Raw genomic sequence first — 533,312 nt, 5'->3', positions numbered from 1 at the left:
AAAACAAATAAAGCTGTATTTTAAATTGAATGCTAGATCCAAGTTTTATGGATCTAGCTTCTGTAATTTATATGCTTAAATGACTGGGCCTAATAAACAAAGAGGATGTGAATATGACTGCCAAATATAGAGTGAATCAAGACTTAAAACAATCCAGTACAGCTTCGGTTTTCAAACTGGGTTCTGGGGACCAACATAGGTCTTTGAGTCGATCGTAGAGGAACCACAGCAAAAGGAGGAAAATAATATTTTAGCAGTTTTGGGGGGAACTTGGCACAACAAGGGAAGAAATAGAGTTGGTTGTGTTCATTTTAAACAATTATTAGTTGCAGCCTTAGTCAAGTATCAAGGTTATAAACAAGGAAAAGATCCAAGTGCTCATTCAGCACTGCAGTTTAGTTTAGTCTTTATTTTCCTGCCTTAAATTTGGCTTACAGCAAAATCATGGACCAAATTATGGAGCAGACAACTAATCAATTAATCGATAAATTGATTGACAGATTAGTCAATAATTATATTAATCATTATTTGCAACCCTAATATGAATCTTTTTCAAGCACGTCTCATCTACACATCACCCACTAAGGTTGGAAACTGGCTCTCTCTACGTGGGTAATCTGTATTGACATGCTGAAAATATTTTCAATATATATCTTTCTAATATTTTTTTTTTGTGTTGTTTTTCACATAACTAAGCAAAAATATATATATGTATATATCTATCTATATCTATCTATCTATCTATCTATCTATCTATCTATCTATCTATCTATCTATCTATCTATATATACATATATATACATATATATGTATATACATATATAAAGGCTAGGTCAAATTATTCTAAGTGACATACATGAGGGAGTTCTCGCTATTTTCTAGTAAGGGTTCCTTAGCTGTGAAAAAATGAGAACCTATGCCCTAAATGACTGACAGGACTAAGACAATGACCAAATGCAAGCTGTCTTGATGTTGTCGAGATTCATTTACTCTTGAAGTATTAATGCAGCAATACAATAATGTCTGTATTCTCATTTGTGACAAACAAAAACACTTGTAACTGTAATTTATATGCTAAAATGACTGGGCCTTTAAGGTAGGCTTCAAGAAGCTGAGAGGAACAGTTACAGCAATCAATATTTTAGTGTTTTATGATGTTTAGTTGTGACCTGAACTGATTCATGTCTAAATATTATGAAATCACGAATGTAAAATGATAGGAGAAAGGAGAATAATGTTGTATCAAGTGTGAAAATGACTGCATTCGCACACTGTGGATGTCTAAACAAGTATAGCCCAGCTTGGCAGTATGTTAAAAAGAATAAAGATACTAACTACTATACTGAAGTAGAAGAATTATAAAAAGTAAAATACAGAGCAAAAATATTTTTAAAAAGCAGTACAAACCAAGTCGAACAGATAAAATGTGAAATAGACATTTTAAAGACAGTGACTATAAGGTTATACAGTATGTATGGCTATGAAATTAGATTATAAAAAACAGTACAAAACGGTGACTATATGCATGCAAATAAGTCCTCACATATATATATATAATTGTGCATAAAATGTCATTTGCATATATTAACACTGATATGACCATATCTATGTAATAATTGTTTTTCGCCAGCAGATGGCAATGCTGTATCAAGAATTTCTCTTTAGTTGCGCATGACAACAGTTGGCTGCAAGATATGAACATACAGTATTTAAACAGTGGCAATACTTTAAGTTCTGTTTTATTTAGGGTCATTTCATCTACATTATTGTTAAAAGGAAACTGCTTGTAATAGCCTAAACACTTTTTAGACCACTAAAAAATGCTTGATGTATCACAAACAAAGGTTTAGATAGAAGAATACATTTTGAGCCTCAGTGTAAAATATAGAAGGTGAGGTTTGTGTAGATACATGTTGGCCTATCTTATTAATTATCTTTAATAAGCCAGCCCAGGAAGCAGTTGTAGGACAACCTTTCTTCCATCTTACAGGGTTTAGCACAGATTCTGAAAACTAGAAAGTTAACTTCTACCATAATTACAGTGAACACCCTCAGTCATGTGCATTATTACAAAATCACTTGTCATAAATCTAACTGCAGTGGAATACAAGACAGTTAAAATAGAAATTAGTCAGGTGCAAACAACAAAAGTACTCTGTTCTTTCAGAAGAGTTCGTTGGTGTTTTCCTTTAAATAGAGCCCGTTCCTCACCCGCCCATCAACCTCCGGCATAATCACGCGGCAGCTCAGAAATAGAACTGCGAGGTGGGAGATCAAACTATCACCTCTTAATTGTACCCCGAGTCTTAAAGATGCTGAGAGCCCATTAGCGCACAAAGAAGAGTGCTGTGTACTGCTCCTGAAACATGCATCCGCATAATGCAGCTGGGAGATGAGTCAGAAGTTAGACAAGTGGAAGAAGCACCACACTGGCATCCACCTGTGCTGGGACTTGCGTAAAGAGATGCAGACCGCAAGGTGTGGTGATGATGAGAAGGAAACTTTTCTCTTTGAAAGCTTTGGAGAGGAAGAAAGCCAAAAGCAGAGTTTTACTGAACTTATTATAGTACAACATTTACAAACCTTGTCTCTTCATGTCAAATGTTCAACCCCAATTACAAAAATGTTGGGCATTGTGCAAATACTTTCATACTATTCAAATTAATACACTACAAAGACAAGATATTTAATCATCAAATTGATGAATACTCACATTCGTTCTGAATTTAATGCCTGCTGCATGTTTCAAAAAAGTTGGGACAAAAGACTGGGAAAGTTGGAATGCTCAGAAAGCACCTGGCATTCTCGAAAGGCTCAGTTGTAGTAAGGACGGGCTGAGGTTGGGGCGTTAGTGCCCATGCCATGGTTAACTGTCACATCTGTGAAGGCCCCATTGATCCTGGAAAGGAAATACAGGTTTTGGAGCAACATATGCTGCCTTCCAGAAAACATCTTTTTCAGAAATGTACCTGCTTATTTCAGGAAGACAATGCCAAGAAACATTCTGTATGTTAAAACAGTGTGGCTTCTTAGTAAAAGAATTCAGGTACTAGACTTACCTGCCTGCAGTTCAGACCTGTGGTGCATTATGAAGTGCAAAACTTAAACAATTCATGGCCCTCAGTTCCCAAATGCTTAGTCAGTATTGTTAAAAGTAAAGATGATGTGCCACAATGGTATTCATGCCCCTGTCCCAACTTTTTTTGGAATGTGTTGCAGGCGTCAAATTCAGAATGAGCATATATTTACTAAAAACTATAATGTTGATCAGTTTGAATATTAAACATGTAGTCTTTGCACTGTATTCAAGTGAACATAGGTCAAGAAGTTAAATAAAGATTAAAGAATATGTGCAAAGGATACAGAGTTATTTTTCATTTAGCTCTGAGCAGAAAGAGGCGACAGATTGGAGAGTGTAACATGTTAGACGCAAGCCACCAAATGAGTATTGACTGAGTCATGTTTTGTCCCAGAAGCTGTAGAAATTAAGAGTCCCTCTTTCCCAGAAGGTTTAGTGGATGTTGTTTTTTCTCCAGTGGTGAGGCCGTCTGATGGTGCCAGGAGAGAAAGAAGAGAATGTGAAATTCCCAAATCTGTTGGAGCGCTCCATCAAAGTGCCAATGCATTGATTTTGACCACAGATCTTTTCCACGTGGCTGCCCCTGCATGCCCTACCCAAAACATTGCTCTCAAGACCAGGGGTCTTGCGGGACCCTTAGTGCCCCTGAATCCTGTTTAACTCCTCCGGGATTCACCAAGGAAGGGGGGAGTAGAGGCCAGTGACCAGCATGGTGTACCCAAATCGACTCAGGGATGGGTAGATGGAGGGAGGGGTAGGGTTGTGGAGATGGTAAATGGTGGTGGTGGTCAGAAGGGGACGGTGGGAAGGGGGAACGAAGGAAGGGAGGGGGGGTCCGGCCTGTTGAGGTGCGTCCCACTGCCCTCCAGAGGGAACACAGGGGTTTGAAATCAATGTGCTGTTAAGTGCAGCTTAGCCGCGGGATACTCTCTTCAACATTACCCATGCACCAGTGAGTCAGGGCCTTGCCTGCGCGGTGCTGCACATGCCGTCTGAGGGCACCGACACAAGGCCCTTCCGCGCCTCCAGTTCCTCTCACCTCGGCGCTCTCTGCCAACACTCAACGCCCTTCTCCAAACAGTTGTGGCCCTGCTAACTTGAGACTCATCTCACACCAGGGTCTCACTCCAACAGACCTGTGAGCATTACACCCGTACTGTAGTCAACCCACCCCCCCTTTAACTGCTGATTAACCAGGTCCAAAGGAGGATGTGACACTAAATAAAGCAGTGTTGTGTACATAGACACCTGGGGCGAGCTAAAAGGAGAGCCTTTGTCAGCATCATTAGGACTGTCAGTGCCCATGACCTCCACTTAATAATGTAAAGAACATATGCTCATTGACTTTCTACAAAACACAATATTGCATCACATGCATAAGTGCCAGAAGGTATCTACATGTTCTCAAAAAGTAGAAACACAACACTTGTGTTTTTGCTCCCATTTTTTATGAGCTAAAGTAAAAACATCTAAGCCTTCTTCTATGAATCCAAAAGGTTTATTTCTGTGAAATTTTGTTCTCAAATTTATTAAAAATCTATGTTAGTGAGCTCTTCTCCTTTGCTAAGATAATCCATGTGGCATATAGACAAGCTGATTAAATAGGAGGATTGTTGCACATTTGTGCATTGGACTGGTCAACATTAAAGGCCACTCTAAAATGTGCAGTTTTATCTTGAAAAATGACTAAACAATGGTTATTTCACATAGGTTTACAGATCTCATTTTTTCCAGGAGGGTAAAGTTATGACCCACCCTACTCTGCCTCCCATTGGCTTAAGGTTTATTTGTGCCCCGTTTATGTACGAAGAGACACGTCCGTTTCAAACAATGTAACCATCACTGCCCACATACCTTCGTGCGTCCCTTAAGTTGGCATGGATGTTAAGCAATACATCCACTAGAGAGCACCGCCCAGGGTCTAAAGTTATCCCAAAGAAAATGAAGACATCACAAGTTTCTGATAACAACAAACATGGCAACGCTGGAGGAGGTTGTAATAATGTACCTCCTGAGAAAGAGGCAAAAGCAGATGCAGGCAATACTTGCAGATTTTTAAAACTTCATCATTGTGTCTTGTGGTACAACTCCATTTCATCCGTATCCATACTATTTTAAAAAAAACTTCACAAATACGAAATGAATGCAGAGGATGAACAGAAGGCTCTGTCTGTATCAGTGTCTCATGTTTAGCATAAATTATCCTTTACCCTGATATTCTTACACTAACCCTAACCAGTCACTCTTTATGTCTAAACCCTCACAAATCAACCAATAAAGACAAGTACTAGCCAATCAGCAGCAGAGTACAGTGGATCATGACTTTGCCCTCCAGTGAAAAAAACTGGTATCTATGGCCTACGTGAAATATCCATAGTTCAGTGCTTAATGAATGTCTTCTTATGCCTCTGTGCACGCAACAGCCATGACTGGAGGCATAATGTTTTTGGGTTTTCTGTCCCATTCTTGTGAACCTTGTGTGGCCTGAATTCTTGTGTGATATCTCAAGAATTTCTTCAAACTTGGAACAAATGTCCACTTGAACTCAAATATGAATTGATTCATTTTGCAGGTCAAAGGTCAGGATATCTCAGGAACACCTGGGTGGAATTTCTTCATATTTGGTACAAATGTCCACTTGGACTGAAAGATAAACTGATCAGAATTTGGCCATCAAAGGTCAAGGAGACTGTGACCTCAAAAAACATTTTACGGCCATAACTGCATAATTTATATGCTAATTATGACAACATTTTACACAGATGTCTAATAGGATAAAATAATGAGGTAATCACATTTTCTATACAGAGGTCAAAGGTCAACTTTGCTGTGACATCAAAATGTTTTACAAAACCACTTGAAGCTCTCTATCAGTCCTCTGTACTCAAAAATAATGAAGACAGCATGTTTCTCACTTGAAATTATTCACTGGAATCATACATGTCAATATGGTGATATAAAAAAAACTTAATACCTTTAATTAAATTCCTTCAAAATGTTCTCTACACATTATAATGAGTCTGGAGAGACATGGAGGTGAACTGTAACTAACTGTAACTGTGATTTGTGGAGGCATACAACTGCAAGCCACTAAAACTGCACATTTTAGAATGGCCTTTTATTGTGACCAGTCCAAGGCACACCTGTGCAGTTTAATCAGCATGTCTATATGCCACACCTGTCAGGTGGATGTATTATTTTGACAAAGGAGAGGTGCTCACTAACATGGATTTTAACAAATGAAGAAACTTGAGAGAAATAAACCTTTGGTGTGCATAGAAGAATTCTCAGATTTTTTTTTACTTCAACTCATAAAAAACAGGCGCAAAAACAAGTGTTGTGGTCATATTTTTGTTAAGTATACTATTGTGTTGAGCTAAATAGTCATCCCCAATGGTGGTACAATATGATATTGACATATGTTTACATAGACCTTTGGTGTGGGCCTGGGTTTGCATGCATTTACCAGTGAGAAATCTGTGTCCATCATTTCAGATATCAGCTGATATCAGATATCAAAGACGGGATCTGACTCGACTAATGACATTAAAGTCAAGATATAAACATCGAAACATTTTGTAAAATAAAAATGATTAACTAGATTATGAGCGACTACATCATAAAGCAACAGAGTGACCACATGAGACTCAAACCGTCCCCGAGGAACAATTCTACAGTAATTCTAACTGGCTTGATAATCATTTAACAGAGGTGACATTTATCAACACATCAAAAGGGGAAATATAGTGTGAAGAGGAAACATAATCGCAGCCGTCTCAGTCTCGCTCGTCTGTAGGTTACTTTTTAAAAGGGGCGTCTAAAAAATCTTGACCCAGACACACATGTCTGCCTGTGGCTGCATTTAGTCAGTGAGAGCAGTAATAGTGTGTGACTGAAGGTGAGGAAACAGCCTCGGGCCTTCATCTGTGTTTTAGATGTCAGCCCTCCGTGGGTACAATGTCTCCGTAGCCTCCTTGGCCTTTCTTTCATGAACTCCAACATGACCACCAATGGACAGCCTAAGGGAAGGGCACAGACACGCAACATGAAACAAGAACTTTCACTAATATGCTACAAATTCTACAAACCTCTGCTTGGCCTTGTATTACAACAAAACTCAGTCATTTACTGAAACTGTAGTAATGTTAACAGCAGCAGAGTACAGTAGTCATTTTTTCAGGTCTTATCCCAATGTGCATATCTCCTTTAAATCAACATGGTCTGAATATGTGCAAGCATGCTGTTGAGGTGTCTATTGATTACTGTACTTCTTGCATGAATGGTTGAGAAAGACACAATCTATCGACTTATTGCAGGGTGTTTGGATTTGTTGGGAGCCTGCAAGAATCACTTGTAATTAAAGGGCAGCTTCAGTATTTTTTATCCTGAACCCTATTTTCCTGTTTTTGTGCCTGAGGCCGCACTTGCCAACACCTTTCCTGATTCTTTGCCCTTTCCCAGTTTCCTCCTGCAGTCACAATTCTCTTGTATTTCTCCCAAATTACACATTTTCAAATATTTTTTTCTCATGGAAAGTTTTAAATGAAAAGGCACATTTTTTTTCTTAGAGCAGCCTAATTTATATACCCTTAGAAAAATTGGTGAAATACTAATTTTCTGCATTACTGTAATCCTATTTTAAATTGGACTTCTAGGTGAAGTTAAATGCTGTACAGTTTGTAAAGTCTGTTTGCAAAGAAATATGTGTTACCTTTTGTTATTTTCCCTCTTTAAAAGTCACCAGAATGCAGGAAACAAAAGTCTATAAATCACTAATTTTTCCGGGACCCCCAAACCACCTGCTTTGGTTTAGGAAATTCTCCCTATTTTAGATGACTTAAGGTTGGCAAGTATAATCTAAGTCAATTCACAAAGCAAACAAAAATGTCCCAAATCAGATGGAGCTTTTTTGGTCATATTTTTTTTTTCATGCCACAACTCACAAGGAATCTGATCATTAATTTCTTTAAAAACATTCTGGTCCTAAATCACTTACAGATCGTATTTTTTGCAGTGCAGCTTCAGTGTGAACCGTCTTATTAGAATTTATGCGATTTTTACGTCACTCAACTGTCTGAAGTGTTTTGCTGCAAGACTCTGGTCGAGAGGAGCTGACAGCTGCAGTTAAAAGTAGCTCTTGACAACCTCAAATTTTGGATAAAATCTGTCTCCCTGAAGCCATTCACATCACGATCCCTCCACTCCTGGCTCAGACTCCGCATCCACACACACCTCCGTACAAAAGTAGCACCCATTGCTCCACAAAAAGCCATAATTATAAATCTGGCTCTCATTCTTGTCCTCGTTATTATCTGCTCGAGAATTCTCTGGCTTCCACTGCACATGAACTTATAAATGAAACTGTAAACACTGACTTCAGTGGTACCCATGTTTACCTTTGTACTAGAGCATGATGTATTATTGTTCTTTTTGTTATTGTTCAGTTCGGGCCGGTGACCAGTTCACACTGGAATGTTATATCGGCCACATTTAAAAACTAATGTGAACAGCCAAACTACAACAAAAAAATCTGATCTGAACAACAAACTGAGTACTAAGCAGCTTGAACACAGCCTAAAATGATGTTTGAAATTTGTGTTTTAATCAGTTTTGAACCCTTTAAAACACCAGAAGTCACACAATAACAAAAGCAAACTAACTGATCAGGCAGCAGTAGACCAGAGAGGTAAAATTACTGTTTCTGTAAATGGAGTCTGGTGGCTTTGAACAGAGCGATATTACAGCTGACTGTCTTTAAACAAGAAGGATCTTAAAAAAAAAAGCACTAACTCTGTACTGATCCTTTTCATAATGTTGTAAGATAATTATAACTGCATAAACAAGCACTATTAGTGGATTTAGTTTGATTATGCACAGTTGCATTAGGTTTTCTGACTCATGCACTTGCTCAATACACACAAAAACATGGGAAAATAGGGTTGAAGAGTTGAAAAAAAGTTGAAAAATACCAAAGTTACCCTTTAAGTTGTAGAATATCCATCAAATAAATAATGAAAGGGTGTTTACAGAGCTGCAGTGGAGAGCTGAAGATGCTATTTGTAGTTTAAATACAAGATGTCCTTGTTACAGTGTATGTAAGTCATTCTGTGGCTGTGTATGCCACGTTATTGACAGGAGATTTTATTCCAGTGGGAGGATGGCAGAGATTATATCTGCAGTGCCCAATATCAATGCCAACATGCTTTTGACAAGGCATTAAAACAGGATGATGTACTGTTGGTACATTCTTCAAGCATGTGCATGTGCTTGGGTTTGTTTGTGTGTGTTCTCAAGTTCTGTGTGGAAAGACAAATTCCTAAGTCCCAGCACTCTGAGCAAGCTTGGTACCCAGCAGAACCTCAGTCAACTTTCTTCTCTCTTGATTTCTGTACTCAGACGTGCTATGTGCTAGGCTCGACTATGTTGAAAAAAAAAGAAGATAGTTAAAAGATGTTGTAAATTAGTGAGCTACTTAGCTGGTGTTTCGCTACAGAGTAAAACACAACCTAACTAGCTAGCTTGATATAGATTAGCTAGCTATTAAGTCCCATGAAATGGGTATTACAATTACTTCTGTCAATTCTAGCAAGTTACCTATTGTTTTGCTACAGAGGAAAACTAACTAGCTAGCTAACTAGCTAGTGTGCTGTATATTAGCTTGCTAATTAGCTAGGATTTTGCTAACATAGATGGGTTTCATCACAGAGATGTGCACACAACTAGGGGACAGAAAGCAGTGCTTGTATACGATGCACGACCAGCGCACAACAGATTTAGCAATTTTTCTGACGCTTTTAGCAACTTAACTTCTAAAAAGCAAGTAGTGACAACTTAGCGACTTATTCTGCGAACAGTGTAAGGGTCTCTCTCTTGCTCTCTCTCCGTTGCATCATGTTGGTTGAGTCCAGAAGGGAACCCCGGGCCTGTGAAAAATCTCAAAAGAGTGATTATTCAGGCCTAAACCATGTTTTGTGAGAGTTTCGCAAATCAAGGGTTCCCTTCTGGTAATGACCCAGAGGACACTGTAAGAGATGGAGGTCTTCCTGTAGCCTGTAAACACATTAAATAGTATGTTTGAGTTCCCCTCTCACTCTTTCTCTATGGATCTGTGTGTTCCTATGCAGAGCATACGTAATTTGGTCATTTCTCACCATTAATGAGAACTAACTTATCGATGTAATCAGCACTGCCCAAGTTACTTTCTTATGTATTTGGTGCCACCCATTTCATTACTGTACCAGATCCAGCTAACCGTCAGACGTGTCTCATGTCTTGTACAGCATGTTTACAGTAGCTGTCAGATTTCTTTAAAATGTGACAGGCTCTAATGTGACCTTTTGGACTTTTTCCATTGGATTAAATAGCATATCGACACTAATGTTCCAAATTGTTGCTGTTATGGTCAAATAAGGAGAGGATAAACGGGCTCAATAACCAACAAATCCAGGTAAGTTGAGCAAAATTAATAGGACAGGTCAGTGACACATAAAGTTTTTGTAATTTGGCTTTTAGCTTTACATTTAGTTATTCGAATAGTGAACTTAGTGGGGTGATTTCATGCAGACACCTGATAACTGCTTTTTGTTAACATTTTACATAAAATATTAATATAATATAATTAAACAAACAGATCCAGCTCTGAAATGGCATTTTATTATTTAGTCAACAAGTATTTACAAAACCATGCAAAATGTATGTTTATTACATCTGTTGACTTTAATCTTTTGACCAGCTACCAAAACTACTTTGCTCCTTAAATGTGCGCATCCTGTAATGTTTGTAAACAAGAAATCTGTCTATTTGCAACTTAAGATTTCACTATGTTTATGCTTTTATAGATCTTCCAGCAACATCTTTTAACCATCTTCAGTTCAATTTGGTTTTCATTTCAACATAGACAAACTTAACACTTAGTTAGCACATAGCATATCTGAGTACAGGAAACAGGAAAGGAGTTGGTTGAGGTCCCAAAAGGGACAGGCTTTAAGAAGGGGCTAAAAAGCGATCATATGATTATTGGAGGTTAAATTATAAAGTTTTCCTTGAAGTAGGTGTTACAGTTCTCTCTGCTGATTCTTAGGGATAAAACACAAAATTTTGTTGACATAAGAGGATTCTTACTTTGGGTATCCTCAGCGAAATACAGAGCGCATCACATCATCTCTGCAGCCCTCTTTTGTAGTTCCTCCTTCCTATGGTTGCTGTGGTGGTCCACTCATAATCTTGACAGCTATTCTCCACCTCATAAGCACTGATGAGCGGAGGTCAAGACAGCATGAAAAGGAGAAGAAAAACATCATCAGATGCTCAGAAATACAATTTGCTGACACGCACAAGTGCAAACATTTTTATTCTCCCGACTCGAACCCCCCCAAGAGCCTTTTTCTTACAGCTTTCCTGAGAGGCCAGGGCAATCAAGCACTCTACCTTGTTAGGAGGTGTTAATTGGAGTTAGTCAGACTCCTCACTTTGTCAAGGAGTCTGACAACAGAATTAATTAGAATTCGAGTATGTAAATCAATTCAAATTGGGGTCCTTATGGGGGAGGATTTGAAGTATTTTCACTGAGGAAAAACAGGTGCTGAGAACACGAGCCAAGTATGTGTGTGAATATTATGACTTCTCTTTTCATGGATTTTATCTCCACTAATCCACTTTTGGAGAGGCCACAGATATACAGTATAAATAGAGGTGTTGAGCTGTACATTGCCCTTAGCTGGATGGTTGATGGACCATTTTTCATTTAGCCTGTTTTCATATTTTCTAAGTGCACATGCCTCGCATGCAGTTGCATTACTTAGGTAAATGATAAAATGTGTGAAAACACCATGGCAACAACAGAAGGAATAGTAGGACTATGTGCTTTTGTGTGCTTTTCGCCTAATTGGGCCTGTGTTGTGAGTCACGTCATGTAAGACATATAAATCTCATATTTAAATCACACTTTGCTCACTTGAATTGTGAGCCGTGGTGTTACCTTGTAACACTTATTTGTAGCTTGAGAAGGATTGCTCAGCTCTTTTGTGCAGAAACGCCACCAGTTCTGAGAATTTCTGCTTTCTATTTCGAGGAGGAAGAAAACATGACGAAAATATCTTAATTTTCATTTTTTATTTAGATCTCCCAAGACATAAAATCTACATCATAGGAAAGCAAGACAAAAGATACGACGGCACACGCATTTACCCTACATATAAAACTAACAAGCTCAACCTCAGTGTCGTCATATCGTCATATTTTCCCTCCAAAAAACAATACATGTATACTCAGAACCATAATCACTTTCAATTTATCACTTATGAACCACTAGAAATGTGTGATCTTAGCTGCAGAGAACCTGCCCTCTGCCGGAATTTGTCATTATTTTTCTGTGCCTGGGGCTCTTTACCAACCCAAAACATTGAATTTTGACATTCTGGGAATGAGACACAACTATCAACTATCTCTCTGGTGCATTTACAAACAGCTCCGACAAATCCATACTGATTCTACATTTAAATAAAGTATGTGAGATATAAATTAACATAAACATACGTTATATAAGTCTTCGAATACGGTCCATCTGTATCGAGTGCACCCATCTTTTATCCTTCACACAATATGATAAAACTTAGCGCTTACCGGCTGTGGCCTTAAAACAGAAATGGGCTTTCACACTATGCCCTTATCTTTTTCTATAATTATTTACTGTGTTTATGAGATTATCAAAATGTAAAGTAGTGTCGCTGGAATGATTCCTCTGCTCATTTACAATTAGTCTCGCATTGCGTAAAGGACAAATATTCACTGATAAATTAATACATCATTAATTTTTTTTTTTTTAATTAATACTAAATAAGATTGCATTAACTGCATTTTATTGTCCTCCCACCCTGTTGAAAAACATTTTATTATTCAGGTGCAGGTACATTTTATTAGCACATTTATACATTTATTAGAATGTGCCCACTCTACTGAGTGCAACGAGGTGACAATTCAGTCTGATATCAGGCTAAAATTTTATGCTACATGTTGCAATGTCAACTTGTTGGCAGCAGCTACTCAGGAGGCCTTCATTTTAGCAGCTATTACAAGCAATAAAGCACAATAAACTGGTCATACATATCCGCCGCATAACAAGACATCTTTTGTATTCAGATATAACTGGAAATGTGACTGACCCAGTTATTTCAGTTATTGTATGTTTTATGTGTGTACAGATTTTTATTTACATCTGATCAGATTATCTTAAGAGCTCCAACGGCCAGTCTCAACGTCGCATGGCCGTAATATGTGAATAAAACATACCGAGAAAGACATTTGGACAGTGCTTTGTGAAAAGCTGTTTTATTTTCCATTTAGTAACACCTCCATGAAGACAATTTGTACAAGATACATCACATTCTAAAGTGCACGAATACTGTACAACGAAAATGACTTAAATACGCAGGGAGAGAAAAAATATATCACATTTGTAAAAAAAAAAAAAAAAAATAGTTGTAAAAATTAAATGAATTAAAAAGGGACATGCTTTTTTCAAAAACAACAATCACTATGCATGTTTCTGCTCAGGTATGTGAGAGGGGCTGGCCTGGGAAAATAACCTTGTGCAGCTTGCTTGGGGGGGGGACACTAAGCTTTGGCACCTTTAGAGAAAAGAGAAAAAAGACATTAACGAGGAATGGAGAGAGCACTCAATAATAAACAAAAGAATTATATTTAGTTTCAATAAATACAGTCTTAGGGGCTTGTGTAGAATGCATAATAACCCATGCCTTTTGGGTTGTCCTTGTTGTACTCCTCCGTAGTCAAGTCCTCACACTTGATGGTTGGGGAGTTCTCTGTGCTCGAGCCCCCGGGAGACATTCTGCGCCTCTTGCACACCACGGAGTACACGCCAGAGTCGGTAGAGTCCACCGATTTCAGTGAGTGTGATGTCTCGAGCCAGGTCGAGGCGGGCGGCGCGCTCTCCTCGGGCAGCTTGTCTTTAGTGACCCCCAGCTGGTCCTCCGGGAAGGCCGGGGGGCTCGGACGAGGGGACCAGGGCAGGCCCGTGGTCATCTTGCGCTGATAAGAGCTTCTGGTGCCCCAGCCTGCGGCCATGGAGGCGAAGGCCGAGTCTGGGTAGTAGCTGAGGGCGTGGGACGTCTGCAGGGACAGGGGTTTGATGCCGTACGACAGCAGGCTGCTGGTGGAATAGTCATTCTCATACGACAGCTCCAGCTTGTTGGAGCCCGGCTGCTGGACCGGGGGGACGAACCAGCGCTGAGCAGAGGCGGCGGCGCTGGCATCCTCGCTCTGCGGAGAGAGAAGACTGTTGGTTTGGGGGACGGCCCGCTCGCTGGTGTAGAAGCGGTTCTGAGGCAGGTTGTTGACAAACTGGTCCTGAAAGAAAGGCTGCATGGCGTAGCGGGCGCCGGGCACGATTTGGGTGGAGCGTGGGGAGTCTGTAGGGGACGGAGTCAACCGGTCACTCTCTGGAGCTGTGTACATCCTGTGCAAGTCAAGAACACACAGACAAAAAAAAATGAATTTGGGGTCCAAGAAATATGTCAAATAGTGTACCACAGGAAAAACAGCTCAACCGCACTGCTGTAGTGCAAGACACGTACGAGTCATAATTGTCCCGGAAGCCTTTTGCAAAGGGGTTGTGATCTATCTTCAGCTGTGTGATCTGTAAGAAAAACAGAAGTCCTGCATAAATGAATTGCATCTGAAGACATGCAACTGCACTGTGAGACTGAAAGAGGAATAATGATGACATATTTTGTATGTGTGCAAAGCCAAGATCCTCTAATCTGTTGCCAAATAAATTCTAAATCTACAAATGTATTTTCTTACATCTGTGTTCTGGTAAGCGGTGACGGCTATAAACTGGTTTTCTGGAAAGGTGAAGGTTTGAGTTCGGGCCTCGTTGCTCATGTCCTCCACCCCGTCTTCTGTCACCTCCACAATGTGCAGTCGCGGTTGGTATTTATGAAGCGACTGCAAGACGATCATCTGCAAAGGAGGAACGTGTGATGAGTGCAACAGTTGTAGACTGCAAAAAAAACAAGCTGCACAAATGCACTTACACTTGTCAACTTGCCTTGTCAAGAACAAAATAAGTGTTTGTTATTAAGTATCTTTAAATATGGCTATCATACTTTGAAATTATAACATGCAAATAAATTATTTGCAGTAAATAAAATCAGAAACATCATGGAAAACACTGGTAGATAAATCAGCAAATAGTGAAGACAAGCAAAAATCCGTTTCGAACCTGTGTGTTGTTGTTGTTGGCCCCTTTATTGTTGGTCAGCTTCAATTTGCCAAAAGAGATTTCTTGTCTCATCCAGTGAGCACCAGTGTTTGGAGATTCAGGATGAACATACATTTTATTACCTAAAATAGAAATAAACTAATGAGTAACATGAAACAAAAAATAAATAAATAAAAAAAGAAGCAAACTTGTGCAAATGAAGCTCTCTAAACATACTATAATGAATCATATCCTGCTGACTTTGTTTTCAACGAGTAATTTAACTGATTATTTTATTTTAATAATCTCCAGACATTAAGGGAAAATTTTGTTCAAATTAAATTAAAATACATAAAATATTAATTCTTTTTAGGACTGTCTTAATTAAAACAAATATAATTTGATAGATGATAAGACAGGAGCTAATGGAAATGATTGGTAAATTCAAAAGGCTTGTTTTAAAAGAAGCTGAAAAAATGCTTCTTTTACATTAAATTATTTTCTCCAAATTATCAAATTAAGTTTTCTAAAATGTATTTATGGTTATAACTCTTTAGAGTACCAGTCATTTAAAAACCATAATCAAACCAGCAAATTCACACCTTAGTAGGCTCCCCGAGATGACTTGACACTTCAAATTAAATTGCATTTGAGAGCCTAAATTAATGCATTAAAACGGTCAAAAACAGCAACCTGTCAAAACATTTGTCTAAAATTTGAAGCAAAAATGATTTTTATTTCCAAAACAATTTTAATCTTAACACTTACATTAGATGATCATTTCCTCATGCTGTCGTGACTAAAAGCAACACTGCTGCATCATTTCTAGATGCGTTCTATTAATGTATTTTTCGATTTATTATTCAATAATTTATTTTCTAAATATATGCTAATTTATAAAACACAAAATACATATTCTACGTGGCTAAATTAAGTTGTATTATTCTGTTAACTTACCTTGCATATTATTGTCTGCTTTTCCACAAGTGACCCACTTTCCTCCCTGAAAGCGCCAGTGATTCGGGTCAGCCAAAACAATTTCCACAAAGACGTTGTAATGGGCCGTGAGGTTGAGTCCAGTGATGTTGAAACTGAGGAATGGGAACATCCGTCTGGAAAAAAGGAAAAACAGGAATAATTAAACAGCTGTGTTCGGAAAGCAGGCAAAACTCTTTAAGAAAAAAAAAAAAAAAAGACTTAAGCACGGGATGTTCTCACATGTTGCATTTGGCAGAACGATTTACTAATATTAGATTTAAAATAAACGCAAATTGCATCAGCGTCATGTTTAGTTTGTTCTGTATTTGTGCCTTTATAATTTACCGGAAACGAAAACTTACAATTTAAACCACAAAAAACCCTTAAAATGCTTAAGAGGAAGGACTTGGACGTGTGCGTAAAATTTTGTTCGTGCGTAAAATACGGTGAAAATGATCGGAGTCTTGAAAAATAAAGACTAAAGGGGGCAACTGGAAATGTAAAAACAAATATCTTATTCTGCATATGAATCGTGTGTTTAATCTGGGCCTTTAAAGCCTCCGGCTCCGCATCTGCTCACCTGCCCTGCTTGGTGATGATCATCTCGGTCTGGTGCCGGTGGAATTTGAGCCACAGAGGCCGGTTGCACAGATAGACCTGCGCCCTGGCTCCGGCCGCAGACCCCGGCAGAGACATGGAGCCAATCCCCGTCCCCGTCCCGGGATAGGAGGGGTACAAACAGCCGGGACCCTGGCTGAACTGGTACCCTCCGCTGCTAAACTGGCTCCGGCCGGTGCACACGGACGATGAGGAGAAGCCTGTGGGCGGCAGGACGGATCCGTAATGAAGCGAGGCCGGGTACCTGGAGCTGCTGGAGCCGGTGTACACCGAGCCGGTCTGTCCTGCATAGGGAAAGAGGGAACAGGGACTCGCCATGTCGGAACTCGCCTGGGATGACGAGATGAAGTATCTGTCAGAGCCAAGTTCGTCTATGTTGTACCGCCGAGCGCTCGTCAGCTCGTCCTCGCCGAGCACCGGGGAGCCTTTCCTAACATCGGGCCCGGTCTTAGTGAAAGTGTCCCCCTCGCCCTCACCCAGCATCCCGTTCCCGACCCCGCTCAGATACTTCTTCGGAGCGCTGCTGGACTCTGATTCCGTCCGCTCGACTTCTTGATACTCAAGCTGCGACGACGGCCTCGGGCTGTTGTTGGCACTGTCCGACGAGGAAAGGTTGTAAAAGGTCTTGGGTAAATTGATGCTAGCGCTGGGAAGAATGTTCTCTAACTGCATTGTTTTTAGAATAAATAAGAAGAGTTTTCAAAGAGTCCAGGAGAATCTCAAAGCCAAGGAGGCGACACAAGCGCCGGGTTGTTTCTGTCTCTGCACGCCTCCCTCCCTGACGAATGATGGAAGGAGGTGAAACCTTCTCCTCACCTACAGGATTTTCAGATCAGATTATGGGCTGGACATGAGAGCTTCAGCGGCTCTTATAAGATGAAGTTCTCCACACGCCCAACTGATTGTAAGCGAGAGAGGGAGGAGCTTTTGGAGGAGCATGCGGGGGCACCAGCAGCCCTCTGCATAGCCAATGGTCACACTACTCTAATTCAATTAGAAAGCGTCTGGTAGAAATAATAAAGAGAAAATTTGTCATGATTTTCGTTAACTTTATTTTAACCCTTATATTCCGGCTTTTGAGCCACAAATGAAACATTTTGCAGCGTTTTCCAATAAATTACAAGTGCAATCTTCAGTGCCTTGTAAAATATGAATTTCAAAGAGGCTAAAACGACGATAATTTACCTCAAAGGCTGAACACAAAACGACCTACATTAGTCGCCCCACATTTGCCATCGAGCCGCACGAACAATCACCTCTAAACTTTTTCAGCTTCGGCTTCACGTCCAACGCAAGAGCAGAAAAAACACACACTTATGTTTGACTTTGTCAGATTATTTCCACTCACTCGACCAAGAAGATTTATCCTCGATGAACAGCAAATACCGACACCTCTCCCTCTCTGCATACACCCAAACACGTTTACCAAAAAAAAAAAAAAAATCACATGTGCACCTTATTTCCTATAATTGGCCTCCGTCGCCTCTTCCTCTTCCAGGTTTTCAGTCATGGCTGTAATAAAAGCACCGACTGACAAAAACAAAAAAACGGGATGAAAATGTGTCATTGAAATAAAAAAGTAACGCTTTTTCTTTACTTTTTTTTAAAGTTTTATTTTATTTGTTTTAACAAATCGAGTTAAGTCAGAGGACTTTTATTCCAGATAGGCTTTTCTTCCCCTTTTCTCAGTTCAATTTTTATTTATTTTATTATTTCATTTTATTTTATTTATTTCCCTTCAGAGACTGAAAAAAATAAAACATTAATATATACATTTTCCCCTATTTTCCGAGGTATGTTTTTGTTAACACGATCTTTGAATTATTCTTTAATTGCTCACTAATTGACACGCAACAAAAACATGCTTTAGCATGATGAAGCTTTAGACATAAGTTATTAGGCCAGATATTAGGGGGGAAATTAAGAATTTAACAAATTTAATGTGTAATAAAAATATAAAACCGCTTAAATTAATCTTAGGCCCAAGAAATCTGGAATATTTTAATGCAATTTCATATTGATAGGCTGCTTGATGGAGACGAGGTTTCAGAAAGTAGCAGACGAAGAGACTTATTTTTCCCTTTTTCCTTTGTTTGTCTGTTCACATTTGAAATAACGTGTAAATGGTGGTAAACTCGATCCTTAATGAAATTCAAATAACGTACAGGACGGTCGGTGCAGTTCTGGCAGGGGATGCCCAAAAGAAGAGAAAGGATGCACCAACACTGCAAAAATCTGCAATCATACCGGAGGAGGAAGAGTGAAAATAAAAAATATAGGAATATAATCTCAGTTTTGGGGTAATGATTCAAAAACGAAACTGAAAAATTAACACGTTTATTGAATATAAAGCAATTGAGAATATGCCCACGTCTGTGTCTAAATCTCTCTCTACACACACACACACACACACACACACACACACACACACACACTGAAAGAGCGAGTGAGGGAGATCGAGAAACCAGAAATAATCAAACATGTCGTACAACAAACATGGTTCATCCTGCACCCATGCAGGCCTAATGATTAAAAAATCATCTCTCATCCAGCAGTGACACCGGGACAGCGCTCTCTAGTGACTGATCAGGATAACTGGGTAACTTTTCCCATCGTTGGTTATGTTAAAGTAACTTAACACTGTACATGCAGACCGTTAACTCTCACTTCTTTTTCCACTTGCATCTCACTTTACATCATCTTCAACTGCAGTGAACTCAGCTTGTGTTTGCATCTGTGTGTGTGTGTGTGTGTGTGTGTGGGCAGTTTGTGCATGTGTGAGTCTTAAAGTAAGCTGGAGGGGGAGTAGTCTAGGAGGGGGTGAGATGAATTTGGGGAAAATGGGGATACAAATCTGTGAAAAGCTGAGGGAGAGTCTCGGCTGGAGGCAGATTGGCTCGTGTCATAAATGGGACAGTGAAGCTGGCTATTGGGCCATCAGGGGACCAGAGCTACATGCATACAGCTCAAAATCTGTCAATCAGGAGACCGAGACCCTTCCCAGACTGCTGCTGCACAGAGACACAAACACCAAACATCTGACAATTGAGATCAAGCTTCTTTTTTTTTTTAATGGCTCAAAACCAGCTCTATTATTTATTCTGACCCGTCTCTCAACAGAGAGTCTCACTTATCTGCGGAATAACCAAATCCTGATTTTCACCCATCGCCTCCTTTTTTTTCCCCCTCTCTTTGTAACAAAATGCATAATTCCTCAGGGAAACTTGGAAAATGATGCCACCTGAGCAGGTCTCAGGTTTTGCGAAATATACGGTGAATTCTTTTTTGAGCAAAATTTAGAGCACTGGAAGAAATCATACAGGAATTTCGTGGAATCAACTAATCTTTTCTCATTAACTTCGCATAAATATAATTTTATTTATTCAAGTGAATTAATCCTAGTATTTCTAGTATTTATCTTCACTTCAAAACTAATAGATCTTCTAACTTGAAGTCTTTTGATTTGAAACGATGAGTTGAATGTATGTACCGTACAGAGTTTAATCAGCTCATTAAATTAAGTTTCCAAAGAAACATGATCAGCATATGAGCAGACTTCCCAGCATGCATTGTTTAGGAGTTAAAACTAGACCCGATGCCATTGGTGCGCTTTTGGGTTTTGTGAAATAATATCAATTCAATTTTTAGCAAAATCAGAAGCACTGGAAAACATATGCGTGAATTCAGTGAAACTGACTAAAATTATCTCATTAATTTAACTTAAATGCGCAAGTTTTATTTATTCAAGTTAATTCAACCTAACATGTGAAACCCTTCAAAACTTAGAAACACGAGTTCTTCTGACGTAAAATCTTGTGACTTGAATCAAGATTTGCAAATGCCTTGATATTAGCTCACTATTTATTTTATTTTATTTCATCTAAATATACAGGAAAGTATAAATTTGTACAGGGGAAAAAAAGCAGTGACAGAGTTGATCAATGGATCTTTTTTCATTAATTAATGTAAATACACAACTTTTATTTATTCAAGTTAATTCAACTTCACATTTATCTTCAGGACACTTAAGAACTTAGACACACGAGTTCTTCTGACTTGAAGTCTTTTGACTTGAAATGATGAGTTGAAAGGCTGTACTGTACAGAGTTCAATCAACTCATCAAATTAAGTTTGTAAAGAAACATGATCAGCACATGAGCAGGCTGAAACTTTCCTGAGACCCTTCTCTTTGGCTAGGTCAAGAAGGGAACCCTAGATCTGCAAAACGTGCAACACTCTCACGAGATCTTTACGTCCTGCTTCTGTCCTCGAAGTGTAGGCTCGTTCCAAATCTCTTATTGACACTATGAAAATAGTTTAGATTTTATTCCTCTGTGTCTATCATTTTAGTTTTGTCAATAATCTAAAGGGGCTACAACTAACATCTCATTACACAACCCTGCTGTAAAATGATAAATAAATGAACCCTGTGTGTTGTTAAATAGCCAAATACCCAACAACATTTGTCGCTTTAGGACTAACCTCTGAATGTCTACAATGGTGAGGTGCACTGATTCCTGTTTTTATCAATGTTACCTTATATTTGTTTTGTAGCCATAGAGCCTACTATTACTTATGTTTGTCTTTCTGTATAGTCTAAGAAGATGTAACGTGTTGAGAATATGTTCAGTACTTTTAAATAATTCAGATACACATTACAATACAGCGACTTGTAAATCATGTGCGAGAGTTTTGCTAATCTAGGGTTCCCTTTGAGACACAACCCTTCTTTTTACAGTCTGAATAAAAAATATGTGATGGAGACCCGGTGTGTGTCTCTACTACAATTTAAGATAAGTCATAGCTGTTGTTTTCACAATAATGAAAACAAACTATTATGAAGGTTGGTATTGAATTCAGTCCATACCTCCTTACACTTTCACTGGGAGCAGTTTCACATGTTGTGTTTGTGCCGATCCTGGAACAAAGTAGCTCCAACAGGAGCAGCTGCAGCCGCAGTTCTCCGTGTGAAACGAAGAACTGACTCTTCAAACTGAGAAAATGTAAAAGAAAATCAAGTTTGTTTGTAATGTTCATCAGTGTTACTGAAGAGTTGTTGGTTCACCTTAATACACTAAGGTGCAACAGAAAAATACACATTCAGTCAGATTATTTCCACTCAACCGATGAAGATTTATGAACAGCAAACACCAAACTTGAGCTGACTGAACATGTTTTCTCAAGTACAACTGAATTAAGCTCAAGTTTAATTGATTAGAAATATTTGTTTGTTTTGAATCATTACAAAATTAGCTCAACTTGTCTTTTCAAATTAATTCAACTTAAAATTTAAAGGCAGCCTGGACACTAGCTTTCTTATTTTTAAAACAAGTAGTTTATTCTTTACAGTGGTGGACTACTGTTTCTATGAATATGATTTCCTTTGAGTGATTTATTTTGAACCCTTGCAAAATTACACCAACTTGTCTTTTCAAATTCAGTTAAGTTACGATTTTAAGGTAGCACAGGCCTTAACTTTTTTAAGTTCAAACAAATTGTTTCTTTTTTACAGCGAGGGACTTGCATAAGCCAATTTTTCTATCCCAAAGGCTTCAAGTGAATATGATTTGTTTTGAATCCTTACAAAATTACATCAACTTGTCTTTTCAAGTTCAGTAGACTTAAAATTGTAAGGCAGCGCAGCCCCTAGCTTTTTTGAGTTCAAACAAATTATTTATTTCCTACAGTGAGAAACTACTGTCGAGTAAGTCCCTTTTCTATGAATCCAAATGCATTAAGTGAGTATAACTTTTTTTTTTAAGTTAAAACAAATAATATAAAAATGAACTTTTTGAAATGAAAACAATTAACGACAGTAAGGAACTACTGTTGTGAAAGCCCAAAGGATTTGAGTGAATATAGTTGGATGCAAGAGGCAAAATTAACAAGCACAGAAAATACACATTATGTGCATCATCATGGGCTGGTGAACTTGATCCAGGATTAATTTGATGCCCTCTCTGTCTCACACACACACAAACACACAGCAGAGGTGCTGCTCTCTTGACTCAGTGTCGCTACAGGCTGTCGTTCTATAGTCGGAGGGTAAATCTATAGATCAAAGGCAGCTGCATTTCTAATAGAAGCAAAGTCGCGCATTTCACACCTGAGCTGTCAACACCTCATTAGTGCAATCCTGCCGTAGAGCATTTCTTATTTAATGGGGCCTTGCATGATTAGCAAATTACAGATAGGGAAGTATTGTTTCTTTTAGGAAAAAAGTGACTTTCGTGCCACCTGTGCAGGCCCAGCCTCCTTTACAATCTCATTAAGATAAAAGTCAAGTGAAATTTTCTTTGCGTGAATTATTTCACAGCTGATCATTGCTCTTTACGGCTATGTTTCACAGATGATTACAAGGCCATTGAGAGAAAATCTTGGTAAAACAAACTTAATGCTGTTGTTTTAATGGCCGTAGTCTAAAAGTATGTTGGTTTTCCAAAATGACCCAGAAGCTAGAAAACAAAATAAACGTGATTTACAGGCCACCTATAAATAAACTAATTCCAAATGAGGTGGATGTTTAGGTCCCACTCATAAAGGAGCTCCCGCTTGTGACCTGTCAGCATGTTTCTTGACCACCTATAAAAGTCCAAGTGTGTCTGCGATGACCCTCTTTGGCCCCGGGCCAGGGCCCGCGCGACAGGGGAAGGGAAGTCTTACCATATTGTTGTCAGAGTAGATCATCAACAGAGCACATGAAAGGAATACATTCCAGGTTTTATGGGCCGAGGTGGCTGCTGAAGCCTTTGCTCTGGAGTGAATTCATGTACCCCATTGCAAGGATTAATAACGCAAGTCTCATTAGAGATCCTCGCCACCGAGACCCCTGGAGGGAGGGGTGCTGGGAAAAGAACCGAGTGCAATGTGCACCGTGTCAGCGCAGCGCTCCTCCGCAAATCATCATCCTCAAGAACATTTTTATTGGAAAGAATTTATTTCACAAGTTTATCAAAGATGTCCCTCAGTATATTTTCCAGTGTGCAGGGATTGCTAACATTTAATCAAAGGTAGTAGTCTTTACACGAGGACAGCTTATGTTACAGACATGCTGCTGTCTTCAAAGATACAGAGGTGACAGCTTTCATGAATTTCCATTTGGGTACATATTGCTTTCATCAATTACTTCTTCTTATTTCCTTGTCTCCACTATTTTCTTCATGATTTAAACAGCACAGGCTTTTCCCTCCAGACTGGACAAAATGTAGCCTCATATTTTTGTCACCATACATTCTCCTTTTTACTTACAAAGAACATTAGAATATGTAAAGTATATTCATGTTTGATGTCATGTATTTCAGATGTCATTCCAGCAGAGCAAATTATCATGAAATGTGAATCTTCCCCATCTGCAACCAGTCAGCGAGTGAGACCCGCGGGAATTCTCTCTATATATGCAGCACGTTTGAATTCCTTAAAATACATTAAAATACGCCGGATTGCATACAACCATTGCATGCTGCTTTGCGTCATATCAACAGATAAGTCTCAGTGTCAGCATGTTGCTCCCTGCATGCATGTGTGTGTATGCGTTTGTTAGCCTGTTCTGTTCTGTGTGTGTGGCCCATGCATGGAAGGAAGGAGCGGTGGATTATTGCAGAAATGTATCTGGGGATATGTGAGCCCAATGCTTTTGTGATGCGCAGGTTTTCAGGGGGCAATGATAATCCACTGTGTTAAGACAAATCTTAAAAAAAATGAGGTGTACTGGCTGCATTCAGGGAAATAGGATTGAAGCTGCACTCACTGTATTTCATTCCCCAAGGCATGATAACATGATTTTTGGATTACTGCATTATAGGAAGTGTCACCGAGGGCCTGCGGGGAGAGCAGCAGGTACACAGTATGGAAAGAAGCAGGGTGAGTTTCAGGCTCTTCTTATCCGACTTTTTATCCTTTCTCACAAACAAGAATCTTCAGTTATATTGTCGTGCTTACAGCAATTCGGAAATCAAGTCTACTAATGTTTGTCACATGTTGAGACAACATGAATGCACATAATCTCCATTACAGAACCAGTATGTTGGATACGGTGAGCTTGCAGATCGCACCCCGTCTCACCCTGCCCTTCCAAGTGTGTAGAAGAACCTACGGTGGCTGTGAGACTTGCGAAAAGGCCTTATCTACAGCCTAGCTTGGTTTTTCCATTCTGGACTCCTCGGTGTTCAGCTTCCACCTTGGTTTTCAGAGAGGCTCTATTTTTCATGGGTTGCATGGTGACGAATGCACTTGCATACATGAATGTGCCTACCTACAGTATGTGCAAAAATACGTCATAAATGTCAGTTCATTTCAATTCATATAGAGAATATTTAGCCTCTGACAACAAAGAAACAGAAAAAAGTCATTGGGCTATGGTGATGATGGATGGGGGATTTTTTTTGTTACCTCTGAGACAAAACAACATATTTCTGTGGGATGGTAGTTTACTGCAACTGCTTTAATAATTGCGTTTTACTGGACTTATTAATTTTAGCATACTGTGGCATAGCTCCTTCAAAGGGATAGTTCACCCAAAAGGGAAAATTCAGTCATTATCTAGTTATCCTCATGCCAATTGAAGGTCAGGTTTAGTTTTTTAGTCCACAAAATGCTGCTGGAGTTTCACTGGAAAACAGTGCTGCAGAATCTCCCAAACAGTTTAAGTAAATGGTGACCAGTTTTCAAACGTAAAAAAAAACTGAAAAAAAGAGAAAAACATAAAATGCCTCCATATTGCCTGTCTGGTGTGATCTAAGTCTCCTAAAGCCACAACATGCCAAGCTGATTTAAAAGGTGTCGTTTATGCCGTGTTTTTAGCCTGAATCTTCACTGTCTCAAGACCAAGTTATTTCCCAACAGCTGGAAAAGTGATGAGGTTAGCCCCGAAGTAAGCCGAGCAGGAAAGGCTAGTGTTAAGCTAATACTTACCCTAGCATTGTACCTTTACACATTGGCTCTGATGTAATCATGTCCCTTTCATAAGCTTTGTAACCCTCTCTTGATTTGCTGTGTCTTTTGGGGACGTGTTAAAATAAATCCATAATGATAAATCCTGCATGAAATGTCTTCTGTAGTTATTTATCCATTTTTCCATCTTGAAAACACAAAACACTGCGCTGAGTGCATCCTGACACGTGGATGGCAACTGCAGGAATAGACAGAATTGTATTTGTTGGACACAAATGATCAGAAATTGTTAAACGCAAACAAATACATGTTGCCAAGTGCTTTGGCTTCAGCCTATTATTTATTTCAGGAACCTAAATATACAGGAAAATCTACATTTATGCAGGAAAAAAGCATTTAAATTATTAACTTTACATGTCTGACAGAAGAACTGCAAATGTATGGCACCTTGGCACTTTACTTTTTTAAAATCAGCCCCATCTAAACAAGTAATTGAATAGGCCTGCTCTAATTGTTATTTTCAGATGATGTTGATTTAACACTAATGAATACATATTTCTGAATATTGAACTCTATTCCTGTTACATTCAGCTAATAAATGTCAGTAAATCTTACACATTGGACCTAAAAATCTTTCACATTTGTTTTTTTTTTAATCCAACTAAAGTAATTACAGATTTTTTTTCCCCTTTGAATGGGGTAAGCAGATCACTCAACTGATTTTGACACATCCACCTTTTTACTTTCACTCACTGTGTCATCATGGGCAAAACATGAAGCCGGCAACGCCAAAAGTGGATGGTAGTCCAATGGCCCGAGTCTCACCCTCATCCCCATTTTAGCTTCAACCTTTGTTGACCCACTTCTCCCAGCCCATCCTCCTGGAACACCGGAGGAATTGACATGAGGGACCAAAGCAAAATAGCAGGTGCTAAAAGTTTGACAGCGCAGACTGGATATACGTGTTCCCTGGAACGTGAGGTGTAAGGGAGGGTGGCGGAGTTGTATCGACTCGGCATTAAGCCTCCAACATAACATGCCCTCTCTAACAGGCACACTCTCTTTCTTGGCCGAGGAGAGTTGGGGTGAGCTGGGGGTGGGCAGTGGGGTAGACGGTCCCACACTTGATCTCGTCGACCAACCAGCCGCGGCCACCAAGACACAACAACCCAACCCAGCTCACCCCTGCTTCTCTGTCCTTTCCCATAGCACTATTACTGCCAAACAAGCTGGGCTTTTATCACATCGCTAACCCTGACTCAGAAACTGCATTTCAGGAGGACCCTTTATTTTTTTTCTCCTCTTGCTTTTTTTTTTTTTTTGGACAGGGAACACTAACAGATTTACACCACAGGAGTATTCTGCTGCCGCTCCTGCCTCAATGTGGTTAAATCAGTGAGTCAGAAGTGAGAATGTAGAGTTTTAACACTTCTCTCTCCCGGTATGAAAGCTTCTAGAGCGACACAGAGGAAAGCCCTAACTGACTTACTGTCTACCAGCCAGAGGCATATGCTAGTGGGAGGGAGGTTATGTAGACATGATTAATGGTTTAAGGTTGACCCCCCGGTGAAGCAGGGATGTTGCCTCGGCATCTTCAGCCTCCCCTGGGGAGTAAAGGGACTACATTCACATTGCTAGGAGGCCCTCGGATGCTCCTCTCTGTCAAATACAAAAACATCATCACAGCCCCCTTTAAAGGAATACTTTGGATAATTTGATTTGCTGTATGAGGCACCTATTGATAGTCAGTGTATTACCTACAGCAGATGCCCATTTGCACGCTCCCAGTTAGGAGAAGCAGAGAGGAGAACCAGGACGAAGGCTAAGCAGTGTACTGCTGTGGACAGGGTCAATGACAAAAGGCGTTTTAGTCTAAATAAGGTCCACCTCAAATATCAGTTTAAGTGCATGCTATATTTAGAATATTTCCTCCGTCTTACTTTGCCGTCAGGCAGTCCTTTCCAATGGGAAACCGTCATTATACAAGCCAAGTATTTTTCTCTCCAAACCAACCAGTAATCAGTAATTTAACCTCGTGCTCGTCTGTAGTTTGGATTCATAAAAGTCACATAATATCATAATAAACAAACTAACAAGTCGAGGCAGTAGTAGACCAGCAATGCCACTGTTGTACAAGGTAAAATTACCTAATTGTCCAGTGGACTTTGGTTAGTTTGAAGAGAGTGATATTTGGCCTGTCCACTTTAGTTAGCCACCACACAACCATTTCTTACAGGAAACTGCCGTTATATCTAAGTCAATATATAATTCAAGGATTGCTCGCACTCCTTTGGCAAAAACTGTAATTTTACCTTACAGAACCTGGCAGTTGCTGGTCTACTGCCGCCTCGATTGGTTAGTTTGTTTTTGTTTCTGTTTTAAAATGAAAGTTCATATTCACCAAAGACACACAATAACACAAACTAACCAATCAAGGCAGAGGGAGACCAGTAGCTCCTGTGCTCTGCAAGGTAAAATTACTGATCAGACTTAAGGAGTCCGGTTGGTTGGAGAGACTGATTTTGGTGTGATATTTGTGTTTTCTAATGGGAAATTGCTGTTATATAAGCTAAATATCACTCTCTCTCACCCAATAAGACTCCATTAGTTTATTTGTGTTACTGTGTGACTGTAATGAATCCAATCTAACTTTTAAAAACACACTAGAGTTACACAGTAACAAAAAATAAACTGATTGAGGCAGCTGAAGGCCAGCAATTCACATGTTTTGCCTGTGGAGTTTAGTTGATTTAAGAGAGCAATATTTGACTTGTATAATGTTGGTTTAATCTGACAGTAAAGTAAAGCAGTGAACATATATTAAATATAATGGACATCTAAACTGACAGATTTTTTTAGGTGGACCTTTTCTTAGGTAGCTAAAATGCCTTTTATTGCTTAGCTTAGCTTCCATGTTGGTGCTCCTCTCTGCCGATTGGCATCTAATATAGTTAATACACTGACTATTGACAAGTATCCCACTTCAAATAATCTGAATTATCCATTTAAGGCCTTATTTCTAAGAATACTGGACACATTTAAGTCAATATTATTATTTCTTTTCATTGCTTTGTGCAATTAGATATTAAACTAGTTGATAAAATGCCAGATTATTCACTAAAAGGCTCCTATTACTGCTCTGGAGAAATGCATCCAGCAGCCATTAGATATAATTAGAGACCACAGAATGCTTTTGTATTAAAACATTTGCAGCAATTTGGCAGCTGTATAATTTAGATGTACTGGATCATGCCATGCACATACATGGAAACACACAGACGTGCACGCGCGTGCTCACACACAATCATATACACTCGCCGGCGTGTATGCACACACGCTCATATATGCACACACAGAGGGACCTCAGTGCAGCGGACACCTTCAATATTGAACCCAGACCCAGGCCTGGGCTCTGTATTTACATGTAAATGGTCTACAACAATCTGCGGCCCCTCTCGTCTGCTCTGTCCCTCCAGCCGTCTGGGCCTGGGGAAGAGAGCTGCTAGTCAGATGGGGGGACCACATCAGATGGGCTCCCGTGGTTATGGAGCCAAACGCTCCAAAGAGAGAGGGAAGAGGCTGCCTGCCTGGCAGCCACTGAAACAGCAGGGACTCCCACATATCATGGACGGTGTCCATGGTTTGGTCTCCTTCTCTGACTGGAGAGCAGGGGAGAGATGTAAAGGACTGAGCAAAAGGCCTTCCTGTCTGAGGGCCGAGACGTCATTTACGTTGAAGGGAAGGCCCACTCATGTGTAGCTTGCAAATATACAAGACAGGACAGTTTAGTCAGGCTTCCTAGAAGAGGACTGAGAACCTGGTCTCTTCCTTGTGGGTAGAGGTGTCATATTTGACAAGTGTATATGTGGATGTGGAGGGGTGGGTGTCAATGATAAGAAATTACGAACAGCAGTGAGCATGCATATCCAAGTCACATGGTGCAGAGAAGGAGCCTGCCTGTATTTGTTCCTTATGATCGTCTGTCGAGTGTTTGTGTGTCCTTCTGTGCTGGCGGGTCAGATATGGTGGAGGTCTAGACACATGGACCAAACATTCTGTCTGACGGGGGAGCGCTTGTTTCGAGGTTCATCTGATGGTTGTAGACCTTGATAGAACAGACCAGCCGAGACAGGCTGGACCCATATCCAGTGTTAATGGTCCAGACTTTATCTAAAAAATCTGGTGTGTTTTGAGCTATTGAGTCCACAAGAAAATTCTGACTTTTATCTGTTCTTTCTCTTATGTTTGTAAGCACATAGTATGAAATGAATAATGTTTTAATGTCTGCAGAAGTTGAGTAACCTGCAATCCACTTGATAAGTTGAAAACCAAGGTGTTATTTACTTCGTGTGGAAACATTTGATGATTCAACTCATGACCCAGTCAGAGAGAGGGGGCACGCCGTGAATTTCAGGCAACAGAAAACAGATGCTCACAATGTCAATGTCAGGTCCCATGTCTCACAGTAGTATGTGACAAACTGTTAATGAGCTCTAGATTAAAGGGACAGTTCATATTATTTGAGGTGGGGTTGTACGAGGTACTTGTTCATAGTAAGTGTATTACCTCCAGTGAGAGTTACCTCAAGCCTCTGGTTAGGAGAAGGAGAGAGGAATACCAAGAGAAGCTCAGCAATGTACTGCTGCAGACAGGATCGACAACAAAAGGTATTTTGTCACTTAAAAAGGTCCACTAAAATAAATCTATATTAATTTAAGTGTATGCTATATTTAAATAAATTCATAATTTTTCTTTGCCATCAGACAGCCTTTTCAAATGGGAAACCACTCATATATATAAGTCAGATATCATTCTCTCTAAACAACCAAACTGTTTTCTGCATTTTGTGATTTTTTACTTAGACTGTTTAACCCAAGCAATGAAGAATAAGCTCAAAATACCTAGCATTATATCTGTGCTGTAAGTATGTTGCTGAACTCAGGAGCCACTTAGCTTAGCTTAACATAAAGACTGGAAACAGTAAACGGCTAACCTGTCTCTGTTCAAAGGTAAAAACACCTGCATTCCTAAATCATTATTTAACACTATATTTCTTATTTGTTTAATCTGTACATAAATATGTACAAGAAGTGTCTGACTCGCTGCAAGACAACAAATAAGCCTGTTTCCCAAAATACCAAACTATTCTGTTAACAGAGTGAGGCCAGAAATATTTGGACATTTCTGCTCAGTTTTGGAGTTATATTTTCAGAGGGACTGGAGGATGATGCAACCAAACTGATAAGCCAGAGATAGACCAGTGACAGTTTAGGGAACCACATGTTTGTGTGTTTGTAACTGTCCTTCACAGCTCTGATGGCTGTATCGAGGGGATCCCCGATGATGCCCAACCTCAACTCAAAATATGATGTGACAGAGGAGGACACACCAGCCTAATACCTTCCACCTCTGGAACAATGTCCCCCACCTCCTCACCAGAACAACGAGCTATCACACCTTCAGTGCAGAGGCAGACAAAAGGGGAGCCCCAGGCCGATGTGGTCTTCGTATAGCTGTGTGAATGTGTGCGTGTGTGAGTGGGTCTCTGTGTGTTTCTGCTGGGTGCCTGTGTGTGTGTATGTGCATAGCTGTGTGGGGGACAATGCAACACGTTAAATCAATGTGGGAGGTGTGAAGACAGGGGATCTGCTACATTCAAAATGAACAAAGAAGAAAACTGCTTTTGCTTTGTTTTCACGTCTTGTGAAATTGCAATTAATTATGTTCAGTGTTAGGCTTTTTGGTTGCCTATGGAGTCGTTGACTGTAAGCTGCTGTCATAAATATTAAAGGGCTCTCATGGAGAGAACAATCACAGTTGTGTTAACATTCGCCGAGGCCTGGTGTACACAGCCTGTTTTCAATGATACATCAATAAGCGAGATACAAGAATCTCCACGTAAAAAGAGGTCTTTTTTGCACCATATTTAGAACATTGTGAAAGTGGGACAAATCAGTGTAGAACCCCTGAGAACGTTGACGTTCTTTATTTCACTAAGCGATCTGTGTAGGCGGTAGGTGGTGGGTACAAAACTATGGTCTATCTCACCTGTGTGGTTGGTGGTTTGCAGTGAGTCACCCAGAGCGACAGAGGATGTGAGTGGGTGATCTCACCGTAAAGCTATTTTTTCTTTCACTTTCTCAACTGGATTTCACTGAATCTAATTCAAAATCACTTAGAGGGAATAATATTTTTAAGTTGAAATTGTAGTGACAAGTAGACTATTAACAGAGCAGGTGTATTTTAAACATTAGTATTAATATTATACATTATGAGTAAGGCCACTACTCTGCTACTACAGGGCTCAAGAACTGAGGCTGACAACTGTCTATGGAAAGCAAAAGGCCTCACCAACTCTCTACACCCTCTGTGACTTCAGTAATATGGAGCCTTGATGTGATGCCATATGGATGAAAAACCTACATTAATCCACCTCTCTGTTAGACAGCAATCCAGACCGGTCTGATGTGATCTTGATCGCAAATGTTTTTCACCTTGTTTCAGTTTTATATGACTATGATGACTATTATCTTCTTATATCTATGGTCAGTTGAATTCAGATAAACACATGCCCACTTTTTCATTAACTTCAAGCTTATGATAAGGACATATCCTGAGCCACATTGTTCATTCTGCTCTCACAGAACTGTTAGCTCTTTTATTCATGTTGTCTGGGATTGTTTGGGGGGGGGGGGGGGTTGGATTTTCAGTGGAAGGTTATTAGTAGCTTTGCAGGATTCATGGGGGTACAATTACCAATCAACCCAGCTGTACATCATCTAAGTGTTGATTCCCAACTCTCCCTGACAGGAAAACTATGCAAAGTCTGCCTAACTGGCCTAACCGCAGCAAGGAAGATTGTAGTCCAGCAGAGGAGTCCTCCTCACGATAAATCAAGTAGTCTCTGGCTTGTGAGCTTTGTGGACATTTTTACCCGGAACTATCTTCAACAAATATCCATGATGCAAGACCAAACACAATTTTAATGGGGTGGGACATACTGTGAGAAAAGGCAACAGTGCTCTCCATAATATGATTATTTAACATTTCATCATCAATAGACTTTTTTTTTTTTTTACTTTTCAATGCAGGCAATGTTGAGAAGGTCTCTGCACACCTGAAATGTCTGACAGGTGCGTCAGAAGAAAAAATTCAATTTGAAAAAAAGAGATAGCAGACTCCCGCACACTGTCTCGCTTTCTAGTGATTGACAAATCACTTTTCAATGCAGGAAAAGCCCAGATGTTTTTCTCTAATACAAGGCACATAGACGAATAGATACATCAAGTTTTGCAGGTCAGATACATAATTCAAGTCACCTCTGAGACATGGAAGTAATTGGGATGTTAGAAACATATCACAAAGATATTTTTTCTCCAGAATGTTATTTCTTTATGTGGAATAACATGTGGCTTGAAGTGGACTTGGGTTCAGTATTAACCCCAAAAATCACATTACAAGGCATCCATGTGGTAATGATAAATTTTCATATGCTCTGCATTTCTATTTTCTGTTTTCATTCTTTCATTTTGACTACATTTTGAGTACTTTATTAAATTCAAAACTGCTTGAGGGTGGAAATCACTCAAAACACCTGACATGATCATGCTTACATGTCATGAAGGCTAAGTTAGGATGCAGTTCTTGGTCTTTCAGACACATACTGCACTTCACAAACATCTTCCCACCACATACTTCTCTCTTTCACCATTTCTGATGTACAGACTGCGACCTATCATTTGCAGGCCTCCCAGAGACCTGGTCACCTGACCTGTACTGGATCCAGCTGCACACAAAGTCCATTTATTTGTTTGACTTGACCTTGGATATAGGCTGATCAAGTAGTCACATACATCAGATTTTCCTGAAGAAAATTGTTGAAAAGGAGAATAAGCAAGTCCTGCTGTCCCCCACAAAAGGGGTTAAAATGTGTATTTTGAAAGGCTTAAAATTGAAGTAAACTTATAAAATCTTAATATAATATAGATAATATAGACCAGAACAATATGTCTTTATAAATTTGATCATTTAACTCCCTTACTGCCAAAAAACATCTTTCCTGCCATTTTGCTCTGCTGGCCACATTCCCATGTGTGTTACATCACTAGAGAAGCTCAGAGTGTGCTTTGTAGAGGACATTAGAACTTATATAAACTACATACATGGTGTTAGAGAGAAGGCCTCAGTGCCATGTCCCCCACAGAGGACAAATATGAATTGCGGCATTTTAGGATGATGCTGTAGTTAAAAATCCTGAGTTGAAACCAGTTCCAGTTTACATTGCTTGTTTGTGACATTCTGCCAGTCTTGGCAGGGCCAACATGACTCGGGGTCAACACCGGGGTAGACAGGCATCATCCGACTCATGCCAATTACCAGCGATCCGCTCTGCTCTTTGCGGCTCTCTGATTCCTACCATAAACAGGGTCACCAGTTGCTGCCTCCGCTCTCTAACCCTGGAAGCATGTCAGCTAGCTTAGCCATGACTCCCACTGCAAGGGTGAAGCGTGTGTATGTGTGTGTACTGTACCCTATGTGTGTTCTGCTGCAGCCTGCTGGCCTTCCTCCCTGCCGAGGCCAGAAGGCATGCTCCCCGAGTCTTGCCAGCTTCTCCACAGTCTGGGGGCCACTGATGTCAGAATGGCAGGAGCTTGTAGGCGGCTGCTATTCGTGAGTCCTCTTCACGCCGGATTCTGGAGTTCCATCAGCTGGTTGTGTAACTTGTCTCTAGTGGGACAGGGAAGGGAACGCATGTCTGTGTTGCTGTGTGTTCAGGAGGAGGGGAGGCGTGAGGAGTTGGGGGCTAACTTTTGGCTCCAAGCAGTGCAGCGTAAGTGGTCCTGCATCCACATTCACGACATGATAGTGATCAGCAATTTAACGACGTCTGAGCTAGATTTTCTGCATTCTGGGGTAAAACACACTAAAGATTTCGACGCGGACACGTCTGAACAGCTGTCCTCCCCACGTCTGTGTTTATGGTTCAGTCCTGCCTCCTGTATAGAGCAGCAGCAGGGGCGAACCATCACATTTGGTGCCCAGCGTGGGGGCGGTTGGTGAGCTGTCGAGCTCCAACTATCCCATGGAGCTTTTCTTCTGTCTTTTCAGTACAATTTTGACTAACCTCATTTGCATCTGCTAATTAGATCCTGTTAGCATAATTCATACACATGACACCCTTTTGAAGCTAATGAATAGATACATCTCCAGACAACTCGCAAAGAGCATTTAATGAGACTCAACTTACTCAAGAATGCCTGTTACTGTGAAGAAGAAAGTTGAGGAAAGAAAATCAGAGGCATTACATTTTGTACCTTAAAGTCAGGTGATAGTCAGATGTTAAAACGTGATAATGCAATAATATCTGCAACATAATGAATTCATCTTTCATTTTTCAAGCCAGCCGATACACTTAGATTATGTGCATCTCCTTCTCACACTGTTTTGAAAGTTTTAAAAATCAATCCATCCGTTTGTAATCATATGAGAAGACACTACAGATGGTGGGACGTGGATTTTAACTGTCTGCAGAAATTCATTTCTATTTAGATAAGCTATATGCAAAACACTGAATTATGAATATTCATTAGCAAAAATGGTAAATATGATTCATCTTATACAGCTGGGTATAATTCACAGAGACAATGTGTAGAATAGAGCAGAGCCTTCCTGCCAGGTTGTCAAAACAGGAAAAAAAAAAAAAAACCTCACCATGCACTTACATATTTGAGCTGCTGATCTCTCCATTATCAGGATGTATTCTTGATGAGAGTTCACAGCTTTCACAGTGATCCCCTTCAGAGCCTGGTCACCACAGGAGGTACATTTCTATAACTTAACACGCGGCTCTTCGAGGCTTTTTATTCTCTCTGCTAGGATCAAATTAGATCCTATTTTGAGTATGACGCTAGTTCCTCACCTTGCATTTCTGTTTACTCAAATGTAAAGACTGATCTCTTTTGATAGTTACACTGGCCAACAGAGTAAAGAAAGTCTGCCGTGCGACCTCACCGCTGTCACACGTCTTGTGTTTGCTACAGTAGATTAGGGGCTTTAAGGAATTATCCTGGCTTCTCTGACAACAATGATTTAGCTGCAGTGTCCTTTGAAATTTCTATTCTGGTCCATAACTTTGCTAATGCTTGTTTATTAGAGTTCAACATTTTTATATTAGTACAAATTAATGTCGAATGTGTCTGTTTATGAGTAATAGTAAATCATTAATAATGTAACCCTCTTTTCTTGTTGTTCGTGTTCTCCAGTTCTTCCGGGCTGTGGGTAATAAGCGGGCTACAATGTGTCTTTGTTTCTCTCTCATTTAATATCCGCCAACACGGCACGACAGTATAGAACAACTCCAACTTAGGGGTACAGCAACACCTCTACACTAGCACGAGGCACTCTCTCCGAGTGTGTCACCTATATCTGTCCGTACTAAGACAAGAGCAGGTAGGAACCAATTAACTTAACCAAGGGGATACGTCACTTAAAATAATGCACATGAACATACAAATAAAATAATATACAAAGTAATATAAATGACAATGAAATAATAATTTACAGTAACTCAATGACGCTGTAAAAAAATATTACTACTTAAATATAAATAATATACCTACTGAACTGCTAGATAAGAAACATAAATTTACACAATAAATTAAGTAATAAAAATAACCCAAAATATAATGTGTACAGTATTTACAGTTACAATAATCTTTTCGAAGGAGTAGAAGTTTATCACATTTAAACTGAGCAACATGTTAATGGAGTCATTGACTCCAACTCCAGAGCAGTGGGCTTTTGTTTTCAGAATAAAAGTCTTAACTTTACATTGACAGACAAGTGACAGTTATAAGCAGCTAATGAACTCACTCACTTGTTATTGTCACATTATAATGTTGCACTTGCCTTGCTCTCCTGCAGTGCCTGCCTGAGCTTCCTCAAGTCTGGGAAGAAGGAAGCAAGGGGAAACAACTCACCTCAACCACTGTATATTAAATAAGATCTTAGTATGTTTACAGACCAAGATTCCAACTCTCTATTTGGGCTCATTTTTGGATGGCAGCTGTAACATATTGTTCCTTAAACCAATGCCATCTTTTTTGAAAAAATGTAATTTTTGCGTTATGTAATTGTCATGGTTTTTTGATAAATGTTCAACTTTGAAAAATGTTGAAAAAGTTTTAATAAAAAGACATAATTAGTCATGTGATCCATGTTATGTATTCTTCACACATCTGATAAATGCTCATGTAATTTTGAAGAGCACACCTGAAGAGGCTACAGGCAACATGCATTGTTTGCTCCTTATAAAATATTTGAACTCAGCTCATAAAATGTGATAGAGTTTCAAAATAATTATTGGCTACAGTAGAATCAAATTTGTGGGCAGCTATTTGTTATAATAAGATAGTTTCATGATTAAAGCATGAAAAGACAAACCTCTCCTTCTTTTGCAGCTGAGTTGCCCTTGGACACTTCTGCAGAAAAGATTTTGCTTTTTTTTTTAGTACGTTCACAATTATTGGGTACTTTCTGAAAGTATTCTGTCACTTTCATTTTTCTACTTCCTCTAATTTGTATTAAGACCTGAATAAAGTTTATCTGCATAAAATAGACAGACACAAAGCAGATATCGTTCATTACGTTAATATTAAAAAGCAATGACATTTTCTTTTTTAAAGAATGCAGAATGAATGTAATGTGGTTTAAAGTAATCCAGGTAAGAGAGGTGGAACACCTTCAGGACTTAAGAGCAACTTATTCAATTGATAAAACCTTTATCAATGTATTAATTTGTGTGCTGATATTCACGTGGATTCTTTTTCTCTTTGGTGGGTACACTGTAAAAACAAAAAAAGGCTGAGAAAACCCAAAATTTCAAAGGAACTTCAATACATTTTTGAAGTTTTAAAAAAGGTTTTACCAACTGATAATGTCTTGTTGAGATAATTTACTTTTCTTCATTTGATATACTCGAACCTTTGAGTTTTTGAAACCCGCAAAAACATCTATAAGTATCTCAAAAGTTGTTGAGTAAACTCATTAAAGAGAAAAGTAATAATGATTAATCATTTAACGCTACAAGGAAGTTTAATATTTTGTTGATTTTGGAGGCCTCTGTGTACAGAAGTGGTAGTGTTTCTACTACAAAACAGAATGTCAAAAATAAAATGATCTGAAGAAAACTCTCCTCTTGCTTATTTTTAACTGGTTTATGTGTTACTGACTGTAACTTTGGCAAGGAGAATATAAACGCAGGGTCATTTTACCTGATTTCATGGAGACTGCAACCCTGTGACATGTAGAAAAACTGTACAGAAATATCCTGTTATCTTATGTAGGTCATATAGAGGCATTTAAACATAAACTGAGACTGTTTCAGAGACAGTTATCAGCTCACACCGAACAATTTTTGATTTTTAAAGATTCAACCATATGTAAAGCAGAGAAGTAAACTTCCTCAACAAAACTTTATAGGTCTGCAAAACTTTAAGAGTTGGATTAAAAACTTGAAAATCTAGTAAAATGATTAGAGTGTACTTGTCACACATTTTATATCATATTTCTGTTTCAACTCATCACCATGTGTGTCTCAGGGCTACAAACTACAAACATTTGTCTTGTAATTGTAACTTAAAAATATGCATTTTTCATACAAGCACTTACTACTTGATTTGCACAAATTCATTTCCACATTTAGAGGCTGCAGTGTGGAGTGTTGGAGTTGTGCTGTCATTCTGGTGTGGAGCTCCACCTGGCTGATTGAGCGAGGACCCAGCGGGGAGTCTTGAATCATCTCAGCTGAGGCCTCATGGCTTGGCCTGGCTGGAGCCCTCATGATGTGATACCGTAGTGAGCCAGGCCTGAGTGTGTTTGTGCCGGAGTGTGGGTGTGCTGGTCCGTGTGGCTGTGTTTCTGTGAGTTTGCGTGTGTGTGTGCGCAGGGATTTTGTCTGTGTGAGTCTGTGTATGTCTATACGTGTGTATGCATAGTGATGTGTGTGTGTGCACTCGAGTGTGTGTTTGCTCCCGTCTGCTCCCTCCAACCGGTTGATCTTTCACATTTCGCACGGGCAGGAGGGACAGGAGGCTGCCAGGCTGCGCCCGGAGCCTGGGTACAGTACGGTTAGCAATGCCCGGCATTCATTAGCACCTCCCAAGCTGTCTGCACTTTTACCAAACGCTCTAGCTAGCTAACATGCACTGGCTCCCTGCTCCCTGCTCTCGTCACCCCAGTAAAGGCCTTCAGCATGCGTTGGCTCCACTCAGCCACAGCTGAGGCCTCCAGTCTTGGCTTGGGCCAGTTCAACTTTGTTACAGTTCAGCACAGTGACACAATGGGAAGCCAGGCAGCCTCGACATAGTTCATAGAACTTTATAAAGGAGGAAGAAAATTCCTCTTTAATGCTGAGTTGCTTGGTCCTCTGTTTCATCCAAGTTTAAATTGGACCAACGGTGCAGATCTCATTATAATTTAGGGGTGGCAGTGGTGAAATTCATCCTTAGACTTATCTGCTTGAAGGAGTGGGGTATTTCTTTTAGCTTCACTTCCTATTTTACTTTACTCTGTTTACAACCTTAGAAGGTATTGTTTAATGTAAATTATTCACATTATAATACTCTATGCTTGCGACAGTCTTTCAAGTGGATGAACTGTTACACAAAATTCAGTTCTAAAAGCAGGTGTTTTATGGAAAGGGCTTATTCTTTCACAAAACTTTCAAAACTTTGGCTAAACCATCATCAAGTGTCTTTTCTGATTCGCTTTGATCTACAGGCACATTCAGCACACATGTCATTTACTCTGTAACATCATTAACTAACCTGTGTTTGCCAGAATTGACTGACCCAGTACTACAGCGCTTGTGACAACTTCATGTTTTTTAAAAGTTGGGGTGGACACATCCCCTCCATCCCCCCTTGGAATCTTTGCCCAAGAATGGGACACTTTGGCAGGGAATGTACATGAAAATTTATTATGTAGCATCCATATATCTGATGTTGCTCTTTGTGTTTCTTGTTTTCACCTGCAGAAAACAACCAATTAGAAAGCTACGTTTCCCCGTTTTGTTCAAGCTTCTGTATAATTAGCAACTTAACTCACTGGTAGGCTCTGGCACAGCTAATTTAATTCAGATGCTCACACATGGTATACTCAACTCAAACGATGTCGTTGGCTGGCATCCAACGTGCCCGTTAGCTGATACTATGGATCTGTGTATGCCATATGGATGTAAATATTAACATAAATGTGCTCTAAATAGGGCGCAAGGGTTGCAAAACTTCTCACCCACCACTGCAAAGGCTGGGGTTCAATTCCCGCTATCGGTACCTTTGGCTTGGCCGAGCATGCCAAACAACACAATTGGCAGTGATTCCTGGCGGGAAGATGGTGAGGGATCATGCCCTTGTCGCTGCACTTGCAAGTCCTACAATAACAAACAATTCATTTTTTTATGCTGGAAAGTGCAACCCAAAGTATGTGTAAACTGAAGGAAATGACGAGCATAAAAACACCTTCTAATATATATTTATGCAAGTGTGACCAGAAGAAGAGCCCTCTTACACACATAAACGCACGCGCACACACACAGTTGGCATTCTGCCGAGTGAGTCACTTGGTTTTTTTTGCACTTTACACGATCATATGACTTAATGACAGTTCTCAAGGAAGGAGAGAAAGAGCTAAAAAATCAGACCTTAGGACTGAAGCTGTGATTCTACGGCAGGCAACATTACACAAGGCGTGTCTCACCTCATCACTCATCTCTTTGTTTTACACTTCCATAGCTCCTCTCTCTATCTTATCCACACTCCCTCTCCGCTCTCATATGTTCTCTCTCTTCTTCGTCTCCTCTCATTTGATACTCTCTCTTTCCCTCACAGGATCAACAGGCTGGGAATACCTCTGAGAGCTGCGACCGGGGTGCAAAGAACACAGCAGGAGTGGTATTTGCCAGTCTTGGCACTTCCCCAGCCAACTCCATTAAAGCCTGAATATACTCCTTCTGAAGTGCTGCTGTAAACCCCTTCAAACCAAACTTCTCAAACTCTCTCAGGGTTTCTGAAGTGTAGACACATAATAAAGATGTTATAGACATGAACTGCATCATGCGTGCATTTAGCTTCATTGGCAAGAATCCATTGACTGTATAAGCTATTCAACCATCCATCTAATTTAAACTAAAGCTATTAGTTTACAGCAACCATAAGGTAGTAGATCTCATATTTCGTTGATATTTGAGGCCCCTGTGGACAAAAGAGGTTGTATTTACACCATAATAACCACAAAATATAACATCAAAAATAAAATGACCTTAATAAAAATCTCCTCCTGCTCCTTTCTAACTGGCTAATGCACCACTCACTGTAATTTTGCCAGGGAAAATGTAAACACAGGCTCGTTTCATCCGATTTCAAGGAGAATCTGACCTGGTGGCAGGCTTTATAATGACTATATAGAAACAGATATTCTTCTTGTGAGTGGTCTTGCTTGCTTATGTCAGTCATATAGAGGCATCAGTATTAAATTGAGTCTGTTTTATAATCAGTTTAAAACTCCTTGTAGTAGCTTTAAAGAGAGAGAGGAAGAAGAAGAAGAAGAAGGCGACCTAAAAAAATATTAGCACATTAGATAATTTTTTAAAATATTAAATTATTAACCTATTATCATTGATTGAGTATTTTATTTACAATGTACTAATAAAACTAACAGTTTGTTTTTCTTTTTTGGCAAAAAGTAAACATGCCGGTGGAGCAGCATGTCTCAGCTTCCTAAGGAAAAATCTGGCATCCAAAAATAAAAAGAGTGAAAACAGGACAGGAGACAGGAGAGAGAAAAGAAAGGGCGACAGTATGTCACCCAAGTTTTCACAAAGAAAGGTGGGTGTAGTTCATGAGTGGTGGAAACTAAATGTGAGCTTGGTCCATAGTAAAATAGGCCTCTTTTGTTTGTCTAACTTAAGTTACTTAATACCTTCACAAAGAATTCAACACTATCAAAATCACTATAATAGAACTGGTATATATTTATGTGCTTTTTATTTTTATTGATAATGTATTGTATTGCCCTTTTTATTGTATGTTCCTGTCTTAAATTATCTGTTATGAAGAAGCTTAGCGAATATTTACAATATGACAAAGACATACTGTTTTATCTTTTCTGTCTCATGGAGTTGTTGTACTCTTTCAGCAACACACACAGTGTTGTAGGGTCCCTGTCTGTCAGACGGCATCTAAGTTGTGAAATAATGGTGAAAAGTGGTGGGAATCGAATTGCAACAGATCGATACAACATACGATAAACAATAACTCCCTGATGGCGACCCCAAGCTTGCTGACACTTAAAGTGGGAGGACACACGAAGCGAAAGTTCAACCAGGAAAACTATCTTTACACCTCGTTCATTCACAACTCTCTTTCTTACTCTCTTTCCTGCCATGGGTTTTCATGTGTCAGTTAACCAACCAGATGTAGAAGCTGTCTCTCTCAGCTAATAGTGTCGTCGCCGACACGAAACTTTAAGACCTGTTCTCCTCTCTGCTGTCGTCAGCCGTCATTTCAGTGCAGAATCGTTGCAACCCTCCTCCGCCCCGTTCAACTCCAGTTCTTCATAACCAGAGCTCAGGTTGAGGTCATCAGAAGTCCGCTCCTCATCACACCCTGATCTTCAGCTATCCCTTCACCACCATCAGTGTCTACATCCAATCAGAGGGGATTCCCACATCAATCGCAGATTCACTACGCCCTTATACGCCTTATTCGCCAAAGTCTTTCCACATTTCTCATCCAGATTGTGCACAAACACTCAGAATGACGTCTTTCCAAGTTCCTTCAACATCATTCCATGATGGCCTGTCAGTCCAAAGGTGAGCAGCACTGCAAACAAGGCTGACTGTAATGTTCACCAGTGCCTGAACAGTTGTTGGTTCAACTTAAAGGGTCAGTTCATCTCAAAATCACAAATATGATTAACCTGGTCATGAAAATAATCATCCAGTTACCCAAGATAGTCCACGAACCTTGTTGTGAGAAGTTTTACACATGAGTTCCAGTAGATTCCACTATAGAAAGAAAGTAATTTCAACATGAAACTGCTTTCAGCAAGGGGTTACTTTGAGTGACTGAGTCATGATTTCTGGAAAGAGACATTGGTGTCGACTTTTTCTTTTCTTTTTCTATTTTTGGGGGGGTGGCACTTTGAGCGCTACAACCTAGTGCTATCTAGTTCCGTTATATTCAAGAGAAGGCAGACATCTCTACAGCCAGCGTCTCCAAAAGTCTGCATCTCACACCTTACTTGTTATAACCATACAGTTCTGTTAAGTTATATATTTTTTCTATTTTTATTTGTTTTTTAATAGGTTGAGGCAGCTCAAAATTTATTGACAGTGAACATTAAAAGTTTTGCTGTTGACTTTTAAGTAGAGTGAACAAATTAGCATTTACAGTGCCTAAAATAATGTGGTCTGTTTTTTTAGTCAATCCAAACACAAATAGAGTTCTCTAATCATCATTAACAATCTCTCCCACACTCAAAGAGAAAAACAACTTCCAAATAAAAGAAATAATAGAAAATTTACTGAGTGTTTCTCCAGAATAAAAATAGCTCAGAAATCACAAATTAATGATATTATATATACTTTCTTTATAAAATAGAGCATGTCCTCACCATGATAACAATCTCACCCTAGTTTGCAAATTAAGTGAAAGCAATCTTGAAATGCAGGTAAATAACACCTCTGCTCACAGAAATAATTATGCAGGGTTTTAAGACAGTTTTAGAATTTGATTCAAACATTTTTGTGATTATCATGTCACTTGATCGTTGTTTCTGTCACTGTCGGCACAAATCCATCATTGTCGAAGGATGCGGTACATGTTAATGAGGGTCTCATCACCACCACTGTTGTCTGCAAGCAGGCTGGTGTCAGAATGTGTCAGTCAATCATTTAGCCATTTCATTTCATGTTGCTTGAACGAAGCTACGGGGTGGTTTGTGGAAGAACTTTTGAAATTGGGATAAAGATTCAGTATTACAGGAGGGATCATCAACTGGTGATCTCATCCGGCCGAACAAAACTTCCCATCCAACTCACAAAATGGCCCCTGGTGAAAGTAATGCAATATTTATATATTTGCAGGGACTAACAGAACAAGAAGAAGCAGCCACAGTTAGCTGTCAGGTGAAGGCTGCACACTTCCAGCCTTTCTGCAGAGTAATCAACTCCTTTCATCGTTCATAGATTCATGCCATGTGTGCAGGATTAAATCAGATCACAGTAAATATTATAACAAATCTAATATTATATAATTAAAACAAGAATAGTTTCTTTGCTCTCCCTAGTATTCTGTATACTATACTATTAAACTGCATCTGCTGTTACCACCAGGACAGGTGTCATATGCACAGTAAAACTGCAACTGCATGACTTTAACCGTCACTCCGAGTGAAGTGCCTCCTTTAAGTATCTCACTATCGTTACACATTTCCCATGTCATTTAGGAGTCTGCGCGCCCTGATACAGTTGGATTAAAATAACATTGAATTGGTAAGAAATTGAACATATAATTTAAGTTTGCATTAATCCTAAAAGTATGTTTCGGGGAAGAAATTAAAAAAAGTAAAAAAAAAAAAATAGACAGTTTAAAAAGATCCACAAAGAAATTATTTTTGCGAGGTACAGAAATGAGGAAAGGGAATGTAAAGCATGTTAATGGTGATGCTGTTGTTACAGGCTCTTTTCTCTGTTGCTGATTAGTTATGAAGAGGACAGATATAGTGATGTAATTATGGGGTCAGATGCTGGGGAGGAGAGTGGTATGTAATTGATTCTTGATGGATTAGTACAGAATAGGGGTGTTAAATATTAATTTATGTTACTTATTGAAAGCCTAGTTCAGATCAAATTAAATCAGATGAAAAATTAGGCCTAAATACATTTCGGGCCCCCACAGTGTCTACTTAGAAAAATTCTGGCTTTTTAAAATTTTGATAGATAGAAATAAAAAATGAAGATGACAGCATTACTGTGTGATGATCAGTGACAAATGGTGTTTTTTTCATAGTGTTTATTATTTACATTTTTTTTCAGTATGAACACTTATTGAGCTGCTTAGTTTGGTGGAAGGAACATTTTGCTCTTTCTTTTTTAAGTGGTTTAGAAGTACGCCAATTATTCTAGAGCTGTGGTGATTAATTGAATATTTAAAAGATAATTAAAGGGAAAAATCTCTGCAGCTTCTCAAATGTGAATATTTTCCGGTTTCTTTACTCCTTCATGACAGTAAAGTGAATATCTTTAGGTTGCAGAGAAGACATTTCAGAACGTCTTCTTGGGTTTTGGGAAACACTGATCGACATTTTTTGACATTTTATGGACTAAACAAGTAATTGATTAATCAAGAAAATAACGGACAGATTAGTCAACGATGAAAGTAATCAGTAGATACAGCTCTAAATTATTCTAAAAGTTCATTTTCTACTGTGCTAACAAGCTTCATCCGAGTCTTAACAACCCACCAGCATGAAAAAAACAATCAGACAGGACATTTAAAATAACTTGGAGTTATCCGATCAATGTTTGCTCGACTGTAACCCTTGTAATTCACTCTCACTGCTAGTTGTCAGTCTCATCTTCTCTAGCCGCAGACGTGGGCACCATAATGCGCGCCTGCAGGCGACCATAAATGCTGGGGGTTTTAACGCATACACGGTAATATGGGCTGAAGGTTTGCGCCACGGTTTCATCGCGCTCGTTTAAGGCACACCATGTTCACCCTGTTCTTCCATGAGCAGATCCATCTGTTACCCGGATTCACTGTAGCACGCCACGCGGCCTGACAAACACGTTTGAAATGTAGTTTCAGGCTAATCATCTCAATGGAAGACAACCCGAGAAAAGCTGTTCCGGCACATCCTGCATCGGGAGGGGGTTAATGACATGCGATAGTGAATGTATTTAACTACTGAGCCACGTCATTCTCAATACACTCATGATTGAAAGATGGATGGGGAGGGAGCAGAGAATCTGAAAACTAATTAACACTTAAGTCCATGACAAGGCTGTCATGTCTGTTATGTTGAGGAGTTCAGTTTTGTAGATTCCGTTTTTTTTATTTGTATTTTCTTTATACTGAATAAGTTGATTGACTTTTGATATTTGATTTATTTACAGCTGAAACAATCATCTAAGTTGTCATACTTATAAATCCCATCTTTATTTTTGAATTTGCACTTGTTTTAATTAATGTTTTTCCACTAAGAAAAAAAAAAACAGAGAAAACAAGGCTTGTCACAAACATGCAAAGCGAGTGAGACAAAGCTGCTTTTTTGGATCTGCAAACATCCGCAGTGGCAAAGCTGCAAAAAGGCCACCGCTGACTTGAACTAATTTTAGGTGATGCCATGCGCACAGGACAACCTGCTGGGCCCAAAATGGGCCTTCGCCATGCCACGACAAACAAGAAGTGGGCGAAAAGAGAAAGGGAAAATTGATAAATGCAGCAGCCCACGCCAGTTTTCTTTTCCAAGTGAACAATACCATCATTGTTCAGCAGGGGCTCTGGCACGGCTTACTCGGTGGCGGTTGATTGTTTTGTAAAATCAACAACTTAGAAAATAGATTTCTGAGATTTCTGGCTCCCGTTTCCAATGTGGGTTGACTACATACATCTTTTAAAAACAATGTCATCTTACCATAAAAACTGAACGCAGCAGGCAAATTATGGCTTTTAACAAATAATGAAAGTGACAGTTAGTTGCTTAAAGGTTATATGATTTCATTTTTAAATGTATATTTCTCTGAACCCCTATAGTCTTCACTGCGATCTGTGTCTGTACATCTGCAGGCTGCATCATGTCAGTTCCCTTTCTCCTCCAGCTCACTTTGAGCTGTTTGGGCAGATGCTAAATGCGAACAGCGTACCCTGGATCCACCCCTCACTCCACATTCAGCGCACTGGCCTTTGTCTGCTTTAATTGAGCCCCCCACTCCATTTAATGGCCTGTTTAATACTTATTGAAACAGAGCTAGTGCTGGAGGTTAAATACATCTTAATGCACTGCGTTAATCCTTTCATTAAAAGCAATGTAAAGCTGGTTGAAAGCTGCAAGATTGCCTCCATTAATTAGGGGGGTCTCTCTGCCCCATTGCTCAGCCAAGCCGTGTGTCACCGCTTTAAACGGTGGGAGAGGGCTGCAGAAAGAGAGGCCGCCGGCCGTACAAACTGCTAATACAACTGGCAGAAATGGATAAAAGAGGAGCCAGAGTTTTATTTAGCGAGGCATCAAAAGAATCCGTGGTTGTACAAGCTTTAGTGCACTATGCTCTTTGGTAAAATCTCACAGTTGTTGGTAGGAATAGAGATGAGGACAAGGTGTTTTTTGATTTTAAAAAGGTGCTGAAAATTGTTTTTTTTTTTTTTTTAAAGAAACCATTTTTATATCACATTTATTTTGCTCCTGTTTATATCAATATGTCATTTAATATTATTTATTTAAAGTAATTGCAATATGCATAAATATATCGAATATTTTCCACCCTAGAATTCACCTACTTTACACTCGTATTACATTCTCTACCTTGAGACTCATTAATGCAAATGCTAGTCATTGTAATTTACCAGCTAGGATAATTTGTTTGTTTTTCACAGGGTGGAGAGTTGGCACTGCAGCATTTTGATCCCCGCGCTGCTGTTCCTGACTCCTGTAAAGAATGACCCTCTCTCCATTGCGAGGCGTGCAGGCCCAGCGTACACTTGTCTGGGCTCCAAGCCACGCTCTACGGGTGAGGGCGTGTGGTCACAACACTCCTACGCCCTGCATCCCACCCCCCTTCCTCCACCCCACACTCCCTCGCTTTGCTTTCACCCAAATCCAAATCCAGCTTCCTTAAATCTCCAGTCCTCTCCTCTTCTGCTGAATTTTGGACTGACTAAGTTGCCGTCCTCCTCTTCCTCTTTTCTTTCTTTAATTCAGAGGGTTGCATTGTCACGCCACAAGGCAAAAAAAGTTTCAGATTTTGTCAGATAAAGCCAGGGTTTGTAGGGTTCCTTTAAAAATGTATTCTGGTACAATTACTAACCTAATCCAAGTATAACAATATTAAAGTAAAGTAATCCGATCATTCCATTAATTTTGGATTACCTCATTACAAAATATGGTGAAATTTCTTAGTCTAGTACAATGTTTTCTATACATTGTTGTCAGGTTTATTAATTATTTGTCCAGCTGTTCATTTTTTTGTTATATGTGAAAACACATTTAGATTAATAGTGATAATTATGTGCATTTAAGTGTACTTATATAAAGTTATGTTATTCACACGTCAGACTCAGACCTCAAATAAACTGCTACAAACATATTCCAGTCTGCAAGGGAAAAAAAATATTTTTCAGTTGTAGCCGTAGTAGTACTATTGACAGGTTAACTAGCTAACTGTATTTGGTGTAGCCAGCATTAGCCCTTGGTTTGTGTGGTTATCATTAGCAGTTTGGCTTAGGAGCAAACACAAGTGGTTGGTCTGTTACACTAATGTCAGCGGTTGGTCTGTGTAGCTAAAGTTAACGGTTGGTCTTCGCAGCTAACATTAACCGCTGTTTTTATGTGGTTATCATTAGCAGTTGGGCTGTGTAGCAGTTAGTGGTTGCTCCATGTAGCTGACTTTTGTAGTTGTTCTGTGTAACTAACATTAGCAGTTTGTCTGCGCAGCAAACATTAACGGTTAGTCTGTGCAGCTAATGTTAGTGGTTGGTCTGTGTAGCTAACGTTAGCGGTTGGTCTTGTCACCTGTAAATGTTTCACCTGTAAATGTTTCTTGAGATTAATTGTTGTTGAAAATATATCATCATCCAAGGGATGATGATATATTTTCACAGCTTGAGGCCAGAACCTGCACTGTACAACAATGCTGTTCCTCTTTTCTGATGGTTGCTGATTTAAAGATAAAATAATGTATAATTTTGGTGGTGGTGACGGGGTTGTGAGACATGTGAAGAGTTGTGGGAGCACTACACATGGAAATATATAGTTCTTTATTTTGCAATGTATTTTAAAATCCTGCTAATAATCCTAATATTTGATAAAGGCATCTGTAATCTGATTACATCTTTTTCATATGTAAGTCTAATGGAATACAGTTACTTTTTTATATGCAAAGTATGTAATCCCATTACATGTACTCCATTGCTCTACAAACCTGGATACAGCACATGCAAACTGCTCAGAAATGAATATTAACCTGCCTCTGGCTGATATGATGTCACAAATGCAGGAGAAGTCTGAGGCCGCTGAGGACAACTCCTCTCCGGAGTCACATAAGCAGATTGCAGTCATCTTGAACGCTGCTCTACCACCACCCTCCGACAACCAACCCCCCCCCCCCCCACCCGCGTCCCCCGCCCTGCTGCTGCACTGCGCTTTAATTTCCCGACACTTTGAAAGCTTTTCTCACTGTATATTTTATCACTTTTTCTTAAGACTTGCGCTCAGCTACGCCTCAGCTCCTTTTAAAATACAGAGCCAAAAAACAAGACAACTCGCTTCTTGGATTCTCTCTCTCTTCCTCTCTCTCATCCCATTGTGAACAGGCTTATTGGAAAGAGCGCACTTAACAGAAGAATTTCACACTGTATTAGAAGAATGCATCTTTTCACACCTGTAAATATCTTGTCTAATCTGCTTGGTAACCAGCCCCTCTGAGGGAGGGCCACATGCTGTACAGCAGAGGGGCGATGGTGGAATTTGCTTCCTGTGCCAGAAGGAGAAACAGAATAGACAATAATGTTACATAGTGATCCTGTAAATTATAGAAAAGAAAATTCAGATGAACATACAGTATATGAAAACTGCGCTGCTGTTTCTTTGTCTTCAAATGTGTGTGTGCGAGCGTATTCATTCATCATTTGCTAAAAAAGAAAAGTCGAATAAATAGCAGCAAACACCGTCTATTAATTCCTAACATGCGGTCGGTTAATGTTATGTGATTGAAGTGTGACAAAAAGTTGTGAGGTTTATTTATTTATTTTTTTTGTTGCTGTTGTGATGGAGCTGGTAGATCTGTGGGCGTGTAATCGCACCGAGGTAGAGACACTCGGAGAGAGACACACATTACATCTCGACGTGCCAACAAGTTCAGGAGTGAAATCCTGCGGATGCGAGCACATGTAAAGTCATCATAACATTGGAACAAGGTTATCTGAGAAATGGCAGTTTATGTGGCAGTTTATGTTTTACCTTCATGAATAGAAAATATGCTGACTGATTGGGATGATTTTGCACATGCGCGACTGCTCACACACACAAACACACGTGTGCAAGGGAGCGACACATGCAAATGTGAACACACCGTGACACACCCTGATAGAAAACACACTCCAGAGCACCTCAACATGAATACAAATATCAGTCGCACTTGATTTTGTACTTTGCATTAAATTAGATGTTGTTTTTCTTAGACGGTATTAAACCCTTTATTAGACCCTTATTAGGCTTTATTATAAGGTAATTAGGGACACATCACAACAAAAATGTACTATAAAATAAAGTGAAATCACATATCTGCTACTTGAGACACACCGTCTTTGGATGGTCCCACAGTTGGCAAATTAGGTAAGATCAATGCCTACTTCTTTGATCAGGTCTGTGCACTCACCCACAGATAAAATATTCTTTGACCGCTATAATTTCGGCCTTTACATAGGAAGGAAGAGATGGTCTTTTCACTTTATGTTACAGTACAGTTCTGTTGTTATGTGTCCCTGATCACCATTTATTTAAGTCTAATAAGGGTCTAACAGTGGAAAATAATACGCTTTAGTTTACTGTACAGTTCTGTTGCAATACTTCCTTAATTGCCCTCTAATTCAGTCTAATAAGGAGCTAATAAAGGGTCTAGTACCGTCTGATGTAGTATACTAAAACTGTGACCCAAATGTCACACTTTATACAATTAATAACTATACCAGATTCATTTTTTTAGGATTGTTGGTGAGTGCAGTTTTTTTTTTTTTTTTTTTTTGTCAGACCACACAGGTCCTGACATGCAACTATTGATTATTCCTCCGAACAGTCCATCAATCGACATGAGTGCTGTTGAACAGGTGAAATTTCAAGTGGACAAGTGTCAGCATGCCCCATACAGGACACTCCAGCTGCACTGCTACCTCCCCCTAAGCCCTCCTATGGCTCTCAGATATCTTTAATTGCCTACACACCCCCGACCTCCACCCTCCGCAACCTTCCACCATGCCCCCGGCCAGAACGGGGGCAGAATGGCGGTCAGTGGACCTTGGGAGAATGGTCTCGGCTGGGGCCCCCTCACTAACACTCAGCCCAATGTGTTAATAGATCCAATGCCATCTTATTTTCGCACTTCTGCGAGACGGCAAGGGGCGGCCAGGCGGGATCGGCAGACTGCCGTACTGAAAGAGCTGGAACAAGGGGAGGAGGAGGAGGCGGTGGAGGAGGAGTGGATGGAGGGAGGGGGCAGCGGTGGGTTCACAGCACTCTACGGAGGAGGTCAACAAGAAGGCAGGGGGCACAAGTTCAACTGTGCAACACAGAATGATGGGATCGAGATGGGAGGGGTGCAGATGTATGAATGAATGCGATAAAGTGTGGATGGATGGATGGATGGATGGATGGATGGATGGACGGGGGAAGGCTGTGCTGCATCTGTATAATTTTTTGGGCCATACTCAATATTATATTAGGTATATTTAAAACAGTCATTTGTTCAAAAACAAAATGCATTCCTAAATACTGTCTTCTCAAGAAAAAGCACAGCACCAGTCATTTGTCACTTGTGTTCAGGTGACAAAACCCTCTAGCGGCCATAGAAATCATGACTCTTGTCAGAAGGGAGTAAAGCAGGAAGTCGAGGGACGTTGTAGAGCTACAAAATCTGCAGAGGGAGGAGGTCAGGGTGGACCGTCAGGTCGACAAAACGTTGGACTTTAACACGGAAGACCTGTTTTTCTCCTAATAACTGTCAAAGTCGGTTTCTTTCAAACATGATTACGTTTTTTCTTTAACCATGACCAAGTGTTTATGATTGTAACCATCGCGACGAAGGTCCCCTCATCTTAATAAAGTTGTAATTTTTTTTTACTTTAATTATTAGAGAAGCTGCTTTCAGTTTTGTTTCCATGAATTCTTTTGCTTTCTTAAAACTAAAACTAAACTATAACAAACCTACCACAAATTGCAACTTTCTCGTCTTGTGAAATTATCTTTTAAATTGACAAGCATCACATGTGTAATTCATGGCATAATTCAAACAAGATAAAAACATTTTTTTAAAAAAGTCTTTTGCCATTGACTACCGTTTTTCCAAAGTAAGGTCCAATAGTGCACAAGAGAGGGACTTCATCTTTCTATTTAACTGAACTGATCTGGGTTTGTGGGGACAACAAAAAGCCATGGAGAATTTTTTTATGCACCGATATCAAATCAGTACTCTATAATGTCTGACACCCAAGTTCAGGTATTGGAATCCTATCTAGGCGGAAAAGGGTATTGTTTTTGTGCTGAAATCTAACCAAACATTCACTGTGGTGGTTTTCGAAGGCACAGACAAACAATATCAGGTCAGAAAACACACAGACAAGCAATGTACTTTGCTGTTTAATGTGGGGGACTTGTTGCTTTTCTCATGAGGAACCTTTTGCACTTGTTTGAATACTGTCTACTTTAAGTAGCAAAGGCATAAACTGAAGTAATGTGATGTTCTTATACAGCTGCAAAATCTGTTAGTTTGCGGTGGCTGATTGTATGTACAGTGTAATATTTAGACGCTGGCGATCACAGTCCACGGTTCGACAATGTTGGTTTATTTTAACCATGTTCCTTTTAACTTTGCCCTTGTCTTGCAAGTGCTTTAGGTGCCACTTATTACTTACACACATATTACGATAGTAAACGCCTATATGACTCATTTTGGAAAAGTCATGGGGGCAACCCGCAAAACTACAGATACAGGGTGCTTGCAAGCGATGTCTGTAGAGACTTGTCGGGGGAAGAACACAAATCAGTTTCTTTCACATGAAATCACTTCATTAAATGGAATTTGTTTGATAATGACTAACCTTGCAGCATACTGTGCAGTTAAGTTGAGATTCGGAGCAGAGTAAATAAGCACACCAGGAAGATCACACCACATTCAACAGTAATAGTGCTGCTCCTCTCCTGCTGAAATTATTTCTTTGCTTTAACACATTCACTGGTAACAGTGTCCTTTGGCTGTCTCAAGAATACATTAATCTCTTGGAGCAATTATATTGTTTTGAACCTTGGCAGAATGGAAATAAAAAACATAAAAAAAATATGTATTGAAAGAAAATACTGTTTAAAGCGTGCGCTGAGGCTCCAGGCAACTTAGCCTTTTCTTACACATAATACAATGGACCTCATTCACCAATATCTTCATAAGTTTTTTTCTTAAATTTGTTCTTGAAGAATCTCAGAAAAATATAAGTAAGATTCATGAAGGTGTTCTTAAACCACAGAATTGTTTGTATCTGCGTTCTGAAGATGATGACTGCCAATGTCTTCAAAAGTGCCAGTTGTTCCTAATTAGATAACGCCCCACCAATTTCTGTATGAGGGCATGACGCTGCAGGGCCATGTGCACGTCCAGAAATCACAAACAGAAAAGCTGAGAGACGAACAAAATGAAAAGTTTAAATACGGTGGAGGTTTCATCTCCCAGACATCTCCTGTCTCAGAGACAGAAAGTACGCTGTTTTTTTCCCCCAAAAAATGAATACAATTAACACCAGTGTGCAAAACCTAAAGTCTGTGGGTTTCTTTAGTTAATATTCACTGCTTCAACATGCGTCACTAAAGTGCTTAATTTGTATTTAAACTTTAAACATTTGCTTTTGCACTATAGACCAAATATGGTTTCATTTAAAACCTCAAAAAGGGTCACTGCAGTGTTTCTGTTTTTATCGTTTAGTCACTGGTTAACTCTCACTGAGGCAAACACTGTCTGAGGTGTGCGCTTGGGTCCCATTCATCGGCATGTTGTCCTGGACAACCCCAGAAATTTATACTGATATAAAGAAAAATAAAGATATGCACTGACACCTTCTTGATTTTATTGTTTCTTCTTTGAGATTATTTGTAAGCTAGAAGTAATCACACTGTGAAGTCAACTTAATTATTTATTTTAAAATGCCATAATGATTTGTGACATTTTGAAAATGTTACTTAAAAAACCTATAAATAATACAAATTTTTTTTTATCATTGAAATCCTTTAATATTATACATCTGTAGAATTGAAGTGAACACAATAAACAACTGCAGCTCCTTATTAGACACATTCAGACCACAGTTACTTATGGAAAAATCAATCATAGAGGAGACTAAGATACTCATTTCTTCCTCGATGGACCCAAAATGCCATGCCAAACGTATTTTTTTTTGGTGGGGGGCAAAGAAGGCTTTTTGAGTGGCTGGAACAAGTTGTGTTTTCCTGTTCTTACTATGCTGCCACTACTACCGTTGGCCTCTCCGCCTTCACTTATAAAACCACAACTGAAACAACAAGTTTTGAGCTGTTTTTCTGGACGTTATTAAATAATGTTATGAGAAATCAACAGTTCCTGATGCTTGAGAGAGTAAAAAGGCAAAAAAAAAAAAAAAAATCACATTAAATGGCCTCATCTCTTGTTATTCACCTAAAATGCACTGAAAACCATCATCTGATGACACGCAGCCCACAGCGACAGTGTATCAGAGTGATGATTTTTATTTTAGGTTTTGATGTCTCAGGAGGCCTCTTAGTGTGAGGACCAGAGAGGAAACAGCAACAGTCACACCTTTTTCTCTTACCATTAATTTTTTTCACAGATGAGCGAATCACATGCAGAAAAGAAGTCAGTCTTTACAAAACAAATTGTTTTTTGACATGTAAAATTCTTATGTTTCAGATGGATCTAATTTATGAAGCCGAGAAAAAAAATATTAAAACTAGTTTTAAAAAAATCATTTGGGGAAAGGGATATATTTATTCACAGTATATTGTAGATGTCTGCTGTCTGATGGTTTCTAATTCAATATTTTTTTATACTTATTATGTTATTTTCTTCTGTTTTAGTTCAGTTTTGAGTGCAGTTTGCTTTAAATGCTTTGTATCATTTTTACATACTCTTCTAGCTGAACAATCTCCAAAATACGATGAGTTCAGTTTTGTCAGAAAAAAAACAAAACAAATCTAAACCAAAAAGACCACTGAAAGTATTTTCTGATGCACGTACAGCATTCAGATTGTTTTGCAAGAGATGTGGAATCCCTCGTTCGCTTTGCAACGCCCACACACCATCAAAACATTAGTCATCGGTGTCTCATCTGCCCGTCCTGAGGTGTTGCTCCAAAGTTACAAGTGTTTTCTTTGGGTTTCTCTTTCTTACTGTAGTGTGACATACGTATATTTGTGTTTTTTTTCATGTTGTTTCTGGTAAGTCAACTGTCATAAGTCATTCAAAGTCTTTTGGATGCTGATAAGAGGGATTCACCATGTTATGGTTTTGACACGTATAGACAGTATACAGTCTTGAAAGAAGGTAATTTATTGGACAGGTATCTAGTCTGTTTAAGTTTTAATGAACCATACAATTATAAGGGAAAAATTGTTGATATTTAAATGTAATTTAATTACACACAATATTTTTTAGATGTGATGTTTGTTTTTCATTTATGCATTCAGTTGTAATTTAAACAATAAAACTGCTGTATTGCTACAAGATGTAACGTTTCGTCTTTGCCTCCCTCTGCATTGAAGATGAAACTCAGAAATCCGTAATTTATTTAGTGGTGTGTTTCCTGCCAGTGTGCTTTTGTGGAAACATCAGATATGTCGGTTAGGCCAGAGAGTGAAGATTGTAAACCTAGCGTCAATAAAACTTTAATCCATGACGTCATCCGTGAACATGATTTCTGTCCGAGTCATGTCAGCTTTTCATCTGCAACGGTGGTTGTTGAACGCGAAGAAAGCAGTTTATCAGGAAACACACTGTTTGGGCTTTTATGACTTGTTTTGAGAAGACAGTTGAATTGAGGACAGGAAAAGGGGAGAGAGAGTCGGGGGGATGACATGCAGCAAAGGGCTGCAGGTGGGAGTCAGACTCAGCTGCAGGAGAGGACTCATGGCCTCAGTACACTGATGGTCACTTTTGATATTGTTTTATTGTGAAAGAGTCCCTTTGCAGCAGAACTTAACAAACTTACATGTAGTGCATTTAAATCAACATTGCAATTGTTTTTTTTTTGTCCTCTACAGTTTCTTTGCGCAGTTCACTTGTCGTAAATATGTGCATGTAAATTTGAATTACTTATAATCAAAAACTAGTGAGTTGACAACTTTACAAACACAGCCAAACATTAAGCAAGCACAACAACACAAGGCACATCAATCCAACTAATATTACTTAATAATCCAGCAGCAAGAGGGCCAGCTTGGCGTCTGTCTTGCGGCCTTTTATTTCGCAAAGCTCTCGCCAACAACTAAACATCACTCCAAGATTTACTCCTGTCTCTTACCTCTTGCTCAGATACTCTCTTTCTTTCTTCTTAGCTTTCTCCATCAGCATCCTCTCTGGTCTCTTAGTTTCTGCCGTGATGTCCATAGAAGCTGCTGGGCCTGGTTCCGATTCCGTTGCCCACTTGCCCAGCTCTGGTGCCCATTCCTTGCTTGGTCCCCACCACCACAGGTGTGAAAACCCTCTCCTTCTGGTGTTACAAAACTGCTGTGCTAGCGGTGTAAACACTCCCCCCGCTGCTATGACCCCCCAGTCTGGACTGGGCAGAGTCAGCTAGCTGTATGGCTTACTAAGATAAAGAGCTAACCATAGCAACAGTTAGCAGCTGTTAGTAGGTTATTTAGCAACAAGTTATCTGTCCATCAGGAGACTCCACTTACAGAGAGCTGAGGCCGAGTAGCCGGACAACAGAGGGAAAACCACAAAACATTTTTTCCATAAAATACGATCCAATTTGCAGTGACACTTGTGGTGGTGTGTAACTTAGTCTTTTAACGCTTTACACAGGGACATCATATCCCAAGTTATATAGTGCAAGAACAGGTATTTGTGATGAACAGTGGGAACGAAAGAGGCCAGATTCTCTCTTTTACAAGTCAGTGCACCATTAAAGTAATTTTGAAGCTGTTAAAAGGTAAAATAGTAATGTTGCACATCATTTATAATTCTCTTGCACCATTGTACATTACATCTGTTACACAATCTGATGTTTTGTCAGTGAAAATATGTGACACCGTGAAAACAGCATAGTAGAAAAGCCACATTAGTCATAAGTATCACCACACTGGCTGCACAGAGTTGTCACTCACAACAAAACCACATTTTATTTTTTAAGTTCTGCTGATGGTTGAAAAGTGCATTTTTGCGGGGGTGGCAAAAAGTACACATATTCTTTACTCAAGTAGAAGTGAAAGTAGAAGCTCTGATTAAACTCCTGTACTTGAAAGGTGAAAAAGTACAGGCTCTGAAATGTACTCAAAGTGTAAATGTAAAAAGTTGCCCTCTGAAAGACATTTCTCCCAGCTGTTTCTGTGAACCTCGACTTTCTCCACCGTTAATTCTCCCTCTCTGTCTGTTTTGTCTGGTTAAATTTGTTTGTTGTTCTGCACCATGTGATGCCTTTTCTGCTGTTTTCCTCTTGTTCTGTTGCTTTTGTCTTGTTATGCTATGTGCATCTTGTTACGTCTTTTATGTTGCTTTCATGTACTTAAATGGTTTTCACCTTGTTGGGTCTTTAACATTGTTTCCATCTTGTTTTGTTGTTGTTGTCTTGTTTTTTTTTAAGTCTTGTTATATTTATTAGTCTTGTTACATCATTTTCGTCTTGCTATGTCATTTTTGTCTTGTTACGTCTTTTATGCAATTTTGTCTCATTATGACTTTTATGTTGTTTTCATCTTGTTCTATTGTTTTTCATCTTGTGCCATCATTTTCATCTCATTGCGTCTGTTGTGCGTGATATGCACTGATGGATACTGTAGTCTCTTCTGTGTTATTGTCTCATCCATATTTGTGTTAAAATATAGGGAATGAAAGTAAAAAAGTTGTCAGAAAAATGTACAGATACCTGAAATAGCCATTTAAATACAGTAATAAGTATTAGTACTTCCCACCTCTGCATTAAACTATATAACTATATTTTATTGTGCAATATGCTCTGTGAGTTTAAATTAAATAAAAATGAATAAAATTTAAATACAAGTGTATTAAAAAGAAATCTTTATGGTTTAGAGCACTGAACATCATGTTTAGCTCTCATTTGTCTTCCAGTGAAGACATATTCAAAAAGCACAGAACCTATTTGTCATGGTGTCAAAATCCTGATTAGCTCTCAGGGGAGAAACTAATCGGTCTTTCAGATCCTTTCAGATTTTATTTCCAAAATGTAAAGGTTAGAAAGATCATAAAGTATAAAAGTTCACATAGACACTCTGAAGTGTCAGGAAGGGGGGGGGGTTGCAGGAGGAGCAGAGTTTGGCTCTGAGCCAAGTGTGTCTCAAGCATTTTGGGTCCTCACCTTCTGCTGCCCCTGTCAGGCTGGTCATGGTCTCCCTCTCTAGGCGTCAGAGATGCAAAGTGACAGCCGGGGTGGCTTCCATGTCAGTGAGGTGAGACTAGGCTCTCCGGCTAGATGCCCTGACCAGGACCACCCCTTTGGGTCTGCCGCGTGTGAAAACAGGAAAAAAAAAAAAAAAAAATCCTCACGCTGCAGTGTCTCACCATGATTATATTGTCAGTGCCCCCTCCTAACCTGTAAGATATCCCCTCCTCCTCCTCCTCCTCCTCCTTCCTACAGCCTCTCAGAGATCCAGCAGTGGCAGATTACCATGCTGTCATCAAAGTGACAGAGTACTAAAACATCCATTACGCTTTTAATTGAAGCGACGGTAGGATGGGGGAAAGGAGCATGTGATGTTGTGCACGTTGGTATGACAGAGCTCATCTTGCAGAGGTGAGAAGTGACAGAGACTTGTCAAAGGTCACTGTCGGCCAGAGGCCAGCCCCACTACGCTGTCAATCCACGCTGCTCTTTTGTGGCGGCGCTCATTGATGCAAAATGCATGAACACAGAGATAACGTGCACTCCTGGTCTTATTTACACCCATCTATTCACACCACACTTCTTACATACACTACATCCTGCATGCATCAATGTAAGTTCATATGTATTTTGTTGTATTTCATATATAACTTACTGTATGTTCGTGGTTAAATGTATTGTGCATGGACATATACACACATTGTGAGTGCTTCTTAACTATAAGTCGAGGTTTATCATAGTCAGGTAGACCTCTGTGTCTAAAGGTTCGAGCTTCCAGTGTGCTTTGTGACGCCACGCAGGCAGACACAGGGTCACTCAGCTGATTAGACAACAGAACTGCAGATGATCTAAAAGCGTGTGCAGTAGTTTGATCTGGCGTTCTCCCAAAAATGGATCTTTGAAGGTATCAAGGTCACCTTTAATGACTGTTTGTTGCTTACATTGACATAAACTGTGATGTTTGTCCATTATTATCTTTAAGAAGCGCCTTTGCCTGGATAGGATCATGTGATGACTTGTGTGCGTGTGTGCACGTGTGTGCATGTTTGTGCATCTGTGCATGACAAACGGACCTGGTGCATGTCGGCAGCGTGTTGAAGGACCTATGTGATGCACAGTTTTTGAAGAAAATCACCCCATTCTTGTGAAGGTGACAGCTAAAGAATGCCTCAAGGGAATTTCTTCAAACAAATGTCCACTTGGAATCAGTGATGAACTGATTACTGGTGGTCAAAGATCAAGATGAATGTGACTTCAGTACAAACTTGGAAACTTCAGGGGACAGCTGTGGGGATGTAGGCTAGTAGAAAAATGCACCATTACCTTGAAAAAATGAGGGATTTCTCTTTTTGATCATTGTTAGAAACATTTGTTATAATATAAGTGCACAACTCAACAAAATATATAACATGTAGCCTTTATAGATAAAATGTGGAAATGCATAAATGTTACAAATTATAGCATCAAAACTCTGGGGTCTGGCAGCGGATGTATCGACATCCTGATGCATCCTTCACTTTCTAAAGTGACACATGCATGACTCACAGACCCACACACTGCCCTTCAGAGTTTTTTGCCTCCCTGCTGAGAGGCAGTAATGTCAGTGTTTGTGTTGGTCAGCAGGGTCTCTGTCCACACAGTCAGCGGGGTCAGCGGCCCCACAGCAGGACCTGGACACTGGGAGAAACACAGGGAGGGGGGCAGAGGGGGTACGAGCTCAGGTTCTGAGGGGTCCACTCATCTTCAAATCCAAGCCAAGGCCTCCGATGCCAAGCCAGTCTGTCAGGCCCCCCTCTCACTGCGGTTCTGGCCTCGACACCCTGCAGTTATGGAGGCATAAACTGGCATAGGCCAGCATAAGCTTCCTCGTGGCGCTGCATATGATTAACTGGACCATTGGGCAGCTTGGCCTGGGAGAGGCCCAGGTCCTGGGCATGAGTCCACAGGGCACGGGCAAGGACAAGGGAGGCTCTGCCAGGGTGGAAGCAGATCTCTCCTCTTGTTTACATTTCCCTTTTCATAAAATTTTGTGCTGACTTTGAGCGAAAAGCAGTTATATTCTCAATTGCATCAGATGGATGTCTGTGCCAACATCAGTGTCTCACACTTTCTGCGGCTTATGTATGTATGTGTAAAATTCTTCAGATGCTATCTAGTCAGGTTTTTACAAGTAGAGAAGGTGCCAGTGAGTCAGAAAAATGTGTCTCAAATGATGGTTGAGATGTCTCATGTTTAGTGTATACACATTATTAACATTTGCTATAATAATGAAAATTATGTCATAAACATTAAACGTTTCATGTTCATGCAGTTAATATTAAAGATTAGTTTTAATTATAATTTTCAAAGCAACTATTAAAACAGTCCAAAATTAAATCAATAGCATTTTAATTAACGTATTCACAGCCCTGTGCTGTATTTTTCAATATTTGCACCAAAGTTTGTTGTTAAAGTGTAAAAACAGACCTGCTGCTTCAGAAGAGAAAGAGTTAAGCAGCACATTGATGGGTTTTAAAACAGCAGTCCAAAAAGCTGCCTTTAAACATGAACAAGTCTTTTTCCTTCACACCTCCAACTTCACAAGTGTGACTTCCGTCTGTTGCGTCTCTCTCTCTCTCTCTCCTTCTTTTTTTTCTCCCTCCCTCCTCCCTCTCTTCTTCTTTTTCCTTTAATGTTTTTCACTCGCAAATCCCAGCACTGCACTCGCTATGCAGGAAGACTGTGTCCTCTTCACCGTCAAGATACCCGTCCAAGATCTCTTCAGCGTCCAGGTTGTGTCCACACTGATGCAGGTAAACTGAAAAAAATTGCCGGCCTCACATCCATACCAGACGGATTTTTACAATCCTTTAAAACTGAGAGCTTCATACCTGACTTCCCGACAATATGAATTTAAAAATGCAGATCTCATGTAGTAGCATGAATGGTGGGAAACTGATGTTTTCAAAAGTGCTATTGTCAACCGTCAGACATGGTTAACCACAGAAACTTGCTGTTAAGTTCCATTGACTTTGTCTGTGATCACTTATTTTGTGCATCAGTATAGCTGATCAGGGATGTATTTTTTTATATTTATGCTATCAAAGCCCCAAAGCAGCAGTCCAGAAATTAACATGTAGCACCCGTGATCAAATCAGTATTTTTTGCTTTAGCAGATGTCAAACAACAAAAAAGAAAGATGTCCCTGACAACACCTGCAGCACCTCCTTCAGCTATGTGGAAAAAAGTAAGAGAAAAGGTGACAGAAAAGAGCCTGTTTGGACCCAGCAGAGTTCTTGCAATGTTTGTCAAAAAAGTCTGTCCACTCAATGCCATCATCCTTAAAGAGATAGTTAGAAAAGATAAATATCTTCCCTAACTTTTTGTTGGCAGACATCAACATTGTGCATGACTGCTACAGTATACAGTACAGTATACTCATTAAATTCAGCTTATTTGATTTGGGGTTGTATGAGGATTTATGATGTACAAAGCAGAGACCAGCAAGGACGTTAAACATTGTGGACAGGTTCAACAGAATGTATTTTAGCCACTTTAAAAAGATCCACCTCAAAGAATCAGTATCCATTTATATTTTCATCATTGAACTTTGCCATGAGACAGCCTTTTCAGGAAACCACTTTTATACAAGCCAAATATTGTTCTCTCCAAACCAATCAAACCCCATAGGTGGGGGAGTTGCTGGTCAGTTTGTTCATGAGTTTGTGTCACTTCAGTATTTTAAAAGGATAGTTCAGAAAAATATTTATGACAGTTTAAATATATTCTCTATATAGAATGTTTTCACTGCTTTTCCTCAACTTTGGATAGACTTTTCTGATGGTAAATTGTTGTAATATTTCAGCCAAATGTTGCTCTCTCTCGCTCAACAAGACTCTGTTAGCAATATGGATCATTTTACCTCAAAGAACACTGAACATTTGCTGGACTACACCTTCAAACTGTTAGTTTGTTTATCTTATTGTGGCTTCAGTGAATCAGAAGCAACCTTTTAAAACACCAAATTCACACAAACAAACTTACTGATTGAGGCAGCAGTAGACCAGCAACTCTTGTGTTCTGCACAGTAAAATTATTGATTTTGCTAATTGAGTTTGGTTGGGCAAGAAAGAGTTTATGTAACAGCAGTTTCCTGTCAAAAAGTCCTGTCTGATGGCAAAGTAAAGCTCTGAAAATATCCTGAAGGTAGCATACATTTAAACTGATAATGCCTTTTTCAGGAGGACTTTTTTGAAGTGGCTAAAATCCCTTTTGTTCCTGACCTTGTCTACAGCTGTCTTAGCTTCCATGCTGGTCCTCCTCTCTGCTTCTCCAAACTGAGTGATGGCCACTATCTACAGCAGCTAATACACTGACTATCGATAAGAAATTCATCCAGTCCCACTTCAAATAATCTGAACTACAACTGCATGAGATGATACTGTAGCAGTCGCGCACAGTTTTGATGTTTGCCAAGAAAAACTTAAGGAGATTTTTCTTTTTGTCATATTTCTTTGCTGATTTTGGCAAGTAAACACCTGAGAAGACCAGCAGCATTTGAACATTATCTGCATTTTGTTGACGTGGACCCAGACCAAATGTCACCCCCACTTGTACCCCTACTCCCTCTTCCCTCCCCCTATCCCTCTGCTTCCAAACCCCTCTAGCCCCTCACCCTTCTCCTCCCTCCACCTCCCTCTCTGCTTCTCCCTGAGGGCGATGTGGTATTTCTTCCTTCAGCTGGCCCCCTCCCTGGCCCTGTGCTGTCACTCTGGATGGCTCCTAGCATGCTGTGCCCCGCTGTGATTGAGCATTACGAGGTGTTTCACGCCTCCGTGCATTAGGCGAGACGACAGGGAGGGCGTTGGGTAAATGATACGTATGGATCGCAAGGGCAACAGAGTTCACGGCTGGGTCAGGTCAGAGGGAGGAAGGCGATGGCCCTGGATCCCGTGACAATCCATGCATACACACCTGCATGCAACCACCTGCGCTCAATATATACACATACATACACACTGTACCTGGATGTACATGCACAGGTACACACAGCGACATTTGTGCATACACGTGTGCACATGGAGTAACATCACGGATGGATTGACAGAAAAACTCACTGACATTTTATTTCAGCCACAACACTGGTATTTATAGAGTTAATAAAACAGCAAATACAACCAGATTGTACACTCTTTCCAGCCCACTCAGCGAGGACCATCACAAGGTCCACTGAAGTTGATGCAGCTCATTTTCACATTTTAAAATAGTGACTGCTCACTTCCCTTTGTTACCATTATCGCTGCATGTCCTTAACGAAATTTCAGCTGCGGCGACACGAGGACGAGAGCGCGAGTAAATTCTAGGATTTTTACACAACACTTCGGCACTTCGCTCTGCTCTTAATCCATCTCTCCGTACACGAACAGCCGAGGCTTGTTCGAGCTGGTGAGAGTGTGTAATTAATGTGCTGTGACGAGGGGCTTCTGCCCGGTGACAGTGAAAGACCACCTACTGGCTTTTAATACTGCCTGTCAATGTGGCCACAGGACGCTCAATACAGGCCTGTTTCTGCTCGGGGGGCTGAATGGGTGAGAGCTATGCGGAAAGACAGGCACGAAAAAGGGAAATGAAAATTAATTTTTATGTAGGAGAGGAATTGTGTAATTATCTAGAAAATTAAATGAAATTTTCAATATTTAATTTTTTCCTTAATTTGTTAGAAACGATAAATAATGCCCTGTTGAGCATTTCTTTCCACAGCAGTGCTTCCTAAATGCAGAGACTATTAAAAAAAAAAAAAAAAAAATTGCATACATGTTTGGCATTAGATATGGTTGACTGAGCCAAATGGTTCAGTCCAGATTTGATTTAGATTATTTAACACTGGAGTTTGAAATGGTTAATTCTGATTTGGATATTGCCCACACACATATGTTATATGCTGGAAGGTTTAGTGATTTTGATTTTTATTGGTACATGACAGATTAACATATCAAAAAGAGAACACAGCAGTAGTCAAGATCCAAACAAAAGATGCCACTGTGGCAAAATAAAATGCCAATCATATGTCAGGGTTTTCAGACAATGTAATTTAATAAATTTTCCCAGATTGGTCCCCAGATATGGTTTCTATCAGTCATCCTGGTCAGCATGGATTATATGACCCGTTTAGATGAATTCCAGTACCTGAGTATTGTTCTAGCAGCTGTAACAGCGGAAAACTCTTCCCTCGGCGTGTTATCTGCCTCCTAATAAACACATTCTTGGAGAAACTGGCATTATCTTACTCATGTTTTTAAAATTTTTCTCCAAAAGGGCCGGATGAGTGGACAATCCCAAATACAATCTAAGAAAGTGGAGTTTTACAAAGTCTCTTACATTTCTGTTAGCGACAGAAACATGCTTGATAACGCTCCGGTCTCGCCTGCTCAACCCCTTTATCACCAGAACACCCCCCCTTTTAACACACACACACACACACACACACAAATAAGCATGTGAGTGCACACACACAAGCATGAATAAACACATGCACACACAAAAATGTGACTCGCGCACATAAACGCACGGACTCACACGCACTCAATCCTTCAGACATGCCCACAAAATGACATTCATTCACGGTTACTGTAGATCATGCAGGGTCATGGCAGTGTACGTGATGTGCTAACAGCCACTTGACCTGATTTACAGTGAGAGTAAAGCAGCTCCTCAACACTCAAAAATACCTAATCAGTTGGATGTATTTATTTTATTTATATAATGTATTCATGAGGCAAATTTCCAGGTAATATTCTTAGACTCTTATTAGGGCGACTGACTTCCCTGGCGATTAACTGGAAATTTTAATTCAGACTAGTCGAGAGGTCTAAAAGTAAGACAACACAGTTAATACTGAGCACAATTTATTGACTGATAATATTAAAAACTGTCCAAAAAATAATGTGTGTATTAAGAGCCATTTAAAGCTGTTAATCACACTCTTCAATCACAAAATTGCATTTTAAATACCGCTGTGCTGTGCAACATTGTACATTATCCTCCAGAACACGACAGTGACTCACAAAAGGTGTTACTTTGTCAGACCGAGCAGGATCGCAGTGTTTGCAGGTAAACAACATTGTTTACCCAGAGCTGGAGTTAGCTGCCACACAGTGCGGCTAACGTTAGCAGTGCTAGCACCACCAGCAGCCTGCTCCACTCGCAGGCTAATGTGCTGAATGTGTTTACACATCGCTTCAGTCGAGTGGTAATATGCAGTTTATTCTGACACATATAGCTATATATATATATATAGCTACACAACCGTATTTTCATTTTCTTAATCAAAATATCACCAAACTGTGCTGTTTAAGAGCTGTCATCTGTACCACTTTGCCACTAACAACATCCAGACATACGGCCATTAGCATGGGAGGAAGTGCTGCCCTCTGCCGGGCTGCAGCCATAAATTCCACAAGGCAACAGTTAACTGGTGTTGTACATTAGTAAAACGTTTATCAGTTTAACCGACCAGTATTTCTGGTGCCGACTAGCGAGGGTGGCAATGATTGATAGACTAGACGACTAATCGTGCACATCTCAAATTCCAATCTATCTTTCATTTTTGTTATAAATGACGAAATTATTTCTCTTGAATATACCAGTTAATCACTACATCAAGAGGAAAATTCCTATTTTGACTGAGAAATAATCACCAACTTAGATGAACGACTCAAAGCAGAAAGTTTCAAAACTGTCAGTCCACAGACGAACACAAACCCAAATTTCCATCATTCGACCGAGTAATATCGCTCGCATTGTATATCCAACTGGGGCAATTTATGTTCCCATAAAAACCAAAATAATATTTGAATTGACCTAAAATGACTCATTTGTAGTCATCCAATTAATGGTTTTTGAGTGCAAGAAAATATATTCCAAAACAAATTTCACATCTAGAGGTGTGGGTTTTTTTTTTTACTCACTTGTGAGGATATTCCTGGTGTCAAACAACTTTATAAGTGGTGAGAATTAAGAAAAAAAGCTGCAGCATCACTCATGTAACGCAAAAGTACTCGGATGCCCTGTGCTGAGTGTTTCTGTCTTATCTCGTGTCACTAAGTGCCCGTTGTGGTCTCTCATTGACATGCTCTTCATTGGCTCTGTCTTTTGTTTTTATGTCCTTACATACTTCTAACATGAATATTTCAGCCTGAGTAAGCAAACATGTGAGCGCACACACATGCACACAGCTCCAGGTTACATTCTGCCATTGCACCTGCCATACAAAGGACCCAGAGTACCAGCCCAGACACTGGAGTTAAGTATAGGCTCTTGTATTCAGGCACCTTGTACAGCTGTAGGGAGAAATGATTCCCCGCTTCATGTCTCCCCGTCTCCTCCTCTGTTCTGGGAGCGAGGAGGTGTATGTGCCACAGCAGAGCTCTCCAGATCAATACAGGCCATCCAGGAGTTGGCTTGCCCGCCTGTCAGTCTGCTTGATGGCTTGTCATGGTCTCTGGAGTGTCTGGATGTTTTTAAAGGGATAGTTTGACTTAGTTGAAGTAGCTACAGTAGATGGCGGTCGGCACGTCCCCAGTTTGGAGAAACAGAGAGGAGCACCAGCACAGAAGCTAAGCAACGTACTGCTGTGGACATCGTCAGTAAGAAAAAAATCTTTTAGCCACCTAAAAAGGCTTTGGTTTCAGTTTAAATGTACAGCTTTACCTTGCCACCAGACAGCCTTTTCTGATGAGAAATAGCATTATACACGCCAAACATTGCTCTCTCCAAACTGACCCAACTCCATAGGCAAAATCAGTCATTTTATCTTGCAGGACACAGGAGTTTCTGGTCCACTGCTGCCTCAATCCGTTGGTTTATTTCTGTTATTGTGTGACTCTGGTGAATCCAAACTGTGCACCAAAATCAGTCAACAACACAAACAAACTATCCGATCCAAGCAGTGGTAGACCTGCACCTCCTGTGTTCTGCAAGTTAAAATGACTAATATCTTCTATGGAGTTCGGTTGGTTTGGAGAGAGCAGTATTTGGCTTATAGACTGGCAGTTTCCTGTCCAAAAGTGCTGACTGAATGCAAAGCAAATCGATGAAAATATTCTGAAGCATGCACTTTCACTTAAGTAGCTGCTTAAGTAGAAATAAGTTATGTAATTAAAAATATATAATTAATAGAAGGTGATTCAGCTCCACGTTTCACTTTTTTGTTTGATTAAAACAAGCACAGTAGTGCCAGTCCTTTCCATAAAACATTTGCTTAAAGTCCTTAAACTGTAATGAGAGTTGCACTCTTGTCCTGATCAAAAAGTAACTTATCCAACCCCTCCTCAAATAATCCAGACCATCCCTTTAAGTCTCTGGTTGTCTCGCCTGGCTTCTCTTTTCCTAATTTCCCTGTCTTGTCACATACCTGGTCTTTCTTTGCACACACTCTCTTTGCCATATTCTTTCTATCTCTGCTCCTTCTGTTCTTTTTTTCCCTCCTCTCTCCCTTCCTCTTTTGCTCTGTCCCTCCTCTCCCTGGCCGCCTGCAACCCTGGGGCTTGACAAGCTGGCCAGGCCGCCGCATCTGCCAGCACATCTTTAGCGGCTTGGCAGTGAGGAACGTCCGTCACAGGTTGTAATCAAACCTGCCTGGAAACTGAGCAGGAGGAGAGAGAAGAGAGGAGGAGGAGGCGGAGGTGGAGGGAGTGCAAGTGAGGGGGAGGGCCCCTCCTTCTGCCTGATTAATCATAATGTAATTTTAATTAAAAAGCACAGTGTCAAAGGGTTTAGCTGCCTGAGAAGTGAGCCCAGATTGCCACGCAGCAGCAGCCCCCTCAGTCTGCGGGCAGGAAATGCGTCCTGACAAATCCAGGCGCCCGGGCCAAGAAAAACAAAGGCCACCATTACCAGGATATTGTCATTGAGGGAAGAGCAGGGGTGTGGGTGAGAGATGGGAGGGGGAGTGACATGGATGATGAGGGGGACAAGGAAAGGAAGGAGAGAAGGGACGGGATGTGGGGACAAGCAGAAAAAAGGTTGGGGGTCACACTGTCATGCCAATTGGTGCTCGGTGCAAACACCCGTGTCACGCAAAGAAAGAGTAGAGGCAAAAGTGAGACGCGAGAGATTCTGGCATCGTCTTTTGTCAGGGGTGGATATTGTAAGCTTTTGTGAGCGATGCTGTAGGCTGGGGGTTCTTTTGATGCTTAAGTTTGTTTACATCTCAGGTGCACGCAGCGTCTCCTCGGTGTCAGGACGGGCTATATTTACGCCACCTGAATGAGGCTTGCTGTGTACCGCGGTGTCGGCTCCAGGCCAAGCTGAGGCTGAGACGATGGTAGCTGCTTGAGACAGGGCAGAAGGAGCCGCGGCGTCACGTGGGGGAGGCCAGAGGGCTGCAGCCAGGGTCAGGGGAGAGTTTCTGAGGTGACGTGGGGTGTCAACATGGCTGTGTTGAAAGTGAAGCCAAACACTTGTGGTGACATGGCATTACCCTGGGTCATGGTGACAGATTAGGAGGATTACAGACATGGGTGAGTTGTGTCTGTGCAGGGGGGCCCATAAGGTGTATTGTTTCTGATGCATAAGTGTGTGTGTGTGCAGTGATTGGAAATTATACACCATCGTAAATAAATCTGATCAAATAGTTACATCAAAAAGCTGCATTTTTGTGTGTGTGCTATCTTGTATTTTGCAGAGGATAACATTCCTGTTGCTGTGTTCAAGCCAGTGGTGAAAAGTAAAAGTATATTTACTCTAGTACTTAAGTACATTTTACAATAGAATACTCATGGATCTGTAGTTATGAGTGAATTAATCTCTAGGTGTGTCATGTTTAGCCAACCTACAGTGGTTCCTACTTTCATTTCATCCCACATTTTAAAGGTCCATTTTATTAGATTTACTGGCAGCAATTGAATAATATTCTAAATTATGTTTTCATTACTGTACAGTCACCTGAAAATAAGAATCGTTGCATTTTTGTTGCCTTAGAATGAGCCTTTTATGTCTATAGAGGGCATAGGTCCTCTTCCATGTTGTGCCACCATGTTTCTACAGGAGCCCAGAAAGGACAAACCAAACATTGGCTGTAGATTCCGGAGACTTAGGCGAGGTGTTCTGCAAGTTCACCTCTGGTTGCCACTAAATCCCACACACTGGTCCTTTGACAGAAAGAAAGTGAGTTTATAGAGTGAGACCGGGTCGTATCAACAAAGATTATTTTAATCTAAGATTAGCTGTAATCATAGTTGAGCAAAACTAGGTTTAAAATGAGTAAATCCAGATTTGAAATTAAATGCATACACTGGATATATTTCAAGTAAGTACAAGTGTCTGAAAGTTTTACTTGAGGACGGTGCTGGTGTGGTTGTGCTTAGTGACTTTTCACTTCAGTTTGTGTTATTTGATATTTTCTTGAAAAAGAAGAAGAAGAAGAAGAAGGCACATAATAAAGATAAGATGTGTCTTCTGAAGGCAGTGTAAACAACAGACTGACTTGTTAATGTTTGTCCTTCTGGCTAACAGAAAATAGAGAAAATAGGGTTTATTATGTTTTTTCTATCTTACTCTTATATAAAGTCCCTATATAAAGAGCGACTAACTGATAGATGGAGAGTGAAGGTGTAGCATACTGTACATTGCTTGAGTGAGACAACAAAGGAGATAGATACACCCCCAGAGAGGAAAAGGGGCTAAAAGCTCAGTGTTCATACACTTCACCGTGTTTCTCTCCATGGTTTTGGGGGTGGAGTGGGGCGGCGGCCAGGATTGGATGACCTTTGAAGAGGAGGAGAGGGGAGGAGGAGGATACAGGAGAGGGGGGGGGGGGGGGGGTTCACCAGCATCCGGGTGGGGGGGATCCAGGGCTGAGGTTTTCGGAGGTGAGAGACCGTGAAGGGCCCTCCACCGGGCCCTAACAAGCATTTGATTTCACCCTCCAGGTGTCGTGTGCCTTACACTCCTCAGATGAGTGGTCTCGAAGCAGCGTAATATCCTCTGAGGCCATTCCACCGTGTGTCGCCTGAGCACGGAGGAGCAATCGCAACATCCCTTTGACTGTTGATGGTGAGATGATGATTTCAAAGGCTGTAAAAATAATAGTACTACTTTGCAGACAAAGTTAATTAAGTGCTATACAAATAAAACATTAACCGATGACTAGGACAGTGCATGAAGAAGTTAAAAATGACAGAACATAGAAAGACTGCTTAATGCAGAAATGCCGGTTTAGTCAGCTTATGCTGGATGGGGATGTAAACACTTGTGTGTGTGTGTGTGCACGCGTAAATCTTGAAAACTACTGGACTGATCATCTTAATATTTCTGTGCACATCTATGACTGTATGCTGAAGTATCTAGGTGATTCTGAATTCTTGAAAAAGCTTGTAGACCCTTTTTAAAAATGACTTGTATGCCTTTTTTATAAAAATGAAAAGGCTGATGGGCTTCCTTGGGAGTGCGACGAATGGGGGAGCAGCACATCATGTTTTGTCAAGGGTTCCCCTAGACTGGGTCATGACACAGGAGGCACTGTTCTTGTTAAGAACACCTTGAGGGATTTTTTTTCAAATTTCAAACATCAACTTGGACTCAAAGATGAACTGATTAGTTGTAAGTGGTCAAAGGTCAAGGTCACGGTGACTTCACTAAACACATTTTTGACTGTAAATCCAGATTTCATACACTGATTATGACAAAATTACACACAAATATCTAAAGGGGTAAAATGATGATTTTATGACCTTTTGGATGCAAAATGTCAAAGGTCAGCTTCACTGTGACATCATACATATATTGTGGTAACTTCTGTTTTGCCAAAATATGCACTAATGGTATGTTCACACCAAAGCAAATCAAATTTCCATATAAAGTTAATGTAAAGATGCAAACAAACATAAACATGTGAAATTTCCATCATTCACTCATTTGAGAGAGTTGAAAATATTCATTTTCAATTAATAATTTGCATCTATTGCAGGGCTTCTGCTGGGTGTTGGACGAGAGCGGAGCTGAGACACACAGCCGATGGACAGCTGCTGAGAGCCAGGGCGGCTCAGAGAAGAGAGCTGGGAGCAAACTGGAGCTTCTGGAGGAAGAAACACCACAGTGCAGAATCCTTTACCGGCAGGAGGAGTTAATGTTTCAAACTTTTGGGATTAAAAAGTGGATTCATCTTTATTTTCACTTGTCACACGGTCAGCCTGGAAGACACACTAATTAGTCTCCCTGTCGATGTTGACTGGTGACCAGAGGTGTAATGCAAGTTGCTTTGTGAATATAGAGAGAGGAGGGGGAAAGAAGAAAGAACTGGCTTCTCTGGTGGGTGCTGACAGATGCTTACACATAAACACACACACACACAGCCTGTGCCTGTTGGCTGGTGCTACCTGTTAGCATGTTACTCATTAGCTAGCGACGAATAATCACATTCATGCGAGCATAACCCAAATAACTACAAATGTTTCCAGAATGATGCAGCGATCAAACATATTCACTTTGCTTTTTGTGTGAACACACCATTAGTACCTTTTATTAGGTCAGTAGTGGTCATTAAAGTGGTAAATTCAACAGTAAATTCCTTCAAAGTCTTCACTATATACATTATACAGTATAAGTCTGTAAACTGTAGCTTGACTGGTTGGTGGAGACACACAGTCTTTGAATTTTGACAATATTATAACTTTTAATGCTCTATCATTAAAAGAGAAATATGTAATATATTTACTGTAATAAATCATAAAATTGCTATATTATGTCATCAGAGCTGAATGAAACATGCTAAGTTGAAATCCTGACTTTGCTTACAACAATATAGCAAGCATGTTCTCTTTGAAATTTCAATTTCGGGGTTGGAACAGTTGTTTTGTTTGCCTGCCCTGTTTCACATTTAGTAGAATTTAAATTAATGCTGAATTTTGCAAGAATGAGTTAGTGTCTGTTTAGGAGTCTTAAGAAATCATTAATAATCTTGTTGAAGGACTATGTTTAAAATGTTTTTAATCCAATTTACTATTTGGACTTTTAACTGTGTAAACACTGCAAATATATTTTAGAGGATTACCTCAAATATATAGATTAATCTCTATTCTACAGTAATTACTAGTTAATTAGTTAGTCAAAGTTCTACACAAATCACTTCCTTGGTCTTTCTAATTCTGTCTTGGATTCTCCTATTCTACCTTTCTTTTTAACTCTTTAATGTCTCTTTTTTGTATGCATGACATTCAGAGAGGACTGTAATTTTGTTAACAGTCTTTGAATCTTGACTTGCAAATTACAACTTTTGATCTCTATCATTAATAATTAACTACAATCCATGGAAAGAAAACGACTGATCGTCTTTTAATCAGGTAATTAGGGACTAATTTACTGATTTACTTTCCATTGATTGGCAGAATCACATCCATATGCCTGAGTTAATGTTACACCTTTTGCCTTTATTTGCTAAATCAACTCTATTGAGTTAAGAAGTGTTGGAGAGACCTTGACGTGCAAAGAGAATAATAAGGTCTCTGTATGATCTGATGTGGACCTTATTGTCCTGTGATCAAGAGTGGCATGCTCCAGCAGAGCACACTCACAAATGCAGACACACACACACACACAATCTGGGACACTAACGAGGGTTTGAAGAACCTCCTTTGACACCTGGGGCTGGAGACACAAAGCACGCCACCCGCCACCACTGAATGGAGAGGCAAAAAGAGACAGATGACATCTTAAACAAGCATTAACACGCAGGTAGCTAACAAAGCCAGCTCGAGCTCATTTACATGTCAAAAGGCGTGCACATGCTTCAGGCAGAAGCATATGTACTGAAATGTACAAATGCGAAGCGTGGATGCATTGCATAAGCAGACGTGCACATATGTGTGGGTGTGACACCAAAAACACACACACACCGGGGTGAGCGCACTCTAGTCCTAGAAGCCGAGATCATTACAAGGACGAGATTCTGCCTATTGGATCAACGACTGAAGAGAGAGGCAGAGTCACTCGCTTCCTGTCACTCTCCTTTTCACCCAAAGCTCCTGGCGCTGCGGCTCCTGGTTCCCCCTGAACGAACCACCCACTGGCTGCCTTAACCGCCCTCTAATAAACCCATCTGTTGGGTCATTATTGCGTCCACAGCCATCTGAAGAGGGGAGCAACCCTGCAAAGCAGCCAGAGAGGAGGCCGAGGGCATGGAAAAGAGGATAGTCTAGAGACAGAGAGTGATTTATTTTTTACAGAGAATCATACAACAAAATATTTTCCTCTTTGTGATGTGAAGTTTTAAATTATATTACGAAAAGAGGAGGTTATACAGCATGTTGCTAGGATCCAAATGTTAAAATATGCATAAAATAAATAAAACTCTAGAAGAGATGTTTAGGGAGAAATCGGTAATATATTTACTGAACTAAATCATAAAGACAGATTGCATGCATTATTGTTTACCTGCTTTACAAGTTTAAGTTTAAAGTTTAAATTAATACAGAATATTCACCAAATGAATAAGTATCTGTTTATGAGTTGTAACAAATCATTAATAATCTTTTAGAAGGAGTAGATGTTTATAACGGTTAAATTGTGCAATATGTTAATGGCGTCTGGCAGGCATTGGACTCAAATTTGAGTGTGTATGTTTGGAGCAGTGGGCTTTTGTTTTCGGGGTAACAGGCTTAGTTTTACAGCGACAGACAAGTGACAGTGATAAACAGCTGATCTAATTACAGTGGAGGACTCATCGTCAATTTACAGTATCTCAGTTGTCTGGCTCCTGCAGCCTGCCTGAGCTTCCTGGTGTCTGTGAAGGAGGACAGGATTAATAGAACAGAACAAAATTTCAACTTATTCAGTTTCCTGTCTATGGTTCCAACTTGCTGTTTGGACAGCAGTACTCATTTTTGGATGAGCTATTGTTACACATTGCCCCTTTATTGTCACTTTTATGAAGCTATATTCACTTCAGTCTTGCTTTGAACTGTGTTTTTGGGAAAAACTTGTGTTGATCACATGCTAACAACTACAAAACCAACATGGAACCAGCAACCACTAACGCAAACTGTGCAGCCTGATCTGAATTTATCAGACACGGTGTCGCTTCTCATAACAAAAAAATGTAGCTACTTCTAGATATAATAGGTTAAAATTGCTTCTGTTAACGTTACCTTCATTTAATGTTGGTAAAGGCAAGTTCAGCTAGATCTAGCTTGAGAGCTGTGCATTTAGAGCTTGGTTGATGCCAGTTGAAAATAACAAATTTGAGGCCTGCTGCACTTTGTGCAGGAAAACATTCTTGCACAAACACTTTTGTCCACAGGGGCCTCCAAAATCAACAAAATATGAAAGTTCCTTGTAGTAGCTTTACTTTGTTTAAAAAGCTAAAACTCCAGCAACACTTGTAGCATGTTTCATGTTTTACTTTATTTTCACACTAAAGTGTTTCGACTGTGGACTTCATCAAGGTTAATATGAAACAAAGGAATTCAAAAAGGGAAAAAGTAACGTAAAAGACAACCAATCATATACATCCATATGAATGTATATGATTGATTATCTATTATTTTTTATATATTTTTTAATTCCTGTTCATAGTGCTGTTTTTGATGTGATTCATGATGACTAATAAAATCCAGAGCCAAAACGCATTGGTCTGAAAATAAAGTTGCTCGACATACTACAAGTGTTTGCTGGAGTTTTACCTCTTTTCAGCCCTTTTCCCTCCTCTCCGTGTATCCCGGAAGTAGGTGAAGTTGTGCCAGAAACTCCTACTTATTTATTCAGCAGCTTTAATTTGCACAGATTCCAAATTGAACCGCAAGTATAGAACATGAAAAAGACAAAAATTACTAGCCGGCTGGTAAAGTAACAGAGTAAGAGACACAACTCTGTCCACTGGAAAAGGTGGCTGTCGGTGTGTGTACAACTGTGTGTGTGTGTGTGCGCAGGTTTGTATGCCCATATGTACCGTACATGTGTGTTGTTCCATTGGCATGGGCAGCCGGGAAGGGCTGGTGAGGCTTTAACTTTGCTAAGCTTTTTCCTGCCAGGTCCCTGGGAGATCCCACTGTTCGTTTATATTGAACTTTGTAGGCCGGTGCGTCTGCCAGGCTCCCCTGCCTACTGCTGTAATATAGGAGCTGCTGGGGACCTGCACAGCCAGCAAGACCTAGGGAGAGAGACACAGATCACACCGGCCCTGTGGTTATTACATTTACCCGTGTGTGTGTGTGTGTGTCTGCATGTGTGTGTGTGTGTGTGTGTAAAGGGGAGTGTTTTTTCTGTAGTTTTTACAGTGTAGGTGTGATGTCTGGCCATTTAGAAGTGTTTGCTTGTGTGAATTCTGTATTTGTACAATATGAATTATTGCAATAAAAATCACAGCATTTTTTGTGTGCCTTGGTTTGTGTGTGTCTGTGTGTGTGTGTGTGTGCATGGAGCTGGCGATGCTCCACCATGTCCTCTCCAGCTCACACAGCCTCTGTCATAAACAGCCACAGCCTCTGGCAGGTGTTGCGCTGTGGTGCACAGATATGTGTTTCCCAAAGTGACACACACACACACACACAATCATATGTGCACGCACACACACAGACACACACATACACATACATGAACACAGGTCTGAACGCACACCATTGGGAATCCCCACAGGTGAGCCTCAGAGGGCAGAGTCAACACCTTATTATTAAAATGCACAGACACCCACATGTGCACACACACACACGTAACACACACACACATGCTTAGTGACAGCTGTTTAGGGCGCCTCACACACTCCAGAGCTCTCATAGGTTACTAGTCTTAGACCACATATGAATTTTATTTGAAGACAAGAAACTTAACTTCTGAGGGACTGAAAACTCTTTTGACAGCAGAATTAAATTAAATTTTGTGCATTAATAGATCTACATTCTGCATTTTTTGTACATGTTCCTATATGTTTTCTTAACCAATCAATCACACATGACCAACCTTTTAAATAAAAGTATTTTTTATTTAAAAAAAAAAAAAAAACATAAAAATGAAAATGAAAATAAATGTTTTTTGTTGACTTTAAAGGTTTCAACAAAAGAGTTCACCCTGGACAAGAGGATGTAGGAATTTGGGGGAAAGGGGCTTTGGGGGAATGTTGTTAAAACAATATATATGTATCCACATGATAAGATGTATACGTTTTACATGTTGAAAATACCAATAAAGTTGAAGGTCAATTTTTTCCCTTTTGTTGATGTCCATTTTGCAGTGGGACTGAGTGTTAAGTAATTAGCATACGATTAGAACTGACAGCACAAAATGTACATCACCACAGCTCCATATTTGAGTGTGTCAAATTTGAAAAATAAGTCATTCAATAGTTAACTTTAGTATTTTGGGATTATTAATTATTAAGTGATTGTTTGAATTGAGAAACCATACCATGTAAAATGCATCTGTTCCTGGTCTCTTTGTCAGTATATTAGATAGTACATGTGTCAGTTGATGACCAGTCACTCAACAACTAGACAACAACAAAAAAAAATGCACATTACAGTTTTGAGAATAACATCATCATATCTATCAGTCACTGGTTCTCAAGTAGAGGTCCATGGCACTCTGTCAGGAGGTCTGTGATATTTTCATTCATTTCAAGTTGATCATGATGCATCAACTTGTTGTGGTTTACTTCACTGGTATATTTCTGGTATATTTTCTATCTTGTAAGGAGCCCTTGGCTGAGAAATCATTGAGAACCTCTACTGTAAGTGATATGACGCATGAGGTTGTATTGATGTGTGTAATTACTTATAATTATGACTTTAAAAAGCACTTATCGTCACACAACAGGTCATACTCAGTTTCAGCAATCAGGCAAACAGAGCTCAGTCATTCCTGCAATTAACAGTTAATTTAAGGGACATAAATGGATTCAATCCATTCAAATCCTCGGCTGACACAATGATCATAGCTTTACACACTGGGTCAATATGCAGAGTAAAACATTACACATTTAAGAACATAAGCATGACTTTGACCCTCCAAACAGAAGATAAAAATCTCAGCTCTGCCGCCGCAGATTGGAGAGATAATCCCTACAAAGCAGTGTGTTTATCTCTTGTCCAGAAATAGCAATTCATCAGTGACCCTATAGTGCTATTCTCTGTCCGGGCCCAGCAAGACAGCACTAAATGTTCAAGTGGAGGTAAGTGCCGGCAAGTCCTCTGACAATACAAGCATGGTTTCAAGCTCCCGCTCAATACAGCTCCTCTCCTCAGAGGGCGAGAGGAAGAGAAGGTGGGGGGAGCGGGGAGTACAAGGAGCAGGACTTGAGGTGGAGGGGTCACAGAGTGTGTGGTTAGGGACTCATGTGTGTGTGTGTGTGTGTGTGTGCGTGTGTCTATCTGCACTGTGACTCCTCTACGAGGTTCTGCAGAGAGACATGGTGCTCTCTGTGGAAAGGGAAGATGTCATCTGCTTGCTTCAGTGCACCCTGCAGCCCTGCAGAGCGGAGGGCTAACAGGGAGGAGGAGGTCTCCTCAAAGCAGTAGACAAACCAAATCCCTTGACACCTGCTGAGACAATAAGTCTCAGCTTTGACATGTGGCGTGGTAAGAACAAAATAGGAAAAAAAGATATGTACTAGTGCAATTTAAGCTGAGCCCAACAGAACAGCGCAAATAAACAATAAAGAGAAGGAGCAAATGGTGAAATCAGCAGCAAGAGGCGAGACCAGGCATTAAAATGTCTAAACCCTCATAAAAGAAAATAATAGCTGTTAGTTTGTTTACATTGGTTTATTTACATGACCATTAGTGACCCAGTTACTAATTTGCCATTTTCAGCATGCAGGTTTCTAGTTCAGGGGTTGTTCTTGTTTCCCGGGGGCTTTGAAAATGTAGATAGCGGATGCAGTGATGCCGACTAAAACCAAGCAACCAATGGCAGGCTTATACACACAGCGTGCATCCTGTGAGTCAGACTAAGACAACTTTGGCTGCAGGACAAATAATTTTTTAAGGGGCATAAGGCCAAACTGAGGGGGCACGGTGGCCATGACTGTTATGGCAACCATGAAGTTCCTGCCCTGCTCTTAATATTATACTCCATTTCTGTCATATTCTGCCAATAAATCTTTATTGACCAGCAGCGTTAAAAGACCTAAAGATCTGTGACTGACCTGCAGTTTATCTATTAAGACTTGTAACTTGCCCTGGACTTAACACTTAAGGCTTGAGACTTGTCTTGAGGCCTGTTTTGGCAAGACTTGACATTTGACCTAGACTTGTCTCAAGTGACCTCAAATTTTTTTTTGTAATTTACTCTACTCAATAATTTGATAGCTGCTTGATTGTCCCTCCTCCAGGCTACACTAATAAAAGGCAAAATAACAGTGCAGGAGTTGCTGTAAACCAACCAGCTAATGTAAATAATAGCAGCAGTGGTGGACAAAGTACTCAACCTCAGTACTTGAGTCAAAGTATAGATACTCGACACTAGTCTTTCTCCTGCCGACACTATTTCCCCATTCTGTTTGTATGAAAGAGGGACTGCTTGCTTGCGCTTGTTACAGAGCGCCTGGATGACGCATTGCTGCTTTTGCATCAACCCCAGTTGAGAGCGGGTACTGTGATTGGTTTCCTTCTGTGAGGAACGTATCATGTGGCCAATTGCATTTTAGAAAAGAAAAAAAAAGGAACAGCTGATTTCAAAGCTATGCTTAAAAGTAACGAGTAACGACAACCCTCCTAGAAATGTAGTCGAGTCAAAAGTACAACATTTGTGTGGAGAGAAAGTCATAAGTTCCCCCCAAAAAATAAATACTCAAGTAAAGTACAGTACTCAAGTAAATGTACTTTGTTACTGTCCACCACTGGATAACAGTAATTATTTATGTGGACACATGTATGTGTGTGTGATGCTATAATGCAGAAGTGAAAATGGGGCTTCAGATCATTTTAGAGCGAGGCTGTTGTGGTCGTCAAAGGTCGCAGTCATCTCTTCAACAAGTTGACCTCATCGTTGAAGCCATGAGACAACAGTGTCAGAGACTCTGGACGCCGAGCCAGTGAGTCTGTGTCAGTTTGTCACAGAGAGAGAGAGAGAGAGAGAGAGAAGGAGAGAGTGGGGGTGCATGCACATCTTAGTGTGTCATGACATGCGGCGCATCATGATGGAAAATTTTGTTATGCTGAATTGTGAACGTGACAAAATGTGTGTGTGTGGTCACGAACACCTCAGTTTGATAATGATTGCATGACTGTGCTGCCGTCAGCACAACAAAAGGCTTTACTTTATGTTTTAACTTCAGGCCGCGGCGTTTGAGAGAAGGACACAAATCTGACTGAAGTAATGTGGTCAAACATGAAAATGGCATTTGTGTGGAAAGTTTCTACCAAAACAGTAAAACTGAATTCTGTCATGTTGTTGGAAAAAGATGGTAAACGTTAGTTTTAATTGAAGTTACATTTAGTGATTCAGTTAGTGACACTTTACTCTAAGAAATAAAGGTGCTAACTAGAACCATAAAGGGTTCTTCAGCTTGTCTCCTTTTTATTTCCTGGTAGAACCTTTTATAAATGTTACTCGGAACCCAGCCAGAGGGTTCTACCCAGAATACAGCAAAATGTTATGCCTAGAACCATCTTTGAAAGGGTTATGAAGAGTCCTTCCATGGTGTGATGGTTCTGCCCAGAACCCTCTGTGGAGAATCAAGAATCTTTCCACCTTCGCAAATGGGCTAATAAGATCCACAGGGTTCTACTGAGAACTTTTTTTATAATCAAAGGGTCTCATCTAGAATCCTGTCAGGAGGTTCCACCAAGAACCTATTTATGTTATAGTACAAAGAACCCTTGATAAAATAAGATTTCAGTGATCCTTGAAGAACTCCTCCTTCCAAAAATGATTATTTGGATGAAAAGGGTTCTAATGCAGTCTTTAGTCTGACAAAGAACTCTAGACAAACCTGTTCTTTAACAAAGGGTTCTTCAGAAGAAAATAGTTCTAGGGAGAACCTCAGCCCTTCAGGAAGAGCCCTGAAAGGAAGGGAAGAAAGTTTTACCTAGAACCCAACATAAACTGTTATACTTACAGCTATCTGTGAAAGGATTCACCAGGAACCAACTATAAGAGGTTCTGAAGGAAGAACCCTTCTTGGTGTAATGGTTCCACACAGAATCCTCTCTGGGCGTTCTATCTAAAATCTTTCTGCTTTCTAAGGGTGCTAACATGAACCCACTCAGGGGGTTCGGCTGAGAACATTTTTATACTCCAAGGATTTGATATAGAACCCACCCAGGAGGTTCTACTGAGAACCTTTTCATACTCCAAGGGTTTTATCTAGAACCACTCAGAAGGGGGTTCTATATTATAGTATAAAGAACCCTTGATGAAAGAGTTCTTCAAGAATTTCAACAATCTTCTGAGAACTCTTTCTTCCAAAAAGTATTCTTTGGATGAAAAGGGTTCTTAATGGAACCTTTAATCTTACGCAGAACCCTTTACAAACCCTTCTGGGTAGAACCTTAGCCCCTCGGGAACCACACTTTTGGAACCCCTATTTCTAAGAGTGTACTTGGCCTTCATGGCATAGAGATATAGAAGGAAAAGGAGAAATTGAATATAAAAATAGAGGTTTATGTTAACAAACCTAAATATTTCAGTGAAGTGATGATTAGAATTTTATGGTTTACAAAAAGACAGATCAGTGCCAATTACAGAATAACTAAGAGAAATATAATATATAATATATATCACAGTTTGATTTTTTAATCTTAACACCAGTCTTTTCTAAACCTTAACCAAGTTTTTTAGCAGACTGACCCTAACATACCTTTATCATCAAGATTAAAGCCAGCGATATTCTATTTATCGTTATGTTCTTTTCAAGAGAAATACCATAAAAATACCAAAAGTGTTAGTCCATCTCTCAACACTTTCTGACTTCTCCTGTCAGTTGCATCAGCCCCAAGTTCATTAGGACTACTGGTGAAGAGAATCTTACAAATATATGTTTCAACTCAAAATTGGTTGAGTAATTTTTGGGGACTATTTTATGTTACACAGTAATACACATTTGGTGCTTTAGAGAGTATTTGCAGGATGTTCAACCATCGATCAAATGAACCACAGTGCTCATGTTCATGAGGGAATATGTCACTCAGTGCAACCATGTGGCTTATTTATGTGTTTAAAATAGACAAAAACTGGACTCTGTGGCACAGAGGAATATGCAATCATACTTTCACTACACAGGTAATGTGTGTTAGAAAGAACTATTTATTGTTTGTTTTGTGTTTTTGTTTCTGGATATGCTGACAATAAGAAGAATAAATAATATCACCAAACTTATCCTGTAATGAAGTGTTTTAGTTGACTAACCAAAACCCTATATGCCATAAGCAGATATCGTAGAAAGCCAAGATATTGAAAAAGTTTTACAATACTTCAGCCACAAGTTTTCCAAGAGCGTGTACTTACAGCTCTCGACTGTGGGGTGTGTTGAAATACAGATGGAATAAAGACAAGTAGTTGAACAGCCTCCTCTCTGACAGAAACAGATTCTTCCACACCTCTCCCTGTTCTGCCTGAAGGCTTCTCACAGGTACGATTTCTTGCCCTTGGTTGGGAAACTGAAAATGAGAATCTCCAAATTAGGAGTCAGGGAGTCATGTCGGAGCCTGACCCTGGATTCTCACCTCAACTGGACCTGTGAATGCTGGATCTGATCTGTATGGCTCGGCCATGCTTCTCCAGTCTACTGTCTTTTGTACTTTTGTACTGTTATTTGTCTACAATATCCCCTCTATGCAATGGGTTTTACTTTTTCATTTAATCTGTGCATCTCTTTGTCTTTCTCCCCTAACTCGCTGTTTGAATGGCACGACTTTTTCACCTTATAGACTGGATTAAACCAGCAAACATTAATTAATCTAAAATAAACTCTAATCAGAGTTTAGCTAAACCGGATTTAAAATGAGCAAAATTTAAAGAACAAAATTAAGCAGAACACTATTTCACAATTAAAAACTAATCTCAGTTTAGTAAATCCTAATGTAAACAAATTTAAAAGGAGTTTAGTCAATATGCTTGCCAAAAAACATAAAGTGGGTGAAAATGGTTCCCCTTCGGCTGCTCTGTATTCCTTAACAAAACATTACATTGTTTGTCAGCTAGCTAAAATACATTGAAATGTCATAATGTTTGCTAGCAAGCTAAAACGTTAATAATACCTTTTATAGTTTGCTAGCTAGAGAAAAAGTTTTTTTTAAAAAAACAACATAACATTGTTTGTTAGCTAGCTAAAAAGTTAACAATACCTTTCATTGTTTGCTAGCTAGCTAAAAAGTTTTTAAAAAACATAGCATAACACTGTTTGTTAGCTAGCTAAAATGTTAAGAAAACTTTACATTATTTGTTAGCTCATGAAAAAGTAACAAAACAAAACAAAATGTTACACTGTTTCCTAGCTAGTAAAAGTTAACAAAACATTAGCTTGTTTGCTAGCAAGCAAAAAGTTAACAAAAAGTTGCATTGTTTGCTAGCTAGCGAAAAAGTAGAACCTAAACAAAAATTACATTGTTTGCTAGCTAGCAAATAAGTTGGTTATTATTTTTGCTCAATTCATCTAAAAAATCAGCCACTTTAAAAGTCAGACCTCAAGATTAAAAGAGAGGTTTAAATTTAATCTTTATTAATTTTAAGCTAGTTTAAAACTTTGGTGCAACATAACCATGACTTAGTCAGATTTAAAAAATAATCTACGCTGGTGCAACCCAGTCTTAATGTGCATATTGCATATTAGATATAATTATACAAAATAAAATAGTAATACAAAATTATATAATAAACAAAAAGGGGGAACCACAGAGAATTATCTCATCTTAATGTAATATATGAATTCTTTTCCCATCAACATTTATAAACTGTTTGCATCTTCATTAGATGTAAATGTATGGCTTTTTCTTGCAGACTGAGGTCAAGCATATGTGACTGCATCCTGCAGGGCTCCACTGTGACAGGTCTGGGGCACAGCAGCCCATTACCACACATCCTGTCAGGGGGGCTCCAGTTGGAGCTTTCGGTGGAGGTTTCAGCCTCCGGAGCCTCCATCCTGAGCCGAGAGCTGCTGCAGAAAAAACATCTCTCCTTCAGTGCTGGGGGGGGGATGAGCCCCATCCACGAGGACCTGAGGGTGAGGGAGACGCTGGTTTTGCCTGTCCTGACACGGAGAGGAGGGGGGGGGACAGAGGGTTAGTAAAGCATTAGTGGGCCCTGCTGGTGTGCTGGCCCCTGTGAACCAGGCAGTGATTGAGTAGTAGTGCCTGGGGCTAAACGTGGCACCTTTGACAGTGTCAGGGTGGCACTATAGTGGTGGCCAGTGAGATGCTTCTGCTACATTACACACCAAACGGTTGTTGGTGTCTATATTCATGCTGACTTGAATCGAGGGATTATGATGGAGGACAGCCGCAGCATATGGATGAGAAAAAAAAAAGGGAGACACAACAAAAACTGGGCAATTTATTTATTCTGCAGATCCACTTTGCCTTTACCTGACCATTTTATCCTAAATGTGTTTCATTTTCTTCACAGTATTTTTTAATCAAAATGATATTTTCAGAAGCACCATAACAGAACTGTAAAATATAAGACAGAGAAAGGAGTTCTCCTTGTCAAAGAAAAATACTTGTCAAAGACACCTCCATAGGAGTGCGACTTCTCCATTAATCAAAGCCTAAATAAGTCTAATAAGGTAAAATGAGTCAGAGTGATGATGAGTACATGATGAAAATATTTAAATGAGTAGCTGAATAACTCAATAAAATAACATAATCCTACCATCCTTTTTGTCTTTCCTTTAAGGCTATCAGTTAAACTTCACTTTGCTAAAAGTTTACAAATTCATTATTAGTTTTAAAGTTTAGACACGACTGTAGATGGTCTATGGATGAATGATATCGTAAATCGGGTTATTATCAGTGTTTTGTTTCAAACCATTGAGCTCTTTTTGCATCACTAACAGAATAATTTTTAAACCCGATTAAGTCATGGCTTAACTTTAAATAATTTTGCACCAAACTTCTTAATATTAAAATTAAGAAAGATTCATTTTAAACTTCTCTTTAAATTTTTAGTTTTGTACTCCAAACCTAGATTCCTAAATTCTAACCTAATTATTTTTCTGTTGCACCAAAAACCTTAAACACTAATAACTTTTTTTTAAAGCTCTTTGTCAAACCAGCGATTATAGCAGGCCCTACAACAGAAGAGCTGCAAAGATCTGAATATTTGTTGTCATGTGATCAGGTTAGTATTAATAGCAGCACGTTCATTCATTTGTTTACAATGAGAAACAAGTGTGACGTGTGTTATGGCAGCAACATTCCTTCATTCGTACCTGTAAATCTCTCTAAAGTGCTGACACTGAAGACACAGGTAGCATAATCACCACTGCAGTTTTTACTCAATTACTGTCTATCAGTCTGTCATTACATGTTGGTGGGCTGCAGCCACAGATTCACTGCACTGAATGAACATGTGCCCACTTCAATACATTCACTAAGCTGTCCATTATATTCTAAGCAAACTGGCAGTCTCTCACACAAACACACACAATAACCATTGACAGACTTCTCTCATCACGTTTGAAAAACATGCTGCTAATGGGGGAATGAGGGACATGAAATCACTTTCAGTGGGACATAAAGGCGGCATTGTGAGGTGGCCTGGTGGTAATTACACCACACAGGCCCGTACTGAAGGAAGCTATTTAGCAATATGGCCCTGGCCTGGGCCTCTACCGCTGATCTCATTTGGCTGCATTAATTAGCCTGCTCTGAGCCGCGGAGCCGGGTGTTAACGCAGTGGCCCACTGCTTGGCTGGTTGGTTGGTTAGTTAGGATGACTAACGCGACAGTCTGTTCAGTTCTGTTGTAAATCTACAGGCCTCCTGAACTTCCTTACACCTCACCATTCCCCCTCCTCCAGCCTATCAGTCAAAGACAGCTGGGGCTACACAGAGGGCACGACTGCTCCCCATTCACCGCATTCAGCGTGGTGGCAGCCACCGCAGGCAGCACAAAAGACGGTGCCGCCTGCCCCGTTTGTAGAGGCAAGAGAACCACTTCATTTTCTCTGATTGTAAAGATCGATCATTTCCATTCGACCGAGGGAGGCTGAGAAATTCCATTTAATGATTATAAATATCAGCAGGTTGTGTTTATTTTATATAATCTATAGTATATGACGACAGCTGAAGAGGGCAGAGTAAAAAATATTTGAGGTTGAGCTAAGAGTGAGTAAGAGTGCATGTTGGCACAGAAGGGGGCTGCAGAAAAATTGTTTCATTTTAAGTGTTTGTGGATGTGTTTTCATGTTGTGGTTTAAGTAAATATACATATATACATTTAAAAGAAAAATATATGATTTCTTGATATGAATCCTTGCCTATACCTCAGCTAAAAGTTTAGAGGAGCTGCAACAAAACCAGCTGATTTATTGTACAGAAAATATCATAAAGTAGCATATTTCTTCACTTTAAATAGTGCTAAACCAACTGAAAAATAGACTATATGGGGAAAAAAAAGGGTCACAGCATCCAGTAGTGAGAGTGTGTCTGCATGTTATCACATCCTCAGGAAACATTTGTGCAGAATTTACACTGCTTCTGCTGGTAGCTTTTGGCTTGTAAATCCAGTGTTTACAGGCCAATTATTATTTTGTTAAATCTTTCATTAATCCACTATGGACTTGAGATATAAAGAAATGCTCTGCACAGAGAAAGTACAAAGTACTGACAGCTGCTGATTCTGAGGACAGATAGGATGGACATACACAGGATCTGAAACATGACACATTTTTAATAACATGCTAAATAAAACGCAAAAGTGGTAACCAGCCTGTCAATTAAAGTCTGTATAAGTAAGGTTTTTTTTCTGTTTTGTCGTTTTTAACTGAATCAGATTAATGAATAGAAAATTAAATCTACTACATTTGCCACTTTTGTTTATTCTAAACATTAAAGCAGCAATGGGCAATCAGGCAATTTGAACATACACAACAAACCCTTCTGTGTCACTCTCTGCTGCCTCATTCTGCTAAGTTCCTCTGACCCAGATACATACACAGTTTGCTGGGTTTGAAGCAGAACAGCAAAGGTGTCAACCGTTAGCAAACTAATAATGTTTGTTCTACTCAGCTAGTTATGTCTAACTCAGAAGTGAAGACACGAAGAAACCAAGACCCTGAAGCGCCAGATGATCCTCATTTGAACAGAGTTCCTGTGATTGGCTAAACCTAACTGGGTGTTAAATTCAGACTGGGTCCATTTTCTTTAAATATATACAAAATATACAACTATGCAATAGACAAGTATTGTATATATTGTATTTTTATTATTCTAGGGTGCAAAAAAAAACATCTGGCAAAGGGACAGCTGATGAAAATTAGCATTTAGCTAACATGTGAATTTATGTTCATTTGAATGTTGATTAATTAATGTCCATTGTCCATTTTCAAATAAATAAATGTAGTCACAGGCACACATTTTAAGAGTATATATTGGTGGTGGCATGCAATGGTCTTTTTTCACAATGAAATAATAAGTAAATAGTAATGAAATAATATTGCCTACTGCAGCTTTAATACAGACTAAAGTACACAGTTACATTCATGGCCATATTCGGGGCACATGAGTGCAGAAAAAGGGGGCAAATGAAAGATTTGACAGTTTAACTTTTGAACTGAGAAGATCAGAAACATTGAAAGTAGAACATTACAGTTTCTTTATTTGCAGTTTGGGAAAAGTACCTCTAAACAACACCAAAGTTCTCCTTTTCAGCCGAGCTTTGTTTAACAGGAACACAACCCAAAGAGGGAAATAGATGTTAGCTTGATAAATATACACATTTGGCTCCAAATGCAAGTGGTTTTAACAGCTTTTCAACATTTCTTCCTCTTATTTATGTCATCATTGCCTAGAAGTCTGCTTGTAGCAGCTGAACAATAATTAAACTTTACAAATTCATATCTCTTTTGGAAATTTTGTTTCTGCCTAATATTTTAAAATCCACATTTTAAAAAGACGAAGGCTGTGTCTCTATCCTCAGAAACATTGCTGCTGATGTCTTACAACTCAGAACTTTTTTAGTCGTACCGCGCTCTTTTTCACACCAGAGCTTTTTTGAAGAAGGTGTTAGCTTTTCAAATACAGGACATCTTATTTTTAGAATTCAACTCCACATTTTCTCTTGCTTGCGAGATTGGTGTTTTTGTGCTGTAAATTTCAGTGGGTACGCGGTGAAACAGCACACAGCAGTCACATGCAGGGGCCCTGCTCTGTCTGCATGGCACCGCAATGGCCAAAACTCGACCCTGTATGTGCAAAGAACACTTAAGGATACACGCAAGGAAACCCCCTCTGCTCTGAAACCCAACCACATCAGAGACACACTTCGCTTGATACATGAATGTGCCATAAACTTGCTGACTGCTATCTTTATTGAAGAACTACCAAGGAAAAAACACTCTGAATGTGAGAAGAAAGCTCACTTGACATACTGCAAGGAAAGATTGTGTTTATATTGTGTTCTGATATGAATGTAATTTCTGTTGTCTTGCAAGAGACAAGTTTTTGTCCCTAATTACCTTCTAAGAATGCCAAATAAGCGTCTAACAGTGGAAAATAATGCATTTTATTTGTAGTACAGTTTTGTTGTAATTACTCTCTAAGGCAGGCTAATAATAATCCAACAGTAGGAAATAATGCACCTAAATTTACAATACAGTTCTGTTATAATCCCTAATTACCCTCTAAATCAAGTGTCTAATACTGTCAAATAGAGAACATCTTCTAATTTGTAGTACGGCTTGTCACATCTTGTTAGTGTACCTTTGGGTGTATGCTGTCTAATTAGGGTACTGTCTAACATATTATTTCTATTTTTTGTCTACTTTGATACAAAGTATGGCTTATTATATCTTATTAGTGTACTGTATAAAGTGCAACCATAAACCCAAGCACGGAAGACACAGAAGCCATGGTGGCATATGCTGAAGGTGAGCCATGCGTGTCAGCTAGGTCAGGCAGCAGTAGGTCATTTCCATAAGGTGCCGATGGAGCAGGTGATAGGAGGGTGCTGGCATGAGCGGGACAGAGGTAGTGGGGCAGATGGACCTGTCTTGCACTGACCATGTATCCCTGCACCCTGCTGGGGCCCCAGGAGGGGGCTGAGCAGGCTCCCAGAAAGGAGGGTGTCCCACTGAGACCCTGGCATTGAGCCCTGCCAGCCTTGGCCTGCACCCATCTCTGTAGCCCCCCTCCCCCTCTCACCCATCCCTCCCTCTCCACCCCACCCTGCAAAACACCCTAAACGCTGACCAAGCCCTCAGGGCTCAGGCCAGCCTCCTGGGCTAACAATGGCCCAGACAACAAGCTGGTCCATGGGAAGGCCATGCCAAATGTGTCTGCCAGGGAGGGATTCTTGCAGGAAGTGTAACAGTACTGCACTGATGCAGTTGTGTATTCAAGATTTAGCTGCAATGTTACCCTACTTTCACCTCAGTGAAAGGTTACTGCATCATAATGTCTAACTTAAAGGGATAGTTCAGATTATTTGATGGGTTGTATGAGGTCTGTGTATTATCTACAGTAGATGGTGGTCAGCACACCCCTATTTTGAAGGAGCAAGGAGGGGTGTCAGCACAGCAGCTAAGCAATGAATTACTATGAACAGGGTTAGCCACCTAAATTTGTTAAAGTGTGTGCTATATTTAGAATGTTTTCACTACTTCAAACAGCCTTTTCCGGCATGAAAAGGCTGTTATATGCACCAAATATCACTCTCTTCAAACCAGCTAAACACATTAAACTGATATAAACTAATTTTGCCTCACGGAACACAGGGCTTGCTGGTGTAACGCTACCTTGATTTGTTTAGTTTGTGTTATTGTGTGAGTTCAGTGTTTTAAAAGGATCATTCTGGTTCTGATTCACACGATAACACCAAAAACTAACATGAGCAGCGCCTGGTTTGGAGAGAACAATACCTACAAGTCCTCCATTGGAAAAGGCTGTCTGATGGCAAAGTAAAATATTCTGAGTACTGTTACTGATTTTTAAGCAGACAGTATTAAATGGCTGAAATAACCTTTGTTGCAGACCCTGTCTATAGTAGTACATTGCTCAGCTTTTGTGCTGATGCCCCTCTCTACCTCCCCTCTTCAAATAATCTGAAATGCCCCTTTAAGGCGAACATGCTTCAGTTGTGTGGAGATGTATTTGTTTTAATGTGAAAGAGTAATCTGTTTATGCAGATGTAACTTCTCATCTTTTTATCTGCTGCTTTGGAGGTCCAGTCATTTTCCGTTATGTGGCAAACACACACAGCTTGAGCTGTGAATTTTCTTTGCAAGGTGACATTTCCTGGCTATGTGCAAATAAAGCACACACCAGAACACTGTCAAAGACAAAGACTGAGGTGGCTCTCTGTGCAAGAGATGACATAATTTTCTATTATATACAGAGTTTGACAGAAATGATAGGAAAATAGCATAAATTACTGTTTTTTTTGAGCATGTGTGACAGTGTGCAGTAACTGCTGCAGTGTAGGTAGGGGGCCTGAAATCTCAAATAAGCTCTTCAAACTATTATTCTCAAATAGAAACTCAATTTGCACCACACTGGATTACAAGTTGTCTTTATCGACCCGTAGCTGTCTCTCTGCAGCTGCATGAGGCTCAGTTAAATCATGAGGGAGGAGGTTGGTAGGGGGTTGCGGAGCAGTAGATTGGCGATAATTGGTTGAAGGACAGTATACAGTAATAAAGGGCCTAAATAGCCGGGCTTGAGAAGTTCCTGTCATGTTTTACCACTTCTATTTCCATACCAATTAAACCTTGTTGGAGCTGCCGTGATGAGAAAATGGAGGTGCAAAGGATGTGGAATAACTGAACGCATCAAAGCCATGCGCCGCTTTTATTTATGTGAAGGATACTTGTCAGAAGTATCACATTTTTAAGATGTTTATCCAGCATTTCTTGACTGTTTTGAACAGTGGGTGCAGCAACATAGTGAGGGGTAAGTGTGTTACTGTACCACCAGGGAAGAAACCATTGTTTCCCCCTTTTGAATGCCTTATTGAGAATGTGTGCACAGGCTTTGAGGTTTCATTTGAAATGATACCTCTGATTAAAATATGGATTATCTTACTACATTCAACCCCCTAGATTTCATCCAGATAGAGAGGAAGAGAGTAAATGATGGATACGGGGACAGAGAGATTGAGTGGTAGACTGATAGATAGATGGAGATCAGAAGGATCGGATGGAGATGGATCTCTAGAGATATCTGCCGGCGCTGTCGTGCCGTGATGAACCACCTATAATCCATGAGGATGACTTGGTCTCATTTCAAAGTAAGATGGAGGGTCGCATTGATTCCACTCGACTGAGAGGAGATCTGATTTAAATTTTGAATGTGAGAGTGTGAGCTAGCCCTCCCCAATTTCAGTTGAGATGAAATTGGGTTTGGTGCATGAGATATTCTCCCGCTGCCCAGCGGACCATGCTGGGTTGCAGTGTTTTGTCACATTGCGAGGACTAATACATACAGGGTCGGTGTAACACGTACCTGTGCAGCTGGAGGGCATGCCCATACATGATGCCCCAGCAAAGCCTGACCCTTTGTCATACCAGATAACATTACATCTTCATCTGCAGCAGGAGCCACACTTTCAAAAAGATAAAAAGGATCAAATGCAGATATTTTCACATGCATCTTATATGGTGTCACATAGCAAGAACTATCCACTGTGACATTTATTCAAGAAAATGTGAGTGTTTTTGTACATTGGGTGCACATCTTAGGAGGTAATCCACTCTAATCCAATAGTTTTACATTCTGGAAACTACATACAATCACTTTCCTGTCAAGAGTTAAATGATTGGATTGATACCACTCTTGTATTTGTCTGTTAAAGGCAAATTATTTAATAAAAAAACAATGTATATACACATATAATCCCTCTGTATTTTACATACCAGGGACAGTGCACACTAAACAGCACTGCAGTTTACACTTACACGTACTGTAGATGTGTGAGAGTTAGCTTGTAGTGGTCACTGGCCACATGCAAATGTGACAGTCACAGTCTATGTATGAGAAAACAGCAAATTCTAAATAAAAAACCTTTACAAATTAGTTAGCAGAGCCACCAACCCCTTTACAAATTAGTCCTGCTGTTGAAAAGCACTTTGCAACCATGTAGTAGTAGTAGTGGTATTGTTATTATTTCTGTAAATGCCAATCAATGTCTGTGACAAGTCCCTTCCTGACTATATATTTTACAGGAAACACGTGCCTGTTAAGCACTCCACCAGCCATGTCAGTGGAACTTAAAATATGAGACAAGCATCTGCAAAATCTGCAAAATGCAAAACCAATTAAAATTAAATGAACTGTACTTTTGCCTCACATCTACCTTTAAACATAAATATGTATTCACCTTGTCAACTATAACTCTGCAAGAAGCCTAGTTCTCAAATGTCAAACTGTTGACTCCATTGAGGTCTATGTGAATATTATAGTTTTGAGATGGTAAACAAAATAGTACCAAGTTATCTGAATGGGACAAAGATGTACTTTCACTCTATAGTGACTATGAAAAAGCTGACAGGTGTAGAGTCACACTCTGACTCAGACACAGGCACAACTGCTAATCACATAGGCAGTGAAAGTGCTTCATTAAATACTGTACATGACACTGTACTGAAGCTCACAGATGTCACAGCTGTATATGTAAAGCTGGTATGTATGAGATGATATTGTGTGAGGACGGAGACTGACGGAGAAGAAGCCAAGGGGCCACAGCTGAGGAGTGTGGTCCCCCTCTTGTTGACGAAGCAGGAGTCCCTACTCCAGGCCTGTGTTTACGTTTCCCCTTCGAGTGTTTCCCCCCACGGCGCTCCATCCAATTCTCCTCAACAAGGGAGCATGAGGGAGCGGGCTAAAATGAGAGTGGGCTCATGAATGGATGGGGACAAATTGACATGTGGCGTTTTGTGAGGTGAGTGCCCAACCTCTCGACCGCTGATTACCATTCGCTAATGAGCACCCCGGTTTGTGTGTCTCTGCGTTTCTCTCTCTGTGCGTCTCAGCAGAATGTTCTTTCTCCTCTCCAGCTTTGTGCGGGCCCGGAGTGGCCAGTGGACCATAGGTGCGCTGTTAATTGGGAGACGCACACATCAGTAATTAAAGCAGTAGGGGGTCTTGTACTATACCAAGTCCCTCCAATTCCCCTTCTTTAAAGCCCGCCCTCCCCCTATAATTCAGTCCTGTCTGCCGGATTGATCATTGTGCGGGGCCAGTTTTGCCCCTGGCAGTTTTGTCACTTTCTAATGATGCCTTTTCAGAGAGGCAAGGCCTGTGTCCTACCAGCACCAGGAGCAGTTGGGGCCAATCGTTGTCTTCACGCCAGCCTCGCTCCATCTGATAAAAAGCTTTGCATTTAGCCACAAGCAAACTCCCTCACTTGTAGATACACACATAACATAAACACACACACAAAATGCATCCACTTGGGGCCCTTAAACTGTCACTGCTATTCTTAATAAACTTGAATGTCCTCTTACTCATTTCACCATTTCTCAGAAAATCACAGTGAGTCTCAACCAATAATGACTTCTATGAACAGATTTCTTCTTAAAGCCTCTAAAAACTTATAGTAAAAATGCACAAATGATACCAAAGTTTAGTGTCATTATGCATCCACAAAGATCGAATGACAATAATTGCTTATACTCATTAAAAAATCTGTTTAAAAAAACAGCTCATTTTGCTGTTTGGAGGATTTTTCAGGAGTGTGTGGGCGTGTCACTTCACGTTTGATTGACAGTTGTTGACACTGTAGATGCTCGCAGCAGAAATATGTATTTTAACACCTAAACAAAGGACCACCTAAAAAATCTATATTAGTTTAAGTGCATGCTATATTTAGAACATGCTTTACTTTACTTTGTAGGCAGCGTTTTCACAGGACACAGGAGTTGTAGGAGTTTCTTTGTGTTTATTATTTAGTTTGTGTTATTGTTTGACTTTGGTGTGACTTTTGTGTTTTAACGCGTTTGTTCAGGTCCAAACTAACGTTACTTTGCTGCAGATCAAGGCAGCAGTAGTCCAGCAACTCCGGTGCCCTGTGGGGGAAAATTACTTTTTTTTTTTCAATGGAATTTTGTGACTGTGAAGAGAGCACAGACGGCGGCCTCGGTTTGCTGTAAAGACTGTCTAACAGCAAAGTAAAGTGAGGAAAAATTTCCAAAGATAGTGTACACTTAGACCGGTTTTGGCCAGGTTGAATCACCATTTGTGTTAAAAGAGTGATATAATGACTTCAGCTCCATGTTGTTGGGTTGGCTCAGACTCAGGGAGCAGCTGCAGCAGCAGTCGCACCCACAGAGCAACTGACATGGATTTTTTTTTTTTAATTATTGGTTTGTGGAATTAATTGCATAATAAATTTCAGAGCACAAACACACTCAATTCAAACCCAATACAGGAAAGTGTACGTATACGTTTTATATGCTTACTGTTATGTACACAAGACCATAAATTACGTGATTAGAAGACTATAGTGGATTTGGGTTTACAGAGGCTTCAAGTGGTTTTGATGAGTGCTTTAGGAGAATTTGTCACATTCACCAACTTTCTTATATCGGGCGATTTCTTCTTTATTTCAGTGACAGTATGACCCTTAGGTAACACGCCAATAATAGCATTCACTTTTGGTAAAGTGTAGTGAGCACAGAAAAATGTGCTCACTACACTTTATCAACCCAAAACATGTCCAGAGTATGACAAATCCTCCCGATTCTACCTTTAAATATCATGGTATATCGCCACACCCCTCAGCCTTTCAAAGTCCAAGGTGATTTCATTGAATGTCTTGTTTTATTGGTCTAAAACCCAAGTATCTTCATATAAATGTAGATGATCTGACAAGTCGTTATTATTTCACTGCTTTCCAGTTGATCAGCAACTGAAAAGACGATGATAGTGAAAATCCAGAGGTATGTTGGGCCATATTTCAAGCAAAAATAACATATTTGTTAACCCATTAGCTACTGTGAGACAACAGCTAATGTTAGCATTCAGCCAGCTGACATCATGCCTGCCTTAAAACTTCTAAAGTGTTAATACACTTTTGTGTTTGAGCATTAAAATTCAATATCACTGCTAAAAATTGTCAGGAACCCAAAAATCAACACTAAAACTGGCTAAGAACCCAAACTCAGGGCTAAAAATGGTTAAGAACCCATTTTTCACGCTAAAAAGTTCACATCCAGTGTATTTCACTTCCAGGTTTAAGTAAATGTGTCCAAGATGTGCAACTGTATTTCAGAATTAATTCACACCTGACCTTTCATATCATGTGACACTTTCAAACTGCAACACTAGCTAGGAAGTGGCTGGATGTTAATATTAGCTAAGATAGCGAATGTGTTACAAAATAGGTTGTTTTAACTTGAAATACAACCTGATGTCACTCCAGATTTCACTATCCATTGTATTTTAAGTGGCTTATCAATCAAATAGTGGTGAAATGTTAAAAAATTGTCATATTATCCACATTTATATGACTTACAGCCTGGAACACTGCAGTTTGACATTTGAGCTTCCCACCCTGAGTGTGACTTTAGATGGGAAACCATGCCTGTGCCATATTCTTACACTTCTTACAGTACATCCACTCTGCACAGGTAATGAGCTATAAGCAATCCCAGCGGTAGCTATCGAGCCCCTCCGCTTCTTCCCCATATGCCGACACCACTCATGGCTATGGCTGATAGTGTTGCATACCCAATGTAATTAAAATAACTCAGCCGAGGTGTTTTAACATGGCATTCTCTGCTTCGCTGGGCCATGTTTGTTCTGTTTCCTGCCCTGTTCAGTTCCCCCCTTATCTCTTAGACCCCCTTGAGTATGGCGTTTTACATTTCTGTTTGTAAAACTGTCAACACATCCACTGGCTGTACTAACGTGTGATTTAGCGCCAACAGAGAGGAGGGATAGAGAGTGAGAGAGAGGCAACTGCATGAGATCTTGCACATTCTCAAAGTGGAATATTTTTTCACTGTTATCCCCCTAACCCCCGACTCCCCACCCCCGAAGATGCCTTGATGTTTGTGAAGTGCTTTTTTTTTTTACCCTTTAACAACCACATTGTCTCTTCTTCTTTTTGTTATACTCATTTTTTCTATATTTGCAATTATTATCTTCATGCAGTCAGGGCATTTTATTCCAAATTTGATGTCGGGAAGACAGAAATTTTGGAAGATACACCTGTTTTGGGGTACAAATTAAATTAAAAAACGAAAATACTTGGCTGAAAAGAAAATAATTCGCTGTATGAAATCCTAACAAGCGTCTCAAAGCTTCCTTCTTGTGCTGGCAGATAACGAGAGAGGAGAACATGTTCAAAATTAATTGGATTAATGTGTGGAGTTGAGTTGTGTGTGTGAAATTTACACCTGTCACACTGCTGTCAAATCAGACATCCCCTGTCATTGCTAATAAGTACCTGGGGATAGTGGTGCCACCTTAGGAGTGGGAAAATAAACAACAGCAACAAACTGTACACCTAAGTCTCCTTTTGCATCAAACTGCTAATCTGCACGAAAACTACAACTTGTGCACGTACAATCTATCACACATAGGGGTGTCAGGATTCTCCAAATCTATGACTCACTATGACTTTTGATTTTAAGGTCACAATTCAATTAAATTTTTCATTTAAACTTTTTTTCTTTCTTTTTTTTAGCTCTGACAACCATTGTTTGACTATAAAAACATGTACACTTTCAAATTCTTCTGTAAAAAGACTATATGGTATGAAGTGTGACATAGCCACCATAGATTATTTCTTTTTGGAAAAGTTTATTTGAAATGTGAAAATACTGGGAGAATTGCTGCTGCTTTTGATTTCAATCTATGCAGCTCATTTTGACCGATTTTCAATTTAGCATCGAAATTATGGCACCATAATCACACATACATACACACTTTGTAACAAACCTTCCATAAGACAAAAATCATTAAAAATAAATCGCCAGTGGAAAACTAAGACAACCTTACACAGATAAACATTGTTTTTTCACTGGGTTGTCTGCAGTCAGCCCCTGTATAAATTGTTTTTATTTATTGTTGGTTATTAAATAGCAGCAAAGACTGAAGTGGATTGCCATGTTTAAACTGGGACTGCAATGTCAGAAAATACTTAAAATGTCCATCCCAGCTTTCCCAGTCCAATTGTGATGCCTTTAAATGTCCCGTTTTGTCAGTCTAAAATCCAAAGATGTTCCGTTTAATACGATAATGAACAAAGAAGATCTAAAAATCTGTACATTTGAGGGTCTGAAAACAGTATTTTCAGTCATTTTGTGTGAAAAATTACTTAAACGATTAATCAGTTAACTAAATAGTGTAATAGTTTAGATTTTTTGTGTTGCCAGATTCCCCTGACATGGCATTTTACTCGCCCCAGGCAACCGAGCAATCATAACTTTTAAGCCTTGCAAGCAAATTAAAAATTTAACTCAAGGACTGTTTGAGGTGGAAGTGTTGTGTTTTTACAAATTACGTCACTGTTACTCATTTTAAACAGGTTCAGCCTTTTAAAACGCAAGTTACCCTGCAGCCTTTAAATGTGAGATGACTGAACTTGGGTTAAATAATAAGTTCAAAGTTACCTAATGATAATGTTTCTTTGGAAATTTGATTTGATAAGTTGAACAAACTCTCAGTGGTGCGTTCATTCAAGTCAAAAGACAAAGTTTGGAAGTGGTCTGAAAATGAAAAACTAGAAATTTTACGTTGATCTAACTTGAGTTGAATATAAACCTATATATTTATGTGGCGTTAATGAGATAAGATGAGTTGATTCCACTAAATTCCTGTCTGATGTTTTACAGTGTACACACGTCCCACAATACAAACACGCAGTTTACAACAAAAAACACACAAGCATCATCTGTCATATATAACACAATATGAGAAACCTTGCACCCGCACCAACAGAGGAAATCCCACATTTTAATCATACAAATACTGTAGCCTGCATGGCCTCGGATTCGAGATTATTTTTTTCTACTTTGTTTGGCTTTAATTTACACCTCTGTTTTGCAGCTGTGAGAGGGGAATTCAGCCCGTATCCCTTTGGAGAGGAGCACTGGCAGCAGAACATTAGCTCATTTTAACGGCCAGTGTAATAATCTGTGCACCGGAGGGCCTCCATTGGAAGCTCTACTTCGCACGAAGCATCGGAGGCTCCCCTGTCGATAACAAGACAGTCACTTCATTATAGCTTCACAAGTCATCCATTTATTATCTATTGGCCCCATCAGAGGATGATGGAGCACTGGGTCAGATGTTACAATATATTAATCAAAGATGCACCGTTGTGTCAAAAATGTAATTTTCTGCTACAGGGCAGGAGATCTAATTGTTTGATTTGATAACAGAAGTAGATAACGCGGCCAGGGCCAGAACCGTATATGCATTCTCAAGCATATACACAAAAAAAGCCACGGCCTGGACGAATGTTTAAATTTAAGACAAGAGGCTGTTCTTTAGAAAAAAAAGAGAAGTGAGAGTTCGATTGGAGGGTTTTTAATAAGGGGAACTTCAATGGTGCCAAAACACACTTCTACAATTATTACCAAATGTGCATGATAGCTTTTTATTTAATCTATCAATGTATGTGTCAAAGGAATTAATGAATAGTGAAATTCACAATGAGGTCAGTATTTTTCTCTGTGGTTTTGAGGCAGTGCATTGACAAATAAATGCTTAATCTTCAAGTAGTTCCTGTATTCTTGGAGATACAGTCATTTCACAGCCCGTGGGAGTTTGGGGGACACTAATTAGACAAGATGTTTATCTTGAAAAACACTGAAGGGGGGATGAGTCACCTACTCAGGTCATGTGACTTTAAGTCATTCAACATTCAAACATTCAAAAACCACACTCAAAGTTTGCGTAAAAAAATCCAAGATGGTGGCGTACGTGGACAAAGACACTGGCCATAAGGTAAATGTTATTTGTTTTATTTTTATGATATTTTTGTGTGATTTTGTTAAAGAAAAAAGATTTTTTTAAGGATTATTTTATATATAGACCTGTTGAAAATGAATGAAGTCCATTTTTTTTTCACAGTTTGAATAATCAGGCACTGAACGTCTGTATCCTGGAGGACAAAGTGCTCAGATATAAAACACGAATAATCACTCACAGATATACTTATGTTTTGAGGCCTATACTCTATAAATAATCAATAATATAAAATGTGAAATATAATTTACTCTTTACTCTTAAATGTTTATTATTAATTAACTCGCCAGTGCATTTATGTTTTTGCAGGGTCACTGGTCAAAATGCTCTCAACTTCTTCCTGTTTGCTCGGCTTCCATTGCAGAAAGAATATTGCTGGTGAACTGCAGGGAACACGGTGGGATAAAAACTGGAATAAGATGTTTTGTTTATAGATGTTAACAGCTAATTGTTTAATCAAAGATTACATTTGTTTCCAGAATTCAAAATATATGTGCATAAGTAGTGTTCAGTTTTTATATTTATGTAAAGCATGAAAGAAAGTAGCCAATTATTTGTTTATAAAATGTTTTCAAAGTTGGCACATGAACTATTTTAAAAATGGAAAAATAGTTAAGTTAAACCCCAATGTATCTTGGGAGATACAGAGTGTAAACTGGAAAATAAAGGCCATATTTTTTTGGGGAAAAAAACTAAATAAAATGAAATAAACTTGATTATTTTCCCCAAATATTTCTATGTGCTTGCCCATTTAGGAGGTTAATGTGTAAAGTATTTTCATGATTGAGGATTTAATAATTTATTTCTGGAAAATTATGAATGTCACTAAGGAATATCAATTATTTGTCTCTGATAAACAGTTGAAGTAGTGCTTGCACTATGTTTTGAAGACGATGAAAACGTGAAGGGAAGCCATTTTGCTGCTATTGTAATTAAACAGTCTGATCAGTCATTGAAATCCTGACCATGCCTCCACTCAGAATTCCTTTAATCAACTTAAAACATTTCTTTAGTAGCTACTTGGCCCCGAAAAAAAAGGAAAAAATTAAAAAGAGATGGCACAACACTTCTGAAGGCCTGAATGTGTGAATCCACAGACACGTCTGCATGAGCGTAGTGGCTTAGTGCCGATTATAGTTGCACCAAATGTTGAATAGGACTTTCAAAAAACACATTCACGAGAAGCTGTGAGAAATTCACTCACACCAGCGAATGCAAAAGCTGACCACAGCCAACAAAAGAGAGCAGAGCAGAAAAGCCACACTAGCGAGCGGGCAACTGTAACTGAAGAAGAAGAAGAGGAAGGGAGATACAGAACACCCAAACACGCAGAGAGAAGAGACAAAAATAAAGATATATGACTCTCCTCACAGTTTACAAAATTTTTGTACAGATTTAAAAGAGGAGACGTTTTGCAGAGGAGGGAAGTGTTATTTTGAATGTTGATCATGACATAACGGTAAGGAGAATAGTCTGACATGTTTCTCCTTTTTTTTTTTTTTTTTTTGACCGAATAAAAAAAAAAAAACAAACGAGCAAACAAGCAGAAAGTAAAACCTCACCCCGTGGAGGCAAAGTTCCCCGTCACACTCACAACAAGCAGACAGAGAAAGACAGCACGAGACCCCGACAAACCCCTTTCACATGTAATGATTATTCCCCTTCATTAAAACTGCTAGTAACCCTGTTAGGCTGGAATACACTCACTACGGGTAATCGTGAAAACACTTTTAATCAACGCACAGAAACAGTAGAGACCTTGCTAGAATGCATTCACTCCAAATAAAGCAGGCTCTTTATAAACAGGCGCAGCAAAACAGCTAAGACCCTGATAAGACTCCTCACACTCTCCATGGCGAAACCTGCCTGTGAATGTCTCCTGACAGCTCCTTAGCCCTTGTTAGAGAGAATCACTTCCTAATGATTCAACCCAGCTTGGAAACATCAACACACACAAAGTAACACTTGGGCATGCAGTTTTACATGAAGTAACATGCAGTCGCTGTGGTTAACTGGATCGACTGGTGTGCAGTTGCTATGACGAGCTACAAAAACAAGAGTACGATCAAACTCAGTGTAAAATCAGGTGATGGGATTTATTTGACCAGCACAAAGCAAAACTGTGTAGTTAAAAACTGAAATTTAAATGGAAAACATATTTATTTATTTTTCTCCAAAAATGTTTTAGGACATTTTCATTTTCATTTCAATTCATAAATTAAACTCATTTAAACTGGGTTGTATCAACAAGATTTTTTTTTTTTTTTAAATCCTGTTACACTTCACTTTGAACTATCTTAAAATTTTAGGCAGATTAAATGTATTACTCTAAACCTAGATTAAATTTGATTCTGTTGCACCAGAATACAAAACTTTTTTAACCTACACTTGAGGAGGTTTAACGTTTACACTAGCTGCCATTTTGACGTGGTTTGAGATAAATAAAGTTCCACAGAGAGAATTAAAAGACAGACTCGACACAATTTAGTTTCACAATGCACCTCTTCTTTCACTTGAAGTGATAATTAAGCCCACAAGTTTGGCTCAAAGGAGAAATTAGCGCTGCTCTTAAATCATGAGCAGGCTAACTGACTTTTTAGCTAGCTTGAAAATAATACAACGTTTAAATTTTTGCTTTGCTTGTTTAGTTTTAATGTTTTGTTAGCTTTTTAGTTAGCTGAAAAACATTTTGTCTTCAGTTTTTGGCTGACGAGCAAACAATTTAATGTTTTGTTAGCTCTTTAGCTAGCTAGCTGACACTAAATATTTTACTTTTTAGCTAGCTAGCAAACAATGCAAGCTTTTGTTAAAAAACAAAAAGATTTTTTTTCTTTGTAGGTCCCAACAATACACACATTTTTTCATTTATTTATTTTAATTTAGGTAAGCAAGCGTCTCAATATTGATTAAACTGTTTAACCTCGCTTTAAATCACTAAACTTGGATTTACTAAACTAAGATTTCAAACCTGATTTAGTTAAACTCTGATTAGAAGTAGTCTTAGATTAAATTCATCTCTGTTGGTGCAACTCAGTCTCAGTGTTTAAATTTTTTCTGGTTGAGACTTAAAAAAAAACACCATAAAACTAATTGGACTGCAATTCTTTTACAGCTCACACCCATGAAAACGAAAAAAAAAAAAAAATGCCACCTCTATGTGGCTGACACAAATGTATGTGCTTGCTCATCGGCACCCACACACACATGCAATGCATGCATGCACACACATATGCACACACACACACGCGCACACACACACAAACAGGGCAGTTGACACATGGTATATCAGCAGGCGCAGTTCTTTTGTCCTCTTGCTAGTTTTAGCAACACCACTACTCTTGGAACACGTCAGGCTTTTGTCCTCAATATGTATGATGCAAATATAAAAGCAGAAAAGAAATGTTGAGTTTCACTTCAAATAAAGTACATGCAAAATTTGACTCAATATTACTAAATTGAAATCTCTTAATCTTATTTTTTTTCTATTTTCATTTTTTTCTGTGCTTTTAGTTACCTTCAGGCTTAAGAGAACATTTTTATCAGAGCCCGACTGATGTATTGATCAATCAATATTATCAGAATTATAGTGGCCTGTCACAGCCATGTAAGTCTATATTGGTAATGTATATATGTTGCTTGATATGCAACAATATAAAAACTTAGCTTTTTTTTTGTTACAGAACATAATGCAGCTTGTTTTTACTTCTGAGCTTTACAGGTAAAGTTTGATGTACATTTGATCCTTTTTCTGCATTCAGGTTTTATCTTTAGATATATATTTGCTCTATTTGTGTGTTGTTGTTTTTTTTAAGTTTATTGTTAACATCCTGCCTGTGTGTTAATCAGTTCTGAGGGATCATTGCAAACAATGTTTTTTTCTCTATATATTTTATATTTCTGTCTATATATATATATATATATATATAAAAAAAATGGCTGACTGGAATTTTTTTATTCCATAATATCCATATCAGCTCAAAAAAAATCCAGTATTGTTGGGGCCCTGATTTTTATTATTTGTTGTACTTGAAGAATATTGCGATAATTACTTGCTGTATATTGTTCTGTTTGAGTTTTCCATTGACCAGTTAACAATAATGACAAAAACAAATGTGTGACTAATATGTTTCAAGGTCTTGTTCTGTGACTCAGAGGTGTTTATTCTCTCATGCGGCAGCAGCAGCTGTATTTTGGTGATGATCTGGAGCGTGGTGTTTGAACTTTGCCTGAGCTGTCAGTCATGCCGGCGGTGGGCGGAGTTTGAGTCATGGCTGATATGATTTTGACAGGTATGATTCAGTGGCGAGGAGCAGGCAGGCATAAAGATTAAAACGTAGACCCAAGCAATCAAAATAAATAATATTTATCTGCAGTTTACATAAGATGTATTTCCAAAAAACCCGACCTAACTTTCCCTCTCCCTGCACGCTGCTTCCTCTCTGCTCAGGTATTCTACCCACTCTCTCTTGTGTAAATCCTTCTCATCCAAAGCAGGCTTATCCCACAGATGCTGTCACTCCTTCATCCCGGGTGTGAGAAATATGGGGGCCAAAGGTGCTACTCTGTAATCAGGCTGGACTCGTCCTGCCAGCGTACGGCGAGGCGTGCTGGTAACCGCCACGACTTCACAAGGCTGCTGTGTGACCCGGTAGCCACAGGGCCTCAGACGCCTCTTCATTTGTCAGACGAGTGGCTAGAGAAAAAAGGCTCAACAAACACCAAACAAACAGAAACACACACGCACACACACAGAGCAACAAGGTCTAAACACTCTGTCTGACATGGATGATGTTCACTACGGGATTAGACAAATGGCTGCTGCACGGCGTCAAAAATAGTGAAAAGGCAGATGTGACATTGGTTCTATTTTCACTTGCATCTATTGGCAGTGAAGGCAGATTATGAAATACAGTCTTCATCCAATGCTCTGCGTGTGAACAGCAGATTCCATGGCTGAAGCTTTTTCTGTCTGCCTTCCCCACATGCTCTTAACAGCGCTCTTAACACCTACAATTATATATTTATATATATAAAAAAATGAAAACACAGTTGGACCAAATTACTTACATCTTGCGTCAGTCTGTAAAAAGCTTAACATCATGACACTGGCTTTTAGTGAAGGCTGCAGCTTCCCAGGAGTGTGGCATGCCACGACAACAGCTTCACCATAACTCGAGATCCCTCTTTTGAGCCGGAGCTCCTTTGAGGGAGTGGATGTTGAGCAGAGTTTGGGCTCGATAATGGAAATCGTTTAAGTTGAATTAATGGAAAGGTCTCATAAAATCATCCATGAAACCCTAGAATAAAACGTCTGACAGCAGCATTTCCACTTGTTACGATGCACAGCAGAGGACTGCGAGAGGAGGAACGGCGGCATGCGAATCCAAGCAAAAATGCAATAATTTTTATTTGAAGTAAACAAGATCCACAATGCATGAACTCAAAACTGTAGTACAACAGTTTACTTTCCAAAAGAGAGCTCTGCTGCTCATGCTTTTGATCCAAAGTCTCAAAGTGCCCCCTAGTGGGTATTTTCTGTGCCTGCTCTGATCACAGCCTGGAGAGCTTTTGACCCTGTAATAAGGTCTCGGCAGTTCACTGTGCTAATTAAGAGGGCATTTTCAACATGGGCTCACAGGATAACACTCTGTGTCTAACACAGTTGGAGTGCATTAGCTGTTTTCTGTACCATAACAAACTGCTAAGTGTCTGTGAGGGTAAACTGACTTCACAATACCAAGATACCGAAAAATCTCCAGTACTGGCAGTTCTAATAGTATGATGCAAAGAAACCATCCACTACATATGGAACTTACTATATAATATGTAAATATGTAAAAAAAAAAGATTTTAAAAATCAAATCAGGAATTACTGATCCCTGTACACTGTTAAAAAAAAAAAGTTCAGAAAACTCAGAATTTAGAGGTAACTGCCTTTACAAGATTTTTGAGTTCTGAATAAATCTCAAACTCTTAAAGAAGAAATCTGCAATATATTTCCTGTTTTAATTCATAAAAAGGCCACACTATATCATTAGAGATCAAGGAAATATGTTCAATTGAAAAACTGGCCTCTCTGACACTGATGCTGCAGCTGTGATCTGGCCGTTTTTGTTTGGCAGTTTCATGTTAATTACATTTAAAATTAATTCTGAATGTTTACCAAATGAGTTGCGAGTTGCAAGAAATCATTTCTAATCTTTTTGAAACCACAGATTATATAACGGTTAAATTGAACAGTATGTTAATGGAGTCTGACAGACACACAGTCACTGAACTCAGTATTTTCAGAGCAGTGGGCTTTTGTTTTCAGGATAACTGGCTTAACTCTTCCCTTATTACAGACAGCTGATCAGCTTACAGTCGAGGACTCGTTGTTGCTTGTTATTGTCAGTTTTCAGTGTTGCGCATGTTCTGCACTTTTGCTCCTGGAGCCTGTAAGTCTGGAGAGGAGGGGGTGGTGGGAAACAACTCACTTCAACCATAGATCGTATATGAAATATAATTTCAACATGTTTAATTTACAATATTGGACTGTTTTTGCACATACATAGATATTGTTCCATTGAGTTTGAAATAACCTTTTGCTGACCTAAAACCTTTTGTTGAATTTACTTTTCTTTATTGAATAAACCTGGATCTTTGCGTTACATTTTATTTTGAAAATTGTTCAAAGTGAGATGTGAACTTGATTTGTCATCATTTCGGTGCTTGAAAATGAAAAGGCTGCTATTGAAAATATTAAATTATTAACCATTATTCACTCTTACTTCAATAAGTTTAAGCAACAATTTTTATATGCAATTTTTTTTTTCTAAAACTCAAAGATTCAAATTTCATGATGCAAGTAGGGCTCAAATCTCAAAACTCTACTAAAGAACCATGACTTCTTCTCAACTTTGTTTTTACAATGAAGCTAAAATCATCTTCTGGTGAGACATTTCAGCAGGGCAAACGCTGACAAAAGGACTTTAATCCGGCTTCTTTACTCCCTCTGCCAACCTACTGCAGTCCCAGCTGGGACAGTAAAAACCTTTACAGTTTTAAAATGACAGTTCATCGTCACATTAACACAAGCTTTGTTCTATGAGTGTGATATCCCAGCTTGTATTGCTGAAATTCAAGCCACATGGAGCAAAAGCAAAAAGACGGACCGTCTGTGTAGAACAGCCTCCAAAGCCTTTGATTGATAATACACTCTGTCTTTCCATCCCTCCGTAACTCCTTCCCACAACACAACCTGGCACCTTGTCCCACTGGCTGGCCCTGAAGGAAAACAATTACCGGAGAAGCGGAACAACAATACCCAGAAAACATCTGCTTGTGCCGGCTGGGGCCACTGACATGCCTGACTGTGCGTCCCTGTTGGCGTACACAGAGGACACATGCCTGCCTGGATACGCCGAGAGGCCTGAGTGTATACAGGGCCCGGTCTCCTGCTCCTCGTGGCGCCCGACGCTCCGCCTGCCGACCCACCTGCCTCTCTGACTGCCTGCCTGTCTGCCTTCTCTGGCAGTGGCAGCCCCGCCGTAGCAGATGAGGGCCCACATGTCGGAGCAGTTGTTCGTTTGGGTGACTTCCCTCCTGCTTGGATGAGACGGTGGACCAGTATGGCTTCTAAGTTGTGGCAGACAGGAAGGAAATGAAGACGGCACAACGGGCCAACACCCATGAGGCCTCCCTCATGTTATAGCTCAGCTCGACAGATTGGAAAGCCACATTTTTAGGATAAACACTGCACACAGACCTTGATAAAACACCAGACAAACACACTCATTTGCTGACTTATAGAGGATGATAGAGCACAGTTTATCATTTTCAAATGGTGTGGTTTGGTTGGCATTTTTATATCTGAAAAAGTCCAAACTGAGTTAGTTCAAATAAGAGTCATCCTTCTCAGTGTTTATTGGGTTGATGTTGCCACCTTGTGGCCATCATTGATGCTTACTGATAGTCACAGGATTTCTCTGATTCTTGGTTCTAAACCTTTGAGGTTGTGATCCTCCAGGGATCCTAAAATAAATCAAAGGAGTCGCAGGTTAAGGGGTTAAGGAGTAAGAATGATGGGAATAAACAGTGTTGGGGAAGCTACTTGGAAAATGTAGTGAGCTAAGCTACAAGTTATTCTACATTAAATGAAGCTTCACTACACTGGAGCTACGCACCAGAGAAATGTAGCAAGCTAAGCTACAATAAAATGACAAAAGTAGCTTAACTACATCAAAGCTATTTTTTAAAGTAAAAATAAAAGTATCAATGTATCTGTCTGTCTCCATTGGACTGTAGTGCTGTTTACCCATCAAGATTGTTTTTGGTGCGAGTTGCAGAGTTTTGGAGATATCAGCCGTAGAGATGCCTGCTTTCTTTGCAATATAATCTGACTAAATAGCACTCGGCTTGTGGCGCTCAAAGCAATTTCTGTCTATGAAAAAGAAAGAAGTTCCAGCAGATTCTAAAGTCGTCCCAGTAGATTCTACTGAAGAAAGAAAATAGTTCCTACATGAAACTGCTCACTGTCTGGAAAGAGACATTGCTGTTTAGTTTATCAAATTTTGGGGCTTTGAGCACCACACGACTTATGCAATCTAGTTCCATTATATTGGAGAGAAGGCAGATACGGCTGATATCTCCAAACTGTATAGATGGATAAATATCACCAAAGGCTGCAGGGAAAATACGCATTTTTGATTTTGAGGTGAACTGTTCCTTTAAGCCAAAAGTTATGGAACCTCTGTGGAAAAGAAAAGAAAAGAAAAGAAAAGAAAAGAAAAGAAAAGAAAAGGACATTGATCTCCTTACTAAAGAGAAAATTCAACATATCACCTGCAGACGACCAAAACAAATCAGGGTTGTCTTCAACAGACGATTCTTCAAGTCACTGCATACTGGGCAGTGAAAGATCACCAAGAACACAAACACATTGCTCCTCAGGGACACCTACCTGACTTAGGGTACCAGTTCTTAACTGGACACATGCGGACCTCTGCCCTCTCTTGATATCAAAAGTTCTCTAAGGTTCTGTGAGCAGATGGTGTGCTGTATCCCAGTTAAAGATCTTTTTGATCGGCTTTTCCTCTGGCAGCTGAACAAGGCAGCTCAACTCGTATCTCTGCTTTTTGATAAAAGAAAATAAAAGGAAAGAAAAGAAAAGTGCTCCTTTTTACTTCAGGTTGATTAAATGCTGTTTTTAAAGTGGGTATTCACTAATATAGGGATGTACTATAGAAGTATCAGTGATGTCAAATTACATTTCTTACAGCACACAAAATGCACTTTCCAAGTGATGTTATTCAGCTGAATGATGGGATCACTGTACTATGACGGCTATTATTACTAAAATACAATTTCCTCTTTACACCATGCAGGTTATGTAATAAATCTATTTTCACTCAGCAAATTGCACTGCCTATTCAACTATTACTGGCCTGGCTTCAGCTCACCTCCAACTTGAGGTCGGCTCCTCCAATAAGAGCCTTTGCTGCATTCAGATACTGTAGGAAATATTAAGAATCAGCTGTTTAGTACTTTACTGGTGTTTGGTTCTATACTGTTTATGTTTTTCTTTATTGTTTATTGTGAAAATATTAATTAGGTTTTGTTTTGTGTTTTTTTTTTTTTGCTTGACTCACTTGACAATATCTACAGGCTAAAAAAAAAATGCACTAACACTGGTTTAGTGGCTGTGTCCTGCATGGCTCCTGTTTGATAAACTAATAAACTAAAATTTCTAAGATACGGAACAAGGCTGACCAGCAAAAGTACATTTACAGCATTACAGGGTAAATGGTATTTACGACGATCCTCTAAGTTCCTGCTGCATCTGAATATCCTAATTAAATTTTGTTGGTGACCTTTAAGATTATGACAAATTGTAATTTTAAACTTGAAAATTTGTGTTTGGCAGGCTGAGGCATGACAGTCTTTCCTGATTGTTTTATGATTGTGATACAGTATATCGGATGATATTCTTTATTTCTATATACAAAATCCAAAATAATTTTGATTGGTATTTGTCACAATCATAAATAAGTATAAATCTAAAAAACACAAATAGAACAGCTAAAATAAATAGATAAATAAAAACAATGTTATGCTCTGTGTTATGGCCCTGCTCTTTGATCACACCAAATGAAGGAAGCACACGAGGGACAAACTAAAATGAAGGACTTTATTTAAAAGAGATAAATTTAAGTTAACAAATGTAATAGAAATGTTAATGCTAACAAAAGAACCTGACAAGAAAATATACTGTCAGTTTAACTTATTGTTAAATTAACTAATTAAATGTTAGAAAATTATACAAAAAATCTGGAAACTCTGAAGAAACATGATGTGGTGCCAGGGGAAGAAGGAGCCCACAGACTGAAAGTTAAAATATCCTATTACTTTTTTTTTTGCCGGGAATTTCTTACAACCCACTCAAGGAGCCCTGTCAGGCCCAGGGTCCTCATTACAAAAAAAGATCCAATGTTTTTTCCTCGAAAAGTCAAGTCAAATTTCATTTAGATCGACCAATATCACAAATCATAATTTGTCTCAGGGGCCTGTACAGAGTGCGACTCCCCCTGTCCTGTAGACCCTCAAAAGAGTAAGGAAAAACACTAAAAAAAACAAACAAAAACATTTTAACATGCAATAGATGTTTTTTGAGGAACGACTCAAACTAAACGTATAGTAATAATTTATTATGCAGCATAAACACAATTAGAAGAAAGGTATTTGTCAGATTTGAGGCAAAATGGTTGAATGATATTTTTTTAAATCAAACTTCCAAACATATTCAAAATCAAGCATAATTATGACACCAAACCTCATGTTACAGCAGACTTATCAAGGACTCAGATGTCTTTAGCTGCACAGTTGAGAAGAGGAATTCTTCCTCTGATCCATAAAGATGGCGGATTTAAAAAATATCCAGGCAGAAAGCAGGTTTCGTGAATAACAGGACTTAAGAGAAGTTCAGAATGAATCACACTTTCTTCTGTGTTGACCTTTTTGTGATGAGTTGAGAATACTGATATTCAATGAAAGGTCATGAAATGTTCAAAATCCAGAAATGTTCTGGTGAACAGATGATGACAGAATGGAATAGCTGTTTAATGTGGCTAACTTTGTTCCTGAAGCTCGGAAAAAACGTCAGGATGGTCAATTTGTTTAATATTACTTATCATTTCTGTTGCTATTCTGGTTTCTGGTCTGTTTCTCTAAATAATAGTGTCTTGTAAACATGTTTGGGCTGGGAACATTGTTTGTTCAAGGCATAATACTAAAAGTTAAATAAAATCTTGTTTCTGTAATTCCAAAACTAACAAATGCAATCCTAAATTGAGGTAAGACAGGATTTCTGACTCAGGGAGTCTCTGTAATGAGCGCTCTGGACCTCAGTGTGGACACCTGCGGTCGAGGATACAGGATGTTTCGAGGAGCACCTGAAGGCAGCATTTTTGACACGCGCTCGGTGGGAGGGAGGAGGAGGGTTTGTTTGGTGACAGCCGCGGGGACACGCCCGCCGTGACAGCAGCAGAAAGCGGCGGCGCTGGGGTTGTGCGGCTCTGACGCCGAGCAGCGCTGCCTCCTCAGCGGTGACTGAAGTATCTCTCAGCGTCTCTGCTCTGTTTTTTTTTCTGACGGAATAACTTCTCATAACAACTAAATGAACCGGCCGCCTGTTGTTCTGCTCCAGACTGCCGTGGCTTTCCGCGTCAGAGCAACAACAGAGATGTAAAGCAAGTTGCACTACCGCATCTTCCTCTTGATATGCTTCTGACATAACGAGGAGCCAAGAAGTGACAGAGGTATTTCGGCATTGTTTTGCGACTTGTTTGTGTTGGTGTGCCGCCGCCATGCGCTGTTAATTCTGCAGCAGTGACACCGACACAGCCACGGTCAACCCCCCCTCGTTAGGACGTCTCTTAAGTCGTTAGATTATACATGCTCTTGCACTTGTTTTTTATTTGTTTGAAGTGAAATGTCCACTGGAAACTGCAGCTTCATTTGGCAAAGCAGGCGGATGCACATTAGCAGCTCAGGAAGGAGCAAACTTTGAACCGTCTTTGCAACTGTCGTTTTGAAATTCAGCGCTGACCTGCACCTCACCTGCGAGGTAACATGTCCGAGTACAGACACGCAAGAACTTTATAAACGTGCCTCATCATGAGTTTGCAACTATTAGCCTTAATTAGAGGATTTTTGCAACCGTTCTTCTCTATTAGATGATAATACATGCAGGACAAGCACGTCACACCGCACGTCACAGGGGTGAATTAACATCGGACAGCAGGTGTGTTCACCTGTCATGCCAAGTTCGTCTCGCTCCTGTCAGTGTGCTGTAACATTGCAGGGACAGGTCACCCCCAAAATCAAAATGTTTAGTGCTGTTTATCCATCTGGATCAGAGGGTTGTCTGAGAAGTCTGAGTCTGAGCTTTGAAATGGGATCATGAATGTGCTGTTTGATCCCACAGACAATCAACAGTTGAGTCAAGGCAGCGAAATAGTGCTGTTTTACATAACTTCTGACTACACTAAATACATAAAAAATGTCTCCTCAAATTAATTTTCGACTCTGGGAAAGTGGGGAAAAAAACTGTCCCAGAATCATACACATTTAGGGTAATCATCAGAGGAGGAAGTACCTAATTACAAATATTAATATTAATGCAATTAAGTTTTTTTTTTTTTTTGGGGGGGGGGGGGGGGGGGGTCCTTGTACTTTTATTAGTAGATTTGCAAGTCAGCATTTTTATTTGTTCTTAAGTATTTATCACACCATGTAATCTGCTTAGTTACTTTCAAAATCATAATTTAGTATTGAGTACAAGTCGAATTAATGTCTGCACCTTTTGTTTGCACTTTTGCAGCCAATCAGGTGATCTGATTGCAAACAGGCAAATGAAAACCAGGAGGTATGGATGAAAAACCAATGAATATTTAATCTATAGTCTAATAACAAAAGAATGTCTTGTATTGATCATCATAAACAGTTAAAAAGTAAGATGATGCTTTAATTTCTAGGTCCCGATGAGTACTTTGTACTTTTACTCAAGTGACACCAGTACTTTTACTTGTAATTGAGTAACATTTTGGTAATGTAACAGGACTCATACTTCAGTACAGATTTTCAGTACTCTTTCCTCCGCTGGTAATCACTGTGATCTCTTTTTGATAGTTGACTAACATTTTGTCACTTCCACTTCACTGAGCATCCCCTGAAACTGTTGAGAGGCCCGCCTCCCACTTTGAAAACCCTGATTCTACTAGATTGTTTGGTGTACGTTGCAGAGTTTTGGAGCTGTAGGCTGCAGTCATTATATCGCTGTGCAGTATATCAATATTATGTCACTATTATGATAAGTGACTAGATACTGTCATAGATTTTGGAAATTGTTGTATTGTGACATGGTACAAGTGTTTAATTCCTGGTTTTAAAGCCTGCATTACAGTAAATTGATGTAATTTTCTGAACTAACTATACTTTTCTAGCTATTCTACTGTTTGCCTTTACCTGCTCAGTAATTTATCCACATTACTGATGATTATATATCAGTTTTATCATTGTTTTACTGTTGTTTGAAAGTGTTGGGTAGTTTAATCTACAGTGATGCATCACATTCTATAAGATTACCATATATTTGGAATATCTGAGAATTTACAGTATGTTATTTTAGAGAAAATGTGTATATTAAGATATGTATTTTATTTTGTGTAATAGCCTAAGATATTATTTTTAAGCCATATCGCCCAGCCTCTTTCCAGAAATCATTACCTGGTTACTCAAGATCAACTGTCAACAACAGTTTCATGTAGGAACTGTTTGCATTTAGGGATGTTACTGATTAATCATCATTAAGAATTTAACCAATTAAAAAATCATTAGCTTTATTGATATTATGTATGTTTTGCGTGCCATTTCTCTGGAGCTCGCAGGTTTTCTCACGGTTTGGTTTGGTCTGGCTGGTGAGACTAGAAATGGCAGTAACTGTTTGTTGAGTAAGGACGGGCAGACAAGAGCATCTGTTGGAGTGAGAGCTTCATTGTATGATTATTTTCTTCTCTGGAATTGTTTGTGTGTCGTGAATTAATGCAGTGGTTCACAAACTTTTTCTGGCATGTCCCACTTACCGAAGCCAAGAAAACATTTCTGCCCCCGACCCCACATTTTTTTAATCAGCAGTGCCACAGCAGCTGCCTCAGTGTGGGAACCACTGAGTCAGTGTTTCACATGACTAGTGTGCCGCTAGAAATGTTTAAATAAAATTTAAAATGAGAAAAAGATGTTTTGTATGTTATTAATTATTAATTGATTAAGTCTTCAGCTGTCAGTTAGAAACAAAATGCAGAAAATTTGCAACCCTACTTTTTATGGATGGAAGTGTGCATCTGCACATGGATGACAGGCTTGTGCTTGTGACAGGGTGGCATGCAAACATTAATGGCGCCCTCTTCGGCTGAGCTGTGCCCTCTTGTCGATGAGTTCATGCACGCTTCCTTCTGCGCAGCGATTTAGTTGGTAGATGTAGTTTGATAGAACAAAAATAGTTCCTACATAAAACATGATTTCTGGACAGACAGTTTTTTGTTGAGTGTTTCAGAAGTATTTTTTTGCCACTTTTAGCAACACAAGCCGAGTGCCATCTTGCTCTATTATATTCAAGAGGAGGCAGACGTCTCCAGGCAGGCTGATGTCTCCACAACTCTGCAGCTCACACCAAAATAAACTAGATGGATAAAAAAAAATACTGCAGGCCAGAGAAGCATAAAATATTTTTGATTTCAGGGAACTGTCCCTGTTTTCGCCCATGTTTAGTAAAAGCTCCTTCAGGACATGCATTTATGAGGCAGCTCATCTCAATTGAGAGAACAACCAACTGACCTCATAACTTATTGATGGCCCCAGAATGCAGAATGAAGCATCTCAGTGCTAAACACCACCAGGCTGCTGATTTCACATAGATAGTCTTTGATGTGCCCTTCAGAGGAAGAGGTGACTTCTCCTTACTTTGTTTATCCCTGCTTTATTGTTCGGGGACTTGAAAACACTGCGCACTTGCTGCTGATATAATGCAGTGACACTTCCTCACACAAACCACACTGTATACTCTGCAGCGTTCTAGTCACTCGTCACAACTAACCGAGGAAAGGCTGTTCATCTGAAGCTACAAAATAGTGTCAAGTTTTTTTTTCTTTTAGTTTATTAGGTTAAAACTTTTTAATGGAATATTTTGCACACAGCTCTTCGGCTGCTGAACAGAAAGAAGCTTAGATAATGATAGAGTCATTCATCATTCACTGTCAGAGGCAGATATGAGGTCAGAGGTCAGGATCAGCTGCAGTGAAACACCCTGGAGCTGGTAGGGATTCATTTTGCGCAGTTTTGGGGTTATTTATTCAGAAATATCAATAATACCGGTGAAAGTTTACTGTTTTAGTCTCTGATATCATTTGAGACAATATATATTTTTACTTTATTTTTACTTTCTTATATCAGAATAGGGATCATCTTTTATTAAAAAAGGAATATTGCTGTCCTGCAGTTCCTTGTTTCAGTGATAGATGACTCATGGTGCAGGAGTTTTTGAAAAACTGATTTTTATCTGTCTAGTTATTTTTATTATAAAGATACAGCTCTGATAATAATGCTTTTGGACCAACACATATTTCTTCATTAGGCCTGTGTTATATAAGAAGTTTTGTAAAAATGCAAATTGCACATGATTGCACAGTGTGTGTTTGAAGACAGGAAACACAGTGGCTCTTGGTAAACATTTAGCTTTTTTACCAACCTTTTTCGTCACACAAAATTATAGTATTATAGGTGTCTGAGTCTTTAGGATCTGTTCTTAAAATTAATAAAAACAAAATATGCAAATGAAGTGAATGCACTTATATAGATGCCAAGATGAGTAGATGCATATCACAGTCTTGTTTATCTCTATGATTTTATCTAGTCTTACTTTGTTCTAGCTAATTGATATTACCTGTATGTGTGTGTATAACTGCTGATAAAATAGTACATTAGTATGTTGGGCAGCACTCAACAGCTATTTTTTTGATGTTCATAATTGATTATGTCAACAAATCACCCCAGCTCTATTAGTATGATAACCCTTTTATTAGTTGCTTTTATAACTTGCTTGATTTGCACACAAATGTGTACTGTAACTTTTAGGAGGGTGTCTAATTTTCACTTAAGATTCAAAGTGTTTCTAATTGTCGCTGCATCTTTATATATATTTTATAATCTAGTGGAAGCTCAGCCAACCTTGCCTTGTCATCTTCTGCGCTCATCAGCACCTGAGTAGAAACCAGCAGTCAAAGAAACGCGCACAGATCAGTGTGTTAGGGAGAGGTGGTTGTGAGAAAGAATATTAATCATCACTTGTCTAATTCCTCCCCTTTACCGCCTTGTTTTCCACCATTTTCCTTTTCAAGGCACTGCAGAGGAAGATGGAGGTCCAGAGTGGTGTTCAGCAGCCGGAGCCCCGCCCTCTGGGCTCTCCTCGGTCAGGGACCAATCAGCAGAATGAACTGGACGACAGACAGACAGATACCAGCAGCAGGCCTTCTGCTGATAACCACAGTAAGGATGCGCAGCCAGGAAGCCAGAAAGATGACAAAAAAGTAAGTTGCAGACTCCCACTGCCCCACATCTGTAGCTGCTGTGCTGTGTGTGTGTGTGTGTGTGTGGGTCTGTCTGTACGTGTGTGATGAGTGTGGATGTGTGTGATGATATTCTGGGTGATATGTTCTGTCACATAGAGAGACTTCCTCCTTCATCGTTATTTCTTTGGGTACTGAAAGGCCAAGTTGCAATGCATTTTGCATGGTTCATGTTGTTATTGTTGTTAAGTGCAGGGAAGTGTGAGTTATCCAGTGCTGGAAGGACCTGTTTGCCCACCAGTGTTGCAAGAAAAAGTGAAACTGTTTGTACTTTTGGTCTTCGGCTTCAGTGGTTTCAAAGGAAGTAGGTAATGTGTTGTTATGTTGCCATGAGAACCGTTCAGCAGCACATACTACAAACCACAGCTACGATGCATATGTTTAGAATTGCATACAGTAGCTTTTTGCAGTCTCCACGTGTGAGTGCTGATTCTCAAACATATCAGCCCTCTGCCATCTTGGAACCCTCTGCACGTCCGAGAGTGACAGTAAAATCCTCGCTGGCTCTCTTCCATCTCGAGGACGTCAATCATGCTTCTGTGGCAGGAGCCAGAACCTCTTTCCGTCAATCAGTCTGAGAGGCTCTATAGGCCTCAGAGTGGCAAAGAGATAGCAGCAGAATAAACAGAACAGATATACGAAAACATTCACTAGATGACTGGACTGACTGCTACTGGCAGCTCTGAATGGGATTCTTGTCATGGCTTGCTGTATCAATTTTGAGTCCTTTGAGCAGACTTTGAGCAAACAGTAATCGACATAACCCATTAGGACCATCATCTCGGTGAGGTAAATGGGCTTCTGAAGCATGTAGATAACATCAAAGACTACTGAATATGTAAAATATTTGTAATATAATTGTTTTAGGTGTGGTGACAACTTGTTCAAGCAAGAGGCCTTTACTGGCAAGGTGTGTACAGTACTGTTGCTTATAGGGATGCACAGATACAGATACCAGCGTCGGGTATCAGACCAATACTGTCCTCATGTACCCATAAAACTACTCCGAAACCCCACACATGATACCGTGTTATGAAAAGTAGCCACTTGACGTAAGCAAATTGATAAAACACCTAAAGAACTAACATGATGCAGAGTTCAAGGAGTTTATTGATGCTTACCATCTAATGACTGCAAGTCCACATAAAACTGAAGGAAACGCGCAAGTGCACCTGAAGACTGCAGCCGCCTCAAGTTTATGTTTTTAGCCTGTGGGAATAATTGCCCATGTAGCTATGGAGTTGTAAAAAAAATGTCCAATAGCTGATTTTCGATTCAGATTTTTTTTTTCTAGACTGACTCTGTCTGCTAATGATTAATCAATAACTAATTAATCACCATTAAGAATTTACCTAAATAAAAATGTATTAATTCATAATTAATTGATAGAAATGGAAGTAATTGCAACTCGTTTAACATTGTTTTGTCTGGCAGAGGCATTTGTTGAACACGGAAACTTAAACTTATGAGGGAAAAAAGAGAAAAACTATGTGTTAATATTATTAATGATTAACTGATTAATCAGTTTTTAGCATTTTCAACTGTTGGTTAAGGAGAGTGCATAAAATTGGCAGCCCTAATTGTCATGGTTTGATGCATGCAACAAAATAAATAACGGTGAGCTTGGAGATCATAAACACCTACATATGGCGGCCATGAATCTCACCCTCTCTAGAGCCAGAGCCAGTGTTTGATTTGTAAATTATGAGTTACAGTAGAAACATGGCGGCGCAACGTGGTGGCCTCTATAGAAGAGGACCTGCAGCGTCTGTTGATATAAACGGCTCACTCCAAGTCATTGGTGATTTCTTATTTCACCACTAAATTCTCCACCTTGTTTTTGGTTTTCTCAGAAACTACTTCAAACTGCTCGCCCTGCTCCCCCCTTAGTTTTACACAGACAGACAACTGACAGTTACAAAGAGCTGATCAGTTTATAGCGTAGGACTTGTCGTTGCTTGTCAGTGTCACTGCAACCTGCAAGCAACCTGCCTGAGCTTTGAGTCTAGGGAGGTGGGGCGGGAGAAAGCAACTAACTTTAACCTATTTAATATGCCGTCTGTAGCTCCAACTTACTGTTTGGACTGCGGAGCTCATTTCACCTTTTAATCAGTTTTTTGTGGTAAAACTGTGTATAACCATGCAAACTAAAAGATGTTTTTGTCTCAGATGTTTCTGTTTCAGACAGTTCATAGAAGTCCTATACCACAGACATTTGGCAGGGAAGTTCAATAAACTCTCTGCACAAGGCTGGATAAAAGATCGCTTCCTCTCTTAGATGTAATTGGCTCAATGAAACTAGCAGGACTGACACACACACACACACACACACACACACTCTCTCATAAGCAGGGCTTCCTGATTGCCTTCACACAATTGGTTCCAACAATTGGCTACATGTCTGCTTGTATCGTCTACTGATGCGTCAGTGCATTACATCCTTATGTTAGCGACTGACAGTAAAAGCTGTCATGATGATTGTTGCCACTGCAGAAGCTTGAGCACACAGTGTTTATGTTGAACACAGGCATTTGTCAGTCTTTGCTCATTGGTGCCACATTGAGAAGCGATGAGGCGTGAAGTTTCTTCAGTTTAATAGAGGCGAGGTTTTCTAAGTAGCTCACAGCGGCAACATCAGCCATTGTTTTTTAATTTTTACAGTGGGGTGGCAGACAGTGGACAACAAGGCCACAGCCCCTGTCATTATATGCATGTGGGTGTAAGTAGTGTAAGAAAGAGAGGATGCAGGGTAATCTGTGTGTGTGTGTGGGTGTGTGTGTTTTTTTCATTTTTCTCTCTTTTTGTTGGTTAATTAGCAGTTGAGTCAACACCTTCTGCAATTTACAGAGGGTGGCCCCGGGAGTGTGTGCGCCTCCGACACTGCCTGACCGACCGGTTTACTGGCTGGCTCCTGCCGCTGTTGTGGTGTCATTGATTAGACTGGAGAGTTTATTCATCAAGTTGTCATCGGTGGAAGTGGACCAGTGTTTTTGTCCTTGTTAAAGGGTGCTTGCCTCTGGCCCGCCCTGTTGTTTATTAGCGATACATCACAGGGAATGAGGTGGCACAGTCTGACCCGTGGGCTCCGGCTCAGCGCTGCTGTGGCGTACGAGGTCGCCCTCAGTGCGGTCAGCTGTTGCTTAAAGGTTAAAGAAGTCGGCTGGTGAAAGTGAATTTGCCACTTTGAATCACCAGACAGTCTACAGAATCTGAATACTGCAGACGGTCTCCAGAATCTGACTTCCCAGGGGAAAAAAAAAAAGGTTCAAAGGTTTAAAATTCATTTTACTCTCAGCAATGTACTGATTAAGTACACTTCACTGAGCACTTAATCCCAAAACCCTCCTGCTTGTGATATTATCTGCTAACTGTGGTTGTACTGGGGGACTTTCCTGTCTTGTGAAGATGTGACGGATGTTGATGATTTATTTATTTTTATTTTTTTTCACAGTTTCAGTGTCAGGATCAGGGCATACTCTTATCACATACAGCTTGGTTGATTTCTGTTGACACCTTGGTGTCAGTTGACCAGACAGAAACTGTGAATTTTACACATTAAAAGCATCCTGGATTCAATATATGACACCACGTGAGCCACAGACTGTACTCTCATCTCATTTCATTTCAGAATGAAAATAAAGTGTGAAAAACCTTAAAGCCAAATAGAAATCTGAATTCTCCTCACCTTTTGTGTCAGGGAATATGCGCATATTTTTTGACGCCTGTCCAACATTTAGCATTCAACAATCTAACTCGTTACTGCTGGCAATGATCCTGCCAGATGGCACTGTGGTCGTACCACACTTATACAAAGGAAAGGGTCTGTCATTAGCCGTCTCTCCTCAGTGGGTTTATATGTGGTGGTGGCAAATGACCAGAATGTCAGCAAGTGATAAACCTCTAACTTCAGCGCTCTGTATGTTATCCCATGTTTTAAATCACAACACACACGGTGTCGCTGAGGGACTACTCACATGACAGATGGGGCTCAGCAAAGACTACGGGGTAGCCCCAAAGGTGGTGAACTGGCTGTGGGATCATTCAAATTGATCTAAAAGTGATGTTATGAACTGTTTTTTTGTGTTTGCCCACACAGATATTGCCCCGACCCATGATACAGACATTGTCAGTCTGAACAAGGGTTTGATGATGGCTGCCTTTGCTATCTACAGTTGGCTAAATCTTTGTCTTTTGTGGGGTGTTTTTTTTGGCTAATTTAATGATCTGCAGAGTGAGAGTCGCTGCTTAGCAACAAACCCTTATTCAGTGGCCCACTGAGCCAGAGGACTATTTTCACATCTAGTGCAGTAAGTTAAGGATTTATTTTGACCAAATCAGGGTTGGTGATTGTTGGAGCAGTGGGAAGATTAACCAAGATGTTTTTTATTTACTTTTATTCAGTTTTTCTATTAAGTTTGAATGATTTCTGTTTTATGATGAGTTAAAGCAAATAAGCTTGTCTTGGTCTGGTTTAAAGAGAGAAACTTGGATTCAGAAGGTATACAGCTGCATTTATTTAGGAAGATATGTGCAAGAATTTTTCCTTTCTCGGGAATGGCTCAATAGGACTTTTTCACGTATGATACTGATTCTGCAACCTTGAGTATCTTCCAGTTGCGAAACCTATCCGATACTATCTTTTTAGCTCTCTGAAAAAGCTGAGCTGGTAATGATACATTTATAGGATGCAATTTGCTTAACCTAACCATCTAAACACATTATGCTCAAACTGGGAAAACTGTTGGCATAAAGGAGAAAATACAGGAAAAATATAGTCTATAACATGATTAAGTTATGCAGTACACAAATTTAAAAAGCACAGGGCATATACTGATTTCACAAATTAAATTTAACTTCACTTCAGCTTTAAAATATTTAGATTTTTTAGTGCAAAATCCCAAATTCTATCAACTCAGCAGCCAAGTATGCTTTACATAAGATGACTTAAGGAAGATCAGGTCAAGTTTTAATGTCAAGGGTCATGCAGAAGGTCTTAAAGCTGACCCTGCACTTTAACCTGAACATAACCTCCTGCCTCTCTGCTGTACCCTGACCCCTGTGTTGATCTGTGACTCTATCTGAAGTGCAGTACACGACCTGTAAACCGCCCCAGGGGATTATTTCTCGTAACACCCCTCATGGTGAGAGCGTCGGTTTGTGCTCATTATTCCGCAATTAGCTTTGTTGAAATCTCAAAGCATCAGCTGACCGCCACTGATGATGAGCTACAATGCTGATTTGAAGCATTTGCACTAATTGGTGTCATAACAACCTACTGACCTTTAACTCATTAACTGCACTGGAAGCAGAAATAAGTCGGCGAGCATAAAGCATATGGCCACACATACGAGTTAGCTTGCTGATCCTGCAGTTTTTATAATTGTTCCCTAGTTTTTCATTTTTTTTTTTTTATCTCTCATATGTATGTAAAACAGAGTGGTCTGTGGTAAGTTGTGTTTTCTTTCCATTAGAAATGAGTCACTGGGGATGGAGCTTTTATGCATGGAGTGGAATAGTTATACCACTGATTATTGCTGTGATATTTGATTACACAAATGAGAAACATTCAGGAACAGAGGAAGCAAATTGTATTAAGTCGCTCTGACTGAAGATTTTGTGTACACTTCGAAATGAGCGATCAGAAAAATGAAATCCACGCAGATGTTACTTAGTCGGAATGAATTTCGTGTTTGCTAACCAATAAAATAAACCTGTGTAAGCTGCAGTGGGATAAGTGGAACTTTCTTGACTTTGTGATGACTTGTTGTCCAGATGCTCCCGGAACATTTGCCTAATGGCTTCTCACTCGTCACGACTTTTTAGATAACTGAAAAAGCAGATGGCTGCTCACCTTGCCATGCAATTTGGCTTCAGAGGCAGTGTGACAGGTTGGGATGTGATTCACTGTGATTATCACTTATTTTGTCTTTTTATAAACAGCATTAGCTCAGCATTTTCCCTGGATGTTTTTGAGATAAACGTGGCAAAAACTGTGCACGGTCTACAAAGTGTGTGCTTAAAAACAAAATCACAGATGTCCATAAAATGTAATTTTTTTTTACCAAAATGTGACAGAAATATAAAATAAAGAAAGACTGTGTCAAATCACATTGTATATTTTGCCACAGGAATCAACATAAAAACAGATTATGCAGACTTTCTGTGCACATTTCCCTCTACTGACTCTATCTCTTTGATAAAAGGCAAGAAGAGACAGGGGCCAATGTTCAGTTTAATCCAGGGTTTTGTAGTCTATAAAATGTCAGAAAATAATCCCATCCCAATCCAAGGTGATTTCTTTAAATGTCTAGTTTTGTCAGTCCAAAACTCAAATATATTCAGTTTAATATGATAACAAATAGAGAAAAGCAGGAAGTCTCCATATTTGAGAGGCTGAAAACAGCATTTTCTTGCCACTTTTGCATGAAAAATTTCTTTAGCAATTAATCAATTATCTAAATATTATAACAGTTTAATTATTTTTTATCACTTGCCAGGTCGGTGTGTTGTATTTGTCCAGTCAAAACAGCAGCTATTGAGATAAACTGAAATTATTATCTATTCAAACATGTTAAATAAATTAATTACACATTATCAATCAAAGTAGGCGTGTTATATGATACCAATTTAGTGCATTTTTTAAAATCCCACTTACATCGGAAAATCAAAATACTCAAACTCTTTCTCAACATTATTATAAGTTACAACAAAAAGGTCAAAAGAACAGATGAAAGAACCAGTTGGAAAAAACCGACTGGTGTAAACTCCATTATATGGACGAGGTTCAGGTTTAAAAAGTCACACAACAAGAAATGATGATCTGTGTGGTTGTGAGTGGTGGTAATATTTAATATACTTGAGAAATGGTTTTGTATTTTTTCTTTTTAGAGAAGTTTGGTGCTAGATTTGCACATTAAAAGTTCTTAAAATACTTCTGTACTATGTGACATATGTCCTTGTAAAACAGTCAAGAGTACAGTGATCACTGCCATGCAGCTGTTATACTGGTGCTTTATTGATTAAAACTGGAAGAAAAACAAATACACCATGATATATGCTGTTACTGTCTATGCTTTAAATTATACTATGATATAAATGTTAGGCCATACTGCCTAGCCCTGATGGCAGCCAGTAATACAAAGGTGACCCACCTTTGAGTTAGAGAGACAGGGTAAACCCTGCATTAGCTATGCTGCTTGTGATGTCTTAACCTGGTCGGCAGTTTAACCATTAAATTTGCCAGGTAAAATTGGTAAATAATAGGATAAAATGTTCAGAAATGTGTGCCAGGAAAAGATTTTGTCTTCTCCGTCAGCATTGCTGGAGTGAGCAGAGTGCAGTGAGTTGAGGTAAATATGGACAGACATCCTGAACACCACCTCCACAGCCCCCCTCGTCCTCCACTCTACAGATTACCTCGGCGGTAGCTAGCGGGGCCCAGATAATTACCTTGTGTTATTTCTCCTCCCACACTTTGCTTTTGAAGTCGTGGCTCTCTGGCTGCATAGCTGCCTCAGCTCTAATAGCATCCCGGCATGCCATCGATCCCACACCCCTCCTCCGGATATGAATAGGTAGCGGAGGTGGGGGTAATGGGGTTGTGGAGGGAGAGGCCCAGGAGTCTGCCCCAAGCCTGTAGGTGTCCTAAAGCACATGTTAATCAATATTCCAGTATTCCCGATCATGGAAACAGCATTTTACTGTAATATGCACATTTAACAAAAAATTACAGCGTGCTCTTAACAAGTGGTAACTGGTACCTTGTCAGATAAATTCACAGATGCAAAAAGCTGCCTGTTTTTTTTTTACTGCAACAAATTGAACCAAATGACTTCTGCTGTGTGTGTGGAGCGTCCAGCATGGCAGTTCAAAACCTCCACCATAGTGGGGACTTTTAAAAAGTCCTTACTACTGTGGAGAAAATTAATGGCTTCTCTGCTCAGCTGTGTCAGGAAAGTAATATAAATTGTAGCTCTAATAGTTTTAGATATGCTGTGATGTCTTAATCCTTTGACAGCACAAATATTCACTGCCATGCACCGGGCTATTTCAGGGAATATGCCTTCGGAGACGGTTGCTTTGCAGGGTTAGGGAGGTGAGATGTAACTAAAGAGTGACGGCAAAGAACTGCAGGCAGATACAGTACAGCTGCATGTGTGTAGCTTATGTGATAATCTCATTACTGTAATGCTATCCTGAGCATTAGTGAGCAGATTTTTAGGCAAATACAAGTGCATTTTGAAACATTTCAATTTTGATTATAGTTTCGGGAAAGATGTGGTCGCATGAACTGTGTTCAGTAGGGCTGCAACTAAGAATTATTTTCACTGTCAATTAATCAGACTGTTCATATCTCGATTAATTGAGTAGTTGTTTGTTCCAAAAACATGTCAGAAAATGGTGAAAAATGTCCATCAGTATTTCCCAAAGCCCCAACTGACATCCTCAAATGTCTTGTTTTGTCCACAACTCAAAGACTCAGTTTACTGTCTCAAAATTATATATTTTTTAATCAAAACAGTTGGCAATGATTGATGGCTGCAGCTCTAATGTGTAGATCAACTTTTTACGGCTTGACAGTGTTCATTCAGAATAATTAATCATCATCATTAATTGATTAATCACACTAAAAAATTAACAGAAAAAAAAACTGAAAAAGAAAAATGTATTAATCGATTGTCCATCAGTAGTCTAGAGATGGCTGTAGGTGCACCTCATTTGACATCGTTTTGTCAAATAAGGCAACTTGAAAATGAGGAAAAAAGAGAAAAATTGAAAATGAGACAAAAAAACGTGTTTTGTGTCTCATTTGTTATTAATGATTAATCGATTATTAGCATTTTCAGCTCTCCGTTCAGGAATGTGCACAAAATTTGCAACCCTAATACAAAAGCACATAAGTTTTAATTTTTTATATAAGTCAATTTCACGTATGTATGCTTGAAAACTAAACAGCAGTTAACCTTCAACATTTGATTTGTGGAATGTTTAGTAGTGTGGAGAAAGGCTTGTCACTTTTGAACTGTTGCGTTGGATGATTTGGAAAGCATTTGGCCAGCTTATGTTCGTCCCCAGCATAAACAAAGTACTGAATCTTAAATGCAAAGTTTTCAACCAGCAGACCTTTATCGAGGCAGACAGGTTGACTGATCAAACACAGGTGGAACCAACGGGGGTATTAGTAATGGCTGCATTGCATTGAGTTTTTCCAGTCCCAGGGCCCTAGTTCTTCACAGCAGACACTTTGGCATGTCATAGCAGGTAAAGCACAGGTGTAATTGATAACATTAGAGAGGACTGCATTCCATTTAGTTGAGCTAGTTCCAGGATCCTGGCGTGGTGCATGCTTACTCACTGTCATAAATTACAGGGATACTCAGTGTAACTGAGCGCTCGTTAACAAAATTTGTTTCACCTGTGCTTTTACTGCCATGACAAGTCAAAATGTCTGCTGAACAGCCTTTTTCCTAAATCACTATATCAAATATAAATTATGCAGACCCCAATTCAACCGTATTGATTTGCTTCAAGCTATAATTGGACTAAAACGCTCGGCAGTAATTGATACCGATGTACTCAGAGTTAAACAAATAATGATTTTTGAAAACAAGATATAGTAGGTACTTTTTCATGGAAGATATTTTGAAATTCCACAGCAGGAAAAGCACAGATGGAAATGATCATATTGATGACGCTGAATTCCATTTAGCTGCGTTGGTTTCAGGGTGGCTCACTATCATGCTGTCATGACTTCCTTAGGCAGTTGAATAGAAAGGAGCTGTTATTAATATTATTAGTAAAACCTGTGCTTCTCCTGTCTAAAAGGTCTAAACCATTTTTTTAGTCAATTGCAGCTCAAGTCTATCACTGTTTCTGGCTGAGAGGTCTGCAACATTTACTATCAAAAGAGACTTTTGGACTAAAAAGAAAAAGGGAAAACCTGTCTAGAGCAACTATTAAATTTTCTTTTTCCCTTAGAGACTTTTCTTTTTTGATCTGGCATCCATAGCTAGTCAAGGGAGACTCAAGACTAGACACCAGCAAAATTTAGAGGAAAAGGCACAGAGCTGTAAAGGTAGACCTTGATGCATATTTTACTTGAGGAAATACTGACACATTTTTTTAGTCAATGTATAGGCCACTCATTTTCCACAATTTGTGAAATGAAGAAACACTTAAGACATAAAACAATGAAAAGATGAAAAGAGCTGATGTTCATTTCTATATATATTTTTTTGTCAAAGCCACAGGGAGGCAGTGGAGAGGGACAAAAGAGCCTCAAGCAGCTCTGGAATCACATGTTGCTGACCCTTGATTTAGACTGTTTCTTCCACCAATGGTAGAAACATACTGACAATGCATTTCATACACAGACAAAGAGAACAACTGTGAGATGCTCAAAACTCTACTGAACATTAAATACAAAGTATGGACACAGTTTTCAGCAGACAGCTTGATGAATCCTCTCCAGGGTGCTAATTTGGCAGAACTGTAATGAAGCACCGCAGGAGCGCCACTAAAATATCCAGCCACGAGTTGAGGTGATGCAGCATTTACATCAGCAGCTCAGCACCTGACGTTGAATCAACAGACTGTTACTGCACAGCCATGACTGAGCTCAGGAAGTTACCAACCATAGCACACGACTGACAGAATTAAATAAAGCTAAAAGATGTGCCACTTGAAAGCTTTACAGAGACAAAAATAAAACAAATATTCAATCTTGTTGTTTGACGGTAGAGGCACTTTAAAAAAAAACGAAAAAACTTGCCTCTAGGGTTGTGACGACAACTGCATTAACACAATGCAGTGGTCATGTGATGCTTACTGTGGGATTGAGCTCATCACTGTCATCACCAAAAATGCATTTTTATTATTTTGATGGCTCAGGCTCATTTAAGGTCAGTGCATCTATCAATATATATATCAATCTGCATTCTTGCATACAAGTCAGTAACACAGCTTCTGAGTGGGACACCCGAAATCCCAAGGCATCTTGGGATTGCTAGTGGACAGCTGACAACATGTTAACAACAACAACAGCTGGAAAAATTAATAATTAATCACAGAAGACATTCAGTGTTGGACTCATTATGGATTTAGGTGCAACGCTGAGGCTAGCGTCAGAATTAGCTTAACGCCTTTCATGTTCAGCTTACTTTGGGGCGAACAGCCTTCACTTTTCCAGCAGTTGGGAAATAACAGACAAGACTTGTTGTGGTTTGGAGAAACTACAGCATTTATTAACTGTCAAACTATAACTTTTACTGTACATTTAGTGCCAGACTGACATCTTACTGCTCTGCTCTAGGCACTACCGTCACACTCAGTCTGCTGCTCACTTTTGCTCACCGACACGCCGCACACGCGCATCGACCGCCCTGTTCTGTAAAGGAGCTACGATACGCGTATGACAGTACGCTTCACTAAAGTCCAGTAAAACAATTATTAAGGCAGTTGCGGTAAACTGCCATCACAATTGACTGCGTTGCTTTGTCACCGTGGTAAAAAAAAATCCATACCGTCACAACCCCTAGTCGCTGCTCTCTCACTGAAAAGAAAGTAGTCTATTTCTACCAGGTGAGGTGAGGTAAATATATCGTCTCTGGAGTGTCCAGAGCAGGAGGTAATTGGGTTGGCTTCAGGTTTGGTGACCAAGGTCAAGCCTTAGTCCATGATCTCATGTATTAGGGACGGATGATCATTAGTGAGAAGGTGAAGGAGCATTACAAATTTATTTTTTAATCCTTTGCTATATTTGTGATCACTGCATGGGTGTCTACTGTAAACTTCAGCTTGTCAGGCACATGTGGACCTGTATAGATAGTGATATGCATTAAAATGCAAATGACACCTTTGCAGAAATAAGTAATAGTGGCACATTTTATTTAGATAGCTCCTTTCAGAAACTGTACAAGATTATTTAGCAATAGTATAGATGGTAGAAGATGCAAATCAGTGTGACTGATGTGCTGTTTAATGTGTTTTATGATTGGCTCTGGCTATTTGTAGAGACTTTATTTGTGTTCCTGCTTACTATTTTAGTCCACTGGCTCTTTAAACTGTCATAGAAAAGTAGAAAGGATGATCAAGCATGTCAAATGTTTATCATGTAGTCATGTTTCAAGACTCAACCTCTTTTAGTAGCTGTATTTATCTCTCATCAGAGCATTTTACTTCTTCGTTTGAGGCATACCTTCAGTATAAACCTAGATGACAAATGGGTACTCGCGCGTGCACACAGACACACACACACGCCAACACACCGACCAGCAGATCACAGGGACCTTATTAGCTGCTGTCACAACACATTTATCCCTCATCTGTTTCTGGGAGCTGTCGCGAGCAAAAGGTTGCTCTGCGCCACAAAGTGGCAAAGTGGGCTCCTCACTGTGTTTTTCATTCTCTCTAATGGAGAGCGATGGCATGGGCCCCAGCCATCTCTATCTGTGGCCCTGTCCAAACAGGGGTGATTTCTGCCCGAAAATAGCCCTGCTGTCAGCTCGCCTTAGTTGCCGGCCCCGCTGAGAGTCAGTTAAGGGGATCAGTGCTCGCTGGAGTGTGCGGCTCCGTGGTAAGACACGGTGCTGGTGACACATTGCTTTGATGGGATCACCAGCCGCTCCTAATCCCCCCTCGACACAGATGACCTCAGGGGCTCATCGGACTCAGCGAAGTCACCAGTCATGACTCCGGTCCTGCCTGGCTTCGACATCCTATCCAGTTGACCTTCAGCCTCTACACTCACACGTGGCATATATTTGGCTTTTTGGTGGACAGGTATCTCCTTGTAGATTTCAAGTAGAGTCTGCTTTACATTACGGCTGTTACGGTTCTCTTTTCTCTTGATTCAATGCTATCAGGATACTTGGGTGACAACTATTTGACAAGTTTTGTAATTCAGTATTACAGTGTATTATCCCCTCCATGCATATCAAGCAATCGTTTCTGTGTGTGCGTGTTTGTGTATGCGTGCATGAACACTGCACCTGCACTAGCTAATCTCAAATGTTACTGGGCCAATCAGACAAATTTTTTTGTGCATATCCATGACTTTATGCTGAAGAACCTCTGTGATTGACAACACTTGTGATAAAACTTTTTAATGACCTTTATTCCTTTGTGTTTATGGCGGCCACTGGCGTTATGTTTTCAGGTCATCACATTCTTGTGAATGTGTTATCTCAAGAATTACTTCAAACTCGACGCAAATGTCCACTTGGACTCACAAAGATGAACTGATTAGATTTTGGTGGTCAAAGATCAAAGGTCACTGTCACTTCATGTCTGTCCTATTCTTGTGAACACGATATTTTCTGGAACACTCTGAGGGAGTTTCTTCAGACCTGTCATTATGACCAGTTGGACTTGAAGATCAACTGATAAGATTTGGGTGATCAGAGGTCAAAGGTCAAGGTCATAGTGACCTCACTAAACACATTTTTGGCCATCAAGATTTCATGCACTAAGATTACATACAAATGTCTTATAGGATAAAACAATGAGGTTTTATATTCAAAAGGTTAAAGGTCAGCTTCACTGTGACATCATAATGTTCAGCTCTCTATCAGTCCTTTGTCTTCCTCTGTGAAGACAGCATATGTCTCACTGGAAATGATTCACTGGAATCAGACATGTGTAGTGACAACTTCCATTTTGCCAAAAAATACACTTTATACCTTTTATTAAATTCTTTCAAACTTACAGGTCAACGTAACGGTAAATTCCACGTTAAATTCCTTAAAAGTCTTCACTACATATATTACATTCGTCTGGGCACACATGGGTGTAAACTGTAACTTGACTGGTGCAGCCATTTTTTGGACTGCTTTGTTTCATACGATCACTGACGGCTGATTTCTCACTCTTCTTATCTGTCTACTAGTGATCAACAACTGCTTCACTTCGAACTCTTGTTTCAGCTCGGGACAATGTGTGTGAAGGTCATGTTAATGGTGGCAGAGCTTTGCAAATCTCTGCTGGTTGCATCTGAGAGTTGTGGTGACATTGCAGCGATGCACTCTTCTAGTTTTGCAGATTTGCAGATAAATTTTGATTTGCACTTTGCACTTCCCTAATTGTAAAAAAAAAAAAAAAGAAGAAGAAGAATCGCAGTACTTAAGAGATTTTTTTTTTCTCCCACCCCTACTTTAAAAGTGTGAATGTGCTCTATATGTGTTGACAGAAATCACATTGTTGTTGTTCTCAAAATATAATGCGAGCTGTTTTGGGATACATCAAAGAAGACTTTTATTTCCTGAGAATTTCTAAAGCCATAAAATAAATTAAAAAAACACTACTGCTGTTGTTGTGCATTTAGTTGGTTCGTAATGATATTTTTTTGGACGTGTAACTTGATTTGTAGGCCAGCGATTTGGCAGGGGAACATAAGCATGAGAACACCCTGTTTAGGAGGCCATCTGGAAAATCCTTCGCTGTGATTAAAAAAAATTTCAGCCCCTTGCATTTTCATTTTTTAATGAATCGTGCACCCCGTGGATGTTTGCTGCGTGCCTGCTACACTGGAGCTGTGCGGAGGCGTGTGTGTTGTTAGGGGTTTGTGTCTGACTCAGTGTCAAGGCTGGGAACTGTTCACTCTGTTTGTGATGACTTGGCAGTGAAGGAAAGGTCAAGGAAGACTTGTGCAGAATTGCCAAAAGTGCTGGATTAGCAGTAGTCCATCCCGGTTTTCACAGGGTGGAATTTTTATGTGGAGAGTTTTATACATTGCCAGAAAATATGTTTAATGCTCTCATTTCTGGCCATAGACTGCACATCATGTGGCTTTTAAAAACTGTTATGGACAACATGTTCAATAGGCAATTGTTTGTGCTGGAGCTACAGAGACATTATATGCAGCTTGACAATCATGGACTAAAAGGGAATGTGAGGAGAATACATTTTTTAACAAATCAAAAAGTACGTGGCCTGCTTTTTGTGGTCATTCTGCGTCAGTAAAGGGTATCTTATTTGGTAGGGGTACACATAAAGGGGTCATTAAAGGGGTCATTAAAGCTGCATTTCCAAATTTGGAACTGTTTTTCAAGGAACTAAAAGTTTCCTTCAGCCCGTTGTTGTTCACGATTTGTCTGCTGTCTCAAGACCCACAAAGATTAGGCAGATTATTCCGCTGACATATGAAAAGCTCTTTTTTATATGTCATTTATGCATTCAACTAAACAACATTAAGGATGTTGTTTCCAATTCCTGCTGGTTTTTGTCCTCAGCCTAATTGCTCAGTACGGCCTGGACTTCGTATTTGTTCCATCTGTTGTATACGTTCTTCTCAGGCTTTACAATATTGTTAAAAAACCATATTGTTATTATTTTGACAGATATTGTGATGTAATTCATGATTAGTGAAAATTTGCATCCCAATTTTCGTTTTCACTGGAAAAAGAAAATTTGTTGTGGTCTGTGTCCCAAAATCAACTATCCAAAATTGTAGTTACTGCAATTTGTATATTGCGATTTTGATAAAATTTTAAGTAATTGTGCAGTCCTAGCTTCTAATTCTACGTTACTGTGTCAAAACACAATGAACTGTTTGCGACAGCAGTTTTTTTTTTAAAATGCGGACTGAAATTAAATGCTGCAAGTACTCGACCAATCTGAAATGTTCAGCCCTGCAAGCCTCACCCCCAAGGTTCCTGTAATTTTGGAACGTACAACACCCAGACCAGGGACTTTTGGGAAGGTAAAATAATGTCACTGGAACTTAATTTAGACTCTCGTCCCTGTGGTGAAAACAAACTGAGTTCCTCCTAAGGTTGCTAGTCCCTGGGGAAAGTTCCTGCGGTGGAAATGCAGCTTATGCGTGATTATTGTTTAAGGTGAGCCACTTTCAGAGTGCAAAAACAGTGAAAAAGTGAGCTGTTTATATCCGGCGGCTCTGTTCTTTATGGCTCTTGTATCTCTGCATGATTGTTGTTCATCGTTTTTTACGCAGATTGCTAATTTTTTCTGGCAAGATGAGAACGTGTATCTAAATACATGCTGTTAAAAATGAATGAAATCCTTACAGTGTGTATTTTTGATATGTTAAATATGCAAATACATTTAACTCATAAGAAAGCCTTCTGCCAGTTTTCTAAAGAACAAGAAAGATCACAGTAGAGAGAAAAAGAGGGAGGGGAGAGGGAAAAAGAGAAAATGCTTTTTTTTATTAGTCATGATATCAAACTGCTTATACTTTTGATTTGCCTACAGAAACATATTGCTTTGTTTTCCCCACCTAAGTGTGGAAATTAGGGGTAGATCCCATTCAGAATTGGAGATGGCTGCAGATGTCATTTTTATTTTTGTTTTTTAGCATATGGGAATGGTTTGTATGCTCCTCATCATATTCTAGACGTGGTGCCACCATATCACTTACGTATTGTGCATAAAATTCCGTTTACATCAAGATAATTCTGCATTGAAAAGCACATTCACGCTACTCGGAGGAAAATCCAACCTCAGACAAGAATGTATTGTCTCATCTTGTTGACTGTAAGCATGAAATGTCGTGACACAGAATTTTTTTTTTTTGGGACATCTTTGAGACAAGAGCATTCACATGGGAGAATGACCTCAGCTCTGTTCTGTCTGCTTTGACAGATGCTACACTGTTCAGTCGTGACACATGCACTGAAATATTTCCATTTGGAGAATCTGTTTCCACTCGGAAATGTCGTTTGATTAATTATAATCAAGCCCTTAGCATCAATATTTTCCAGTGTTTAGATGAGACTTGGCTTGTAGTCCTCATAACATCTTGAGAAAGCAAAAGAGAAATATGATTTTTTTTTTTTTTTGCCACTTTAGTGTTTTATTGCAAATAAATAAATAGTGATATTATTAATCCCAACCATATGAAAAACTGCAAAATATAAACTTAATATAAAACTATAAAGAATTTAATTAAATCTGTCCGATAATATCTCTTGCATTCTGGAAAATTGCATGTCTCTCCTCTTAAACACAACATGTACAACATTTAAGAGGGTGTAATGATAGGGAACAAATGGCTGCGACTCTGCTGAGGAGTGTTGGTGGTGAGATGTTGGTGAGAGAAGTGGTTTCAGTTAATCTGACAGGGACCGGTGCCCGAACGAATATGCTTGCTGTAAATGAAATAAAACAAAAGCCACGTACAAATAACAGCAGTGACGCTGCTTCTTTTTAAGTCTCAGTGGGTTTTAGGGATAAATTCAAAACATTAATGTCAGATCAAGGGGGCATTTGAACATATTCTACAAATAATCTTCTATTGAATTTGAAACCACAGATGTGTGAGTACAGAAATGCACATGGCTAACAGAGCTTTTATTTTCTGGTTTTAATCAACACAAATGATATGCACGCTTAGAAATAAAGCTGCCAACTAGAACTATAAAGGGTTCTTTGGCTTGACCCCATAGGAGAACCATTTTCAGTTTTTGGTTTAACCTTATACAGAAGTGCTACTTTGAACTCTTTTAGAGAGTTCTACCTAGAACCCAACATAAAAGATTCTTCCTAGAACCTTCTGGGAAGGGTTTCACCCAAATCCCCCTATGAGAGGTTCTAAAGGAGAACCTTCTATGGTGTAATGATTCCAGCCAGAACCCTCTCTTTGGGTTCAATCTATTAAACCTTTCCACCTTACAAGGATGATATCAGGAACCGATCAGGGTTTTTTTCTGGGAACTGTTTTACATTCCAGGGGTCTAGAACCCACTCGGGGTCTCTGCAGTGATGGACGAGTGCGTTCTCCATGTGCCCCACGCAGTGGCACTTAATGCGGATGCTATAAACACACCATTCCCAAGCGTTATTTATGAAAATTATGTTGAAAATCAGCAAAATAAAAAAAAATGGCCACATGTGAAAAGTGTTTTAACGAGGCAGGTCATGTATCCAGTTTGGAGATTTGGCAACGGCAAGTATGTGCCATTTATTTGGGTGAAAATGAGAGACCAAACAACCCACCTTGGCAGAACTCTTGAGGATATATTTAAATTACCTCATTTCAACCTCAGGCCTCTGGTTTCCCTACGCACCAGATGTAGAACCTTTTTTAAATGTAAAATAAAAGGGTTTTCATATCTCATAAACCCTGCGAACCCAGCGGGGAGTTCAGTTTCTGATCTCACTCTGGCTGGCTCAGACGCACAACTGGAGTCCGGGCCAAGCGAGGTACATTTGTACATCTGCTGAGGTTTAAAACAAAGAGCTGAACACTGTGACGGCCGGCTGGGCGGGTGATCGGCTGGTTCGCTCACAGGGGCATCACTTGGGCACCCCACTGGCGCTGTGATAATAAGAGCAAACACCTCTATTATGTTCCCTGGGGCCTGTAATATATATTCACACCTAGTTAGACTGTGTGACCAACCCTATTAGTTGCAGCAGTTAGACTGCGTCTGCCCACTCATTAACACAACCGATGGAGATATAAGGCACTCATTACAGGAGGAGATAATGGTAAAATACTGTACCGTTTTTAACTGATTGTGGAAATAAAAAAGGCAAAGCAGCTAATGTATCACGCTGTGCTGTGCCGCAGCTCCATCATAACGATATCACTGTTTTAAAAGCTGTTAGCAAAGCTTGGCTGTATGCAAGCACACAGGTCAGCCGACTGTGGCCTGTGATGGTGTGTAAATGAAATGGTAATAGCGGGTTTCATCACCACTACTAATTACTGAATGACAGATTTCTCACCAGCGTGTAAGTGTGTGTGTGCATGCCTATGTCTGTGTGTGATAGGCCTAATTAGGTAAACTCCCATTACACTTAAAAGTGCATTACTGCTGCTCTTTTGTAAAGGCTATAATTAGAGCGCTGTGGAGAGTGAGCGGTAATTAAGTTATTTCTCAAGTATTATTAGTCTGCTTGTTATATGAGCCAATTGTATTGAAACGGATAGAATACATATTTGACTTTGTGCCAGCGCTTTGTTAACTTTATAGATATTAAAGCAAAGAGCTATTACGCACTGCATGATTAGAGCGTATGGAAATATGTATCTCGTCCTTTTCTCAGGGGATTCCTGCCTGATAACATTGAAATATCACAATTGATGATTGTGTAAAATTGCAGAAGGCTCGTGTGAGCTGGGGAAAAAAGCAAAGTGACAACATGCATGTGCATGGGTTTGCACACACGTTTTGTGTCTCCGGCTCTCAGCCTGACTTGGCATTTTTGTGCACGTGTCATCCGATGCCTGCGGTAGCAGCAGCGTGAGCCCCAGATCCTCTGACTAATCCAGATTGCCTTCTAATCCCAATGACACTCTCCTCTTCCTGCCATTGATTCCTGCATTATTCCTCTGCAGTTTCCGAGCAGTCTTGTCTCTTTTAATATTCCCCAACCTCTCGGTGCCCCTGTCCTGCATTGTGTGGGTAGGTGGGGATTACTAACTAGTCAAACTAGCAATGGAAAAGAGTCATTGTTAAAGGCCTTACAAACCTATGATCCACCCACACAGGTGATTACAGTATTTTACCTGATTAGACCTTCACTCAGGTGTCTAAGATGAACAGTTATAATGTTCTGTCTGTCATTTTTGTCAGTTATATGCAATTATGGGCTTTTTATTTAGAAGACACAATTATCCACAAAGTCAAACTCAAACTTGGTTCTTTAAGGTTCTGTCTGTGAGCTAGTCAGCACTTAGAAGGCACACAAGAAGACCTATCAGGTTCTGCTTCTCTGTCATGTTGCTGCACTGCTCACTGACAGAGGTGAAAATGCCACCAACGCAATGTTTATAAGAAACCTGAGGTTATAAACGTAAAATATAACCTCGACCTCTTCTTTAGTGTTTGCCTGTCAAGAGTTACGTCAACGTTATCTGCAGGCAGGGTGGAAATTTAACGTAACTTTTAGCCAAATGCAAGTAAAATACAACAGTGGCTGGTTATGCTCAGCCACAGTGTAATGATTTACTACTGAGTGGCTGGTACATTTAAACATTTATCTGTCAATGACTGGTGTTCACATTTTAAAAAGCTAATTTCCTGCCCTAGCTGCCAGCTTGCGTGAGCTGGCTTCTGTGGTGGCAAACAATGAAATTAAACTCCTCAGCAGCCTGGTTGTACTGCTTGCCCTTCATGAAAATGTCTAAGTTTATAACTGAGCTGTAGGTGGTACCAGTATTAATGGTATGAAAGAAACCTAAGATGTGTTTTTAGCTGTATAAAATGAGCAAAGATTGCGTACGCTTTCCATTTTCTCCCCTGCATCTTTGTATATAATTACATATCTCCTCTCTTCTACAGTATGTTCCTCCCTCCACCGGCAGATTTAAGTAACGCTTGTAATGATGTTAATCACTGTCTTAGGAGACCTTTAAGGCCTTGAAGGAGAAAGCTAGCAGACTGGGTCACTGGCACATTTGCACAGGGTTAGCAAATCCCATCGGAAGGGTGGTGGAGTGGATTGAGAGCACGGACTGTTGTGCCAAGAGAGCTGGAGTAGATCCTCTTTCTACGCCGTTCTGAATGGGCCTATTTTTAGCGCACGGGGTGGTTTTATTGGACAGATAGATAACTCTTTGTTGCACGCTTGTGCTCTGTGGCTACTCGCATTCATCCTGAGCCTGCGTGCTGTGTGCACATGGATCATATTGAACTGTTGGATCATGCAGCTCTTGTTTTATTTAGAGGAGTTGTAGGTCACAGGTGTACAGTGAAGCCTGGTCAAAGCTACAGAAGGCAGATACAACAACATAAACAAGGTATGAAAGATAAATGTGGGAACATGATTTCAGAGAGTGAAAATATTACATATAATAAAAGTGTGTGGTATTAAACATTCACAAATTGAACAGGTGCTGGAAATATCTTTTGTATTTTGCTGGTCAGGCAGTGTACTGTAACTTAAATATTAGAATTATAAATGATGTTGCAATGAAAATTTGCATGTGGCATCCAGGATCATGTTGATATTCACCAAGTTCACCCAACAGCAATAGGAAAATCTTAAATACATTTAAAATCTTAAGTTCAAAACCATCATAGAAGGAAAAAAAGTCACACAGAAAACACAAGACATACTATTTAATCTTTTAAACATTTCAATGCAATATGCAGGCTCATATACTATGAAAATGTGCTTTCTCAAACAGCAGAATAAGCATCACCGTCTTCATTCTGCCTAATTAACTACCTAACATTATCAAATGCCGAGTACACAAGTTGCAGCTCTGCTTAATGAGACTACAACCAAGACTAGCATAGTCTAGATTAGCAATTAATTAAAATCATCGTGGCTCATTTTCTGTCAGCTAGTTAATTAATCACATAATTGTTTCAATATTCACTTTCGCTATTCTTCAACGTGGTAAATCACCCCACATTTTCAAGTTTCAGCTGTTAAAAGAAATTCCCATTTTGTGTGGACAGCCACACTCACGCTGCTTTCTCAACAACTTCACCTTATTAAGTGTTGTTTGTCCAGTACAAGCCTAATGATGCTGACTGCCACAATTTCAGTTGTGAAAATAAGGAATTGCAAATCTGTTTGCATTTAGAAAACAAACCACCCCAATACAACTGTATGAATAATAAATTATGTTTAAATAAGTAATGTGCAAATAAAGGTCAGTAGAACAAAGTAAGAGGAACACCAAGGATAGAAATAATGCAAAAAACAGTGACTGAAGCTTAACTAACTACGTTCATAACATAATCAAAAGCCAGACTAAAAAAAATAGTCTTTACTTTTGTTTTAAAAATACAGAGAGAGCTTTTCATTCTAATATCCAGAGGCAGTGAGTTCAACAGTGGAGGCATAAAACTCAACACCTCTCTCATTTCTCTCTGTGCTTAAATCTGTTACTAGGGATGATTAATCATTTATCAATTAATCGCCTTTAGGAATTTAACCGAAAAAAACCCATGAACCGATAATGTATGTCTTTTGCACCATTTCTCCGGAGCTCACAGGTTTTCTCACGGTTTGGTTGGTCGCTGTTGGTTTCCAGTGACATAAAGTCCAGCTCTTCCAGCGTTTTTATTGTTTTATTATTCTGTTTGTTTCAGTTGGTTTGTGCTTTATGAATTAATGAAGCACAAACCAATTATTCACATAATGTGCCACTAGAAATGTTTAAATAAAATTTAAAAAGATATGCTTTTGATGCTTTTTAATGATTTATCGATTTTTAAGGTTTTCAACTATTGGTTAAGGAAAAAGCACAACCCAACTAGCTAGTTATGTAGTGTTTGCTGGATAAATTCCTCCAATATCCAAAAGGTATCTAAATTTTAGCAGTGTATTTCATCGTTCAGCTTGTCCAGGAAGATTGTGGAAAGAACAAAAAAGTATTTTGAGATCGGATTTAACAGCATATATTGCCTAAATGATCTGCAGGTCTCGATGAGTGACAGGGCGAAGTGCAGAGATTTCAGAGATAAAGAAAGATGAGAGACAGAAATGGCTATTTTCCCCAGACGTGGGACCTAGAATGGATGTCGTGCCCAAGGTTAGCAAATCTCATTTACAAATTTCAGGTGGGGAAATATCCCTCCCTCCTTCTCTCCTCCTCCTCCTCCTCTCTGCTCCGTGCTCCCCTCCCATCATCATAAACAGGAAGCTTCTCATTTAGCAGAACTGTAGGCCTGGAGGCTGTGTCACAGAAACTCACGTCTCACACACACACACACACACACACACGCACACACACACACGCACGCAGCATACAGACTAAATGAATCTCAGTCCTCGTGTGTCTGGCTCAATCTAGATTTGTATGAAGGTGATTTTAACCTCTTACCTTCTGTATAAGATCATCTATTCCTTCTTTATAAACATGTGGTACACGACCAACAACCTTTAGGCCGACATCTTATTTGAGATGCTTGTAAAGACACAAAGTTTTTCAAAGATATGAAATACTGTGTTTCTGGCAAAACATAAAAATAATGAATTTTATGATGTAAGAATGCACTAGAGTTGGGCCAGTGAACGTTGCCATTGTTCGACATGATGGTTGACAGGCGTTGACCACTGAACCCTTTAACATTGTGATTTAAAAGTCTTCTGTATTTGAGGTAGTGTGTCCCTCACAGTTGCCATAGAGTTGTTGCCTAAGTTCTGTTTTTAAACATGCAGGGAGAGAAAATATTTATATAAAAAGCTGTGGCTGCTGTTCATTGCCCTACATCTCCACGTCCCATTTATTATTTTCTTTTTAAACACAACCTTATTATGGACATGTGGTGGACATCGTCATATGCCATTTTGGTAGACACTGCCCGACCCAAACATGCACTGAAAAAATGGTACTTTGGACCAACTTAAAAGAAAAATCCAAATGTTAAATTTTGATTTACTACCAATCAAAAATATTTATTCAGCCAAAGACAAAAATGGGTAAAATAAAGAGTTATTCATTGTAAAGACCATGACCAGTTTGTTTACTTTGTTACTAATTATTTTTTTAATTTACAAGTATAGTTTTTACGTTTGAATAAACTAATTAAAACATTGTTACAGGCAATATCATTAACTTTTCTCAAGTGAAACTTCTGATTCATTGCAAACTATAATTTTTAATTGTAGCTTTAACCAATATATTTTCTTTAGTCACAACCCACAACAACAACAACATACATTTTATTACAATTTCTGCTGTACTGTTGATTTGTTTCTACCAAAAATGTGGTCTTAAAGAGTTGATACCCGGGGGCCCGTTGTTTTTTAGTTTTAACAGCAGATGCTTTTTTTTTAGTTATATAAAAGAATGAATTCTGTGTAATTACAGTAGACATATTGACACGCAATAGTTCCACATGCAAACAAAGTGCATCAAATAGTTGCAAAATATATTTTGAAAAATATAAAATACATTTGATCAGGCTATTTGTAAAGAGAGAAGTATGTTTGTGTGCACAGTTTCTTTGTAAATGTGTTTATGTTATGTTTATCTGTCCTTGTGTGCATATCCTGTTCACAGAAAAAAAAAACTGTCTTTATCCACTTGGCCAGATCCCAACATTCCTAGCTCTTTCTTATTTTGGAACATGTTTGTTGCGGAATGAAAGGAGCGTTTTGAGAGATGATCACAGACGTTCTCCCCAGAGAAATCTTAAGGAGGAAAAGTGAGCCTATTTTCAGCGGCGTAGCAGCGGAGAGTGGGACTCATTATGACTCACTCTGAGCAGAAATGCTCTGGATGATGTCTGAGTCAGACATAAGGGCCAGTGTCCGCTGCCATGGTGATGCACAGCCAAATGTAACTGAACTCAGAGAGCAATAGAGATGGAAATGAAATGAGGGAAGCTTAAAAGGGCCCCGAGGCAGCTTCACTATTGTTATGATAAAATTCCCAGAGTAAAAAGCTGGCAAGCTATAGGCTCCTGTATGTAGACTGATAACTCAGAGATCCTCTAATACTTCAGAGTGCACAGTTTTTGTGTAGAGTTTTTGATACTGAAGATACATCTAAGCCAAGCAAAGCAAATTCAGGGACAATTCCAAAATAATAAAATTTTTCTCACTTTCGTCCTCAGGATTTCTTTGGGGAAATCTTCACTGAAAATATTCCTTTTATTCAGCAAAGATGTAACAAAACCTGAAGGATCTGCGACTCGAACAAAGCAAGAAATAATGATTAGAGATTTTCTGTGAACGCAATACGCAGACACAGAAACACAACACACATACTGTGCAACTGTGCTCATCATTTCCTCCCGTCTTTAATCAAACAGTATCTTTTTGTCATTTCATCTTGATTGATTCGTTCTGAATCTTAATTTACATTAATTCCCCGGTACAGCAGGAAAGCTTCTGGAAAACCAAAATCTGTCTCATTACTAGCAATATTTTCTGATATTATTACTTACTCCTGAATAAAGGAGAAATCTGTCATACTCTTACTGCTGTTTATCATAAAATGAATGAATAAAATAAACAAGATATTGCATTGGAGATTAAGGAAACATGCAAAGTTGAAATGCTGCAGTGTTCTCCTTAGCGCTGGAATAACTGTTTTAGTTTGCTTAGAATTCAGATTAATGCAGAATGTTCACCCCTAATTGAGGATGTGTCTGTCTGTGAATCATAAGAAATCACTGATAATCTTTTTGTACAAAATTGAGCAATATGTTAATGTAGTCTGGCAGGCAGTAAGACGGGCAGCCATTAAACTCCAGAATTTTTGGAGCAGTGGGCTTTTTTTTTATTTCAGGCTTTACATTGACAGAAATTCACAGTTATAAACAGCTGATCAACTCACAGTGTAGGACTCACTCACTTGTTATTGTCAGTCGTCTTGCGTTCCTGCCGTGTTCTTGCAGCCTGGCAGAGCTTCTTCGAGTCTGGAGAGGCTGGGGTCAGTGGGAAACAACTCACTTCAATTATAGAGTGCATATTAAGTAGGAATTCAACCGATTAAATATATTGTCTATGGCTCCAACTCACTATTTGGACTGCCATATTCGTTTTTGACATATTGCTCCTTTAAATGCATTAAAATTGAAATGATAAAATTACTTTTTTTGACTTCAGCCTAACTTATCTAAATCCTTCAAGACAGAAGTCAAAAAGTCAAGTCTGCATTGCAGGCTTCAGCAATCACTTGCCTCTCACTCCGTGATTCTCACTTTGGCACCCTGCGGCTGATGGCTGGAATCCAGTTCGGCCAGCAGATTAGGAAAAACTTGCACATGCAGTACTTGTTATGCAGGTGCGTCGGAAAAGGAGCTCAGTATCTTGAAAATGAGAGCAATTCATGGAGAATTAATGTGCTGATGAAAGTCTGCATGGACCTGTATCAGACTGATGTATTAAGTTAATAAATTTTGTAATTGCAAGAGTTGTATGCAGGAATTTCCCCTTTTCAAAGACGCTGAGACTCCGCCGGCACTCACCTGCTGCCGTGACGTTCAACACGCCTGTGTTTTCTGTGTATTTTTACATGCGTGTTGTCCATTACCTCAGTTTCATTGTACAGACAGCAGCAGAGGACAGTGATGTAAGGACAGAGCCATGTAACAGACCAGCAGATATTAATCCGATGTGCCTGGCTCGGCCCGGGCAGTTTGGCCGTAAGCCAGTGAAAGAGAGAAGAGGGTCAGATGACAGCGTCTGTTGCTGCCAAGTCCAGCAGGTACAGCATGAAGTCGGGCACATATACCTTACACCTTTCTTTCTGTCTCTGTCTCTGTCTTGCTCTCTGTCTGTCTGCCTTTGTGTGGTAATTTTTGACACACCCTCTATCTCTCTCTCTCTCTCTCTCTCTCTCTCTCTCTCACACACACACACACAGTGTATGCAAATACTGATATTAATATTTGAAGAGATCAGATTAAGCCGTGTCGGCCAATATTTGTTTTTTTACATAAGCACATAACCCACAAAGCCTCTTCAGCTTAGGTTACTCGAGAGCTGTGAAAGTATTGTGAAAAAGTAAATGGATAAATCATAACTATGGCTGCAGGAAAGGCATAGTTCATTATTGGGTCGTTGGGTTATTTTCTGCATTAAAACAATTTAGTTAATTAAAAGTCTGATAATTCCTGTAGTGAAAAATTAAAGTGCAGTATCCTGGTTGAAATTGGAGGTTATATCTTAATATTGCTCCCAATGATATTCAAATAAACTAGAGGTTTTTATATATATAATATAATATATAACCTGTTATATATTATATATTTGAGAATCTGAATGTTTGTTTTTTCCCTTATAAAAGACTTAAAAAATGAAATGTTTTTTCTTACAATCAATTCATTTCAATGAAGCATTAGAAATAAGGGGAATCATAAATATATATTTATTAGCTGGTGCACTTTATTAAAGCAAATCCTCATGACCGCTCGAGCTGATAGTTAACTGATGAAGGAAAGATTAAATAGTGGTTGGTTCAGCCCTCGTTCTGTAGCTGCATCATTGTACACCAAGCAATGCAACAACATGGCAGGCTGTAAACTTTACAAACTGAGGCTCTGAATCACCACAGCCCACAAAACCAACTGTGAAGGAACTGGAGAAGAGCGAAAGAAACAGAGCGCAGGTGAAACGCTGTCAGCCGCTTCACCAGACACAGCTGTTCAATCGCTCTCACCAAACTGAGCAGACGTCCTTTACAAAACTGTAATTATAAATCGTCAGCTCAATTTAAACTTCAAAAGAGCAAATCGTAATGAATATTCGTATAGAACAGCCAAATCTGATGCAACTGAAACAAATCTTGGTTGGGGACCAAGCAGTGCAGCAAACCTGCAATGTGGAACATTTGTCTCTCCTTTCTGGAAGAAATGGAAAAAAGTTTTGTGGTGCACCTACGAACACTTCAATTATTTTTATTATTATGTCAAATTGAAAAGTCCTTTGTATTGTTTATTCAAGATCATATTTGGGATGTAATTTTCAATCAGCTTAGACGGATTTTGAGCAAATATTGGGCGGGAGGATAGTAAACCAATCTGGCAACACAATCACTACTAGCTCATATTATTGTAAGAAATATATTCCTCAGTTATAGATAAAATGCAGCCTATTAAACAGAGTGAGATGTCTCTTAAACATCTACCAATGTATGTACTGATACTCACACACACACAGTTACACACACACACACCTCACTATCAGTCAGGCAGCCAGAGGCCAGCTCTGTGACCTGAGAGCCAGTGACAGACAGCAGGCATGCAGAGCTGACGGTGCTGAGGTGGACGTGGAGCTCTGCTGCAGCTGATCTGTGTCATTCACTACCTCACCCCGTACTCCAGATTAATACTCCGCTGACCTGAAAACATCCAGAAAAACCGAAACGTGTTCGAGATACTGTAGGTAATCCATCACATTTAGCCACTTATCCGGTTATGCAATTGCGCTCGTGTTAACTCGGCTGACGGCAGTGAAAGGATCTTCCTTGTTGGTGTGTTCAAGTGCTTGATAAGTTGTCTCTGTGTAGTGTAGGCATCAACATTTACATGCCATATGAAGATACACTTTCGAACTGTAAACAACATGCAGTGTTAAAATGCTTCTGAGACAAACTGAGATTACGGCATCCAGCAGAGGGCTGCTTTACAAGGCGCCCATATACCCGTTGCCATGGTAACAACCGTAAACATAATTTCAAGCACAGCAGGGAGCTGATGGCACTGTCTAAGAATATCATGCCATTAAAACGTCATTTATTGATATGAAAGCTGTTGTTTGTTGTTAACCTAGTTGTATAGAGTTATAGTTATAGCGCCCTGAACATCACTCTGTGCTTTTTTGATATGACGCTGATCTTCGCCAGTTCCTGCACATTATTTACAACTTGAGGGTTGTGCTTAAACGGCCGTTCCTATGATTAGACTTCAATTGGAGGCTTTTTTTGGGGGGTGGCCTTGGTTTCTGCTGTGTCTTTAATACAACGCAGCTGTGTCCCAGCAGCACTTAAAAGGGTTTAACTGAAAATAACGAGCAGATACAAATACCCGTAACTCTGACCCCTCGCTGACCAGCACCAGAGTGCACAAACATTAGTAAATAGCAGGGCAGCCATAACAAGACCACAGAGGTGTTTTCACTGTTGTCCAAGCAGAGAAGAGTAGAAAAGTACATGTGGATATGGTAGGGGTGGGTATTGAGAGCTGCTGCTAAACTGGTTCCTGATTGGTCAGGGCAGAAATATTGATAAGCGTCTGGACAAACGATGCCAATATCTGTATTCATGTAATGTAGCCATTAGTGAGTGTGCAGTCAAGTGAGACAGAGAGAAAAAGAGAATACATGTAATGTTATAACTGTGAACGTAGCGATGAATAAGCATGTATACTAGTCTCAAGTCCTCATGTCTGCGTAAATCATCCAGCCACCATCCACCAAAATTTAGAGACTTGACCTTTTTCCTGTCCCTATAGACTATATTTGCCCAACCAGGCAAGCGATTGGGCAAGTAGTAGAAAAGTTCTACAACTCCTCAAGACCCAAGGGAGGACTCACTTAGGTGAACTGACCTTAAAGGTGGACCAGGCCATCTTACCTCATTTTAGTGACTAAAAGCTGCTCCTCCTTTCTTAAGAGATGACCACAGTTACCAGTTACACCAGTTAAAAGACTGTTGAATCTTTTCCACGTCTTGCGTGTCATATCTTTATTATTTGTATGAAATTAAGGAAAGTAATATCGAGAAGAGTATTGATAAGCGGTATTAATATTGGTATCGATAAAATCCCAATGATACCTATCCCTGGTGTGTGGTATCTGTTTAATCATCTTCTTAATTTAGTCTCTCACATCATCTTTAATTTTGAGAGTAATAGGAGTTTAAATCACAGTGTAATCAGTGTAAACCAGCTTTTTTATGCTCTCTGTCGTATTACTCTGCACTGCAAGCCAAAAGCTGATGGTTATAGCAAAAAAGAGGGAATTAGGAAAAATGTGTTGTCTCACACACACACGCACACACACAACCAACTTCCTGTGGTGGGGTTTTCATCTTTACCAGTGACACTGATGTCATTATCTTGTTGGACGAAGTGTCTCTCTCCTAAACTGAAATTTGACTCGGTGAGTTGGGCTTTTCACTTTGCATTTCATCCTGCAGGTTTCACACTTCCCAGAGGATGTTCACATTTCAAAATTAGTAGATCCCTTTCTTCTGATTAATTTTATTCAGAGTAAATCATGTGTGAGTTTACAGCCGTGTGTTTGTGAATGTGTGTTTGTGTGTGTGTGTGTGTGTGTGTGTGTGTGTGTGTGTGTGTGTGTGTGTGTGTGTGTGTCAACAGGCTTTGGTGGCCTGTTGAACCACTTAAAGGATTCTATTTAACGGGTCAGCCGAGCAATTAATCAAGGGTTTAATTGGAATCCCGAGTGGAGTGACATGATTTATGCAAATAAGGTCATTAATATGCAGGCCTGCATTCGATGCTTAAATTAAAATGGCTCATCCGCCAGCGCAGGCTAGCACTTTCATTACGGTAAATTAGAGAGCGATAATAACTCCAAATACACATATTTATTTTCTACAGACATTCAGAACAGGACATGCCCACAGGAAGAAAAATATGAAAAGGCAGAAAGAAGGAAGTTCTTATATGGGAGACAGTGAGGAGGAGGCAATGCTAATGCTGTTAATTTTACCTCATTAGAAGCAGACTACTATCTGCAGGGCTTCGGTTTTAATTGGATCACCAAGCAATTTAAACCACATTTGGTTCTTAATTGCTTTTTTTGCACTTTATTATAAAAAAAAGTACAGCAGCAGTACTTGCTATTCACCAAATTCTTCCCTGGTCAGTGCGGTGTGGTGATACTAGTGTCTGACCTATGTTGTTGCCCTTGGTAACCACCCCCACAGGGACAGTTTGTGATCCCTGCTTCGAAGTGTCCAGTTCACTCACCCTCACTATGTACTGATGCCAGGGGATTAGAGACGAGAAGGCAACGAGTCGAGCCACAGTTGAGTCACATTCTGCTGCTGCTTCTTTCATTAGGGCCAGTGCACAGGAATTTTGACCGTTAGAGTCGCTTGTCTTGAGAGATTTTTCACAGTCCTCAGCATTTGAGATGAGCACAAAAATTCCACCAGTTGCCATGTCACTTTGGAGTAGTTGCCAACATCAGTGTGTGATTTTTAAGTAATAATTAGAAATGAGCCTCTTGTCTGGGGTTGAAATAGTTGAAGTAGGTTTTGACTGGAACTGAAGAGGGTTTGGTGATATCATATTGTTCATGATGATACCTGCAGAAATCTGAATGACCTAAAAATTTGTAATAATGAAATTTCAGTCTATGAATTTTTCTTTTTCCCGTGACACTCAGCACAACTGTCAATCAAATACTTGAGAAATTAATAGGCCAATTAATCTGCATGAAAATAATTGTTAGTTGCAGCCCATTGTTTTTAGGAGTGGTAGGAGTAGAAGCTGAAACTGAACTTGAAAAGGTCTGTGTCAGTGGATGTTCATGCACACCCCAATTTTAACCGTCTGGAAAGCTTGTGTAGTTTGTGTAATGTAACTTGCATAACGGTGTCCTTCAACCATTGTGGGGCACTGTAGGATTCCGGCTTGTGACATTCATATGTGCAGCTTGCAGACTGAGTGATGGCCTTTATTTATATCATTTCCCAAGATGCATTGCAGAGAGTTAAGTAACCCTTGCATTGGAATGCAGAATCACTGCCCATCTCTATTTTTCTCTCCAACATGGTAAAACTATTCATAAATCAGTTCAACATTTGATTGTGTGGTCAGTTATACAGTAGCTGACTAATGTATGTAAACTGGCCACCGTTGGAACAGTGGTTACATGACCTGCAGTGAGCCTCAATTTGCGTAAGTGTTGTTGTAGGTGCTCTTCGGTACTTAAACAAATGGCACTACATCTGCAGCTGACTGATATCGAGGCTAAGAGCTTTTGGACAGGCAGTCATCCCACTCAGAAATCTCTCAAGGAAAATGACAAAATAAGTCATGATGTTCAGTTTTATTCCAGCAACACACAACAGCACACAAACAACGAGACTTCACTTGGTTGTTCTGTAACTCCAGCATAGGGTGCGTTTGATTTATTCTTCCTGTACTCTACTACCAACAAGAAATATTCTATTTTTGAGACGTTTTAGTCATCACCGTATCTTCTTTCATTTATGTTCCCAATTCAAAGACAGAGACTTATGAACTGTTCAACTGTGATTTATTTAGTCTTCATTCTCTTTTCATTCAAAACAAGACAAACGATGTTGTGATTTTGAAAGATTTGTCATTACTCACAAATCACTCAGCAACACCATTTAGATAAATCATTCACTAAAAAAATTGAATGCACATGTTCAGGGATGCGTTAAGCTGGGGGGATGGGGGCAGTATGAAGCACTGAAGCGATGGAGGTTTTTTGTGTTACAGCACCAGCAAGAATCTACTTTCTACCCCTCGATGTAACAAAATAAATATACAGTACCACCCATCTAAATCCTTCTGAAAATGATCAGCATCTCCAGTGTGATGAGAGGCATGCAAACCAATACTTATTCTGTGCTACGTGTGCCAGAAGGTTTAACAGATCATATTGTAGAAGAGGAGTGGTGCGAGTCTAATAAACTCACTAGATGAATAACAGATGAAGCATAAAATACAAAAACTAAACAATATCACTTCAATGCAAACACAGTTTTGATTCCGCGGCATTATTTAATCAAAAGAGATTTTACCATCCCGAAAACAAATGACGAAGAGTTTTTTCTATGCCATTCTATTTATTTTATGCGAGAAGCATTGACGGAAAAAGTAAATCAATGTTTGTTATTATCCATTGTTATTGCGCACAGTTTTGAATGCTATAGATTTTATTGTAGCGGGAGCAAAGAGATAACGTCCAGTACCTGTGCATCGGCCAACTGCAAGCCCAGGTATAATGAAAAGGCTTGGACTCTTCTGGGGCTTGTACTGAAGCTTTGATATTAAAGGGAGAGTTCACCATAAAATCAAAAAAGACATTTTCCTCCGGCCTGTAGAGCTATTGATCCATCTAGATTGCTTTGGTGTGAGTTGTCGAGTTTTGGACATATTGACCGTAGAGATTTCTGCCTTCTCTTGGATATAATAGAGTAGATGGCGCTAGGCTTGTGGTGCTCAAAGTGCCAAAAAATACATTTGAAAAACTCAACAGCAGTGTCTCTTCCACACATCATTACCTGGTTACTGAAGATAATCCTTGTTGTGAGCAGTTTTCATGTAGGAAGTGCTTTATTTTTAAGAAAGATCTGTCCCTTTAACAGTAAATGTTGTGGTTTATTTCTAAATTATATAAAAATAAAACATTTCTTGCAAATGAAGTTGTTCAAAACACAAACCATTTGTCTCTGCTGTACCAGAAACCCACTGTAAAAGCTACTGTGTGATATTTGCACTGAAATCCATGACATTCTTCAGTTACATATACACATGCTTTGCAAATCTATTCTTAACATTGTTGTTGGCCCAGTTGTTGGTTCAGTTTTATTGGTCAGATTGGGAACCGTGCATTTTTGAGCCATAAACATATTGTATAATTAAGCCCGGAGGTTTTAAATGTTAATCTCACACAGAAAATATCATCATTAAATATGAAAAAGGGAAACATCGAAACTGAGAGCCACCTTGGGTTTTAAGGAAAGTATTAAGATAAATTTTAGATTTTTAGAAAAACAGAGAATTGAGTTCCTAATTGCTGCTACTTCTAGTTTGGATGGAAGAAAATCAACAATGTGTGCAGTCTTCACTGCACTAGATATAGACATTTGACCATATTTTGGGGGGGTTTCATCCATCTCCACAGCTTTTTTTATAATATTTTGCACAGTCAGAGTCATTCCCAGCATGAATAACAATAAGTTCACATGCAGTTTTAAGCCAGCTAGCAGCAAATGTGGTACACCTGCAAAATGTCACTGGGCAAAGTGGAGAATATTGACCATTCGAGCAACATTGCTCATTGTTGCTTGCTGTCGGTGTGGATATCGTTAATTGAAACTTGTGGCTGCTGTTTATTTGTTTGTGTACTTGTGCCTTGCAAACCACACTGTATGATAGGAAACAGTTCCAGTGTTTTAATGGAGCACAATGGGGTGTTTTTGACAGCTGGTGTGTGTGGAGCACAATGGGTTACAACAAACAAAGGAACAGCAATGGAACAAGCTTTATGTAGTTAAGCTGGAGCGAATGGATCTATTAAAAAACATGCCTTGATCTGCCCTGATCCTGTTGTTGGGCGCAAGTGTTAACATTTTGTTTGAACTTATAGTTCAGTTTATTCCGTTTCAGCATTTTTTCCTATTGGCTGTCTCTCTCTCACACACACATGCACGCACACACACACACACACGTTTCTTTTTCTGTCACTCACACACACCTCTTGTCCTCGTGTGTGCCAGGGCTCGCTGGCTGCTTGGGGTTTTCTGTAATTACAGCAGTGAGCAGGGAGCTGTCTTTTGCATGGCAGATGGTCCAGCACCATGCTGCATCAGGTAACCGTGACAACCACCTCCCTCCTCGTAGTTAACAGCACCATCATGGCTCTTTACAGTGACCAAATGTCATTATGGAGTGTGTGGAGCAGGGGACAGACGTGGGAGGGGCTGGATTATGGAGGCTGATACAGAAAGAAAGAAAAAGAGGCGATTTTTCAGCACCTTGTTAAACAAACACAGACAGACGGCACAGAGTTATTGTTTTGGCTGGCGAGAAACGGCTTTGTTTAAATCTGCACTGCGTTTAGATCATTACTCAAACCTGTTAATTCATCCTTTCGATCAGTGACATCACCTCTGTGCTGTCAACACCACTTTGAGATAGCTGCATATGTGATTAACTCTCTATTTTAATGTGACCACTTTTTGCTCCCTGGTGCATCTGATACCAATTCACGTCATCACGCCTCTGCGCCGCAATGTGTGTTTTGGATAAATGGGACCTTTCGCCACATTATCACTAATCAGACGACTCAGAGACGGCAGGCAGCGCTGATACACAATCAGTTTCTCCTCTCAGCTTACTATTCAGCAGATGACTCAAGTTACTTGATTAGGAGGTTCTGCTTCGGTTCTAGATGAGCACTCCTGAGAGCAGGCCTGTTAAAGGACTTTTGTAGAAGGGCCGGATTTAAGGGGCCAGACGTTTACATTTCTTTTGTCTGACCTATAAAATTAGGAATTTAAATGTGTAAAACAGTGCACACGTTTATGTATTTCTCCACTTTTTTATAAGTTTTCACAATGGAAAATAAAAGTTATTTAAAAAAGAACAGGCAAAAGAAAGCAGCTTGTAATCCTAGATTCAAAGCTTATTGTTTTAATAAACAAAATGTTGCATTTAACATTTTTTTTTACTCAGTTTTACTGAAACTCCCACAGCTTAAACTGCCTGAGTTACAACTAAAATAAAGTGAAACTGAACTGTCTATTTGCTTATAATTAAAGGAGAAATATGTAACAATTGCACATCTGAAAATTCATGCCTTAGACTATATATCACATACATTAAAATCCTATTATATATACAGTCTTTTGTCTTCTACAAGATTGTTAATGACTTCTTAGCATCATTGTCAGAAAAGCAAGTGTTTCAACTAGGGGTGCGACCATCAATTATTTTCATCATAGATTAATCTGACAATTATTTTCTCAATTAATTGATTAGTTGTTTGGTCCATAAAATGTTAGAAAATGGTGAAAAATCTCGATCACTGCTGCCCAAATGTCATCCTCAGGATTCTTGTTTTGTCCACAGCCCAAAGATATTCAGTTAACTGTCACTAATTAGTAAAGAAACCAGAAAATATTCACATTTAAGAACCTGAAATCAGAGAATTTGGCTCAAACCAATTAAATGTTTATCAAAATAGTTGGCAATTATTTTAATAATTGATGAATAATCAATTAATGATGGGTTGGCGGAGTAGCTCATGTGCCCCGTGTGTTGAGGATATGAGTCCTCTGCAGCGGCCGTGGGTTTGACTCCCGCCTGTGGCCCTTTGCTGCATGTCATCTGCCACTCTCTATACCTATTTCCTGTCTTCACTTCAGCTGTCCTATCCAAATAAAGGCATAAAAAACCCTAAAAAACAAAAAATAAATAAATAAAAAAAACATTGCAGCTCTAATTTCAGCATGTTTCCTTAATCTCTGTTGACATTTTATGGTCATTTTATGATTTAATACAGTAAATACATCACAGATTTCTCCTTTAATGCAAATTATATCACTTGTTCAGGCAGTGTAATATAAAAAATATTCCCCAGTATAAAATATGGTTCTCATTTCCCATCATGCTTCCTGGCCTGAATAGTTTAAGTTTCTTATTTTATGTTACAAAATGCAAAATAACAAGCAGTTTGTTTTTTTTCTGGTGTTTTATGTTAGTCGCCTTTGTGCTGATTTATAGTTTTTCTGCTCGCCACATTATATTATTAAAATTTTATTTTGTTCTCCAGAACGATCTGACCCTAAAATTATATCAGAGATTCATGAGAACCACTGGATTAGGCTGCTAATGAATGATGATCTGAGGTGAGCTGTGACACGGTGGTGGATGGTGTTGGAGGCACTCTGCTCCTTCCTGAGGTGTGTGTGTTTCCTTGCAGTACCAGAGGGAGGCAGTGACACACCTTGGTGTGGCAGGAGGCGTTGGAGGCGTCTTTCCACAACACTGAGTCATTTGTTCATTCAATTAATCACCTACTCACCTGTTCACTTTGTTAATGAACCAAACAAGTCAATCTTGTTTTATGCAAAATATCGCTTTGTGTTTATTGTGTCAGAGCTTCAGTTGCTTGTGGAAAAAAACAGTCTGACTTGTATTTATTGTAGAAGTCCGGCATCATTTTAGAATACCTCAGGGGCTACTTCATATGGTTCTACATTAAACACTGCAGTCACAAATAAATTTTGAGAGCATCTGTAGTTTTACATGTTTACTATGAAAGCAGGATGTTGGGTGACAATGTGCAATACAAGAAAAACACTTCAAAATATATCTATAGGAATATAAAGATGATTTCATTTGGTGGTGATAGTCATAACAGCTGGAGATGTATAGTTTCTCCTGTAATTAAAATGGTATATGTACATAAAAGAAAAGCAGTACAAATTGATATTTAATCATTATTGTAGATTTTAGAATTTAGATGCAACAAGTTTAACATTTTCTCAACTGACCAGTGCCTCTTTGACTATTTGTTGCATGAAAATGTAGAAATAAAAATGGAGACTTAAATATTTTTTTCATGTCTGAGAGCTGATCTGATTGGCAGCTACAGTGAAGTTTCAACAAAGTAAAGAACAGGTTGCAGATAAAATTTTTTTTAATATTGAAACATCAGTCCTCATACTGAACATTAAACTAGAACTATTATAAGGTAATCTACCTTCAACTTGAAAATGATAAGAATTACTTAAAAACAATCCATCAAGTTGTTGATGAACGCAAACAGGCTGCTCATCAGTGCATGAAGGAAATCATGGTTTAAAAAAAAGTGTTATTTTAGCGAACAAAGATCTTTATGTAGATCTTTTAATACTACATGCTGTAAATATCACGAGAGGAAACAAAATGTAATGAGAAAATGTGGAAAGAGAAACAGAATGCTTTTATTTTATCCCTGTTTGGAGTTTTACCTCTTCCACTTGTCGTCCCCCTGTGTGTCCTTGTCTCTCTCCTTGTGACGTCCTAGTTGGCGTGTTTACAGCTGCATGCAGATGCAGTGCTGCAGTCTTTCAGCAGGACTTCCCCATGACTTCCCACAGGGGGTTAACATGCTCAGATTCACTCAGTTGCACAGGTGTAGATTTAAGTTAAAAGCAGTATATTAAATGTGTTCTGCTCATACCAAAGCTCTGATTTACTGTACTAAATCTGAGGCAAATAATAATAATCTAAAAAGCTGAATTATTGACTTGTGGTGATGAAGCTGTGTGCAGTAAATTAAAAAAAAAGGGATTGCATCAGCAAAAACTTTTTTTTTAATATATAAAGACAGCCTATTCTGAGGGGAAACCACTGTTCTATAAGCCAGATGTTGCTTTAACCAAACCAACAAAACTCCTTATGTGAAATATTAAATTTTTCCTGGCAGAATACGGGAGTTGCTGGTTTACTGCTGCCTCTCAATCAATAAGTTTGTTTCTATTTATGTGTGACTTTGCCATTTTAAAAGCTTTATTCTGATTCAGCAAAGTAACACAATGACACAAATCAGCAAACAAATCGAGGCAGTGGTAGACCAACAACTTTTGGAAGGTAAATTTACTGATATTGCCAATGAGGTTTAGTTGATCTTAGAGAGCGATATTTTGCTTATATAACAGCAGTTTCCCCTCAGAAATGGCTGTCTGACAGCAAAGTAAAGTAGTGTACTAAACTGATATCGATTTTCTTTTAAGTGGACCTTTTTAAGTGCCTAAAATATGTTTTGTTACTGAGCCTTTCCATAGCAGCACATTGCCTAGCATCTGTGCTGGTCCTCCTCTCTGCTTCTCCAAACTGGTGGTGTGCTGATAGACATCTACTGTATTGATAATTACGTCATATAACATGCCTCAAAAAAATCTGAATTACCCCTTTAATGGCAAGATTTTGCCCTGAAATTTGGTTTCTGTGGATATATATGTAACTCTTCTCTTCTCTTCTCTTCTCTTCTCTTCTCTTCTCTTCTCTTCTCTTCTCTTCTCTTCTCTGTTGCCATCAATGTTGCAGAATTGTGTACACAGTGGTTAAATTTTTAAGAGTTCACATGGTTCTGTCCAATCGATAGCGGGTTTGTGCTGTGGTATAATTTCTTGCACCCTGTCTGATCATAAATGTACCTCTTGATCTGCCTCTGCTGAGGGAAATCAATAGCCTTCCAGTGGGCCAGCTGTTAGGTTTTTATTATTTCTTAAATCAGTCAAGTCTGCAGTGCAAAGTTACCGGAGTGGAGGCAGAAGCAACAGTAGAGCTTTTAGTTCATAAAACTAACATGCCTCTGAAGCCTGTATATGAGGATATTGATCCTGTGCTCTGAAAGCGAGAGGATTTTCACCTTGTATTACAGTTTCCACCACAGCAGTGGTGCTATTGTGTAATGTGGTTAGCACAGTGTGACTACCTGGTTATTCTTGGTGGGAATACAGCAAGAGATCTCTGAGCTGAGTCATATCAGTTTAAGGCTGAAATTGTTGCATGTTCAAAAAAAAAGCGTCATTAATTTAGACTTTCTCTCCTTTTCTTCTTCTTCTTTTTTTTCATTTTTGCAATTGCTAACATTTTTTCTGTTTTTTTGTTGACAGTTTTATTGTACATATGAATATTCATTAATAGACATTAAAAATTAAAACAATTATGACAAAATAACAACAGAAATTTTAATTTTGACAAGCCGACTTGTCTAAAGGTATGAAAACAGTCAAAACTGAACATAATTTATTAATTGATAATGTTAAACATTGTCTGAAAGGATATTGTGTGTGTTAAGAGCCATTTGAAGCTGTTAATCACATTCCTCAATCACATAATTGTATTTTAAATGCATGCGTTATCTTTTCAGACCGAGCAGGATCAATCTGCTGGTTAAAAAAAAAAAAAGATATTGTTTATCCAGAGCTAATGTTAGCTGCTACACAGTGTGGCTTACGAGCCAGCATGTGAAGCCAGTTTCAGTTAGCGTGTTAATGGAAATTCCCATGATGTGTTAGCATCAGGATAATAGACTGAGTGGTACAAAAAATTGTTTTAGCAATGAAAATATCAATTCAGGACTCAAAATGAAAAGAATCATGATACTTAAGACTTACTTTTTTGTCCTACTGCTATTATTTATCCATTTTTCCAGCTTGAAAATAGTTGTTGTTGTTGTTTTTAGCATGTTCTTAGCTGCCCACTGGCCCAAATTTGTGATAATGATGGTAATGAGCTCAATTCAGGGGTAGGCATCACATGACCGTGGTATTGCTTTAATGCGGCCATCATCACCGCCCTGCTCTGGAGTATTTGGAAATGTTTGGATCACACAGTTTGGAAACACAAGTTAACCTAACTAGGACGGTTTGGGTGATGTTTATTTTGTTTCCGTCTGTGTTTAAATAACGCTCGTCTTTGTTTGGTAAAAGAGAGAAATTTTAATTAAGGGAGTAATTGGCTGTATTTTATTAATAATGAAAGTGGGTGTGAGGATATTTCCTTTGTTGGCATAGCTGAGGTGATTCGTGTTTGCCTCCAGTTTTTTGTTTTGCTTTGCTTGACATGATCGTCATATCACCAGGTTTAAACAAAATGAGTAGACAGCTGTACAACATTCAAATGTTGATTTAGAACTTGAATGACAGTGTTAACAAAAAGCTTCAAACTATTAGGTACAGCCTTAAACCAAACACAGATTTCAAAGGTTTTAATCAACAGTCAGAAGAATTTAGGCTCAAAAAGAGCAAATGATTGGTCACATTTCATCTGCTGTCTTTTTTTCAGAGGACCTATATCACAGTGGTGAGTAGGGACATACTGTAAAAGCTCAGTAATCCAAACAGGAAATTGGCCATTCAGTGCTTTATAAGTAATCAGAGGGATTTTGAAAACAACTCTAAAATCCGCTGGGAGCCAGTGCAAATTGTATTGGGATATATGATCTCTCTTCCTCTGTTCTCGTTAAAAATCTTGCCCCAGCATTTTGTCTGTGTTCCATATTCAACAGGAAGTTAATAATGGGATGATACTACAATATATGGGAAAAGTAATCATAGATTTTAGTGCTGTTTTACAATGCACAGATGCATTGTTTTGATTTCTTTCAGACGATAAGTCTACTGATCTGAAGGCATTAAACAGAACTCTTCCAAGAGCCAGAAACTATAATCACTGAGAGCTGCTAGCAGTATATTTGCTGTTAATATACATAAAAACTTGCCAGTTCGTTTGTGCACTTTTCAGGGAACAATGATGTGCGAGTGTGACGGCATCTTTTGTTGTATTGTTTTCTGTTAGGTTCATGTTCATGCAAGCTGCTGTTGTGCTATACATGGCCACATTAACATGCATTCTGAGCCTTAATAAGCCTACAAATTGGAAAAAATCTGATTTAGTCTTTTCATTTTATTTTACAGACAGTTGATTTTCTCAGTGAAACTTTGGATACATTTTGTAAGAAGCCAACATAGGTTGTACAGTAATGACTTTCTCTAACAATTGCTCTCCTTCAATGTAATGACTCAGCAGTGATTATTGGTTAAGACTGTGCTGATAGAACTCCATCTGATGGCAGTTTAATGCACCATGCATGTTGTTGTTAAGTGCTTCTCCCTAATGTGCTTTTAAATAGCAAATCTAACTCACTGGATGAAAATTGTTTGTTACTTATTTAAGCACTTACCTTTTCGCAGAAGGAATTGTCCACAAATTGTCTTTTTTGTGCATTTTGTTGTGCATGTAGTCTAAGAAAATAAACCTGTGTATCATTTTATCTGAATATAATTAGAGAATTCCTGCACATAACAGCATCAGAGTGTCAGCTGCACATGTACAACTAAGGTTGAGTAACAAACTTGGTATATGAAAGGAAAGCAATTGAACTGAATCGGATCTATCAAGTATCACTTCATGTTAAATCACTGGTTCCCAAATTTCAATACCTGGGAACACATCTGGGTGAGACATAGATAGTACTGAGAAAAAGAGAGAGAGAGAGAGCGACATTCACATCACAGTGAGTCAGAACAATAGCGAGCTGAAAGCAGTCCCAGGGGAGAGTAAACACTCGCTGCAATGTTTGTTTTGTGAAATGTAAAGAAAATGTCAACATAAAATTCAGTAGGGCTGCATGAATAATTGTAAAATAAATCGCAATCTCAATTCATGCACCTGTGCAATCTCATTTCTAAATGACGATCACTCGCTCCTACAGGGCCGATAAACAACATCACAAAATGATGAAATCAGTTTTCTTGGCTGATTTCGATTTCTGATTTTTGTAAGGGTCTGACCTGCTAATTCTGATTTTTAGTCTTTCTAAGGACTATAATTGACATCATTCACAGACATTTTTGCTACTTTTCTTGTCAAATTAAATTGGATGTTCATAATAAAGCACTGACTATTAAATGACTTACACATTTTCTCCATAGTAAGATAGTTTATATTTATATTACATACTAGAGGGAGCACAATCTCGCGGGATCTTGCAGGACGCAATTTCACGTGATCTCATGTGGAAGCAGATGTAAACAAACCAGAGACTACGTTGCAACAGTTTGCTGTAGTAAAACTTTGCAGTGAGAAAAAGAGAAGCAGCAGTCAAACGAGTCTGGATGAGAAAATGTTTGAGGAGACACATCAACACAGATTGTTTATTCTTGAGCCAGAACAGGAGGTGAGATTTTAACTGTCAATCTGTGAACAGCAGTCTGCTGCTGGCTAGCATTAGCCTGAAGAGCTAGAGAGTTTACGGCTGTTTGGCGACAGCGTCAGCTGCTCTGTCTCGTTGTAGACTGTCTGTCTTCTCTTTATCCTGTTCTTGGAATCTATTGCTGATGTGTGAGCTGCTGTGATCAGTGCTGTTGTGGGTGTGATGTTACGGCCCGTGTTCTGCTGCTTGCATGATGTGACCACCGTGCAGAACATGTGTCTGAATATGACCGACACAGAATCGGACATGTGACGCTTACTGGCTGGTCACCGGTCAGGGCCGGTCACACAGAAAACTGGCCTCTACTGGTCTCTGGCCAGTCGATCGGTGCATCTCTATTAAAAACACATCGATCACTGATGCTAAGGAGTTCTTACACAGACGAGTTATCTATACAGAGGGATGTTTGAGTTTTTGCTTGGAGACATAATTGATTTTGGTTCCAGGTAGGAGTTGAAGTTATTCTGGGTTGACTAACTGACCCTGGCCCAGGACCAGGGCTAGCGTCTTGCTCTGCTCTTGAGGCCGTGTCTCCTGAGTCTTTCTCTCAGACATCAGTCTCTCAGTCTCCTGTGAGCTGCCATCTAATCCACCAGTCGTCTGAATCCAGACCCTCATCTCACCAAGGTCGGGATGAAAGAGCATCTCACCGGAGCCGAGGTCCGTCCGTGCGTGGCGGGAGGAAAGGGAGAAGGCCTTAGTGCGAAATGTCAGTGCTTTTCCTGTGAAGCTAGACTCATCAAAGGGGGATTAGTGTCGGCCTGATGGCCTCGCTGGACGAGCACGCTCTGATGGGGTAATCTGATGCATCAGAACCGATATGAGACTTGGATGAGACACATGGACAATGTGTAGCCTACACTAACACACACCCATGCACTTACATGCATGCGTCCACACATCTGAGAGCGCACACACATTTATATAAACGCAGAGTCTCTTGTGCAGACACACTGACAAGTTTCATTTCTTCTGTCACTTTGGATGAAAGGATGTCATTGAAGAAAAGAAGTATGTCTCTCTCTGGCTACTTAATGCTGCTCACTAATACAATAACTATGAATCCTTTATATCAGTGGTTCTAAAACTTTTTTTTAGCAATCACTCAGAGCCGTGACTGATATGGTGCCCTAGGCAAGATTTTAGCTTTTAGCCAATTGCCATCACCCACCAGTCATTGTGTTAACTCAACATCAAAAGCAAGAAAATGTTTTGAAACTACCGGTTTCATCTTCAACAATGTGTTACATTTTAAAAGCTTGTTACTTTATTCAGCAGAAAATGCTGTTTTCAGCCTTTCGAATATGGAGATTTCTGTTTATCATCATATTAAACTGAATATCTGGGTTTTGGACTGACAAAACAAGACGTTTAAAGACATCACCTTGGAGTGTGAAAATGTGGGATGGACATTTTTCACATTTTATAGACTTTGCAGCCCTAGATTACACATGACAGTCTACTTAAGTATTTGTCGTTAATTGATAACCACTAATAAATGAAATAATTTGGACAGGTGCAAGTAAAATTAATGTCAGGCAAGTACATTAATGTTGAACCCTGTAATAAGTATTGTTAATTAAAAATATAAAATAGGGAAAGCAACTAATAAAAAAGGATCCAAGTTGAATTTTAGTGAAATAAAGTTCAGCATGATAACATCAACAACATAACATCAATAACAATTGTTTATTTTCTCTACGTAAATCATATTCATTGAGCTCACTCACTCATTCATCCCCCTTGGTCCTCCACACCCCCTGGACCGGTTCTCTGTCCCACTGGGAGGTCCGCCCCACGGTCTGAGAACCGCAGCTTTGTACACAGTGCAGTTTGCCAAAACTGCGTTCTGTAGCTTTAATCAAAAATGAGTGTCTCAGCTGAAAATAAAGCTTCTGAAACGTGCATGAATGTAACCAGGATGTCCAGATTTGCGGCGAAGAGCTAACTCAAGACTCAAGTTTTACAGTTTTTAGGCAACATCACCGACTATACCATAAATAACGATGAAGAAAATTTATGTTTGTGTTTGGTTGAGTGAGTTCTGTCTGCTGGTTTGAACTGTTGAGAGGCTGATGAGTTCAGACTCCACAAGGACTTTTTTTTGTCCTCCCATTTCTCCGTCTGTCCCCCCACTGCAGACTACTGCTAGAAAATCAAAGGCAAAGTGTTGCTGGTGCTGCCATGAGGTCACCATCAATTTGTAACGGACAATTTGCAGCTACATCATCTGGCCAAGACTATCAGACGAAGTTTGTTTTTTGGACTACAATTTCAAAGCCTCAGATGACCCAACAATACACAGCCTGCCAACGAGAGCACATCGCTGATTGCACAAAGATACCGCAGTCTGGGTGATTCATAACTTGGGGAGTTTTCAGGAGCACCTGTGCTACAAGTGTGCATGATAACATCCCTTTTAATACATTTAAAATGCAAGGCTGGGAACATCTGTTTGAATGTTTGTTATCCTTTAGAAAGTACTGGAATCTGTTTCAAGCTTTCAGTCATTCCGAAAGAGAAAGTGTCATTTTTGATCAAAAGTCAGATATCTCATGAAAAATGAAACTGTTCAGATGTTTTCATTTCTTTTCACCCACTTCCCATTTCTCGCTTTCAAAAACAGCTCTCACCACAGTATTTACTGCCTTGGGACTAATGGGAGGAGCTGTGCACCATGTGTTAGTTTGAGCTAAATCAACCCTTTTGCAACAAATAAACTGCAGGACAAATAGGAACATCATTCTTAATTTGCAAAGCTGACAGGGCAAGAAATGAGAACAATACGAAGGCCCAGTACCATGCTCTTCATTAAAGTCTTTGTCCTCCACACATGACAAAGCAGATTGTGATTGTGGCACTGACAGGCTGTGGACAATTACAAGTGATGTATTTATAGATTTTCAGTGTGATCCAATCTGAAATATAGCTGCTGTCACCGCTAAAAATGCACCGTATAGAACTGTATTACCAGAAGTCGACTCAGTCCATATTCTGATATGAAAACCACAGTTGATGCTCAGTAATGGAACAGAGTCAAAGAGGATTTGTTTATAGAGTGGTGATTTATTTTTATTTGCTCTTTCTGGTTGTGTTTACTGTTATTGTTCCCACTGCAGATTTATTGACTTAATCTGAATATTAGAAAATGTGGTGTGTGGTTTCTTTATGGACTGTTAATGCATCCTGTTTTGAAAAATACTAAAAGAAAAACATTTTCAAGCTGCATAACAAATTTTGTCACAGAAACTGACGGTTTGCTGAATCCCTGCCATGATAATAGCTTATATATATTATAATTCAAACAGTTTTGAGGGTATTGTCTTTTGGAGGCTGTTCTAAAACCTCAAACAAAAAGCCAGTAGTGTAAGGAATCGAAAAAACATTGTATTTATCAGCTGTAATGTAAGCTGTAATCATTAGCATGTCATGCTAGCCAGCCTAGCTAAGTAAGCTTAGCAGCCAGACTGGGTTATGTTAGTATGGTATGGAAAATTAGGGCCGGTCATGAGGGAAAATAATGAAAGACGAATGAAAGATTTATTTTATTTTGCACTTTTAGAATAAATTTGACATGTTGAGACTAAAGTTGAAAGGTCAACAAATAAAATCAAAATGTCGAGAATAAAAACAAAATGTCAAGGACTAAGTTGATCATTTGAGAATAAAGTTGAAATGTTAAGGATAATGTTGACATTTGGACTGTAATCTCAATATTTTGACTTTTTGCACGGAATGCAAAATTTTAAAAAGAATCTTCGTCTTTTGATTTATTTTTTTTCTCAAGACTGGCAGTAATACTAAAAGCTAAACTTTATTCTTGATATTTCAAAAGCATTCTCAAAATGCGAAATGAAAACTTTTTTTCTTTCATATATTTTATTATGCCTGGTCCAAAAACTCATGAGTTGGTTAGAACCAAATAAACCTGATCTTATATTTCTCCTTATCATACTTATAATAGAAGCACTAACTAATGCTGCACTGCAATAGACAGTTGTCTTTTCAGCCAGCAAGAAACAAGAAACTTGCTTTTGTCGGCCTTCGTCTCAATTCAAAGACCAATTATTTAAAAAAATTACTCATTTTACCATTATCGTGGTTAATGGTATATTTACAGTGGTAGGATAGAAAGCTTGACAGAGGTAGCAACAGTAACTACGGGAGGCAGCAGTTAGTTGTATCTGATTAGATATGTTCTGATTAGGGTTTTTCCTTCCATATACTGATTACAGATTTGATATCTGGATATATGTATATATGTGTGTATATACAAATACATATATGTATATACACATATATTTTTCAACAGCTGTACATGTGGATGTATTTGATGCCATCCCAACCCTAATACATACAGAGAATTAATGCTATATAAACATGACTTCAGCATCCTTTAAAAGAAAAACACACAGGACACATTTAAGGTATCAGACTGGGTCCAGTGAGGCCAAACAAAAGACAAAGTTAAGCTAAATCTGAGGTACAATTATAAAACAAAGCAAAAGAGACACAAAAACACTATAAAATGAAGTCAGAACGATAAATAGATAAGAACAATAAAAACAAGAAAGAAACATGTCAATCTAAATACATAGAAATGAAGGAATAACAGAATAAGACGACCAGATTGCAGAACGTCAATTTAAGTAAATAGAAATAAAAAGAATAAAAGACAAAGGATGTTGTCACATAAAAGCAAGTCAAAAAACAGGTTTTAAGAAGTGACTTAAAAGTTGTCACTGATTCTGTGAGCCTCATCTCCTCAGCCGAGTCGTTTCAAAGCTGAGGGGCCCTGATGGCAAATGTAGAGTCACCTTTAGATTTAGGCCTTGACTTTGGAACAACTAAACAACAACAGACTTAATCATTAATTTATGCTTCTTCCCTCTTGTCTTTCAGCATACTGTATCTGAACCAGGGTTAAAGTATCAACAGTGATGTTTTGTCTCTGGGATTGGGCAAAACCGGCAATTTGGAATAAGATATACTGTATAACTCCCCAGTCCCTCTGAATTTATAACATGTTATTTTGGGCTGCAAAATTTTGATGTCTTCTACCCTGTCATTTCTCTCTCCTAGAGGCTGATCTTAAAATCTGAAAAAAAAAAAAAGTATTTTGGTTTATCAAACAGTCTCAGCTTCTCCCAGAGGAGACGTTTTGCTCTTGGCTGAAAGCTGCGTGTGCACAATTTATAGTGAAAATGGATTGAGGTGTTCGGCTAGGTGCACATACAGTATCTTTTGGAATGAGGTTCCGGTGCGAGCGCTCTCTCAGATATAGTCACGGAGAGTATCGCAGAATGGGCAGGCATGCGCAGAATCCAAAATGTTTACAGAGATCACAGAGGAAATGAGGTAATTCTGTGGCGCTACTAATGGCAGAGTCTTGACAGAGGATATGTTTCATTTATCCTATCTGCATCAAGGTCGACGTGGCAATTACCACGGCGGGGAGAAGCTAAAAAAGAAAATCCACAGGCCCGGTGGTGAATATACAACAAATCACCTGCGCTGTTCGGGGCAGGGAAATTTTAAAAGGGGTGATATAAAGTGTAGCTCAAAGGCAGACTGTTTAAGCATGGAGGAAGAGAGCAAATGGTTTATTACCCACCCCAACAGAGTAGCTCTAAAAGCCCACACCTTTTATTTAGCTTGTACTCATGTGGCTGGTTTCGGGGACATGAAATACAGCTCATTCTGTTTCCTGAGGGAGGTAGCCACCATTAGCATTTTTAGTCTCAGATTTGGCTTCATAACAGTCCCTGTGTTGCATCCATATGATCATATTTTCCTCTGATGGAAAGTGTTGGGTTAAGCACAAATAAAAGACAATTAACAAGAACCCTACCTGCTTTATTAGTATGACAAGCACGACGGGGATGGTCTCGGTTTGCCACCAGGCTCTTGTCACCCTGGCCCTCCATCCTCCTCCTCTCCTCTCACCTGAATAGCTGCTCAATACCTCGGCGTTGTCCCTCTTGATCCCTTTACCGCCGCTTTCCCACTCGCCTTCATCCCTTCCCCGTCTCCCTTCCCTTCCTCCTCGCTTGTTACAGACTGTCAGGCTAGCAGCGCAGCACACTTGCTGCGTTCACGCCGGTTGGTCAGCTCAGATTGGCATGCACAGCGTGTCTCCTGGACTGACCTGCCTGCCTGCGTTGCTCTCCTATTAAAATTCCTGTGCCAGATCCCCAATGAGGAGAGTGTAGCGGGGTCAGCCCGGCTCGCTGGCCTCTCTCCCCCCGCCTGCCTAATGAAGAGGACGCCTGTTGGGTTCATTATTAAAGAACTGCTAATAACAGACGGAGGAAGAGGAGTGATGGAGAGGTGGGGTTGAGTGAGATGGCAAAATGGAGAGAATGGAGCGGTGGGGGGGCAGGGGACTGTGCATCATTTTTTTTTCCATAAATATGGTTTCACACACTTAATCACCATTACTCTACTCTTACTAGACATCTACATGGAAAGGTTTGAAGCAGAATGTGGACACCTGAGTACTGTGGTCCTGTTTATCAACCATTATACAACAGTTAGTTCATGATTCAGACTATGACTTCCTGTTGTTAGGCTATTTCTTGCAGCTGTTAAACTTACATTTATAGAATAATTACATCAACTTACTTTAATGAATACAATTTATGGTGCTGTTGATGCTGGATCACCCTGTGAAGGTGCCTCCCTCCTTTATGTGCGGCGAGCCAGAGAGCAAGTAGTTCAGTACTTTACAATGCTCTGAGGTCACTGGAAATGGCATCGTCCATCAGTTGTGTGGTGAGTCTGACTAGTGATGTCATGATACCAGATACTCGGTAGTCAATACCAGTACTAGTGAATTTCCACAATTCGCAATACCTGATTCAATACCGTCATGAAAGACAAAAACAAGAGTGAAGTTCAGTTATTGTTGTTGTTTTTTTGCCACTTGAAATAAAAACTCTTCTGAGGTTCTAGGAGAACAGACTGAGGGGGGAGATTTACTGAGCCTGCCACAAATCACTGTCAGGGGAGCGTGTTGCCATGTCCAAAGTAATGCAACAAAAAAAAGTCATTATTTCTGCTCAGATATTAAGTCTGTTGCTTTTTCTCTCTTATTCTCTCCCTCTCTTTCCCTGTATATTTTCACAGTTAATTTTAACAGAATAGCAGTACACATCTGTAGGTTTGTACTGTGTTTTTTTTACTGGTTGATTCCATTTGGCACGGCATTGCGCCACAGTTTTAATCCGCCCTCCACACGTTTGCAGCCCCCACCAGCGGTGTTTCAGAAACGTCACCATTCTCTCACGTTCTTTTTCTGTGTCTAACTTCCCGCCCGCTCGATCTAAGTCGTTACTAAGGGTCAGCATACTTGCGGGAGTAGTAAACTAGGTTTTTTAGGTCTACTGACATGACTGATTGTGTTCCTGTAATTAGTCAGACCCTGTGTGTTTACAGCAAAAGTTATGTATTTGTATATATGCAGTATATAATCTTATAAATACATCAGTCTTCATTATAATGCTGTTTAGTCACACATTTTTCCTTTATCAAAAAATTTCAGCTCCTGCAATTTGGATATTGCACTTGATATCAGTCATACAGTATTTCAATTAATTTTGCAGATAGATTGATTTGATTATGCAAATCAAATGGGATTACAAAAGACAATAGGACATAACGGGAATTACCACTAGATATTAAAGAAACCCAAGACGATATAAAAAGACAAAATGGTATCTTCTTACTTTTACTATCTACTGCATTAACAGGCAATAGCAGTGTTTTATGCCAAGCCTGTTTCCTCTGTATTCTGTAAATGTTTGGCCTTTGTTGGTCCATGGATGTGGGTTTTTCAGTGGCTGAAGCTGATATGTAGAGAGCAGGGTGGCCGATAGCCGATATATAATACTGATATCAACACAAAAGTCATGTATAAATCCATTATTTCAGATTAATCCACCTGTCACCAATTTACTAGTGCACTTAATGCGCTTCCTTCAAAATCAAAATAAAATAAAAAAAATCTAATTGAATTATGAGAGTGCATAAACATTCTTTAATGGAATCAGCTTGTACGAGTCATTGTACTGTAAAATTGTCCTTCACACTCCCTGCGGTTATCTTCCTATTGTGTGCTGGAGGCTTCTGGACAACAAAAAGTGCAAAAATGAAATCCCATGTGTGGTCTGTGTGTAATGCCCGTGGGATAACAGGCATGTTTACCTATATGTCGACTGAATATTCCAATACTTAGCAAGAAAAATCCATATGTGCTCAGTGCCTGCTTCTGCATTAATTAGCCCTTTGCTGGAGGAACCATTAATTACACTGAGATTATCGTGTAACTATCCAGCAGACCCATATATTAGGTGCAGAAAAATTTCCATATAGATACTTGGTTTTTTTTTTGAGAGCAATAATAGAATTCCTTACAGCTGCCTGAAGCACATCCATTCTAAATGAGTCTGCAGCAGATGCTGTCGGTAACTGATGTGGGGTATTATACAGGGTATTACCACAGTCCTCAGAGGCCTAACCCAGGTCCCAGAAACTGTGTGTGTGCGTGCATGTGTGCAAATTCACGTGTGGTCTGCCTTTTCAGGTTTGGGGATATTCATGCTTATATCTGCAGCGCTCCCTTCCATATGTCTCTCAGGTGTCCTGTCTCTCAGCACAAACCAAGCCGAGGTTTAATGCAAATTACCAGCCATAAACAGCCAAGCGTAACAGCATAAATATGTATCGTGATCTCAACTGCAGTACCACATCTTTGAAGAGAGACTACAGCGTCTCGTGGCTCGAGAAAGTCGAGGGGAAAAAAACAACAACAACAAAGTGATGGACTGCAAGTGCATACTTCTGTGAAACAGGCCAGGGATGTTTATATGGTTTTCATGCAGCGTGACCGGGGCTATTAGTTTCTGGTCGCTGGTAAGAGGCACACCACAAGGCCTATTAAAAAGGAAGTTGGCCAATTAATTTAAGCCGGATATAGGATCCAGTTGCACACAAAGCACTACAGGAAAAGAAAAACGCATTGAAGGAATAAAATGGAAAAAAAAGAAATGCATAGAAGGCAAGCATGTCTCCATTTTGGGAAGATTGAAGCATGTTTTATTCAGCTTGTTTCAGCAAGACTGTGAAAAAGAGACTGCTTAGATTAGCATAATGAAGCTTCCTATCAGATCCTATGAGCCTCTGATGTTTACAGTCAATCATCGATGGAATGACAACAAGCAGCGAGAACACAGGAATGCTGCTGTAAGACTTTTCAAGACAAGGAAATTACTGAAATTCCAAGTCAACCCCCCCCCCCCCTTCCCATTTAGACAGCAGCATTTGATATCAACCATTATCCTCACAGCGCCGAGGAAAAAATGTTGAAATAGTCATATGATTCACTGCTGAAATAATAAGAAGTTTGTTCAGATAAAACTACTGTAATCATTAAATGGAGAGAGCCTGTTTTCTCTCTCTGTGTGTCTAATCTAGGTCACAATTGGATGGCTCATCCCTGTGCAGAGAGTAAATCCACCCAACGATCGCAGAAGGCCTTATCCTACTGTTTACAACAGGCCCGGGTCGATATCCACAGGAGGCGCTCAAATAAACAAACCATAAATGCCGGGGCTTCTGCTGGCCTCAGAGATTATGGCTGTAACAATGATTAATTTTAACAACCTGAGCTAATTGTCTCCGAAACTTTAGTTAACAGCAAATATGATCTAGCCCTGGGTGCTTTTCTCTCCTGTAATGAAGAATAATGAGCAGTGGAATTACTGCTGGCACTTTTTTTTTTTTTTCTGTCTGAGATTTGTAGAGAGCGCAGAGGCCAGCAGGATGTGAGTCCGGGAATGAAGAGATAGACTGTATCTGTCTTTTGCGTCTGTCTGTCTGGAAGGAAACGAGCGAGGAAGGAAGGAATAGAGACTTGTGTTTGGCTTGAAATCAAATCTGAAACCCTTGATGAATGTGAGGGAGTTAGCCTTTTGCCTGTGTGTTTTGTATCAGCCTTGTTTCTTTTTGACGCGCTGCTCTCGGCTGCTCGCAGGCGGCGAGTCGCATCTCACCCTCTTAGGAGGCATCCTATGAAGCCTCAGCGTTTTTGTCTTTGTTGTGATGGATAAAGATATTGCCCCCCCCCCCCCCCCCCCCCCCCCTCATCCTCCTCCTTAAACTCCTACTCCTCCTCTTCTCTCTGTTTACCGTCTCTCCTTTCAATCTCCCTCCCTCCTCCTGTGTGCCTGCACGCACAGAAGTGTATAACACTAGTACTGCTGTAGAAAGCAGCTTGGCCTTGAGCAGTGTCTGTGATTCGCCTTCAATCTTAGCTGCGCGCTGGAACACCACCTGAGGCTGGAGATGAGACCTCTCCACAAGTGGCAGAGCTTAAACGCCCTCTTTTATCTACACTATCTCTCCCCTAGTGAAGTGAGGAGGAGCAGGGAGGGAGGGAGGAGAGGAGGGGAGGGCCGGCTTGATCCCTTCTAGCTGTACTCAGACAGAGAGATGTGCACATAAAGTGAGTGGTGTTTATGTGGAGGAGGAGACCTTCAACACCACCTGACAGCTAAGAGCTTACTCCACTGCCATTATAAGATCATGCACCCTGTGAAAAGAGATCTTATCGATCAGTCACTGGTTGCATAATACCATTTGTTCTAAGGTTTCTCTGAAATTTTCGCATAAAATCACCCAAAAGATTTCCTTAGGATGTTGTAAAGGAAAACCCTTTAATATCTGTTTAAAAGTGTTTGCCCTTAGCTACTTAAAGGAGGAATATGTAATAATTTAAAAAAATGACCATCATATGTCATTAGAGATAAAGGAAACATGTACAGTTGAAATACTGGCTAATCTGACACTCTCTTCCACTGAAATTTCTATTCTGAGCTGGAACAACAGTTTCGGTTTGCCTGTTACACTTTAATTAGAGTTCAAATAAATGCTGAATGTTCACCATTTATTTGAACAGAAGAGAGTCAGAAGAAATTCTTAATAATCTTGTAGGAGGAGTAGATGTTTATAACGGTTAAATTGAGCAGTATTTTAATGGAGTTTGGCAGGCAGTAAGACAGGCAGCCACTTTACTCAAAGTCCACAGTGTGTATTTTTGTAGCAGTGGGCTTTTGTTTTCAGGATCATGGGCTTAACTGTAGATGCACAGATAATTAACAGCGGATCAGCTTATAGTGGAGGACTTGTTGATGCTTGTAATTGTTACTTAACAACGTTGTGCGTGTCCTGTGCTCAACAACTTGCTGCGTCCATAGTTTGAATAATGAATAGGATTTCAGCCTATTTAATCTATAGTCTGTGGCTCCAGCTTGTTGTCTGGACTGCTGTGCTCATTTATGCATGTGCAATTTCTGCATATTGTCACTTTAAGGGACCCATAACAGTCTCTTAAAAATTAAATATTTAGTGGAACATAAGACGATGACTGAATTTAGAAAAGGAGGAGATACTAAGACACATTTTTCAGGACAGAGAAAACTAGACAGTATGAGGTACGGTAGCAACTTGTTTCAGAATATAGATCTGACGTTAGCACTAGCAGCTTTGTAGCTAGCTAGATGAACGTCTCTCATATATGAACACTGGCTTTTATTAAACTCCAGGTCGTGTTTGGCTATCTGCTTTCTTGCTGTTACAGTTAAATTTTAACATTTCTTCATGACTTCATCTACAGTTTGTTTCACAGCAGATTTCTCGTGATGATTTGATCAGTTTGGTTAAAAGTTACTTTGCTTGTTTTTTTCCATATTCTTCAAGGGGAACAACATTCTCGTCTTCTTTTTCTTTTAGTTTTTTCTAAGCTGTCTATATTTGAGATGTGAGCAAGCACAGGTTAACTAATTGTGTTAACTAAGCTACCTTAAACAAAACCATGGTAACCGAAGTGCACATGTGCTGTATTATGACGGAAACTGCTGTGAAAGCCTTAGTTTAAACACTTCATTAGAAAACCTAAGAGGCTTTGTGGAACACTGCTGAGTGAACCCCTTAGCATAGGGAATTATTTTGCTCAAGGGACTTAACTGAACTGAACTGCAAAAATTTCAGCTTGACCACAGGCAGAATAGAATCTTTGTTCTTCCTCCTCACTTTCTCCACTTTCTGCTTTTTCGCTGTTGTTTGTAGGCGGAATGCACAACATTGGTATGGCCAGTGCAGACTTCAAGGGATTAGTATTGTTATCACATTCCTCCTTCACCATGGTGCAAAAAGACGCTGACCTTTAATGTAATCACTCTAACCTACACAGTATCTGACACAGCACAAGCGTATCCATATCCTTCTCTGCCTGCAGTCCACAGGCACCTTGGGGAGAGTCAATAGATGTAATAAAATGTATTAATGCAGTTGGATTGAATATGTACGTTCACACTTGAAAGGCAGTGAAGTTAGGGTCACCTACGTAGAACTTAAATCCAACCCCCAGCATTTCATTCAGTGTGCAGGAGGCAACTCCATTACCGAAAAGGTTGCCGTTCCTCATGCATTTTCTTGAGAGAGGAAATTGGTGGCTTTCTCTCAGTTCATTCCAGCGTATGCAGGCGGACCTGTTCAGATGCCCCTCAAAACACCGAACTCTAATTTGACCACAAGTCTTGCTGGGGGGCAGGCTCTGGCCAATACGTCACATGCCAGGGCTTTATACTGTATGCATGATGGGAAAAAGAGGAGGGGGATTCAAACTTATTACCACTGTACCTTAAAATAGGGGCATTGAGATATACAGATATTATCTCTAAATGTAATATTTTGAAAATTAAATATTGATATCATTGTGTATCATTCTGCCCCATATAGCCAACTTGCTCACCACTGTAGCCGCGTCTCACGGCCTCTCTAACAGTAACCTCCCACTGTCTCACCCAGCCGAGATTAACTCTCACATTTCCGTCAGGCGACCGTCCATCATGCATCCCTCTTCTGGGTTTAAAAGGGTCTTCATCTCAGCCAGAGGAAAAGAAATGCAGTGACCATGCATCATGCAGAACTGGGCGGGTTTGATAAGAAAGCAATAACGGCACATGAAGATGCAACATTAGTGCAATGGCTGGCAGCAACAGCTTCTGTTTATTTTCTCTCAAAAACGTCAAAAATCGAACGAAACTCCTGCCTTATGGCAGCTCTGAGCGAACACACCATGTCAAATACAGAGGGCGTAAATCACAAGGAGCCTCATGCAAGAAAGGCTCATACAAACAGATTTCTTCTCCAGTGGTGTGTACGAGTGATTCTGGATTTTCTGTTATTTTGAATTTTGAATTTTCTCTCAGATATGAACACAGTTGTGTTCGAGTGGTCCAGACCTGTCGGAGGAGTCGTGCAGTTAATCTGATGTTATCCACACCAAAGTTTTTTGCTAATGTTTGAAGACGTTTTGAGTTTGAAAAATGAATTTCACTTCATAATTATGTTGCATTAACCTGGTTGACGGCATTTCAAATTATAATGTAATTCTGAATTTACATGTAAAACCTCTCATGATTCATTTAATGATTTATTATTATGATGTAGCATTATTGCACTGTGAGTTTTGGGATCATCATATCACTAGTTATCGGTATATTTAAAAAGGCTGAGAGACAAAAACGATGTATTGGAGAGGCTTTCACATATAAAAAATATGGAGGTGTATTCCAAAGTTTTTTGTTTTCAAGTGCTGTGTTTCACTTCGATTTTCCTGCAGTGTTTCAGTGGGTCTTTTTTTTTTTTATCATATTGTATTTGTGAGTTGATCAATTCAATCCTTTATTGTTCTACAAGGGAATGTTGTGGGCAGTTATGCACAGCTTTGGTAAAACGGCACTAGTCAGTTTGCAGGATGCATTTTGTAAGTTCTTAGTCGTGTGTACTTTCTCTGAACAACAGCTGTACTCCAAATGACTCACGCAGTCCACTCTGCTCAGCCCTTTGTGCAAAGATGAACTGGAGAGGGCTGTTGAACTTGAGGGCAAACCTTGAGGAAATACATGTGCGGAAGTGGAATCTGCTTCATCGTACTCGAGAAAAATTACAGAAGTTGAACTACTTGATGGGGGTCAACAGTACTTATGGTTACGTGGATTTAAATGGATGATGAAGGTCTTTTCATATTAAGTACATGCTCAAGATGCTCGACGGCTTGGATGCTTCTGACTGTCCGCTGTTAAATATAATTTCTTAACCATCATGATCAACAGTACACTGTCAGATTACCATGTGTCATCTTAAAACAATTACTGGAATATCCAGCACTAACATTGGTTGTCGTGGCTGTTCACTTCAAATGATGATGTAATGAAATTCCTAATGTTAAGTTCATTAACTAATATTTTTCATCATAGCATTCTTCACTGACAAAAAAAAAATACAGTGTCATCAGCAACATTATATTAAGCTACAGTTATTTTGGTGTATCGTTTTTGGTGCGTTTTAAAAAGCTGAAAAAGTCGATACAAGGCTCTACAATAAGGATGGCCCAAGGCAAGTAAAATGCTGTGTTGGTCTAGTAAATCATTCAACTCACTTGCCAAACCAGAAAGTGGTAAAAAGGGATTATACCATTAAATTATTTTCATTATTGACCAAAATAATGATTTCAGCCTCTGAAATATGGAAATGTTCTGCTTCTCTCCATTTATTATCATATTAAACTGAGTATTTTTGGTTATGGACTGACAAAACAAAACGTTTAAAGCGATCACTGTGGGCTCTGGAAACAGTGGGATGGACATTCTTCAGTCTTTTCCATCATTTTATAGACATTACACCCCTAGATGAAACATGACAATTAGTGCAGTCTTTGTTGTTATCTGATAACTGCTAAAAAATCCAATTTGTAGAGTTGCAGGAAGAAATTAACATCAGGCAAGTTGATTTCTGACCCACTCGTCGGTCCACGCAGTTGAAAAAAAAAAAATCTGTTAGACCCTGTTAATAACATAGGGCTACTAGCACTAGCTACACATCTAAACTGTGGTGGCTTGTAGTGTCAGACAGAACAGCCAGTAAAAAAGGCACATCGACTCCCTCTGTAAATTTAGGGAACATAACAAGGTCCATAGTGAACATAATACCCCAGGCAAAAAAGTGGCTGAGCTGCTGGAGTAGTTTTACTGTTGGTAAAATCATGATTTGTAATTTTGGAACTATTCATTAAATAATACATGGACATTATCCATGGCAGGTCTATAATAAAAATAAATTAACATTTGACCCAGTAAATATAACTGTAGATTAGCAATTTGCCCTCATCAACAAAAAACTACACTAAAACTAAAACAATTCAAATGACTTTAATATAACTAAAACAAAATTATCTCCTCCTGCAACGATTTACCTGGACAATGTTCGACTTGCTGTAACTTTGCTTGAGAAAATGTAAACACAGGCTCGTTTCCTCTGATTTCAAGGAGAATTCGACCTGCTGGCAGGCATTAAGAATAATTATATAGAATTACCCGATCTTCTCTCTGATGGTCTTGTTTGCTTACGTCACTTATCTAGAAATATCAGTGTTAAATTGAGACCCTGTAGCAGCTTTAAACCCTGCTTTATTGGTTGCGTTATTAGTTTCTTTTAAAGATGTGTTTATGAATTGCGTATGTATCTGTTGCTCAGATAGAAGAACGTCCTTCATGAAGAGTAAAACCCCCCTCCGTTAATTCATGCAGACTGAAGTCTTGGAGCTGCACGATTTCATTAACTGAAAAGCAAAAAAATTACAAGCAATCCAGATATGAGTCCACACCGCTGTGTATCACTCTGTCTCATCAAATGAAGCGTTAACAAGAAGAGTCATCTTCAAAATAAAAGCAGGGAGAGTTCTTAGGTTATCACCTCATTAATTTGCTTCATTCTAAAAACGAGCGGACAGTATGAATGTGTGTCGCCATCCAACATTTAATTAATTTTGATCACCTCGGGGTATTGCGAGTCCACTTCTCTTTCAAGCGTTGCGCTAAACGACCATTTTTAGGCTCTTTCGCTCACTTTGTTTATCTCTCTCTCCTGCCCCTCACTCTCTCTCGGTCTTTGGTTATTAACATCTTTATCTTTGTGAAAACACGGAGAGCCTCTCTGTAACGATAACTTGTTGCTCTCATCTGTAACCTCTCGAGAAAGCAATAAAATTGGGACCTAGACGTAGAAACCACATCTCTATTATGTCAGGGGGGACCTCTGACTTAGAGATGGTGTTGCTTATTTTAACAGCTCTGCCTGTTAACTTTTAATTCCAATAATATCCAATTTAGATCATGTATGGCCTGAGTAAATCAATTTATTAGCAGACCTATTGACAGTATTGACAGTTATCCTTATAATCCTGTTTACATCACTATCCAGTGAGAGTTTTTTAATTTTTTAATAAGTGCACACATGAGCACAGACGCACTGAGGATTTACATCAGTTTTGCATTGTGGTGTCGATTGCACACAAGTTAAAGCTGCTACAAGAAACTTTCCATGTCGAGTTTTGAAAAGTGTAATCACACTGGTAACCGCTTTCCGCTTGCTATTGTCCTCACTCCGCCCTTTGACTTGAACAAACTGCTGCTCGCTGTAATGTCTCTCTCTCTCTCTCTCTCTCTCTCTCTCTCTCTCTCTCTCTCTCTCTCTCTCTCTCTCTCTTTTATTGATATTCTCTATTGCTCTTTCCCAGATGTACTTCCAGATAGTGAAATTTAGCACAGATTGATTTCATGTGAATTAGTACTCGGTATCGACATAATTTGGTTGTTTCCCTTTCCTTTCCCTTAGTGGGTTTGGTACTCCATCCAACCAACGGAAGCAACAAACCTTCATTGCTTCAGCCATAAACTGGCGAAAATTAGTGCGTCCACCCAAGTTGATAAATACCCATGACTACAGTAGAGTCATTTGACCCGGGAGTGAATGCCGAGTGAACCTTCTCCCTTTGCAGACAAGAGTCAGATGTTAGTGGGGTTTTCTGTCCCTTGTAAAAAGGGGCTTTAATGCACATTTTAACAAGTTATTTCATATTATTTGTTCAAAAATAGACTTGGTCCATTCAACTTATACCAAAACACCAGCATCTAATTAACGTTGCCTCACATGCAAGTCGCTCCCATCTTGATGCAGGCTCCCCTGCAAACACACCAGACCATTTGGCGTTAGTTTGGTTCAAGGTTCAGAAATGCTCATAGCTCATGAGCTAACATGAGATTAAACACTGCAAAATGTATGTTAAGGTTAGGTATATGTTAATTTTTCAAAAAAATCTATAAAATGACATGTATTTATTGACTAAAACTGAGTAAAATGATACAGTGAAAAAAAATCATAATATTTAGCATCACAATAGATAAAGATAATCACTTTTTACATTCTTGTTCAGCCCTAGTTTGCATTGTCAAGAACATCGGCTGTTGTCAGATTGTGTTTTCCTGAAGAAATAACTGACAGCCTCAATACCCCAATCCGCCTCTCAGGGCTTTAAACATGCGATGTATTGGACGGGCCATTGAATTCAGCCAGGAGCCTCCTAGAGGCCTATGGGAGGAAACAGGAGCACATTAAAAGTGCTGATGAATCCAATCAGCCTGTTCGCAGGCATCCAACACAGATATGCCGGTGCACTAAGCAGCGCTACTCAAGGGCTTAATTAGAAGGATGCTTGTGTATTGTTTGTTTTCAGGCATTAGTAAAGTCTGTGTGTCCTGATAATGGAATTGGCTGGGAAATGGAATCGTTTGGCCCTGCCTTCATGCTGCTAGGCCTGATACTGCTTGTCAACACCATTGTTTCCTCACCCTCCTGTGGAGCCCCTATCGATGTCAGTGAAGGAAGACAGCTCTGCAGCAGCCAGCCAACCCCTCAGCCGGAGCACTCAGGTTCGCCTGTCAGCTAACAAGGCCCTCCATGCTGGAGAAAAGTCTTTTGTATTAGAATCTACCTCTAATTAGCAGCTACAGTCCTTCCCCTACAGCCTGACACCTCAAATTATCCCATCATCGCATGTATGCAAACAGTTTTTTTCTGTTGCAGTTTGCATCGCACTACATCTTCATAGGTCAACTTGCTGACCTTTTCCTATCCTGTGAAGCTGATGCGTGAACAGCTGCAGAACAAAGCAGGTAGTTTGACCTGTGGGTGAAATCAAAGTGCAGTGGTGATAATTGAGGATAATAATTCATTAAACACATAAATACAGCTGAACAGGTTGAAATATTTTCATTATATCAAATAAGCCAGGGCCCAACATTAAGTATAGCCTGCTTGCCTGAGTCAAGAAAAATCTGGCAACTCACGTGCCCAACCAGGTGTGTGGTAAAAAAAAAAATTAAACTGTATTTATAATAGATTAATCTGTTATTTTTCTTGCCCATTGGCAAAAGAGGCTGTTTTCATCCTCTCACGTGTGGATTTTCCCCACTTTTCTCTATTTATTATCATATTAAACTGAACATCTTTGGTTTTTGGCGTAACAAAGCAAGATATTTCAAGACATCACCTTGTCGTTATTTGATAACAATAGTTTGCACAGGAGCAAGTAAAAATCTACTTTGGGCAAGTAGATTTTTCACCGACTTGTTGAATCCCTTAAAGCTTAAGAGAGTAAAGAGGACTGGGCAATATGGCCAAAATTAAATATCACAAAATCACCAAATACCTCAATATCGATATTTACTAATATTGCGACTTTGTGCTTTATTGTGCTTTCACACAATATTAACACAATGAGATTGAGATTTGACAAATAATCATCAGTAATGTGGATATAATGACTATTGTGGGTAAAGGATAGAATAGAAAAGCCCAAACAGTCTGGTAAGTGTAGAAAATTTCGTCACTTTACTGCAATTCAGCGTTTAAAACGAGGAAACATTCTTGCCATATTCCAGTACAACAATATCCAAAATCTAAGATGATATTTAGACTCTTATCACAGTATCAGTATAAAGTAGATGTATTGTCCAGCCCTATCAGTGAAAAACTGCTGTGTTCCACTGTTAATTTAAAACATCAAAACATTCAGTAAGAAGTGTACGAGCAACACTGCAGACTGGGCTGTGAGAGACACATAGATCCACATTATATTTGCTCTTCTTCTCTTCGTCTCCTTGCAGTTCTCATGCATAATGGTGCATTCAGTTTGAAGTAGGAAGTTGGAATTTTGAAATCCTAGTTAGAAATTTCAGCAGTATGTTGTTCGGATTTGCTGTCTGCTGTACTGTAAACCTTTCTAAAGTTGTTGTAAATTGTTCTTAATAACTACAGAGATATTTAGTTAGATATTTGGCCATTCAAATCAGTATAAAAACATGAATATTGGGCCCCATTTAGTAATGTCATTATATAGACTGACTGTTAGGAGGACGTTCTATTTCAAAGTCTATTGAACTTTTAAAAAATGGATGAAATGAACGTGAACTAGTTCATTTTTGGGAGCGTAAACTGAACTTAGCTCTTTTTAAGAGCAAACTTGCACAACACTGAACTTTGAGTTTAGTTTATTCCTTAAGCATAGGTTTTCCACAGCACACATCATAATTTTTTATTCTGAATCAAAGGATGTCTTTATTTATTTAGCTATCTTAAGTATCATGTATATCAGTTGTTAAAGATGTGTAAAACATATTTGGTCTCCTTGTTACGGCTTCAACACGCCTCACTGACAGTTGGTGCAGATAATAAATTAATGTATAATCTATGATGTCTTTTAAATTTAAGTTAAAAGTATAATTTTTTCATATGTTTACCAACTGACAGTGGTTACATTAATTTTATTTGTACATTTAGCAACACGCCTGTGGCAGTTCATGGCAGGTTAGTCAGGAATTCAACCAGCCAAAACCCATCCGTTTGATACGGGAATAAGTGAAGCTAAGGAATTCTTTCACTGGGCGAGGCAAGAATTCAATCAGTTGGACTATGGGGCTAGGAAACTGGGCATCCGACACAGTTATGCTTCAGCACTTTTCAATTTGGGCTTGGCCTGCTTCAGCCTCCGGCCTGTAGCGTATCATTAATGAAAGTCACATTAGGCATCCCTGTCATCTTTAGTCATCCTGCTCAACCAGTAGGAGGTTTCAGAGCTGTATGGGAGGCTAATGCTCATTGCTGTATCCAATACAGCTGTCCTACTTCTCAACTTTACGCCTGTTTGCTTGATACCTGCTGCTGCTGTCAAGGCATATTGTGCTCTAGCTGCTGTGGAAGTCTCAACTATATTCTGCTAAGGGAAACCTTAAGAAATACAGAGGATGCAAGAACTGTTGGTTGCACTTATTTTACAGTTCACTGATAAGGCATAACAAGTCGTATTTTGTATCAAATCAGACTTTATTAGACAGCAATTAGTGGCACATTACAGCAGAACTGTACTGTAAAGTGTAATCATATCTGCTACTTTCCCATTCAAAATAATATATGAATCAGCTCTGTCAAGTAAATTATGGAAATTGAGAAATATTTTCTCTATGGGCGACACAGACTTATTGTAATACTGTGGGCAGATAATGTGATTTCTTATTTGTGTCCCCAATTACCCTCTAATAAGGCCTAATAAAGGTTGAAGAGTGGGAAATAATACACTTTAGTTGACATTACAGTTCTGTTGCAATGTGTACCTAATTAGATTCTAATAGTCGTATGGTGTCTATATACTGCTGCTTTGTTAAATACTCAATTCTGATTGGTCAGTGAGATGGTAATTATGGTGAAATAAACCCATTCAGGATCATTTTTCATCACCGTGTCGGTGTTTAATTCACAATAATGGACTCCTCACCGTACATTATCCCTTACATAGCAGACTGTTGATAGGTAGCTAGCAACAGTATTGCTGCTAGGTTGCTATGAAGAATAGACCGTTGCTAAGGACACAGCTCTGATCATAGACTCTGGAGGAGCAATAATAAACATTTTTAAGTGAAATTAAATCAAATTATTGATGTTTTTTTTTCTGGTAAGAAGCCACATAATAGTCAGGATAATGTACAGTGAGCAGGCCATTATTATGAAAAAAGCCCGGGGTATTTTTCACAATAATGAGCTCCTCACTCTACATTGTCCCTTACTTAGTGTGCTGGAAAATAAAGTGTTACGGAAATTTCCATCCCCCAGTATCTTCTTTTTTTTAAAAAATTTGTTCTTGATTGATTCCTTTCTAATTTCTGTGATAAAAATAAACGGCTTCCCTTTTCCTTGTCCTTCCCCCTGACCCAGCCCTTTCACTATTATCGTCTTAAATGATTCATGATGTTTATGCTGCGCTCTCTGTTGCTCGTGTACTTTCTTGTGTGGTGTAGTAGAGGTCACGGATTCCTACATTTATGCAGGCCGGATTAGATGGATGTCTCGGGTTTCCTCACACTGTGACCTTAGCCTCTACTCTAGTGCCTAACACAGTTGTAGCCTGGCCGGTTCTCTCAGACCTTTGCCCTGCAGGAGGAGCTCATGTAGCCAAGTTGTGAGGTTGCGTGGCTCTGACAAATGGCCTTTTTGTGGAGAAACTTGGTAAAAACTATTGTGTAGTGTGTATTGGTGCCATGAAGGAAGTTAATGCACTCTCTGGCCTCACTGTGTTTAGGTGTTTTGGCCTCACAAGGTCAAATTCCAGGGCAGAAAAGCACACGCTGCATTTTTTGGATGCCGTTTCTGACGTGTGTCTGAACTCCCTTGTCAAATAGCTGCTGCTGACCTGTCAAGCAGCAATTCCCAAAAACAGAATTTAGTTTGTTGACTCATACTATCACAGTGGAAGCTCAAAATTACTGTGTGACACACGCAACTGTGTGTTGCATGTATGTTTTAATGTGAGCAGTGACAGTGAGCTGGTGCCAGTCCACATGTTCTGGAAGATATCCATGTTCCAGACACATGCGAGAAATTCCAGTCAAGTATTATCTGAGTTTATTGCGCTTAAAGCAACATTGTGCAAGAATTGGATGATGATAACCACATTACCACAATGCCCTGGTCATGTGATTCCTAACGCGGGGTTGAGTTCATTACTGTGATTACTGCAGATTTTATTTTGAAGGATCAGTCTCTTGTTGAGATTGTTGCATTGATCTATTAATACATCTATGGATCAGGAGCACGGTCAGGATTGGTTGACAGACTCAACCCAAGGCATGTTGGGATTGCCAGTGGTCGGCTAACAATATGCTAACAACAACAACACGCTTTCAAAACTGTTAAATAGTTCCAGAGGATTACAGAGGACAAGCAGTGTTTGGATTATCGTTTTATTTCTCTCATAAAGACCCTGCAGTTCACAAGGCCGGATTATAAAGCTTCTGAATGAGATACCGAGCTAGCCTTAGCATTAGCTTAAAATTGGCCCGTCCCTCTCAGCTCTCTTTGTGGCTTACCCCCATCACTTTTCCGATAGTTAGGAAATAACAGACCTTTTCTTGTTCTTGAGAAGCTGCAGCGTCTATTATCTGACACACTGTACTGTACATTTACTGCCAATTTGCTGCCCCTTGATTGGCGTCACGTCGCTGTCTGTCTCCTGCTCACTTGCACTCACTTACACACACATTACCAACTGTCAGTAGCAGCAGTTAGTGGTTAGCTTACTTCAGCAACAAGAAAAGCCTTTTGTCCATCCGGAAACTCCGTAAATCACTGAGAGTCAAGCTAGAGCAGCCAGAGGACATTAGAGGGAAACCAGAAAATATTTTCTCCATTTTCACTTAAATCTGACATAATCTGTGGTGTGTGACTTAATGCTGTAAAGTGACCAGTTTGGCCCACTCAGGATAGATGTTACTGAAATCCCTTCACAGCCATTGAGAAATCTTAGCCTCCATAACCGATGGAGCGCCATCATCACAGCAATGGCATCTTTTTCAATTGGATATTATGACTGGAGAGATTTAAATATGTGGAACAGATCTTCCTGGGAGAAAAAGCGTTAATACCGGATAACAGAAACTCTGGCTCGTCCAAATCCATGCTCTATGTGCATCCCTGTTTGTGTAACATGTATGCAAGATGTCTTCATCTGTTTTGTCTAGGTGTTTTTTTAATACCTCCGTGTGTCACTTCAGTTTCTTTTGGAGCTTTGACAGATAAACACATTGACAACACGAGTCCTGTTTTTGGATTTCACTTTAGGGGCTCCTTGTTTCTCCTCGACTCTTCGCTTGACTTTGTTGTCTGTATCATGTCACCACTCTTATCCTGTGGCTCGATTTCCATACCAGAGCTGTCAAAAGAAATCACACTCATTTATCTGCCTGAGAGATAGGATGTACAAAAAGAGGTCTGAGCGTGCTCTGTGGTCTGATTTGGATGATAAGATGAAAACCAAACAAATAAACTCAGAGGGGTTTAGAGTCAAAAGCCTTATTGCAATATTTATTGTTACTTGCCGCACATGGGGGCCTGTGCATGTGCACACATCCACGTCATCCCTGCTACATACGTATGTGTTCTATGAGTAATTAAATTCAGCCTGGCAGCAGACCACTCTGCTCCCTCACAGCTTCAGAGGCTATATAAAACAGGGTGTGGAACATGTGGAAACTGTGATCCTCCATCTGCAGTTGCCTGCATGGCCTCTCTCAGCCCTAGAGGACGCATGCTGCAGTAGGAGGATTTGTGTTGTGCAGTGCAGTGAAATGCATCATGCCACTGCAAACTTTGACCACCCAACATAAAACAAAACCTCAAATGATAGTTTCATTAGACGCTATGATCTGGAGGAAGACTTGCGGTTTGGATTCGGAAGTTATTACCGTTTTTCTGACAGAATTACAGAGATTGATGGCTCAGACGAGCGTAAATCATGAAGTTTCTCCAGCTGACTCAGTGTTCCTGGGTGCACCCACCCTCCCTGCTGTTTTCTGATTTATTGTTGGTTTGGCCATTTGCTGAATGCTGGTGAACACTCCAGCGTGCACCAAATCATTTTGTCCCTGAGAAATGACGATAAGAGCAGAAAGTGATGTTTATTAGTTGACACATCATTCTTTTTCACACTGCGCGTGACATAATGTTCACTTTGCATGACTTGCCAACATGCTTACGCTATCACACACTATGTACCATAAAATAAGTCTGTGACCAAATGTTTGTCCAAATAGTCTTTGTCCAGTGATGAATGGCAGTAAGTAGTGGCTATCAAGTAATGCCTTGACATGCCATGTTGGTGTGGTACTGCACCCCCAGGTCAACACTGTTCTTTTGAGGACAAAACACACCGAATTAAACGCTGAACAACTAATGTTATAAATAGTCTTCTATTACATTGTGCAGAGCATTGTGTGAATTTGACCAGTACAGATATCTCATATGTGACGCTGACTGGATGGTCATCGGTCAGAGCCGGTTCCACTGAAAGCCGGTCCATAAAAGCATCCCTATGAACTGTGTGCTTTTAATGCATCAGCGCTGGTGACAGCTGTGGTTGGAGATGTTAATGCTCTCAGGTTATTGCAAACATCAGTTTGGACTAAAGGATGAACTGATTAGATTTTGTTGGCTGAAGGTTAAAGGTCTGCCCCATACTCGTGAATCTCTTCCAATGTGGCACAAATGTCCACTCGGACTCAAGGGTGAATTCATTAGGTTTTAGCTGGTAAAGGTCAAAGTTCAAGATGTCCTGACCATCCCAATTCTCATTAACCCAATATCTCAAGAACGCCCTGAGGGAATTTCCTCAAACTTGGCACAAGCATCCATTTGGACTAAATGATGAACCGATTAGAATTTGGAGGTCAAAGGTCAAGGTCACTGTGACCTCAGCAAACAAAATATTTTTGCCACATGCTAATCACAACCAAATTTAACACAAATATCTAATAGGGTAAAATGACGAGGTGATGACATTTTATATCCAAAACTTCAAAGGTCACTTTGATGTCACAGTGTTCATCTCTCTATCAGTCCTCTGTACTCCTCTCTCCTCCTCTAAGTGAGAAGAGTATGCTTCTCAAATTATTCACTGGAATCACATGAAGAGGCATGCAACTGTGAGTCGGTAATTTAAGTTGAAATAAGATCCCAGAGGAGGGATTGTGGGCCAGGTTTCAGGGCTAAATGAAACGCTCGATTGCACTTCAGCTCATAAACTTTGTCTTTACCCTCCACCATTTTTTTGAGTGCGCGATTGTTACTGCACATATGCAACTCTCAATAAAAATGAGAAGTGAGACGGCTCAGGAAGAAACAACTTTTTAACATTTGCCTAATTGAGCAGGTATTTGCCCGACATGACATTTTACTTGCTCCAGGCAGTGCTTGGCCCTGAATTTAGAAACTGCAGTCCATAGTGTACATTATCTTTGGCTGTTGTAATGTGTGTCTCTTGACATTTTTGCCTCACATTTATCCTCTCATGCCCTGTGATATGTGTTTTGCGACTGTTGTGATGCGCTCAGCATCCTGTCATTCGCTGTTCTAAAGGAGCAGGTTCTCATGTGAGTGTGGTAGGAGGCCAGAAGTGACGCTTTTGGTGTAGAGGACTATCACTAACACCACGAGTAGCAAACATTCACTTTGCACTCCATCACTGCAGGGCAGGCACATGAGTGCTTGCACTTCATTTACTTAATTAATTACTGAATGCACACAAGTTCAAGTGCCACAGTTACTTCTTCACATTAGCGCTTTAAGGGCTTTTAACTGTGTCTTCCATAACTGTTTAGTTGGATAGTGCGAGTAAAGCTAAAACTGTGAAAGAAGGACTAAAGGCCCTGGTAGAGCTGTACCGAATGTCAATCTTTTATCTTTTTTTTTTGAATGAATGAATTTTCAAATGTCCGTTCCTTTATATGACAAAAAATCCTTGAACAAAGTCAATGTAAATAACATGATTCACTGGATTAAAGGGCTTCTGTCCATACAACTCTGACAAAAAAAGGTGTTGACAAGACGCTGGGGTTAAGTGCTTGTGTGCTGAGACAAAAAAAAAAAAAAAATGCTTCACCGGGGTTTGGGTTGGGCCATGTGTTAAAATTTTCCAACCAGCCACTGTCAGCCCATCAACCAGTAATTGCTGACATATTCACACAGATATGAGTGACCTGGTTAGCTCTCTACAGACCATTAATTTATTAAATTAGCAAAATAAAAGGAACCAACCCAAGTAATTGTTCAAATAAACTTACTGCCGATGGACTCAGCCAATCACCGATAGCTGACATGTTCATTCTGTTGCCCAGATGGAAATATTGCTTTATTCCGCATTTAAACAGAATGAGAAGGCATGCAAATAAAAATGCACATTTGAATGTTGATTTACAATTCAAATATCAACATCTGTACAGTGATAGAGGGTTTGTAGTTCCTCTTTTTTATTTTCCATTATCCTAAACCCTTTGGACTGGTTTTCATGGAGAAATCATAATGAGGCGTGGTTAAGCTGTGCGTTGTGGAAATGACGTTGCTGTGAGGTGCACACGCTTCTGCTGGAGCAGTTAGTTGTGGGACGAGTTGAATGATGGAGCTGAGTGAGTCAGTAACCTCTGGAAAGCTCCACTGAGGACACATTGCCATTTCACGACCTTCCAGTTCACGGCTTTTTGTTTGAGAGCTCGCACTTTTATTTTGGGGATCCATCCAACACAAAATAAAACACAGAGCTTGTTTTTCCCTTTTCGACACACTCTTGTTAGTAAATCCCCTTGTCTTGACTAGTCCATAACAATGTCAAAGCTTTGGTACAGCTCTAGACTCAGGTGAGCTACTGTCTGAACCGAAGGATCCGAGTGTAAACTCTGCACAAGCTCCAGTTTTCATGCTGGAAGGGTCTCAGAACAAATGATGAAATCTCTACCAGCACTTCTAAATGGCTGATCTCATTTTTTTTTGCCATGGAGGTTGACAGGAGAAAAAGTGACCTCCTCCCTTGCAGACCAACGGAGCATCCCACAAAAAAGGAAAAGCCACATTATCTGACAGGTTGCGGTGCATTTGGTATTACAGTGCAGTCCTTTCAAAACAGTGACAGTATGGCTGTCTGCTTCTCTCAGGGGGCCAAGAGCCACTGTTTCGACATGTCCCTGTGTCAGCGGTCTGGAGGGGAGCTGGAATGTGTTCATGACTCTACATGCGTACCCTGTTCTGCTCCGCTGGGGTGCAGAGTGGCGGGATCACTCTGTTTTTTCACTGCGGCCCCTTACACCCTGTCTTTCATACGTTCAGATAGAGAGATAGCTGAGCAGGAGCGGGAGCTAGACCATGCAGTATGATGCATTGGGCAATCTGTCTCCACTCTAAAGGTGTTCATTGCCATCATATATAAAGGCCCAATGTGAAAACTTTCTGTTGACAATGAAGTCCACTAAAAGGAGTGTAAACACTTCAGTAAAGTGGCTTGCTCTTCAAATGCAGGAAAATAAAAATTCACATAATACCCATTCATTGCCAGGTGTATTTTGTTAAAAAAAACAAAAAAACATTGTATTTAAAGGTAAAAACATGGCCTTTTCATGTCCTGCGTATGTCGAGTGTTTTCTCTGCCTGGGCCTCACGGTCACATACCCAGTACTTACCCAAGGCTGCAAATACAGGAATAAAGAAGGTGTTTGCATGTGTGCTTTGGGAGATTTTTTTTACTTTGTGATAGCTGAGGACAAACCTACCATCTTCCCACACAAATAGGAACAGGGTGATTATAAAAGCTTGATCCAGCTGTGAACCATAGGGAAAAAAAATCTGCCTCCTTTAATTGTCTGTTCTTCTTTAGTGGAAATCAAAACAAAGCTCAAGGTTTAATAATGATCTGTGTTCATAACAGCCCCTCACAGCAGTACATGCTCAGCATTTCAGCAAGTCATATTGCAGAGGAGCGGCCTCATATGGGAAACTTGCACAAAACTGTGTGCTCATCTCGAAACTATACAGTTTTCATCTGAGTGCAGAGAGAGAGGACTTTATTGAATTTAAAGAAAAATGATAACATCATGTGGAGACAGTGTGCAGAGAAAATAGACTTTTATCAAGAAGTGTTGTTATTGGAGGACTGCAGTGTTCGCCGAGTTGGTTGCAACTTGGTTTGCTTTCTCGTGCTCTTGTCTTAATTCTTCATTTCCAGCCTCCACAGGGATCTGACAGAGACAACAAAACAAAAAAAGAGATTTCAAGCCTGAGTGGAGAGAAGAGTAACTGTGTACAGGAGAATGGCGTTTTCTGTCCAACTTTTGACCCTGACCCTCTGGGGTTGTCATTCGTCTGAGCACTGTGCGTGTGTGTCGGCGTGACTTTTTGCTTCTGTTGAGCGTGTTTTTGCTCAGCAGCATTCATCTGTTAAAAGACGTATCGACAGATACCCATTGCAGTGTATAAACAAGCAATGTTACACTAAAGAGCTGTTCTTGAGTCAACAACTTTTTTTCTCTGTACCTGCACTCCTGACGCACAGCGCTTTCCGTGACGCCTGACAGATGTGCACGTTTGAAGGTGGTATCAGGTTTCTTGGAGGTGGAAAGGGGGTACAGGCCTAGAAATAGCAACAGTAGGCAGCTGGGGTCCACGTCATCCTGAGAGATGCTGCAGCAACCAGGGCCCATCTGGAGGGAACAGAAAGCCAAGGACACTGCAGAAGAAGAGGGGAGGAGAGAGGAAGATACAATGCAAGGACCTCCTGATTGGCCTTGTCATTGGACGCTTGGAAAAGACAGCTCGTTCTTTCTTTCTTTCTCTCTGTATTCCTTGCATTTTCTTGCTTTTTTCTTTTTTTGTCTGTTTGTCAGGGATGTAACAATATCAAAAACTCAAGGTCTCCTAATATCACGATAAAAAATTCACAATGCAATATTTATTTATTTGTCATGGTAGATATTGTCCAGTCCAGTACGGTATCAAGAAATTTACTTTCAAATTAATATTGATATTTTCTTCTATATATTCTTTCTTTCTTTCTTTCTGCAGTCAGACACGCACACAGAGGGAGTCAGACTTAAACACCCTCTGACAGACAGACAAGAGCATGCCATGAAGACTTTCTGTCACCTCAAAGCCGTGCTCATCTCCTCTCATCTTACCCCCCCGCCTCTCCTCTTCCCGTCTTCTCACTTTGGGCCGCTGGGACAGATGCATCAATGACAGAAACACAGCCAAACTTAAGTGCTGCCTTGTCCCGCCGCAAGCTACACTGTGTAGATATCTGTGGTTTCTGTGGTTCCACCACTCATTTTATTGTCATTTTATATGGCCTATATGTAGGAATGATTGCAGTAGAGGCTGGGTGATATGATGAAAATCTATATATCAAGGTAAACTATCAGATAATGACTGTAACTGCAGTGCTTTTCAGCCATGCCAGTGGTATGGCTTTAGGGATGGCGGTGTCGCCCAGACTGTCCACCATTTTGGTCCAGACTGAAATATCTCAACAAGAATTATGTAGATTGTCATGAACTTTGTTCTGTGAATCTCACTGACTTTGGTGATTCCTTGACGTTTCCTCTAGCGCCATCATGAGATTCACAATTGCGGTTTACCTTGTTTTCCAACAACTGTTGGACATGAAATTTGGTGCAGACAATATGTTCCCCTCACGATGAATTGAAATAACTTTGTGCATGTTGGAATTTGACTTGAAACACTGCTGTGCCTCACAGTACAGCCTCACAAAACTCCTAAAATGGCTGTAGACTTTCCAGCCAGAAAACAAATTTGTACCTCACATTATTTGTGCAAATTTGTCCACCGAACCTCCATGTTGATTCACTTGAAACAGCCAATGTTAGCTGTAAGTCAGCTAGCAATGGAAACACCAACCATATACTTTTTTTAGTGGATAGGTATGGTTCAAGTTCAGTGATGGATTGATATGGACTGCCCTGTAAGTTTAATTTGGTGCTAGCATGTTGCTAATGTAGCTATTCCCACAGGCTGGGGCGATGTTGGACTGATGTTGTAAAGCCTTTAAAATAAAAAGTGACTAGGTTACAAAGAGTGGTTGACAAATCCATTTTAAAGTTTTAGTAAGCAACAGTTAACCTTTAAAACAAATCTCAGTGTTAGGGTATTTAGGGTAAATTAAGAGCACCGCACATCTGTTCTGCACTCTTTTACCACAGCTTACTCTGACCATACACAACACCTCTCACTCAGCGATCATGTGTGGCTATTTCTGCTTTGTGTAGGTGTTGTTTTAATGGCGCACAGCTCCAAACAGCACTCGGGATTTAGTCTGCTGGACTCAGAGGCCTCAGGCAATCAGAGGCATCCATCATCCCCATAGTTTATAGAGTGATGGAAGGAGAGGGAGAAAGCGGGGTGGAAAGACATACAGAGACAAAGAGAGAGAGAGACAAAGGGAGACAGTGATGGAGCGAGGCGAACAGACAAAGTGACAGAGCCAGAGAAGTGGGTGTATAAAAAGCATACATAAGAAGAGGACGAAAATGTCAGTGTGAAAGCATTTGTCTGGAGGTGTGATCCACTCAGACACAGCTCGGCTGCCCTAGTGGGTAAACAGCTGTAATCATAGTTCAGTGGCAGACATTAACAGCCTGTCCCTATACTGCTGTTAACAGGTTGAAGGACTGTGCATTACAAGTTGAATTCCTGTAATTCAAAACATATTTGATGTTCTTAGTGTTTCAGAATCAGTGGAAGGTTTTCACAGCTTTCTCTTTTTTTGCATTCAGTGATAAATGACTGAAACTGCTATAATAAGCTGCAGCGAGGAAATCGCTCAATTTTTCAACTCATCTAATCATAAAGCGCTTACAAACCTGGTTCCAAAAATGTTGTGACGCTATATAAAACATAAAGAAAAATTGAAAGCGATGATTTGCAAATCCTCTTTGACTTATATTCAGTTAAATACTATACAAAGAAAAGATATTTAATCTTCAAACCACTAAACTTTATTGTCTTTTTTGTTAATATACACCCATTATGAATTTAACACCTGCAACAAAAACAACAAAGCTGGGACATGGGCGTCTTTACCACTGTGATACATCACCTTTTCTTATATACATATACAACGTCAGATGCTCAACAATTTGGGGCCTCTGTTGTCATATTTTGGACTTCATAAGGCACCACACATTTTCAATGGGAGACAGGTCTGGACTGCGGGTGAGCCGGTTTAGTACCCGAACTCTTTACTACAAAGTCACACTGCATGTGATACATGCAGAATGTGTCTTGGCATTGTGTCATTGAAATAAGCAAAGACAACCCTGATATTGTCTTGATGGCAGCATATGTTGCTCCAAAACCTGTATGTAACTTTCAGCATTAATGGGGCCTTCACAGATGTGACAGCCACCCATGATGCCATGGGTACTAACACACCCCCAAACCATTGTATATACTGGCTTTCAAACTTAGCCAACAATCTGGATAATCCTTTTCTTCTTTAAGAAAGGTGTGTTTAAAAGTGTTTTCGTCAGTTTTAATCTTAATGTAAATAAACCAGAACAAGGACACAGTCTGCCATAGATGCGATGCAAAGGCAAAAATGTCTTTTTTTGATCAAAAAGGGTCCCAAGAATAGTCAGACATGGTCCAAAATAACACAAGCAGCATTGTGTGCTACGAGTTAGAAGCATTGGCGGTAAAAAGAAAAAAAACAGTAGCAATACAAGTAATTATCCCTGCACTTAAAGGTTTTTACTATTTTTCTTTTTTCTTTTTTTTTTTTTTTTCAGAAAACTAAATTTTCAGTCCCGATATTGAGTATGTCTGGAACCACTCAAGTTTTAAACAAATTGATTCAAAGACCTGCAGCAATATAACAGAAAAGTGAAAATATGTTGAATCTCAAACCGGGTCCCAGCTCGGTTCTCTGTTCCTTGAACTCGAGAGGTTCTGTGAAGACTCAGTTTGCTTGTTTGGTACAACCAACAGTACAGAACCTAATAAATTTAATTTCCCATGGTATGAAGCAGAGAAAGTCTGCACATTCTCACATCTGGGTAGCTTGAACTAGCTGCAGGCTTCTTTTTTTTCTCTTCTTTTGACTTGACAGAACAAGATAAACGATAAACCGATTATCCAAGCAAGTGATTTATCTGTCAATGGAGAAATTCATTAATTAAATTATGATACTTGATCATGAGATTTAATGCCTTTTCCAACGGCCCCTGCTTTGCAACATCAGGCCTTCATCTCCCCCTAAAGTACCCCCGTGTAAATGTTTATGGCCCCTCTCCACTGAGGGGGTGGATGCCGCTGCTTCTTGTTAGTCCAAGCGTAGTGGGGGATCGAAGGAACGTAGTGGGAAAGGGAACATGAGTACTTTGGGTATCTGTTTTCCCGTTGTAGGTGTTATCGAAGTCAGGCCACTTCAATAAAGTGACTTTGTCTGTTTGTCAGATTGCCCCCCATGTCTTTCCATTTGCTTCCCATAGGATGTCAAGATGCAAATTTGAGGCTCTACATCCGCTTCACAGCAGCAGCCCCCAGGCTCACGGTTCATCAGAGCATAAACATGTGTCAGGCCAAGGAAAATATTTGGAGAGAAGGATAACAGACACAGAAAGTTGTGAGGTTTACTCAGAGCTCCAAGTGTGGAGGGGTCATATTATTGTTCGTCAGAGATTCTCAGAGGTCAAAGACTCACTCAGGGAAATATCTTTCATTCTGTCCTCTTTCCTCTTCTGCGTGCCCCCCTCTGCACCTCCACTTCACAGCCCACTCCCTTCTTTCCACACTTCAAAAGACTCAGAGCACTATTTGGTGTGAAAACAGGTTTGTTAAAGGAGTAAACACCATCTCTTTGAGCTTTAATACATAAACAGCCACCTAATACCTTGACTGTGCTCGAGGATGGGTACATTGTGTATTCTGTTCTTCTCTTGAGACTAAAGCAGAGGCTCGAAACAGGTAGGGTCACAACAGTTTGTATGGGGACTCCAGTCAACAGAGATTTCACAGTCGCTGACATTGAGGTCAGAGCAGAAATCTTAACAGTACACACCACACTCTAAACTTAGCACAGCTGACCCCAAGTACAGTACTGCACTGCTTGTATGAGTGGCTGTCAGCCATCCCGCGTTTAATGTCACCTTCTGACCCAGTTGCCTTGGTTACCACCTACTCCGTGTCCCTCCAGACTCTCATCTTAGATCGCAGGAGTGTTTTCTTAAAGCGTTATTAGAAGAAGTGGAGAGGGAAAAAAGGGAGAGAGAGTGAGAAGCAGACACGGAGTGTGCGGCGTTGGCCTCGCCAGCCCTCTCTGCCCCGGCGCTAGCGAGCGTGGAGGCACCAGGGGTAACTTCTCACTCTCTCATTCTTTCCCTTTTACAACCGAGAGAGCAGCCTGAAACCTGTCAGACTTCCCACGCGCCAGAATCCGCACATGCCCTGCCACTGCGTTGCCTTGGTTACGCTTGAACTTGGTCCTTGAGTGTCGGAGAAAAGACGAGGGTGGGTGGACAGAGGTGCCGTTTGGGATTGCAGGTGGAACTGCCGGTGACCCGCAGAACCCCGTCGCTCCTCCGTCTGCTGGATTTTGCCAGGAGTGACAGTCACTGCCCGCGTGTTTGGCGGCGAGAAGCCGACTTGTGTGAGGGGATGAGGATTGGCAAAGGGGAGCGGCTGGTACAGAAGAGGCCATTTCACGCAACAGAGCTTCCAGGAAGTCAGTCATCAGGATGCCAAAGGAAAGCTGCATCTCTTTCATAGCCGGCCAAACGGAGCAACCAGGCGTGGAGGGCTCTCTAGAAGACAATATCCCCTAACTAATGCCATCTGGGATGACTTTCCTGGTCCTTGTACTGAAGCCTCTCACCCTTAAACCAGTCATTTCAGCCTTCATTTCAAAAATGCCGCACCACTTGGTTATTTAACCGTTTTTTTGTCATGTTTTAGGGACCTCATTTTTGTTCATTTGATGGGTTTTGAATATGACTCTGCCAGTTTTACGCCGGTGCACTGGAGGTTGTCTGTTATTCTGCATGTGCTTTGTGTGAAATGGGAATCTGGAGATGACACAGAGAGGAAAAGGGGCCTTCTTGGCTGCACTCCAGCCTCTTTGAAAAAAAGGTCTGAGCTAAGATAAAACAGTTAGACCAACAGGAAACCAGGACATTTTGATCTGGATCTGTGTGTGTTGGAAATCATCATTTCTTTCCTGCAGTACCCACATATCCAACAACAGCTGGGGACCACAAGGCCTCCAGGATGATTAGATAATTACAGTACAGTGTAATTAAAGTTCCCATGGAGTAAAAAATCTGTATTTTTCTGATAATGTATTTATCAGATATGTATTTCACTCTATGTCACCTGCAGACTATTATTGGCCCAACAGATAATGATGTGCAGGTGAAGTCATTTTGTAGATATTCTCGGATATATTTAATATTATATATATTTTCACAGTTTTTCTTTTTCTGGAAAATGATTGGAAACTGTTGATGACTCATTCTGCACTCTGGGGCGAATGCTTTCTTGCTTATGATGCAGCAGAGCATGGAAGGAGAATACATCTTTTCTCCAGAGCGGACTGGAATGTTTCTGGGGGCCAGGATTCACTGTACAAAAGCATAACTTTATAACTTTATTCACTAATTTGGATGAAAGTGGATTATATTTTATGGAGAAAATATTTTCCCCTCAGAAATCCTGCCTCAGCTCTGGTCGTTTATTAGATCACAGAGTTCCCTGATGGACAGATGACTTTAAATTACTTGTTGCCAAAGTAACCAGCTGTAACAGCCTCCAGTAACTGCCATTAGCTTGGTTAGCTTTGACTCAGCTCTGGGATGTTGTGAGTAAAACCTGACAGAAAATTACCTCAGTACAGTAGGTGCTGGAAAAGCGTGAAAATGACATCAGTCATATCTGTTGGGAACAAGTATGTCCCCCGCACACGCTCACATGCATGTGCATACGGATATGGAATGGAGCTTCATGGGGGTCCTACAGCCCACAGCAACAGAGGAGGGGACAAAGTGCTTGAAACTGTTTGACGCCGTGGTCCCCATTTCTAACTGCAGCAGACAGCAAAGTGAAATAACATGCTGCATCGCATAAAAGACCTGGCACCAGAGCCCGCCCGTTGATGTCTCACTTGTGTTGTGCTTGTTTTGGCCGACATTGGGGGCTTTTCTCTGCATCAGCTTCGTGTCACGCTTCCTTTTCTACTGACTACTTGTCAGCCTAGAGCCAGGTTCTGCCCTCGGGATGTTTTCTGCTACCTTTTTTCAATATCATTTCCTGTTAGAATATACCTTGGACCATCACACGTTGATAACAAGCACCCCCAACTCAGGGTTGTTTGGTCGCAGGGGGCCCAAAACCTTCTTTTAGGGACATGTGTCGGGTGAAATGCCAATATTAAGGTCAATTGAATAAGTAATCATACAAGTTTGGAATTGAGTAGAAAGTAGCAATGATTTGAGGGCTTTCTGTCATTGTCTATTAAAATATCACCCACAACATGCCCAAAAAGACAGAAAATAGTCCATTTGACAGCTGCACCACTGCAAATTATGACTTTCTGGCACTGATTAAAGTTACATAGTTCCCAATTTTATTAGTAGGCCTGCACCACAGTTTATTACAACAAAACAGTAACCATGGTCAAAATACATATAACCAGAATTGACCCCTTTTTTATTACATAGATATTAACATTGGATAATTTGATGATATATCGAGTGCCAAACTGTAAACCGCCAATCAGCGTCTGCCACAACACGTCCCTCCCTCGCTGCTGTACTTCACTACCTGTTTTATAGGAACCTTAAATGCATAAAGTAGAAAAAGTACAAATACAAGAATGTATGTCATAATGTTAGTTCTGCACCTTGAGATAAAGGTTAGACATTAAGATAAAACTAGATAACTTGTAAAGAAAAAAAAGAAAAAGACAATCTGTTAAGGCATTTGATTCATCCTGCCAGAAAGTCAATATACCAAGCTGAAACCATAAAACTGTAGAATTTCACAGAGAGCCATAAAGACATATTCCTGTTCAAGTTTCTGTAATACAAAAGCAATCGGATGTCTCGGCAATAGGCCACAGTTTGCTTCCTCAACAACACCTTGCTGCAGTATGTTTTTGTTCTATTGTGTTAGAGATTTCATGGCGGTGGTATTTCCTGGAAAGCAAGGAATTGTTCAGTATGACCATATTATTCCTTGGAGGGAACCTCATGGGGAGGTTTCATCATAGTTATGGGGTCACACAGTGTTCACAGAGAAATGACTCCTGTGAATGAGGGAGCTGTGTCTGTTCTTTTTTTTTTTTTTTTTTTGCAATTCAGAATCATAAAATAGGCCAGTTTAACTGTGTTTACTTCCATCTCCAAGGACTTGACACCACCATTACTACTGAAACCAGGCTGGATTTAATTTACTGTATTCTAAAAGAGCAATAAATTTGCAGTTTTTCTTTTTATTTAATGATATTATATGAAATATGCATTAGTTTTCTGAATAAAAAATCCACCTAAGAACAAGTAAAACACCCTTCGGCTGACTTTAGCTGACCCGTGGTTTGATACCTTGGAGTGCTGCACATTGTGTAAAGACACCATTTCTGTACGAGGAGCAGGACGCACAGGAGTTCTGTAATTTGCAAAGGTCCAACCCCCTGATACCCTTAACCACGCAGTGTCACCAGGGATAGAGAGACGAGAGGGAAGGAAATCACTTAACGGCTGAAAAATGGACTCGGGAGAGGTGCTATGCTCGGGTTCATCTCAGCGTATTAATGGAGCCCCAACCTCCACTCACTTTTTCATAGCTGAAGGTGAAGCATTATGCCGCCTTGACTTGCATGTTTAGTAATAAATGGGGCTGATAAAGTCCTGGCTTGCTGAAGTAGTTACATTTTTCTTCACTGTTAAGCCAAACGAATATGTTGCATCAAGAAAATAATACACACCCTTCTATATGTGGCACATATTATGATCTAAGGTCAACATGCTGGAGGAGATATTGATATGTGAACTGGCTGTGGAGCAGGGAAATGCAGCAGTTTTTTTTTATGTTTCAGGATATATTAATAGAGTTTGACTCGTCGCTCCTTAAGTCTGGATATCTTTTGAAATTTTTCAATACTAGTGCTTATGATACCTCTTTACCCGTGGCAGAGCATTTTTCTTCTAGCAGTACCTTACTCTTTTAATATCTGAAACATTAAATACAGTTAAAACACAAGCAGCTGCTCAAGAATCTTGCCTACATCAAATTAAGTCAGAAACTGTAAGAACAAATAATAAAATAAATTCAAATTTAATGCCAGCTTCCATATTTGACCATTTTCTAAACTAAAGAAAGCTGAACCTACACTGGGTACTGAATCTTGTTTCTACGCAGTTCTCTTACTTCTCTTTAGCTCAGATGTTTAATTTCAAATTATGAGATAATGAGGTGAAGGGGACAGGTGCATGTTGGTGCCCTACAGACAATGGGAAGTTGGTTATTGTAGTTTGGCCCATTTTTCAGCACGGTCAGCAGCTGGAGCTGCAGCAGTGTCACACGCAGCACATAGAGGTGATTAGGGCACTTTAAAACCCCTAGGGCTTAAAATGCACACTCCTCTTAAATCATAAGTCTGTCAAATCTGAACACACAAACACATTTTTTTTATTTGATATATATATATATATATTTTAAGATTCAGCGTGATGTTCTCAAGGATATTGCTATTTCTGATGGCGGTCATAAAATTGCTTGGATATCATAAAAATCATTTTTTCTTCAGCTGTCTATACATTCACAGGTATATTAAACTGCTACATATCCACTAAGTAACTACCACCAAGTTATGGGAATTGTTTAAAAGTTAATCCATTAATATAAGCTTTTTTTCATGTTGCACTATCAGTATATGATTATATCTCAAAGGGAGTACAGTGAGTCTCAGTTTTGTCTGAGGAGGAGCCCAGCATCTGTTTGAAAGCTGTACGTTTATACTGATCTATTTTTCGTCTTTGTCATAATGCCCTGTCCCCTTCCCTTCACAATATCACAACCACTAATCTTAACCTTTATCCTAACCCTCTCCTAAACTCTAATCTTTGCCTAAGAAGCCTAAAACCAAGCCTTGACCTTCAAACAGCCCTCAAATGGCAAAAATGTCTGGGCTGCTATAGTCAACCAAAGAACCTATGAACTGAAATTCTACCTCTTCAGCCAATTGATTGGTTGATGGGGAAAAACACTGCATGTTAACTGAAGATTAACTAAATTGGCTATAGTGCACTGAGTGATTCTACCTTGTAGCTTAAATGAGTGCTAATCAGAGTTACATAGTGTTGTCAAGGAAATTAATTCCTGTAACGTGGTTCACACTGTAATATAAACTTCTGCAAAAAGCAACGTGAACTTACAGTTGCTACTTCTGTCTTTATTTAATTGGCTTCAAACAAGGCTTAATGTTTACACAATTTCTGCTGACTGTCCCTCAGTATTATAACATTAGTCAATGTTGCCTACAAAATAAAAATTAAAACAACATAAAACATGGCAAAACTTATCGCTTACAAGTTTGGATTCAGGTCACAGACAGCCAATGCCAATCTGTAATTGAGCTTGAACAGATAACAGCCAGCCCTCGCTGAGAAAGCTGTTGGACAGAGTGAAATACACACACACAGACATACACGCGTTGTAATAAAAAAATAACTTATGCACCTCAGCTCTTCCGTCCTCTGAGACTCAGGGGCTGATTTAGTGATTTGTGCTGGTACTTCGACATGGTGTCAATTAGTTTGGAGGCAGGTAAATGTTCAGTAAATAGCCTCTCACTTAAAAATAAAATACATCACACTTGCATATGTTCCTCCTCCAGACAAAGACGGATTAAGAAGTGCTTCTCTCCATATTAAAGCAACACAAGGGACTGTCCAGCCAATGAGAATTCGGACAGACAAGAGCATAATGACCAACGAACCAGAAGATGTCAGCCCTAAAAATGTCCCCACTTTCCAAAGATGTTCTCTCTGCTAAAGTCTAGAACTAATGTTGGTCCTCACAAAGATAGACATACAAGAGCACACACGCATGCACACAAAAGATATGATTTGCTTTTGTTAAAAAAAACATATAAGAGTGAAAACAATATTTTTCTTGTTCATTTTTAGCAAATCAACCGCAGCATAAACAGATACATAAACTCATGCATACACACAGACACCCGCCAGCACACACACACATACATACACATCTGTTTGTCTGCATGTAAAACATCCCCCCTCGGAGGAGGAAAAGCCTTGTGTAACCGGATCCGATCGGCCCTTATATAAAATGGAGAAATATGGGCAGAGTGTAGCTCTCTGACGAGCCGCTGAAAGTCTGTGACATGAATCTGAGTCTGGGGACCAATCATGCATTCCAGTTTGAGAATGTCAAGACCCTCGGATCTCAGACTCCTGTTAAAGCACAGGTCTGCTCCTGTGATATAAAGGGGAGGATATCTTGTCACTCGTGCAGCATGGCAACTCTTTAAGCATTTTCATAAATGACTCCGTTATAACTTACATGCATGAAACATATTTAAAAGTTATCTCTCCATTGAGATTTGGTCTTTAACAAAACACTTCTGCAAAGATGCGTCAGTTCTAAATGTCTCCTCTTTGGCTGAATAATCCTCGTTTATAAGGCCAGTGGAGTTGGTTGCATGGCTTGGGGCAGCACTTAAACTCTATGAACTGGTGAATGCTTGAGTTAAAGTAGCGTCTGTGGCCATGCAGCTTAATGTACCATAGTCGGGGCTGTTCCATCCCTCCTGGCTTTTACAGTGGCTGTATAATAGAGAGAGAGAGAACGTCTCTATAGCGCTCAATAACTTGCATCAGTGAGGCATAGCTCTAAATGCTGATGTGTTGTTAGTACAATATATCCTGCCCACACACGGTTCTCAAATTTTGACCCTATGACTAAATCCGTCATTTAAAAAGCCTGAGAGAAAATAACAACTCGCTGTGTTTGATGTGTTTGACAAAAGCAGAGAAAAAAAATACACAAACTTCCTTGATTTTTTTTTTTTCTCACAACTGAAGTTTCCATTTTTGACACCGTTCAAAAAGTGGTGATTCAAAATCAGTGCTTCACAGATTTGTCTATTTTTTCCCCAGAACCTACGGTTTTATTACACCAGCGGGCCTCTTTCATGCTCCTCTATGGACTCTATGCTGTACTGTGTAAATGCATTTATGCTGCTTTAGGGGGAAACCGCCTCCTCCTGTTTTATATTAACATGAACCCTAAACCTGTCGTTATGTATCGTATGCATAAGGCTGAACTTTGGCTTACGTTTCCCCCCTCCGGTTATTTCGTGATGATATATACAAGACTGGCGAGCGTTCTAAGCACAGCTGTGAGTCTGTATTGCTGCCAGCGCTCTCCCTGAGTATCCCCTGTGTGGGATGGCCTCTGACCTCAGTGAAAATCCAACAGGGGCTAAAGGGGACTGTTAATGCTCACTAGTGATGTACAGCTGTGCATCATTCAATGTGGTTTGTGTTTGCTCTCAACACCATTCGCAAATGTCCGCTGAAAAAAATCTGAGTAACAGGAATGATATAATTAAAACCTATTTATTAGGTTTTTTCTATATACCTTTAATATCTCTGTTGAGTACACTGAGAGTAGTTATTGTATTGAAATCTTCACTATTGATGATTATTGTAATAAATGACCTTGAATCCTTGAATAAGATGTCAGAGAGTAGTGAAAAAAGTCCATAGAAAGTCTTCAGACCCAGAACTTTCGGTTTTCATTTTGTAATCTTGCAAAACAGAGAAAATGACCAAATTTCGGAAGTTAGAAGTATTCGAGAAATATTTAGAATTGATCACCTGAAGATTTTTCACTTTTCTGTTGATCGACGTATCCATGAAACTACTACTTGTCTCAGCAAACAGTATGTTTGGACAGACTAGTGGTTTGAATTTTTTCATCATACATTCAACAACACATTTCACCATAATGAATGAACTAGTGCTGGGCGATACAATAAAAATTTCCAACCAGCCCAACAACCAGTGATTGCTCATATATTTGTACAGATGTGGGTGTCGGGAGTTTCAGCTGGTAGATGTGTGCGAGCGGCAAGTTTCCTTTGTCCATTATGCTATGTCAAATAAATAAACAAAATAAACTCACAAAAGGTCAAGAAAGGAAACATTCTAACACTCCTTTTTCCTTATTAAGTGGAAAAATACAACTGTATACCTTCTAAATCCAGGTTTCTTTCTTTTACCACACTAAGACAAGTTTTAATGGCCTTGTTAAATCACTGTAAAACACAACAAAATAAAACTCACCAAAACCGTCTTGGTTTATCTTTCAACTGTTAAAAAAATCACCATCTCTAGTTTGCTCCGAATAAACCCTCAGTTCACTGTTAGGTGTGACAATATTCTACACGGTATTTTTCCTCCACTTGGTCTTCTGCTCAGTGGTGTGTACTCTTAATAAAACCTCAATAAAATGACAAAAAGTACAGAAAAAGATTGCACCCCAAAAAACAACCAGCCAGTGGATTGTCGATAGCTGATAAAGTCATCCAGCTGCCCAAACTTAGAGTGAATTGAATTGTAAGTAACTATTTTTTAAGGGGATTTTTTCACATTTCTGTGAAAACCATGTATCTGCAAACATACATCTTTTCATGAACTAATGACCAATTAGATTTTTTCATCTGCTCATGTCCTTTACGGTCTGTGTGCTGCACAAAATTCAGCCCCATTTTCAGCTTCGTGACAATGCATTTCACAGCTTACGAGTATCAACCCATAAGACACCACTTCATTGTTAAGGTTTTCTTGGGGCAAAAATTGTACTTTTCTATGATCGACAATCAAGCAAACACTATCTGAATTTACATAATGTGGTAATACCTGCTGTTTGGAGATGTAATACAGGTTAGAGCAAACTCTAAGTGGCATTTCTGACCAGAGTTTGCAAATACTACAGTATTTGCTCTAGGTCCTCTTGTTAAAATGCCACGGTTCGGCATGCGAGTCCTGTGTGTCCTGTACTTTTTTTTTTCTGTGCTCCAGTGGCCATGACAGCCCAGGTAACCCGTCTCAGAGCAGCATAAGCCTGGCTGTCAGCAGATTCAGCCCTGTGTTTCCTGGACCCTGTTGATACCCAATACATAATGCCACACTAGGAAGCCCATTGCCAGCCTGTAATCCAAGCATCTTATCAAACCAATCAGCACTTTTCCAGCAAGAACACATCTCGACCGTGACAGAGGGGGGTTTCACAACATCTGGCGCTCAGAGAAAGGAATGGAGGGAGAAAACAAGTTCGAAAGAAAAGAAAGTGTGAGAACAATCTTGATGTTATGGAGATTTTAGATCAACACCACGTCCTGCTCTCTCTTTGGATACAGGTCAGTGAGCGGGCAGTCAGTTGTCAGTACTTGCCCGCTGCAGACTGGAGGCTGCTCGCAGTTACGCTATTGATGTTTTTGACGGTAACATTTGTCACTGCACTCCCACACAGCTTCTCTCTTCTTCTCTTTCCTTCACCCACACTAACCTCTTTCTTTCCCTTTTCCCCAAACTCCTGTTTCCTCTTCTCTCCCCACCAGCCCAGTGCAGCGGTGAGAGGTTACCACAGCAGTAAGGCAGCGACAATGAGTCCAAGCCTTGGCTCCAGTTGGACCACTGGTAGCAGTGGAGGTCAGGGAACCAGGAGCGGCCCCTCCTTCACCCGCACGAGTCTGCAGCATTACCTGTCCCACCACCAACAGCACCTGCATCACCAAGCTCCGTCCACGCACACAAGCTACGCCTACTGCCCAGCCCACACAGCTGTGAGTAGAGATTTATTCTTTGTGTCTGTTAGCTGGTGTTGGGCAATGTCTTAACGAGTGCCAACCGGTGTCTCCCTGTCTGTTGTTTTGCTTGTTTGTCACTCTCGTCTCTTCGGCTACCTCTCTGCTCTCTCTGTCTTGCCTCTTATTTCTAATCACTCTCACTCTCTGGTGTCCATTAGTGGCTGTACCTATCAGGGAAGCTCTTATGCACACAGCAAATTCTCTTTCTCCAACTCCCTCTCCTCCCCTCCTGTCTCCATCTCTCCCCTTTAATCTTTCCCTCTTTCCCACACTCATTCCTCTCAAGCCCTCATTGTGTATATCACTTCCTCTGCTTTATCTCTTCCTTTCACCCCCTCTCTCCCCCTCTCTTCTCTGCAACTTAATTTGTTTTTCTTTCATCCATCTTCTGCATCGACAGTGCAATGAGAGACTAATTGAGGTAGAGACACTTTTGGACGGCTTCCCTTGTCATTATCCTTGGAATTAATTGCTGCTCTGCAATCCGTTTGATTTGACTTTATTGGTGCGATCTGGTTTTCTAATGTAACGTTTGGGGTGTGACTGGAACTCAGGCATGAGCCAAATTGAGGAATTTTATTATCGTCATGTTGCTGTCACAGTCACAGAGCTGGAAACAAAGATTTGGCAGGTTCTTATTTTTGCTGTATTTCTTCCTCTAATAAACGTATTTACGAGGTTTCACACCAAATCTTTCTCTCATTCTCTCTTATTTTCCATTACGACACCCTGATATTCTCTCATCTTGCATATGCGCCACTTAAATTCCCAGCTGCCTATTTGCCAGCTTGTAGAGACTCCCCAGAAGCGCTTGCATGCAACAAGTGAAGAAATTGGATTGGAGTTAGATATGATAATCATCTCTGCAGGTTGGCTCCCGGTTGCATTCCTTTTATGTTGTTCCTGTGTTAGTTACACATTTATCCAGACCCATCTCACTTTTTTTTTTGCTTAAGCCGTTGTGTGTTGTCACCATCACTAACAAATACCACGACTGTCATCACTTCTACCAACACCACCTAAGGCAAAGAGGATCAGGGATGTTTTACACCGTGTTGCACACAAACAGGAAGCCAAAACACTAGTGGAACATTCCACTAGACAGACATAAATGCTGTGGCTATGGTTTCAGTTGTGGTGGGACTTGGGAACATCACGGTCCTTTCCTTTCTTCGCTGCCACACCCCTGAGGAGCACAGTCATCGCCATCACATGGACCCAAGACTGTCTGGGTTCTTTTCATGCTGTTGACCTGCAGTAACCGAGATGGTTTTTCCAAAAGATAAACTTGCATGAACCCACTTTTGTCCTCCTCTGACTAAGCACGGTCATTGGTTTTCTGAGTGGCAAAAAAGATCTATCCATGACTGAACATTTCTTAGCAGCAGTCTCACCAGAAATGCAGCAGCTGACTATTGAACCCGAGAGACACCCATCTGGGTCCTTTGCTCCTGAGTCATTGCACCACCCCTTTTTGGGTGAAAACAGCCACTCTAATTTAACTGGTGGTCAATACAACGTCTGCGGTCGTTGCCAGTTAAAATGCATAAAATAAGAAAACTGTATCGCTGTTTAGCTATTAGGGGGCCAAATCCTCAGGCTAGTCAGGTGAACACTTATGCTATGTCTTTGCTGATCATGGATCGACGTTGTAACCTAGAAAAAATGAAAGAAAGAAGGATCCTTTCAATCTGTCTCCATCAAAATGGACGATATACTGACTGACAATGGTGACTTTGTATCTGTGAGGCTGAAATATGCCATGGAGGTCAAGTGCTGGTGACATGTGTGTGTCAATGCGTGAATGTGTGGATGCATGCGTGTTCATGGATGGAGCTACTGTGAACAGAAAAGTGTTCACACAGAGTGTGGATTGATTGGTAGCACAGAGAGGTTCCAGTCCCCCTCCTGAGCATTGTTGAGGTGCCTTTAAGCCAGGCACCAAAGTTGCTGAGGGTGTCGCTATAAGTGGCAGCCCTTTCGCTCTGGTATCTCTCCACTGATGCATGTCTATAGGTCTAGTTTGTTTGTATTTCAGGCCTGTGTGTGTATAAACATTTTTTGAAACAACTGAGTGAAAACATGTATTTTCCCCAAGAGGGATTAATAAAGTAGGCCCTCCTCTCCTTCCACACCGCTCACCTGAAAGCTGAAAGTTATTGTATCACTTGCAGCTTCTGTTGTTGATGCGAGTCTTGCCTCCACCCGAGCAACCACTTGTATGTTTTGAGTCTAGATTTCTCTTGGAGAAAAGTCATTGTTATCACTCCTCACTTCCTGCTGTGCTGAGCTTGGTGCCTCCTTGTGGAGAGTGACAAACCCTGATGTCAACACTATACATGCTCAACATTCACATGCAGTAATGTGCCGTTCCATGCAAGATGGCTGACTGAAACGAGCAAAGGGTTTTTGCATTCCTCACGCAAGTTTCTGTATTGGTGCTGAAAATCAGCTATCATACAGCCACTAGTAGGAAAAAAATAAAAAGATAACCAGCTAAATAATTGTAAGGATAATTTTGATGTCTCAAACTTATCAACTTGTCGCTCGCTTGATTATAGTAGACAGTTTTATGAAAGTTGAACAAATAAACTAAGTGAAATAAAGATCTAGAATTAATGACTCCTCATCTGGGTAGCCTTTGATCTAGCTGTATAGCCAGAAGAAAAAAGGTGTGTAAATCCATTTGCTTGGCTGTTCTGTCTTTGTATTACATCACTGTTTACACTATCCTTTCTAGGCTGAGACATTCCAGGAAATACACAATGGGTGTATCACAAAGCCAGCAGACAAGAGATTGATAGTGTAAAAAATTCCCTGAATGGATTTGAAACAGACAACAGACTGAGCAATGCGCAGATTCACAGCCGACATACCTCTGCCTTGTTTTTTTTTCTCTTTTATTCTCTGTCTCTGCTGTGTTGTCCTGCGTGTTTGTGTGTGTTTGTTTTTGTAGGATGTTCTTAGGCAACGCTTCTCGACCGGTACCCGCTTAACCGGTCTTGGTTACAGATCACTATGGGGTCATCAAACGCTTGCCCTGATGTCGACCCTCCCTGTCCTCAAACCGTTGCAGACTCGGCTGGCTTTAACTGGCCTGTTTTCATGGGACAGTGGGGACGGTTGTTTTCTTTTCAGCAGTTTTCATTTCATCCCTGCAGAAAGCAATTTCTCCCCCGCTATCATGCCTTTGTCCTGGGCTGTTACGAGTCAACACTTTGGCCTCGAGGAGGATTCACAGTGCCTTGAGATGGCTAATCCAGACACTAACAGTAAACAAAGCCATGGTTCCAGCCTTTGAGTGCGCCTTGTGCATTTTTACAGTTTCTCATATGCACCACTTACTGTATATGGAACAGAAATCCCCTCAATTCACAAACAAGTTAAACCAGACCCCCCTTGCTTTGCTGTCTCCTTCTCTCAAACACCCTCCCCTTTTATGTCATTGTTTTTATTGCCTCCCTAAATGCTATTATAATTTCAGGCATATTGGATGCAAAGAAGGCCCAACAGAATGGGAAGAAAAACAGAACTGATAGCTCAGCATGTGTCTGTCCTCTCGGCTGAGAGAGGTGAGTAAATAAAGGAAAAAAGAAAAGCAAGCGAGGATCCAGCAGAGATCAAGAAGCTTTGCCTCCAGTGGGTTTGTAATTACAATGGAAGCGGATACATTTCCACTCTTAATATGGTGGGATGAAGATCCCCCAGGGGGGAAGATGGTATGACAAAACAGCAGCAGAGAAAGTCATGTAGAAGTCAGGAGATGTGATTAGAAAGAGAGTCAATGAGAGAGGTTGTGTCGATCCTAACTTTTATATGCGATGGAATTCCTTTGCTAAATACATTTTTGTAGAAGTAATTGTTGCCTGGATTATTGCCTGGCAGTGTTTGGGACATTCTTACACTACAAAGCAAAGAAGTCGAGGTTGACAGTTGGAGACTTTGACAGTAGAGGCTAAGATACTCCAACACTTAGTTTTGATCACACGTCAACGGATTTAAAGTCAGTGTTTTTAACCTTGCTAGTGGTGGGGATTTAGGGATGGCAGTGTGATCAGGTCGCTCCGTTGTTTCGGTTCAAGGTGCCATGAAAGTAGAACAGTTGACCCATCCTAAGTCCCACCCCTTTTCACTCTGTGTGTCAATAACAGTTGAGCAGACTTGGTTAACTTTCCTCTTTCCTGTTTCCTGTACCCAACTTTATGTAAGGCTTGTCTGTGTTGAAGAGGAAACAAATTTTGAAGAGAATTAAAAAATGTTGTTAGGGGATGTGTAGAAGTGACATATGGTGTCGTATAGTCTCATCTTAAGTTAGCTTATGTTTGCAAAATGCTAGCTAACTAGCCAGCTAATCTACATAATTACTTAGCTAGTTACATTTGACCATTAATTTAAGCAAAATTCCTTCAGCATCATCTTTTAACCATCTGCAGAATTTATTTTCTGTTCAACATAGAGGGAAAGATCATGCTTCTACCCCTATTAGCATATTTGCTATCATACTGACAGCTCTCTACAGTAGTTTTGACGCATAGACTTTACTGCTGTGTTTTGATTTTTTACTCAGGTGTTTTTTGTTTTTGTGTTGTATAAGCTACTGGATGCCTAAATTTCCCTTGGGATAAATTAAGAATCTGATATTAAGTAAATCTGCCTGTCACTAATCTGCAAATGTTAGCATGCTATCACTCTTAATTAAGATATTAAATATGGATACCATTACTGGTTAAACATGTTAATACAGTAGAGGCTTACAGTTTTGTTTTGTTTTACTTTACTCTTAATAAAAGGCATTGTTCATTGTATATAATAATTTGGCTTTAGTAGTGATGCAACCCAGCATCTCACCTCACGTCAAACCTCCTCTCTGTCTGTGTACTATAACAAAACAGCTAAACAGGTTAGATAATACCTGTGGTGAGGGGACCAACCTTCAGGTACTTTAGTGTAATAAAAGCTGACAAGCTAATGATTGCACATGGTGTTATTGGATTCCTTACTTAAAGCCACATGGGCTGCAAAGACTCCTATAGCCTAAGTCTCACGTTATGGATTTTTCTCGTCTATGAAGAATTGATCACAAACACAATGGCAAAGAAAAGGAAACATTCTGCGTTGGTACTTTGCACTAATTGGTGTGACAAAGCCCATTTATGGGTGATGGCAATAATGGTGGACATACAATGTCAGGTAAAGTGTAGACATTGTAAATTGAGTTTCCACCCTGCTCCCGGAGTGTTGCTCTCAGGATATTTGATATGCAGCTTCTAGCTTTGAGAAATTGTCTCCTTCTCTTCTTTGCAGTGCATACAGCAGAGCACACCCCATAGAAAATATTCTTGATTTCATTAATAGTCATCGTACTACTTGACTGTTGTTTTAGCAAATACTCAATAGTTAAATTGAAGATAAATAAAGATAAATAAATAAATAGTTATAGTGAAGAAGAAAATTGTTTCTCATCTTGAAAAGCTAATTTCAGTTAGACCCCTGATGTTGTCATCAGCTCAAAATTTTGTTCATCTCTTCACAGTAAATAATTATTGGTTAATGCATTAATGCATTTGGAACTAAGGATTTGTGTATGTGTTATGTGTAGTTTTTGGTAGAGAACATAAACACTGCTCCACACTCACACCAACACAGTCTTTGCATTGAAATGGTGTGTAAAGGTGTGCTTCCCCTACCTTGATCTACCTGTAGTACCCGCAGAGCTATTGCCCCTCATTTTCACATGGTTTGCTATGTATGTAATCAGACATGACTTTCTGTGAGTAGCCTGCAGGAACAAATGTAACAGGAACACATGTAATTTGATGATGTTGGATGCTGAGTGAAACCATGCCACGCTGATCTGCGTTTCTGTTACTAGTATAAAGGCCCTGATTCGCACCTGAGATAGACCATCTTCGGAGTGGGGCTAAAGTGTGCCAGATCTGCCACCAAGTGGGTAGCAGTGATGTCTTTCTGATCATGGCCAACCCATAACAACCCCCCTCTCCTCCTCAAACAAAATAGCGTGTGCTGTGGGACTCAACTAATGTCTGTGTAGGAGACCAGAGAGAAAGATGTTTTTAAAAAGCTGTTTTTCTCAGTACTGTTGTAGCTCCTAACTGAATCTCTGTGGTTTCAAGTTTAGTTTTTTCTACTACGTCACTGTTTGTACATTTTACTGTTTCAGGTTCACTTTTAGGTGTGTAGTTGTGTTAAGTTCCTCCTCATCAAAATCCAACATTTCCTGATTTTGCTGCTTCCTGATAAAAGCTTTAAAGCAAAAACTGGCATCGTAACTTAAGTGTTCAACATTAGCTTTTGGAGGGAGAAAGTCATGACACGTCACTTACAAGTCACTTACATGACTGTTGGGTGTGTAGTCTCTGTTTTTATATCTTTATGACATATGTCAGTTTTATGACACATTTAAAGTAGATCAAAGATTATTTGCTTCTTGACATTGATTACTGTCCATATTGTATCCAAAGTAAAGTCACATGTTTGTCCACCGAAAGGGACATAACTTTGCCTTTCTGAAGACATCACACAGGGCTCTGGCAAATTATGATAAGCATTTTTTACAATTATTTGACATTTTATCCCTATTGAGCAGGTAGCTCAATTATTTTGGTCCAGGTTATAATATCTCAACAACTATTGGATTGATTATTATGACATTTAAAACCATTTGTTGTCTCGATAAGAAAAAACTCCTCTGACTTTTTCTCTAGTGCCACTATGAAGTTGACATTCTTGGCTTTTTGTGAAATGTCTCTTTTGGATCAATTAATGTGAAACTTGGTACACACACCCCACAGACTGGTGATCGCCTGACTTTTCCTCTTGCCATCATAAAGTGTAAATTCAACTTGTTACCAGAAACTCTCTGTACTCTCTGTACTTTTGTAGTGACTAATTTAAGTTCTGTGGAATTTAGTTTCTGTCCTGTTTCTCTGTCTACTTCATTTTACTGTTTCATGTTCGATTTCAGTTGTAAATGAGTCACAGTACCGCTGATGAAAACCAACATTTTCTGATCTTGTTGCTTCACAATAAAAGCTTTTAAATAACAAAATGTAGTGGAAGAAAGACAAGGGCATCATCAGTTAAAAGACACCATTGATTAATGGATATGTGAATCTCCGCTGTGCTGGACTGACTTGCAAGTTGAGTTCAGTCAACCCAAGCCAGCAGATCTTTATGGAAAAAGCCTTTTGAGTCAACTGCAAAAAGGGAACGTGCTCTTTGCCTACCACAGCATTTAAAGTTGAGATGTCCTTGAGCAAGCCACTTGTGACTCTTCTGTGTGTGACTGCACAAAGCAGTGAGACATTGTTGACAAAGAGCATGTGTTCTTTGTCAACTTCCTTTGCTTATATGACCACATTTCTCTACGTGACCTCTTAGCTGTTTCATTTCTGATGGTATGCTTCCCCTTTCAACAGATTATCTCCAAAGTGCTTAATATCCAGATGTTTCCAGCACTGCGCCAATCATCTCGGTCTCCTCAGTCCAGATATTACTCATGTTGTGATAGTGTTTCATTATTTTGCATGTCAGGCATGCATGGGAATCATGGTCTTGCATTTGTCCTGGCTTAATGGCCATATTGGACTATTTAGCTGTATACAACTGGGAGGAATTGCATGACCAGCGTGTTCTACTTCAGCTAATTGCATCCATGTAATGCGCTAATAACCAAGTTAATCAGAGCTCATGCAGATATGCATGTGTGAAGTTTGTGTCGGACAATGCAAGAGGTTTAGTACTTCGGTCCTTTGGTCTTGTTGTGACAATATATATGTGGAAAGACAGGGGAGGAATTCTGAACTCAAGGGCCAGCCCGCATTGCGTCTATGTACTGCTGCAGAGTTCATCTCTCTTCATAACATACAGATAGAGACACACACACCTACACACGTGCTGCAGAGGACAAATCTAGCTTTTCCCTTCTGTAGGATAACAAATACTCCACTGCAAGAACTGTTGGCTGGCTCACCGTGTCTATATGCTCTCCTGCCGTATGGGGAATTCTCATCTTATCAGGCATAGATAACAAGACACATTTTTCCCCTAATGAAAACATTTGAGTGGGTTATCACTCTTTTATCTGAGGACATGGACATCCCCGTGAACCCTTCAATTTAATCTGGAGGTGTCGTCCAAGCAAACTCCGGTTGTTACCTCATTAGACTTGCCGAGCACACACCGGCCAATCATTCAGTCAATAGAAACCTGCTAGTAGGGATTCCCGGCACATCTCCAGATTCACAAAGGTCTCTGAAAACTCAGAGAAGAGACAGAAGGGGACATTGCAAGAGTGTGAGAAAATGAGTGATAATCAGAGAGCGAGGAATAGACAGACATAACAAACATGGCAGAAAGTGAAAGAGACAAATAGGCAAAGTGTTATAATCAAATTTTGATTGCAGAGTGCTGTTCTGTTGTTTTACAAGCAACCAAAATTAGGATTTAACTGTAATAATGGGTCTATTTGTTTGTTTATATTAAGGCTGAGCAATATATTGGCATTATATTTCATAATATAAGATTAGATTTCATCTTAAAGTTAAATATTGTTATGTTGTGATATGGAATAATGGTGCATTACAGTAAAGTGATGTAATTATTATGTCTTCGCATCAGCAACAGCCGTGGCACTATGAGGCATTATGTTTTCAGGTTTTGCATCTGTCTGTCCCATTCTGGCAAATGCGATATCTCAACAACACCCAGACAAAATTTCTTAATTATTAAAAACAAAAAAAAGATCTTCTCCAGCAGGTCGTTCCACATGACTGAGGAACGCCGTACAATAAATACTGATACTGAGATATTTGTTAAAAACTGTTGCAATGTTTGATTTTATCCACATCGCCCAGCCGTGGTTGTTATCTCACAAGAATAAATATATCAAAGATGTCAATGGAAAATTATCACATTTGACTCTGTATTCATCAGGTGTCGGTGTGACATAAGTCCATCCCATCAACTCACCTTTTCATCTGTCTCTCTTTGTGAGGCCCGGGCTCTGGCACAACCCTTGGTGTTGTGATTAGCTTAATTAGCCATAACTCACAAACAGCCATTCATACGGGCTGACAGATGACACAGTCATTTAGCTGAATGAATGGCCTGCCTGCTGGCAGCGGGCGAGGGCGCGTCCGTTGGCTGATGGCCTGCACACGGCAGCTGAGTTGAGGCTAGTTATCAGTAGATCGCCCAGGAAAGCAAAATGGTAAGGTCACTGAGAGTGAAGAATAAAGTAAGCTGTTTGCATTCTTCGAAGAAATATTCCCTCCAAAACAAGATAAAATGAAAGATAATTCCTGATAGCAGAGGCAGATGTGTAATGTACATGTGTGGGGCTGAAGAAGGAGCCTCATGGAGACTTTGTGATGAAGTACATTAGCTTACATTTTCGAGTCTGAGTCTCTTTCATCAGCCCTTGAATGAAGAGCATTGCTCATTCCCCAAATACTGCAATGATTCATCTTTGCCATGAGCTAGAATGGGCTTTGTCTCAGTAATTAATTTAGCTCTCGGGACAGCAGTTGGAATGAGTCGTGTCTTCAAGGCCTAATTAAAAGAAGATTGTCAAACATATTCTAGGTCACACAGCTCAGAATCTCCAACCATTTAAAAGGGATTTTTAGGCACCGCCACCTTGTCCTTCGTGGACCATTTTGCTGGCTGATAGAGTGTGGGCTGCAGAGTGAAAAACAAATGGCTTTATTTGTTTTGTTGATTTCTTCAGGCACCACTTGAAAATTGAGACACTAGATGTTTTGTTTATTATCGGCTGCTCGAGTCAATAACTCAATCCACCAATGGCCTTGCATGTCTTTGTGTCTGTCTGAGGATGGTTTATTTGAAATCGCTCAGAAATTTCATGATTCTGTTTTGTGGAAAATAGCCGCACAATTAACTTCCCACACTCACCCGAATGAAAACGTAACTGTGCATGAATACCTTGGGTTTAGGATCACTTTCTCTAAAATAACACACAAATTGGGGGTGGAAACACAGATATTGGCACCGCATTCATCATAACACATCAGCTGGAGTACTCATTTTATTGAACCAGTCGGACCGACAGACTGACGGGCAGGAAGTGTCTATCTTATCTGCCCTCATAATGAGAATCAATGACTTTAGTTACAGGCACAGAATGGCTCTAACAGTACACACACTTGCACACACACACACACACTCACACACACACACAGGTTCTGAACAATTAAGCGTGAGCTGTCGGGCTTAGTGCCTGGGTCCATTGTAAGCGCTCTAAACCTGTTAGACTGTGACAGACCATTAAAAGGCTGCCAAGGCTTCCTTAATTTGCTTCAACAGTGCACACTGAGGCAGAGTGACTGAGTGCCGTAAGTGTGTCTCTGTATATGAATGTGCATTTACGTCTTATGACACTCCTTAGCTGAACAACCCCATTCCCCCTTTCTGTGGCCATCGCCGGCGCCACAGCGACGCTCACACACATATACAGCTTTACAGTACTGTATCAACACCATCGAATTACTGCAATATAGGGTTTGCCTCATTTTTTATTTTGGAATTATCCTATAATGGCCAATTTCTGTTTATTTAGGCAAATGCATCAAACCATTAAGACTCCTGCCAACACTAATGTGTTTTCTGAGTCAGTATATTCTGTAAATTGTTAGGAGCACAATGTAAACAACAGTAATTATCTTTGCATTGGAAGGCATTGCTACAGTAATTTGAAGCCTGTATCCCCAGTGCTTGTCAGTTTATATATTGTTAATATATCCATTACAATTATGCAGTGTTGTTAAACACAGAGACCTCACATTTGTCATCAATATAGATGTTTTCTGTACTTTATTATGAAATGTTTATCTGTTTTTTTTTTTGTCTACACCTGTCCTTACTGGCAGCGCCAGTGAAATCTGGTAAAAACTGTCAGTGGAAGTGGAAATAACAGAACATGTTTTCACACCATGTTTGTGCTTTCACGCATTTGAAATCAGCAGCATAAGCCCAGTAGATCACACTTTTTTAAGTGGTTTATTCTTCAGTTTTTGCTGTGTTTGGTTCAAATATCCAGAAAACATTCAATTGCCACCTTAGCTGTCATGCAGATACACAGAGTCACATATTTTAACTGAGGCAGTTCATTATAAGCAACTACAACTGTAAAGGTGGGTTCACACCAGCCTTGTTTAATTCTGTTGAAACCTAGAGCATTTACCTCCTTGGTGCGGCGTCTTTGGGTTGGTGTGGATGCTGGATTTTGCTCTGCTCTCTGGTCTTGGACCGCTATGACGCAAACTCAGGAGCAGTTCAGTTCTGATGTGAACACGACTCAAACCAATCACAGAAATGTACCATTGTATGTGTCATTTCATTGGTTTAAAAATGTTTCAACTTCCTGTTTTGGTGACCGGGTGAAGTAGTTGCATGTTTGCTACCAAAATGCAAGTTGACAGGGGACAAACCTGGACGCGTGACATTCATATGCATGGTGCATCTGCTGGTATGTGCTCCAGATCAACACCACCATGAAGAGAACTTCTGAATTTTGCTTTTGTGAACCAAGGCAGTTTATTTCATTGCGTGTTCGGCCATTTAAAACAATAGCTGTACTTCAAAATGGGCCTGTCAGATGCTTTCCATGCATGTGGACCTTAAGACTTAGATCTAGATTGTAAAAGTAACTGAATATCTCTTTAAATGCAATTGCAACTGACTGGATTCTAACCAAATTTACACGGTCATGGTGACAGAGCACTTTGTCCGCCAGTGCACCAGTCCAGCTCATAGGGAGAACTCATGCCTTTGACACTTGTGAATAAATGCTTTTTGGGCGGATGTTTCACCTATCAGGCATTTCCTGTCGTGACCAGAGCTTGGTGTTCTCCCCCATTAGGAATCAGAAGCCCTGGGCCACAGGATCCCGAGCGCCAGACCACAGGAATATCCAGAATCTGACAGAGCTTCCAAGCCTCCGCATGTTTCATTTCCTATTTCACAAGAGCGGGCGGTCCATGCAAATTCCTGGCTGCGGTATGCCACCAGTCTTCATTTAGCAGCGGTTCGTGGTTGATATTAGATGTTGGACACAATGGGAGATGTTAGGGGGTGGATTAGGAAGGGTGCTGGCAGATCTTAGAGGGATTTAAATGGGTGTCTTCTCTTGTTCAGATCATGTGGACTGTCATATTTACATGTCATTGCTGGCTCACTGCCTTCTCTTGGCCATGTTTAATGGCAAATTCGGAGCATCTCATCTGTGAAATCGCTCTTCAGCAAATCAGTTTGCACCTGTTACTTTCTGTTCAGGTGATTAGTCAATGACAGGGCAAGGCAGGGGAACATAAATCACACATCCTGAGCTGTAGATGTGACCTTAATTCGTAATGTTTCACTCTGATCATGCCCTGGTTTTCAGCTGCACATACAGACACCCGCACACTCACACACATTGACATCCGTGCACAGATGGGTTTTCATATATGGCTGCCTGGGGCTGTAGTATTGGCTTTAAAAACACCCATAACATCTGTAAAGCATTACGGCTGATTATACTGGTCCTTCAGTGCAATCATGCAATATGGGCATGAGCGATGGCTGAACATGAACCGTATGGGAAAGAAAAAGATGATGAGACTTCTGCTTTTCTGATGAAGGCAGGAGGCCCATGGCTCCGTCCACACACGAACACACCCTTACACATTAATTTGGCAACATCAGACTTTATTATTTATGTATTGGTGAAGACCTTACATTAATTCCTCAGCCCTGTCACATACTCACATGCTTCTTTTTAGGCTCACTGCGGTTCCAGGCAAAGGAACAAGAGGGTATGATTTAGATCATCCAGAAATAACGGCAATATGTGCATGTTTTATATAAATAAAAAGGACTTCTTTTTCAGTTTTGTCAGACTTCCCGTATATTGCAAGTGCATGGACAGGATGGTATGTTTTTCTGGCTGTTTGACGCTTTAAGCCATGGTTTAAGTACAATCTGAAAACAGGGGCACTTGAGCAACAAACAAGACTTGGCTAGTAATTTAGTCTGCAGTTAAAGCTGTAGTTGGCAGTTTATTTTTGGTGTCATTGAGCAAGAATTCCATAATAACATTTCAGCATATTGTAATTCGAGTTTTCAGAGAGAAAAACTCGACTTCTGCACCTCCTCTTGTCTGTTTTCGGGCTTTAGAAAATCCAGCCTGTGACGGGAGACTTTGGATCATTACAGGTCATTTCAGGCAGAGGGCATTCCTATTGGCTGTTCTTCAAGTGCAGACACGCACGCACATCCTGTCAGATAGTGAAAGCCTGATTCAGTGGCAGAAAATCCTTCAACTTGTGGTAAATTTCCAGTCCTTCCTTTGCCTACAATGGCGTATAGTAGAAAACAGGTGTGTCAACATTTCTGAGTTCCACATGGAGCTTCAGGCTCATTAAATTTGATGCCATGTTGGTTGTATTAACAAGTGGCAAAGAGGCATGAGGACAAACAGTGGGGAATAACTTTTGACGAGGGACAGTGTGTGTGTGTGTGTGTGTGTTTGGTGTACTAGCCTCTTATCTTGCTGTTAGATACCTCTCAGCTGCCTCTGAAGCCGTGTGTACTCTGCCCTGGGGCCGCAAAACACTGGAGTGGCGTCTTTGAGAAGACGAGTCGTGGTGAGAGAGACCAGAGTCTTGGCGAGGCTCACAACATAGAGAGCGAAGAAAGGTTTCACAGGGCAACCAACTTCTTCTGCTGGAAGAGGCTAAGTGGAGTGAAATGACGTAGAAGGTTTTGTCTTGTGTATGTTCAGTTGTTGTCTACTGTACTTTAATAAGTAAACTAGGTGACATGTTGTTAGAACACAGTCCATGCACAGGGACCATGGACATTTTAACTTGTCATTAAAGGAAGATCACAGTTTTGACTAAGAACATTAACAAATCTATTTCCCAGTAAGCCATGTCTGTAAGCAAGGATGCACAACACTACCAATCAGATGTTTTGTTATTTAGACCTTTCATTTTACTGCTATAACTTTCAAAATGTTGGCTGTGACAAAATATAAATACATGGGATCTACCCCGATGATATCCCAAAATGTCATTAGGAGGTTACCATGATCAGTGTTCCTTCAGCATCATCCTCAAACCAAAAAATAGGGACCACTGTCATCTCATATCTCAACCAGAGTATAAACCCTCCTTATGTAGGTTAAAGCATGGCCTTTCCACAAACCAGACATTACACATATGTCCCACTAGTGGGAAAAAATGTGATTTGTAATGAACATTGCAGCATCAGCAGGTTTAGTGGCTAAATTTTTCATCTTGTCTTTGAAACTATACACCACTTTTTTGTCTGTGTGTGTGTGAATAAAAAAAAAAAACAGAAAATGCAGAAAATGTAATTTCAAAAGGAAGAATGTCTGAATCCATGATTCTGTTACCGTGTCAAGTTTTGCCGCTGAGCTAAGCTGCGGGGGTATTTTTTGATTTATTTAACAGCAGTGTCATTTTTAAAAGTTCCACTTTGTGTTGTTTTGGCAGCAGAAGCGCAGCGCTTGAACAAGTCTTGTTGGAGAAAAGCGCTTGATGGTTCACTTCTCTGTCTCCTCTGTGAAGCCACATACTGAGACACATAAAGGAAAGGCACACATGTTATTGCACACTTTGTTACTGCTATAAAACACAACAGTTTAATAGGACAAGGACCACAAAGCCTCTGCCCCGCAGTATTGACAAGTGTGAAAATTTTTCACCTGCTCCTTCACCTGGTCTCAAAGTGTTATTTAATGTTGTTACTTTTATTCTCTCTTCCACTAATTGCATTACACTCCACCTCTCCTCCCTCTAATAGTAAACAATTGTTTGTTGTGTGAAAGATAGAATCAGTGCATAACACTCTCCCTCCATTGGTCCTTTCCCAGCCTTGGTTGTGTGAAAGGTGGAAGGTTTGTTGGCGCTGGCTTTGCTCCATTTAGTTGGTACATTTTGATGACTTCAGTACGACTAATTATAGAGGCGCCGCCAAGGAGGCAATCTCAAAGTGCATCACCCTGAAAGTATTACACACTGATATCTAAATGTTACCCAGTGGAGTTGTACCATAATGTGAATGTTCTTAATCATCTACTATATGCTTTCTAGTACCACAGTGCCATCTGGCAGTGTTACACCACACAAATCCCATGATAATGTTCCAAAGAATGTACTGCATGTCAGAAGATATGCTACCCATTTTAAGTTGCCCTATAATGTATGTAAAGCATGCCAAGTATGCTTAATGTTAGTTAGCTTGCACTTCGGTACCCATTAAGTGTGTAAGTAAAACTGCATTTGTTCCAGCATTTAAAGTTAAAAAGACAAAAGACTTTAATCTCCCATGACCTAATTTCCCTTCTGGCAATTTAGAGAATTGTTCCATCTATGAGATATTAAGGTATAAAGAGACATTTATTTTAAATTGAACTGACCAGCTATATTATATGAAATAGTAGGGTAAACACAGGTGCTACCAATAATACTAATTAAGGTCCTGTTCTACTTTGGAAAACAATCAATGACATTACAAAGCATTACTTACTTAAAGCTGCATAACAAAGGAACAATGCATAGCTGTCCACTAGGGGGCAGTGGACACAAGCTGTAAGCACAACACTGACATACTATCACCTTATAAGTTGAAGGTGCTTTTGTTAGCAGAGAGTCACCTATTAATACATCTAGTAGATATGGTGCAACATTAGAATTCTTCTTTCCATCAACATATGTTTATGTGCATTTTGAAGTATCACATTAAAAAGGTTGATTTAAATTGCAAAAATTGATAAAACACTCAATTTCACAAAAAAATTGCTTTTAGGTGTGTTTTCTGCATACATTTGACTGATGTCCTTTTTAATGATCTCATCTTTTTGCTTGTGCCTATATTGCCTTGCTTATGATGAGTCAACTTCACAGCTATAGTGGATTGAAATTTGAAATTTGCTTAAAACTATTGATACATTGGTATGGAAAGACAGCTAATGTAAGTCCATAATTCGCTTTTATTTTAGCTCAGTTTTTGCTCTCCTTCAGCTCCTGAGTGCAGTCTCTACCTCTTTAGCTGCAAAATGCTCCACTATGTTTACCAGCCTGTCTCGAACTGTCTGACCTGCCATTTGGTGCTGGGCAGGTACCGTATGGTGGGTTTATCAGAGCCTTTTCTCTGAAGAGAGCTACATGCTGTGGCTGAAAATGACACTATGGCGAGAGGTGAGAGTAAACCAGACAGTCATACTGCAGGCCAGAAAACAAAAACAACAAGTTTAAAGAGTCTAAAGCTACGTAGAGCTAAGAGGAACTTAAATGTCCTGTGATAACCAGCATGAGAAACTCCTTTGATCTGTTATTGATAGAGACATATTGATAATTGCTGCTTTAAAGGTTAATTATCATTAGGAAGAAGCTGTTGCAGTAGTTGAAGGAGTTAACTATAATCCTTAAATCTGCAGGCACATATAAATATTTTGGAAAATTAAGTAATTGCTATTTTCTAATGTATCTAGGCTTAAATGACAGAATTTCATGTTTTTTTTCTCAAAACATGACCTTTAATTTGCACTTTGGACTCCAGAGATACATGAGTATAGTTATATCTGTGATTATCCCTGTTTAATACCCATACCTGGGCAATGTATCAAAGCCTAATTATCAAAGTTGTTAAATTTGATTCTTTTTTTTCCAGCAAGAAGATATAAAATCATTCTTAGAAAACTATTTTCTAAAACAAAATTTAATAAACTTCAAAAAAACAACACCTAGATCAAAGTCAGTGTCTTTGTCCACATATGCCACCATCTTTTTTGAATGTTGTCATAAAGTCGAGTACTTACTCACCTTTCCTTCAGTGTTTTTCGTGAAATAAAGTTCACCCACAGCCTGTCGAATGACTGTGTCCCCCAGGATACAGAAACCATTTAATGCAGCAGAAAAATATCCCAGTGGGTGACATGCCAGGTGGGTTGCCTGCATGGTCAGGGTCAACAGCCTTCACCTTTTTCTGCATGTTAAACCAAAAGCTGCAAAAAAAACAAAAAAAACAATCTGAATGACAATTATGAATAGAGCAAAGTTTCACCACTTGCTATTCTACGCCTCTGTGTGTTTTCTGTTATGTTAAAACAAATGCATGAGCAAAATGTCTTGTCTATTAATTCAGTGTTATTTTGTCCTGAAGCTTGTCTCTTCAGTTCTCTCTCTCTGTTTTCTTTGTCTCCTGGGCTTCATGCTTTGCATGCAGAGGATGAGACACCGGGGGAGGTTAAGAGAGGAGCTGGAATGGAGTTCTGCTCCATTTACCACCCTGAAATATTCCTCTTAGAACGACACACTCTGTTTTCTCTCTCTCCTTACTCTCGGCACTGTTTCTCACTCTGCCTGTCCCCTCCCTCTCACTTCTCATCTCTGCGTGACATGTGGTCATTTCACTTCATTCCAGGATGGCTTAGCAGTGCTTTAAAACATTGCTGCTGTCCTCCCATCCCATCCCGCTCAATTGCAGGCAGCATTGAGCTTCATAGGCCTATACGGATCTGTTCCTGCCAGCTATAACTCACCATTTCCCAATCTCCAATCTCTATCTGCTGTGGGCAGAACCTTCAGCACCTTTCTCTATTGCTTCACTATTTTACTGTTCTACCTGTGCGCCTCCGACACGCTTGCCCATTCACACAACTTACCCTCCCCCACGCACACAAACTACGGCTGCACAATATGAGGAAAAACGTCATATAGCAATTATTTTGACAGATATTGCGATTGGGATATGATTTACAATTAGTGGGAATGATCATTTTTGCAGCACAATCTTCTCTTTCACTGAAAAGAACTATTAGAATGATGATGATGTGACATTTGTTGGGGCATGTACCAAACAAACATCTTTCATTCTGCAGAAGAAGATTTGTAGACCAGGACATCTCTGCAGCACAACAGTACTTCATTATCATGCTGTTTTGTTGCACATTTTACCTTTCTCAAAAAGTTGCAGATTCTGCAATGTGGATATTTGCGCTTGGCCACATTGCAATTTCAGTAGTATTTATATTAATTGTGCAGCCCTAACTCACACACACATACACATGCTCTCAGGTATACAAGCATCTTCTCATTCATGTATAATTTATGCCCAGGATATTCTGTGTAAAACTGTCAGATGCTTACATATCTTCCTACTTTTTGATGCATAAGCACTCTCAAAACAGAAAAAAGTAGCACACAGTTGCACTGACAAGAATGAATGATTTTGCACTTAGATCTATTTAGGGCATTAACACAATGAATAAAACAAAATGCATATGATACACTCTGAGTGCTGTGATGAAGCTTTGATAGACCTCTTTTTATTTCTCTGCTGTGGCAGTTCTGAGTCGTTTTTGCCTTTTTCTGTGTGGTTTGCTGCCTTCTTCGTATTCTAAACAATGTGGATTTTGAATATTTTGGCTTAGCACATCCACACGGGAAATATCTATTGTTTAAACTCACACTCTCTCTGCTTGTGCAGCACTTAATTCCTTATTATGCAGAGATTTTCTTGGCATCATCTCTCTCTCATCTACATGAATGTAGCTATACGCTGTCCTTGGCAGTGGGAGTCGAGCTGGTTCACAAAAGGACATGTCTGGCTCTCAGTTGCAGTTTATATGTTATATTAGGGTTAGCGTGAGGCCACACAGGAAGTCTGATCTCAGAGCTCCGCTGAAGTGTTTTCACCTTTGGTGTCAGAATAACCTTGACTCTCCTGTGATCTCCAAGTTTCCTCAGAGACATTTTGCTTTACTTACTATTTTCTCTCAGAGAAAAATAGAGACACACTACACACTCACCAGCACACACACAGAACTGCCACAGCTGTAGAAACACCTAACTTTAAAGGTCCAGTGTGAAAGATTTACAGGAATTTATTGGCAGTATATGGCAGAAATTGAATATAACATTCATAAAGATTTTTATTAGTGTTTAATCACTTGAAAATAAGAATTTTGTTAACGATACCTTAGAATGAGCCCTTTATATCGACAGAGGACAGGGGTCCTCTTCCATGGAGGCCTTCATGTTGCTCCATCATGTTTCTGCCATTGATATAATATATAGATGGACACCATGAGAGTTCTCCAAAAGTGGAACCATAACATTTTGATTCGCCACCTGGTCACTGACTGCATTACAGGTCATAAATCCAGCCCAGAGGGGATATGGGCCAAACTAAAATATCAAAGTACAAGTCAAATAATTTTTTTTCCAAAGATGGTTTATCTCATTTTAGGTAGTTCTTTTTACACCCAAATGGGTGGGTTGGGATTAAATAACTTCCAAATTCACAAAAACAAATACTCGCAGACTTATCAGCATGGTCAATGATGTACACTTACAGATTAACTCGCTACAAACTTGCTACTCAACTACTTCACGTATCTACTGAACCTGCTGCGGCTTCATCGTCCCTAGAGACTGTAAATCACCTCAGTATTGTATTCCCTGTTGTCCAACTGGTTGTTGCAGGTCTTGAAGGCTGTGTCCCAGTCTTTAAGGACACGTAACTGAGGTACCTCGCTACTGGCAGCTACAGCACAGTTAGTGACAGTGCCCTGGTGACTACAGTACTAAAAGAGAAAAGGTCTGTCTTGCAACAATCAATCAGTTAATTCAACAGACTAATGAAAACTTGGTCGACTACACTCTTTTCACCAATTCTCCACAGAGGCACAGAACAAACAAACCAAACACTGGCTTGTTTTTTGTAAATTTCGTGACTGGGTTTTCCCCACACGCTCGGGAGGCAAGGGTGAGATGAGGTGGTTGCAGTCTGCAAGCTCACCACTAGATGCTGCTAAATCCTACGCACTGGTGCTTAAAATGTAGTTTCACAAGCACTACAGCACAGGCAAAATGCTGCGAAGCACAGCTGCACACTTGCACACTTGCATACACACATGTAAAATCCATCCTGGCTGTGGGCCTCTATTCCCAGAACTAAATCATTTGTAACAGCTCTGATCTTTTCTCAGAATCACGTTAATCAGGAAATGAGTCGGTCAGTATGACTTGTATATACATTTCACATTTGGAGTCGAGTTCTAGTAAGCGTACGCAATAGACTCTTTTAGGTCTATTGCCTGTCCCTGGTTGGGTGTAGTAAGAGGTGCTGTGACTCATTTTTACTCATGCACGTCTGGTCTCATATTTCCTCCCCATTAGGCCTGCATTGCTCTCCTCTGTGTTGTGATAGAGGCTAATGACTCACTGGAAATCTGCCTGGTGTTTATCAAATGTCTCAGTGCAGGGCCGGTGGTCCGGAGTCAGTCTGCCCTTTTTACATTATAATGACGTATTAGATAAACAGCCAAAAGCAGGTGATGAGACCATCATATAGAAAGAAATATAAAGAGGAGCACTCTGCAATCATATCTTCGCGATATCACTCTGCTCTTTGCGCTGTGGAAAATTATACTCTCAGAGGGGGAATGTGTTGAATTACCTCAGGCTGTCATCCGTTAGTGCACTGATAAGAATGTATTAAGAAATTGTGTGTGTCAGAGATGTGGTGAACTTACACACATAATGTTAAAATATCTGTTCGCGGAGTTTAGAAATGAGGCAGGTGGGTGCAGCGAGTACGTCATTCGGTGTGTGTCCTTCCTGTATTTCTGGTCAGCTTCTCAGATAACAATGTTTCAGGAGGGAAGCTTGAATGGATGCCAGTTTCAATTTGTTGATGCTCGAGAAACATAAAGCCTTAAAAATAGACAGTAGAATAGACAGAGCAACGATGACCCCAACCAAGGACTACTGTTTTGAAGCCTTGAGTGTGGCATTATGGGGGTTGCCATCTGCTTTTTTTTTTAAAAGTCAGAGCATGTACAGTACCAACAACAGTGTGGAGTGTGGATGTACTGCGACATAGGTTGTGCTTGGATTTTGCTTGTCTGTTGAGCAGGAAATAATAGGAGCCTGCTTGGTTGCAATTAAGTGAGAAATAAGCAATATAGTAACCGAATCTTTCCAACCATAACCAAGTGCTTTTTGTTTATCTCTAAACCCATCCAGATCATAACCACAGTGTTGTTACATTATAAAACATAATTAGTTTGTACAACATGCAAAATGTACAAACAATGCGTACAAATCTTGCAAGAGTTTGGGAAATTTTGGCTTCCCTTCTAGACATGACCAAGCCACATCTTTCTCATATTACAACTAACCAGTACACTAAAATATGTTTCTGAAAAGGTTTTAAGTGAGAAACAGGCCAAGTAGTGACAGAATCTTGATCCAAGTTTTGGTTGACACCCCCTGGTTTGACAGTTTGAGCAGAGTTTTGAGTGGCTTTGTCAGAAACCAGAAACACAGTCCAATCTTGAACTTGTATTACGGCTAAACAGTACACTAAATTGTGTTTCTGAAAATATTTTACATGAGAAGTAGGCAGTTACAGAGTTTTGATCCATATTTGATCAGCACTGTCTAGCTTCACAGATAAATTTTGAGTTTCGCGAGCCCTGTGTGTTGCACTGGATGGAGTCACTGAGAATGACTTGCTAATCACACTGTAAGACCACCCTAAAGAATACCTTGTGTTATCATCTAGTTTACTTTTAATAGGACGAACATTTAAAAAAAAAAAAGAACATCATACCGTCTGACTTCTTTTTTGCTACCAGCAGAGCCTCCCCCTGCTGGCCATTAGCAATAATGCAGGTTTAAGGCTCTTCTGCATTGGATTCACTTTTCTACACCCAGAAGTTTATATGTCAAGGTAGCATAACTTGGGGACACTACGCTCATGTTTAGGGCTTCCAGGGCTGGGTCGCCCATGCATACATGATAGAACAAGAAACTGAGCGGTCAGCTGCCAGACTAAAGACAAATTGTGCGGCCCACCTATTTTCTCTCTGCTCCAGCTCCAAATCCAAATCCAATGCTCTTCACTTGACCAGCTCACTCTCCTTGGTCTGTCACCACTTTTCGTTGGAGCTCCATTGACAGTTCCTTTTGTAAACATAAAACACATGGACAATACTTGGAAACAAAGCTTTACATGGAAAAGGGGAAATTTCTCTTCCTCTCGGAGTCCCACACCTGTTCCCTATCGTCACACTTAATTTCTTTGGCACACCCCTTTCACACTAACACTTGCTCTGTGACTAGATAAACCCACCCCCTGTCCTCACCGCCATGCAGGACAGCCAATCAGCAACCAGTGTGTCGAGACACTCAGTCCACTTATTCTACTGTCTACTGACCTACGTTTGTTTCCAGATTATGTTTCTGATTGAAGTGACACCACGATTTGAATTAGAGACTGCTTCTCTTTGCAAATGTAATTTGTCTTTGACTTGTTGAATTCAGATGTTGTTAATCACATAATCAAGTTATAATCACACCATGGGAATGAGCTGCAGGAAACAGTGTTCAGACAAAATGAAACTGTAGAACCACATCAGAGGTTATCCGTCCTCTTTTCTGTCTGTGGTTTGTGCTGCTTTTCTTTTCAATTTAAGTAAACATGCCAAAATCTGTGGTTTTCTTGTAGGCCTCATACGCTGAATATTTGAAGTTATTAAATCATCTCCTCCTTTTTTTTTTTTTTTTTTGCAGTTGGACTTGGCATCAGCGTCTTAACATGCCTTCAAGTTTGGCTAAATTAGATTTACTTTAATGAAAGGAGAAAAAAAATTGCTTTTTATAGCGACAGTACAGTTTCATACAAACTTCATCATCTGTACTGAGTGCTCAGTGATCTTCTGTGGTACGATGAATCAAGCAACATCTGTTTATCAGTCTGTTCCTAATTGGAGTAATCATAAACATTCAGTTATGTTCTCTCAGATTATTGTAAACTATAGTCAGAGGAGCTCTGCTGTAATCCATAATACACGCACAGTTTTAGATGCTAAGATCTGTCTGGCAGCAGCATGTGCACATCGACCATGTCATATTTGGACGAGTAAGATCATCTTTCACTTGATCATGGACAGAACCCCCCGGGGAAGCTGGTTAGTCATGCCACATCAGTAGGTTTGCATAAAACATGTAAGATGATCTTCTCGTGCTCGGGTATCTCCCAGTAGAACCACTGCCAAAAGCAAAAGGGTTTTTCCAGGAATACCAGGCCCTGCTGTTCCCTAACTCCACGTCCCTCCTCTTCCCCCGTGCCTCCATTCTTCCAGCCCTCCTCCTCCTCCTCCTCTCCCACCTCGCCTCCCCTGGCACTGCGCCAGTCTTCCCTCAAATTCCACGCATCTGGTCATTTCTGGGAAACACCCATGACAGAATTGTCCAGCCCACAGGAAACAAAGCCTCTTGGTTTCTGCAGCAGCTTGAGGAAAGCCAGTAGTCGCCTTCGGAGAAGGGTCGGGCAGTAGGGCAAGGTCGCTCTGGACTTTCTAGGAATTCTTTTTGGATGGGAACATCATGTAGATCTGTACTGTTTTTGTGTTTAAAGGGGAACATCAAGCTTTTTTTGTTCTTGTTTTTATGCCTTCATCTCTCGCCTTTCTCTCTTTTGAATAGAGATTTCAGGACATTAACAGAATAACTGGTGTTGTCAGAGCAGTCAATGAGCAAAAGGGCAGCTCTTTTAGGACACTAATATTTCCACGGATGTTCACATAATCAAAATATCTTACCAAAAAGCTCAATTTAATGCTGTGCAGACTTGCTCTGGTTCTGACAGGAGGTCACACTGTGATCATGCTGAAGTTTTCTTTTACTAGACTTGTCTGATTCTCTGGAGGGGAACTGTAACTACTTAACACCTTCAGGGGCACGATACACCTTCCACGATCTTCCTCTTTCTCTATTTTAAAGTGTTGTGAATGACTCACTCGTGCTCTCAATTTAGAAAATGAATCAGCGAGCATCAGAGGAAGACCTCAGAACAGAGGAGCAGCAGATGGCTTTGGCTTTGTTTTATGAAAATGTTGGACAGAGCAGGCTGCACAGTATTAGTAAATATTTCTTAGTGTAGGTGTTCAAATGTTTAAAAGAGCAGAGAGGCACTCTTTTAGGTTCATCTTGACAAATCGGCTTGTAAGTCAGATCAGTTCTTGTTCACAGAATGTTCTTTGAAATAATCTTGCACTTACTGTGTTGTTCTCAATGGCAAGCCCTCGTGTGCACTAGTGCACAAAGTAGGCTGAAATAAAAACAAATCTTGGTAGAAATCACTTCAAACCTACCTGCTTGTATCATTTAAATATCTGGGTATTTTGTTGTGAAAGTTTGTTAAAGATCCAAAGTAAAATTAGCCAGTCATGATCTAGTCTTGTGCAGAAAAATGTCATGAGTTTTATTTTGAAATGAATGTTTAAAATATGTAAATACAGTTGCAAAACAGGAACAATATAGCAGTCGGTAGCAGTCCTTTTATAAAATAAAATAAAGATAATAAAATAACTAACCATATACAAACCATCCATCCATCCATCCATCTTCAACCGCTTATCTGAAATCGGGTGACAGAGGTAGCAGTTCCAGCAGGAGACTCCGGACATCCCCTTCCCTGGTTACATTAACCAGCTCTGACTGTGGGATCCCGAGGCGTTCCCAGGCCAGGGTGAAGATATTATCCCTCCACCAAGTCCTCGGTCTGCCCCGTGGCCTCCTCCCAGCTGGACGTGTCTGGAACACCTCCCTAGGGAGGCGACCAGGTGGCATCCTTACCTTACATGCCCGAACCACCTCAACTGGCTCCTTTCTATGTACAGCAGCAGCGACTCTACTCCAAGTTATACATACATACATATACATATACAAACCCAAAGTCCAAAAAAGTTGAGAGGCTGTTTAAAATGGAATACGGTGATTTACAAATTCTTTTCAGCTTTTATTCACTTGAATATGTTACAAAAATGTTTTGTAAATATACATTCATTCTGAGTTTGATGCCAGAAACAGGTTAACTGTTGCCAACAGGTTAACTGGTAACAGGTCCTATCCTCAAGTCGTTTACTAGCATGGATGGAGTGAGGTTCACCACTTTGTGAAAAACTGCATGGGAAAATATATCTATGTCTATGTATATGTTGGGCTTCTCTTACAGTATAAGCCAACCATCACACCATGGATTTGACTCTGCAGTGACCAGATATTGCATCAGTATTAATAATACAAGATCAGAGAGATACTCACTCACCCTTTCTCTCTTTCCATGAAATAGTTGGCTGCATATCACCTCTCTGTGACGTCAGTCCCACTGATTCAGACCAGAGCACTTGCATCACCACCAGAGCAAAACACTCACATCCAGTCTTCAAGGTCTGCTTCCACAGAGACGCAGCGCCGACATTTATTTATTTAAAGACAACGTGCATAACTCCTCTCCAGTCACATTTCTTGAAAGTGGCTTTATAAACTAACCTTTGCCAGCTTGCGGGTAGAAGCTGAAAGTTCATGTCAGTTGGTTCTCAAGGTAGTCTCCAGTGTTGTCTGTCGGGCCACAGGTCAAGTTCTTCAGTTTCAAGAGTCAAGTCTCAATTCTCGCCTCTTAATTCTTAATGGTTGGATCCATAAATATTAATGGCGTAGCTGACCAATGTCTGTGAAATAGTACTCTCCTGTGTTTCCATTCTGTGTAGACTAATTTGAATGAACCTGAGAAAAAGTTGGTCAGGTTGCGGTCATAAATAGTGGCAATTTGTTTGATTAGAAACATGGGTTTGGGTTAGGGCTGCAAGTAATGATTATTACCACTGATATTTAATTAATTATTTGTCTTAAACATGTTAGAAAATAGTAGGGATGCGACAACACCAAAAACTCAAGAGTGGATATCCCATCATAAAAAGACAATAATATGATATTTACTATATTAAAAAAAAATAAAGAAAAATGTCCAAAGTGATAAAATTGGAACTTAAAAAATCAAGTACATCTGAACATAATACAGTGAAAACACACTATCTATTACTTTTTTTTAAATTACTTTGATGGATTCTTATGCATAATAAGCAGCTCATTTGCATTTTTCCTCCATATTTGTACTCACCTTTTATTTCATAATTTGCAGCAGAAAAAATGATTTCTGGTCACATGTGGACAAAATCTGGGTGAAAATCAATTGAAACTGATCTAAACTCTGCTTGACTCCTTTTAAAAACTTCAGTATTGCTAAGTGAAAACGTAAAATGATGAGCCTTATCTATGAAATACAGAGACGACTTCACGTGGCTGCTCAGTGGACACACTGTGCTATAAAGACACATGAATCTTTTCTGCCTCTGTGCCTCCTTCAGGCTTCGTCTCCCAATCTGTCGTACCTTATTTTCTCTCTGTATCTCTCTTCTATTACTCTCTCCATTGGCCTTTGTCCATCTTACTGCCTTTGTTCTCTACTTTCCCCAGATGTTTATGTGTCTGGTTGATCCGGAGGCTGTTAATCTGGTAATCCACAATCGATATCGGCCTCATCTCTTTCCTACAGATAAAAATGGCCTATCTGATAAGTTTATTTTCTTTTGTATGTCTGTAAAAGGCTGCCCTCTCCCACCGAGCTTTGTTTTGGTCCCTGGGATTCTTCTGCTGGTATTGATTCAGTCTGTCCGCATGCACTGGGCCGTTTTAGACACATAACTCTGATGAAAATACGTGGCTTCTGCACGACAAACTCTTGTTCTTGTGAATAATCCGTATTACAAAATTTTCCTGTGATACATTTTTATGCAAGAAACGTAACTAAGAGGTGAAGAAAGTGTATCTTCTACAGCTGAACTCACTTATCTTGAGTGTTGCACTAGAAATATGTAATTAGGTTATTATGTTTTGAGAAGGAGACATCAGCCTCATGGGTTTTTGTGTAATGCTCTCAAGTGTAGCAGACAAAGCAAAAAACCCTAAACTCATCAAATTCCGGGGTCTATTTTCAGACGTGGAAATTGCCAAAGTATAATTGTTTTCAGTCCAGTAATTTCTTGGTGTGGTCTTTGGCTGCGGTTTTCCAGCAGGACTCATGTCAGGTAATTTAAATGAAAACAAAGCTGATTTGCTAATTGAGTGAAAACCGAGGCTCCTGAACTCGTGGCCTCGGAGTCACTGAGACACCGACGAGAACTTGAGGTTACTTCCTCTACGTGCCTGCGACTGTGCATGGATGCGTGTGTTTGATCTTGTTTGCAGATGTGTGAGTATATCCGTGGTTACTTGTGATCAGGCAAACACTCACTGACAGGACGTTGTTGTCATATTTTTGGTCGCAGTCATGGTCAAACAAAAAAGATTATTTCATCCGGTGTCATCTTTTGATGTTACTCAAAAAAGTTTTCCCTTCTCTTCCTCAGTTAATTCTCGGAGTTTGTTGTTCACTGCCTTCGCATGTAATGTTTGTTGTTATAGCTCTTAAAAGTGAGGACTGACTTCCTGTTTGTTGACTCCATAATGAAATCCGTATTCAGTTGTTTTACACCAAAACTTGACTATTAGAGCAGCAACTAATGATTATTTTCATTACTGAGTCATCTGTTAATCATTTTCTCAACTAATAAATTATTCCAAAGTGGCGTTGTCAAATGTTCTGTTTTGTCCACGACCCACAGACATTCAGTTTACATATAGAGGACTCAAGAAACCAGAAAATACTCTCGTTTTAGAAGCTGGGATCATAGAATCTAATTTAAGAACACAGTTTAAGTTGTTGTGTAACCTCGTGATCACGAGCAGCATCCACAACAAGCAAGCCTGTTATGATGGTACACAATCGAGCAATCTAAATTCTGGGCATGAAGATTATAAGATAAGGTGTTCTTCAGAAAATAAATATGTTAAGTCTCAATAATTTGATCAAATTTGCTAATCTTAAGCTCATTAATAAATGCCTACATAATCAGGCTCCTCAGGTGCTCAGTGACCTTGTGGTTCCACTCAGAGCTTGAAGCTCAGTAACACGTGGAGCATACAATGGAAATTATAAGGTGCCTCTATGTAAATCTTCAGAGGTTATTTATTGTGAGTTTATGTTTTGTACTGTCTCTTATGTATTTGTTGCTGAGTTTTATGTAATTTAACAGCCCAACTAGCAAATTAGCTTATAAATGCTGTGTGTGTGGCTTCAGTTTATGCTTCATATCGTCCCTATTGACACACACACACACAGAAATAAAATTAAATAAAATAACATTCTAAATTTATAGGTGTTTACGTTGTTTATGAGAAGATCATCATTTGCCAATTAGCCCGTCCATTGCTTATGTCTATTGTTTTACTTCTAAAGTTACTTCTAAACTCGGATTACAAAGGTGCTTTGTTTTTTCCTGTTCTTCTGTACGTGTTTCTTTTAAAAATGTGGAAACTAATAAAGTGGGGCTTTATTAGTTTCCACATTTTTAAAACATAGAAAGGGTGCATGTTTTTACACTTTTAAATCCCTGACTTTACAGGTAATGTTTACTTTTCAAATCTGGCCCCTCTTAAAAAAGTAATTTAAAAGGCCTACTTTAAGGAAATACAGTAGAAATTGCCTAAAAATATACACATAGTTTCTAAAAGGTTACAAACTGAAAGCGTTTTATTCAGTTTTTCTGTTTTGGAGATTAAATTAGTTTGTTAAGTGCTTGTTTGAGGACACAGTCAGTGTGTTCCAGGCGGTAGCTCCATATGCAGCCAGTAGGGGGAATCGACTGCTCACGCTGACGCCATCCCCCCTCTCGTCTCTCGTCTCTCCAGTCCTCTCCTCCTCTTCTCTTCCCTGCGTTCTCCCAGGTTGTGGAAACGCTGCAGCCCGCTGGTCTGTGTCTGGGTCCCTCTATCGCACAGAGCTGCTCTCAAGACCCTCCTACCGGCTGGGGCTGAGGGAAGGAGGAGGCAGTCTGCTCTGCTCTGCTCGCAGCCCTCGGACGAGCCCCCCTTTTACCGCCCTGTCAGTGTGGAGGAGAAGGAAGGAGAGAGACAGAGAGAGCGCACGCGAGAGAGGAAGAGAGAGAGCAACTGTGTGACAGAGGGAAAGAGAACAAGGCAGGCTGCTTAGAGGAGCGACAGAGAGAGCCAAGGACGGAATAAGGAACACATTTTACAAGAGCAGGAAGAGGGAGGATCGCAGGCAAGACGAGGGACTCCTTCTCTACTGGGCACCTGGGACACAGTTTTTTTTCTCACTCGAGCTGGAACCCAGTGGATTGACTAACCATCCGGTGGATTTTTCTAATAAACGCCCGTGCCACATCATTTAGAAACTGGGATCATTTCCCTTCTGCTGGCTTCAGTGCTCGACTCTCGTGTTGTGATTCTGCTCCGTGCACAAAGTGCATCTGTCGGCAAGCGGTGCTGAAGATATCTCCCCTCTGTCAAACAGGACAGCACGCAGCCAGTGTCGGATCAGACTACAGAGGAGAGATAGAGGGAGTGTGTGTGTGTGTAAGAGAGTCAGATCCACAGTGTGTTTGAGAGGGAGGCAGATTAGACTGGAGTGAAACAGCTTAAACAGAGAAGTGAACCTACACGTCCTCTCCCGTTTTTCCTCGCCATCCCTTTCCTCTTCCTCTCCTCCTCCTCTTCCTCTCCCGTTTTCCAATATTCCACAGGAGCTACTGCCACCTGCACCTCTTCTTCTCTTTTTCCTCTTCTTCCTCTACCTCACCCTTATAACGCGTTACTATCCGATACCAGCCGCCCCTGACGGACACTCTTGTTTCTAGCACTTGTGGAAATATTTCCATCGATCCGGCAAGAAGAGACTGAGTGAGCATCCAGACCCTTTTTCCCTGGAGGACCGCTTAGCGACACAGCGGTGCTGACAGCAAAGACAGGAATCACACACAGCTCCTCCGCTGCCTCTATCCCGTCGCTAGCTACTTGGCAGCTCCCGCCCCCGTGTCACCATTCCCTGCCTCAGTGCTAAGGATTCCAGCTACATGGGCAAGCGATTGGAGCAGCAGCCAATGTACCCTCAGTACACCTACTACTACCCCCACTATCTCCAGACCAAGGTATGCTCACTCCTCTGCTCCTCTTGCATTCCTCAAGCATCTACTCCTCTCTCCTGCCCCCCCCCCCCCCCCCCCCTTCCTCACCCTCCACCTCCTCCCCTTCTTTCACCCCCCTTCTCATCCCTGAGTGGAGATGGGATGTGATGGATAGCTGGCCTTGGCTGTGATGGTTTCAGATGGCAGGTACCTCGGTGGACTTTGGATGTCTGTGTCAGTGCGTGTGTGTGTCAGTGTGTGCGTCTCCGTGTTAAGGATCAGGGATCAAGGCTGGAGGCTTTGGGGCTACTGTTAGTCCAGCCTACTAGAGCGTTACTGGGAGCTGTCCAGTAACATCCATCTATCCCTCACCTGCAGACTGATGAGCTCTTGATGTGATGCGCCGCGATGACATGAAGTGTGACATGTATAGTGGGTTCAGAGGCTTTTGTTAATCAGAATAACTGACAGCTCTTTTTGTGCGAGAGTGTGGATCCAAATTTAATTTACTAATGAGGTATTTGCAAGCTGAATGTAGGCCATTGTTTAAATGCTTCAATGCCACTTTTCTAAAGAGGCAAATTAAACATTTAATTACAAAGTTGCTAATTCACCAAATGCCTCGCAGTGTTTGACAACAAGAGGACAAACGGGTTGCGAACCCTCCTTTCTCTCCGGTGCTGGTCGGCGTGGTTCAGACAGAGAGCAGGCATGAGGAAGGCTGCCCGTGTTTGCTCTAGCTGTAGTATGCATCAGTGCCTCTGGGATGGGAGCCCAGGCCCGGGCCCCGATGGCTGCCAGGACCCTGGCTGGGCACACTACCCAGACATCATCAAGGGATTAAAATGGAAGCCCTTTGGGGATTACTCTATTTGTTTTTCTAAAACATGCGTAGCACTAATTTCTGCACGTTGTTGTGTCGGGTTGCTGCACGGCAACGGCATACTAAAGGTGTGCAGTCTGAGTTAAGTCTCAGTTGCTTATTAAAGGACGATTGTATGGTACACTTTACTTTAAAGTCGATCACCATGTTTTTCTTTTTTTAATTCACTTTTTAATGAAGTGCTCCAATATAGGGATAGGCATCATTAGAATTTCATTGATATCAATATTAACACTGATACATCTCATCCATATTGATAACTATAATCAATAACAATAATCTCATTGATACTACTTGCCATTATTTTGTGCAAAAACTAAAGCCACGGCATGACTATTGCATATAGAGACTACAGTAATACCTATTAGTAAGTTGGCCTGGATATCGAACCTTAATACCGAGTACAGAGCCAAACAGTGTCAGTTACTGGAACTTGGTATTGAATGACTAGACAGATTTTTAGGCTTGTGTTTTTTTTATCCTTCAGATATTTCCTGATTTTTAATAGAAAGCTTTTATAACTTTTTTTCAGGCAAAGTTCTTTATTTAACACTGGAGCACTGAGAAAAAGACAATATTTATTGTCGCACTTACGACAGGTTCAATACTTAATATAAAAAAGTATTGTTGTCAGTTCCAAAACTAAACTACTCTAATAGGACTGTTATACATCTGTCATTGCATGCGTATAGTAATAGATACTGTAAGTGATATTTTTTGAGAAACAACCCAGATGTGTTTTTAGTTTGCATGCATAGAGTAATAGATACTGTAGGTCTGGGTATCAAACCGCAGGACTTTTTGAGTAATGACTCAAATATGTTTTTAACATTGAGTATCAGTTGTGTCAAATACTAGAAGTTGGCACTGAATGACTGGACAGATTTTTTGGCTTGTGTTTTTACTCTGATCTCTACTGGGAAACTTTTATAAGTTTAGTTTGTTTTATTCAGGCAAAGATTTTCACAAACTGAGGCACTGAGCAAAAAAAAAAAAAAGAAAAAAAAAAAAGACAAGTATTTATTTTTAATGGCAGGTATTGAAAAAAATATTGTTTTGATATTGGCTCCAAATCTAAACCTCTCTGGCTATTAAACATCCCCCCATGTATATAGTAATAGATACTGTAGGCCTGGGTCTTAATACTTTGTGTAACACACATTGAGTTTGACTTTAAATGGCTGGAAAGATTTTTAAACTTGTTCTTTATTCTTTAATCAGATGTGTGCTGATCCCCTTTGGGAAACTTTTCTAACATTAATTTTTATTTTATTTAGGCAAGGTTCTTTTTTTTAAACACTGAAGCATTGAGTAAAAAACAATATTTATTTTCCCCCATACGACAGGTATTGAAAAAAGTATTGTTTTGATATCGGCTCCAAGACTAAGCTGTTTTATTGGCAGCGGCGTTGAACCAACAATACACAGCCTGAGAGCTCAAAGCTGAATTGTGGCAAATTTCCCCAAAATTTTAACAAGGAAATAAGGCAGAAAGAAATTTTGGTAAAGCAATTAATGTCTCAATAAAGTACAATAAGGCCAAAATATCAGTGATGTTTTCATCCTTCTCCATGTGGAGCTGGAAAGTGCCTCAAGCAGGGAGGACCTGCCTGCAGCCCCACCTGGCAGTCCACTAGCTCTCCCCCTGATTTATAGTTTAATACATTTGTGCTGCTGCCATATGGCTTCCCTCACCCTCCCACCCGCCTCCACAACTCCTTCCATCATCCCCCTCCCTCTCCCTCCCTTCCCCTTCTCATATCTCAGAGTTGCTCATCTCGGGGGCCTCTCAATCAGGGTATGCCCCTCCATTCTCCCTCCCTTTTCTTTCCCCCTCTCTTCCTCCCCTCGCTTTCTGCCTCCCCGCTCTGTTGCAACAGGGCCCCCCGCCTCCTTCGCCTGTGCTGCAGTTCACTCCCAAGGTCAGCGCAGATCTGATCTTGCCACCGTCAGCGATTGATGTATCCTTGAGCGAGCCACCAGGGTCCTGTGTCATGCAAACGAGACCCGCGGTGGGGGGTGCGGAGGGCGAGAAGAGCGTACATTTCCGTTTATAAATCGGCAGCCGACATTCTTATTCATTTTCATGGTTAGTTAGCGTAGCCAGTGGCCTCGTAGGCTGATATGATAGAGCCACGGACAGGGTCAGTGGGAGAAAGGGAGGCAGGGAGAGGAGGCCGGAGTGCTGCACGGCGTGGCTGAAAGGGCTGTGGAGAGCGATCTCACGCTCTCATTAATGATCATTGATAGCTCGATTACAGAGAGGGGAGAAGGGCCTTGGCTGGCAGGTTCAGTCCACACAGTCGACACAATCACATGGCAGTCACACACACAATTACACACACATATTCAGCCTGCAAGTCTTCTTATTTTTGCACACATAGAGCTGCATGATTAATCAAAATACAGTATTACTGAAATTGCAATATGGCCAAGATCCAAACTGCAGAAACTGCAATTTTAAAAGAAAAAGTAAATTGTGTAACAAAACAGCATTATAATGAAGTACTTTTGTGCTGGAGAAATGCCTTGGCCTACAAATCTTGTTCTCCAGATGTAAGAAAACTTGTTTGTTTGAAACAGACCCCAACAAATGTCATATCATCATGATTCACCAGATTTTTTTTTTTATTAGCCTTTATTTAACGAGGTTAGTCTCATGGAGATCAAGGATCTCTTTTACAGGGGAGACCCAGCCAAGAATAGCAGCAACGCAGTTTCAACAGTAAAAGTAGACAAAACATTAAACATTGACAGACAAACACAGAGATTAATAGCATTAAAACCTGATCATATAAAACACTTACACACATCCAAGCTGGACTCAAGAGATTTCACCACCTGACTTTTAAGCTCAGTCAAGGTTACTAGGTTTTGAAGTTGAAGATCAGTCTGTGAATTATTCCGTGAGTTTGGTGCTGTAAACCTAAAGGCTTTCTTTCTAAATTCAGTTCAGACTTTAGTCTCTGCGAAGAATGGTTTTGTAAATAAACACATATCAGCGACTGGGGTGACTGATACATAAAGGAGACCAAAGCAAAATGAAAATTTTGGTGCCAAAATAATATTTTCCACTAATCTTGAATCATATTACAATCGTATCATATGTTAGAATAATCACAGTATGATTTTATTTACTGTATCATGTAGCCCTACACATACGCTCTGCTCAGGTTTAGGCATCAAATCACACAGGTTTTTCAATCCATCTCCATTGCTGCATTCTCAAGGTATGGCCTCATTCTCCCGAGAGATGTGGGTGGGTGGGGGGCATAAATATCTTGCAGGGATAGGGAGGGGGAGCGGGGCGTAACTCATACCAAAGTGTTGCCATTCTCCTTCTCTCTCTCCACCATTTTATGATGCATATTTGAGATTCTATGCATAGAAAATTTATAGAACATCTGTGCACGGTTACAGCTAAAGACTTTATTGTAAAGAAAGGAGCTAACATTGTCGTAATGGCCTGGCAGAATAAACTGTGGCGCCTTCTGAATTTGGGGTCCCTTTATCTCCTCTGTGTGTGTGTGTGTGTGTATTATATTCTAATTTAATGGAGTTCTCTGATGGTGTCCAGCATGTGCTAGTCAGCCCAGATTAGAATGTGAAAGTCAGAGAATGAGATGAAACAATAACATTTGGCTTTCTATTGATTAGTGCAGTGGGGCGTAGCATGTGCTTCTCTTTAGCTGAATTATTGATTCCTGAAAGAGGATTTGTGTCTGTGTGTGCACATTTGCCTGTGTGTGTGTGGCTTTTATATGAGGTTATGGCTGGGGGGGAGCTGGCAGGATGCTGCTTTGATGAGAGGATCCTTTAAAGGCCCTATTTCTGTCTATTCCCCAGCTGATCAGTCCATCGAGTCATTTGCTGAAATTCGGCCTTCATTCAGCCTGTTTCTGTCCGTGTGAGTTTGATGTTTAGCGCTGTTCGCAGCTTGCTGTGCATTCAACTTTAATGATAGGTAATAGATGTGCATCATAAATGAGAAAATTACAGTAAAACGCCTCGCTCTGGCCCCGTCCCTCCCCTCGCCCACGAGAACAATTACAGCGCACAGATCAATTATTGTTATTTCATGATAGTGTTTAGGAAAGAATATGAATTTCAACTAAATGTGTGCACTAAGTGCCTGTTAGTCCTGGCGCGTATCTCGTTTTCTCTCAATGACAGGCATTTTCAGCTCTCTGTTTTATTATACGCACAGCTCTCTAAAAGAACTCTTAAATTAGTGATAATTTTCTGTGAATACCTGCAGTAAATTCTGCCTCTGTTGTGAAATTTAGTTGGCTTTACTGTTTCTATTACTTAGGGCTGCACCCTGAAAGTCAAAGATTCGAATCATCAGTCAGAGACCCCTCAGAGATCCTTCCAGTCAAGCAGTTTTTTTTTTCTTGCCAGTCAGTGTGCATTACAGTAACAGGATAAAAACTAATAGAAGCTTATAAAAATACAGACTGATAACATCTCAGTGAGGAATTATAAATGAGGGGAATCATAATATATTAGCTGTTATTTAGAAGTGGAGAGGAATGATAGAAACAGAGCACAGGTGTTGACAGCCAGTTCACTCCAGCGCACCGTGGAGCATCGCAGGGCAGGTGACGCTTACTTGTTTGCTTGTGGTTGTTTTTCTCTCTGGCAGATTATTATTCTAAGTGTCTGACAACATTGTGGAAAGAATCATTACAGTGAGGAACCTTCTTTTAAAGAGTAAAGTATGTTTTATTTAACCAGAAACAGACGATTTACTGCTTGCGCAAACTAACCAGACTCCCTTTGCAAAACTGTCATTTTAACACCATCATTGTCAGCTTCATTCAAACTCAACAAAAACAAATGAGAACTCACCAAAACCATCTTGGTTTGTCTTTCCATTGTTCCAACAATCACTGATCTGGTTTGGTCAAAATAAACCCTTAATTCAAGGCCTGAAGGAGTGTGGAGCGTACACAAGATGCGCTGTCGGCCACTTCACTCCAGCGCACCATGGAGCACAGGGCAGATGACGCTGGCTTCTTTAATTGTGCTTAGGTTTTATAACTCAATTATAGCAGGATGCACACTTTTACTTTCTCTAACTGTGTGAAAATCTGATGTTTTTACATCACAGTTGACAAAAGTCTTACTGGCAAAATATACTCACGTAGGCTGATAAAGGAATTTAGCAGGCAGGGAAAAAAGAATGTTTGCACAGCCCTACTGTTACTGCACACAAGGCACCTGACACTGCCGTACCCTTGTACTGTTACACCACTGATAGGCTAGGTCATTACACACCTAATGTCAGCGATCTCACACACACAAGGATGCACGGCAAAAGTATATGCACAAGCACGCACACGCGCGCTCGCACTGTGGCTGTGATCTGGGAGCAGGCAGGCGTCTGTGTTACAGTCAGACGAGTACATACAGAACCTGAGAAGCTGAGAGGGGCAGATTGAGGTAGATTTAGCAGCGGCTAATGTCACTGGCCTTAAGTAAACACCAGTCAATGGAGCCCTTTGAGAGGATCTGTGCCTGTGTCTGCCCCTGCCACGGGCACCATTTATACTCTGTGTAATTCGTCAGTAATGGAGGAAGAGATGGAGGGATGTGCGCATGCATGTGAGAGAGTAAGAAAGACAGACAGAGTGGAGGATGGATGTTACAGGGAGGGGCCGGGTAAAAGCAAGGAAAAAGGGTTTGGCTACATTACACGGGATGATCCATTGTGCTGCAGAAATAATAACAGAGCCATCTAAATCCTCCTTTAATGCCTCGATAGAGGAGAAAAAGACAACAAGGGAGAGACAGATATACGTAGACATGGAGGGCAAGCAAAATCAAAGGAAGAAAAAAAGCACCAGTTTCCAAAGTCTTTCATTGAATCGGTTATCAGCAGCGTAAAACTCAGCTAGCAGCTTAGTCCCCTCTGTCTCCGCTGATGTGGATCTGCTTTGAAGAGTTTATCAAGGGCTTTTAGGGCTGGAAAAATACACTTCTCATATTACATTTACTAAAGCCCGGCCCTTTTTCGAGTCCGGGACGATATGTTCTTATTAGCACTAAGACAGGGGTAGTATAACTCATTTCCCCACTTGTAATTCCTGATACGTGCTTCACGACTGACTGCCCGAAACAAAATACTGTCCCCGGCTCGCTATAAATCTGAACTCATCTCGCGGTTCCTCTTAGCTAGCTCAGATTGGCAAGCCTTTTTCATGTTTTCCCAATCCTCCCCAAACAATGGAAGGAGGCTTTTTGATCATTAATCAACTAATTTCTCTGTTTTTTTTTGTTTTTTTTATGTGCCTGTGCCTACAGCTTTATCCAGCAGCACAAACCCTGTACGTGTAACTGTCAGTCAGTGGGGCAGACACCTCCATTTATTTGCCGTGGCCTGTGTGTACATGCACAAACACACATGCAAAGACACACACTACATTAGAGGGGGACTCTTAACCCTTCTCATCTATCAACTGACAGTTCAGCCCTATCTGCGCACTCGTACATTAAGGTTGCATGTGCATTACTGCTTCCTGCAGCCTCTCATAAGCCACAGAGCAGGGTTCTGAGACCAGGCCGTCTGCATGGTGCCGTCCACATCTCATTATGGCTGCTCAGCCAGCGGGGTCTCACAACGTTGATATCCATTTTGTCAGAAGAGCAAAGGAGGGACTTACAAAGGCGAGGGAAAATGAAATAGCAAGCATTTTATTTTTTATAGGCTGTATCTTCAAAGATCGGATGAACAATCTGCTCTATATTAAAAGATAACTTGTATTTTTCAACTTGAACCATATTTTCTCATGTTTCTGTGTCTAAGTTTGTGTTCTAGTACTTGAGATCTTTCTTGGTCTCAACACTGGTTGCAGCACCACTTGTCTTGGTCTCCAATAAGAAAGACTCTGGATTTTATTTGAAGACCAGTTAAGACCACAGGTGCTGGGACATCACTAAGTTGTTTGTTAACATCATTACTGTGACTGGATGTAAAACTTGCTGCTTCAACTACAACCAGTAACTTGACTTGTTTCTGATTTGAAATTTTTGTTACTGTTACGTTTGCAGCTAGCTAAGTTTAAGCATTTTCAATGAACAATGACAAGCCAGGCCACGTATAGCTATATAGCTAATGTATATAAATTTAGGTTACATCAATATCAGTAAATATCAACTCAGACCTAAACACTGCATGCTGTCGTCTTGGTCTTGATTTGGTCTTGCACTGTCTTGGTCTTGGTCAACCTGTCAGTCTGGTATTTGTCTTGACATGGACTTGGTCTGGGCAGCTGCACACCATCCAACTAAAAGTGCCTGTTTTTGCTCCTGACAGACTCATAATATTGTTGTAACTGTCTGACAATAATATGGAAAGGATTCTTACAGAGAAAGACCTTTTTTTCATGAGTAAGATACATTCTGTTTAACCAGAAACTGCTTTTCGTTGCTCAGGGCAACCTAACCAGACTTGCTTTGCGTAACTGTAATTTTAACATTGTTATCTTTATTCAAACTGAACAGAAATAAAATAAAACTCACCAAAACAGGATTGGCTCCTCTTTCCATTGTTCTAGCAATCACCAATACTGATTGTTTGAAGTAAACCCTTCAGAAAATAGGTAGAAAATATTCTGGCTGTACATGCAATTTCTCCCTGCTCTTTCTCTGATGTCCAACCTAGCTCTCTCTCTCTATCTCTCTCTCTCTCTCTCTCTCTCTCTCTCTCTCTGTCTCTCTCTCTCTCTCTCTCTCCTGGTACTGAAACCAAAGTTGGTGATCGTGGTAACTGTTTAAAGACAAGCCAAGATATTTTTTTGTGACTTATTTTGTTTCTGTCTGGTTAGTTGAGGAAGAGCAATAAAACGTCAGTTTGTAGTTAAACCTTTAAAAAAAGGTCTTTCTCTGTAACAACCCTTTCCATAAGGCTGTCAGACACGTAGAATAACAATCTAAGCCTGTCAGTGGCAAAAATAAGCACTTTTCATGGACTTACTTTGAAGGTGTACAGTTGCCCGAAGGGATTACTTTGTACCTTAGTGTTGCTTGTGCTGGCTGCAGTGCTCAACCCTGAATACTGGACCAATTTCAAAAAGACACAAAAACAGGGGATGTGGTCCAGGTTGAAAAATATCGACATTACCCTTTAACTTTGGAGTACATAGGGGGTTATAAGTGTGTGCAACAGAAGTCTATGAATACGTTTCTGTTAGTTTGTAAGTTACAAGTTGTGTCAGTGTGTGTGAAACTGTGCGCTTGGTAATTCTTGGCTGAAGGTCTCAAAACCAGGTCACATTTTTCTTCGCCGTTGAACTGTCCTTGAGCAAGACACTGAACAAAGTGCCTGCTCACTCACTGGAGGTCGCTGTGGAAAAGAACCTCCGAGATAAATGCATAAAATATAAAATGATGTGCTTGGTGGTGGAGTTCTTGCCCCGGGGGATCTTGTCTCTGAACTCTCCTTCCCGGACCATCTGGAGATAACAGGCGACTCTCGCTTGTGCTGAAAGAGAGAGGAACTCCTGTTCACCTGCTTGATGAAATGGGGCATATGGGGAGGTAGGTGGCGGAGTGAGAAGGGCAAGTTTCCTTCAACCGGAAAAACCTGGGTTAAGACAGTTAATCCCCACCAGCTTCCGAAGGTACTGCTGTAAAGAGAGGCACACAAAAATCTTACTTGGATCCACTGGCGGACTCAGGTTGTCTTAGGAGCCGGGGCTAAAAAATGAAGAGGGCACCAGCACACTGAAAGTTGTGATGCACTTTATCACGCTTTCTCCACTGAAAGGGTAGCCAAGAGGGCAGTTTCTCATGATTTGTCCATTGAAAAGACACCCTAGAAGGCACTTCATCATGTGGTCTTGGACATTGGGCTGCTCCAGAGTTCGCTTGGTCATATTTTGTCCGAGGGTAGGGCACCCTAAAATGCACTTGATCACATTGTTTTGAACATTGGACCACTTTAGAGGGCATCCAGAGGGCACTTTTGCAACATTTTTGTGAACATGGGGTACCAAAGTGGGGCAGTTGCCCTTCCCGCCCCCCCTTCAGTCCATTATCGCTTGGATGATTTGTGCATCAACTCCATTTTTGATGTGAACTTTTTACCACAGGTGATCTTCTGCATCTTGACTTGAATTTACAAACATTTTTCAATGCAGTAGATTTTTTTTTTTGTCCCAGGATGCGATGCTCGTCTCTTTCTTATGAGGAACTGAACTGAAACACATTTTTCATGTCTTCTGTATTTTTGCAGTGTTCCTACAGAGACTAAAAAGGCTTGCGGAGTCAACATAAAGCGAGACACAGTGAGACAGGAACGATGTAGCTTCAGATTTAGAGCCAGATGAAATGAGACACATGATGTGCCCTTCAAACCCACCAACGCGGCAGGACTCTGCAAATACACCTGCTTTTTTCCCCCTTTCTTGTTTTTACCAGCATTTTCTTTCTGTAACATAGTATCTGCCTGGAGCTGTCTGCTCCAGCCCACTGTTTCACTCTTCTGTCACTCTGGCAAGGGCCTCGCCTGGCGTTTTCACGCTCTATTTTCTGTCTCCCCCTTTGCCTCTGAGGACGGTGGGGTACAGTCTCAGAATTTTGTCTCCTTTCATTTTTGACTGTTTTTGTAACCCCCTCGCTTTTGCTCAGATCACTGTTTCTTGCTTCTATTTTCGCCAAGCCTCCCTTCATCTTTAAATTCTCTTTCATGTTGACCCTCTTTGTAATTACTCTTTCCCATCCTCCATCGCTTTTGCATGCCTCTTCCTCTATTTCCGGGAGCCCCTGCTGTCTGCTGGGCATGGTGTCCTGCCATCTGTGCAGGATGACATGAGTGGCTGGAGAGACACCTCCTGTGTAGACCCTTTTAATAAATACAGCCTATATTAACATACAGAAGAACATATGGGATACAATAAACGTCAAACACGCTTAAAATCTTTTACAATTTCAAGTGAAGAACCTACTTGTCCCACGAGAATGGTGAATATTTAAAAATATTAATCGTTACGTCTTTTAAATCTCAGCCTCACACATATTTGGCAACATTATAGTTAATTTTTTCCAACTGAGGGGAATACATCTGAGTGAATATGTTTAGTCAGGGATTATCAACTTTGTTGAAAGAGAGATAAAGGGATTACAAACTTTGTTGAAACTTGTGCTGGCTCTTGTTGCTACTCAATAGATACCAAATAATATGTCTGAATAAGAATGAATCCTTTTAGTGTGTGGTTCAATACTTTTGTATGGATTTTTCCTCTATCCTGAGAATAACGCTGTTCTACCTGGGGCAAACGCTGCCTGCATTATGTGAACAAATTAATACGTTTATGAAAGTTATGTCTGGTGATTTCCAATCATAAACTCATTTGTTGATCGAAATGTTCAATCATTAACTGTTTCGTTTCACTGGCTTTTTGGGTTAAGTGTCTGCCAGCTGTGTGGCCACCTTAGTGGATTTCTGCTGTTTGTTTTCAGAGAAATGTTCTGTGCTTCATCAAAATCAGAAGTTCATTTCTTGCCAGACACTGTATATCTCATGTTTTCTATTTCATTTTTGATTCCCAACTTACAGCATTTATAATTTTCTATTAGTTATTGTAGTTATTAGGTTTTTTTTTATATATAATTATAGTTGTTTTTATATATGCTTTTCAGCTTGTCACCATTAGTCATGTGGCTGGAGTAATGCATATTTTCCTTTGGTGTTGATGTTTCTGTTGTAATGTGTGTCAGGTAGTGTAACAAAAACAGTATGAGTAAAAAAAAAATGCAGACCTGGAGAGCAGTAGCAATTCAAAGTGATTTAATAATAGAATAATGCTTAACAGACTTATACTTCAGGCAGGCAGGTCTAAACCAAATGAGTCCAAAAGGCAAATTAATTAAAAGATGGCAAAGTCCGTAAAAACAGCATCCAAAAATGAAACGCTGGAGATGACATAAAACAGTGACAACAGACTGACACAGGAACAGAGATATGCAAGGACTAAATACCCAATGAACTAATCAGGCACAGGTGAAAGAAATGAAAATCAAAAAGGAAACAAACAGGAAGTAAAATCACAGAAACAAGAGGAAAGGAAAGAATTACAAAATAAAACAGGAATTAAAATCACGACTATTAAAGTGACAGATAACCTTAAGGGTAGAAGGGTAGAAACACACGGCTGATATTTAAAGGAGGCAGATAGTGTCTTTTTTGTGCCTCATTTGACAGGAAGATATTGGAGAGCAGAGAGGGCAGAAGAGGAGCTGGGTCAGGACAGGACACTGAGCTGGTGGTGAGGGATGTCAGGCTGCAGGTCACGTGTTCGAGAAGGGTGGGGGGGGGTAACTGCACCTCGTGAGAGACAGACGGACAGACAGTCAGGCAGAGTAGGGCTTTTGTTGTTCTAGTGTAACTGAAACTTTAGGTGTCTGCTGCGTCTGCTGCCCTACCTTTGGCACGCCGGTTCACATGCAGAACGCTCAGGTTGCTGGTGTAGCAGCAGCAGCAGCGGGAGGGTGGGCGGAGGAGGAGGTGGCAGCTCGGCTTGGTAGCGTTCACTGACTCAGACCCAGTCGGAGTAATTGCTCCTGCATTTTTAACGAGTGGCTGCTGCCTGCGTACGCTTTGAGGAGCAGAGTGCCAGAGGATCTCCACATGGCTCCTACTGCAGCAGAACTGCCTTTTCACCTTCCTGACTGAGGGCATCTGAGGGAGGCAGAGGCCTGCTTTATAGGGCTGTACACACCAGTCATTCATAACGTTGACACTGACGAGTTTCATCGATTCGTTCTGTTTAGACCTGGTATTTCTGCACAGTTGCAGTTAAAGATTATGCAACACTAATATTATTAGTGTTATACTATTTGTGGAATTAGATTCCAGTGGTGGCTGTGCAGGAGGGATCTCATGATTCTTCAAATCCACGATTTGATTTGACTTTTGATTTTAAGGTCATGATTCAATTTGATTCGATTTTTAATTTAATGTTTTGTGTTGTTTTTTTCAGCAATGACGGCTATGCCACTGTTACACCATCAAGTTCTCAAGTTCGCTCTCTTGTATCTGACTCATGTGACACAGACATTTCTATTAGCTTCAGAGCATTGTGAGAGCAAACTGTAATCATAATAAATAATTTCCAAAATTCACAACATGTTTTTAATCTAACAAAATATTGTGTTTCGGTCCATGCTTCCTTTTTTCAGTCCACTGCTTGCTGCACATGAAGGGAGGTATGGACCTGAATTAGTGGGACGGTATGGCAGCAAGGTGAGGAGTTAAGTTCATTAAAAAAAAGTCAACTTGATAAAAAAAAAAGCTAGCTCATTTAATGTGATGAATCACCTCATTCAAATTTGTTTGAGGATTTTTCATTGTTATTTAGGATAATGCTATTATAAAACATTTTTATTTTTATTGTTATGTTTTCTTTAACTTTCATTCACCAAGCTAAAAAATAAGAGATAAAATCTCTGTTTCGATTGTGACCTCGATGGCAAGAAGGCAGCAAAGTTACATGTTGAGTGATTACTTACACTAAACGATTCATGACGAGACGTGAGAATAAAAGTCTTTCCTGGTTGCCTCTGCCTTTCTTTGAACAAAATCTGAGGCTTTTGATTAATATCTTAAACCACACTGTAAATTTTACTTTCTGTCTTATGTTTTCTTCATCATCTATTTAACTCTGAACTCTGAAATGTATTTTTATATTGCCTTCCATTTACATTTCATCTTGATATCTTTTATGTTTTATGTAAGGCACTTTGAATTGCCTTGTTGTTGAAATATGCTTTACAAATAAACTCGCTTGCCTCGCCTCATGTCCGTGCATCACAGAAGACACCAAATCCACACAGAAGATGTATGCCATAATTAATTACAAATTATAGCAGGAGCATTTTGTAGTAAGCACTTTAGTTGACTCGTGTTTAAAACTGGTTAGAGAAGTGAGAGAGGGTAGATCGAGTCTGGCTTGCAGGTCATTCCAAGATCGGGGGTGATAGACTCCTCTTTCTCCACTCAGTCTTTTCATAGAGTACTGGGAGCATATGTGCATGGGTAAACTGCCTAGAATAGCATTGCACATTGATATATAAGTGCAGCCTGTGCCTAGCAAGTGAAGACCATCTGACCAGAGTGTATAATATGCAGTAATGAGTCACATATCCTGAGTTTGAAGCAGCATGGTGGGTCTCATCAGGCCGAAGTAGAAGGACAAGCAACACTGTATTACAACAGATAATCAAAGCATAAATGGAAGCTTTGAATGTAAAAAAAAATATGTATGAGTCCTATTGCTTTATAATCACACCTAAATGTTTCTTCATCTTCATGAGTAGTTGTCTTGCGGCATTATGTTAGCTGTGTGAAATGCTGTAAAGACAATTTTCCCATGCTGATTCTGATGGCACTCTCCAGAGAGGAGAGAAGCAACACAGACAGTTTTGTCATTCTCTTCTGGTTTCAACTTATTCTTGGGTTGTAGTCCCTGCCTGTGGTCTGGACCAAAACCAGACGTATTAAGGCGGGCTGAGAGTGCCTAATAGCGATGAGTTCATAATCAAAACAGTCTAGTATGTAGGCGATAGTGCGTGACTTTTCATGAAACTGTTTTCCTGGAAAATCCTGCCAAAGGGAGTATCATTTTTCTATATGTACCGCAGTGTATTCTATAGTTTGAAGTTTTCTGGCACCAGAGAATCAAGAGCCAGAATTTATGGGCCGGGAAAGCCACCTGTTGAGAGAAAAAGAGACACAACAATCTCATTTTTCACACATTTACCTCACGACGTCATAGTTTGACAGAGAAATCCTTTGCCGGTTTACATCTCACTTTCAGGAGTTAGCATTTAATTTCCAGTGTGGCGGCACAAACCGATGACCTGTATGTGTGTTCTCACCTCGATATTCAGACGCGGAAACCCGAGGAGACACAAGCCACAGACATGCAAATGGTGGTGTAGCCTTACCACTGTGATTACTGTAGGAGGACCAGGTCACCCCTCTCCTAAACACATATATGCTGGCTGTCTGCGATATTTACTCTACACAGCTGCATTAGTAGTGGCAGGCTCAATGAAAATACCATGTCACGCATAGCTTGAAAAATGGCTCCGGAAAAAGCCAATTCTGCCATGAATGAGGATAAGCAAATAGGCATGAGGGCTTGAATAGCTGCCAGTCCTGTCAGATTCCCCCCTCTCACCCAGCCACAATGAGCTCCTATACAAATAAGGATACGTGCACCAATTTAGCGCAGCAGATGAACCTTGCGAAGCCTTGTCGAGCAAGTGGGGGATTACCAAGAGCAAACAGGCCTTTCTCCCGGCTTTATTTGAGTTAAATGACTCAAGCCACCCTCTCAGATTTTGCCTGAATGGTTCGTCTGGCAGACCCTTCCAACACTCCAGCCGCTTCCGAGGCCACAATGTGTGTGTGCATTAGTCAGTGTATGGAAAAACACTGAGCGGGACAGGTAGGCGGCATGAATTAGATTGCAAGGACACTGATGCAGGGGAGCAAAGCCGAGCCAGCGGAGTCACAAAGCAGGATAAATGGAAAGAAGAGAAGAGGAGAAAGCCCTCGGCGTGATAGAGTCCAATTGGAGGAGAGATTATTATTCTTCACCAGTAATTAGTAGCACATAAACAGCCATTGGCAACAGAATTAAAAAGTGTCATTATGATGTGTAGTCTCCATACAAGATGCCGGTTCTCTCCCTTTTCAATAGTTAATCATGTTGCCTCGCAGACACCCCCCCGTGCGCACACACAGAGAGGGTAAGGGTTCAGTATGTAGCAGATGAATGCCTGAAAATGACAAACCTATTGGAGGGGTTTGATGCAGAACACTAGTTTCCCCCTGTACAGTCTGCACTGAGGCAGATGCCATCTCCTCTCCTCTTTTCCCCTTAAATTATTAAGGTCACCCACATTTGAAAGCTAGAAAGAGTAGGACGGAGTAGGAGTGTTGTGTGAGAAAGGAAATGCACGCAGGAACCAATGCTTCATGTGCATTTAAAGGCTGTTATAATTGCAAAATATCACTCTCTCCAAACCAACCAAACTCCATTGGTAAAATCAGTAATTCTATCTCACAGAATAAAGGCGTTGGTGGTCTACCTCTGCCTTGAATTGTTAATTTGTTCGTGTTAATGTGTGACTTAAAATGATATATCAGATTCACACATAAACAAATAATTTATAAATCGAGGCAGCGGTAGACCAGCAGTTCCTGTGTTCTGTGTACTGATTTCACATATGGAGTTTGGTTGGTTTGAAAAGAGCAATGTTTGAATAGTGTAATGGCAATTTCTTGTCAGAGACAGCTATCTGACGGCAAAGTAAAATGGTGATGATACTCAAACTATAGTGTACACTTAAACTGATATCGATTTTTTTAAGGTGGACTTTTCTAAGTGGCTTAAATACCTGAAAATGCTGACCCTGTCCACAGAAAGTTTCTGGGTCCCAAACTGGGGGCGTCTTGACTGCCATCTAGGGCTGCAATAATCATTATTTTCATTGTCAATTTGTCTGTTGATTATTAGTTGTTTGGTCCATAAAATGATGGTGAAAAATATTGTTCATTGTTCCCCAAAGCCAAAGATAACGTCCTCAAATGTCTAGTTTTTCTGAAAAAAATACTGACAATGTTTAATTATCTAAGTTGTTGGAGATTAATTTAATAATCACTTCATAATTGATTAATTGTCGTGGCTCTACTGCCATCTATTGTAGGTTATACGCTGTCTATTGATAAGAACCTCGTAAAACCCCACTTCAAACAATCCAAACTATCCCTTTAAATAAAACAGGTCTTCCTTTGTGCCTATATTAAAATATGCAAAATATTACCGCTACAAGTTTTGAATAAATGCAAATGTTAGAATTTGAGCGCTTTTTACAGTCGATGAATACTGATGTTTTTATCTTGCTGTATTTTTTTGTCCTTGGGCTCTTATGAAAATGTTAGAAAACAGTGGCTTTGAAAAACAGTTAGTTGCTAATTCCCTGTCTGCTTTCTCTCTCTCATTAGCTGTCTTGAGTACCCTGTGGAGGACTTGTATCCATTATTTATCTCTAGCCCCCAAAAACAACAGCTGCATGCTTGTGTAATCGCCATATGTTATGCTTCTTCCAACATATTGGGAGGATTCGTGCTGTATAGGGAACTTTATATCAACCCACAGAGATCTGTATCGAGCCCCCGTGCAGACGTGCTACAGTTGAATTCTTTTTTTTTTCAGGATATCAATGGAAAATACCGTAGAAATTTTCCCCTACAGTGAGAACCCAAACTGAACCGGGCAATTAAGCACAGAGGCACCTTGCCGAATATTTTGGGATGCTCTAGCACCAGTGGAGCAGTCAGAGGGAGGGAAGGGAAGAGGGTCACATTAGGATTCAGCCGATAAAGCAATAAACCCTTGTAGGAGCTGCAGTCGGCGCCATTCAGAGCAGATTCTGTGTCCTCAGCACTTTGGGCCTGCAATTAATCACTAAGCTGACATTACCCCGCCTTCCTGCGAACATTGGATAAACACAGTGGTGATGGCGAGCCAACGTTCTCCACCGCAGACCCGGTGTAATCGTTAAGGCGGCTGTTGACGCTCACGTCTCTGAAATGTTTAGGAACTCTGTGGCCCAGTTCTGTAGACTTCCTGTAGCGCGCAGGATGATCTGCTGATCTGTTTAGTTATAGATCGCAGTTTAACAGCCAGCCGGAGCTCCAGCAGGCGGCCCCTGCTCCATCATCCCCCCACTCAAGGGTTATGGAGGACGCTTGGCTCCCATGGCTGATGTGTGGCAGCATTAGCTAGCACATCGCATCTGTTTAACCCATGTGTGCGACTGTGTGTGTCTGGCATCATGCATTTCTACTGCTGGTGTGACTGCACGGCAGTTGCCACAGTGATTTGTGAAATGGGAAGCCTCTGAGCCTGTTGAGGCTTTATTAAGAGGAGCACTGGCAGTGTGTGCTGTATTGTTACCATAGCGATAGTTGCCAATAGTGTGTGCTTACCTACCCCATTGTTTGACAGTGGGTCAGACAAGGTTACTGTAGGGTAACTGCTGCAATCACAAGGTGGAGTTCTGGTAGAAGATTTTTCTGGAATAGATCCCACTTGGTTAAAATACAAACATTCATTAAGCTTTTTCACCTTTTAACAAATCTTTTACCTCTTCTTTGTTTATATGTCCATTAATAGCAAAGAAATTGTAAGACACTCTGGTTGCCATTCACATAAATAGTGAATAAACAATCTTGTCTCTTGGTCTTTAGTTCTAAAACATCAGGTTATTATAGTTTGGCAAAACAGTACCAGCACTATTCCAGAGGTTTCCATTGTATCATATTATAGTCTTCATCAGCAGATGAGTCAGAGGTTGTTAGACTTTCTCGTTTTCCATCATTTTGATGGAGAGGGTCATAAAAATTGTGTCTCTATTTTTACCTGTGATTTTACTTTACAAAAACAACTTGATCACGCACACAGCATTTAATAAACAGAGCAAACTTATAGATTATGTATTTGATTATGTAGGGCACGAAGAGAAAAGATGATCAGACACAACAGCTGTGCGGTCATTTTCATATCAGCAGTGGAGGTCTGCAGACGACAGCGCTGCCATGATGAATGTGTCACTTGTTCATCCTTCCTTTTTACTTGAAATATATCGTGTCCCTGCAGTGAGTTTGTGATTATTTGGATTAAGATTTCTCTATCTATCTTTTATATGGTTTAAGGTGATCTTTCTGTCTCTGCAAATGAAACAATCTGTCTCTGATCTGTCTTGTTAATTATAACTTTATTCAAAGAGGCAGAAGACGGAGAAATTTAGCTCCTCTGTGGCATTTAATTAGTCTCAAAACCCATACACATAAAAAAACAATCACGGGCACGTTCCTCACGAGGGAGCATTTCTGCTCTATGTGCACAAAAGCACAAGCTCAGGCCGTCCCTACGTGCTGTGGTTGATGTCTCACCTCCTGTCCTCGGCTCTGATTCAACTCAGTAACAGCAAAGTATGTTGTGTTGTTGCTTTAATTCTTCATCCTTGGTCATAGTGATGCATGGATGGACTCTTGAGTTCATCCAAGTTCGTGTCTGCATAAATCAACCACCCACAGCATATTATTTTCTCCAATTTAGAGACCTGCGCCTCTACCTGTTTCTGTATCGGCTACATTAACCCTTAAATGATGTGGAGCAGCGCAAGCTTCCCAGGTGATTTGTGTGTTGTATTGATAAGTGTTTTATCAGTGATTCATCATGATTTACTGATTATAAGAGAAGCTGTTTTCACTTTCGTTTCTGTGCAAGCAGTAATGTCACTACAGCCTCCTTATATGGGAAATAACAGCAGCAAAACTCTCCAAAGGAAACATATTTGACTCTTCATTAAACCCGCCTCCTAATAGTAGCTGTCCAATCATAGGTTAGCAACTGTATCTGGAGCTGTCAAGATTTCCATTTCTCTACATGTTGAAGCGATGTGCTGGAGGCTCTGAGAAGAACAATACTCTGGACGGTGGCATTTTTTTGGTAGTCTCTCAAAAAACATGAAACACAAGAACATATATGTGAGGAAGGTATTAAACTTTACCTGCTATTTATCGTAAGCTGCAAACATTAGCATGTCCTGCTAACTAACACTAGCTTAATAGCCTCAGTAACTTTACCTCCAGCCACACTTGTTAGATACCACTGCATCTGCTTTTGTTATATGGGGGGTTGAGGAGGAGGATGTGGTCTGGTGCAGAATCAAAGTGGATTGACGACAATGCATTTCACTCTGGCTCGCTGTCTCAGGTCTAAGCCGAGTTAGCTTAGCTCTTAACACAGCTGTCGTCTGCCATTACGGTCTGTCTGTCTTGGCTCAAAGTCCACTGCACTAATCGAGTCCCTGTGCTTCCTTTTCCCATGTTAATGAGTGCATTTCTGTCATCCATCATGTAATACACCTGACGTGTTTCACCAGCCAACCAAAGCTGAGATGTAAGCTAGCTTTAACCCAAGTCTTTTAGCATTAACATTATACCGTGTACACAGCTGCTAAGTAACTTTACACATACACTTTCAAACGGTTCTTGTTTTAAAATGTGTCAGATGGAAACAAACTGTCAGCTGGACTCTTTTCAGCTGATAAGTTGAGTTAGCAGTAGCTTACATCAGCCAGCCACACTCATGAAATCTGCTCGTGAGCCATTATTTTAGCCGACAAAATCCACGGTCGTCAGCTAGAAATAAGAATCTGTTTTTGTTTACTTCTCTAAGGAATCACAGACCTCACGTTTCAACAAATACTCCCAATTTTGATATTAAATCTGCCGTCATTATCACCGTGAACCGCATAAATGCAGTGCGAGAATAAAAACTTTTGGAGGCGTAGAAACAATAACTAAGGAAGGCGATGCTTAACGAAGGGTCAGTTAAGTTATACTTAAGTTCATGCTCCTGTCTGTTGCTTAAAGGCATAACTGATACTGAGTAATAAGTAAAGTTTATTATCACTTTTCAAAGGAGTAATAAGTGAGAAGTAACTTATATACTATACTGCCTGAGTAACTTGTCCACCAGAATTCAATGATAAGAGCTTTTCTTCTTCCCATATTCATAAAGCGTGAGCCTCCACATATACACTCAAGTGAACAAAGTTTTACACACTTTTAAACCCCAACATACACAATGACCCACATTATCATATGCATACATAACAGCCCGAGAGGAAGCATGAGAGAGCAGGACGTTAATGGTTGAGGAAGGAGGCGGGGGGGCTGTATGTGAGGAAGGGTGGGAGCCGTGTTGAGTTCAGTGAGTTCACTGGAGGGGAATGACACACAGCTCACCCTCCTACAGCCTCGCTGCCTCCCTCACTTTCTCTTTCTCTTTTCCTCTCTCAGCCATGGCGGATCTGAATAATTTATCTCATATAATTTATCTCTCTACCTCTATCTCATTCACTCTCGCACACAAACACGCTCACGCACACACACAAACGCGCAATTATCTCCCCATCCGCACAAACACACACATGCACGCATGCCTCGGGGGGTTGGGTCCTGGGGCTGGTGTGGAGTGAGCAAGCTGGAATCTGCACAGAGGGAAACCTGATAGGCATTCCCTGTGCCAAACACATGAGGTCACCCTGACTGACTGATCCTGCCTGCCAGCCAGCCAGCCAGCTTCTCTCCATCCCTCCACTGCTGTCACATTAAAACCTTGTATCTCTGAGAAATCGACCGCAGGACTTGGAGATTTTCTTATTGAGGTTCATCATCCCTGGAACTACAAGGAGTATTTCATATGCCCTTTAGGATCCTAAAACTTTTATAAATGACCAGGCATACATTAAACATACCCTGGTTTATTACAACTCAGGTCTTATTTCCATAATTCTGGCCATCAGTAATTGTGTTCACCATGTTAATATTAAGGTTGTGGGAACATGGTGGCATCTTTAAAAAGGCGCCAGACGTGGCAAAAAATGAGCTGCCAGACAAACGCCCAGGTTGGACAAACTTATTTGGAAAGAAAAACTAATTGCTACCTAAACTGTTGTCAGTTGTTAACATCATTAGAGTTTACAGACTGACTTTCAACTTTGATCTTCTGTAATTGCTGTTGTTGCAATTTCCAGTTTTCATGTGCAATGAGGGATTATTATTATCATTATTTTGGCTGCATGGTTCTCACATTTGTACCTCAGTGTTACTTGTAAATAAATTTAGAAGTAGGTTTGGGTATCATTTGGGTTTTTTCAAAAACTGGTGCTAAAAGGATTTTTTTAAAACAGTATCAGCGGTAACAGTAACAGCCTTTTTCATTATAAAGCAAATTTGAACTTGAAATTTAGCAATATATTAACCATTAAGGGTTTAAAGTATATTTGAATAGAAATAAATACAAAACACTTCAATCTACATCACAAATTCACCTCATAAATTCAACCAACTACAATAAAGTTAATCGGGTTTCTTTGTTGATGTGTTTTTCATGTCTGCACCGGAGGGGAACTATTTCGCTCGACAGCTCAGGCATGTGGCACCGAAATGAGGCCCCGTAATCTGCCTTGTGAGGTGCCAGTTTTATAAGAACCAGTGCCGTATTGGCACCACGTTGCGGTACCCGACTCTAGTTGTAAAATAATCTGGCTTGCTTAACCGTTGCTAGTTGACAACCTGGCGCCCACCATAAAACCTGGTTCTGCTCAAGGTTTCTGGCTGTTAGAAGGCAGTTTCTCTTTGACATTACCTCCTTAGTGCATGCTCTTGGTGGGAACCGTTTGGTCTATGTAAGTAATATTACAAAGAATACAGTCTAGACCTGCTATTTATCAAACAAAAAAAAAAAACCTTGAGATAACTTCTGTTATGCTTTGGCACTGTATAAAGTCAGTTGAGTTGTATTGTTTAATTACCTGCCCACTCGTGTTTTCAGATTTCAGCAAATATTTTGGTGAGTACATTGGCAAGTACAAAGTCTGAACCCATAGAAATTAACCTCCACTAAAATAAAACAATTAATTTACATAAAAATCCTATATCTACATCATAATGTTGCCAGGTTTTCATTCAACAGCTGCACTTTTTCACTATTCACAGTCTCCAGAGAAATATATCAGAGAAGGTTCTTCCGGCAAGATAAGTAATAAAGTGCAATAAATCAAAAACAAATCAAGAGAGAGCCTGAAACTTGACTGCATCCAAAACTCTATACTACCATGCTATTTAGTACTCTGAAACAGTATGTGAGATTTCTTTTAGTATGTATGAGACCAGCAGTACGTGAGGTGCATGGAATTTCCAGGGAAATATTACAGTATGCAAGCACTGGACAGTACTCTTGCATAAACATCCCACAATGCAATGCAATACTGACATAACAGACAAAAGCGAAGAAGGCATCTCTGGCATAACATGAAAAATGCCTCAGTTTAAATCTAAGCAAGGTTTCACTTTGCTCGGTGTGATCCTTTTTAAAGCAAAATCACCATGTGAACACTGTAAGAAAGATGAACACTGCAAGAATTATTTTCAACACTTTTGAAGTGTTAATATGGCTCCACACCACTGAGTGTTAATTTTACTCCGTTTGAAGAGGTGGCACCTGAAGACTAGTTCTTGACTCTTGTTGGAGTTGAACAATATGAAACAATGTATGTTCTCTCACTCTTATTATATTATTGCTCATCAAAGAGAGTAAAATTAAGTGCTGGTCAGTGCAAAACACAGCAGGTTCATTGCTGTGCTCTTCTGTGCAGTATGCAGCTACACAACTGAAGACACTGCTTCAGTTAGCATTAGCTTGCTTAGCTCAGTCATCAATTATAGAGGAAAACTGTCTGTAAAACTCAATGTTTCTTTGATGATGTAGGTTACATATCTTCAGCTGGCGAGGAGGTCCTCAGGGAAAGACATCAAACGCACTGAGTAGTGCATCTAAAAAAATATACATACTGCTGTTTACTTACACAAAAGAATGCTGAGCTTATTTTGGGTATGCAGTGCGTAGTATGCGATTTCGGACACAGGGTTATTTTGAACTTTACCACCACATTATGAGTCGCTTGTCCTTGAGAGTCTGTTGTCTAGTCTAGTGTGAAAAACAATAGAGTCTGCAATCTGTCAAAGTTGATGGCTATGAAAGGCTGGGATCTTAAAATGGAAAATGTGTAGCTTGAGAGTCTTTTATCCTGAGCAGCCCTTTGAAATACCCACCCAAACCCAAACAATGCTGTCAACTCAAAGCGCAGGTCTCAAAAGGACCCTAAACATGTGTTCTTTAGATCCCGGCTCCTGTTCTCCTGTCACACAAGCATGCAGCATGGACACCCGCATTCAATCAGTCTTCAACACACACACACACACACACACACACACACACACACACACACACACACACACACACATTATATACATGCAGACACACTAGCATGCAATCTTTCTCGTGTACACACAAGCATACCTCCCACCCCCACACGACACGGCGGTCACCTCTCGCTCCCACGCATCTCGTGTTCTTCCCATATTATGTTAAAGTGGACACGCATAATTGCGCTGGCGTGGTTTGTTGTTTTTGTTGGCGGTTATCAACAGCCCCCACGATGACTCGGACAGAGGTGATCATTGTTGCAGGCACCACAAATCTACATCACAGCGCTCGCAAATATGCTGTTTCTGTGAGGTCCCATTGTCAAGAATGAGTGTTCTGGTTTTATGGACGGGGGAAACGTAATTTGAGTAATTATATAATTACAGAGGGTCATATGTTTTTGAGATATCATTAAATATGAATAACTTCAAGGCTTAGGTAAATGCTAAGATGACATTTATTGTATAGTGTGCAGTTGTTACTACTTATTGTAACTCTTTATAGTGTGATCATTTCCCCTTTACACAGGCCCTGTGGTAAAATGGGGTGAAATGAAGCGTAGAGAGAAGTCTGGGCATGCGAGACAGCTACACCTGTACTAACGCCAGAATACAAGCACTGTCATTCTAAGACCTAAAACACTGTAATGACATTGCAGCTGCCAATATCACTGCGGCGAGACATTTACAGTACCACCAGTGTTTAACATTCACTTTTCTGTTCCCCACAAAGCACAACGAGTCAATACCAGGTTTAGCCTTTATTTTCCTGCTTGTAAGCATGAAATTTCTGTAGGCTGTAATGCTGTTTCAGATGTTTTGAGCGCTCAACTACCCTGAATAACCTTCCTTCAGGAACTGACTTCCACAAGTCATTTGAGGTTGGCTGAAGTTTTAAATAAAGCTGTGGCTTGTGGCAGCAGCCGGCTCTATATGCTTTGTATATGCTAGTCGGGCACAGCTGGTGCCCAACAAGCTCTTTAGCTCTCATGTTTCCAAACATTCTGGAGGCTTTACATCAATGCCTACATGTGCACTCCTGGAAATGAAGGTGCTAATTGGAACCATGCACGGTTCTCCGGCTCTTTCCCGTAGGAGAACCCTTTTTTAGTTCCTGGTTAAAGCTTTTATAAAAGGTCAACTTGGAACCCTTTTAGAGAGTTTTACCTAGAAGCCAGCATAAAGGGTTATACCGAGAACCAGAACCAGAACCTGTGAGAGGTTCTACAGATAACTCTTCTATGGAGTAATGCTCCACCCAGAACCCTCCCGGGGGGTATTTACTAGCAAGAATGCACCCAGGGGGGTTCTACTGAGAGCCTTTTTATGTGCCACAGATTTCATCAGGAACACAATCAGGGTTTTACAGAGAACCTTTTTGTAATGTGGTAAAAAAGAAACCTTGACAAAAAAGTTCGAGGCTTTCAACAATCCTTGAAAAACTCTTTCTTCCAAAAAGGGTTCCTCAAATGAAAGAACCCCTGACAAACCTTTCTTCAAAAAAGGCTTCTTCGGTAGCAAAACGGTTCTGGTTAGAACCTCGTCCCTTCAGGAGGAACCCCTCTGAAACCTTTTTTCTCAGAGTGTAGATGTTTAAGCTGACTATATATGAGGCAGAAACCACAGAGTGTGAGCTAAAACAGCAGCTGTCAGAGTATGTAGAGACTTTTACTTGATGGCACATCATTTTACCAAAAGCCTGTTTTAGTGTAGATGATCTTAACCTCAAATATGTCGTATTTTCTGACAATCATCTTAAGCCTGTAATTTAAATCATATTCCGCAGCTTTGGTTTCATTGTTGACAGTCATTTAATAAGACTGTGTGCAGTACATTTATTTGTGTTTATTTTTAAAATTGCAGGTTATTTAAGTGTTGGAACAAGGCTCTTTGAAGATTTCTCGGAACCCTATGTTTTAATGTAATCTTTTTCTCTTTCGCACGCCATTTCACAAAGATATTCTGTATGATTGTGTGCAGTTCTCTCCTTCTCCGTCTTTCTGTTTAGCATCACAGGTTTGTGTTGTGGTTTAGAGAGGGTGAGTTAATGGAGAACGTCAAACTGGCTTGTAGCGCTGCCTTGGCTCTGACCCGTGCAGATTGTGGAGTGACCCCGGCGGTGCTGCCCCCGAGCCTGTAGTTGGAATCCAATCTCCTTGCTGGGATACGGTCCGTGTTTGAGCGGTCCGCTTTGAAAACTTTGCCCCCGTGCCTTCTCCAAACTGTCTATCATTCCTCTAATAAAACCTGGTTTGTTTTCACCTGTGATGACCCGGGTTAGGAGGGTGTTTCGGCTCACAGGCGGCAGTGGCACATTTGTTTAATCGCATTAGACCCTTCCTGCTCCCTGCTCCAAGACTGGGTGGAGACAGGAAAATTGGAAAACAGGCTTTGTTCTCTTTGGAAAAGAAAGAAATTTTAAATATACAAAGCTAACTGTTGGGACACACTGAGAAATAACTAGTGCTAACTAGAAAGATATAGGGCTCTTTGGCTTGTCCTCACCTTTTTAGTTCCTGGTGGAACCTTCTACATAAAACCCAACATACCAACCCAATTTCTACAGAGAATCCTTTTATAGTGTAGGTAGTTCCACCCAAACCCCTCTTGTGGATTCTATTCAGAACCTTTCCACCGTCTAAGGGTGCTAACAAGAACCTATCTGGTGGGTTTTACCAAAAACCTTTTCATATTCCAAGGATTTCGTCTAGAATCCACTGACAGCTTCTGCCGAGAACCCTTTTAATATCCAAGATTTTTCATGTAGAACCCACCCTTTGGAACGTCATATAAATATATTTTTAATAGGGTTTCACCTCACCCCTGTCTTCTGATTCTATGAAGAACCATAGTGTGTTCTAGAGATGAGGAGAACACATCCATGCTTTCAACAATCCTTGAAGAGCTCTTGGAACCCCTAGTCTTATAAAGAATCCTTTCTTTAAAAACAAAAAGGGTTCTTCAGAAGCAAATTGTTCTGTGTAGAACCTCAACCCTTGTTTATAAGAGTGTTACATCAAATGCCAATCACACTCTGGCAGGTTGAATGTTATCAGATCGTTTTTAGGGGTTAATGAGATGATTGAAGTGACTTACATGAAGCCACAGTGAATCAATAGGAATATTTGCTTCAGTGAATTGCAATTAAATCAATAGGACTATATAATACTTAAATTATCATTTCAGATCCAACACACTGGAAGACAGATGATTTTATCATCTACGAATGTCTGCCCTCATCTTTTCATTTCATATCACACTTACTCTTCCTCTAATTACAAGCCAGGGCAGAGGAGGAATCGATGGCTACAGACAAGTGACATCGTTAAGGCATTTTGAGGGGAACTGAAATGACACGGGGTGTGATAGCCTTGTTGTTTAATGAGTCAGCCAAAGGAGTGCTTCTCCACACCTATTTGTTTCCTCTCCATTTGGGCCCTTTTGCTGTCCTCGCTGGCGGTAATTGTCTGGAACACTCCAGCTATGACACAGCTACCCTACCTCACACTGAGATGCATTAGAGCCGTTTAAAATGTGGCGCAGGGTGAGACTGCACCCCTGTAATTCGATAAAAAGTGAGTGCGGGGAGGCAAAGGAAGAGGGAGGGATGGAGCCGGGCCGCGGGCTCGAGAAGCAGCTTGAGAGTGGATCGTCAGCAGCCTCTCAAGGTGAACAGCGTCAGCTGAAGGTCTCTCTTGTACTTCCTCTGTCCTTTTTTGTATCATATGTGCACATTTTACCTTCTCTCTCTCACGCTGTTCAGGAAGTGTTCAACAGTAACTCTGCTTAAATCTGAGCAACCAGGCAAAACATCTTTAAAACTTTTATGCTGGATTGCACCAACAAGGATTTAGTTTTAGACCTGACTAAATCATGGTTTAACTCTGTTTTTTGTTGCACCAAACTTCATGAATTAACAGCATTTAAAAAAAGAAAGATTAAATATAAACCTCTCTTTAAACTGCAGTTTAGTTTTTTTTTACTCTAAATCCAGGTTAAATTCATTTCTGTTGCGCCAGACCATTTTAACTTAGCGGCCTTTTTGAAATGATTGGGCTAATTAGTTTTCTTTCTAGCTAGCTAGCGAACAGTGTGATGTTTTGTTAACCTTTCAATTAGCATACAGTACAACTTTTTTTACTCATAAGCTAGCTAGCAAACAGTGTACCATTTTGTTGACTTTTAAGCTGGCTCGCAAACAGCATAACATTTTACTTTACTTTTGTTCAGGAATATACAGAGCAGCCAAAATATAACACTTTAAAAAATATATCTTAATTTGGTTAAGCAAGCGTCTCTCTGTTGATTACTACTTAAACTATTTAATTTTGGTTAACAAAGATAAACTTGGGTTTACTAAATTGACATTAGAATTGCGCAAAAGAGCTCTGTTTAATTTTAAGTCTGAATTTTTGCATTTTAAATCTAGTTTTGTTCAACTCTGGTTAAAACTAATTGTAGAATAAATGAACCTTTGTTGGTGCACCCAATATTGGCGTTTACAAAGAAGAAAATTATTACTCTGTGATGTTAACCGCAACAGCGAGAGGGAAATGTTGGACTAAAAGGTTGACGAAGATGCAAAGCAGTGCAGAGGGAGTGTTTTTTGGCACCAAATTCAGTGAAATTAAAAGCAAGTTGGAGAAATTGTGTTTGGATCTCAGGGAAGAGAGACATTGAAGATTACAATCAGACATCAGCAACCTGCTGAGAGTCTTCAGTCTAATTCGACTGAGAGCAGATAGTTAACTGTGTTGCTTTTTCCACAATGGCTGGCATCTTGAGAATTCAAAATAATTAGAGCCAAATAGAGAAACGATTAGAAAAAATGGTGGATGGATAAATGGGAAATGTTTTGATGAGTTAAAAGCAAGGAAATGTAGTGCAGACAAAAGTTTATGCATCAACATGCGATTATATGGTTTTTTATTTCTTCCAATTACACTGTATTACATTATATCAAAATAGGTGAGGCTGATGAAGTATTTTTTCATAGTAATTTTACAGTCGCTGATTTTTCAGTATTTCCCACAACGTCCTAATAAAAACAAAATATTTTAAAAGAGTATCTACCGTGTTTAGTAAATTGTCCGCTAGCAGTTGACAACTTTCTTTAGTTTACAATTATACCATATAGGGTGATTCAGGACCCGTTTGGGGTCCTGAATCACCCTATTGGGATTGATTTCACCATCTGACTCGCTCAGTATACATTATCCTGCTTAGTTCATGGCTACTTAAAGCTACTACAAGGAACTTTTCTTCTTTGTTGATTTCACAGGCCCCTGTGGACAAGTAAATGTTGTAATTGTTTCATCTCATTTCAAGGAGAATCTGACATGATGGCGGGCATCGGAAATAACTGTATAGATATAGTCAGTCTTCTCTTGTTTGCTATGTAGGTCATCTGGAGGCATCAATATTAAATTGAGACTGTTTTATAATTAGTTAAAAAACTCATTGTAGTAGCTTTAATTAAAGAAAATCAACACAAATTGACACAAAATGTTGATTTAAAAATTATTCTGCTAAATCCACCAGAATATATGATTACAAGTCCATAGCAGTGATGTGTTATTCAGAAATAAAAGACAGTTGAATGCCATAGCTGACCAATCAGACACAGATGCACACAAAGTCCCCTCAAGATCCTCTTAATGTCTCATTCTGTTTTGTCTTTTAGTATTTTCTCCTCATCTCTGACTTTGTGATGTTTGTCAGCGGGTGTCAGTTTGAAACTTTCCCCATCAGTGGTCTGCAGGGCACCGGTCTTATTTTTGTTTTGTTTTTTGTTGAATCTAATGTAAACTGCAACATCTTGTACTAATAAATATATGTATAATACATTTACATAATACATACAGTGCAAAACGTATTCCCTAAAGCTTCACCCAGTGATTGCTGACTGCCGAACAGACGTCAATGTATTATGCAGTGGCATCATCGACACCTGCAAAGGCACTTTTGAGGTGTCCTTTTTACCCCGACACCCAGCGACACTTCATTCTGCTCAAAGGAGGAGCAGAAGGAGAGCGGGTCTGGTTTGAAGGGTGAATACTTCCTGCCACACTTCACACTCAAAGCATGTAAAAGGTAGCCTGATTCGTCTGCTTGCACTGCTTGCTCCCGTATGCATGAGCCGGTGCGCTTCAAGGTGCTTCTTGGATTTCAGGAGGGGCCTTTTAACTTGAAACCAAAGAGAGCAAGTCAATTTTTTCTCCGCCTGCCTGGGAAAAAAAAAAAAAAAAAAAAACGCTACTGGCTGCTTTTGTTTTTGGTCCCTGCTGAGAGTATTAAGCCTGCCCACCAATTAGGGCATTCCGATTCTTACAGCCCATGAATTATTAAGGGCAGCCCATCGACTAGGAGCAGTGACGGAGGGCAAGAGAGAGGGGCCAAGCCACCTGAGCACCACAGCTACATTTGTTGAAGCGTTAACTGTCTGTGTGAGCACTGCACCAGTGCTGTTACAATTTAAGTACAAATAACCAGGGTACCGAGGGCCCGGGGTTTCTGATACAGTTACAAATTACCTGTTAAATAATGTAGTCAGTAGCCTAATCCAAGTATTGCAATATTAAAGAAACATAACTTGATTACTCTACTTTTACCTTTGGATTACTTCAATAGCAAATATGGCAAAATTGTTTAGTGTACTATAATGCTAATGTTACATTTGTTTGTTAATTGTTTGTTCAGATATTCCCTACTTCATTATGTGCAAATACATGTTCAGATTAAAAATGGTAATTATACAAATTTTAGCTATCTAGCTATATTTCTGTGTAGCTAATGTTAGTTGTGGCCCCATGTAGCAAACAGTAGTGATTGGTCCATGTAGCTAATGGTCGCGGTCAGCCTATGTAGCTAAGCATTTGATCTGTGTAGCTAATGTTAGCAGTAGCTAATTTTAGTAAATGTTTCTGTAAATGTTTCTTTACTGTAATGTGATGCTGTTCCTTTTTTTTTATTTAAAGACAAAAAGAATGTTGAAATTTCCACCCAGTGAAGCATTTTTTCATCAAAGGCCATGATAATGAACTAACTTAAAGATTTGCTGGTTTCATTGTTACTAGAGTAGTGTTCAGTCATTCACTGTTCGTATCTGCTTATCCTTTAGGGGTCGCGGGGGGTGGGGTGTGGGGGCTGGAGCCCCCCTGAGAGGCGGGGTAAACCTTGGACAAGTCACCAGCCCATCACAGGGCTGATATCTGTAATCTTATTACATTATTCATTTTTGGAACTGTAATGAAATACAGTTACCTTTTTTTTTGTAACTTAATTACATAATCCCAGTTCATGTAATCTGTTGCTCCCCAAGCCTGCAAATAACCAATAATGATAATAATTTCAGCTGATTGTAATTATTTCCAATCTACAAGTTGAATAATTGCAGCATTTATTCAACAACAAGCACGTATGAGAAAAAAAGAGAAAGAACAGGAGGGACAGATAGGATTATGTACGGTATTAAATTGCAACTTGCAACACCGGCTACCCCCAAGGTCAACCAATTCATCCCTGCTCTAGAATTTATTGCCTGGTAGTAGCTAAGGCAATGAGGTGCTGTGAACCTTGAGCTCATGTCTATATAGGAGGTCTTCACAGCCATATACTGGGGAGGGAATCCTGCTTGTTAACTCTCCATTCAGGGGCTCCAGCCAGCTCGGGTGCCTGAAACATGACCCCGTGATAGCGCCGGCCAAGGCCTGCTAATGTGCCTGCTTCTTTTTGGGGAACACCAAGTTAATGTTCCTCGGGACCATCACCTCATCATAAATACTGTAAGTCTTTGAGACGGTGCCAATGGGCCGTAACTCGTGAGGAACGACGGGAACGCTGCGAAATTAGGTGCCCGTCAAATGTGACTCCTGGCGATTGTCAGTACTTAAGATGTATTAGACGGAGAAGGGGGAACTGCTTTGTGTGGGAGCCCCTGCCTTACTGGATAACAGAGCTATCATTATGCATGAATAATTGGATGCATTCCTTTTATTTTTTTTTCTCTCTTTTCACCAGTGGGCTGTTTAATGTAGCAGAGTTGTCAAATAAGTCTGTCGCAGGGAGAAAGAGGCAGCCAAGACTGATTACTTTATGTGAATGACTTTTTTTTTCTCTCGCAGAATTGAAATAATTTAGAGCAGTTAAGAGAGGAGTGGGACTGTGGAGAGTAGGATATATGTGGATATTGTGGCACGGCGGGGCTTTTAAGTGTGTTGTGATTTAGTTATTTATTGTTTTGCTGCGGGGAATGAGGCGAGAAGAGAATGCTGGTCTCTCAGATGTCTTTAAATAGAGATCCTGACTGCCTACTTGCCCGCTTGCTCGTACTCAGAAATGGCTGGTTCAATCTCCGTTCGGTAATATACATTAGCCATGGTCCTGTTTGTCACCGGAATAGCTGAAGTGCCCTTTAGCTGGCATTAGATTCAGTGTTTTCTTCTCTGTGGCTCCCTTGTTACTCAAAAACCACCGGGCCGAAATAGTTTAATGCTCGTACAATAGCACCGTTTTGCTCATTTGTCAGTGCACCTCCCTGTCTGAAAAACACATACACAGTGACACATAACACCAAGCTCAGGCTAGAATCCAGAAAGTCTGCAGAAATTATGTCCTTCAGTTTGTCTCCTTCTTCTTTTTCTTTTGTCTCTCTTCTTTTCTCCCTTGAACGTTTTATTTCTCCCTCTGGGTTTGACAAACCAGCACTTTCCAGTCTGAAACAAGCTGTGTACATGCAAGATGCTTTTTTGGATGCTGTTGTAAGCCTTCTTATGGCAACAGAATGACAATAAGTAACTGTCAAATGATCATAGAAATAACATATTTATAGTGTTTTTCAGTATCATCTTGAAAAAATCTAGGTTACAGAAATGATTGAAAATAATAAATATACCATCTTGAACCACAAATATACACTAATTAGGCCTTTAAGATATGGAGAAATTAAAATATCACAAGATTTGAATAATTTTCGCTGAAAAATATGCAATTCCACCAATGTGGATGTAGCCTGGAAGGTATAATAAGGATGGATACAGGGGAAAAATGCTGATATGTCCTGTGGAAGGCCTGCATCTTGCATCACATGAGATGTGGATTTTAAGTTCTCATGAAGTCAAAATCAATGTTGAAGTGTTCTATTATTTATCTGCTATGCGTCACCTATAAGCCAGTATCTGGTCCAACAATGACAAAAAAGGTCAGTTTGTAGGTATTCTTGGGTATTTTTAATGATACTCAGAGTTTTTTTTTCACAAAACTGATTAAAAACTGTTGATGACTCATCCTGCTCTTGGGGGCAGAGCGTGGAAGGAGAATACATCCGTTCACCGGAGTGAACTGGAGTGCTTTCTGGGGGCCAGGTCAAAAGCATGACTTTATAACTTTATTCACTGATAGGGGTGAAACTGGATCATATTTCATGGTTAAAATATTTTCCTCTTTCTCATCTGATGTCCAGCTTCTCAGCTTCAACTCTCTGTGACATAATTACAGAGTTTCCTGATGGACAGATAGCTTGAGCAGCTTTCTTGTTACTAAAATAGCTAAAGATGACTGTTAGCTGCCATGCTCAGCAGTGAACACTGTCATGAGGACTCACACTCTGAGACCAAAAGGGGATACAGTAAAGAGGTGATTTATGGACCCTCTGTGTGAAAAAATAGCTTTACTTGCTGATTAAATAAGCAACAATTGGCCAACCACTAACTGCCATTAGCCCAGTTAGCAGTGACTCAGACCTGGGGTGCCAGGAGCCAAACCCGCTACTGTACACGCCAATCAATGACCACAACAAGTTCCTCACTAGCTGCTTGTTTTTACAGGAGACACATAAGCAGTAAGGACTCTACCAGCTGTTTCTAGGACTTTTTAATGCTGTGGTGAAAAGACGTTAGGGCCATAGTATCTCAAAGATACTAAATCAACCGCACTTTCCAAAAAGGATAGAAAGTTAAATAAGACAGTTTTGTCTGCCATGGAGCAGAGCTGCTGTCAGTAATCAAAGTTTTGGCTAAATCTGTTCTCTAAATTTAGTTGTCTGAAGCAAAAATAGACTCTTAGATGTGCTGAAGTGTAAAGATTCAGACCCCTCGGTGTCAGAGACAGCTGCTGCAGAGAGTTTTCATGAGCTGCTTTCGTTCCTTTGAGTGGATTCATGTAGTTTTTTTGTTATTCTGTGTTGTTCCCAAACCACGATCAAAGGTCTCAAGGATAGCTGTTACGCTTTTTCAAAAACAATCCTCGAGTCTGGAGAAAGTTGCCCAGAACTGGGCCCAGGCTTGAACTGAAGGGGCCCAATGGAGCCGCAGTGTGCTGTTTCCTTGTCAGACCGGTCGGGAGTTGTTTACTTTTCCAGATCGTGACTCAGCCTCATTATCTTGAGTCCCTTCTACACCTGCCATCCAGCTGTAGCCCTCACTACACACTAAACATCAAACCGTCTATTAAGGGTCTGTCGTTTTGTCTGCTCTTCTTAATGTTTCCTTTGATTACCTCAACCTGGGCCTTCAGAAAACAAATTTGTACCTATGTACCTTCAGTGGAAGATCACTGAGATATGTGTACCTCTACTTTAGTGAGTCAAACAGATTGATGAGCCTCGTAAAATATGCTGTGGCCTCTTAAAATATGCTGCGGCTGATGGGATTGTAGCAAGATAAGTTGGGCCTCTTGTGGGACGCGAAGCAGCCTGTAACTAATTAATTATGCATTTCTAGCACATTCTTTTTCAACCAGAACTGAAGGAATGCCACCCTGGCCTGGCGACTGCTTTCTGTGTGGCAAGTCTCACCTCCTTGTCATCCGCCTTGTCTCTGAAATTAAAAAAGAAAAAAAAATCAGCGTGAAGATCATTGTGATGGTAATGTCCATCCATGCTTGTGGGCAGACCCCTTCATATTCAGCCCCACAATGACTTTGCTGTCTTGGGTATTAAAGAGGTGGTCCGCACTGGCGGACGCCTGAGCCGAGGAGCTTCCTGTTCATGTGGTAATCTGTGCAGCAGTACAATGGAGCGGGTGCTGTTCTCTCAGAGCCCAGCCCCATACATTCAGCCGGAGAATAGAGGGCCACACACCACAACAATAACCGTCCACTGCTATCATCTCATGAAAAGTCTCCATTCGAGGGTAAATAAATAGTTTAGAAACCTTTTAGCACATACAATAGGCCAGGCTACCGCTGATTTTCATCTTTGATGTCTCCTCACAATTTGCCCTGGCTTATGAAAATATTATGTCGGGCTGGAAAAACAGAAAACTGAAAAGACTAGAAACTCAATTGTTATTCTACCTTGAAGGAGAGCTGTAGGGGCTTTTTTTTGGTAGTGATTACAAAAAATGAACTGGAATCATTTTCGTCATGCGGGATTTAAATTTGAAATGAAATAAAAGCCAATCGTCAGGTTCATTAGCTGAAAGAGGATCCCAGACTCTGAGCTCTGTGTTCCAGTGTTTCTCAAATTCTTGCTAAAGTATGGGCAATAGACTCAAGGGTGACATCATAAAAACAGAGGAAATAAAAATAGAAAGTCCAAACAGCCTCTTGAATTTGAGATGTTATTGTGATTGCTACTCTGTGTTTTCAGAAAGTTGTTTTGAGTAGGAGCATCTCAGTGAGGGATCCTTATAAAAGCACTAGAGCAATTGTCAGAGGGAAGAAGAACCATAATCCCAGGCTTTGATTCATAAAATGGCTTGCAACAGGATTGCTGATATGGGACAATTGCGTATCTTTTCTTGAAATTTATGGTCATTCAGCCTGCACTGCGATGCTAAATTAGACCCCTGAGAAGCTTTATGAATAGATACAGTACATAAGGAAAGCCTGAGTGGTGAACAACAAGAAACCATCATACATTCCCATTGAAGCAAAACAGAGACATGAATGAATGTTTATTATCACTATACAATACAGGGTTGTACAGTTAAATTAGAGTTGTAGTTCCTTCATAATACACACAAAATACAACATATACACAGATAATTAATTCAGAATGGAATAGGGTAAAAATTTAAAACTCTCGGGCCAATGCACCCATATGTGCGGCTGGCATGCAGCGGCCACGGCTGCGAACTTGTTGTGAAGTGCAGACCACACTGTGAAAATTTGATGTAAAGCACTATGACTATGACTCAGTATTGTGCAGGATGGGAAATTCGGCAACATGCCTCGACCATGCCATTTGAACTACATATATACATACATGTATACACCCAGGAAATAATTCTTTGGTCTTTTTGGCGTTTGCATCGGCTTGAATGTAATCGGCAGCAATAAGATAGTGATAATAATACAGGTGCAACAGCTCAACCCAGGCTGCTGTAGAGCAGGTCTCTATGTGTGGGCACAGCAGTCTCTGGTTTCCAGTGGCTTGTCAAGCCTTAAGTCTTATTTTGTCTGTTTCATTTTCCTGACTGGACGTGATCCAGGAGCAAACTTAAGTCCCAGCTGTCGCGTGGCTGTTGTCTCCTTGCTCACCTCCAGTCCTCCTGGGGTGTCTGCTGTGGTGCATTCAGCTGGTCTAACTGTGCGGTTGAAAGATGCTGGCTGCATTTGTTGATCATCTCAAAGTCCGCTGCTCTTTGATCCAAACTCTACGCTTCATTTTCCAATGCCTACGGGTGTATTTCTCTCATAGGTGATGCATGTTTTAGCAATAAAGCAATAAATGAACTGTAAACCATGACTTTTTCAATGTCGACCTACCATTAAGTGGAAAGACTGAATAACCTCGGCTACCTTTGAAGATCCAGAGGGACTGATAGCGTTACTGTTGAGTTTGTTCTGACCTGCTTGAACCCAGATGGCCTGTGTTTATCTATACTGGCTGTGATCCCTCACCGTGTCCAAGTGTTGCTTGCATTAAAGTCTTCCAGCAGCCTGACAAGAGCACAGCAGGCCAGAGTCACTGAGGCAAGCAGTCAGGCAAGGGGGAAACATTACACCATTACACTCACCTGTTCCACAGCCATGGTGACTTATCTCATGAATAAATCACGGTACCAAGGTCCGGACAACTCCGACACTGCAGCTCTTCTCCTTTGGCAGACGTCTGCATCCCTATCCATCTTCCTCTCACTGTTGCTTCTTCTTTCTGCTTCTCACTGCTTTCTCCCCCCCTTCCTCCCTGCCGTCTTATTTCTCGCATCTCTCGCACTAGCTGGCTGCCCGACTGTGCTCACTTTATTTATCACGCGATTGTGACACTTTTGGATAAAGCTCCACACCCGCGCTGATTGAACTCTGCTTGTGAGAGCTGGGAAGCACAGATCATTCCCCTTTGGTTTCCAGTAAGTCATGGGATTGACAGCTCGGGATGGTCTGCCCAGAAGAGGCTGACTCCCTTTCTTTAAATCACTCAGAGAGGCACTTCTGAAGGGTCCCTAACTCAGCGGTCACGCCAATATGCCAAACCAACAGAAATACTGGAAGCACCTATGTTGAAAATAAAAACTGAAATAGACTGATGGATAGGAAATAAAGGATAAAAGTGCATGAGGGGGGCTTATAGTTGAGCTTCGTCTTTGATGTAAAAACCTTACTAGTCTTGACACATCTGGTATGACATATCCATGTGCACAGGGACAGAATTTCAAGCAGCGATTCCAAAGATGTTACAATGCGGCATTGTTCTCGCATTGACCCCGAGTAAAACAATCCCCTGCATAGCCTGGCTGTCTGCTGCTGACGGCAGCCTTGCAGTATGTGAGCTTAGGCCCGAGGAGGCGGGTGGATACAGGGGTTTTTGTGTTGAGTAATGCTGATATTCCTTCTAGGGGGATAGTTGCTTAACACACTGTGCAGAATCTGGCACGGCGTCTTCTTTGGCCTACTAAACTCTGCTCAACACTATGTAAAAACTCCCCAATGGCTGTTAGACAGGGAGGAGCGAGGGGGGTGGAGGAAAGGAAGAGAGAGACTCGAAGGGGGGGAGGCGGGCAGGAAGGAGAAATGGAGGACAAGCAGCCAGATGAGGATTGGGATGGATTTAGGGATAGATGAGAGCTGACTGAAGGGATTGGAGAAGGTGAAGAGAGGATGGATGGAGGACTAGCAGGGGATGCATTCAGTTATAGAAGGTTAGAGAGAGAGAAGCAGAGGGGCAAGATGGTCCACACTACGGTAGTTTAGCAGTGAAGACAGTTCAATATATGGACAAAACAAGCTGCTCAGGCTGTGAGGAATCTTTTATCCCTCGTCAAAACACAGTGCTTGGACTGTGATGGGGAACCAAATGGAAATATATTAGTTAGATTGCGATTTACTGCTTTGACAAAGTGCGCTTGTTCAGTAAAGATGATGAGTCAGTGCCTGAAGTACACAATCAGCCCACTTCAAAGTCTAAACTTGCAGCAAATAACTCTGTGACAAATTAGATCTCATCCAGGGCCACAACAAAGTGACTGAACAACAAAAAGCCTCCAGGTAGGAATGCATTTATCAGAAGTGAGCAGTGTGCCAAATCAGAGGTTGGAGCCTCTGAAAGACATGCCACAAAAGGTGGGTGTTTTAGAGACTCCAGCCCCGCAGAGACAAATGCTATGATGCAGTCAGGCAGTTTTTCTTGCCAAGATGTGAAGTCAAAAAAGTTTATCACCAGACAAGTTGCCCTCAAAACAAAAAAAAGAGAAATAGTGGTAAAGTAGGACAGGTTCTATGATACCTGTGTTTACAGTGTCAGTTGTGATTCTGTACTGTGGTCTGAGGCAATATTTAATTATGATACTCAATTCTGCTGCAGGGTGTTGGTCACCTACTAAGTAGTTCTAATGCTAGTTACACAGTATCAGCATTCGGGCTGCTTAATAAGTCACAGTATTACTGAAATTGCAATATGGCCAAGTGCAATATCCCGAAACCTTCATTTTTTTCATATAGGAAATGTGTGGGAAAACAGCATTATAATGTAATGTAAATAAAAGTACTATAACTATGAAGTGCTGTAGCTTTGCAGAGATGTCCTGGTCTACAAATCATGTTGTCCAGATGTAAGAAAACATGTATGTTTGGTACAGACCCAAACAAAACATCAGTTTGAATAGTGTTGTTTTAATGACAATTACAATTTTTTACAGTATGTCACACAAGTGATTATAACACACAAGCTTCAAGAAGAACACTGCCCCACTGAACTTACTGATACTTTGTATTACATGCATGATCATCTTACATTTCATTGTCTATCCAACTCACTATTTTACATCACTTTCTAACGTATAGCAAGTGAGTGAACTTGAGCGAATAGTGAGTATGTGTTCACGTATAATGTGAGTGATATGCAGCCGTGCTGCTTGTGATTTTTCCCTCTACAAATTAAGAATTTAAGTGCCTAAGTTGCTTATTCATGACTAATTTAATTTTCTTAGGTCAACCTTTTTTAATACAGTTGGGTGACAGTTTACTTACATGTAATTCCCAGCAGCTCCCTGTTTTTCGTCCAAGCCTGCCGTGGATCATAGAAGATTTGCCGCCTCTCTGCCTTGTTAATTAGTCTCTTATTGTCCATATTGATTGCTTTGAGGAGAGGAATCATAAATGTCAAGGGCACCATTGTCCTTTTTGACCAATGGATGAAAAACATGCACAAAACTTTGCTAAAATAGAGCTAGAGCTATTTTTTTTTTTACAAACAATCAAAACATCATTAGCCTGTTCATTGATGCACTGAGAAGGTTAGGAGGTCATCACTGGGAAAAACTGAACCAATTTGATGTCCCTTTGCCTGCATACATCGCTTCAGCTGACAATATGGCATATTATTTGTTCATAAAAGTCGTGATAGTGATTTAGGGACAGTGACGTGGCTGGGTAGCTAGCCAGACTTGTTGTTTAACATACTGATAAATTAAGTTTAGTGTTTGTCAACTGTATGCATTGTCATTGGCAAAATGTTAGCTCATAGCTGAGCCAAAGTGTTCTCTGAGCTGAATATCTCCCGTCACAAAGTTTTAACTGAGATTTGTCCTATTTATTGGAGTAGTAAACACATTTGAATTGAGTAACAACCTTATTAGTTGGTAATGATTTCAGATATTAGTCGAACCCGAGGGAAATAGAGTTATGGTTTGTGAAAAACTTTAGATTTTGATTGCAGCCTTGATTTTTTTTTTCTTTGGCCAGTCCCAATGCTATAAGTGGGATAATGCCCTTTGTCGCGTCCATAATCAGGAATTAATGGACTCTGCAAAGCCTCCACACCGTCCATTAATTCCTGATAATAGACACCTTAAAGGCCATTATCCCCTCTGTGTAGCAGGCTAAGCTGTAAGTTCCACGCTCTGATTAATGCTGCATTTAAGACAACATCGGAGGAATTTTGCAACTTCTTATCTCAGAGCTTCGAGGTGCACAATGTCAAAAGAAAAAACAAAGCAAAACATGGCTGATCCTGACAAATTGATGAGTTTTATTTAAGTGTACGCTCAGTTGAACCCTCCGAAGTGCACCTTCCCTGCATAAACTACACAGAGGAGGAAAAATGAGGTGTGGGGTGACACCACTATAAACACCATTATAACATATTATCATCATATTCTGACAGCAGTTTACATGCAGAACTATTACATTATATAGTATGTATTATTATAGGTTTCAGTGGGTGGCACCATTGTTGTGTGACATCAGACAACTGCTTTTTCATGAAGTCGGGGTAGTTGGATTTGTCCACAAGTTCACAACTTTGAGTTTGAGTGGTGTTTCACTGTATTTTTTCCAGTAGGAGGTCAGAAATTTTCCAGTTCCGAGTTGTCTGGAGCTCAGTATAACATCATGTCTTGACTGTTAAAAAGACCAGAGTGGAATGTATGCCTGGCTTCTATTATATGCAACTTGTGGCATCTTTTTTTTGAAGGTGTTGTTTGGTGTAATCATGTAATTAACTATATTTATCATTGACTGATGACGACTTGAATGTTTACTTCACAAATGCAAACTAGTCATATGATTTCATACCTTAAGGAGTTGGTGTGAATCACTTGAACAGATGTTAAATTGGATAATTTCTGACTGATCTAGATTGTGCTTTCAGGTGTTTATGTTGATGTCTACCATCTGCAGTGCAAATAATTGGATACTATACTTATTTTCAAACATGCCAAAGATGCAAGATGATTTTTTCCATCCTGCTCTTTATTTTCTCCTGTTTTTAAAAAAAAACATTCTTGTTGGTTTGATTGCCTGCTGCTGCACGACCTTTTCTCCAGCTCATTCAGAAGTTCACATCCATCAAAATCTCATTTACAGCTTGCCTCGCAATTAGAGACTGGTTGGATAATGTACCATTTCAAAGCCATTTTGTTTTTCACACAATGTTTTTTTGCAGTCGACATATAGACAAATAAGTGGATACCTGAGATGCTTTCAGCCTCATTTAAATTATATCTCCGCAGTCAAAGCATTTGAACAATAATCAAAAAGAATGTGGGCCAAATAGACATTTAATTTTTCTGTATTATGAATCTGGTCTGTCCACTTTTAATCAGTTAAACATCAGCGTCACAGCCTTCCTCCTGCTGCTGCTTGTGCACCTGATTTTTCTGGCTTGGCTACTGAAGGAACAAAGCCTGGTTGGTTAGGATCCCTTTGCGAAATCCCTGGATATGTTTTTCAGATGTACATCATAAAATAACCCTATAAACTACCACAAACCGACCATTCTCCATTCCCTTGCTGATTTGTTATGGCTGTCTCAAGTCTTCCTGCCACAACAGCGGCTGGTGTTTAGTGCCAGTATTTAGTCTGGCAATTGTCAGAGACGCTTCAGTGAGTATATTCCTTGGGGGCCGAAAGTGACATTCCAGACCAAGAGCAACTACTTTGCATGTGAAAGAAAATGAATATGCAAAGGGAAGAGGATGTGCGTTCTCCCCTGTGCATATTTATATACGTATCTGCATTTGTGTGGATCTTATCTTTTCATCTTTGTACGGTTGCGTTCATATATGCAATCATCGGGTATAATACTTCCTCATTTTGTGTGTTTAAGCCAGTTTGCTTTAGATTATCTGTTTGTTTTTGTACTGTTTGTGCCTGTTAATCCACCTGTGTGTCCATGACTGTGTGCATGTGTGTGCATTTGCTTGTGTGTATCATAGATCTATAGGCAGTGTGAGAGAAAGGTATATAGGACCTGGATTTCTCCACATGCAGAGCAGACATTAACATACAATATCTATACAAAACAAGGTGGAGAATAATCATGATCCAATGCATAAAATATTGGGCAAAGTTTTGCCCAGAGAACACCTAGTAGACAGGTATTTAGTAAAGTTAAAGGTCCAGTGTGTATCTCATTTATTGGCAGAATATGACGAACTGTTGGGTTTTCGTTACCTTAGAATGAGCCCTTATACCTCTTCCATGAAGGCTGCCATGTTGAACCACAATGTTTCCACAGTAGTCCAGAATGGGCAAACCTAACACTGGCTCTAGATACAGCTTTTCAGGTTTTTCATGAGTTTCGCAGATTATCCTACGCACTTGGAAGGGGAGGGTGAGGAAAGCCAGGAGGTTTCAATCTACAACCTCACCTCTAGATGCCACTAAATTCCTCACACTGGTCCTTTAAATGGTATGAGAGAAAAAGCTGATTCTCTGAGATATATTTCATGTACCTTTGTATGGCATCAAATTCACAATGTGAAAACAACAGCAGTTTAATATTAAAGCCACAGGTTTCTAGAGCCAAGTACCTGGGATAATTATAGCATCAGTAATGGTTTCAAAACAACATTAATGTTGGGGTAGGAAGTTTATTTTTGCTGTCATTGGGCAAAAATCCTATAATAACCTTTGAGAACATTGTCATTCATGTGGTCTGGGTGAAAACCTCTGCTCCTCCTCTTGGCTCTGCTTTCAGACTTTAAGAAATCTAACTCATAAAGGGAGACTTTGTCCAATCACAGGTCAGTAAGACAGCCTGTTGTTGAGTCACCTTTCCAATCCAATTTCCAAGTATTTCTCGACCTGGGAATGAGAGTCACCAGTCTACTATTTTTCTCCAGAATCACTTTCTTCACCTCGGTGGAAGTGTGAATTCAGTGGAACACAGATGAAAAAAGACACTGAGTCCAAATAAAGTTAAAAGCAAATAATAATAATATAATAATTGACTATTTTCTTCATATTTCCTCAACAGTAATTGATTCTGTTGTCCTTGCCTTCATTAGAGGGCTGCTTAAACATTCACATTTTCTTTCTGTGTGATTTTCTTGCCTTCAAGGTTATGAATAAATTTTCAGTTTGGATATTAGATTTGGACTGGTTCTTGTTGATAATAATAGACCTTTTTTCACAGCAGCCATTCTGACATAAAATACTTGGGTAAACACAAGTTTTACCAAAATTATACTAATTAATGTTTCGTTCCATTCCGGTCAAAGGCGGTTAGCGTGCTGCTGTTGTGTATGTTGGTTCACTGGAACAGGACTGTCATTTATATCATGGGTAACACCTGTGTTTGCCTGAATATTTCATATCAGTACTGCAGTAAAACTTGTCTATTGTGCATGTTAGCTCACTGGAAAAACCTCTTCCGTGCTAAATGGAACAGGACCATCATCTTCATTTACTGAACCTGTGTTTACCTGGTATTTTACATCAACATGGGTGCTATGAAAACATCTGTTGGTTATTGCGTATTTAACTATGCATTCTCTTCCTGTTGCTTTTTTCTCAACCATTTTTCATTAGTATTCTGTGGATCTTGACGCACATCCTTTGTTTCTCAGTTGTCAGTGCGGTTACTGTCTCAGGTGTTTGGGATTTCGCTTCACTTTGAATTTGTTTTTGCAGCCTGTGTCTGTAACATAAAGTTGTTGTTACATATTGTGAACAAGATGCCTGACAAAAGGTCAGTGATGGAAACATTTTATCCTTAATAAACTCTGTCAGTGTTCAACCTTTTCTTTCAGTACACAAATCTGAGCATGTATAGACTGCTGGGAGTGTGTTTTAGCATTTACTGCTGCAGTCTTAAATGTGTGAAATACTCTGTGTGAGTCTGCTATTTGTAAAAGCAATGTTAACATCGCTCGGTTATGCAAACATTACGTAGTGCCTTTAACATATGGCTGTGGGCACACAGTCAAACACACACACACACACACACACACACACACACTGAGGTCAGTGTCAGGCAGTAACTCATGCACCGGGCTGTTGTGGACCTTTGAGCCTCTTTGCCGCTCCTGCACCAATTACAGCCTTATTTATGAATTTGAGCACAGTTGACCTTCTGGAAGAAGAGACGTAAATTTGTTTGTCTGGAGAACGGCGTAACAAATAGCATTCTGGGACAGCTCAAGCTTCCTCTCTATCAATCTGTCCCCTGTCTCCCTCTGTCCTCTGGCATTCTCCGCAGCTCAGCAATAACTCTCGTGAACTGGTCAGCCGGTCAGCTATCCAGTCAGTCATTTAGAAACAGCAGGCAGTCAACAAGTTGGTCTTCCTGCATTGATAAGCAAAGATCAGTGGACCTAGAAGTAACATTTGAGAGTGAACTTTATATTGTGTTTTCTGAGGGAGAGGTAAAAAAGAGACCCACAGTTGTATGTTTCTCGTTCGGTCTCATTCTCACTTCATGTGGCCTATGAGAACATTTCAGGGCAGGGTGCCAGCCCATGTGCGTGACTGGATTGGCAGACATTTGTCTCAGTGAGAGACAGGTCACGATGAAATAGAGCTAACCCGGCTCTCTCCTCCCTCTCCACATCTTCCACAGTCGTCTGTTTGTGCTTACACTTCCTGTGAAAAACATAACTGACTCCTGAAGAATGTGCCCAATTAGAGACAGAGAAGGGGGGGGGGTTTCTCTCTTTCTTATATTTGGCATTGCTTTACACAGAAATGGAGCTTTACGCTGAGGTTTCCTCTGGGTCCAGAGCTCTGGTGAGTTGGGGCTTTCCAGGCAGCACAATGTTCAAAAACACAAAATGCATGGAAATACTGGGGCAAGGCTCAGTGAAATGATTTATTACAGTAATTGAACAAAATTCTTTGTAGTTTTTGTTTTATCTGATACCTCATAGCATTGGAATCTTAAGTATTCGTTATTGTATCCACCCTCAATTCCTGGTATACAGAATACAGCTGTCGTCATGTTCTTCAAGATTGCTCGAAAATTGAATCCAGCAAGTCACTGGTTGCTTTTTCATACGTTCTGCCCTAATGTTGTTTTTCTGGACCTATGTGCTGATTCCCATCACAGATCCTTTAGCCAGAGATGGTAAAAGTACACACATTCTTCACACAAGTAGAAGTATATAAGGATACTTGCACTGGGTAAAAGATAGACTGGTAAAAGTAGAAATATTGATTTAACTTCTTTAATTAAGTGAATGTAAAAATGTCCAGACTCTGATATACTGTATAATCAAAGTATAAAGTAAAGAGTAGCTCTCTGATGTACCTATTGGACCTCACCTTTTCTCCGCAGTCAAGTTTCCTCCTCTTGTCTGTTTCCTCTTGTCACATCTTTTACATTAATTTCCTTTTGCTACATCAGTCGTGCAGAAAAATAAATACATGAGTAAAGAACAGATATCTGTAAACCACCCAAGTACTGAAACAAAGTAATTTTTTTCATTTTTACCTCCCACCTCTGCCATCGGCCCTGCAGCATTGAAGTCTGGGATTGTGGATCCCTCGAGTGACATTAAAAGGATAAATTTAACTTTTTATCCCAGCCAGACAACCATTTTTGCTTCGCCATTGTCCCTAAAACAGATGTCTGTGCGCACGTGATTGAAAGGCAATATTGAAATATCACTAATGCAACAAAAATTTAAAAAGTATTTATTTGCTGTACGTTTTTTTTTATATGTTAAAGTTAAAAAATATATATATATAAAAAATATCTGCAATATTGTTTGTAAATGCACCCTTCAAAGTCGGCCCTTCCTCTCTGGCTCAATGAACGGAAGAGAGATCAATACATAAATAAATTAATTAGGAGAATGAGTGAAAGTAGCAAGGTAATGATGCATATTTTACCTTTGAGAAGTGATTACTGCTGATGGCAACCAAGAATTTGTTGATTTGTTTCTCAAAATGTTCTGCATCCGTCACTGTTGAGCACAATTGACATTTTTGGTGATCTAACATTTGCTGGTTTAACTTTATAAATCATAAGGATGGCTCCTTTTTGTGTTTTATATCATTTTAAATTAAAGTCTGTGTTTTTGACTCTTGCTTAGAGAACGCGAGTAGTCTGAGGACGGGCTCTGGAAAATTGTCACTCGAACGTGTTACTGCTTTCTGAATTTTTTTCAACTAAATGATGAATTTATCAGTCATAAAAAATTGAATTTCCACACTAGGCTGCTTAAAATTTGGTCCAACTAGTGATGGGACCAATCTATAACCATTATTCGTCGATGGATCACAACCACAGTGCGTCAGTGGATCAGTTTTCAGACTGTGGGTGCCAGCTCAGGTTCAGCTGGAGACCAAACTCCTTTTCTTTCTTTTTTCACAATCTCTAACATCCTCTCTTGGTTGCTCTGTCTCTAAATGAGTGTCTCTGTCCTCCCACTTCCTCGCTCCATCCATCCAGCAGTCTCCACTCCCACACCGGCTAGCCTGCAAACAGACCCAGCTGGCCATAATGATGACAAATCAGCCCAAATATTTATGTCCATCGAGTTTCACTCTGGCTCTGCCCAAAGCTCGCTCTCTGCTCTTTTATTTTTTACGAATCCCACTGCGTTGGTCACCGTACGTGCAGCCAAACCGTCGTAATCGCTCTTCACAAACACCCCTCGGCCCCAGTTATGTCACCTAAACACCAGTGACTGTTAATGTCCGCAGAGAAGCAAGTTTATGGTTGTCAGAGGAGCGGTATAAACATTGAAGCTTACAGTGTGCTTATGCAGATTTTTGTGTGGGCTTGGTGACCAACCTGTTCTGCAAATGCGACGTGTGGTGTATCTTCTAGCAGGATATGCGTGTTTGTCCCAGATCCCACTCACTTTACAGAAACCAAACAAGACTCTGCGGTGATGGAGGACCTCACTGAGAGTCACAAGCTCAAACTAACATGCTGGAAATGGATTTTTAAATTGCTCAAACAGAAAAGGCAGTTTGTTAGGACTGCACAATTAATCAAATATATAATTATATGATCATGATGACATTAATGCTGTTGAAAAGTTGAAACATTTAGTGAGTTGTTGTCATGTTTTGCAGGATAATGTGCAATGTGTTCATAATGCACAGCACAAACTGGCATTTATAATATGATTTGTTGATTCACTTTTAGCTTTCTGAGTGGTTTCTAACCGGTTGACTACTCTAAATTAATATTCACTTTTGCAGTTTTGACACTGTTTGAGAAGTCTTTGTTATGACAACTTGACATTAACCAAGTCAAAAATGTCAAGTTGTCATAACAAAGAACATCTCAAAACAATGTCAACTTAGCATTAAAAATGATGTAATTCACCAAATGACACTTAATAAGACTTCATGTTGATATCAGGCTTGATGACATGATTATGACAGTGGAACGGCAGTCTTATGCACACCCCTTCAAAAAAAAGTGTTACTATTTGCTCCCCTCCTTCTCTTTATAGTCTCTTCTCCTGATAAAAGCCTTATTTGGGATAAAAAAAAAAAAAAAGCTCTTTTCTAGGTCAGACGCTTGCAATGTTGTTTCTTGCACATATTTATTTTTAGTCTTCTAAACTGTGGTGATTCGTGACTAATTATTGATCCCACAGTACTTCTCTGGATGGCAGCAGCAATTAAATTCTTACAAAGAAGTGTAAATAAATAAAACAGCCAAAAAAGGTTCATTCTGGAAAGCACTTTAATTCTAATTTCTACATGAATACACCATTTCTGATTGATTTCTTGCACTAAAATGATGAATTTCAGGGCTAAACTTCCGTACACTATTTTCCCATTATGTCACTTCCTTTGCAGTTAAAACAGATGACTCAGTGTTTTTAAACGGTGATGCTACACAAAGCGCGCCTTGTTTACCTCCATAGCTCTTGTCCTCTCTGTCAGATAATATGTGTGCATCCTATCTCTACCCCCTGGAAAAGATATGGCCCTTATTTTAACTCTGGGGCTTCGTATCCAGACACATGGGTCCTGACACTTCCTGCTCTTATCTGACCCAAAGAGAAAGTGAGAGGGAAAGAGAGCCAGTAGGGGGAGAAAGAAAAAAAAGAGGGTGGAGAAGAAATAAGAAAAGGAAGTTGGAGGCTAAGGCAGTGCAATAGGCTGCACGTGGGTTTTGTTTCTATGACAACAATATCTCGAAAATTCCTATGGCTGCTGTTGTTGCGCAGCATAGCGTCCCTCCCTGGGTTTAATAATCTATTTGTTTCTATTTATTTTACATTTTTTTTCACTCTGAGCAACGTCCCGAAGATGCTTACTCCCATATGGCCTTTTTTCCAAACACACATGCTGGCTTTGTTTTACACGTCACGTCACTTGAAGGTGTGTCTTGATTCATGACCTGATATTTTCTTATCTTAAAGCTTTTATCGCGAAGCAGCAAAATTAGGAAAATGTTTAAGCAGTAACTTGCAATGACTCCTATCCAAGGTAAAGCAACATTAAGCAGTAAAAGTACAAGGAGCCAAGAAACTAAATTAAACGAAAGCTGAACCACAGAGATGCAGTTGGAAGCTCGTCTCCAATTCTTGGTTATCAGGGCGACAACACCAGTGTCTTTCTGAAAATTTCAGAGATTGGAGGCGATTCATTTGTTCCTATCCCTTATGCATTCACATCACACTGCATTCACATGCTGACTTCTTTGCTTCAGAACAATCCCAGATGTAGTACTTCCCCGACCGTTCCCCAACCACTATGAGAGAAACTTTTATTGATGTTATTTACCAAGTTTATGTGCACGTGTCTCATTTCAGCTCAGTGTGTTTTGCCGTCGCTCTCTCACGTTTCTCTCTCTCTCCTCCATTCTCTCCTCTGCTGTGTGCTTCAGCAGTACACACACACACACACACACACACACACACACACACACACACACACACACGGCGTGGATGAGAAAAAGGAAAGAAAGATGGACAGATGTTAATCCCAAACAAGTCAAGCCAAAGCCCCTTTCTTCCCCTCCAACAAGAGCGTGTTGCCACTCAACTCATATTAGCTCTCAGTACTTTTTCTAGCTTCCAACTGAATCTCTGCATCACTGTTCGCACTTTAAGTTCTTTCTGCTTTATTTTCCTGTTTCATGTTTGCTTTCAGCAGATAGTCGTGCTAAGTTCCTGCTGATGAAAACACATTTCCTGTTTTTGTGCTTCACAATAAAAGCTTTTAAATAACGAAGCAACGAATGACTTTTATTGTCATGAATTTAGAGGAAATTAAATGTCACGTAATGCAAGGTCACTGTATGTGTTATTTACTCTGAAGCTGTAACTTTACATCCTATTTTTTTATGTTCATTATCATTTAAGGTAATCACTTTGATGTTCTGGAGTAAGATAGATTTTTTGTTTGTGAGTGCAATAAATGTTTTTGTGTGAGTGAAAAATAGTGATTCCCTTTTTAGAAAGAATCATGCAGCCCTTATTCGTACTTGGAGCTGCACTCGGAGCTGTCGCACTAAAAAGGCAAATCACTTGTAAAAAAAGATGCTGGGTGCAGCAGACACATGCGGTCTCAGATGCTCTCCCCTCATTAGAAAAATTGAAAAAAAGATGCTGGAGCTGACAGTAAAACTCTATGTGGACAGAGGCCCTAAGAAAGGCAGGGAAGAGGAACAGGAAGAGAGAAAGAGCTCCATCTCCTGCTTTGATAGATACTGGAGATGGACCGATCAGCATATTTAAAATTAGCCCCCTGCGTCATTGTCCACAGCAGTGTTGGCTTACAACTGTCCCAGATCCCGGGGCTTTTTTGTTTTTACTGAGGAAGAAGGCCAGCAGGCTGGTGGAAGCCCAGAGAATTCAGACATTCAAAATGACTCCTGTACTTTTTTCTTTCATTTTTTTCATATGTTTCTCTTTTTCTCGTTTTTCCTCCTTGCTCTCTGGTTTGGCTGTTCCTTTAGGCCTTGGCTACAACTACTTCATACCTGTAACTGCATCTCTCTTTCGTTTTTCTTTCTCTCATCCCCCTGCACTCTCCCCTCCATACAGAGCGCTCTTGGTCTTCCCTATTAGGATACATTTGGCTGTAGCATCAGCAGCGTTGCATTCCCAGGTGAGTTGGGGATGATTTGCTATTCACTCCTCTGGCTATGGGTTTACCTCGACAGGCGTAGACAAAGAGAGAAAGAGCGAAGGCATGAAACCGAGAGGCAAAAGCAGGACTGGCTTTCTTCTGTGTTTCTTCTGTCTTTTCAGTGTCCCTCCCCCTCTCTCGACATTGAGATGCGGCCGCGGTTCTCAAAACACATGTTTAAGGGCTAAAGGTTTGGAGGCAGCTATCCAGGATGGATGGGGGATTTGTGTTCCTTTCGTGCTCACAGGCTGCTGTGAATGCAGCCGACCGCCGAGCTAGCTGTTAGTTCTGGCAGTTTGGATGGGATGCCTCTGGGACTATGCTTGTCTTTAAGAGTCTTTGCAGAGACTTTGCCAGCATGAATTAATGGAGGATGAGCTGAGGGGCTTTTTTCTTCAATTTAAGGAGACTGCTTGTCATTTTTTGTGGCAGGTTTTCTTGTGCGCGCGTGTGTGTCTGACTGGAGTGACTCATGGAAAGCAAACACACAAATACGTGAACACACAGAATGGGATATACGTATGCACACATGAACGTGCACTCACACACGTGCGCGACCTCCTGCACGCACGGTGACAGCTGATCTCGAGCGGTGGCGTCCTGGCCGTGGGGGTTTGGGCTGGGTTGGGTTGGTTTGCTGATATTGACAGCATGGCCTTGCCTGGCCTCTTGCCAGTGTGGAGCTAGCTCTCACTGACTGCTCTGGCCTCCTATAAATCAGGGCCAATTACCACGGTGGTGCACAGCCGCCTCTCCTCCAGTCGCAGCCCTGCCCTGCAGCGTGCAGGGAGAAAGGGAGAAAGGCAGGGAAGCCACATCCCTGCTTTCATTCCAATTACTGCTGCGGCTGCCCTCCTCTCTGTTTGCCAAACATTGTGTACTCACATAATATGTTTCCGCATTTTTTACACAAGTAAGGGAACCACCTTGTCTAAAGATATGATCAACTTGGACAAAAGGGAGAATCAACTTTGTGGGTGTAATCTGCAGCTATGCCGTCCCATAAATATGCACAGAAATGAAATATTTAAAGGTAGAATAAGTAGGATTTGCCAGTTGCTGTTTGTAAAAAGATTTTCAGGATGTCAAATACAGATGTTGGGGTTGTGTCCTGAGCACAGCAAATTACGTAGGTATAGGCAGAGGGCGGGGTCTCTGCGGATGCAGGCACCACCACACACTTCTGGTGTCCTAAAAGTAAAAACAGGGCTGCTGTCTCAGAAAAAAGTTGACATTTTGGCTTTAATTGGACAGAGATCATGTGCAGTATGGATAAAGACACAGGAGCAAATGTTCATAGGCATAATGCATAAATATTTCAGACAGCGTAAGATGCTTGTAACGTGCTATAAATGTGTATACAGTACATGAACATGTAAATAACAATGCCCAGAGAAGGTTCAGGCCTACATATTACTCTTAGTGACAGAGAGGGCTAGCCATGGACTGTAAAATAAAAATATGTGTTGTCCTTGTGTGGGTGTGTGAATATACAGTGCAGTGCTGTTTGCCCTCAGCCTATGTAACGTACGCTAGATTTATCATCCTCACTTAATACACTCATAAACATTCCCTGGCATGTCACGGAGGCTGTGAACCCCCCTGCACGGCTGGCTCGGTAAATTGGGCCTGTGTAAACCATTCTGCCCGTCTAAAATACAGTGCGGCAAATTGAAATCCCCAGTAAGCCTCTGTAGCGGCATGTCACAGCTGGATAGGGAGGAGGGAGAATGGAGGTTTTTCTCATTTACCACCTGGAGGTTTTTGAAGTGTCATAACCAGCTATTCCCCCACACACTCCTCTTCTATTTCTCTCTTTAACTCCTCATATCTTGCTTTTTTTTTCTCATTTCTCTGTCGCTCCGTTTTCCCTCAATCTTTCATTCCCTTTTCCTCTCTTGCTGAAATACCCTTTGTCAAGTGCTGTATTCAATCCTCATCGTTCTGACACATGAGGCCTGTATTTATTATATATTTGAGAAGCCGGATCTCTACAGGCTGACAGGCTGAGGGTAAACAGCAGTCACAGAATCGTCCGGAAAGAGAAACAAGCTCGGTTATTAACCTCCAGTGGGGCGACCAGAGGAAGCCAAGACAGAATTTGATTTGAAACAAGAAAAAGATGGAACATTTTTAGTGGGAATGTGTGCGTCTGTGTTGTAGCAACAGCCAATATGTGCTCGCTAATTTCACTTCCAAGCTTGTACAAGTTAACAGAATGCATGTACATACATAGACTACACATGTTGGCGCAGAAACAAGCATTTGAAGAGTCTCTTCTTTTGGCAGTTCTTGCACAGTTTGCTCATCCTACACATCTAAACTTTTGCAGTTCCTTTTCTCCCTTTGCCTTGATATACAACCCCCAATTACAAAAAACAGAATGCATTTCAGATCTTTTTCAACTTGTATTAATTTAAATACAGTTCAAAGACAGTATATTAATCTTTAAACTGATAGACTTTTTTGTAAATATTAACTTATATTCAGTTTGATGCATGCAACATGTTCCAAAAAGTTGTGTCAAGGGCAACATAAGACTGGGGAAGTTGTTGAATGCTAAAAATACCTGTTTGTCATTCTCAAGTAAGGTTGGGGCAAAGTTCACCACTTTGTGAAAAACTGCAGAAAAACATCAGGAAAAAAGTCAGACAGAACAACGTTTCTCAACACAAAACTACAAGAAATGTATGGATTTCACCATCTGCAATCCACACTATCATGAAAAAAGATTCAGAGAATCTGGTGAAATCTTTGCACATAAGGGGCAAGTCTTAAAACCAACATTGAATGCCTGTGACCTTTGACCCCTTAGGCAGCACTACATTAACAACCCGCATAATTGGATACTTCATAGGCTTCTTCAAGGATACTTCATGGGCCTGGCAACAGTTTGGAAAACTGTTTTTAGCAAACACAAGTTTGTCGATGCATCTACAAATGTAAATTAAGACTCTACCATTCAAAACAAAAGCCATATACAGTATCATCATCCAGAAAGGTTGCTGACTTCTCTGAGATGGACTGACACAAAGTAGAAAAGTGCTGTGGTCTCATGTGTGTGACGTCAGGGACATCCCTGCTTATTTCAACAACACAATACCAAGACACTTTCTGCACGTGTTGCAACAGTGTGGCTTTGTTGTAAAAGACTTGCAGTCCAGACCTGTCTCCTATTGAAAATGTGTGGTGCATTATGAAGCACAACACACAACAACGGAGTCCCCGGACTGTTGAGTACCTGAATTAATATATCAAGCAAGAGTGGGAAAGAATTTCACTTTAAAAACTTTAACAACACAGTGGTGAACTTTACAGACTGTTTTGAAACGTGTTGCAGCCATCAAATTGTACATATCTTGTCTTTGTAGTGTACTCCATTAAATATGGGTCGAAAAGTTTTTGCAACTCGTTGCAATCTGCATATGCAGAGGCAGATACAAGCACTTGAGGAACCTCCTTTTTTGGCAGTTCTTGCACGTTTTTGCTTATCCTACATGTCTAAACTTTGCACTCCTCAGGAATACGACGTTTACTCCCTTTGTACAACTTTGATATGATTTGAAATAAAAACATAAAAGAAAAAAACACCACTAAGTCTTCAAGAATCCGACATTAAACCCACTCACCCTGTCCCGCCATCCACCCACCAGTCGCCATTCCTCGGAGACCTTCGGCACCCATTCCATTCTTCATCCCGAGGGACTCTTCCGGCCTTTTTTCTTTCCCCTCGGATAACTTCGCTCTCTGCCTTCTCGCCCAACACTGTAAGTAATGGGCTGGTGTTGACCCTCTATGCCTCATTGTGTAAGATTTCAGCTTCTGACCTTAAAAAATGAAAGCAAATCGATAGGGCGGGACACATGAATTCCAAAGCCCAGGATACAAGCCAAGCCCGGAGCCCAGGGAGGAGAAGAAGGAGGAGGAGGAGGGCTGTGTGTATTACTGAAGGGCTAAAACAAAGAAAGAAAGAGAGAGAGGCTTTCAATTAACCTTCAGCGCTGACAGAAACTCTGTGTAGTGTCTCCTGTTTGTGCTGGTGCTTTTGTACGTGTCACACAATATGTTAAGCACTGTGTGTGTAATTTAAGCTACAGTGGACTAAGGAGAAATGAAAGCAAGAGGCGAGAGGAGGGGGACATAAGGTGAATGCCCCAAAGTCGAGGTTTGAACTGCAGCTGTGCGCATTCCAGTGACTTTGAGTGGGAGAAAATAACTCCCATGGAGCACTCAAGAGATTAAGATTCTTCTATACGACCGCTGCGGCATGAAAACGTGAGTGACTGGAGACTTTCATTCTAGCCTGTGCAACCAGGGCTACCAAAGCAGTATGGAGCACAATCTGCTGGAGGAGGGGGGACAGTGGAATCAAAGTTATAGACTTGACCCTTGAATTACACTTAAGTCACAACAATGGCAACTTCAGAGTTGAACTTAACTGCTGTGTAGAGATGAAACAGTATGAAAGTGTCATATCATAAAAAATTATCACAGTTTAATGATTTGAAAAGTCATGTGCATTGTTGCAAACAAACCCACAGACTGTTGCTAACTTTGGTTGATGCTAGGCAGCATTTACGGAGAGTTTTTCAAAGCGTGATAATCAAACATGATTTTAAAGATGACTGAAATCTGAGTAATGACTTGAACACAATTAACTCTCGTGTTTTATCCTTTTGTTGAGTTGACAGAGGCCAGGAAACAAGAGAGGTTGGCTATATTTGAACTGGGAACATTGTAGTTCATGGTTGACAACTTATCCTTGAAGCTGTTGGGGCGCCCATTAAACCAGGGTTAGGTGGTTTATTTCTGGCTTCACTGGACAAAAGTTTCATAATAACCAAACATGATTTAATTCAAGTGGTCTAAAATAAAAGTAGACTTCTGCGCCTCCTCTTGGCTCTCATTTCAGGCTTTAGAAAATTTAGCCTGTGACAGGAGACTTTGGCCAGTCACAGGTCAGTAAAATAGGTGATTGTTTCCCAAAATGTCAGCATTTGATGACCTGGGAATGAGACTCGTCAATAGGGCTGTGTATTGGTAGTAGTACCAATTCCAGGTAGTACTGAAACTTGTCCAGTCAAACAATGCCTGCATCCAATCCTCTTTATACCCAGATCTAGAAAAAAATGCCTGTTTATATGGTTTTGCCACCAAAATGTTCAAAAGTATGGCTCTGCTACACATGTGGTGTCTGATAAAAAAAATAAATGCATAAAATGTGGATGGATTATTTCAGGAAAAATTGTGAGTATGATTCACATGATGAAAGACCAAATAAAGCATGAAGAAAACTTCAGGGTGGACAGCAGCACCATCTTCCCTGAGAATCACTGCGCTACACCTTTACCTGATTCAAAAAACAAACAAACAAAAAAAACCAAAAACAGAGCAATACATATAAATAATTCAACAACAGCAGGCCTCACACACTTAAAGCAGACTGAATTATTAGACTTGTGTGTAGAAAGGAGTGATATGGTCACTGGTCACAGATTTGAAAGCAAAAATGTTGCAGACCTGAGAGACTTTGTATTTTCTTATGAAGACTTTTGACCTGACATGGACATGCCCTACAGGACTTGAATCCTGACAGTTGGAGTTGCCCCAGAGGACTTAAAACAGCTCTGGCGATGGTGCACTGTACGTGGCCTCTGTGTGAAAAAGGTGTTTCTGTGTTGTCACATGGTGTGTGTGTGTGTGTGCACAAACATAGATGTGTGTACAGTGTGCGAGTGTGTGTGTCCAGCAGCACAGCGAGTGGCTGCCCATCAGTTCCACTTAGCTCAGCGTGGTAATTGGCCGTCCATTGATGGACGTGGCTCCCTCTTCACGCTCCAGGGACCCCGGCTCTTTGTCTGAGAAGTGGGAGGCAACACGCTGGCATGGCACACACGCTTAAAATAGCGCATCAAATCAGCCATGCTTCGGCAGCCGCTGCTAACGTGTGGGGCGGATTGGAGGGCTAATGGTGTGTGTGTGTGTGTGTGTGTGTGTGTGTCTGTGTTTAACTGTGTGTATGTGCTTTTACGGCATGGTATGGGGTCCTATGGTTCTCTCTGGGGAGGATAGAGGGTTAATGTGGTTAACTGGAGCTGGTGGTGGTATTTAGTCATGTCCCCCTCTCTCCCTGACCATTTTTTCTTTTCTGTTTCATCCATCACTCACTTACTTTATTGCAGTGTGCATCGTCTCTTTCTCTCTTCTTCTGTTTCTCTGCCTCGCTCTGTCTTTCCGCTCATGCCCACAGGGCCCTGCTTCTCTCTTTCTGTCACTATGTGCAGTGTCCCTGCAATAGAGATATAAATGGGCTGTGAGCAGGGGGCCCTGACTCCTATACCATAAATCTACACTAACAGCACAACAGACACATGAGCAGGGCAGGGGAGGGTGAAGAGAGGGAGAGGAAGAAGAAGAAAGGGAGGGAATCACAAATCTAATACATTTTGAATACATCTCGGAAGAAAGAGATTATGCTGAAAAAAGACGTTCATATTGAGCTGTTTATGAAACTGGCTGGAGAGGATTTCTGCATCAAGATATCACACCCATGGAGGTGTAAATTGTTTTACAGTGTGTTGAAATTGGTTTTGAGGGTATGAATAGTAAGCAGGAAGTTGCCATCATTTACAACTGTTATAAGCTGCTGGAAGTCTTATGATCCCTAATTTCGGAGCGTGCTCTTGGTGACATGTTTACTTAAAATAAAACGTATAAACTAGTTTGCACTTTTGACTTAAGTCATGTTTAGACAAAAGATCTGTGGTGGAAGAAGTATTCAGATCATTGTGTTAAGTAAAAGTAGTAACACCACACTGTGAAAATATTCGACTACAATAAAACTTTACTTATGTTAAAGTATATAAGTATTATCCTGAGGGGAGGGAACTAATTCCAACTACTTAAATTACTGTAATTAAGTCTTTTATTTCCTTTTTTTTCTGTACTTGTACTTTTATGAGAATTTTTTCAAGTCTGTAATTTTACTCGTTCTTAAGTACGTAATCTACTCAGTTACTGTTAAAATCATAATTAAGTACTGAGTAATACAGCTGCATATTTGTAGCCTATAAGGCTATCTGATCGCGAACGGGTCCATAAGAACCATCATGCATAGATGAAAACAAAAATGAAATGCTGCAGTGGGCAAAGGTTTGGGGAGGTGACAGAACAGAACAGGAGTTTGGAGTAATTTTGACTGAAGATCTTCAAATGAATACCTGCTATTGATAATGCATCAACCATCAAAGGTTAAAAAGTAATTAATACTAAGAATCCTTTGTACTTTTACTTAAGTGTTTTTAACACCAGTAGTTTCTCTTGTGGTTGAGGAGCCTTTCAGTTCTCATTCCCCCACTGCAGTTTACTTAAAGGACCAACTGTGCATCCCAAAAATGAATAATGCAGTTCAAACTCCATCAACATATTGCTCAGTTTAACCATTATAAACATCTACTCCCTCTAAGAGATTATTAATGATTTATTATGCCTCATTAACAGACATTCACTGATTCTACAGACATTCAGCATTAATTTGAACTCTTAATTAATGTGAAATGGGCAAAGCAAAACACAAGTTACAAATTAAAATGAACAAGAATGAGAATAAAAACACCACGGCTATACCGTTGTTGTCACAGAAGCCAGTATTTCAACTTATTTTATGATCTATTCCTTTAAATATATTCCAAAAATCCTGTTTAATTAGAAAAAGTGAAGTGTATACAGAGATACAACTGAGAGCTAACTTTTTTTTTTTACTTTTCTTTGTCATTGCACAGACCTCTTTTCCTCTACTTAAAAAAAGCTTTCCCTGCAGTGTATTCTTATTTGAAACTGCGGTCTGTTGTCTTGAGATTTTACTCATTAATATCTGCTGCTGCTGGGTTGAATGTTTTCATCTCTCGCTGACCCTGATCTTCTCTCAATATCGCTGCTACCTTAAACTGTCTCCTCTCATAACTGCGGTGACACTGAACTGGTTGTGTCGGCTGTTTCATCAAAAGATGTATTTTTTCCCATTCTTTCTCACACAGTCTTCCTCTGCCTCAGAAATGTTTAAGCTTTTAATTTTTTTTACCCCTCACGTCTCAGTGATTTTAACTCTTTCACGTGTCATCGTGTGTCATGTCTTAGAAATTAAATCTATTTTTAGCCGTTGTGTGTTAAATCTTTCCTCTCTTTCCTCTTGTTTTCCCAGCAGCCCTATGCTCCACCCCCTCATCCCATGGCTCCTCCCAGCCCTAGCACCAACAGCTGCAGCCAGGGAGGGGCAGAGCAGCTGAGTAAGACCAACCTGTATATCCGAGGCCTGCCACCTGGGACCACCGACCAGGACCTCATCAAACTCTGCCAACCGTGAGTACTGGGAACAATCACACTTAAACACAGAGGGTCCTCTGTCACTCCTGCCAATACCAGTATGGGCTATACTTGGCCATGATGTGTTTCTTATACTGTATGTATTCAGCAGTACACAGTGCACAGTATGATAGAATAGATGCTGAACGTGGACAAGATGCAGAACCAATTTGTGTTTGGAAACACCGGCGAATGTACCGTAGCTGTAGCTCATGAACATCAAACCATGAAGCCAAGCTAGTAAATGTCAGTCAAAGCTGAGCCACCTGGCTACCAGGTGTAGTCGTCTCACCAGACCCAAAATTGACTCATTTTTACTCGCTGACTGTAGCGAGTAACGTGCTTACAGACACCAAACAACTACTTCATATTTCTTCTTTTGGAGGAAAACATCATAGTGTACAACTGTGTATTTAGGAGACCTTGTGTAGCATCACAATATCAGATTTTCACTGATTTTCACAAAGTCAGTTTCATTTTTAACTTTGTTTATTGTGCATTTTGTCTCTTTTTTTCAAAATGAATTACACTCTTATAATGTATATGTATAACTTTAGCAGTCAAAACACATTTTTCATGTTTTAGGCAAGACCATATGTAATAAGGAAGGAAGAAATATGAGTTCCAAACCTGACTGCTTTGGTGTGTCATCTGGTGGTATCAATATTTACATTACCGACACCACACAACATTAATCAGCGTCATAATGAACATGATATAAACTGCATATGTCGCTTGAACTTCACTACAGCTGTTTGCTGCCTGTGATCTGTCACTGTCTGACTGAACAGCCTCTTGGTAGTGATCTTTTACGATTTGAAATTTGTGAATACGAATACAGATCTCTTATTCTGTTAGCATTCAGAGGCTGCTTGTGTGACTGCTGCAATTTTAGATATAGTCTGCCTAATAAAGTCAGTGATCACTCAAAGGTAAAAGATTCTTAGGTAGATTTCTTGAGCGCTGTTGGCTTAAGAAAGTAAACTAGACCTACATATGTTCTAAATATATTCCCATATGTTCTGAATATTTTAAAAGATGTTTTTCACAGTTTCCCCTTATTATATTTCCTGGGAAAGGGGACATGGTTTGGATGGGCATTCCTGGGAATCACGTTTCCTGGGACTAAACCTTATCCCACCAGAATCCCACAAGAATCATGTGTCTCACAGGATTCCTGAAAAATTCTCTAATCATAACTGTAACTGAAGAGATGCATTATTTAAATGTTATTATCATGAGTGCATTGTGACTGTACATGCATCTGTGTATGTTGGTAATAAAATATTGTAAAACATTTCATGTAAAATGCTGCTATATAGCGGTCATTCTAGTAGACAGACATTAGACCTGTGCATCTATACAAATGACATATTAAAGACCACAAATGCCAAACTGATCAAACAGAAAAGTTCACCGCTGAGAAGAAAATTACAGGCATGAAAAAAGGTCCATGTACAATACCTTGCACACCCCATTAAACTGCTACCAACTGAGTGTATTTTAGGGACACACACACAAAGGTGCTCATAAAGCTCTGCCAAATGTTCTTGATAGAGAAAACACACATACACACCTGCCTGCACACAGCTCAATAAGGCCTAATAAAGCTTAGATTGGACCACGTCCCCCAGGAATCACAGACCAAGACCTCATCAAGCTGTAACAAACAGTCACGGGGGCTTTCTTTCTCTCTGTGTCTCTGTCTCTCACACACACACTGACACACACACACACAAGCAGCTTTGTTCAGCTCCATTAGGCCCTTTCACTTCTAAAATGGTGAAAAGGGGGTCAAGATCATTAATGGAGACACGGCCAGCAGATTGTGAAATACAGGCCATGAGCGAGTCTGTCTGGTTGCATAACCTTTTCTTGGCCATATTTCCAGAAATGTCCTGGTCAAACGCGGCCAATTATTCAATGATCCTTTGGAGACGGGAACATGCTGTCCAGTATACTTGGTAATGCTCCCGGTAGCCGTGTCATAAGTCATGCATTTATTCTTGATACTGACCCATCAAAATTCCATTAGCATGAGAGGCGGCCTGATAAGATTTGGAAAAGCACTCAGCATTTTGACATTGCATATCTCTCGCTTAGCCCTAACATTCAGCCAGTTGTACAGAGTTGGACAGTTTCAATTTCATTTCTAATTCCATATGATCTTGAATATTTGGAGCATAACTATTTGGAAGGGCAAACCATGTCGGAGCTTATGTAAAATACCTCGGTAGTGTGCATGTTTGCGACTGTAGATTTGCATCCTAATATAAACTCTTTCTCCTGTGTGTTTGGAAAGCTACTGACTTTGCCTGTTATTGCTTGGATCTGCCGTGCTGTCCTCTAGTGGCTGTCCTCTTGTTCAGCTGTTTCCACTGCTCCTCTCTCTGTCTCTCTCTGCTTGTATCTCCCATCCTTCCCTCTGTGTGTATCGCCTGCCTAAGAGCCCCCAAGGTTGCCCGAGGTGTGCTGTGCCAGTGAAAATCCAATGCCACTGAAACTTTAATTAGCCAGACCATGTTTCAGTGGCAGGCGGGTGGCAGCATTCTAGAAAAGGTCATGCGACTGTTCTGCAGTCTGCAGCACCCTGGGTCCCCCTCGGGTTTTTCCCCAGATGCACAGTCCCCCTCCAGCACCCAGCGCCTCCTCTCCTGCCCCTCAGACCCATCGGCTCTCCCTGATGAGGCTAAGAGCTGTGTTAAACATGAAACCTTACTAAACGTGGTACTGCTGCTATAGGAAAAAAAAAGCAAAACTGTCACATAAGCTTGCTTAACAATTTTTCATCATTAGTATATCATGGGTCTGTCCGCTCTCTGATGCCTTACTGAACATGAATATATTTGTGTGCACTAAGGCTGTGACAGTATGGATTTTTTCTTACTACAACAACAAAGCAACATCTTCCAGTGGGATGGCAGTTTACAGCAACTGCCTCAATAATTACATTTTATTGGACTTTATTAAAGCATACTTTCATAAACATAGCTAGCTTCTTTATGGAATTGGGCTGTACATACTTGTCTGTTGTTTCCCAACTGCTGGAACAGTGAAGGAGGTTAGCCCCAGAGTAAGTTGAGTAGGAAAGGCTAATGTTAGGCTAATGCTAATGGTACTGTTATACCTTTATAATGTTGCCTCCTTTGCAATCGTATCTCTTTCAAAACCTTGATATGCAGAGTCTTTATAGAATAAAATAAATTCATAAGACATTTAAGACCCACTGTCTTCTGTAGTTAGTTAGCATTTTTTTTCCATCTTCTAAAGCTGTTGTTTTGTTGTTAGCATGTTGTTAGCCACCCACTGGCAATCCCAAGATGCCTTAGGTTAAGTCTGTCAACAGATCAGAAGCTGTGTTCCTAACTGTGTGTGACAGTGCGGATCCATAGATGTATTAAGAGATTGATGCACTGATCTCAACATTGAAAATAACAATAACAATAATAATAACTTTATTTATATAGCACCTTTCATACATAACATGCAACTCAAAGTGCTTTACGATGTGGCATTAAAAATGACAACATAGGCAAAAACAGACAAGACAGAAATACATAAAATCACAATAATAACATAAAATCAGAGTAAAAAATTAAAAACAGGCATTAAAAGACACAATGGAGGATCACAAAATGAACTTTTGAACTGAAAATTTGTAATAATGAGCTCAACTTTACAGTAGGCATCACATGACCACATTGTAGAAAACACATATGCATCGTAGCTTCAGTGACTTACGTGAGCTTTTGGAGGGAAAAAGCCATGACATCATTGATACTGACTTTCTTGACTTGGGAAATTATGTTTTAAATTGACAAACATCATGTGTGTGATTTATCACATGACACAAACAGGATCAAAAAATAATTTGTCTCTCACCGTTGACTACAGTTCATATTTTTTCTGAAGTCAGGGCGCATGGTGGTCCACCGGAAGGGGCGTGACTCAGGCTCTCTATTACGGCAATGGTCATAACCCTGGCATGCACATGCTCTTGCACGGGGCCTTGTGAGTGCTGGCAGGGAGACAAATCAAAGCTTGGTTCTTGGGCCTGGGTTTGTTGTGTCACACACACTGTAAAGCAGTTCTTGCCGCCCTGGTTCACCACTATCTCAAAAGCAAACAAGCTGCCGCCAAACTGATGCATTCTTGACAGTGCGCCATATCATAGCTGCTGATTGGGGGCTGTTGCTCGCCGCCTGAGAGATGCCAGAAAAATAAATGCCGTCTACTGTGGTTGTAACCCCGTCCTTGTGAACTCTAATATTTTCCTGCCAAGATCCTGTCATGTTTTCAGTAACCCTCATCAAGGCCCCACAACCTCCTGAAGTTCACAGTTTTCTCAAACACAGGAGTTCAGATTTCTAGATTTAAACAAACACAACAAATCTGTTCTAACCAATTGCTCATTTTGGTCAGTCTTAATTCTTTATTATGTCCACAATATGTAATTTACCCAGTGCTGGTTGAAAAGATAAATCCCCACTGTATAAATACAAGAGTATTGACAAATTGTTCCTCTTCCAAAGCAGCCACATGCTACACTAGTGTGCAAGAGGAGCGTTAATAGTGGCTAGGCCTGTTTGTAACAGGATACCATAAGGATGTTCTTCCCTGTATACTGACAATATTGCTGGAGCTACTGTTGTTGTTAGCTACAATTCTTGTTTTTATGTTTGGTGGTGCTGACTATACTTGATATAGAACAGGGTCTGGCAATTGTTTGAATCTATCGCCTGTCAACGATGGGCTGAATTCATCGCTGGTTGGATTTCTTGGCCGATTTTTGGGGCAATATTTGTCATTTTACTTTTGCTAATGTATTGGTCTGCAGAGTTACAGCTGCTGCTCCAGACTGCGTTCTCATCCAGCGCTGCAGTACCCACCCACTCAGCTGGACCAAGAGTGCACTAAGCTGGGTGGGAAGTGAGAGATAAACAGCCTGCAGAGCCTGGCTTTTTGCATTGTTTTCACACAGAGATTTGAGGAAGATACGTCAGTAAACGATGGATGGGCTGATGATGGTCAACTGGAGAATTTTAACATATTGCCTAATCCTAATGTGGAAGCTCTACAGACATGTTGTGCGTCAACATGCTAAAAGAGTTGCCATTTTAACTTTAATTTTTGGTAAACAGTTTGCAACCAATGAACGTAAACATGAACGTTGTTCACTCCTGAGAGACTCAACCGTGCTCACCTTGTCAGCTGAGTAAAAAAGAATTGCGATCACAGCAAAGAGAGAGAGAGAGTGTGCGAATATGGACAGAAATGTTGAAAACTTTGGTTCATCATGTAGCAGGAAGTGTCTGACCATAGCTACACTGGACTGGAGTTTGTGTTACAGTGAGAAACAGACCGATAGTTCAGCTCTTCTCTTCTGTCTCGTCCTCTTCATCTCAGATCAGTTCTCATGCATTGTGGTGCGTTCATTTTGCACAGAAAAGTTTAACTTGCGACTACCCACTTGAAAATTTCACCGGTATGTCAGTGTTCAAGTTTGCTCTCTGCTGCGCTGTATATCATTCTCAAATAGTAAACAGTAAATTGTTTTAATGATCTCTGGTCAGAGCAGCAGAAGGCAAAGGACTAGAAGTACAGTAAAGTAGTTGTTTCTTTAAAAAAAGTACTTTTTTTACTCTTGCAGTACTCGTAACAAGTAACTACCCACCCCTGTGCAGATGTCTATAGATGTGATGTCATGTCATTGTTAATACAGACGGGTTCAGCTGGCTTCCACCCCCAGCCTTACACACCCTGGTTACCAAGCCTTAAATTGCAAATACACAAACATGCAGCTAACAACAACTGCATATGAGATTATTTAAGTTACCGAGGCCAAGATTCTTCATTTGTGACCAGACACCTCCGTCAACCTCCCCGCGGTCACCGAGACCAAAAGTAAAGACTGAAGAACACCAAAGTTCTCACAGCGGTTGAAGTTACATGCCGAGAGCTGTTGAACGAGTAATTAAATGGATTCGGGTGGGTGCTTAATCTCTGTTTTATTCAGCTGGCTGGATGTTGGGTTCTCCGCAGCCGTCAGCCTGATATATGGGCGTAGAGAAGAGGCCAAAGGAGTGGAGTGGGGATTTGTTGGCTAAACACCCAGATAGTGAGAGGCCTTCCTCTTCGCCTGGCTGGCTGTGTGAGTAGAAGGATGGATGGATGAAGGGATAGAGGGATGGATAGAACAGCCGTTACTGTGAGAAAAATTCCTTGGCCTAACCAGCCAGGTTGAGGCACTGGGCCAACCCTAAGCCCAACACCAACCCCATCCAACCCAAAGATCGCTGCAGCCAGTACAGCCAACACAGCCAGCTCAGCCCCCAAACACTTTATTGCAAAGACTTTATAACCCGATTCACCAGCCTGCTATTAGGCAGCACCCACATTTTTCTTGTTTTCAATCCACCACCCAGGAGAGGCATAGAGAGGATGGAAGCAGGTAGTTGGACGAAAGGTTGAAAGGAAGAACGAGAGGGATTTCTTTTTTTTTTTCTTTACGAGGGCCCACACCTGTAACAACAGGGACAAAGCAGTTCACATTTTCTCTGCCAGCAGCCCAAATCCATAACTCAAACTGCCAAGAAAGCAAAGGACCCCGGAGGTCCCTAAACCCCCCAACTCCTCCTCTTCTTCCTCTTCAGTCCTGCACTGTTAGAATGAAAGGTTCCAAAAGTGTTCTTCCTGAAGGCATGAGGTTGTACCCAGAACATCTGCTTTTTTTGACAAAAAGGTTCATCAAGGGTTGTTTGTAAGACTAGGGTCTCCATTAAGAAACATTTCATCCAAAGAGCCCTTTTTGGAAGAAACTATTTTTCCCAAGGTTTGTTTGTCCAATTATTTCCAAGAGTTCTCTGTAACCTCCTGAATGGGTTCTAGATAAAACACGTGGAATATAAAAAGGGTTCTTGGTAGAACTCCCTGGGTGGGTTCAAGTAAAACCCTTACAAGATGGAAAAGATAGAACCTACAAAGAGGGTTCTGTGTGGAATCATTACACAATATAATGGTTCTCCTTTAGAACCTCTGGGTGAAATCTTTTTGTAGTTTGTTTGAGGTGTTATCCTTTATGTTGGCTTCTAGATAGCACTCTCTTACATGGCTCCAAGTGGAACCTTTATGGTTCTAGTTAGCGCCTTTATTTCTAAGAGTGTACCTCCTCATCTGCTTCCTCTCTTCCCCTACTTCTCCTTCTGGTTCTCCTCACCCAATTTCAGTCATGGCCGAGCCACAGCTGTGCCCTCAGTCACGCTGGCGTTCGCCTCACTGCCACGGCCTGATCAAACGTACAGAGTGGGCCAAATCAAGAGCTAATCACCACCAATTGTCCAAATAACCTTTCCCGTGTGTGCTGAGGGAACGGTCGAGGGGGAGCCGGAGAATGAGGGGAGTACAGAGGAGGGAGAGAGCCATAAGGTATGCTAAGTAGATGAGGTGAGGGGAAGAGAAGGGAGGGGTGACCCTGGGACCACCTGTTTTTATGGAGCAGAGGCCCGGGCACTCAGCAGCACCACATTATCCCTAATGACTCTCTGTGGTCCACTGTTGACGTTAGCTGCCTAGCTATCAGAGCCGGCCTGTCCCATGGCTCTGTTTTTCAAAAAACCGACGGAGGAGAGACGTGTGAGCTAAGGTGTTTCAGCCCAGCCTAAAAGTACAACACATCCCATCACCCCGTCCCACCATGACAGCTGAACCAGAGCCAGACAGATATAACAGGAAGTATTATCTTCCCATGTTTTATCAGAAACATGTTGGGATTTATGTTTATGTGTAGGCTGATCAATAACAAGAATTTATATTACAAAAATGCCCAAAGATCAAGGTAAAGAAAACATTTAATCTTCATCAGTCTAACCACCAGCTGAAGTTTACTTTAAGTCGATTTCTCTTAGTGTTTTAGTGCCTCTGTGCCAGCAATAGCCGCGGTCAGAGATTTTATGTTTTCAGGTTGTCTGTCTGCCCTTTGCCATCTCAAGAATGCCTGAAGGGAATTTTTCAAATTTGGTACAAATGTCCATTTGGACTCAAACATGAACTGATTAGACTGGTCAAAGGTCACTGTTACCTCACTAAACATTTTAGGCGATAAGTTAAGAATTTATATGCTAATTATGACAAAATTACACAGAAATATCTGATTATATAAAACCATCAAATGATGACTTTTTTTTTAATCCAAAACATCAAAGGTCAGCTTCATGGTGAAATCATGATGTTCTGCCAAAACACTTAAAACACTTAAGTCTCTCAGTCCTCTGTCTCTGCTGTAAAAATAGAAGACAGCCTGTTTCTCTCTGGAAATTATTCACATGAGTCATGTCAATGTAGTGATAAGTTCAATTTTGCAACAACAACAAAAAAAGCACTAAATACCTTTTATTAATTTCCTTGAAGGTCTTCGCTTCATATGTTATATGAGTCTAAAATAGACATGGATGTAATCTGCAATTCAACTGCTTGGTGCAGACATACAACCACGAGGAGGTAATTTTTCCAACTTTTAAGTGGTATTAAACACTTACTTTGCTTTAACTTATCATTATGAATTAGATGCTGATTGCACAGCGTAATAGCTATAGAATAAGTCTTGCTATGCAAATCTGTCTGCCACCAGGCACGATATTATCTGGGAAAATGATGTCTCCATTATAGACTAAATGAATGAACAAATTCACACATTTTCTCTTGACGTCTTCTTCATTTCAGTACATATTTTGTGGGCCTTTTTGTTGCTGATCTCCACTGTTTTAACTTTTCACGTTGCAGCAGTGATGTAGAAGTGCACACTAGGGTGTGTCAGCACTGTCGGATGTGATTAAAGGTGTTGTGACCACACAAAAAGGTGAAATAGAAACTTTTAGCCAGATGATAATCAAACACTGCTTTTCAAAATGCTGTTAAGTAACAACCACATTTTAGAGATTCTATGTTTATATTAAAAAGGAAGGAACAACTTCAGTTTCGTTATTAGATCTTTACTGTATATTGGAGTAGGTCACAAAAATCCAGTGTTGGTCGAGTTCTAATCCAAACTCTGGTGTTTTTTCCTCTCTGGGGTTTTTTGTTTAATATCTTTCTCTACCTGTCTTTCTCCTCCTCCAACCCTAACACACCCTCCTCTCACCAACCATGCAGGGTAAAGTCGTGCGTCACTCAGGGCATGAACAGATAGCGGTGCTTAACCTCCGCAAAGTAGCGAGACAGCCACAGGAATGCCCAAACTAAACTACTCCTACAGCTCCAGCTTCATGCTGAGTAGAAGCATCTGCTATTCCTGGAACCACAACCCTCCACAGCCACTTTTCCTCCGTGTGAACGCCTTTTCTCGCCGTCTCACTATCCCCGTCTCTGTTCCACTCACCTCTCTCCACTTCTCTCTCTTTCTATTCTCCTCTGCTGCGCTCTCTCGCTCTCCCTCTTCTCTCTCATCTCCTCATCATGTTAATCTCTCCACTTCTCTGCTCCAGCAGAAGTGACATAGTTGTTGCATTGGCCGGGCCAAACTGACTAAAACGCTATGCCTTTTTCCTCCCCAAACATCGATTTTACAGGGAGGGTGAGCGGAGAAGCTGATTTGGCCTTAGGCTTATTTTCTGAATTATTTATCCCCCCATTACTGTATACATGACACGTAGACAGTTTGCCTATTTAGAGGCTGGAAAGAGTTTCTTTTCCACTTTTGCACTGAAGTTGACTCTTTTAACAATTAAAGGAGCAATATGTAACAATCAGTACAGCAGTCCAAATAACAAGTTGGAGCCATAGATGGTTCATTAAATAGGTTGAAATCCTATGCAGTCTATGGCTGAACTGAGATGTTTTCCCCATACTTGAGGAAGCTCAGGCAGGCTGCAGGAATACTGCCTGCAGATGATGAGTCCTTCGCTGTAAGTTGATCAGCTGTTTATAACTGACTGTCGCCTGTCAATGTACAGCTGAGCCCTTTATCGTGAAGACAAAAGCCGACCACTCTGAAAATACACTCTCCAGAGTTTGAGTTCAGTGACCGCCTGTCTCACTGCCCTCCAGACTCCATTAACATGTTGCTCAATTTAACATCAGTAACAGGGATGAATATCTGAATATTATTAATGATTTTTTTTTTATGACTCCTAAACAGACACTTATTCATTTGGCCAACATTCTGCATTAATTTGAAAAAGGCAAACAACAACACACGTTACAGCCCAGAATAGAAATTTGGAAGGGGAACATGCCGGCTGTAGCATTTTTATGAGTATTTCAAGTTAGCTGCTTAGAGTTAGAGTTGCTTAATCTCTGATGAAATGCCACGGCGATTTTATGATATATTACAGTAAATATATTAAAGATTTGTCCTTTAATGCTCCAAAAGTCATTTTCTTGAATAACATTTTAATTTTATGAGCTGCTCGTTTGGTTTGACTTTTGGGCTTTCATTCAGACATTCATACTCTTTTAAAAACAGTAAAGTTTTCTGGGCACTTGGCTGCATTTCACCTCGTTTTGCCTCCAGGAACTAATAACATACCAAAAACCATAGCAACCAGTCTGCAGCAGTCTTCTGTGCTCTCCCCGAATGTGCTTTGCATTTTATCTGACTCCAGCCGTACAGCGGAGGACAATTTTTAAGCTCCAGCAGAAGCGACAGCAGAGCCTCTGGTACAACAAGACTGATTGACGTGAGGGACAAAACCTGAGATCTCTGGACTCTCTGGCTCCAGCTCGCTATCCTTCCCTCCTTCTTCTCCTTCTCTCTTTTATCCCCACTTCCTCCCACTGACTTTCCCTTTTCATTTGAAGCAGTATCTAGAAAGCAGAAGCAGCAGCAGCACAGATGAGATGTGTTCATTTGTGCGTGTCAGACAGCAGTGCATGGCATGTGGGTTTGACAGGTTGGACACTTCCAAACAAACAGGGGCTATTCTGCAAGGCTGCCTCTGAAGAAGACTGGTGCATGTGTGGGTCTGTGTGAGTGTGTGTGTGTGTGTGTGTGTGTGTGTGTGTGTGTGTGTGTGTGTGTGTGTGTGTGTGTGTGTGTGTGTGTAAGAGACAGATTGTAACTAGCTACACTCAGAACAACAGGCTAATGCTTCCTGCTGTCACTTACTGTTGCTCTTGTGTTTTCTTGATGCACACTCTTGGTTATCACACACACACACACTCTCACACACTACCAGTCTGTGGTTAACTTTCCCAGGCTCAGTCTGAGGCACTTTTGGGGCATTGTGTCTCTGTGGTGAACATCTTTCCTGTCTGACCTTATGTTCACATTAACGGTGACACAGCTACAAAACATGGCGAGCACGGCCAGCTACATTGGCGCTAAGTCGCCAGTGAAGCGCTGGTTAGCGCCCGTTGATGTCAGTGGGCATTTGTGAGTCAGCAAACACGGATCGTCAAGCTACGTGCTTTTGTTGATGTTGCAGTAAGAAAAAGTGGTTAACGGCAAGAATATGTTTTTCTTCCATTTTTTTTATACAGCAAAGAAATCGTAGGGAGACAGGATATGGAAGTAGCAAAACAAAGATATATGATTGGTTGATGTGTCATTGGATTGCACAACATGCAGCAACAAGTACTGGACGTCATTTTCAGGCTTCTTGTCTCTGGCCTCCATTAAAAATGACTTGTAGCCTGAAGCTTTGTTGCTAGTAGTCTGAACATACCACTATCCTGTCAACTTTCTCTACCTCTACATCCTATAAAAAAAGAAAAAAACCCATACATTTATGCCTGGGCTGTTGACTGAATTTTGCAGAGGCTTTAAAGAGACAATACGAATACTGTCACTCAGCTTTAAAATAATTTGTTTTAAGCAAAATATAAGATTTAAAATAGTAAACAAAAATGCCTAACAAATAAATAAGTGAACAAATGAAATGTTGATAGTTAACATTATAGTTTGATGTTTTGGGCAATGTGTTTATTTGTTTTCTTGTAGAGACTTAGGTGAGAAGATTGGTATGACTCTCATGTGTGTCCATCAAATATGAAGTTACAACCAGCAACTGCTTATCTTATCTTGCTGCATCCAAAATTCCATCGTAACATGATATTTAGTAAGATAAAACAGTGTGTGATAGTTTTTAGTATGTCCATGAAACCAACCAGGTGTATGCTATTTCCAGGGAAACATTACAGTATGCAAACACTGACACTACGCTGGCGTAAATATCCCACAATGCAGTGCAGCAGTGACGACAACAGCAGTAACATGAACGACAAAGGCAGACAGCCACAAGGTAACTCCGGCTCAAAACACTTCAATTTAAATATAAATAAGGTTTTACTCTGTTAGTTGTAATAAATACGTGAAATTAGTTCACTGTTGGCACAGGCTACCATGATTACGCATCTCCAACCAGCAAGGAGGATTTTAGGAAGTGATGTGACATGAAAAGATTCATACTGCTGTTTATTTACACAAAATGTGAATGAAGCACATAGCAGAACATGTAGTGGTTAGTATGTGATTTTGGACGCAGCGAGAGACTTCTTGGCTGAGAGCAGTAACTTCCAAGAGTCTTTTAAAGAAGTTTTAGTTTCCTTGTAGTCTTGTCATTGCTGTCAGGTTTCCAGGCGACCAGCAGAGACTCCAGGAAGTCACTGTTCTTGGCCAAGAAAAAGTCAGACACATAAACCCCACAAAACTGCAACCTTGGTTTTTGTATGCAAAATGAAACTTGTTGTTGTTGTTGTGTTTTTTGTGTTAGATTAAACACATTAAACACAATGGAACATTAAACAAAACAGATTAAATTGTGACTATGCAATAAAAACAAAGCCATACCTGCTGCAGGCTTCACCTCCATCCTACAGTGGTCAACAATGTCATGTGGTCGATTGTATTTTACAGTGTATGTACAGAACAATTTCAAACTGCATTCTAAAACTTATCCATATCTAAATTAAACCTGCCCTTCATGCCTGCAGCTCGTTGAAAATATCTTTATTTAGAAACAAACAGACCTTTAGTTACATGTACTGGCGTTTCATCACAGCGCTTGCGTTTGGAAACAGTTCGACAGCCTTTGAGAGCGCACAAAGTTCATTTTTGTTTGAAGCACTGCTGGCTATGTAGCAGAGTTTCAGCGCTGGCGTGCACTTGTGTTATTTTGACCCGTGTTCACACGTTGGTTGATGACTCACGACTGTGAAGACAGTGCTGGAATCTCCAGCTGCGTATATGGTTGGCGTTGTTTGTCTTTAAAATCCTGGATGCCTATAGGTCTGATGCTTTGAGCTGTTTTTGTCCTTTCATGTGTCCCTTTTTTTTCTCTTTATTCTCTGTCAAAATCAGCACTTCTGAATTCAACAAAATTGTTGTACTCAGTTATTAGATTGGCAGAAGTAATTGTTTTTAACACTTTTCTTTTCATATTAAAGCTAATACATACTGTACCTGATGTATGATAAATTATTCTTACACAGAAGATTAGGTGTGGACTAAGTGTGGTAAATTAATTCCATTTATCTTGAAATGTATAATTTTGGCAAAATTTTGAGATTTGTATCGATTTAATAATAAAAAAGAATTGGTAATTGATTATTCATGAGGAAGTTACACAGCAAGACATAAATGGAATAAAATCAAAGGAATACAAATGGACCAGACTAAGCAGATTGATCCAGCCTCATCCAAAGTGACACAGACTAAATTGCCGGAACAATTTACCTGATGGAGGCTCTATGGCTATCTGAATTTTAAAACTTTCTTTTATTGAAAATCCCTTAATGCGAAGATGAATTGTTTTAAATTTAACTCTCTAACAATGAATTCTGAACACTCGCTGAAACTTTTAAATCACCTTCTTTTCCATTATAAATTACCCTACTGGAGCCTGGTGGCCGTATTTCTGCTTGCAGCTATAATCTATTTCTATTATGTAGGGAGGTGGGAAGGTTTGAATGGTTCTAATCAACTTGTCATCCCTCCACATTTGCCAGGTAAAATGAATGTTCATGAAAAGAAATCACATCAGTGGGAAAATTAAGAAAAATTGAAATCAGAATAGTTGATGACAGCTAATGACCGCAGAGAGTTTGACCACGGCCAACTTCAACAGACGGGGCCGATGACATGCCGGCCAAAGTGCTGCGGTCACTCAGATCAGTAGAAAATGAACGGACCGAGAGCTGCATGTTGATTGTGTTACTTTTTGTCCGCTTGATTATGAGTATTATGCCATATTATGATGTTCTGCAGTGCTGCCAATGTGCTTTGTGCTCCGTGACTGTGACGTTTGTTGAAGTAGAAGAATTGAAGAAAGAAAGAGCAACCACTTCTGGCCGGATTACCTTTCTGTTCCAAGATGCTTCCCACATTCAGAGACGTTAAAGGTTTGAAAGTGAGCGTTTGCCAGTTTACCACAAACCCGCCAACGAAACACAGGGGAATCCCAGCACCTAAAAAAAAGAAACATGATGAAATTCTGCCAAGAAAAAGACAGAGTGCTAAAGCCAAAAAAGGAATTATCCAATTTGTTCGAGCTTTTTGATTCATTGCTGCTCATCCCTGCCAACACAATGTTTTGGTATTTATACTATAATGCTTTTCTAATTTAGACGCCGTTATCTTTCAACAAAAGTGTGGAATATTTCTCAGAAAGTATGGAATAATTTTACACACAGCAAAGACTTTTATAGTCTCATAGAAAAAAATCATCATCCTTGAGAAATGGAACAAAACCAAATTTTGAGGGTTTTTTTTTTTTTTTTTTTTTTTTACTCTTCAAACGTATTTTAAAAGATCAAACTCTTAACAGTCCAACCTCCTAGTGATTTATTTTTTTTAAAATAGCATTTTATGTGGCTGAGGACTTTTGTCAAAAACGTCAGACAAACAAAAAGTCTTAGTATTATAATATAAAACATGTAGAAAATGTTAATTGTTTTTTGTAGCTTTAAATACATGTGCATTCATGTGACTTTTTTAACTATTTATTTATTTAATTTGTTTGTTTCTATTTTATTAAATTGAATAAAGTATTAATTGTAAATACACCATTCAGTTAATAAAGATAACTGAGAACGGTTTCATTAACTAACTAATGAGCAGAATTGTCACCTTTTTTAAACCCGGAAGTGAGACCAAACCTTTTAATTCCTAATTAAATCATGTTTTTTGTAAAAAATCTGACGGAGTTGACCAAAATCTGGGACACAACTTTAAAGGGCCAACATTCATATAAAACTATATTTTAAAAGAAAGATTAGCACAAAGCACATCTTTACACCTACGTAATCAGTATGTATTAAAAGTTTTAGATTTTGAAGTTGAAGTTTTTTAAATTATATGTGTTTTATATATATAAATTCTTAAAATATATAAATAAAATTGAATTAGAGTATTAATAAATTGTGTTTGTGGTAGGACATGGTTTGTCCCAATTCTCAAGAACGGGTGTTATATAAATAGCTGCTGTAAAAACAGATCATATTAAATAAATGCCTTGAATAATTTGATTAACTAATGCAGGCAGCCTTTAGCTTTCATTCAACAAACAAGTTTTGTGATTAAGACAAAAATGGAGAGGGTTGAAGGTCAACTTTGGACTCACTTTGCTAAAACATGTCATAGTCTCCGCACAGCTCCATGCTGGGATATAGATAAAGGCCATTACCACCAAAGTGTCAGCTCAGAGGCCCAGAGGTCGTAAGAAGAAGTCACTGATATCAACCCAGAGGTGTTGGAACAGCTGCTCTGCTCCCTGCCAGGTGTCCGTCAGGGTAGTTTTGTCCTCTTCTGTTTGTTTTCTCTCGCTGCATGTCTCATCGTTGAATGCATCTGTCTGTTTCTCTTTCTCAATTTGTTCCTTTTTTGTTTTTCTTTGTACATGTCCTTTTTTATTTGTCGTCAGGGTTCTTCTCCGCCAGCCTTCTTTTTACTTTACCGGTCTCTAAAAATGTCTCATTTCTTAACGCTCGGCATCCTGTACTGCTCGTTCTGCATTTTGTCCTTCTCATTTCCTGCTGTCATTATGCTGCTCGATAACACTTTGTAATAACCATCATTAATTAAAAGTAAATTGACAGTTCATTACACTTCAGTTAATAGTTATTTTACATTTAACAAACATTTAAATAAGCTTTATTAAGCATCTATAAAGTTTTATAAACATCACTTGCATCATCATGTTCTCACTCCCAACTCGTCAGACACAGCAGCTCGGTCTGTGGTCCTGTGTTTCAGACTGTGACATACATGTACCACTCTAATGTCAGTTTTGCACGTGAAGAGCTCAGTGGTCAGTTTAGCAACAATGAATATGCAACATCTGGTGACACTTTCAAAATACAGGCAGAGAAACTAGTTGCATAAGTTTAGGAAAAGATCATGCTTTGAGTTAAAATAGGTTTGTTACTAAGTTCATATATGGAACATAACATACACAAGTTATGTACATAGGAATTTAAAGTATTATAATCATCAGTTACAATTTTATAATGGCCCAATCATGTTTATAGATGGTTTACAAACTGATTATTAACCATTACCAAGTGTTACAAATATCTGGTCCATCTCTCCATGAAATGGTTTGCAAAACAATTAAATGTAGCAGAGCTGCAATGATTAATCGAATATCAATTATTAATCAACCATTAAATTAATTGCCAACGATTTTGATAATCAATAAATCATTTTGTGTCATTTTTTTATATAAAATAAATGTAAATTCACATATTTCAGCTCCTCAAATGTGAATATTTCTGGTTATCTTACTCGTCTATGGCAGTAAACTGAAGCTTTTGGAAATAGCAATCAACTCTTTTAAGTGTTTTCTGACATTTGATGGACCAAACAGTTAATCAAGATATTGAGAAAATAATCAGCAGATTAATTGATGATCAAAATAATTGTTAGTTGCAGCCAAAATGCAGTATTTAAAATGTTATAGTGTGTGCAACAATAACCAGTTTATTGATTTAATCAGAATGTACTTTATAAATAAATTATTTATATTACACAAACAGTGTAACTAATTAGTAACAGGGAATGAACTGTTAATTAAAGTTCAATTAACTTTACCATTATTCATTAGTATGAAGTGTTACCTGCTCTTCTGGGTATCTCTCTTGTAACTACAAACAAACAGTGCAGCATTCTCATACTACAACTGATCATAAAAGGATTTATTCTCCTATTGTAACTAAGTAAATTGAAATTACTGATCAATAAAGCAGTTAATTACATGCAATAAAGAGACTTGGGTTTATACAGTACAATACAGTACAAAATATAGTCATTGCAGTGAGAAGAGTGAAAAACTCATAAAACAACAGTCTCCTGCAGTTCAGTGTGTCTTTAGCTCTCACACTGAAAAACATTTGAAATAAAAATATATCTGGATATATTTGAAGCTTAGGGTTTGCTGCATCCAAACAGATTTTCAGCAGTCGCATAGCAACTGCAGCAGCGACAACATTTCACAAAAGCATCTGTTTAATATTTCTATCCAAAAAGATGCCCGTTGAACAGCAGGTCTGACCTCTGTCTGAGCCACGGAGATGTGCGAGCTGTGGAACACGTTAGCTGCTAAAAGACAGAAGACGGCAGTCGAGGGCAGCTGCCGCACGCCGCTTTTATACCGCGAGATGGTTCCAACTGATTCTCACCGACAAGGCATGCACATGCATAGTAGTACGTGTTTACACACATGCAAAATTCATGCAACATCCTCTTTCTTTCTTTTCTTACTTCCTTGCGTGACTGTTGTGGTTTTGTTGTGTGCCGTTTGCCTGAGACTTTACTTTTCTATCTGTCATCTTATTTATTTTTTGCTCTTTACATCCTGTTTTTCCTTTTCATCTTTGATATAAAAGTATAAAGAAATCATGTTTCTTATGGATCTTTTTTCCCTCTGCTCCATCCTCTGTGTGTGTGTCTGCCACAGTGACACCTGTCTCTTGCATAAGCATCAAAGACATAAAACACATCCTAAAAAATTGTAGGTTACCTCGAGTCTTACCAGAGTAGGTGGAATTTTCACTATATGTGCAAATACTTTTTACTGGTGATCGGAGTAAACAAAATACTCCTACCTTCTTCTGACTAGAAAACACTGGTGACTTGGCCAGACCTGTTTCAAAACTGGAAGCTGGCCGATGGACTCATACACTCGAGGGTAATTCTAGTATTTTTAAACCTGGGCCCTTACCCTTTAAAACACATTAGTTTTGATTCAAACTAACACATAAAAAGGATAGTTTGGATTTGTTGAAGTAGGGTTGTATGAGGTACTTATCCATAGTCTGTGTATAACGCACTGTTGGCACATCCCCTGTTTGCAAAAGCAGCAGGAGTACTTGTGTAGGATGGGATGCAAGGTAATGCTGTGGACAGGGTCAGCAGCAAAACAAAGTTTAGACACCTAAAAAATCCAATATCAGTTCAAGTGTGTGCTATATTTAGAATTTTCTCACCTCTTTTCCTTGCTGTCAGACAGTCTTTTTTTTTTTTTTTTGACAAGAAACAGTCATTACACGAGGCAAATATCGCTGTCTGCAAAGCAGCTAGATTCCAAAACAGTCATTTTACCTCACAGAACTGTTCTTACGCCGCCTTGATCGGTTATTTAGTTTGTTTGTCTTAATGTGTAATTTAGGTTAATCTGAATTAACCCTCGAACACACAGGATGTAAGTGTTTCAGTTCCCTGGTGGAAGGGGCTGTCTGAAAAGCTCTGTCTCTGGATTGATCCTTTCTATAATGTTGTCAGACACTTGAAATAACAACCTGAGCCTGTCAGTGGCAAAAACAAGCACTTTGATAGGCACGTTTCCCCCCTAAGTATTACATTAAGGCGATCTACTGTACCAGTTTAAAACTTTGTGTCCTTATTAGTCATTTTGACCCCAAAATATGTAAAAATGGGGCACAGGTTTAAACAGAATTATCCCTTAAACAACAACACGAGTCTGGACAGACGTGGACGTAAACTGCAACTTGAATGACTGGCAGAGGCGTACAACCACAAGGCAGTAATCCTAGTTTTTAAACAAAACAATGTACTTGAGCCTTTGAAACCCTTCTGTGTAATGTTTGCTGCACAGAGCAAATAGTAAATCTGGATGGTGGGTGTCTGCAGCACCTGCTTCTACATGTGCAGAACTCAGTGCGGCACCTCTTCTTTTTCAGCCACAGTATCTACATTGTGCTAATTATTTCGCGTAAAAGCCTACAAAAGGTGATAAATTAAAGTTATTGTTCTCCTTGGTGTGCCTTTCGCACCTGCCTCATCCCCCTGCCCAGGTGCTCCAAAGCTGCTGAATACGCCTGAAGCAGAGTTTTCTACTTTTATAGAATTCTGTATCGCAGCTAAAGCCCAACCCTGTCTGCATGTGTTTCATTTCTCATCCGTCTTCACCTGCAGGCACAGATGGACACTCACGTGCAGACAGAGACATAAGGGTTCCAAAAAGGTTCTTGCCGAGGTCCTACCCAGACTTCTGAAGGCTTCTGAAGAACCTTTTTTTTTAAGTATTTGTCAAGGGTTTTTGTAAGACGAGGGCTTCCATTAAGAACCCTTCAACGATTGTCGAAGGTAGATGGTACTGTTAATGTTGATGTTTCTTATCATCTGTGGAATACAATATGGTTCTTTGTAGAACCCAAAGAAGGCAAGAGGATTATAGGTGAAATCCCTATGAAAAGTATATGTTCAGATCCCCCTTGGTTGGCTTATAGTTAAAACCCTTGGAATTTTGAGAGAACCCCCCGCAGGGTTCTAGATGGAATCAGTGCAATATAAAACAATTTTCGGTAGAACCCACTGGTTGGGTTCTAGATGGAACGATTGGAATAAAAAAGAGTTCTCAGTAGAAATTCCTGGGTGGATTCTAGGTGAGACCTTAAGGATATGAAACAGTTCTTGGTTGAACCCCCATGGGTTCTAGATGAAACCATTGGGACATAAAAGGGTACTTGGGTGAACCACTTGAATGGGTTATTTTTGGCACTCTTTGAAGGTGGAAAAGTTCTGGATTGAAACCCCAGAGAGGGTTCTGCGTGGAAGTTTCTAGGTATAAGTGTTTATGTTTGGTTTTGGCAAGAACCCCCTGAAAAGATTCAAGGTGGAACCTCTGTAAAGGGTTCTACCAGGAACAAAAAAGGGTTTTGTTCTGGGGACAAGCTGAAGAACCTTATATGGTAACAAGCATATAACAAAGACCCTTTAGAGGTCAGTGGTCTTAGATCCAGCTGGTTCAGGGTTCAGCTACCCACTGTTCAAGACACTGCCGTCACTGCGCAGTCACAGACCAGTGGAGATTGTGTCCAAAGGCCGAGGACAAGGTCTCTCAGCAGAACACTTGGGTGGTCCGTCCATCCTTTCCAGCGCTGTGCTTTCCTGTGTACCAGTAACACCACAGTGACGTGTTGTGGTTCTGGCCAGCTCTCTCTCTGCCCACATGCAGCAAAGAGCCACTTCACTCTCCCAGCTCTGATGACGGAAATGGAATATGCCTGGATCGTCTCATCCAGCAAGAGAGCGAGAAACGAGAGAAATGCAGCGCCGGGATGTCACTCGTGTGCGTGATGCAGCTGCCCTCTTAAAAACGTCGCTGAGCTTTCGGCTCAGCTTCAATTTTATCGCATTTCAGTGCCCAGACAGCTGTCAAACGAATGACATGTTTTACATCCTCCACAATTTGTGCATTTTCATCAGCCTAAAATAGCTCATAAAGCCTGTTTTTTATAGGCAGTTTCATTTCTGGCATCTTCTTTTCTTGGGGTTGATCCGATATTGCATCAGAATGATTGCCACGGGATTCCTATTAGGAGGGAGGAGGAAGGGAGAGACAAAAGGAGAGAAATGAAGGATACAGTACAGGAAAGAGGAATGGAGAGGATGGTAAAGAGACATTAAGAGAGAAAGATGGAGAGGGAGAGAGTGGAGGAGAAGATTTGTGAGGAGGAGGGAGGGCCGAGGGCCAGCGGAGTCAGAGATAAGAGGCTGCGAGAGTGATTGAAATAGGATTAGTGGAGACAGGCTCTGCATCCCGGCCACAGCATCACAGTGTTAAACCTGCGCTTCACAGGGACTGCCTCTGTCACATCAAAGCCTCCCCAGGCCTGGCTGGCAGAGAGGCGAAGGAGCCGCCAGCAGGGTCGTCCACAGCCACACACACACACACACACACGCCACATGCATGAACATGCTGATCACATTCACCATCCGTCTCCAATATGTCTCCATTATGGGCACAAAGCTGGCTCCTTCCACCTTGCCTTTTCATCTCGCTGCAGTGTCTTTGTGGTGTGTATTTGGACCACGGAAGGGATGCATTGATGAGCCATCTTTAACATTTAATGAGGCAAGCAGTGATGAGTTGGCATTGGAAAGCTACTGTCTCCTGCTTCCCCAGAGTCCAAACAAAGTTTTAATGAGAACTTTCCCCCAATTTGTGCCAAAAGAACTGAGCTTTTTAACTGCTTCCCAGACTGAAAGCATACAAAATTTTTCACTTAAAGTACTGAAACGGGGCAGACACCTGTGTGAAAATAAACAAATAGGCTTGCAGGAACAAAAAAAACGTGCTAGCTAGCTCACTGGTATGCATGTAGAGCTGTGTAATAAATCAATATAATATCAATACTGTGAGATAACAAGATCAGAATCAGAAATACTTTATTGATCCCTGGGGGGAGATTGGTCACATTATAGATGCTTTCATTCAAGAATAGAAAATGCATAAAGAAATTATATGTATTATGTAAAAATATGTACATTCTATTTCAATGTATGACAGATAATATAACAATAATATAACTGAATATATACAAGAAGAGGTAGTTATATATTCTGCAATATATAACAGCAACTTAGAAATATAAAAAACAGCACTAAATAGAAAAAATATAAGGAGAAAGAGAAATAACAAAATGTGAAACGTAAGATTTATGTGCAAAAATTGCCCTTATGCAACAATTATATAAAATGGTGTAAGTAATAAATCTAATCTCTGATTTGGTTTTCTTTTTATTGACATATATCTTAAAGTGATGGGCCACATTATTTCAATGGGGTGTTACTTTCATTAGATGCTGGTCGACACACACCCTGTTTGGACCACCAGCGTGGAAGATAAGCAATGTACTGCCGTGGACAGGGTCTGCAGTAAAACGTATTTCAACCACTTAAAAAAGGTCCATATAAAAAAATCGATATCATTTTAAGTGCGCACTATATTTAGAATATTTTCACTGCTTTACTTTGCTGTCAGACAGCCTGTAAGACAAATATCACTGTCTCTCAGTCAACTAGACTCCATAAGCATTTTACCTCACAGAACACAGCAGCTGCTGGTCTACTGGTGCATTGATCTGTTAGTTTGTTTGTGTTATTGTATAACTTTGTTTTTTTTTTAAGCTAAGGGTTAGCTAAGCTTTTTAAGCAAACATAATAACACAAACAAACTAACATATCGAGGCAGCAGTAGACCAGCAGCTCCCGTGTCCTGTGAGGTAAAATGACTGATTTCACTATCACTTAACAAAATAACCCGAATCTCAACATGTATCTTTATTGTATATCTTTATTACATGTACCATCATTCAGGGTTATATGCCCTTATTTCCAGTTCTTACTTGTAAGTCCTGCTCTAGTTTGTTTCTCAGCAAACACTGAAATACTGCAGTTTCTAACCCAGCTCTGCATGTTCTCTAATCAAATGAACGCTCACTGTTCCATGTTCATCTTGTGTACTTATGCTTGAGAGTGCCTCAGTGTGATCAAACATTGCATGTTAGTCCTGTTCTGTTGCGGTGGATTATGGATCCCTATAGCTAAAATGGCCTGTTTATCTGCAGAAGAGAGACAATCCACTGATTGGTGAGTGCTGTCTCTGTGTGTGCATATTTGTATGTGTGTGTGTGCTCATGCAGTATCTGTATTTGTGTGTGTGTGAGCTGGTAGTTTTCCTCTCGGAGCTCATCAGTTCATATCCACCACCCACCCCACCGCAGCATGCAGTAAATAGAGTCTCCGCCACTCGTTGAGAAATGGCACAATTATCCCCTGCTGGTGAAATATGGGCCGGGATGCACCACTGCTTCTTCCCTACAGAATGTGTGTGTGCGTGTGTGTGTGTGTGTGTGTGTGTGTGTGTGTGTGTGTGTGTGTGTGTGTGTGTGTGTGTGTGTGTGTGTGTGTGTGTGTGTAAACGTACAGAGCATAGCTGTCTTCCCTCTGCTCACTCACTGTGATGTGTGTTCAACACACAGGGAATTGTTCTCACTTATGTATTTATACACGGACATGCATACATCACGTACACAAGTGTAATTGTATAAGCCAGGGAGCAGCTGCACACACACTCACACATACAAATAAATAGAGTATATGCATGCATGCAGATTGTCACACACACACACACTCACACACACACACATCTACTGTACTTACAGTGCTTCTCGCCCTGCACACAATTCAGCATGTTGCAGTTTTAGCTGAGACAAGCAGATAGAATAACTCACTGTCAGTCAGTCAGTAAGGTCAGCCTTTCAATTCCAAAATATTCATGGCAACCCACTGTGCATACAGAACTGTAGAATAAAGAAATTTCATACCTTTCAGTTTTGCGAGCAGCTGCACCAGCATAGCGGACTTTTCTGGACAACTACAGGTTTTGTGTTGGTTTTCATGGATCCAAATTGTAAACCGTACACATCTGATTTTCCTTAAAACAAGATTATGTTATGTATATATATATACACTGGGCAGGAATTTCACGCCAGTCACAACAGCCATGGTCGCCATGCCCCCTCATTTTTGTCTTATGTCCCTCAAAAAATGATAATGTCTGCACAAACAGTAGCCTTAATGCCCTGCCCATGGTGCCCTAGCCTCTGCCTCATTGCTGTCAGTATGATTTTTAGCTGAGATTTTAGTTGGGAAACATCAGGTGAAACACTGCACATACAGTCAGTGGTGAGTTAGATTTCTAGCTGACTATGAACTGCTAAGAAACTAGGCTATTTAGATCATGAACCCTGATGTTTCTCTACAATTCTGCAGTTTACACTGCAGACTAGAGACTCTGTTAACAGTGACAAACAGATAGATGTGTTATAAGCTTGTCTCGTCTATGAAACCCCATTATGATGGGTCATTATAATGAGAATTGAGTTGGAAAATATTGGCATATCAGGGTCAAATATCAAACAATTAACCTAATAGGTGCATACCATACAACAGGACAGGATCAATCAGGTGTATAAAGATCTTGCAGTAAGAACATTGCATTAGGCTTAAAAATCTAAAAAAATGCAGTGCGACATTAATAATGTGTTCACTCTTTGAAAGGATCTGTGATATATTTACTATAATGAATCAATTTGGTATTTGGACTGCAGAACTAATGTTTGGATGTGCAATTGTTGCATATTGCTCCTTTAAGTAGGTTAGATGCTGGGTTATCTGAAGTATTGATTACTGTACTTCAGATGTTTTAAAGTTTTTCAACCAGATTATTGTGCAACAGAATAAAGGAGTATTGTTATTGAGTTATCTAATTGGCAAGAAACTGAGTTCTTTGCTCATGTTCCAGTTTAATTTGAATTTAATACATTGAACTGTATACTAATATGACAACTTAACTTTTGAGATCATTCACTGGGCTCGTGTGCTTTTAGACCTTTTGAAAATGTTCAGTGACTCCCTCAAATGTCAGAGGGGCTGCACATTCATTTGAAGTCAGCCATAAACATAATGTTATTAACCTCAAGTGATTTCTCTTCCCAGTGGCTTTTGACATTTGTGCTACTTTGCAAATTGCTAGTTGCAACTAAATGGCACAGCATATGGAAAATGAGACATCTATTTTAGACACAGGATAGCAATCTTAGTGAACTACCCCACCAGCCAAAAGGCCCTGTAGGTCATTGTGAGTTAAAAACACTAAATTTAATTTCTCTGTGTTTACAGGTATGGAAAAATAGTGTCAACCAAGGCCATTCTGGATAAGAACACCAACCAGTGCAAAGGTAAGTCATTAGCTTGTGTGTCTTGTACACCCACTTTGTTTTAGTGCACCAGCTATCACTCTTCAGACTGTGTCTTGTCACGGGAGCAGCAATCCAAGCCCCTCACGTAAATTTAGACATCAGCCGAGGAAGCCTCGCACTGTAAATCAGCGATTTAGCGAGTAGGTGGCTTAACACTACAGGAAGGCTTCGGGTAAACAACCTGCTCTTGGATGGCGCTGCTTCAGAGGATAAGCAGCCACTGTCTCAGCCCCTCCCTGTCTCCTCTTCGATTTCCTGTTTTGTCATATGGAAGACAATCTTTTGCAAAGTGTATCTGTGAAAGGTCCATTAGTGTCTGCACAGTAAATGGTGTGCACATGCAGACAATGACATAAGTGAGCACACACGCTGCATGCATTTACATGCTTGAACATACATGTGTACTGGACCAATTAGAGGGCTAACAAGCTAGCTGCAATTAGATAAGCTTTAGTTACTATCATTGTCACGCTCACCTTTCTTGAAGTCTTGGGTCTATTTTCACTTCAGCCACTTGCCTCGCATGGGTGTAAATACATTTTACACTCTCTTCTTTTTTATATTGCAATCAGCTGGTAATGATCAAGAGCAGCTTAGTCTTCAGCAAAGAAAGAGTGGAGGAGGGGGAGAGCGATGGAGAGATGAGGGGAGGAAAAAAAAAAAAAGATTAGTGTGCTACTTGCCCCGAGGTGTCTGGCAGCACTGTTTAAGAGCTATTGAAGTTCCATCAATACTTTTAATTGCTTTTTGTGGTTTCCCGGGCTCTGAAGTGTGGCCTTTCAAGGTGAAGCCGCCTTCTTAACCCTGCTCCACACCTGAGTTTATCCTGCCAGGCATGCTCTGGGTCAAAATGTTGAGGAAAAGACCCTCTGCCTTTTAGAGGATAGGAAAAAAGGGCTGATTATCTTGACAGGTCCTTTTTTGTGAGTCCTACAGGCTATTAAAGACAAGACTGGATGCATGTTAGTGGGAAGGATGTATCCACAGGTCACAGGACACAGCACGGGGTGGATTAAAGAGGAGAAAGACAGAGTCGAGGGAGGAAAAAGGAAGAGATAAACCTCTTTCAATTTCTGCAATGAAAGAAATAGACTGCTCTCAACCGCAGGTTATGCCTCTCTGTGTCCAGCTGACCTGAGTTATGCACTGCACAAAAAAAAAAACAGCTCAGCTTAGCAATGTGTTATGTGGAAGACAATGTTTCCCATAAGTCACCCTCCTGGAATGCAGAGCTGCTGAGATGCCAAGAAGCAAATATAAGCAGACGTATTTTATGAGTGGAAAGGATGGTCCTGCTCTGCACCCGGTGAGACAGAGGGAGGTGGACAGAGGGGAAGAATAAGTGAGAGTCACCTTGAAGAGGAAATTATAGTTCTTTAAAGTTTGAAAGACAAGTTGAGGAGGAAAGAAAACATAATTTCTGCTGCTACAACTCCACAACTCCCCCGTGCATATCTCACCATCTCCTGAAAGGTGAGCAGGTTTCAGAGCATAAACCAGCCAAGCAGGTGCATCGGAGCCTGATGGGGCCGGCGTGCATCCGCGCTCCCAGTAACAAAGCGAAAATCGGCACATCGCCCTGATCTAGTCACGCATTGTTTCCACTCATCTGACCTCCCGACCCTGACACTTGTTTAAATGTCAGAGCGGCAGCTTATCACCACGTGCCACCGTCACACAGGGAGCATCCCTCTCCTCCATCTCCTCCTCTCCCACTCCACCTCCTCTCCTCCCCCTTGTGTTATTTGTGTTTAGCTCAGCTCAGTGAGCACACTGCCAAAACAACGTGAGAAAAATGGGACAGGGAAGAGGTCAGGACCAGCCAGCTCCGCGAGAGGGCTAGAGATCGACAATCAGCCCAGGGAAAACAAGAGGGGAACATATCTGAAACTCACTAACTTCTGTACTCTACTTCATTATATTAATTCAAAAACATTTAGTTTAGTTTGACTGAATGCTTAGTAAAATCAGTTCTCAAAAAATTTAATAGTATGGTTTAATTATACTCTTTTGTTATCCTTTATTATGAACATCATATACCTTACTGGCAGGATATGATTTACTCTGCCAATAGGGTAGATTAAAATTCACAAAATTTAATGCAGGTGAGGTAAGACATTTCAGTACATCTCCTCTTAGGTTATTCCAGCAAAAGAAAAAAAAAGTTGAAACTGACTCAACTTTTTCCACAACATGATGCCAAACAAATATGTACAAGCACACATTCCTGGTAGATTACTCTGTAACATGAATGTTATTACCTGCTGATCGCCTCTGTAATAACTTTCCAGAGTTGTGAAATCCTGTCTCATAGTTCCAAACTCTTATGCAGTGTTGATGCATCTGATAACCTTTGATAGCTTATGATAATAAATCAACAAAATGTCAATCCATGATTTGTTGCATTGTAATCAGATGAAATGCATAATTTCTTTTATTAATATATGAAATTACAGCATGAAATTATGCAATGAATGTGTAATTAGTCACAATGAAAATGATATAATGAGCACAGGCTCCACAGTAGTTTGATCCTTTACATAAACTGTTGTGTTATTGTGCAGGTAAAGTTTGATGCTACTGCAACTTGTTTCCTTGGGCCTATAACCTAATTAATTTATAGCCACTGTAGTGTTGCATGTCTGTATGGTTGTGTATCTTTACATACATCTACACGAATGAACACCTGCATGAATGCATTTTGCATTTTATTAAATGCATTTATAATCGATGCATTTTATTAAATGCATCGATAAAACACCTGGGTCATTTTTCTGTACCTAGCCTTTGCAGAAATATTACACTTGAAAAAACATTTTAGGGTTACAACCGATTTATATTTTAAAATTAAGCAGTGTGTTATTTGAACGACTACTCCCTTTTGAGCCATCAATTCGGCAGTATTTTTTTAATTAGTTATACGGGATTCCAAGCACCACAGGTAAAATCATCTTATTATTTTGAGTTTATCAAAAGTTTAACATTATATTGACTTGCAGGATTTTTTTTTAATCACATTTGTCTCATTGGGCTTTCATAGAGACAGAGAGAGAGAGAGAGAGAGAGAGTGCATCCAGCAGTGCAATAAAGAGGAAAGAAGCATATATAAAATGGATCACTGTTTGTCACTGTTAACAGAGACTCCAGTCTGCGGTGTAGACCACAACATTTAATAGTAACAATCAGTACATAACTATCAAATAAAATATCATTCTACATCATTCTATAAAAAGACAGAAGTGAGTATGAGAGAGATGTTTGGAAGTTGGATAGCTGATGATACGTGAGATGGAATAGTGAGTGTAGGAGTGAAGGCTGTCTGTTGTGGAAAAGCAGAAAGACAGTGATGCTGCTTTATGTACTTACAGGTCAGGTGTTAGGGAAATGCATATTTTAGTGTGCATACAAACATGCATCAGCACAGGTACAGCACCCACGCACAAACATGGATACACAATGCCCCCCCTCCACTACCAACCGTACATCCATCTATACATTCGTTCCCAGTGGGCGAGTGTGTGCAAGTGCTGTAAAGCCCTGTTTGAAGTACCACATCACAAAAACTACACTCTAACACCATGTAATACACCTCTCCCACGCACTCAAATACAAAGGGCACATTCACGCACACACAAAGTCTAATTGTACCCCCGCACGCACTCCCCATCCATCTGCCTGAGGTGAGTTTGGCTCTTGCAGCAGCAGTGGCCATGAAGCAGATCTATCAATCCTCTTTCTAACATCACAGCATGTGTGCCTGCCTGCCTGCCTGCCTGCCTGCCTGTTCTGACTGCTCTCCTCCACCACCATCACCACCACACCACGCAGGCCTTTCAATGAGCCTCTCTATCTTCCCTGCGCTGACTCACTCCCTCGCTCCCTACCTTACTCTATGACACACCACACATACAGGCTTCCAGGCACACACACACTTCTGCAAAGGGTGCACAACAGAAGCATCTAAACTGTGCATGCCGATAAATACACACACACATGTTTTGGATGTAGCCCAGTTCAGAGAGAAACGGGAACAGGAAGTTGTGAAAGGGCTTTAGGGCTGTCAGGCGCTGTGGGTAAGAGGAGGCATTCAGCTCTTCATCTCTCTCATGCTCCTCCGCACTCTCACTCTGCTTCTCTCCTTCCCTCTTTGTCTCCTTTTTCTCTCCCTCGCTCTCGTATTCTGTCTATCTATATATCTGTCTCTGCACTTTCACATTTACTGTAGAAATACAGCAGAGATTTGGGGTTTGCATCACAGATGGAGAGGGGGATTGAGGATGGCAGAGGGAGAGAGAAAAAGGAATAGACTGCGAGAACCCGAAAACCGCTCATTTGCCATCCATGCCCACAAGGGCCTCTTAAAAGGCAGCGGCGGCATTTGAAATAAAGCAGGGCTGACCGAATGGAGACATTTTATTTTTCCTGCCAGAGCCCAGAGGCAGAGGAAATGACCTCAGCCCTTTAAAGGACCTCCGTTTCCTCCTCAACTGCGGGGAGATAAGGCTGCGCCGAGATTCACTGGCCTGACTGGCGCTCTGCTTTGACGGACCACCGCACTGGATTGTGGGAGATAGATGAGATGAGAAGATAGTCTCTTGTGGCTGTGTGTGTTTGGCAGTTTGTTGTTGTTCATTTCTTTGCCCTGTTACTTGCCATCCATTTTGTACGAGGATGCTAAAAGCTCACAAGGGCATTACATAAAGTCACATCTTGAAAGAATTACTGTCGCCTTTACCCTATTGTGTGACTAACCTGATGTAAAACATGCCAGCTTCCTATTTAAATCATGTTTGAAGTACCCAAACATGTGATTGTAAAGATAAAAGCAATTTATATGTTTGCTTGAATGCCCTATAAAATGTATTTTTCCTTGCAGACTTCACACATAGTAATAAATTTTGCCTGCTGCAGCCTCTGTATGGTGCAATTCAAAAGTCGGTGAGAAGTTTGATCATTACTGTCTGAAGCATCACTCACCCTTATGACAGGATCAGCCTAATGGAGAAAGGTGAAATTCAGGAGCTGCAGAATCATGGGTCAAAACGGTCTAACGTTTCCCTAGAGCATTTTTTGTGAGTTGGGGGAATTGTTCATTTCTGAAGAGTCATTCTTGACCGTCTGTCTTCTGGGTCGAAACAAAGACTAAAGAATATGTAGTAATTCATGTTGGTTATTGTTTGAATTGATTTCGGTTCTTAATGATTCTCAGTTCCAATTATTTGAGTGTCCTGCATTCTTCACAGCAGAGTTGCGCGAAAGGTTACTTAGGATCTATAAACATCACCAGTGGAAACACTGATCCAAGCCAATGTTAGCTAGATAACCATAAGAATGGTGTTCTTGTCTGGTTTTGTGGATATTTTGGGATCTACTGTCAAGTAACCTTGTAAAGCCTTTTGTAGCATAGCATTTGCTTAATTGATGTGATTGAAGACTCGCGCAATTTCTGCTATTAACCTGCTAGCACCTTAGCAATGACTGAGTAGATTAAGTGAGAATAATGCTAGATTCATGGTTTAATTAGAAAAGTGCACACAGTAGAGTTCAGATCCCCACCAGGCAACTGACCAAATTTGAAGAATTTCCCTCTAAGGTTCCCCAGATATCACCTTCATGAGAGCATGGAGGATAGAAGGTCACTGTGACCTTGACCTTTGGCGACCAAAATTTTATCAGTTCATCCTTGTGTCCACGTGGCCATTTGTGCAAAGTTTGAAGAAATTCCTTTAACGCATTCTTGAGTTAACACGTTCAAGAGAATAAGATGACCCGAAAACATAAATCCCTCTTGCCATGGCTGTCGTCGGCATGGAGCCGTTAAAAAAGGGTTTTCAAGGTTTTTCCTAAATTCTGAATCACAGAGGTCCTTCAGCATACAGTCATTAGTGCACAGAAAGTTAGACTCATATGTCCAGTAGCATTTGAGATTAGGTCTGGACAAGATGCAGGTCCAAAGATCGCGCATGTACACACACACACTCACGCACGCGCAGAAGTTGTCGCATGATCTACTGGCAAGGATACTAAGACAAATGCATTAGGAAATGGGGAGACATGCATGCATTCAATTCACGTCTGTACCCGCAGACGGATAGCCAGGTCAATATACATAAACCTGCATCTTGAAAGAATTACTGTTGCCTTTACCCTATTGTGTGAATGACTTGATGCAAAACACGCCAACTTCCTGTTCTGTCCAAACAAATTTAAATCACCTTTGAAGTATCCAAACATTTGATTTTAAAGATTAAAGCAATTCATATGTTTGATTGAATGCCCCTCTGAAAAAATGTAGTTATAATCAATTTACCGCAGAACGCCCCCGCATACTACATGCATACTAATAAATTTTCCCTTCTGCAGCCTCTGTATGGTGCAATTTAAAAGCCTGTCAGAAGCTTGACCATTACAATCTGAAGCATCCCTTGCCCTTACCACAGGATCTGCCTAATGGAGAAATATAGGCAATGTTACGTTCTATAAAAACAGATTTATTGCTGCATCAGCGGCTGAGTGGAGTATTGCATGACTCTGAGCATAAGGGCTATTGATGAATGAGGTGACGCTCTCCAAAAAGGCCTGTTTTTCATTGTCATGTGCATGTGTATCTGTGTATTTCGGGTAGGGTGGGGAGGAGGGTGGGGAAGAAAAGGGAGAGAGTGCTTTTTGCATCCGTTATTGGTTTCTCATTAGAGGGCTGAGATATAAACATTTGTCTATGTTGTACACGGTGCCGGCGCAATTAAGGATTCTCTTTGCCGCCCCCTCTGCCCTTTGAAAGTGAATTATGTGCAGATGAGAATCTCGACTGAAGTGTGGCCAACAACGGACCTTTTCCAAATGCCTCTGTTCCCTCAAAGCCATTCCAGAAAGAGGAGAGACCGGCTGAAGGAGAGAAAGGGAGAGGAAAGCGTGTGCCGTTTCCTGCTTGCACTGCGTATTAATGACTCTAATTAGCAATAGCTGAGGGATAATCACATTGATTTGGACAGATTCAGCATGCAGACCCTCATTGGATAACACCCACAGCCTTTGTTAGCACCCTACAATCACATACACACGCAAACACACGCACAAATATCCCTTTTATTTTCTTTATTCCCGCCCCCTCCCCTCAATCTCCATTCCAGTGAGTTCCAAGTTGGCCGTTCAAGCATCCAATTGGCCAAGTTTGTCGTAAATAGTAGCAGCCAGGCCATCAGTGCCGCATTCCTTGAGCTCTGACCTTTTGTACCCCCCTCCACTTCCTGTGCTGTTTTTGCATGCAGTGTGGTCGCCCTCTGTATATGTGTGTGTATTTTTAATGAGTGCGTGTGTGCGGTGGAGGTCGTGGCGAGGAGAAATCCAGGAGCCGCAGAATGACGGGTCAACACAGACCAAGGTTTCACAAGAATATTATTCGCACAGATATTCATTGCAAATTTGGGGAATTTGTTCACTTCCGAAAAGTCATTATTAGTCATTTGTCTTCTGACTCCAAACCAAGACAGAAAAGTATGTAGTAAATCAGGCTGGGTGTTTTTGGATTTTACACATTCTGATTCTGCTTATCGATGTCAGTTATTAACAATTCTCAGTTTAGATAACTATAACAACCGTGGTCTCCTGAATATTTTGAGGTTTATTGTAACTACAGAGAGTATCACATCCTTTCATTTGAAAATCATTTCCAGTGTTTTAAAACACAGATAAAGGCCTGATGATGTAGATACTTTTAAGTTGTCATCAATCACCGGAACCAGAAACGTATATATAATAATGTTTAGCTCTGCGATTTTTTTTCTGATGTCAGTAAACAGCAGGACCTCCTCAACCCTCACTAATGGAGATGGGTGCTGTTTGGTGGGGGAAAGTGTGATGAAATGTTGGTAGGAAGGACTGACTGAGTCGTGACTTTTCCACATAGAAATTCAGTGATTTTTTCTTATAACTTGCCAGAACACTACCTACAACACCATCGTGGAAAACACACACACACACACAGTCACTTACATGTTGAAGAAGCATGAAGGAAAAACACCATGTTGACGTTACGCCCAAAGATGGGGATGATTGTTTGTTTGTTTGTTTTGCTGCAGCTTACTTATCTGCACCAATGATCTGCATAGATAACTGAACCAAGTTCTGCTCATTAACTAGCCAGTGCAGCCAATCTGTTGTCTTCAGTGAGTCCATTCACCTAAATGTCCACTGAGATGGACATTAGTCGTGGTGCATCCTTTCCTCACAGAGTAGGATAACCTGTAACTGATGGCGATCGCGTTGTTGCTTACAGATTGACAGGTAAAAGCACAGAAACACCTGAAGTTGACGGTTAGACCCAGACTGGCTGCTCTCTAGCACAGAAAAAGTAAGAGGTCTCACTCTGCCAGTATTTTCCAGTACCACAAACATCACCATCACAGTTTGTTATTAATGTTTCTTTTGGCAGTTATTTATATTTGTCTATAGTTTATTAATTCTGTACAGATATTCAATCATTTTCTACATTTTAGTCCAGTTATCCAGGCTGAGTAAAGTGTACAGAGTAAAAACTGCTGCTCTCAAGTCTTTGAACAGCTTCCACCTTTGAATAATTGTGCTGTTATTTGCAGAGTAATTTTCTTTTTGCAAAAAAGAGATTTCTGATATTGAAGTCAAGGTTTCAGTATCAGTATCAAACCTTTCTGAATGATACCCAGGCCTAACTTTAGTAGCAAAATTCAACAAAGTACCGACAAACTCCTGAGATTTTTGTCACCAGTGTGGCTTTCCTCTTTATTCATTGGCTCAATTCATTTTACAATGCGCCCTCCTTGTCTTGCTTGTTGACAAATGCCTCAGAGGGCGCTGGTGGAAGGTGAGGGGGCGTACACCCAGTCATCTCTTATCCTGGACCTAACCCATGGATGCAGGGGAACCACAGGGCAAGAAATGGCCTTCCACCGGCCTGCCAAGGCCCCAGCCCCTTTGCACATCCCCTGACTAATGATCATTCCCTTGATTAGTTAAGGAAGGCATAAATCATAACTGCAATGAAGAGGAAGGCTAGCTGGGGGCGGCCGGGCCGTTCCTCATGAATGACTAACAGATGCAAGACGAAGGAAATGGGCTGCGTAGTTGTTCAGAGGAATGGGACACTTTGTCTTTGTCCAGATTTTTAATGTTTGTCTCTACCTGGAGATTTTGTCCGCTTGATCTTCATCGATCCGGGCTCAGTTCAAATATTTAGCATATGTCTCGTCTCGCTGGTGGTGCTTTCAGGCCTAGTACCTGACGTGATTACATTGCTCATTACAAACTGCTGCTCAAATGGGGATAACATGGTTGCGCACAAGGCGGCACCCGGGATGAATACTAAAGTTGGTAATCTCCAGGTGTAATTGGAATGATGGGAGAGCAGGTATTTTAAGATACTCCGTTGGTGAAGTGAAAGAGATGTTTCAAAGAAGGACTGCACCTGCTCTTTGTGTACGGATGTGCTCATACTGCTTGTGGCATTTTCACATCAGCGGGTACCGTGATGAACAGCTCGTCAAGGTTGTTTGACATTCTAACCTGAGTGCGTGAATATACAGTACGTTCATGTGTGCGGTTGCGTGTTTACAAGTTTGTGTTTGCTTATAAGTGTTAGCGCATGTGTGTGTGTGTGTGTGTGTGTGTGTGTGTGTGTGAATGTATATGCTGGTTTGCATTTGTGAGTCAGTGTGTGTTCTCTGAGATAGCCGTGTGGGGGTTCTGTACAGCCACTCAGTTTTTTGCCACAGGTCTCATTTTAACAACCTCTTGACGGGTAATTAACACCCTTCAGGTCTCAAACCTTTCTCGAGTGCTCTTCACATGTTGCACCAAACACACTGGCGTTTTGCTATTAAGCTAGCAAGCTGATGGAGCTACCAGAGATCTGAGCACTGATGTGATTTACACGTCTGAATGTCTGCACAGATTAGGTGACTGTTTTCTCTCTTTCCTTCACTAAATGTTCTCCCACTTTAAATCGGTGAATGGCAGCAATGAGTAGATATTCTTTATTTTTGAATGCCAGGTCTGTGAATGTATCTCAAGATGAATCAGTGGTAATGCTATAAGCTAGATCTCCTGAAACCAGACTCCATTTCTCTTGAACCACGAGTTTATTATTTTTTTTAACACTTTTTGAACATTTTTCTATTCATCACAATATCCAGGGGCTGTAGATGACTGCAGACTGTTTTTTTGTCCAATCAACAGTTCAAAACCCAAATATATTCAATTTGGAGTGATATAAAAAGAGAAAAACAGCCAGAAAATCTCAGTAGTGCTAATCAATTAATTGATTGATGGACAGAGGATATATAATCTACAACTTCATGAATCAATTCGTTGTTTTAATCATTTAGCACAGGAATTTTGCAAATACGAGAGCTTCTCTCTCTCTTTTATCTCTCTTTTATTTCACTATATTTGAAATATCTGGATACCTGGAAACACTCATGATGAGTATTTTTCACTATCTTCTGACATTTTATAGGCTAAACAATCATAAAAAAAAAAAATCAACAAATGAATCATCAGCTTTCACATTTGAGAAGCAGGAACCAGTGGACATGACTTTTTTCCTTGATGAATGACATATAGTTAGTTGATTCTCAGTTTTTCATTGAGTTGTTCGTCAAGGAACGACATAAAAAGACAAAAAAATAAAGACATAAACATCAATCATAACAGCACAGACTGTTTTTTTCCCCTCATTTCTTTCACAAGATGTTCTGACATTTTAAATTTCTAAATGTTAGCAAAGAGTAGATATATAGTAGATGTTTTTGAAGGTAATCTTGTATCTGCTGAGGAGTAACACCAGGTCTTCAAAAACCAGACTCTATTTGTCTTGATACCATTTTTTAAACACCGCAGTGTGGATTGCAACATAACAATTGGCGTCTCTTCTAACAAAAACATATTTTAAATAGTCTCTCAACTGTCAGGCTGAATTTAATGCTGAAAATGTAGTAGGAGCCATATGGTGCTGTGCTATAGCTAATGAGTGTGAATAGATATGAATTAATTAAGGAATGGAAAAAAAAAGAGTGTAGAAAAGTAAGAAAAATGATGAAGTGTAAAATGAAGAAGGATAGCAAAAGGAATGCTGAGACAGAGAGGAAATCATTTCTGTGAGCCCATATGTTAAAATACGTTAATAGTTGACCTGTAAAAATGTTAATCTGACATTTCATCTCTGCTTCAACGTTGCCAAAATAGCTTCACGATGATGATTTCCACAGCGCGATTTGGCAGTCGCAATAGAATTACTTTCTAAAGAATTACTGAAAAGGAGAAAATGCACTGACACAGGAGCATCAGGGTTATGTGAATGTTAAACAGATTCATCCCTAACCTGCATCTTTTTGCAACTGTATGCATCAATTCTGTTGGTGCCTCGCTGCTGTACAGAACTCATCTATAATATCTGCACAGATATTGGATGAGGAATTCGCTTTTTCAACCTCCTGTTCAGTTTGTCTTCAGCACAATGAGCTGCCAGTGGCCCTGTTGGCCCCGAGCCCTGGCATTTTGCCCTCTGCAGATCCCGACTGCAGCTCTCTGACAAGGACACTCCTACACCTGCGAGAGCAGATGACAAGAAATACAATACAGCCAATAGGCTGCCTGCTTTAGCCCAAGACGAATGCCTTAGCTATAAATCCATGTTGCAGGGTTGATAAGTTAATTGCCTGTACCGCTATCTCCTCGCCAGTGTCTAATATAGAAGAGCTCTCTGTGAGAGTTATTTTACAACAAATTGGTATTGTCTCCAAGCACAAGGCAGGGAGGATGGTGACACTGGACAAGTAAATGAGGGATATTTACTTGGAGTAGTTCCAAGAGCTGCAGTCTGTGGGTGCATTAATTTCAAATAACGTTTTGCATTGGTTTGTGCAAGTATGTTTTTGTTAATTCTACCTCATCTACCAGATGTGTCTTTACTAGGTGCTAATATGACGCCAGTTCATATCTTTCCCGTACCTACCTGACCGACTCACAACACACAGATTTTGCTGCTTCATTTTGGTGCCCTGAGCAGTCTACTCACATAGTTGCCCTCTTGTGAGGATATTAAAGGGTCAAGGTCAACATTAATGTGATTTGTCTGATTTAGTCACTGCATTTAACCTACCCTAGTATTAGGGACAGTGGGCAGCTGCTGTGAAACGCCCAGAGACCAACTCCAGTTCTAAGCCAGCACCTTGGTCAGAAGTACTGACTGGAGGATTGATCTAATATACATTTTTTTTTTCAGACAACACAAGCATCACTTCACTTTCAGTTGCTACTTGACATTACAGCAGCACTTTACATGACTCCAGGCCCAGTTCCTGAGCAAGTATAGGTGTTAAAGGTCTAAGTGTGGTCCCTGATGAACAGATTATGCTGAAACATAGCTGAAGAAGGTTGTAAACATTCCTAAGTGAACACAGCATATCATTCTTTTTCAGCAGCAGTTGTTTTATGAGTCAAAACATCAGTGATATGTTGATAAATCTGCTGCCTCTGAGAAGTGTCATGCCAGAGAGCAGTGCTGTTAGACACGGCCGCTCACTATATTTACCTCCATTAAATCACCTGAAAACAACACCAGGCTGCTACAGTATAACCATACATACATACTTTTGCTTCTTTATTAATGTAAGCATTTCTGCCTGACACACCACAGACGGTGCCATTGTGTCGGCTGCAGGTCATCAGCCTGGAGCCAGCAGTCACTTCAGTCTCTGTTTTTTTATTTCTGTCATTATTATAACTGCTTGATACTGTCTGTCTTTGAGTGCAAACTTGTTGTGATGTGTGTTCATGTTGTGGCACTGACATTCAGACATTTCCTGAGGTAAAGCTTTGTGTCATCAGAGTGATGAGACCAGTGATTTGATTAACTGATAAACTTCTTAATAATCACCACACCCACTGATCTATATTCACCTGCACCACATTGTGCTGCTGAAACAAAAATAGAAGGTGCACATGGAAACAGTCTGTGCGCCCTGACTATAATCCCGAATGGAGGTGTGCACGGACACCCCAGATGCTTGGCATTTATTATTCAAGTTTCAGCTGAGGATGCAAAATATTAAACTGTGGGCGCAGTGCATGCTTTTGCACCTTCGCAGAACCAGCCCTGCAGGAAACCTTAGCCTGCTGTTAGCTAGTAGCTGCCTTAAACATGATTAAAATGCTGAGCTAAACTTTCTGAAGTGTAGCTGTATTTCACTTCAAGGATTCCAACACCAGGCAGGAAGTGCAACAACAAAGAACAAGAACTATTGCGTGTAAACAGGGAAAGCATCCTGCGGTGCACGGGACGAACTTGAGAGCAGGGGGATGCACACCCATGCCAGCTCTAGGTCAGGTCAGTGTGTGCAGAAACACTATCTTGATATGGAGCTGTTGGACCTGTGCTTGCAGATGGGATCACTGTTTTTTTTTTAATAGGATGTCAGATGCAAATGAGGCTGTAGTATTATTGGGAAAGCTTCATGGCTTCATGACTTGTCACTTCTCCCTGGTGTTAATGCTCTGACGGCTCTGATGTGGTCGGAAGCCTCTCGCCCAAAGCTAACATTTTGATACACAACGTTAAAAAAAAATATGCAATGCAGATGTTTCTCTGTGGGATCCTTCGAATGAAAGATAGATTTATGATCCTGCACTGTTTATTCACGTACCCACACATGTACACACTCACAAACAAGAAAGTTGGAGGTCACACACAAGCATTTGCACACACCCATTCACGCACACACACACACACCACCACATGGTTTAGTGGAGGGTAGCCACAAAATTTATCATCAGTCAGCCGCTGGTGGTGCAGGATAAATGGAGGAGGACAGAGGAATGCAGTCCTAGTGAGGATGCTCTCCTCTGGGTTTGGAGAGCGACCAAGGCGGTCTTGACTTGGCCGCAGTTAGTCATGGATGCCATCTCGCTATTTAAAACCCCCGTGCTCTCCCTCAATGTTTGCACAGCTCACCGCAGCCGCCCAAAACCGCCACCCACCCTCCCTGCAGGCAAAAGGTTTGGTCAAACCTTCAAATGGACCAAAGACATTTTTAAATGTACAAGCAATAAAAATATTTCAACAGCTCCTTTTCATTCATGTATGTAGGTTTTTTGAATTGTTTCTGGATGGATATGTTACATAAACAAATTATGTTATTATGTTACAAATTATTATAATAAATTATTTTTATGCAATCAGAAAATCTAATTCATTTCAGAAACTAGAGAAAATTACTCATCACAATCCCTGGGTGACTGCCTCAGATTCTTTGTTTTGTCCATTAAACACTACAAACCCAAATATGTTCAATTTACAGGAAATAGTCTATTGAAGAAATGTCGTTGCAATTTTATTAGTAAATTTAGTGCTCTAGTCATTTATCATGAAAGAAATATATTTCCTGGCTCAAGCTTTGCAGATGTGAGAATTGTGCCTCTTGTTTTATGTCTTTGCAAACTGAATGTCTCTGGGTTTGGGACAGTTTGGATATCAGCTTGGCCTCATGAACTTGATGGACATTTTTCTTTTTTTTTTCTGACATGTTGTAGATTAAAGAATTATTGAAGAACAATTAACAATTTAATTGTTTGCTGCAACCTTAAACCTTGGAATTGACAAGCGGGAACCAGTGAATATTTTACTTTTTTCTCTGATAAATTACACAGTTCTCTTGTTATTTTGGTTTTTAATGAGTTTTTCTTTAAGGAACAACATAAATTGACAAATACATAAGAAACAAAAAATAAACAGCACAGACTGAAGTTGCAGTGTTCATAACATTAATGATTTAAAAGTCTGGTAGGAGAGAAACAGTCCTTGAAGGAGTCATCAAGTGACCCATTTTACAGATCAAACCTTGAAACAAAAGAAAACTCTGCCCTGTGGCAAAAAAAAACAAAACAAAACAAAACAAAGGAAAACAAGAGCACGCTCCTTCTAGCTGTACATTGATTCATTGAAAAGATAATATTCATGACATTAATTAAACATGAGACATACAACCAAAGTGAACACATTTATCATAAGTATCTGGCTCATATGACATGTTTTCTCCTTTTATAAAGACAAAAACTATTTCCAGACAAGCAAATACATTTTTTATGGTTATGCAGGTTGGTTTTCATTAACTCAGATGACGTGTACTCAGTCATTAGCTCAACACAATCTCTTCATTCAGGTCTAACTTTACTTTTCCAGTCACGGTGGATAAGCCATCCAACAGAAATAGAGCCTGTCAGGGCTAGAGAAGCTATTGGCTTGGAGACCTTGGTTAACCACAAACCCACTGACCCCCCAGAAGGTAAAACTGAATTGATTCAGGTACAGGTATAACTAGCCACTCCTGTACTGTTTTGATTATCTCTCTCCAGATAGGCAGAACTAGTGGGCAGGTCCACATTGCATGGCTACCTTTATTTAGCCTTCATTCACAGTAAAAAATGAACTATTTGTTTAAAAAAAAGGTCAGTGTCAGGGTTGCCTGATATGTTGACTGACTTTGAAAAGACAAGTTGAGTTAATTTCACAAACAAATTTCCTTTCACATTCACCTTTGTTTTGAAAAGTCAGTTCTTCATTTCGCACAAAGAACTTTTTGCTCTTGTCAGAGCTACTTTGCTCCTGCATTAGCACGACAAGAACATATGAAACTGCTCCCAAGAATTTATTACATTTTAAACACAAGGGGGAAGTGATGGAGTTCGATACAAACCTTAATTGTGGTTACTGTGTTTTTATTTTTGTGAAAACACAGTAACTGTAACTCATCTTACATTTTATATTTGAGACCCACAGCAGGTTTTCAATATGTTTTCTTAAATTTGGTCTCAGAAGAGCTTTAACTCATGCAGTGCATGCTGGGCAATCCATGAATATGCTGATTTAAATTTAATGAGTTCATAAAACTCTATAGAGTACATTCATTTAACTCCTCATCTCAAGTTAAAAGACTTAAAGTTAGAAGAACTTATGTTTATATGTTGTAAATGTTCTGAAAACAAATATTAGACATTTTAAGTTGAATTAACCCGAGTAGATTAAACTTACATAAGTTATGTTGATGAGAAAAAATTCGTTGATTGGATTAAATTCCAGTATGATTTTTTTTTTTTTACAGTCTTACTTTTGCAACAGTGCATTTCCAGCACCAATTATTTTGTGGTAAACCCATTTTATGAAGAACTCTCATGCAGGTATTTGTTCACACATATATCTGCAGTTCGAAGGCAAAAAGATGCACATACTGTATGGAACATGATGCGGTGCTACACGCTACACCATGAATCATAAGAATTATATTACAGGCACTGTTATGCATATTTGTCTATGGAATGGCCCATCTATCTCCCCCATTAACCATAATCACTTTTATACATGCAAATTACGAATTGTTAACATACGTGTAACCACAATGATTAATCACCCGTGTGCAACAGCAGCTTCAGAACTCTTCTTGATGACTCACAAGGACGTAAACAATTACGCTGTTTGCCCCGTGCACCATTGTAATGCTCTGTGACTTGTCGTTGATTCATTATTCATACTTAGGGCATTATTATTCCATTGTATGCGGCGCAAAATGGGATCATTAGCGCTGAATATGAGAATGTGAAAAATGGAAATATTGGGGAAAACGGTGGTGGATATAGTGGGTAGGAAACCCCAAACAATCCCGACTATTAGCAGATAAAGAATGGTAATTTCCCCAGAAGTAATTAGGATTAGCATAATTTGACGGTGCATGAATGATGCATGGATGATTGATATGTCGATACACGCATTGTAATGAGTCCCTTATCTCCACTCTCCACTGAAGACTTTTGTATGGAGCGTAGCCTGAGGTGCCATCTACTGTAGTTGTAGACCTCCGCAGGGGGACTATGTTAAGGAGAACCCCGCCTCATACACGCACGCTCACAAGAGCGCAGTCACAGGGGCTACGGTGGAGTAAAGGCAGCAGTAGCATCGCACCATCCTGTAGTAACTGATTGAAGATGGTCCTTTTATCTTGACAGGCTCCCTGTTAGAGCCAGACCAGGAAATATGATATGGCAGCTCATGTTCTCTTCATTCCACTCAGAGAGATCGTCCATGTGTCCGTACATGCAGTATAGTACGTGTGTCTGTGTCATCCTGCCTGTATATACTGTATGTGAGTGTGCATATGAGCTGGCCTGCATTATCAGCCACCACGCAGGTAGTCAGTCACTTTGAGCTGCTTTTAAGTGACAGTTATCGATCGGATGTTTGTGTTGTTGCAGAGGCTTCAAAGCAGCGCCTTGCCCTCTGCATCCCACTTGAGAAAGTAACTCTAGAGTACCTGCATTGAATGCAGCAGGAGTACAGCGTGTTCTTAACTTCAGAAACACAGTCCTCAAGCCATATCTGCGTACATCTGTGTGTAGGTGTGTGTTGTTTAAGTGTGTGAGACGCGATGTCTTAAACTGAGTGTTTCTTGACCCCGCTGCTTCTTCGCAACTTCGACTTTATCTTCTGCTTAGTGACTAACCAAAGATCAGTGTAGCATACAGTAAATGCACCTGTTTCCTGATAATTCTCTACATACTTTATAAAGTTTGTTATATAAATCCAGTTTTGAGAGGTCAGTTCACTGAATTTATATAATAAAAAAAAACATTTTCTCACTTCCACTTCTTGGGCCATGCTGTTTTAATAGTAATTCTTTTAATAATAGATCCCACTAAATCTCACATGCTGGTCATTTAAGTTTTAATAATTTTTACAGTTACAATGGAAACAGTACTAAGATTAGGAAGCTAAGACAACTAGAGTCCAGTTTCCGACTGGAGTGCATGACAGGTCCCTCCAAGTATTCATGCTGAAAGGACATACCTCTTTAATTGCTAACAGCACATTATCAACACCATGTTGACTACACAAGGCTATAATTAAGGCTGAATGATTGTTATATTATTTGCAGTGTTAGAGGGAATAATAGTTTTTACATAATTATTCTCATTTTCATTGAAAACATAATAACTTAATTGTGGTATGATTGTTGCAGGTATCAAACCAATGTTTCTTAAAGTCTGTACAATATGATCTGTTGGCCAGAGCACCTCTGATGCATGAAAATATTTTGTTTAAACCGTGTTTTGAGGTACATGTTGCCTTTAACAAATATTGTGCTTCATTGCAGTACGCCATATGGCGATTTCGATTAGATTTCAGCGAAAATGAGCCAGAATGACTCACTGAACTTCAATACTGAAAATGATTGTCACAAGCATTAAAGCAGAGGAGCTCACAATTTCACAAATATACAGAGAGAGACTCAGACTTTTCCATAACCTCCGCAACCATTCTGCCCGATAAAAGCACAAATGGAGACGTCAGATGTCTCCATGTCTCCCAATTATTATTCTCTTTTCCAACAAAACAAGCCTTTAACAGTTTTGCCCCGTGGCTACGGATCAAACATTCCACATTACAGATTCTTTATGCATATATCATCTACAATAACTGCACAGTGGAAGAGCAAACTGGATCTATCAGCTATTGAAGGCAGCTAGCTTTCGCCTGACCTCAAATAACCCTCTTCCTCACGCTGCCTTTCTTTTGTACACACCCTTTCTCTCGCTGTCTTTCCCTCCGCCCTCCCCTCTCGTCTTCCCCCATTCAGAGCCGTCTGAATATAGGTCAGCATTCTCCAAAATCCTCATCCTGCTGAAAGTTTGATAAGTGCACTCCAGGTAGTAGTGGGCTGAAAATTATATTTGTAATTGGGGGTCCCAAGTACCCACCATTGGAATATTCTTATTATTAAAGAGAATCAGCCATCGCCCCGAGGGCCTCAGTAACAGTCTGTGTGGTTCTTTTAATGTGCTGCTAATATCTTCTTAGATCTAAAGAGAAAGTGATATCTGCTTTAACTGTGCTTCAAGGGTTAGTTCACCTAGATTATGAAAAAACCTACTTACCTCTGGTGGTTGCTGTCCGTGCAGGTAGTTTTGTTTTTCTTGTCCACATTTGGAGAGATTCATCTCTTAGTCTTTGCCTCCATCCCAGTGAAACTGAGGGTGAGGTGAATTTTGTTTGTGGTGCTCACAGCATTGAAAAAACGGCATTTAAAAAATTCAACGAGTCCATCCCCAACATCTCTGTTACTGTGTTCGCTTCACTGTGAGCAGAAAGCAGAAAAGCACGGCCATGTGACGAATTAAAGGGGATACCATGAATATGAAATGAGTGGTGAGGCATAATGAATACAGACAGTTAAATGAGTATAAAAAATATATGAATCACAAGCTTTAGCCTTTAAGGACCCCAGACCTAAATGAAAACCTTTGCAAGAATGTGAAGCAATCTAGTCAAGTCGATTTATATAGGCCAATATCACAGATCACAATTTGCCTCAAGGGGCCTCACAGTCTCTACAGCGTACAACACTCTCTGTCCACAGACCCCCAGTTCGAATGAAGAGAAACTCCCCTCTAAAAAACATTTTAACAGAAAAAAATAGAGGAAACGCCAGAAAGAGAGACATAGAAGCGACTCCCAGGATGGACAGACAAGCCATAGATGTTGCGTGTACAGAATACATTCACAACAAAATATCATATTCATTGTAAAACTTAGGTTAATAGTCACTCACTAAGGCCCTGGGTGTCCTGGGTGATCTGATCACAAGTGGGCAGCTCTGAGTTCCTGAGGTCTGTCTTTACAAAGCATCTCCAGATGCATCTTTAGTGACCACTTGTGATCAGATCTTACTTCCCTGCTCTATATGCAAATAAACACTGTGGCTAATTTGTTAGTTGAATGTCCGTTACTGCTCATATGTGACAAAGTACCAACATAAAGTGTCTATTCAGTTGGCATCAAGGGGCCCTTTAACAACCACAGTCTGGCCCTCTGATCATTTATTAATATGAAAAAAGTAAAAGCTTTAATTTGTGTTATCATTGAAATCATAATTTTATTAGCAGGATAATAAAAGTAATAATAAAATTAGTAGGCCCATTAGCCTACTAATCATTGGTTATGTCTGTTGTTAAAAACAGAGATATTTCTTTTATTAAAGTTTGAACTGTTTAAGCAGAGGGAATTTAAGAAAGTCACACTGAATTAAAAGACATTAAATGCAACGTTGTGTTTATTTAGACAATAACTTCCTATCTAGGATTATAAGGTGCATACTGCTTCTTCTTTCTTCAATTGTGAAACCTGACGCAGTGGACAAAAAAATAAAAAAAGATGCATTGAGAGAAAATGTAGACATCCAAAGCCTTGACACTTTACTTTTTTCAAATCTGGTCTTTCTAAAGAAGTAATTGAATTGGCCTGCTGTACAGTCTATAGCACATCAGAGGTGTTTTTGGTGGCTCAACACCTTACAGAGACATTTTATTTTGTTAGTTTGTCTCCCACCTTTAGGCCCATGAAAACTGTTCAGTGTAGTCTGTGGATTAGCCACAAAATCAGGGGGACTGTCTCTGAAAAAAGTCACATTGTCAGTTTCACTACAGCGAAAATTCAGTTCACCTTCATTGTATCTGAGAGGAGGCAGATATCTCAGACAGATATCACAAAACCTACCTGGCCAAAGAAAATCCAAACTGTCTGCATGGCTGGATACTTCTGAAGGCAGGAGAGAAAATACATCAAACATATTTAATAAGCTGCTCCTACGTCTGTCAAGTTCTTTAAATAATGATTTAATCTGCAAATGTACTAATATAACAGAATTATTGGATGCACAGTCTACTTGCTGCCAATTTAAAGAATAATTGTTGTTTGTTGTATTTTTTTAAAGGGAGGGTTCAGTTTCTCTGGCGGTCACCTGTGTCTGAATCTGGGCCTTTCGCTCTGGCTCTTCATATTTCCACAATTAAAGACCCGCCCCTCCCAGCCCCACTCTAACAGCTGGCCATTAATCAGTCCTCGCACTCGATTTCTCTTCCGCCACAGGTTATGATTTTCACATTACTCCGTACTCCTTCACCGCCATCCGACAGGAAAATGACCCCGGCCCCCTCGCCGCCGCCGCAGACGCACGCCTCAGATGTGTTAGAAAGTGAGACGTTTGTATGATGCAAACGGTACACGGACCGTGTATGGTGAGAAAGTCAGGTGTTAGGTGTTTGAGCGCCCGCGTGTGCTTGTAAGCGTGTTCGTTTGTAACATGATGGGGTAACCGCAGCGCCGCGTCTCCCCCCACCTCGCACCCATTATCCTTTTCTAATTACACTTTCCTTCTGAAACAGTGGATCAGAGGGCACCATTGACTGCTTTTAATCTGCCACCAAATTTTAATTAACACAGACGTGACCCCCGTCTCCGATACATCCCGCAGAACGTCGGGATCACAATAACTCATAAATCACAGCCGCAGATTTCATTCCCTCCGCTTTCCTCCGGTGATGAATTTCCAGATGGGGGCTGGTGGCTGTTAATGTCAGGAAAAATAAGACAGAGAGACATGAGAGAAAGACTGCGTATCGGGGGACAGAGAGGGACAGAGGAAGACAAGACGAGGATGGACAGAAAGGCCACATTTAAGAGAAATATAATTGAGCGTTCATGTGTGTGTAAGAGAGATGGAGTTGAAGAAAAAGAGAGAAGCGGCAACATCTCTGGTACGCTGTCAACCTTTGAGAGATTTGTTACCGGGGAGAGGATTATGGAGGCTGTGAAATGGGGTTGTGTTAATGTGCCGGGTGTTGAGGAACACGATGTGGGCCAGCCAGCTTCACAGTGTGTGAAAATCAAAAGGCTGAACAAATGAAAACCGAAAATGACTCAGTGATGTTCTGAAGAATTAATTGACACGTTTCTCTCTATATGCAAGTCTCTACATGTGTGTGTTATTCCTTTAATCATGGGCTTTTTATAAAATACCTTCACATGAATTATTCTACTTGGTGAAATTAATGAATTAGAGCCGTCATTGAAGGAGAAATCTGCAATATATTTATTGTAATAAATGATGAAATGACCATAATATGACATCAGAAATTTAGGAAAATTATGAGTTTTAGAAGGAGTAGATGTTTATAACAATTAAATTAAGACATGTATTAAGCATTTGTTACTTATGCATACATCATATATACACATTTTCTTTTCCTAACTGAATAATTGTGAATTTTATTATATTAAATATTTGGCCAGCCTTTGTGTAAATATATACAAGGGCTGGCCAAACGTTATTTGAAGAAATCATGAAGAAGTTACGTTTATTTAATCATGATTACAACACTTGTCTCACACTTGCATGTGCACTGCTGTGTCCCTTTTCACCCTGTGGACCTACCTAACAGAAGATTAACTTAGAAATCATGATGATTGAATTGCCTTAATTGTTGCATTAATCATTAATTTCTTCAAACGTCGTACAAACGACCAGTGGGACTCAAGAATGAACTGATTAGATTATGATTGGTCAAATGTCAAGGTCACAGTGACCTCAATAACTGGTCATAACTCAAGAATCCTTACACTTATTATGACAAAAATATCCTGGCAGCTTTGGTGCCATTGCAGTAGATGCTTCACCATCTGTTGCCTGGCGCTCTACATGATAGAATTTATGCTTTTTGCACGCATGAAATCATGTATCAGTTCATTATATTTAATGTACCCTTACCATAGAGTGTTGCCCAAATGACAATTTCTATTTGTGCTTGTCTGTTTTTGTTTGTGTGTGCTTATGCAAAACTGTGTGTATCTGTGTCTACATATGCTGCATATGTGTGTCAGTGTTTGTGTGTGTGTGTGGAGGTGGAGGTGGGCAGGGTGCCGGGGTTTGTTATTACTAAATCGTTCATCCATGCTACTAATTAAGATGCATAGCATCCCCCTATGAACGTCAGTGTCGCTAATTATCAAACAATGTAGTGCTCACCAGATATGAGAACTGGCAGCCTCTGTAGTCATGTTACCAACCTATTACTGCTACAATTACCAAGTGCCTGTCAGTCTCCTTGTTAGTCATCTGCCTTCATTTTTTCTTTACTAATGCCTGTCTTTTTTCTTTTTCCTCTCTCCCCCGTTCTTCTTTTCTCTCTCCAGGCTATGGCTTTGTGGATTTTGACAGCCCAGCTGCAGCACAGAAGGCCGTATCGTCTCTCAAAGCCACCGGGGTGCAGGCCCAAATGGCCAAGGTAAGAAGTGTTTAAAAACAGCCTCCTCTTGCATTATCATTAGCACTTTGTTGCACGCTCAGCTCCCCCCAGGGATTTAATATTGTACACTTAACACACTTAATAGATGTTGATGGATCTGAAAGCTTTGACATACAAACTGGTTTCGTCAATAAACACAGTTTTATAGAAAGTAATTTTCCACAGAGCTTTGCTGTTTAATGACAAACTTCTTCCCTCTAATATAAGACGACTCTTAAATGTGGGCTTGTAACTACATTTGTGTATCGTTATATGACAAGTTTGGAGGCGACTGCGGTCTGTGTGGGTCTGTTTTATCTTACTGACACTCTGCGACAGGCCAAGTCTCGTACAATACTGTATCAGGGATTTGCTTGTACATGTGTGGCTCCCTTGTTTTAAGTGGTTATGTGGACTTCGTTATGTGTGTGAGTATGCGTATGTGTGTGTTGCATTATTCCACAGCGAACTTGGTTGCCAGTGTGTAAGCTGGCCCTGCTGTAATTGAAGTTTGACCAGCCGCTTGTCCTACGTTGTGCAGTATTATTAGCCCGCTAAAGTGGAAGCAGATGAGACAAGCTGTTTCAGCAGTACAAAGAGGGCCCCAGTGAGTTGCACAACAGAACCAGGTTGACAGACATAGACATGCATGGAGAGGTAAAAACACACTGGCAGGGTACGTACTTATTCATCATTTAACCTTAGAAATCTTTTATTATAAGACAAACACATATATTTGGCTGTCCTTCAGTTTTAGCAGAAGTCAACTGACTCGTTAGCTTTACCCCAAACAAACTGTGGTGCCAGAACAAGAACATCAGTGATATTGTTTAGTGCTGACTTTTTCATGTCAAGGACAGCCACAATAGAGGAACATTAGACCATAGACGTCCGAACTGAGAGGACTTTTCTCTTTTTTTTATATTAAAAATAGCCTTCATGGTCACACAGTAATCAAACTGTGTGACCATGAGATGCAAAAATGACCACAAAAAGGTGGAAAAGGACAACAGAGAAATGTGAATTAACTACAAAATGAGGCAAAACAACCACAAAATCTATGTTCCTTGCTCCTATGCAGGAGAGATGATGGGGCCTTTAACATGTCTGTGAACAGGGCCCATTATCAATCATTCCCAGAGGCTGGGTCGGGACCCATAGGTGGGCCACACGAGATTTTACTTGGGTCCCCAAATAAATTAGAAAAGTATAATAAAAGAAATTCTGTAAATTTAAGATTTCAAATGTGGATGTTGTTTTACTGATCAGAGGAAAAAATTAGATGCGCAAATGAACGCTTCCTAAGACTCATAAGGCCTGTTATGAACTGGATCACGATGGTGTGTCATTTTCAAAAATGGGTCATAATCCATCGATGGCTGGGGACCCCATACAACCCTCTCAAGGGCCCACGTTGGTCCCCGGACCCCATTTTGAAAACCACCGGCTTAGTGTTTGTATCAGTCCAGGCTAGTAGTGATCATGCTGTCCTTTTTTCTTTCTTTTCTAAATGTTTCATTCTCTTTCCGCTGACTATACAGAGTCATCACAGACAAAAGCACAGCAGGGCTCCCTCTCTCCGGACATCTGTGATAGACGAACCCACATGGCTGGACTGGGCTATTTTTGTACCACCGCAGATTTGCTGGTGTCAGAATATCTCAATAGGTGAACAAAATGTCAGTGGCATTAAAGCAATGAATATGGTGATTACTATGAGGGTACACTATGAGTGATTTTCTCAGACGAGATGGTCCGCATTTGATCTGATCCAGAAATCCCCCCCTTGAAGCCAAAGAAGCCCTGATGAGATGGAGAATGGCGATGGCGCCAGTGAAGATGACAGAATTGATGATAACGATGAAGGTGGCAATTATTTTGATCAAATGGGATGAGATCTGACAGGAGGAGATGATATTCTGTGCGGTGCTCAGGTGTGCCATTTCTCAAATGCACCATTTGGCCGTTTCCTCTCCCCACCAGTGTCCTTCTTCCAATATTTATAAGAGGCCCGGCTCTCAGAATACAGATAAGACGCCGTGCTCTTTGCCCATCTCATTTTAAGACCACACTTTGCATTGCTCCCCTTTTCTCAGTCAATATTTTCATGAGAGAGGTCTTGAGTCCCAAAACAAAAGAGCTGACCTTTTTAAGAATGTTTGTTTGCATATATGTGTGTGTGGGCACATTCACAAAATCATTTTCTATTAGCATTTGTGTGTAATAGTTTGTTTTTTCAATGTCCCCTTGTTCTGTTCACACAAATGGAAAGGCCAGCATTATGTGCTGCAGCTCTGTGCTTTTATCACACTTGTGAGAGACATTAAGGAGTAGTTTGCATTTATAGACTTCCTCTGCATCTCTCTAATGTCTCTTTACCAGGTATCACCACCATCACTCCACCGGCTCCTCCCCCTCCACCTCACCACCTCTTAGTTCCCTCTAACCCCCATCTCTTTTGCTTAATGCTGTTTTCTCTTGCCATCTTTTTTCCCCCTGCACACACACTCACACATTCATAAACACATTTGTATTCACATCCACCATGTGTTCCCCTGCCAAACATCCAATGAGTGCAATTTATTCCCATCAATAATTAACAGCAGGCTGTCTTTGTGTCTGCCTACCTGCCAAGGTGTCTCTGACACCCTCCGCTCCATCATGGCGGAGCAGCGTTCCCCCGGCGAGGCCGGATGAAAAACCCAGGTGTGCATTGAAGAAGGTGTAAATCACAAAGACAATTGGTAACGCCACAGACGACTTCCACAATAAGAGCATTCAGCCTCATTCTCTCACTCCCTCTGCCCCATTTTGTCACATATATCTCTCCACAACAACGTAATAAACGGATAGCAAGTGAGAGCCAGAGGCTTTGAGCTCATTAAATAAAACCGTCACAGTAATCAAGTTGTGCCTTTTTTCCTGCCTTGACGCCATTAAAACGCTTTTATTAAGGTGCCTTATTTTAAACACAGCTGCAGAGAAGGCGAGCAGAGAGAAACAGAGGGAAGAGGGAAGCGTCACTTGGTTTCCTCCTCTTCCTCCAATGGAACAGCCTGCTGTCTCTCTCCTCTTACTCCCCTTGGAATTTGAAATACCAAGGCAGCAGAGATGAAACATTGCCTTCCTTTTGTCTTGCCCTCCCCTGGGGATGGTGACAGCAAGAGGGAGGAGAGGAGCCATAATTAAGACACCTAAAGGACACTTCCCCCCTGCGCCTCCCTTCCTGTCACTCACCTCTACACAAGTCACAGATAAGAGCACTTAGCATAGGTGTGGAGTGTGTGTGTGTGTATTTGTGTGTACTCCTGTGTGCAAGTTTGTGGATGAACTTGACAGTGTATATGCGTGTGTGTTTGTGATTGTGCATATGAGGCTGTGTGCAAGCTTGGAAAAGAATAGCATTGTATTAACTTTGTGTGCATACACACATCTAAATACACACTTGTTTGTGAATATTTCATATACCTGCTTGTCTTAACATGTACAAATACTTTAATCTGAATGTGTGTTTTAGTGTTTGTTTTTGAGCTTATTAAGTAGTGTCTGTGTTCTTATATTTTAGTATATTTTGTAGAATTGTGTGATCACATTGCAGTTCATTTTTTCAAAGGTTTAAAATTAAAAAGTAACATAATAATTTAAGTTATTGATGATTTTATTTTACATACAGCCATGTTTCCCAACACTACTTGAAAATAATTGTTGGAAGACTTAACATTTTGGTTGACTTGTTTAGTCACTTTCTTATAAAGAGTTGGATGAGAAGATTGATATGACTGTCATGTCTGTTCGCTAAATGTGAAGCAGGAGCTAGAAGATTATTAGCCTAGCATAGCATGAAGACTGGAAGCAGAGGGGAAACTAGCCTGACAGAGAAAATGTCTTCATTTGAAGCTGTATTTTTGAACTTAAGAGAGAAAAGTGAAGTCAATGTGGAAGTACCTTAAACCTGCATTCTTTCTAAAGCCAGCTGGAGGCGAAGCCACTGGTTACAAATAAAAGTTGGATTGTATGTCAGCAAATGAGAAAATTACCCTACTTTTCACTTGAGTTATTACCTCAGTAAACAGTTTCCTATTGAATTTATGGTCTCAATATCAAGTTTAATGTTTTTGTCGATACAGAGTGATGTTCATCTTTTATGGTCCCATATAGCGTAAAATAGACAGTAAAGCTGGGTATGCTTTAGGCTACCTTGTGATTGACAAGTCACTGCCACGGCAAATCCTTGGTTTCTCAGTGAGATCTAACCAGGATAGAGGTGGCCAATACTTATCCTCTCCAGCTACACGCTCTCGTCAAAATACGGTCACTTCTGGTTCCAAAAAAAACAAGATGGCAACAACCCAAGGCTTTAAAACAATAGTCGAAAAACCAAAAGGGTGCTCTCAGCTTTAGCTTTGCACTTAGACCAAAGACATGGGAGTGGTATCTAACTCTTGGCAAAAAATAAAAATCAAATGAGTGCATTTGCCATAAGCTTTAACAATGGTGGTTCAATATAAGTGATTATTTGGTCTGTTAGGTCATAGCAAGCTTTGTTTTGACAACACTGTCAATGACATGCACACGTGTGACATCACTGAAAGCTATAATATCTCTAAAAACAGAAATGCTTCCAACAATCTCTAAACACGGAGAAATCCATGATTTATTCAAGGAAACAGTGCTGTTCCTGCTGTATAATGAGCCGCTAGCTGCTATAACTTCCGGGAGAACATGGGATACGTCGGATACGAGAGTGAAGAATGAAGTCAGTGAACAAGACTAAATATAACATGAATAAAACTTTATTATTAATTCGTACATGAGCATGATTTCTATCTGAGTTATGTCAGAGAGATTTAGTCAGCTGTTTAAAAGTGAAGAAAACAACGGTTAGGTGTCAGATAGAAAGCAGTTACAGAGTTTAAATGGTAAAAATTAATATTAAGTATAAAAGGCAATACATGCATTTAATTAAAAAGTGGTCAAGTATAGCAGTAATTAATTACAAGACAACTTATCCCAAGTTATTTGTCTTACCTCTTATTTGCGTCTGTCTGTGTGTGTGTGTGTGTGTGTGTGTGTGTGTGTGTGTGTGTGTGTGTGTGTGTGTGTGTGTGTGTGTGTGTGTGTGTGTGTCTGTGTGTGTGTGTGTGTGAAAGAGATATTGAGTACAGGCACGTATTTGCCTCTTCACACCATGGACTCTATTCTCTATGTCACTTTGTTCAGGTAGCTTTCCGCACTGAGAAAACTGACACGTCGAGCAGACAGAATGATAACAGGTAAACGCCGTGTCTAGCTTCGCAGATGCAAACCTGTCAAGCAGCCGCTGGCCTCGCTCTCCACAGGCTGCCATTTTCCCCTTGAGCCAATCAGACTGAATTATGGGAAGGGCACCCTCGATTGTGGTGTCTGTGTCGGAGAGGTAATTCCGCCTGACAGCTGCTTGCTTTCAGACAACAGCCAGTCTTTATGGAAATCATCCCTCCCTATTCTCGCTGCAGTCGGCTTCTGCTGATAACAGCCCGAATGAAAACAAAGCTGTCCTTTTCTGCTTTCTTTTTTTTTTTTTTTTTACTCTCACTGTGGACAGCCTAGAATTAGCACAACAACTCTAACATCCTATAGAGTCTGACAGTGTACACCCTGCTTTGAAGCTATACATCCTTAGGGCCAATATAAACTAAGAGCTGACATTTGTTTTCCTTGGATCTGACCAGAAATTCTGTGATGCTCCTGAAGATGCACACGGATCTGTGTCATTTTCATTTGTTTTATCCTTCAAAGGTAAAATTCCTTTCTGGTTTCTATTTTTGAATACTGGCATGTCAAATATGATTTTTCTTCCAGTATAAAGTCATTTCATATTCAGAAATAGAGAAGAAAATGAAAAAATGTCACACCGCCATTACTTCAGAATATTATACAATAAACAACAATTGTACAATTGTCACCAAGGTGTGAAAAAAAATGATGGTATTGATTTTATCAAGTTTTCATCAAAGTCCTGCTGTTAACAGTGAGGGTGAAGCCTGTAGTGCAGTGGGCCTCCATCACTACAATCTTAGAAACAAGGGTTCCAAAGGGTTCTTCGTGAAGGGCCCCGAACCATTTGCCTCTGAAGAATCCTTTTTTTTTTTTTAATAAAGGGTTCATCAAGAATTATTTGTCTTTCATTAAGAGTCCTTTCCATGTATTATATGGAATATTATATATTATAATTTATATTATAATATTATAACTCTTTATGTTGGGATCTAGGTAGAACCTTTTGAAAGGGTTCCAATTTGGAACCTTTATAAAATGTTAACCCAAAAGAGTTCTAGAACCCTTTATGGTTATTTGTATCATAATATAAAAGGGTTGTCCATAGAACCCTCTAGGTGGGTTCTAGATAAAACCCTTGGAACATGAAAAGCTTGTGTTTTTCTCAGCACCAAAGGAAGGTGGAAAGGTTCTTGATAGAACCCCCAGAAAGTTTTCTGGGTGGAACCATTACGCCATAGAAGGGTTCTCTGTAGAACCTCTCATCCCCATTAGAGGTTCCTGGTGAAACCTTTAACAGATCATAGGTAAAACCCTGTTGAGAACTAGGTAGCACCTGAGGAAGATGGAAAAGTTCTGGACTGAACTTCCAGAGAGGGTTCTGGGTGGAACCATTAGACCATAGCAGGATTCTTTGTAGAACCTCTCATAGGGGATACTGGATGAAACCTTTCACAGATGGTTCTAAATATATCCTAGAAGTGTTATATATAACACTTTTAGGTGTAACTCTCAGAAACGTGAAAATTTAATAAAATGATCCACCAGGAACCAAAAACAGTTCTCCTATATGGACAAGCCATTTGAACAAGAACCCTTCACGGTTCTAGTTAGCGCCCTTATTTCTAAGAGTGTACCCTGGTTCCAATAGGCCATATTTATAAGGTTCACCCAGGCTACAGGCAGACAGAAAGGCGCTGCTTGCCCTTCACTTCACATTACAGTGGGGAAATTATGCTAAAAGCATCATTAAAGTGCCTCCATGAAGTGAATCCCAAATGTTTATGATAACACAGCGCTCGCACCGGCCCATTAACCAGTAGTCACCAGCGGATGCTTCAGATGGTTTAACGGTGTGAAACGAGCCGGGGTGTTCGATCCTCTCGCTCTCTTTCTCTCTCTCATTTATCCTCACTCCCTTTCACTTGCTTCGTCTCTTCCGCCGTCTTTTCCTTTCTCTCTCCTGGGGAAGATTTCCTGTCAATATCACATTTATATTCATGTGAAAAGCACGGATCCCCCCTCTGGGTGGTCTGCAGTCAGTCAGCAGTCTTCTTATTATCCTTTAAAGGTGACTCCTCTGACGTCTTAGCTGCGCTGACACCCAGGACCCCATGGTTCGGCTCAACACAGGGTGACCTCTGGGCGACGATCAAAGGGATGGCTGACAGTGCTGTTACAGTTGGTTGCTGACAACAGCTAGCTTAGCGCAGCCTGCAAGCATGGGTTAACTATGGGCAGAACGTAGGGGGAAATATACATTGTATTGTGAATACAGCTGGATAATTGGACAGACTTGGGGGATACAGGTGCTCACTCAGCACCTCCTCGTTCGATGTGCGCCACCTTGAATGTGATGCCATTTCCCCTCTGACATCCACCGCGGTGTTTATTCGCAAAGCATATGGTGTCAGTACACAGTGTGGTGATCAGCACTTTCCCCCTGAAGCTGCCGTCGACAAGGGCATCCTTATGATTATAAAGACTCACCAGCTCATTTTCTTCCATAGTTTTTTTGTCTACCGTGCTCCACATTTTAATGCAGCGTGTAAGTGTCAGAATAATGCTAGTCAGCACATAAGCATATCATGTATATGCTTCATTTTTTTGTTTCCATGTGTAGTTTTATTCTTTAGCAAGCACTTGTAGCTTTAATATACTCCGCCATAGCTTTCAGTGACAGCGCAGCACAAAGCAGACCTACTCATAGCCATGTTACGTTGATTTCATATACGGGTTTTTATTGCGTTTTCGAGAACTGAGCTTGTTTAAAGTGTAACTTTTGTCTTTCTCAACCCCTGTTTTCCCATTTTGTATGTCTAAGTAAGTCTAAGTACAGCAATTTTTGAAATTAGTCCAGCAGCGAGGGAGAGCGCTGCAAAACTGAGTTACAACACAGTCACTCTGGGCAACAATCAAAAGTGCATTTTTTGCCATTTACAGGTTTAGATTGTTGTCATAACTGTCGCTACAGAGATAAACCTTTTTGTTTAATTAGAAACAGCTGGTTTATTTTCCAGCCAAACTCTTCCAAGCTCCCTGAAGAGAAACAATAATTCTGCTTGTTTGGTTGAAATAAAAGCTCAGTTCATCACGTTAGACATGATGAGTTGTTTCTTACTGTTGCTTCCTCAAACTTTCTCTCTTCCTTCGCTCTTCTCCCAATATTTTCACATCCTACACAGTGATTAAGGATTTATTTCAACCAAACCAGGGTTATTGATTGTTTGAACTATGGAAAGATGAGCCAGCGTGTGTTTGGTGACTTGTTTTGTTTCTGTTGAGTTTGAATGAAGATGATGGTGTGTTTCATGTAAAGGGACTCTGGTGAGTTTGGTGAAAACGATAAAACAGCTGCTTTCCATTTGACAAAACGTATCTTACTCTTAAAAAAGGTTTTTCTCTCCATTACGTTGTCAGACACTTAGAATAACAATCCCAATCCCAAATTTTAATTAGCATTTTCCATGATAGCGGATTTCAGTGTTTTTTCAGCAGGCCTAGGACGCTACATTTTTGTGCATCTACCATAAAGGAAGTCACCCTAAGATGAATAAAGGAACAAAGATACCTGTGTAACCATCTGCAGTGCAGCAGGATAATCTGACTCATAAAAAAACATGGGATCACTTGCCAACGTGTCATTTTTTGCAGTGTGGTTAGCTGCGGCAGACCTCAGCACACCGTCCCCTCCCTACTCCTCTTGCAGAAGTGATAGTTTTGAAGGGCAAAGCCAGTGAGAGTGAGACGGACCATCTGACGAGCACTGGCTCCCAAGCACCTCCGTTGGCTTCCACTGTCTCTGCCGTCTAATTACGCTTCAATCATCCGCGGGAGCGCTGCGTGCGGTAAATTATTTCGGCGAGCGGCGCGGAGACGTGCCGAGCTGCGAGCGCCAGAGAGAGCGAGAAGCAGAGCCTAAGTAGAAATCAGTGAGAGCTGGAGTGAAAAAGAGATGAAGCAAAGACAAAAAAAAAAAAAGGTAGGAAAGAGTGCGAGAAAGATGGAGTTGAGAGGGAGACAAAAAAGCGAAAGACGCCGCGGAGAAAGAGGAGAGGGCTGGACGGCGTGAGTGAGAGGCCTGCCAGCCGTAATGTCGCCTCAGACAGCCTGTACAGCAGGAGACAGGCCAGCACTAATGAACAAAGTTACAAACTTATCACTTATCAGACAGAGAAAGGGGGAGTGAGAAAGAGAAAGATGGCGAGATGGAGGGGGGGGATAACTGGCAACAGACAGCATCAGCATAACTAATCCTGCTGTAGATGCAGAGTAGGAAGACTACTGCTGTGTGAAACTTAGCTGAGGAATCATTTGTGTATTATTGCAATTTCTTCTCAACAGTTACAGTCCATCATAAGGCTGTTTTTGCATGGTTTTATTGGTTTCCACTGTAGCACCAAAAAAAAGCATCTAATTAAAGTACAATTTAGAGCCGTTGTATTTATATATGTGTGAATAGCCTCTATTCTGTTTCCAAATTGCTCCAAAATGGCCTTGTTTCAAAATTGTAGGTTTTAACAAAGAGTAGTGAAGGCCTGCATCCTCAGTATGTCCAATGCTGCCATGCTTGCTTTGAAGCAAACATAAATATGGCTTTTTCAGGCTTGGTAATGGCCACAGTGTGCAGTTATTAGAATCCCTTTGATGTGGCAACTGTGCCAACCTGCTCGCTGTCTCTGTGAATTGATCTGGCTCAATTAGCAGGCCCGCAGAGACGACGTTCAAAGGACCGGGCTTCCACACTCAACATTGACACACATAGCCCAGGTGAAACGCTTTGCATTCAATTACTTGGCTGGCCCCCGAGAAGACAACCTGTGAATAGATGTGAATATTGGAAAATCAATGGTGCAGCTTCTGCGTTAAGGAAAGCTTTCGCCAAGAATGTTGGGGGTGTTTTTTAACCAGTGCGAGTTAATTTCCTGCTGCCATTGTGATTTAACTGAACTGCTAAACATCTCACCATAATCTTCAGGTATTTGCACTTATCTGAAATTAAAGTACTAACTAGAACCATGTAGGTTTCTTTGGTTTGCCCCCATAGGAGAACAGTTTTTAGTTCCTGGTAGAATATTTTATAAAGGATCCACTTGGAATCTTTTCTACCTAGAGCCTAGAACCATCCCTTTTCCACCAAATTAGATCTGGTTCTGCTTGAACTGGAGCAAGAGATTCCAAAGAGAACCCTTCTATGGTGTAATGGGTCCATCCAGAACTCTCTCTGAACCCTTCCACTTTCTAATGGTGCCAACAACCCACAAAGGTTCTACCAATAAACCTTTTATTTCATTTAGAACCTTCGCAAGGGGTTTCACGTAGAATCCACCAAGGAGTTCTACCGAGAACCCTTTTATATTCCAAAGGTTTCGTGTAGAATACACCCTGGGGGTGAACCTACCAAGAACCGTTGTCATTCCAGGGGTTTCATGCAGAATCCACCCCTTGAGGGGGTTCTACTGAGAACTCTTGTGTTTTCGAAGGGTTTCATGGAGAAACCACCAGGGAGAGTCTAAAAATACTAAATTATAGTGGTTTCAGTTTTAACCCTCTTGTCTTCCAGGGGTTCTATGATGAATCATATGGTTCTCTGCAGATGAGGCAAAAATACAGATTGTTTATTGTCATTCAATAATCCATCATTTAAATAATTAAATCAGTTGAGAGAACATGTTTTATCATCCGAGATTTCAAGAGTGCTTGAGGAACTTTTTCTTTCAAAAAGTGTTCTTTGGATTAAAAGGGCTCTTAATGGAACCATAGTCTCACAAAGAACCCTTTCCTCAAAAGAGGATTCTTCAGAAGCAAACACCGCTTGGTAGAACCTCAGCCCTTCAGAGGAACTCTTTTTGGAACCTTTAATTCTCAGGGTTTGTGCTCTTTACATATATTCTTATATTGTGTGTTTATATCTACGTGTACCCTGTACACAATGAGCCCTCTCTTCCAGCCTCCCTCTCCTCCCTGATTCAGCTGACCCATTTCAATTTGTCTTCATCAGTCATACCAATTAACTCGGGGATTAGATTCCTCAATGCCAGCCACCCCCAGTCCTCCCTGCGTGCCACCATCTCTCCATCTATCCCTCCATCCGCACCACTTCTGCTATACAGCGCTGTCACTGCATACTTTAATGATGTTCAACCTCCACGGCCGTTCTGGGGTTCTCGGCACTCGGCTACGGTGGCAGACTGTTGATGTGCATAAAGAGAGAGCGCTGAGCACTTTTCTTTCATTGCATTTTATGTGTGAGAATACTACTGCAAGGCTACTTACCTGCTATCCTCTGAAGAACTGTAATTTTACCTTGAGCAGTACTTGTGACTTATCTTTTGTCAGTTTCTTGTTGCTGCTTTGCCGTGGCGTCAGAAGAATGAAAAACTGCCTTTTCCACCTTAAAAATACAAGCATCTGTCAGTAACTGAAAACCGCTAAGTGAATAACTGGTGACAGGCTCCAAATGACAAATGCAAGACACGCCTACTCACACACACATATAGTTTATCTAAAAAACAATAAATCATTAGATTATGAGCTGAGATATAATACATGCCGTGTCACAAAGCATACGCTACACTCTGTATTTGCATTGATTGAGTCAGAGTGAATGCATGCATGAACGCCAGTGATGAATATTTTTATTCTTCTCTCTGCAAGCATTCACACAGAAATGACAATCAGTATGCTCATGCGTAGTTTGGACGATTTTCATGTAAAACTGTAGGACTTGCAGCAGCTGCAGTTTATTGGTAGAATAAGACCTGACTTAAAGCAAACCAAAGTTGCAGTCATGAGTAATCTTATACTATCTCACCCCTTGGCACTGCCTTATCATACTTTCATAGTTTTTTTTCTCTGCACCTTTGTGACATATTTAGGTTGTGTATTCCTTTGTACTGTTTAGTACTTGTTGAAGCACTGAACAGACGACTTCAGACATTAATTTGTCATAACTTGCTCTGGGATTACTGATGAAAATTGGCTTCTTAGCTGACTCCAGCACATTACTTTATACTTGGCAGCCTTGAGACCTCAAGAAAAGGGAGAATTCAGAGATTCAGAGACTTTGTTTCCTGCATTTTGGTGACTTGAAGAATGAAAATGACAAAAAAAACCCAGCATTTTCATGTTAAATACTTTTAATTTTACTTTTAATTTTTTGGAAAGTGTACAGAATAAGTTGCCCCTCTGGCATGAGCTTGCATAAATCTCTGGCATGAACTATAATAATCACTTTTCTTTCATTTGTTTATCTTTTGCCCGAAAATTGACACAGCACATTTTACAAAATGCATGCCCTTTTCCTTCAAATCTTTTCTTAAGAAACAGGAACTCCTCTTTCCAGAGAGTTTGGTTTGGTGTCACTGTGTTGCTGTCCATATGGAAACAGTAGATCTTTGGAGTTGCGGGACGTACAGACGCTGTGAAGTGGCAGAAACAGGTTTTGATAATGAAAAGGGGGGGGGGATGTGTGGAAAATTTGTCATAAATCAGGAGAAATACAGTAGAAGTGTGATCCTGGGAGAAAATAGGGAGAGGGCAATGAAAATTAGGAGTCTGCTGGGAAAATCGTGAGGGTTGGCAAGTAAGATTTAAGTTGAAGTTAAACTGCAGTTATGATTAATGTGCATTGTCCCTGCTAAGTAAATAAATAAATAAATAAATGTATAGTGGCTATGCAGATTGGAAAAGTAGAGTCTTAATAAAGTAGAGTGCACACAATGCAGAATCAATTTGTACAATGGCTACATTCCAGTGATTTAAAAGTTGCCAAAGGTAACAAACAGTAAAGAAAAAAAATCTTTCTAAACACATAAAACTCCTAAGTTTTCTTTTTTTTTAAATCTAAGATATCAAAGACTTATGTCTTCTGTGCATGCTCTCTGATACTGGGGATATGAAAGTTCAAGACATCAAAAATGCTTTGAAAAAAGCAGGACAGAGCAAACTCAAAAGCGACAGTGACAAGTGAACAAAGATGGAAAAACATGCCAACAAAGGATACTAGACAGCAGGCGAGAACAGACACTTTCTCATATTTCATGAATTGTCAGCTGTTTTATTTTTAGCGAGATAAGATGAAACTAAGATATATACATCCTCTCCTCCTTGCATTGTTAGACGCTTGTTAGTGAAGTGTCAAGGCTATATGCCATTGTGGAAACCATAAAGCACTTCCTGCTCACGTGAGGTTGCCACTAAGTGACTACATTAAAACATGGTGCCTTAAATTCATCTTTAATTCACCAGAAAATTTCATTTGATTAATGCAGCTCTTCCACTGCTGCAGCATGAAGTCCGTATGCCAACTTTAAGCCACTGCTTACATCCAGTTGCACGCTTGTGTGAGTTCACATTCCCATCTAGAGTGGCTCCACATAGATCATATTTAATGGTAGTTCTGGGTGCCGCAGCGCAGTCAGATTAGAGGCTGTATCAGCGCTAACACTTTGAGAGTTTTGCCAGATGTAGCTGCGCTTCAATAGAGCTGTGAAGTAGGAGGGGCCGCTGGTTTTAGTAGATTTTTTTTTTTTACCCATTGTGCGTTTCCATTTCAAGTTTTACTTTAAAAGATATCCTCATTATTATTGACTGTAGAAACACAGGGATCTTTGGATGATGTAACAACCTATCTTATGGTAACCATTTGTACTTACTTCAAAATTGTTTGCTATATAAACTATAGTAAATCATAAAATGACCTTGATGAGTCATGAGAGATTAGAGAAACAAGTTGAAATACTCACTTCTCTTACATCAGTACTACAGCTGCTGTGTCCTTTGAAATTTCTCTTCTGGTCCGTAACTTATGTGTCATTGTTTGCCTGTTTCGTGCTGATTAGAGTTCAAGTTAATGCTGAATGTTCAGGGAGGGAGGAGATATTTGGAACAGTTAAAGTGAGCAATATGTTAAAAAAAAAAAAAAAAAAGTCTGGCAGGCAGAACTCCTCATTGCTTGTTTATGTCTTTCAGCCTGCTGCAGCCTGCCTGAGCTTCCTCGAGTCTGGGGAGGTGGGGCCAGGGAGAAACGACTCGGCTCAACCATATTTCGAATATAAAATAGGATTTCAACCTATTTAATATACCATCTATGGCTTCAGCTTGTTGTTTGGACTGCTGTACTCATTTTTGGGTGTGCAACTGTTGCTTATTGCTCCTTTAAGCCACAGATAGTGTTCAGTTTTCTCAACACTGCCTTAGTTGGTTAACAGCTCTTGTAACAGAATTTTAAACTTGGTGAGTGGACGTTTCTCATCAAAATTCACCTCGGTGCTCATAGTTAACATCTACTCTAAAGTTCTTATATGCGCAGGCATATATGTTTGACTTTTAACCAAAGAAATAGATGTATTTTAAACAGAGTTCAGTAAGAGAGTTGCTGATCCTGACCATAGAAGTGCAACTGTAAACCATTTAACATTGTATATAGGAAAAATGAATGTGACTTTTGCTTCCTGAACCAGGAGTTCCCAAAATAACTTCTAACACTTTGCAACTCTACTGCGGACAGACAGAAAACACAATGTCCTTTTGTTTGTTTTACATATTTTTTGAAGAGGACATTGCAGTTACTTTTATTTCTCAGCAGCTTACAGGTACGTCTATTCTAAGTATGTTTCCTGATGATAAAAACAAGGTGATAAAAGCAGTTTCTAGATCGCATTGAAGATTTTTTTTTCCCTTTTATTCGCTTAATAGCCTTTTTTCAGATCAAATGCATACCACTGGACGAGTCTGTTCCTTTTTGTTTTACCCAGCTGTCCTCATATCATTAACTACAACTGCATTTCTCTGTTGCACCCTATCCCCCCCTTTTTTTTTTAACAAATTCTACGGGCACGCCATGTTAAATTACCCTGACTGTTTCCATTTCCACTGGCTTCAATCATATGTGAGAGGTCTGCAGGAAGAGGGAGCAGCGAGACCAGGCAGGAGCAGAGCAGGGTAGATCAGGGCCGGGGCTCTGTCCTGCTGAGGGTTGATGAACCAGCTCTCTGACACCAACACAGTCCCTCATTCTGCCTAATGAGGAAGAGAGGAGCCAGAGTATCGGGTCCCTTTTCATCCTTTTCATGTCACTGACAATGCTCCCATGAGTCTTTGTGTGTGAGTGTGTGGACAGGGCCGCGCCAGAGATAAAGACAGGAAGAGATTGAAATACGGCCTATAAAGTTCCACATCAAAATATCAGATTCTCTTGATTGTTGGTCTTTTCAGTGTAATGTGTATTTTTGTAGGTTTTCATCTTTTATTACATATCAAAGAGATAATGAGAAGAAAAAAAAAGTCTCTGATCTTTAGTTCGCTGCTAGGAAACATAGGAGGGATCTGTGACTTGTCTTAGAGGTCTGGAAAGTCAAGGTCAGCGTAGTTTATCTAAACTCAGAAGGGACCTAGCTCCTAAGACCTCAGGCCCTGTGGGCGTACTGTCCATGCATACACACTGCGACGGTCTTTTAGCAGGGGAGGAAAGGAAACGGATGCAGGGGAGTGAAGAAAGAAAAAGAGTGTGGCTTAAAGAGGGGCTGGCGTGGAGGATCTTTTACCTGCACAATTTTTTTCTCTGGGGTCTGGATGGAGGAAGAGACGGTCAGCAGTTCAGAGGGAGAAATTGAGAGCAGACAGGTAGATGTATTGCACACGGGTGCGTTAGCCCCCTCTGAGGTGATTTCAGATCATTGCCTCTTCGCCAAAGTGTTTTACATCGAAAACAAAACATCAGCACATTCCTAAAGCCTACTCCATAGATTCAAATCTGTTAAAGGGATAGTTCAGACTATTTGAAATGGGGTTGTATGAGGCACTTATCCGTAGCCAGTGTATTACCTGCAGATGCCAGTTGGCACTCCTCCAGTTTGAAGACAGGAGCACCAGCACAGAAGCTAAGCAATGCACTGTTGTGCAGAGGGTCAGCAACAAAACGTATCTGAGCCACTTTAAAAAGGTCCACCTAAAGAAATTTATATCATTTTTAAGTGTACGCTATATTTAGGATATTTTTGCTGCTTAACTTTGCTGTCAGACAGCCTTTTCTGGCAGGAAACTGCCGTTATATAAGCCTAATATCACTCTGTCCAAACCAACCAAACTCTGTAGGCAAACTCTGCCTCACTGCTGCCTAGATTAGTTAATTTGTTTGGCAGTGGTAGATCAGAAATTCCAATGTATGTACCTGTGTATGTAGGTAACATTATTGATTTTGCCTATGACGTTTGGTTAGTTTGGAGAAAATAATATTTGTCTTGTATAATGGCGGTTTCCCATCTGAAAGGCTGTCTGACAGCAATGTAAAGTAATTAAATTAATCTAAATATAGTGTACACCATTACTGATAGGTTAGATGGCAGCACATTGCTTAGCTTCCAGGCTGGTGCCCCTCTCTGCTTCTCCAAACAGGGCGTGAACCGAAAGCCAAAGTGCTGACAAGTACCTTTATACAGCCCCACTTGAAATAATCTGAACTACCCCTTTAACAGCAGGTAAATAAACTCACACTAGCAATTAAATTGTATGGTAAAAGTTTTCTTGCTTAAGTTGTCAGTGTTGCATCGCACAGCACGGTTTCAGCTTGTGTGTGTAAATTGTCTTGTCGTTCATTTGAGAAGGTCTTTAGAAAGAGTCTGTCATGCAAATTCTGCTTTTTCCGCACATTTATTTATATCAACTCTTATCTAGAAGTCACTAAATCCTCCGCTGCCCCTTTTGTCTCTGCACAGCATCAGTATTTTGTCTGCACGCGTTGTGATGTCTGTTGTGCGACTGCACGCTGGCTCGTTGTGTTGTCTCTCCCTCTTTCTCCAATGGCCCTGTTATCTCCATTTGTCTTTGTTATGTCTGTCGCTGTTTCTCATTCCTCCACTCCACCCTTAAAAGCTGTTATTCTGTCTCCTTCACTTACTGTATGTTTGATGTTTGCCCCCCTGGTGCTGGTTTGTTGTGCTTCGCTTGTGATATCACGGCATTGTTTTCAGTGTTATCTCAGTATTCTTCATGCCTTTTTAGTGTTGCTGCTGTGTTGTGTGAGGGTTATCTTGCTGCCATCTCTGGTTTTATCTTTGCATTATCTTTTGGGTTATCTCATGCTGTTGTCCCCGTGCTATCGCACGCCACGATCAAGGTGGTGACCTTTCTCTCTGACGGCGTCTTAAAACGCTCCGGGGATGTCTTGGCAGCTCCTTTCAGGTTTTTCTGACTGTCATGGATAATTATTTTGATTTTGACGCTTTTGGATTATATCATATTTTGGAAGCTGAATGTTAAAATGTTTGATTTTCCAAGTTTGTTTTACTTCCATGCCTTTTAGCCTGTCTGTACGCTTCATAGCTTTCTCTTGGATGTGTACATTTTCATATGCGTCAAATGCATTTAGCTCCGGGGGATGTCTTTGTTTCTGCCAGCGACTGCGATTTGTCTGCTTCATTTGCGAATGCCTGTGTTTACACGGTTGCGAGTCTGTGTTGTTACATTTGATTCGGAGCATGGTATGATTCATAGCAGATGGCTGCCTTCTTCCAGAGCACTATGACAGCAGAAGAAAGTTAAAACTGAGAGTGGTAGACAAGATAGAAAAGGGAGGAAGAACCAGGGATGTGATTACCATCAAACCTTGCGCTCAGTAGAGGGAGCATCCATCCGCATCCTTCTCTCTGCTTGGTATGTGACATAGATACAAAATGTCTCCCGGGCTAATTTGTGGAGCAGTACACACACTTCACAGATTCATTTTGAAGTTAGCAGTCAAACAGAATCAGCTCTTTTGCCTCCATACAGTGAAATAAGACTGGAGACCCCTTAAATATGTACTCCAGGCTGTTTGCACATCAGTCGATCTGCTAATGCCTCTTTTCCTTCCCCTTTTGCGTCTCTGGTGCTGTATCTTTTTGACAGTGAAGTTTACATCTTCCTCTGGTGTTTTATACAGTTCCTTCGCCGGATATCTACACAGAAGACCCTTCGGCCCCCTCCGCAAGTCCTCACGAGAACCAACCAGAGATTTGTACGCCATATGTTTTCATAGCAGTGTTATGGTCCACACTATAGCAACCGCTGAACCTCAGTAGGAGTCAGTACTCCCTTATTAACAGGGTATGTACACCTCATAACTGTCAGAAAAAGGAAGAGGCCGCTTTGACAAGCTAGCTGGTGGGGAGGCACCGCCATCTTGAATAATGATCAGTCTCTCTGCAGCCCCTCTGAAAGATTAAGTTAACATATAGGGATGCTTTTGTTCACCACATCACATCACTCCCTATCTGGACCGACTGCACCTTGATTTGAACCAACTGTGTTCAAAAACAGCTGAAACTCAAGAGGAAACAGCAAGAAAGGTCCTTCACCTTTTGTAAATGGTTTTTCCAGGAAAAGATGAATATTTTGTAATTAGGGGTGGGTAACGTAATAGTTTTGGGAAAGGAAATTCACAGTATTTTTTCTGGAAAAGTCATTACATAGAAGAAATGGTTTGACAGGGGTTTCAACATTGCTATTTTAATATTTGGTTCATTTATTCATTCATTAATTCATTCAACCTTTATACAGTACATTCCTGGTATTACTGCCCCCAACAATTATAGTCTTTAAACAAAAGTTGTAGATGATGGCTATCTGATCACTGTGATTAGGGATTGGAATAGATAAGATTTTATTAAATCAATGCAATGCTTATCGAGCAGATTCTTTATAGATTCTCTTACTGATCGATTTTAGTCGAGCTGGCTGTAGAAACAGTCTCTCTGTGATCATCTCAAATTGATTAAATGAGAGAATATTTTGTACTGTATCATTTTAATTTTGGTTTTCTGCAGAGTCTGCCAGCATGGGGATGATAATAATTGTGTCATAATAATAATTATGACAGAGGATATTTAGTATTGGCAACGGATGTGCTGCTCGGTTGGGAAGCGGTGGCACCTGTGCGTCAAATTCGTGTCATTCCTGGAATTTAAGCTGATGTTGCAGAGAAACATGTTGTAGCATATTGCTGGTGTTTCCACGCTTATTTGAAAAAAAAGCGTTTTACAGCTGGCACTGTTGTCATCTTTCTTCGTGAAACAAGCCACACTTTGTTTCTTCTTCTCCGCCATGACTCATTTTTGTTTCCAGCAGAGCAGACACATGAGTTTGACGTCATTGTCTCGCAGTGTGTCAGAAACCCATGCATGCATTGACGAAAGAAATTTATGAGCTTGGAGGCTTATGATTCTGATTGATCGCCTGGGTATTTTTAGGATATTTTCTTCAGTGTTACTGGCTTTGCAATTAGAAAATGTGCACCTTTAATCTGCACTTAAGCTTCACATGTCTCTTTTTGGAGGCAGCTCTTTCCACATGTTCTATATATTTGTTTAAATAGATTACCTGAATCACTGATTGATTGGATAACCTCCATTGTTCCGCATATTCTGTCATGGTTAATTCATTTCAATTCACTTTCATACTTTCATGCTTTCTTGTTCATCTGCTATAAGCTGTATGCAGTGACTTCCTCATATGTTGATAACACTGTTTCTACCTATATACTGAATGTTATTTGTTATATAAATTCACATGCTCACATTCACAGTATGACTGTCGACTCTGAATGGAAATGTAAATTACCTGCTGCCTTCAGTAATGGTGCTAATCCCCTTGTGGTCTGACTATACGTCCATACAATCACACATAATTATTGGATCCCTGAGCTAAAGACAGTCTTTGTCTTTGTTATTAGATTGCTATTGTATTGTTTTTCCAGGGAGGCCAATAAGAGCACATAATCCATACAATAGTTTGTAGCGTGTTTGTTGACTGTCTTGTATTTACAGTGAAAAAAATATTTCAGTTTAACTCCAACAGTACCCAATAGCCTTGTTTGGGCTGTCCATAAATACCTAGATATCAATTTAACGCCAGATATTGAGGATTCATAGTACTTTAAGTCTCATTGTATAGTAACACAAAGGCTATTCGGTGCCATCACAAAAGAATTTGATGTTTTTTGTTTCACGAGTTTGCTGCATTTTACTTACAGTAAGTCGACGTTTTTTTCCTTTGACAAATCAGTCTTGTGATCCCCATGGAGATGGCTACACGCTACCTCAAAAGCTGACAGCAAGATTTGTTGCCTCAAGTGAGAGGGAGATGGGGAGAAGGAGAAGAAGGGAACCGGGGGGGAAGATGGGATCTAAAGAACCAGGGGAAGTAGAGATGTGACTCCAATCAAATTATTGGCCAATCAAGTCATAACGTGAGTAATTCAAGGCTTGCATCAACGGCCCTAATCTGATTGCCCGTGCATTAGGGGCTCAAAGGAGGGCTCTTAGCGAGCACGCTCAGCGGGGGGTCTTAGAGGAAAAGGTTTTTTGATGGGAGACAAGAGGGATTCACTTTTGGTGGAAGAGCCTGTGTGTGTGTGTGTGTGTGTGTGTGTGTGTGTGTGTGTGTGTGTGTGGGACAGAGAGACAAACAATCTGTAGGGCTCGTTGAAATGATGCCTCTCTACCTTTTTGGAGCAACACTGTGAGGAAGGAGAGAGTGCCAGGCGAGGGGTAGTGGGAGGTTTACATCGCCTCTCTGTTGCCATCTGTTTCGGTGCCATTGTCCAATGGCAACATCTCTCATTTGCCCAATTACAGAGGAGGATTATGATGTGTTTGTTTCCTGCCCATGGGCTCCCCGACCACATCTGACTCATGTTTTAGGTAGAGAAGTATCATCTATCCTCTAATGAGTCCTGCTAGGATAGCCTAGTTAAAGTCATATTGTTTTAGCCTTTAATAGTATTTTTCAGCACACATGGTATGTATATCAAATATAATAAAATTTACCTTCGTTTAATGCCACATCTACATGTAAGCAACCCTGAACTGTGCAGCCAAAAATACACAGTCCATGATTTTGTGCATGAAGTTGCCAAAAGTATTGATACTTTGTTTCGTTCTCAATATCATGTGTCTAAAATAATACACTGTCTGTTTATTAAAACATTTAAATTGATTAAACTTTGTCCCGTTCTTGTGAACATGATATCGTGATGGAATTTCTTCAAACTTGGCTCAAATGTTCACTTGGACTAAAGGATAAACGGAGTAGATTTTGGATGTCAAAGGTCAAGGTCACTGTGACCTCATGTCCGTCCCATTCTTGTGAATGCAATATCTCAGGAACACCTGGATGGATTGTTTTGTTTGTTTTTGTTTTTTTTAAATACTTGGACTCAGGGATGAACTGATCAGAATTTGAAAATTGAAAAGGTCAAGTTCACTGTGACCTCACAAGACATTTTTTTTTTTACCATTCTACACTACTTATGACAAAATGTCACACTTATCTAATAGGATAAAATGATGAAGTAATGACAAGTAAAAAAACAAAAATGTGAGAGCACTTTGGATTTAGTCCCATGACAAAAATGAGGCAGCCAAACCAGACGAAGCTGTGTGCACATCAGTGTTGGTATCCACCATGGCAACAAGTGTCATCAGGTCCTCCAGCAAGAATCTAAGAAGGCTGCTTATTTCACATCAATTTATTATTCTATGGGCCATAAATATTTAAATACAGTAAGAATTGTCTAAGTATGCTAATCTCATAAAACACAAAGCATTGTAGGTGAGATCGTGGTCGTGAGTTCTAGCCTATATGCCACAATTAATCTACCACCAGTGCGTCTTGGAAGGTCATGTTAAGAAGGTATGGAGTATTCAAAAAATATATACCTCCCATGTTTACAGGATAGTCCGCCGGATTTTCCAATAGGCCTTCGCTGTGATGTCTGTGAGCCCATCAAAACCTGGTGTAACTGTTGGGGTGAGAGCAGCTCGGCAGGAGAGCTTTCACCTGGAAAAACATGACTATGGGGCCAGCAGTCGAATGGAAGGGGCTCCAACAAAAGGCCAAGCCCTCAGAAAGCGTGGGGTTTCCGGCATCTGACACCGGTGTTGAGTGCTAATCGCGCTCAGTTTCAGCATCCCAGAAAAAAACAAAGCAAAAACCGGCATGTTTCCGTGCTGATTTGCATGTGGAGAGTTCCTGAATTAGTGAACCCCCACCCTCATCGCATGGACGCCAACACATACATATACACTCCAACCCCCCCCCCCCCTGAGCTCGGGGATCTGCATTGTCGAAACAGCTGCCAAGGGAACAGCTTGTCTCAGGGAGGGAGACAGAAAGTGGGAGAGGGGAGAGAGAGGGAGCACCGGGGGGAGGGAAGGTAATCAGCTTTTGGAAAAATACTGCCTCTCCATCCCCTGCCAAGAGTTAGTTTGTGTTGTGGCTTTTTTCTGGGCCAGCGTAGCCCTGGCACCGTGGCTCCAGCCACCCACCCCTCTCTCCGCGGTTAATTCAACAATGGGGGGTTTAGGTCGTAAACTGACAAAAACAACAGCCAAACAGAATGAGGTTCTGAAGCGTGTCTGTTTCTGTATGTGTGTCTATGTGCGACTGTGCGCTGGGAGTGCAGACATTTTTTCTCGTTTCAGCCATATGCTTATTTGTGGGTGACAGTCGGGCATCCGTAAAAAAGGCTTCTTGTTGTGATACCACAGCAAGTATCCATAAGTGAGCAATCACCCTTTTTTTAGAGTGCTGGCAATCTGCCGTCTCACAATATTGTGGCATGTGTCCCTGTTCTCCCACACACATACTCTCAGGAACAAATCTGATTCCATCACAACTGAGTGACTAAAGCCATTGTACCAATACAGCACCAGTTGAACAAATGTAACAAGCTTATGCATGGTGGATCTGCTTTGACACACGCCACGTGCCGTCGACCGAGGATGAATAAACAGGAGCGTCCTACCCCTCCCTAATAAAGCTTGTCAGCTCAAGAGGAAGTGACAGGTTCAACAGTGTTCCTGGTTAACACAACAACCTATGAATAACCTCATCTCATAAAACATATGGCCCTTCCATCAAGCGCGCCGCAAACAAGGCAGCACGTGTGAATTAGGGTGTCAATCAAAAAGGAGCTAATAAGCAGCAATGCTTTCGTGAATCCTGGAATATCGACATCATTGTTTGAAGAGTGAAATCTTTAACAGTAACGTGTCTCGGTTAATTAAAAGATTTCCTAGCATTTTTATATATTACATATCAGTTGTTAGTTTTAATCAGGATTAGCAACATCTTAATTAAATTTAGTGTAGAACTAAAAGTGCCAATTAAAAAAAGAATTTAAAAAAAGTATGACTAAAAGGGATAGTTCAGATTTTTTGAAGTGGGGGTGCATGAGGTACTTATCTATAGTTAGTGTATTACTGCAGTGGGACTATCTATACAAAACAATGCAATATACTACTATGGACAGAATCAGTAGCAAATTATTTACATTTTTCAACAGGAAACTACTGTTAAATAAGCCAAATATTGCCACCAAACTCCTTGGGCAAAAACAGTACTTATGTCTTGCAGACACAGAGGAGTTTCTGGGCTGCCGCCGCCTTGATTGGTTAGTTTGTTTGTGTTATTCTGTGACTTTGGTGAATCTAACCTTTAAAACACCAAAGTTACACAATAAAACAAACAAACTGACTGAGCAGGGTAGCGGTAAACCAGCAGCTCCTGTGTTCTGCGAGGTAAAATTATTGTTTTTGCCAGTTGAGTTTGGTGGCTTTGGAGAGTGTAAGATGTGGCTTATGTAATAATGGCTTTCCTTTTCCATTGGAAAAAGCTGTCTGAAAGCAAGGTAAAGCTGTACCAAACATTATAAATATGGTGCACACTTCAAATTATATTGATTATTTTAGGTGGGTTTCTATTCAGGTGGCTAAAATACGTATGTTTTGCTGCTGGCCCTGTCCATGAGAGTACATTACTTAGCTTCTGTGCTGGTACTCCTGAGGGAGATCTCAATCAAAACATGACTTGCCACACTTACACAGCCTTGAGAAATGCTCTAAACAGGAAAATGTGATGTTTTTTGTTTTTCTTAATAGTTACGAACGTTTATTTTCACTTAGACCTTTGTGGACTTAGACCTTTAATGTGACACTCAAATTTGTTGTAATATATGCGTTTTACTGCTTCAAGCCACATTTTACGGAGGCTTTAAAGTCAGTATTTTATTATTTACATTAACACCTGTATAGCTAACACGTCACTGTGAGTTTTCACATGTTATTCTTGGTCCCAGGCAGCATAATGTACATGTTACATACAGGGGACTACTGTATATCCAGTGGCAAAGACCTTATGTTTTTATAATGACATAATGTTTGCATCTCATCTGCTGCATATTGGCAATATATTACAGTCAAGATGTTTTTCCAGCCTGTAGCCTGGGAACCAGTTAAACATGTTTGACTGAATAATCCAAGAGCCAGTGCTCACCGATGCAACATCAATTAGGCTCAAGTGAAGGGTCGATTAGTCTTCAAAAGGATGGAGAGGAGCTGCACCGCGAGACACGTGAACCCACTGGGCTATAGGCATGGGAAGAGACAGGAAGAGAGGGAGCCAGTGCAGTAGCCAGCACCAGGGAGGGTGAGCTGTTTACATGCTGTGCGGATGTATACAAGTGTCTTCTGTCAGACTTTTAATCACTTTGGAACCTTTCGAGATGCTCTACAGCAGCGAAGGGAATAGCCTCCACTGTTTTGCTGTTTAGGGAGGCAGGGGAGGAGGAGGAGGAAGGAAGCGAGGAAGAGATATGATTCAGATGCTCCGCTGGCTACTACTCACCCCGCTTCTTTTCTCCGTTTCCCTCTCTTCCTTGTCTCTCTCCTCTCGTTGCTCTCTACAAAGGTATGTTTAATACATAAGGGTCTAATTGCTATCACAGCTGCAGTCCCATCGTCTGTCTGTCTGGGTTTTGCGCTGGGTACTCCATCCCTCTTCTGTTTCTCTCCAGAAAAAGGACAGAAGCTGTAGTAATGGGCCCATGCCCTCAGGCCTCACCCTCCTTTTTTTTATTCTCTTCTTTGTTTTTTGTTGCCTTTCCTTTTCCAATCATTTATCCCTCTGGTGTTTACTGTGATGCACAAAAAGTCACCTCAACCATTTTCACTCGTACCTTACTAAGTCCGGTTCTGCCTTGGGTAATGTGGACTAAACAGGGGTCACCAAAGTTTTTCTGGCCGGGGACCCCTCAGCTGATGGAAAGACAGAGCGTACTATATGTACTACATTGAATATTTTCAGGTCTTCTCTCGTTTGTACTATTTATGACCAAATGCCATGATGTAGATATTTATTATTTATTACTATTGGTACTTTAACAAAATTATAAGTCAATGAGATTTTTGATAAATAATCATCAATAATGTAGATAAATGGGTGAAAACAAATACTAAAACAGTCATGTTAGTTCAGAAAATCACACCATTTCACTGTAAGACCAATACCTTTAAAACCCACCTATACTATATAACAGTATCCAAAATCTATGACGATATTTAGTCTCATATCTAATATCAATATAAAAGCCATGTATTGCCGAGCAGTAATGTTGAACATTTCATTCAAATAGATGAATGGTTATGAAAGTTCATGCCGGACATTAATCACAAGGACTAATAATTACCAAGGTGAGATTTATGAAGTCTGACCTATTTTTCCTACGTGCATAAAGAAAGTAGCATAAAGGAAGAAAATCATATTTACCTTCTCAAGTGTGCTACTTTATTTACAAAGTACTTATGTGGTATTTTGTGTTGTTTACACTTTGTATCCCTTTTTTATTTCTAAAAGTCTGCTTTATTTCTCGTCTTTTAGACTGTGCAGTGCCAAGATCTGTTTTGTTTTGTTATATTTGCTGTGTTAATTGTTCTTCATTTACTTGCTGCAATGTCCTATTATGTGTCATTATGCTGTTTAAAAAATTGAAAATAAAAAAAAGGTTTAATAAAAATTACAATAACATAACACTGGTATGTGGCTATAACAGCCTCCACTCTTCTGGGAAGTCTTTACAGCAGTTTTGGAATTTTGGCTCCAGATATCTGCTCCCATTCACCCACAGGACCGTTAACGAGGTGGATGTTGGGCGATGAGGCCGAGGGAATATTTCACATAATTTGTAACACGCAAGCTGCGACTTGCAACATCAGATCAGTTCTCCTCTTAACCGTCATACTTGTGACCCACGCATGACCCATTCAGATTCTTTAGGACTGACAAATGTAACGGCAATTTGCGAGCGACAGACATTAATAAAACATGGCGCTGTCGCCATTCGCAGCGCTCATAAATCGCTCTTGTGAAGCCCAGCGCGCATTTGCCATTGCATTTCATTTCAGAGGTGTCAGATGGGGTCGAGGTCAGTGCTCCGTGCAGACTGGTCATGTCCTTGTACAACAAGCTGAGATAACAATTTCTCTATGAACGCTGCTTTGTGTCAGGAGGTGTTAACATACATCTGGCTATATAGGGTGCCTCAGTTTTCCCTGGTTGATGCATTATCACTGGTTGTGTTGCTTTAATGTCCTTTTTTTCTGCCTTGGTTTTTGCCATCCTGCATCCTCACCTCCTCCATATTGAGCACAGGGCAGCTTCTCTCTCTCTTTTGACTTGCTCTCACGCTCTTTCTTTCTCCTGCTGCATTAAAGGATGCAAATGGAGGCGTGTGCAGGGGAAAGGAGCTGACATTTATGCCTCTGATTAGAACATGCAGCCCCAACGCTTTGTAATTGATTGCAGTCGTGGACAGCACACACTCACCCATACCCTCTCTTAAAGGCCCGTACCGCTTTCTGCATCCTATTACTCTTTGTGTGTGTGTCTGACGCACAGACTTCCAAACACTCAGATGGGCATATCGGATGCATACACACACATACAGAGTTGCTCTTACAGTTACAGTATACACACACGCACGCACACACACAAATATATCCTCACAAGCCCACGTAGTCCGCCTCAGTGCGCCCATTTGAATAAGAAGCTTTTAATGGTTGCTTGCTTCGACTTCAAGGCAAAGTCATTGTGGAGAAGCCGAGCTAACACGAGTGAAGATGTTGATCCGCTCCCTCTGGATCAATGAGCGGGCGGGACCTGTGAACTCGGATAATCCGGGAAAAACCGTGGCAGGGGTCAGGGTGATGAGGTGGTGTTTGCGTGGCCGGTCAAAAAGTCAGCTCCAGGTGGTGAACGGTGGGAAAGATGTAGGAGTTCAGGGTGGAGAAGATGAGAGGATGGGCAAATATGTGCCTGCGAAGAACAAAGAAGAATTAAGGTGGAGGGAGAAGAGAAAGCGGAGGGTATATTTGTGAAGACAGGAGGAGAAAGAAGCTCACAGCGAAGATGGGAGAGCAATGAAAGAGTAGGCTGAGGGCAGAAATGTGCTGAGTATCGTGTCCTTGTTTTGTGTTTTTTTTTTCGGGGGGGAGGGTGTTTTGTGTGTCTGTGAATACGTGCATACCTGGTTGAGTGTGAGCTTATTTGCTTGTGGTTGCATTTGCATTCTGTCTGCTTACTCACGTGGATCTTTGCAGACTTCCTTGCTGTTTGTGTGCATCACTTTGTGTGAATATATGCACATGTATGTATGCAGGTGTGTGTGCGTGTGTGTGTGTGTGTGTGTGTGTGTGTGTGAGAGAGAGGAGCAGCAGGAGAGTGTGGCAAGGTGCTGTACAGTAATTAGCATCATTCTCACCAGGGAGGCGCTATGTGTGGAGGGCCCATTAAACACATTGCTGGGCAAACACTGAGCCACAGCCCTGTTCTGCTGACTCGCACGCCTCTCTTCCTGTAACACACACAAACACAGACACTCCTAAATCATCTTAGACTGTCAGCTCAAGCACCACATACAGTAGCTTTGCACACAAACACAAAATGAGTCATGTTTAAGAATGTCTCTGCATAAATTATGAGACGATAAAAGTAAAATAGTTATCATGAGGCAACAAGGCACTGATTTAAACAAAAACTAGAAGCGTTCACACAGTAGAGTGCAGTACAGTTACATTATATTTTATCATTTAATAACATGTAACTAGCTGCATGTAAGTAGTTACTTTCCAGCACTGCTAGTATCCTATTACACATTTGTGTGATTTTTTTTGTCATAATTAGCAAAGAATTATTGAGTTATGGCCAAAACATGCTTTGTGGGGTCACAGTGACCTTTGACCACCAAATTGTAATCAGTTCTTTCTTGAGTGGACAAAGTGGACATTTGTATAAAATTTGAAGAAATTTGTGTTCCTGAAATATTGCATTGTGTGATGAACACAAGGATACAATGATCCCCTACATTTTAAGTTCATTCTTGAGTCAAAGGGAACATTTGTGCCTTTAAAAATCTCTTGAAATGTCGCAGTGCTGACTTTCGACCACCAAATTCTAATCAGTTCAAGGATGAATGGCTGAAAGGATTTGTCAGAAATTCTGAATCACAGAGGTACTTCAGCACACAGTCATGAACGTGCACCAAAAATTAGGCTGATTGTTCCAGTAGTATTTGAGTTCCAGGCCTGTTGTCGTGCACACACACATGCACTTGCAAGCAATCACATGATTGCTTCCAAGCTTAGACGTGGCGGAGATAATAAATATAATCCTAAAAGGGTCCCATAAATATAACATAAGTCTACAAATTCTTGGTATCACAACGTGTGCTGTACGGTTTGAATTGATATTGTAAAGATTTCTTCCAGCCTTAAACGATATTATTTATCCACATATGTAAAGGTGGGCGAGATTAGATTCATCCACTTCATGCCTACCCACACACACAAGTAGAGACACACTTAAAGATGCACCATGACACACACACACACACACATGCTCACAGGAGCACACACACAGGGGTTGAGCGGGGGTGTAAAATTATGCCGCGTTAGCTGGCATGCAGTGTTTGTGCTAATGAAGCTCTCTGTCCACATAGGATGATAACTTGCTGATGACTCGATACTTCTGCCAGAGAGGTCTGAAGCACAGTTTGAATACTGAAGCAGGTGTAGCCTGTGGTGGTGTATTATTAGCTGAGGGTTTTTTTTCCTTTCTTTTTCTTTTTTTTTTTTTTTGCCTTGAATATAGGTATGGATAAATGCAAGCCTGCATCAGTTAAGTCAAGGTGGTTTAATTGGACCTAATCAGTTATTATCGATTATTGTTATCAGATATTCAGACTTTGCTGGTGTTGATTTTATTGGTTTACTCAATTTGGCTGTTGACCGTGATGATATTTTACAGACCCCAACCCCCCAAAAAACATCATTTCCAATAATAATGAATCATATCATGTCACAATTTCAATCTCACTATCCATCTGACAGGACAGACAAAATGTACTTACGCTGTGATGTCACACCTTGTTCAGGCCCAAAGAAGTTTATCTGAAAATCCGTGGAGATCCAAAAGTTTCCAACAATAGTATTTCAGGCTGTATTTTGTGGAAACGTGTTTCAAAACATCTGTACAAAACATCTGGAATATTTTTATTCGATGGAATGGCGCTGATATAAAAAGCAGTTTCATTGTCTCTGGATGTTAAAAAGCTAAGCTCCCTCTTTATTTTTAAATGTAAAGTAGTAAAAATCTATCTTTTTAATCTGGTTTTTAATTGGAGGAATGTTAATGTTAATCATTTTGTCTCTGGTGTTTATTTTATTTTTAGTCTGCTGACTTTTATGTATTTATTTTTAACATTGTATTGTTTAGTCTTGCAAACTTTTATTTATTGTTGTGTAATCTTTGGTTACATGTTTCGTCTGTGTTGTTTCAGTTTTGCTGTGTGATGCACTCTGGCCTGCTTGTGTGTATGAAAGGTGCTATATAAGTGAGTTTGAACATTTCAGCCAGTGTAAGGATTTTTCCTGCCTTTACGCGGAGAGAGAATCAAAAAATGTAATTTAAGAAGTTACCTATTTTTGGAAATCTTTTGGAAACTTGCTGTCTTTGCTCCAGTCATCATTGTTTTTGTTTCCTAGAATCTTTAAAATGGTGGCGGTGAGTAAAATGCTGTCATGACCAACAGTCATAATCGGCAAAAGTTGGGACCCAAGTTGATTGTTCAGTCTTTTGGCCGATGCTTTTGTTCAAAGCAACCTTGGTCATTTCTCCGTCACATAAACACATCTGGAGCTCTTTAGGGTTCGCTGACTTCCTCAAGGACTCTCCAGCGCATAGACAGGAGTAGCCAGGGATTGAATCACCGACCAGAGCTCCATGCAGTGACTTTGTAAATATCAAAATAGCGATAAGCTATACTATATACCTTAATAAAATCTGAGCAAGTGTTTGTTTATGTGTCATAAGAAATAGTTAATAATCATTTAGAAGAAGTAGATATTTCTAACAGTTAAATTTAACGATATGTTAATGAAGTCTGGCAGGCAGCCACTGAACTCCAGCTCCAGAGTGTTTGATCACTAAGATACTGGAGTTTCCCTTTATGTGCAGTTATTTCATAAATTGATAGAATGGGGGATGTCACTTCATTTCAGTGAAGTTCAAGTCCATTAAGCCCCAGGGTGGCAATTAATTTCCTATATTTTGTGCAGGTGTGAGGTTCCAGTCTCTCTCATCCTGTTAAAATAAGCTCCATAACACCTTGTTTACCTTCACTTCCTCTACCTGTCACAGCTCGTGAGGACTGGTTGCTTTACTTGTTTGTTGCACATCTGCTTGTCATCTCACTGAGGAGCTGATACACAAGTTGAGTCTGACCTTACAGAGACGGTGCTTTGTCATTTAGAAGTACAGACACACACACACACACAATTTTACACAAAACATTCAAGAGACATCACACACACCCACACAGGGGCATACACACCCGCTCCACGTCCGCCATCCAGCACAGGCAACAGTAATTAGTTAGTGCCCCCAGGACTCTGACAGGCTCTTTCTGACAAGAGGAAAGGGCAGGGTGACATTTTTGGTCAGCAACGCACTGCAGTCATCGTGCTGCATACTTCACAAAATTACCAGAGGGGTTGAGAGTTCAATTCCCCGGGCCCAGGCTGTGCTGATAGAGCCTTCAACCTTTTTAGACAACACTTTGCGCTTGGATGACACGCTGGTGCCAGCGCCGTCTGTCCTTTGGGACGCCAGCACCTCATCTTCTTTGTTTAGACTTTAACGGCCTTGGGAGAATTCAACGCCTCCTAAGCACCATCTATAAATGATACATTCTCCACTTGAATGCTCAAAAGCTGATGAACTCTCACAAGGGAACTTACAGAGTGGAGTTTTAAAGCGATTATGTCTCCGACTTTTTCCGTCTTGATTTTGAGGACTGGGCAGCCACATTAGTTTGGTGATAGCAGCCCTCAGGCTCGTCTATCGGGCAAAAAGCAACAAGAGGAAGGAAGATTGCGAGGAAGAGAAAAATAACACTGACACAGACACTGATATAGGAGGAGACAGATGGTAAAGACCTATAAAAAGAGGGAGCTGCAGCCTGTTAATCTTATCTTAAATTTTCTCAGTAAATAAACAGAATCTTAATGGTTGCCGTTAGCTGGAATTACTGCTCAATGTAAAATACTACCATCCCTGGCTTGGCTTGCTTTCTCGTTAAGCTCTGAAAGCTTTATACAGGGGTCCTATGCATTCTTCAAATTGCAAGTATGGAATTTGACTTTCAGGCATTTCCGGGTCTGGATCAGTATGGAAACAGAAAAGACAGAATGGAAAAATGTTTGTGTTTCCAAAATTTACATTTTCTAAAAACAAAATGATCATACATGCAGGGTGTAGGGCTGGGTGGTAAAATTATAATAATATATAATTTGAAGCATGGACATAATGGTGCATATCAAGGTATGTTTGTGTTTCTTAAAATTTCAATATGAATGCTTCTGAAAGGGTATAACACTAATATGGCAGCTGCATAGCAGCTATGACTGTACTCTTTTTACAAAGTCACATTTCAAGGTATTACAGAGGTATTTTAAGAGCATTTATTGTGTAAAACTGGGACAATAAATGGAAAAAAAACTACAAAATCTTTTCTCAAGTGTATCAAGTATTAACACTCCTTGTAACCACTGTTGTCTGAATTAATTTGACTTAATTTAATCATCGCTCTCTGTTCATTGTCTCGTCTACACTTTAATTTTTGGTCAAGCAACGTGAGGACTCTATCAGTATAATCAAAGTCCACATTATAGGGCAAATTCGTACTGGTGTACTTTCTATACTGTTCATACTTTCCACCCCTAGCAGTGTTTTTCATGGTGTTTGGAGCTGGCAGCCAGTGCAGTTTACTTTAGATGCACTAAACCTTACACACCTTATTGCCTGGACTGTACCGGGCAGCCACACGCTGCTCAATCTCAGCTGTGACGGCTGTCAGTTCAGATTTATTTTCCTAACAACTTTGATGGATGAGCCAAGATCATGACTAACCGACTGCCCACTAGCTCCCCAGTCCCATGACCTCATCATTGGCAGCCTGGCAGGGTCTCGACTTTCCATCGTGCCCAACCAATTATTAGGCCTCCGTGGCCAATGCCATCTTACCAGGCCCTCTGGTACCACTCTGGTGGTTCAAATTCTTCTCCTGTTGCCTTTCTGTCTGTCTGTCACCTTTCTGTGTCACTCATTCTTTCTGATCGGCAAGTGTCGTCTGTCGTTGCCACTTGCTGCTTTCATCACAAAGCTGAGGTAGAATTACTGATCTGCCAAAAGTGAAGAAGAAGAATTGTAAATATAGCGTACACTTGAGCTGATTTTCTGTGACTTGGGGTTTTAAAAGGATAGTTCAGATTCAGCAAAGTCAGATCAAGGCAGTGGTGCCTTACCTTTACCTCTGTGAGGCAAAATGACTGATTTCACCTATGGAGTTTGGTTGATTTGGAGATATTTATGGATATATTGGACATATTTGTTGACATTTGGCTCACATGACAGTGGTTTTCTGTCAGAAAAGGCTGTCTGCCAGCAAGATAAAGCTGCAAAAATACTCTCTATATAGTGTACACTTAAACTGATACTGATTTATTTTTAATGTGAACCTTTTTTAAGTGGATAAAATATCTTTTATTGCTGACTCAGTCCACAGCAGTTCGTTGCTTAGCTTCTGTGCTGGTGCCCCTCTCCGCTTCTCCAAACATCTACTAATCTATAATCGTGCATCTGTAGAAAGGTAAACTGGGCATCAGATGAAAGAGATAACAAATATGCTGTATGCTTCGAGTTCTCCTCACAAGAAGCTCCTCAGCATGTGAACACGGTGTAAGTGAGCAGATCCTGAAGGTGCTAGGCTAATAGAAGCACATTTTATTTTCATTGTGGAGAATTGTATCGACAGTTACTTCGTTCTCATCTAGAACGTGACGAAGCCTTAAAGTCGCTTTAGATTGCAGTTGCCTGCTCCCCTTAAGTGTTACAGACATTGTTACAGCAGGTTCATGAATTCTGATGCGTTCATTCATCAGATTTTCTCCACACTCTATTATCATGTCAAGGTTTTAGTGACCTTGTCATTGGACCATCTCAGTTAAGACCATATAACTGCACCTGCTGTATTTTGACCTTGGCCTCCAAACTAAGATTTATGGATGTTTTTCATGGTCTATTTTTGTGTTTTGGAATATGCAACACTGCTTCAACCAGACATGCTTTCTCCACCCACCCCTCCTTACTTTCATGTTCCTCATTTCCTTTCTTCCATTCATGAACTATTTTTTTCTTCATCTCTGTCTGGCTCTCATTCTCATCTTCCCTTTCTTTCCTCCCTCCGTCCCTTTCCACACCCCTACTGCTTGCCGCACCCTAACAGCTGGGTGTGTGTATCATCCGCTGTCAGACAGAGGCATCACATCACATGGCAGGTTGGCAGACTGACCTTGTCCTGCACTTCCTGGGATCCACGCTGCAGCCCAGCTAATCCAGCTAGCGTGGCTGGCTGCGGAAACATCTGCTATTTTAATTACCAAAATGATGTATTTTAATCCCACTAACTCAATCCAGTGGCGGAAAGCAGCAATGATTTATTTGTGTGCAGGAATTTGTGCAATTATTTAAAAAATCTGAACACAAATATGGGTGAAATCTCAGTCAGAGGATGTGGGATTGAGTCATGCAGAGCAGAACCAGTGAGGAGGATGTCCTTAAAACTAAATTTGGTCTTCCACTGGATCCTGTGATCTAAATACATACAGATGGACACTAACACAGACACAAATACACACACACGTGTCCACAACAGGCTCGGACGTGCAGATTTAAAGCTGGCCTGTCTGTGGTGTCTCCCAGTGAAATCTGGCTGTACTACTTAAACTGAACACAGAGAGAAGTAAACACAGGAAAACCAGATGGTCACTGCTCTCAGCTCTGCCAGTGAGAGCCAGAAAATGATCTGTACAAGCAGGCAGAAATGATTTACTAACTGTATCTGTCTGAGATGTTATCTACTTTATGTCATGTATAAGGAATGTGTGGCTTAAGGGTCATCTTTGCTGTAATAATAATAAAGTTTAAGGGTTAAAAAGTCTGAAAATAACATTTTAGCTCTAAAAGTCCCTAAAATATGATTTTGACAACAACATGGACACAGATTTTCCTTTACATCCTTAATAATTTTGTCAGTATTGATATAAATACATCTTAAATTCCATTCATAATAGTCTTGCTATTGTGCAATGGATGTACCTTGCCATCCACCACTGCCATCAAGACCTGTGACCTGAACATCGTTTTCCATGCAACATTATTGACACTACTACTAAGACTGTAATATCGCAAGTTGTTGTGGTTCAAGCCCATTTTACTGAGCAATAAGGGATGTTCATGTTTGCATGTTGGCATGTTTTGCACATAACAGCAAGAGACTGGAAGCTCCTGGTCAACCTAAAATAAAATACCAAAATCTTTTTGTGTAGGCTTAAAATGTTTCTTAAATTCTTCAATTGTAAAAATGTGTAGCCTATACACTGAAAAAGTTTTAATATTTAATATTCCATTGTTTCACTAACTTAATAGTCGATCCCTTTGACTCAGCACGTCCTCCTCTAAATTGTTCTCGAGTCTCTGTTGACTAACTATGGATGCCAAACTGAAAAAAGAAGTTTCCAAGGAAGACAGATCATTTAAAAGCATGAGGCAGATTTTTTTTTTCCTTTTAAGCCAAAAATGGCTACACTGGGTCCTGGGACTCTTGGTGAAATATAGGCTGCAAAGAAGAACAACCATTAGGAACATCTTGGAAGCTGCTGAAATGTCTTTCTGTTGGCTCTGGGTGAAGACGGGTCACAGGTGCCGTCATACGATACCAAGATGTAACTCAGGGCTCGATCAAGCCTTGCTGGGTTCATCACTGACGATGTGTCCAGGTTGCACCACACAGTGAGCTGAAGAACTTCTGTAAAGTATACAGAACTACAATTTCTCATTGATTGTATAACCATATAAGTTGATGTACCTTTTCCTGCTTTTGATTTCTTTTTGTCTTCACTTTGCTTCACTGTCTTAGTCTTATATTTGATGACTGACAGGAAAACCTGTGCTGGCGTAATGACCTACTATTAGTTTCATTCCCACAACATTTCACATGCATATAAGTATAAACTTTACCATGGCTCTTGTGAAAAATGATGAAGGAAAGGCTAGCTGAAGACCCCCCACTTGTAGGAAAATGGGAAGTATACAGTATTTTTGTATTTTTAGTTTTTATTTCACTTTGTGGAGTCTTTGAAATAGCCTTGTTCCTTGGTTTATCCATCACTATGCTTTGGATTACACTCCAAGTCACAGTGTGGGGCCTGTTCTCTCAGCCCAGACGCCATTTTGGCTCTGGCAGGGGTCTGTGTTTTTCATCCAAGTGCTCTGTGACAGAGTGTAATCAAATCTTGGTCTCCTCCTACACAGGACGCCAGACATCTCCCTCTGTCAGCCGCAAGAGATTTGTAGGCTCATCATGTTTTGGTCGAGGCAAGTTTTCTATATACCCACTGCCAGAGGGGAGGCGAATTGGATGTGGATGGAAGGAGATGGTGTAGATGGTGGAGAAAACGTATTAAATGCAACCCCCAGCAGTTTTCTTAACCCCCTTGTTTAGTTTGGACAAATCCCAGAGTGGTTGGTGCCTGCCATGGTGATATATTTGCTGAATTCCTCCATCAGGAGAATCATCCAATAGCTTTATTTGTCATGTTTCTGATTGCTTTCTTAGATTTTTAGCTTTTTAAAATTCGCCACCAAGCGCTGTAATATGAAATGTGCCACTCCTGTAACCCTCACCATCCATTCTTAAATGGAAAAAAGTGCAGCGTGAAGTGGTGGCACCATGGAAAAACACTCAGTTACACTCTTAGAAATCAGGCTGAAAACTGGAACCATAAAGGGCTCTTTATCTTGTCCCTGCAGAAGATTCCTTTTTGGTTCCTGGTAGAACCTTTTATACAGGTTACGCTTGGAACCCTTACAGAGAGGTCCTCCTAGAACCCAATGTAAAGGGTTATACCTAGAACCGTCTATGAAAGGTTTCACCCAAAATCACCCTCATGAGAGATTTATATTCTGAGGGTTTTATCTGGAACCCACCTAGGAGATTCTACTCGTGATGAACCCTTGAGGAAGAATTTCAACAGTCCTCGTTTTTCCAAAAATTTCTCTTTGGATGAAAAGGGTTTTAACGGAACCCCATAGTCTTACAAAGAACCCATGCAAACCTTCTCTTTAAAAAAAGGTTCATCTGAAGCAAATGGTTCTTCGGGAAGAACTCCTTCGGAACCCTTATTTCTAAGAGTGTCGGTTGTCAGTGGGCTGCGAGGCCAGTGGTGGCAAACAGTGGAGACTGAGACTAGTGTTGATTGATGTGTCTAAAGGGGAAGCAGCAACCATATGGTGATTATACAGGGTGGAGCTGTGTGTGTTTATGTGTGTAGTGTATGTTATGTTTGTGAACCCACACCAGTTGCATAAGTTCGACTACATGGCGTGCATCTGTCCATGCTACGTACTGTGTGCCTATGTGTGTTTTCCTGTGTGGGTGTGTGAGTTTGTGTGCGCCTGAATGGCTAAGTGTCGTAGCGGTTGAGAATACAAACTTGGCCAACACATCAAAAGCAGTGCGTCATGTTGGAGCGGCTTTACTCGGGGCACCGCTCACTCACTGTACTTCCCAGCATTTCAGCTTGTTTACAGTGGCACATGCCAAGCCTCCCCTCCATTTGAAAAGCCTTCAGCATGTCGTTAACTCTCTCCCAAAGGAAAACCTCCACTTTTCCCCTCCTGGGTATACAGCCTGTCAGAAACACAAAAGAAGAAAATTGCCATTGTGTTGCTTCAGGAGGTACTGTGTCTGATTCTGAGACTCTATTTGTTGTTTGTGGGTTTTTTCGCAGAAAATTGACAGACTTCTAGTGGTTTTCACTTCACATCGGCTCACTGTGTGTGTGTGTGTGTGTGTGTGTGTGTGTGTGTGTGTGTGTGTGTGTGTGTGTGCAGCGGGAGCACTAGATGCAGTGCGGAGAAAAACAGGATGAAATAGTTGGAGTTTAAAATCAGATGTTAAGTCCCTGAGTATTAGTGAAAGCATCCACGTGGCTCAAATAACAGGTAAGAGCACAAAAAAGCAAAACAGAGAGACAGAAGAAAGAAAATTACAAGGACTACAGTAGTAAAGACAGAGAAGGAGACAATTAATAAATGAAGTGTCATAGATTTGCCTCCATATAGCTGCAGAAGGTCCTTCATGGTGGGCCGTGCCCTTGCGGACACCAAAGCCCCTTAGACCCGCCCGGTTATCCAGAGCTTTTCGGGAAGTATCCAGGAAGCCAGGGACCATGCTGGGGTCAAACCACCTCTGCTGGCACAGGAACTGTTAGAACAGTGAGCAGAGAGAACAAGAGAAGCAGGAGAAGTCATTATCTGTGTGGAGGTCCTATCTAGAACTCTCCGGGGGGGGAGAGGATTGGCTGGTTGGAAGAGAGCTGCGTATTGCTGGGCTAAATTTGTTGTTTTAGAAAACGAAGCCAAACTGCTGACACAGGGCATTTATTTTCTGTTCATTATTTTTCTCCTTTTTTAATAAACTCTGGTTGCGTTTAGAGGTTTTGTTCCTTTTTTTTCATCTAACTTCCATGCAAATAAAGCAGTGAGTTTAAAAGAAACAGAGGCCTTAACATTTATTTTAAAGGTATAGAAGACCCTCCTATATTACTACTACTACTACACTCCTACTCTCTCTCATACATACATGCACCCTCACACATAAAGTCCCCTGCTGTGGTGAGCTTTCCCTGGTTGTAAGGGGGCTCCCCTCATCAGTGTCGCAACCTGGAGGGTGATGTTTACAGCGTGGGAGTGAGTGATGATGAGAGGAATGGAGGGAGACAGGGAGGGAGGGAGGGCACATTTCCTCCCTGGTGCCCCCTGATGCCTAGAAAGCAACAGAGAACATAGAGGTCACACAGCAGCAAACACACACACACTAAGGCTTCCTCCAACTCAAGAGTTTCCTTGTCGACTAGTACGCGTTAGTTCAGGCCATGAGTCAGTTAGTCTTTAATTTAATTATTTAAATACATTTGTTTTTGGAGCAGGTCAGAAAATGGTTTGAGTTCCAAGGTCGAGAGAGATTGTTTAAAAAAAAAAAAAACAGTAAAACACCAGAATAAACAACTTCTACAATGGATGATTTATACTTTCAAATGAACTCACTCTTCTCCCACTTCATGCCTCTCCTCTCACCACCTTAACCCACCCTGTCTTCATCGTCCTCAGAGTCAGAGTACCGGTTGAAGTCGGTGTAAATCACCTCAGTGCTGTATTCCCAGTCCTAAGATTGGCCTCTGATGTTCTCGGAGGCTGTGTTCTGATGTTCAGAAGCCTCTGGGCCCGGTTCAGTTGCCAACTTGTCTATAATGCTCCATGCCAGCATTCCTTGCTGACTTTACTCATAGTTTTAGTTTTTGTACTTAATATTACACAGCACTAAGGCTGTCATAATTTCAGTATTAAATTTCAGTTTCTGAAATCAAAGCCAGGATCTGTGATTCTAGCTTTTTTTTTTCTCTCAGTCCCTGCCCCTTTGTGGCATCCAGCGCAAAGACACTTCAAAGATATTGTGAAGCTTACCAGCCAATATGTTGCACTTGATACCATATAGACTAGGCTGTAGAAGAATTAGAAAATGCAAATGATAGTTGTCAGAGCATAAAACCAATGATCTGTTGATCTTTAGAAATCGAGACCAAAAATGACATAACCGTCAGGCCTAAAAAAAAAAACAGTTAAAATCAAACTGTGGATTTGGAGAGCTGTGACAGCCCTACACAGCAGCTACAGTCATGATTATAGTAACAGTGACAAACCCACAGAAAATTACTACTCGATTCTATTGTTCGCCTCAGCTCTATGGGGCATTTCAGCATCTTGGTTTGATCTGGATTTTGATTCAGTCTGACTACTCCTATCACTTTTGTTTTTGGTTGCAGTAGGCAGCAATTGGCAGGCGAACAGCTCCAAAAAAAAAAAACAACTTTATCCTGCCTGGACCACACAGATGAAAGGGCAAGTTAGCGACTAGCTGGTGAACATTTAGCAGCGAATGTTGGGCTTTTATCATTCATCATTTGGCCAGAAACATGACTTCAAAGCCATGCTAATGTTGCTTTGTTTCTGCCGGATGTGTAAATAGGGAACTGTTTGCTCAAAAGTTCGACACAACATTTGATTGCACTGTGTCATTGTTGTGTTTGCAACTTGTCTCCACACCCCACAAGAAAACCTGTTATTGCAGGCTTAATATTGTAATTCTGTCTCTCCATATTGTAATTCTACTACTGTTACTGCTGTACCTACAGTATTGCATGTCAGTCTCTGCTAGAAGAGCCATCCTTCCTCTGCCGCTCTCCCTGAGGTTTCCTTCACTTTACTCATGTTAAGTTTTTTTTTTTTCCCTTATCCAACCCAAGGGTCTAAGGATAGAGAACGTTACACTGTCTACTGTACAGAATGTGAAGTCCTCTGAGCTTTGGGGCTATAAATAAAAAACTGATTTGACTTGAACCTGGCTAATAAGAGAGCAAGAGGCTCGATCTAAACAAAACAAGATCAGATTGGACACAGCCGAGAAGTACAAAGTGGATTAGAATAAAACAGACCCGAAAACAAAACACAGCCACATGGTTGCAGAGTTGCTCTTGTTTAACAGCGGTTGCCTGTTCTGCATTTGACTCAGAGGAGACAAACAGTGTCCCAACAGCCTGACGAATGAAGTCACAGCTGTAATATGATACAAAGCACAAAACTCTTTCATCAACGTAGGCGGTGAACATAGATTTTCTCTCCCCCCTGATCCAAAACTACTCAAGAAATAATAAGTCTTAACTGGAATGTTGTCAGTGTTTTTCCTTATTTACGGCTGGCAATTACTTTGTTTTCTGGTTATGTGACATATTTTATTATCATGTAATCACTTCTGTGTGTGTGAGTGAGTGAGTGAGTTTGAATAATTGCTGGACCCACAGACTGTCTGCAGGTAAAGTCAAATATTACTGGACCAATCAGCCTAATTTATTTTTATGCACATTCATGACTGTATGCTGAAGAATGTCAAAAAAACTTTTTTTGTGACTTTTGTCACTCTTTTGAATACAATTTTTCAAGAATGCCTTAAGGGAATTCCTTCAAACTTGACACAAATGTTCACGTGGACTCCAATATGAACTGATTAGATTTCGGAGGTCAAAGATCACTTAACACATTTTTGGCCATAAGTCAAGATTTTGCATGCTAATTTTCACAAAATTACCCACAGATATCTAATAAGATAAACTGATGAAGTGATGAGATTTTCTATCCAATAGGTCAAAGATCAACTTCACTTTGACATAATCTCTATCAGTCTTCTGTGCTCCTCTGTGAAAGTAGTCTGTAAGTGAAGACAGCGTGTTTCTCACTGGAAATTATTCACTGAAATCACAAAAAAATACACCATATATTTTTTATTAAATTCCTTAAAAGTTACAGGTCAATATAGTGAATTGGTCCACATTAAATTCCTTCAGAGTCTTCTCTACATAAATTATATAAATCAGACATGGATGTAAACTGCAACTTGACTGGTTGGTGGTCATACAGCATTTTTTGACTTCTCTGTTTTATACAACCATTGACGACTAGTTTACAGCATGCAAACACTTCTTTCTGGTGAGGGTTATATGCCTTGTTTTATATTCTCCATGCATCTACTTTAATACCTGAACATATGCACATATAAATTAAGCTTTGCGGACCGCAGGCTCTCGCACATACACTCACACACACATTCTTACGCGTGTACTCGGATTGGCATACATACATGTTGCAATGTCTCAGGTAATCCGTAACAGCCTCACTTTATCTCAAACAGCTTCCAGGTGCACTCGGCTGGCACGCAAGACGCAGAACATATAACAGCACACTCATCATGTTCAATCACATGTAACGCAAACACACCCACACGCGTGCACGCCCACATACGAGCATACAGATGTCATCCAACAGACAAAAAAGGAGGCACTTCCCTCTGCCTTAACAAGTCATTTCACCCTGCCTGCCGCTGTGTGTAATCCTCAACATATCTGACAGAAGGATCCTATTGTCACTAAAACTCCGAGCCTCTTTCATGGGTGCCTAATGATGTTTTATCACGCTCTCGGCATCATGTTCACATTTCCCCGCATGTTTAAAAAAAGATTTTAAGGGAAAAAAAACACCTCACTTCAGAATACTTGTGTCAGTTAAAGGGGCGATTGATATGCTGTCTTCCCGACTACCACCCTCCCCCTCTGTCTCTCTTCCTCTCTTCTCCTCATCTCACTCTCTTTTCAAGATCTTACATTTTCACTAAAGTCCCCTTCTCTCTGTTATCATTCCACCAGAGGCTCTCAAAAGGAGCTTTGATATTGAAAGCAGGCTTGGCATGAAAGGCAAGGGTTTAGGGGAATGTAAATGCTGGGGGTCTTTTTAAAGGAAGAGATCTTCCAGTTAACGAACACCTCATGCTCCCTCACTTTCTGCACTGCTGACTTCTTTATTTTTTTTTTCTCTTTGCATGTGACAAAATGGGGATGAAACATGGATTCATGGATGTCTTTTTAGTCATTTGTATGGATTTGGGTCAATTGAAGCTGATGAAATATTGTGACACAGGCTAAGGCAAAAACAATATCAACATTTTATTGAGAGATAGTTTACATACGTCGAACTCTGAACGGCAAGCAGAGTTCTTACATCAAGTTATTTAATTATTATTTGGAATTAACTTTTTGTAGGGGACATTTGGCAGGTACAACTTTTAAATTTAAGTTAACTTTTAAGGAAAAAAGTAAAAATTCTCTTATTCTAGCCTCCTAAATATTTCCTTTGCTCATGTAAAACGATAAATTTTAGATTAAATTAGCTGGAAAAACTGAAGGGGATCACAGCATTTAGCCTTATCTGGTCAAATTTCAAATGTTATTACACAAAAAAGGCTGTGTTAGTTAAAACTTATCGTATGAAGCAGGAATTCTTCTTTCCAAGATGTGTGAAATTTGCTTTCTTACTCTCCACTTCTCTCTCCATCTCTCATTCCTGGTCGTGTCGTGGGAACCCTAGACGTGAGAAGGATTTTGCAAGAGTGATCGTTTAACCCAAACCACAATCTTTCCCTAACCCTTAACAAGTGTTTTCTGTCTCTTAACCTACCCAGATTTTAACCTCTCTGTGACCTTGATCTTTTATTCAAGTGTTCTGATCAGGACATTGTCGTCACTCACTGAGGAGACGGAGGATGAGGCCCAAGCATGGATGCATTAAGGAGAACTGGACGCAGCCATCGAGTGGATTAGAGCAGGTCTTTTCTGCAACATGAAAGTATTTGATGTTGCTGTATTGTTGTCCGAGTGGAAATTCTAGACTTTTACAGTGGTAGGGCTGACACGCTGTATGAAAACCGGAGTTGGCAAGTATGCTGTAGCTCTAGTGTGCTGAAAAAGGGATTATAGGGAGGTGAGCCTTTGGTTGTGGCAGCACATGATTCAGAATGAACTTACCATGTTCCTACTACAGTATAAGTGACATGTAAGGAGAAACCTTGCCCGTGGCAAATTTTCAGAGCTCTCATGGCTTTGTTTTGAAATTCATTGCAGTCCAGTAGGAAATTGTAAAATATTTCAAGATGTCTTCGTCCTATCCAGGCAGGCGGCAGCCTCCTGTCATGGTTACAGTGTCTTCACGGATCAGATTGACGTAACAGGAGTCAAAGTCTAATGTACTTGTCAGCATGTGCAGTCCCTGCGCATCTGTGATGGCACCCTGCTCTGAATCCTGCTGTGAGCTTCTGTTGGAACTAAAAGACGGCATCCCATGGCTATCCTCCCTTCCCACTCCCACTCTCTGTCTCTCCGTGTCTCTTTTGCACCCTGCCAACGCATCACATTCTTTCTGTCCAGGCTTCCCTCCTGGGTCTCATGGTGCTACTTCAGCTCTCTGCCAACTGCTGCTGCCCACAACAAGCACAGTCGACCAGTTTGTCCCAGTCTGCCCTCTCGCAGCTCCACACCCCTGTGTATTTTTTTTTTGGACAGGAAAACAGTAGTAAGAAAAAACATGTCCGTGAAAAATAAAACACACTGTTTCTCCCTGCACTCTCCCGTACACGGCCTTCTTCAAATAGCTCCGCTCCTCGCTAATGAGTCCCTGGAGGGTTGTACCCCGCAATCGCTCTCTTCAGACGCCATTATGGCCAGCGTTGCTTCAAAGAGTTGGGTGAAACCATTACCATAACTGGGGACTTCTACCTGCCTGGATAGCTTTAGACATTAGCAAAACCTGTAGTTTGCTAATGGGACTGAATGGACTTGACTTGGGAACAGGAGCCGTGGGAGCTGTGGAAGTTCATATCCTGGAGTCTGGACTTCTTTTTTTCTTAGATATCTGCTTTGATGTCTCAGTTGATGTAGATTTAGATGATTACAGGCTGCGCTCTGAGAACATTGTTAAGCAGTGTTTACTTTCTGCTCCTCTCTTCTGTTCCACTTAATACTACTTCATTTTTCAACTCTGTTATCAGCCCCTGCCCTTTCAAGGTCACTGCTCATGATGCAGATAATTCAATGGCTAATTAAAAACTCATCATCTCCATGATGAAAAGATAATATGATTAAAAAAAATCATATATAGACTTTAAAAACTCACTGCAAATCTCTGTGACACTATGATGGTGCTGCTAATTTGCTGGTATCCTCTGCCAACTGACATGATGTGCACAAGCAAATGTCAAGTTAATGCAGCCAGTCACCCATCAAGCAGGTTAAATTAATGCTAGGCAGAGATGTGGAAGTCCCAGTGGTAGCTGTCTCTCCGCCAGCGCGGATGAGGTTTTTCTTTCTGGGATGGCTGAGGAGGGTACGAGGGTTCTGATACCCCGCTGTCACCCGCTCACATCCCGCTGCATCTGGCAGGTGTTGGACCCACGGGAACGCTGGCTGCACTCGTCTGGCCCAAGAGCTCTGCGGGAGCTGTCAGTCTGCTGGGCTACATCACTGCTCTTTCTGCCTCCCGAAGCACTGATGTAGACCTGAAAGTCATACCACACACAACGCTGGGCTGTATGAGGCTGTGCTCTACCACACTCTCAGAATCTAGTTTTTACTTTTACTGCAATTACAATATTATTTTTTATATTTTTATTTTGCACTTGTCTTAGATAGTCCTTGAAAGTCAAACTGTTTAAAAAGTATTTTAAAGGCTTTTGTGACTTTATTAGAATAAGGCTGCAGTAGAGAAGATAGGTAGGGGGGGAGCATGAGGGAACAACATGCAGCAAAGGCAGCAGGCGGGAATTGAACCCATAGCCACTGCAGAGGAGTAACAGCCTCAGTATCTGTTGCACACTTTACCAGTTGAGCTGCAGGGGGTGCCCCTTGAAAGAACCTAATGATGGAAAGTCAAGGTACCATCAAAGTCACCATAATGTCAAAAATTACAAAAGTGTGGCTCACAGATAAACATGATTTGACAAGAAAAGACAATATATGTCACTGAACTGCACTGGGCTACATTGTCATCAGCTGTCAGATGTGGTGTCTGCACACAGCAGAGACCAAAAGCAAGATATTTGATGCAAATGCAAAATCGCTAGCTGGCAGTGCTTTTAAACTGATCTTTATTGCAGTATTTGAAAGGAAGTCTGAAGTAAAATAGTGCCAAATAGCAACTTTATTGAAAGTAATGTGGGAGGTTTACTGTCCTTTGCACCATTGGTCGGATAGGTCATCAAGGATGGCCATCTCCAATTTGCTCAATCTGACTTGAGCCATCTTAGGTCAGGTCGTTGAGCGAATACACCCATTTTTCAACAATGGTTTGTGTATTTTCCATCATACTGAAGAGGCAATTTCCTTTGCAGCTCAAGTGGCAGTTGTCTTTTGCCTCCTTGTTCAATTAGAGGGGAGGGGGAAAGAGAGCTGGAGGGTTGCAGTAATACTTCTGGTCAAAATAAAAGCTTTTTGCGGAGACATCATGTCATCCATCTCCCAGTAAATGATACATCTTCCTCTTACAGCAGTCTCAATGACCTTGTTTGTGTGGCCCTGTTAGTAGTGAGGGAGACTGCGGGAGGGAGTCTGGAAATGAGTCTGGTCATTGTCTGGAGATGCAGGCAGGCACGCAGAGAGATGGAGACAAAGACGGAGAGAGGGACGGAGAGAAAGTGCACCAGTCTCATCTTCGACCTGCTGCACTCATTGGGGAGGCACTGTGGCACCTTGCATCTGATTAGCTAGACTATCATTAGACCTGACCTTGGATCACATTACAAAACAGCATTGAATGTAAAAGAAAAAAAAAAACACAATAAGCAGGCACACTGTTATTGCATGTGAGGGCGGAAGCAGTTATTCCCCCATAAACATTTTCTCAGAGAATTAAAGTTTGGGTTGGAAGGAAGATTAATATGGGGCGAGGAGAGTGTGCCAGCGAAAAGCAGGCTAGCGGAATTTAATGAGTTTTGTGTGTCGGCTGGGGAGCCCGCTCGCGCCACGCTAATTACGCTCTGTAACGAACTGAGATCTGGGGAGCATCGCAGGAAGACAAAGGCTCTGAGCAGTCCGGCAGCAAGCAGCGGGCAAAACAAAAGGGCTGCATACACACATTTCAAGCCCACATGGACAGCGTGCGAGAGACAGAGAGATTGAGGCATGCTTACATTTTTCTCCTGTCCTTCCCTCGTCACCACCCCCATGTTAAAGGTAATGAGATGTAGCAAGTGATGGAGAGCTCGAACCTGACAAACGAGCCTCTATATTAGGCGCAAACTCGAGAATGAGTGGTGAGGTGGTAGGATTTGTCAAGATAATTAAATCAACCTCTGTTGACTTCATCCAGCTCCAGCTCTTAAACTGGATAAGCAAAGACACACTTGCTCAAAAGAAGCGCACGCAGGCAACACTGCCCCCTTTTGGTAAGGAGGCCGACTGAAGTCCCAGCTCTTGCAGCAGGTGTGTGTTTCTTTCCTTCATTAGGCTGCCAGTGCCTGTGGGGAATCCAACACTCTTCCCACGTACCAGTGGCCACAGCGCACAAACAGCAAACAATCAGGCCGACTTTCAACGGTGACTTTCAGAAGAATGAAACCAGCCGAGCCTCCTCCTCTTCCCTCTCTGTCTCTCATTCTCTTTCAGCCTCCCTCTTAGAGTCTCTTTCAACTTGGAAGGAGAATTTGCTTCTGGCACAGTTTAAATGAAACTTGCCCTCTTACTGACGGATTCTAACCTTTAATATTCTGGCCCCTTTGTTGGCAAGTGTGTATCCAACTTTCATCATGCAATATGTATCGTTATCACCCTGTGGCCCACGAGCCCTCGCTATGAAATGTTTGTGCATTGCTCTGCCCAAAGCCTGAGCTTCCGTGAGATGAGGAGATTGAATTCCAACTTCCAACTCATTACTGTATATAAATCATGCTTCTGTAATTTGGAAGTTCACGTGTATTGCTTTACCTGACATCATCCTTCTAGGATTGCCAACATATGATAGCATTCAGACTTCATCAGACCTTGTAATTTGTTTGTGTGTTTACGACAGAATCCTGCCAATTTCATTTAACCCGGAGCAGCCGAATGCGTGACTGCGGACCTCATCCTCCGCCTTGCCTCCCTACTGTCTCGTGTGCTCTCTTCCAGCCGATTTTCCCGTGCGGAAAAGCCCCGTTGCCCCGTCTGCATTCCTTTCCAATTAAGCCAGCATCATCTGATTCCAATTACTCTAATTATAGCAGCCAGGGATGTGAGTGAAAGAGAGGCAGAGAGTAGAACATGGCGAGCCTTCACACTTAACAGAGCAGGAATGCGAGTGTAGCCGGGCACCCTTGAGGTCACTCCAATGGCAACAACAACAACAGTAACCAACAACAAAAAGTGCTTCTTGCAACATCCCAGCAACAGCTGTGAAGATTTTAGCGAACACTGGCTGCAGTCGGTAATGGTGGAAACACATGATAGTGACAGACCGTATAATCACGCAACACACACTTAACAAGGTCAGGCTAATGGAAGGACATGGGTGTTGTTAATCACACGATGACGTGATGAACACTAATCCCCTTGGTTTGTCTTGTAAAAGGACATCATATAACAAATCCCTCCTCTCTGTCTGAAGGCGCGTTTGACACCTGCAGGCCCCCATAGCAAATCTCTGATGTTTTTACACAGAATTACACCGTTCATACACTAGTGAGCTGCCAGTGCTGCAGGTCATCTGATTGTTTTCACAGCCGACTACCCAGGAGGAGATGCCAGGGCACTGGACTGCCCTGTTTTATAAAGACCTGTTTGGGATGGTAAACACATTTCTCCTATTGTAAGTCTTGCTGATTCCCTTTGTGCCTTTCTGTCTCTACACCCCTGATCCTCTCCCCAAAAACTCCTGTGTCTTAACTACATTCCCTGAACCAAACCAGTGTCTTCCTTGGAAGACCAAAACTGAAAATGAATGGTCAGTCATGAAGTATTACTTTGCTATTGATCTAATCTGGTGATTCTTTTATCAGTTGACTGATTTAACAGTACTGCTCCAAATAGCTTATTTTGTTTGACCATCTGCCAAAAATCCAGAGATTCAAATGAATTACAAATAAAATCTTCAATATTCACGTTTGAGAAGTTGCAACTAGAGTACTAACATTAGCAACATTTTTGTTGATTTTGCTTGAAACTTGTCTTAAAACAATAAATTGATTATCGCCAATACATTTTCTGCTAGAGCTGCAATGGTATGAGATTTTCATGGTACAACAACAGTCTCAGAAAATATGGTTTTACAGTACACAGTATTACACAACTATTAGTATCAGTTTTGGGTTTTCTTTGTTTTGCTGGAAACATCTGTTGGGCCAAAGTGAATCTTTGGCGGCCCAGCTTCGGGGCAGCCCTGAACTAAACACTGTACAGCATGAAATCATGGAGACATTTCTTAATTACATTTACTTTCCTTTAATCTTCTCCAGCACATGCCGTCCTCACATCATGTTTGTTGCACACAAAATCCTTTAACGTATGCACATGTGTATACAAGCACGCATTCAAACGCCGTACATTTGCCATCATGTTAGGATGAAAGTCTTATTTGACAGCTGTGGCATCAAACGGTGGGCCCTGTTAATGATGCAGACACTCTCAAATTAAGAGCTCATTAGATGCCGTCCAGATAACACGCTGATGAGCCAAGACGGTTTGTTGAAGGATTTATGAAGTAGGCTAGTGTTTCCTACTCAGTGTTGGGGTGTTTATTGTGCAGTCTAGGACAATGGGCCTTAAAGGGACTATTCAACTCAAATCAAAAATACATGGTTGATATCTCAAAAACTCAATAATGCATATAGAAACTACCTGGATGAATAGGAGCACTATATGCCAGAGGAAAAATACAGATTTTTGTTTGTGCAACAAATTGTCCTTTCTAGAGCAAAGTTGTTGTATTTTAGAGACAGAGTCAGAGACAAAACTCCTTGCCTGCTAATACAAGCTAGAAGATATTGAGGACTGTAATGACAACGGCATTGAACATGATAATGTCCTCTTGAATGGCAATGATAAATGATGGAGTGATTATGGAAATGCCAAAGCCTACAGGGAGACGTGTGACAGTTAATTATCTGGAGACATGAAGCAGGTGTTGACATCACATGACTGATGTTTATTCAGAGTCACCTCACGTATGATTTTCCTCTCTCCTCTCGTTGTTGACCCACAATGACCTCTGGATAAGGTGACCCTCTTCCATCTTGCAGGATGCTCGTCCCTCTATTCATTTCCTTTTCTCTGATCCTCCGGAGTCTTGAGTTCACTCGCTCTGTCATGCTGTCATGTGGACACTGATGTCCCTGTCTCTGCTGCCAAGACCCATGACATCCGTCTAGACGCTTCTATGCTGTTGGCTTACAAACCAGGGACTCCCCTTCCTGATTACCCAGCAATCATCTCTCATCCATTATTTTTGTCCTGCCTTCTATTATCCTTCATCTATACCCTCAAATGACTGCTTCTCTTGTGAATTTGCATTGTTTTATAATCATTATACTGCTGCTTGGGATCACCACTGTATAGTCAGACTCAGTCCTCGCTGATGTGATCATTTGTTCATTGTGCATTTGTTTTTGTGGTGTGTACCACAGTAGCTTTTTCCCAGCATGCACAAGCCGCTGTGGCGTTGTTAACAATCATTCTGTGTACGTGGATGTTTTAGGGATTTTTCTCATTTGAACGTTTGAACCAAACCATGTTTTTGATACACCGTATTTAAGCTGTGGTTTCACATTGCACTAAAGAACTACACATGACATACCTACATCCTGTTTTCATCACCTGTATACGTTACCCAAACTTGCAATTGATTGCTTCTAGCCTGCTAGAACTTCCTGTAATTCTTTCAAAAGTCTAAACATTTCACACTAGAAACGAACCATTGTTCAGTTTGATCCAGACCAAGACCATTTTTCAGATATTTGGTCCGGAAGATGTTTCACAACTGTCATTTTTGTGCGAAACACATTGAAAAGTCTGGAAGCCCAGACTGAATGATGTGGGTGTGAAAGAACCCTTAAAAGTGCTATATGTACAAATTTTATTTTTTAGAGTCAAAAATGAACTAAAATAATCAATAGCATGCAAAGAAATAATAGTTGTAGATGTTATGTAGCTAGCAGTGGGATTACAAACACCTCCCAGAGTCAGTCAGCAGTCAGGCCACTACCTGCACGGCTAACTGAGCTAACTAGCTAATCCCTGTTATTCTAGTGACATGCTGCCCCCTATTTGTTTTAAGTATTTCTTTCATGTAGCACCTTTAAAGGTATAATCACTAGGTGGCAAATTAGGGCCAGTCATTCATGGCCCACACCAGAATGTCTCCCAAGAATTTGCAGCTTTGCTGGTTAACGTGATTACAGAGGAGGTTACTGTATCGTCAATTTTAAGATCACAGCAGAAATACTTGTAGATTAGTTTCTGTTCAAACCTTCTCTCCATGTTGATGTTGTTCAGATTTTGATTTAACATCCTGTTCCCTCTGTTCATGGGCTTAATTACATCATGTGCACAAGCAAAGCTCTGAAGGAAAACAGGATACACAGGTACCCCTTTTCCATACACGTGTGTTGGCTTAGCTTGACTCAGTTTGACTTGACACGTCAATCCGGCACGACAGGGATTTGCATCCTCATTATAACAAGGCTGCCTGCTTGAGGGTGTGTCTTTAACTGAAGATGAGCAAGTTAAGCAGTAAAACAGCAAAGAAACATATTTTATTTTGTATAAATTCTTTGCAATAAAAGTTATCTATTGTTATTTAAAAGCTTTTATTATGAAGCAGCAAAATCAGGAAATATCTGGTTTTCATCAGCAATAACTAAACACGACTATCCAGCTGAAAGCAAACCTGAAACTAAAATAAAACAGATACCTGAAAGTGCAAACAGCAATGAAGGAGAGAAACTAAAGAAGGAGAAGGGTGGTCGTCCCGGGTTGGCCGCTGTTAGCGGGACGTCAACACAGCCCGCTTGGAGGCGGGTCCGGCGCTCTTCGGCTTAAAGTGCAAATCAGCATGTCACAGTTTGACACTGCACAGTCAAAAGAGCACTGTCAAAAGAGCCAATGGAAAAGCCCCAAGGGTGACCATCATGCACACATGAAGCACAATTAAAAGCAAGTATATTAGCAAGGATTGAAGGGCCCTGCTGGGTGATTCAATGTATAATCCCATATCGTAAGAAAAAGTGCTTGCAAACTTTCAAAAAGAGACTTCTCAGGTGCAAACAAAAGAATAAATGTGTGGCATGTGAAAAAAGTGTTCCTTTTTCTGACACATATACACATTTTCTCACCTTTTGTACATGTGATACTGTTAATTATTTTCTTCTTTTCAAACTGTTCCAGTTTTGCTAATTTAGTGCGTACTTATACCACACAGTACGGCTTTGTACGTTCGCACAGGCAGATCAGAGCAGCCGTCACTAATTTAATGCATGAATTCAACATTTGTTGCATCATTGTGTCACCTCTGCACTTTCGTGTTAACAGGCTTATTTACCAGGTCCCAACTCCACCTGGGCATCAATAAAAGCACCAGGGTGGTTGTTATTGTTTTTACTACATTTTTATTACTACCCTCTGAGCTCTCTCTCACTCTGTCTGCATTTCCTCTCTTACGCCTCCTGCCTTCATGGCTTCATGAACTTGGAGGCATCTCCGTCTTCTCTCTCTTCCTCCAGAGTTTCCAAAGTTTTCATAGAACGGGAGTGATGAAGTTGCTGAACTCGCTGGGACACCCAGGGTGGGTCGTTAGTGTGTTTCCACTGTATCATTAGTGTCCATAACAAACACATTATCTCCCGCTGAACCAGCCCTCTTCCAAGTCATTTGGGGTGAGAATTAGACTGTAACAAGCAGCCGTCCCCTCTATATAGGTCATCTGCTGCTAATGACACTCTCACTCTGATACACACTGTGGAGATTGGGTTTGGGTTCGGGAACTTACTGCACTGTTTTTGTCGGGTCAACAAAATCACTTAGCAGCTTGAAATTACCACAAAGATTTCTTTTTTTGCTGTGTAATGGTTGCAGGTTGGGAACAATTAAGCTTTTATCGCCTGCATGGGGTTTTGGTAGTTGCAGCTGTATGGCTAACAGGCTCTTCCCTTCACTGAGTCTTAATCATGTCCCACAAGGAATTGTTGATCATGTGACTTTATAATACACATAATATGATACATGTATTTCTTATTTGACGTGTAATTATTAAATACAAAAGATAAAAAAAACAATATCAGAGAAATACATGCAAATAATATTGGATTTCACACACTATTATATAATTACAGTATAATAAACATCATTGTAATTGAATTTTTATTTTAAAGGAATCAAAGCTTGGACTCAGACACCACATTAACAGCAATAACCCTGAGCATCAGCAATCTCACACTTTTTCTTTTTTGCTAATTTGGACATGTAATACTGATAATAATTCTGTCACAACCATTACTTCATCGTAATGGAAATATTTATGTTGAAGTACAGGTGTAAATTCATGCATATTAACAAAGGCCCAGAGGCAGCTGTCAGCAGACGGGAAACAAAGGGGCTCCAGTGTAGAACACATGGATCATATGTGGCGGTCTGTCAACACTGTCTGGGTTTCTGTCATGTATTAATAACACTTGCATGTTTTTTTGTACACATTTTTTTTAACACATATTCAATGAGATTTTACAGACTGAGACACTATAAATAATTTTTCTTTGCTTGTAAATGTAATATATAATTAGGATTGTCATGCTAATGGTGCAGAAGACAAGCAGCTGTGTTTTCTGTTTTACTGATTTCACAGAGTTTGGTTGGTTTGGTTATTTGGCTTATATTATGGCTGTATTTTTTGTAAGTAGGCCTTTTTTGGGGGGTCTAAAAGAAGTTTTGCTGCTGACCCGTTCTACAGAAGTGCATTGCTTATAGCTTCCTGCACTAGTGCTCTGGTTGTTTCTCCAAACTGTGGGCAGTTTTTATGATCACCTCTATTAAATGGACTTTAAAGTTACAACAAGGAGTTTTTCACTGGTTATGAAACCATCTCAATTTAATACTGATGGCTCAATGACCTACACAAGCAAATAAAACTATATAGTTATTCTTAATGCCTGCCAGCGAGTCAGATTCTTCTTGAAATCAGATGAAGTGAAACTGTGTTTACATTTTTCTTTGCAAAAGTTCTTGGCAAAGTTAGAATGAGTAGTAAATTAGCCAGTTAATATGAAGCAGGAGGAGATTTTCAGTCATTTTATATATATTATATATCATAATATCAAAGTTCCTTATAGTAGCTTTAAGATAATATATTGCATTGTATATATTCCACATTTAAAATTAATTAGTTTGCAGCTATTGGGCATAAGGGGACATTAATGAGCTTGGAAATACCATTAAAATCAGCTTATATAAAGTATTTATCTATTGATGTATTCTTATCTTGCCCTCTATTTATTTAAAATCACAGCCTGTTTTATTGCAGCTCTCAAGAAGTTGTGTTTTGTGAGGGAAAGGGAACTAATACTCCACATCACTGTTTTGTAATTGAAAATCATTGCATCAGTTCCACCACTGAACCTGACTGATGTCACATAAATGTTGATTTGTTCTGAGTGGCTTTCCTCGCACAACACTTCCATTATTGCTTTTTTATTACTTTTGTTGTTGCTGTTTTCCATTGAGAAATAATTCTTTAATATATATTTCAATATTTCTGCGGCTTTCGCCTCCGCCGTGTTGTCATTTCTCTGCACAGATGTGACAGAGCTAAGGCGAGGTATTTCGGCTCCAGTTAGACATATGACGCTCACACCGCGGTGCAGTTTCACGTGGCAGCCTTAGTGTTCCCCAGTGAGTAGTGGCACATTAAGGAATAACAAATGAGTCCACGACCCAGGGTAGTAATTCAGGGTGTGTTTGTGGAGCAGGAAAACAGCGTATGCTATTTGCTTTGCAGTAGATTCATAAGTGAAAATTGCATTGTGCCTCCATTTGGTGAGCAGGTGATGGAGTGCAGAGGGAAACAAAGAGATTGTCACTCTCCTGGTTTCTGATGATGCTGTACCGCTCTGCTGAAAGGCTCACACATCTTGCCTGTCATCTTAACACTGAATCCGACTTGTCAACATACCGTATGTGTCCGCTTTTCAAACCAGGCTGAAAAAGAGCTGCGACTCTGTTCTATTGTGTGCTGGATGCGTATTTGTGAGTGTTTCGAGCGTGTGGGAAAGTCTTGCACACACGTGACTTCCTATGTGTAAACTCCAGTCTTCTGACCCAGCCGGTCTGGTGAACACATTCTTCGCACAGACATGTGCTGGGGAGACAGACGGGGGGGAGGGGCATATGGATACAGCCGTTTGAAGTCACTTAACATCCACTGCCACGGCTCATTTGACCCATGCACCGTGCAGTTAACATGCATGACGGTTTTATGATGCGGTGAACCCCGTCGAGGGCGGCTCTGAGGTTCGTATGTGGTGAGGCTCTGAGAACGGCGTGCACTGAATGAGACAGCCTCTCTGAAGTGGAGGAGGGAGCATGTTGGACACACGTGGGAGTTTTAGGAGTTTTTAAGTGCACAGGTCACTGTGCTGCCTATCAGTGATCTGAAGGAACTCAGAGGAATGATTCCCAGCGTTTTCGTGTCTGGTGAGCCCCCGCAGCTTCATCAAGAGGGTTCAAGTGCCCGGACATTGTGCCCCTTCCATAAATGAGATAGCAGCAAGGAGTTGCTTTTCACCCCAGAGCAAAAAGATTCCTCACACACGCAAATCCATATGAGACATGATGATCCTGCAAACTTTTGATGCCAAGGCTTAGTCTTTGACTTTCTCATCACAGTCAGTACACAATTTTAGGGGGAATAAGGGGGGATTGCATCCCCCTCGTTACGACCTAAATGCATCTCACTTGTTAATCTTCCTTCCCTGCCTGCGAAATTGGTTGAGAAATGTAAACATTAATCGTGTTTTTCTGTGCAGAAAAACTGCAGCTCTCCTGTTTACTTGAATTAGTTTACAGACCAGTCTTTCCCCGTCCAATATGGCGGCGACATTGACGTGCGATCTGAGGCCACTGTAGCGTCTTTGTGTCTGTGCTGATGTGTATTGATAAATCCATGGTGCTGTCCGTGGTGCTGAAGCAGCAGACAGATGTGTGATTGTGCTGTTTCCTCTGTCCCATCCTTCTATGTGTTTTGTCTTTTAGCAGCAGTTTTGACTTTTATGATAGCTTGTTCATCATTTCTGTTTTTATAACAGTAAATATACATGCATAAATTCATTTGTAAACCAATCTGTGTGTTTATTTTCCATCTAAATACACATATGTGGATGTATACAGGGTTTTTTTTCCAAATAATTTCTATTTTGTTAAATTAGCTGAGCTATTTTGCAACATTTGCAAGAGAGATACAAACCTCTGGTTGAGAACTGTTGACTTGGAGCATACAGGTTGCAGGAAGAGCCTTTTAAAGTTCACGTGTCCAGCTCCATTGACTACAATGAGAGAGACACAATAGTGGTCCACCACTGTGAATTTCACAGTTCCCAATGGAGAAGAGAACAAGAATGAAATGATAAAATCATAGCTTTGTTCCATGTTTTTGTCAAACTGTTTTGAGTAGTTCAATTAGGTACTCACACATTTCACTTCATAGTTCAAGAATCACAATTACCACTCCTCCACATACAGCAGCTAACTGGAAATGCCTGACCCAACATGATTGACATTGTTAGGTGTGAAGTGCACAGTCATCATAGAAAATCAACACTGTATAAAAGTTTGATAGAATCAATGTGCTATAACAAAAGTAGCCTTGCACGTTGTTCTTTTCAAAGCATTTATTTCCACAAAGCCACCATGGAACGAAACATGCAGAATAATAGAGTCCCGCTCGCTCTCCGTGGACTTAAACTATGTTTCTTGGGTGACTGGGAAAAGCCTGCTCCACCAGATATCAAAGCCTCAGTTTGGCATATTGCCGCATACAACAGTTACAGGATGTTATGTGTTCACTTTAGTATTCTGTCTCATCTCTGCCCAAAGTCAATGATGTTGACTAAACAGAAAGAGGAACATTTGTGAATAGTTTTAGCGGTGATTTGAAAAAGAGAGGTTGAAAAGCAAAACTGTTATTCAGTTAGTAGTCAGTAGTATTCACTTTGCTTTTGTTAATACAGACAAAGTGAGAAAAGACAGAAGAGGCAGAACAGAGGAGAAGGAAAGTTCTCATACAGAGTGAAAACTCACTCATAGTTTACAGATACACTAAGTTTCCTATCAGTCCATGGTGATTCTCATGTTGGTCAATACTGGAAATCAAACAGCTCACCACCATTTCCTTTTGACACACCACCCCCTCCCCCCCAAAACCATCACCAGCACTCTCCACCTCCACATGATGTCAGCCAGGAGGAATTCAATCTCAGAAATTATATCATGAATGATGCATAAGACAGAAAAATGCATTTACCCTGGCAACAACACAATGAGCTGTTGTTGCAGACACCGTAATGGAAAAATACGAAGGTTACGCTGATGAAAATGTATTATGAAACTGGGAAGACATTTGTGAATGTTGTCTACTCCTGAGCTGAGGGAGCACGGCCGAGGACATAACCACAGCTTATAAGGAAATTCCTCAATATTTCTACAAAGGCAGGATGAATTTGTCTTGAAGTCCTCTGGGAGCAGAGCAAAGAGTATCTTTGCATGCATGTGTGGCTGCCCACTTATACTATGCATTCATGAGTTTTGTCTCCTTTTGCTGGAGCACCAGGGTAAGGCGGGTGTGCCCGTCTTCCATGTTAATAATGAATTTTTGATATGAGCTCCACATGAAATTTTAATCTCTGGAATATTAGCTCACCGAGGGAGATACAAAATCAAATCAGGGGGTCGTGATTAAGCGGGTGAAGCGCATATCGACCCATTTAAATTCACATTAACCCGGCATCAAAATGTATGAGCCATGACATTGATGGCAGACATAATTTAGTGGTGTTATGTCTGTTTTGCAAAGTAAAGGTGTGATCCCTCCATCACACATCTGTGAAAGAGGGAAAATTACACCTGATACGGGAGATGATGCTTTCCGGATGATCGGAAATGTTAAAGGATAAGCCTCACAATATTTTTCTTATCAACAAATCCTGAAAATACCCAAAGTAACAATGATTTTTTTTTTCCAGGCCACAGTGCAGCCAGAGTCTAGTATAGCGTAATACTCTGCTAAACCACCTCCGGTGTTGTCAAAAAAAACATTAAAAATACATCATTGAGTCTCACTTGGAAACATTTTCCTGATGACAGACAACATTTTTATGATGAACACAGCACTGCACTTAATTTTGAGTCAATCCCACATCCACCGTTCTGTTGCAGTAAAAACTCACTAGAGCACCAAATGCGTATTAATGAGCACCTGAAAAGTCCCCAATAAATTCACTGTTTTCTCCTGACTGAATAACATTTACTGAAAATCTCAGTGATCTGCTTTTTTTTTTTTTTTTTAATAAAGCAATATATTTGTGACATTTTTATGCCTCCACGCCGGCGACAGCTGTGGCCGTGGCGATATCTCACGAAGACCTTCAGGGAATTTATTCAAACATCTATTTGGACTCAAGGATGAACTGACTAGATTTTGGTGGTCAAGGAAAAGCTGTTATAATTATTATGCATCCTTCTCATCCATTGTACAGTGAATTTTGACTTTTACTCTCGAAAGAGGTTAGGTTACAGATGACCAATGGCAAATAGAAATGTCTACAAGAAATGCTTTGTGATGTCTTAAAGGTAACTAATGAAAATAGGATCTGATACACTAGGATGGAGGGAGGTGCTCCTGACTTTGCTATAGTAAATTATTGTGATAAGTTGTATCGTGTAGACTTGTGCCTTACAAGTTGTATTTTTCTGAATATGTATACTGAGATGATGTCTGTATTGTTATTTTATGAGTTGCACATTCTTTAACTATTTATGTGGAGACAATGTAATGTCATATGTTTTGCATATTGTATTTTTAGGACATGTTTAATGGTGAAACAGAAAGCAGAATTCGTCATTGTAGACAATAAAGTTTTTCTATTCGTAGTTCATAATTCGTTGACTGGGTGACAGAGGCATGCAACCATGAGGTGGTAAAGATTAATGCCTCTGATAGATATGAATAGGATTGTGGCTGAGTGCCATGACAGTTTAGGGAAGTACTGACGGATAATAACACCTTGTTAGTTTTAGTCTTGTCATGGGATTTCTTTGAAGCTGTTTAAGTAACACTCAGTCTGTAGAAACCTACAGAAATATCAAAATTCATATAAAGAGTTTGACCTCCAGTGCTCTTTGTAAACTGCTTTTGCTAGAATTTACATGCAACAGTTAAATGGTGTATGGAAGGACATACCAAAAGCCGGTTTTGTGCCAAAGCGCTCACTGTGCCTTATGCTGGATGAATATTTTACCAGCTACGCCAGCAGAGAGAAGGCCGAGCTCAGAGACTTAGTAAAACAAAGCTCCACCGCTGTGTTAGCCTACTCAAAGGCTCAATAATGTATCACCCACTTTTGTTCCTTACACAGCATCTATCATCTCAGCATAATACAGAGCAGCTAGAAAGCCATTTTCCATGAGCAGTAACAGGGCAGAGATTGACAATGTGTGTGTATTTGTGTGTACAATCACATGTATGTGCGTGCATTGGTGTGGATTTGTGCATGTATGAGACGCAGTGCTGTGCAGGAGCAGTGTGTGTCTGTCTGTGTGTGTGTGTAATTATGTGAGTGAATGAGTGCAGATCTTAAAACCAAACTAAACACCTCAGTGCCTCTGGGCTGCTAGGACACACTTAGTTGTCATTGGCTTGAATTGCACTCATGGGAAGAATTCTGTAGCTGAATAATGTGATGTATTAAGCTGTGCTCTGCAGCAACGTATGGTAATTTGTAGGATTTTTATTTAATCAGGTAACATTGTATTCCAGCCAAATGGAACACTGCGTGAGCAAGGTGAGCCTCTAATCTTTTGCTCCTGAGTCTCATATTCGGCTATTTTTATCTTTTGTATCTTATGAAAAAAAATGTATTTAAAAAAACTTTGTGCCCTGTGACGAACTTTGAATTACTTATTAGTGTGAAAATGAGAGGTTAATTAATGAGCATAAAAGCAACCATCTGTTGGTCAGTAGATGATCTGGTTTGATCTGGTCAATTATATGATGAATCAGTTTGTTTAACAGATGAACTCATTGAAATGTCAGACTGTTAGTATCGTGTAAATACATGGGAGAGGGAAGGTAATAATTTTATGACACAAAGGTAGATTTAGACGAAGGACGTGTACAGCACATGGTTGTGCAGTACGATGTGTTCTTCTACATCTTATTGTCTCAGGTATACACACTACTATACAACTATACAGGTACATTTCCATTAGAGATGCACTGAACTGACGATCCTCATTAAATAGTTTCCATGTTTAGTGCCACAGCGTGCCGGGCCTCATGTTACATGAAAATGATTTCAGTGAATTTAAAGCCATGTAGCAGAAGTGTGGACTTGAGTCAAATCACAAATACGATGACTTTAGACTCGACTTGAACATCAGTGACTCTTGACTTCACAAAGACTTGAGTCTCTTGACTTGAAAATAAAAAAAAAGTTTATATTATTATTAGGGCTGGGTACTGTATGAAAAATTGTGATACCACTACCCTTAAAATGATACTGATACCACTGGACTTCATTTGATACCTTTTTTCAATGGACTGCTTGCGGTGATTGGCTATGAGCAAAACCACATAGTCATTTTTTTCTAGATCTGGGTACCAAAAGAATTAAATGCAGGTATTGTTTGGCTGGAGACATTTCGATACCACTTGGTTCTGGGTTATTTCAATCGATGCCTTAAGGGTATTGAGTACCAGTGCCTAGCCCTAGTTATTATATTATGTTATTTTTAAAAAGCGTGCCGTAAATCAATTAATTTCCCTTCATTTCCTGAATCAACAAAGGTTAACATTTGTTGATTGTTTGAACCAATCAAACAGTGTCTAATTAAGTAATTAAGAACTCCATTATTATTAATTAAGAATTCCATAGATAATTTTGTTCCTGGACAAAAAAGATGGAGAGGCAACAGCTCCCAACTTTGTTTTAAAATGGCATTATGAAATGTCATACATTAGACTTGATTAGGACACAAAACCTCAAAGTTTAGGGCTTGGGATTTTACTTGAGACTTTTTTAGTCATTCATTCAGCATTTAATTCTCAGGAAAAGGATAAAAAATAGGGGCTTCAATATCAACACTGGTTAAGATAATTCCTAATAAAAGCCTTTACATGTAAGAGCAATAAGGTTTCTAAAACTTCAGACTTGTCTGCCTTTATGTGGAAAGACTCGAGACCTCCTTTTGACTTGTACAACGTTGACTTGGTCCCATCTCTGCTGTGAGGTATGCAGCTTTTAAACTTGTGAAAAACAGAGTACTGGCATGAGTACAGTACAACGTATAGGCAGCCACCCAAAATAGATGTCAAATTCAAGAAAGAAAAAGTTGTCAGTAAATCCCTGGTTTCCACCCACCTGAATAGAAATGCCAGAAATTTGAAATAAAAGGCCAAAATATCGCAAAAGGTTCGGCTGAGGTAGAACACCTGGCATTTCAAATGAGAGATGCAACAAAGACTGGAGGAAACGCGTTCTTCAAATACACTTTGACGTCGCAGTGCCCACTTCTGCTCCGTCTGCTGTAGACAAAGAACTCATATCATGCTGCCAATCACATTTAGATGCCTCCAATGCACTAGAAATGCCCCATAAAACACCACTGTAGCTTCCTCTCTAATCACACTCAAACCTACAAGTGTACATGCCAGGGTAATTACAGCAATACCACCCACAAAAAGAGATTCAAATTATGAATTAGAGGAAAAGATGTTATCTATAACAGAAAAATTATGTTTAATTCAGTTCCTTAAGCACTGACAACTCTATGCCTACACGCAATGTTTGCATTCTTTATCTTAAACCCCTGCCAGTACTCGTTTATCGCAGCGCCATAAAATCCATGTTTAAGTGACAGGTGTTTTAGGCTGTTTGTTCAGACGTAATATGGTAATTGGATTGAAAATGGCTGCCCTGGGTGATGGCACAGATCCTCCGCCTTACAGCCCTTTGTTTCCAACAGAAGGTTTGAATCAGGAATGTGGATTTCGTCAGCCCCCCCCACCCCCCACCCCCCCAGTGAGCACCAGACAGACCTCACGCATTACGAGCTTGTAACTCTTGCTGTCTTTCGTTTGCTCTGTAGCATGCTGTTCTGTGACTGAGAGGGTCTAGGTTGGAGACATTTGTGCATATGTTGAATTGTAATGTGCATTTGTGTATCTCAGCATGTTTGAAAGTTTGTGTATCAAATTGTTGCGGGGAAGAACTGAAGACTTCAAAGTTTTACCATCTGTCTGTAGAGTCTGACTTTGATGAATACATGCAGCCATTGTAGAGAACACACTTTGAACCTGACATTTTTTTTCCTGTGCTGATGTAGGACAGATAAACAATCTGATATTTGTTTAATGGGCAACAACTTACAAAATCTCCTGCCAAACTCTCCTGCAGCTTGGCTCTGCTAATAACTACATGGTGTGAATCTCCTCTACAGTTTTTCTAGCCTACACCGTCCAAACCGAGACCAAGGAATGACCAAGACCAGAATGTGTCAAGACCAAGGCAAGACTAAGACCTTGTGGGGTTTAGACTGAGCCAAGCAAACACAGCGCTTTCACCCAGGAGACTGGGGTTCAAGTCCTGTGTGAAACGAAAAGTAAACACGGAGTTATTTAAAGTTTTAAGTTGACTTTAAGCTACTACAAGGAGTTTAAGCTAGGTATGAAACAGTCTCAGTTGAATACTGATGCCTCTATATGACCTTCATAAGCAAACAAGACCATCCGCAAGAGTATCAGCTATTTCTGTATAGTTATTATTGATGCCTGCCCCAGCAGGTCAGATTCTCCTTGAAATCAGATGAGGAGCCAGTGTTTCCATTTTCCCAAGCAAAGTTACGATGAGTAGTATGTTAGCCAGTTAAAATGAGGTGAGATTTTTCTTTTCAGAATTTTAATTTTGACATTAAATTTTGTGGTTATTATGGCAGAAACACTACAGATTTTGTTCAGAGGGGCTTAAAGGTTAATGGCATCAGTTCTGCCATATGAGTGGAGTCACTTCTGTTAAGTGACACATGTAACGTAGTTATTTTAGCCGCAAGTGCAATCTACCCAACTAGTTTTTATGGCTTAACCTAACCAAACTGCAACGGTTTTACCACATAAACATGCAATGCCATACGACTTCCATGACATAGATAAGTTACGGTAAGCCTGACATTGCCACTTAATAACCTTAGTTTCTCAAAATATCATCTCCATTCCTGCTGACCAAGTTCATCTCTGTACGTTTTAGCAGCTTCTACATGTTTATCTGAACTTTTCCAATGTTTAGACATCCTGACATCAGCTTAAATTGAATATTCAATGTGTATTCCAATCTGTTGTTGATATCCCAGTATCTCAGAAGTGGCTGCACATCTGGGTTACTGACCCAACTACGACACACACAAATCCAGAGTTCCCTTTGTCTGTAGATTCAGAGACCAGACTGAGACCTTCAAAAAGTCGTGTTGAGACCAAGACCAATCTTGAGTGCTACAACACAACTCCTATAAGTGGCCATAGTGGACAGAGACAGGCTGTGATGGGGGACACACTGTGATGTAAAGTCTTGGAGGTGGATGGGGTTTGCAATCGAGTGTCACAGAGGGGCTTGATAACAGACAGAATGGCAGAGTGTTGAAGAAGCGCTTGACAACAGCCTCTACAAAGGGAAAAGTGGAGTGATCCTGCCATCCGCTCATCTGTGGCAGCAGAAAATGTTGGGAAGCGCTCATCAAAGGGCAGTAAGCTGCCTGCCTGACTTCGCCTGCTGTTGTCTGACCAGCTGACTAGTCTGCTGACAGAATGATAGCTCCTTTGTAGTGCTACCTTTTTGTCTCTGAATTTTCTGGCTCCTCGCAAATTAAACCCAAGCTTTTGAAGTGAGTTGATGTGCTCATATGGTTCTGCAACTCACCAATCCCGCCTCCCCCCCCCCCACTTGTTCCTTCCACTCACTTGGCCTGCTTGTCTTTTCATTCTGCAGACTCAGGCTCCCACAGCAAGTCCTGACTGCAGATCCTCAACTTATATACAAGAGAACAGGAGGAATGCTCCCTCTGGCATCTGCAAACTTGTCAGCAACACATCCTCACAGCAGCAGCAACACAGCAACTACTGTTTCCTTGCAGTTTTCTCCAACCAGACAACATGGAACCCCATTGTCTTTTGCTTTAATTGTGCTCCTTCAGGCTGCTGGTTAGTCACACAACAGGCCAGAGTGGCATACCTGAGGGAAGTGAATAGTGTGGTGATAAAACAACGATTGGCTTACACACTCATACACAGGCGCACACACCCTCGCAGAGTGTGTACCGGTGCTTAAAGGAGCAGCTGAGAAGCCCTGTAGAGCCAATTACACATACAGCTCTAATCTCTTGAGCAAGCTGAATGGATAGAGAGGGAGAGGAGAGGAGAAGGAAGCAGAAAGGATAAAGGGTGGAGGAGATGGGAGATGTCAATAGTTGGGGGAAGGAAGAAGAAGCGGGAAGGGATTGATGGAAAGGGAAGCAGGAGGAATCGAGGAGAGACAGAGTGCTAACAAAAGAAGAGTTGGAGTAAGAGGAGCTATGGGCAGATTAGTAGTAGAGGTCTTCACGGATCCAAAGACCTGAAAATGTACTTCCCAGAACCAAACCAGAACTGGTGTTTGAAAGCTGAGACCCAGACCCATGCAGAGCTGAGAAATGCTGGACTGGAACCCGAAGTGGAGCCTGCTATTTTTTGAAAGCTGGGACCTAGACCCACGCAGAACCGGAGACCAAATCGACACCGTCTTCACAGCTGATTGCCATTAACTTTTTGATGTTAATTCGCAAGTTGTCAAAAAAAAAAACTTTATGTCTAATCTGATGTAACGATAGTAACCTTCTCCCCTGTGCCTGACCGTCACACATATAATCCATCCTCCTGCCAAGAAATTTGGTAAAACAGCCAGGTTTTTTCTGTTACTCCTTTCTGGCTGATTGAAACAGCATGGATAACACACCTGTTTTTTCAGCTTTAAAGTCCTCTTGCTGTCACAGTAACAGATGGCAAACACGACCCATGTAGAATCAGCTGTCCAGTTTTTTTTTGCATTGAGCATAATAAAGATAACCTCTGCTGTTTGCCCTTTTGAACTGTGATAACGATTGCTGGTTCATTGTCAGTAGCCAATGTTAGTTTCACTTATTTGTTATCATCTGTGCTCTCTGCAATAAGTCTGACTTCTGCTCTATGACCTTTCACCTCCTGAGCAGGGAGGTGCTCAGGAGGTGCTTAAACCTTCCCAAGTTTTTGTGCCCATGAGTAGTTGTGGTTCCCAAACCTATCCAAGTGGGTTTTGTGCCTACACCTAACCAAACTGGGGCTGTAAACCTTAGTACAAGTCGTCACCATCGTTACCAGAAAAACATGCATATTAGTCGGAAGTGCAAGCAACTTATTCTGACTGATATGTCTGTTTATTGTTATGTGGCACCCCCTAGTGGCCTTAGTAAGTATGACAAGGGAATTATAAGGCTGTTACAAGACTGTCACCCAGGAGACTGGGGTTTGAATCCTCTGTGAAACAAAAAGTAAACAAAATATTCAAAAGTTTTGAGTAAAATTTTGTTATGGCGTCGTGCAAGTGACGTCACTTCCTTCACGTGACATACATGACTGACAATCAACCTATTCTGTCTGAATAGTATGAGGGTGTTTTGGGTGTGGGTGGACCCGTGAAGACGTGTAGTCAGTATTATGAAAAAGGGTGAAAAGAAAGACAGAAAGGGGTTGAGGAATCCGGGAGATATAGTATGAATAAAGAGTGAGTGTTGACAAGAGAGTGAGGGCAGCTCCGAGCCTCAACATGGCGTTAGATGCAGTGCCTCCAGTCAAGACACATATCTGGCTATCTGTCTAACTTTTATCAGTTAAATGGATACAGCCCTGAGAGCCCCATAGGCAGAACGTGAGACTTCTAACGCTTAACGTCTCTTTTCCCTCAAGCGTTGTCAAAAGGCAACAAGGGCTTCCTTTAATGTGTTATATCTGCCCGTCATGTCAGCTGTCTCCGTCTCTGTCTTTCTCTCCGGCACTCCCTGTCTTACCTTTTCACTCTTTCACCTTTTGCTCCATGATCTCCTATTGTCTCTTTATTTTTTGCTTAACCCAGATCCTTTTTTTTTTTCTTTCCGCTAATACACCCCCCTCCCCTCTCCCCCTGTAGCATGGTAATGTTCTCAGAAATTACAGTGAGGTAAACAGAGCAGGGTGTCGAAATGAAATAACAGCTACAGGGCTGTCAGCTCTAGCGAGGGGGCCATCCGTCAGCGGGAAATGACACGTCGGCTGCCTCCCCTCCTCCTGCGCACACACAGTTGGATTCCTCCTGTCCTCCTCGTGGCAAGGTGAAGGAATTATGCTCATCAAAGGCCCAGCGCAGCCTGGAGCCTTTCCATTAGCCTTCTACAACGCTGGTCAATGGCGAGGGGACAGACACAACCGCCACCGCACACACACTTAGAAATGAAGGTGATAACTAGACCCATAAAGGATTCTTCGGCTTGACCCCTTTTATAAAGGTTCGCATAGAACCCTGGAGTTCTGCCTAGAATCCAGCGTGAGTCTTATTTCTAGAAGTATCTGGGAACAGTTTTACCCAGAACCCCCTAGAGGTTCTAAAGGAGAACTCTTCCATAGTGTAATGGCTTGACCCAGAACCCTCTCTGGAGGTAATCTAGAACGCACCTATGGGGTTCTAATGAGAACCCTTTTGTATTCTAGGGGTTTTCTAGAACACTTCCACAGGATCCTAATGAAAACTCTTAATATGCCAGTGGTTTTATCCAGAACTCACACAGGGAGTTCTACCGTGAATCCTTTAATATTCCAAGGGCTTTCTCCTAAACCCACCCAGGGGGTCCTACCGAGATCCCTTTTATATTCCAAGGGCTTTGTCTACAACTGATCCAATGCATTCTACTGAGAACCCCTTTTTTCCCTAAGGGTTTTACCTAGAACCCACCCAGGATGTTCTATCAAGGACCCTTTTAAATTCTGGTACATAGAACCCTTGACAAAAAAATTCTTATAGCATTTGAACAATCAAACTCCTTGAAAAACTTTTTATTCCAGTAAGGTTCTTTCGAAATGCATGATTCTAGGTAGAACCTCAGCTCTTCAGAGAGAACCTCTTTTGGAACCCATATTTCTCAGAGTACATGTAGGCATGGTATTACAGTATATATATTTGATGGAACAAACACAGGCATAATTACTCTGAGATGGGATATATGCGCAGGTACACACACGAACACACACCTCAATTACCGTTTCATTCATAGCCTGACAGCAGACCGTGCACGAAGGCTGACATTAAAGGAAATTAAATCTCCTTTTGGAATGGGCCAGCCCATCTCACCTCCCGTCAAAATGCTCCCATTTCCACTCGTCCCCGTAACCTTCTCATCTGGGTATTTAGGGCTTTGTGGTGCGGAACGTCATCAAAGAGGAAACTTAGGCGAGGCGGCCGTGCGTAGACGAGGCCTCCCCACGTTAATCCCCCAGCAAACGTAGCCCTCCACTATTAGCCCCACGCACACAAATTACTGCTTCACGTTCTATCGCACCCTTTCACTGTGTGTACTGTCACATGCTTAAAGGAGAGAGTGCTTTCATTCAAAAGCACACACACACACACACACACACACACACATAAACTCTCGTATCATTGGCTTAACCCACTGAGTGAGTCAGTCAGTTAACTCTTTGATCCAGACCTCCAGTCTGCGTTGGAATACGGAGCCTATTTGACATAATCCTGAAAAACATCGCCTCACATACCCAATGAAACTCAAAGGAGAGCACAGCTGCACGGCTGCACACACCAAAGGGACTTAGCAGGAGAGTGACACGTGTACAGTCGATTTTTACGGGCAGATTTAATTAAGCCTCATTCGCTGCCAAATCCTGTGTTATACAAACGCTTGTGAGCCCTTTCCTGCTCGCTCTGAAGCACATAAATGTGATAAACCTACAAAAGAAGGAGGAGTTTAGTTTGACCCCAAAGTTAGGTAATTGAGTTCCTGGTTAAAGGAGAAAGAACTGCATTTTTTTTTTTTTTTTCCAACTTTCACGTCGGGCACCGGCTTTCTCCCAAAGGCTTTAATCAGATCAAACATGTCCTGTCAGATAAGACGGCTAATTAATCAGGGGAGGGACCGGTCTTCTCCTCTGACAGATGGAGAGAGATGGAGGCAGGACGCTGGTGGAGGCACTTCCTCTCCTCCTCCTTAACTTCTTCCTCTGCCATCAACAGAAAGCAAAACAAGACGGAGTGAGACAGCGTTGCCTGTGGCGAAGCAGAGAGATTGTAAAGATTCTCAACGACAGTGTTTACATGCACGCCACAACTGAAGTATCTCCACAACCCCACGCTGAGAAGAAGACAGACTTCTGCACTGAAGTTGCTGTTTACAGTGCACTGCATATATGCATGTGACAGAGATCACAGAACATTCACATTTCTCATCTTTTTCAGACATTTATTTGAAGCCATATCAACTGGATTCAAAGGAAAGCAGAGCTAATAACAGATTGCAAGGCTCGTACTGTATGTAGGCTATTGTATTCAATTTTATTTTTTACAAACAGGAGGTACAGACTGGGATAATTCTGAGGGACTGTAGCTGCCCTGTGTTGTTTTCTCTTTTTAACACTGGCCTGACACTCCAGGCCAATAAGCTTGCCAGGAATTCTCCAAGTGCTTCCAATAGCCAATCCTGGTCTGGCGCACAGTATTGTCTTAATATTCTTCGGACGAAAGCCAGTTAGTTGTTCTACTTGTCCTTGCTTCTCTTCTTCTCTTGTCTTGTTGCCAGTTCTTAAGGTTTATGAGATTAGACTTGGCCATCTGAGCCACTCCTGAACTAATGGAGCTAAAACTTTCTATGGCATTTTTATCATTCCATCATTTTTATAGATGTATATCTTGCTAAACTGCTATTGTTACTCAGTATAGATACAGTGGCCTCTCTCATTATTACATGATAGATCCCAGCCATCACAGATTATTGCCTTTCTACATGGCAGTACTCCTTTCAGAGGCCCACAAATGCTCCCATTATTGATCTGAGCTGGACGATATTGTAGCTTTCTGATAAGACTGTTATTAAGGCCCTTATTGCCTTAAAGACATATATTTGAAGTGGCATACATAAAGACAACCTCAAAAGATTTGTAAAATCTATCCGAAAGATCCACATCTATTAAAACAACTTTCCCAGAGGGTGCAATTTCTACTGTCAGTCTACAAATAACTGTGATCTGAAGTGGATGTAAGTCTTATCAAAATGCTGCAGTATTCATTCATTCATCGCATTACGCTGGCCACCAACCACAGCGGAGATGCCTCTTTGTAATATTGCTTTTGCTCTTGATAGCTTTAACCCGGGGTGGTCCTGGCCGCTGTTGGATGAAAGGGTCGGAGATGTGGACGCTGGATAAAGACGAGATGTGATGAATGAGAGCTGCTAACAGATCAGAATCTGGATGGCTGCCTGATTGGAGATTTTACTCAGTACCTGGGTGGGAGGATGGATTGAGTGCAATTTGATATGTTAGAAAAGAATATGCTAATGTGCCTACAGCATCATACAGATACATAATTACAGATAAGGATGACATAATGTAGTTTCATTCTTAATTTAGAGACTTGTTACATAGATGGATGGAGAGCTGGTTGACTTACATGGTGGCTGCCTGGCTCAGTGACTGATTGACTGGCGGGGCTGGGCTGCCATTTCCAGCTTCTACTGTAGAGCTCACAGGGCCTTCTGCTACCTCAGGCTCAACCCACCACCAGCTGTGCAGCTTCACCTAGTGAGCAGCAGCCTCTGGGCACTACAGAGAAACTGCTGTCAGTACAATTCACACTACACAGCTTCTCACTCTCAGTTTCTACTTTCATCTTTAAAGTCATCGCTAAAAATCGAAATCAGAATGCCTTTTTAACCCTTTCAGATTACACCCCCAGTCCAACTGTGCACCTATTTAACAATGTATGATGATGTTGACATAGGAACTAGAACTAACCAATAATATTGTGGCATCCACCTGTCAATTAATATTCAACTTTTGGCAGTGCAGGGTGTAGGTAGATCGTTAGTTAGCTAGTTAGCGACAGCATGGTGCATCGGTGTGTCTGCCAAGATGTTCAACATTTCAAACTTTCCCCAAAATACTGTTGTTACAGGCCAACTGGCTGGAATTTATTGAGTTTGGGGAAAGTGGTATATGTGACAGCAAATTATGTGCAAGGCAATTTACAGTGGACTGTTTCAGTAACTAGCTAATGTTAGCTGCATGGAGCATACGATGGGCCAGGCTTCATTCATTAATGTTACTGCAGAAAAACACAACTGTGTAATTCACTGATTTGGTGAAACTTGATCATGTTTTATGGAGAAAATTTTCTCTGGTTTTGCCTCTGATGTCCTCTGGTTGTTTAGCTTCAACTCTGGGTCTGAGTTTTTGCCAACTTAGCTCCCATTAGCAGGCAATGGAACCGGGCTCAGCAGCCTCCCAGTGAACACGGATTGACCGGGACCGAGCACAGACTCTGCAACCGACCAAGAATATCAGTGTCATTACTCAGTTTCCTGATGCTTTCCTGAGCTTTATATGTCGCTAACCACGAAGTACAGTTTGCTCGGTTAGCACAGCTAAGTTAGCTGACTCAGCATCAGGGTGCCAGGAGCCAAACCCGGCAAGAAAACCACCTTTGTACTGTATTCCCTGTTGGTCCAAGTCTCGCCGTGTTCGCTGGGAGCTCCCAGTCCGGGAAGTCAGCCTTGCTACTGAAACAAGTCCTTTCCTCACTGCTTGTTATTACAGGAAACACATAAATATTGGAAAGCAAATGGAATTTTGATTTCCATTTCATCTGGACTTTAAAATCAGGTAAAAAAGAAGCACACCCAGAAGACTCCATACAAACCCTTTGTAAAGGTAGAGTCAGTACGATTTGTCCTGGCTGTTCGTAAAAATACCAGAAAGATTGTTGTTGAGTCTCACTCCCAGGATGTGAAATACCAATGTTTTGGGTTGGTAAAGCAGCAAAATAATGAGAAATACAGGCAGAGGACAAGGCCTCTGCAGATACAGCCACCACCAAACACTTCTTGTGGGTCAAAAGTGATATTGAAAGGGATTATGTTTCTGAGTCTGTACATCGTGTTTGTTTTTTTCAGGAACGGTTGCATTTTATGCCTTTAATACATACAGAATCCAGGGTATTAAAACAGACTTGAACTGTCTTAATACTTTCCACTCACGCAAATCCATAATGTAGCCTACACACTCACTGCCTGACACACCCTGAGGCAATGAACGACTGCTGTATCCATGTTGCGTGTGCGCATGTGAATGTGAGCGTCGATAAGGCCAAACGTCATGCGAGTTCAGCCAGAGTTTGGTTCCTCTGTTGGCAGTATTACGACATGTTACGTGAGAGCTCACAACACAGAGCTGATGCATATTTCACACTTCCTACAACTGTTGTTGATACATTATTTCTCATTTTTTCCTCTCCCTTTTTCCTCCCCTCTCCTCTATCCGTCCATCCCCCCTCCTCCCTCCCTCCCTGCCTGGCTGCTGTTCTACTCCCCCCCCTGGCCCTGCAGCAACAGGAGCAGGACCCCACCAACCTGTACATCTCTAACCTGCCAGTGTCTATGGATGAGCAGGAGCTGGAGAACATGCTGAAGCCCCTGGGTCACGTCATTTCCACGAGGATACTGAGGGATGCCAACGGGGTCAGCAGAGGAGTCGGCTTTGCCAGGTACACTATAATGATACTAATGTGAAATCATGGAGGCATCGCTTTAAAAGCAATCACTCCTGCTGCTACTGTGAAAGCAATAATTGATTTTTGAAGGGAAAATTCAACATCGGATGTCTAATCGCTGTTGATGGTAAATATAGTCAGTTGAAGCAATAAATTCCTTGGTGCTGCAATATTGATCAAGAAAGCTTGTGTCTGAAAATTCAAACGGTCTCCTGCTCTCTCTCTCATCTTAATTTCCTACTTATTGTACATATTTGTTGTGGTAGGTTTTAAATCCTTAACCCTCTGGAACTTTATTGATGCTCCAGCAGTAACAATGAATATTTTGTTAAATGTGTAAAAGCTCTTAAACCCCTTTCGCACATGCAGTCTATCCCTTAAAAGTGAAGGAAAATTTCTTGCATGAAGTCATGTGTGAATGAGAGCAGACGCTGATATTCAGGGAAATGTGTACCTCCAATTTCCCACCTCAGGATCTAGTGATATTTTGGGGGGGAGTGTTGTGATTCAAAGCAGAAACATTGCAGGGACGAACATGTTCATCTGACAGCACAGGCTCAGGGAGGACAGAAGGAGACCAGAGAAGTATGTGCATTTTCTACACTCTGTGACACCATTTAATCTGTCACTCACTGCTGAAAGTACAGAACACAACTAGAAGAGTGCACTCAGAAGACTGCACATCTCTGCCAGGAAGTGCAAAAAGTATATTTGGAAGTAGTCCTTGTGTAATCACAAACATTTTGACGAGTAACTGTAATTTAAGTACATATTTTTCTCAGTAACTGTAACAGATTACAATTGGATTTATTTTGTTTGCTTTTTTTTTGTGTAATTTTGTTACATGTTAATATTTACATACAACTATTTACTCTCGTCCTCCATCCCTGTGTGAAATTTTGTCGTAATTAATCTATAAATTTTTAAGTTATGGGCACAAGCATGTTTTATGAGGTTACAGTGACCTTTGATCACCAAAATCTACTCGCTTCATCCTTGAGTCCAAGTGAAAGTTTGTACCAAATTTGCAGACTCTCCAAACATTCCTCAGATATTGTGTTCATGAGAGTAGGATGGAAGTGAGGTCACAGTGACCTTGAGATATCTCGGTCACGTTCACATGCAACACTGAAATGTTCCTGAATGAAGCTGCATATGTGAATAGTGTGGATAGTGAAAATCACTTGATCGCTTGATCAATATTCATTGTGTTTATTAATATTTCAATGTTTTTGGGAGCTAACTTGGCTGTATGAAAAATAGATAATGTTTTGAAGTAAAGCTCCCAGTAACGGCCAACATAAACATGGCCAAAACCCTGCAAACACCTGAGCATATGCATCATAAATGTTGTATTTTAGTATATTTTCATCAAATTTGCAGCTATAGTTGAAGTCAGTGAGTAGAAGACATTCAGTTTTATATTTATCCAGTTGAACTTGGTTATAATTTTGATATTGCCTTTGAAATTTAGATTTTATATGAGGTAAGAATAAAAATATTATTCTTTTCCTTTATTGCATCTCCATTTAACTCTGGAATGGTAATAGAATAAGTTTTATTTGCAATTGATTTATGTTCCTTAGCTTCTAACTTATGAAAGGAGACCATATAGCTCTTACAGTCAGGGAGCTATTCCTGATTTTGGTTATTTTAGATCAGGTCAAAGGATATGTCAGAAAATTACTGGAAACTATGTGTAAAAAAGGCTTTTCACTGCACACATGGATATGCACTGGCATGCAGACACACTCCTTACTATGTACATACACATATTCACTCTAAAAAGACATTTGTTAGATGAATCCTGCCTTTGGGCAGTGGAAACTTTAAAAGTTGATTTACAGTGTTTGGCAGTGTGTCTGCCAGTGGATGAGTTTGTCTTTGTTTCTGCCTGTGTGTGTGCACATGCCTGTACATTCATGGATACCAGCAATTACCCCCTCGTCCTTACAGTATATCCAGGGCTGCTATATTTCCACCACCGAGCCTACCACTGAACAGTTTATTCCTTTTTCTACTTATAAAAGTTTCCACTTCAGCTTGTTAATCCCCCAAAGTCATAAACCGCTCTGTCCTTGTCCTCGGCAGCAGCCACCAGGCTCTCATTCCTCTCCACACATTCCTCCCTTGTTTACCCAGAGGAGGCCACTGACGGCCACAGAACCGCCATCTTGCAGGGATTTTTCTTAATCACCTGCTCTGGCTGAACTCCTCTCCTATTCCCTGCTCTATTACTGAGGGTTACAGCAGGACAGACAAGCACAAACACACACAAACAGCCACTTATGCACAAAAATGAGCATATGCACAGGCGTGTCTACACACCTGTGCATAAGCGCGCACGTACTCGCATTCATAAGCAGACTCTCACACGTACGCACACAGACAGGTAGGCAGCCTCCTGCAGGCCAACAAGCAGAGCACAGCAACAACCTGCCACCAGCCACCTGTTCAAGCAGCCCTCGGTGGGAGGAGGAGGAGACATGATGGAAAGGGAAAGGAGAGAGGGACAGCAGTGTGAAACAATGGCTGGGTAAAAAGAACTAATCATAGAGGTTATTATAAAGAGAAAGAGAAGGTGATGGGAAGGAGAAGGCAGCGTGACACGGAGAAAGATTGAGGAATAAGAAGTGAAACGAGTCAGTGTGGGTGTCAGGAAGAAAATGGTGAGGAGTGAATGAGTGGTGTTTTGGAAAGACGGGGGGGAAAAAGGGAAACAAAAGGGAATGGAAATTGATCGTCAGGATCCAACGATACCTGTACCAGCATCAGGTATGGCTCTGATACTCAGCCCATGAACTCATACTAGCACCCATAAATCTACCCTGATATCACGCTATGAAAAGTAGCTGCTTCAACACAAGAAATTTGATAAAACATCTAAAGATCTAAAGAACATAATACAGAGTTCAGCATTAGCAGTTTGCTAATGCTTACCCTCTTTTCTTGGTCACACCGTGATTATCAGCAAGAGTCTCACCACTAAAGTCTGCAGCGACATGCTGTAAAGTACTGTCCAACTTAAACATCCAGGGAAAAAAAAAACTTCGACCTGTGCCTCTCTTTGGCAACTGTCCATAAAACTGTTCAACAGTCCATGTGAAACTGAAACAAACTCACAGAGCCGCTGTCCAATAAGTCCCGCCGGGCATTAACTAGTTGAATGCCTTGGGCAATTAATCTGAAGAGAAAGAAAAAGGAACAACTATACAAATAACCCAAAAATGTAATGTGTGTAGTAACCATGGTAACACTAGCTGTTTATTACATTTAGAAAGTGAGGGGCATCTGATGAGAGTAAAAGATGTTTTTAAAAGTCATTCTAAGAACTGTAATTGCATTATTAAGTACCCATGTCAGAAAAAGAAGCCAGACAGGGATTCAGACAAAGGAGAGAATGAAAAATCTCTGTGTTTTATGAATTGTAGAGCTCCTGCTAGCTGTGTCAACAGACGGACAGACAGACAGCTGCTGAGGGTTGGGCCATGAGGGGCATTAGAGAGAGTAAACTGAGCTAAGTGTTTGTGGGCCGATCCATTACTGTTATCAGAGCCCATTACTCCAGCCCCAGCACTAATCATTGCAGACAGCAGCACCTGATGCCATTAACCAGCAGCACACAGAGAGAAGCCAGCCTTCCTCTCTACCTACCTGGCTGCTTCTCTGACTGACTGGCTGCCTCAAAAGCATGACTGACCAACAGACAGTCCGGTTTGTTTCCCTATGACTGCCTAACAGGCTGTCTGCCTTATTTACTCCTTGTCTACCCACCTGTTTTCTGTCTACCTACCTGCTGGAAAGAGTCGAGGAGAGACGGTGCTGAGGAGGAGGCGAACAATGAGTAGCCAGAGGGGGTGTGAGGAGGATGGATAAAGAACGCTGGGGAATAGAGAGGGAAGCTAAGCATCAACACTTCCAGTTAGAGAATCACTTGAAACTGTGGAGAAGCGTGATGCATTCAATCTGATTTACAGCCTCTCTTAAAATGGACAACAAAAACATGGCAACAGATAATTTGGTAACACTTTCTATGAAGGTCATTTCATTATATGAGCTTATTATGTATTATAAGCACATTTATAAAACATTAGAATACATTTATAAGGCTTCACAGAACTCTTCATTAATGTTTATAATCATGCATGGCAGGTTTGTATGATTTCTGTTCTTAACCACTACCATTGACCAGTCCCATGATGAACAGTGAAACTGACTCCCACCCTGTGGGAATCCCATGGGAAATCTGTGTCCCGTGGGATTCCCAAGTATTCAGCCTTTAGCTTGAAGAGCATAGCCATGTAGTGGGTGTCTGTCTAGTGCGGCCAGGGTGCTTGGCCCCCCGAAGAGCTGCTTAAAACATTGTCAGGACCCATGATATGGTTGCTTGCAGCGTTCTGAGAGCTGCTCATCTGATCAGCTTCTCACTTGACATCACTCTTTTGGATCCTCAGCAATCCACCCGCGAAGTGTGAGGTTGATGGGATGAATGATTCTCAAGATATGCAAAGGACAGTCCTACACACATACAAACACACAGACAGACAGAGGTTGATTGATGCTGCTACACCATCACCTGTTGGTATAATTGTCACCAAATTTGGCATGGTCACTAAATGCGGTTGCAGTAGCACAGTGTTCAGGATTTATGATTTTTTTGTGATAAAAGTCCACAGCATGTGGAAACTTTCAGGGCCAGCTAAAGCAAAACTGTATGGAATTTCCAAAGTCGAATATGTACGAAATTCGGTAACAAGAAATCAATTGACACAATGGTTAGATTTGTCTGGACCCACAGAATCCAGAGAGAAAATTTGTTATGGTTCAAAAGTTACAGGCCTTAACATAAATTCTGTTATTATAGCACCACCATCTGGCCAAATTGCACCAAATAAATTAGACACTGCACTTCCCTGGATCCTCATCAGTACATATGCCAAGTGTGAAGTTGATAGGATGAACGGCTCTTGAGAAATTAGATCACAGACAGAGATTCTTTCTTTTATAGTAACATTATTCCATTATAGAAATATAGAATTATAATCTGTCACAATACAGTTCTCTATGTGGCTAATGTTATGTTATTTACCCAGAATTCAGATTCCTCTTTCAAATACTGATGTCTCTTTGACATGGAGGTATAAAGCATTATGAATACTGAACTTCTAATACATTACATCCACCACTTGTTATACTTAATAAACCTTTTTACAAGTTGTCATGCATGATTATAAACATTTATAACGTTTTAAACAGTCTTAAAGATATTATAATCATATGGATATGCTCATCACGCATTATAGACATGCCCTTGATAGAAAATGTTAACAATAATCTTTTTAATATGCTTTTGTTTTGATAATGCAGTGCACTGAACCACATAAATCATTATTTCACAAGCACTAAGTTAAATTTGCACTGTGTTGGGCTTTAGTGGAAGAGAGCAAAAAGAGGTTAGCTGTGCTTAATGCAGATCCCCTCTGTGTCACAGGGCTGCCTCCTAAAGTGAGAGCGTTATCGAAAGGCTATTGGCATGTTTGGTGCCGTCGAGTGTGTGTGAATATGGATTAGGAACACATTATGAATGTGTGCATACATGCATACAGATTATATGTAAACATAAACACACTGTATATTCAATTTAATTCAGTGAAGCTTTACAGGCAAGATGCTTGAATCAAAAATGCTCCCAAAGCATATTTATGCAAACACAGTAAAATAAATAAAACATGCAAAAGAAGTTATAATATACGTGTAACACACGGAAAAAAAGAACTTAACACTTAAATAAAGTGAGAAATAAAGAAGAAATATGTCTGAGCACTGAGTTTTGAAAACTGTCAGGCACTGAACACCGCTATTGAAGGTGTCATTGTATTTATACTTTTTTACTGTCTTTTATTATTCTTTATTCTTAGTCTCTCATTCATGTCATAATCATGTACGGCTGCTAGTAGGTTAGTCAGATGTTTTGCTTTTACCATTTATTTTATATTTGTTTTTATTATAAAAGATATGCTCTATGTTATAATAGATCTTCTGTATATTATCACACCCAAATGCATGAAACAGTAGGCAAGATTGAAAGAAGGGTATTTATTTGAAAATAACAAAAACAGGAACATAGGAAAACAGAGCAGGCGTCTCAAGAAAAGCGCAGCTCCGAACGTGGACTGAATTACAAACTGAACTGACGAGGGGATGAGATGCAGGTGGGCAGAGGAACACAGGTGAGGGGAATGAGGTGACGACGCTGGAGATAAAGAAAGCGGCTGATTGGCTGGGGGAAAACACAGGGAACAGAGCAGGGCTAATGAGGCTGATGCAGGGCAGGTGAGCAGAGCCAATGAGGAGAGAGACCACGCCCACAGTCATAAACACACAGGAGCAGCGGGAAACACAGGGGGAAGATGGGAAACAGAGGGAAAAACAGAAACAGCTGTGTTCGTGACATCCATTGTCAAGGTTGGGAGAGTTACTTTAAAAATGTATTCTGTTACTAATTATTTGTTTAAAGATTCTATTATTAACCTAATCCAAATATCACAATATCTTATTGTTACTTTTTTATTACCTAAATACTAAATATGGTGGAATTGTTTAGCCTAATATAATGTTTTATATTTGTTGTTAGGTATATTATTTTTTTTGTGTAGCTATCCTTCATTTGTTATGTGTAAAATGCACATTAAGCACAATTATACAATTTTAACTGTACTTTGTTAAGTAAGCTATTCACACCCAAAAATCAAGTAAACTGCCATAAACTTGTTCTGGGGCTTCTGTTTTTATCTGCACACCATCGCAGTCACCAGCATCATCACCTTAAGTAGTAGTATTGACAGGTTAGCTGGCGAATGTTAGCGGTTGGTCTGCGTAGCTAACCTTAGCATTTACCTGTATATTTTCAGATTAGTTGTCACTTCAAGAATGGTGACAGCATTTTCACAGCTGGAAGGCAGAACATATCATGTACCGTGATGCTGTTAGGGTTATTTTTTTTAATTCAAAGACAAAATAATGGTAAAATTTCACCCAGTGAAGCATTTTGTCACTAGAGGCCATAATATGGAATTAACAACTGTAAGATCTGCTATGGTTTCACTCACCACAAGAGTGGTATTGTAAGACTCACAACACTGTGCATTGTAGTAGTTTGTTCTTTAATTTAAAATGTATTTTAAAATTGTAATCCTGCTAATAAGCTTTTAGTAAATGCATTTAATCTGATTACTCTTTGAATCAGGTGAATGACAGTGTTTTTACTGATCAAATTTCAACTAGCTGCGTGCAAGTGATGTGATAAAGGCCAGTGATTAGTGCTCAGCCGAATCACACTGAATGGTTAATATCAGCCCTCCCAAACGCAGGGGAGACAGAGGGAACAGAAAGAGAGACAGGGAAAAGGGTGGATACGGGGTCAGTGAAAGATGGATGAGGCCAGGAAGTGTGAAAGATTACATATTCTAAAAAGAGAAGTAGGGAGAGGAAAAGGGAGGAAGATGTTGATGTGGATAGGGCGTAACAGAGAAACAAAAGGATGGACAGAGAGGGAAGGAAAGGAGGGCAGGGAAAGTGAGAGAGATGAGGCGGGAGAGAGTGTGGGTAACACTGAAAGATGGAGGAAATAACCAAGGTTGAAAGACGGGGAGGAATGAGAGAGACGTCAAAAAGAAGAGGTGCAGACGGGCTGGGAGTAAGATGGATGGGACGGAGAGAGCGATAAAGAAGCTATGGTAAAAAAAAAAAAGAAGGATGAAGGTAGAGATAGGAGAAGGATGAGAGACAGAGGACACAGAAGTGAGAGGATGACAGTATGATATGAGTATTCTTGGAGGTGAGAGCGAATAAAGCATGAAAATCTGAAAAGCAATGGATTCTGCACTTTCCAAGAGGATATTACCATAGGCATAGCAATCACTCAAGTCTGCATTTAAAAACTGTCCTCTGTGATTATATGTTAAAGAATCTGTACGGTAACATGTTTACACAAGGTTCAAATTTATGCATGAGGCATGTGTTCTTTTTATCTTACTGGTAATTAACACGGTAGAGAAAAAGACTGATAGATTGCGCTGTGATTGATGTGGTTAGCCATGCTAGAGGCAAAGCTTGAGGAATTGCAATGTTAGGGGTTGTTGTTTACTGGAAATTTTGTACAGACATTCACGGTCCCCAAAGGATTAAACCTGCTAAAACTAATTTATAGTTGTGCATAGTTTCTACTCAAAGCCTAAGCACATGGCCCATATACCATTGAGAGCATTTATACTCGTGCAAAACACTCCCACAAGATTGTCCAAGATTTCAAAGTGAAGCTGCTGTCGATCACTTGCAGCCCCTAGCGGACAGTTTAGAAGAGAGAAGTCAGCTGTGTAGCCTAGAAATTCACTTGATGTTGTCCAATCACAATCTAAAGAAAAGAACGTAGTATTGTGTAATTGACAGGAAAGAGGCGGAAGAGAAAATAGCCACTGTGGCTGCAGGCATTAGACCAAAGTGAGGCGGAACAGTCGACACAATGGCCGTGGAACTTCCTGTTCCGCCTTATGGTGATATCCTTTATACAATCATGTTTCTCAAAGTGGTGAACTTCGCCTTATCCTTGCTTGTCAACAGCTGACGATCGGTTCACACTACCTGCTTGAGCAGCATGTTTTGCGTGGTGGAACCTGTTGGTTTTTATTTTGGCATCCGTGATAATAGGTTAGAGAAGCCGTGTCACACGTGACAGCAGCCACACTTCAGCTTCAGATTATGTTTTTTCTGTGTTCTCAGCAAAAATACACAGTTAAAATGATCTGGTGATATCAACAGACCAACAACAACCTAACCAACCTCTCAACATGGCTTCACTGTCTACATCTGTAGAATATGTGACACGTAAAAAAAAAATAGGTGCAGGCCAGTGCACTTTCTTTTTCTTTCTCTTCTCTTTCTCCGTCCCTCTTTCTCTCTCACTCACTCTCAAGGAGGAGGGAAAAATCACACTGCTTTCTGGGTACTGCTCTTTGTTTCTCTCCTCCAAACCCAACGTGGAAAGGTAGGGCTGGAGGAGCAACATGCTGCCTGTGTAGGCACCATGAGCGTGCGAGCCGCAACAGTTGAGCGAGGCAGTCATCACGCACAGGTAGAGGCAGGCTGCGTGAACCACCCACAAGTCTTTTGAGGATTACCCCTGTCATGCCAGATCATGAACGAATCACCTGTTAACAGTTGACCTCTTTACCCGTGAAACAGTCCAAAATGGTGTTTTTTTGCATCTGAATTCACGGCATCAAATTCAGAATAAGCATATATTTACAATAGTTAATTGTTAATGAGGTAAAACATTAAGTATATTGTCTTTGTGCTGTTTTAAATTCAGTATATGTCAAAAAGAGTTAACAAATGATTGTATTCTGTCTATTTTTACACAACTATTTTAGAATCTGGGGGTTGTATAAGGTTAAAGATTAGGCGTTAGCTGGAAGATTGAGTTTGCAGTAACTTGCTCACATTTCCTCAAAAGTTCGCCTTTCTCCTCCCAACACAGCAAGGATAAAAGATATGCATGGCCACACTAACATTTGTGCATTTTTATGTGTGTTTGATATACTAATCAGTAGGTACGTGTTTTGATGTGATGTGTGTATGGGCATTAGTGTCTCTGTGCTTATGATGTGAGAGATCAGAGGCCTCCTGCTGGTCAGCTGCTCGGCCCATAGATGTTTGATCCAGTGGTCTGAAAAGAGGGAGCGGACTCAGTCAGCTTCCTGTAGTCTCTCTCTCTCTCTCACACACACACTCTGGAAATCAGAGTCATTACTCTCCATAAACCTGTCACTTTTACCTTCTCATACCTTCTTATCCCCCATCTTTTACATCTCTGCATCCCTTTCGCCTGTTCTCTCTGTCTTTTTCTACTTTGTCTTTTCTGTCAGGCAGGGAGAAAGGTTGCATAACAAGTCTTTCCCTACAAAACCCAGAATTTCATTATGAACTTCTGACTCATGCAGATGACATTCTACAGAAGACAGACAGACAGACAGACTCTGGATAGACTCATTGGACTTTTTAGAATGAACAGAGTGATACTACTGAGCCAGCAGGACATAGTCAAGTGGGTGACTCCTTAATGTTGTAAATGTGACATCAGTGAATTGATCATCATGCTCCACATGTGAACAAACTATGTTGAGTCCTTTGCCTTGAAAGTTGAATTCTTTATTATTCTTGCTTGATATATGACTTCAGTCGCTCAACAGTCCAGGGGGCCCTGTGGTATTTTACGCTTTATAATGCGCCACACATTTTCACTGGGAGACGAGCAGGCCAGTCTAGTAACTGCACTCTTTTAGTATGAAGCCCAGCACATGCCAAATGTGTCTTGGCATTGTTTTGTTGAAATAAGCAGGGACGTCTCTGAATAAAATGTTGCCTGGATGGCATCATATGTTGCTCCAAAACTAGCACTTTTCAGCATCAGTGGTGCCTTCACAGTCATATAATCATATCAGCTCTTATAATGCAGTCTGTATTGCAGTGCTACCTGATGGGTAAAAGGTCACAAACATTCAGTGTCGTTCGGTGTTTCTCCAGATTCTCTGAATCCTTTAATGACGTTATGGATTGTAGATGGTGAAATCCCCAAATTCCTTGGAATTGTGTGTTGAGAAATTGTTGGACTAGTTGCCCATGGAGTTCTTCACAATGTGTTAAACCTCGTCCCATCCTTGCTTGTTAACAACTGAGCCTTTCGAGGACGTATATTTACAAAAATAAAAGACATTTATCAGTTTAAACATTAAGTATCTTGTCTTTGCACTGTAATCAATTGTCAATACATGTAAAAAAAAAGTAGTGACATCAGTTTTTATTTGTTTTACTGAATGTCTTTTTTTGGAATTGGGGTTTGTAAACAAAATCGCTATTTATGAAGTTTAAAATATAATTTAAGATAAAACATTTTTAAAACAATCTCACAGATTAAAGGGATAGTTTACCAAAAACTGAAAATTCAGTTGTTATCTACTCATCCTCATGCCAATTGATGGTCTAGTTTATGTTTTTTGGACCACAAAACACTGCTGGAGTTTTACAGGAAAACAATGGAAATAAATGGTGACCAGTTTTCAAACATAAAAATATCTGTAAAATATGTCACAGGGTCGACAGTTTACACATGGATAGAAAAGGGGTCCCTTAAGGTTGGGAACCACTGCCAAAAAAGCAATTTATTATATTTTCCACAAGCACTCTCTGTGTCATAATTTAGTGTGAAGGTTAAATGTCTTCATTTCTAATGACTACAGAGTAGTCCGTTTCAACGTTTGCTCTCAAATGGATTGTGAATATTTTTAAATTAAATTTATCACTTTCTGTTTGCAGGATGGAATCCACAGAGAAATGTGAAGTAGTGATACAGCATTTCAACGGAAAATACCTGAAAACCCCGCCAGGCATTCCAGGTGAGTCTCCCCTGCTTTGCTTCACGTTACTCTCACATCACCCTTTCCTTTCTTTCCTGGAAAATCATCACCTTTGAAATGAGAAACTTCCTTTCTAATTCAATTATGGTAATTTCTCATCTCAGATCTGCCGGACAGCTTGATAGATTGTGTACACCGTTGTTTCTGACACCTGAAGCTAGCTGTCGAGGCTATGGCTGAATAGCTGATGGTTCTATAGGTCTCTTCCTCTCCCCATCTCTCCCCCTTTCTTTCTGTCACTGGCTCTCTCCCTCCCTGGTGCTGCTGCTGCAGGCTGGAACTTCTCGGGCAGGAGAAAACCCTCTTAATATTCACACTCATGCCTCTGTGCTGTTCTTTGCAATCTACTTAAGAGCTTGCACTCTCCCCTCTTTCTTCTGCTGCTCCTGCTCTCTGTTGCCGTGTCCTCTCTCCTTCCTATCGCTCTCTTCTGCAGTCACCCTAGACAGTGGAACAAGCTGGCCAAGGAGAAAACAGTCAGGGAAGAGAGGTTGAAAGAAAGAATGTCACAAAATGGAGACAGATGTCGGGACAAGATTGTACCGCACTGTGTGTTAGCATAGAAGTTTGGTGTCCAAAGTGACATCGGTGTCCCAAAAGTTTTAAAACAAAAAGGAGACAAAGCATCGGAAATGTTGGAAACGGAGCAAGTCTCTGAGGGGAGTGTGGGTGACAAGAGGTGGTTGCGAAAAGGAAAGTGAGGTGGAAGGAGAGTAAAAATATGAAAGAAAGAGTCAGAGGGAAAGGCCAGGATGGAGGAAAAAAAAAACATGCCGCCTAAGCACTTTTGGGGCCAGGTGCGGCAGCGCTCGGAGCCTCCTGCGCGTCCCAGCAGGACGTGAGGGCCAGACAGGGCGATGCCGAGGAGATCTCCTTCACCCCTGTGGCAATTTTATTAACAATACTCACACCTCCAACCAGCGGCACAGACACAGACCCATAAATCGCTCTCCACTATCCAGTAATATCTCAGAGAGACTGGATTTAGAATCTCCATATATGCTCAGCCACTGCATAGCCAGCGGCCATTAAAGGCAAGGTGAGTGGTTATATTGAAGTTGAGCCGTAATAGGAAACCTTTAAAGCTGTAATATCAGGCTGACCTTCCCCTTTAAGGGTCTATCTCCCAGCCGCTCAGGCTTTATTATTGTTAATGGATTGTTCAGGCTTGTGCCAAGCATGGAGATTTACTGCCCAGATCGAGGAAATCCTTCTGTGGAATTAAGAATGGTTAAGTTTACAAGGTCTGCTCTGGTCTGGTGCTACTACGGTCCCTCCTAAAGGGTCCATGAAATCTCCTCTTTCCGTTGATGGATGCCTGTGTATACACACAAGTGGCTGTTGGAAAAGCTATTATTGTTCCTAGTGCTGTTGCCATTTGTAATAGGAGGTAGTGCATACAATGACCACTTCTTTGGTTTATTACAACACTGGTATTGTTTTTTCATTTTTGGCCGCCATTACTGTCAGTTCCACCCCTTTTGGAACCTTGGTCAACTTTCTCTTTTCTCTTTTCCTGTACTTAGACATGCTATGTGCTAGCCTCGTTCATGCTGAAAAGAAAAAGACATTTTAAAGATGGTTAAAGATGTTGCTAAGGGAGCTGTAAAAGCAACATAGAGCCACATCTTAAGTTAGCTCATGTTAACAAAACGCTAGCTAACTAGCTAGCTAATCTTCATCAATCATTAGCAATCTAGTTAGCTAGCATTTTGCCACAGAGCAAAATTCTATCTGATAGTTAATGTTGGCAAAATATTAAAATCTACATCAGTTGTTAGCTGGCAAGATGTATTTTACAAATCCATCGTAACCATCTTCAGAAAAACAAGAAAGGAGGAAGTTGACCAAAAATGGAAAATTAAATTCTATGTTCATAATGAAACACTGACTATTCAATACATTTTACATTTTCTTCAGAAGTGTTCCAGGTTACTGCCAGGTCTTGTGCTCTTATCCTCTCTTCTCTCTCCCTATTCACCTTTTCCTTTTCCAGCCTTTCTTCTCCACTCTTCTCTCCACCTGTCAGCTATCACATTTTCCAGCCCTCTCTACTCATGTCCTGTCTTCAGTTTCTCCCTCTCCTCCTTCCCCTACTCTTCACTTTAACAATAATCACTTAGGAAATAATGTCAGTGGCAACACATGGATGAAAATTGGGCTGGAATCTGAATATGGCCATTTTTTAATGTACTCCTTTTCAGTTCAGTTTCTTATTGTATTGAAGTCACTTTCATTGTCAAACAAATCCAGGAGCACAGCTGCAGCATTTTCAGGTTTTGATCTAAATTACCCGGCGTTCAGCTCTGCAGGTGAGATGACGCATACCAGCTTGTTCACAGCACACCATACAACCAAGTAGTTTAATTCAACATTATAAGGAATATATATATTAAAAGATTAAAAAAGACCCAGACAAAATACCAGACATTGTCCTCAATGGTAGCTATGGACCCGTTGTGGTCAGTTATAGTTGACACAGACAGTCACATGTACGCATGATGTGAACCATTATGTGGCTCATGCGTGGAAATTTAACCGGCACTGAAACACAGTTATCTAACACTGACCGGTCACCAGCCACCAGCCATGGCCCATTATGATGAAACCTGGCTCACAAAACGCAAAGTCCCTGTAACGTTAATGATTGAAGGTGAAGACTTCGGTTTAGGATTAGGTTAAAGTTAGGTTTAGGTTAAGATTAGGGTAAGTCTCTAGGACATTAATGCAAGTCAGTGTAATGTGAAGTGATGGAACTGTGTGTGTGCATACAAGTGTGCAAGTTACATGTTCTCACTACATTTGTATTTGTTTTTGTGTTCTGATTCGTGCGTGCATATTCAAATTTATGCATTTTAAAGCAGGAATACATGCATACTGTATTTGTGTGCTGACAGAGTCTGTGTCAGTGTGTGTGTGTGTGCGTGTGTGTGTGTGTGTGTGTGTGTGTGTGTGTGTGTGTGTGTGTGTGTGTGTGTGTGTGTGTGTGTGTGTGTGTGTGTGTCATGTTGGTGGTATTTCCCCAGAGTCCCTTGCTATGCAGGGCAGCTTCTTCATCCATCCTGCTCTGACAGCTCAGCGGCACCCCCCGGGGGGCCCTCACCACACACAAGAGCATGTTTGTGTGTCTGTGTGTGCATGTGTGCGTGTGTGTGTGTGTGCGCACGTGCATGGGTTTGCTTGTGTGACAGCTATGACTACTACACTGTGTGAGCTTTGACACATACACACGCGCACAAACCACATAAGCACAAATATAGTCATGCACCACTAACTTTGACCTGAATGGAATGTCAACACCCATATAATGCTAATGAAATCCTTTTTTTCCACTATTTAGCGTTTGAAACAGCCCACAGACACACACTAAGAAGCTAACACAGCACGTACACACCTACACTTGTGCACCACAACTCTCAACGGGCACGCGTGTACAAACACATGCACAGACACTCTTCTCAATGTACCAGACTCGCTCACCAATCCTCTCAAGCCCATATCTGACAAGACTCTGCATTTTCAGCTTAGCCACTCAATCACACTGTGTCAAGAGATGTGTGTGTATGAGTGTACGTGTGTGTGACGGGGGTTATTCTTGTTATAGTTGCCCTCCTCTACTCAGGTGTGTCCAGTGGCAATACAAAAGGATATTGAGTTGTAACCTTGGTGTCCCATTCCAGGAAGTAAATATGTGGGTGTCAGGTGCCAGGTCATCTGTTAAATCCAGCTGACCACGGGAAAGTAAACGGAAAGGAGGGCACCATATTGCCAGGAAGTTAACACTGAGTTGCAGATAACGCATTGACACAGAGAAGAGGAACATACAGAACAGAAGATTGTGGAGATGCTAACAGATGGCAGTTAATGGTGCCATAGACAGCTTCCATACACTTCCTGTTTAAATTTTAATGTAATAACATCTAACTTCCTTGTGATTACATGAGATGTTGGGTTGATATACAGTGTTGGGATGCGATAGCAGATGGCAACTAATGATACTAAACAGCTTCCATATTCTTAGTATTAAGTTCTTAATGAAGTCGAGTCTAATTTTCTAGCAGTTACATGTGTTATTTAAATGCAAAATATGGTTTGATGCACTTTTGATTCGTGTAACTGCTACTCAGAGGTGGTGTGTACAACCTGTGAGGTGTTAAATCAATACTTTTGATTTTATAACTGTAACATAAGGATGTTTTCACACCTTATCTGTTTGGATTGGTTAAAACAGACCTTATTGCATTTGTCTGGTTAAAAAAGGTGAGTTTGCTCAGCCTTCAAGTGGGCTCTGATGCATTTTGTTTGTGTTCTGAAAGCAGCCAAACCAACAAAGGGATTTTATGACGGTGGATGTGAAATTAGCATTATTTCAAATGCTTAACCCCTGCTTAAGCCATGTAGGGCTGCTTCTGACTCATATTATTGTTAGTCAGATCGACTGCTTGACTGTTCAATATGATGATTCAGTCCTTTTATTCGGTTTAGGACGGCGCTGAACTCCCACATGAACATGAATGTGCTTCACCGGTTAAGACCTGCATTTTAATGCCTGTCTTCGTCATCTGCGATGTGAAGAACTCCACGGAAACTCCATTTACATGGAAAGAAAAACCGCCCGTTCCATGCAGCGTCACTTGCCCTGCATGTTCTGGGATGATCAGCATCAGCTGACCTGTGCTCCGTTTCAAACTTGTTTAACCCTCTGTCCCCAGTTAACCACCAGCACATGTTCTTTCAGTGGGCAGCCCTAATTTTCTGTACATATTTATATATTTGTATTAATTTATGCTAATCATTCAGAAATAGGTATGCACTTTAACACAGGTATTTTCCCTGATTAACAGGTCAAAATCTGTTAAAAATGCTGTTTGTATCCCACTGTTTGAACCTGTGAGTCAGTCTATAAGAAAGTGTGTGACAGTGATTGCAAAGTAATAAGCCCTAAATCTTTACTATACAAAATGTTTCCTTTTCTTCTTGTCTCTAGCTGTTAGTCGTCATTCAGAACATGCAGTGTTTTACAGTCTAGTAATACTGATAATGCTGACAAACAGCAAACAGCGTAAATATAAACATCAGAAGGATATATGCATTAGTGGCATCTAGCGGTGAGCCTGTAGATTGCAAACACCTTGTCTCACTCTCCTGTGGTGGTTGTGAAACTCACAAAAAGCTGTATCTAGAGCCAGTTTCTACAGTAGCCCAGAATGAAACATGGCGGATACCATGGAAGATGACCCACACCGTTTGTAGATGTAAAAGGCTCATTCTAAAGTGACGAAAACACAACGTTTCTTATTTTCAGGTGGTTACACACCAATGAGAACATATTTATTAATAATATTTTAAATTTCCACCGTATTCTGCCTCCATAAATCTTACAAACTGGGCCTTTCAAGTGTTACATGAACTTCTGTCAGTTACCAGAGTTTGTATAACTGAATAACTTCATATTTACTCTTCTTGGTTTGTTTGTAAAAAAAAGTGGGAACAGGAATCAGACAAGAACTAAAATGCAGTAATATGTAATTGTTTTCCCTTGGTCCGGGAGCACAGGTGTGAAAACACTCTAAGTAACAAGTGCATTAACGTGATAGACACTGTTATATTCTTCACAAGCAATAAAACACACCACTGGGAACGAAGGTGGTGCTTTGACAGGAACTTGAAATCAGAAGTTCTACAGAAACAAGTATTACAGCCCTCGCATATAAACTGCATCTAATCGGCTATCCAGGTCAGGTTTGTTTGGTGAGGCCTGGTTGATATGAGAGGTGCGTAGCTTTCGTCCAACAAGCCAGTCACCGAAGCCTGCTCCAGCCGCTCTGCTCTGCCCACGTCTGATTGTGATTCAGAGAGAGGGACATGATCGATAGCCCTGATGGAGCACTACAGCTGTTTAGCTATTCTGTGCAATGCGGCAGCCGCTCTCCCTGTCGCCGTTGTCGGCTGTGAGCCGCACACAGATACAGATTCATTCACATGCCAAACACATGCACAGGGATAAAGTACATGTACGTCAAAATATGCCTGCATGTTTTCACCTGTGGACATTTGCATGCAATAGGCCACACACACACACACACACACACACACACACACACACACACACACAAAGAAAGATAGACTTATACTCTCAAACTCCACACTGAGAAATGATCAACTTAGTAGTTGGAGGTGAGAATAAAGAGTTATCCTTGTTTTTCAGTGCATGTGGATTTACTCAATACACAAAATAAATGGAATTTATGAAATGTTACTACAGCAATAAACCATAGTGAAGTGAGCCCAACAGGGACGCATTATGATTTACACTGCAACCCTGAGCTCTGGGAAAGTCAAAGGAAGCGCAGATAAAAAGTGATTTAATCCGCTGGCTCCACTGAGCCTTGCTGATTAAAGCCCTTCGTCCCACAATGCATTAAACAGCTTAGAGATGACACCCTATGGTAAATGTAATTTGAACCGGAGATACATTAGCCATTGTTTGGTTTTGGCAGGTGAGTAATCTCATGTCCATGCCATATTGTGTGTCTTCCGTGACAGAAAGGAAATTGATGACATTTGATACATTGTCTGTGCGGCGCTGCTTGGGAGAATCGCTGCTCTTTGTGTGATTTAACTTAATTTCATTGTCAACAATCAAACAACAGCTAAGTAAACAGGAAGGTGTGTTCTCAGAAGGGCGAGATACAGGTAGTGTTGAGCGTTGCCAAATGACGGCACCAGACTTTGATGAATTCAGCCTGCTCATGAATGTCTAGCTGTGCAAACAGAGATTCGGTCCAGGCTGAATGTGCCGTAACACTGCAGCTTCTTCCTTTTCACTTCCGTTGTTGTTGCTCGCTCCGCTGTCTTGCTGCCAATATGGCAGCAGAGCTGAGAGTCGGCTCCAATATTGTCCAATAGATGCTGGATAAATAATGGAAACCACATCAGGAAGCAGCCACAGTGGCCCTGGGAGATGGAACCAAACGGAAACATGCAATATGTACAAGCTTTCCTGCTTCTTTTTTTACTACACTCTGGCATTTCTCTCTCTAACTTTATCTGTTTTCACTATTTCTTCTCAAACCACAGAGACTGCCTCTGTCTCTTGGTTCAAAAGTACCATATTCTAGTGCGTAAAAGTTTCTTTGCTCCTATAGTAAAAGCCGTGTTCTTGAATGTGCAGTGCTGGAGTGTTGTGAACTACATGTAATTAATCTAGTGGCTTTGATACATTTTGCAATAGCAAACTACATCATTCTCTTTCTTTCTTTCTTTTTTTTGTGTGTAGAACTCCTTTTCCTAATTAGCTTGAGTTAACTGACTAGATTTGTCCCTAGGGTAGCTTTGTTGGAGCTCAGCTTCTTCCAGTGTGAAGAAACTGAGAGCTTGCAAAGCTGTGCTTTCAATGTAGCATCGTCATCACTGTGAATGGGGATATGGATGTGATTGCATTTGAAAATCCCAGTTATTTCCCCCATCTGTCCGAGACAGGATTTGACATTTAATGTGTTTATCCCCATACAGCTAGCCTTCACCAACACACATTACAGTTCACTCAACCAAAACAGTGAATAGTACTAGTCACTGGCTGGGTATAGATATATTGGGGCTACTGAAGTATGGGTTTACTAAGCCCACTTAAACTGCTGATAAGATCCTTACCAAAAATGGGGGGGACTACAACATAACAAAGGGGCAACAGAAATTGTGCTTCAGAGTGAATGGAAGCAGAAGTTTAAAAGGCTAGAATATGACACATCCAAGGATGTAATGTTTCCTCAATTAGCCGTGAAGTCTAGCTCGTTTTTCACCTGAAACAATGCCTTCAGGAAACACCACATCATATTCATGGGAAGAGTGGACAGCACAAGTTTCACAGTTAACGAAGGCTGTGTAAGTCGTGTAAAATTGCCTTTTCTGTATTGTTCTCACGTATGTTTACATCAAGGCTGCCAAAAAATGTACTTTGGCCAGTGCTTAAAAATACTGGCGTCTGTCCTCTAGAGATTCAGATGAGACCTAGGCTTTGTAGAACCACCGCTGTCAGGCCTGGAGGGCAGGAATTTCAGAGCAGCCATGATGGCCATGGCCTCTGTGCCCCCTCAGTTAAAACTTATGCTCTGCAGACAAACTGGCCTTGATTCCCTGCCTGCACTTATCTTGCAAGGCTGCTGGATTCATGAGATCACGCAAGAATCCATCTCGCCAGGCTCAAATCTATACATTTGTATCCGTTTGCAGCTCTGGGCGAGTTTCCAGGTGCGCCGACAGGGAGAAGCGTCCATGGAAACGACTCGTCTCAAACAAACATTGGCGGCTCCTGAAGAGGTTAGCATAGGTACTGTGATAACATCAGTCATATCAGAACTGGAGAGTATTTCTTCTTTGAAAGAGCAAAGAAAGGCACTGGAGGCCTTTATCAATGGAAAAGATGTTTTTCGCTCTTCTTCTGGCTTCCGTCAATGTGGTTTTTTAGACACCAGTGTTTTTTGTTGAGATTCTGATTCGGCAACATCAAGTGAAATGCTGCGCACATAACCAGTGGGGGGCTTAGATTTGGAACCAGGAACAGTTATGGAACCGGTATGAACAGCTGGAAAACCACCAGCGTATAGCCTGTTTTACCGTGAGGATTCACAGCAGAAATAGAGCGCTCAGGAGGACGCAAGAAAGGGAACGTGTGAATATGGTCAGAAGTACCGGTGTGATATAAGGTTTCTGTTATTGTTCATGGTTCAGTGCTGTTATTATCTCAAAATAATTTTTCTCCTTATGATGTGATGACTATGTTGAGAAAGTTATTATTTTGAGATACTAACTCATTATATATCCACACACTATTTAGTATGATGTCTTTACAACCAAAGACTGACTCCCAGGGTCCCTGTTCTTAGTGTTAACAAAGTGGGTAAAGACTGAATCAAAATAAAATCCTTAACCCTTAAGATGAATTCATTCTCACCCTGGTCTTAAAAACAGTTTATTTGATGGTCTTGCTGCCCTCGCATTTGGCCTTTATGTCCTCAAAAAATTGGCAACACCAAAGGCCAAGGGGTCTTGCCCTTAAAATTGTGAAATTCCAGGCCTGCCAGACAACAGTTCACGGGGGGCCGCTATTTGGCAAGACCCCCTTTAAACAAATCACAGTACAGACCAAAAGACAGTGCTGAACCCCTAGTGCTGGCCCGGTGACACATCCCGTCATTATGTGCAAGAACACAAGGCCTGTGCCACTGAGGGTAGGGGAGCTGTTGCTGGGGGTGCTGTTGCAGAAAAAGATTCCCTCCCTGTTGGCATCCTCACCAAGGCAACAGTGCCAAGATAGCAGAGACAGCCCACGGTATTAAAACGTCCCTCGCTGAATTAAGGCAAGTCCCAAATCACTTGGTAAGTCACAAAAAGCCCTTCTGAAACTGTCAGTCATACTTGAGTAATCCATGTTAATTTCTGCAATCCCTCCCACATTCCCCTGGCTAATAACTGGCCTGTCAGCGGGCCCATTTCTCTCCCCTATGGCGAGTAGATTTAACGTGCAGCCAAGTAGGTTGGTGGCTTGGCTGTCAGCGTGTCTCAGACATGGCTGCCTCTCGAGCGAGCATGCCAAGGCACGTTTTTTCCCATGATGCATCTGCGTGGGTGCTGATCTGTGAATTGTTTATATGTAATGTTTTCCTTCCTCTTTTTTGACAGAAACAAAAGGTCAAATCCATTATGTATTGATAATTCATTTACCGCTGCTGTCACCCGTGTAAACTCGCCATATTTCTGTCTCCGTTCTTGATACACAATGACAATCAGACAGCTTTTCAATACACACACTGCCACGGATAATAATTAGCCACCAAAACTCCCCTTCAAATACACTTCTCAGGATATTGCATCGTAATGAAATCTGTCCTCTCTGCGTGAACCTTCCACCCACCCCTCCCACCCCTGTCTTCACCCGCCTCCCATTAGAGGCAGGACACACAGGAAGTTATTATTGGCATCCCCAGTAAATCAGACAGCTTCCTGAAAAAGGATCAATTTCCCCCGATGCACTTTCTCATTATAACCTTATCTCGCCCACAGACAATAATCTGGATTTGTCACGCTTTGTTTGTTTTTCCACTGAACTGTATCAATCATGAGCGAAGCCAACGGTTAGCACAGACAGGAGAAGGAGGAGAGGAGAAAAGAGGAGCCGCTCTGAGTGGATCTGTCACCGAAATATAAAGTATTCACCTGCTGCAGTCCCCTTTCCACAAAAAATAATATAAATCCTTTGATTGGCTTCAAAGTTTGTTTAGGCAGAGGAGAGGAGCTCGGGCTCCTGGAGGGGTTTAGGCAGGAACGATTGACTTTGCTCTCCACTCAACCACATCTAATGTAGAGCGAGACAGAACGAAGAAGAGTTACCATGAGAAAAAAGATACATAACGAGGGAGAGTAATAGAGAGGAGTGTAGCAGGATGGTAAGAAATAGATTAGGAGCTGAGGAAATGTGACAGGAATAAGAGTGGGAGATAAAAGAGAACAGATGGAAAAGGGCAGAGAGGGGAAGAAGTGATGGGTGGTGTAGGGAAGCGGTGAAAGTTGGATCAACCCGTGCTTTTGGAAGGTTAAATTTGAGCAAAGTTTAGGTTGCTGCATCTGCACCAGACGAGATGAAAGGATGACATTGGCCGTGCGACCGCTTCCTGAGCTTGACCCCCACGACCCCGGCCCAGCTGTCCACCATGTTGATCCCCGTCTATCTTTGTCCCTCTCACCCCCGCTCACATCTCCTCTTGCACTTTTTGTTGTCCTTGCTTTTATCCGTCCCTCCCTCTCTTATCTTTCCTGCCACCACCGTCTTTCATCCCTCTCCTCCTCTCTGCTCGCTATTCTGCACATCGCACACATTCCTGCTCATCCCTCCCTAATGCTCATCTATGTTACTGGTTATAGCTGAGTGCACACAATATTGGTGCGAGCCAAACAAGCACCTGAGGCTGCTTTTATTTATGAAGAACATTCTTCCTCTCCTCTTTGTTTGACATGTGTTCAGCCTGTTCATTGATCTGTTCGCCTTTCTTTGGTGCTGCGGACAGCTGACAGTTATGACAGTTATTCTTTTGTGTTTTCAGTTATCAATTATTTATCCATGGATAGTGGAGCAGCAACAAGTTTGAGTCAGAGATCTAATGGGGATTGTTGCAAAAGTGCTCTTCAATGTAAAATGCCCATGAATTTATGATATATGCAGTTATTAAGAAAACATTGAGGCAGTCTAGCTTTGTGGCTCTTGGACGTGCAGTCTTGGACATTTTGTACAGTCATTCATGGCCTCAGATGATTAACCCTAATTAATTTTTGATCCTGTGACTTTTCCTTTCGTGCCACCATTGCAGCTTTTCTATTTGTACTATTGCCAGCGCTGTGTCATACTGTGCCACACTGGTTTGTATTTCCATTGCCGCTGTTGTACCACTGTCTCAGTAGTGCCTGAGATTAACCTTCTCTGGAGTGAGGCCAAAGCAACCCCGACCTGCATCCAAGCAGACTGCGGCTGCTTTTCCACACAAGCATGTGTTGATACTCAATTCATGTCTGCACAGAACAGCAGACAGAAAAAAACATTTATAAAAATCTCTGTTTGTTCAGCTCTCAGTATTTTTGTAGCTTCTAACCAAATCTCTGTGGTTCAAAGTTTTGTTTCTCTCCTGTGTCACTGTTTGTACTTTCAGGTTTCTGCTTTATGTTACTGTTTCATGTTATAGAAAAGGGGCACATAAAGCTGACATTTGTGGATTTGAGTGAAATGTCTTCACAGTTATGGAATGGATTGTCATGTGCTTTCTTGCAGACATTAATGATCTCCAGAAGATGACTTGTAATAACCTACTTTTCATCAGGCCATCATCAGGTCAACGGATGCTGATAAGCAAATGTTAGAATTAAGACTGCGCAATAATCAGAATATTATCGAAAATGTCAGGATGGCCAAGCCCAATATCCAAATTGCATTAACGTGCAAAAAATATGTGACAAACAGCATTATAATTAATTACTGTAAGACTGAGGAGATGGCCTGTAAAAACAGTCTTGTTCTCCAGATGTGAGAAAATGTGTTTAATAGCTTTTTTCAGTGGTAATGAAAATTATGATGCAAAAATAATCATTCCTGCTAATCGTGAAATATATGCAATCGCAATGCCTGTCAAAATAATCATAATATGTTTTTTTTTTTTATCATATTGTGCAGCCCTAGTTAGGATGCTGACAACACTATACACCTGCAAAACATCAGCTTGTTAGCATCCTATTGTTCACATTTAACTCAAAGCATCACTATGCAAAAACAGCCCCGCTTTAAAACAATCTAAAGGGCTTTGTTGTTTGTGGTGTATTATTTCAGGCGCCGGTGAGACAATGAAAGTTTGAGTGATACATCAATGAGTTTGAAGACTTATTAGATGTCTAAAGCACTGCAGGATTTAACATACCTAGACAGCAGACACAACAGCAGTCATTTCATCTTTTGTTGCAGTGATTGCAAGGTAGCAATTTAGTGCCCTGTCAGGTGACGCTGTTTGCCAGAGACCTCTGTACTGGCATCCCCACTGACCTAACACAGAGGTCCAAAAAGAATGAGGGGGCTGTGTTTTTTTTCACACAGTGCTGTTGTGTGTTTGAATGCTGCCTCACAGAGCCACTAGTATGGCTGTGGACTCTTAATCTTATGTTAAAATCTGATTTATTGTATTCTGTTAGGCCTTATACAGTTATCAATGAGTTGAGCATTTGATTTAAGGTCTAAGATGACAATGTCATGACAATTAAGACATTTTGATTGTTTTAAAAGATTGCCTTGGAGTTTTGGGTGATTTTTTTGGGTTGATTTGTTAGTATTTCATAATTCACTAAAAATTAAAGACACCCCTAAATAATGCATCACATAACAGTCACATTCATGCATTATTCAACAAAGTAATATCATTTTTCTGTTTCAGCTAACATCAAGCTCTGCCCAGTGAAACTCAGATGACCAGCCCCTGGTTGAATATATTGCAAAGGAGTAGAAGGAGTGTTTCTTATTCATGTTTCCCATGAATTTTAGTTTGGCAAGCTCAGAAATGACACTGCCAACTTTGCAGTCATAAGCAAAAATCTCTAGGTTTTTCCTTTATAGTTCCCAGTATATCTACCTGGGCTCTTCACAGGAATAAAGTCTTGAGACGCATAAGTTATCTTCACGGATCCCTAGATTCCAGGTTTTAGCCATCAGTCATCTTAATCTAATGCAGGACCGGAGGCAATGCATTTCTTTTTCAAAGAATAATATTCAGCCTCTCAGCAGATACAGTAGGTCACTGAGCTCATAGCCTTTTGGCCGGCCGGCCTGCCTGTCCTTCAGAATGAAGATTAAGTTTGCTGAGGAGGATAATCATGCTTTGAGGTCTCTGTGGTATGCAAGCCGTGCAGCAGGCGTGCTTTCTGTGGTTCACTGGTCATCTCCTCTCTATCTCCTGCACCTTTCATTAGGTTAGAATATCACAACACAAGAGCTTGATAAAATACAGGTCTCTTTTTTTCCCTCTGTAGCGTGTTTTTACCATTTTTTAAAGTGACAGTTAAGATAATCTGAAGTAGGGTTGAACAAGATACTTATTTATAGTCAGTGTATTACCTACAGTAGATTCTTGTCTGTTCTCCCCAGCAAGTGTAGGAAGCTATGCAATGCATTGTTGTGGACTGGGTCCACAATAAAAGATATTTTAGCCACTTAAAAAAAGGCCTAAACCTAAAGAAATCCACATCAGTTTAACTTAGGGATGTTAATGATTAATTAATTTGTCACTGTTAAGAATTGTATTGTCTGGTGGAGCCATTTGTTGAATAAGGAAACTTAAACTTAAACAAGAGAATATGAAAATGAGAAGAAAATATGACAAAAACATGCTCTTTATATCTTTTAAACTATTAAGCAGAAATACTGAGGCATACTCGGGTCATTTCCCTGACCGGAATTGACCTCAAGACTGATTGTATCCTCTGTGTGCTTGCGTCAGGGAAGCAAGGTAGGAAAAAAGAAGCAGGCATCAGTTACACCCGACCACGTCACCGTCACCATCCCAGGACACAGAGGGCAGTGAGATAAATCTAGCAGCTGCCCCCAAAATAGAGCACGGGCCTCCATTAGAACAGGACACAGGGTGTGTGGGAACAAGCAGAGGTCACCGTGGTCAGCAGAGTTATTTCTGTAGCGCCACCGGACCTCCAGGAGTTGACGCCCATTCATTCATCCGACTGCCTGCCAGCGGGGAAGGGGACACACACACAGACACAAAAAAAAAAATGCGTACACACCTACACACTTTGCCAATGGACGATCAGTGGGAGTGGGACTCGTTCCATTAGATAAAACTTACTTTGATGGCGTCTGAATGTTGTCTGTCACCTGGGGCTATTTGTGATTTTTTCTTCTTTGTGTGTGTATATTTATATGAGCGCTGCCTGCTGGTGTTTGAGCTGAAGGACGATGGAAACACACCTGGTGGTTCAGAGTGACCTCATGTCTCAGACACACTGTCTCTCTGTCTGTCTCTGCTTCCTTGGCTGGCAGTCCGGCACATCATGGCTGCTGGATCACGCTTGTGGTTTATTTCTGCTGCTTTTGCTCAGCTTATAGAGATGATTTACGGTAGCTTAGCAGACGTGGATGCACACAACATAGACGATGCACAAAAGGAAAACGCACCGACATGCCAACAGAATGATTTCTTACAGCCTCCTTTTACTTCCTTTGTTCTTCGAGACTCTCTTTCTCTGTCTTCCTCTCCTGCATCCACACACACACACAAACACACACACACATCAATAGTCCATTAGGAGTGTGTTGCTTTCATTACCTCCAGCTTGGCCCTGAGACAGCCTTCAGAGTGGAGTACAGCAGAGCAGAGCTGGCCAGGATTGCAGTATATATAGAGAGAAGTCTGGTAATTGCCAGCTCTCTGTTCTCTCTATCCTTTGCGTCAGGTGGAAAGTATGAATCTGTGGTATCTGGGGACCACCCCTGCTGCGCTGTGCCACATCTCACTACAACTGTCTTTCCCCTCACTGGGTACAAGTAAAAGGGGGAAAACAGAGAGCTTAAAGGCCTCAGAGAGTCCAACAACTGCCACTCTAACAATACACATCACCTTGGGAATAAAAAAAAAAAATCAGGCAGCCCACACTTAACAGCTGAGAGGCACCTAAAGATATACCTGCCTAGAAATCTCACTTTTGTCTTGCTTGCTACACAGTAGACAGTATCTGTTCCTGTAGTGCAGCTTCGCTGTTGAAGTGGAATATTTGGTTTGTCTTGTTTCACACGCCTGAAGGCAGAAAGAAGGGTCAAGCAGCAAAACACCCGAGAGCTCCCAAAACATTTTAATTGACAGAGATGCAATTAAAGGCATCGCTCATCATATTCTCGTTGATCTGTTTGAAGAAATGAAGAAAAGCACAGGTCACCAGTGATCAAAACCTCATATTACCAGCTTTATTGTATTGTTACAAAATAATTTAGTTCTCTAACAGCTTTTGGAAAACATCATCTATTGCTGTACATATAATGGGAAGATGAGGGTGAAGCCTTTATCATTTATTGTTTTGTTCACATTTTATTTATTGCTGATTTGTTGCCCTTTTATATTCTGTCATACCTTTCCATTTTATTTGCAGTTTTACAAGTTTTATTGTTATCTAAATGTTGGATTTTTGCCTCCGTTTACAGTATTTTGTACACAAGCCGCCTGTACAAAAGAGAGTGAGCTGCTCTTTCCCTGCATGTATAAAAGCTGAATGAACGACTGACTGAATGAAAGGAAAATTAATTCCAGAGGACAAAGGCTAAAGGCAAGTTCACATCTAAAGGTTGAGTTCCTGAATTGAACCAGTTCAATGATGATGCATTCAGTGTTGTGCAAGTTCACACTTCACAACAGCTAGCTCCAATTTCAGTTCACAGAAATTAAAATGACTACAGCTATTTCACATTCATTGTTTACTATTTTTAATTTTGAACAAAAAGACCGACAGTTCAAAAAATTTGCAAATTCACACTCATTTCTTACGTTTATTAAAATTGTTGTCCAGGGACACTGGAGTCTTTATAATGTCATCATGCTAAATAGTGTAGTTTTCATGTTTTCTGGATTAATTTGAATGGCCAGGCTAATTTATATGTATAATTCTAATGACAATTCACATCAATTTAGGAACTTTTTCCACTACAGCAGTTAAACATTTTTATCTGGAAACTCGGTAATTCTGATTTTCCATGTATCATAATGCATGAGCCCGTCAAAGAGAAGAAGAGGGAGACAAGAAGAGACGAGCAAATATAACGCAGATCTGTGAGTCTGTTTGTAATTGTTAACAGAGACTCCAGTTCACAGTGTAATTCCCACACTTCAGACTTCATGATCAAGGACAGTTTTGATATAACTTTGACATTTCTGTCCATATTTGCTGTCTCCTTCTGCTACGCATCTGCCTCACACTGTTTTTTTTAGCTGATGATATCACGTGCGCGAGTTGCAAACTGATCCATTCAGTTCATTGTGTTTTTTAGGGGGATAGTTGTGTCCTAAAATGCCTGATTGTCAATGAATTATACAAACAACATTCATTACATTTTTTTTAGAAAAGCTTCTGTGAAATCAAAGACAACTTGGTCCAGGGAGAGAATAAAACCGTTCTTAGTGTTCAAATAACTTTACCAAACCCAAAGATTATAAAACTTGCTTAAAAAATATGCTTTATTTGGTGCACTTGGGGAGTATTCTGCAAAGAAGCAAACGTTTTGGAGCTCAAATTCAGTCGAAGCAGCAACTACAAAACGATAACATCTAAAAGTGCACAGAGCATCCATTAAAGTCAAAGACAAAGACAAAATAAAAGAATATAAATACAAGAAAATTGCAAATAATAAAATATTGATTTGCTTCATTAATGCACATGTGCCATGATTGAACACAGAGGAAATGATTAGAATTGCAAAATTGCAAGGTTGAACTGCATTGGTTGAATTTTGCGTTAATTGGAGGGAAGGAATGGAATCACTAAAACAGGAAGCGAAAACTTTTTTTTTTTTTAAACAGTGGAATGACACATTCAACAGTACACTTTCTGTGATTGGCTCAAATTGCTTCACAGTTAACTTGACGGTGACCCAAGACCAACCCTAACAAACTGCACCGATGGGGTAAAAAGCTCCAGGGTTCAGTTCAGGAGAACTAAACAAGTTTGGTTTTAACATCACAATGTGCAAGTTGATTTCTGAGGGTACGAAACTGCTGTCAGCTGCTGTCATGTGAAATATAGAGAATTTGTAGCTAAAAACTTGCAAAAAGTCTAATTTCAAGATGTGGATGAACAAAACAGCTCCGCTCTGTTTTATTCCGTTCTCGTCCTGTCAAGTCATTCATCAAAGAAATGGTATTATACTACATACGGCGTTGTTGCTTACAGGCAAAATAAACAACGATGAGTTATTTTCCAAACGTCCTTGTTAATCATACCTACAGCATGTGCTGTGTAGAAGTGTATAATAGTGTTTTTCAGTGTGTGGCCTTTACCAGCTCTTAGCATTTATAGAGGTATCGACTAAATGGTCTCTTTCCTGCAGCATTCTTCCAGATAGCAATGATGCAGTTATGATAATACTTCCACCAGGTTTTTCCCATTCACCAGGCCCTGTCTTGATCCGCTTACACATAGACACACAGATTTATGAATTACCTTGAGCTAGTCATATCTCTCTTTTAGACCCTAGACGTAATCTTGCCACAGATGCATCCAGATCAATTTTTCAGGATGTCTTATTTGTGGAGTGAGCAGCGTGCTCGCCGCAGCGGGGGTGAGTGTGTGTGTGTTGGGGGGTGGATGCAGTCGGGGTGTATCCAATTTCAGGCTGCAAAGCAAATGGCCTTGGAGATCAAGGATTATACAGCAGATTTCTAAGTCGAGCTGATATTGATTCGGCGTGCCCCTGGTGCACTCCACGTTGTACCTTCTCCATGTAAGCTTTTAAATGCTGCTGCCTTAATGGCCTCCCTCGTCAGTATCGGCCCCTGATCTAAAGGCCAGAACAACTGACCCTTATAAATATGGCCTTTTGTTTTTCTAGATGTCACTGGATATTCCATATACAGTTTATTTTGTCCAGGATAAGGTATTATTTTTAGTTGCAGGGTTTTACCTGCTACTTTTGCACATGTTGAAATATCAGAATTAGCTTCCCTTAAGGGACAGTTCAAATTTTTTTTTGAAGTGGGGTTGTATGAGTTACTTACTGATAATTTCCTACGTTAGATGCCAGTTAGCACGCCCCCTGTTTAGAGAGTTTGTGTTATTGTGTGAATTTAGTGTTTTAAAAAGTTTAGTTAGTTTAGTTAGTCACATAATAACACAAAGGAGCTCACCAATCGAGGCAACAGACCCAAAAACTCTCTTACGGTTGTTGGGAATCCTTGAAAACACTAGAATTTTAATGTAACGTTGGCTATAAACCGTAATTGCATTACTCTTATCATAAATCTCTATCTGACTGAATAGTTCACTTTTTAGACGAAGAAAGTCAGAGAGCTTAATTGCTTTTGCCTTTCACACAAACTGAAGATGCTTGAGCCTCGCTTGCCACTTTGCACATGTGCCTACACTTAGCGTGATCTGGATGGAACAGTGAGTGGGAGGTTAGCAGACGACAACATGGCAGGTTTCACCGAGCTTTGCCTTGAAACCAAAATAAAAGGAAAAAAAAAGAAAGATTTTATTCAAAGTGAAGTTATCTGTCCTGTAATTGTTTTATTAGCTCAGACAGGTTATATATGCCAAGTCTGTGTACAGACACATGGTGACACATTTTGAAATATTTAACTTTGTTGTGTTTTCCTTTAAATGAGGGCGACCTTTCTGAAAGCTGTCATGAAAAGAATTTTGGTTGTCTAGGGCACAGTAAAATCTGATGTAACATGGCGAGGAAATAAAGTCATTTCCCACTCATTTTGAACATATACTGTACGTGTATATAAATATGTCATTCAAAACAGCTGTGAAAAATGCACAGTGAAGATTGAAGCTTGAAAAGTGTTTGAATTTGATGTTGAAAATTGTGTTAAAACATCTGGTCGGTTTGGACAGAGCAATATTTGGCTTAGATAACCGGTTTCCTGTCAGAAAAAGCTGTCTGACGGCGAGGTAAAGCAGTGAAAATATTCTAATTATAGTGTACACTTAAACTGATACAGATTTTTTTTAGTTGGATAAAATATGTTTTGTTCACGGTGGTGCATTGCTTAGCTGTCTGCACCAGTACTCCTTCTGCTTCTACAAATTGGGAACTATCCCTTTAACACTCCTGAGGAGAAAAAAAAAATCTTTTAATGACAGTGTTTCAGAGATTTTGACAGCTTATTGTTATTCATTGTAATTCACATTCTGCCAGACAAAGAGCTGGGAAAGAGAGATCTTGCATACTCTCTGCAGAGAGAGAGCTCATTGCATACATTAGACAATGCTTCTATATTTTATGTTGAGAGTTTGAGCCCTTTTTTTTTTTTACAGAAATGACGACTGCCTTCTTTATGTCTGCTCATGAGGATAATCATCAGATATTTACTCTTTTGTTGCTGTTCTGGCAGTGTTTTGTTGAAGCCTCTCCACGCTACAGCTGGTACCGATGATCATCTGACCACCCAGATGCTGAATTTTTCCATAGAAACTTTACGTTTGAAATTCAGATCCTCTTCGGCTGTGTGCAGCAGAGGCATTAATCACAAGTTTTTGTCAGTTCTAATGGGTTTTGATGTGCTGTCCCACACTGAGCGGCACTCTCGGCACCCCTCTGTGACTTCACATCTCCTTCATCAGTATGAGACACAGAATTAAAAGTTTGTTGTCCTGCCATTTAGACATCAGTTCTGCAACTTCCACTTCTCTCCACTGTTTTCTTTCTCTCCATCCCGCTCTCTTTCACACCCTTTTTCTCTCTTTTTCACTTGCGCACATTGTAAACCAGCAAACGCTGTACAGCCACATATTTGAAGTTGGATAATTGCTTTTGGAAAAGCTGAGAAAAGGAAAAGAACATCACTTCAAAGTGTAATTATTCAACAATACCCCCCAAAAACTAATAGAAAGACTGGCAAAAGGGGGTTGAGATGAGTGTTGGGATCTGGTTAACTCGTCAAATAGGCCCATTATGGGGTAAAATCAACAGTGGGGAATGTTGGATGTGTGTGAGCGAGGGGAGAGCGTGTCCAAATCCCCTCAGTTCGCACAGCCATTACAAACAAGAGTGGATTAGCCAGCCGCCCCCTGCTGGGACAGTGAATGGATGAGAATGGGGAAAGATGACGGAGGCCGCTCCTCTCCAGCATTATCTAAATAACAGGCCGGGGAATTCAATAAGTACCAGCCTCATCAGACCTCATCAGCTCCCCCAATTAAGCTGCACATCATGGCGGCTGGCGGGCTGGTTGCCGTTGGTGACAGATGAGAGCCGGTGTTGCAGTGCTACATTCCTGACATTGTTTAAGTGGAAGCATTGGAGTGTGTCTGTGTGTGTGTGTGCATGAGAGAGAGACAGTCTGGGACAGGTGGGTTCATTTGTATGAGAATTGTAAGCACTGATGAATATCATCAGTGTACGGCTGCCGCCTGAAAGTCAAAGATTCAAATCATCAGTCAGAGACCCTTCAGTCCACTGAGATTCTTCCAGTCGAGCATTTGAATTTTTCTCTTTCTCAGAGTGCATTACAATAACAGGATAGAAAGAACAAAAATCCATAATGATAACAGTTCAAGGAGTAATTATAAATAAGGTAAATTAATTATATGTATTAGCTGATGCATTTGTTTGGAAGAATTCTTGTGACAACATGCGCTGGTGGTTAACTGATGAGAAACGACTGGTTGGTAAACAAGTTTTGGTTCTTGTTTTTTAGCTGCGTCATTGTGCACAGAACGATGCAACAGCATGGCAGGCTGTAAACTTTACAAATCGAGTCTCTTAATGACCAGAAACCAGAGAAGAGTGATAAAAAATGGCGCACAGATGATGCGCTGTCAGCCACTTCACGCAGCGCACCATGGAGCATGCAGAGCAGGTGACACTGTTTGCTTGTGCTTGTTTTTCCCACTGAAAGACTCAGATTGTTATTTTAAGTGTCTGACAACATTATTAAAAGGATCAAGACAGTGTGAGACCTTTATTTAAAGAGTAAGATATGTTTTATTTAACCAGAAACAACTGTTTCATTGCTCTCTCCCTCTGAAAAACTAATTTTAACATTATCATCATCAGCTTCACTCAAACTGAAGAGAAACAAAATAAAAAACCCCAAAAACATTGTGGTTCATCTTTTCATTGTTCCAACAATCACCAACTCTGGTTTGGTCAAATTAAACTCCTAATTCTCAGCCTGAATGAGCGCAGAGCGTGCAGCAGGTGACAGCAGCTGTAGCGCTGCAGCCAAGTGGAGAGAAGCTCTGCGGTGCGCTGGGAAGGTCTGATGTTTTCACGTCACAGATGAGGAAGAAATGCATTAAAACACAACTGGTAAGGCCTACTCATGTGGGTTAATATAGGAGTTCAGTGTGGTGCACTGAACTGAAAAAAAAAAGAATTGTATTGTATTGTACAGCCAAATCTGATTCAACTGGAAAAAATCCTAGTGAGCGACAGCCCTGCATCGATATAACAAAAACGTTTGTTTTTCCCTTCTGCTTATCTGCGGTCCTCGCTGACACTTACACTGTATTTTTCTGTCCTTGACGCCGAGTCCCTGAGCCTCAACTTCAAATAAGGTGGAGTTACCTTCATCGCGCTGGTGCTTGTGAACCCTCGTGATATCGACGTTGTATGTCAATATCTCTCCCCGCCCACATTACCGCCCTGTTTTTCCCCCAGGGGTCAGGACATGTGGATGAAAAACACGACTCTCCCACATCGATAGGGGCCCATTAGCACAGACTGAGAAAAACAAAGCCTTTTCATCACTTCTGAGATGTTTAGGCAAGGACTTACTCAAAGTTGTTCTCCAGAGGTCAGCCGCTCTCTCAGGTTATCGCTCTGATATCGCTCTCTCCGAGGGGATGAAGGGGCATAGCTACTGAAGCTCATATAAATAACGCTGAAGAGTGTGATAAGTGTGTATTTTGTCCCAGGAAAGGAAAGCCTTCATACTTTGTTTTGTTTTTCTTTTTTGTCTTTGAAACAGAGGAAAAGACTGAGAGGGAAACAGTAGTGTGCTGACATAGGAAGGAAGTGGGGTCAGATTTTGGTCAGAGATTGTTTTGTTTCAAGGATTTAAACTTCTAATTATCTTTTGAATTATTATTTTAGGCCATTCCTGCCTTAACAATTTACACCCTTACTCAGTTAAATCCTGATATGGAGCCAGAGTGAACCCTCTGACATTGATGATACATGCAAGAAGCAGTCGACATACATGTACCATGCTGTGCAAAATATATTGCAAGTGATCAGCTGCTTTTTAAAATTCACTTTATTACACTGACCCGAGCTTTAAAATCTAAAGCAATTTATACATATCAGGAGATAAGCCGGGGAATATTGCAATTTCCTCAGAAAACAGTTGATACACTCGGTGTGCAAAAAAAAAAAAAAAAAAGATGGCACTTTGTTGTCAGCAAATTTTTTGGAAAGACAGAGGAAAATTAGTGTCAACGCTGCTCGAGAACAAAGAGAATACCTAAGAAATGAATGAATTATGAGCCTTGGGAATGTCTGACGCACTGTTTGAAGTTCACAAGTACAGGGGTCTGTCAGACAGAGTGCAGCTGAGTGGATTAGCCTTCTAACTTCATCAAATGTGGACCTAACTTTGGCTCTTTAGTTTCATGAGGCTAGCTACATATCTTAAATTAATGGGGCAGCTTCTATACACACATATATATATAGATCAAGTATTGTACAGAATATAAATGGAGAGTGGATTGTCTGACATTTTTGATCTAAAATAAATATATCTACTGTTATGTGTTGACACTGTACAGAAATAACACCTGTTAGACTTACAGATGTGAGAAATTTTCAATGGCGCAAGAATAACCGTCACTAAACACTTCATAAAATTATCTAATCATACTTTATATATAATTTGAGGGCAAAGAAACTAAAAAGGGTGAATGTAACACCAGTGATAATACGGCATCTGTTAGTTCAGTAACAGTAAATAGTAAGATTAGTAGTAAGATGACTGAAATTAAACAAGATGAAGTGATCTGTTGACAATAATTCTTTTTTAAGCAATTTATTTATTTGGATTTCAGTGCACTGTATCAGCAATATGATAATCAACAAATCCCTGTTTTCAAAAAGAAAGAAAAAAATATAAATAAAATTACCAATAATTGAACTATTTAATTTTCAATTTTAACAACCAGAGTGGGGTGGTACATGCTCATCCTTACCAAAACAATAATAATGATTCATTATCATAGACCTTGCGACGTCACAGAGGAGCTTCCTAAGTATCCTACTGTCTTTAAGTGAAGACAAAAAATGTCTATAGATAATTTTTAAATAGTTTTGTCCATAGACTTTTGCGTAAATTATGTTTTTAGTTAACATCCAAATTTAATTTTGACAATCTCAGAGCAGACAAAGCCTTGCGGACCCCTTGTGATTTTTGTCGCTTTGGGAACCGGTGCTTTAAAGAATCTGTCGTTACACCCATGAACAGCAAATCTCTAAGTTCGAGAACTTCAGACTATCACTGATCCCGTGTTTAAATGTCGGGGGTCGGGAGGATGCTTTTCGGTGGAGGGTTACCTTCAGGTTAACATTAACACTTCTAACACATTACGTCCAACAATGACACTTTGATCAGTTGGTTTAGTAGCAGGAAACCAATGATTGTGTTTTAAATAGCTGAGGACTGTAAGAATACAAGGTAACGGAGACAGAGGATGTCAATAAGAGTAATAGATGAGATTTTTATGAGGGAGAATGGACCTTCCTGTGCTGCCTTTTGTTGTGTGTATACTGGATGCCTCAGAGTGTGTATGGGAGCGTGTGTGTGTATGTGTGTGGGTGTATGTGTGAGCATGGCTGCTCTTTTGAAAGTGAAAGAGCAAAGAGAGCTGCACCTGCAGCTTCTATCAACCAGTGGAAAGCTCCTTTCAGCACAGCTTTAATTACAGTGTCTGCAGCTTTCCTTGGCTCAGACAGACTGGTCTCCACGCAGCCAACCAAATCCTCTCACACATAGCTGCCTTCCTCTGCCACACAGTCGTCTGATCCCTAATCAGCCGCGGTGCCACTCTTCATCGATCCCCAATCAGTTACAGTAAAGGGGGACGCTGTGGAACCCCCCTCGCACACCCCCCTCTGCCCCTTCTCCCCTTATTAGTCAGGTGCCCCGCTTTCATTGATCATAAATCAACGTCACTGGCGGCATTGATCGTCAATCACCCCCAGTGACATTATTGAGCCGGCTGGTCCCTCAGCTATAGGCCCGCCCTCAGCCCTCGGCCCACATCGCAGCCTGGCTGTGGTGTATTGATCCCCCTCTGATACAGTATTGAGGGCTCTTATTGATAATTCATTTATTGTGCTGTAATTTCATTTTCTTTCCTGTCCATACCGTTGTTACTGGAAGCCCCCACGGTGGAAACCTAGTTAACAAACGCGCACCCTTTTGTATGCTTCACCAAGCTGCTCTAACTGATGTGGCTTTCTTGTATTTGTCGCTTGTTGCGTATTTTCCGCCTCTTTTCAAATGGCATTATCAATTTGCAGTCAATGGTATCCTAAAGGTTAGACAACCCTAATTAGAAAAAGAAAATCACATTTTTGAATCTCTGGACCATCTAGGAAAATCTATGAGAGGCACGGTACCATTTAACAAGACTCCTGACATCTAGGGATACCCCCTGAAAGTCAAAGATTTCAAATCATTAGTCGGAGACCCCTCAGTCAACTGAGATTCTTCAAGTCGAGCGCTCTTCTTTTTCCCTTTGGCAGTCAGTGTGCATCACTACATCAGGATAAAACAAAAGAGACAGAAGCTTAGAAAAATGCACAGGCATAACATTTCATTGGGGAATTATAAATAAGACGAACCATAAATATATTTTTATGTTAGCAGACAGGCTTTGACTTTGACAGACTTTAAAGAAATGCTTGTGGCTACATGAGCTGGCGGTTAATTGATGAAGGAGGGGGAAACAAGTGTTTGATAAACAAGTTTTGGCCTTTTTTTTAGCTGATTCATTGTACAAAGAGTAATGCAACAGCATGGCAAGCTGTAAATTTTACAAACCGAGTCTCTAAATCACCACAACTGCAAAACTGGCTGTGATGGAAGTGAAGAAAAGTGATAGAAACGGAGTGCAGGTGAGCTGCATCATGGAGGATGCAGGGCAGGTGACCCTTGTTTGCTTGTGCTTGTTTCTGCACATTGTTAATCTAAGTGTCTGACAACATGATGGCAAGAACCGCTACAGTGAGAGACACTTTTCAAAGCATAAGATATGTTTTGTTTAACTAAAGGCAGCTGTTTTATTGCTCTTGTCAAACTAACACCCTTTGAAAAACTGTAATTCATTGTCAGCTTCATTCAGACTAGACACAAATGAAACAAAACTCACCAAAAACATTTTGATTCCTCTGATAACCCCAAAAAAAGTAAAATATTCTTATTAAACAGCCACATCTGATTCAACTAAAGAAAAATCTTAGTTGGGGACAGCCCTACTGACATCCTATTTTTCATTCTGGCCAACAACAGAGGTCTGTTTGTAATGCGCCCTGAGTGTGAATTTGTGTAATGAATGTCAAACAGTGCAGCGCTGAAAAACACCATGCAGGGTCAGCAAAATCTCTTCTTGATAAATAAACCTAAATGATTTTTCTGTACCGTTATGTGGAAGCCGTGTAAGGCTGGGTAAAATATGTATTCAAGTCTGAATGCTTGATGTAAATAATGAAGCCTTCATAATGTGCTAAAACAACGCTGACAGAACAAACGCTAGATTTCATCGTCCGAGGTCTACTTGCAGAGCTCCGAACTGATTTATTCTGATTCTGAAACAGTGTCATATAGACCAAGAAATATTTGCTGGAGGCCCGGTGGATGGGCAGTTCTGTTGAATTACAAAGCGCCCATCTGTATGATTCATCTCTATAGATGGGAGGTTTCACGGGTCACTGGAGGCGTTGGCAGAGTTATAATACTCTGCTAACAGGGACAGAGCTAGCTCCGCTGTCTGCCCACACAGGCAGTGACACAGACAGTGGCAGCAGAGGTCAACCCCCACAGGCAAAGCACAGCAACAGCTGCTCTTAGGTCCGTCTGCCGCAGCCAAAACTGTTTGCCATGAAAGGAGAGCTCCACAGGCTGGGACCAGTTTTATGCTACAGAGGACTTTCTTTTTATTAATTCTATGAAAACAGTCATTCTTGGTATTTCTTGTTGCTGTGTGATGGAGGTCTCGTTCTTTTAAAGTTTCTTCATTTCATGGGAGAATTTGTTATGGTTCATTTCTTAGAAGAATTGGTTATTGCAGCAGTATTGTTACTCCATTGCAGATGTACTGCATTGCAATGCAGCATTTTCATACCTTTTTGTTACTGTGTACTTTTGATAATGGAATGGCAGCATAAACAAAAAAGCCTTTTGTTTGCTGGTTGTTCAGTTTTGCCTGACAAACAATCCATAATGTCTCATTCATCTTTACTCAGTGTGTCATAGAAAGGGGATCTGTGGACATCTGTCCAAAGTTAGCAGCAACATTATACCCCCTTTCCATACACATGTACTGGCTTGACTTGACTCGGTTTGACTCATCACATCAGCCCAGCATGGCAAGGATTTGGATCTTCATTACAACTGTGCTACACGCTTGAAGGTGTGTCTTGTAACAAGCTTAGTGGCTGTAAAATGGCAAATAAATACCTAATTTCCTTTATATTCTTTACCATGAAGGTCTCGTGTTTTTTTGTCATTTAAACTCTTATATTATGAAACAGCAAAATCAGGAAATGCTGAGTTTTCACCAGCAGTAACTTGATACGCTAACAGCGAACATGAAATAATAAATTAAAGCGGATACCTGCGAGTACAAACAGTGATGCAGCAGAGCAGCTAAAACTTCAAACCACAGTTTTAAAATTCAGATTCAGACTGAAGCTGCAAAAGTACTGAGAGCTGTTAAAAATGGTTATGGAAATGCAAATCAGTGTGACACATCCTGACTCAGTACAGCCAAAAGTGCCAGTGGCAAAGCCACAATAGATTCAGGAGTCAAGTATGATCAGTCAGTCTTAGATGTACTCAAGTGCATACATGAATTAGTGTGAACTTGAACTGGAAACTGTCATGGCTGAGAACAACCTTAAAGTTCATTATCTTCTGTATCATAATGCTGTAGTGCAGGGCTACCCAAACTGGTTGGCCATTAGCCAAAAGGAACACCTAGTGTATTGTATTGTTAAGATGCAAAAAGATGCCACGATTCCAAGTTCTCTTTATTAACTCTGTGCATGATCACGCTGGCACTTGCCTGCCGTAGTAGAACTTTACATTTGTGTATGTTACTGACGTGTTTAGGATGAGTGTGATGTTTCGTACTGTATGAAGATCCTCAGTCAGCTGGGTCATAATATAAGTGTTACTGTAAGTCAAAGGCAGCTGAACTTGTTTGATCTCGAAAATGAAGCACGGCCAAGATGTTTCATCAGTCCGGTGATGAAGAAGTGATGAGGACTTTTGGATGAGTCTCCAAACCAAACTCCAAATCCACTCGGCTCTCCACTTGCACAATATTTGGATAGGCTTGTCTGTGACGCACTGACTCACATCGCCTGTTGCACATTGTAGTGTTTTCTTAGCTGGGATCGTATTTCGCATCCACTCTCCAAATAGTGTTTTCAATCTTATACTGTACTCTTGCAATTTTGAAGCAACCACAATGCGGCCGCTTGTAATTGCCACCCTGGCCAGCTGTGTAAAGCAGCCACTGATAGGAGACCTACTGCAGCAGCAGAGATGTTGGCAGCGTGGAGCAGCATGTGTGGGTTTAGCATTAGAAACATCTGCCATGGTCACTTTAAAAAAAATGCAGCTGACTAGAGGAACCAGCGACACTCAAACTATGCCACTTGGAATGAATGCGTCGATGACTGTCTGCTTATATAAATGTTATTTTAATATATGGATGGAGGATTGTGAGCCGTTCATTAGAGTTGGCAAGCACACACACATACTAACTTCTACTCTGTTGTTTTTAGTTATTTGTTTACTCACCATGGCAACCTCAGCATCGAGAACGGCAAGTGGAATTAGCTGATTAAGCTAAAATGAAGTTCTCGTTAACTGGTACTTCAGAGCTTGTCTCGCAGGAGTTGGCTAGCAGCTGGAAACCCACCGCCTGTTTGGCGCTGCGCTTGCTGCTCTCACATTTACTGTAAGAGCAGATTAATTCAGTCAGAACTCCGAGGCGCAAACACATTCACCCATATTTTCATCAGCTAAAATAATTACAGCTCTGTTATTTGTGCAGAATCTTCCTCACCTTTTCTGCCAGATCAGTTCACATTCGATGACTGCATATTCCTACAAACAAAAACATGCACACATCCCTTTTCTAAGTATTTCCATTCCCATAAGATGGTCTCAGTCAATTGTAGTTGTCTGCAGCTGTGTTTTAGACTGACTGTGTGCCAGACACACATGGAGCTCCCCTCATCCATCAGCTTTATTTGTCTGAATCTCGTCTGGGATCACTGTCTGCTCAGTGGTGCATGAAGACATAGATAGACAGATAGACAGATAGATAGACAGATAGATAGATAGATAGACAGACAGACAGACAGACAGACAGACAGACAGACAGACAGATCCACTTTTTTTGAATTTGTGAATTTGGATATCTGCTGATACTGATACTACACTGATAGCAGTGCTCTTTCTTTCTTGATGTTTATAATTATTAGTAGTAGGAGTAGTACTAGTAAGATTACATGAAGCTGAAACTGAACTTCAGTCTTGAAAGTTTGTGTAGCTTGTGTAATGTAACTTTGTCCTTGTGACATTAACATGTGAAGCTGATACACTGAGACACAGCCCTCCTTTTCATTATTTCCCATGATGCATAGCTAAAAATGTGCTATTTTTTGTTCCAAACTGCAAAAAGGTTTGTTTGTGTTGGTCATGTATTTGTAATGTGTTTGTGATGTGTTTGTTGAGAACATGGTGGTTTGTGGTGATTTATGTTGGTAATTTGTCATTTTTGTGCTGGTTTATTGTTACACTATGAGTACATTTCTTTACTCCAGCTGTTTCATATCTTAATTTTCCCTTATATTATATCCAAGGGTAGAGTAGAAGTGAAAAGCACTATTCAGCTCTCACTTTCACTGTTAAGGGTCATTACTACGGATAGACAACGTTGTGTTTTCTATCAATTGCCTGGAAAAAAAATAATGGTATCTGTAGCTCTATGCAAAATAGCCATACTTCAGTGTCTGATAAGTTCCTTTTTTCAAGATAGACCTGCACATTTTAGGGTTTCCTTCCTTTATTATGACCAGTCGAAGGCACACTTCTGTCAAAATTATGGTATTTAATTAACATCTCTATATGCCACACCTGTCAAGTGTATCTTGGCAAAGGGAAGGTGCTCATCAACATGGATTTTAACAAATTTGTGAACAAAATTTGAGGGAAAAAAGACATTTTGTGTGAAATCTGAGATAATACTTTCGTTGATGATAGATAGATAGATAGATAGATAGATAGATAGATAGATAGATAGATAGATAGATAGATAGAACTGAGGAGCCAGAGGCAGACAGGAGATAACCACGACAGAGAGAGATGCGATCAAGGGAGACGGACGGAGAGTGTGAGAGATGGATTAGCATGTCAGAGACTCCCTACATAACATTACTCTTGTTAAGTGCGCAATAGCTCATCGATCAGGCTTCTACCGCCCGCATCCAGGGCTCTTCCCTCCACTTCCCTTACCGTAATCCATAATATCATCTCAGGCCTGTACCGGCTGCCGGCGTGCTGCAGGAGCCCTCTGTGGGAAAGTCTGAGCAGGGCCTGATCAATAGCTCTAGAGCATGTGTAGCAGATGCAGGGTGAGAAGCAAGGCGTTGTTGACATCCCTCTCCCTATACTAATCTCACTCACTCATCTATATAGTATGGATCAGGAGGGGGAAAACTGGACCGCGCCTGTCACTTCTACCATCACTGAGTCCCTCTCTCCTCTGTCTCTTCCCGTCACAGTCTCCCCATGTCTTTTTGTCTCTCTATGACACCGTATCTGTCTTTCCATCTATCTCCCTCTCCCTTTCCTCTTTGTCTCTCTCTCTGCGGCGCTCTCCTCTCAGCGCCCGCTCCATTTATCAGGCCGTGTCATTGAGCCATGTGTGCCGTCCCTGTCAGCAAAACGGCTGGCAGACTGTCTTCATTTCCACGCTGAAGGATGCGAGGCCAGCGTGGCAGTTGTGAGAGCTATCGACTGGGATCCGTCAAAGCCCTCCCTGTAGGGAAGCTGCTGCCGCCGCCGCCGCCTGCCTTCCTGGTTGGCGGCCATTCCGAGTCTGTCCATTTTGCTCTGAAAATGGCGACGTATATGCTACTTCGCTGTAGTTTTGGTCCCTTCTTGTTTGTCCCATATGTTTTCCTATCATAACCACTCCGTGTTCCTCTTCATCTTTATCTATTTCTAGAACACTGACCCTTGTGCTCCCTTTCTCTTCATGTATCTGTCTGTCTGTCTCTCCCTCCCACTCTTTTTGCTCTTTCCCATAAGACACTGCTTCCTCAGTCTGGGCAGACGGGTCAAGCTGGCTGATGGGAATCAGACAGTTGTTGATCCAATTAGAGATCCCCTCAAGCAGCGTCAGAGTACAGCAGAATTCCAATAAAATACTGTCCTCTTTCTTCCTCTTGCTTATCCTCTGCAAACATGCCCTTGCAGTGAAACACAGCGAGCCATCCAAATGACTTTTCAGAGATGTTTAGCTCATGCAGCTTCAAGCCAAGAACCTGTAGGAACCTTCAACCACAGTTGTTATTGAGAAGTGGAAAGCTTCCTTTCACTGAAGCCTTTCAGAGTGACATATTTTGGTTCGAGTGGCTGAACGGTTCCCTCTGTTCGTCCTCTTTAGGGCTTTCGCGCACACTAAGAGCAGAGCAAGGCCAACCCAGTTTGACTCCGAGCCCCTGTGAGAGGCCTCTTTTGTAACTGTCCTCATGTTGAAAAACTGGCTGTTTCTCTCAGCGAAACCTTTTACCCAGCCCTTCTGCAGCTCGTGGGCATTCCTGCATTGATTTCACTATTCATTCCAACAGATGTACAGTCCAATTTGAGTGACTGTGTGACGGGTTGACATTGATGTATTATAATACATGGACTGATTTGCATTCATGGATCAAGATGTTATTCAGCTGGTCTTGCTAGACCATCCGGAGCATGCACGCTCTCTTTGTCTACAGAAACCAGAAAGAAAAGAAATGGTGAGATCTGGTGTTCTCGCTGCGCTGGCTGTTATTCTGCGAACAAAAGACTGATTTCCCCCAGATGCCGGCCCATAGGAAACATCAGTAACAGCAATAATTACTCATGCACGCAGCACTAATAAGTGAAACTTGCAACAAGCTTCAATTTAAATGGCTATTGTAATTGCACTGTCTGGTACAGAAGTACATCTGCATGCACTTATTGGTTCATTCTGCTGGGTGGTAATGCGCCTATTGATGAGCAGAAAGCCATGACTATCTCTTCAGAGCCAAATGCACAGTCTGGAGTGTGATTGAGCTGAGGCTGTGATCAAATGAGGCTCGCAGCACAGACATCTTACTCTCACTAAACTGACTTAACACTGCCCAATGACAAAACAGACAATCAGGATTTCTTGTTGAAAATTGGTCGATATTTGGTCTCAACTGGCTAAAATGTGATTACAACATCAACGTGTCACAAAACACAAATTTGTTTAATCATTCTGGTGATTATGCGATCACTTCCATGGGTGTGTGTGTGCATGAGTGCGTGTGTGAGTGCATGTATGATCAACAGTCCTACACTTTGTCTGGAGCTAATCTTGCATACTGCTGGACAGATCAGCCTGTTTTTTTTGTCATGACTGTATCCTGAAGGATTTCTGTGATTCACAATGTTAGAAAAGCTTGAAAAATCTATTTTTTACGGCTCTACGCCGGAGACAGCCATGACCACGGATGTAAAATAAAGCAATTGCGCTCAAGCACTTAGGCGTATTGGCAACAGCTCTGAGTGCTCTGAAGATACATGTACCAGAACATAGTTTACAGAGCGGCAAAGAACATACTATGCACAGATTAAAGATGTGGTTGCTGGATGGGTGAAACAGAGGAATTTCATTCAGGTGGCTGAGTTTCAAGTCCTGATGGTATTTTTTTCTGTTGTTTGGATGTTGTTATTTAACGAGGGTCATAAATGAGGATAGACTAATTAATTGCACAATGTAGAGCATGAAAAATGTCACAGTTTCAAATCCTAGTGAAATATGATCTAACTGTGAACATTAAATCAATGTTTCAAACCTAGTCGCTGAAAAAAACTCTCACTTTTGAACCAGTGCTGAACGTCTCTGGTCGTGTTTTAAATGTTGTTTCAACAGAAAAATGTTCACTGGGTGCTCTGCTTGCTTTTGTGTATATGTGTGTTCATGAGCGTGGTTGGTCTCGGTGTGCACACTCCGAGGCACGCATGCATGTGTCTGCGGTCAGCCCCTCGTTAACGTGTTTACCAGTTCCTACAGCAACCCACATAAAAAACAATTAGGAGTTCCCATGGAGCACCTTGTTAGCGGCAGTTGTTGACCTCTGACCAAAAGCACTTTATGTCTTTTTCCCATGATTTAGGATTATTAAAGGGCAGCAAATTGGTTCATAACTTTTTTTTTCCTCAAGCGCCCCCCCCCCACAACACAAACTGTAGAGCTGAAGCCAGTGCGAAAAGTGTTGTACTTGGAGTGTGTGACCTAAAGACGCAGCATCAGCAAGCTAGTACGTACAGCCAGTGGCCTAGTTTATTCTGGACTGTGCCAGTGATGACGGTGTGTGTTGAGAGGTCTAAGAAAGGTTTTTAGGCTGGCAGCAGTTTGTATTGAGTGTCTGTGGGTATTTCTGTGTGTTTTCGAGGGTTATAGCTGAGAGACTTTAAGGAGGGTGTGTGTGTGTGTCAGGGCTTCAGAGGGGTGAGTGTGATCACAGGGTGGGTGGGGTGGTGTGAGGCTGTTGATCTTGGGCTGGAGTCTTAAACAAATTGGCCAGTTCGCTGTGGGAACTGGGGATGTAGTCGCAGGGGTAACGTCAGCGTGCTCTATGTCAGATTCTCCAAATCTCTGCAATAGCTAATTATCTCCCAGAGTGCCAGAGGAGAGGTTTGGAAGAGCTTTTGTTGTTTTTCTTTTGCAGCGTCTCTCTTGCTCTCTCTCTCCCTTCACAGGAACATTCTCCTGGGCTGACTCTGAAAAGTTTGGTCCCATAGAACAGCCTAAAGCCACATAAACACACTCACATTTATTTTCTAGAAAAGTTTGGTGGCATGTTTTTGGCCCTATAATAGTACTTTAGCCGCGTAAATGCACACACAGCATTGTTAGTGCCACAGTACTCATTTATCCGACACTGACTGTAACTACACAATAACAAGTGGTGGAAGCAGAGGTGTGGCCTTGAGTCACATGACCTGGACCTGGACATGAGCCAGACTAGATTCACAAATCTGATGATTTTAGGCTGTACTTGACAAAACCAAAAAAGACGTGGACTTAAACACTGAACTGTGACATCACCTGGACTTGAGCCTTTTGACTTGAAAATAACAACAATGTTCTTCATTCGCAGCAAGTCGACATTGGGGCCGTGTCTAGAAGGGAACCCTAGATTCACAAAATGCATGCACACGGTAGATGCTCTGAGAGAAGACGAAACAAAAGAGCATTTATATTTTATAATAACAGAAGTACATTAGTAAGTCACAAAGTGAAAAATCAAGTTCTAGGCCACTTGGCTATTTTACAAGGTTCAAGGTTCATTTATTTATCAGACACAGGGTTGTTTAAGTCCCTTTATGCTACTCACAAAACAAATATTATATAAAAAGAAGAATAAATAAGTCATAAAAATACTTTTTTATGGTGAAGTGCAATAGGAGACTTTGGATGCACTTACAGCCTGAGGAAAGCTGTGCAAAATGAAGACACAGTGCATACAACTCTTGCAAATCGGGGTCTCCCTTCTAGACAAAACCCTTAATTTGCCAGATCCGCTTTATTTTAGCCAACCCCACAGCAGCCAATGAAATTGCAGGACAGAACCACAAAGAACTAACTGAGCTCCAGCTGGAAAAAGTTAGACCAAAGATAATTTAGTTTGCATATAAAAATCTGAGGTGGTCAACAAAAAAACTAATTGCAGTATGCAAAATATGTGTTTGTGGCTGACAACAGTCAACAGTCAACAATCCATAATCTTTTAATTGGTAATAACCTGTTTCCTGTGTGAACTGAAGCTGAATTGTAGGCCTACACTACTGTATTTTAACATCAGTCATAATGGTGGTAATTGGAAGGCCTAATATTTTCTGTCAGGAGATTTTCTGTTAGCTGTAAACTGGAAAATAATTTAATTCAGCCGAAAAACTCCCGCGTCATGAGTTCACTTCGCCTCAGCTTGTTTTATAGCTGTCACCGCCTTGTCAATCCCGATAGAATTTCCTTCTCTCCTGTCTTGTGATGCTGCATTATTATCAAGGCCCCAGCACCTCTAACATCTGGCAGCGCAGATTAAAGCATCAACAATTCTCTCGGTGGGTGTCATCTGTGGCACGACGTGATGAAAGGTCCCGTTGCTCACCTCCCGCAGACAGCCCCCCGTCACTGGCCTGTGTCGTCACAGAGCGACGGCCGTGTCACGAGCTGCCAGGCCCGTAATGCGAATGCGTTGACAGGAGAGCCGTCAGGTCCCTTCTAAGCCACCAGGTGCAGGGCAGCAGTGGTTCAGTGTTTGGACAAGCTCTTGGGCTCAGTGTGTACTGTAGTACTGCTGAACTGTACGAGTGTTTGATCCTGGTGTAAATTCTCACTCTACGTCTGTTTTCTCCTTGTTTCTCCCTCTTATCTTCCCTTTTTTTCCGTCTCGTTTCTATTCCTCTGTCTGCACTCCTGTGTTTCTTCTAGTTTATCCAACTGTCTCCATTCTTCTCTCATCTCCACTGATTCCAAAGAGATTCCGATCTCGCTGACGCAGACTAAAAAGGGGACGGACACTGCTAAGACCCCCAGATCCCCAGCCAAGAGAGCCACCCGTTTCTCACGAGAAAAGCTCACTAAGAACTTTTTTCTTTCTCTGCGTCTTTCTCTTCTTTCATTGAGCCTGTCTTTCTTCAGTTTTTTCCTCTCTCCCCCTCTCTCTGCGGTATCTCATGAGGGAGTCCTCTTCTCCGAATCCATTCTTGTCTCTTTTGGTGCTCACCTGCAGCTCGAGTGTGAGAAAGTGCCCTTTGAGAAGTTATCTTTACAGCGACGTAGGTCATCGCAACACTTTCATCAACCTTTTATCGGCAATCATCCGTACAAAAGGCTGTTGATACAGAAGCGGCTGAGATGAGGTCGCAGCACAGAGGGCTTTTTTCTTTTTTTAATTGGATTAATAACAGCTACTTCATGTCATGCCTTCCTGCCGGTTGATGATAGAAATGATGAGACTGCCCCCAGTGTTCACTCCAAGAACAGCAGTCTTTGCACAAACACCACAACACATTGAGACACTTGCGCTGACGGTTGCGGAGTGGAAAAAGGCATAAAATTTCAAATAAAATAGAAGATGGCTGTTAAAGTAAAAAAAACACAGAGGGATAACACGTCAGGAACAGGAACGCCTTCTAGAAATAAGCTTTGGCTGACAGAGCAGTCCTGCATTACCATCTCAGAGGTATTTACAAGAGCGATTACTGTGATTATTATTTCAACAATACCCTGCAATGCTCTTTCATGGGCTGCCAGCCTGGGCTCGGGTAGGGAGGGCCTGCCAACATCGTCGGTCTGGGAATTTGTCTAGGAGCTCCATAGGAGGGCGGAGAGGAGGGTGGGAGGAGGGAGAGACAGAGATGTGATGGTGGAAGAAGAGAGATGCAGCACACGTCAAAAGAGCTTCTGTCCTGTCCTGTCTGAGGGGTCACAGGATGAAGTCCTCCTAACATAATTTTGTCCTCTCTCTCTCTCTCTGCAGCTCCCACGGAGCCTTTGCTGTGCAAATTTGCCGACGGAGGGCAGAAGAAACGCCAGAGCCAGAGCAAGTACCCTCAGAACGGGAGGCCGTGGCACAGAGAAGGCGAGGTAAGACGATACACCAATGCAGAAGCAGTCGTCCCTCAACACGTCTCAGAAGCATAAAGAGTCTATTTACACTCACAATTGAAAAGCAATCTTGCTGGTAGAGGGCAGAACAAATCTGTTTTTTTTTTTAGTGTAGATCTCACCGCAAATTAGATCCCAAGAAAAGTTTTTACAGTTTTTGCATATATTTACAAGGAACAATGCATTTTGCATTCAGCTTCTCAGTGCTTACTCATCAAGCTGCCAGCACATCAGGGGTGCTTAATTTAGAGTAATGGGATCACCAAGGATATAAGTAAATTATAAACCATAGAAAATAGGTGCAATATTAATATTCAACAAGGACAAATCATAACTTAGCAAACATTTTTTAGCAAAATCTGTTTCCTTGGTTTATCGTGAGTTTTTCAGCAAGATCCTAATCTGTTTGGCATAGACTCCAGTATTCAGTATAAATGGCCAACTTGATATTTTGTCCAACTAGGGCAGCAACCAACTATTATTTTCATTACAAATTAATCTGCTGATTATTTCCATGATTAATCCATTTAGTTTAGTCTAGTAGTTTAGTAGTTTAGTCTATGACAAAATTTAAAAACTGTGGAAAATGCACATCACAGTTTCCCTGAACCAAAAGTGACGTCTTCAGATTGTTTCTTTGGTCCAGCTAACAGTTCAAAACACAAAGACTCTTCATTCACTGTCATAAATTAGATTATTTAAGTAGAGCAACATTTCCTTACATTTAAGAAGCTAGAACCAGAAAATCAAATACCAAAATCGTTGGCAAATAATCTTGTCTTGGTCAGTTAGTAAACTAATCATTGCGGCTCTAATGCACACTGACTCTGACAGTCCAAAAGTCATAGGGTGGACAGAGACAGGTGTTACAGTCCAGCATGAGGACTGCATGCTTATCTGATCACCATGTTTCTATTCGTTAATGCTGACATTGACAAATTCAGTGAATAACAGCAGAAAATGCAACACAGAGAAGGTTTGTCTCCTAACATTAAGATATCTATATGAATGTCTTTTACAGTTGTTATTAAGTGTCATTCAGTTGATTATGTCATCTTCAATGCAAAGTTGACATTCAGTGAGATGTCTTTGTTATGACAACTTGATATTAACCAAGACAAAAATGTTGTCATAACAAAGACATTAAAAAACAATGTCAACTTGGCTTTAAAGAAGACATAATTGACTGAATGGCACTTGATGGCAATAGTCATAAACCTTCGCAAAGAGTACTTCATATTAATGACAGGTGTCATGACATGGTTATGACAGTATAATGATAGTCCCATGTATGCCCTTTCAAATAAAGTGTTACGCAAGTGTTAAGCAAATTTTGTAAAAAAAAAAAAAAATTAAAAATTAAATAAAATTAAAAGATGTACTGTATATTGCATATTGCTCCTGTTATTCACTAAAATCATCTGCATTAAGGAATGAAAACAAGTGGTTATGACAGTGTAATGACTTCTTATGTACACCCCCTCAGATAAAGTGTTACCATTTCCTTGAGTACAGTAATTATTCTTTAAGAATTGATAACTAGACCCACATATGCCCAGAAAATGTCAGTCGTCTTTGTTAAACTCTTTCCATTCCAACACGATGACGCTCTAAACAAGGCGTTTACCTCTGAGGTAATGGGATTTCTAATAGCGGGCCCCACCCCGCTCACAGGGCCCCTTGAGAAGTCAACTACAACATCTGGATTTATGTAAACCTCTGCTGCCTGTCATTTGTATTTACTCTAAGGTATGGAGCTGTTAAAAAAAAAGAAAAGAAAAATACCCCAGATATCGATCAAACCATCCCCGGATGTATAGGCGCTGTCAGGTAAATTGCATCTCAAGCCAAACGCCTCACTGAACACGTATATTCCCGCCATACATCAGAATGCTGGGAAACCAGAAATTGGATACAGCGCTATGGAAACATATTCATCAGCAACATGTGGAGACAAGGTTAAAGTCTCTTCATAGGATGCCAACCAGCTATACTGGGAAGGACACACAGAGGAGACAGGTGGAGGAGTGCTTCAGACTGGACTATATAGAATAGAGTTAATACACACACACATACACACACGCACGCTCAGTGAGGCTGACAGTTGTGCTGAAACGGCAAGGTAGGGGAGACCAGGAGAGATGAAATGTTTGTCCTTCAGGAAACACATGCTCTCTACGTGCCTGTGTGGGTGGGTGGGCAGTGGAAGTGTGTGTGTCGGGGAGATATCGGCAGCGTATTACGCTCGCCATGCGTGTGTGTGTTTGTGTCTGTCCATCACATGTTCAGCAGCCCTAACACCTATAAGCCAGTGAAGCGTGTTTAACCTAAATCACATTGCTACATCCCCTCACAGGCCCACACATTGACAGGGTCAGCTCAGTTGACTTGAGGTAAAGTGAGATGACTGTCTACATATGTGAGTGTGTGTGTGTGTGTGTGTGTGTGTGTGTGTGTGTGTGTGTGTGTGTGTGTGTGTGTGTGTGAACGGCGTAATAAGAATCCTGCACTGCCAAAATGGAGGAAACACCCCTTTTGTCCTTTTGCTGTATTTATTCCCCACCCCTGACCTCTACATTCTATACAGTCCTTCTCCTGAAACTTAAACAGCTCCTTACCACGAACGCATCGAACCTACTGCCTGTAAAATATGTTAATATTCTACTAATTTAGTACTTTAGTACTGCCTGGATAACATCATCATAGCAACATTTTTCCACCCAGGAAGCATGTATTTACTATTTAGAAGTCATATTAAGTAGGTCATGTTCTATATCCTACATGTTGTGGGATTACAGCAACTAACATGCTTAGCGTTTAGAGAAATGGTGGGCTTTTGGTTTAATATTTGAAAAACAGATTTTATCCTATCTCCCATCATTTGCTTTTCTCTCTCTGGTAGGAGGGGGATTTAGGCCCTGTCCAAAAAACATACCTTTTTCTGTGCGTTTCAGCCTTTCATCCACACACAAACAGCATTTAAGGTAGAGCTTTTTGAAAACTCCTGCCAAGGTGAAGATATTTAAAAAGACAGCGAAAGTGCACGCTGTTGTCTCCTTTGTTTGATGTCAGTGTGCACTGTTATCTCCACGGTCATCCAGTTTGTTTATATGAGGGGCTATTTTGCGGAAGAATGCCACTGAATGGCAAGGAAACTTTTGAACAATCGGCTTGATTAACCTCACAAAAGACAACATCCTCGTGTGGAAGGACAGCAAGAATGAGGGCGTCTGCAGATGCACGTTAACAAGTTGTTTCACTCATCAGCCGAAGCGAAGGATCGTGTCATCAACTTCTTCCAAACATAAACTGAATTTTAAGAGGCAAGAGATTGCATACAATGTCTGTAGAGAAAAATCCAGGGCAGTGGAAACTGATGGAAAGAAGTTGAAGTAAGTTTGTGTGCATCCTCGTTATGAAACCACTTTATTAATGTAAAGAGATGAGTGGGAAAAAGAGAAAGACTGGAGAAAAGGACAGAAAGATCACACAGACACACTCTCACAGCTAACGTCTGTAGTACTGGTACAATAAATTGGCTGAAAATAAATGCAGGCATAGGCAAGACTTTAATTCGCTTGCTCTCTGAACACACTTCTTAATTCCTTTTGTTTTCATCTCAAATTAAAGTTTTTCCTGTTGTCTAAATACAGGAGAAATCCCTCCCCTGTATCACCTCCTCTCCTTCCCTCCACCTCTGTCTTTGTCTCTGGCCTCCTCCATCCTGACGTGTTTCACATTACTCTGTGTTAGGGCACGGCGGCGTGACTGAGAGGCCGAGGTTTAACAGCCGGAGTTCAAGGCACTGTGTGTGAACGTGTAAATCTGCAGCTGAACGTGCGAGTGTGTGTGTGGCCGTTTATTTGTTTATGTCTGTGTGTGTTTATGTGCTGTTGTTTTGCTGTCCTTGAGGGAGACGCTATGAGATTTAGACCTTCAGACTAAGGACGTTTTTTTGTTGTTTTTTTTTCGAATTGAAGTTTTAGCTTCCTAACTTCACAGAGAAATATTTGAATTAAAGGTCAGGATTCAGATTGAGCCCGTTAGAATTAGCTCAGGATGAGGTGAAGAATAAAATAAGTTCAAGTTTGCCATTTTGTCATTTGCCTGCTACAAGACAGACCCGATCCTGCTAGATGTCCTTTTCCATAACATATTTTGTGAAGATCATCACACTCAGAATGCATAACCAAGATACAAGGAGGCTGGAAAATCAAATACAGGGAAAAGAAATCTCTCTGCACACCTCAGTATATATACTCTTTATTGATTCATCATTGTTTTTTTCTGACTTGCGTTTCCCATGTGTACTTGCATTGAAAACCACAGGTGTGCTCTATTTGATGCCATTATGAGCTCTGGGATTTGTGCTGATTGGCTTCATGTAGTTGTGTTGGACCTACATGTGCCGAGCCTTATTATCACGAATGTCTCTCGAGATATGAAAAAGAAATACATGAATTAAATAAATAAATTGCATCACGTAACGTATAGGGGAAGAGAAAAAAGAAAAGGCGAAGAGCATATTATCCTATACATGGGTCTGTTTTATCTTTAATTGTGAACTCCAGTTGAAGAAAAGAAACAGTAGCAGAGTAAAGTTAAATCTAAGATTTAATGCTCAGCACGCTGTGGAAATGTTAATGTTAGTGAGGGATAAAGGACTATTACAGACAAATATTCCCTTAACGTGCAATCTGATACATTATTTAGATATTGACATCTTTTACGAAATGCTGTATAGAAGAAGACTTGAAACTAGTGACTGACACCATAAACTCATGAGGAAACTGCTTACTGAGGTCATAAAAAGTGACAAGTAGGCTCATTTTGACATAAGAATGCAGGTTTAAGGCACTTTGCTTTGGCTTTTCAGACCCAGATGATCTCTGTCTGCTATGTAAAGGAGATGCATGTCATATATTTACTGTACTAAATCATTAAATGACCGTGACATGTCATCAGAGAGTTGAAATGACAGCATCTCCAACAACAGCGCTTCAGGCGATATGTCCTCCTTTGCAGTTTCCAATAAATAATCTTTTAGAAGGAGTAAATATTCATTGTAGCTAAATTTATTTGATTCAATTTGTTTGTGTAACCAGATCTCAATATGCAAATTTGGTGGGCAGGACCTAGTGGACTACTTGTTGTCCTTTATCTTGGCTTGCTTGAGAGAGCAAGAAGACGCAGTTTCACAACCTTTCAACTGTTTCTTTTCTTGCACCTTACATTTACACCTGGCTGAGACCTGATCATGATGCAGACCACCTCCAGATATGGTCCGGCTGGTCAGATTGCAATGCATTCTGCATGTATTTACACCTATAAGGTCAGGACAGTGTACTATAGTTTCCATGTGTGCATGGTTGTTGTCATTGGTCAGCTGTGCAGGCAGGGCAGAGGCAGATGGGAGATAGGCATCACATGTTAGGCTGTTTATCAGAGCTGAGGCCGTTCCTCGCCTCGCTTCTGTGGCAGGTATGAGGGGGAGAAACAGCGCACCACATCCACGACCCTCTCTCTACCCTCTCCCTGTTTCTGTCACAACAATATTTTGTATTTCTTTCCCTCACTCTCTTCCCCTCTGTCTTTTTTTTTCTGTCTATAAGCGCTCTCTCCTTCTTGCCATCTCTTTCTCTTTCACTTTTTGTCTCTCTGTCTCTTCTTCTGCGTGTTTGAAGTCTTCCCAGATCCCACAGCAACATATGGAGAGAAAGAGAGACAGAGAGAGTGAGTGACTCACTGAGACTCGGAGAAAGACAGAGAGAGGGAACACATTGCATGATCAGTCAGGAGTTACAAGGGGTTGAGTGCTGCAGGGTGGCTGTTGGTGAGGATTGAGAAATATATGACAGATTTTCTTGTAAACTACCCAAAGTGGGAGTCTAGAAAGTGTTGTCTCTCGCTGTCTCATGCTGACAAACATATTAGTCACTGCATTTTTTTTTTTCTGCTGCACACACACGCAGAAACACACACAGACACAAACGCCATGGGTGCTCATTCCTTTCTCTCTTTCTCTCTTCTCACTTCCTCACTCTCTTTTACCAACACACACACACTCCTACACACAAAAAACTTTCAAAGTCACACTTCTCAAGCACCTACTCTAGGGGAATGAGTGTAGATGAAAAAAACATCCGGCTTTCCACTCTGTGTGAAAGCCTGACAGATGTCCGTGTATGTGTGTGTCCGTGCGTGCGTGCGTGTGTGTGTGTGCGTGTGTGTGTGTGTGTGTGTGTGTGTGTGTGTGTGTGTGTGTGTGTGTGGTGGCCACAAGGCGGGGAGAAAAAATAGAGAGTGAATCTGTGTATGGAAGGCAAAAATACAAGCAGGGAGAGGGTCAGTCTGTGTGTGTGTGTGTGAGAGAGAGAGAGAGAGAGGACACGGAGGCGATGGCTTGGCTCGGTTTTCCTTTATAAGAACAGTACAGCACAGGTGTCCTTACAGCTGCCTAATATAGGCTGTCCTCACCCGAACCTTTTTAGGATCTGTGTATTACACACATGGATACTTACATGTACACACACATTTTCTAAAGCACCTTATTTGTATTGTAATATGCATTTGCATTGAAAATGCATTAGCACAACCAAGAGCACAGACAAAAAAAACATTAACCTTTGCAAGATAGTTATTTTACAACTTTCATTAATATCACATCTTGGCATTTTCCTGCACCTACAGAAAGAAATACTTAGGATATTTCAGAAACTTTCTGTTAAATAATCAAATTTACAGCATGCGGTGCGGTCTAACTAGTTTTCAACCAAATTTAGCAGACGGTCCACACAAATCTGAATATGTTATTGGGGAAAGAACAAATAATATGATAGAAAAAAATATTTCTTCTATCTACTACTATACTGCTAATAAGTGCTTGTTATTAATTTGGACAAAATAGTTTCCAAAATGTAACACAGTAACGTTCAGAGTATTACTTCTTACTTTTATCCAAGTTCATTTTGATAAACACAAACATAGACAACAGACTAGGTCAAAAGGACATTTATTACCGGTGGACAGTACCGGCAGCGAGGCACAACAGTTGAATTACCAATGAATATTAGGTTAAAATGTAGACATGTACCTGATTTAATATGACTTCCTGTAGAAACCCCTTCCAGGTCTGGCCTCCTATCCACATAGAGATACAGAGACAGATAATTTTGTTGGTTGAACAGATACAGATGATAACGTCTCTGTGCACCTCTAAAGCGTATCTACACTTATCCTATCTGTCCTTAAAAAGCCAGGTCTGTCCGTGGCAGCTGTTCTCCGGGCCAAGCTTTGTTTGAGGTGCCTTAACAGCAAATAGTGGAGCTTTTTTTTCTGTCTTGAGTAAAGTTTGGACAAAAACACATGTAAAAATGTCTCTGTCTTTTCCTGTCTCCTTGTTGTGGCACAGCCAAAAGCTGCTTGTGTTAGTAATCAGTCATTGACCATGCAGGGTTCCTGGTCAGGAGCTTCTCTGCTGTGGAATTCATCAGCACATAGAACCAAGGGCAGCACTTAGGGGAGTTATCAGCTTCACCAGACAGCTGGCCATGTCTGCCACTGCTATTAGTGAACATGTGAACACACACTCACACACACAAACATGCACACTGGCATGCAGTGAGACTCTCCTGATCTCAGATTTAGTATAAATAGAGAATATAAATACATACGCAGGGACCTTTACACATATGGACTCGCAGGGCGGGACATTCATAAACACTGAAGGTGAAAACACACAAGTAAGGTGGAAGACGTTAAAATAACACACAGGCTGATGCATCTTTACAGCTTTACATACATGAGTCCCTCAAGGATATCATTAGCTTTTTATTTTTTTTACTTTTTTTTTTTGCAGCCTATAATGTTCAATTTTACTGCAGCGTCTCTAAAAAAGTGTAAAGCATATGTTTTTGGCATTTTTAGCAATGAAACTGCAGGAGGAAGTGGAAGTTGCACATAAAAAAAAGTTTCATTTTTGTTGTATAATTCATTAAAAATCAAAGTCAACTTGTTCAGAGTGTTTCAAGTAACCTTACCAAAGAGGCTCCGGATAACAAAAATTCTAATAAACTATGCTTTATTTGTAAATGTAGAAGTGCACCTGGGAGGTATTGCACAAAGAAGCAAAATCTTTTTGGAGCTTGAACTCAATCAAAACAGCATGCACAAAATTATAAAAATATAAAAGTGCTCAGAGCATTGATGAATGTCAATAACACTGACAAATCTTCTCAGTACTGAGACAACATTAGAAAAAAAAATCACAAGCATAATAACAAATAATAAAACATTGAGTTGGTTCATTGAGTTGTACACGTATGAGTTTTTTGTGCAGGACTGCTATGATTGGTAGAACTGGCAGGAAGCTACGATGATGGGTCAGATTTGTGGAAAATACCTTAAAGGGTATTGAGTACCGAAGGTAAGGTTATGCATAATCAACCAATTCACATGAATTCTGCACAAATTGTTGCATTTACAACATCACAACTTCTTGGATGGACTGATAAATGTCTCTGAAAGCCTTTTTTAACTAGTTGTGCAGATGTTCTCTCACACAAATTAAACATAAAGACCTACGACTACTCACACACACACACATGTCCATACCTCCCTAGTGCCAGCAAGAACTTATTCATTCGGTGGTGATTTTCTGTTTTTGCTCACTCTTGTAGGCTCACTGATCCCCCTGCTCCTCTGGGACACTATTCCCTTAACAGTATAGCTCAGTGTAGGTAGCCCTCTGGAGGGACAAGGGCAAAAAAATGGTACAGAAAGATGGGAGGAGGGTAGATTAAGAGATGACGGGGGTGAGGGATGAAGAGAGAAAGGTAAGGAGAGAAAGGAAGATGAAGACAGAAAGGAGAGGGAGGGAGAGCAAAGTGAGAGAGAGGAGAAGGGCAAGAAGGGGGAGTGCGTGCGTGTGTGTGTGTGTGTGTGTGTGTGTGTGTGTGTGTGTGTGTGTGTGTGTGTGTGTGTGTGTGTGTGTGTGTGTGTGCGTGCGTGTGTGTGTGTGTGTGTGTATGCTGATGAAATCTGCCGTCCTCAGCAGCCTCCCGTTAAAAGAAATCGGATTAGCTCTCCTCCGGGAGAGAACCTTCAGGAATGCAGATGACGGATTGTAGCGCACAGGTTTCTCTCCTGGACTCTAAGAGGGCCTCACACACACACACACACACACGCTCACACACACACACACACACACATACATAGCATCAGCAGACAAAGAACTTGGTTTTCTGCTCACTCCTTTTCCCTCCAAAGGGCATTTCTTCATTTCCTCTCATTCATAAAAACATGATTGTACGTGATTGAAATAGAAAAAAATGCCGTCTTCAATACCAATTCACTTTGTCCTATTGACTAAGCTTTTTTCCCACATTGGCTTTGTCACTTGTCAGTTTTTCCAATTTGGAATGAGTTGATTTTGATTTGATTTCATTTATTTGGAACAAAAAGAATCAGGGAAAAAATTACGTTATTCCCCCAAGTACAAGAAAGGTACAGCAAATTATCTTTGTGGCATCTGTGCAGGAACATATTGACAGATTTTCCAGAGACATATAGTACAGAACATACCGGCAAAATGTGGCAAGCTTTGGACAAACAAAGTTCCTGCCCGACAGTGATGATGCACAACATTTTCTTTATAAAGGATTTATAGACTCATACGTAATTCCTTTCAATCATCACTTATGACTGACTAGAAGTGTGTGGTGATGGCTGTATCTGCAGAGACCCTGTCCTCCCCCTGTATTTCTTTCTTTGTCTCATTGTTTTGCTCAAGGCGTCTTTCCAACCCAACTGTATTTGACATCCTGGTAACTGGTGTGTTTTTGAACAGCTTGGCAAATCCAACTAATTTTACATTTAAAGACATAGTTAAAGTTTTTAGGAAATGCTATTCGTGCAATATCGCAAAGGCATAGATGACAAGACTGCTACCATTCTTGTGTCTATACACTAAATATGGAGGTACAGTCAGCAGATGGTTAGCTTAGCTTAGCTTAGCATTAAGACTCTGTTTACAGTCTTTAAAAAGATCTGCCCAGAGCACCTCTGTAGCTTTCTAATTAACATGGTGTATACTATTTCTTTAATCTGTGATCTATGTCTTCCTTAAAAAGCGAATAAGCACATTTCCCAGAATGTTGAACTTTGGTGGTGTGCAAATACACAGGAAAATACAGACAGAAAAAAAAGTAAAAAAAAGTAATCATTATAGTAATAGGTAACTTGAACACCAAATGAATTTGTGAAAATATTCTGATCAAATCAGTCATGTAGGCTATAATTCCTATTTTTAGTTATTGAACATTGCATTGTTCAAATTATTATGTATTGTGTGTGTTTTCACCAGTCTGTTGAGCTGATTAGGCTATAATGACTAAAGGCTTGTTGATGCAACCAGTTTAAACCAGATGACGGATTTGTGATTTAAAAAAAAAAAGCTTTTAAAAATGTGTTTGTGAAGTCAGATTAAAAAGACATTTCAGATGACTGTTATGTATGACACACCTGTACTAGGACACCGTGCTTTATACCATCCTCAGAATCTGTAACTGATCTTCAAAATATTAATAACAAACTTACTACTCTAAATTATTCAGTTTTAGTCCTGATATGACACGTCCAACCCCAGCTCCCTGTCTCTCCCATTCTCGTCTGGTCACCAGATGGACAGTTCATGGCCAGCTTTGTTATCTGCATTTTGTTTTTTTTTTAATCACATGTCCACATGTTGATGTCATCTATTTTTCTTTCTTATCCAGCTCTCTTTATCTGTGATTAATCCTGCCTGTTTCTTTTTTCTCTTTCAGACTGGCATGGCGTTAACATATGATCCAACTGCAATGCAGAATGGGTAAGAGCTCGACAGTCAATCCATCCTTGGCACCATCTAATACACTCACCTCTTGGCTCATAGGACCCCAGTCAATAACACTGCCATACATAAAGATTAATGTAGTGTCTGCACTTTGTTACTGTTTGATTAAGGAAATCTATATGGACTTCAAATATCGGTTTTCATTGGTGGGGTCGGGTGAGATATGGCAAAGGGTAGCGAGCTTGTGTGTGCTTCTGTGTGTTTGGGCCTTCATGTATGTGTGTGTTCCTGTGTGTTCTGTGTCTTTATGTCATGACTCAATGGCGCTGTAGAAATAAATGACCCGGCAACGTGTTTTATTTTTCCCTGCAGTACTGAGACAGGAAGGAGAGCGCCGCGGCTCCCCTCTATCTGCCTCTGGCCTCAGTCGTTCACAGGAAGCTCCTCATTCCCCGCTTCCTAAACCACTTATCCCCCAGTGACTTGGAGTCAATCTCAACCAAAAAACTGGATGAATAGCATCACTCATTACACACAGCCTGCAATGTAAAAGCCTGCTTTGCTGCAAATCCGCCAAATTATAATCCCACAGATATTTGTGTTAGGAACATACCTGCTGAGAAAGAAATGATTCACTTTTAACATATTCGACCACAAATTAAGTCTAATGAACATATTACAGAAATGGGAAATAGGGTGTAGCAAAGAATATAGAAGTAGCCAACTTTATTCAAGTGGGAATGCGATGTAGAAAAGAAATAGAGTGAATCAGCTAGCAGTGAACGGAGAAATATTTAGTCATTTTAATTCATATGTTAATGAAAAGTAGAAAATGAAAATGCAGTTGAACTGAAACTGAAAATGTATATCATAAATGGCACTTCACATTTGTCAGACTGCGTCTGGTACAGACTTACTGGTACATCAAAATTCAAGTGGAAATTGGATTATCCATCTATGCATCCATCCATTTTCTGCTGCTTGTCTGGAGCCGAGACATGGTGGCAGCAGGCGAAGCGAGGCAGTCCAGCTGTCCCTCACCCCAGCAACGTTGTCCATCTTCTCCTGGAGCATTCTGAGACATTCCCGAGCTAGCGATTTTTTTGTATTTTTTTTGGAAATACACTCGGGGGGCCTCCAACAGTTGGACGTGCACGGAAAACCTCCAAAGGAGGGTGTCCAAGAACATCCTGATCAGATGCCTAAACCACAACAACTGGCTTTTTTTGACACAAAGGAGCAGCAGCTCAACTTGTAATCTCTCATGCTGAGCCCAGCCACCCTATGGAGGAAATCATCCACTTGTATTCTCAATCTCACTGTTTTATTCACTTCCCAGAGCCCAAGACTATAGTTGAGGGTTGAAACATAGACCAACTAGTCAACTAGTTTGCTTTCTTACTCTGCGGTCTTGTACAATACCTGCATTACTGCTGATGCAGCACTAATTCGCCTGGGAGTTTCACGCTCCATTTTATCCTCACTTGTGACCAAGACCCCAAGATACTTGAATTCCCTCACTTGGGGCAGCAGCTCCCAACTCGTTTTCCAGGTTACTGGAAAGAAATATACCCTCAGGCTTGGAGGCCTTGACTCATTCCCCCTCCAGCTTCACATTTGATTGCAATTCCAGTGCATACTAAAATTCACGGTTTGATGAAACCAACAGAACCACATCATCTGCAAAGAGCAGCAAAGCAAGTGTGAGGTCCAGTTGTCACCTATCCATGAAAATCATAAATAGAATCTGTGACAAGGCACAACCCACTAAAAAAGCCTTTGACTTCCTGCAGTGAATGCAGATACAGCTTTCACTGCAGCCCCAGTGCCCCATACTCTCACAGTGAGGTTGCAAGCCTTCTCCAAGTCCACGAAACACATGTGGACTGGATGAGCAAACTCGAATGACCTTTCTTATAATCCTGCAAGGATGAAGAGCTGGTCCACTGTTTGCTGACCAGCATGGGGCCTGCATTGCTCCTCTTGAATCTGAGGTTCAACAGTTGGTGAAAGCCTGTTTTCCAGAACCCTGGCATAAGCTTTCCCATGGAGACTGAACAGCGTGACGATAGATGAGTGTACACACTCCAGTCCCCCTTTTTAAAAATGAAAAACACCTCCAATTTCTGGCGTTCCACAGGCACCATCCCTGACCTCCACATGAAACTGAAGTGGTTTGTTGGCAAACACAGCCCAGCACTGTGGAATCAGTTCCACATTGGACGCCTTGTGGCTGAGGAGCTTCTTAACTACCACAGTATCCTGCCAGGGATACGGGTGAGGCTTGTGTGGCCATGTGTTCAAACTGCCACCTGCACTGAAGACATGCTGGTTGGGTTCAGGAGTTCCTCAAAGTGATCTGTCCACCGGTGAACAATATCTCCAGTCAGGGTCAGCAGTTCTCCTCCCCTGCTAAACATAGCCTGAGCCAAGCCCTGCTTTCCCTTCCTAGGTCTTTTGATGGTTGTCAACTTCCTCGAGTCTGGCCAAAAGGCCCTCTCCATGACCTCCCTGACCTCCTCACACACCCCAGTTTTTGCTTTGGTGACCACTGAAGCCACAGCCCTTCTGACCCTAGGGCCAACCAAGGACTCCTTCAGTTTGACGTCAACCTTCACCACTGGTGTCCACCAGGAAGTTCTGCGGCTTCCACCATGACAGGCATCCAAAACCTTTTTACCACAGCTCAGAGCAGCCACCTCTACGATGAAGGCTTTGATTCCATGCCCCCGACCTCCCCTTTTGTACATGAGAAATTCTTCAGGCTTGAACACCGTGTTCGATAACAAATCACCAATCAGGTTCTGATGGGACACGCTGGGTTCTCCAAATGGCTGTCCAGTGCACAAAAGTACACAAAACAGTAAAAGCATTCCTCCGAACAAGACAGAGGTGACAGTCCAAGTCTGTAGAACCAGTCTACAGTGCCTGGGTTCAGCATGCAAAGGTCCTCGCCTTTGTCTGCGGTCTGCCTGACTGTGCACTCAACCCCATGTCTCTGCCTGCATGTGTGCCCACAGTGAATTTAATATATTGCAAATTACCCATATAATGCATATATATGCCATTGTGGGACTGAATTTCCATTTTCTAGTTTGCATTGGTATTTGAATATATTTAACTGCACTCTTTCATAGGAGACCAACAAAGAGAAAAATGTAAATATGAAATCCTACCTAAAAAGACATAAAACACTAAGTTATTCCAGCAGCTCATGAGAAAAAAATGAACAGTATTGCTGCAGAGTTGTTTTATATCCCTTGTGTTTTGTTGACATTACTCTGCCTTCTTCACAGACAGCCACTGTTGTGTGTGTAAACATGATAATTATAACTGCAAAATTGCTCTGTTTTTTCTTCAAATATATTTTGTCTTTTCCTCTGGCCTCATTAAAACCCAACATTTAGAAAATGACTGAAGTGGTTACGCTTCCCTTTTGCTACAAGCTAAGCTTGATTATTTGATGAAAGTGACAAACTATAAAAATGACCATAAAGCATTTTTATTACAAGTGTAAGTATTTGATATTTTATAAGGGCTATACATGAGTAAATATATATTTCTTTTGTTTGCCCAAAAGAAATCTATGCATGTTATACTAAATAGTACTCATACTCATGTTTAAGTCCCCAAAATAGATGTAAAAACATTTATATAGCAAACTTCCAAAACTATTTTTTATACAGTTTTATAGAATGTGTAAAACAATATTAAGTAGTTGTAATAATAATAGTTTTTTTTGTGCTCCAAACAGAAAATTAGGGTTAAAACATAATGTAATACACAACAAGAAAGGCTGAAGCTGTGTCTTACATAGAACGAGGGGTCGTCAAACCCAGTACATAACTTGTCTTGTATCTTCAGCCAGTAATATGATCTTCAGTCCAGGAGACAGAGACTATTGGACGTTCCACTTAGCTTCCCAGGGGACCACAGCGACATTCTGTTGCTATAAACCTTCAGCAATGAGATAAAGCAGCGTGGCCGACCACCTCGCTTCTCTGCAGCTCCTGTCAGACCTTAGCTTTTTGAAATGCATTGAGTTTTCTCCAACCTCAGCATACAAGCGCACCACTTAAGCTGGCCAGCCAGTACGGTACAGTGTTGCCTTAATACTAGAATCCACATAGAAAAGAAAAAAAATACAGACAACCTCCTACTTTATACGATGACAAAGCTCAATTTGATGTGATAAAACCCGACTTTTCAATTGAGAACGCTATAAGCCACTTCATGAAACTTTTATGTGGTGTTCGAAATACAATATATGGCCAAGTGTTTGCTCTGAACAAGCTACAGGATAAATTGTGTGTGTGTGTGTGTGTGTGTTCGAGTTGGAAAGTGTGTTTTTCTCTCTTATAAAGACAGAGGAACCTTTTATAGAGACAAATATCAGTCATTTAACACCTAATGTTTGTATTAAGGTTTCATTTCATATTCACATTGTTTTATATTATTAATATGGATTTGACAAATTAATTCTGCTCTTTATCTTCTTTCCACCTCTCTCCTCCGTCCTCCTTCCCCTCTTTCTTCCCTCTGTCCCTTCTCAGGTTCTACTCCTCGCCTTACAGCATCGCCACCAACCGCATGATTGCACAGACCTCCATCACGCCCTTCATCGCTGCTTCCCCCGTTTCCACATATCAGGTGGGCCATAATGCACTGCATTATGGGTAGATTGCTGTCTGTGTATGTGTAATAGGAGGGTTTGCTTTGTGTAGGGGAGATTGAAGAGAGGGGGCGGGTGCAGAACAGCGTGAGGCTCTCTCTTCCTCTCTCATCGTTTCTTCGCCACTCCAGCTGTGCTCGATGACATCTGTTTCGTAGGCGGCAAACACAACAGGCATCAGAAAACAAGCAACAAAAAAAAGGGATTAAAAAAAGGCTGACAGAGTAGAAAAAAATTAAATCACCCATCAAGAATGAAAGTGTCTAGGAAAAACAAACACTCTCCTCCCTCCCAGTTTCCTGACCTCTTTTGTGCTCCCTCAGCTGCTAATGCAGTGAAGGCTTCTTTTTTTCTTATTTTTACTAACTTCTCTACAATCGCTTCCTCTTCCAAAGTGAATTTCCACATTCCTCACGGCTGTGATCTGTGGAGTAATGAAACAGAACAGAACAGTAACGTGAAAATTGGCTGTGTGAGATGTCAAGAGCGCTAACCGCTTCCCGTCACCGCGCATTTCACGCAGCACCCTTTGCCGAATCCAAACATCAAGAGGCGCTGCCACCGTGCCCTCGCGCTCAGACACTATCGTTTAACATCGACTCTGTTTTGGTATGCAGAGACAGACTGAGGAGGATAGCGAGCGAGAGAAAGGAGATGAAGGATAGATGGGAAAATAGAAGCGACAGATGGAGAGAAAGACAACTAGGGAGAGGAGGAAGGATCGTAGGGGTGGCAGTGATGGCGACGGCTCAGGTGGGGGGTGGAAGGGGTGGGGTGTTGCTGAAGGTTGCTGTGCCCGTCTTTGAGGCACGCTTGATTAAAACTCTAGTCCAGTACCTGCGGTGGAGGGGTAGAGGAAAGAGGAGGAGGGAGAAAAGTGGGCCAGGGCACGTCTCTAATCCGCTCTCGGAAGGCTTCCCAAATTGATTTATCAAAAACAATGGCCAGGCTTTTGAGGAATATTAATCCTCACAGTTTCAATATCGGGCAGCTCTGCCACCGCTTCCTGTAATATTGCCCTTCAGCCAGTCACGGCAGGAAGGTGAGTCCTTCATCTTCTGTTCAAGTACAAAGAGACAGAGGAAAAAGAAAAAGAGAAGACAAGCCAGGCAGCCATATATGCCAGACAAAAGGAAATCACTTCCTTTTATAATAGAAACTATCGCCTTTGTAATGAAAATCTCAAGCTGTATAGAAATGACTGCATATGTCATTCCGTCTTTTATGTTTATGTTAAGTGAATATTTCTTGAGCCACTAGTTTGATGGCATTGGTTTATCAAATCTGCAAATGACCCATGCCAACAGCAGTGTTCTGGTGTACTTCTGAGCCTGGCTCCCGTGTGCTTCAACAATGATTGGCTTTGTTTCCTGGAAAAACAGCTTTGATGATCCACATGACAGGAGCCGGTCCAGGCCAGATCACTACCGAGATCTCGGCTAGCGCCGCCAGCCAGCCGTGGCCTGGTTTACATCACTGGCTCTGCAGACTGGCTCACGGGCTGACTAAATATGTGGCTGGCTGGATGTGTGACTGGCTGGCTTACTAACCAGCTAACTGGCTGGCTGTTTGGCTCTACATGTGGCTGGTTGGACGTGCGGCCAACTGGCTGACCGTGCAGCTGAATGACTGACTGACCATCTTTTTGGCCTATTGGCTGACAGGCTGTTTTAAGTGGTAACACAAGCTGTGAAGTTCAGCCAGAGGTAGGGAAATACTTAGGTCATGCACATTAAACCGTTTATTCACACTGAACATACTGTAGCTTTAGAATAACAATTTACTAACCGTTATAATGTAAAACACGCAGATCCACTGTGTGAGAGCTGTTTCAGGTCCTTTGGGGAAAATCCAAGTCAGTTTAATGGGTTTCTGAATGCCAAATGCTGTATTTTAGAGATTTCCATTCAAAGCCGACTTGATAGCACTTTATTAGATCGCTATAACTGATTTGCCTGTGGTCAACTGTGTGTTATTTTATTGTTTTGGAATTTTAACAGGTCAAAACTTCGGGCCTCAAGTCGGGCCTTAAGGGAGTTCAGTCAAAATCAAGTCTCAAAATATCATTATTAAAGGAGGAACCTTGAAGGCACCTATTGACTGTGTGATAACAACAATCTTACAGGTTCAATACATGACTCACAGGGCTTTCACACCAGAACTGCAAGTTCAACACTGAACAAAGCAAGGACATAATTTCCATCGCAGAGAGAGGCTGCCCTGTCTCAGGCAGTGTGAGCTGCAGTGGCACACACTGCATATTTTCCAGTCAAATTATGTGGCCAAGGGTGCCCCAGTAGCTCAGCTGGTGGAGTGTACACCCCATGTACTGAGGTTATCAGTCCTCTGCAGCGGCCAAAGATTTTGATTCCAACCTGGGCACTTTGCTGCGCGTATCCGCTCACTCTCCTCCCTTTCCTGTCTTTGTAAAAAGCCCAGAAAAAAAATCTTTATAAAAAAAAGTTGTGCAGCTAAAGTTACATTTTGATTCCAAAGGGCACTGCTCTGTGATGTTGCATCTGTGACGCAGTTTTGTTCCATCCTGCACAAGGCTTCATACCAAACCAGGAGCATTTCAGAAGTGGACTGCTCAATTTTGTTGACTTGTTCAGATTTTTCTGAAGTCATTTTTTCTTTTGTTCTTCTGCCATGGATAAGAATATGATACTTAAATTGTCTGTTTTTTTATGATTGGGAGTCTGCACAGGGTTTTTATTTTGAAAACTGACCAGATGCTCTCAGCTGTTCCTGTGCCTGACTTCCTGCCCAGCTCCATCTGCTCTGTGCAGCCTGACACGGCTTCTCTAAAGCTGTACTTAAAGTGATGCAGAGCAGAGAACCGTGTCTCTACCGGTGTATTCACAAGCATTGTGCGTCTGGTACGCGACAGTGTTGGAGTCAACACGTTAAACTAAATTGAACGTTGAACCCATGCTGACCTGCACAACACACATCCAACTGGATTCTGGCATTGGGGGGAGGCAGAGGTTACGGCAGTGACAATTTTACAGCTTAGAAGATAGCAGAAAATTCAATTTTGTGCATCTCTGAATTCCCAGTTCTGTAATTTTAACTTTAGCATACACTATAGCTCTCAAGTATATTCTGCGTCATTTCATGTTGTACTCTGATTTGCTGGTTTGCAAATGTGTGTTATGCAGTAGTCACATAGTGGAAAATTCTGTCTCATCTTCAGTCACCAAAGCTCTAAATCAGGCTCCTTATAATCAAAACCAGAATCAAAGATTTCAAAACATTTCACAATTCTCAGTCTTTGTCTAGAACAGCCCAAGTCCCAAAGTGTAAAGAGGCCCAAAGTTTGACTAGATTCTCAAGACTACAGCTCTGCTCTCCGTTAGACAAATCACATGATGGCCGTGCAGAATCTTAGTCAGAAAATGCTGAAGACGAGTGATTAAAGATAAGCCTTCTCTGTGTCTATCTGCTGTCCCGTTCAGCTGGGGAGAACAAATACTGCCATGTATAAACAAACAGACTTGGCTTCATGTTATGGAATATCGAGCTTGTTTAGGTGCGGATCCAAATCACGCGTTTGGGTTGGCTCAGAGGATTGATTGCTCTTATAGCAGATTATTCCATGTTTGTCTTTGTTTAATCTAATCATTTTACCAGGATCAGTGGCCAGCCTGCGTGTTTGTCTGCTACAAGCTGTCTAATTCCTCTCTCCAGCACATCTAAAGGCTCTGTTTGTTCCTACATTTTCCCCAGTCTCTTGATCATTGTCTCTGTCACTGTTTCACCGTCTCTTTAACTTTCTCATCCACATTTGTAAATATGCATGTCTGTATATGTTTTCCCCTGGTAAAAGCTTGGCAAAACTCAGAATTTTGAGCCCAGGAAACAGAACAGATCGGTCCACCACGCTCAAATTCCTTTTGTTTTTTTTCTTTTTAGATAATAAGCTGTCTGTCCCTCGAATTTTCACAATGTTTCACCCCTCTTGCAACAGCACTGGCGTTAATATTATTATCATTATAGAGAAGGAACCTAATTTATGGGCTCTGTGCACAAGTCACACTGTTGGCAATAATGAGAAGGCAGGAGGGAGATTTGCTGCCTCCAGACTTTCAGATTCTTTTTGCAATTCGTTGGCACAACTTAATCTGTGTAAAGTTCAGCCATTTTGGTGCGTTAAAACCAATGCAATCATTTTTAAACCTCCCGACTCGAGAGTATTTGAACATATTGTGAATATTTGAGCAGAGTTTATTGCTTTATGTGGGATGCTACTTGGATCTGACTGAGAGGAAGAGGAAAATTCATATTGTCACCATCGTTTTACATTTTATGTGTTTCTCCGTAGGTCCAGAGTACGTCATGGATGCCTCATCAACAATATGTTATGCAACCTACAGTAAGTACTCTACCATTCACCTGTAGTGGCTGACCCTGACCCCTAACCGGGGACCACCCTTATTTAAAAACCTTTTCTGTGCAGTGTTTAGCCAGAGTTGTTGAAAGGTTTTAGGAGGAACTCGTTAAATTAAGTTTATTTCACGTTTGAGCTGGAAATAGTTTACAACATGGAGGGGTTTTTTTTATTTTTAGAGCAATACGACCGATCAGAAAAATATTCTGTCTGGAAAAACATTTAAACTGCATTCCTCCTCTGTTGCCAGTCAAATGTTCAAGCAACCAAATTGCATGAAACCGTCTGATAGCCAAATGATTACACCACTTTTGTCTATATGCGTCTCTATAAAAGAATATTACCCCATTCTGATAACCACGTTTCCATCTTTCTTAAGTATACAAACACATTTAGTTTTATTTTTTTGGTCGAGAGTTTTAAAGGCATTGGATGTGCCAGGAATCATTTACCAGACCACAGCACAATACAGACAGGCTGTAGACGGTTGCTCTGGGTTACAAGCCCAGACAGCAGACAGGGAAAAATTAATATTAATTACATTTAGTTCACCCACAACACACAGGCTGCCTGCCACAGTACAGCTGACGTCGTCACATTGCATCCAATGGTATTCAGTCATCCTGGTTGAAAAGTACAGAACATTAGTTTTCTAGGAATCCAACTTTTTTGTTTTTTTTAGGTCACACAGTCTGCAAAGAATATCTGTACTAATGAGTTTTTTAATATTTCTTTCACTGGCATCACGTTTTACTTTTTCTGCTGACATTTGATGGATGGAGCATTTATATTCACTTTTTGGCTCAATATTTTCTGTAACGCACCAACTGTATTGTTTGGAACACATCCCAGATCTGCCTCCCTTATGTTGCAGCAACAAAAAGCATTAGTAGTTTAGTAAATTGTTGTAAGGTTGAGCTTTAATTGATCCTAGCAACATGAGCGTTCTCGTTCTGTTGCTTGGAGGTTTTTAAATCATTCTGCCAGAGGCTTTTATGTGTGCTTGAGGCTTTTTGTTGCCCCCGAAGCATTTTCAGTGTACGTTGCTCTTCATCTCTCTAAAACAGTCAAGGGCACATGTGTTCGATGCTTTACAATGATGAAACTGTTTCACTGTACCACAGACACAAATTAACTAAATAAACATTTTAGTTAAAGTCTCACAGTACAGTGCCCTGCAGTAAAATACAGTGTACTTGAATATTTCATACAGTAAAGCATATTATTGTAAAAGTGTGTTGTACTGCTATGAAGTACACAATGATGCAGTACATATTAAACATATAAATATCGCTTACACTTAGCTTACCTTTATTTATGCTTTCTTAATAAGTACCAGTGAAAGTATGATGTGGTCCCTTGCAGTTTATGTGAAGAGGAGCAGGGAGGAGTGACAGCCAATAACAGTAACAACAATATGAAATTGTTAGTGAGTCAAGTAATTGGTTGCATGTAAAGCAGGAAGTTTTACTTTCAACATCATGGTAATAAAATTAACAAAAAAAAATCAGACAATGCACAGAAAATTTAGTGATACCCCCGCAGTTGTTGTTTTGACTGGTCTTGAAATAAAATCTGTCACAATACTGACCTGCTCACAGTACATTATCCTGGTTATTACAACATTTCATACCAAAAAGATCAATAATTGGACGTAACATTTTGATTTTTAAATGATTTCTTTATGGACTTGGAATGGTTTTATTGCTCCTCCAGGGTCTATGATAAGAACTGTGTCCATAGCAACAGTCTGTTATACAAAATAACAGACCTCAGAAAGCTATAATGCAGAAATGAGAGTTGAGTACTTAACAAAGCCATGTTATAAAGCTGCATTATTTGTTCTTTAGTGTCACAGTTCACTTTTCTGTACTGATGGGTAAATGAAAATGCATGCAGGAACAGGTAACACTTTCCTATCAGGATCTATTACCTAAAATGTTTGGGAAATATCTTGCAAGTTACAGTGAAATACACACTCTATAGTTTTAAAAATATCAATCTGAAATCCGTATGATAGTATGGGGAAAAAATTGAATATTTATTACGGATATGTATTTTTTAACCTGTGTTTATGAATCATTATCCCTGAAAAATTGAATACTTTGTGCACTTTCTTACATGACTTAGTTGTGTTTCTTTTAGCATTTAGTCAGTTTTGTTGTTGTTACATTTTAAGATACAAAGTACATTGATTAACAGTTAAATTATAAAATTTAAATTAACCAAGAAGGCAAATTTCCATCTGGTGCAAATGTCAATAGGCCCCATAAAAATTTGATTAACTATGAGCTGTTTGTGTTGCTACTTTCTTTGAAAAATGATGTTTGCCTCCAGCAACCCATGAAAGTGTCAGTAGCATTGTTAGCCTGAGTCAAAAAGACAACTGTTTGTGAGTTGCCACGACCGAACAAATTGGGAAACGCTGGACTCTCCAGCTGATGGTCCGGCACTCCCTCACTGGAGGAGTGCTCAACCAGCCGCGCGGCTCCCCGCCGTGGCCATTTACCACTCAGTCCTACCCATCTCACTTCCACTCCCGCTGTGGGACAGTGAACATGTAATCTGGTCGCAGCAGGCCACCAGCCATGCAGACACACACACACACACACACACACACACATACACACACACACACACACACCACACCCAGCTGCAGCTGCCCTCCAAGCCACTTGGTTTGCCTTTCAGCCACGGCGACCTCCTGCCTTTCCTACGAGTATCTTAACTCAGCCAGCCTTCCCCTCCCTGCTGCAGCTCGCTACCTTCGCAGTCAGAGCTGCACTTTCCTGATGACACTCAGTTTCACACAGGATTAAAGCTAGCTCGCTAACAAGCTAACTATTCTTGCTGCTGCCGCTGAGTCTGCCTGTTGTGAGAGTGAAGATGTCACGGGTGGTAGACGGTATTACAAGGTGAATGACAAGAATGAGAAATCTAATGGTGTAACTGCTCAGCATGTGCACTGCTGTCTGTTTGTGTGCAGGTGTGTATGTGACTGCTTCTGCCTCTATGTACCAGTGTTAGTTTATACAAGAATTTTACGCTTTATTTTAATCACATCACTCAGTTACATTTTAATATTTTGTTTTTGTTTTGTTTTTGTGAAGATTTAGTCAGTGGATTTGGATAAAGGTAAAGTAGACCCTGAACTATGTCTTCAGTTATATATAGATCTAGAGAACACATTCTTTCATATTATTTCAAGGATAATGTACAGTGAGCCGGTCATTTTGCAAAATAAACCCCTACAGGTTGATGCAGGACTCTGATGGGTCTTGCCCCGTCATTATCTGTTTATGAGTCTTAAGAAATCATAAATTATCTTTTGGAAGGAGTTAGATGTTTTACTGTGAGCATGACAACGCTTCCTGAATCCACACAGAATTTTGAGCCAATATTATACTAACATTAAATTTAGTCCTAAAAGGGAATCGCATATGTCATCAAATCAATCACCTTACATAAGTGACAGATGCTTTGGCAAGACGGTGTGTTGCAGATGTTTTTTTCAAATTGGTTGTGGTTTCCGCACATCTTTAGTCCACAAGGTGCTCAGTCATGATTGGGAGCAACACATTCAGTCTTCGATATAAGAAAAATATCCACAGGTCATCTTGACTCTTTCTTTTTTTCTTTTCTTTGTCACAATTTTTTTTGTAAAGATTTTTTTCATTTACAGCAAATCATCATCATAATATAGTCATGAAATATATCAAAGAAAACTTATCGTCAGAATTTTTGCTGATAAAATTAACACTGCTGCCTACACGTGCACATAGGTATATCTGTGTCTGTGCATCCAGACTACATCGATGCATGTGCGTATTTAAGCATGCATACCATTTTATTCGTCTTCTGGCAATTTGTCAGACTCTTTAGTCACATGTTGTTATGTTTTGTCTGTCAGCATCTAGACAGAACATACACAGCCTCATCATGCTCATATTTGTCTGATGCATGTTTGTGTGCATTGTAGTGCATATGCAGTGTGGTGCCATATGTGCAGTCCATACTGGTTATTCCCAACCTGTCCACATGGCTGCCTGACGGCTGTCCATCTTCCAGCCGTATGTCATGGGGCCTCTTGGAGCCTTTGGCAGTAGCCAGTAGCCACATTGTTCTATGGTGTACTTCTCATCATGCCTTCGTGCCAGCAGTAGCCATGTGGCCATATCCGTCCCTATGGCCCCCCGATCCCCATTGTGTTCCAGTGGCTCACCGTCACCAAACGGCTGCTAGGTGCTAACCCCAGCTGTCACGACTGTCAGTGTATCGCTACCAATCTGTCTCCCTTTATGACCCACGCTCATATCCGCCACCAGCTACATATACGGCAGACCACCCCTTACACACACACAGTCTGCCACAAGCTCAGTGAATCACATCAAATTAGCCAAGCATGCTAGCTGCAGGAGCTCAGGGGCCCACTCAAAGCATTAAAAACCAATTGATTGTGCTGCAGTTTGGCGGCTCCCACCACGTGTCGCGTGTTAAACCAATGGAGCGTTGTGCAATGGCGCTCCTGGTGTCCGGGCAATATGGAGGCGGCCAAGCGTGGAAGGGGAAGAGGTCACAGCTAGCCAGTCAGACTGTGTAGAATACAACAGAACAGAAAAGATTTCCTTGTGTGTGTGTGTCATAAAAATGTATTGATACAGTAACAAGAAAAACTAGATGCGCAAAAATAAACTACATTTCAAATTAGTTACATTGTCTTTCATAACATGGCTCATGATTACCAGTAAAAAGAGTCAAACAGTGAGCAGAAACAGAAAATTAATAATGCAGATTTAATATTTAACAGCACGGCACCATTGTAGGTAGAACTGCTGCAGAACTTCCTGTGAAAGTACTGCACTTAAGCGCAATTTTAACGTATACTTGTACTTGAGTATTTCCATTTGCTGTTACTTAATACTTCTACTCCACTACAATGCAGTGGAAAGTATTGTACTTTTTACTCCAGTTTAAGTTTAAGTTTTTACTGCAGTTTATTATACAGATTCAGATTAATAAGGGTAAAAATTCAAATTCAACCATATTTAAAGTAGCTTAAATTATCTCTGTCTTTACCAGCGGAGTCATTAACTTGATGTATACATCAGTGCATCAATAATTCAAATCCAATAATATAATAAAGTTATTCTAAAATGGACCATTCTGCATAATGAGCACTGTTACCTATGTATGATACTTTAAGTGTATCTGTTGAAGCTTTTGTACTACAAGGAGTTTTTAACTGGTTACAGTCTGAATTTAATACTGGTGCCTCAGTTATGACCTACATAAGAAAACAAGCCCATCCACAAGAAGACTGACTATTTCTGTGTAGTTATTCTTATTGCCTGCCACCGGGTTGGATTTTCAGCGAAATGAAATGAAACAAGCCTGTGTTTACACTTCCCAAGGCAAAGTTCAAGTGAGAAGTACGTTAGCCAGGTAAAAAGTAGGAGGAGGAGATTTTTATTCAGATAATTTTATTTTTGACAGTAATTTTTGTGGTTATTGCGCTGGAAACTGTGCCACTTTTGTCCACAGGGCCTCCAAAATCAATCAAATAAAAGTTCCTTGTGGTAAATTTTGAATTGGACGGATGCACCAGCACATTCACGTCCACCTCTGAGAAGTTTACCAGTAGAGATTGCCATGAAATGTTGAACCTCTCTTATTAGAATGCCAAAAAATAAAATTAAAAAATCAGGAATATACCATAACTAAACAACCACAATTGTATCTAATATAGAGGTAATGCTTTAACAAGGGAAACAATGTCAGGATTGACTATTTGCTTGATCACACATCAGAGAAAAGGTTAGATGTAACGTGCCATGAACAACTCTTTCGTTCCATTGTCGAATACATTTTCACACTCAAATAAAATGGCAGACAATAAGTGTAGTGCTCTGTGTGGTAAATAGAGATTGTTGCAGACGCAGCCTGAGAAATTTTCTCTCCAGTATTTAGATTAAGAAATTTTTTTCAGGTCCAAACTCGGCCTCCAGCTACAGTAGGACTTCACATTGTGTAACTGGGAGAAACTCTTTAAAAATAACAGATGATCTATAGAACGGCAGTCAATTAAACTGAAGTTGAAGCTGAGAACAAACTTGACCGAGAGTTTGCTTGTTGCACAGTAAACAGAGAGCATTGCAGCATGAACCGCTTCGGCAAAGGTGTTTGTTTTTATCTGACTAGATTAAGTTTGACAAGTCCATCCATACGAAACTGGACTTCATCCCGCAGAGGAGCAGGCACTTTGTTAGCCGTAAGACAGAGAGAGTGAGGAGAGAACGGTTTTCAAAATTTGTTTATCCCCAATTAACGGGTGAGATGCGCTCGGCAACGTGGAACTTGATAGAAAGTGACAGTGTTTTTTGAGGTGGACGGCTAAATGAGGCTGCAGCGTGTTCTTCCAGACATTGTTCGTCTTCCTTTTTTGCTCTGTTTATCGTCTGTCTTCCCTTCCTCTTCGTCTTTCATACTGTCTCTCAGATCCTCTAATGCGGTGCTCTGTTTGGCAGTTAGGCATGGGATGTCAGAACAGCATGACCGCGCTTGCCTTTGGTGCTCTGTTCTTTGGTCAGTGCTGAACACAAGTCAGCAGACCTTGTACAGTGGAGGGGGGAGAAAAGTGAAGAAGTAAAGGCCCCAGATGACAGACACTTACATGTAGCTCACACACATAAAGGCTGGGTTGCACCAACAAGGATTCATTTTTAAACCTGATTAAAAAAAAAAGGATGATTTTATTTGAATTTATTTTGCACCAAACTTTAAAATAGTTTAAAGTTAAGAAAGATTAAATTTAATTTGTTTGCACCAAACTGTGATCCAGTATTAACTTTAAACTTGCACTTTAGGAGGTCTAACCTTTAAAATAGCTGCCTTTTTGAGATGAAATGAGCAAAATAATTCTCTCTTTAATGAATAGGCTAACTAGGCTAACCAACTTTTTAGCTAGCTAGCAAACAGTGTAAGCAAACTATGACTACTGATGTTAACTTTTTAGCTAGCTAGCAAAGAATATAGACTAATATATTGTTAAGAAATACAGAGCAGCTGAAAGTTTATATTTTTTTCCCTCTCTTTTATACTTACTATTTTTATTTATTTATTTTTTCATTTTAAATTTGATTAGGCAATTATCTCCATATTGATTAAACGCATCACATTTAATTTTGGTTTACATCACTGAACCTGGATTTACTAAACAGAGATTAGTTTTCAGTGGTACAGATTTACTCATTTTAAACTTAGTTTTGCTAAACTCTGATTAGAACTAATCTTGGATGAAATTAATCTTTGTTGGTTCAACCCAGACATACTGTTTTAGGGCAGAAAAACACTCCTGATGGTAAATCTCACTTACGTACAGATCATCAATCACACACACAGACTCTCAAATTCACTTCACACTGCCAGACAGTGCCGGTGTAGCTGCAGTGCCAGCCAAGCGCAGCATTGCTGTCTTTCCCCATGACTTATCCATCCTCTCCCCCCCCCCTTCTTCCTCACTGTGCGAGAACTGTATGTGCTTCAAGTGTGTATTTGCTGGAGTGCATTGGCCCTTACATACTGGAGGTGAATTATTGAATTCCTCTCCGTTGCACCCCGGCCAGTTCTCCCTGGCTTCGGCTTTGAATAGACGCTTGCTGGGCCTCTTAGAATTGAACCATAACTATCTGCCCTCATCGGATGGAGGTGAATCGGTGCACTGTGTGATACCCATCTCCCCGCTTGACATGAAAAACGCTTCGTGGATTCCGAAGGGGAACATTATGTCGGTCTCATGGATTTGACTGGCGAGGCAGAATTTGAGATGGGGCTACAGTCGTCCTTGAGCTGCTCTCACAGCTCTTTCTCTCCCCTCTCTGTCTTTTCGTCCCTCTCCACTTCTTTCTATACGTCTCCCTCTCATGTCTCCCTGTTTTTGTCTCCCTCTGTCCCTCCTGCCTCTCTGTCTCTCTGTTCTCCGCTGCCCTTTCAGAGTACAACTGCAGCTACTGTGCCGGTGCCAGCAAAAAATCGTCTGTTTGGGGTTAAAGTTTCATTCATATAAGAGAGATATTGTTGCAGTGCCACAGGGTGACTGACAGAGAGATTGAGCTGCTGCATTTTCACTATAAGCTTTTGGATATTACCCCGAAAAATTGTGCGATAGTGGCAAAACTACATTTTGAGACAAAAGCTGATATGCTTTGGTGGACAGGCTTTATTAGCTCGCTGTGCTTTTTTAATTGGATTTCTAATCTTTTTTGCTTTTGTAAATAGAGTAAATATTCTGGAGAGATCCTTGTGTGTGAAATGATCCATTTGTCTACAAAAGGCAGTCAGAGAGCGGTTTATCTGAGCGTGGAGAGGAATGGACCTCCCATGAAGACATGACAAATACTGTTACATGCTTCATCTAGCATCCTTATCCTCTCTCGTGCACGCACACATGCACACGCACACGCTCAGACACACACTTCAAATCCATCCAAATATCTTGTCCTCCTCAATGAGGACGAGTTAATTGTTTCTTTTTGATAAAAGCCTCATCGCTATGAGCATTTTAACTCATACACAGTCATGATAGGAATCAAATTACAACCCCGACCCCCAAAGCTGGGATGCCGGCTTTCGAAGTTAGCTCTGCTAACAATCTGGATTGTCCTTTTCCTCTTTAGCCCAGAGGACATCCGTGATTTCTGAAAATAATGGACTAAAATGTGGACTTGTCAGGCCACAGCACACTTTAACACTTTGCATCAGTCAGTCTCAGATTATCTCCGGCCTCAGGGACGTGGGCAGTCTTTCTGGATGTTGTTGGCTTTTGCTTTGCATTGTAGACTTTTAACTTGCATTTGCAGAAAGTAGTTTTCCAAAGTGCATTCCACATTTTTCCCAGTCTTTTGTTGCCTCTGTCCGAACTTTATTGAAACATGCTGTAGGCATGAAATTCAGAATGAGTGTATATTTATGAAAAACAATAAAGGTCATTCGTTTGAACATTAAATATCTTCTCTTTGTACTGTATTCAATTGAATACAGTTCAAAAATGATTTGCAAATCATTGTATTCTGTTTTTGTTTAACACAATGTCCCAACTTTTTTAGAATTGGGGTTATAATACTTTGGATCGCTCTTTTACTCACAAACATGCTCATACTTATTTGTGCACAACAAAGCAGCTGCCCTGCCATGAACAGTCTCAATCATGGCCCATTAGGGACATATGTCCCCATATTTTTACCTGTAATTGTAGCCTGCAGCACCTCTTGTCCTGCTTGATTATTTTTGAAAAAGCTGATTTCAACACTAAGATTTTATTTAACAAGTTACTGTAATTCAATCAATGTAATCCAACGTATTGCACTTGATTGACAGACAAATGAATCGATAAGTGGAAGGCGACCGATCCATCATCCTTTTTGTTTTCATTTCATTGTGGAGGACAAACATCTTTGCCAGAGGTGAAAAATCTTTCATCAGTATCTGCCTCCACATGTTAATCTGTTAACATACATTAATGTGGCCCCTCAGCTGCTTGATTTCCACAGTAATGATCCCACTTTTCCCCGTAGGCTCTTGTCATGTTTGCAATTAAGCTTTTCAGCACCCTTAAAAAAATGAGATTTCAAATTCAAACATGATGGCGAAGGCCACAGTAAGCTGCAATCTGCATCAATGTCAAATTGTGAGGCGTCGTTCATTGTTATTCATCAGTGTGTACTACTTTTTCTCTGCTCATCTTCTGTTGGGTAAAATGAGCAGTTCGCCCTCTTGCCTTGAGTCTGTGACACGCTGTGTGTTGTGGACAGTCTGTGTTGGTAATAGTAGGGCAGCCCTGGTAGTCTGTTAGCCCCAAGGAGGGATTCACGCTGTGGATTAGAGTGAAAGACCCGGGATGCAGCCTCCCTTTTTGGGGCTTACCCAAATAGAAAAGTGCCTTAGGCCACCTGGATACTGTGGCCACAGTTGAGGCGAAGCTATGGGTCGCCATTTTAAGTCTTAGAGCAGCAATACAGAACAAAATAAACAGGAGCACCTACACACACATTCAGGTCATGTAGGAATATATAAGTATAGATGAGAGACAAAAGAATATAGACCCTTTTAGTGCCGACGTCATGATGGTGTAGAAAAAAGTAAGTAAGTTTAGAAATCTGTATCATAGGCAAAGTATTGGTATGGAAAGTCTTTGATCAATACCCAGTCCTAACAATAACACAGAGAAGAGACGACTCCTTGGTGTATGCGTCAGTGCATATCACACATGACAGACATAACAAAATGGAAATTTACATTATGGACAAGACGTAACAAGTCAGACCACAGAGAAAAGATGTAGTTCAGTTCGCTTTGCACAAAAACAGACAGTGGAAATTTATATTTTGACTACATTTCATAGCCTGTACTTTTCACTTCTTACTTGAGTAAAACAGTTGAATCAGTCCTTTTACTTCTACCAGAGTCTTTTTTACACAAGTATCTGTACTTCTACTTGAGTAAAGAATGTGCTGCCACCTCTGCTGTGGATACAGTTTCACTGCCTGCAGTTTATACCCTTCAGGTGGGCAAGCCTGTAGTATTAGGGGTCCCTGGCATTTTCTACCGTATACAGTTACCAGTCAATCATCAGCAGATGTTCTGTAACACCAGGCTTTCCAGACCAATAATGACTGACTGAATAAGATTAGTCTGTGTGTGTGTTTCACTGGAGATGGAGAAATATCTATGCAATACTTAAATCCTGTGATGTGGAGCTGCAGCACCTCTGCAAGTATCCTGCAGTGTGTGTGTGTGTGTGTGTCACATTTACCCCAACACAAAACTGAACAACACACACATAAGCATCAGCATCCAAACCGCAGAACCTCACATGGAGAAACCAACTGTCAAACACACAGAGGAATGTGTTGAGTCAAGCACGGCTCTTCTTTCATGTGGACGACACAAGTGATGCTTTGTTTTAGTGGAAGACTCTGGAATACAGCCTCGGTCATTGTTTGACGTGCTTGAGGCTTTTAATGTGCCTCTGCGGCTTTTTTTTTTCACCAAAATTTCATATTTCACCTGTCAAGAAAACAACATTCATGCCCAATTCTTATTTTTTTTCATCTGAATTTTAGTGATTTTATGTGTCCGACTCTGAACAGTGGACAACGCTGGTTTCAATAACCAGATGCCGTCTGGCCAATATTGAAACATCATGGCCTGCGAGATGAGGATCAGTGTGTGAGGTTCGCTGAGTGGCCTCAGGCTGTTTTCAGTCAGAGCGAGGGCATTGCCACTGCCTGAAGGTAGTGATATATCAGCACTGTTTGAAGCAACAGTGTAGATAGGCAATAATGTTGGATATTATAACCTGCAGCAGCAATAGAGATGAGCAAAATGTTCAGCGGCGGGGATGCTCTGATCCATTTTTTTTTTAGGGCTGATACTGATCACAGTTTTAAATTCATCAGAATCAGACAATCTGATTTACAGGATTTAACAGAGAGCTTCTGCAGAAGACATCCTGTAAAAAAAGTTTTCCTCAATTTGTAAGGTGTCTTTTCACTCTGAACTGATACACTGCTAGTTAATTTGGAAGATCACTGCCTGTTTACTTTGAGCAAAGACTTCTTCATCATTGTACGCTTACGCCGCTCAAAGGTTCCTCTTGTGCTAAAGGAGCTAAAAAGTCGCTCAAAATGGCGTTCTGAGAAGGATCGTTCCGAGTTCTTGTGGTGCTGACACAAATGGCAGGATCCTCCCACTGTTCTTAGTATTCAGTGGTCACTGTTCTGTTCTTACCCACATTTCCACTGAAAGTGCACAGAACTTTTAGTTGCAGGAACTTGTCAAGGAACTAAAAGGTTCCTTCAACATGTGGCTGCATTTCCATCAGATTCTAAAGACTTGATGAGGCAAAGGTTTAAGGGGGTCAGCATCTTGGGAGACATACCGTCATGCCATACTGTTTCTTATGAGCTAACTAATGAATCAGCCTTGGTGCTCTGCCTCTGCACTGCTAGAGACTGATTGCCAGGTGGAAATCATGACATTATTGTTTGAAATTGGTCGGTACTACCATGTGTTTTATTTTGTTGTAACAGGAAGGAACGGATTTTGCGCAATTTTGCTAGAAACATACAAAGCAATGCATTTTGTTGTTTGTGTTTTTAGCATGTAGTGATAAATAAGCGTGCAATATGCTCAGGGATGTAACCTTAAAAGGGTTAAAAAGACATTTTTCATTCCATCTCGATTTTAAGCTCGATACTTCAAACGGAACCGTGCTGCCTGCCTGCCTGCATCTCGAGTCTATGGCTCGACAGGAATGTAAAGCACTTCACACGGTGGAGATCCTTCAGCTGTAACAGATCGGGCAGTAAAAACTCTCACTATCTGTGTGACATTTATGTATTTGCCTTACCCATTTTACAATTGTTATTTCTGATCGGCAACTCTGAAGACCAAGTAATGAATATCAGCTGATAGCGATCGGCGCTCCATCAGTCTGAGTGTTGCTATTTACTTGTAATGAGCGTCCATTAAAAAACACGGCTGGCTGTAAGGTTTTTTACAAGATTTCTTATTTACTGTACATTGTCTCCGGTCGTTGAGTGTGTATCAGTCTATTTAACAACCAGGGGGGCTGATATCATCTGTCTCCTGTCTAGAGCAGGATCAATACCATCTTAACCAAGATGGGTTTTTTCACATACACACACACAGGGACACACACACACCAAAATATATGCATACATTGAGGAGATCTGTAAGCATCATCTCATACATTTGGAACAGGTCTGTAGCATCCATTATCTTGTTCTTTCTCCGTCTTTCCCTCACAGAGGACAAATCAAAAACATATATTGTCTATTTGTGTCAGTCTCTTTCTCATTTTCTCTCCGTGGACAGACACACAACGCGACAGTCACCCGCGCACACACACACACACACACACTAAAACCCACTCTCTCACAGACACTCAGTCTCACAAACACAGAAAATCGAAATCACAAATCGGCTTAACTCTCCCTGACACGTCTGTGAATTAAGCCTTTCCGTTGCTCTCCCTTTCCCATTATAAAGGCATTGTCAGAGGCTGAATCGGTAACAGGTAGCCCACAGCTCCTGCTGCTTCCCTCTCGCTCTTCTCTTTCTCTTTCCTCCTTCCCTCCTCGCCTCCTCTCTTCGTCTTCCTGCCTCTTTGTCTTCTCTCGCTCTCTCCCTGTGTGTCCCTCAGCCCTCGTCTCTCTAATTCTGTCCCCTCCCTCTCCCTGTCCGTCTCTCCTCACTTGCGTCTTCCTCATGACCTCCATCAGCTCTCTCCTTAATCATCCCCCGTCCTGTCCTCACGCAGTCTTTTCTGTCTGTCTCCTCATTTCCCCCCCCTCCTTTTTTCTTTTTTTGTCCGTCACAGCCAGTGGTGAAACGGAACTAAGTACTAGGTATTGTCATTTTTTGCTACTCTAAACTTCAGCTTCAGTACATTTCACAGAGAAATATTGGGCTTTTTGCACGTCTGCATTTATGTGACAGCTATAGACACCAGTTGCAAGATTACAAGGTTCATTTATTTGTCATTTTACAGCACTGGGTTGTGTAGCTGTCCCCTTTATGCTGCTCACAAAAACAAATTATATACAATTACATATAGTGAGTGGGTGAATAAATGATAAGCCACATGAAGCTCATTTGCAGGTTCAGATTTTCCACACAAAACAGATAAGAGATGAGATCAGTTTGAATACTTATTGCTATTAGTTTTGCATTGGAGTATTTCTTTATACTAGTGAGTAAGGGGTGTGCTTTATGTTGCACCAGCTATAGGGCACATCCACACAGGTGTGAATGCAGGGGAGTGACCATCACCTGCCAACACTATACTGTTGGTTCAGGTAGCTACTTTGCCAGTTTAAATTCACCAAGATTGAACTCTACAAGTATTGGCCAACTCAGGCTGTCTGAGGGGCAGGGGTACAAATAAAAAGGGCAGCAGCTGCATGCAATGGGACGCCAGCGAGCCAAAAGTCGTGATGCATTTATGGTGAAACAGTTCCAATCTCTGATTTAGATTAAAACTGTTTTATTATGTGATTTAAAGTACAAAAACCAGCACACCTCTGTAATGAAAACACAGGGAACTATTAGCTATTTAGCCATTTAAAGGCACATAGAGGTCAGGCAGTTTCAGTAGGGCAAAGAGTTTTCTCCACTGGAAGGGCATCCAGTTTGCACTCAGGTTTATACATCATAGGGGGATCAAAGAAGGCACTTTTGTGGTATTTTTTCATATAGTTGTTGAAACAAACTGTTGGACCATGAAATTAATGTTAATTTTACTACTAAAAGCCTTCTCTAATGTTGTTTCAGACTGCAGACAAAATGTAACCAACATTAATGTTGCTAGTCGTTCCCTTTGAGTTATCAGTATAATATGCACACATAAAGAAACATGTTTCAGAATTAATGGTATTCATGCAATTTAGAATGAGAGAGAAATCTGATTATATGCTGATCTAACACTACTTTTCATTTAGCTTGATGTTATATATGATGTTAGATTTTGTAGTTCTAAATTAAGTCAAGGCTAATTTGAGGTACATTTTGAGGTGCTAAATCTTTCCCATTTTCATTATTATTATTATTATTAAACAGCAATTTAAGTGTTGTGTTAGATATATCAAACATATTTCAGATCACCTCTTACTGATAGTTACTGAGTATATATATTTAATTTTGACTGCTTTGAAAAATGAAGTAGTTAGTGCCTTTTTCAGGCCTGATCAGTTCTGCAGTCACTCGTTTAAGGATTCATACAGCCACAGAATTCACCAGTAAGATAAGGCGATTATCTATCGTTGAGGTTGTCAAAGTGCGGCCCGCAGGCCAGTGGTGGCCCTCTGAAACATTTTATGTGGCCCCATGTTATATTTTAATCATTCATGATCCATTTTAATACTTTCACTTCCTAGTCAAGATGTCAAGGAAATTGGCTACAGAGCAAACTGCTAGCTAGCCAGTTAACTAACATTTTCCTAACAATAGCTAACTCAAGATGTGATTTTCACAGGTGCCTCAGCAACATCTTTTAACCATCCTCAAAATTTGGTTTTCTTTACAACATAGTTCAGTGCCAGCCCAACGCTAGTTCTGCATTTTGGTGGACAACTCAGCAGTTTAATTGAGATTAAAAAGCCATAAGGGGGGGAAAAAAATGCTTTATGGTTGAGAAGAGGAGGTTTCAGGAAAAATGGATCAACCCTTACTTTGTCAGACCTCAGGGGCCACAGATAAAGTGATCTGTCTTCTCAGCAAACAGTGAATTCAGTGCTCAAGGAATTTATTTCATGTTAAACCCCATTATAAGCACCATCACAAATCCTGCAACAGGTTCATGGTTTTTCCTTTGTGGCCCTCAATCATATGCTGGATTCCTAAATTGGCACTCCTTCACCATAACTTTAAGAACCTCTGGTATACAGCCTGAGAGGTGAAAACCAGTGCAAAAAAAAACTATGCAACCTATGCAACTACAGTGCATCTTCCACCACCAATCTCAGCATTCCACTCAGTTTCTTCCTTTTTGTGCTGAGGTGAAACTCAGACGAGGATCACATGAGGTTTGCATATCGAGTGGCAGAGGGAGGAGAGAGAGAGCTAGCTGTGTTGTGAATGCAGCGAGTAGACAAGCAGAGCGATTCTGACAGGCTGTGTCTGCACAGTTTGTTCTCCAATAGGCCCACACAGAGTCACCAGTGGGGTGCGCACATGCACATGCACATGCACACTCCCAAACATACTTCATTGCAGATGCACACTCGTATACACACACATAGACACCGTCAGTCTCTTTCACACTCGTGCGCGGACGCTGTTACGCACAGTGTGTTGCAGGCTTACATACAAACACTCATAGACACCCTCTCAAACACACACACACACACACACACACGCACAGAGTGAGAAGAGCGGCGAGCAGAGGAAAAGGGCTTGGTTTTGAACGTGTTCCTCCCGAGGCTTCAGTGCTGGGGAAATGGAGCTATCATGACAAGGGATGAAAGAGCAACAATGGTTTCATCACTTTCCCTCATGTTCCACTGCACCGTGAAAAAGAAGCTTCTAGCGTTCTCATCCGCCCGTTAGGGAAAACATGCCGCGCATTATACCGGGAGGGGAGTGAGTGAGTGAGTGAGTGAGAGACAGGGAGGGAGGAACAGAGAGAAAGCATCCTCTCTCAGCGATCAATGAACCGCACAAACCCATAATGTTGATACATCAGCAGCAGATATTGATGATTCTGATGGAACAAAGACAATAGTGTGTATTGATCTTGAAAATGTCCCCGTGTTTTGTTGCTGTTTATTGACACTGTCGCTCCTCCCGTCTTCTTCTTCTTCTCTGGCTGCGTTGTCCTCGTGTCACCCTCACTTGGGCCCCACCCACCTCTCCTCCTCTGTTTTTATCGATTTTATGATTTTGTGGGATTCCATCGCTTCCCCCCAAACTTTTCACTCTTCGGTCCTCTTGCTTACTTCTTCTTCTACTTGTCTTGTTCTTTCAAACACTAAAATTCTGGCTGACCGCATTTAACAACCACAACCCCAAGTCTCCATCCTCCTTCACACGATATCCTCTTTGTTATACACTCTTATACAGGAGAGTTACTTTAAAAATGTACTTAATAAATTAATCCAAACACCATCCTGGCCACCAGCATCACCACCTACAGTCCCAACATATTTCCTAAAATATCTTTCTTGAAATTGTTTCTTTAAATTAGATGTTGAGCTTGTGATGGATCATAGTGTTGTTTTTCCTCTGTTCTGATTTAAAGACTAAATGTTGTTGAAATTTTCAACAGTGATGCGTTTTTTTTTTTCACTAGAAATCATGATAGGAATTTGGAAAGATTGTAAGATTAACTGGTTTCACTGAGACCAGAGTTGTGAAGTCAGATGGTAGTATATCATTCTTTATTTTAAGACGTATTTTAAAATCCTGCAAATAATTTTTTCCAAAAGCATCTGTAATCTGATTATGGTGCTTTGTTTTTTGTTGTTGTTTTTTTTATTTGCATGGACTCCAGGAGGATGATCAACCACTTTGTAGAAGCTAATAGGAATCAGAATTAGTAATAAAAGAGTATGAGTAGAGTATCTTCATCATTGACCTTTCGTCTCACCTTCTCCTCGTCTTTTCTCTCGTTTCCACCAGGGTGCAGTGATCACGCCAGCCATGGACCACACTATGTCCATGCAGCCTGCCAGCATGATGGGCCCTATCACCCAGCAGATGAACCATCTGTCCCTGGGCACTACAGGAAGTGTGAGTGGCTGTGCTACAATGAATCACACGCATTACACAAACATCCAAACACCCAAACACACACCCTCTCGTCTAGTTGCGCAGGTGAAAAGAAGCTCCAAAGGAAAGCTGATACGCTCACACCCATCTAGTCCGTCTTCAGTTATTACTGCGCGATCACAGCAGTGAGCTTCACAGGCAGGAAGGTGGTGGACTTTCCCCCTGGGTTTTGCCTTTCAGGCTGCATAAAAGCGGCTCTGTCTGACACGATAGGTGGATGTACTACTCAGAGCTGAAAAAGAAAACAGCTCCACCTTGTTATCTGTGTTTTTTTTGGGGGGGAAACACATAATTGAATCTAGATTTTTATTTACAGTTGACAATGTGCACAGTATTTTCCTAAAACTGTTTTTTTATTCTGCCACCAGCAGTTGCTCATAGCAACCAGTTTAACTCACATTATAGATTTTAACAGTTTATTTATAGTTTGTTCCAACCAAACAATCTGAACTAGACATTTAGCACATGACAACACTTCACTATGTTGTTTTGAAACATTTTATTAATGAAAATAGATCCCGAACCATAGTGGGCCTGTATATACTATGACCTCCTGTTAGGGTATTTATGTCAGCTGTTAAAGTTATAGTCATCCAATAATTAAATAAACTGTTTTAGCTGATAAATAAACATAATTTATGGTGCTGTTGCTGCCACATTGCCCCATTAGGTGTATTTGTTCTTTATGTGTGGCGAGCCAGAGAGCAAACGGTTTTGTGAGAGCAGCAAAACTGTTGTTTTTGAAAGGCTGAATGCCAACAAATATGGATTGAATCTTTTGCTCAATACATTCTGACTTTTGGACAACAATGAAGTGGAGTTACTGAAAATGCTCGTATGTTCAGCCTTGACACTCTGGCTGTGATGAGCCTGTGTGAAGCACAGCGCCACTAGCTTATAAACGGATGTGAATTTTGCAGACATAGTACATAAATCTGTCCGTGACTGTTGACCCCATGTGTTCCCAGCAAAACTACATCTACATCTGGATTATATATTTTATTTTGTTGGTAACTTTTTGTATAATCACAGTATTACACTTGAGGGTGAGCTTTATCATCATTATTAGCACAGCAGTGATGCTTCTGGACCTCAGTGCGAGCGCCTCAGTCCTGTCCGCACTCTGCTGTGTGACCGTGCACATACTTACAGTCATCTTTTATCTACTCCATAAAGAGCCCGTCCTCTGTTTAGGTACCCGTCTTTTATTAGTTTTGTGTTTGTTGATTTGTGATTTGTTAATGTAGTTTTTATGTGATCGGTTTATTGCTAACAAGGCTAGCCATTATACCAGCTGTCTGAGGCTGATTTGTTGCTAGGGCAACATTCATTGTTCTCGCTAATTTAATGTTGTGTTAACTGCTGTGTATTTTACTTTTTTAAAAACTTTTACTATGGATGTTATCTAAGTTGATGACTGTGTTGTACTTCCTATGGGGACCTAATGTTAATTAACACAGTGTAATCAACCATATTCAGCTACCTAATAACACTGGCAACGTATTTTGACATTAATTTTAATGCAGGCATGATTTGTACATGTTTTATTATATGATAGTATATATTACTTTAATTGAATACATATAAATATACTTTATTTTGCCTTTTAGTATATGGTTTCCAGCGGTATCCAACTACCTCACTACCCAGGCAGTTGGATACCCACCTACACTCACACCCAAATAGGTTTAATACCTGAACTCCCAACCAGTCAGTCAGAACAGAAGAAGCTTCTTGGATGAGAGGCGAAACATGTACACAGTGTCAGGTTTATCTTTTATGAATTTACATATCTGGTTGTAGTGTTTTTTTAATATTTTGCAGTCTCCATTTGAGCCAATGTCTGTTTAGGGAGGTCGTAAAACTCGTACAGGATATGAACCCATGACCTCTTGCACCCAAAGCAAAAATCATACCCCTGAACGTAACGGCACCAATGAATGCTCGTACACTACAAATCTATTCAGAGAAAGGTGCACTTTAAACATGTTTGTGGTTAGATGTTTTGCTGTTGTTCTTTTTCGTTACAAGATTCCTGCAATGAAAAGCATCTAAAAAACAACATCTGCTCTTCAGGGTTGAAACAGAAAATTAAATGTTGAGGAAGAAAAACGGCAGGTGTCCATTGTGATGAGTCAGGAGGACCAAGCGGAGGCTTTTTATCTTCAGAGAACATTGTTCACTTAGTTCAAAAACAAAGTACACATTGAGTAAGAGATGGATTTTACATTTCCTGTCAAGAAAGCCAAACCTTCTTAGGCTGTCGCCACATGTGCTCCGCCATGGAGCTGCCATATCATTTGTTTTACACTGCATGCATTCGCCGCCAGATATTGTGAGAGCATATTTCCTCCCTGATCTTCCACATTAAACAGATTTCCTGTGAAGCTTAACAGCGTGACTGAGCTCTCTATTCTCCACCTTCCTCACTTTCACCCTCTAATTTCTGCTCCTTTCTCACACTTTCTGTCTCCCTCACTCTCTAAATCACACATCAAATATATCACTCCATCAGTTTTCTTTATTCCACACACACACTCGCTTACAGTTGCCGCCCCCCTAAACCAGGAACTCCCCCCTGTTTCAGGATCAAGTCGACTTAGAGGTGTCACACAGCTCTGAAGCCTGACTTCCTGCCCTAACCCTGCTGCCCCGGGGGCAGGCGAGCAGGCAGCTTTGCTGCAGCACCACGTTTGATCTGTGTGTGTGTGTATTTGTGTGTGTGTGTGTGATTGAAACAGTGCTGTATTGTACAGTTACCCATGTGTTTCCAGGTGAGCTGTCAGCGACTGTGACGCCATGTTGGCTCTGTCAGGAATGCCCCCACCCTAATCTGCCCCAGCTGTGCTAACAGCCAGGATTAGAGACAGGCTAATCTATGATGATGGCTTCTGATGTTTGATGGCTTGTATTATAGTAGAAAGTGGGTTAAGGCACTCTTTCTCCTTTTTTCATTTCTTTTTTACTCTCCCTGCCTCTCCCCTTTCTGCCTGTTTAGCTTTCCTCAGGCAATGTGCTGTGTAGCATAACTTCTCTATGGCTGAGCTGCACACACGGCACGCCACGCTTGATCATCTATGAGACATGTTTCCTATAACTCTCATTCTTAATCCAGATGTGAAAGCCCTTTCATTCTGCCTGATTGAGAAAGCCTGTCAACAGGGGGTTAGGAACTAAGATCTGCGTAGTAAACTGAACTTGATGCCACAAACTCATAGAGCACATTCCTCATGTGTGCACGCATGTGGTGAGCTTGTTTTGATTGCCCCCGTCGGTCACGTGACTTAACGCTCGCCACAGACGAGCACCTGCCATGAGCAACATCTCCAAAGTCAACAGCTCTGGCCGCCGAAGGAGAAGCCACACCTCAGAATACTCTCGGCCGTTCCGGGACTCTCTGTGGCTGTTTGTGTATGGCTGTGGCTTTCTTCTCCTCTCCAAGAAAAGAACCAAATGTTCCCGGTCCGCCCAAGCTGTGACACTGGTGCGGTGACCGTAGCTTTCCGAGAACTTGGTGCTATTTTGCAGCGAGGATCAGCGTGGAGGGTTAAAGCCTGTTAAAAAGGAGTGGTGAGGAAAATGAGGAAGCATGGATCTGGGCTGTCTGATCTGGTCACTGCTTTGGAATTCAGCTTCTTTGCCAGAAAATGTTCTGTTCTCAACAACTCGTGTAGTCACCCTCAGCTCAGTTTGGTGACTGGACAAGTTGATTACAGAATGCTAAAGAACCTCAGGCTCGCTGTTTATGGATGGCACACATAAACATGCCATCCATGCTCCTCACGGGTTTAATTTACCATGTTTGATACATTCGCCTGTTACTGATTTATTTACTATCTCCGAGCTCTCACCACTCAACAGCAGTCTGTCATGTCTCGTGTTAGTCGCTGTGCATGTGACATGCACATGCTGTCATCTTAGCATCTGTGTGTGTTTGCACGCATGTCACTGTCTGCGTACGTGTGTGAGCCGCAACAGTGTTTGACATGACAAGAGGTGACCTTCCCTCTGCGTTCTCCATCCTATTCCTGTCATGGCATGTAGAACCCAGGTCTCTGTTGTCATGGTGACAGTGGTGATTGACAGCTTCTCTGTCCCTGGAAGACAGATTTGTGTGAAGCGCTTTCCTCTATTATCTGGGCTGTTTCCCTTGGTTTTCTGTGGGGAAGTCTAAGTACAGTGTGTTATTCTGCATTACCATAACCGTGCATGGCTATGTTTAACCTCTACTCACCCGGGGTAAGTTGACTGAGCACGCACTCTTCTTGTCTTGTAGCTTCTCCTTCAAAGACTAACACATGTTGACATGCTGAGTCCCAGTCCCACTGAGCACTCAGGTCCTTGCAGGACCTTGAAGGTGATTGTTCAGGGAGGAACACTCTTTTTATGGCATTTTTTTTGAGTTTTGCAATGCATTTTTAATGTGTTAAAGGGCTCGTAGCCAAGAGCTCTGGTACAACTGATGTGCGGCTCTTGAATGAATTTTAATGTTGTGAATTTGAAGTTTGTGCCCCAGCTATAAAGTTTTTTTTATGTGTTCAGAATCTAAATTGTGCTCTGAATATGACCTTAATTCTCAGTCTCAATTATATGTTCTTGATTTGTATGCACAATAAATGCATCAGTTTACTACAGTAAGCACCAGGTTCTGCTGTGCAGTCAAATTTGCCTCAAACTCTGGATCTTGATTGTAAAGAACAGCAGTACTCCCATACAAAGTTTACTGTTTAGTGCATAGTTTGGGTCTTTAAAAGCAGGTACCACGCTCTTGAAATTCAGGATTAATATCATAATCAGAGCAGAATTTAGGTTCAGAAAAAAAACTAAGTTGGTGGTGCTCCAGTCACTATTTTTATATCAACAATGAATCAAATGACTGTTGTAAATCGGGTCACTTGTAGTGACGCTCACACAGAGAATAACGCAGTTTGCCTCACTGGTTTTACAGCCCACAACTGTACTGTTTGGTTTAGTCTCAACACACTGATGAAACTCTTTTCCAGCTGCAGCAGTTAGCTGTTTTCCGCAAAAAATACAATAGATATACCAGCACCAAATGACAGAGACACAAAAGGAGAAATCTGCAATATATTTACTGTAATTTATCATAAAATGACTGTGACACACTCTAAAAAAAATGTTCTATAGCACAACTAGAGGTAAAAAACTCTGCAGGATACCTTTAAGAGTTAAGTAGTAATTAGTAAAATGATATACAGTAAAAGCCTGCTGATAAGAATGTGCTTAAAGAAGTGATTAAAAAGATGACACTGATTTTACTAGTATAAATCTCAGCAGGTGGGGTGTTAACAAAGCCTTGGGGCCAAGATATGGAAGGCTTTTCGTGGTGAAGTGGTACAGCACTGTGATTCACAGCCGCTGGTGTGCAACTCCAACAGCTTCCATCGTGTCGGAGCCCCACAGCTAAGATCAATAGTCATCAGAGCCCATCCCCACTCTGCTCTGCCATTAATAACCCACACTGAGTAGCTGGATGCTCTTGCCTTGACCAACTGTTATCCTCCACCTTGCTCACGATGCGACAGAACAGCATGTCGACACACAGGGGATGGATGGATGTGGAGTGACAGACATGGAGGCGGATGATTTATATGAACATTTAAACATGTTAACGTGCTGTGCTGCATCCCACCGGTGCCACAGCTACAATTTCTACAGGAATTCTTGTTGATGTGGAAAATTGAAAGCACAAAGTGCCCCATCACGCTGTAAAAACAACTGTTTGCTTTAAATTTAAAAAGTTAGTGTCTGGTCTGCCTTAGATTTTTAAATCAGCTGAATTTGATGAGACAAGTTGAGATAGTTTTGTAGTAATTCACAACAAATAAACTTTTCAAGTCAAATAAACTTGGTATTAATTCAGTTGTACTTGAGAAAACGTGTTTGTATACAACATGTTGAAGTTGAACCAACAACCAACCGTTTTCACTAGATTTTTGTTTTGTTTTTCATTTTAAATCAAGCCCTTCAATTCTGAAACAAACTAAACAAAGTTTTGAAGACCTTCAATCTTTTGTTCTGAAAATGTACTTTTATTCACCAAACTTTCTGCACAGTGAGCCGTCAACCCGTTTTGTCATTATTGGGTTGCTTGAAAATTAAATGTTTGCACTTGAAAATAATTTATTAAACCACTATTCACTTCACTTTAAAGTGAACTTTTTAGTTACTTTTTTTGGGGGGTGGGGTCTAAAATTCAAAGATTCAGGTTTATCTAAGAAAACTAGATTATGTCAACAAAACATTAGTTGATGAAACTTTTTCAAATCTTAAAAGTTTGAGTTGGGCACAAAAATTAAAAATGTGTTGAAGTAAGGTGAGTTTTCTCAACTTTATTCTTACAGCGTTCACTCCAGCATTCAATTCAAAGACAATATGTGAAACTGCTCACAGTGAACTTATTAAAGTTCAAGAATTCAATACTAACCTTCATCAATTTTATTATCACTGACAGGGGATCATATGCCTCTATGTGTGTGTGTGTGTGTGTGTGTGTGTGTGTGTGTGTGTGTGTGTGTGTGTGTGTGTGTGTGTGTGATCAGCAGACCTGCGGATTCTGTCTAATAATGCATAATACTGAATCAAGCAAACTTTTTTTGTACACATTCACAGCTGTATGAAGGACATCTGTGGTTCAGGATTTTGGATTTTTTTTTTTAGCTGTTTATGTTTTCAGGTCATCTGAGTCTCGTGAGGGTGATATCTCTGATATCTCAGGAGGTATAAACATCCACTCGGACTCAGGGATGAAGTGATTAGATTTTGATGCTCTCAAAATCATTCCTTTGTACTCCTCTATAAAAATAGTCAGTAAGTGAAGACAGCATGTTTGCCACTGGAAATTAATTACTGGAATCATACATGTATAGTGATTACTTCCATTTGATCAAAAATACACCTAATAACTTTTATTGCATTCCTTCAGAGTTACAGGTCAATACAGGGGTAAGTTCCACATTAAATACCTTCACTACATACATTATATGAGTCTGGACAGACATGGATGTAAACTATAACTCGACTGGTTGGTGGAGACATACAACTGTGAGGCAGTAATAAGTATTTCTTCCACTGCTCTGTTTTATCTGACTGTTTACAGCTGACTTCACTCTTTAACAGCTGCTAAGGGTAGCAAGTGATCAGCAACTGCTTCATTTTTCAAATCTTGCTTCAGCTCGGGACACCGTATGTGGGGATCACGTTAATGCCGGCAGAACTTTGCAAATCTCTGCTGGTTGCATCTGATAGTCATGTTGATATTCTAGTAGGTAGTTCACCATCTTTTACTTGGTTAGGGTAACTCATGTTTATAGGTTTTAAAGTGTTCTGAAAATAAATATTAGAAATTTTAAGTTTAATTAGCTTAAATAAATCTTGTACATTTTCATTAAGTTGATGAGGAAAGATTAGTTTATTCAACGAAATTCCTGTGTGATTTTTTTACAGTGCGTCCTTGTACCCACCAAACATAATTAATTTTACACAGTGCAGCGGCCCAAACCGCTGTGGTACCCACGCGGCTCTGTCTATGATATGGATTTTCGAGCTCGCATTGCTGCATTGCGGTCTGACTTTATACTGTAGTTATGGGTGGATGTCATGGAGAGTGATGGCGGAGAAGAGACTTAAGGAGTCTACTCACACCGTCCTCGTTAAGGAACTATTCAGGCCTCCCGTTCATCAAACATACGCACACGCCATCTGTTCCAGGCGCAGGTGTGTGCGTGCGCGCGCGTGCATATACATGTGTGGCTGCGTGTGTGTGACTGTGTGAGTGAAACACCATTTATTGCCAATTAGGGATGCTTTATATTGCCCAAACCTGTCCCCTGACTATGGACGGGGAAGTATTAAAAGAGTTGAAATTGGACAAAAATCATCTTTATCACCATAGCAACCCAATTCACAGTAGCCAGGCTTGACATCCCCCTGACTTTCCGCAGCAGCGACTGCAGACATATGCCCCGCTCAACCTGCCACATTAAATAGGTTAACTAATGGTTATGGTAGGAGAAGAAATCTTATCTTATTAAATTTTCTTGTTAAATCTAATTTAAATTCCTCTTGCAGTCCTGCGGAGAAATATAACATTTCAAATGGACATTCTCCCTTTGACAGGGAGATTTTGATATTGCTAATTATCTCCTGCTTCCCTTCATTTGCTTTCATGCAGCCCTCATAGGTGAGTTGGCTGAATAAGTTAATGGGGAAGGAGAGGCGAAGACAAAAAGTCCTGGGGAAAATTGGTATGCATGGTTTCGATTCACCAGGGAGAAGGTCACTTCAACAATCTGATAGGCCCTTTTAGACGATAGCAGGTTGAGAGAGAGCGCGAGCGGGTGACAGGAAGGTGAGAGGGAAGAAGGGATGACACACGGAGGTAATGTGGTAATGTGTCAGGAAGTCTGGATATGCCGCCTCACCCCCGTCCTGAGTGTGACAGCCCTGGAGGTGTGATAACCTTAAATGCACACGCGCGCGCAGACCCACACAGTCATACGAACGCACACTAACATCCATCCCAGGGCATCCTCCTGGCCATGTGTAGCGACGGTGGGGGAGTTAATCACCCATGTCCATGGCCTTTAGCTGCTCTCATTAGCGGTGAGCGGTGGAGCCGTACCCGATCCATTAGCAACGCTGCCGGTAATGACACTTCACCAGCACCGCCGGGCCCACGGCCAAGAAAGGCTCCGCAGCCCGGCACAGCCCCTCCATTACTGCCTCCTACTGCATACTGCCGCCACGCTTTTTAGCACTGAGAGGAGAAGGAAAAAATAAGTCAGAAAGAAAGGGATTGTACTTCCCTTTTTTTTTTCTTCCACAGTCCGGAAAAGCAGCAGGAAGGCGAAGAGAGGCGGAGAGGCTGCCTGGTGGCTTTTATCTGGGATCACATCCGTTTGGCGGTGTACTGCAGCATTATCGTTCCAAGCCTCTTTGTCTTTGTCTGTCTCTCACAGGGACTCACACACTGAGACAAGCATGTATGTTCCCAACACACAGCTGCACACAGAGGAACACATACAGTACGTCCACACATGCACAGTTGGGCAGACAAATAGTGATAAGTCATCTTTTCATGCACAGGCATGCGTTAATTAAAAAGAAGCACACACACTGACAAATCAGGCTTACACTGACACGTGTTCACCACCATCACACCAAGCTCGGGAGGGTTATTTTAAAAATATATTTATACTTGTTAAAAAAAAATGTAGTCAGTAAACTTAATGCTGACAAATAAATGTAGCTTCACTTGTAAAAATGGACAAGCTGTCCAAATACAGACCTAAATGGCAAACAAACCACAAGTGGATCAGGCCTGTCAGTGAGTCCAAAGCAAACTGCACAGTTTGAGTATTTTCTGTCTCCTCTGGTCTGTGTAGGTAGCATTAGCAGATGGTCTGTGTAGCTAGCATTAGCGGTTGGTCTTTGTAGCTAACGTTAACAGTCATCTGTGTAGCTAACATTGGCAGAAGGTCTGTGTAGCTAACATTAGGGGTTGGTCTGTGTAGCCAATGTTAGCAGGCAGTCTATGTGGCTAACGTTAGTGGTTGTCTCTGTAGCTAACATTAGCAGTTGGTCTGTGTAGCTAACATTAGTGGTTGTCTCTGTAGCTAACATTAGCAGTTGGTCTGTGTAGCTAACATTAGCAGTTGGTCTGTGTAGCTAACATTAGCGGTTGTCTCTGTAGCTAACATTAGGGGTTGGTCTGTGTAGCCAATGTTAGCAGGCAGTCTACGTAGCTAACGTTAGTGGTTGTCTCTGTAGCTAACATTAGCAGTTGGTCTCTGTAGCTAACATTAGCAGTTGGTCTCTGTAGCTAACATTAGGGGTTGGTCTTCCCTGTCAATGTTTTTTTTTTCAAATCAGACTGAATTTTTGGATGACGACAAATTTTCACAGCTGTAAGCAGAACTGTCATGTTGTCCACTATTATGTTGTTCCTCTTTTCCGATTTAAAGGCAAAATCATTTCTGTTTCCACCCAGTGAAAGCATTTTTTCATTAGAGGCCGTGATAATTGACAGTAGATTTAGCCGGTTTCACAAACAGCAGGATGGTGCTGTGATACTTGTATGTGTAAACACACATGTATCTGTAATCTGACTGCATTTTTTTTCTGTAACTTTAATGGATTACAGTTACTTTTTTGTATCCTAATTGAGTAATTCTGTTACACGTATTCTGTTACTCCCCATCACACACACAAACACACACAAACACACACACACACACACAAGATTCATTCACAGCAAGTCCCAGAGAAAGCCTCACACAAAGTGCTGTGTCCTCATTCATATTGCATGTGAAAGCCCCGTGGCTGTCATGTAACTGAACTTATGTCACGTCTGTAAAATGGCCATCACGGTGTGAGCTAGCACCCAGTTAAAAGCCAGGGCAGGCATGACTAAAGGAATATAGGCCACAGGCAACAGACCTCCTGCTTCCCCTCTCCTCACACTCCTTTCATTTCTTTCAGCTTTCTTTATTTTTTCTTTTTTTTTTTTTTAACTTCTCAGCTGTGGCCGGGTGCATTCGCCTGCCTGTGAAGTTTTGGTTGAACAGCGAGACATTTCTTCCTCCTCCTACTCTTCTGTCTACCTCGCATGCATCTCTTCTGCTCTGTTGAGGGTGCACACATATTCTTTTAGCGCCCTCCAAAGGAGGCTGAGGGTGCAGCAAGCTCCCCTTCCCACTGCTTTCAGAGATAATCGCAGTGAATGAGACTTTCAGGGAACAGTGATATCAGTGTGAAGCCTTTCTTGTCCCATTTTGGAGTAGAGCTGCAACGATTAGTTGATTATTGACAATTGACTGCACTATTAATGTATGCTGACTGTACAATATCAGTATTCACTCAGGCGAAATCTCATTTAAACTGTGTAAAAGCATTATTTCCTGTGTGCCATGATATGTAATTCATCTGTTGTGTCTGCTTCTTTTTTATATATATTGTTCCTACTTTTTATATTTCCTCCTGTTTATATTGTTTTTATTTTTATACCTCTTCTTATTTATATTGCTTGTTTACTTATTTATTGTTTTTGTTGATGCTTCTTTCCACTTTTCTATCCACTTTGCTGCCAACTATTTTTAGATGATCAGTTAATTGCTTTTAAGCAAAAATGTCAAACACTGATTCCATCTTCATAAATGTGAGAATTAGCTGCTTTGCTTTGTTGTTAATGACAGTAAAAGGTCACGTGTTTGGGTTCTGGACTCTTCGTTGGACTAAAAAAGCGATTTGAAGACGTCACTTTGGGCTCTGGGAAGTTGTGATGAGCTTTTTTTTTTTTGACATTTTCTAGACTAAAGCCAGAGGTTTTCAAAGCGGAAAGCGGGCCTCACCAGGGGGGCTCAGTGAATGAAAGAGAAAAAATATTACATTAGTTATTAAATAAGTTATCATAAGGAGATAACATAGAATAGTCTAAATGTGTGTGATTTGATTTCAGAGATAGTTCAGGGATGAAGTAATGGGGAATTTTACTGTTTTTCCCAGAGTCAGAAACTAATAAATGCCTTTGACAGACCTTTTCTTGTACGTGGTGTTATTGTCTGAAGTTTTATACAACAGTAATATGAGGCTAACCGGGCTGATTTTCTGTGTATACGGGGTTAAATAGCCTAATCGTGATCCCAGAGACATCCAGAAATTGAGTGAAGCTAAGCACATAAAATAACGGGGCACAGTCTCAGACTCTGAAAACCCCTGAACTAAGTGGTTAATCGATTAAGCGATTAATAGTGAAAATAATCACGTGATTAGTGAACGATCACTAGTTGGAGCCCTTTTTCAGACGAGGATTTGCAGGGTTCTTATATGTGCTGGAAATCCTTGAAAAAACTTGGATTTTAATCTGATGTTTTCAAGGTTTGAAAAGAAGTTTTTGGAGAAAGTCCGTGAAACGGGTTGAAATTGTTTTCGTGTTGCTTTGGTAATAAATCGTGTTCTGATTGTGAAGACGATTCCACTGCAGACTTGCACAACAACATCTGATTTAAGGTGTTGAAGAAATAAAATGGGGCCTGATCATTTTGAGCATTGAATAGGGCTTGAATTTGACTTTTAAAAAGGTTTAGAAACCCTGAACTTGGTATGTAATGTCACAAAGGTGTGTGTTACATGTAGTTTCTGTGCATTGTGATGTTTTATGTGCAGAGATTTATATATATATATGTGTGTGTTTTTGTTTGTGTTTCAGTACATGACTGCTGCAGCTGCCGCGGCGCCTATGCAAGGGACCTACATTCCCCAGTACACTCCTGTGCCTCCAACAGCCGTCCCTGTCGAAGTAAGACCCACAAACACGTTACCTACCAATAAAAAAAATCTGTCCGTGTTTACCCAAAGGAGGACATCATTACTCCTGACAGCCCACTCACTTACGCCCACAAGCACTCACTTCATCCATTTGTAAACCTGCTCGCCACATCAACAGATGAAAACAGTCATTAAACAGACAGATTACATTTGTAACACGCTGTAAATTGCTCTTATTCCCTCTAAACTAAGAGCCTCGCGCCACAACCACCACCTCCAGAACTGTGAGGATGAAAACTGCAAGCGAAGCAGGATGAGTCAGAAGTTTTATAGTATTTGGGAAAGACATTTGAAGTGCGGTGCAGACTTTGTCACTTCTTCTGCGGCTGTCTCAGCTCCTGGCAGGTTCGGGCAGTCCAGCCTGAGAAATTATGAACGTGGAAAGCGGGCGGGCAGGCGGGCGGGCCGGTGAGGAGAGCAGGCCGGCTGTCTGGCGGCTGACAGTGCAGTCGTATTCAGATGGACTATCAGTCGTGTATCAGATGACAGCAGCTGAAGTGAGACACAGTGCCGGCGGTGCTGTCTCTCCCTCTCTCTCTCTCCATCTCACACCCCCCCACACACACAACAGCCGGTCCAGGCTGGTAGGTAGCTGGAACACACACACATCCGTCAGCCACGGAGGTCTGGTTAGCCCACCAGCCACAGACAATGACAGTTTCCCCTGACAGACCCATTAGTCGCTCCTCCCCACTCTTATGTCCCCCTCCTCAGAAAGTTCCTCGTGAAGGAGTGGGACGGAGGAGAGAGATGTAGTGGTAGTGTAGCCCCTGGCGCCTCTTACCTATTTCATCCTGGCCGTCGTCCTCTCAATGCCAGCGTCAGCAGCAGGGTGTATATCACTGTATCAGCCGGTGTCTGGAGGGCTGATGTATGGACAGGACGCCGTATCCTTGAGAGCTTGTTAAAGGTGATTGAGACGACTCAGTGATGGGGACTAACGGTAATGCTGGGCGCACAAAAACGCTAAGAGATTGTTGTGATTAATTCAGTGCACTTGGCCTTCTTTAAAGTTGTTTTTACCTCAAAAACTTTCCAAGCAATTTAGCTTATTTTGTACTTTTTTTATTATGCATACTTTTTTGACTCATGTACATTCTTGAAATGGGGTCTTTACGGTGGTTCCAAGGGGTCCCCAGCAGAAAAACAGGGGAATTTTATTCACACTGTGCTTCCATCGATAAATACAGAAACTAAGAACAGCCTTACTTGCAATTCTTGAGATTGCGAGTTAATTATGTTGTTATCACGAAATAACAAAGCTTATTTTGTCAAGAAAATAAAATCAATTAACAAATTATCTCAAGAAAACAATCTTTGTTATCTCCATGCATCTATACCGTTAATCTGTTATCACAAGAAAGATTTGTTTTGTTGAGATAATAAAATAATAATAAGTTATCACGAAGAAGAAATAATCCACCTGTCCTCACAAGCAAATAAACTTTGTTATTCTGAGTTAACAATAATAATAATTAACCTGTTATCACAGCAAAACAAGATTTGTTATCTCAGAATAATGAAATAATTAACCTGGTATCACAATTTTTTTTATCTCGAGATAAAGAAATAATTCACTTCTGATCTTGAGAAAACAGCATTAAAAACAGATTGCAAGCACAGCCACTCTTGGCCTCCATACATTCATTATTTTAAGTGTAGCATTTTCCTATTATGACATTTGAGATATTCGGTTATTTTGGTTTTAGAAGCATCCATTGTATACGGTATGTATGTCATTTTATTTTATATATTTTTTTTTTATCTCCTGTAGTTTTTAAGTTACCTTTCATGCATCAGTTTTAATTGTGTTTATTTTTCAGTATACATGTAGTTCAACTTTCACGGCTCATGCTCTGTGAAGCACATTGTTCATCCACCTGGAACGAAACGCGCTATAGAGATAAAATTCTGCTTGCTTGCTAGAGATGCACGCTCGAAAGAAAAGCCTTCTTCTAGTACTTTAGTGAAGCTGTGTCACGCTTGAGTGAAATGTTAAGATTCAAAACAGCTATTTTTGTCTGACTGCACCTTTACTGTGCATTCACGGAAAAATGTCTTACTGTCTCCAGCATTATTCTATATGCATTTCTGACACACAGTACATCGGCATCTTTAGATGAAAAGTTTAATATTTTAAATGAAGTTATGTGCGTGTGAGAAATGTTTATCTACACGGTTGAGTGATGAAGCTGTCAGTCTGAGAAGTTAATAATCACAACAGTTTTATTAGGCAAACTTTTCTATCACATCAAAGCTGCAGTGTTTATCGCATTATATATTATTGTTATTTATTCCTTTTAAAGTCTAAAATTACAAGTTTGTCTGAAAGGGCTTTAAAGTCTGCACAATACATATAACCCTCTACAGTTAGCTCCTTAATCTGGGGAAGAAAAAGCTCCTTTGAAAAGGAAAAATATATATAAAACAGCAACGGAGGACGAAGCCCCTCTCCAGGACAGTGGGGACGTGCAATAGTACAGTCAGTACAAGTAAAAGAAGACTTTTACTCCACTCAGTCACACACTTTTCTGCAGGAGGTGCTAAGCATTGCAGAGAGATGCTTGTTAAAGTTCAGATCTGACACATCTCCTCCCCGCCTGTGTCCTCAGGGAGTGGTGACGGACGCCTCCCCCCAGACAGTGGCTCCCTCGTCACAGGAGGTGGCGGGCCAGCAGCAACAGATCCAGGTGGACAGTGCTGCCGACCATGTTCCTGCTTACTCATACCAGTCCAAGTAAGTCGAGCAGTGACGCAGGACAGTTTCCATCGCCCATTTTAATATGGTATTCACTCCTCTTCTAACGGTGCTTTGTTTTGTTATTTATTGTTATTCTTTTGTAAATTAATTATCTATCTGTCTCTATAAATCGTAAGCATTAGGGGTAAGTGATATGGTGATATGAATTGTTGCACATTTGTTTACCATCAAAGATTTAGCCATATGATTTATACCAAGGTATTTATCCCTTTAATATCTCTGTGTGCATTACTGTAGATCATGGTTGACGACATTGTAAATCAATGAGGAGGTCAGCTTCATGGTCATATTGGATTTTTACCTCAACCAAGGAGGTTGTTTTTTATTAGTGCTTTTTTTTTGTCCACCTCTCCGTCTGTCAGCAGGATTATGGAAAAACTTACTGGCCTGACACTTGTGTAGCGTGGGCATATACACTTATTCACGGCTGCAACACACAATTATTTGTCAGTTATCTTTTAATCTGTTGATTATTTTCTCAATCATTTGACTGGTTGTTGTTTTGTCCATAAAATGTCACCAAAGCCCAAGGTGACGTCCTCAAATGTCTTATTTTGTCCACAAGACAAAGAGATTCGGTTAACCGTCATAGAGGAGTAAAGAAACTTGAGCAGAAATTAAATTTAGAAATTGAAATCAGAAAAACACTGAAAACACTTAATCAATTATCAAAATACTTGGCAATTAATTTAATAGTCAATTAAGAATTGATTCATCATTGCAGCTCTGCTCCTTACTTTTCACTTAACATGGAAAGATGAGTATTTGTACAGAGGAATTAAGGACAGGCAATAAAAAAACCTCCCTCCTCTGATTTCTTTTCCCATACGCCTGACCCTAATACCAAAAGTTAGACTTGATTCTGAACATATCAACTCAGTTTTGTGCTCTACCCATAATGCCTGGCACTAATGCTCCTCCGTACTTTTGGCCTTGGCAGAGGTCTGCCTTTCTAGTTCTATATATTTTTTTGCATCCATGTCATGAAGTACTTTTTATCCATACTCCCCTCTCCTAGCAAACACCGTCATTTTTTGTCAGGTCATTTTGTCGTCTAACAAATAAACTCTGTCACAAACAGTGACCTGTACAGTCTGTGAATTATTTGGTGAGCTGAAGGGATGTTATCACACACAGTATTTTAGGAGATGGTTTGTACTTTTCAGTTAAGCAGCACAAAACAAAAATACTCATCTGTAAACTATATAAAATGAGAGTACTTAGTGATGCTGTGATGCCACTATAAAATGATGAAATTATTCCTGGCTGCTGTTGTCATTTGTTTGTCATTTTGGCAGCACTTTTTACTTTTCTGACCTGATCAGAACTGTTTAACGTGCTTCATTTCACTTCAGTCTCCTGACTGGGCTGTCAGCTGTCAGCGCTATTGCTTTTCTGTGTTTGTAATATTGTGCTTTGATTACCCCCCTCCCTTCTCTCTTTCTCTCTCTGTCTGTCTTTCTCTCTCTGTTTTCTCCTCTTTCATCAGATAGCAACGGCCTGAGCGAATGTTCCTGTGACAGCGTTGCCTTGAGACAGAAGGTGGCTGCACTGTGAATGTGAGGAAAAGAGAAAAGAAAGAGATTGCTTCCAGATTGCCCAGGCACCAAAAAAGAGACACTTTTTTCATTTCCTACCTGGCCTACGAGAAAAAAAAAAAAAAGAAAAAAACGCAAGACGGAGGTAAAGAGTGCTGAGGAAGGGGATGGGGAAATTGCTGGGCACAGTGCAAAGAAGTGAAATTGTTTAGTCTGGGAACCTGCCTGAAGGGCTGGGCTGAAGCTTGAAAAGTTTCTCAAAGAAAAATCTCAACCAGTTAAAAAAAAAGAAGAAAAAAACATAAAAAATGACAAAAAAAAAAAAAGGTTGAATGCGCAGGTAGGTGATGAAGTTTATTTTGTAATTAGAAAAGGGGAGTCAAGTTTGAGATACACACAGAGATTGTCTTCCTCAGATATTAAGCTACAATTTCTTTTCACTCTTTTTTATGTTCTAGTGTTAAATTTTAGTTTTCTAGATATATTCAAAAACAAAGTGTTTTTTCTTTCTTGAATCTTCATGGCCTTAATTTGAAGGGCGCCAGAAACTTTTTACAGAGTTAAAGTCTGACGTCTGGTTAGGAGAAAAAAAAACAAAAAAAAAACAAAAAAAAAAAGCAAATGAAATCAGTTTCTTGGACCACTTGGAGGGTACAAGACACTGGATGAGTTGTTCTAAAGAGGAAAAAAGAATCTATCACATAAGCTGTACAGATTTAATAGAGAAGAGCTTTTTTTTCGTTTCTTCATTAGAAGAAAACTTTGATAATTATTATGTCAGAGGTAACTAAGTGTCAGAAGAAAACAAAATGTCTGTTGGGGGGAAAAAAGACTTGGGGGAGGAGAGTGGGGAGGCGGAGTGGGGGGGGGAGCTTTGAAGAGATTTTTCACAATGAGGAAAAAAATGAAAACATAAGAAAAAACATGCTGCATTGTGGATGCAGTCTGTTGCAAATGCTGAACTTGTTTTTTATTATCATAATTATTATTTTACATGGCAAAGTTGCTGTCAATGACATTAGTGCTTTTTATCTGCCACATTTTACCTTTTTTATGAGCTTTAAGATGTTTTTAGCCCGCTTTGCTTGTCACACTGCAAAAAGAATTAAAAAAAAAGAAGAAGAAAAAAAAATTATAAAATGAACACAAAAAAAAAAACTACGGAAAAAATTCTGGCAGTGAAATAAAAATTCAGTAGATTCAGTAGGAGCTTACGGTTTAAACCAATCAGTGCAAAAGCAATAGAAGAAATTGTTGACAATTTCTGTAGTCTTTCCTAGTTGTGGATCAAATGCAGCCCATGGATGGCCATTTTTATACCAAAGATGAAGAGACACTCTGAAGCAGAGTTTTTTTTTTTGTTTTTGTTTTGTTTTGTTTTCCTTTTCATTTTTCAGTTTGATTTAGTTGTTGTTGATGTTGTTGTTGTTGATGATGTTAATGTTGATATTGTTGTTGTTGTTGTTGCTGTTGTCGTTGTTTTTTATTTGACCTTGATGGCCGGACCAGTCCTTACTATCCTTCTTGACATCTTCTTTTCACCGGGTTTAAGCTAGTTTTCCACGGTTGTTCAGGCTGTCACACACTCACACAAACACACACACACACACACACACACATCTAAACATGCACACACACTTACTGTACAAGTTCATACGCACACATCAAACAGTATTTAACGTGTGATGCAACCAGTCCTACCAAAAGTCCTTTTTCTTCTTCTTCTTCTCTACTTGTCTTTTAATTTCTTTACATGTCTAGTCACTTCTACGATGCTTTCACACACCGTGGGTGCATTCCACCTCCGTCTCTCTCAGATCCTGCAGGGAAAACTTTAGGAAACAGTTTGGGGAATGTTGCTCGCTACGCTCCGTGGTCGCCGACGCATCGCTTCCAGCTTTCGTCCTCTCAGTGATCTCTGTCGTCAGTCTCTTTATCTTGTTGACTCAACCATAACTAACTCAACCATTCCTCAGCGCTCCGAGTTTCGGTGTTGAAGTGGGAATCTCCCTGCTGCTGCTTGACCTCATGATAAACTCATGTCACCAAACCTGGGTCATTTTTTTTGAGTATTTATCCACACAGAATACCAGATGAGTGATGTTTGCTGTGTATTTTACATCAGGTAAGTTCTTAATCACAAAAATTTTCTGAAACTGATTGCATAAACTTTATGGCACTTCATAGTACTGACTTAACTTTATAAATAATAACTGTGGAGAAGAAATAGGGATACTTAGGGTCCCCCTGCACTCAAAAATATGTCAAAAATATGTTAAAAATATCTTCTTCTTCCTACAGTTGAATTTTTGAGCTTCACTGTACATAATGATGTAGGTTCAGAGTTTGACGCTTGAATGCTGTTTTCACATTCATTTGCTAAAAGTGGAAAGTTTCTTGGTGCTCACTGAAATTCTGGTTTTCAGTGGCAGGCCTGTGAGCATGACATGTGACATCACAAATAATTTGTCAATCCAGGTCCAATTTGCAACTCGTACAGATGTGATGTAGAGACCAGAAGCTGTCGGTGCACAGACACTGGGACTGGACTGGAGCAGCAGAAAAACTTAAGTAATGAACAAAATTTGCACATTTTTCAGAAATAACCTTATTCGGTTTCTTCGATTTCACTCTCTTGTTAGTGGGGTAGAATTGAAGCCACTGCCAGCAATTGGTTAGCTTAGCTTAGCACAAAGACTGGAAACGGGGAAGCAGCTAGCCTGGCTCTGTCCGAAGGCAACAAAATCCATCCACCAGCACCTCTAAAGTTCACTAACTAACATTTTATATCTTGTTTAATAGTTTAATCTATACAAAAAACACTCAAATGTAAATGGAAAGACAACACATTGTGGTTTTACCGTGGAATATGTGCCAGGCTATTTCTTGAGCAGGCGCAGTAACGAACTGGAGTCATTACTGTGAACTTGTCAGGCAACTACGTTTGAACATCAAAAAAAAACTGTTGCTAGTTTCAAATTCAACCAAGTACTGCAAGTACCTAACATATATCTACATGGCTACCTGTCTGCTCCTACAGACATGCAAGCTGAATACCTGTATGTCCTCCATGCACTTGTCTTGTTAAATCATTAGTCTAGCATTATTGTCAGTTAACGTACTCAGCCATTGCAAAGTTGCTTGACTAGCAGATGAATAACACAAACTGTGTGATTGTCTTGTAACATTGCCCTTAATTTAGCAAGTGCTATGCTACAAAAAGCTTTACAATAACAGTATTTTGTCTATTGTTACAGTAAAGTAGCCTCAGTAAACCCCAAAGTATTGAAGAAACCAGAAAGGAGACTGCAATCGTGACGGTTTAGCTAATGTTAGCTTAGCTCAGAGCTTCCACTGGTAACATTTATCTGTGGCAATTAGCATTAGGAGGATATTCAAACACCCAAAATTGAGAATCGGTAAGAACTGAAATCAAGAATCAGTGAACTCCAAATGATACCCAAAGAAAAAAAAGAAGGAAACTTCAGATTTTGGTGCCAGTTCTATTGAAGCTTATGTCAAATGTCTAACATGGTAGACATTTGGAGACCAACAACAATTAAACTAAAGTGCAAACTGGAAAACTCCAGTTGTACGCTCTTCTCTGAAGTGTGTGTTTATAGTTTTTTAGAGGCATTTCTTCACCAAAGGTCATACCATGTAGATTTGTTGGGTTTTATTGTGCTTCTCCTATAGACTCCAACAGAACTGATACCAAAGTCTGGCACCAAGCAATGCGCAGAATGTAATGTCCCTTCCTTTTTTTTTTAGTTTCCTTGCCCAACCCTACTGTACAGGCAACAAACAGAGACTCCAGGAAGTTACTGTTTACTGTGAAGAAATATCACACAATTCCTTGTTGCGTGTCTGAACAAAAGCAAAACCAAGGAACCTTGCTTTGTGGGACCTGTTTCCATCGTAAGACTTCACCGTCACTCTGTGAAACTAACAAGGCAGCGCACGAGTGTGTTTAAAGGCTAGAAAAGGTCTGTCTGTCTTGAACATCCCCCTGATCATTTGCGCAACATGATGACGGGAGGTCAGCGCACCTGTGGGAACTAACTAGACTCCTCACCAGACGTAACAAGATGCTGAAGGCAGCTCCCTCCTCGACCCCACCGCTGAGTGTCACTTCCACCCCTGGTTGTCCCAATTTGTTGCACAAACAACCGCCGTCTCCTCTTATCCTGTCTTTCCACCCCCAGAGCTCTGTGAGGTTTTCAGTGATTTCATCTCTGAGGATTGTCCCCCCGCGATGAAGAAATTGCCTGTGGGACAGTGGCCATTTCTGCCCCCATTACAGCAGCCTTTGTGTGTCGGGAACGCTGTGTATCTGCACTGTTCGCCCATGTCCGCCCCACTGTGGTGCTACAGCGCTAAAAAGATGCCGGTTTTTTCCCTGCTCCACTGGCACCATTAATGTGCCATGGCCGAGCCAGGCTCCTTTTGCTCTCATTTTCCCTCATCCTCTCCCTCTTCTCCGTCTCTCAGAGGTTTCTTCTCTTTATTGGATGGTGCAGAAGCAGAACCACAAACCAATTTCAGTCACTCTCGCAATGAGGCTTGACGGGCCCAATTTGTCTCCCTCCGGGGCAATAGGATCCACTCCAGTGTCCCTCAAAAGACCCCTTTCTTCCAGACGGAGAGGGAGCTTTTTGTTTGGTGACAACTGCAATTGAGCTCTCGCAGTTCATGTGACTCATTCAGAGTCCAGCGCTACGTCTTGGGACATGATGGCATGTTGTGTGCACATTATAGGCAAGCTATGTCGTGGTGCGTGGTGATGTTTGTAACAAACAATCAAACTTTACATCGAGTGCCTTTAAACGAAGCTTCCAATGATTCCAAATGATCTGTGTGATAGTTTTAAAAAAGAAAATCAAAGCACATGGAAGATCACGTTTGATTCAGTTGTGCTAAAGAAATGCCACACAATATCGAAGCCACTCTATGGTGCTAAAGAGGAAGCAGTCTAGGGCTTGTGCCTTCATTGTGTCCACTGACAAGCCGGCCACTGTTGATCATTTGGCCATGAACTTGCTCTTGACAGTCCACTTGATGCACACAAAAGAAACAGGCACACAGGTTCCTGAAGTGAACTACACCGTCAAAGAAGCCATACGTACATTACCTTCCTCCTCACAATGTAAATACCTGCTGTAAATTCTTTTATTCCCTCCACCAGTGGAGGTCAAAAGCCAGATGTGTCATTCAAATCCATCTCTCAGTGACTGTTCATCTGTTTATTGTCCAATCAAATCAACACCTGCCCTTTCCCTTTCGTCTGATCTGACACTCAACATCTGCTTTCCCTCGCCTCGAGGCTATGATTCCCTCTTATTTCCCAATGAACGTGTCTCCGCCACATTACAGTCTTAAACGGCTAACAACTGACAAATGGTGGGTTTAAGAGCTCCCTGGACGAGCCCCCATCACTCATCTGTTCATCGTTGTCGTTTGAACTCCATTTCTGAGTCATTTTAAGTGTCCTAATCAAACAAAGGAGCTGCTAAACTATAACTTCACCAGTTTTAAGCTAGTATGCGTGTGCCTGTGTGTGTGTGTGTGTAAAGAGTTGTTCTCCTTGACAGTTCAACTTTTGGAGAGGTTATGAACACAGCATAGCTACAACCAAGTTCTCTAGACTTTTACAGCTGCTGTTTTATAGAGTACAGAAGACATTTCTGAAGCTTAATAGGACTCATAATGCAGGAGTTGCACATCGGAGAGCAGAGCGTCCTACAAATGGCCTGAGATTCAATAGTAATGGCATTATAGGAAATAGGATTACAAATAGCCAAGAGATTATGGAAAAACTGCACAACAAAGAATATATCAGCTCTATTTTGCTAATGGAGATTCAAGAAAGAAAAAAGATGTTAAGGCAGGTGTTTGCTTTTGGTGTACGGTACCAATATTTCACAGATCTGAAAGATTACCCGCCTGGAAAAAGAAACACACACAAAAAAAAACCCAGAAATGGCTTTTTCTTAATAGCACAATGGCATAATGTACCTTCTCAGAATACCAATACCTTTGTGGAAGTGTACAGAAGGCATGCTTGCAATTTTAAGGAGGCTGTAGCAGAAACGCTCTGCTCAGCCCATGTGTCAGCACAAACCAGGAGCCAGCTATACCAAGAGAGTTTGTGTATGTGTGTGAGAAAGAGAGACAGAAAGAAAGAGAAGGGGTCATTAGCTCCTGTTGCCGGGCAGAAGTGGTCATAGCCTGGAGTTTCTCCGTCTTCATGCAGCAGTATGTCCCCTGTAGTGGACTCCAGGAGGTGACGAGCTTGACCAGTCTCTAATTAGTAACAGACACTCTTCCTTTCCTAAACCATCATACCAAGACAGACTCTCTCTTTTCCTTTTCTCTCCTCCTACATCAGCGTCCTTTTCAGTTTTAGGATAAACGTCAAAAGTGAAAGACTATCCTGCTTCTTTTTCATCATCTTAGGATTTTATCTACTCTTAAGGTCTGTCCACACCAAACGTTAATTATAACAATGACTATTAGTTCTCACCACAACTATAACAATAATGACAGTGGTGAAAGATTTGATTAATGATAAAAAACACTAACAGCCTACAGCTTATCTAATCCAATGTAATATTTGGCTGCAAATACCACATAAAAAAACCTGAATTTTACCTGAGACACACTACCGAACAGCCTTTGGCGCTGATGGGGTCTCTGAAGTTCGTTTACTCTTTCACGATTGCCAGGATACCATCAAATTGATGCTGACTTATAAGAAAGTTATGCATAAAATTTGTCTTTAAAAGGTTTCTCCTAACACCTTGTCTTTGAAGAAATTTGTGAACCCATGTCCTTCTGGTTTTCCTCTTGTTTTTATGTACAACGTACAGCGGTAACCAATCATCAGTATCCATTTCTGCTGACAGAACTGAAGCGCTGTGCTTGGTGCTACTGTTTACAGCTCATTAGTAACGATTCTCACATCATAATTGTTCTTGTTATAATTATTCTTGGTGTGGAGGGTCTTTTAGAGAACATTGGCCAGAAATCCAGAGGCCCGTTTCACTGACTTTGCAATGTGCAAGCTGCGATTTGTAACATGTCATCATGTCCTCTCATATTAAGTGACCCTTCATAAGTCCCACCCCTTTTTGTTTTACGCTCCAATAACAGTTGAGCAAGCTTGTTACCCAGCAGAACCTCTCTCTCTTTGAGATGTCGTCAAATCTTGAGTTAGCTAATGTTAGCAAAACACTTGCTAACTGACATTAGCTGTGTAACTAGCTAGGTAATGATTGATACAGAATGGCTAGCTAGTAAGCTAGCTTTTTGCTAACATTAGCTAACTTAAAACATCCCATAATATGTTGCTACAGGTCCCTCAGCAGCATCTTTTAACCATCTTCAAAATACATTTTTCTTTTCAACATAGACCCTGGCACATAGCGTATATAAGTACAGGAAACAGGAAATTATTAATTTGTTTGTTTCCAAAGGGGGCGGGACTTAGGAAGGGTCCATTTTGGCTCATTTCACAAATCCAAACAAACAGCATACTTGTGAGTCACGCATGAGCATACAAGATCCCTCTAGCACTTATCAGGTGAAGCGTGATGCTGCCATCAGTTGCATAGCTTTTGTGAAACAAGTTTATGGGTTATAAAAAGAGTTTCTGCAATCAAATCCATTATTTTCTACTAACAGGGACGGCAGGTTGGAGGCGTAACGTCCTTGGCATGTCACATTTCTGAGTAAAGGTCAGGATGTTTGCTGCCATAGTGCCAAAAAGTTCATGCAATCATATGTTATGTACAGCTTTATTAGGTATATTTTTCTGAGATGAACTATTTATCAATGACAATATATAAATTACCACAATGCAGTAAATCTCACTCATCTGGTGCTCTAAGTCTAATCAGATGCTCAGAATTGTTTTCCAACTATAATTCTGTAGATTTGGAGCAAATAAGATCAAATGCAACATTTCATACCCCGTCAGTCCTCTGTGGATAACACACACACACACACACACACACACACACACACACACACACACACACACACACACACACACACACACACCCTCTACAAGGTAAATCCGATCTTCTGTGAGGTTACTTTCTCTGAAATACCTGATAAACACTTTTATCTACATCCTGGTTTTCTCCCGTGTCAGTTTTTCAAGGCGAGGTGCTTACTTCACTGCCTTTCCTCTCAATCCGTCCCTAAAACTCGCTGTTTCTCACAATCACTGCCACCATCCCAAAATCCGACATGTTCCAGAGCGTCATTAATGCAGTATGGCTTCCCCGCTGTTGCAGGAGTAAACTCATTAGCTGCATTACATGTCATACTCAGTTGTCGCGAGGCTCTTGTGGATTCATCCTTGTGAACGGAGGTGTAGCCATCCCACATTGATTCTCGTGTGTTAGGAAAACAGTAGTTCAGAGTTACTCTCACCGCCTGTCTCCCACAAAGTGTAAAGGAGAACCGTGGCTCAATAACTCATCACAGAGCAGCACATACACACTCGCACACACTCTCCACACACATAATGCAGTGGGAAAATTGCTCAGACTACCCCCCACAACAGCGAGGGCCTGTGCTTTTTAATTGATGCTTCGGTCCACCTTTGATGAGAGCTATCGATTGGCCACACAACCCCAGGAGCGCAGCCAGTCAGCCAGCCAGCACCCCCCCCTCGTGGAGTTCAAACAGCTCCCTGAAAAATACAAAATCCAACTATCACTAGGAAATGGCCGACCAAATTGTTTAGAAATAGCCAGCACAGAAAGTGCGTCACTTACCAGATAAAAAGAGGAACTATTTATTAGGACAGCAGAGCGGTTCTTTAATTTGTTTTTCTTTTTGTTAGTTTTCTCTTTTCGTTTGTTTTTGTTTGTTTTTCACTTTTCTTTTGTTTCAGCGCCGAGGAGGACATGGTCACGCCTCGCACACGCTGCTCAGTGTGTGTGATCTTTGAGAAACTATCTGTACATCTGTGGATGTTAGGATTTGACTTGGGTTTTATGAGTTGTTTTTTTCTCTCTGATGAAGCTTTCAATAAAAAAAATGTGGAAAAAAGCACCAAGGAGCGCTGTTTTTCTCTTTAATCTGCATCGCAAATGATTGTGTTTCATCACAGTGAGCTGTTTTCCTGTCCTCAAGCCATTATTATGGAAACATTTATTATGCACCAAGCATCCTCCGAGGAACACACACATGCTGAACACACCATCTTCCACGTAGCCTATTATCTATATGACTAAATTGCAGTGGGAAGCAAGAGGAAGCCCTATTATTATCATCCAGCCTGATGGCACCTGCTGCGCGTTGACCTTGGTCCCTCACATCCTCTCATAATTACAGCGCTCGCAAATGGAGCTAATACCTCTCGATGGGATTTCCCCCATCACGGCTCACACACACTTGATTGGGCGTAAAGTGGTCATAATCAAAGATGGAGGAGCCTGCTGGAGGAAGAAGTGGATCGATGGCAATCAATCTTCCTCTTCACTCTCATTTAGGCCCAATCAATTGCTGTCCTTGTCACCTCCTAGGGACGCCTGTTCTGTCAATACCGAGGCTGCACACTAGCCAAGTTTCCACTGGCCGAGACGTCGCGGCAAGATCAAGGCAACGAGGCCGGCACTCCAAGACAAAGGACATCTTAATAGAGAACAATTGACTGCTTGGATAAGACTGAGTGTGTGTGCATGTGAGCTCGACTGTGCATGACTGGGCGGCCACAGCTTCCTCCTTCCTTTTTTTTTTTTTTTTTTTGCATCTGAGAATACACAGAGATAACTGCCAGTGTGGTACATTTACAGCAATTTAAAACATTTTACTGCTCCGAGAGACTCCTCCGTGATGTCGTGGTTTTCTCCTCTACGCACTCTATGGCTGTTAAATCTGGGAAAATGCAGTGGGATCCTTTATCGAGTGAAATGCCACAGATTCAATCTCACTCCCTCGGAGCCAGGCAGCCTCCTTATCTGGACTTATAGAGATGTAGCAGCTGAGCACCACAAGGGTGCAGCATACCAACACAGATGTTATCTGCTGTGTTTATTTCACAGAGGAGTGAGAACCCCTCCACACACACACGTTCACACACACGTACACACACACATGCACCACCACCACCACCACCACAACTGGATACAGATCAAGGACATCTCCACTGGGTGAAACACGACAGCACCACCAGCCTTCCCATCAAGCGTTTGCCATCTGCTGAATATATACAAAGATTAGGAAGGAAAAGCCCGGACGAGCGTTAAAATATATCTGTCCCACTTGCAGGACAAATTGCATGATTGATGTGCATTTATATAGGATAAACATGCTCTTTTAGGGGTCCCTGGATGCAGTGTTCGGTGTTGATAAGGGAGCTGGTGGCAAATCCTGGCAGGAGCTTCACTGTGACAACCGTGAATTATATAGAAATAGATTAATCCCATGTGCATTTAAAGGTGCAGACCTAAAAGAGCATAAATTTAGAGTTTCTTTAAACTGTTTTTTGGTGGTGGGAAGCAACAAGTACAAATATTTCATCACTATAACCGAGAACTCTAATATATTTATTGTAATAAATCACAAAAATACTATGATATGTCATCAGATATTAAGGAAAGTAAAATTTGTCAGCTGTTTGTTGTAAACACACCAAAAATATAGGTGATGGTTTCGGTAAAGCGCAGCGAACACAGCAAATGAAATGAGAAAGTAAGAAGGTACAGGTGGAGGGCGGAGTCTCTGTGGATACAGGTGCCACCACATACCTCTGGTGCATCGTGGGTAATGACTGAGCTGGGATATTATTTGTATGAGACGTGAGCATTTATTTTTCTGACACTATTTACTCTCTCTTCATCTCTTTACTTTTAGTATCTGTACTTTCTATTTCTTACTGTTTTTAAAAAGGCTTGTTACTTTAGTTTTAATGCATTTGTGGGGAATTACTGATTATTTTTATTTTTTATGACTGCGCACTGCCTTCCTCACATCAAGACCGATTTCAGCCTAAAAGGATGGGACAAAAACACATAGAAAAGACTATTTCTTTGTGTATCCATCGGTGCATATCACACAAAACAAATCTAACAAGACAGAGACAAGGAGGAGAATCTCAATTTTTGATGCTTTTACATTTCTATTTCTCAGATATGTGTAATCTGCAAGATTCATTCAACTGAAGGGAATATTCCTAAGTGTTTCATCACTTATTTTAAAGCAGATTCGCAGGTCCATACTTAGTCGTCACTCTTCAGATCTTCAGCCTCCTAAATTTCTCACATCCGGGGGTCAAGTTTCTGTAAGTTTTAGTTTACCAAATTATGGGATGCCTTTTCCAGTCTGGCAAAACATTTTCCTCTCAGAAGAGCTATAAAAGATTCTTAAAAATTAGTTTAAATGCTGCGTTATAACTGCTTTTCCCCATGTATTGTCTGTTTTATCTATTTTACGCTTGGTGAATTTGCTTTGGTGAATTGTATTTTTACTATTGCTTAGGGATTAATGCAGCATAAACCAATATCCTCCCTCACAAACACACACACACACTCCGACACATCACATGCTCACATTTTCTGCTTTTAAATGGATTTTATTATCATTGTTTGTTTGTTGTTGTTATTTTCTCTGTGTTAATTTTGTTTTCTCAATAACTGTGAAATTTTAACCTTGCATAGGTGGAAGTTTCTAATAAGCTCTCTGGGTTTTTTTTTTTTTTTTGCATCTCCCTGCACTAAATTTTATTTATTATCTTTGCCATTGTTGTGTATATTTTTCTAAAGTGTGCAAAATAAAACTAAATTGATCACGGTGAAATGATGAGGTTCAGTTAGCTTTGGACAGAAACAGCTAGTAGAAAGAGCCTGTGCTTTTTTACTTTTACTTGAGTAAAGACGTTGATTCAATTTTTCTTTTTTATTCAAGTGTTTGTACTTCTTCTTGAGTGAAATATGTGTGTACTTTTCCACCTCTGATGTTTTTACAGGACAATAACTGCTAAAATGAAAGCAGGAAATTTTTTGAATTTCAGGTTTTGTGTTGTAGCAAAACATTCAGAGGAAAATTGTGAGAAACTCTCAGATTTCTGTTCACTGGCTTTTTTTGCATTTGTCTTCATCAGGGTGTCATCAGGGTTGCAACCCCAGCACTTTGTGTTGTCCTGATGTGATAAACATGACCCATGTGGTACAAAACAAGCACCAGGATATCTATTTGACTACAACAAATGATGTGCACAGACCTCTGGGGGGTGAGGAGGCTTCAGGTTCCAGCTAGTTGAACACAATTGATTTTATTCCAGGCTGATCTACACAGAGGATTTGGTGAAATTGGGCTGATTGGGCCTGGGACCTCTAACCACCCTGAGCTTCCAGGTGTAGTCCGAGCGGTTTTGCATCCAATCAAGAATCTGTGATCGTCAGCAACCACAAACACACCTGGTGCTCCGCTTATTAGCTTAGACTTCACTAAGAGAGACCTAATTAAGCAAAGAGGGGATCTGCACTGCTGAGCTAAAATCTAAATAATGCCCAAGAGGGGTTTGGTGTGTTTTGAGGGGGAATTCATTATTCGCTTAATCTAGGAATATGTGAATGCAACATTAGGCCAGTAAACCTCATTACAAGAAGCTAAATGCAGATATCTCATTAGTGAGGAAATGCATGATCATATTTATACAACATCCAGCTCCATTAGATTAAGGAAGAAATATTGCAAAGGTAAAATGTCTATAATCATGGTTCCCTTAATTGCTGAGATCTTACTTTGGTTATTTTGATCATCACTCCTAACTGTAATGATGACAGTTTGATTGCAGAGAGTTGAGATTGTAGTGACATCACTAATAAATCGTCAAATGAGGCAAGAAACACATGCAGTCAGATTATTTTCATCAATATTTGGACGAGAAAATGAAGGTGAACAGTAGAATATTGTCCAACTGTCTGTTTATAAGCCAACGTCCTGGTTAAACTTTGATCTAGAGTTGTGAGCAACCCCAGTTTCCCCGTGCAGTGAGGGAATATTATAGACATTTCAGGGGCACTTCAATAAAACCTTTGGATTTTTATTTCAGACTTGTCTGATTGTCTGGCCGCTCGTCTTTCTGGCCTTGTTGGAAAGTTAGGATGTGACAGTTTTCTTAGTTCTCAGCAATGTCTTGGGTGAGCACAGCTGATTGGAATGATAGCCAGAACTACTGATAAAGTAGAGTTACTCTTCAAATGATTTGGGGTTGAAGATTTAAGCTGCACTAATCAAGACAGTCCCAAGGAAAACGGCAGAATCTGTTTCAAAATGACATTTATGTCCAAGTGATGCACATGATGGGTCACCAACAGTCAGACTTGAGGTACTGGAACAAAATAGCCTTCAGGGCTTTCACACAGAAAGAGTAACCCTGGGGCTGTATCTACAAAACAGTACTTGTGGTTAGCGAGGTCACTTCAGGTTTAACTTTGAGTTTTCAGTCCTAGGACAGCGGTTCATTTCTTATCGCGGTGCATCACCATTGTTACTTATGCCGAGCAAATTAAGTTCACAGCACCGTCTGCAGTTCTCTTGGAAAATTTGTTAACCAGTGGTGGGTGTCACCAAGATCCTGTGGAGCTCCATGCACCTCAGTGTGCTGCACACAGACCATGAGAGGGAGGAGGGGAAAGCATTATTTCACAGTGCTTTTGTAGACCCATGTGAGCCTACGACTGACTGAATAATTCAGGCACTAAAGCCATGAATTGTTGCACCTAAAATATGTTAAAATAAGCCTACTGACCACACTGAATTATGTCTTTATATGCTAAGTGGAGTTTTCCCTGTGCTGTGTGTCTCTAGCTCTGCCCAGGTGTGCTATATCTCATGTCCTAATGAGATGCACCTGGCCTGGGATGGAAGTGCTTAAGAGCTCCTGTGCTCGCATCAGAAGACAGAAGGTTTTGGCCTCTCTCAGCCTGGGATTTTTGTTTGTTAGTCTCATGAAACCCGTGGATCAAGCTGTTTTAAAGGTGTCTTTCTGTGGTTGATTTGGGTCAGTACTTGAGTGTTGTTTGCCCAAATAGGGACGCCTAATCGTGGGGCGTAACAAGCACTCCAACAAGAAACTGACAGAAAAAGATGTTCAGGATTCAAGACACAACAGCGCACAGACTAGAGGGTTACACAGGGGTAGATTTTCAATCCTTTACCATCCCACTCCCACAAAAATGCTCCTGTCCCTTCCCGATCCTGACAGAATAATCCAACCCCTGAAGAATTACTCCCATCTCATTCCGTTCCTGTCAATTCGCAGTCCACACACATCATGCACTGGTCAGGTGACTGCACCCAGCCCCCGGAGCAGACAGAAGAACAACTGTCAGTGAGAAAACAGAATGCACCAAGTGGTAGAAAGACAAAGTTAGCATCTAGCTGGTGAAAGTAGCAGCTAAAGCGGCTAAAGAACCAGACATTTCTGCCAGAACAGTGAATACTGGACTGGTAATATTGCTCTGTGTTGGCTGTGTGTTTACAAAAACATTAGCTTAACATGTCAGCAGTATCAGCTTTAAAAGGAAGTTATATTGGTGTTATTTTTAGCTTCTTGTGGAAGTTTTGTCCCCAAGTGGCCAAATAAACTGATGAGGGCAGCTTTAAATCTGTCCAATTATTGTTCCACCTGCACAAAGAGCTTGATCTAATGCAGCCCCTTTAGCACGTGTGCCATTGACAAACAAAATGTGAACATCTTTGCCAGATGTGCACCTCAAGCCGACAGGGGAACAAATGAAAAACACGGATGTCTTGCCCCACATCTACAATAGAATCCCTGTGGCTACGCACTCAGTCAGACAGCAGCTCCATTTCAATATTCCCATGATGAATTACTATCATTGTGTTGCAGGAATTGGGATCACAGCCAAAGCCTATTGAAGTTTACAATGACATTAGTGGAACAATTGTATCCCAGGAGATCCTGGGGGCTGCACAGAAGGCATTGTTCCCCAGGTGGCACAGCAGTGGGTCTGTGCCAGGGGCCCAGCTCTGTTCTCAATATGCTCGTCACAATAGGTGTTAATTGAGGATGTGAAGAAATCCAGTATGTCATGACTTTTACATTAATACACCACTTCCTGTCATTAACCCTCGTGTAACCAATCAGTTTGACTCAAAATAGGTTTAGGAAGTTAAGACATTTTCACACATCTGTCCTAGTGTTCAGCCAGATGTTGATATTCTGGCTAAACCTGGCTTGTTTACTGCCTGTGTGATCATCTGGCTGATTGTGTGTATCACAGACACTTTGGTGAGTACAATGACTGATTGGAATTATGACCAAAAAGGGATAATGGACCAGATGAATAATTTAAAGGAATAGTTTGGGTTATTTGAAGTGTAGTTGTGTGAGGCACAGTCAGTGTAGCTACAGTAGATGTCAACATGTCCCCAGTTTGGAGAGGCAGAGCAGCATACTACTATAGACAGGGTCAGCAGTACAACCTATTTTGGGCATCTAGAAAAAATCAATATTAATTAATTACTGCATGCTATATCTAAAATATTTTAATCGCTGAACCTCACCCTCAGACAGGAAACCACTGTCATATAAGTCAAATATCAGCCTCTCTCACTCAATCAGACTCCTTTAAAAAACAGTAATTTTACCTCCCAGAACATGGGAGTTGCTGGACTGCTGCTACTTTGACGTATTAGTTTGTTTGCATTGTGTGAATTTGGTGAATCTAAACTAATCTTTTATGGCATGAGAGTCACACAATAACACAAACAAGCTAACCGACCGAGGCAGCAATAGACCAGATCATCACTAAAGCGTGTGAGCGTGTGTGTGACGCGAGAGGTGTCCTTTCCAGTAGTTTTTATGAGTGTGATGCAGCATGATAGCCTGACGCCCACATGCAGTTAGGACAAGGTGTTATGTAACACAGGTGAATATTTTGCTTGTGGGACAACTGAACTTTTTTAAGTGGCTATAATACAGTTTGTTGCTGGCTCTGTCCACAGCAGTACATTTAGCTTCCATGCTGGTGCTCCTGTTGCTTCTTAAAACCACCATCTACTGTAGTTAACACACTGACTATGCATGAGAACCTCATATAACCCCACTACAGACTATCCCTTTAAGGTAACTCACGGTCAAAGAGCGACTTTTTGGGAAACGGGTGTTTCCTCAAACAGCAACGATGCAGAGGGCAGGAAGGAAATTATTTTTAACTCTCATGATCGAATTAGGTATTCAGGCAATAAATATTTTTTCCACTTTCACTGGGTCCATTCAGCACAAGCTAAAGGACTTTTTTATATTCCTCTACCTTTTGAAATGTGAATTACAGATCAAATCATTCACCAAAATCTGCAATTAAACAGTCACACTTATTAGAGCTCCACAGTTTGAAGATTTGTATTTACCAACTGAGCTCACTTAGCTGTTCAAAAGCTACGAGCTGTTCTGCTGGTCCCGTTTGTATGACTTGGATCGGTTTTTGGCCAATAAGAGGAGTTTTGCCAATATCATCTGGCACTGGAGACAGTTATCTGACTGGGAAAGCTCAGACCAGAATATTCAGCCAACAGATAGAAGCAAGAGCTGCAGCACTTAGTAGAACAAATAAAAAAAAAACTCTAATTGAGATATCAAATCTAATTCCAATTATGGAAATAATAAGAGTTTGAACAGTTGTGTGTATGTGTGTGTGTGAGTGAATATGTTTGGGCAGGAGCTTCCCAGCAGGCCGGACATCAGAACTGACCTTTACTCTCTTTCCCACTGAAGATGAAAAACAGAAAACAATAACAGCAGTTTCAACTTTGTGTTTGTGCCTTTGTGTGCCAGCGTGTGAATATCTGCCTCGATATAAATACTACTGGTATACTGGTTTAAGAATAACTCAACTTCTTCCACATGCTGAACACTTACTCACTACCATGGACCTTTGAGAGGTGAATATAATTAGAAATGTATTTACTGCATGACTCCAGAGTACATGAGCTGTAAAAATGGGGGAAAAAAAACAGCAAAGCTATTTCTGGAGGGAATATTTTGAAGGCTATAACCTCCATTGTTGTGGCTTAAAGGTACGATATTGGGAATTTTAGTTTAAGATGTAGAAAATTAACTAATATTATAAGAGAATGTGAAGAAATAGCTGTTTTGATGTTCTGTCAAAGACATGTATGTTTGTGTTGCAGAGATATCTACTGTAGTGGATGCTAACCAGCTAGCTTGCTTATTTTTCAGAGTGAACATTCAGGAGTTCTCCCTGTTCTCAACACACTTCTTCTCACACTACAACTTAAAAATCCTTCAACCCAGTTAACACTTTGCATCTTTCTTCCCAACTAGCCACTGAACGACATAATAACCGTCCAAACAGGCATTTTAAGTCACGACGTTTACCTTGAAGAGAGAAATGCTGCTCATAAAGAATGGATGTGCAGTTTTGAGTGTGTCAAGTGTGCCTGTGTGTGAAGAGGACAAGGACAAAGATGGAGGGTTTTAAAAAATGTAAAAAAAAAAATAATTAAAAAATAGGAGGTCAGGGCCGGAAAATGCAGTTGACAGTAAGAATCGAGAATGTGTGTAAAGAAAGTAAAGGTTTGTGCAGAGGAAAAGTGAGAGAATAATAAGGTGAAGAGAAGGGTTGCAATGTGAAAACAGGAGGAGGAGGAGGAGGAGGAGGGAGGGAGAGAAAAAGGAGCATAAAGAAGCAGTGAAAAGCTGTATGAAGAAATGGAAAGAGTGGCAAAGAAGATGGAAAGCACGGAGTGCAGAGACACAGAAAGTGACAAATGGGGAGAAAACAAGAGAGGATATGGGAAGAAAAATAAAGAAAAGAGCGGCAGATTCATTGTCCGCCTCTTCTCTTCCCCCGGCTGCACCACTGGACCTCGAGGGCTGTAGGATGAGCTCCTAATAGCTCACTATCGCCTCCAGGCCAAGTGATGTGATCCACAGCAACAGTGTGCAGGTGGATAAACAGTCCTCCCTGTAACAAGAGCAGGACCACACATGCTCCGGGGGCCGACCCAGGGGCCCTAGTGCTGAAGATTTGTGGGTCTGTAATAGGAACATGTGTAAGCTACTGACATTTGGGGCCATAAAAAAAAACAGCTCCAGCTCCAAGGGCCTCCAAAACACCTCAGTCCCTCCAGATGTGACCCTGATGTGTTCGGAAATATATGATGGAGGGGAAGGGGGAGGTTTAATTTAGTGATACGCTGCAAAAACTACATTACAACGTGTGGAGTATGAAAGAAGAGGGTACTGACAAGTGCACTTTCTTATTCTAATCATCTTGATAACTTAATTGACAGTACAATATTTTGGACATAAAGACAAAAGCTTTTACGTTTCCTAATATACTGTAATGCCATGTGTCATTGTTGGTCGTCCTGTTTTCCGAATCGCTGGGTGTGCAGTTCATCTGTCAACTGGATAACCCTTTGCCCTCGTCAGGCTGCGTGTTATGAGAGCGTAGTGAAAGAATGGCGCATATACCACAAATGTCATGCCCTCTCCACAAGGAATAACAATGGAAGGTGGACTTTGTTAAGGGCAACAAGCAGGGGAAATACCACGCTATAAATACATAAGAAGTGCCGCGTCTGAGTCTGTGAAAGGTCGGTGCTGAGTGACTGTGGCGGTGCTGGATTTAAGGCGCTGTAGAGGGGTGTAGACTGTAAGCAGAGGGAAGAAATGAGTGCTGTTTATTCTGGGTCAGTGGCCCATACACCATGCGCCCATACACCTCACTCTGCTTAAAGTGATATACTGCAAAGGCTTATACTTTTCTCTTTCTCTAACACATACTCATACACAGTGTTGAGCAAACTCAATACTGCGTTTCCTGAGTCCGGCCAAATGTTTTCTAATCTCTGCAGAGTTACGGTACATTACACATGTTATGGCTGCGGCAGACTAACCCTTTGCTGAACTACAAAGAAACTCGACATAGGTGAGGCTGAAGTCAGAAAGGGGCCCCGAACGCTCTTAAGTGCTCCCACATGTGCTGTATTTAACTGTGTGCGTGTGCCAAGTATTGTTCATGAATGTGCGTCTACGTTTTACGGTGCAATTAATTTTTAATTCTTAGGAATTTAGTCGACCCACATGGATGCATGCATGACATCATTCTTACATTCGTATTTGTCCGTGTATGTGGTTGTCTGGGTGCATGTGTGAGTCACAGACAAGGCCTGAGGACTAAACAGCTACCAGCAGAGATATGTTGTCTCAAAAAACTGTCTGGTGTGGTTTCTACTCTGAAAAATCTGATTATTCTAAAGTAAACCTGTGATTCATCTCTCCCAACTTCAGAAACTCGTTGGATTAGATTGGCATAGTGTCACAGGATTGATCCCTAAATGCTTTCACCATTTCTTGAAGCAACTGTAATCAATATTTTATGTTAACAATGATCATTTCCTATGCTATACATTTAATGGACTACGTGTCATGTCATTGTGACGAACCCACATAGATTTAACTCTTAAAGTGAGTAAAGGTGACATGCAAAATGTCCTTAAAAGCTATGTGCCATTTATTTGCAATCTGCATAATTTGCACACAAAATTTGCATTTTGCTTGTGATTCAATTATTATACATTTTTACTCATCAATCTTTTATTCCTTGATCTGCAGTATACTGGAGTTTTTAGATCTGGTTGTCTTGGTATGTCGACCACTGATTGGTTTGCCAGAGCTGAAGGGCAGAAAACAACTGTAGCAACAGAGTAAGCTACAGCACGGCAGAGCTCATGGCGGAAAACTGTAGTCATACGTGCAATTCGACAATGTGATTATTCTCACTTACCAGGAGGGGGAGACAAAATTTCTGCACTGCATGTTCAAAGCCAAGGTTTGAGCTAAGTGTCTCACTCGGTTTTTGGACATAAAAAACAAATTGAACACACTTGAAATTACTTATTGTTGCTGCAAGATCTATCAAGTCTGTGTAATAACTTTAATGATCAGCATTTTTAATTTCTAATAAGCAGTTTAGATCATATAAATCAACTGGTGACCTTTTTGATTGCTTGTGAGGTTGTCCCTGCCGCAGCAGAACAGTCATAGCAACAAAGATGAAACGATGATGGTCAAAACTATGAAAATGAGACCCAGATTGTAGAAACTGAGATTTACTTTCTGTCTCATAGAAACAATAGATGGATTCAGGGTTGACGTCACACTATTGTCTGTGATTCAGTATGACTTGAAGTACGTGAAAATTTTAAATTCCATGTGTCCTTGTTCTATGAAACAGCTCCGTGCAGAACACGCCTCAATACAAACTCCTGCCTCCACTTTAATAATAAATGGAGCTTTGCCAAGGACTTGTCTCCATTCATTTAATGCAGGAAAACTCAAACTCGTGTTCTTGAGGTCCTGTTTGTGTACAGATAAATAATGAATGAGCTGCGTGGATGTGAAGGCTACACTTTTGGAAATAAAAGTCCTCACTAGAACCATAATGGGTCTTTCAGCTTGTCCCCACAGAGAACCCTTTTTGTAGAAACTCTTATAAAGGTTTAACTTGGAACCCTTTTAGAGAGTTCTACCTAGATCCCAAAATAAAGTGTTATACCTAGAACCATCTGTAAAAGGTTTCACAGAGAACCCCCCTAGAAAGAACCCTTTAATGGTGTAATGTTTCCACCCAGAACCTTTTCTGGAGGTTCTGTCCAGAACCTTTCTACCCTCTAAGGGTGCAAACACGAACCCCCAGAGGGTCTTATCAAGGACCCCATATATGCTTCAAGGTTTTTATCTAGAACCCACTCACAGAGTTCTACTGAGAGCCCTTCTATACTCCTGGGGGTTTATCTAGAACCTACTTTAGGAGTTCTGCCAAGAAGTCTTTATGTTCCACAGGCTTTATCTAGTACCCACCCAGGGGTTTCTACTGAGAATACTTTTATATTAGGGTACAAAGAACCCTTGGCAAAAGAGTTCTAAACGATCCTTAAGACGCTGTCCTCCAAAAATAATTCTTTGGATTAAAAGCATTCTTAATTGTACTCGTAGTCTTGCAAGGAACCCTTGAGGGACCCAGTGTTCAAAAAAAAGGTTCTTCACAGCCAAATAATTCTGAGTAGAACCTCAACCTTTCTGGAAGAACCCTTTTCGAACCCTTGCTTCTAAGAATATAAGCCACGTAATGCTTGTCTCATACTGTCACTGCCCACATCATCATCATCATGAGCTTAAAACATCTGTTAACCACTAAAAATCAGCTCTAATGGGGAGCTTCTATCAGAAAATGCGTCGTGTGGTTGTTTTATTCCATGTGTTCGGACATCTGCCGTCCATGTTGCCATAATTGCACTGTAATATATTTCATTATGTAAGCAAGTCTGGGCCTATTTTCTGACATACGGTACGTCCGCTTGTTAAGCTAGTAAATGGCTAATAATGAGAGCTGAAGGCCGGCCATGATATCACAGCGAGAAGAACAGCGGCCAACACCAACACAGTAGAAGTGCCTCACCTTCCCTCCTTCAGTATTTCTGCTTCAGGAGCCAGCCTGGCATTTTAATGCTTGCTTTTTATTGCTTTTCCTCCTGTTGGTCTGTCTTTCTGCCCAATTGTGTGTGTGTGTGTGTCTCTCTCTAACTCATATCGTAGCAAAGGTCTAGTGAAACCCATCCCCGTTGCCATGGCACCAGCTGGACAACAAGTGTACACAGTGGTGAAGATTAAGACGCACAGGATGGAGCTGGCAGGGACCAGGCGAAGGGCTCTGCTGTGGCTAATGATGCTGTATGAGAGTGCCAGGGCATTCCTTACCGCTTTTCCATGAAAGTAAAGAAGGACTTCAAGAGGAATGGGAAGCATCAGATAGAAAGAGAAAAGGAAGAGCAGTGAGAAAAGCGTGGAAAAAGAGCGGTGGTTATATACAGTATGCCTGATGGATACAGCTGGCAGCTGCTGCTTTAGTCAGAACATCTGGAGTTAGCGGCCTCATTACATGAAAGATGAGTGCTGGATGATTTCTCTATATAAGTGCAGCGTCTCTAGAGGCTTCATGTGTCACATGCTGGAGGGAAGACCAGAAAGAGGCAAGGACAACCTGTGATGAGCAGGTTACTGTTAATCTAATATTGATGTCTGAAATCTGTAAAACAATCTACAAACTGACAGTAAAGACAGAGATATGCTTGAAAACAAACATTAACCAGCCTTGGGAAAGCTGGGCTCAACTCGCTTTGTCCCCTCCTCTGTTGCTGTGGGCTGTAGGACCCCCACTTATGCTGTAACTCATTGGATGTCAGAAATCATAGGGGGTCCTTAAGACTTTGTCTGTTCTGAGGTTCACAAAATCAGATTTGCACATGTCAACTAAAATCACAGTTTCAGGGTTGAAACGTCTTTTCCAGAATCAAATTCAAGCTCCTTTCAAGCTTTTTCAATGATCATTTTCACACCTTTCCAACACCTTACAGCTGCTAAATGACATATTTACATACAAAATGATTATTTCACCTCTTCATCACATTAAATCAGATGTTCTTGTGCTATTATCAACCAAAATTGTTTTGTGACAGAAAGTTTAATGTCAAAATGTGACACTTGTCTGTAAGTAGACTTGGTTACCTATTAGGGTTGCACACTTTGTGCTTTTTCCTTAACTGAAAATGCTAACAATTGATCAACTGATGACTCATTAATAATTAATAAGATTCAGATTTCTCATTTTCTTTTTTCCCCCATAGTTTTCTTATTTTAAGTTCAATTCTAAGTTTCTTTATCCAGTGAATGGCTCCCCTAGACAAAATAATGTCAAATGAGGTGCAATAAATATCATTTCTAGACTAATGATGAATTAGTAATTAATGCATGTTTAATCAGTTCAATCCTTATTGAAAATTAATCGATTAATCATTAACTTCCTGTACAATCTGGCTCAGCAAATATCTGACTTATTTGATTCAGTCAGGCAGCAATTCTTTATGAAAACCATGAAAAGATGATTTTCACAGCCACCATAGGTCGTCCTACATGCTAAGAAGGGTGAGATGAGCTAGAGACTAAATCCTACACTTTGGTCTTTTGCGACTATCAGGAAACTCCATGAAAGACATCAGTATTGTTCTCCCTGTCAGTCTCGGAGGCTGTGTACGTCCTGATGGTCATATTCACTGGGAGGCTGCTGAGCCCGACTCTGTCGCCCACTAACAGCAGCTACCAGTTATAGTTAGCTACTTTAGCAGCAAGTGAGCTAAAGCCATCTGTCCATCAGGACAACTCTGTAATTAAATCACAGAGAGTTGAAGCTGAGCAGCTGGAGGACATCACAGGGGAAACCAAAAAACATTTTCTGCATAAAATATGATCCAGATTCACTCAAATCAGTGAATAAAGTTATAAAGTGGTGCTTTTGTACAGTGAGGCTTGTTCCCCTGAAATACTGCAGTTCCAATGAACGGATGTATGGTTTTTCCATACCCTGCTGCGTCTTAAGCAAGAAAACATTTAACTGGAAGCAAATTTCTTAATGCCACTTTACAGTACAGGATGAGTCAACAACAGTTTTCACTCATTTTTCAGGACAAGATAAAATACCAGTCAGAATACCCAGGAATATCTACAAAACAACTTTTTTTTTTGTAGTTGTTTGGTCATGTACCAGCGTCTGTGTTAGAAAACCATATTGAGTTTGACTTAATGGGAACTTTAAGACAAACACAAGCACACTGAATGTTAGAGTGACCGTAACTATTATACAAAATGAAGAACTGATTCCCAGTTATTACCCCAACTGCAACTGCAAAGGTGCGTGTGGAGGCATTTTCAAACAATCCGATTCTGAAGCATACCGATGCCGTAACAGCAACCGTGCTCCACACTGTCACTACACTGTCTGACAAAAATGTAACACTCCTAATCTTATTTTCTGTGTATCTAACAGTATTAAATGTCATCTGAAAGAACATCAACTGCTCAGTGAAACTCAGAAAGTGGCTTAAAAGGTGAGTCCTTGGCTTGTTGAAGTGAGTTTATCATTTATTTGAGTTTATCATACTTATCTGTAGACATTTTATGTGGAAGGGCTGGTTCTGACTTGTTCTGCCAAAACAAATACAAAAAAAACAGCGTCTTCAGTTTGCTCTTGCAGGACAGTGTGTAGTTTTATAATCCCAGCTGGCAGTCAGTACCATGTCTGTTTATATGTACAGTATGTGACTGGCTCCAAATTAGGAGATTGTGATTTATAGTCATGCAAACTATTCTTATCAAATATTTTGCATTCTTTTGTTGCTAAACTTTCCTTTTCCAACACACCACAAATTGTCTCCGACACAATAGGCCCAAATGAAAAATCCGGGCATTGAAAGTGAGCTGTAATTTCGTGGCTGATTTCAGGTGACCGCACTCTTTCCTCTGGACAGACACGGCCAGCAGTAGCAGCGGCGGTTTTCCTGTAAGTACAA

The 533,312-nt window shown here is 40.7% G+C and overlaps 2 protein-coding genes across 8 annotated transcripts; one reads left to right on the top strand and one right to left on the bottom strand.

The window, feature by feature from the left end:
- Positions 1-13,377: 13,377 nt before the first annotated feature.
- On the bottom strand, positions 13,378-18,262 carry eomesa (eomesodermin homolog a). 2 transcript variants are annotated; one of them, XM_084738460.1, is made up of 7 exons: positions 18,244-18,262; positions 16,858-17,711; positions 16,257-16,411; positions 15,321-15,442; positions 14,900-15,058; positions 14,671-14,732; positions 13,378-14,552 (listed from the first exon to the last, which is right to left on the bottom strand). In XM_084738460.1, exons 2-7 carry the CDS (start codon positions 17,565-17,567, stop codon positions 13,799-13,801), a joined length of 1,962 nt encoding a protein of 653 aa, XP_084594586.1. In that variant the 5' UTR covers positions 17,568-17,711; positions 18,244-18,262; the 3' UTR covers positions 13,378-13,798. The 2 variants fall into 2 exon arrangements, with proteins under 2 accessions (XP_084594586.1, XP_084594587.1); XM_084738461.1 differs by lacking the exon at positions 18,244-18,262 and having other exon boundaries at positions 13,378-13,704; positions 13,834-14,552; positions 16,858-18,206.
- A 91,690-nt stretch (positions 18,263-109,952) lies between these two features.
- On the top strand, positions 109,953-510,938 carry LOC146313145 (RNA-binding motif, single-stranded-interacting protein 3). Of its 6 annotated transcripts, none has more exons than XM_084738573.1 (16): positions 109,953-110,203; positions 114,839-115,027; positions 199,308-199,532; positions 287,635-287,789; positions 312,712-312,770; positions 335,839-335,930; positions 406,982-407,139; positions 418,516-418,595; positions 454,882-454,988; positions 465,833-465,876; positions 470,394-470,490; positions 474,837-474,887; positions 492,099-492,209; positions 504,478-504,567; positions 507,209-507,333; positions 508,847-510,938. In XM_084738573.1, the coding sequence occupies exons 2-16, from the start codon at positions 114,854-114,856 to the stop codon at positions 508,848-508,850; spliced, it is 1,572 nt and encodes a 523-aa protein (XP_084594699.1). In that variant the 5' UTR covers positions 109,953-110,203; positions 114,839-114,853; the 3' UTR covers positions 508,851-510,938. The 6 variants fall into 6 exon arrangements, with proteins under 6 accessions (XP_084594699.1, XP_084594702.1, XP_084594696.1 ...); XM_084738576.1 differs by having other exon boundaries at positions 287,632-287,789; positions 508,851-510,938; XM_084738570.1 differs by having other exon boundaries at positions 287,632-287,789.
- The last annotated feature ends 22,374 nt before the right edge of the window (positions 510,939-533,312 follow it).

This window comes from Lutjanus erythropterus, chromosome 16, assembly GCF_056507025.1.
Source record: "Lutjanus erythropterus isolate fLutEry1 chromosome 16, fLutEry1.hap2, whole genome shotgun sequence".
NCBI classification, from domain to species: domain Eukaryota; kingdom Metazoa; phylum Chordata; class Actinopteri; order Lutjaniformes; family Lutjanidae; genus Lutjanus; species Lutjanus erythropterus.
The sequence above is the reverse complement of the archived record's forward strand: the minus strand, read 5'-3'. Positions and strand labels throughout refer to the sequence as shown.

Coding starts and splice junctions, on each gene's coding strand:
- eomesa (XM_084738460.1), bottom strand. CDS start 17,567: ATGCAGTTAGAGAACATTCTTCCCAGCGCTAGCATCAATTTACCCAAG. Junction 15,059..15,320: donor CCAACAACAACAACACACAG/GTTCGAAACGGA, acceptor CCTCCTTTGCAG/ATGATCGTCTTGCAGTCGCT. Junction 14,553..14,670: donor TTCCGGGACAATTATGACTC/GTACGTGTCTTG, acceptor TGACTTGCACAG/GATGTACACAGCTCCAGAGA.
- LOC146313145 (XM_084738576.1), top strand. CDS start 114,854: ATGGAGGTCCAGAGTGGTGTTCAGCAGCCGGAGCCCCGCCCTCTGGGC. Junction 287,790..312,711: donor CTCATCAAACTCTGCCAACC/GTGAGTACTGGG, acceptor CTGTGTTTACAG/GTATGGAAAAATAGTGTCAA. Junction 407,140..418,515: donor AGAGGAGTCGGCTTTGCCAG/GTACACTATAAT, acceptor TTCTGTTTGCAG/GATGGAATCCACAGAGAAAT.